At 42.0% G+C, this 576,716-nt stretch overlaps 17 protein-coding genes, 1 long non-coding RNA gene and 5 pseudogenes across 43 annotated transcripts; 12 read left to right on the top strand and 11 right to left on the bottom strand.

Moving 5' to 3' along the window:
* Positions 1 to 56,472: 56,472 nt before the first annotated feature.
* LOC124990671 (major prion protein-like) lies at positions 56,473 to 57,145 on the bottom strand (annotated as a pseudogene).
* A 1,162-nt stretch (positions 57,146 to 58,307) lies between these two features.
* On the top strand, positions 58,308 to 60,315 carry LOC124991484 (transcription factor E2F5-like). Its single transcript, XM_047562173.1, has 2 exons — positions 58,308 to 58,346; positions 58,738 to 60,315. The coding sequence occupies exons 1-2, from the start codon at positions 58,308 to 58,310 to the stop codon at positions 59,866 to 59,868; spliced, it is 1,170 nt and encodes a 389-aa protein (XP_047418129.1). The 3' UTR covers positions 59,869 to 60,315.
* Positions 60,316 to 91,132: 30,817 nt separating this feature from the next.
* Positions 91,133 to 92,675, top strand: Cldn5 (claudin 5). Its single transcript, XM_047561414.1, has one exon. The coding sequence runs from the start codon at positions 91,375 to 91,377 to the stop codon at positions 92,029 to 92,031; it is 657 nt and encodes a 218-aa protein (XP_047417370.1). The 5' UTR covers positions 91,133 to 91,374; the 3' UTR covers positions 92,032 to 92,675.
* A 2,546-nt stretch (positions 92,676 to 95,221) lies between these two features.
* On the bottom strand, positions 95,222 to 133,441 carry Cdc45 (cell division cycle 45). Of its 3 annotated transcripts, none has more exons than XM_047561291.1 (19): positions 133,142 to 133,441; positions 132,754 to 132,813; positions 131,333 to 131,425; positions 130,155 to 130,292; positions 128,740 to 128,883; positions 119,318 to 119,373; positions 115,156 to 115,204; positions 112,602 to 112,663; positions 111,220 to 111,270; positions 109,750 to 109,869; positions 108,630 to 108,761; positions 108,271 to 108,369; positions 106,921 to 107,082; positions 101,156 to 101,294; positions 100,997 to 101,080; positions 99,098 to 99,216; positions 98,855 to 98,931; positions 96,826 to 96,892; positions 95,222 to 95,353 (listed from the first exon to the last, which is right to left on the bottom strand). In XM_047561291.1, exons 1-18 carry the CDS (start codon positions 133,373 to 133,375, stop codon positions 96,828 to 96,830), a joined length of 1,884 nt encoding a protein of 627 aa, XP_047417247.1. In that variant the 5' UTR covers positions 133,376 to 133,441; the 3' UTR covers positions 95,222 to 95,353; positions 96,826 to 96,827. The 3 variants fall into 3 exon arrangements, 2 of the variants coding, with proteins under 2 accessions (XP_047417247.1, XP_047417248.1); XM_047561292.1 differs by lacking the exon at positions 133,142 to 133,441 and adding an exon at positions 132,960 to 133,075; XR_007109823.1 differs by lacking the exons at positions 98,855 to 98,931; positions 99,098 to 99,216 and having other exon boundaries at positions 95,317 to 95,353.
* On the bottom strand, positions 123,129 to 123,737 carry LOC124990525 (thioredoxin reductase-like selenoprotein T). Its single transcript, XM_047560598.1, has one exon. The coding sequence runs from the start codon at positions 123,735 to 123,737 to the stop codon at positions 123,129 to 123,131; it is 609 nt and encodes a 202-aa protein (XP_047416554.1).
* A 290-nt stretch (positions 133,442 to 133,731) lies between the features above and the next one.
* Ufd1 (ubiquitin recognition factor in ER associated degradation 1) lies at positions 133,732 to 155,055 on the top strand. 3 transcript variants are annotated; one of them, XM_047561293.1, is made up of 12 exons: positions 133,732 to 133,872; positions 137,188 to 137,320; positions 137,692 to 137,724; positions 141,252 to 141,373; positions 144,139 to 144,269; positions 146,778 to 146,850; positions 149,027 to 149,095; positions 149,710 to 149,775; positions 150,028 to 150,075; positions 150,839 to 150,927; positions 151,608 to 151,689; positions 154,224 to 155,055. In XM_047561293.1, exons 1-12 carry the CDS (start codon positions 133,870 to 133,872, stop codon positions 154,296 to 154,298), a joined length of 924 nt encoding a protein of 307 aa, XP_047417249.1. In that variant the 5' UTR covers positions 133,732 to 133,869; the 3' UTR covers positions 154,299 to 155,055. The 3 variants fall into 3 exon arrangements, with proteins under 3 accessions (XP_047417249.1, XP_047417251.1, XP_047417250.1); XM_047561295.1 differs by lacking the exon at positions 137,188 to 137,320 and having other exon boundaries at positions 133,772 to 133,872; XM_047561294.1 differs by lacking the exon at positions 133,732 to 133,872 and having other exon boundaries at positions 137,188 to 137,294.
* A 1,917-nt stretch (positions 155,056 to 156,972) lies between these two features.
* On the top strand, positions 156,973 to 161,417 carry C8H22orf39 (chromosome 8 C22orf39 homolog). 2 transcript variants are annotated; one of them, XM_047560341.1, is made up of 4 exons: positions 156,973 to 157,024; positions 157,176 to 157,343; positions 159,792 to 159,858; positions 160,268 to 161,417. In XM_047560341.1, the coding sequence occupies exons 1-3, from the start codon at positions 157,001 to 157,003 to the stop codon at positions 159,855 to 159,857; spliced, it is 258 nt and encodes an 85-aa protein (XP_047416297.1). In that variant the 5' UTR covers positions 156,973 to 157,000; the 3' UTR covers position 159,858; positions 160,268 to 161,417. The 2 variants fall into 2 exon arrangements, with proteins under 2 accessions (XP_047416297.1, XP_047416296.1); XM_047560340.1 differs by lacking the exon at positions 159,792 to 159,858.
* A 3,832-nt stretch (positions 161,418 to 165,249) lies between these two features.
* Positions 165,250 to 168,370, bottom strand: Mrpl40 (mitochondrial ribosomal protein L40). 2 transcript variants are annotated; one of them, XM_047560339.1, is made up of 4 exons: positions 168,132 to 168,370; positions 167,770 to 167,847; positions 166,526 to 166,684; positions 165,250 to 165,689 (listed from the first exon to the last, which is right to left on the bottom strand). In XM_047560339.1, exons 1-4 carry the CDS (start codon positions 168,182 to 168,184, stop codon positions 165,365 to 165,367), a joined length of 615 nt encoding a protein of 204 aa, XP_047416295.1. In that variant the 5' UTR covers positions 168,185 to 168,370; the 3' UTR covers positions 165,250 to 165,364. The 2 variants fall into 2 exon arrangements, with proteins under 2 accessions (XP_047416295.1, XP_047416294.1); XM_047560338.1 differs by lacking the exon at positions 168,132 to 168,370 and adding an exon at positions 168,059 to 168,127.
* Positions 168,371 to 169,172: 802 nt separating this feature from the next.
* On the top strand, positions 169,173 to 267,946 carry LOC124990361 (protein HIRA). 8 transcript variants are annotated; one of them, XM_047560333.1, is made up of 25 exons: positions 169,174 to 169,363; positions 191,672 to 191,734; positions 193,745 to 193,855; positions 195,048 to 195,138; positions 196,483 to 196,577; positions 204,009 to 204,104; positions 205,393 to 205,553; positions 210,992 to 211,159; positions 213,228 to 213,341; positions 216,375 to 216,445; positions 216,991 to 217,096; positions 219,085 to 219,300; positions 220,859 to 220,944; positions 226,038 to 226,235; positions 228,206 to 228,367; positions 244,160 to 244,364; positions 244,739 to 244,843; positions 246,394 to 246,542; positions 248,689 to 248,850; positions 249,377 to 249,435; positions 249,803 to 249,908; positions 251,530 to 251,652; positions 252,183 to 252,346; positions 254,503 to 254,591; positions 266,105 to 266,269. In XM_047560333.1, exons 1-25 carry the CDS (start codon positions 169,327 to 169,329, stop codon positions 266,252 to 266,254), a joined length of 3,087 nt encoding a protein of 1,028 aa, XP_047416289.1. In that variant the 5' UTR covers positions 169,174 to 169,326; the 3' UTR covers positions 266,255 to 266,269. The 8 variants fall into 8 exon arrangements, with proteins under 8 accessions (XP_047416292.1, XP_047416289.1, XP_047416286.1 ...); XM_047560334.1 differs by lacking the exon at positions 266,105 to 266,269 and adding an exon at positions 266,939 to 267,207 and having other exon boundaries at positions 169,177 to 169,363; XM_047560331.1 differs by lacking the exons at positions 254,503 to 254,591; positions 266,105 to 266,269 and adding exons at positions 191,997 to 192,046; positions 266,939 to 267,931 and having other exon boundaries at positions 169,266 to 169,363.
* Positions 267,947 to 270,265: 2,319 nt separating this feature from the next.
* On the bottom strand, positions 270,266 to 274,113 carry LOC124990303 (uncharacterized). The gene is made up of 2 exons (XR_007109736.1): positions 273,535 to 274,113; positions 270,266 to 270,665 (listed from the first exon to the last, which is right to left on the bottom strand). It is a non-coding gene; the product is annotated as an uncharacterized LOC124990303 (long non-coding RNA).
* Cltcl1 (clathrin heavy chain like 1) lies at positions 273,599 to 417,231 on the top strand. Of its 4 annotated transcripts, none has more exons than XM_047560150.1 (33): positions 273,599 to 273,870; positions 306,235 to 306,442; positions 323,307 to 323,575; positions 352,536 to 352,697; positions 355,083 to 355,196; positions 357,422 to 357,595; positions 358,307 to 358,504; positions 359,557 to 359,757; positions 359,857 to 360,009; positions 360,669 to 360,791; positions 362,301 to 362,438; positions 365,677 to 365,841; positions 366,365 to 366,545; positions 367,258 to 367,421; positions 368,745 to 368,870; positions 369,449 to 369,591; positions 369,957 to 370,191; positions 371,995 to 372,117; positions 374,611 to 374,756; positions 384,087 to 384,270; positions 385,252 to 385,444; positions 391,927 to 392,084; positions 396,183 to 396,347; positions 397,016 to 397,123; positions 398,965 to 399,132; positions 399,213 to 399,362; positions 403,253 to 403,384; positions 403,949 to 404,059; positions 404,307 to 404,477; positions 413,204 to 413,425; positions 415,856 to 415,935; positions 416,401 to 416,440; positions 416,672 to 416,773. In XM_047560150.1, exons 1-32 carry the CDS (start codon positions 273,829 to 273,831, stop codon positions 416,405 to 416,407), a joined length of 4,914 nt encoding a protein of 1,637 aa, XP_047416106.1. In that variant the 5' UTR covers positions 273,599 to 273,828; the 3' UTR covers positions 416,408 to 416,440; positions 416,672 to 416,773. The 4 variants fall into 4 exon arrangements, with proteins under 4 accessions (XP_047416106.1, XP_047416105.1, XP_047416104.1 ...); XM_047560149.1 differs by having other exon boundaries at positions 273,600 to 273,870; positions 415,856 to 415,931; positions 416,672 to 417,231; XM_047560151.1 differs by lacking the exon at positions 415,856 to 415,935 and adding an exon at positions 273,961 to 274,151 and having other exon boundaries at positions 273,601 to 273,870; positions 416,672 to 417,230.
* Positions 305,611 to 305,906, bottom strand: LOC124990302 (phorbol-12-myristate-13-acetate-induced protein 1-like). The gene has a single exon (XM_047560155.1). The coding sequence runs from the start codon at positions 305,819 to 305,821 to the stop codon at positions 305,657 to 305,659; it is 165 nt and encodes a 54-aa protein (XP_047416111.1). The 5' UTR covers positions 305,822 to 305,906; the 3' UTR covers positions 305,611 to 305,656.
* LOC124990301 (ribosomal biogenesis factor-like) lies at positions 335,861 to 336,175 on the top strand (annotated as a pseudogene).
* On the bottom strand, positions 348,444 to 349,009 carry LOC124990524 (60S ribosomal protein L11-like; annotated as a pseudogene).
* Positions 417,232 to 417,839: 608 nt separating the features above from the next.
* Slc25a1 (solute carrier family 25 member 1) lies at positions 417,840 to 421,269 on the top strand. 2 transcript variants are annotated; one of them, XM_047560153.1, is made up of 9 exons: positions 417,840 to 418,076; positions 418,419 to 418,526; positions 418,620 to 418,719; positions 418,802 to 418,940; positions 419,581 to 419,665; positions 419,810 to 419,914; positions 420,088 to 420,203; positions 420,285 to 420,358; positions 420,548 to 421,269. In XM_047560153.1, exons 1-9 carry the CDS (start codon positions 417,983 to 417,985, stop codon positions 420,660 to 420,662), a joined length of 936 nt encoding a protein of 311 aa, XP_047416109.1. In that variant the 5' UTR covers positions 417,840 to 417,982; the 3' UTR covers positions 420,663 to 421,269. The 2 variants fall into 2 exon arrangements, with proteins under 2 accessions (XP_047416109.1, XP_047416108.1); XM_047560152.1 differs by having other exon boundaries at positions 417,840 to 418,181.
* Positions 421,270 to 439,953: 18,684 nt separating this feature from the next.
* Positions 439,954 to 442,679, top strand: Gsc2 (goosecoid homeobox 2). Of its 4 annotated transcripts, none has more exons than XR_007109850.1 (4): positions 439,954 to 440,938; positions 441,045 to 441,298; positions 441,964 to 442,313; positions 442,420 to 442,679. XR_007109850.1 is itself a non-coding variant. In XM_047561572.1 (3 exons), the coding sequence occupies exons 1-3, from the start codon at positions 440,656 to 440,658 to the stop codon at positions 442,072 to 442,074; spliced, it is 648 nt and encodes a 215-aa protein (XP_047417528.1). In that variant the 5' UTR covers positions 439,954 to 440,655; the 3' UTR covers positions 442,075 to 442,679. The 4 variants fall into 4 exon arrangements, 1 of the variants encoding a protein (XP_047417528.1); XR_007109848.1 differs by having other exon boundaries at positions 442,415 to 442,679; XR_007109849.1 differs by having other exon boundaries at positions 442,395 to 442,679.
* Positions 442,680 to 445,237: 2,558 nt separating this feature from the next.
* Ess2 (ess-2 splicing factor homolog) lies at positions 445,238 to 456,626 on the top strand. The gene is made up of 10 exons (XM_047562638.1): positions 445,238 to 445,398; positions 446,433 to 446,601; positions 446,693 to 446,788; positions 449,074 to 449,243; positions 449,358 to 449,475; positions 449,829 to 449,962; positions 450,789 to 450,891; positions 451,519 to 451,628; positions 455,455 to 455,570; positions 456,094 to 456,626. Exons 1-10 carry the CDS (start codon positions 445,264 to 445,266, stop codon positions 456,371 to 456,373), a joined length of 1,431 nt encoding a protein of 476 aa, XP_047418594.1. The 5' UTR covers positions 445,238 to 445,263; the 3' UTR covers positions 456,374 to 456,626.
* Positions 456,627 to 458,389: 1,763 nt separating this feature from the next.
* On the bottom strand, positions 458,390 to 459,543 carry Tssk2 (testis specific serine kinase 2). The gene has a single exon (XM_047562639.1). The coding sequence runs from the start codon at positions 459,541 to 459,543 to the stop codon at positions 458,467 to 458,469; it is 1,077 nt and encodes a 358-aa protein (XP_047418595.1). The 3' UTR covers positions 458,390 to 458,466.
* Positions 459,544 to 464,367: 4,824 nt separating this feature from the next.
* Positions 464,368 to 465,806, bottom strand: Tssk1b (testis specific serine kinase 1B). 2 transcript variants are annotated; one of them, XM_047560868.1, is made up of 2 exons: positions 464,764 to 465,806; positions 464,368 to 464,607 (listed from the first exon to the last, which is right to left on the bottom strand). In XM_047560868.1, exons 1-2 carry the CDS (start codon positions 465,724 to 465,726, stop codon positions 464,470 to 464,472), a joined length of 1,101 nt encoding a protein of 366 aa, XP_047416824.1. In that variant the 5' UTR covers positions 465,727 to 465,806; the 3' UTR covers positions 464,368 to 464,469. The 2 variants fall into 2 exon arrangements, with proteins under 2 accessions (XP_047416824.1, XP_047416825.1); XM_047560869.1 differs by having other exon boundaries at positions 464,368 to 464,595.
* A 2,535-nt stretch (positions 465,807 to 468,341) lies between these two features.
* Positions 468,342 to 561,160, top strand: Dgcr2 (DiGeorge syndrome critical region gene 2). Of its 5 annotated transcripts, none has more exons than XM_047560864.1 (10): positions 468,344 to 468,688; positions 504,892 to 505,014; positions 526,779 to 526,904; positions 529,762 to 529,972; positions 532,285 to 532,361; positions 539,378 to 539,554; positions 549,333 to 549,536; positions 555,295 to 555,447; positions 556,450 to 556,686; positions 558,324 to 561,160. In XM_047560864.1, exons 1-10 carry the CDS (start codon positions 468,610 to 468,612, stop codon positions 558,578 to 558,580), a joined length of 1,644 nt encoding a protein of 547 aa, XP_047416820.1. In that variant the 5' UTR covers positions 468,344 to 468,609; the 3' UTR covers positions 558,581 to 561,160. The 5 variants fall into 5 exon arrangements, with proteins under 5 accessions (XP_047416823.1, XP_047416822.1, XP_047416821.1 ...); XM_047560863.1 differs by having other exon boundaries at positions 529,753 to 529,972; XM_047560867.1 differs by lacking the exon at positions 549,333 to 549,536 and having other exon boundaries at positions 468,342 to 468,688; positions 529,753 to 529,972.
* Positions 479,027 to 480,299, bottom strand: LOC124990651 (elongation factor 1-gamma-like; annotated as a pseudogene).
* A 1,042-nt stretch (positions 561,161 to 562,202) lies between the features above and the next one.
* On the top strand, positions 562,203 to 565,891 carry LOC124991482 (carbonic anhydrase 15-like; annotated as a pseudogene).
* A 1,184-nt stretch (positions 565,892 to 567,075) lies between these two features.
* LOC124991481 (protein FAM246C) lies at positions 567,076 to 568,612 on the bottom strand. Its single transcript, XM_047562172.1, has 2 exons — positions 568,529 to 568,612; positions 567,076 to 568,181 (listed from the first exon to the last, which is right to left on the bottom strand). Exons 1-2 carry the CDS (start codon positions 568,610 to 568,612, stop codon positions 567,339 to 567,341), a joined length of 927 nt encoding a protein of 308 aa, XP_047418128.1. The 3' UTR covers positions 567,076 to 567,338.
* Positions 568,613 to 576,716: the final 8,104 nt, after the last annotated feature.

Raw genomic sequence — 576,716 nt, 5'->3', positions numbered from 1 at the left:
GCTTGCGGGGTATAGACTCAGAATTGATGGTTTGCATCTGAACAGAGCAACTCAAAAGCAAATTGTTTATCATCTCTAGGATAATTGCTAGCTACCTCTGAGAGAGGCAGTCTCTCTCCAGCCAACTTAGCCTCCCAAGATGTTAAAACATCATTAAATATAAAAGATATGATTAATGCATGTTAGCCATCAGCTCCACAGCATTCTGTCTGTCTGAGCACCCCAGGCATTTCCAAACCCTCAGGATCTGCACTTGAAAATAACAACTTTGAAAATTTTTACTGATAAGCCCTTTTGCAGAGGCTCCCTGATGTTAGCAGAATGGACTCTTGTGTAGACAGTACAACCCCATCAATTTGGCCCAGGTAACTCTCTAACTCTCTGGGCCTCAGGAACCAAATTCTATATGCCTCATCTTTTTATTCCTTTCCTTTGACTTTAAAAAAATATTACCATCCCAACAGCACTGGCCTCTGCCATTTTTCACCCTCCTCATCAAATAGACTAGTTCTTTTCCAGTTCACTGGATGCCTCACAGCTTGCACAGCATCTCTTTCTGTATGTTTTCTATCTTTTGTTCTGTTTATGTTTTACTGCAGAAAGTCTTGCTGAATTGTAGGTTGCAGAAAATCTCCCTGTAGGAACAGGAGATTTGGAAATTTACCAAAGGCTATGGGCAGCCTCCTGGCTGAGCACTGGGGCTCCCCTGTGAGGTGGGATTGTCTGGCCAGGCTGACCACAGCAGCCTTTGTGAACATTTCCACCCTGAATGGGAGCTCTGTTGTCTTTACTATTCCTATGTAGGGCCTCCTGGAGAATAAAAAGTTCATCCTTCTAGCATGCTCAGATTGAAAAGTAATAACTGTGGAGGGAAAAGTTAAAGAAAAGGACAACCAGAAGTACTATGTCATTCCCCATGCTCTAGAGCAGGTGCCTAGAGAATCCACTAATTCACAGAGCAAGGGGCATGAGATTTCACCACACAATTGTGAGTCTGGATGATCCTGCTGGGGTGCTCCACCCTTGTAGAATTGATGCTGGCACTTTGCAGCTCCTGGCCAACGCCCATGGCTCCTGACTTGAGTCTCCTGGTCACAGCCTGAGGCTCCAGACTACTGCCCCACTGTCCCTGCTTGTGTGTTCTAGAAGAGCAAACATACAGTTTGCATTACAAAGTTACCCATTCATTAGGGGAATCCCATTGCTCCTTAGAACTTTCTCCTACATGCAGGATACCAAAACTGACTTCCCAGGGACCCTCCTCTGGTCCTTCCCCATGCATGAGTTCTGGGAGATCAAGATGCAGAGGTGAGAAAAATACAGCTTCTGTCCATTGATATGCTTAATGTGGCAGGGAACAAATGTTTCTTTGGAGGGACAGACATAGCTGTGAGAATTATGAACTTGGCCTAGCAAAGAGCAGGTGGTGAGGTTAACTGGCAGAAGGTAGCAAGCTAGGCTTTGGAGACCAAGTGGTTCCCACCAAACAGCATGCAGGAAAGGGAATGGCAAGGTGGGAGACAATGTGGCATTGTCATCTATTCTCAGAACTTCCTTTCTGTTCAGATTCTCTTCCTAGAGCAGCCTCACTTTGTGAGGGTGATCCCTGTCTCCTGTCAGATGTAGGTACAGTTGTATGACTCAGTCTTGTGGGAGGCCTAGGGAAGTCTACAATGGAGTTTCTGAAAAGTACTCATGGTTGTAAGAAGGGAGCCTTGGGAGGAGGTGGCCTCTTCTTCCTGGGACACTGTCACAAGTGGGCATGATGCCTGGAACTATAGCAGCCACTCTGTGACAATGAGGAAAGCCATGCATGGATAGCAGAGCAGAGGTAAGAAAACATCCAGTCCTTGATACTGTCATGAATCCAAGGGACCTCCTACCCTGGACTAATGATACTAATGAAAGTATCCTTTCTATTTAAGGAGTGGAGTCAATGTTCTCCTTTGTTTTCAAAGCAACCTAGCCCATGCAGAAACAGAAATTCCATGAAACTAGATCACAGGTTGTACAGAGCTGTGGCTAAAGATGAAGAATGAAGGCAGCTGGGGTCAAACCCAGAAAGACCTTGTATCATGTTCTTTGGGAATCTGGGACCCAGAAATGTTGCTCTGTCCAGGCCTGATTGCAAGAAGGAAACTAGATAGAAGTGGTCTGTCTGATGAATTGGCAGTGAAGTGAGGCCTCTGTATGTCAGTGACCAGGTCCTTAGCACCCTGGAGCTGCTGGGTCAGAGGTCACTGGGCATGGTCAAGAGATAAGGGGTCAAGGAGGTCTGGGACTCCTTGGGAAGAGCCTGGTTTTGCATGGGCAGAGGAGTGGGCGAAGGCAAAGCCAAGTCCTGAGTTGAGTCCCTCTCTGGAGCCAGGAGACTTAAGTCATTTAGGTGAAAGAGAAATTACAGAGGCAGGAGATGAGGGAGTAAGGGTGAGAGTTCATGAAGACCTGCAGGTGGAGGGGCTGGACCTGGACAGCAGCAGAGGGGATACAAAAGTAGTTGGAAGGATCAAGTGAAGGAGAAGAAGGAAGTTTGGGCCTTTTTTTCACAGGTATTTCCTGGGAAGGTGGGGGGCGGTTTCTTCCAAGTTCCAACTCCTGTTCAGATTGGGGGTCAGGAGCCATTTTCTGTGAAGGGCCTGATACTACATATTTTAGACTTTGCAGGAGAGGCCAAATTGAGGATGAATATAAATAGTTGCATTCCAAGAGAGATAACCAATTTCCACAAATTTTTTGACAAAATTCACATACAATAATAATACAACTTTTAAGATCTACTAGTGAAAAGAATGGATCTATTAAATTTTTTGTTTGTTTTGGCTGTACTGGGGATTGAACCCAGGGCCTTAAGTATGCTCAGTAAATGCTCTATCACTGAGTTACATCTCCGGTCTTTTTAAATTTTTATTTTGAGACAGGGTCTTGCTAAGTTGCCCAGGCTGACCTTGAATTTTCGATCCACTGCCTTAGCCTCCAGAGAAGCTGGGATTACAGGTGTGTGCTACCATGCCCAGTCAGAACTATTTTTAGTTAAATTTTTTATATTGTTGCCAAATATTCTTGGCATAAAATTTACCACTTTAACCATTTTTAAGTGCACAGTTCAGTGGCATTAAGTACTCACGTTGTTGGGCAATCATCACCACCATCCATCTCTAGGACTTTGTTATTATAAAAAACTGAAACTGTCCCCATTAAACATTAGCTTCCCATTCTCCCTTCCCCCATTCTTCTTTGTACCTCATATAAGTGGAATCATACCATGCTTATCTTTTGGGGTCTGGCTCATTTCACTAAGAATAATGTTCATAAATTTCATCCATGGCGTAATATGTGTTCAGATTTCCTTCCTTTATAAGGTTGTGCCTATTGTACAATAAATCACATTTACATTATCTAATCGTCTATAGATAGACATTTGGACTGCTTCTACCTCTTCACTGTTGTGAATAATGTTGCTATAAACAGGATATATAAATGTTTTTTGAATCTTTGGGGTCTATGTCAAGAGATGGAATTGCTGGATCATATGGTATTTATTTTTTAATATAACTTATTTTATTTGTTTATTTTTTTACGTGTGCTGAGGATCAAACCCAGTGCCTCACATGCGCTAGGCAAGTGTTCTACCACTGAGCCACAGCCCTAGTCCTTCATATGTATTTCTATGTTTAATTCTTTGAGGAACTGCCACACTATTTTTCACAGTGACTGAACTATTATAACATTCCCACCAGCAATATACAGGGGCTCTGATTTCTCCACATCCTCACCAATAGTTGCTATTTTAAAAAATTTCTTTCTTTTTTTTGGCAGGGGCAAAGGGAGGCATTTCATTTAATTACAATTCAAAGCTAGTGTTCCCATAAAATAAAGCTACTTCCCCCGCCCTTTATGCTGCATCCCCCTCCCATCTTGCAACCTAGATTGTCAGTCTGTGAACATCCTAGCTAGTTATTGGTCCACTAGTCAGCCTGCAGTCTCCTTCTCAGTCATTGGTCCATTGTTAGCCTGCAAAATTCCACTACTCAGGAGAAGTTCCTGCGCCATTCTCTCTCTCTCTCTTTCTTTCTTTCCCAGCCCTTAGTGGATTCTCTGGTCGTCCACCTAATAAAATCTCTGGTTGAGTTCCCGTGTCCAGAGTGGCTTTCTGGGTGCTGTCGCTGGACCGCAACTCAGACCAGGCACCCCAGAGTGCTTGCTCACCTGGATTCAAGGGTCTGAGCTGCCTTGGGATCCGAACTGAGCCGCATTTTTCTTACAGTTCCTTATCATCAAATTTTAAATTTTCTTGTTATTGTTGATATATTGTTGAGATTTTTTAAAAATATATTTTTAGTTGTAGATGAACATAATACCTTTATTTTATTTATTTATTTTTATGTTGTGCTGAGGATCAAACCCAGTGCCTCACAAGTGCTAAGTAAAGTGCTCTACCACTGAGAGACAGCCCCAGCACTATAGTGAGGTTTTGTTTCTCTTTTCTTCCTGATTTAAAATTTTTCTTCCTGGGCTTAGGATGTAGCTCAGTGGTAGAGCATTTCCCTAGCATATGCATGTCCCTGGGTTCTATTCCCAGCACACTACTACTACTACTAATAATAATAATTTCTTTTTACTTTGTATTTGTTTTAAGTCTTTAAAAAAATTTTTTTTAGTTGTCAATGGATCTTTATTTATTTATTTATTTATATGCAGTGTTGAGAATTGAACCCAGTGCCTCACACATGCTAGACAAGCATATATATGAGTGTGTGTGTGTGTGTGTGTGTGTGTATATATATATATATATATATATATATATATATATATTTTTTTTTTTTTTTAGTTATCAATGGATCTTTTATTTTATTTATTTTTATGTGGTGCTGAGTAGCGAACCCAGAGCCTCACACATGCCAGGCAAGCACTCTACCACTGAGCCACAACTCCAGCCCTGCCCCAGCCCTCTTTTAAGTCCTTATCTATTTATTTATTCCTGTTTCTCTTCTAGTTTAAGACCCATTTGTAAAATAATTTTTTAAACTTAATAGAATTCTAAGTTCTTTCAACTCATTTTGGATTTTAAAAGTTTTAAATTAACAAAAAATGTTTATGTATGTTGTTATTACATATTTTTTATCAACTTTTAAATTTCTTTGTGTTTGTTTGGACATAATTAAATCATAATTTCCACCAGTTTTTTGTTTGTTTTTGGGTTTTTGTGTTGCTGGTAATCAAATGTCTTGTGCACGCTCTCTACTCTTTCCATTAGTTCTGTAGAAGAGTTTTTCTGGTGCACTTTATGTCATCTGTTTTATTCCCTTTATTCTTATAATAAGCCTATAATGTTGCTCAAGATTCCACTTTGAAATTTGTGTCCTTAAACTTTTAGGTGCAAGCTCGCCCTCTGTGTGTTTAGCCTTGCTAGAGGCCTCCTGCTCTCTTCTGTTCTCCCAACCATCTGGAATGTCTCTCTTTCCCTATAGTTCTTTCCCTGCTCATTTGGGGTTACCTGCCCCTCCCCAACCCTATGCAGATGCCCCTCCTTCCCAATGATGTCAAGACCATACAGGGTTGCCCTGCCCTCTACTCTCTAGGGTCACCAAGGACACTGCTTTACCTCATTGGATTGTCAATATCATCACTCCTCTGGTCCCTGGATGCTTTTTTGGTTTATATAAAGAATTCAGGAGAAATAAAAACCCCAAACCAAAAAACAATACCACCCTCACCTCCATCTGCCTTGTTGGAAACTCCTCTTTCTTTCAAAAGGCTGAGTAACTTCCCTCTACATATGTTCCTCCTCTGGGAAGTCCTGTGGCAAAATGCCTTGGGATTTAGGGTCATCCAGGTTCTCAGGCCTGCCTCAGAGTCTCTCTGGTCCCAGTCCTAGTTTTGTTGACTAAGAATGACAATATGAACAGCCTCCCCCAGTGCCACTACCTGAGGCTAGACCCAGAAAGCACTGACCAGGTCTTTGGAAGGCTGTAGAGGCTGCTAAATGGTACCCATTGTTATCATTATCTGGTAACCATTTATTTGCAAATGCTCTCCTTAAGGACAGCCCTTGTGTGTATTAGTCTGCTTGGGCTACCCTGACAAAGTCCCACAGACTGGGTTGCTAACGCAACAGAAACCCTTGCATTTCTGGAAGGAGACAGGAAGTTTAAGATCAAGGTGTCAGCAGGGTTGGTTCCTTCTGAAGCCTCTCTCTTTGGTTTGTAAATGGCTGTCTTCTCCCTGTAACCTCTCATGGTCTTCCGTGTGTGTGTGTGTGTGTGTGTGTGTGTGTGTGTGTGTCTGAGTTTGCCTTTTCTATTAGGACACCAGTGATATGGAATTAGGGTCCACCTTAAGGACATCATCTGAATTCAATTGCCCCCTTAGAGATCCTATTTCCAGGGTTGGGGGTGTAGATCAGTGGTAGAGCACTTGTCTAGCATGTGTGAGGCCCTTGGTGGGCCCACTACTCCCCTTCCCCCAAATCCCTATTCCAAATACAGTCACATTCTGCTGCACCAAGGTTTAGAACTTCAACACGTGAACTTTGGAAGAGACACAATTCAGCCCATAACAATGTGTGATTCACTTCATATGTGCATAGCACCCAACACAGGACACATACAAACTAATGTATAATATCCAAATAGTGTGTAGTTTGCTGTGCAAAGCATGGCTCAGCTAGCCCATCCTTTACTGGTGGCCATCTGTGATGGAGCACACCCATACCCTGCTGCTCATGTATCTCTCCACTAGAGAGCAGTGAGAGCCCATTAACAGAGAGCTCAGGTAGTTCACTGGGTGCAGTAGCATCTTCAACCAGAGTCAAGAGCACAACATGATGTGGAGGCTCTGAATTTCCCCCACCTTATTCCATACGGTGCTAATGTGACTTAAGGTCTCTGCAGACTCAGCAAAGTGCCCCTCGTTAGTCCTCAGTGAAGGAGAGAACTGCCTGTCCCCAGTGCCTCTTTTGTGATGGTTGCTATGTACACACGCTCTGCAGGAACAGTCACTGTGCCCTAAGCCTGGACAGGATCATAGGTTCAAGAGACTGGAATGGATTCTAGATTCAGAGAAGTCAGTGAATTCAAGTGGTGATTTTGCTGACTAGCAGTCCCAGTACTAAAACAGGGAAAAGGGGCTGCTTTGTTTCCTTCTCTTCACCCTCCTGCCCCAATTCTCTGATACCTCCAGCTACCCTCCTTCCTGTCTCTAAATAAGGGCCCCCAGATACCACACTCTCTTCCCATGACTGCAAAGTCCAATGCCTGGAGCATAAAGATGTATCATGTGAGAGTAAGGCAAAAGCAAGAAGTAGGAGAGCACCCCTGTGTGTCCTAATGCTTCTCCTGTTAGTGTTCCACGCTTCTTCACTCACTCTCCCCAGAGAGGAAAGCAGCCCTTAACACCCCAGAGGGTCTCTGGTGGCGCAGCAAATGTGGTCATCACTCAGTAGTAACTTTGGGCTTAGATGGAGGAATATCTTGGTTTTGTAAAAGGGGTCAGTTTTTACTATTGGGGGGGCACATTCCTTCTGTAAAAAAAAAAGAGGGGCTGGGGAGATAGCTCAGTAGGTAGAGTGCTTGCCTTGTAAGCACAAGGCCCTGGGTTCAATCCCCAGCACCCAAAAACAAACAAACAAAAAAAAAAAAAAAAAAGAGAGAAATCTATTGCACAGTGGGGATATCAATAGTAATGATATATTACAGACCTCAAAATAGCTAAGACTGTCAAATGTCTCACCACAAAGAATGGTAGGTATTCGAGGTGATGAAAATATTGATTGACTTGACCTAATCATCCCATGTAGTATACATACACCAAATGTACCCCACAAATGTATACAAGTGTGGCTTGTTGATTACAAATAACTTAAAAAAGAAAAGATTATCTGGCTGATTTTATCTACTTTCACAGAATCTGTAATTTAAGAACTTCCATAGCACCCCTGATCTACCCAGTCTCTGTGCTTTGTTGTTGTGGTGGTGGTGGTGGTGGTGGTGGTACTGGGGATTGAACCCAGGAATGCTTTACCACTCAACTACATCCTCAGCCCTTCGTATAACATTTTCAGACAGAATCTTGCTAAGTTGCAAGGCTGGCCTTGAACTTGTGACCTGCTGTCCCAACACTGTTACCTCAGATTACAGGTATACACCACCATGCCTAACTCAGTCTCTGCTTTTCTGGCTGCATGGAACTATTGGCTACTGACAAAGAGCTGGCCCAAAGGAGCACACAGCAGCAGTGCATCTAGTCAGTGCCCAGGAGCAAGGACACATGTTAGGAAATTAAGACAAATGAAGTGGAAATTTTGTAGCTAAAATGACTCTAGACTATAGTAGGTCTCCTTTTAAGTATAAAAAAATACAAGATACTTTTAAGTGTAAAAAAATATAAGATACTTTTCAAACTTCTTAAAGCACCCTTCCCTGCACCCACATTCATGTCAGCATTATTCACAACAGCCAAAAAGAGAAGCCACCCAATGCCCTCAACAAATGAGTGAATAAACAAAATGCAGCATAGACACCTCATGGAATATTATTCAGACTAAGAAGGAAAAAAGTTCTGACACTGGCTACAACAATGATGAATCTTGAAGTAAAGATTAAGTAAAGTTAAGTAAAAAGAACTAGGATCAAAAATTGTAGAATCTCATTTAAAAGAATAGTTAAAATCATAGAGACAGGCTAGGTGTGGTGGCACACACGTGCAAACCCAGAGACTTGTGACACTCAGGCAGGAGGATTGCAAATTCAAAGCCAGCCTCAGCATTTAGCAAGGCCCTAAGCAACTTAGTGAGAACCTGTCTCAAAGAACAATAAAAAGGACTGAGAATGTGGCTCAATGGTAAAGGGCCTCTGGATTCAATCCCCAATATCAAGAGAAAAAAAAATCATAGAAACAAAGTGGAATGGTGGTTGCCAGGGGCTGAGGGGAGGAGGGAATGAGAACTTATTTTTTTCATGGATATGGAGTTTAGGTTTGTGATGATGATAAAGTTTTTGAAACAACAATAATGGTTACATAACAAGGTAAATTTACTTAACACTACTGAATAGTACACTTAAAATGGTTAAAGTTGCTGGGTGTGGTGGTGCATGCCTGTAATCCCAGTGACTTGGGAGGCTGAGGCAAGAAGATCACAGTTCCAGGCAGGGTTTGGCAATTTAGAGAGACCCTGAATCAAAACACAATTTTAAAAGGACCAGGGATGTAGCTTAGTAGTAAAGCACCCCTGGGTTTAATACTCAAATTTTAAAAAATGGCTAAAATTATTATAAATTTTACATTATGTATATTTTACTGCAATAAAAAATAACCACAAAAATGTACCCCTCATATAGGAAGCACTCCACTGGGAGGGGACCATCCATACTAGGGGCTGGCATAGTTCTCCCAGCTTAGAGAGAGTTTCTGCTAGCTTGGGGGAAGGCAGATGGCCAGAAGTAGAGGTCTGATACTTACAGTCATTATCACATCTGAGCATGAGAGAGAAAAACTGGTTGCTTTAAAGTGTTCTTAACTCTAGCCAGACTCTTTTCTCTCACCTAGAAGGGGTGAAGCAAGCCTGTACCTCATCCAGGGGTACCCTTTCATGCTGCCATGTTGCTCACATGTTTTTGTTCAGCAGGTCAGCTACTGCCACCTTCCTAGCTTCCACTCCTCATCCTCCCCCAAATCTCTGCAGCTAAACTTGGCTCTGACCTTGACCTAATGAGAAAACCCAGTGCATAGTTCAATTTTTATTGCTATAACTAAACACCTGAAACTGAGCATAATATCAAAAATAGAGGTTAATTTTGGCCTATGCTTCTGGAAGCTGGAAGTCCAGAAACATGATGTCAGCATCTGTGTGGCTTCTGGTGAGGGCCTATTCATGGTGGAAAGCCAAAGGGCAAGCAGATGTGTTTGGAAGAGACAAAGGGTAATGAATTAGTTAGCTTTATATTTATTTTCTTTTTTATCTCTCTCTCTCTCTCTCTCTCTCTCTCTCTCTCTCTTTTTTTTTTTTTTTTTTGGTACCAGGGATTGAACTCAGGGGCACTCAACCACATCCCCACCCCTATTTTATATTTTATTTAGAGACAGGGTCTCACTGAATTGCTTAGCACCTCACTTGCTGAAGCTGGCTTTGAACTTTCCATTCTCCTGCCTCAGCCTGGGATTACAGACATGTACCATTGTGCCCAGCTAGTCAGCTTTATATTTCTATGACCCAAATATCTGACAAGAACAATTTAAAGAAGGAAAAATTTATTTTTGGCTCATGGTTTCAGAGGTTTCAGTTCATGTTCGGCTAGCTCCATTGCCTTGGGCCTGAGATGAGGCAGAATATCCTGGTGGAAGGGCATGTCAGAAGAAAGCTATTTAGCTCATGGCAACTGAGAAGGGGAGAGAAGAGAAAGAGGAGCCAAGGACAAGACATGGTCCCCAAGGGTATACAACCAGTGACCTACTTCCTCCAACTGTGCCCCACACCTTCCAGTTTTCACCACCTTTCAGTACTTCATTCAGCCATCAATGAATTAATCCACAGATGATGACAGATTCCTCATGACCCAATCACTTCCCAAAAGCTCCATCTCTGAGCATTGTTGTATTGGGGATCAAACTTTCAACACTAGAGATTTTGGAAGATATTCCAGATCCAAACCATAACAGGTAGACTCACTTTATAACAATTCACTCCCATAATAAGTAAATCCAGTCTAGGGAGAGCAAGAACTCACTCAAGAAAGGCATTAATCATGGGCTGAGGCTATAGCTCAGTGGCAGAGCACTTGCCTAGCATGTGTGAGGCATTGGGTTCAATCCTCAGCACCACATAAAAATAAACAAATAAAATAAAGGCATTCTGTCCATATTATAACTACAAAATAAATTTCTAAAAAAGAAAGGTATTAATCAATTCTGAGGGTTCTTATCCCATGACCTGAACACCTCCCACCAGGCCCCAGGTTTCAATACTGCCACAATAGCAAATAAAATTTCAACATAAGTTTCAGAGAGGACAAACCATAGTCAAACCATACTACCCATCATGCCATTTGACAGTCTACTCCACTGCTGAGTTGAGGTAAAGTCTTGGAAAAGGAAGGTGGGCTTTGAAGATAAAGAACTTATGTCAATTGTAGAGCCCACTGTTTGCAAATGCTATTCTCTGATGGTTGCATAAAACTCTGGGCTGTATGTGCAACTCTGTTGCAGGACTTCCTAGCCAGGCCCACGATTCCCCAAGGCACAATGGGTAATGGTCAGGGCAACTATGAGTTTGGAAGGGGTAAAAAAATGCATCTTTATTTTCACTAACCTCTAGCTGAGGTTTAGCATTTCCTTTGTCTATAAATGTAGGTGAGAAATGACAAAAGTTTCATGGGGTCCATAGATCTCACCAGGTTATTTAAGGGCTGGTGGTTTACTAAAAAAGCTAAGGACTACTATTCCTTAGAGCATTTTCAGGGAGTCAAGAATTCAATCCATGGGACAAGAATTGTCTTCTAAAACACCTAGGTCAGCAAAATTCACTCATATTGGTAGATCAGCAAACTCCCAGAAAGGTAGGATGAAGTCAGGTAGTAGGGTGCTCCAGGGGGAGGAACCCTCTTCCTGTGAATGAATCTCCTGCTCAGGCCATGGGCCTTGGAGAGGAGGAAGCCCTGATGGTAGCAATGGGAATGGGTGTGATCTCTCATCTGTGTTCAATTGATAGCAAAGGTGACTTTGTTCTAGGTCAGACACAGGAGCAGGGGTCACCTGGCAGCAGTGGGAAACTCCTTCTGATGGCCTGGCCCAGCCAGGGGAAGGAAAGCCAGGGGCAAAGGGACAGGTGAAGAGAAAAGAGACATAGCTTCTTCTGTGGTCCGTACTTACATGTCTGGACACTCACAGCAAGACCCCAGCATGTTCCACTCTGGCAGGGCCTTGAAGGCTACAAATCCCTACACAGAGACTGTATTTTCAGAAGGGAAAGGAAAGTAGATGCTAGACTTCAGATGCCACAGGACCCTGGTTCTCTGCTCCACAGTGTGTGAGGACAGAGACCTGGTGAGGACACAAGTGACCCAGCCCAACCTAGCCCATGTGTCTGATGTCTAGACCCTCAGGTGTCAGTCCAGGATTCAGAAGAGGTGTGTACCAGGAGCCAACAGGGCCCTGTACATGCTGACTAGAGGCCTGTGTCAACCTACCTACACTATGAAGTCCTGAGGAGCTGGGAGCCTGCTAGCAGAGTTCTGATGGGCCACGCTTTTAACCTGGATTCCAGGCCTGGCTCTGGGGTGGGCCTGGGATGCCCCCTGAGCACCTGCAGTTGCTTCCATGCACTGCTGTCTCACTTGGCCTCTGCCATCTCTACCAGTGAAGACCTGAGGTGCTGTTTGGTGTTCCTAAGCCTAGGAAGGCAGCATTGACTATAAGACTATGAAGAGTAAAACTGCCAATAAGGAAGAGCTACTATATTTGAAAAGGTATCTTTAAATAAAAACACACATACAAGTTTATATATGAGTTACTAAGTGGAAATCTTGTGACCAGAGGCTTGAAAAAGGCTGTACTTCTCCTGGGAGCAATGGTTCAGTATTTTCTGGTTAAAATTTTCAGATGAGACAGTCCCAAGTAATGCTCTTGAGATAATAAGAACCAGGGCATCAGAGGAGAAGCAAAACCCTACCCCCGCAGGATACTGTCTCTGTTCCTCTTTTCTCTCCTCTGCTGCCCAAGAGCAAGTTCTAAGTTGGATTACTGGAGCAGTGTGGTCTGTCTTGCACACTCCCAGTACTCAACTCTCCAGCCTCTGGAAACCTACCAAGAGCCCAAAGACAGTTGTAGTAAGTCTGTGTGTTAGCACACCAGCTGGGAGACATTTTTCTCCTCTGAGAGTTAAAAGACAATCTCATTTTAACAAAAGCAGAGCACCTGGCTTCTTTTAGGAGATTTCTGACAACCACAACTACTAAAACCAAGGATGTGAAGTTTCCATGTGAAGAGGAATTTAATTGCCACACACAGAGTTCCATAATTGTGTGAGAACTGACCCCCGGTGGGGTTGCAGGGAGCTTTCTCAGGAGGTCCAGGGAGGGGCGGACACTCACACCAGACTGGGGGTGTCCAGCAGGCACAGAAGAGGTCAAAGGCAAGCTATAGAGTTTTGGGCTACTCATCATTGAAAGGACCTGGGTACGTCCCAATTACCCTCCTTTGGCTTGTGGAAGGTTACAGAGGGATTCAAATGCTGAACCCCCAAAAGATACTCCACCATGCTTCAGAATTAAAATCTCCCTGGGCCTTAGTGATAGAAGTAAGGCCACTTTTTCTATTCCTACAGGTCAACTTGAAGGTGAAGGGTTGAGGGGTTGGGAAGAAGTTGATCCTGCCTCCTTCTGATACCTAAAGGTTCCATCTTGGAGCTGCTGGGGGAGGGTTGGCTCTTCTAGGAAAGGGAACTCACCCCACCTGGGTCCAGCTCTTCATCTTCTTTTCTCGCCTAAACGTTCCTCCTGTCTGAAATTTTCCTGGCTTGAGATCCCCACATATTTAACTGCCAACATGCACATAAAAGCATTTCAAGTCCCTGTAAGAGGTTCTGGTTCTCTAGTCCTTGGTTTAACACCCAAGCTCACTATGTAATGTTTCTGCCTCTGGTCTCCATGTTTCTGTTATCAAATCAAGCTGTATAATAAATGTCTCCCTTGAGGTCATTCACAGGTGGAGAAGCCAGATTACTCACACTGCATCAGGTCCTCACTGAACCACAGAATAGAGGCACCTGGGGGTGCAAAGAAAGACTCGATCCACCCAGGATGCCCAGATACCCATAGCACAGATGGAAAACACCAGAATAGACAGTCCAGCCAAGCAACCAGGATGCCACTGTTCTGCCAACACTCCACAGTCAGGGCTACTCGATGTAGTTGGTGACATGAAAAAGTAGTAACAAATGCCCTATGGGAACCAGAGGCAGAGACAGGAGGTGGGGTGGGCCAGCACCAGTCCTCTGGGTAAAGCCGGAACAAGCACATGAAACAAGAATGGCATTGAACTTGACAGAGATCATGGTGATTAAAAAGGTAACTGGAACAATAAGGGGAAAGTCAGAACCAGGGGTGCAAGAATAATCTATCAGGGCTCTTAACCCAGAGCTTTCCTGAGGGGGAAAAAAATGCAAGAAAAACAAACTTTATTTCATATTTGCAACAATGAAACAATCTTGCTTCACTTGCTCTCAATTTTATTGGCCTCCAGAGGTTCTGTGCTTCTAAAGATTAGCCTTCCCTTGGGAAATGAGGAAGGGGGTGGGGGTGGGTGGGGAAGAAAAAAGCAAATATTTGTTCCCCTCTCATGAAGTCATTCTTTTAAGCAGGTTTCCTCTGGAGTTTTTGCATGGTACAGTTTGTGAAACTGCTGTCCAGGTCTTCTCAACTCAAGCTGGGGAAAAGGCTTAGAAATAATCTTTGAATTCCAGAGAGACAAAACAGGAATGGCCTCAAGCCGGGCTTCCTTCTGAAGCAAGGCGAACAGCTATCTCTGCCTGGCCTGAAATCTCGGGAAAAATCACCCACACAGCACAGGCTGCCACTCAGGGGGGCCACATCTTATGGGAGCAGATCCGCCAGCTGTGCTGGCAGGACAAATCCTGATTTTTTAATCCCTGATTAGTCATTGTGTTCGAGAGATGTTTTGAGCTAAAATAATATACAAGAATTTCCCTAGAGAAAATATACACGCTCAGTTTTTGGAACCACTTAACACAACCCTTCACCAAGAAAAGATACATTTGGAACAACATAACACATTTCTTAACTTGGAAGAATGGCTGGTACAAATTGATGTCATCACAATAGAGATGAATGTGTGCATTTTATTAGCCTCCCAGGCCACACACAGGTGAATGGTATGAGCCATTGTTTTTCAACTGTTTAATATTATTTTTACATAAATCAAGGTGACACCCGACAAAGACTGAGTCTGTAAATCAACCCTCCTTTTCCTATTTGGAACGTGAAGTTGGCTTGTTGCCAAGGGTGTGGAAACAGAGGGCTACAAGTGGCATTTCAATAAGGAATGTACCCATTTATGACCGGATACAGGACTCATGGCTCGTGACCATTTGCCAATATAACTAAGTAAGTCTTTGGAGGGTTTCACATTAACAACGACAGTGACATACTGCTAATGCAGTTAAATGACTCATGCTCTCATATTGGGAGACAGAAGTGTACAATGGGTGGGTATATTAGTTTCCTGGGGCTACCATAACAAAGTACCACAGACTGTGTTGCTTAAACAACAGTTCTCACAGTTCTGGAGGTTGGAAGTCTGAGCTAAGGTGTGGGCAGGGTTGGCTTCTCTTGAGGCCTCTCTCTTTAGCTTAAAGATCGCCATCTTCTTCCTTCTGTATCTTCATGTGGTCTTCCCTCTGTATGTGCCTGTGTCCTGATCTCTTCTTATAAGAATATCAGTCATGTCACCCTAGTGATCACCCACCCACATGACCTCATTTTAAATGAATTACCTGTTTAAAGACTCTCGAAATACAGACAAATTCTGCAATAATGGAAGGTTAGGGATTTGACATATGAATTTTTTTAAGTGAGGGGAGCAACTCTGTCCGTAACAGGAGAAGCACAGGAAGTTGTTGACATCTGTTTGCTGTTGCAAAAGAAAATGGAAAGGAAGAATACACCTTGCCCAATCACATGAAGCTCTTCCCACCACAACTCAGCCAGCATGGTATCTCAACAAGATCAACACAAGCAGGGTCCATGTTCATCGCCTGACACTTGGACAGAGAGAAAACAGGAAATATGAGGATTGGAGTCCACCTCCAAGACCACCTACAAAGTCCCATGAGGCTGGTGTGTTCAAATGAGCTAGATGAGAGGGGCTATGCATAGATTTACATTGGTGGTATTTCCCATAGAGAAGAGTAGGAGGCCTAAAGTGGGAAGCAAGCAATGGGTTAGGAAACCAACATGTTGAGTTTTATTTCCAATTCTCTGCAGCTCAGCAACAGTTTACATTGGGGTGCAGGTCCTCTATCTCCAATGCAAGAACACTAGGTGTCCTGGAGGGGATTAACTTCAGTGATATCTTTGGGGGAAGTCCAGCACACTACCTGCCTGAAAATAAGATAGAAAGGGCTGTGGTAGAAGACCTCTGGGTTCAATCCCCAGTACTGGGAACGGGGGTAAAAGACATGAATAGGCATTTCTCCAAAGATGTACACAAACATATGGCCAAGAAGCACATGAAAAGATGTTCAACATCATTAAACATCAGAGAAATGCAAATTAAAACCAAGAGAGGGCTGGAGATGTGGTTCTGTAATACAGAACTTGTCTAGCATGTGTAAGTCCTGGATTCCATTCCCACCACTGGAGGGAAAAAAAAAAAAAAAACCCTAGGAGTTGTCAATTCACATCCATTTAGGATGGCTGCTACTTTTTAAAAAACAGAAAATTACAAGTGTTGGAAAGGACATAGAAAAATTGAAACCTTTATGTATGGGAAGTCATCCTTAGCTAGCAGAATCAGATGGTTCCCTGTCTAGTTTCCCTAAAAGAATGGCTCCCCTAACTCCACCCTATCCTGTCCATCACAGAAGAAGCTCCTCCTGGTCTTAGCCCCCTTTACCTGTGTGTCTATAAATAAAAGAGAGTTGGGCTACTCCAGGTTGTTGTTGTTACAGGTCAGAGGCCGTATGACCAGACCTGTCACCCCTTCTCATTTAAAAAAAGAGTATTGGCTCTTGTGTGTTTGATTAGATAAGTTTTTGGGTAATTGATTGAAAAACAGCCAACATCCTCCTCCAGCAGTTAACCCTTTACTCATCCACAAGGGACATGGCAGAGAGGCCCCCCATGCTTATGCACTGTTGGTGGGAATGTAAGATGATGCAGATGCTCTTACATTCTTCCCCAAATTAAACAGACTTATCACATGATCCAGCAATTCCACTTCTGGGTATATACCTCAAAGGACTGTAAACAGGGTCTCAAAAGATATTTGCACACCCACATTCATAGGAGCATTATTCATAAGAGCCACGAGATGGAAGCAACCCAAGTGTCCATTGATGTATGAATGAATGAGCAAAATGTGATATATATATATAATGGAGTATGATTCAGTCTTAAAATAGAAGGAAATGCAGACACAAGATATATGGATCAATTTAAAGATGTTATATAAGCGAAATTAGCCAGTTACAAAAAGACAAATATTGTAAGATTTCACTTACATGAGGTACCTAAAACCTTTATATTCATAGAAACAGAAAGCAGAATGGTGGTTGCCAGGGGCTGGGGGAAGGGGACAGAGAGGAAATGTCTAATGAGCATGGAGTTTCAGTTCTGCAAGGTGAAAAAGTTCTGGAGATCTATTTCATAATGATGCAAATATACTTACTGTCTCAGAATTATATACTTAAAATGGATTAAGATGGTAAATTTTATGATATGTGGGAGTTTTTTCCACACAAAAAAATCAAACTATGGGGATCATAATCTATCCATTTCCAGTCCTAGTAAATTGTCCATTTCAGTGAAATGTTCAGGTGTATTAACATAAAATTACATGTAGCTAATAATAATGTTCTCTTCTTATTTTAAAATTTCTGATATATCATACCAGCTATCTTTTGACTTAGTGGCAATCCTAGACCATGAGAAATGTCAGAAAGCTAAATGTCAGAAACAGAGAGGCAAGGGCTGGGAACATACCTTAGTGGTAGAGCACTTGCATAGCATGTGTTAGGACCTGGGTTCAATCCCCAGTATCAAAAAAACAAAAAATCCAGTGAAGTAGAGGTTCTCACATGGCGAATCACAAGTAAGCAATTGTTAGAGTAAAAGGGCTCTAAAGGATTGTCAGACTCCAAAGCAATATTTAAAAATCAATAGCATTCATATTAATTAGCACAAATGATTAGAAAATGTAATTTTAAAAAGTATTCTTTACCATGGCAACATTTTACTTAAGGATACATCTGAAAGTAGTACATAAGGCCCTTATCAAAAATAAAATTCTATTGAAAACCTAAAGAACTTAACAGCATTAAAAAATAACAAAACTCAATATTATAATCATGTCAGTCTTGTTGACTCTGAATTCAAAGCAACTGTCATCAAACTTAAAAAAAGAGCTGGGGGTGTGATTCATGCTTGCCTAGCAGGCAAAAGACTCCGAGTTCCAACCCCAGAACTGCAAAAAGGGCAAAATCCTCCAAAAGATTTTCTATGGAATTTCACAGGCAGAAATGGAATTTAAGGTGCAGAACATGTGAGGAACAAGTTGCTGAGAAAAATATTTTGAAGGACAAGGTAGAAGTGGCTTGCCCGCCCCCAAGGATAAAATTTGATCATAAAGCAAAAATACCCAGAGGTCATGATGGCCCAATACAGATAAGGAGTTGAGAATGAAGAAGGGATTCTGGACCAAAACAAAGGAAACTCAGACAGATAACCATGTGGCATTGCAGTCTGTATGGGTGAGAAGGGACTTTCCATTAGTGTCCATGTGGGAAAGAAAATGAACTGAATCTCTGCTTCATACTTTACCCCAAAAGACCTAAAGATAAACCATTACAACCTTTAGAAGAAATTACAGAGGATATCTTTATGACTTTGAGTATGGAATATAACTCTTAAAACACCAAAAGCATGAAGCAGATAGATTTATTTCCAACCAAATAAATGTAAAATTCTTTCTACAAAGGCAGTGGGAATTCAGGCCACAGTTTAGAAGAACATCTTTGCTGAGGATAGAGCTAACAAAGCATTAGAATGCAGAATACTCAAACAATTCTTGCAAAGTCACAAGAAAAGACCAGCAATTCATCGAAAAGGGGGAATATAAGAACTAGCAATTTGCAACCTGGAAACAGAATAAATAATAGAGACCTGAAAAGACAGTTCCCACACCTGCTGGTGTGATCAGTCTCTGTGAAAAGAAATGTGGCAGTGTCCAGCCAAGCTGAGAATATTCACACTGTGGGACTTGGCAAACCCATGTTTGAATACATGTCTCTGGAATCCCTTGAAGAGTACTGAGTAACTGTGCTATGATAGCAGAAAACTCTCCCTTACTCTCCTTCGACAGGTTGGATACCAAGGCTCAGTCCATTTCCCTTAAATTCTACCTGTCCTGGGAGCTGTATATCTGGTAGCCCTACAAGTACATGCAAATGAACTAGAATGGCATATGTCAACAGTGAACATGGTGAGCATGCACAATGTGGGTAAGGAATGGGAGTTGCAGAAAGAGAATAGATAGACACCTATATATGTAAATAAGTAAAGAGATGATACAAACATATATACATACATACATACATACATACATAATACATGGATGAATGGATAGATGGTGTTTTAGTCAGCTTTGTGCAGCTGTGACCAAAACACATGACAAGAACAACTTAGAGGAAAGAAGGTTTATTTTGGCTGATGATTAAGAGGTTTAATCCATGGTTGACCAAATCCATTGCTCTAAGGCAGCACATCATGGCATAAGGGCATGGTGGAGGAACACTTCCCATTCATGGAAACCAGGAAGCAGAAGAGAGAGAGAAAAGGGGTCACAGGGAAGATGAACCTTCACAGGGCACATTCCCAGGGACCACCCTCTTCCAGCCATGCCCCACCTGCGTACAGTCAACACCTATTCAATCCATACAAACTAGGATGGACTAATTCAGTTAAAGCTCTCATGATCCAATCATTTTGCCTCCAAATATCCCTGCATTAACCCAGGAGCTTTTGGGGTATACCTCATCATAGATTGATAGGTAGGCATCTATCACCTACATATGTACACACATGGATAGCCAGGTAAATAGGTAGGTAGATAGACAGATAGGTACCCACATACAAATGTGGGCAGGTGGGTAGATGGATGAATGGATGATACATACATAAATGAATAAATAACTTAGAACAGAAGCTCGACAAGGGGACAGAAAGAACCACTGTGTAGCCAGGAGGAGTGACCCTGATGTCTCAACACAGCATCCTAGGGCAGGATATCCCCAGGGCTTTACCTGGGCTCAGACCCACAGTTCTGGGAGCAGACTCTTCCTCTTGCCACCTTTCCCAGGCCTGCCTCTAGCCCACTTCTCTCCAAATTGGTATGTGTAAGTTAGAACTCCCAAGATCACGTAAATGAATCATCTTCACTCTCCTGACACCTCAGGGGAAGAGTGGGGTGTTGGGAGATGAACCTTACAATCTGGTTAACTAGAATCCTTCATTTCTGTCCTGGACCACTGGTTTCTGAAGTTTGAAACATGTGGTTGTTAATCTTTTCACAGTGCTTGCTACTCATGAATTTGTGGAATTTATTTTCCCCCTAGTTTCCCATTTGGTTAGACACTAGGAAAGGAAATCTATGTGTCCCTTCATTATTTTAACCTGGAAGTCTTCTTTTTTCCTCTTTAACATACATGTAATTCCCAACCTTCTACATTTTTCTATCAAACAAATCCTACCTTCATCCCCAATTTGTGGTCTGCACTTGGACTTTTGTGAATGAGCTCACCTCAAGCAGCCATCTCAAAGACACATTGTAGGGGCACACTCTCTGCCACCTTTGCAAGATGGCAAGATGTCTGGCAAGAATTTGTAAACTGAGTCTCATGGGTCAGAGGAGAAATCTCTGGGCATGTGGCTCTGGGGCTGAAGGTGTCCCTGCATGCAACAGCACCCTGGCTCACTCAACCAGAGAATGTTTGCTTATTTTTCCTACAACGCCATTGCCAGGAAAGATTACATTTAAAGTAAGAGTGTTACTACTAAAAATCAAAACAAATGGAAAAGCACTGTTTTATTGAATTGCTCCCTCTTGTTTCGTGAAAATGAGTAGAAAACCACAAAATGAAAGTGAATAGGAAAGTGCTGACACTACCAATAAACGTAGTCTCAAAATCTTTCACACTCACCAACTTAAATTGTCCAGACGGCTCAAAGCGATACAAAATACAAACCAAGATGTGTTAAGAATGAGTGGAGATGCTCTGCCAAGAGTAGGTGGGGAGGGTGCTACAGGTGAGAGGACGAAGGAAGCAGCTTTTCAGAGGCCAAGTTCCTTGGGACCTCCTGCCATGGGTTGAGCATCCCACAGATCTAGTGCCCACTAAGACTGTGTGGTTTCCATCTCACTTCACCAATCTTCAGGGTAAGCAGCCCTACCATTTTGCTTTATAATAGTGCTAGGGGAGTCTGTGGCTTCACTCAGAAACACACAGGTAACAGGTAAATCGGTTACTGAACACCATCTACCTGGGCAGCAGTCATGGAGCCCCTGCCCCTGCCCCCACCCCCATGGAAGCCACAGGGCTGTGATAGTTGCCATGGTACAAGGGCAGAGGGGTGGGACGTAGCTGTAGACAGGAAATGACACAAGAGAAAAAAAAATGCCAGCTTCTGGTGGCTGATGTTTTAAAGAGAGTATTGCTATTTATTTACCTTTCTTTTCCTTTTATTTTAGTGAATGAGCTCACCTCAAGCAGCCATCTCAGTCACATTGTAGGGGTTCACGCTCTGCTATCTTTGCAGGATGTCTGTCAAAACCTGAGGCAAGAATTTGTAAACTGGGTCTCATGGGGATTGCACACTTAAAATTGGTTAAGACCTTTCATGTTACATTTATTTTTACCAGGAACAAAAAAATAAAAAAATAAAAAAAGGATGCCTAAGATCAAAACAGAGCTTGGATAGATAATTTGTTTTCTGCATTCCAACCCATTTTCACTTGCTTCAGCTGTCTTTGGTTTACTGGCCCTTGTTCTGAAAATTAAATCTCTGAGGATTGCCTGAAGTGATCCCTAGCCATCCTCTGGAGACACAAGGCAATCACAGAGCCAGGCTGGAAGGGATGAAGGGATGCTGTGTGGGATGGGGTGGAGAGGGCAGAAGCGACTGTGTGAACTCTGAGCCCATGAGAAAGCAGGGGGCAAAGTTCAGCAGCAAGACCCACTGACACTTCATAAATCAGGCACCATACAGTGACTAAGCCCTTTGAGTGTGTCAGACTTAAATCTGATCCAAAATTTGGGAGAAAAGGAGTTATGTAACTCAGCCAGATCACCATAACCAGTGTTAGGAAAGCTGATTTTAGGGGAGATAATTAATTAGAAATTTTAGTCACTTCCTGCCCAAGATACTGAAGCCTCTTGAATTTGAGCCACTAAGGCCTAAAGAGATGACTTGTTCTGTGCTATGTAACTGTCCCCAGACATGGGCCATATCACTGCCCTAGCAACTGGACATGGCACTGTCCACAGGAACTCTCTCCTGGACCACCAGGGAGCAGTCTGGGGAAGGCTGGCTCAGCCCTCCTCTTGAAATCTCCCTTTGTTGCCTGTGGCCTGCACAGAACTAACTACTGCTCAACTTTTTACACAAGTCACTGCAGAAACAGGTTACATCCTCTGCCCTGAGACTGCATCGGCTAAATCCTACTCAACATTTGGGTGTGCCTTCCTCAAAGGGACCCCACCACCATTACCCCAAGCCTGAACATGGCCCCTTCCTTGCATTTTGGCAAATATTTATGCATTGTGTTATCATTTGCTTAATTAAGTCTTTCTCCTTTCTCCGGCCTATCCTGTGCCACATCCCAATCACTATATACAAACAATTATTTGCTGAAGATTACGTGAAAAAGCAAAGTTCTGATGGGGGAGCACACCCTTCCAATGCTACTCAGTAAATCCATGTGATGGTGAGATTGAGCTCACCCTGGGGTACTGGTCTGGATGTAGGGGCCAGCACCTGTTCAGGAACCGACTGCTCATAAAGACCGCTTGGGTGTTCAAGTGGAACATGTCTCGTTTCTGATTAGATATGACAGGATTCTATCTGCAGAAGGATTCTGAAGCTAAACCACCCTTTAGCAGCTGAGTGGGGGAGGGGGAGAGCTGAGAACAAGCCAGTAAGGGGCATGACTCAGAATAGAAACACAAACTTCTAAATGGGGGAAAGGCATTGTAAACATCACTGATGCATAGTCATAGTCATCTCAGAGCCCAGCCTTCTCTTCAGGAACCTTCCCCCAACACTGCTGGGCAGCGGGCTGCATGCCCGGTCTCCGGGAAGCACCTGGCCTGATATCACTCTACTGTCATCGAGCAGAGGACACAGTGCATCCTGTGCTCAGCCCTCCAAAAGCAACACAGCAGGGCTATGGGAGAGGGTAGGGGCTAGATACAGCCCTGTGCTGAGAGAAACTGTGCACATCTGTAAATGTAGATCCTCTGCTTGCCTTGACCCCTTGTGGAATTCAGCTATGTGGGCAGAAGGACTCAGATCTACTGAGCCCCTTCCCCATCCTCACCATGGGGACCCATCAACACCAAGGGCAAGGATGGGCACAGTTGTTCCATGGTGACAGCAATCTGGAGATGGTGTTGGGAGGGACTGATGGGAAAGAGTGAGAGAAAACTTTCCAGAGTGCTAGTATGAGTTCCATGAGGGTGTTCATCTGTCAAAACACCTCTCATGGGAAACAGGGGCTTTGCATTTTTACCTTACTTAAGGCAAAAAAGAACAAAACCTCTCACCATTAGCATAACTACTATCAACAAAAGAGAAAATGACAAGTGTTGAGAATGTGGAGGAATTGAAACACTTGAGCATCTGTGTTTCTCTTGTCATTTTGAGAAGTAATTCTCCAGAGGAGATCTGGAACTGCCACAAAAGGAAAGTTCTCCCACTTTGACTAGCACTGAAGCTTTGAGCCCACCGTAGGAAATGCTACCACCTACCTGAATTTCTTTCATCACAGGAAAGCAGGAGGATCTGTGCCTAGGCTTAGCAAACCTCTTCTGGAAAGGGTCAGACGGTAAATATTTTTAGATCTGCAGGCCACTCAGCCTCTGTCACAACAACTCAAGTTTGTCATAGAGACAGCAGCCCTACACAGTAAGGAAATGCCCAGTGTGACTATTCCAATAAACCTTTAATTATGAGCACTAAAACTGGAGCTCCATATCCTCTTTACATGCCATTAAATCTTCCTTTTTCTGCTATTTTTCCATTTAACAATACAACAACCATTTTGAGCTCCCGAATCATTAGGTCAAGTGGTGGTGGGTTAGGCTTCTGCTCCATGCCAACAATGAGTCAGGCCTACCCCTCTGCATGACTCTAACTAACCCTCTCCCCAAGGATCATCTTAGGGCAAAATATGAACCACAATGACATCAGCTACAAAGGAAGCAGAGTACATAAACAGAGAGGCAGCAAGGGCAAGGGGTCACAGCCCACATCATAGCCTGGACTCATGCCTGGCGATGACGCTGTCACTCAGAAGAACTATTCAAGCCTTGGACCTTCCACTCCCTGAAGTTGATTGCTTGATTTAAATTCTTGAAACACATGAGATTCAATTCACTAGAAAATTGGACTGAGGACTCAGTGAGAGAGCACTTGCCTAGTATGTGCAAGGCCCTAGGATCAATCCCAATACTAAAAACAAGACAAAGAATGCAGTTCTAATTCACTAGGAAATTAACCTAGAAGGGTTAACAAGGCAGCCACTCTCCTCCAGAATAAGAAGCTACACTCAGGCATACACTCTGGGTCTTGATGATACAGGGCAATGTGCAGACTGAATCCTAGTACAAATGACACAGGTGATAAAGGCCGAAAGACATGATGGCAGGAATCTAGAGGGCCTCAATTGGGGCAGCCTAGATTCCAAGTTCCAGAGCCTCAGGTTAATGCTTCAGATCCACTCTGGCCCCTCAGGGTACATTTTCCTTGTAAAGGGCTAGCTTTTGGGAAGCCAGGTTCCTCCCTGGACTGGGAGTTCCCAGCTCAAAGTTTCATCCCCCACTTCTCTTTCTACCTATGTATACTTGTGACAGATGCACTGGGCCTCCAGAACTACAGATAGCCAAATGTGGGAGAATCTTCTGTCTGACACAGGCTTTTGGCTCAAGAAACACAACATTATAAAGTTGGTATCTTCATTCCTGGGGTATTTTTTTTTTTTTTTGTCAATAAAATGAGACTGAAATTACTTATGCATCTCATGGGTCCTTGCGGGAATTGCGACAGCACAGAATGAAGCCTGAGCCCAGTGCTTAGCCTCAGAGAGCCTTTTCCTCACCTCCACCCAGGTTGAGGGTCTAGGTTAAATTAAATCAGCTCCTGAATGCACCCATAATTATAAAATAAAAGGTAAAAACTGCATGTAGTGGGCTTCAGGGACAGTGCCTGACACACGGTCACTTAATTGATATTAATTAGCCTTGACAACTGTGCAGATGACTGATATCCAACAAATCTACTTTCTTCAGATCGGGAACAGATGTCCTCAGACAGGGCTCCATCCAAGGCTGGGTGATGGGTGATCAGAGCATCTCTGTCTGGCCCACAACAGGAGAAGCAAGGGGTAGGTAAGCCCTGCAGGACAAGGCCACCTGGGTTCACCTCTAGATCCTGTACTTGCCTACAGAGATGACAACTTGGGAAGCTAGGGTTGAACTGAACCAGCAGCCTCAGACAGGCTCCTAAGAAAATCCAAATTTCATTTGGGGAAGATGAAAAGTTCTGAAGATGGATGGTGGCGATGGTTGCCCAGCAATGTGAGTGTGCTTAGTGCCACTGAACTGTAGACTTTAAAATGGTTAGGGACGGGGGATGTACTTCAGTGGTGGAACACTTGTCTATCATGTGAGAGGCCCTGGGTTCCATCACTAGCACGGTAAAAAAAAGTTAAAGTGGAAAATGTTATGTTACCATAATAGTTTTTTTAAAAGAAGGGAAAATCACCTTAGGGAAAAAAAAATAAAAGTCCAGGAGCACTTCCAAGGTCATACTTAGTTTTGCCTCCTAAACCAGGAAACATGTAGCTTTGCATTTGATTTATTCTGTTCCCATCTTATCAGCACTTCCAAAGAAATGAAAACAGGGAATTGGAACTCTCATAGTAATTGGGTAAAAATGGGCAAAAGATTAGAGAGCTCTAGCTCCCACCACCTCCTCCTGACACACTTCCTGTCAGCAAAGGCATGAGTGGCCCATGCCTGGAGATGGCAAGATCTCCACCCCAACTTGTCCTGAGACAGGACACAGCTAGCCTTCGACTGGGTCAATGATATGATCGGATGACACATGGAGCTTGCAGTCTTTACCCACAGTTATCACAGTCTCCCTCCCTCTCATGTCAGGTCAGATGGCAGACCCTTGAGTCCCCCAAAGCTGTGTTCCTGAGAGGTGGGTGCCACACTTGCTGGTTGAGCCTGGACATCCAGGCATTGTTAGTGAGAAACCCCAGTTCATGGAGCTGCCCTGTTGGACTCCTCTGTCCATGTCAAGTCCAGGGGCATATGTCCTATGCCTCAGGCCCTAATGGCCCTGCCCCAATTGGGCCTCCCTATGTGCACCTCAGATCCTGACTAGGTTCCAGTCCTTTTTTTATCCCCGTCCCCTGGCTCTTACACACATCCTTTCCAGCTGAACTGGCTCCTACCTGTCCATCAAGTCCCTGATCCTTAGCAGGTCAGAACCACACAGTGGCCATGTGTACACAAACTCTCTGTCTTTGAATGCCAGTATCTGACACACTGTGCCAACCAGCAGCAGAAAGCATGCATGGGTAAAGTGGACCTCATGGCCCAAGGGAAGAGAGGGGAGCAGTAGAGGTGGGGTGGGGAGTGGAAGTGAGAACTGTTTCCAAAACAAATTAACTAGGGGTTAGGGTTATAGCTCAGTGGTAAAGTGCATGAAACCCTAAGTTCAATCTTTAGCACTACAATAAATAAATTAAATCAAATTAAATTAATTTACAAAGAACTTCTTCAGGAATCCAGATAGCTTGAACCATTTAGCCCTCTGAACACCCAATTCTAAAGCCCCAATGCCACTCACAGCCCCAGGGATGCCTATCAGTTACAAACTGTTAATCTAGGTGGAATTAAACCCAACTCATTTGCAAGAAAACTGAGCACTAAACAAGAATTTTAGTTTTACTTTAGTTTTTTTTTTTTTCCCTTCTTCCTACTACCCTTTATAACAACTTGCCTGTTTAAGCCAAGGAACAAAGATAGACACCTCCTTCAACCACCACTGGGCATTTGTAATAAACATTCAGAGAACAAGTTCAGCAGTGATAGAGAAAACAGGAAAAACAAACGCTGAGGCTTTACATAAATATATATTCTATGGGCATCTAAATTTAATCTATTAGCTAGCACAAGGCAAATCAAAAGCCCTCTGCCACTACTCACAGAGAAAATGATATCTAAATGTTGTTCTGCTTGCTTCTATACAATGCAAAGCTTTGAACTGTTTATAATATAATACAACAGAAGCACAATCACTCAAGAACATAGTTATTCTGCTCTTTGAAGCCACTTGCCATCAAGTATTACACAGGCAGGAAGTAGAAATATGTGCTTTGATTTGTTTAAACTAAATTAAACATAACTAGCAACCATATTTCCTCTTATTCAGGGGACATTACAAAAGGTACAGAAGACCAAAAATATCAGGTGACTTGGAAATGATGAGACTAGCTCTTTAGACACAAAATAGAAAACAAATACTGGCCTTTTTCATGCTGTTTGGAGGTTTACATGCATTAATCTTGGAAAGTTTAGCACTGTTCAAAATAATTTGGAAATAACACTGTATTGCTTTTATGTTGAAGAGGAAGTCATTCAAATAAATGGGTCTCAAGGCTTTACAATCAAGCACTTTTTTTCTTTCAAATTTAAATTTGCATTAAGTTTTGTTGAGCATTCCCCTCTCTACTAAACTTGGCCATTTCAAAATCTGCACATGGAGGAAATAACTGGAACTTTGTTCTAAAGGCAGTGCCCAAAGAGTGTGGCAGGCAGCAACATAGTGCTGGGATTCCCAGCACTATGTATGTAAAGAGCATGTATGTAAAGAGCAGCTTTACAGGGGACATTGGGTGGCATTTGTTTGTGAGCAACAGAGAGTCAGCAAGAAATCATGGGAAGAAGGGCACAGTGGCATACAACTGTAATCCCAGCAACTGAGGGGGCTGAGACAGGAGGATCCCAAGTTTGTGCCAGCCTCAGCGTCTTAGCAAAACCCTGTCTCAACATAAAAAAAAAATAAAAGGTGAGCTTAGAATATAGTTGAGTGGTAAAGCATCCATGAGTTCAATTCCCAGGACCAATAAACAAACAAATAAAATGCAATGATAGCTTCTACTTCAGAGTTTCAGGGATGAAGTGATTTAATGTTTGTGAAGCATTTAGGACAGCATCTGGCCCCTAGAAAGCATCCCATACAGTGGTTTTTTTGTTTGTTTGTTTTTTGCTACCAGGGATTGAACCCAGAGGCGTTTAACCATTGAATCACATCTCCCATCTTTTTATTTATTTATTTATTTATTTATTTATTTTTGAGACAGGGTCTTCTAAGTTGCTTAAGGCCTTGCTAAGTTCCTCTGGCTGGCGTTGAACTTGTGATCCTCCTGTCTCAGTCTCCCCCAAAACTGGGATTACATGCACTACCATACACAGTGCAGTGGTGTTTCTTTAAAAGGTGTTCTGATGTGTGTTTTGCCATGTTATGATTCTTATGAATCTAATTAAATTGGTAATTTTAATAATAATCAATGTGACTACGTTTTGAACTTTCTCTTGTAACAAGCTGTAACTGAGCCAGGTAACTGGTTGCTTGTCATCTTGACACCTGACTGGCTAATAGCTACAGTAACAGAGTGCAGATATGCAAATTAGATATTGGTGACTGGGTCCTTTTGCTCCAAACTTACATCTGGGAGCTGAGATAATACAGCTTCTGAGCCTATGAATACCACTGACAGACTGTCACTGGGACACATCTCACTGTGATTCCACTCTTTGCATTCATTCTGATAAGGTTTTGGCCACCAGATGCCCTACCCAAAAGGTTTTTTACTTACTTGTTGGCAGTTCAATGGCACTTCAGACCTGGGTGAATGCCACCTTGAAGAACTGGTGTCTCAGGTCATTTGGACAATTTCTTTCATGAAAAGGAAATGGTAGGACCTTTAGATGGTAATGCCTAAGGAGTCCTTTAGTTCATTGGGGGAATGTCTTTGCAAGGAATTGCAGGGTCCCGATTTCTTCTTCTTTCTCTCTTTTGCTTCTCAGTCATGAAATGAGTGGTTTTGCTTCACCAGCATTTGCCCTCCACAAGCCCAAAAATAATGGGGCCAATCCATCTGAAACCTCTAAAACTTTGAACCAAATATATATTTTCTCTTTATAAGTTGATTATCTCAGGTATTGGTTATAATAACCAAAAGCTAACACAAGATCTCTCCATTTATTTAGGAATTCTTTGATTTCTTTCATCAACATTTTGCAGTTTTCAATATATGGTTCTTGCCCATACTTTGTAGGATCTATGCCTAAATAGGTATTTTGGTGTGGGCTACTGCAAATGGAATTGCTTCTAATTTCAATTTCCAATGGTTCTTTGCTAGTAGGGCTAAATTTACTTGTGAGTCTTCATAGCTTTGGGGTACAAAGAGTCCACTGGATTTTCTACATAGAAAATCATGTCCTCTGCAAATAAAGGTAGTTTTATTTTTTCCTCTCCAATCTGTATAACTTTAAGTTTCTTTTTCTTGCCTTTTGCATTTTCTAGAATCTCCAGTGCAATGGTGAATAAAGGTGGTGAGGTCAGACATCCTCGCCTTGTTCCAGATTTTACAGGAAAAGCAGTCAGTCTTTCACGATTAAGCATGGTACTAGCTCTAGGGACTTGTATCAGGTTACAGAAATGAAAGCAATGTTTTTGAACAAAGCTGAGCAGAAAGATCCCAAATCATTCCTACAAAATGAGAAAAACAATTAAAAATATGTGTCAACAGGAGAAAAAAAAATTAAAGAAAGTCTGAGAAATAAAAGCAATTATGCAAAGCTGGTGAGAAAATGAGTGACATTTTGTCTAGTTTTTCCATAGTTGTCTGTGATAAATCTTTAAAGATTAAAAAAAAAGTTTTAGAGAAACTACCTTATGCCAGCAATTGGTACTATTTAAACTAAACAAAGAATAATAATCTGAAAGGACCAGGAAGTGACCCACTGGTTCCCAGAGGGCAAAAGCAAAACCCTTCTTGGCAGACTTCCTATGGACCTGCTGGACAGGAGTACACCAGATCCTCAGAGGGAGCTGGAAAGGACAGCAAACACAAATAAAGAGCTGTAGAATTATTCCCACAACACAACACACATATTTTATGATTTTAATTTTACTTATTTATTTACTATTTTGATGCCAACAATTTAATCCAGGGCCTTGTGCATGCTAAGCATACCCTCTACCACTGATCCATGCATATTTTAAAATCAAAACCCACACTGCTATGGACTTGGAAGTTTGCAATGTAAGGGTTCTCTACCTTGTAGGAACAGAAGAACAGTGCATAAAATTTCTTGAACAAGTCTGTGGGAATAGCAGTGACCCTGAGGATGATGGCATTGTGCAATGTATCCTGTTCGCTTTGGGCCAAGCTTCATTCAATGGGGTCCCTGTCCCCCATACCAGGGATTGAACCCCAGGGTGCTTTACCACCAAACCACATCCCCAGCCCTTTTTATTTATTTAATTTTATTTTGAGACAGGGTCTCGCTAAGTTGCTGAGGCTGGCTTTGAACTTGCAATCCTCCTGCCTTATCCTCCCCAGTTGCTGGAATTTCTGGTGTGTGCCATAGCCCCTGGTTCTATGGGATCTTGAGGGAATACAGATGACCAAACTGCTACAAACAGTGAGGACAACCAGGTAAGTGAACCAGGGTTCAGTCATAGTCAAGGACACCTATGCCTTTTCAGGCTTACTCTTGTCTGAGTACACCAGGACCTTTGCATCCACCCTACTGCCTGTCAACTCTTTGAAAGCAGGTGTGACAAAGAAAGGCCTGGAGTGAAGAGACAAGTCCTGTGTTCCAACAGTGTCGTCATAGGAAGTGTGAGCTGGAGGAGTCCCCCAGCCTCTATGAGCCTCACCTTCCTGTTCCCTCAGATAAAGAGATTGTACAACATTATGTGATGTCTAAAGACAGATGCTCCTCTAATCTACATGCTTCTCCCACAGGGCTCTCCCTTCCCATCTGTCTGTAGCTGAGCATGTACATCTGTTCTTATCTCCTCTGGCTCCTGTGACTCTGATTCAGCTTCTGGCCACTATCTCCCTGTGCTGCCCTTAGACTGCAGTCCTGAAGTTGCCTAAGGAGAACCAGATAAGGGGTATGAATTTCAAAGTTTATAGATTGAAGACATACTTATTTTCAGTGATGGTGATGATCACAATGACAGTACCAGCTAACATTTATTATTATAACATTCATGCTTTCCAGGCTCTGTTCTTAAGTCATTTACATGTATTTACTCATTTGAACCTCAAAACCACCCTAATAATGATAATACTATCATTATCTCCATTTTGGACGTGAAGAATCTGAAGCACAAAGAGTTTAAATTGCCCAAAACGGAACAGTTAGCCATTGAAATTCATTTTAACACACACACACACACACACACACACACGCACGCACGCACACACACACACATGCGCACACACCCCTAGTTTAAACCAAAACACGCCATTGTGATTCACTATATCAGATTTTGGAAACTTTTTGCATTGCTTATTGGGATGTAAAATGGTACAGCTTTGTGGCAAACAGTTTAATGGTTTCTCAAAAATTTAAACATAGAATTATAATGCAACCCAGAAATTTCACTACTAAATGAATGTCCCAAATTACTGAAAGAAGACACTTGAACAGATACTTGTACATTAAAGTACATAACAGCATTATTCACAATAGCTAAGGAGAAGCCAAAGCAACTCAAGTGTCCATGAATGGATAATCAGAATGTAATACATACAATGGAATATTAGATCTTAAACCTTGAAACATGCTAAATGAATAAGCTAGACACAAAAGGACAAATATTGTATGAGTCTACCTATATGAGGTACCTAGGTACAAGAGATAATGTTTAACAGGTAAAGAGTTTCTATATGGGATGATGTAAAATCTTTGGAAATATATATAGATAGATATAGATATGAAAATTGGGTTTCTGCAGTAATGCAGGTTAGAAATGATTTGCTTAAAATAGTGACTTCATAGATACATTTGAGAGCTATTAGCTATTAAAATTGACAGAATGTGGTTATTGAATTTGAGAGGAAAGAACTAAAAATAATTCCCAAGTGTCTGGCTTGGTCAATGGATAGATGACTGCTCTACTTATTAACTTAATTATTTAGGTGCTTACAAAGATTGTTCCATGATTCTCGTTCATCACTTTTCCAGGAGTTATTAGCAGGTAGTGAGGAAGCAGGTAATGGATTATAAAATTTTTTTGAGGAATACTATTTGGCAATCAAAAGGAGTGAACGTCTGATGCATGGGAAACATGGGTAAAGCTCAGAGAAATGGTACCAGACAAAAAGATAATATGTAGTAAATGATTCCATTTACATGAAACTCTAAAAGATAATCCTAATCCCTATAGCAACAGAAATTTGATCATTGTTTGCCTGGGGCTGTGAATGAGGGGATTTTTGGAGACTAGGTTACAAGGAAACTTGAAGGGAATATTCTGTTTTGATGGCAGTAGTGGTTATGTTGACATTCACTTAAAAAATAAATTTTATTGTATGTAGGTTATATTCTGATAAATTTTATTTTTTAAATAAATTTGATTTTAAAAAGTCAAAAGATCAGAACTTTTGATACAGTCCTCTTCCTTTGAAGTAGATTATCCTATAGAAGTTCATGGTACAGACTTGGACTAATAACAAATCTTGGCAATCACATGGATTTTTTTCCTTTATGAACCAATCACTTGAAATAATGGGCACCAGATTTTGCCATATACAGGGCTGTGGCTGTAGCTCAGTGGTAGAGCACTTGCCTAGCATCTATGGGGCACAGGGTTCGATCCTCAGCACCACATAAAGATAAATAAATAAAATAAAAGTATTGTGTTCATCTACAACTAAAAAAAATTTTTTTAAATGCCGTGTATGCAGTTCTAAATCTGTAAACTTTTCTTCATAATCCATTTGCTAAAATAAGTTCCATTATTTTGTTCTTGAAGTTATCAGAATTTTATTTCTTGGTGAATTATTTTAGATCATACTGAATATACTGAATTGACTATTTAGCATATAAGAACCTAATGGGGGCAAATATAGCCTCTTGTTTGTGAAGCACACGGCCTTTATTTATGTAAACATCTGTAATGGTCTTTAATTGAATTGGATTTTTGCTGTTTGGGGTAGGTATAGCATATTGGAAAGTAAGAACTGGAGCAATAAGGGGATGGTCAGAGTCACACAGCCCCTTGGTGGGAAGACAAGGACAAACACTGCTCCAGCCCCCAGGGACTGCTGAGGTATTGCTTGTAGGAACGTTCACCTTAATGACTCAGAGCAGGACTGGGAATATAGTTCAGTGGTGGGGTGCTAGATTTGATTCTCAGCACTGAAAAAAAAAAAAAAGCTTAAAAAACAAGGGGCACTCTTTTCAAAGACTTGAAATGTGGGATTATATTACAGGGCACTTTGATTTACTTAATATGTCAAGTTAATTTGTTGGCTAATTGGTTAATCCCAGGTTGAATATTTTTCTGTTGGGTTTTGTTGTTGTTGTTGTTGTTTGTTTTTGGTAATGGGGATTAAACCCAGGGTATTTTACCACTGGGCTACATCCTTGGCACTTTTTTTTTTTTTTTTTGAGACAGGGTTTTGCTAAATTGCTGAGGTTGGCCTTGAATTTGTAATCCTTCCTGCCTCAGTCTCCCAAATCACTGGGATTACAGCCATGTACTTGGCAAATTGTTATTATTATTATTTTTTAGTGTGAATTACACATCTTGAAGTTGTTGTTAGGAAACAGATGCCCATGATGAAAAATTCAAAAACTACAAGAGCATATACAGTGAAAGTAAAAATCTTTACAAAAATACTGTATGCGTTTATTTATAAGTACACGTATAAATAGATTCCTTTAAAATGGTAACAATCTATGCATACTACTCCTCATGTTTAATAGCCCCCATTCCTTTTTCTCTTATAAACAATGGTTATTTTTAAAAAATACAGAATAAATATATAATACATCAGTTTTTAAGCTCAGTTAGATAAAGAATTTTAAAAGTCAACCTTATTGTTTACATACAATAGAGCACATTCACTTTCTGTGTACAGGTATCTGTATAAGTAATCATATCACAACCAAGACAAGAACCACCCCTATGTGGTTCATGTGAGTCTTCTGGTCACACCAAGCCTCAAGGAATCATGGGTCTGCACGCTGTTTCCAAACTAATCAGTCTAAATTAGTTTTGTCCTTTCTAGAATTTTCTATAAATGGAAGCAACATATAATATAAGCTCTCTTTTTTTCTTGTTTCTTTCATTCAACATAATATCTGTGAGATTTGCTATTTATTGTATAATCAGTTTTCTCCTTTTCAAGCTAAGTAGTAGGTTTTGTGTGTGTGTGTGTGTGTGTGTGTGTGTGAGAGAGAGAGAGAGAGAGAGAGAGAGAGAGAGAGAATATGATAAATGATATTGAGTTTTTTCTTTTTACAAATTTCTGATGTTGGGGATGGAGTTCAGGACCTCACCTGTGCTAGGCAAGTGCTCTACTACTGAGCTACACACACCCCCTCCTCCAGCCTGATGTTGATTTTTTTCTGCTAAACCAGTCTTACATTAGTGGGATAATTCCACTTGTCCCTGGTTTACTATCCTGTTTTGTATGTTGCTGAATTCAATTGACTAATATTTTGAAAGAATTTTTATTTCTATCTTCATGAGAGATTCTCACCTGTAGGTTTCTTTTCTTACTATACCTTTGTTTGGTTTTGGTATTAAGGTAATGCTGATCATATAGAAATAACTGTGAAATACTGCCTCTTCTTCTATTTTCTGAAAGACTTTGTGCAAGATTAGCATTATTTCTTTAATAGATGTAGAGGTCATCATTAAAGCCACTTGAGCTTGGAGGGTTGCCTTGTGGGAAGAGTTGCCTTGTTCTTAATACAAATTTGATTTCTTTAGCACACACAAGGCTACTCAGAATTTCTCTTACTTTTTTGAGTCCATTATGGTAATTTTAGTATTTCAGATAATTTGTTTCCTTTTTTTTTTCTTCTTTAGTACCAGGGGATTGAACCCAGGGGCGCTTAACTATTAAGCCACATCCCCAGCCCTTTTTACTTATTTATTTGTTTATTTTATTTTAACTCACTAAGTTGCTTAGGACCTTGCTAAATTGCTGAGGCTGGCTTTGAATTTGCAATCCTCCTGACTCAGCCTCCCAAGTTTCTGGGATTACAGGCATATGCCTGGCTCTAATTTTCTTTTTCATGCTTTCTGTAGTGATCTTTCCTGCATCATAAGTGATTGGTGTCTTCTTTCTTTTTCTTAATCAGTCTAAATAGAGGGTTACTGATTGTACTGATCTTTTTAAAGAACTTGTTTTGTTGATTTTTATTGATTGTTTCCTACTTTATTGATTTCAGTTTTTTATTATTTTCTTCTCTTTTGCGTTTAATTTGCCTTTTTCTTTTTGTTTTTGAGACAGTCTCACTATGTTGTCCAGGTTGTCCTGAATGTCAGAGCTCAAGTATGCATCCTGCCTCAGCCTTCCAAATGCAGGGGCACTTTATCACTGAGCCACATCCCAACCCTTTTTTATATTTTATTTATAGACAGGGTCTCACTGAGTTGTTTTAGGGCCTCGCTAAATTGCTGAGGCTGGCTTTGAACTCACTATCCTCTTGCCTCAGCCTCCCAAGCGGCTAGGATTACACCATGCCCAGCCTTATTTTCAGCTTCTTAATGTTGGTTTAGATCATGGGCTTTTAAGACCTTCCCTCTTTCTCATTACAAACAGTTTAAAATACATCCATTTCCCTCTAAACACTGCTTAGCTACATCCCACGAGTTTCATTAATTTTTTCATCATTATTCAGTTGAAAATATCTTTTAATTCACTTAATGGCTGCTTCTTTAGTTTATGGGTTATAGGAAAATGTTCTGTTTAATTTCCAAATATTGTGGAATTTTTCTAGATATCTTTCTGTTATTGATTTATAATTTAATTTTTCTTATGATCATAGACTATACTCTGTATGTCAATAAAGTTGTTTGATAATGTTGTTCAGGAATTCTGTATACTTAAACTGATTTTCGGCCTCCTTTTTCTATCATTTACTTAGAAGTGTTCAAATCTCTATTACTGTGTATTTGACTATCAATTTAGCTCTGTCAGTTTTTGCTTTATGTATTTTGAAGTTCTATTTTGGGTACATACATATATGGATAACCATAGCTTCTTGATGAATTGATCCTCTTAATCCATGTGAACTATCTCTAATGATAGTTTTTGCTCAGAAGTCTAGAGAGATGTTTCTTCAGCATTCTCATTATTCATAGCCGTCTGATCTAGTTTATTCCACTCCATTACTTTTTTAGTATTTTTTTATTGTGGTAAAATATACATAATATAAAATGATTATTTAAAGCATTTTAAGTGTACAATTCAGTGGAATTAAGTACATTCATGTTGTTGTCAAATCCTCACCACCATCCATCTCCAGAACTTTCTCATTTTCCCAAACTCAAACTGTACTCATTAAACAATAATTTCCCAGTCCTCTTCCCCGCACCCCCAGTAACCACTATTTTAATTTCTGTCTATGAGGTTGACTATTCTAGAAACCTCATATAAATGGAATCATATATAAATATATAAATATATTTGTTCTTGTGTTTCTGGTTTATTTCACTTAGCATAATGTCATCATGTTGTATCAAGTCAGAATTTACTTCTTTTTAAAGGTTGAATATTTTTATTATTATTCAAGGTTGAATATTTCACACATATACACACACACATATATCACATTTTGCTAATCTCTTCATATACTCATTGACATTTTACACCTTTTGATTATTATAAATAATGCTGCACACAGCATGTGTGAGTGCCCACTTTGAATTCTTTGGGATATATACCTAGGAGTGGAATTGCCAGGTCATAGATAATTGCTTTACTTTTTTAAGGACCACCAAATTATTTTCTGCAATGGCTATACCATTTTACATTCTCACGAACAAAGAATGAAGGTTCCAATTTCTCTACATACTAACTAACAATTGTTCTTTGTTTGACAGGAGCCATTGCAATGGGTGTGAAGTGATCTCATTGTGGTTTTGATTTGTGTTTCCCTAATGACTAAGGATATTGAGCATCTTTTCATATGCTGCTTGGTCTTTTGCACATCTTTGGAGAAATGTCTACTTAAGTCCTTTGTCTATTTTTGAATTGGGTTGTTGGATTTATTTATTTATTTTTATTATTTTATTTTTTAATTCATTATTGGGATACAACTTTTCATTTCTCTGGTTGTACATGATATAGAATCACACCATTTGTGTAATCTTACATGTACATAGGGTAATGATGTTTGTCACATTCCATCATCTTTCCTTCCCCCTGTCCCCTCCCCACTCCTCATTTCCCTCTACACAATCCAACCTTTTTCCATTCTTCCCTTACCCCAACCCCCATTATGTATCATCATCCACTTATAAGAGAAAACATTTGGCCTTTGGTTTTTTGGGATTGGCTTATTTCACTTAGCATGATATTCTCCAACTCCATCCATTTACTTGCAAATGCCATAATTTTATTCTTTATTGTTGAATAAGGATCTGATTTTTAAAAACATGTTTTGCCTTGTTTTGTTTTGTAGACTGAGACCTGTTTTATTTTGAGCTTCAGAAGCAGAAAGAAAAAATTAACAAGTTGTATTCAAAGCCACATTATTTTTTCCAGTCTGTACAATAAACTTAAACAAGAACATCTGACATTACATTTGAGTGATTAAATATATAAAGATATGAGATTTATATTTCTCTCAATACATTTCATGGAAAACCCTGTATTTTTTTTAAACAATTAACAATGCCACAGAAAACCTGTATATAACCTCAACATGAAAATCTCCCAGGTTCTTTCTATCTGTTGGAACATTAGCATTCCTCAAATTATCAATATCTTAGCTATACTTCCTTATAAATATGTGACATCAAATTTTATAGTAAATGCATGAGTATCAGATTGAGGACCCTCTTTTCCACTTGGATTCCAACAGTGACAGGAAATGGAAAAAGGGAAAACACCTCAGAGTTTGCTAGCTAGTGACCATGCCCTGGCCAGCACAGGAAGGAAATGACTGCAGGGACACCTGTGTATTGGCTATAGCCAAGCTTGTCTCATTCAGATGTCACGTAACTGTGACCTCACGCTGAGCACCATCCCACCCTGGTCCTGGTGAACGTGAGCCCCAGCACTTCATTTCCTTCTTAGCCCTTCCTTCCAGAAGCCCCCTTTTGATACAAATTGAAATACTTACAGATGGCATGATATGATGTCTAAGGTTTGCTTATAATTAATCCAGGGGGAGTGGGTAGAGGCTGGATGAAATGAGATGGTATTGAATGAATTCGGACATTGGGGCTGGGGCTGGGTCATAGTGGGAAGGGGGTGTCATTATATTATTCTATTTTGTGTACACTTGTATTTTTCCATAATAAAGTTGTTTTTAGAAACAAGAACACCCCTCCCTTCCCTCCCTTTTTTTCTCCTTGGTATTTTCTGAACATCGAATCTTTTTTTTCTTTTTTTGTGGTGCTAGGGATTGAACCCAAAACCTTGCACATGTTAGGCAATTGCTCTACATACATATCAAATCTTACTATTGTTTCTAAAGACAAGAGTGGTCATCTTAGAAGAAAGAGTTCAACTCCACAGTAGTTGAACTAGTTAGAAAAGGTCTTATAAATGAACTCAGTGTGATTTGTTTATTGAAATCTTATCTATTGGGAAACTACCCTGTGCCAGAATGCCAGGCCCTCTTTTATCACTGAGGAGTAGCAGAAAGCAGGTATCCTATGTGTGGAGGTTGGTAGTAAAGTATAGGCAGAAAACAGAGTCCAGTGAGGCAGAGGGCAGTGAAGCAGGGCTGGGGACCCAGGCTGGGTGTGCAGGAGAACTTCTAGGCCCTGTGCAGACTGTTTTCTGTGTTTGGGAAATGTGGACCTTGCCTTTACAGGGCTCACTCACCACCTCACAACCATGGTTTGCTATTTTACAGGGACATAAAGAAGGACTTGACCCAGCAGGAAGGCAGGAAGAACCCCACCAGACACCTTCTCCACAGTCAACAGGTGCAAAAAGGCCAACCCAGGAAAGGTGGCAGCAAGGCTGCCTCACCTCAGGGTGCAGGTTGGGAGGAGAGTCCCCTACCCAGGGTTCACTCTCTTCTCAAAGTCCCAGGAGGCAAAAGTATTCCCAGGGTCTTCTTTCTCCTAAACGCCAGTGTGTTAGAATTCTCAGGTGCATGGAGGAATCACACAGTCAGTCCTCTTGGCAACAGGTACCTGAGGTCCAATGGGACATGGGGGTAGACTTTCCATACTCATTCCAGGGTTGCTCACTCCTCCTTCCAGCAGATGCTCACTGGGTGCCTGATCTTTTACTGGGCACCATGTGAATGGCATCTGAGCAGACACAGAGGAAATGAATGGGTCCAGGGCCCATTCCAGAGGGCTAGTCAGTACAAAGGCCCCAAGGCAGGACCTGGTATGCTGAGAACCAAGTGGCCAGTGGGAATGGGACAGTATCTGTAGAGAGACCAGGAACTGGGTAGTATAGGGAACTGCTGCCTGGGGCCTTGGACTATTATTCTGAGTGAATGGAAGTAATCCTTGGGCTCATTTTTTATCTTGAAAACTACAGGTAGTGCAAGTTCCTGAATAAAAGCTGTGTGATTTTGCTCCTATTTCCTATGGGGATTCCCTAGCATAGTACCTGACATGGTAAGTACTAGATACTCAGAGTTCTTCCCCTTTCCCATCCTCTTCTTCTTCTTATTATTATTTTGTTAATTTTTTTTCAGTGGATTAAACCCAGGGCCTCACAATGCTAGGCAAGTGCTCTACCAATAAGCCATATCCCCAGCTTATATTACTTCTTGAGGTGGCTTATCAAAAGTAACATAATTGGGTACTTCCAGGCTCATTAAACTAATTTCTTCAAGGTGTCAAGGAGAAAGTACCTGGAAGCCAGGCACGAATGGCTTCCAGGTACTTGATATCAGCCTAGACAATTTAGTGGGACCCTGTCTCAAAATAAAATTTTTAAAAACTGGGATTGGATGTACCTCAGAGGTAGAGTTCTCCTGGGTTCAATTCTGAGTCTGCAAAAAGAAACAGAAGAAGGAGGAGAAGGAGGAGGAGGAAGAAGGGGAGGAGGAGGAGGGGGAGGAGGAGGAGAGTACCTACATTAAAACAATTCATCTTAAAATGGGAATGAATGGAAATGGATGTCAAAACCCTCCAGAGAGCAGGGCATGGTAGCCCACACCTATAATCCTAGGCTCAGGAGACTGAGGTAGATGAACCCTGAGTTCAAAGCCAGCCTCAGCAACTTAGCAAGGCCCTAAGCAACTCAGCAAATATTTAAATAAAATATTTAAAAAGGGTTGGGGATGTTGCTCAGTGGTTAAGCACCCCTGGATTCAATCCCTGGTGCAAATAAACAAACAAAACTCTCCAGAGAAACTTAAGTTGCTTCTTCACCCAAAGTCTAATTTGGTGACATTTTCATGGATTTCTTGGATATAGCATCTAAGGACATAGAGACAAGAGAGTTCAAATTCTAGGACTCAAATTATAGGGTCCGGAGCTTCTACAGAGCTACTGCCCTGATCACTGACGATTTCCGCCAGTTTCCATCTGATTCCAACTACAGCTGCTCTGTTCTACAGTATTCATTAAAACTATGAGGAGGGCTGTAACTCACTATGGCTCAACTTGCTTGATACCCAGCCCAAGATCCTTGCCCCCTCCACCAAGCCCTGGGAAATCTTAGCTCACAGGCCCCACCCAAGCAGGAGAAGAGCTGCCCCACCTAAACCCTGACTAAGCCAATCTGAGACGCAGACATCACTAGATATTTAGCAACTTGGCCAATTCTCACCACTTTGAAAACAAATGGGCACACATTGTCTAATTCCATTGATGTGAAATGTCCAGGAAAGGTAAATCTATAGAGACAGAAAGTAGTTGGTGGTTGTCTAGTGGCTTGGGGGTGAGGTGGGATTTTGGAGAATTGCACAGGAATGACTGTGTAATGGGTACACGGTTTCTTTGGGGGGTGATGCAAATGTCCTAAAGTTGACTGTGAGGAGAGTTACCCAACTTTGTGAAGATATTAAAAACCACTGAATTGCATATTTTAGATAGGTGAAGTGTATGGTATGTGTATTTTATCTCAGTAAAGCCACTACAAAGGGAGCAGGGGGAGAGAAGAGGGAAGGGAAAGGAGAAAAAAGCATAAAACTGCTATGAAACAAAATAAGTAGAGAAAGAAGGAGATAGAAGAGGTTGACAGTCTCCAGAGCCAGGGACACAATGGTTGGGGTGCACACCCTGGGAACTAGTATCAACTATTAAATAAATATATAGAGATATCTTCAAGCAGAAAAAAAATTAAGGAATAATACAGAAAAGTTAAAATTTCTTTGTGGGACATGCATACAGACCAGGACAGTCTGTGATACATCTGAAGAACACAGGAAAAGGTTGGGTTTTTTTTTGGCGGGGGATGTGGGGGAGAAAAGCTACAGTAAGTTTTTTGGGAAAAAAAAAAAAGCCATTGGTACCCATGGTGTCCTTTCAAGTAGTAGCAGGTGCTAGATATAACAACTTGTAATTGTAAAGCCATAGCAGACTGTTTGGTTAGATTGGGCTTACAACACTGTCAGACAAGAGTACTTGTCTAAGCTGCTAACTGTCCTTGTGTGATTCATGTAGCATAGTGTGGTTTTGGAAAATACCTTGTGATAGTTGCCATTATCAGGTAAATCATATGTGAGTAGCTTCCTTTCATGGTCTTCTCTAATTCCATTTTACCAAGGTTTGACACAAGTAACTCCATCTTTAATCTGAAAGTTTTCACACAAAGACAGGTGGTTGGAGGGCCAAAGCAAGGGGCAACTGGGCACAGGGATAGGTAAGACTCATGATACCAATGTAGAAGTATCCTGCTCCAAGGGGAGCCCTTCCTGGCCTGACACTGATTGTTACATCATCTAGAGTTATTGCAGAATCAGAAACAGTGGCTGGACCCTGCCAAGGTCATCTCCCACTCCAGGAACCCTGCAAGGACAAGTGACACAAGGCACTGGGGGCCGGGGGAAGTGTGACATGGAACAAGGGGAATTTCCCAGTCTGCTTTCTAAAGTTGGGGACATTCTTAGACTTGAGAACAATTTAAATAGTTTAAACAATCAATCAATTCAAAGAATAGATGTTAATGATCAATATCCATCATATCATAGAAAGAATTATGATAATTCAATAGGGAAAAGAACAAAAAGAGAACAATAGGCAAAAGATGCAATTTTCTCTTGAAGTTTGCCTATAGCTAATAAACATTTTTAAAGATGTTCAAACTCACGTGTCATCAAAGGAATGTAAATTAAAGCATCAACTGGACAATCTTTTTCGCCCCCACAAAACAGGAAAAAAATTAAGAATAAAATCCACTACTGGTAAAAGTGTGGGGAAACAGGCATTCTCAGGCAATTGGGCAACATCTGTTAAAACTCTAAAATGTGTATTCCCTTTGACCCAGTAATACCACGTAGAGGAACACAGCCTACAAAAATACTCATTAATGTGCACAAAGGGCTCAGTGGTAGAGTACTTGCCTCACACGTGTGAGGTACTGAGTTCAATCCTCACCACCACAAAAAATTAGTAAATAAAATAAAGATATTGTGTCTATCTTTAACTAAAACAAATAAATAAATTCACACAAAGCAACACACATACTCAAGGATATTCACTGTAGAACTATTTTAATAGACAATCTTAGACAACCTAGATGACCTTCAACTGAGGAATGATTAAATAAGTAATGATGCAACTATGTAATAAAATACTACATAGGTCTAGGAGAAGATGCTGAAGGAAGATGCTAACAAGGACATTCTGGAGAATGAGATTTTAGGAGAAGATTTATAACTTTGTATGATGTTTATAATCAGAAAAAAATCTTCAAAGGAAACAAGTTGCTGAGGTGATGGTATGACTCCATTTATGTAAAATATAGAACTAGTTATATGCATATGAACATACATATAACCAAATAGGAAATGAATCTGAAAGGGTCTCTATCTGAATTTGCTATGGTTTAAAATTTTTATGATGAGCAAGCTTAACTATAACCTGTTTAATTAATTTATTTCTTTATTGCCATGTTGGGGATCAAACCAGGGTCCTATACATGCTAGGAAAGCATTCTATTGTTAAACTATACCCCCAGTCCTAACCTACTTAATTTTCAAAGGAAAAAAAAAATCCAAGCTGGGGCTTAAAAGTGTACTGTACTCTCCTGCCACCTCATGCCTCTCTCTAAGCAAGCTTCTCCATGCACTTGTCATCTGTTGGGGAGACCCCTAGGTTCATTTCCCTAGGCCAGATGCCTTATCTGAGTTCCAAGGATACAAAACCAATGGCCTTTGCAATATTTCCTTCTAGTCACATGTAGAACTTCATCTCCACACCTGATTCTCTATTCTAGGGTCTCCTCTCTGCAGATGACCCCACCAGCATCCATGCTGACCCCTGTCTCTCCCTGATCCCCGACCCAGACCATCACCATATCTTCCATTTCTCTTAAACACATCTTGGTTCCCACCTCTGCCATCACTCCAGGGAGCCACAGTCTGAGGAGCTGTTGTCTTTCACAGACATCAACCCCTGTGTCAGCCATTCATCATCCACCCAGCAAGCAAATGGTAACTTGAGAATGGGAAAATGATTTACAGTTACTCCCTGCTTAGACACTTCAATAGCTGTCCATTGCATCCAGGAACAAAGCCAATGCCTTAAAGAGGCCTGGAAACACCCCTGCTAACCTCCCTTCTCTCTGGGCTCTATCATCCCGATCCTTCTCAAGTCTCTAGGGTCACTATGCAGGTGAGTTTCCCCTCTCCATGATGCCCAGTTAATTACCAATCATCCTTCAGGAGCCATCTCAGTTCTCAGTTCTGAGGTAAAACCTGCTCTGACTCCCCATTGTTGACTTCTACTGCCCAAGGTTTTCATCATTATACTCTGTCCGAAACTCAACACTTGTGTGATGTTAAATTAATGTTTATTCCCATCCCCAATTCTAAGTGCCATGAAAGTAAAGAATTGTCACTATACCCAAACACCTAGCTTCATGTCTTCAGCAAAACAGGAATGCAGTATTTGATGAGTCAGGCATGAAAATCTGCAGACAAATTCTTGATACTGCTATGGTTTGAACGCACCCCAAATTCACGTTTTTTTTTTTTTTTTATTGTAAACAAATGGGATACATGTTGTTTCTCTGCCTGTACATGGTGTAAAGGCATACCATTTGTGTAATCGTAAGTTTACATAGGGTAATATTGTTTGATTCATTCTGCCATTTTTTTCCCTTCTCCCCCACCCCTCCCACCCCTCCCCTCCCTCTATACAGTCCTTCCTTCCTCCATTCCTGCCCCCCTCCCTAAACCCAACTCCAACCCCAACACTAACCCCTCCCACCCCCCATTATGTGTCATCATCCACTTATTAGCGATATCATTCTTCCTTTGGTTTTTTGAGATTGGCTTATCTCACTTAGCATGATATTCTCCAGTTTCATCCATTTGCCTGCAAATGCCATAATTTTATCATTCTTTATGGCTGAATAATATTCCATTGTATATATATACCACAGTTTCTTTATCCATTCATCAACTGAAGGACATCTAGGTTGGTTCCACAATCTGGCTATTGTGAACTGAGCAGCTATGAACATTGATGTGGTTGTATCTCTGTAATATGCTGATTTTAAGTCCTTTGGGTATAGGCCAAGGAGTGGGATAGCTGGGTCAAATGGTGGTTCCATTCCAAGTTTTCTAAGGAGTCTCCATACTGCTTTCCAGAGTGGCTGCACTAATTTGCAGCCCCACCAGCAATGTATGAGTGTACCTTTCTCCCCACATCCTCGCCTACACCTGTTGTTGCTTGTATTCTTGATAATCGCCATTCTAATTGGGGTGAGATGGAATCTTAGGGTGGTTTTGATTTGCATTTCTCTTATTACTAGAGATGTTGAACATTTTTCCATATGTTTGTTGATTGCTTGCAGATCTTCTTCTGTGAAGTGTCTATTCATTTCCTCAGCCCATTTGTCGATTGGATTATTTGCATTCTTGGTGTAGAGTTTTTTGAGTTCTTTATAGATTCTGGAGATTAGTGCTCTATCTGAAGTATGATTGGCAAAGATTTTCTCCCACTCTGTAGGCTCTTTCTTCGCATTGCTGATAGTTTCCTTTGCTGAGAGAAAACTTTTTAGTTTGAATCTATCCCAGTTATTAATTCTTGCTTTTATTTCTTGTGCTATGGGAGTCCTGTTAAGGAAGTCTGGTCCTAAGCCGACATGTTGAAGCTCTGGACCTACTTTTTCTTCTATAAGATGCAAGGTCTCTGGTCTGATTCCGAGATCCTTAATCCATTTTGAGTTTAGTTTCGTGCATGGTGAGAGATATGGGTTTAGTTTCATTCTGTTGCATATGGATTTCCAATTCTCCCAGCACCATTTGTTGAAGAGGCTATCTTTTCTCCATTGCATATTTTTGGCCCTTTTGTCTAGTATGAGAAAATTGTATTTATTTGGGTTTGTGTCTGTGTCCTCTATTCTGTACCATTGATCCACCTTTCTATTTTGGTACCAATACCATGCCGTTTTTGTTACTATTGCTTTGTAGTAGAGTTGAAGATCTGGTATTGCGATACCCCCTGCTTCACTCTTTCTGCCAAGGATTGCTTTAGCTATTCTGGGTTTTTTATTCTTCCAGATGAATTTCATAATTTCTTGCTCTATTTCTGTAAGGTACATCATTGGGATTTTAATTGGAATTGCATTGAATCTGTATAGCACTTTTGGTAGTATGGCCATTTTGACAATATTAATTCTTCCTATCCAAGAACTTGGGAGATCTTTCCATCTTCTAAGGTTTTCTTTAATTTCTTTCTTTAGTGTTCTGTAGTTCTCATTGTAGAGGTCTTTCACCTCTTTTGTGAGACTGATTCCCAAGTATTTTATTTTTTTCGAAGCTATTGTGAATGGGGTAGTTTTCCTAATTTCTCTTTCTGAAGATTCATCGCTTATGTATAAAATGCCTTAGATTTATGTGCATTGATCTTATATCCCACTACTTTACTGAATTCACTTATGAGATCTAAAAGTTTTCTGGTGGACCAAATTCACATTTTTAAACTTAATCATTGATAAGATCAAGGTAAAGTTTCTGTGAATGGGAATAGTGACCTTATTACAAGGATAGCGGGAAATAGCTGGGCCCATTTAGCCTTCTAGCTATCTACCCGGTGAAAACTCATCATTCATCTCTTCTGCTGTGTGAGGATGCAGCAAGATGGTCCTCAACAAACACCAAATGCAGGTGCCTCGATCTTAGACTTCTTAGATTCCAGAACTATAAGAAGTAAATTTCTGTTGTTTGTAAATTATTGTTTCCATTTGCATTTAGTATTAGGAATTGAACCCTGTGGCACCCTAACACAACTATATCCCCAGTCCTTTTCAATTTTTTATATTTGAGACGAGTATTTCTCTCTAAGTTACTCAGGTTGGACTTAAACTACTGATTCTCCTGTCTCAACCTCCCAAGTAGCTGGGATTATGGGTGTGTGCCACTTGTGCCCAGGTATTTTGGATCTTAAGTACCCCCCAAAGGTCCATGTGGTAAAGGCTTGCTCCTCAGAGTGGCATTACTGGGAGACAATAAAACCTGAAGGAGTGAAATCTAATGGGTCTTTAGGACATCCAGGACATGCCCTTGAAGGTACTTTGGAACTCCAGTTCCTTGCACTCTCTCTTTTGCTTGCCAGCCATGAAGTGCATAGTTTGGCTCACCATGAAGTGCTTCCTTGCCACAGGCCTAAAAGTAACAGGGGCAAATGATCATGGACTAAAATCCCTAAAATGAAGAGCCAAAGTAAATCTTTTCTCTTTATACATTGATTATCTCAGGTATTTGTTTTACCTAACACAATTACCTAACCTCAGACATTTTGTTATAGCAACACAAATATACTAAGACAAATACTTTATGCACTTATAAAAACTTTTTATTTTGGAAATGTTCTGATACACACAAAAGTAGAGGGAAGAACTGGGCACAGGTGGCAAATGCTTTTAATCCCAGCTACTCAGGAGACTGAGGCAGGAGGATCACAAGTTCAAGGCCAGCCTAAGACTCTTAATGAGAATTTGTCACATCAAAGGAGGGGAGCTGGGGAGATAGCTTAGTGGTAGAGCATCCCTGGGTTTAATTCCCAGTACCACTAAATAACTAAATAAGTTAGTAGACAGAAGAGATTAGTGAACCCCCAGCTTCCCATCATCCAGCTTACATAACTATTAACACTCTGTTGTTTTATCTATCAACTCCTCATTCATTTTTTTTCTTTTTTCTTGTTTTACTCATAAAATCTTCAATAGGCAAGTAGACACACTTCTACCATATAAATGAAATTATAGGAGGAAATCTGTTTGTATATCAGAAGCCAAAGTCGTCCCTGAGACACACAATTAGAAATCATTATGCTGTACATTATAAGCATCATCTGGAGCTGTTTACTTTCCCACATACTCGGTTTCTCAAGCAGTGATGTTGGACCCCAATGGAATGGCAATGTGGAGGAACTGCCTCATACCTCAGGTGGTTAAGTTATTTGGCTACGAGCCCAATCTCTTCCAACACACTGTCACACCCTTCCCGATCTGCACAAACACAAAGAGATGCCTCCCATAGAGTCACCTACTTGGCTGAACTGTGCACCTGGTAACCTCCTTGGAAGCTTCCTTCACGGGTATTTTTCTCTTCTACACAAAGTGTGCCTACGACATAAACCAAGAATGACAAAAACAGGAAAGTCCAATCCTGCAGAGACTGAGGAGTGAAGGCCTGCTTGGTCACGGGTTCCAAATTCATGACTCTAATCTGAAAGAAAACAAAGTGTGACACTTGTTCTGCATCCACTCTGAAATTAAGAAATACAGTATTGAAAGTGCAATTACAAATAAGAATTTCTAGCATTTACAGATCACAAAATGAAAAGGGACAAATATGTTTATCCTGAGCATCACAAATCATTTCACAGCTGTCATTTTTGGCGGTCACTGCCCTGGATGGCTCATGGTATGTTACCGTTAACTCAGACAAAACTCGGACGGGCAAAGGCACATTATTGTCTCAAGAAAAAAGTGGTTTAAGGATTAGGATTTTTTAAATAGACAATATATAAAAGCACGGAAAGGTTTGTGAAAGAAAAAAAAGCTCAGAAATAGGATCAAGGATATACACTAGTGGTAGAGCACTTTCCTAGCACGTGCAAAGCTGTGGGATCAATACCGTGTGTGTGTGTGTGTGTGTGTGTGTGTTTCACCCTCACCCCCCACCCTCCCCACACTCGAAAAAACCTTCAGTAATAAATCCAGAGATTTATTACAGCTAAATTCTTATCCACTTAAACATCCAGATAACATGACTATTTCCAACTGTCTCATTTGGCCAGATTTACTGATGAGAAACCTGTACAAAATACTAGAAAGAAAACCAGTGTTGACAGTGTTGATTGGGCCTTCTCCTGCCTCCATGGGCTACCATTTTGCTGCCAACACTAAACCAGATACCTCTGACCTTCCCTCTCTCTCATCTCTCTCCTCCAAAGGGTGCCTCAGACTCCTCCAAATTGGTCACATGTGCTCCATGTGCACCAGCATTAGACCTAAGGTTTGTAGAGACCAGTCTCTAGTGTCAGGTGCTCGGTAAGGGAGATGAGGAAGGAAGGTGGACCTCAGTCCTTCTCAGTTAAGCCAGTGTCTGAAAAATTCAAAGCTGTTCAGCATACTATGTCCTGTTTTTCAGGAAGAAACTGAATTTAAAAAGTTATCTTTTTATATGTCAGATCAGTCTTCATGAACAGTGAGGTTTTGCTCTGGAACAGTCCTCGGAACTGTGCCCTACTGCCCACCTTGGGATGCCATCTCAACCAGCTACCATGTTGTCTTTACAAAGCAGAGGCCAATGCTAATTACTCTTTTAGCATTGTGCAAAGCAAGGTGACAAAATCTGTGTGATTCCTCAAATCCCTCAGTTAAATGGAAGAGAAAAGCTGCTTCTTGAACAAGAAAGGCAGAGAGACGGGGCACAATAGCACACATCTGTAATCCCAGTGACAGGAAGCTGAGGCAGGAGGATCATAAGTTTGAGGACAGCCTCAGCAACTTAGTGAGGCCCCCAGCAATTTAGCAAGGCCCTGAATTAAAAATAAAAGTAAAAAAGGACTGTGGATTTAGCTCTGTGGTAGAGTCCTTGAGTTCAATTCCAGTACCCTCACCCTGAAAGAAAGAAAGAAAGAAAGAAAGAAAGAAAGAAAGAAAGAAAGAAAGAAAGAAAGAGGCAGAGAGAGAGAGAGAGAGAGAGAGAGAGAGAGAGAGAGAGAGAGAGAGAAGAGAGGAAGGGAAGGAGGAAGGGAGGGAGGGAAAGAAAGAGAGAAAGAAAGGTAAGAGAAGCTGTAGGAAGACAAGTCTTAAAAGTTAACACCTTAGGCTGTTGAACTACAGATGTTCCTAGTAAAATCTCAGATGAATAAAACTAATGGCAGGTTGCCTAGTAGTCAAGAGTTAAGCTTCTGGGACTGATCTACCAAGTTCAAAACCTGTTTCTGCTTCTCACTAACTGAATGATAACTGAAAGACCTTGGACCAGTTACTCCACCACACTCCACCTTACCCCAGTCTTACTCCAATATTACCCTGTCTTACTCCACCTTACCCAACCTTACTCCACTTGACTCCATCACACTCCAAACTTACTCCAGGTGACTGGTGGTAAAAAATGGTGAAGATGATCACACCTAGTTCATGGAAAATTGTGACAATTATGTAAAAAAAAAATGCATGTGAAGCACTGTGCTTATGAAGTATTAAATAAATATTATTATTTTTTAATTTTTTTTTTGGTACCAGGGGATTGAACTCAGGGTTACTTTACCACCAAGCCACATCCTCAGACCTTTTTAAATTTTTTATTTTGAGACAGAATCTCACTAAGTTAATGAGGGCCTTCTAAATTGCTGAGGTTGGCTTTGAACCTATGAGTCTCTTGCCTCAGTCTCCTGAGCCACTGGGATTACAGGTTTGCACCACCACACCTGGATAAATATTAAATTTTTATTAGCCTTTGAAGATTTTAAATTTGGTCAAAAATTGTGAATAAAGACTCCAAGTTTATTTAAAAATTAACTTAGGGTAAACCGCTATTGTGTCTTCATATAAAAAAATTAATTTGCTATTTACATTGATCTGACTTTAGCTATGAAATACTTCTGAGACACAATTCAGGGAGGGGAAAAATGTTCTTTATGTAACTGTGTAGCCTCTAAAAAGGTAGCTGATTCCACTAGACCTTATTATTATTGTTGTTGTTATCATTATTATTATTACTGAGATGGGATCTCACTATGTTGCCCAGGCTGGTCTTCAACTTGTGGGCTTAAGTGACCCTTTGCCTCAGCCCTCTAAGCAGCAGAAACTACAGGCATATACCATCACATGCTGCAAACAGGTCCAATCCTTTACACATACAAAACAATTAATCTACTCTGAAAAGTGGAGATATAAAATTAAAATATAATAAAAGTCGTTGCTCCACTCTCATGCACCCAGCAAATACATAACTCCTCTGACAACACTCACTTTTTATTGAGAGCATTACCCAAAAGAGCAGGTGGGAGGTGAATAGACTGGTTCCAGGTCTGGTTATCACATGAGACCTCAGGACCTTGGATTCATGCTGTTGAACTCACACAAGCATCAGTTTCTACCCACAGAGGCACACAGGTGAGCACCAGAAATTGTGAATCCAGCACAAAGTAATAGCCCAAATCATCATTTAAAGATGACTTGTCACTGGCGAGGTGGTACACCCCTATAATCCCAGCATCTTGGGAGACTGAGACAGGAGAATTGCAAGTTTAAAGCCATCCTGAACAATTTAGCAAGACCCTAAGCAACTTAGTGAGACCCTGTCTCAAATTAAAAAAATAAAAGGAAAAGGGGCTGGGGATGTGGCTCAGAGGTTAAGTGCCCTTGGGTTCAATTCTCAATACAAAAAAAAAATATTTTCAAGATGTTCAGACAGGCCCAGGCACAGAGCTGAAGGCATAGTTCAGTGTTACAGCACTTGCCTAGCACACCTATGGGCAAAGACACGGGTTTGACAGCACGGAAGAAACTACAACAAAACACAAAAACAAAACAAAAAAACACAGACACATGCAGCCTCTCCATCCTTCTCTGCATCCAGGGGATTCATGCTCACTCCCTGATCACCTCCCTTTTCTGGGAGCCTTGCCCTCAATGACAGTCAAGTCTTCACCTCTAGTTGGAACCTCTATTTTAGCTCACCTCATATTTCCTGTGTATTTCATGCTGGGGTCTTACTGAGTTACTGGCAGGTGCTCAGTAACTATCTGTGAATCACCCCCAACTTTATTAAATAGGCCTACCATCCCTATTTTGTACACACAAGATCACCAAGGCTAAGTGAACAGCCCCATGACTGCTTGGCTAGCAAATTGCTATATCATTAGGTATGTTTGCTGGGATGTCCCCAGGCCTTATGCACCTGGTATGCAGGACTGAACTCACTTCTTCTCTCTTCACTTCCCTACATCACAGCCCTTATACCAGTATTCTTCGTGAACATCCTACACTGGCTCCTACTTCTACAACCACTGCCCAGTTCAGCCCTCACTCTTGTCTTCAAGACACTTAAGTGTCTTAACGACTGTCTTAATGACATTTAAATGGACACATAGCAGCTCTGGGTCTCCCCAGTCAACTTCCTACAACTACCTCTCCCTGCAAGTTTCTCCCCTTTACAACTGTTCTCCATGATACACCAGGGTAAGCTGTCCAAAACCCAAATCTAAACAAGCCCTCTCCACTATCATGCTAAGTGAAATAAGCAAATCCCAAAAAATTAAAGGTTGAATGTTCTCTGATATGTGGATGCTAACACATGATAAGGGAGGAGGGAAGAACAGAAGTTCAGTGAATTAGACAAAGGGAAATGAAGGGAAAGGAGGGTGGATGGGAACAGGAAAGACAGTAGAATGAACTGGACATAACTTTCTTATGTTCATATATGAATACATGACCAATGTAACTCCATATCATATGCAACCACAGGAATGGGATCTAATTAGAGTACGTTATACTCCAGGTATGTATAATATGCCAAAATACACTCTACTGTTATGTATATCTAAAAAGAACAATAAATAAATAAATAAACCCTCCTTTGCCTAAGGCCCTACAATAGCTCCCCATCTTCTAGAGAAAAAAACCCAAGTTCCCATTTTTATACTCTAGCATTTGCTTCTAGTTCTCTGAACACACCACAAACTCCCTGGTCTTCCCGCTCTGTGCCTAGGAGTTCTCATTTCCCTGAAGTTCAGGCTTCTCTCCTCCAGGAAGCTCTCCCTACTCTATTAAGACCCATAATCTGTCTTACGTAAAGACACCTATAATTCTTCATCACAAAGATATAACTATGTATGTGTCCACCTACCCCATTCAACTAGGAACCCCTTGAGGACAGAGACTAATTGGGTCTTTAAAAAAAAAAAAAAATCTTCACACACTGAGTGGCGTGTGTAAGGACTGCACTTAGTAAACACTTAAATGTCTCCATAATTGTCAATGACATTCATAAGGACACAAAGCAGCACTGGGTCTCCCTAACCAACACATGGTGACCAGGCAGTTAGTTTTCCAAACCCAGAAGTCATCTCAGACTCCACTTTAATAGGGAGCCAAAGAAGCCTGTCAATTACTATCTCTGAAATCGCTCTGAAATCCTGCTTCTTTCTCCATCCCCATTACACCCCCAGGCTCAGGCCCTCATTATTCCCAGGACTGAGATTAACTTCCTTCCTCCAACATTCCCTTGGTACGATTACAATTCCTGTCTGGTTCCTGCCAGAGTGATTTTACTAAAACACACATCCACACCTAAACACCCCTTACAGATGAGCTTTTCTTGGTCTGTAGGTGAACAGGGCTTTCCAGGCCCTTCACAATTCTTTCCCATCTCCCCTTTCAAGCCCACACCCCCAATACTGGTCAGCATGAATTTCCAGAACTCACCTGGCACATCCTTGTCCTGTGCAGGCTTCCAGGCATCCTCTTTGCCAGGAGCATCCCACCCCCATCTCAATCTACAAGATCCAGTTCAGAGGTCGTCTCCTTTATGAAACCTGTGCTAAATGCCCCCTCGTCCCACACAGAACTCATCCCTCACCTCCTCTTGTTCCCTACTGCATTTTCAATGCTACTCATTACACCTTTCCCACAACCCTCCTGGCACCAGGCTGCAGCACCCAACGCAAGCGCGTGCAACAAGTCACTCAAGTGGTCATCCGTTTCCTTCAATTTAAAAATTTGCAGTGTTCAACGCGTTGTGCACCCTCCTCATTTTAACAATGGGAATAAAGAGCTCCAGGAATATGACGTGCCTGGCCAGAAGCCACACTAAACCTAGACCTTCCGATTATAAATTTTATTTATCCACAGCACTGAGCACGGGTCAGCAGTAAGGCATCACAGGAGTGGGAGGAAGATTTAGGAGGACATGCCAGCTGTTTCCACACTGCAGACTTGAGTTGGTCCATCTACGGAGTATTTAATCCCCTTTTACACTCAATGGATTGAACTATTCTCTTTCTGCGGCTAAAACTTGCAGGAGAGCTAAGGTTCAGTACCACACGTCAATGAGACACCTGCTCCCTAATCAGCTCCTCACCTGAAGTCATCCACGCCCCTTACTCAGTCATCCACTCAGCGCTCTGTGAGCATGCTTCACCCGCAGTTCCGCGACCAGGCCCGCGCCACAGACGCCATGCGCAAGCGCAGCGTTGGCTTTCGCACGTGCAGGGATTCTTTGGTCTTGCTGCTGTGGCCTCCGTCTAGGACTCTACAGAGGTCCCCGGAACTAGTCCGGGCTTGGGGGACTAGCGGCAGGCACGGCCTGGGGTTACCAGCCTCTCCTCCGCCCGCAGCGGGCTGTGCTCCGCTGGGTAACGAGCGAGGCCGTGCCTCCCAGTGCGTGGAAACTGAGCCCCCTGGTAAGGGGGTGTCCGGCAAGCGTTGAGCGTTGCCGGGTGCAGAAGAGGACCTGGGCTGAGGGCTTGAGGGCGGGGTGGTCAGGAAGACTGGGCTTTGCTCCTCCTACCACAGTCTGAAACTGTGGAGTTGGGGTCGTTCAGGGACAGAGATGGCGATCCAAGATTTATATTTTCTCCTTGTTCCAGACCATTGATTACGTTATTCCTGTTTAGTTTCAACTGAATATCCAGCAAAACGATGACCGGTGTGTGTAGCCTTTCTCTCCCTCTCCCGTGCAGAAGGCAACAGTGTGATTGTAGCTGTCTGGCTTACTAGCTCTGTGAACTTGGGCAGTGTTAACTTTTTTGTGTTCAGTTTCCTCGGCTGGAAAAGTTTAGTGATCCTACTTCACAGGGTGGGCTGTTAGGACAGGTAGGTGAGTTGATATGAGTAAAGGAGACTGGTGCATGGCAGCACCTATGTGGGTGGTTTTGGTGTTAATATTACTGTTATTGAGATGTGTGTAATGGAGTGTTTAATGGGTCTTTTCCTGTTTCCCTGGAACTATGAGTCAGGGCACAAAGGTGAGGACCCAGAGGCATTTAGTATCCCTCCCTGTAAAAAAGAATCCCTAAAATAGAAGCACCCCAGAACTTATTGTAGAGCTTTAGAGCCTGCCCTACCATCCTATCCTATCCTCAGGCTTACATAATTGAACAAATGGAGACAGACAGGGCAAGAGGAGATCCGGGAGTGTCCTTCAACTGTCTTGGTACAGAATTAGGGAGGGTGCTTTGCTGTTATCAAAACCAAAAGAGTGTAACTCCAAAAGGGTTATCATAATGATCTTAGATGCCCCCCAAAAGACTGGTTTATTCTTCGGTTGAACATCTGCTGTACATTCTTTTTTTTATATGCAATATATATTTTATATATACTGTTTTAAACATATAAAACCCACACAGTACAAGGCAATTACATTGCATAATAGTAATATTTATCTGCTAGGTGAAAATATTGAACAATTTAGGGAACAACTTTACCTTATCTAAATAACATTTACAGAATTTCCTTTTCCACTTAGAGTGGATATGTGTCATTTGCAACCTAAGATATTTTTTAGATTGTCTCCCTGTTCTTTGATTCAAAAGCCAATTACGGAAACTGAACACTTAACCTAATCCTGGTGTTTGACAATTACAGAACAGAAATGAAGAAACACAATCTTTTCTTTTCTTTGTACACTAACTGCTTTCTTCACTAAATAATCTCCCAGGAGGATTGTGCTTTTGCAAACTGCAGCCTTCCTTGGAGTTCTGTCTCCCGGCATCATCCAAACAGGGTTAACATCACTCTAGTTTTCAGTAAACAGAGATTCACCTTCAGTGTTTAAGAAGTAACCTAACTTTTCTTGCTGCCTTAATTATTTACAATTTATTTACTAAAGAAAGGAATGCCACATGTGGATGCTCTAAACATCCCAAATGGGAGCTTGTCTCAAAAGGCACTATTCCCAAATGCTGGTTTTTTTCAGTCCCAGAAGTCTTTTGCCTGTGTTAATTATGTCCATCCCCTGTAAATATGTCCAGAGTCACACTATTATGTACTCTGATTCAGCAAGAATCAGAGCTTTCTGCAGACTCCAAAGGGTTGAGCCTGAGACCTAAGAGTTGAGGATTTCTAGTGTTTTTTCCTTTTGAATGAGTATCATGTGGCCCCCTTCCAAATTTGGCAGAAATAATACAAGGTTTTCTTAAAAGGGATGGGAAAAAATTTTCAAACTGCCATGAAATTATTGCTTAGCTGGGGCATTCATGCCCTGAACTCTGGCTGCTAAACAAAGCCAAAGGTATTCAGGCAGAAGTATTTGAGGACCATTTTGAGATCTGTTTTAGTCTATCTGTTGCACCAGACCAAAAATAAGCCTAGGTTAACCAGTGCTTATTTGCTGTTATATTCTTACTAACTCAGCTTAGCCTTGGTCCATGAAGGACTCAAAGGGTTCTTGAATAAATAGCATTCAATTCTACTCTATATTTTCTAGTGCCCATCAGTGCCAAGGTTATTAGCCCATTGGGGATAAAGGAAGAAGCAAGAATGAGACACCTCCACTAAAAGGGCTGCAGGTGGATACCCCCTCTCCCACCCTGGACCAAGCTAAAGAAGATGGTGGAAAAAGGAAGACCTTCCTCATCCCACAATCAGGAAAATGAAAAAGGAGATGAGGAGGATCACAGGTGGGGAGAAGACCAGGCTGGATCCTCTCTGGTAGTAAGCCTCCTGCTGGTACTAGGTGATGCAGATCTGCTCCACCACACACTCCATTATCTTAATGTCGGTCTCAGTGAAATTCTCCCCTTTGGCAGTCATAGTGACATATGCCACCTGACCATGCACAAAATTGTTCTGGTTGCTGTACTGACCCACGGGCTTGTAGTACACTTGGTTGGGGTAACGGTACATGTTTACATGGTAGTAGTGATCCTCATAGTCGCTGCCAAAATGTATAAGGGGCCTGCTCATGGCACTCCCCAGCATGTAGTCACCAAGGTCCGCCACTACTGCCCTGGCTGTAACAGCACCTGCCACCTGTTTCATGTTGTTTTTTTGGCTTATTGGACTTGTTCCATTGATTGTGGGTGCCACCTCCTTGACCGCAACTCCCACCACTGCCACCATGGGGCTGCCCCCAGCCACTACCACCCTGGGGTGGGTAGTAGTTGCCTCCAGGGCTGCCTTGCTCAGGGTAACAACTTCCCCCAGTGTTTCAACCTCCTCCAGGCTTCAACTACTTTTTGCAGAGGCCAATGTCACTCAGTGTGGTCACAAAGAAAACCAGTAGCCATCAGCCAGGGTTCACCATGATGACTGATCTAAACTGGACTGGTACCTCTGTGAAGACAGAATGCTTCAGCCTGTCTAAAATTGTTCAGTTTGAAATATATTTAGGAAGCAAAGAGAGGAGCTTGCAGCACCGTAGCTCTCAGTGACTGGAGCAGGGTGACTGTGATACACAGCTGCTGGGACATTATTAACTTGCCAGCTTGCCCCAGACCTGTCTGTGAAAGAGCTTAGAAAACTTGAAAGAACTCTGCATAGGATAGGTGGGGGGAGCTGTGGCAGGCATGTGCTCTCTAATGCCAGAACCCTATCTACTAGGCCAGTGACTCAGGAAGAAGAGGCACTAGAGACTACCACTGAGTGAAAGACATTAAGTTAGAGCCCAATTTCCCATATCAGAATACTGCCCTAATGCCACCCTGAAAACCTTTGGGAGAACTTACATAAACTTCCCATGAAAGAAAGCCACCATTGAAACTTGCCCCACAGAGGTCAAAAGCAGCTAGCTGGAAAACTTGTGCTACTTGGTTTCAAAACTTAGCATAAAAACTACAGTAATCTAGAAAAAGGTCAATGGAAGAGATTCTAGAAGTAGACCCACACATGTATGTTCAGTTGATTTTCAATGAAGCTGCCAAGTAAAGAAACGGGTTTGGAAAAACTCATGGGCATTCCTGTGCAAGAAAATAAAGCTCTACCCTATTGCAAACCATATCAAAAATCAATTTGAAATAGATCATAGACATCACAGCTAAAACTATAAAATCTCTAGGAGAAAAATCTTTGTGGCCACCTATTTGGTTTCTACACTTAGAACTCCCATAAAGTGGGAACCGTGATGCTTTGGTTTGTATATTATGGGTCCCCCCAAAATTCCTATGCTTAAAAACAATCACTAATGTGATAGCATTAAGAGGTGGGGCCTTTAAGGGGTGATTATGTCATAAGAGTGGAGCCCTCATGAATGGATTAATGTCCTTATAGACTGGAGGAGGCAGGGGATGGATCTTAGTGATGAAACATTTTCTTAGCACACATAAGGCCCTAGGTTTAATTGCCAGCACCACATAAAATTAGAGGGAAGGACTTGAGAGAACAAGTTAGATCCTTTCTGTCCTTCTGTCCCTTCCACCATTTGAGGATCTAACAGTTGTCCCCTTCAGACAAAGTAATAAGGCACCATTATGGAAGCAAAGATTGGGCCCTCACCAGATAATGACCAAGTAAATGTTGAGTAAAGAGTGGTAATACTGTGTTATTTAGGAAATCATGACAAGAAAAAAAATTTGTACATTCTATACAGATGTAATTTTGTTTCAGTTGGTGGAAGTCATGGATGTATAACTGACAAAGAGCAATTGTAATGTGTTACATATATATAATACTGAATTTTTCAGATGTATAAAATGCTATCACAGTTAATAAAATACAAAAACAATATTACAAAACTCCGTGTACTTTTGTCATTGTGTCTTTTCTTTAATCAGCAGATATCAAAAATACTGCTACCTGTGGGGTCCCCCAAGTTTTGTCTGTTAAGAAGGATTTGTTGTAGTTTGAGGGAGCATTCTTACAAGAGTAATTGAAAAGTCCACATAGTTTTGGGGGGACAAGAATGAAAATGCGAGCGGCGCCGCGGAGCCCACCCGGCAGGTGGCCGTGGGCGGGGCGCCGAGCGTGGTGCGCGCGGGCCCGACCACCCCGGCGCCGGGACGCGATGGCGGCGGCCAGCAGACGCCGCAGGGCCAGGGCCAGGGCCAGGGCCAGCGTTCGCAGGCTCAGCCTCAGCCTCCCCAAGCGCAGCCTCCGCAGCCACCGCCGCAGCTCCGGAGCGTAGGGGGCGGCAGCAGCAGGCACGAAAAAAGCCTGGGGCTGCTCACCACCAAGTTCGTGTCGCTACTGCAGGAGGCCAAGGACGGCGTCCTGGATCTCAAAGCGGCTGCAGATACTTTAGCTGTGAGGCAAAAAAGAAGAATTTATGATATCACCAATGTCTTAGAAGGAATTGATCTGATTGAAAAAAAGTCAAAAAACAGTATCCAATGGAAAGGTGTAGGTGCCGGCTGTAATACTAAAGAAGTTATAGATAGATTAAGATTTCTTAAAGCTGAAATTGAAGATTTAGAACTGAAGGAAAGAGAACTTGATCAGCAGAAGTTGTGGCTACAACAGAGCATCAAAAATGTGATGGACGACTCCATTAATAATAGATTTTCCTATGTGACTCATGAAGACATCTGTAACTGTTTTAATGGTGATACCCTTTTGGCCATTCAGGCACTTTCTGGTACACAGTTGGAGGTACCTATTCCAGAAATGGGTCAGAATGAACAAAAGAAATACCAGATCAATTTAAAGAGTCATTCAGGACCTATCCACGTGCTGCTTATAAATAAAGAGTCCAGTTCGTCTAAGCCTGTGGTTTTTCCCGTTCCCCCACCTGATGACCTCACACAGCCTTCCTCTCAGTCCTCAACTCCAGTGGCTCCACAGAAATCCAACATAGCAGCTCAGAACCAGCTTGAGCAACATGTCTCCGAAAGAAGCCAGAATCTTCAGCAGATACCAGCTACAGAAATATCTTCAGCAGGATCCCTTAGTGGAGATATCATTGATGAGTTAATGTCTTCTGATGTGTTTCCTCTCTTACGACTTTCTCCTACACCAGCAGATGACTACAACTTTAATTTAGATGATAATGAAGGAGTTTGTGACCTGTTTGATGTCCAGATACTAAATTATTAGATTCTATGGAAACTTGGGACTATTATCTACCTCTAACTGTGTAACATTTTAGACTTCTTAATAACCTAAGTATTTAAAATAATGAATGTAACACCTTTTAGTTCACTGATTCTGAAGTGTTCTTCTCTAATACTTTCTTTTTTACTTCACAAAACTTCAACCATAAGAACAAAGGGCTCTGATTGCTATAGGGGAAAAAATGATTTAATATCTACCAGCCTCCCCTACAGCAAGTAGTTACATTTTTGGATTTCAGCTTTGCTTCCAATTCTGAATCCTGTTTTTTCCTCTTATGACAGGAAGATTAAAGTAGACTTCAGGACATCAAAACAAAAATGGTGGCCAAGGGCTAATCACTGTTTGTCTAGTATTTTTACTGCCATGAAACTGTTTCTGTATATCCTTCAACCCAAACAGACATTCACTGCCACTTATAAAGTGAAGGATGTAAATAAGGATATGTAACTGTTTCAGTGAACAGATTTTGTGAAGTGCCTTCTGTTTTAGCACTTTAAGTTTATCACATTTTGTTGACTTTTGACATTCCATTTTCCTAGAGTATAGGAAAGATCTGTTTATGTAGTTTGTTTTAAAAATGTGCCAATGCCTGTACGTTAACAAGATTTCTAAAAATAAAGTTGTATAAAACAAAACAAAACAAAATAAACAAAAAAAAAAGAATAAGAATGGGAGCCAGGCATGGTGGTGCATACCTGTAATCCTAGTGACTTGGGAGGCTGAGGTGTGAGGATTACAAGTTCAAAGCCAGCCTCAGCAACTTACTGAGACTCTGTCTCAAAAAGTAAAAACAAGGCTGGGGATGTGACTCAGTGGTAAAGCACCCCTGGGTTCAATCCTTAGTACTCCCCCCCAGAAAAGAAATGAGTCTTGCTGAGAGCTGGAAATTGTCAAGCAGAACAGAAGAATCAGGTTAGTGCCATGTTATGGACTCTAAAAATGAAGAACTCTTCAAGAAATAAAGAATTGGTCATAATTGCTAAGTTACAGAACCAACTAGGTGCCCTTCAAAAGATGAATGCATAAAAAATGTGGTATCTATACACAATGAAATATTTCTTAGCCATAAAAAGGATTTTATGACATGGATGGATCTGAAAACTATCATGCTAAGTGAAATAAGCCAATCCCAAAAAACCAAAGGTTGAATTTTCTTTTGATAGATGAATGCTAACACACAGGAGGGGAAGAATAGAAGTTCACTGGATTAGACAAAGGGGACTGAAAGGAAGAGAGCAGGATAGGAATAGGAAAGACAGTGGAATGAATCTGACACACTTTTTCTATGTACATGTATGAATATGATCTCCACATCATATACAACCAAAAGACTGGGATCCTAATTAGAATAAGATATACTTCAGGTTTGCCTAAGTATGTCAAAATAAACTCTACTGTCATGTATACCTAAGAAGAACTAATAAATTTTTTTTAAAAATTTTAAAAAAGAATTGGGGAGGCTGGCTCCAATTCTCTCTACCTTTTTTTTTTTTTTTTTGGTACTGGGTGTTGAATACAGGGGCACTTTACTACTGAGCTATACCCCAGTTGCTTTTTAGTTTGAGACTATGTCTCACTAAGTTGTTGAAGTTGGCCTTGAACTTGTGATACTCTTGCCTCAGCCTTCTGAGTTGCTAGGATTACATGCTTGGGCCACCACACCCAGCCTGCCTCCAATTCTAAGCACAGCCCAACTTGCTGTCTTCCTTGTGAACAGAACAAGTTGACCAGCCTCTCATCAGACACACCCTGAGCAACCAGAAAATCAAGAACAGTTCATGCTGCAAGTTCTGAGTTGTTTGTTCTATTATTCTGTGAATGAACTGGATAAGTTCTATAACTGCAGACTTCCAGGTGACAATGGAGGGGTGAACACATTTTATTCCATGTCAAATTCCCACTAATGACTTAAAGCCATAGGGGACAGTAGGGATGGAAGAAGCAGCAAATCACCTGCCCCTCTGTCTTCTAGTTGGAGACAAGAGCTTGATGTTCAAGGGGAACTAAGAGGCATAGCCTCTGAATCAATTGGAGGCAGAGGCAGAGGTAAAGGCAGGGTACTGCCAGCCTTCAAACTCAGGTGTGTATATAAAATGGTTTGTGGACTATTCATCCTAAACATGTTCCGGAGGCACTCTTCAAAAGACTCATATTTGGACCTGAGGTTGTAGCTCAGTGACAGAGTACAAGCCTAGCATGCACGGGGTACACAGTTTGATCCCCAGCACCACACACATACAAAAAAGAAGACATGTTTAAAAAACAAAAATGAACACTTATAAATATATGTATTTACTCCCTTTTTCTTTACTAATTCCCCAGAACTTGGTTCACCAAAACAGATTTTCTGAAATTTAAGAGTTTAAGGTAAGATTCTCCAAATTATGATACACTCAAGATAAAAAAAAAACAAAAACTAGAACCACATGACATTGTCTACTTTGTCGCTGTTGGAATGGTGCTCTTATTGTTTTGTGATCATATTGACATTAGAGGTTTCACACCATATCCTGCCTCCACATTTTGATCATGTGCACCTTCAGGAACACCCTGCACTTTCCCGTTGTTATGAAATATCAGTTTTTTGGCCAGAACTGGGCTTCCTTTTTGAGTGGGCAGTAACCAGTTTACTGCTGACAGCTTTTTCGGCATTACTTACTTTTATCATCCTTTTTTGTATTCTTTGGGCTTAACTTCCCAGAGACCTACCGAGAGAAGTAGAACTTCAAAGCTGACCCCTTCAAGATTCTGTCCTCTGGTTATTAAGTTAAACAGTAATCACAGCACTACTGTGAAGGGGTTTGGCAGATGGCATGAAGGTTATGCTCAGCTGACCTTAAATTGGAGAAATCACCCTGATTCATCTGGGCAAACACAATGGGATCATATTACTCTTATATTAGTTAACTTTATAGTACTATAACAAAATACCAGATGCAACTAACTCTATAAACAGAAAAGATTTACTTAATTCACAGTTTGGAATGTTCAAAGTCCAAGATCAAGAAACCCCATTGGTTTGACCTCTGATGAGAGTGGTAGATGGCACCTCATCATGGTGGGAGTATGTGTAGGAACGAACAATCACATCTGGAATTGGAAGAGAAAGAGAGACAGACAGACAGACAAACAGACACCAGAGCCCCATAATGTCCTTTGCCAGCACACCCCCAATACCTAGGAATCTCCCACTAGGATTCAGCTCCTAAAGGTTCCACCACCTTCCGATGACCAAACCTTTAACACATGGGCCTTTGAGGGACATTTAACATCCAAAACATAACAAGTCCTTTAAAGTAGCTGAAGATAGAGATGCAAGGGGAAGCAGCCAGGAGGTCAGAAATATTCCAAGTGTGAAGACTTGTTCAGTCATTGTGGACTTTGAAGAGGGTCACATGTCAGGGAATACATGTAACTTCTGAAAACAGAAAGACCTTTCTGGAAACAGAAAGGTGCCTTGTCAGTAGTCATCAAGGAAACAAGAACCTCAGTCCTACAACTGCATGGAACTGAATTCTGACAACAACCTGAATGAGTTTGAAATTGGCTTCAGCCCCAGGACTTCTAGAAAAAAAGAGAACCCTGCCAACTCACTGATTTCAGCCTTGTGAAACCTTGAACTGAGAACCAGCTCAGCCACACAGTGACTGGAATTCTGACCTACAAAACATTAAAAACATGTATTATCTTAAACTACTAAGTTTATAGTGATTGGTTATGGCACAAATGAAAACTAATATACAAACTTTTGAGAAGGAGATGAGGAGATGTGCATTTTTTGCCAGTTCCTTTTGAGTGTCCTTTCTGGGAATGGCTTGCCTTTTTGGAACTTTGGTTATTGGGATACTAAGGAGATAACAGATCACACTGACATGTGATGACTGTCTTGTCACCATTCATTTTATTGTGGTTGCTCATGACACATTAGTAGTGTCTTTCTATTACTTTCACTCATATCACTTTGCAATTAAAATAACAGTCTATTTTACGTACTGGAGGTATGTGGGTACTAATTTTCATGCAAATATTTACCAGGGAGAGGGAGGCTGCATTCCTTGTCGCTCCGTAACTTGAGTTTCAAGCATAGGATATCTGTTTCTTGGTGAGGCAGTTTTTGCTGCTTATCTATCCCTTGCTGTTTACCCCATTTGTCTACTGAGATCACCTGTAGTCAGTCAGCATAGCAACACCTTTTTGAGTGCAGATTGCTCACTGTCAGGCACCTATCATCCGCCATTTGCCTGCCTCTTGCCTGTCCATCGCCTGCCTTTCACCTATCCATCATCTATCACCCAAAATTCACCTCCTGATAATCCGACAGCAGTCAGCAAACTGACCAAAGACCGCCAGTGGAGCGCCAGATGCCTGCTGTTGCCTGGAAGTTCACTGTCACAGTACCCTGCAGGTTTGGTTACACATGGCTGCCGCCATTTTGAGACGACAGCCAGGCCCCATAGGACCTGTGGCCAGACTGACTGAGCCCCATCTCCAGGATCCCTCAGCCCAACCCATTACTCCCTGCCTCTGGGGTCCTTGCACAGACTGACTGCTCCCTACCACCAGGACCCCCAGATGGACTGATTGCACCCCGCCTCCAGGATACCGCAACCAGACCGACCGCCTCCACCTCCAGGACACCTGCCTGACCAACCGCATCCCACCTCCAGGAGCTCCAGCCAACCACGCCCACACCCCCGAGCTCCAACTCCCCATTTGCCAACACATTTTGAAGCCAGAGCGGCCATCTTGGATAATCCTGGAAGCCACAACTCTGATCTTTAGGTGGGGCAAATCCCATCCTGAGATGCCTGCTGGAGACTTGAAGCTCATGTCAGGTACCTCTCATGCATCAGGCTACTGAAGACTGGGAGGTTTGAATACTATATGACTGTTATACTGTAGATTTTCTTTTTTCTCCTTATTAAAAATTTTTAAGCTTTTATTTCTTTACTTTTCTTGCTCTCTTTTCCTTTTGTTTACCTGTTCCCTCAGAGTCTCTTTCTCCCTTTTTGCATGCTAACAACCAGCTTCTTTTGATTACACTCTCATTCTTTCTATTATCTAGAACTTCTATATATTCTTTTCTTATCTCATTAACAGCTACATCCTACACCCCTCCCCATCCTCTTTGTCCGCCATTAGAAACTGCAGACCTTATTGCAAATCTGTTTGTTATACTGAAGATAATAACTGAACTCATTCTGTTTATTTTGACAATATTGTTAATGTCCTCATAGGGGCTATTTGGTCTAGGATTGCATACTGTCTGAACTGGGCACTGCTAATGTTGATCTCCCCTTAAAGTAAAGGTTTTGGAAACCTATAGGGTCACTATAAGCCTATAGGGGGGGAAACTGCAATACCCCAGATCTGCACTGCTAGAGGGGAAGATACATGAACAACATGAAAAAACAAGGGAAGAAAATGATCCAAACAAATATAGATTCTATATTATCATCCAGTGACAGTATGGTAGAAGAAATGTCAAAAAAGAACTTCAGATTATACATGATTAAGATGATTCATGAAGCAAAGAATGAGATAAGAGAGAAAATGCAGGCAATGAATAATAATACCAATAAGCAGTTGAAAGAGCAACTGCAGGAAGCAAAAGATCATTTCAACAAAGATATAGAGATTCTAAAAAAAACAAACAAACAAACAGAAATCCTTGAAATAAAGGAAATGATAAACCCAATAAAAAAACTCAATGGAAGGCATCACCAAAAGTAGATCACTTTGAAGACAGAACCTCAGACAATGAAGACAAAATATTTAATCTTGAAATTAAAGTTGCCCAAACAGAGAAGATGGTAAGAAATCATGAATGGAACCTCCAAGAACTATGGGACATCATGAAAACACCAAATTTAAGAATTATCAGGATTGAGGAAGGCACAGAGATACAAACCAAAGGAATGAACAACCTATTCAATGAAATAAAAGCAGAAAATTTCCCAAATCTGAAGAATGAAATGGAAAATCAAATACAAGAGGCTTACAGAACACCAAATGCACAAAATCACAACAGATCCACACCAAGGTACATTCTAATGAAAATACCTAATATACAAAATAAAGATAGGATTTTGAAGGCTGCAAGAGAAAAGCATCAGATTACTTATAGGGAGAAATCAATACAGATATTAGCAGATTTCTCGGCCCAGACTCTAAAAGCTAGAAGGGCCTGGAAAAACATATTTCAAGCTCTGAAAGAAAGTGGTTGCCAACCACAAATCCTATACCCAGCAAAACTAACCTTCAGATTTGAAGATGAAATAAAATCCTTCCATGATAAACAAAAGTTAAACGAATTTACAAATAGAAAGCCTGCACTACAGAATATTCTCAACAAAATATTCCATGAGGAGGAAATGAAAAACAACAATGTAGATCAGCAAAAGAAGGAACTACCTTAGAGAAAAATCCACTCAAAGGAGAAACCAAGCCAACTTAAAAACCAAAATTAAGCCCAAATGACTGGGAATACAAATCATATCTCAATAATAACCCTGAATGTTAATGGCCTAAACTCATCAATCAAAAGACATAGACTGGAAGAATGGATTAAAAAGAAAGACCCAACAATATGCTTCATCTCATAGAAAAAGACATCCACAGACTAAAGGTGAAAGGATGGGGAAAAACCTACCACACACATGAACTCAGTAAAAAAAGTGGGGGTTTCCATCCTTATTTCAGATAAAGTGGACTTCAAGCCAAAGTTAGTTGGAAGGGATAAAGAAGGACATTTCATACTGCTTAAGGGAACCATAAATCAGGAAGACATAACGATTGTAAATATTTATGCCCCAAACATGGTGTATCCCTGTACATCAAACAAATCCTTCTCAATTTCAGGAATCAAAGAGACCACAACACAATAATTCTGGGTGACTTTAACACATCACTGTCACCATTGGATAGATCTTCCAAACAAAAACTAAATAAAGAAACCATAGAACTCAATAACACAATCAATAACCTAGACTTAACAGACATATAGAATATTCCATCCATCAACAAGCAAATTCACTTTCTTCTCAGCAGCACATGGAACCTTCTCGAAAATAGACCATATGTTATGCCACAAAGCAGCCCTTAGGAAATGCAAAATAATAGAGATACTGCCTTGTGTTCTATCAGATCATAATGGACTGAAATTAGAAATCAATGACAATATAAGAAACAGAAATTACTCCAACACCTGGAGACTAAATAATATGCTATTGAATGAAAAATGGATAACAGAAAACATCAGGAAGGAGATAAAAAAATTCTTAGAGGTCAATGAGAATGATGATACAACGTATCAAACTCTCTGGGACACTATGAAAGCGGTACTAAGAGGAAAATTCATTGCATGGAGCGCATTCAAGAAAAGAATAAAAAGTCAACAACTAAATGACCTAACATTACAGCTCAAGGCCTAGAAAAAGAAGAACAGAATAACAGCAAAAGTAGTAGAAGACAGGAAATAATTAAAATCAGAGCTGAAATCAATGAAATTGAAACAAAAGAAACAATTCAAAAAATTGACAAAATAAAAAGTTGGTCCTTTGAAAAAGTAAACAAAATAGATAAACCCTTAGCCACACTCACAAAGAGAAGGAGAGAGAAAACTCGAATTACTAAAATTTGTGATGACAAAGCAAATATCTCGACAGACACCACTGAGATACATAACATATCGAGAAGCTACTTTGAAAATCTATATTCCAACAAAATAGAAAATACCAAAGACATCAACAAATTTCTAGAGACATATGCTCCTCCCAAACTGAACCAGGAGGACATACACAATTTAAACAGGTCCATATCAAGCAATGAAGCCATCAAAAACCTACCATCCAAGAAAAGCCCAGGACTGGATGGATTCTCAGCTGAGTTCTATAAGACCTTCAAAGAAGAACTCATTCCAATACTTCTCAAAGTATTCCAGGAAATAGTTTCATTCTATGAAGCTAATATCACCCTCATACCCAAACAAGGCAAAGACACATCAAGGAAAGAAAATTTTAGACCAATATCCTTGATGAATATAGATGCAAAGATCCTTAACAAAATACTGGCAAACTGTATCCAAAAATATATGAAGAAAATTGTGCACCACAATCAAGTGGGGTTCATTCCTGGAATGCAAGTATGGTTTAACATCCATAAATCAATAAACATAATCCATCATGTCAATAGACTTAAGGACAAGAATCATATGGTTATTTCAATTGACGCAGAAAAAGCATTCAACAAAATACAACACCTCCTCATGCTCAAAACACTAGAAAAAATAGGGATAGTAGGAACATATCTGAACATCGTAAAGGCTATTTATGCTAAGCCTACGACCAACATCATTCTTAATGGAGAAAAACTGAAAGCATTCCCTTTAAAAATGGGAACAAGACAGGGATGTCCTCTTTCACCACTTCTATTCAACATTGTCCTTGAAATACTAGCCAGAGACAGACTAAAGAAATTAAAGGGATACGAATAGGAAAACAGGAACATAAGCTGTCACTATTTGCTGATGACATGATTCTCTATTTAGAGGAGCCAAAAAACTCCTCCAGACTTCATCAATGAATTTAGCAAAACAGCAGGTTATAAAATCAACACACATAAATCTAAAGCATTTTTATACATAAGCAATGAAACATCTGAAAGGGAAATGAGGAAAACAACTCCATTTACAATAGCGTCAAAAAAATAAATACTTAGGAATCAATCTAACCAAAGAGGTAAAAGATCTCTACAATGAAAACTACAAAACATTGAAGAAAGAAATTGAGGAAGACCTTAGAAGATGGAAAGATGCCCCATGTTCTTGAATAGGCAGAATTAATATTATCAAAATGGTCATACTTCCAAAGGCGCTATACAGATTTAATGCAATTCCAATTAAAATACCTATGACATTTCTCATAGAAACAGAAAAAGCAATCATGAAATTCATCTGGAAGAACAAAAGACCCAGAATAGCCAAAGCAATCCTGGCAGGAAGAGTGATGCAGAAGGTATCACTATACCAGAACTTAAACTCTACTATAGGGCAATAGTAACAAAAACAGCTTGGTACTGGCATCAAAATAGACAAAAGACCAATGGTACAGGATAGAAGACACAGAGACAAACCCACGTAATAAGTACAGTTATCTCATACTAGACAAAGGTGCCAAAAACTTACAATGGAGAAAACATAGCCTCTTCAACAAATGGTGCTGGCAAAACTGGAAATCCATATGCAGCAAAATGAAACTAAACCCCTATCTATCACCCTGTACAAAACTCAACTCGAAATGGATCAAGGATCTAGGAATTAGACCTGAGACCCTTCACCAAATAGAAGAAAGAGTAGGCCCGAATCTCCATCACATTGGCTTAGTACCAGACTTTCTTAACAAGCCCCCCATAGTGCAAGAAATAAAAGCAAGAATCAATAACTGGGATAGATTCAAACTAAAAAGTTTTTTCTCAGCACAGGAATCAATAATGTGAAAAGAGAGCCTACAGAGTGGGAGAAAATCTTTTCCACACATACTTCAGACAGAGCACTCATCTCCAAATGTTATAAAGAACTTAAAAAACTTTACACCCAAAATACAAAGAACCCAATCAATAAATGGGCTAAGGAAATGGGCAGACACTTCACAGAAGAAGATATACAGGCGATCAACAAATACATGAAAAAGTGCTAATCATCCCTGGTAATTAGAGAAATGTAAATTAAACCACCCTGAGATTTCATCTAACTCCAATTAGAATGGCTATTATCAAGAACACAAGCAATAATAAGTGTTGGCATGGATGTGGGGGAAAAGGCACACTCATACATTGCTGGTGGATTTGCAAATTGGTACAACCACTCTGGAAAGCAGTATGGTGATTCCTCAGAAAGCTTTGGAATGGACCCACCATTTGACCCAGCTATCCTACTCCTTGGCCTATACCCAAAGGACTTAAAATCAGCATACTACAGTGATACAGCCACATCAATGTTCATAGCAGCTCGATTCACAATACCTAGTTTGTGGAACCAACCTAGATGCCCTTCAATTGACGAGTGGATAAAGAAACTGAGGTATATATACACAATGAAATATTACTCAGCCATAAAGAAGAATAAAATTATGGCATTTACTGGTAAGTGGATGAAGTTGGAAAAATATCATGCTAAGTGAAGTAGGCCAAGCCCAAAAAACCAAAGGCTGAATGTTTTCTCTGATAAGTGCATTACAATACATAATGATGCGGAGTGGCGGGGGGAAGAGAAGAATGAAGGAAATTTGGATGATGTAGAGGAAAAAGGGGTGGGAGGGGGTAGGGATGGAAAAACAGTAGAATGAAACAGACAGTATTACCCTATATATATATATAACATGAATGGTGTGAATATACATTGTGTACAACCATAGAAATGAAAAGTTGTACCCTGTTTGTGTAAAATGAATCAAAATGTGTCTGTAAAAATTAAAAATATTTTAATAAAAAAATATTTACCAGGAATAAGTAAGTGTCAGGCACTTTGCTGTACTCTGAAGCTATAGAGATGACCAGTCAAATTCTCATGGGCTAATGTAGGGACAGAACCACTAGTGGCCAAGAACCCTACCTCAAGCCACAGCTGATCAGATCTGAGGTCTGCCACTTCTATTCCTGTGCTGTGTCTCCTCCTCTCTGCAATAGTTGTACTGATAGCTGAGACTGAGGGTTAGAGTCATACATGTGTATCCCTCAGAGCAGTGCCTGGCACTAAGCAGGTGCCATGTGAATATATTTACTGCTGCAGTCACTGTTATGTCAGAGACTGGTCAGTTCAGATGGGTTTTGCCACTATGCCCATATCACCTGGGACATAAAATTCAGCCCATTTGGTGGATAAATAAGCTGAACATGGGAGAGGGCAAATCACATCTGGCCCAGAACAAGAAAGAACCAAAGCTAATTCTCACCCCTTCATCTGAATAGAGCTAACACCAACAAAGACTTGGGTTCTTTTTAAAGAACACAGTGTTTGCCTTGTGTGGGGTCAGATCTGGGTCTGTGAAAATTGTTAGAATCAAAATAAAGTCAAATTTATCAAACCCTAACAAAAAATAACTAAATAAGCAAGCTGGGGCTTTATGAAGGAGGGGATCTCATGCATTCATGCATGATAACAAGAACTATCACAAAAGACTTCCAGAACCACAACTTTACACAAAGACCCTGCAACCTTCCACAGAAATTCTTCTGTAAGGTCATCCATCTAGCAACTGCCTGTCCAACTTTGGGTTGATGTCATCTTGTTATTGATCCTTATAGTCACCAATTATTATTTCAAACTGTCTTATGAAATCTTTCTCTTATTGCTTTGAACAGTGTCCCTTTCCCCATTCCCTTCAAATATGCCCATGGTTTCCATGGCATGTGTGTTCACATTGCAACACTCCCTGCTTATTCCCACACAAATATTGTGATCCTTTAGGGAATCTCTCCCTGTACTTAAAAGTTTGCAACCTCAAACTTGCCCCTCAGGCAGGTCCATCTAAGTGCTCTTTCATCTGACAAGCCTTCTCCTCCATGGTATCTCACCCTGAATTCTCACAGCCCGGTGAGAAAACCTCCATACAGTAACGCCCCAACTCGGTCACTCAGTTCATTAGAGCCTTGTCACTCTGGACAGGGGTGTCAGGATGTTCAGGCTCTGCTCAGGCCACACACAGCCTTACTCCCTGCCCACCCCTGCCCTGGCAGAGACAGTGGGTATTGTTGAGGGGAGGAGATGTTCAACTTTTCTGTTTTGAGGCACTTCCCAAGTCAGCTCAGGATGTTTTGGAAGGGAGAAACACCTTCACAATGGAAAGGACACTGAGTCTCTGGCACTGGCTTTAGCCTGGAGGGCTTTGGACTGGATGGCCTAGATAAATCTCACCCAGAAACCGAGTAGGGGGTCAGGGAGCCACATTCCTCTGCTGTTCAGGGGCTACTCTCGCACTCCCCTCCTTCCCTCAAAAGCAGCATGCATGTTCCCACTTGAATGTTCCACTTGCATATTCCAGTCTCTGTGTCCCCAGCACATCCTGTCAGAGGGCCTCTATGCCCAGACCTCTGAAACAGTTGACTGTGAATCCATGGTGTGAGTTTAAACCAAGTGCCATGGCCAACTTCCAAAAAAATTTGTTTTATATATCATACCTGTTTTTGAGACCCAAAGACTGCTGGTTCTGGGAAGGACTGGGTCACTGTGTGACCGTGGGAATGTCCCTCACCTCTCTAAGAGTCCAGGCTCTATGCCTCTAGGTTGCTACTGTAAGGCGACAGTAACAATTCCTTATATCACAGTGTCCTCTTGATTTCATTCACCCTGAGTCGTCAGTGCCTGCCTCTGGAAGGAGCAGGCAATGCTAAAAGAAGGAGTCCAGTTCAATATTGTCCTTTCTGGGTGCCAGGGTGCAACACTGTCTGCTGTGGTGGCCGTTAGATGATTGGTAGGCAGAGTTGGGTGGACTGAGGTATGAGAAAGGAAGGCAGGGTTGTTGGGCTATAACCCTTTCTACTGATGTCCCTATCGTTTTTATTTGTATTTGTTTTATTATAAAGATAACAGTTGCATTTGAGGAAGAATGTTCAAACCATAAAGAAAAAAGTGAAAGTTACTCAGTCTCACTCTAGCTCTACTCCTGAAGATGATCTTTCTTAACTATCTTTGTTTTAAATTCTACTATGGTTAACTCCATAACTCTCAAGTGTATACTCCATGTCTTGATTTCTCCAACAGTAGATAGTTTCTCTTGGCTATATTCTATGAAAAATGTGAAATGAACACATTTATACAACATACCCTCCTCTCAACCTCCCAATTTATTGTTTTTATTTCTTCTAGTCCAGTGTTTTCAAAGAGGATCCTATGAACACCCTCCTAAAATACAGATTCTCTAGCCCTGGACAAAATTTTTGGAATTTCTAGTGGAACCTATGAATAAGCATTTATAATTGTCACCCCTAGTTAATTCTTTTGTATGCTAAAGTTTGAGGACGATCATCTGTAATGTCTTCCTTTATAACTAAATAAATATTTCATTAGTAGGAATGCTTTTATCTGCTCTATCAGAAACCCACTAAGGAGTGACATCTGTAAAAACGGAAGAGTAAGGAAATCCAAATTCTACCTCTTCATAAAAGTGATAAAAAAATTGGCAAAAACTCTTAATATCAACTTTTGCAGAACTTTGAAAATTAACCAAAGATTTGTAGCAAACTGGGAAGACATGCAAGAAAATGCCTGATTGTCAGTAATCCATGATTGTTCATGGATTAAATTTTTTAAATTTCCAAAATTAAAAAAAAATGATGAAAATTTTCCAAATTTGATGAAATTTGAGTTAGTAATAATAAATTTAAAAATCTATCAAAGAAAAGCCCAGGACCAGTTAGGTTGATGATTTCTTATAAATGTTTAAAGAAGGTTTAATATTAAGATTTTTCAAATAATTTCCAAAAATATAAGAAAAGAGAACACTTCCTGACTTGTTCTATGAAGCCAGTGTTAGCCTATACCAAAGACAAAGACAGCATGAGAAAAATACAGACCAATACCCTGTATAAATGTAGATGAAGGGCTCCAGTGTAGCTCAGTGGTACAGTGCTTGATTAGAATGCATGAGGCCCCTGTACCACAAAAATAAGAAACAAATATAGAGACAAAAAAAAAAAAATCCTCAACAAAGAGTTAGCAATCTGAATCTAGCAGCATGGTTTTTTTTTTTTTTTTTTTTTTTTTGGGTGCTGGGGATCGAACCCAGGGCCTTGTGCTTACAAGGCAAGCACTCTACCAACTGAGCTATCTCCCCAGCCCCTAGCAGCATGTTTAAGTGATTATACACTATGACCAAACAAGTTCAGTGAAGTTGCAGGATATAAGATTAACACACAAAATCATTTGCATTTATTTCTATCCACTAGAATGAACAATCTGAAAATAAAATTTACAAAATAATGTAATTTACAATATCATCAAAAAATACTTTTTAAATACATAGAATAAATGTAATCAAAGAAGTGTAAGACTTTTACTTTGGATACTACAAAATGTTGAAAAAATAGACATCTGCATTCATGAAATGGAAGATTTAATATTAAGATCTTCAGATGCAATGTAATCCTTAGCCAAACTCCAATCACCTTTTTATAAAAAAGGGAAACAGATAAGCCTATCCTAAAATTCACATGAAATTGCAAGGGACACAGAAAAACCAAAACAGTTATGAAAAATAACCATGTTAGAAGACTCACTTCCTAATATTACAAATTACTACAAAATTCCAGAAACCAAGACTGTGTGACTCTGGTATGACTATAGACAAAGAGACAAATGGAATAGAATTGAAAGTTCAGAAATAAATCCATACTTTTTTTATCAATTGATTTTAACAAGGCTGTGAGAAACATTCAATAAGGAAAAAATAGTCTTTTTGACAAATGGTTCTGAGACAACTAGATATCCACATATTAAAAAAAAAAGAATGAACCTGGACCCCTACTTCAAACTTTTAGTAGACTAAACATGTCAATATAAGATCCCAAACAGCACAACTCATAGAAGAAAACAGGTGAAAATCTGTATGATTTTAAACTTAGATGCATGATCCTAAATTAAGCACTAGTTTCTTAGATTTGAAACCAGAAGCACAGGATAAGTTACACCTCATCAAAATTAAAAACCTTTATGCATCGTAGGACATTATCAACTAGTATTAATTATATTTCAGTTGCCCGGAGGGGCTTATCTACTTCTACTCCCAGGGAACTCCCTCACCTGACTTACAAAGTGGCTTTCAGGGCTAACATGGCTGCTGTAACCCTCCATCCCCTGAGTCAGGGGTGTGTAGCGCCTCAAGTGCACACTCAGAATTGGTGGTTAACTCAGTCCCTCCATCTGAACCAATCTGCTCCTTTTCTTACAAAAACTCTTCAAACTCCTTCTACTAGTGATCTTCTCTATTATTTTTCATATTGCTGTGGGTTTATTCATTTTCAATATCTTCACTTTTATATTAAACAGGACTTGGGAAGAGAGCAGTCTACCACTAACTCCTGCCTATTTGTTCTAGAGCTTTGGAGAGTTAGAGCTTAGAATGTGACAGAGGATACTCCCTTCCCACATGGAACTAGAAGGCTCTATGTTTTGCTAAGTCAGAGGTCAATTTTCAATTGCTATCTCGAGATGCCTGAGGCTGGGTAATTTGTGAAGAAAAGAAGGTTATTTAGTTCATAGTTTTGAAGACTAAAAATCCAAGATCAGATAACCTCATTAATTCAGCCTTTAGTGAGGACTCATTTGACTACAAATGCATCATGGCAGGAGCACATATGAGAGAGACAGATCACAAAGTGATACAGGAAACCAGAGAGCGATTCAGGGCTCAATCTTGCTCTTTTTAAGGTGACTTTCACTCTCATGAGAGCTACTTAAAGGTCCCATAATAAACACCTTAATTCCTTCCAAAGCAGTACCCCTAATGACTAATCGACTCTTAGCAGGCTCCACCTCTTAAAGGTCCCACCACCTCTTAAAATCACCACACTGGATACTAAGCTACCAACACATGACAAATGGTTCTGAGACAACTAGATATCCACATATTAAAAAAAAAAAGAATGAACCTGGACCCCTACTTCAAACCAGGTCTTAAGAGACCCACTTGAACCATATTCAAACCACAGCACATGGCCACCCCACTAAAGACTACATTTCATCTTTCCTGTGCAGCTAGATGTGCCATTGCTAATGGCAGTTTCTGGGAAACTTCAACTTTGTGGAAACCTGGGGTCTCAACTTCAGCTCTGTGAGCTCTCTCCCAGGCCACAACTCAGCCTTGTCCCAGCTGCACCATTGTTCTGCTATTGTCCCACTCCCATCCACCAGTTCTTGATACTGCTCTTGCCCTGTATCTCCCCTTTCCTGGATGTCTGTTTCCACCTTCGTCTTGGTAAACTCTTACTCATTTCTCCGAATCCAATGTAAGGGGCGGTTCCTCTCCATAACCTCCCATCTTCTCAGGTGGAAGGCTACATCCCCTCTGCCCAACCTTGCTCCATTCCTTGTCACTTCTGTCTGTAGGATCTGTGCCCCCTGCTATTCCTGCTTTGGTGTGTCTAAGGGTGGAATTGAACAAGTTAATACAAACTCTTCAGCAGTCTCCTCCACAATGTGTACATTTGGTGTACATATGCTGTAGGGTCAGGCCCAGCTAAGGCCAGTCACAAGCCAGGTCATCCCCAGCTTGTGCCTCTTTGATAAAAGTGTGAAGAGCTGGAGATATCTGCAGGAGGTAAACAGGGGAGCCAAGAGACAAATACATGCATGTCAGTACACACATTCTAGGTCCTACCAGTCTCCACAGGAGTGCAAGCAGGCACAAAGATATACTGCATCCTTCCAGGACAACTTGGCTTCTCAAGAGCAGACCCTAGGAAGGATTGTAAGCCTGAGAGATCATCCTTATGTGCTTGGCATGGTATGGCCTACCCCTGGATGTCCAGCTCTAGCTTGCTCCTTGTTTGGGCAAACACTAACCCAGGCAAAGCCTGAGTGCCAAGTCCTGAAGCCTGGACAAAAGCAGAGGAAAGCCAGATAGGATCTTAGGACAGGCTCCTGGGAACAGTGTGGGTGCCCGCCCTGTGTTTACACCAGTTTCCTGCTCCTGGGCTCTCTGTCTGGCAAGCTGGGTGTGGCCACAGTCTGAGCAGGGCAGAGAGGTGTGGGGGGGCATCCTCTCTCAGCCCTCCTGGTTGATTCTGCACAGCAGGCACTGCCCGCACAGAACACTGGGCAGAAACAGCATGTGAACTCGCAGCAGGTGATGGGGTAAAAATACCTTAAATCTCTGTCTGGTATTAAGTGGGATATATATATATATATATATATATATATATAGTAGTGGCCACAATACCTTTATTTTATTTTTTATGTGGTGCTGAGGATTGAACCCGGGGCTTCACATGTGCTAGGCAAACGCTCTACAACCGAGCCACAACCCCAGCCTGAGGGTAAAGATATTAACTTCAGATGCTGTTAACTTTAGAGAATGACCACTGAAATAGGCTAATTGCCAATAAAGTAGAAGGGAAAACAGAGAATAAGAAACACACACACACGTTAATTCAAAAGAAAAAGAAAAACAAAAGGAGGAGTGGGTGGGGGGAATTGGACATAAGATATCACAAATAAATCCAAATGTATCTGTAATCACAAAAATGTAAACAGGCAAGTGCTCCAGATAAAGAAAAAGATTATCACATCATACGAGGAAAGTAAATTCAGCTTTACATAGTGTTTTAGTCCATTTTGTGTTGCTAGAACAGATCACCTGATAATGGATAATTTATAAAGACAAGAGGTTTATGGGAAGTTCAAGTGCATGGCACAGTGCTGATCTGCTTGGCTTCTCGTGAGGACCTTGTGTGACTTCAACTCATGGCAGAAAGAGGAAGGGCAAGTGGGCATGCGAAGAAGAAACAAAACAAAAAGGTTAACCTTGCTTAATAACAACCTATCTAAAGGTAACTAATCTGGTTCTGTGAAAGTGAGAACTTAACTTCTTGAGATGGCATTAATCTATTGATGATAGCACTGCTCTCATGGCCCAAACCAACTAGGACCTACCTCCTAACACTTTCATTGAAAAATTAAGACTTGGGGCTGGGGTTGTGGCTCAGTGGTAGAGCACTTGCCTAGCACATGTGAGGCTTTGGGTTCAATCCTCAGTACCACATAAAAATAAAATAAATAAAATGAAGGTATTTTAAAAAAGAAGAATTAAGACTCAACCTGAGTTTTGGTGGGAACAAACCGTATTGAAGCCAGAACATGCAATGGCAAGAGATCCTCCTAAAACACTTGTAAAAATTTTTTGAAGGTCAAAGAAGATAAAGATACATATCATGAAGCCAAGCACAGTGGCACAGGCCTGGACGTAAGATATCACAAATAAATCCAAATGTATCTGTAATCACAGGCGACTTGGAAAGTTGAGGCAGGATGATTGCAATTTCAAGGCCAGCCTCAGCAACTTAGCAAGACCCTAAACAAAATAAAACATTAAAAAAGCAAGACCCTGTCTCAAAATAAAACATTAAAAAAGGGCTGTGGATGTAAGCTCAGTGGTAAAGTGTCTCTGGGTTAAATCCCCAGTAATAGCAACAACAAAAAGCAAGCAAACAAACAACAACAACTAGATATGTGTGTATACACACACACACATACACACACACACACACATACATCATGAAAATACTAACCAAGAAAAACACATGTGTCAATATCAAATAATATAAAATGTAGAGCGGCTAAGCCAAACATTGATTCTTAGGAATTCAAATGTAAAGTCAAGTTTCTGGAAGTGTTAACCAGAAAAGTTGAGAAGGCACAGATTTTTTTTTTTTTTTAAGACCCTGGGGAAAGAACGAAAGATTTTAAAACAAACTTTTGAGACAGGTTCTCACTATGTTGTCCTGGCTGGCCTTGAACTCCTAGTCTCAAGCTATCCCCCTGCCTTAGCCTCCAGAATAGAGGGGACCACAGGAACCTGTCACCACACTGGACTAGAAAAGATTTAACCATAGACACATGAGTCACAGAAACGTGAAAAACTATCATGTTAATTTTATGCCAACAAATTTGAAAATGGATGAACTAGATTTCTTAGAAAAATACAGTTTTCCATTTTGGAATGAATCCAAAAGAAAGTTGTGATCAGTGACTTAAAATTCTTAAAATTCTTACCCCCCCCCCCCCCCCCCCCGGCTGGGCGCAGTGGCACACACCTGTAATCCCAGCGGCTTAGGAGGCTAAGGCAGAAGGATTGCAAGTTCGAAATCAGCCTCAGCAATTTAGCAAGGCTAAGCAACTCAGTGAGACCCTGTCCCTAAATAAAATACAAAAAGACTGGGAAAGAAAAAAAAAAATCCCTAGTACCAAAAAAATAGATAAATAAATAAATCTTCATCGTCCCCCATAAAAATATTCAAATTGCTTTGCAGGTAAATTTTGCCTTTAAAGTAGCAGTTAATTCCAATTTGTACAAATTATTTCAAATAATAGAAAAGTAGGACACACCTCATTTCATTTTTGCAAGACTGATATAAACTTAATGTGAAAACTGAACAAGAAAAGGATAAAAAATAAAACCACCAGTAAACCTCACTCTCAAAAATAGATGTAGACCCAGCCCAGCGCCCATGCGCATCTCCAGTGTTGCCCAGGCCCAGCTCTTGTGGTCTCTAGTGCCCACACCTTGCATGGTCTTGCGCCCACACTGTGGCTGACCATTTACCATCAGGTGGGGTCGCCTTTGCCCGCTATCATGGGCAGCTCCCTTCTTGGGATACCACATTACCAAGTACTTCTCAGGCATCAGATTACTGAAGACTAAGAAGTTTGAATAGTATAGTGTAGTTTTATTGTAGAATTTTTTATTAGTAGTATTATTACATTTATTCCTATTATACCTACTGTTATTCCTACTTTTCTTTTTTTCTTTATTATTTTTCTCACTCTCAATTTCCCTCTTATCTGTTTCCTTGGAGACTCCATCTCCCTTTTCTCATGCTAACAACCAATTTCTTTTAATTCTGCTTTCACTATTCCTATGACATAGTACCTCTATAGACTCACTTCTTATCTCATTAACATTACACATACACCCCTCCCATTCTCTTTGTCTACCATTAGAAATTGTGGCCATTATTGCAAACGTATTGCGTATGCTGTAGATAATAATCAAACTCATCATCTGTTTATTAAGGCAATACTGTTAATATCTTAATAGGGATTATTTGGGTTAAGGATGCATATTGTTTGTATTGTGTGCTGCTAATATTGATCTCCCTCTTTAAGGTGAGATATGGGAAACCTGCAGGGACAGTATGAGTCTATAGGGGGAAAGAGTAATACCTTGGATTTGCACTGCTAGAGGGGAAGTTACATGAACAACATGAACAAAAAGGGAAGAAAGTGTCCCAAACAAACCTAGATGCTATATCAATAGGATCCAATGACAGCATGGTAGAAGAATGTCAGAAAGGGAGTTGAAAATGTACATAATTAAAATGATACAAGAAGCAAAGTATAAGATAAGAGAGCAAATGCAGGCAATGAATGATTACACCAGTAAACAGTTAAAAGAGCAACTTCAGGAAGAAAAAATCATTTCAATAAAGAGATAGAGATTCTGAAAAAAAAAAAACAAAATAGAAATTCTTGAAAGGAAGGAAACAATAAACCAAATTAAACACTCAATAGGGCTGGGGAGATAGCTCAGTTGGTAAAGTGCTTGCCTTGTAAGCACAAGGCCCTGGGTTCGATCCCTAAAAACTCAATAGTACCACCAACAGACTAGATCACTTAGAAGACAGAACCTCAGAAAATGAGGACAAAATATTTAATCTTGAAAACAAAGTTGACCAAACAGAAAAGATGGTAAGATATCATGAACAGAATCTCCAAGATCTATGGGATATCATGAAAAGACCAAATATAAAAATTATCAGGATTGAGGAAGGCACAGAGATACAAACCAAAGGAATGAATAACCTATTCAATAAAATAATATCAGAATATTTCAGAAGACATTGGGGGGAGATAAAAAATTTCTTAGAGGTAAATAAGAAAACAATACAGCATATGAAAATCTATGGGATGCTATGAAAGCAGTACTAAGAGGAAAATTCATTGCATGGAGCATATCAACAAAAGAATCAATAAAAGAAGAAAAAGTCAATAAATAAATGCCCTAACATTACAGCTCAAAGCCCTAGGAAAAGAAGAACAGATCAACATCAAAAGTAGTAGAAGACAGGAAATAATTAAAATCTGAGCTGAAATCAATGAAATTGAAACAAAAGAAACAATTTTAAAAATTGACAAAATAAAAAGTTGGTTCTTTGAAAAAATAAACAAAATTGATAAACCCTTAGCCACACTAATGAAGAGGAGAGAGAAAACTCAAATTACTAAAATTCATGATGAAAAAGGAAACATCATGACAGACTCCACTGAAATACATAACATAATTAGAAGCAATTTTAAAAAATCTGTACTCCAACAAAATAGAAAATCTCAAAGACATCAACAAATTTTTAGAGACATTTGATCCTCCCAAACTGAATCAGGAAGGACATACACAATTTAAATAGATCAATTTCAAGCAATGAAATAGAAGAAGTCATCAAAAGCCTACCAACCAAGAAAAGTTTAGGACCAGATGAATTCTCAGTCAAGTTCTACAAGACCTTAAAGAAGAAGAACTCATTCCAATACTCCTCAAAGTATTCCATGAAATAGAAAAGGAGGGAACCCTTCCAAACTCATTCTATGAAGCTAATATCACCCTGATACCAAAACCAGACAAAGACACATTGAGGAAAGAAAATGTCGGACCAATATCCCTAATAAACATAGATGCAAAAATTCTTAACAAAATTTTAGTAATACCCATACAAAAACATATTTAAAAGATAATGCACCATGATCAAGTGGGTTTCATCCCAGGAATGCACAGTTGTTTCAACATCTGGAAATCAATAAATGTAATTCATCACATCAACAGACTTAAAATCATATCATTATTTCAATAGATGCAGAAAAAACATTTGATAAACAGCAGTCCTTCATGCTCAAAACACTAGAAAACATAGGGATAGTAGGAACATACCTCAAAATTGTAAAGGCTATCTATACTAAGCACATGGCCAACATCATTCTAAATGGAGAAAAATTGAAAGCATTCCCCCTAAAAACTGGAACAAGGCAGGGATGCCCTCTTTTGCCACTTCTATTCAACATTGTCCTTGAAACTCTAGCCAGAGCAATTAGACAGACCAAAGAAATTAAAGGAATATGAATAGGAAAAGAAGAACTCAAACTATCCCTATTTGCTGATGACATGATTATATATTTAGAGAAGCCAAAAATTCCACCAGAAAACTTCTAGAACTCACAAATAAATTCAGCAAAGTAACAGGATATAAAATCAACACTCATAAATCAAATGCATTTTTATTCATAAGTGATGAATCCTCTGAAACAGAAATTAGAAAAACTACCCCATTCACAAAAGCCTCAAAAAAATACTTGGGAATCAATCTAACAAAAGAGGTGAAAAACCTCTACAATGAGAACTACAGAACACTAAAGAAAGAAATTAAAGAAAACCTTGGAAGATGAAAGATAGGCAGAATTAATATTGTCAAAATGACTGTACTACCAAAAATGCTATACAAATTCAAAGCAATTTCAATTAAAATCCCAATAATGTACCTCATAGAAATAGCAAAAGCAATCATGAAATTCATTTGGAAGAATAAGAGACCCAGAATAGCTAAAGCAATCCTTAGCAGGAAGAGTGAAGCAGGTGGTATCACAATACCGGACCTTCAACTATACTACAGAGCAACAGTAACAAAAATGGCATGGTATTGGCACCAAAATAGACAGATAGACCAATGGTACAGAATAGAGGACACAGAGACAAACCCACATAAATAAGTTTTCTCATACTAGACAAAGGTGCCAAAAACATACAATGGAGAAAATTTAGCCTCTTTAACAAATAGTGCTGGGAAAACTGGAAATCCAGCAAAATGAAACTAAACCCCTTTCTCTCACCCTACACAAAACTCAACTCAAAATGTATCAAGGACTTAGGAACTAGACCAGAGACTCTGCACCTAATAGAAGAAAAAGTAGGTCCAAATCTTCATCATGTCGGCTTAGGACCAGACTTCCTTAACATGACGCCCAAAGCACAAGAAATAAAAGCAGGAATCAACAATTGGGATAGATTCAAACTAAAATGCTTTTTCTCAGCAAAGGAAACAATCAACAATGTAAAGAGAGAGACTACAGAGTGGGAGAAAATCTTTGCCACACACATTTCAGATAGAATCTATAAAGAACTCAAAAAACTTTACACCAAGAATACAAATAACCCAATCAATAAATGGGCTAAGGAAATGAACAGACACTTCACAGAAGAGGATCTACAAGAAATCAACAGATACATGAAAAAATGTTCAACATCTCTAGTAATAAGAGAAATGCAAATCAAAACTATCCTAAGATTTCATCTAACTTCAATTAGAATGTCTATTATTAAGAATACAAGCAACAATAGGTGTTGGCGAGGATGTGGGGGAAAAGGTACTCTCATATTTTGCTGGTGGGGTTGCAAATTGGTGCAGCTACTCTGGAAAGCAGTATGGAGATGCTTTAGAAAACTTGGAATGGAACCACCATTTGACCCAGCCATCCTACTCCTTGGCCTATACCCAAAGGACTTAAAATCAGCATACTACAGTGATGCAGCCACATCAATGTTTATAGTGGTCAATTCACAATAGCTAGATTATGGAACCAACCTAGATACCCTTCAACTGACCAATGGATAAAGAAACTGTGGTACATATACACAATGGAATATTTCCTAGCCATAAAGAAAAGTAAAATTATGACATTTGCAGGTAAATGGGTGGAGTTGGAGAATATCATGTTAAGTGAAATAAGTCAATCCCAAAAAACCAAAGGTTGAATGATTTCTCTGATAAGTGGTTGATAATACATTATGGGGGCTGAGGGAGGTAAGGGAAGAATGGAAGAAGGCTGAACTGTGTAGACAGAAATGATTGGTGGGGAGGGGGTAGGGGAAGGAAAGAAAATAGAATGAGAAAAACATCATTACCCTATGTACATGTATGAATATGCAAATGGTATGACTCTACTTTGTGTACAATCAGAGAAATGATAGTTGTACTCCCTTTGTGTACAATGAATAAAAATTTTAAAAATTTGAAAAATTTTCAATTAATATTTCTTCAAGTATTATTTCTGTTATCCCTTTTTCCACTTTTGGGGACTCAAATTATATTAATGTCTTTGAAGTTGTCTCACAACTCACTAATACTATGCTCTTTTTTCCTTTTTTTTTCAGTTTTCCTCTGCATGTTCTAGTTTAAATAGTTCCTATTTTTATGTTTTCAAGTTCAATAATGATGTATTTTGCAAACTCTAATCTGTTATTAATCCCATTAATTTTTGTCAAAATTGGAAGCCCTCCTTGACATGAGAATAGGCAGAAGAAAACTAAAAGAAGGGCGCTGGGGAGATAGCTCAGTTGGTAGAGTGCTTGCCTTGCAAGCATAAGGCCCTGGGTTTGATCCCCAGCACTGCAAAAAAAAAAAAAAAAAAAAAAAAGAAAACTAAAAGAAAATATATCTTAATTTTTATCTTATTGATCTGGAGGGACATTTTGGTGGCTAAAAATAAATCTAAAAACCATACAGGGCAGGCCTTTATAGATTGGAATATTCAAACATTTACATTTCTTACAACATCCTGAAAAGTTCATAAATAGAGGAAAAGGGCATGATGGCACATGTCTGTAATCCCAGGGGCTTGGGAGGCTGAGGCAGGCAGATTGTAAGTTCAAAACCAGCTCCAATAATTTAGTGAGACCCTGTCTCAAAAATTTAAAAAAAAATTTAAAAGGGCTAGGGATGAGGCTCAATGGTTGAGTGACTCTGGTTTCAATCACCATTACCCCGACAAAAATCTTTAATAGATTAAGTGACAAAGAGCAAATGATATCTGCCATACATATTATAATATGTTACTGTTTCTAATATGCAAAGTAAGGAAAGCACACACTCAGTATGTAGACACACAGACAATTCATCTGAGAGGCAACAAAAATGATCAATCTAAATTAGAAAAAAAGCAACCTCATTTCTATTAAAAATACATAAATTAAAATAAGGTACCATTTTCTACACATCCAATTTAAAATTGTGGGTATGTAATACCGGTGACAGGCAGTGAAAAGGTGAGGTCAAATAAGGTGTCTCAGTGATACTACTTCCTGGGTGTGATACAGAATTCTACTAGGAATTTGTGAAAATCATCCAAAATACCAAGGCTTATGAATGATACTCATTATTTTTTAATGTTATTTATAATAGAAAAATTATCACTTATACAACTATGCTTTGAGGGATGGTTGCTCTTTTAGTCAGTTTTACATCACGGTAACCCAAATACCCAACAAGAACAACGTAGAGAAAGAAAAGTGGGGGAATCAGGGCTTCAGAGGTCTCAGTCCATAGGTGGGTTACTCCATTGCTCTGGGCCCAAGGTGAGATGACCAAATCGTGGGAGAAGGGCCCAGGAGGGAAGCTGCTCAGTTCATGGTGGGGTCAGAAAGCAGAGTGGGGGGAAGGAGCCACAGGAAAGATGCACCTTTCCAGGACATACCTCCAGTGATCTATCTCCCATTGTTATGACCCACATGCCTATGGTTACCTCCCAGTCAGTCTATTCAAACTAGAATAGACTGATTAGGTTATAGCTCTAATTATCTAATCATTTAACCTATGATTAATCCAGCATTAACAGAAGATTCGGGGGACACCTCATATTGAAACCATGACAGCTGTGTAATTACCATTAGATCCATTGGTACCCATAGATTCAATCAACCACATATCATAAAGATTAGGAAAAAAAATGCAGTCAGAACATGTATAGATTTTTTTGTCATTATTCCCTAATCAATACAGCATAACAACTCTTTACATAGCATTTATAATATATTAAGTATAAGTAATCTAGAGATTATTTAGAGTGTACAGAAGGATATACATAGGTTATATGAAACATTACACTATTTATATAAAATATTCAAGCATTTGTGGATTTTGGTGTCTGAGGAGTGGGAAAGGTATTCTGGAAACATCAACCAAAGATACTGAGGAGCAAGTACATCACATTCCTAACATCAGTTCAGGGTCCATCTTCAGCCAGGAAGAACTTTCCACTAAGTCTCCCTCACAACCCTTTGATGTTCAGCCTTTTATCATCTCCACTTTACAGAACTTCAGAACAAATTGCCCATGTTCATACCCCATGTGAGTGGCAGAGACTGATTCCATCCTGATCTGCTGTAAGCAAACATAATCATGAGGGTGTTTTTAACGAAGTAGGGAAGTGTTTGCAATATGATACCAAATGACAAAGGAGAATCCACATTGGCTCCATGATTTTAAGTGGGAAAGCATATGAAATTGTTGCAAAATACATCATGAAGAGAAGGAAGTGATGAGAGGTCACAGAGGGGCTGAAAGTGTAAAGAGTGAAGGGACTGGAAGGCAATTTCCAGGCCCTGGGGCACCACTTCCACTTTACCATGGCCTCGGGTGGGAGATCCTGGAGGGAGGCCCTAGACCAACCAGAGACCAACATCTGGGATGATCCTTGAAAGGGCAAGAGATCTACCAGACCTGAGAGCTCTGTCAGCTGGAACACTCTATCCCCCACTTACTTACCAGCTAAGGACATTAAAGTGCAGTAAACTCTGATTTTGAAAAACAGTTAGTGGTACTAGCCCTGAGAGAAGGGCCTGAGCTCAGATGAGCTATGAAATCAAAGAAGCTAGCCAGGCAGGCACAGTCGTGCATGTCTGTAATCCCAGATGGCTCGGGAGGCTGAGGCAGTAGGATTTCAAGTTCAGATCCAGCCTCACCAACTTAGCAAGGCCCTAAGCAACTCAGTGAGACCCTGTCTCTAAATAAAATACAAAAAGGGGCTGGTCATGTGGCTCAGTGGTTATGCACTCCTGGATTCAATCCCTGGTATCCCCCCAAAAAATGAAATCAAGGGAGTTGGGAGTGGGGTGGGTTCTTACCATCTAGAGGGCTCTCAGAAATGGCAGGAGAGGTCTGGGGATTGGCATCAGTCTCTCTTGCAACCTCATAGATTCCACTGCAGACAATGTCACTATCAATGGAGAAACTAAGGCACAGAAAGGCCAGGTCATTAGACCAGAAAGTGAACTGCTTTTAAGAGTGAATCTGACTCCAAGCCTGCTGCGGGCCACGGAGAATAACAATGTCAACAACAGAGGCTGGGCACCTACTCAGGGTGCTCCTCATAGCTTCACAGGTGACTGCAGCCTCCCACACAGAACACTTTGGGCACCCAGCCCAATGGTCAGTGACACAGGAGGTCCTGAGCTTCTGTCCTCAGGCTTGCTGCAGTCCTTGCCAAGAAAGGGTTTCAGGCAGCACTGTGTTTAGAGATTCTGTAAACATCTGCTGAACTGGAGGGAAATATCCTTAACTGTTTCAAAGCTAAAAGATAGAAGGAATACTGTTTTTCACTTCCCACGAAATGAAATCTGTTAACTAGGAGTCTTCCAAACTCAATCCTCAGGAACCTGAAGCCTAAACTTAGATTGTCTTCGGAAGGTCAAAGATCCCCCTGGGGCAGGGTCAGCCAGCAGCTGCTCAAGATAAACTTTGCTTTTCTGCAGACTCAGGTCTTTCTCTCTCACAATTAATGAGATCCTGTGGCACTTCCCCTGGGAGAGCAGAACAATAGCTGTGAATGAGCAGGTGGCCTTGGCTAGGCTTGCCTTATAAGCCCCTCACCAGAGATCAGGATTCATATCCCTGCACAGCACTGGACACCCTCTGACCTTGGCCTGCAGGGACCTGGCCCACCTCAGCACTCTGGCCACTCCTGCCTTCTTCTGCTCCCCACACCCTTAACTGATGCAGAACCCCATCCCACCTCTACAATTTTTAGAGGAGGGGTTCTGGGGATTGAACTCAGGGCCTTATGCATGCTAGGTGAGCTACATCCCCAGTCCCAAATGCACCCATGCATCTCTAAGATCTTGCACCTGAAAGAACCCAGAAACCACTCTGGAAACGGGAACTCACATAAGAGAGTTTATTTAAGCAAACAGGCAGAGTGTCTCCCTGCAGGGTAAGAGAGAAAATGAGAGGAAAAGAGAGAGAGCACACACGCAAGAGAGAGAGAGTGAAAGCCAGGAGGAGAGAGCATGAAAGCCAGGAGGAGAGAGAGAGAGAGAGAATGGCAGGGGAGCTATTCTTAAGTAGTGGAATTTCTCGGGCTAACAAGGACCAATAACGGAGAAGAATACTTGCAGGCTGACTGATGAACTAATAGGATGTTCAGAGACTGACAAGCTAGGTTGTAAGTTGGGAGGCAGAGAAATGGCTGCAGTGTAAAGGGCGGGGGGAGCAGCTTTATATTATATTATAGCAACAACAGTTCCTTCAGTTCTACTGGGAACTTCTTTCTGGGACCTGCTGAAATGTCACCTCTTCTGAGAGGCTTTTACTGATCTCTTTCCTACCCAGTTATTGGTTGATGGTTTATTGTCAGTTCCTTCAGCTTCTTGTGCTGTGTGCTCTGACAGAGAAAGTGCCTGGCACATAGTAGTTGGTCAGCTACTCAATGAGTGGAACGAAGGATGGATATGTCCTAGTGATCTGAACTGGGCCACTTGGATCTACCTCCTTGATCTGAAGATAGATTTAAAGAGGCAGTATCAACCCTGGATTCCATCTCTGGGCCTCTCTGCAGTGGCTCTGGTTTCATTGCAGGCCAGGGTCATGACCAACACATAGAGCCTGAGATTCCACACCAGAGAGACATGAGCTCACTAGGGCCATCTGGGGTGCCAGAATGGGGATGGTCCCAAAATAGTGGAGAGAGGAGGACAGTAGACAACCCAAGGGAGAATCTTGGGCTGGTTGCAGCCTCAAGCTAGCTGAAGGAGCAGCAGGCAGTCTCCTACCTGGAACAGAAGCATGAAGATGATCACCCTGTTGAGGATTAAGTGGAGGAAAACACATTGCAGACAGAAGAGATCATGGGTGACAGGCAGACTCGTTTGAGGCTTAGAGGAAGGCGAGTTTGGTTGGAGAATGGAGTGTATGCTCAGGACCATACTGAATCTGGCAGCTAGGCTGCCAGTCCCAAATCATGCAGGGGTATAGTTTCCTGCGTATGACCCAAGAGAGAGGCCCGACAGGGTAGAACAGCCGGGCAAGGGTGGAGCCTGTGTGATCTGAAAAGGTTGCAATAGTTGTCCCAAGAAGATGGTAGCATTGGACTGGGGAGATAGCTCAGCTGGTAGAGTGCTTGCCTTGCAAGCACAAGGCCCTGAGTTCGATCCCCAGTACCACAAAAAAAAAAAAAAAAAAAAAAAAAAAAAAGAAGATGGTAGCATGGAAGGTGGTGAGAGGGCTAGGGAGGTCCCTGAACTAGACCAAGAAAAAGCAGGACTAAGAGTATGGACCCCTGTAGTGGACAGGAAAGGGCACATCTAGGAAGGTCTACCAAAAAAGGGAGTAGTTCACAGGTCTACAGTAGGAAGAAAGCACCAGGTTACACAGTGGTTGGGAGGAGGCATCCCACTCTGCAAGGAAAGGCTGGATGGAGACAAGTGAGGATGACAGACATTGTGGTTTAGACATTAGGTATTCTCCCAAAAGCTCATGTGTGAGACAATATAAAAAAGCTTAGGGCTGAAATGACTGGGTTATGAGAATCTTAACCTAATCAATATGTTAATCCACTGATTGGGATTAAATGAATGGTAACTACAGGCAGGTAAGGGCTAAAGGAGGTTTGTCTCTGGGGACATGCCTCTGAGGTATATATTTTGTACTTGTTGAGCAGAGCTCTTCTCTTCCAGTTGCTTTCCTCCACCATACCCTTCCGCCATGATATTCTGCCTCACCTCAGCCCTGAGGAATGGAGTTAGCCATCTACCTGCTGAGATTATGAAACTCTAAGCCCTAAAATAAACTCTTTCTCTCTAAAATTATTCTTCTCAGGTCTTTTGGTCATAGTAGTGAAAAAGCTGAATAAAACAACAGATTTACCCCCATCCCAGGGCCCAGCAAACTTGCCTTCAGTACCTACCCATGTGGGATGAACCAGGCACTGGCCTTATCTCATTTACTCCACTCAGAGTCATCTTAGGAGGAGAAGGAACCTGGGCCGTAGTGGGAGAGATTGATCAAAGCCCTCATGTCTGTGATTGGCATCAGCAACACCATCCCTTCTCTGTGAAGGGCCTGAGCACTTTGGAGAAAAAAATGCATTCTGCAACCTCAGTCCAGGGCTGGCAGTCCAGACTTTGTTGAAAACAAAGGAGCCTTCGGGGAATGGGGAGGGACTGCTGGAAAGGGGCTGGTGCCCCCATGGGGTTGTGGGCTGTGGGGTCTGGTGCCCCCACCTGAGCCTCAGGGGGTTCAGTATGTCCACCCCAGTAGACCTTTCAAGAAATGGCTGGGCCATTGTGCAGAAGAATGCCCGGAAATCCCGCACCTCCCTCCTCCAGCGAGGATGGGGGCTCTTCCTCCTGGCCAGGAAACTCCAAGTTGGCTTCCGGAAGGTGGCCTGGGGGCTGGGGTGGCAGGGCATCACCGCACTAGTGGGAAGGCAGGACACAGGCCTTTTGTGTCCCTTTGTTTCTCCTGTCCAAGCAACAGAGTAGAATGCCCAGCATGGGACCACTGCTGCCCCTGGGAGCACAGCCTATATGCTGGGTAACTGAGGAACACTGGAGACTTCCTGAAGTGGTGTTGCCTGAGCTGGGCCTCAAAGGATGGGGGATGGGCATCATCACGGTAAAAGAAAGAGCCAGGCAAAAGTTGAGAGCTATGGGAAGTTCCCCTCCCTCATAGGGGCAGATTCGGGATTGCCCAGGAAAGTCCCCTAGCTGCCCACTTTGGGATAGGGCCTAGGTTCCTGGGAGGCAGTGAATCGTGTAAGTGGTGGTGTTGGGCAGGGCTTTGAGGTTGGGATCCTGGGAACGACCACTATAGGTCTGCCTAGCATCTCTGCTCATTATGGGCAAGGGACAATGATAGAACTCAGAAGCTCTGGGGAATGAGTGCAGAGAAGGGGCCTGGTTTGGACTCTAGGGCAGACTCCTTGGAGGCAGGCCTAGGTGTCTCACCTGAGAGAAAGACCTGTGATACAGTCCTCCCTCCGCCACACCAGGCCGTGGTGTTGGGATGGGAGGCTCCTGTAGACGTTAGTTAGGGATGAAGGTAGTTAGTCCCGGTGGGAGGGACCATCGGAGTTCGGGATGTAGGGATGGAGGGACCTTACAGGTTGGGGGTCATATAGATCTTAAAGTGGCAGGTCCGGGACACGCAAGAGGTGGTCCGCTCCAGACCATCCCAGAACGCGCCCAGCGGCGACTAGGACAACTACAGGGTTGGGACTCTGAGGCCCCGGGTGGGCGGGAAGCGGGCGGGAAGCGCCCCTGAGGCCCTCCGCTACCCCTACTGGTAATTGTTCACCTAACTCCAGCTGCCGGGGGCGGAAGGGGGATGGCAGGGATTGGTTGCAGGCTGATGGCCAGAGCATGGATTGGCTGCTGTGGTCCGGGGGCTGAGTCCAGGAAGCAGAGTCCGCCCCCCGAGACTTCAAAAGGTGAGCCCCCAAGAGGCTCCTGCATACTTGAGGTGGTGCCACAGACCCGCAGGATAAGTGGACCGCTGGCGGTGAGGCGGCTGAGCGGGCGGAAATTCACCGGGACCGGCGCAGGGCGCCGAGTCGCATCGCCAAAGCTGTGTGGCGCGCTCTGGGAGGCCCTGGGGCCATCGGCGCGCATCTCGCCTCCAGCCATGGGTTCGGCAGCGTTGGAAATCCTGGGTCTGGTGCTGTGCCTAGTGGGCTGGGTGGGCCTGATCCTGGCATGCGGACTGCCCATGTGGCAGGTGACCGCCTTCCTGGACCACAATATCGTGACGGCGCAGACCACATGGAAGGGGCTGTGGATGTCATGCGTGGTGCAGAGCACGGGGCACATGCAGTGCAAGGTATATGAGTCTGTGCTGGCGCTTAGCGCAGAGGTGCAGGCAGCGAGGGCGCTCACCGTCGGAGCGGTGCTACTGGCGCTTGTAGCGCTCTTCGTAAGCCTGGCGGGCGCACAGTGCACTACCTGTGTGGCCCCGGGCCCAGCTAAAGCGCGCGTGGCCCTCACGGGCGGCGTGCTTTATGCGCTGTGCGGGTTGCTGGCACTCGTACCGCTCTGCTGGTTCGCCAACATCGTAGTCCGCGAGTTCTACGACCCGGCGGTGCCAGTATCGCAGAAGTACGAGCTGGGCGCAGCGCTGTACATCGGCTGGGCAGCCTCCGCTTTGCTCATGTGTGGGGGCGGCCTGGTGTGCTGCGGCGCCTGGGTCTGCGCCGGCCGCCCGGACCTCAGCTTTCCAGTTAAGTATTCTGCGCCGCGACGGCCGACGACCAGCGGCGACTACGACAAAAAGAACTACGTCTGAGGGTGCGGAGTACAGCGGTGTCCCTCCTGGCAGCCAGCGAGCGAACGGAAGGATCAAATGGAAGCGCACTGCAGGGACTGCAGGCATCGTAAAGTTGAGCCGTGCACAGATCATGGAACATCGGGCTCTGCGTACTGACCAGACCTGCCAGTGCCCGCAGCCCGTTCTGTGACCATTACCAGCCCTCGCCCTGCCCTAAACATACGACGTGTGCTTGTGAGGACTTGATAGGTTTCTTCTCCGTGTGCTGTGGTGACTAGACGTGGGTGGGACTCTCGGATTCCGTCGGCCCAGTGGGCATGACTGCAGAAGCCAATTCCTTCCCGACCCTGTGGGTGGGGTAGGGTCTTGCATGCTGTATTAGTTCTCTGCCGCTCTGAATTCGGAAGAGCAGACGGAGAGTCCACTGTCCCAAATCTGGGTTGCTGAACTGATGTGTAAAAACGGCCATTTTCTGGGGCTTGAGCTCAAGGGACCAAGGGACTTGGCTTGGATCTCCCTGCCTCACACCAGCCACACCCCTCCTTTCCCCCGCCTGTGGCGAGGCTGTGGGCACCAGAAACTGAGCTAGGGCGCTGCCTTCTTTGCAGCTGGGGTGGGGGTGGGGAGGTTAAGAATTTGCTTAGTAAATGGTTTTAACACTACTGCCTGTGTACTGTCTGTCCTCTTGTTTAGTCACCCCCTGTGCCCAGCACCTCCATTTACCCACCCATTCCGGGCCCCCTCCCTGAAGGCTCCTGTGAGGATCTCTCAGGGCTGTTCCCTAGGGCCCATGACTTTTTCCCTAGTCCTCCTTGCCACCCTACCACCCTCCCACAAGTGGGAGACACAGCCATAGATCACCATAACCTAGGACGGTGGGAAGAGCCCCACGTTGAGTCACAGGGCCAGGCTGGAAGGGATGGAGGCAGACCCTATCAGAGGATCAGGTTGGAATCACCAAGGACTGGGGAAGTGGGAACTTGAGATGTGCAAAGTCCTGAGGGTGGGAAGCCTGGTTGGTTCTCCCAAAAAAGACATGGTCCCCTTATGCACCAAAGTGAGGGTTTCCATCTGCCCTTCCAGGGCTTCCTTAGCTCTGAGTAACATCAAGGAGCCAGACATCTATCTGTACAAAGCCAACCAGGCCCTTTCCAACAGCAGGGTGGAAAGGGGTGAATCCAGGATGTGTGCTGGTTCTAGCAAGACTTGCTGCAGGGACAACAGCGTTGCCATGGGGAGTAGAGGCCCGTTGCCCAGACTGCCTCGGCTCTGCTCCAGCCCGGCTCCAGCCCCTTGTTTTAGTTCCTCTGCCAGTCACAGCATAGCTCTGTATAAGCTCTCTGCCCACCCTGCTGCCTGGCAGCCCGCCTAATCTGATAGACTGTGTGGCCTCTCCTACCTTATGTGCTGGTAGGGGCTGTCCCAGGAGGGCAGGGCAGAATTATCTATTCTAGTCAGAGAGCTCATTGTTTCTAGCCCTGTTCTAGGCACTTTGAATTTGTGCACTTTCACTTTCTGCCAAAAGACCAGGAGTTGAAAAGAGCAATGGGGGAGGGGACAGCAAGGTACTTAAAGCCCAGCCAGTAGGAAGGCTTGGCATCTGCCCCCAACCTAGCCTCCAGGGCTCTGCCCAGAAATGCCTGGGTCATGTCCAGTGATGGGGAGCCTCCCAAACCTGGCCAAGTTCCCCATCACAGGGAATAAAGAGTCCTAAGGATGTGGGCTCAGGGTGCTCAGGATAAATTCCAATGAGTCACGGGGAGCCAGCAGGTGGAAATTCTGGGGAGGTTTAACTTTCTGATGGCCTAAGTCCTTATCATTGGGAAAAGCTACAGTGTAAGCTACAGGGAGGGCTCCACTGTACAGAGGTCCTCAGCAGGGCCTGAACCTGGGCCAGGGCAGTAGTGACCAAGAATAGCCCCTGAGCTTGGGAGCATATGATTCTGGACCCCTGACTCTGGGGGTGGGGCCAAAGCAAAGGTTCTGACATGATTACACCCAGCAGCTGGGGCCTGGTAGTGTGGGGTCCAAGGTGTTTGAGCCAGAGCTGAGCCCTGAGGCTACCCTTGGGGGTTTATCTCACACAAGCCCTTTTCAAGAGTGCAGAATATGGAAGGGCAGCTGTACAACTTCCAAGCTTTTCCAAATGGCTACGGTGAGCAGCTTGAGGCCCTTGGGAGACAGGCCACCACCTGCCTGATCCAAGCCAGGAGAGGCCTGGCAAACTCCAACTGATGGTCAATGGTGCTACTAGAAGTCAGGAGAAAGGAGCTAACCTCCAATCCAGTTGACCCCACTGTGCCCACTGCCCTTTTCAAGGGCAGCTCCACCCATTTGTATCCTCATTGCCAAGCCACTCTGCAGGCTTTTCCCCACTGACTTACAACCTGCTTAAGGACTGTCCAATGCTGAATACCCCAGCAGCCCAAATGCCTCACAGGTGGATATCTCCTGCCAGCCTGCCTGTTTCCCCAGCACCCATGTCCTCTGGTAGTGGCCATAGATTTGTGTTAATAGCTCTCTTCACTGGGAAGGGCAGGAACCACTGTCTTTTCTGTGTTCAAGGGTCATCTGGGAGGGGTGGAAGAACTCCCCTAACTACAGAAGTCCTTGCTGCCCTGAAGGTTGTGGAGGTTGCTGAATTCCCAGTTTAGAACTTCTGTATCCAGGATGTGGCTGATGCCCACAGCTGGGCCTGGGGGATATAGTGTCTCTACCTATGACATGCCCAGTCAGTCAGGTCCTTCCTGGCCTGAAGCCTTCCCCTTGCTATTTTCCTTTCTGCAGAATGGTATGCACACTGCTTGTCCACAGAGATTGGGACACCTGGACAGGTACTGAATGATGAGACAAGGGCCAATGTAGTGTGTGTGTTGGGGGGCAGTCAAGAGGGCAGACTTAAAATGTTGACAAGGCTAGCCAGAAAGAAGTGGTTGACAGGTAGAGCCAGGTCCCATCTGATCTTGCTGCGTAGTGGTGGTACAGGTACCATGAGGCAATCCCAGAGCCTGGTGCTGTAGGGCCCAGCCTCCTAGTACCCCTGAGAGATTTGGCAGGCAGGGTCCTTAGTATGTAGAGGAAAAGGAGGCACATCCCTGTGCTTTCTGGCATAAAGGATGCTGGTAACAAAGGACCAAGCCTCCCCTGGACCCAAGGAAGGTAGGTTCAGAGCACACCCAAGTGCTGGTGCTAAGACCAGAGCAGAACAGAACATCAAATAAGCATTTTATTCCATTAAAAACCACTATTCCTATATCTCAAACTATATCCATAACTTACAATCTAAATAAAAGCCCATTAATATAAATAAGGAAGAGGTCACTTCTGAAGAAATCAAATTCTGGAAAAGAAAAGGAAAAAAACAGTTTCAAACAAGTCTGTCTCCCCAAATGTAACAAACAAACTGCTCAAGCCTTCCCTCTGGCTTGTTGGGTTGCTGCTTCTGAGCAGCCTCAACCCCAGGGGTGAGGGACAGGTGTCCACAGGATAAAGGGTCACCCCAGATCCACCAAGGTACCCATTGTTCTCTGCTGGGATCTGAGCTGTCCACAGGAGAGCCCCCAGTGCCCTTGGGGATCCCAGTACTTTCTTACCTGGAAGACCCCACTCAGCTAGCTGCTTGTCCTTCTGGGGTGGCCCCATGGCACCTTACCTGGGCTTCTCTCCTTATCTTGCCTGGCCTGTCCCCCATCCTGCCTCACCCCTTCATCCCTCAGGATGTAGCTCTTCCCCACCTCCCATTAGCCCATCTCCCATTAGGCACCTCACCCCTGCCTGGCCAGCAAGATGCACACAGTAGGGTTGACATCAGATTGCCCGAGAGCTCCCACATGTAACCTTACATCTCTGCCCCCACCTACAAAGCCAGGTACTCATGTTCCCACTCTGTTTAAAGGTATCAGCCCCATTTTTACAAACATACTCAGGCTCAAGGTCACTGCTGATAACACAGACCTCACGGAGGACCTAGAATCTATTCCCCACACATGGTCCTGTACACTTAAGCCCCTCAGAGAGATGGACTCTGGGGTCCCTGAGATCCCCTATGTCATTCTGGCCTCTGTGCCCTTTGGTTTTTCAGCTCACCATGGATAGGGGGAGTAAGAGAGGACTCCTGGTCCCAGGAGACCCTCTACGTCAGAGACTTGACAGGGTCACCTGCCACAGCAATGGCCTTCAGTCTAGTGCTCAGAGAGAGGGCTGGGCAAGAGCGTCCACTGTGGAAGCCATGGGATGACTGATGGTAACATAGATACAGGAAAGGCTGCCTATCCCCATTTCTCAAAAGGTTCTTCAAGAAAGAGGTGGTATGTGAGACGGCAGGGAGAACATGGCTGGGGAGGTATCTTGGGTCAATTTACAACTTTGCTTTTTCAAGGGTCAAGCATATCAAACCCCCGATAGCTGGCTCTGTGGACTCTAGCCCGGGGCCTGACATAAAGGCTGTGGGGGCAGGAGGCTCCAGGTGGCCTCTGAGGGCAGTGCCAGAGAGTTCATGTGTCCCATGTGTCCCATGTGCAATGCCCAGCCCCATGGTGTGGTCAGCAGAGGGTGAATGCCAGGTCTTTCTGAAGGGATTGACAGGGTTTAATGAAATTAGGTTCCTCAAAAATGCCCCATTGTAGCCCTGCTGGCAGCCTAAGGACAGGCATTCTTGGGAAAAATATGTTGGCCCCAAATCTTCTCAAGAACCCATCTGAAACTGAAGTAAAAGACTCCATTGAGGAAGCACAAAGCTGGGACTCAGAGTAGGGCTGTGATGAGGCAGGAAGCCAAGCCACCCTGAGGACCCCAACCCTCCCGCTAGCTCACCCTCAGGACAGCAGAGAGACAAGGGCATCCAGGAACTTGCTCCGATCCTCAGCCTTCAGCTCAATTACTGAAGTAATGAAAGAAAAACAGCTTGTGAGAAGAGAGGAGTGAGAAAAACAAGGCAAGAAACACAAACTCCCTCTTCCTGACATTCAGACCTGAGCAGCCTTCTACTATATTCCAAACTGTATAGGCTCTTTATTATGGCCTGGAATATTCTGGACTATTTGATTCCATTTCTCTATCTCGCTGCATTTAATTCCTTAGATATGCTGCTGCACTAGGGAAAGGCCAGAGCCATGGTCTGTGGGGAAGATCCTCTGGGCAGCTAGGGAATAGCAATGACAGCCAATAGAGAAGACTCAGAAGATGTGTCAACTCAGAGCAATACAGACCTGAAAAGGGATGGGCATTTCTACCCCACCTAGCCCAGGTGTCTGCCCCCATCGTAGGTTGTGGGAGACCTAAGGTAGGGCAGGAGTCCACTTCAGCCCTACTTTGCCCATGCCTCAGTTTTAGTGTCCTCTCCTGTAAGAAGGGGATACAATGCAAATTGCCTGAATTTTGAAGGGTTATCAGGCTCAGCCAAATACATGGGCCCTGATCAAACAGCAACACTGAGCTCTGAGGGCTGGTCTGGTCTTGGGGGCAGTTCATGATGCAGGCCACTGTCCCAGGAATCCCATGCCCAGCCCACACAGGCAGGTACTGGCCACTTCATTCCCCATTCCCCTCTCCAGCTGTCCAATCCTCAGGGGAAACCAGGCAGCTTTCGGTCCCAAATCTTCACTATATAATGGAGGTGCGATATTTTGCAGGCCATCTGGAGACAACCTTTCCCACAACACATGCATAACAGGGAAGCAGAAGCTGCTACACAGAGTGGACTAAAACTACATGGTACTATAGACATGACTGCCATGGCATAAGGAAGTAGGTTGAGACAGTTGAGGCAACTTGAATATAGACTAAGTCTCTTGGGACGGTGACTTGTAAGGACTCAGGGGGTGGTGGTGTAAGAAAAGGTCCTTTCTAAGAGATGTAGAAGTACTAAGGGGTATTTTGGGCTAAACTGTTTCCTCCAAATTCCTATGTTGATACCTAAAACTCAGCATCTCAGAATATCACTGTATTTGAAGACAGGGCCTTCAAAGAGGTGGCAGGCCATTTCAGCCCCATTCTGCCCAGTGCCTCAGCTTCAGTGTCCTCTCCTGTAGGAGGGGGGCATGATGCAAAATCCCTGTATCTTGAAGGGTCATCAGGCTCAGCCAAGCATGTAGACCCTCATCAGACAGAGCAAAACCAGGGTCTGGAATAAGGTCAAATGAGGCCATTGGGGTGGGTCCTAATCCAAAATGACTGGTATTGTTCTAGGAAGAGTGAATCAGGACACAAACATCAAGGGAATACCATGTGAGGTCACAAGGAAAAAACAGCCATCTATGCAAAGAGAGAGGCTACAGAAGGAACCAGCCCTGACAACACCTTGATTGCAGACCTCTAGGACTATGAGAGAACATGGTATAAGCTACCCATTGTACAATGCTTTGCTATAACTAGTGGGGGTATAGTGCTGATGAGTCTGTTTTACTTTAAATCTGTCAACAACAACAACAAATGACAAATATGGCCAAATGTGAGACAGGTTCCACACTGCTGTCTGAGGAAGCTACTGCCAGGTGGGGCCCTTCCATTCTCTGGTTCATTCAGCACATATGAATGTTCAGTGTCATGCAGAGGATTGTGCTGCAGCCTCAGACAAGTCCCTTTACATCAACACAAACTCACCCTTAGGCCCTGCTATTCCTTGCCCACATTGGATGACCCTGACTTGGTGGGAAAGTGATCTTCAGGGTAGGATTGTTAAGGTTAGAACTAGGCCTCCAGCTCCCTAGAGATACTAGGAGCTGCTTTGCCTGGGGCTAGTTTCAGGAGGATATGAGGGCTGCTGGCCAGGCACCTCTGGCAATGTCAGCGTACCTCTTTTCAGGGCCAGATGGAAGTGTGGCTAAATGGCAGGGATGCTAACCTGAGAGGTCAAAGTGGTTGTGCAGTGTCCGGGAGCTGGTACTTTCTGCTGCTTTCTCAAAGGCCCGTCCAAAAAAGCTGTGGAAAACAAAAGGCCACTTGCAATGGACCCTTCCCATCTATGCCCATTGTGACAAATGCAGGAGGGTAAATATCACTTGATTTAGTGAGGCTGATGGGCCAACATGACAATACCTCCAAGGTTCCCCACCCTCACCATCCCAAGACAATGGAGGCCACTCACTTCTTCCGGTCAGAACCGTCGGTCTCTGGGGGGATGCCTACCACAGTCACTGTGCCCTGCTCTGTGCTCAGAGGGGCAGCCATCACCAGAGGCAACAGCTTGCAGCGTCGGTTCTTTGTCTGTAGAGACAAGGGCATCCTCAGTCATGTTTTGTCCCTAGTTCATCTTTTGACATAGTCATTCCAGTCAGGGTTTCAGAACCAGCTCCAGCCTTACAGTCCTGCCCTGAAGAGCACTTTTCCACCAAATCAGGGTCATCTTCCACAACATGGGCAAGGAATAATGGGCCCAAGGGTGCCACCAGTATCACAAGGTAAAGCATACCATTCAGGGTTCAGGAGTTCCAACAGTGTCAAGCTACTCCCCAGAAACCTACAGGGACTCTCCTGTCATCAGAGGACATGCTAGAGTTCCCATCTGATGATTGGCTCCAGACTCCTGTTAACCACCATCCCAGTCCCACTGTGTCCTGTCTGTTCCTTACAGAGGCTTTGCTTGCTGTATGCCCTATCACTTCCTTTGGGTCCTGCTGCAGCTGTTGCCTTCTCTAGGAGTGCCCCTTCCTCTAATATTTCCACCTCATCCTGCTCCTTCCTCTCTGTGGCATGTGCCATAGGTGTGAGTGGGGACAGTTGGCTACTCTATGAAAACAGGGCCTGATGGTTGTTCAGTCAATGTCTGAAAACTGAATGAATCCTGTGAAGCAGATATTTGTTCACCAATTTACAGATGAGGAAACAGTCTCAGAGATCAGATAATCCATTTCATATCACACAACTGACAAATGAAGAAGGCTGAGATCTGAATCAAGCCTAGAAAATTTCAAAGTTCATGTTTCACCCTGAGGTCATCTTTTGACATACAGTCATCTCAGTCAAGGGAGTGGTTCCAGAGCCCTCTATGGATACCAAAACCCAAAGATCTCAAGTCCCTTATATAAAATGGTGCAGTATTTGCATAAGTCTATGCATGTCTTCTTGTGTACTTTAAATATCTCTACAAACTGCTTATAATATTGAAAATAATGCATATCCTTTTGCTTGCATAGATTCAGCATAGTACTCAGTGTAGAATAAATTTAAATTCTGCTCTTTGAAACTTTCTGAAATTTTTTTCTGAAAAAAAAAAAATGTATATATATACATACATACAACACACATTTTGTTTGTTTTTCTGCAGTGTTGGGGTTCAAATCCAGGGCTTCACCCAAGCTTAGGCAAGTGCTCTACCACTGAACTACCTTTCAGCCGGCCTTTTCAAAATATTTTTGATCCAAGGTTGGTTGAATCCAAGGAGGCAGAACCCATGAATACTAATGGCTTACTAAACATTCATGTAATTATTCTATAGGTTAGTTAAGTGGCATGAATGAATTTCAACTTCCTGTTACACATTTTGTTTAGACTATCCACCAGAGTAAACCCTCATCCTGAAGCAGAGTAAGACCTTGATTACTGACACTTGTGGGGACCATCCGTTTTACAGTCATACCTGGGAGGAGCCTGATGTTAGCTGTTTAAGGAACCCTGCCTAAATACCAGCCAAGTTAGTCACGTGTTGCAAACTGAAGCAAAGTTAGGCCATACAGAAGACAAACTTTCATTGGGAAGCAAGTCTGTGTTCCAACCAACTCCATGATTTCCTGACCTGCCACACTGCTCTGTGTGGGCTTCTTTACTCATCCACATGGACTATGAGTAATGAAATCAGAGCTGTGGAAACTGGAAGGTTTCTAGAGGTCAGCTGAGGAAAATATAGCTCAGAAAAAGGGACACACCCAGTTCCCACAGCTGCTGAACAGCCACAGGTAACCTCAGGCCATCATCTAACACCTAGTCCAGAGTGCTTACCAGGCATCTGCTTGCCTGTACTCATGGCCCCAACTGCCTAGATTCTTACCGAACACACAAAGGACTTGAGCAGATGTCTGCTGAGCAGGCTCAGAGATGCTGGCTTGGAGAATAACATGACATCTGGAGTGCCCTAGGAGAGAGAAACAGTCATAGGAGGCCATCAGTAGGCATGGCCCAGCACCTATGCATCGGAGGGAAGACTAACCTCCATGAGGGAGCAGTAGAGGAAAGGCCCCTGAGAGATGACAAGGTTGGTGCAGAGGCAGCTGGCAATGGTCTGTTGGGTGGCTTGTAGCTGCTTCTTGGCGAGTTCCAAGCCAAGGTACAACTTATCCAGGTTACTCCTGAAATAGGACAAACACTGCTTGGGCATTGCCTACTGGTAAAATACCAAGTCACAAATAGATTGCTTGGTTCCTGGCTCAAAAAGGGCATTATGGATCAAAGACTACCCTCTTTCCCTCCTGAGTTCCCCTTCACATAAAAGGAAGGAAAAAAAAATGTCTAAACCCACAGTAATGGAAGTGAGAAAGGGTGCTGCCATCAGAAGATAGAAGACTAAAGATCATACAACGGAGGTCCCAGAAAGGTACCTGGAGGACTCTGACAGAGGGGAGGCTTGGGCAAGGGCTAGAGGGGAAGACAGGGGACCCTTCTGCTCAACAGATGGATTTTTAACTCTTTTTCCCCCAAAGGGTAAGTTCCCTTCTGAACAAGAAATGAACCCTCTGTTTAGGGCCCTTAAGCAAAGTTGTGCTTAACAGAACCCAAAGTGTCATACTTCCAATACACAAAGATAAAGTGATGCCTTCTAGCCAGCAGGCTGGAGACCAGATACCCAGGGATCAGCCAAGATTCCATAATACCCATCCTGAATATGAAGGACATCAGAGCATTTAAGAAATCCAAGTCTGGTGCATGAAAGATAGGTCCAATGCCCTGTCTACAAATTCAGTACAAACTACCCTCATGAACCTCCCTACCACTTGCGTTTAATTATTGCTCCCTTTAGCTTTTTAAAATAGATGCAAATTCAGCTATTCTGAGCACTGGCCCCAGGGCTGAAATGAAGAATCTAAGCCTGGTGCTTGAAAGAATGACAATTTTCAATGTCATTCCCAACGTGGCCTAAAAAGATGATCCTGGAGGAAATACATAATTTGGAAAATGAAAAAAACTTAAGAAGTAGAGAGCTGAGCATGCATAAGGCCCCAGGTGTGATCCTCAAAACTTCATTCCTTCCCAACACATACACATGAAGAAACTTAAAATGAAATTTCGGATCTTCAGAGATTTGGGTAACTACTACATTCCTAAACCAAGAACAGGATGCTATGGAGAAGGAACAATTAGAAATATTGGTGGGAGTTAAAATAATTGTGAAAAATAAAATATTCACTCAAAGGCTACAGCATAAAATCAAGAAAAGCTTCTTCAAATTTGTAATAAACACAATAGAAAATGTAAGCAAAAATGTAAGAAAGAACATCAATCCAGGAAGGCAAGAAAAAACAATAAAAAAAATCAGTGTGTGTGTGTGTGTGTGTGTGTGTGTTGTGGGGTGGGGGGGGGGTGGATAGTAGAGAAAGAGTACCAAAAGAGAACTTCCTCAAATTGAGAAAGGAAACTAAAAAAACTACCCATTGGACATGGGGGGCACAAAAGAAAGTAAAATTGACATGTTCTCTGACTGGCAGAGCTTAACTAAATCTACATATGTATATTTTCTGGCTTTTGTTCCTATAAATTGTAACTACTTCTGTTAAGACCAGCAGAGAAACAACCTAGTTGCTTTTCCCCAGTTTGATCAAACTGTATTAAATTCATTTTTCCTTTTTACATTGTTTGTTTATTTTTTATTGTGGAAAAGGCAGTTGAATCTGACCAGTCCAGATCCAGGCAGGTCCCCTAGCTTGGCAACTGGTAATAGTACAAAAGCAATCTTGGAGTTGAAAGACTTGGGTCTGAGGTAGAGCAGATAGGATAGTTGTGCTCCACCATTAAAGAAATGAAGCTTATTAGGCTACCACTGCATGCTTCTCAGGTTCACCATTTACAAAATTCCCTTTAAAAGAGACCTCAAAAGCACATGTCACTCTTTAGCACCCATACTCCCTAGTCCTGTGAGAATACATGCTGCTCTAGTGATTGCTTTTCTAAATAAATCTTCTTGATCTCCTCTGAATAAAATTTTCCTGTACGTCTTCTGATGCATCCTAAGTCAAGAATCTGCCAGGGTTGACTTAAGGTCAACTTTTCCCTTCTAGGGACCTCCTTGCATGGATTAAAGGGGCTCATCTAAGAACTCAGTACAATGCATGAAACAAGTTCTGCTCTACACAAAGCACTACAAAATTCTAGAATACTGAACATAACAAAACAGATCTTGAAAGCTTCTAGAGGTGGGATTTGGGTGGGGGCATTTACAAAGAAATAAGAATCAAAATGGCTCAGACTTCTCATTAACAACATTGGTTGCTAGAAGACAGGGCACAATAGCATAGTCAACCAAAAATCACCTTCGACCTTGAATTCTATATAAGTCAAACAAAAACTCAGAAGAGGGTAGAAAAAAGATATTGTCAGCTATAGAAGGCAGTTTATTACGTGTCACCTCTTCTTTTAAAATTACCTGAAAATTGTGTTCTAGTCAAGTGGGGGAGTAAATGAAACAAAGACAAGGATCCTAAGAAACACAGGATTTACCTGAGCACAGCCAAGGGACATTTGTGGTGACAAAGGCTAGGATGGGAAGACAGACCTCCAGGCTCTCTAGAAATAAAGAGACCTCAGAGAATATCTATTGGAAGAAGAGTTGGAGAAAAAAAATGAATACGAAAAAGGAAGCTAGAGCTGGGGATTCAGCCTAGTGGTTAAGTGTTTGCCTAGCATGTGCAAAGTCCTGGGTTCAACCCCTAGTACTGGGGAGTGATGGAGTGGGGGAAGAAAGAAAAGAAAAGAAAAAAGAGAAAGGAGATAAGTAGGCTAGATGAGCATGGTGGTATATGCCTACAATCCCAGCTACTTGGGAGGCTGAGGCAAGAAGACGAACAGTTCCAGGCCAATTTAGGAAGACCCTATCTCAAAATGAAAACTAAAAGATCTGGGAATATAGCTCAGTGGTTCAGTGCTTGCCTAGCATGCTTAAGCCCCTGGTTCAAGAAGTAAAATTATCTCAATTTCAGATGATATGATCTTAGATATAGGAATACTTAAGGAATCTATTAAAAACTATTAGAACTTGGGCCGGGGTGTAGCTCAATGGTAGAGCACTTGCCTAGCATTCATAAAGCCCTCGGGTTGATCTCTAGCACTGCAAAACAACAACAAACGTATAAGGACTAATGAATGAGTTCTGCAAGGTTGCAGGATACAAGATCAATATACAAAAATCAGTTGTATTTCTACATAATAACAATGAGTATACTAAAAATGAAGAAAACAAGTTCAAATATTTAGGAATAAATTTAATTTTAAAGGTGTAAAGTTTATACTCTGCTAACCTGGCAATAATCACAAAATTGATCTACAGATTCAATATAGGAATTAACTTCTTTGCAAGAATTGGCAAGGTGATCCAAATATTTATATGGAAAATTCAAGTTACTAGTCTAGCCGATACAATCTTAAAAAAGGGAAAATTGGAACACTTTCATTTTCCAGTTTCAAACTCTGCTACAAAGCTATAGTAATCAAAACAATGTGATATTTGTTTAGGATAGACACAGATGATGGAAGAAAAACTGAGAATCTAGAAATAAATCCTCACATTTATGGCCAACTGATTGATTTTGCAACTCAAATGTTAAAACAATTCAAAGGGAGAACAAATAATTTTTTCAACAAACAGTGCCGGAACAAGCAGATGCCCACACGCAAAGGAATTAAGTTAGATCTCTTCCTTACACTAAACACAAAACATAACCTCAAATGAAGCAGACACCTAATATAAGAGCTAAAACTGCAAAATTCTTAGCAAACATAGTGTGAAATCTTTGTAACTTGGATTAGGCAGCAGTTTCTTAGTTATGCCACGAGAAGCAAAGAAACAAAGAAAAAATAGATAACCTAGACTTCAACAAAATTTAAAACCTATGTTTCAAAGGACACTATTAAAGTGAAAAGTTAACCTTCAGGATAAGGCAAAATATTTGTAAATTATATACCTGATAAAGGACTTGTATTTAGTATAAATAAAACAAATTTTATAATTCAGTAATAAAAAAACAAATACCTAATTTAAAAACGGGTAAAGTACTTGAACAAACAAATCTCTAAACATGATGACAAACATGAAAAGGTGTTCAACATTATTAGCCACGAGGAAAATACAAATCAAACTCATAATAAGATACCACTTCAAGGGCTTGGGTTGTGGCTCAGTGGTAGAGCGCTTGCCTAGCATGTGTGAGACACTGGGTTCGATTCTCAGTACCATATATAAATAAATAAATGTCCATTGACAACTAAAAAAAAAAAAAAAAGAATACTGGAAAAAGTAAAAAAAAAAAAAAAAAAAAAGATACCACTTCACGCTAACTAGAAAGGCTATAATCTAAAACACAGACAATAATAAGCATTGGGGAGCATATGGAGAAACCAAAACCCTCATATACTGTTGTTGGGAATGTAAAAGGGTAGAGTGATCTACTATGGAAATTCCTCAAAAGTTTAAACCTAGAATAACCATGTGATCTAGCAATTCCATCCTCAGACATATAAACAAGAGAAATGAAAACATGACTACACAAACACTTGTGGAAACAACTCACATTCATCAACCAACAAACTGGTCAATAATATCCATTCAATGAAATATTATCTACAATTAAAGGCACAAATTACCAATATAAGCTATGATATGGATGAACCCTGCAAATATTATGGTAACCGAAAGAAGTCAGATGCAAAGGACTATGCATTGTATAATTCCATTTATATAAAATGACCAGAATAGCAAATCTATAGAAGTGGTTGCCTATGTCTGGGAGTGATGGGGGATTTGGGAGGTGAGAGCTAAGTCCCGCAAAGTTTCTTTTGGGGACAATGAAAATGCTCTAAAATTAAACAGTAGTTGTGGTTGCACTTTATACTAAAAGCCTTTATACTCAAAGTATAAAAGTAGCCTTTATACTAAAAGCCATCACATCATACACTTTATTATTTTTGGATACATCACACACTTTAAATGGGTGAATTGTTTTGCATGTGAATTGTATCTCAATAAAATTATGTTTAAAAAAAGCATGTTAGTGAGAAGACCCAGGAAATCCCAGAAAGCAGGCCCCCCAATTTTTTTACCATTGCACAAAATCAACAAAAGTAGTAGCTTTGTGAAGTTAGAAAACCTGTCTGAACCATGCCTCTTCCTAAAAGGTTAAGGGAATGAAATCTGCAAATAGAGAATTACCAAGATGGAATCCCCTTAAAGTCAATACTAGAAGAAAAATAAAAAGAATAAGGGGCAGAATAACATCTCTCTTGACAGTGAAAGTACACTAGAAAGACATGCTTTAAAAAAGAAAAAAAAAGATCAAAACTGGAATGTTCTATTTCACAGCATGCTAAAAGACATGGAAAAAAAATACAGGTCATTTCAGAAGTGAGGATTAGAAATAAAAGAATAATAATTGAGAAATGAAGACTTTTTCAAGAAGAAACACAAAAATGAATAAACATAACAATGCCTTAAGAGATAAAGAAGGTAAATAAAATTTTAAAATCAAAAAGAAAAAAAGAGATGGAAAGGACTTATAAAGTGACAAAAAACTGTAGGCAGTGTGATTGTGGCACCCCACTCCAGTGATTGTGATTCCAACTCACACTTGTAGTTTCTGCAGGACAAAGTCAATCTTTTGCCCATGGGGTCCCTTACAGGGTGACGGTACAGGCATCCCTGTGCAGTTTGAGCCTGAGGACTGACTGGAGGCATCCCATAAGGAGACAAGAGCCCCTGGTCATATCCACTACCTGGAGAGACTGTCCAGAGCCTGGATGAAGTGGTCCGTCCCTGAGCTGTCCTTTTCAGGGCTCTCCATCAGAGACATGGTGGCAAAGACCACATCACTGGCCAGGAACTTATGCTTGAAACCAAAATGGATGCTGAAAGTCTGCACACGCATGTCCTTCATCCTGTCATGGGAGGAAGCAATCAAGTGGCTGTCAAGGTCTCACAGCCAGGCCAGCAGATGACCTGATGTCTCTCAAAGGTCCTATTAATGTCCTTATTATGACCACTCTGCTTAGAGAATGAGGTGGGTCAGAACACCCAGACATGCCAGCCTTGCAGCACAGAGTAGGTGGAGTGTCTCATCCACAGTTTCTTGGCTACCTAAGGCAAAGCAATAAGTAGCAGTTGGGTCAAGGGTATGGACAGAGCCCTTTCCAATGCCCCAGCATGGGTGCTGGCAGTTGGCTGGGGATGGAGGACTCAGAAAAAGAGGTCTCAACGCTACCCTGGTTTGGAAAGCCCACCTGAAAATGGCTCTGGTGGCCTGTTTCCTATTTCCAGTGAAGAAGGAACTGGGTCACTCTTACAGATCTGTATCACAGCCCCAGAATTTAAGGATCCTAAACCTCATGGGCACTTTAAGAAGATATATTTTTAATCAAAAGAGAATTCAACACTTCAAAAATGGCCAGATTCAGATCATACTCATTTGTACATTCTTGGGGTTCTTTGTTTTTGCATTATTTCAGAAGTATGGTTAAAGCAAAAGCCCTAAGTTTATTTTATTTTTGGTAGTAAAGAATTCTGTTGCTGGGTATGGTGGTGCACACTTGTAATCCCAGTAACTCAGGAGGCTGAGGCAGGAGGATCTTGAGTTCAAACCCAGTCTCAGCATCTTAATGAGGCCCCAAGTAACTCAGCAAGGCCCTGTCTCTAATAAAATATAAAAAAGGCTGGGGAATGTGGCTTGGTGGTTAAGCACCCCTCTGTTCAATCCCTGGTACTAAAAAAAAAAAAAAAAAAAAATCTGTTTATTGTAGGAAATACTTTCAATATTTTCATGGAATTTGACAGAACTCAGCAATACTTATTTGAAATGGGTTCAAATCTGTGAAATTAAGTCAGTTAGGATGAAGTCTTTATTATTAAAAAAAAGGAAAGAAAAAGAAATCACACAACCAAAGATGTATCTCATATAACAAAGTACATTAAAAAAATGGGAAACCAAGTCACAGAATGAAAAAGATAACTAAGCAAGAGATTTAAGAAATGCTGATTCTATCCATCTGGCTTGTTGCTAACGGTCCTCTCTGTCCTTCCATAGAAGCTGTAACTTTAAACAAATTTAATCCAGGAAAAAATGTGTTTACCCAAATTTATTTGCAGACTCTTCAATCATTTCCCGCAAATTCTCCTTCAAGGAAATGTCCATAGACTGAAACTTCTGCTTCACCTGTTTCAGGGGAAGCCTGGAATGAACAAGCCCAAGGCACATGAATAAGACTGCCAAAACCAACATGAGAGAAAGAAGACTTCAATAGGGTTACTATGCAGGTCAATGAGGGATGTCCTAGCACATGCTGAACATTCTGGGATCTAGAGGGGAAGAACTAATGGTGGAATAGGCAGCAGTTACATTTTACAACCAAGTGAGTAAAAACAAAGCAGAGGGCTTTCTCCCTGGGGAGGCAGGTAAGATGGAGGGCAGCATACCAAGGTAGTCACTTACCCCATGTCTGCAAGGAACTCCTGGAGTCGTTTCTGCCCATGCACAGACCAAAGCTTGAATCTGGCTGCAGTGTAGCTGGTGTTGCACAGGCTGTCATGGAGAGACCAGTGCTGGTAAAGCACCAGGCGGAGGCTGGGTCTGAAGTCAAGGAACACAGATGGTACCTACGGCTGCTACCCACCTGAAGATACACAATGACTCACAATCTTATAAGTGCATGGTCCTCACAATTCTTAGCAGTTGACCTGCTGTGATCATAAGGCCCTCCCTTGCTGAAGCCTACATGCACAACCAGGTATGGGGCTGCCTGGATAAGGGTGACCTGTAGCTCTTTGACTTGTATAAGGAGTGTGTGAGACATACTATTATCCCACTTTGACAGATGGAGAAACTAAGGTGTAGGAATTCTGAAAGCCCCATACTGTGGTCATGGAGAACAGCTGTGGCCACACAAGGTATGGAAGAGTCTGCCATCCTGTTATGCCCTTGCCTGTTCCACCTACCATCCACCCTTTCTAAGAGCACTCCATTAGGTCACCAAGAACACTCCATCAGGACACCAACCTTCAACCCTGTTCTTAAATTCATCCTTTACCACTTGTGGCCCCCCTGAGCATGGCTGTGAGTGTGAATGGTCCCCATCACAGGCCTCTCCTCCACAGGACTCATACTGGCCCTGCCTGCTTTCCATGGTCATGCTGGCATCCTGCCATTACTTCTGTGGATTCTGTGGAGTATCCTGTCCTTACTGCTATTCCCTTCCTCCCAACTCTAGGGTCCCAAGGGCTGCTGTCCTCCCTACTTCAACTCCCAATGGCTTCCCACACAACCCACACAGCCCTGTGGCTACCAAATACACTGTAAGTATGCCATTCACAAAGGGAAGTTGGGGCTGGGGAGATAGCTCAGCTGGTAGAGTGCTTGCCTTGCAAGCACAAGGCCCTGAGTTCGATCCCCAGTACCGCCAAAAAAAAAAACAAAAAAAACAAAAAAAAACCAAAAGAAACAAAGGGAAGTGGGCAGGGGCCCCACCCAGTGACGAAGCAAACAGCACCTGCTAAGCAAAACACTGAAGGTAGGGGTGCTACTTGAAGCCTGAAGGCCTGGGTTACAAGGATACTCGTACTCAAAGGAGATCCGTGTACAATCCACAGAGAGGGTGTTCTCCTCATCTTCATTCCTGTGGTTGTGCCGGGACACATGGCGCTGCAGGATGCCAACATCTGTCACGTACTTCATTCTAGAAAGACAGCATCACAGGCTGGACCAAATTTTTACTGCCCATCCTGCAGGCTGTCCCTGTATAATACTGAAGAAGTCAGGCCATCTACTATATAGAAACCAAGTAGCCAGGGGAGAACAGAATGGGATGGGCAGCGTGGAGTAGCTGGGCAGTATGTGACATGGCCTAAGGATGGGTACTGCAGAGATATGGTCAGCCTGCTAGCCCACATAATCAAGTAGACAGATTCCATAAGTGACAGGAGATGCAGACAAACGTAGGAAGTATTACCAGTGCACTAGGGGTGGGCAGCTCCCACCTCCGGACCCAAAGAGCCACCAAACAGGATGGTGACAGCAGGACCTTACCTCAGGGCCATAGGACAGGGAGAGTACCTGCCACTGCATGTGCCACTGTTTCTAGAGCCTACCTTATACATGTGCACACTCCATGCTACTTTTATAGGAAGGGGTCGGTGGTGCAGTGAGATGGTAGGTTATGGTGATGCAGCAGTCCAAGCAGTGGCTCCAGGTCTAAGGCTTGGGTCCCTGAAACTCCTGGTCTAACCAGCAGGACTGGGATAGGGGCAGGACAGGGGAAGCAGGACATAGCAGGCATAGGGTTTCTTCAAACTACATGAGGAGTCTGGTGATCAAGTGATGGCTATGCCAGATAGCTCAGGGACATCTGTTTGGGTCCCCTGGGCGAAGATTAGCACCTCAGGGTTGAGGTCCCAGTCAATTCTCTTAAAATGTCCCACATGATGGCCAGAGGAGGCTGAGCTGTCCCATGAAAGAGAAGGGATGGGAAATGATACCTGGTACTGCTTAAGGCTCCACCCCTGCCCTGGTGTCCATATCCTGGGGTAGTCTTTTAGGTCTTAGTCAGAGTCTAATGGATGAAGTATCTCTGCCAAATCCACTAAGGAGCACAAGGAGACTCTGATATCAGTCCTTCTTAAAATTCTCTGGAGCCTTCTCTTGCTTTTGTGATCAAACTCATACTTCCTGGAACCCTCATGTCCCCCCTCCACCTTTATTTACTCCTTTGCCTTCTTCTTGTCTCCCCCTTAACACCCCATGGTCTCCCATGGCCACCCCTTGACACCTGCCTCTAAGTCCCAGCACCAGAACAGGAAAGACTAAATTCCCTCCTTCAACCACTGGCTCCATCTAGTGGACTTCTCAGGGTGACGAAGAGGCCAAAGCAGGCCATGAACTTTTTGTGACAGGGCACAGCCCAAGGAGGGTCTGCTCCCTCCTCTTCTCCATAGGAACCTATAGTGATGCTCCACCCTCCTGCAAATTCAGGCTGTCACATGGTCACAGGACAGGGCTGACCCTGGAAAGTAAGGGAGCACATCCTTACTGGGTGATCTTGTCTTGTACCCACTGGTCCGTCAGTCCAACGATGGCCCACCTGGAAGCAAAGAAGGCAATGGAACTGGCTATAGCCTACCTGGGCTTTGCAAGGCCTGTGGTAAGGAGCCAGGTGACAGGATGGACAGTTCAGGTTCAATACACTTATGAGGATCCTGTCAGCATGGCTTCCTGATTCACTGTGCCCTTCCTGCTCAGGAACTTTTAGGTAATAATCTTTGAACTTATTTTCTACTGTGATGACATGAAATTTGCACGTTCCATCTAAAGGACCAGGGGCTATCTCAGGTCAGGTTTTCCTCTGGACAAGGTCAGGCTCTCAGAATCAGAGCAATGCTTGGGCAGGCATAAACTGACACAGGCCAGATAAGAACCATTAGGGCATCTGCCAGTATAATTAAGTTTTCTGTGTAAGGGAATCCTAGTCACAGGTCAGACATGAAGGTACTAGGCCTCTGCCAGTAAAAGTATCCTATGAAAGACATACTGTAAACACCCATGTCCAGTTCCCCTTCATTTCCTGTTAGGTTCAGGCTGCTAGTGGCTCTGGTACAGAAATGCCAAAATAATATGGTAGTCAGGTGCAATGTCACTGCTACAGGGCTGATAACTGACCTTACTGAAGGACCCTTTAGGTGAGAGCCTATCTCTAGTACCTGGGCATGTGTTTTATTACTTCGGGACTGAGCAATCAGGCTGAGGACAGTTAGCAGGCACGTGAACAAGCACTGGCGCACAGTACAGGGATAAGAGTTGACTGGCAGAGGCCAACAGGCCTCACATTGCCTCACATTCAGGCAATGGCAGAGAACTCCTGGGTCTACTGGTGATTCTACACTGCCCCGTTGGCTGTCCAAAGGTCCTGATTCCACAAAGACCAATATAATTATCACAGTGGGTAGTCAGAGCTAGGAAGGGCCTTGGTAGACTGTCATATTGCAGAGCAGAAAACAAGGACCCCAAGCAGAAGGCTAATGTGATGGAGTCAGCCAGACCCACACTCTTCTCACTCAGAGAAAACTGTAGAATTTATTTCTAGATCAACCCAAGTTGACAGTGACTGGTTTAGGCAGGTCTGCAACTTGCAGAGAGAAATCAGAACCATTTTGCTGTGTAATATTTTACCATGTGCCAAGGCTGCAAGGATACTTAGTGAGGGCTGCCTCATTCAAATATCACACTCTATTGGCTGCCTGAATTTACCAAAGCAAGGCTAAGCAAGGAGGTAGGAAGGGTGGAGCACTTGAGTTCAGTTCATGCCCTGAGTTTGTGTGAAGCCCCCAGAGCTTCATGGTTAGGAAGACCAAAGTCATGCACAATCCCAGATGGGCTGTTTTAGACATTCCTGGTGGGGGGAGAGGGCCTACATACCACAGCATGTCATTCAGGTCTTTGGACATCATCCATGCTAGGTCAAACATCACCATAGCTGACTGCAAGAAAGCAGAAAAGCCTGAAGTTAAAGGCAGCTGCACTCATGAGAGGGGCAACATAACTAGGCCAGACCTGAGCCAGCAGGGGCCTAGTCAAGTCCTTGCAGACCAGGGTGTTGGGGTGGATTTTAGCTTAATGTGATGAACAAGCCCATATTAAAGGGGAGAAAGACTGAGAGTATTTGACAGACCTGTACATTCTCCTCTGCTATCTAAAGTCATTACTATACGTATACTTTATTGTTGGCAAGGGAAGAATGGGAAGAAAGTGCCACCCAGGGGGCAGGCCAGGTGCAGCATTGGACAGGATCCCTATACATCTCACAGGGTTCCTTGGTGATATCTGAGGCAAGCACTAGCACTGGATGTCAGAACATACTGTCTGTCTGGCTTTGCATCTGCCCTGCTAATTGGCTGGCAGCCTCAAATACATCCCCAGGAAGGCCAAGTGAGGCAGGGCACTTGTTCTAGTTACCTGGATATTAAAGAGGGAGGTGTCTGGACCCCGGTCAAGGTCTTTCCAACAGGGCAGTCCACAGATGGAAGCATTTAGCAGACCCAGCAGAGAATCTGAGTTTGGTAGGAGACTGTGGGGGAACACAGTCTGATCAAAAGTCCTCTTAGCTGTAAGATACTGGGCTCCCTCCAGGGAAAGGATTTCAAAGAGAACTGCCCACATATATGGAGGGATATGGGCATTTTCTCTGAGTGTGCATCAACATCCTCTCTATCCACAGTTTAAAATTTTTCATTTGCTGCGACAGAGCAGAGAGGGTCAAAAGATGATCCTTCAAAGGACAATGGAACCTTGACAATAAAAGGAACACGAGACATATGGTATTCAGAGTTCAAGATCTGAGAGTCCATTTCTAACACCATCTACAGGATGTTTTATTGAAAACTTTTTTTTTCCCCTTGGTACCAGGGATTGAATCCAGGGGCACTTAACCACTGAATCACATCCCCAGGCCTTTTATTATTTTTTTTATTTTGAGACAGGATTCTACTAAGTTGCTGAGGCTGGCTTTGAACTTGCAATCCTCTTGCCTCAGCCTCCTGAGTCACTGGGATTATAGGTGTGCACCACCATGTCCAACTAAAAACTTATTTTCTAGGGCTACTTATGGCCTTGAGTTCTGCTAAAAAATAACAAAGTCAACACAGTAGGTTTTCTATATCAAATTCTGTTCTATAAAACACTCGCATTAGCTGGGTGTGGTGGCGCACACCTATAATCCCAGAAGCTCTGGAAGTTGAGGCAGGAGGATTGTGAGTTCAAAGCCAGCCTCAGCAAAAGTGAGGCACTAAGCAACTCAGTGAGATCCTGTCTCTAAATAAAATACAAAATAGGACTGGGGATGTAACTTAGTGGTTGAATGCTCCAAGTTCAATCCCCAGCAACTCCCCAAAATCAAACAAACAAAAAACCTCATTGATATACTATTGTAAGTCTAAGGTTTTATCTTCTGGCACAGAGATTAATATAGACTTGTTCTATATTTTTGATGAACAAATATAATAGCTGCTGTTCTCTGAGCACCTACAGGATGCAAGGAACCACCTTAACAAATTGTCTCTGAAATGAGGACTATAGATGTTCCTCAACTTGGAAATATCCCAACAAACCTATCAGAAGTTGAAAATACTATAAGCTGAAAATACCTAACCTGTCTCCATAGTACACTATAGAATTTTGGTTGTATCATCTCATGATACCCTGACTGACTAATGGGTGCTCTGGCTTGCTGTTACTGCCCAGAATTGCCAAAGAGTATCACTAGCCCAGGAGAACATCAAAATACAAAATTTATTGTATGTGGAATACTTATTCTATTTTATGGAATGGAGTGTTACCTGGTTTTTTTTTTTGGGGGGGGGGTACTGGGGATTGAACTCAAGGGTACTCAACCACTAAGTCACATCCCTAGCCCCTTCTTTGTATTTTATTTAGACACAGGGTCTCATTGAGTTGCTTAAGGCTCACTGTTGCTGAGGCTCGCTTTGAACTCGTGATCCTTCTGCCTCAGCCTCCCGAGTTACTGGGATTACAAGTATGTGCCACTGTGTCCAGCTGCCTGATTGTGGAATAAAAAGTAAACCAATTATCTTTAGGAAAATATCAGTTACTTGGGAGGCCAAGGCAGGAGGGTTGCTTGAGTTCGAGGCCAGCCTAGGCAACATAGTGAAACTGACCTCATCTCTAAAAATATTAGAAGCACAATTTCTATTGAATATGCATGGTTTTCACATCACCAAAAAGTTAAAAAAAAATCATAAATTGAACTATTATAACTTGGGAATCATCTGTATTCTCTTCACTTCATCAAGGAGGACTTCAAAAGATACACCACTTGCCCAAGGGAAGTGGAAATGTGCAGCTCAGAGTCAAACCAGGCTTTCTTGGTTCTAAAATCTCTGCTCCTTCCTACTGTTTTACAACAATGACCCCTAGAATCAGAACTTTCTGGTGAGTTATATCTATTCTGACTTACCGATGTCCCATGATATTCATATTGCTCGTAGTCAAAGAGAATGTCTCTTCTGTAATGACATAAAAGGTGGGTCTTTAACAGAAAGCAGCATGACAGGAATCTAAATATTTGGAAAAATGCTGACACTTCATAGTCTTCAAAGAAATGTAAATCAAATTGTGGTACTGTTTGTTTTCACTTATTGATCCTTAACAGAATGTATTCATACAACACTCAGAAGACAGTGAAATAGACATAAATTCCTTGTGGCAATGTACAATGCAAAGTGATATGGTTCCAGGATCCCACTTCTGAGAAATTATCCTAAAATAACAATTCAAAGGAACAATTAAGACTCAACATATTATGTGCAGTTATTCTTTGAAGACTTGCAGCCTTGTGATGGCAGAATATTGGAGATAAAGAGTGAAAACCTATGATTTTAAAATTTTTTGTTTTTGTAGTGCTAGGGATTCAATTCAAGGGGGTTGGATTTGATCAATGCATACCATATGCATGTATGGAAAAATCACACTGAATCCCATTAATATGTACAATTAATACAAAAAGATTTTTTAAAAAAGAAGGGAAATGGTCTATTAAGTACTATGTAGGGGGATCCAAGATGGCGGACTAAAGGGAGGCTGCGTTCCTTGTCGCTCCGTAACTCCAGTTTCAAGCAGAGGGTATCTGTTTCTTGGTGAGGCAGTTTTTGCTGCTTATCGATTCCCTGGTGTTTACCCCATTTGTCTGCTGTGATGACCTGCAGTCTGCCAGCATATTGACGCCTTTTTTGAGTGCAGATTGCTCACTGTCAGGTGCCTATCATCCGCCATTTGCCTGCCTCTAGCCTGTCCATCGCCTGCCTTACACCTATCCATCACCCAACACACGAGGTTCACCTCCCGATCGTCCGACAACAGTCAGCAAACTGATCACCAGCCGCCAGTGGAGCACCAGCTGCCTGCTGTTGCCTGGAAGTTCTCTGTCACAGTACCTGCAGGTTTGATTACACGTGGCTGCCGCCATTTTGAGACAATAGCCAGGCCCCGTAGGACCCCTGGCTGGACTGAATGAGCCCTGTCTCTAGGATCCCTCAGCCCCACCGATCACTCCCTGCCTCTGGGGCCCTCACATCGACTGACTGCTCCCTGCCACCAAGAACCCCAGACCAACTGACTGTGCCCTATCACCAGGACCCTGACTGACTGATTGCACCCAGCCTCCAGGATCCCACAACCACACCAAACACACCGGACCTCCAGGACCCCTGCCTGACCAACTGCATCCCACCTCCAGGACCTCCAGCTGACCACATCCACACCCTGAGCTGCAGCTCCCCATTTGCCAACACATTTCGAAGCCAGAGCGGCCATCTTGGATAATCCTGGAAGCCATAGCTCCGATCTTTAGGTGGGGCAAAACCCATCCTGAGACATCTGCTGGAGGCTTGAAGCTCATTGTCAGGTACCTCTCATGCATCAGGCTACTGAACTCTGGGAGGTTTCATTACTATGTGACTGTTACACTGTAGATTTTCTTTTTTCTCATTGAAAAAATTTAAGTTTTTATTTCTTTACTTTTCTTGCTCTCTTTTCCTTTTGTTTACCTGTTCCCTCAGAGTCTTTTTCTCCCCTTTTCTGCATGCTAACATCCAATTTCTTTTGATTACACTCTTACACTTTCTATTATCTAGAACTTCTGTATATTATTTTCTTATCCCATTACTAGCCACATTCTACATCTCTCTGCATCCTTTTTGTCCTCCATTAGAAACTGCAGACCTTATTGCAAATCTGTTTGTTTTATTGAAGATAATATTTTAACTCATTCTGTTTATTATGACAATTTTGTTGTTGTCCTCATAGGGGCTATTTGTTCTAGGATTGCACAGTATCTGAATTGGGCACTGCTAATATTGATCTCCCCTTAAAGAAAGGGTTTTGGAAACCTATAGGGCCACTATAAGCCTATAGGGGGAAATCTGCAATACCCCAGATCTGCACTGCTAGAGGGGAAGATACATGAACAACATGAAAAAACAAGGGAAGAAAATGATCCAAACAAATCTAGGTTCTATATTAATAGAATTCAATGACAGTATGTTAGAAGAAATGTCAGAAAAGGACTTCAGATTATACATGATTAAGATGATTCGCGAAACAAAGGATGAGATAAGAGAGCAAATGCAGGCAATGAATGATTAATACCAATAAGCTGAAAGAGCAACTGCAGGATGCAAAAGATCATTTCAACAAAGAAATAGAGATTCTCAAAAAAAACCAAACAGAAATCCTTAAAATGAAGGAAACAATAAACCAAATAAAAAACTTAATGGAAAGCATCACCAAAAGACTAGACCACTTGGAAGACAGAACCTCAGATGATGAAGACAAAATATTTAATCTTGAAAATAAAGTTGCCCAAACAGAGAAGATGGTAAGAAATCATGAACAGAATCTACAAGAACTATGGGACATCATGAAAAGACCAAATTTAAGAATTATTGGGATTGAGGAAGGCACAGAGATACAAACCAAAGGAATCTTTAGTAATAAGAGAAATGCAAATCAAAACTACACTAAGATTCCATCTCACTCCAATTAGAATGGCAATTATCAAGAATACAAGCAACAATAGGTGTTGGAGAGGATGTGGGGAAAAAGGTACACTCATACATTGCTGGTGGGGCTGCAAATTAGTGCAGCCACTCTGGAAAGCAGTGTGGAGACTCCTTAGAAAACTTGGAATGGACCCACCATTTGACCCAGCTATCCCACTCCTCGGTCTATACCCAAAGGACTTAAAATCAGCATACTACAGAGATACAGCCACTTCAATGTTCATAGCTGCTCAATTCACAATAGCCAGACTGTGGAACCAACCTAGATGTCCTTCGATTGGTGAATGGATAAAGAAACTGTGGTATATATATATATACAATGGAATATTACTCAGCTATAAAGAATAATAAAATTATGGAATTTGCAGGCAAGTGGATGAAATTGGAGAATATCATGCTAAGTGAGATAAGCCAATCTCAAAAATCCAAAAGGCGAATGATCTCACTGATAAGCGGCTGATGGCACATAATGGGGGGTGGGAGGGGGGCAAGAATGGAGGAAGGAGGGACTGTATAGAGGGAAAAGAGGGGTGGAAGGGGTGGGGGGGGAAGGAAAAAATAACAGAATGAATCAAACATCATTACCCTATGTAAATGTATGATTACGCAAATGGTATGCCTTTACTTCATGTACAAACAGAAACAACATGTATCCCATTTGTTTACAATAAAAAAAAGTACTATGTAGTTTATAAGGGTGTATAATCAAAATGGTTACATTAATTAGAAAAATGCAAAATTAGATGCATATTTTGATTGTATAAATATGTATAAATATGGATAACTCAGGAAGAGAAATCAAACTCAGAATTTCTTTGAATTAGATGATGAGATTACAGATTATTTTTAAATTGTCTATCCTTATATTTCCAGAAATGATTTCACTTTGTCTTTTTATAGGAGCAGGCAACCTTCCTTCCCATGGCCAGAGAACAAGAGCACAAGCTCCTTACCGCAACTGGAACACCAGGGAACAATAGGTAGATGGCTCAGTGAGACCTTAATAGAGAGATCTAGCAAGAATTTCCCCAGTGCCCATCTCAATGGCACTGCTACATGTTCACCTCAAGCTAGAATAATCTTTATAATACTTTCATTTTAAAACACTTTGGTTTTTCATTTTCAATTACAATAGGAAGAGGTATTATGGATAACTCAGTTCTCAGTTTTCATTTATACTTTATTTCCATGGATAGTTTTATGCAATTGGCATCTACTTCATTTATAAAGATTTTGTAAATAAAAATACCTACAACCTAATAGAAAAGAGCCAAGGGCCTTCACCCCTAACAGATTGCATGAAATTGGGAAAACTTTGGGTCTATCACTCCTGGAACCAGATAGTAATAAGGGAGATGACCCAAATTCACATTTGATGCAAGTAGCCACATGCTCACTTCTGAAACAGTTGGCCCTGAGATTCAAAACTAAAGGAATTGTCCTTAGATGGAAAAAAACGTATGCAGCACCCAGGAAAAACAAAAGGTATCTGTGGCACCACAGAGCTCAGGGAGAGTGGGATCCTCGTACTGGGGGAGCTACTAGATGCATAAGACTCACCTGCGTGCCTCCCACTCTCTCTTCTGCCTCCTCTTCATGGTTTGCTCCACTATCTCCTGAGACAGTGACAAAGAGAACAAAAGCTTGATCAGCAATGCCAGTAATTTATCTCCAGTCTAAGATTACAATTTAGCAGAAGTCACTAGGTTCAGATCTCTGAGGAACAACAAGGGTCATCTCCATGCTCTGAGCATGGCCTATTTCTAGAGAAGGGAGAAGCTGAGGCAGGGAACAATTTTGACCCCTTCTGGCCCCCAAGTGCTAACAGATATAGTGGACAGAAGAGCAGAGGCATTCCTAGTATATGTCCTACACTACATTCTGCATCTGTTTGCCTCAGTAATCCATAGCCCACAGCATCATGGGATATACAAGCCCACACCGCCTTGTATTTAGGTCCCCATTAGGATTTACAAGAGCTACTGTTTCTTAGTCTCCTGGTGTTAGCAACAATTCTAATTTTACAGTCTTACTTAATCCCCACCACAGAGGTAATGTGGTGGTTTTAAAAAATCTATGGTTCCTGCTAGTTGTGATGAAGCATATCTGTAATCCCAGAGACTTGGGAGGCTAAGGCAGGAGAAACACAAGTTCAAGATCAGTCTGGGCAACTCAGCAAAACCCTGTCTTAAAAATAAGAAAGGACTAGAGGTGTAGCTCAGTGGTACAATGCCTCTGGGTTAAATACCCAGTACTGAGAAGGAAGGAAGGAAGGAAGAAAAGAAAAAAAAATCCATGGTCCCAATACTTTTGCTTCAGGGAAGTTGGAGTTGAAATATTTTCTCCCATGTCTGCTAGGTATGCCTAAAGACCCTGGATATTATAGATGAAAACAAGCTAAGCAAGACTCTGAAAGGTAGAGGCAAGGTAGAGCAGTTAGGAAACAGGTCTGGTGGTTTGTGCCTTGGGTTTTCTTATTGGTTCATATATCTCAGACTTTGAACTAAATAAACTGGCAACTTGGAAACACCAATAGGTTCAAATAAAAAAGTGCCCAACAAAAGCTGCTCTCTCTAGCCAAAAGACAAAGAAGGTACAGCACTGCAAGACAAAAAGTTTTAAGCAATAACTACTCCACTCCAGTCAATACTACCCAAAACACCCCCACCTACCCCAACAAAGGCTGACACCCACCCCTGTGAAGCTGTAACAATGCAGAAGAGCCAAGGAGGAAGCTGAGACTGCCACTCCCACTCCAGTGGTGAAGGAACCAGAACTTCCACCCTCATTTGCCAGTAGTGAGGCTCCCTTCTCCCTTCCTGCTGGGTGGTATAGAAAGGCAAAGTAGGGGGCTTGGACCTTCACAGCCCAATGGTAAGAAGAAGCCATTCCCCTTATGTGTTACAGATCAAGGGTGAAACATGAACTAACTCTATTTGGCATTGCCCATCCCTCAGGCATGCCAGAGCAGGGTCAGAGACAGTCAAATAAAGCAGAAGATTTAAATAAGGCCCAGGGAAGGAGATTGAGGAACTTCTGTCATGTGCAAGTATGAATACGACATAATGAATCCCACTATTATATTTAATTATAATGCACCAGTAAAAAGTAAATTAGGAAAAAAAAAAAAAAGACCCAGAGACTCGCAACATAATAAATGTCTAGGTTTCACTCAAGAATCACTTGTTATATCAAGAACTAGGATGAGCTCAAACTGAACAAAAAAAGATAACCTAAAGGGGTTAACACAAAGGTGACAGAGATGCTAGAATCTCTGACAAAGATTTTAAAGCAATCATCATAAAAATGCCTTGACAAGTGACTGCAAACATGATTAAAACAAAGGAAAAACAGGAAGTCTCAGCAAAGAAACAGAAGATATAAAGAGATGAATGGCAAGTTTACAACCAAAAAATATCATAACTGTATTTAAATTAACTCAGTGACCGAGGCTCAGAGAATGGCAGAATGTAGGAGTCAGGAAGAATTAGTGAAGTGGAAGACAGAAAAACAGAAATTATCCTGTCTGAACAAGAGAACCAAAAAAAAAAAAAAAAAAAAGAAAAGAAAAGAAATCTACAGAACAACAGGGACCTGTGAGGCTGTAACAAAAGATCTAAAATGTCCTTAATGTCCTGGAGGGACAAAAGAAAGAGAGTGGATTGAATAGATATTTAGAAAAGTAACAGCTAAAAATTTGGCAAGACATAAAACTAGCATGGCATGGTGGCACAACTGAGTAATCCCAGCTACTCAAGAGGTTGAGGCAGGGAATTCCAAGTTTGAGGCCAGTCTTGACAACCTAGTGAGACCCTGTCTCAAAATAAAAAAATTAAAAGGACTGGGGAATGAAGTTCAGTAGTATAGTACCACTGAGTTCAATCACTAGTACCACCAAAAAAAAAAAAAAAAAAAAAAAAAAGACATGAATCTATAGATTAAAGCACCTGAGTAAAACCCAATAGGATAACGCAGGAAATCCACATCATGACATGCAATTAAATTTATGAACACGAATGCAAAAAATAATAAATAAATAAAATCCAAACAAAAATGATATTTTGCCTATAAAGGAAAAATAATTTTACTGAAGGAAGATATCTCATCAGAAACCATAGAGATCAGAGGAAGCGGCACAATATTTTTAAGTGACAAATGAACATAGCCTTGAATCCTATGTCCAGTAAAAATATCTTTCAGAGGACTGGGATGTAGCTTACTGGTCCAGTACAGTGCATATATAGTACATGTGAAGCCCTGGCTTTGATCATTAGCACTGTAAAAAACCAAACCAAAACAAACAAAAAAACTTCTCAGGAATAAAGGGAAAACTTGAGAAAGTCTTAGAATATACAAATATTAATCAGAGTGAAGCAGAAGAAGTGGCAATAGTAATATCAGAAAAAATAAAGGGACACTAAATACAAAAAAAAGTCAATCAACTAAAATCATATAGCAATCCTCAATGTGGAGGTGCCAAATAACAGAGCTATAAAATATGTGAAATAAAAACTGAACAAAATGAATAGAAAAGGGCTGGGGAGATAGCTCAGTCGGTAGAGTGCTTGCCTTGCAAGCACAAGGCCTGGGTTCGATCCCCAGCACTGCAAAAAAAAAAAAAAAAGAAAAATAGACAAATCTATGATTATAGTTGAATTTTTTTTTCAGCTTCGTTTTTTATTAAGTATAAAGGCCCAGTTAATCAACTCATTAGATTGGTCGAGGCAAGACACTTGAACTACACAACAGAATTTAGAAAGCAGTTGGTTTTGTAGGAGTTTTCTGGTAATCACACACGCACACACACACATACACACAAAGTGGTAGAGTACTCTGGATATTAGATTCCCCCCAAAATCTTGTTCACAATCTGCAGTATTTTGAAAACTATACAAATTGTACATGACCAAATTAGAGATGATTGATAAACTCATAAATCTTTGGAAACTTTAGTTGTATTCCCTAAAAGATTGACTCTGAACTATTTAAAAAACAAAAGACTCATATAAAAACACAAGATTTAACAGACACCTTTGAAAAAATATCACATTGTAACTCAATTTCCTACTTCTTAAATATGACTAAGAAAAAAGTTACAAGTAGTAATGTTTACATTTTTTAAAAAAGAAACTATTAACTGGGTGAATATGGGTTGGGGAAAACTATACAGTATTATTACACTCCACAAATGTGCAGAATGCCAGAATGTGCCAGCACTGAAAAACTATGTTGCATTGAGGTTTTCCAAGAGATACAACAAGCTTGCCAAAAAAGCATCTGGTCTGTACTAATAGCTTACTGTCTTCAGTACAGGCCTTCGTAGTGTCAGTCACAGCTGCTCTTACAAAGATCCCTTAATGTAAAAGAGTTTTCAGTGCTTATAGGTGGGGCTATGCCACCTATGATGTGGAATTGAATCCATATGCACATTGGGCTTCATTTCATTGTCAAGAATTTGAACAAACTGTTGCATGGATGGAAGATGACCAGATTCTAGCTTAGGCCATACAGGTACATCATTTGAAGTTATCTCAAATGCCCCTGTTGACATACACTGGTTCTTGATCATGTTGCTCAAGAAGAAAACCATCATGCATGTATAGACCTTATTCTCTTGGCCCCACTGCCAGATGCTAGGAGCTTGCAAGCCAAAGAAAGCCAAAGGATCCTTGCCAACAATTATTAAGCTTATTAATACTAGTTTGAAGACTGACAGGAAAGATGCTATGTGTCTATAAATTGGTTGAGGGAGGTAATTCTCTCTTTCGATTCGAATGTCTGGGTACCGCTGACTAATAATCCGCATGTACTCCTCAAACACCTGCCTATAACCGCAGGAAACAGATCTGGAACTTGAGTACTTGAGCAGTGGCCCCATGGCATACTGCATCTTTAACCTTTTGTTGGGCATGCCGTTCAGGTTGGCTGCGGCCTCACCCCAGGCCACCACCAACACCGCCACTAGAAGCAGAAGTCTCATCTTAAACAAGACAGCTGCTCTGACCACCTTCAGACTGAGACTGCTATTTGGAATCTTTGACACACCTCTCTCAAGAACTGAAAAAACACAGAGGTACAGGGCACGTACACCTGAAATCACAGTGACTGGGAAGGCTTAGGCAGGAGATGGCAAGTTCAAAGTCAGCCTCAGCAACTTAGTGAAGCCCTAAGCAATTTATTGAGACTTTGTCTCCAAACAAAAAATAAAAAGGGCTGGGGATAAGCTCAGTGGTTAAGCATCCCTGGGTTCAATCCCTGGCACCAAAAAAATAAAATAAAATTGAAAGAATAACTAGACAGAAAAGCAGCAAGCAAACAGAAGAACTCAACAACACCATGAATTAACAGTAACTGACATTTCTAGAACACTCTACGCAACAACAGCAGAAAACACATTTTCTGCTGTCTCACATGGTCAGAGATTTCTCTGGTGCATGGTGATCTTATTCACTCTTCTGTGGCTATAGGATGCTGAGGGACTCCCAAGTTGGTCAGGAGAGTCATGCAGTAGTTGCCTGGTTGAATGATGGAATATTCCTTATTTGTTGTTGTTGATCATAACTGTAGATTTTTAAAATCTTTTTGATTCATTGTACACAAATGGGATGCAACTTTTCATTTCTCTGTGAAGAAATGTGTACTTGTTGATGTATACAATGTAGAGTGACTTCCCATGATTCCAGTTTCCAGTCTCTTAGTCCTGAGCCTCAGATACTACACAGCACAGAATGCCCAAATTCCTAACCTACAGAATCTATGAGTATAAGAAAATGGTTGTAATAAGCTGCTAAATTATGGGGTATTTTGTCTAACACAGTAAGGAACTAAAACACTTAAATTTGATTATTTTATTCATTTTATAGAGGCACAGAGAGGTGCAGTCATTTTACTGAAGGTCACACAGCAAGTAATGGCAGACCCAAAATTTGACCCCAGATGACTGAGTCAGGATATAATGGCATGTATAGATTAAGTGCAATTATGCTTACTTAAAAAAGAATGACATCTCTGAATTTACCTTTAAAAGACAAAATTTAATTGACCCATGTCTCCTATGCTCTCTTTATTGCAAAACTCTTTGAAAAGATTTATAACCTACTGTCTCCAAACCCCTTTGAGTGTGGATCCCATTAATAAAATATTTCCAATAATACACTTCTAATACATAAATACAGTTATAAATCAAGTACAGATCTTAATTACATAGTAGTCTTCTCAAAATTGTTTAATCTTGGGCTGGGGATATAGCTCAGTTGGTAGAGTGCTTGCTTTGCATGCACAAGGCCTTGGGTTCAGTCCCCAACACCACAAAAAAACAAGTTTAATTTTATTAAAATCAAGCCTCTTAGGGCTGGGGTTGTGGATAAGTGGTAGAGTGCTTGCCTAGCATGTGTGAGGCACTGGGTTCGATTCTCAGCACTACATAAAAATAAATAAAATAAAGGTCTATTGACAACTAAAAAAAAAAAAAAAAAAAAAAATCAAGCCTCTAACTTACGAATTCTTGAAAATGTAGAGCGAGTGAAGCAAGGTAAATTACTCCATGAAGGAACAAGTGACAAAAAATTGAAAAAATGCCAAGCATGTGCACAGTCCTAGGTTCAATCTCTTGTACCACAGAAGCCTAATACACAAAATTTATTAGAGTAGAGAGTTCCAAGGCTCTTAGTTGCAGAACATGGATGTTTCTAGGACACTGATATTTGGGTTCAATGAAAAGTGGCTCATCAATAGTTAAGGGAATGCTGCTGGGAGCTGTGGTGCACGCCTCATAGTTCCAGCTACTTGGGAGGCTGAAGCGGGATTGCTTGAGCCCAGGAGATCGAGAGTAGCCTGGGCAACATGGCAAGATTTTTAACAAGACAGATTTCATGTCTGTTTCGAAAAAACAAAAACCAAAAACCAAAGCAAAACAACAACAAAAAAAGCCAGGTATAGTAGCATACATCTTGACTTGGGAAGTTGAGGAGGATTGCAAGTTCAAGGCCAGTCTGGGCAACTTAGCAAGTCCCCCAAGCCACTTAGCAAAAGCCTGTTTTAAAATAAAAGAATAAAAAGGAATGGGTACAGTACTGGAGCATCCCAGGTTCAATTCCCAGTACCAAAAGAAAGAAAAACAAACAAACAAACAACAGAAAGAAAGAAAGAAGAAGAGTAAAGGAATGATATAAAAAAGAAGCATTTAGAGAACAAAAAAAGAAGTCTTGGAAACCAGAAGATAAAGACCAAAATATCTGCCAGAAAATAGAACAAATAGATAAAGAACTGGGCAAGAGGAACCAAGATCTAAGAGTGGGTCCAAGAGATTTCCTTTGAGACTACTCGAAGCTCTAGTGAAAACGAAGTCAAAGGGGAGAAAGTTGGGAGAGAAGGACTTAGACTCTAGAACAGAGACCTGCACCTAATTGAAGAAAAAGTAGGCCCAAATCTTCACTATGTTGGCTTAGGAATGTAGATCTCCAAAGCATAAGAAGTAAAATCAAGAATCAATAAATGGGATGGAACCAAACTAAAAACTTCTTTACAGCAAAGGAAAAAATCAATAATGTGAAGAGAGCGCCTACAGAGTGGGAGAAAATCTTTATCACATGCACTTCAGACAGCACTAATCTCCAGAGTTTATAAAGAACTCAGAAAACACCAAAAATACAAATAATCCAATCAATAAATGGGCTAAGGAAATGAGCAGACAATTCACAGAAGATATACAGTTCATCGACAAATAAATGAAAAAATGTTCAACATTTCTAGCAATTAGAGAAACACAAATTAAAACCACACTTAAATTCCATCTCACTCCAGTCAGAATAGCAATCATCAAGAATACAAACAACAATAAATGTTGGCAAGCATGTAGGAAAAAACGTACACTCATACACTGCTGGTAGGACTGCAAATTGGTTCAAACACTCTATCTAGAGAGCAGTACGGAGATTCCTCAGAAAACTTGGAATGACCCACCATTTGACCCAGTTACTCCACTCCTTGGCCTATACCCAAAGGACTTAAAGTCAACATACTACAGTGACACAGTCACATCAATGTTTATAGCAGCTCAATTCACAGTATCTAGATTGTGGAGCCAACCTAGATGCCCCTCAATTGACGAATGGATAAAGAAACTGTGGTATATATGATGGAATACTATTTAGCCATAAAGAAGAATAAAATCATGGCACCTGCAGGTAAATGGATGGAGTTGGAGAATATCTTGCTAAGTGAAATAAGCCAATCCCAAAGACCCACAAGCTGTATGTTTTCTCTGATAGGTGGATACTGATACATAATGGCAGGGGAGGGGATGGGTAATGGAGGAATGGAGGAATGTTGGATTGCGTAGAGAAATGAGGGGAGGGAAGGGGGCAGAGGGAAGGAAAGATGGTAGAGTAAGACAAACATCATTACCCTATGTACATGTGTGATTACACAAATGGTGTGACTCCACATCACGTACAACCAGAGAAATGAAAAGTTGTACTCTTTTGTGTACAATGAATTAGAGTGCATTCTGGTGTCATGTATAACCTAATAGAACAAACAATTAAAAAAAAAAAGAATACAAGCAATAATAAATATTGGTGAGGATTTGGGGGAAAAGGTACACTCACACATTGCTGGTGGGACTGCAGATTTGTGCATCCACTATGGAAAGCAGTATGGAGATTCCTCAGAAAACATGGAATGGAACCATCGTTTGACCCAGCTATCCCACTCCTCGGTATACACCAAAGGACTTAAAATCAGCATACTGCAGTGACGCAGACACTTCAATGTTTATAAAAGTTCAACTCACAATAGCTGAACTATGGAACTAACCGAAGTGTCCTTCAACAGATGAATGGATAAAGAAAATGTGGTATATATACACAATGGAATATTACTCAGACTTAAAGAAGAATGAAATGATGGCATTTGCTGGTACATGGATGGAACTGGAGAATATCATGCTAGGCCAATTCTAAAAAAACCAAAGGCTAAATGTTTTCTCTGATATGCAGATGCTAATTCACGATAAGGTGGAGCAGCGCTGGGGAAGGGTAGAGGTACTCTGGATTAGACAGAGGGGTGTGAAAGGAGGGGAGGGGGTATGGGGGTAAGAAGAACAGTAGAATGAATTAGACATTATTACCGTATGTGAATATATGATTACACAACCAGTGTAACTCTATATCATGTACAACCAGAAGAATGAGAAGTTATACTTCATTTACACAGGATGTGACAAAACGCATTCTACTGTTATGTATAACTAACTAGAACAAGTGAAAAAAAAAACAAAACAAAAAAACATGCCTTGGAAATGTCAGGCTGAGGATGAAAGACCATATGACATTCCAGAGGCAAATTTTATGCTGGGTACCAAGGATCAGGGACTAACAGACCTCCACGTTAGAGGGACAGCAACTTCCCACCTGCTACTCTGCTTTTAGCAGAAGCCATAGTGTTGGGCACGCCCTTTTGTTGGTCAAGCCTAGACTGCTAAGCAGCTCACATTCAAGTCACACATGGCAAAAACCACTCATATCTTCACACACAAGATGTCTTTCCCAGAGTCACTGCCTGGGAGTAAGCCTGGTCAAGGGACAGACACACAACTCTTTAGTGACTGCATGGAGTGATTCTGTAAGGGTAGTGGAGAAGGGAGGGTATGTTTCTGTTATTCACTGTTTCTCTCTATCATTAAAACAAAAAGTTTGCTAAGTAATGGTAGAGCTGAGTTGTTCTATGTTTTATTTCATCTGACAGGATTCTACTGTATAGATAAAGAAGGCACAGCCCAGAGAAGTCCAGTAACCTGCCTGAGGCCACAGAGCCAAGGGATAGCAGAGCCCATGATCAGTACTACACTGCTAACTCTTCCATTTCTCATTGTCCTGCTGCTCCCAGTTGTGCTTCTGGGCCATGCAGGCAGGCTCTGGAAATGACCTCTGAACTCTGGGAATGCAAGTTCCTCCAGAATGCCATGAGAGGGCCAAACATACCTCTTCTAACCGTGTGCGTTTCTCAGAAGGCTCTGACCCATCACTGTCATTTTCTGAATGTTCTTCATCCTCTTCTTCATCCCTAAAGATGTCATCATAGGCAGGAACTTCAAGGTCATCATCTTGTTTAATGAGTAATTTGATCTAAGTATAAAACAAAAAACAAGCAAGTCCCTCCTCTCTCCTCAACAGAAAACCATTCATCATGTTTTTTTCTGTGTAGAAACTTAATATTTCCTAATTAGCTGACTCATAAATTTCCTGTATATATAAAGACTCATTTGTGTGAAAAGAGTTCCAGACTTCTCAGGTATTTTTCTTTGTTTTCATTACTACTTAGTGAGGCATTGGAGTTGCAATGCAGAAATTATGAAAATCTGAAAACAACTTTTTAAAAACCACCTACTACTTGAGTCAGGAAAAACAGCTCCTCTTATGCCACAAATCAATAAAACAAATGTCCCACAACTTGGCCTCTGATGGAAGATGAGCAGATGCTGTTATGGTTTGGCTATGGTATGCCCCCAAAGGTGCATATGTTGAACGCTTGTTCCCCAGTGTGGCAGTCCTGAAGGGGTAGAACCATTCAAAGGTAGAGACTAGAGGAAGGTGATTAGGTTGTGGGGTTTCCACCCTCACAAATGGATTAATGTTGTTTCTCAGGAGCGTTCAGATCTCCTAGGAGTAGATTAGTTTCAATGAGTGTGGATTGTTACAAAGCTTTCTCACCTATTTTGCTACATGACTGATTTCTCCCTCTCCCTCTATCCTTCCCTCCCTCCCCTCCACTCACATTACCACTATTGTGAAGCAAATCACCATGAGGCCCTCACCAGAACCAAGCAAATGTGGTGCTATGCTCTTGAATTTCCAAAACTGTAAGTTAAATAACCTCTTTAAAGGTACTCAGCCTCAGGTATTTTCTTATAGCTACACAAAATGGACTAGCCCTAAGTGAATACAACTGTTGTCTCTAAAAGCAATTCCAGATTGATTTATCTTGGAGAGATTCCTCCTATGAGAATTTTGGGGTCTGACACCTTGTAGGTGAAGAAGATCAAATCAAAGGATGTATAGGTGGCTGCCTTGAGACAGATTGTATGCTTAATGCTCAGAAGTTCAAAGGGTAAGAACAGTAGAAGCTGTACTTTTAGGCTACAAAGTTCTGGTCCTTACATTTCCCAAGACAAATAAATTCCAAAAATTCATTCAGCACATACCCAAGAACTAGGTGCCATGCTTCTTATCAAAGATGGACATGACTAGGTTTTTATACTCTGTTTAGTCCCGATTCCATAGGGGAGTTGGACATACACTTGCCAAGAAGATCAGGTACAACACTGTATATGGCATAAAAAGGTACAGACAGGTTGAAGAAAGAGTTTACCAGAAGGGAGGCCCAAAGGCCTGAGTACCTGGGTGTCATTGTACACATTCACAACGTTGACTGGCCTGTGGGTATCACACACAAAGAATACAGTATCTTCATCAGGTTGAAGGATATCCAATAGGTCTACATTAGCTCCACAGTTTATGAGAATAAAATAACGAAACTGAAAAAAGAAGAGAGGCATTGTACAATTTACTGTGCTAGGACTCTTAAGTCCTTTTGCTGAGACACATTAAGTTCTTGACATGTGGCAAGGTCCAGAGGGAATGGCAAAGGGATTAAAAAAAGACCAATGCTGTCTTATGTTAAGTGCATGATATGTTAACATGCATGATAGGTTATTTCTTTTCTAAGATGATACTGTGAGGTAAGCTCTGGGGCTAGTCCCACTTTCTTAGGAACACACTGAGGCTCAGCAAACCCAAGTCTCAGGCACTTGGTTCATGAAGTTAATAAGCATCTGGGTATGGTGGCACATCCCTGTATTCCCAGTTCTGTGGGAGGCTAAGCCAGGAGAACCACAAGTTAGAGGCCAGTCTGGGCAACTGAATCAAACCCTAACTCAAAATAAAATTTAAAAAGGGCTGGGGATGAAGCTTAGTGGTAGAGTGCTTGTCTAGTATGTAGAAGGCCCTAAATTCAATCCCTAGAACTGCAAAAAAAAAAAAAAAAAAAAAAAGAAGAAGCTAATGAGGAGCAGACTAAGACGTAAAATGTGTAATGTAGTTTCTCTAGATCTTGTTGTATTATAATGCACCACCTCTCCATGTTAAGAGAGTTGCATGGGTTTAAGTTTTTGGCAAATCTCAGGTAGCACATAATTCACAGGGCATCTAAATATTAAGTTGCTCTTTGTAACGACAGCAAAACCTTTCCTGGTAAATACCACTGGCACAGGTTTTTCCCTGATAAGTGGATGATGATACATAATGGGGGTGGGGGAGTAAGAGAAAAATGGAGGAACTTTAGATTATGTAGAGCGAAACAAGATGGTGGAATGAGGCAGACATCATTACCTTAATTACAAGAATGATTACATGAATGGTATGAATTTGCATTGAGTACAACCATAGAAATGAAAAGTTGTACCCCATTTGGGTACAATGAATCAAAATGCAGCCCGTACAAATAAAAAAACAAATAAATAAAAAAATTTCAACAGAGTAAGAAAGGCTTATTTATTCTAAAATATAACTTTCATACCTGTTCCTTATGTTCAAGAAATGCAGTTTCAAGTTCTTGCCACCCGGAGACTGGAACCAGTGTGTACTGCACATGGTCACAATGAAACAGGGCCTGAGAGAATTTTCAAAGACTATCTTATTTAGGATGTCCAGAATTTACCTTGAAATTCACCAGAGAAAAACTAGCTGGGTTGAAAGACAAAAAATATGGGATAAGCTAATGTTAGTAAAATACTAAGGGAAGAAGCCAGGTGGTAGGGATATAATTGATCAATGTACAGATCTGTCAATTTTGCTGAATTTGTGAAAATTACCAGAGTAACACTAGGAGAAAATCTGATCTTACTTCTAGGTGTTCTGAAAAATTCCTGACCCAGGCTCAATGTAAAAAGTACACCATATATTGTGACCACTCTGGAAAGCAGTATGGAGATCCCTCAGAAAACTTGAAATGGAACCACTATGTGACCCAGTTATCCGTCTCCTAGGCATTTACCCAAAGGACTTAAAAATCAGCATAATATAGTGACATGGTCACATCAATGTTTATAGCAGCTCAATTCACAATTGCTAAGCTATGAAACCAGCTAAGGTGCTCTTCAACAGATGAATGAATAAATAAAATGTGGTACACACACTCAGTCATAAAGAATGAAATTATGGCATTTGCTGGTAAATGGGTGGAACTGAAGACTATCATGCTAAGTGAAATAAGCCAATTCCAAAAAAACCAAAGACCAAATGTTCTGATATGCAGATGCTAACACAATAAGGGGTGCCGGGAGGGAAGAACAGAAGTTCATTGGATTAGAAAGGGGAATGAAGGGAAAGGAGAGGAGATGGGAGTAGAAAAGAGAACAAATTGGACATAACTTTCCTATGTTCATATATAAATACACAACCAGTGTAACTCCACATCATCTACAACCACAAGAATGGGATCTTAATTAGAATAAGTTATACTCTATGTATCTATAATATGTCAAAATGCACTCTACTGTCATATATATCCAAAAAGAACAAATAAAAAATAAAGCCAGAAAAAAAGTGGACCATATTAAAAATAAAATTAGTGATCTTTCCTATTAGATGTGGGGCTTCTGTAATTCCAATATTTATCATGATACTCTCTGTTGTCACCGATTCATCTCTCTCAAACCCCACATTTGACAGGCCATTACAGGTCCAAAAGTCTCCCAAATGAAACCATTTTTTCCCCCGCCTGGGTTATTGTACTAATTAGTATCTTTACACTCCTTCTCTGACCTCCAAGGCTGTCCACACAAGGAGGTGACCTCTGAGTCTCCCTCCTCTCACCTGCTCCTCACCTCCCACCCTGCTCCTTCCCATCCTAGGCCCGCGTTACCCCTCATCTGCTGCTGCCCACCCAGTTCCCTCACCTCTAGCCTCGCCCGCCCTCCTTTGGTCCGCAGAGCTCACCTGAAGGATCTTGCAGGCGCATAGAGCGTCCACGTCCGAGGCCACGAAGAGAAGGACCCTCTGTTTAGAGAAGAGCAGGTGGACTGAGTACCGTGACCCGAACCCTGGCTGCTCCCCGCCCTCGGGGCCCGGCCCACCCACGGCCTCAAGCCCTCATTCCTTCTTCCCACACAAGGCCTTAGCGAGGGTCCTGGACTGGGAGTCACCTGGCTCTGGACCAGCTCGTAGAACTCCTTGCGGAAATCGGACACGAACATAGCCACAGCAGCCCAACACCCCCGGCTGGGGCCGAGACACCAAGAGCCCCGGAGGCGGTCAAGACTCCCGCCAAATCACAACCCTTCGGATTGGCCCAGGACACCAACCAATAGCTTGTTTGTTCCCTCACCTTTCCTCTTTTATGATTGGGCCACACAGGGGATCCGTAATCGCCCTCTGCCATTCGCAGTTGGAAAAGCCTTGCCCACCCCGCGAAGAAGCATCTTTTCTGAGGCAGGACATAAACACGATTGCCTGCTTCCAATTTACCCAGAAACCCCCACGCTCGGCGGACATCATTACTTTGGGAAGAGAAGCCTACTGCCTCACGCTGGGAACCCCAAGAAAATACACTTCCATCCATAAATTAAGTTACATATCAATTGAGAGCGTCAGTTAAGTTTTCAGTGGACTGTGTAGTTTGAAGGTGGAGGTGTAGCTTACTTCCGCCCGAGTCCACCATGGCTGAAGCAAAGGCCAGAAGGGTCTGGGTGCATTCTGGGTAGGGTAGTCAGTAAGCAGAATGGGCCCTACCAAATTCGTTCGTAGGGGGATATTATCAAAACATAATTTAAAATAACTCTAAAATAGCCTTTCTATGAAGCAATAAGTTATTAAATGGTATTTTCTTATGTATGCTGTATAATTTTTATGTCTCGTAGCCTTCGCTCGGCTTTTCCTTGTTGCAACCGACTCCTGGGCTCGACACCCACCCCCGGTACTCTGGTCCGGCACTTCCGGTGAGCCTCTGGGGTGTCTGGGTTTCAGTAAGGCGGCGGCTTCTGGAAAGAAGAGTTTTCCGACTGTTCCTGTACTAACGTTTCCTGAGAAAAGCTGCGTCTACGAAGGGTTTACATCATGGTAAGCACGGCTGGGTAGGTTTCGGGGAGCTGGACTGAAGATAGGGCTCAAGTCAGGGCCCAGCAGGGCTGGACCGGACGGAGGCGGAGATGCCGAGTCACCCGGGCCTGAGGCCGGCGGGTCTACCAGTCCCGTACACTTCTGGAACGTGTTGGACTCTTAACTACGAAAGCCCCTGTTCATCTGCGCTTGCGGGGGGCATGGTTTGCGTTCCCTCTCAGCTGGACTTGAGGTCCTTGAAGGTAAAAAGTAACATTCTATATTTGTGTCCCACTCGTGGGTCTCGCAAGCGCTCTTCATGCAACAGGTTTCCTTTAAATCAAAGGTAATGGGAAAGTTGGTGGTGGAAGCAGAAGTAGGTGCTCCCCTGGGAGAATTCGTAGGGGGCATCCCCCTAGGCGGGAACATCCAGCTTTTTGTCTTTGTTCAGTGAATTGTAAGCATCTGCTATCATGCCTTTGTATGTACTCAATCGTGTTGTGTTCGGTGGTAATAACGGTAGTAGCTAACTGGGCGGGGAGGCGCTTTTTCTGTTTCACGGTTTTTCTTTTAATGCCTACTTTCTTTCATCACATTTTATCTCCTTTATACAATCCCCTTGGAGGCAAAAATGGTATCATTTTAACCTGGGGAAAACTAAGGTTTACAGAGATAGTTTACTCGAGGTCATAAGTGAGGACTGGAGATTTGAAACCAAGTCCATATGGCTGCAAAACTGACTCATAACCATTGTATATAGCGTTGCCTAGCAGTTGCTTATTTTCTTAAAAGCAAGGGATGATTATTAGATATCCTGTGATTCACTGTGAAATCAAATTTTTGTTTACAAGTTCCTCCATGTAACAAACATTGAATACCTGATATGTGCCAGGCAATGTGCTGCCATCAAAGGTGTTATAAAGAAAAGTAAACCATGGAGTCAGAAGCAGCAGGAGGAGCAGAAGCTCAGGTTTATAGGTGAATAAATTGTAGGCAGGTCGTTAAAGTCATCACATCCTTTGCATGGTTTCTCCTTTTAGGTTGCAAAGGGAAGAAATGACTTGGATGTGGTAGCTGAAGTGAGAGATGCCTTAAAGCATCTTAAAGAGCTCCTCACTCCTCTGACTCTAATCATCCAGAAAAGGCTTCATATCTTATGCTTCTAGCCAAGATTGACACTACAGTACTAGAGTTCCAGAGAGTGAAGAACAATCTAAGATTTTAAGCAGGAGCCAGCTATCTCTGCATTTCAGAAGATAGTGATTCCTTTTGTTAATTTTGGAATTATTACTAAACTGCTTTATCACTAGGTACCTTTCCTTTTACATGATGTGCATTTAGAATCAAGTCAAGAAGCATTTGTTATAATGAGTTTTTTTACTGTGGTAAAAAACCTAAATTTTTCCATTGTAACTTGTAATTTTATTTGTTTGTTTGTTTATTTTTTGAGACAGGATCTTGCTAAGTTGCCAAGGCTGAACTGGAACTCGTAATCCTCTTGCCTCAGTCTCCCAAGTAGCTGGGATTACAGGAGTGCACCACTGTACCCTACCCAAAACAGTTTTTATCCTGTGAAAGTGAAATTTTCTCCTGTTAATGATAATGCTCCATTCACACTCCTTATAGCCCCTGGCAATCACAATTCCATTTTTTATCTCTATGATTTTGATTATGTAAGTACCTCATATAAGTGGAATCCTATGGTGTTTTTTGTAACTTACTTTACTTGAGGATATATTGCCCTCAAAGTTCATCTGTGTTGTAGCATGTGACAGTATTTTTTTTTTTAAGGCTGAATAATGTCCATTATATGTATATACCACATTTTTTTAATTCATCTATCAGTGGGCATCTAGGTTGCTTCCACCTTTTGGCTAAGATCTTATTTTCATTTCTTTTGGATATCTACCCTATTAGATTTTATGTTCTCTTCTTAAATGCATGTTAATTGGAAAACTTTGAGAAGATCCCAAATTGATGTTGCTAAACTTTGTCTTTGGATCTTACCTTTCTGTTGTCACCATGTCTTCACTTTGCTTGTTAATATAAGGAAGCACTATGATGTAGCACTACATGTGTACCTACTCTGCTAATGAGAGCACACTGGAAGGGTACTGTTGCTTACCTGGCAGAGCAAGGGAGGCTTCCTGGAGGAAGGAATGGATGGTAATTGGAATCCAGGGGAAGGAGTACAAATAGCTGGCACCTGCTCTTCTTGCTGCCTGGAATGCCTTTTCCTGTTTCCTGCCTTGCTCCTTCTCATGGCATGTTGGACTTTGTGTAGGGAGGTCCTTCCTGACTACGTGTTTAAAACACCATGCCTAGGAACTTTCTGTCCCCTTACCTGCTTTTTGTATTCAAACTATCTGACACATGTGTTTTCTTTTGCATATATCTTTTCTCTTTAGCATCGGGTCCACCAAGGCAGAGGTGATATCTGTTTTGTTAGTAACCATCACTATAGTGATAGTCCCCTAGTGCCTAGATCAGAGCCTGACACATAGCCTTACTTAATAAGAGATGTTTTTCAATTAGTAAATGACTTTTAAATTAATGATAATAGGGAAAAAGTTCCAGGTGGAAGAAATTGCCAGGCAGGAACATGACAGGTTAAGAGACTGTAGATCTGTCAGTAACAGGTTTCTGTGAGATGTACAGGAGGTCCAGCCTTGATCCTAGTGGTGGTCTTGGCGTGTGGGGAGCACCTCTGAAAGATGTTAAAGGCAGGCTTGGCATTGCCTGTTATTTTAGTAAGATTACACTGTCTAAAGATGGTGGAGGCTAGATCTAAGGAATGAGACTAGCTGAAGCAGAAAGGATTTGAGGTTCATTTTGCTGCTTAGGAAATCAGAACATTCTGGTTAACCAAGTATATGTGTTGTTCATTTCCTCAGCCATGTTTATCAACATTAATCATCCTGATGTGCTGGGCACAGTAGTGCAGGCCTACAATCCCAGCTACAGGGGATACTGAGACAGGAAGATCACAAGTTCAAGTCCAGCCGGGGCAATTTAGTGAGGCCCTGTTTCAAAATAAAATTCTAAAAAGAAATGGGGATGTAGGTTGTTGTTAGAGTATGTGTCTACCATTAGCAGGGCCTTGGGTTCAATTCCCAGTACAAACACACACAAAACACATGACTTTTGATGTAACATTCCCTTAAGCTGGGGTAAGGTATGTGTGCCTGTAGTTGCTGCTACTCAGAAGCCTGAAGCAAAGGATCTCTTAAGCCCAGGAGTTTGAGACCAGCCTGAGCAAAACAGTGAGACCCCTGTCTCAGGAAAGAAATGAACCTTTGTTCTGTTCTAATACCAGCATCTCTTTCTTTCTTTTAGTTCTCTTTCAACATGTTCGACCACCCGATTCCTCGGGTCTTCCAGAACCGCTTCTCCACACAGTACCGCTGCTTCTCTGTGTCCATGCTAGCAGGGCCTAATGACAGGTCAGATGTGGAGAAAGGAGGGAAGAGTATGTGCTTGTTTTTATTTTGAATAGTAACCTTTCCTGCCCTATGTCTGTGAAGTTTATAACCTTCCCCAACCCTTAACTTTGCATGTGGGCACCAGAATCTAAAGTTGAAGTGTGACTTGTCCCAGATTTGCTAAGTGGGTATAGGTGGTAGGAGTGGGGTGCTAATTATGATTAGATTTATGTCTGGGAGCCTTTCGTCCCCCCTGAATAAATTACATTAACTAAGATTTTTTATGAAAGATCATTGTGAAATTTTGGCTTCCCTAAAATACTGTTTAAAACTTTTTTTTAGATATAATAAGAACTGTATCTTGCCTTTGGTCTATTTATTTCTATTTTCTCAATGTTTTAAAATATTTTTTCCACAGTAATTATGCCGCCCTCAGCCCTCGATCAACTCAGTAAGTATTTTCTAAGTGACTTGAAAACTTAAGCAGTATAAATTATGGATCACAGAAATCAGCGTAGGTTTTTTTTTTTTGTAATTAAAAAATTTTTTTTTAGTTGTTGATGGACCTTTATTTTATTCATTTATTTATATGCAGTGCTGAGAATCCAACCCAATGCTTCACATATGCTAGGCAAATGCTCTACCACTGAACCACACCCCTAGCCCCAGCATAGACTTTTTTTTTTTTTTTAGTATTTTTTTTGTTGTAGGCAGACACAACTTTATTTATTTATTTTTATGTGGTAGTGAGGATTGAACCCAGTGCCTCAACATGCCAAGCAAGTGCTCTACCACCGAACCACAGCCCCAGCCCCAGCATAGGCTCTTTAGTGCATCCAGACTCACTAATCATCCCTGGGGAGCACATGCTGAACTTGGGAAACCAGGGCCACAAGGGTCTGGGACACAGCTGTGTGTGGTGGTGGCAACTGTGCAGTGTATACTCAGCTTCCCCGCTGCCCTGGGCGCTTTTGGTTCTTCCTCTGTGAAGGGGGTTTCCTTTCCTGATCCTATCATCTTGTCTCAGGAATCTGTCAGGATTCAATGAAGGATGAAGGACTGGGGTGTGGCTTGGTGGTAGAGCACTTGCCTAGCATGCTCAGGGACCTTGATCTTCAACACTGCAATAAATAAGTAAATAAAGGAAGGGTAAAGTTCTGTGCACAGAGCCAAGGGAGCTCATGCCATTGGCTCAATTCAGTAAGTTTCCTCTTAGAGAAGTAATTGTTACTTCATAAGAGGATGATGCATAGCAGGTTCCTTATCTCTTCTCCAAATATCTTTCGTGATGTTTCTAATTCCAATGCATCCTTGCATCCTGAGCATGTCAGAGATTAAACTATTTATTGTCTTCTCCTCCTCTCACTTGTCTTCTGCCTCTTAGTAGAAGCAGATGAGACCCGTAAGTTGTGAGAGAGGCTACATCTTCCTTTTCCCCCCAACCCTTTATCTCAAGAGAGCAGCCCAGAGACCACATGCCCTTGACACAATATCCTGATGATGGAGAGCCCCAATCACAGACACAGGTGATGAATTTCAAGACTCAATGTTTCCACTTTGAATTTCTCTTGTGGGAGGCAGGAGACTGGAGGCTAGTCATGGGAACTCAGTGATAGATTGTAGAGAATAGGTGCTGAGTCTGGTATCACTGTGCTCAATCTTTGCACCTGCCCAGCCTGACCTAGACTAGTGACTTGGCTTCTGGCCCTCAGTGTTCTCTTACATAATCAGGGACATCTATAGCACCTGTATGCTTTGTGTATGCACAACCCAATCCATTTCATTCTAGCCACTAGAGATAGTGACCCTTGAGCCAGCTCTAGCTGTGGCCATTACTGTAGAGGCCTCTGCTCATCCTGCAGGTGGATAGAGCCATTGGTTCATAGTCACAGTAACGTTTGCACACTTGTCATTACAGAGAGGGAGTAAGCCCCCAGAGAGACTTTAGTTTCCAGGCAAGCTGATCCAAAAGCCAGATAACTGGTGTGACCCTTAGCACAAGTGTCCAGAAGAATCAGGGTCTGGTCAGTGGGGTTTAGATCAGATCAGTATTGTTTCGACCTCCTAAGTGGTGGAAGAAATCCTTTTTTGCCTAATTAAGATCATGTAGGGAGTCCTGATTTACAAAATACAGGATCACTATTCTGGAAGAGGTGGGGGCGCGTTATAAAGTGTTGGGAGCCTCAAGGCACTTCTCTAAATCATAGATTGCAGTTTGGGAATCAGCGAACTGGGGAACATTGGCATCTTTTCCAGCTATAACAATCTCAGATCCTTGGCTGGAGCTTTATCCAGGTCACCCAGGACCAACTGTAGGTCAGCTTCCAACAGCTAGGAGGTGCCCTGAGGACAGAGGGCCTGACCTCTGGGCCCTTGGACCTTGTGCTGCCAGTATCAATTACCCATGTGATAGCAGGGGCACCCATTCCCACTGCACCTCCATAGTGAGGTGTTTCTTTCTAAGCTTCTCTGAACTTCCTGCCCAAGCTCTTCAACTTGTTTTATTGGAATTTTAGACAGAGACCAGAAGGAATCTGTTTTACCTCCTGATGCTAAATGGACTGCTATTGATATGTTTGCCTAGCCTGACAAGCTTAAGTCTACCTCAATGGCTGAGTTCCCAAATTTAAGCCAGTAGCCTGGGTTTGAATCCCAGCATTGCCACTCTTGAGCTGTGTAATCTGGGGTATGTTACTTTATTTGTGTGCCTTAGTTTCCCCAGTAATAAAAAAGATATAATGATAGTACTTTCCTGAAAATCCTGGGAAGATTGAACAAGAACCTGGGACAGAGCAAACATCATCAATATCTTCTCAGACCCCTTCTCCCAGGGCCCTGGTTTTCTAGGTTTTTCTACCTCACCTGGCCAGCCCTACCTTGCTTTGCTGAGTCAGCATGGAAGCAGTATTGTTTGCCAGCTCCTGGCCTCCATGCAACTCTTAACCTTATGGACTACTGGAATGAGTAGATATACTGTGTTGTGACCTTGTCAAGCCCATTGGGCCCAAACACTAGGTTCTGCCATGTGGTATCTCATCCCAATTTGCCTTTCTGTTCCTGATCACTCCCATACTTGTCCCAGCCCATCTTGCCTAATTGGAGTCCATCTCTGAGCTACTTGGCATCTTCCCCTCCATACTTCTTTTCAAGCTGCTCTTTCTATTTGGATTCTATCCCTGACCTTCCTGCCCAGTGACTGGCCTGTCCCCCTTACCCTGTGCCCTCCCTCCTTCCCTACTCTTCTCATAGCATCGGAAACCTCTGGTTATGCATATTTGTGTTCTTTTTCACCTTTCTAACTAGTAACCTTTGAAGGTAGGGATTTTTTTCTGACATGATTGGTACATTATTGACAAACACTTTTTTTTTTTTTTTTTTTTTTTTTGCGGTACTGGGGATTGAACTCAGGGTCTTGTGCTTGAGAGGCAAGCACTCTACCGACTGAGCTATCACCCCAGCCCAAGAAACACTTTTTAAAATTGTGATTTCAAGCCCAGTGCTATGGCACACACCTGTAATCCCAGCAGCTCAGGAGGCTGAGACAGGAGTATCGCAAGTTCAAACCCAGCCTCAGCAATGGTGAGGTGCTACGCAACTTAGTGAGACCCTGTCTCTAAATAATATACAGAATAGGGCTGGGGATGTGGCTCAGTGGTTGGTTGCCCCTGAGTTAATCCCGGTTGCCCTGTCCCCACCAAAAAAAATTGTGATTTCAGAAAATCACAGTTCTGTGCTGATGCTGCATGACTAAGTCAGCAGACGTTTCTGAGCTTCTCTGGGCCATGCACTGTACATCCTTGCCTCAAGCAGTGGGAGGTTTGTTGGGGTGGGGGCACCAAGTTTGGGGAACAAAGCCACAGTAGTCAACAGAAAGGTTCCTTCCAAGGGGAGGGTGAACAGGGCATCTTTGCTTTCAGAGAACCCATGCTTTGTATTACCTAACTGATCCGTGCCTGTTAACCTCTTTCTTCTTCTTAGGCCGACTTAACATTACCTATCCCATGCTATTCAAACTGACCAATAAGAATTCGGATCGCATGACACACTGCGGGGTTCTGGAATTCGTGGCTGATGAGGGCATCTGCTATCTCCCACACTGGGTGAGTGGGGCCACCAAGGGGTCTGGAGAGTGTGCCTCTTGGCCTGTCACAGCATGGTAGGTACAACCTACCATAGGTAGGGACAACCTCCAGTATGTGTGTGTACACTTGAGAATCCTGCCCCCCTAGCAGCATGGTCCAGCAAGAGGAGTGGATCCAAAACAATGCCCTATGCCATGTCCTTAAAACACTGTGCATGACTGTGGACCCACGTGTCAAGTTACTTGACTTTGGTCAGATGACTTGAAGGACATCATTGCAGGCTTGGGTGCAAACATCTGGGTGCATAAGAGTCTTCCAGAACTTGCCCAGGGGCTGGACACCTTAGAGAAACAAGCAAAACTGCACTAGTGTTTTAGGGAGGAGCCTGATGTTGAATGTGTTACACACCAGTGGCCTCAGGAACCACACGGCTCTTTTTTCCCTCTCCTCTTCTCTCTGTCCTACTCCTACCCTATCCCTAGTTCTGACATGCTTGTTTTAGGAAGCCCATAGAAGAAAGCATGTTTCCTTTTCTTTGTGCTTTAATTTTGCTAGGTGCACTAACAGTGCCCAGGATGAGCAGTGGGAGTGGTTACAGACACACAACAGTGCTTCAGCTGCCTCACCTTGAGACCATATTGCTAAGAAGACAATGTTCTCAGGCATAGCCCACCTCTTGCTGGTTCCCTTCATGGTGACTGCCACACTTTGAATGGCCTGGCTATCCCTGCCGCCACCCCTCCCCCTCCTCCTCCTTTATTTGAATTTTTCTCTTTCTGAGATTGAGTATAAGTTCTGAAGGTCCCTTCCCACTTGTTGGAGACAACCTTGTTTATGCCACTGTGAGCATGGTTGTCTTTCATTTGGGTCCCAGGGTCCTTCATAGGCTAACAGGTCTGCCTCTTCCTAACCTGGCCTTCCAGATCCTGGCGTGAAAAAGTTGCCTGGTACCTCCCAACTGCTGTCTAAGGCAGCACAGAGTGTGTGAGCAAGTGCTTTTCCTTGACTGATTGTTAGACTCCATCCCACCTGGAGCTCCCAAGCTGCTTCTGAGAGCCAGGCTAGAACAAGTGCTGGCTTGTCTCCTGGCATCTGGGACCTCAACTGCTGACCTTTATTCCTGCATGGGACCACTTGCAAGTACTAAGATATGCACCAGACCAGGTGCCTGTGTACTGTGTGTGCATCACCACAGTGCCAAACTGGTGGACCAGGTGCAGAGCAAGATTTCAGCTCTGCCTCCCTCCCTCATTACCTTTAGGTCTCTTCCAAACTCAGCTCAATTCTCACCTCAATCTCTGATCTAACCCTCACTCCCATCTCTCCTTCTCAGGCTTCTGTGACTGTGTCCTGCCTTTTGACTGAGGAAACTCCTCTCATTCCCACCACAGTCCAGGCTTCCCTTAGGTCTGTGATTACAACCTTGCCCTTTGCTCTCCTAGGCCTCATACCACTATTGTCCTCCTCCTCCTCACTGACAGATCACTTAGAATATTCTACCTAAGTGCCTGGGGTTTGACCTGCAGCAGGCTAACTCACCCTTGGAATACTTCCACTTCCCAGAGTCACAGTACCCTTAGTTCCCAAAGCCAGCTGCCTTACCATCCTGCTTGTGGCTACCTCTGGCATTAGGAGGAGTGACAACCCCTCCATTGCTGTCATTGCTGATGAGTGTGTTGGGGCCTCCATAGGCTTGTCTTAGGACCCATTCACTCTTGAACTTTGCTCATGGGTGGGCCTTTGCCTTCCTTAAGGTACAGCTGCTGCCCCCGTTATGCCCAGTTCTCCAGACGAGCTCCCTTTCTCTTACCTGCACCATGACCCTCTGTCCTCACTTCCTTGGGCTGTTGGAATCACCTAACTGCTGCTGTTGGTGAAACATTCTCAAAGGAACATGATGTCCAGTGTGGAGTGGGACTGGCAAGTGGGGTGCTGATAGAGAAAATGAGCTAGGTCATATCTTGCTTATTATTGAATTGTCAGGGCAGGCTGTGCAGAAATTGGTTTTGTGGTTCTTTCTATCCATATATTTTTCTGACATTCTCTTCAAGAAGGTTTAAAATAAGAAAAGCAAAAGCCTAGTCTGGGATATGTAGGGTTCCTTTTTGCTGGCCTAGCCTTCTTTCATCTGACCCAAGTCTTAGAGGCACACTGTAGTGGCTTTCCTCCCTAATTGTGCAAGGTTCTCACAGGCTTTGCCATGTTTTTTCATCTTCCACCTCAGACATCATCTGCCTCAGTGGGTTTTTAATAGAGGAATGTGGGGGGTGGCTCTTAGTTTTCTATAACCCTCTATAGCAGATATCTCTGGAGCCTTGTCACTACTTCATGGCCTCAGCCATTTTCAGGCCTTTCCACAGCAGCTCAGTTTTACATTCTGCTATCAATATCCTACCTTAAGTATAGCCTTGTTTACCCAGGAACCTTGTAACCTGTTTGTGGGACAGTTTAGGAGTCAGGAACTGAGCATCCCAGGAAAATACTGTACCCTAGAAAGCGTGGAGCTGGTGGCTGATCCAGGTACCCCACCAGAGATGCAGCATACTATCAGCTGCAGCAGCCTTAGTCCCCTTTCTTGGCCTTCTTTCTTCCACATGGTTCCCTCACTTGATTTTTCATCTTTTCTGACATTGTATCCCCATTAAATTACTATTTTCAAGTCTTTTGTCTCAGGCTCCTCTTTTGGGGCCCCAAGAAGACTTTGGCTCATCCATTGTACAGATAGATTATAACTGTGGTATTGCTTAATTTCCAGCAGTTTCATGCAGCCTTTTTCCTTTTAGATGATGCAGAATTTGCTGTTGGAAGAAGGGGGCTTGGTGCAGGTGGAGAGTGTCAACCTTCAAGTGGCTACATACTCCAAATTCCAGCCTCAGAGCCCAGACTTCCTGGATATCACCAACCCCAAAGCAGTGTATCCTTTTGAAATAAGAAATGTTCTTCTAGATGATGGAGGGGTATTCAGAAGTCACTAAATAGCAGGTGCTTTGTTAAACCTGTGCCTACTTTCAGAACCACAGTTTATTTGTGGTTGAAGTTGTGACTTAAGAATAATAGCATTCATAGGTAGGGATGTAGCTTGGTAATACAGTGTGGTGTGTGCACCAGGCCTTGGGTTTGTCAGTACCACAAACAAACAAACAAACAAAAAAAAAAAAAGAAGAAAAAGAAGAGCATTCAGCCAGCATATTCACCTGATTCCCGGTCCTAACTGAATGCACTAAATGTTCTGTAGGCCTCCTTTGATCATTTTTCAAACACTCCTAGACCAAAGTGTAACTCTTCTTTCAGTTGGACTTTGCCACCCGGCACAAATCTAGGATGTGCAATATGTACAGTGGAGGGGGTGAATCATCTGCCTTCACCCTCTAGCCTCTTTGTGGACCCTTAGTAACCCAGCTCAACCAAGAACTGGCTAGTCATCCCCATTGTGTGCACAGACTTAGGGCTCAATTATTTCATCAATGGGTAATGTTGACTGAGTACATTTCCTATTTCAGAAAGCAGAAAGCAAATGTTTAGGTTCCAGTGATTTTTTTTTTTTTTTTTTTTTTTTTTTTTTTTTTTTCTTTTTGCAGTACTGGGGAAGGAAGTGACCATTGTGGGTAAGAGGTGTATTGTCTATGGTCTGTGATCAAGATCTTTTGCTTGGACTGGGGATGTAGCCCAATGGTGGAGCACTTGCCTAGCACGCACAAGGTCCTGGGTTCAATCCCCAGTACCACAAAACAACAACAATGAAAAACCTCTAGCTTGATGGTCCCATTGACTTGTTAAGATCAAAATACTAAGGAGTGTCCATTTAATTTTCTTTTCCCTTTTTTATGATACTAGAGATTGAACCTAGGTCCTCATGCATGCTAAGAAAATCTTTACTGCTGAGCTGCATCCCCAGCTCTATTTTTTAAAATGCATGCTTTTTAAAAAACTTAAGATCTGGGCATGGTGGTGCATGTCTGTAATCCCACCTACTTTAAAGAACTGGGGCCATAGGTCTGTGGTGGAGCACTCTGGGTTTAATCCATAGTACCATTAAAAAAAAAAAATGAACAACATGGAGCCTGGTATGGTGGCACATCCCTGTAATCCCAGTGGCTTGGACACTGAGGTAGGAGGATGGCAAGTTCAAACCCAGCCTCAGCAACTTAGCGAGGCCCTAAGCAACTCAGACCCTGTCTCTAATGAAATATTAAAAAAAGCTGGGGATGTGGCTCAGTGGTTAAGCGCCCCTGGGTTCAGTCCCTGGTGCAAAAAAAAAAACGTGACCAACACAGAAAGGTAAAAAGTAAAAAAATTTTTAAACTGTGTCTTCCTCCCCATCAATGCCCACTATCAGGAGTAAGCTGTATATGAGCCATATTAAGTCCTTTGCTGATCATGTCTGGACACAGTAGCCTCATTGATTGGGTCCTGGATGAGGGGATGTGTTGGGTATTCTGTCCACTGCAGGAAGTGGTGGAAGCTTTCTCTTCTGCAGCCAGGAAGACATCCTATGGGAAGATCGTAAATTGTTCCTCAGAACTCTGACCTAGATGGGTTTGGCTGTCAGTGACCAAGAGGGGGTCCTGCATCTGTGGTCATAGCCCCTTTTAATCTTTGTGTTTTTATGCATGTTGTAATGCAAATTTATTGTGGGATTGTTTTCAGAGGTTGATTCTGTTGGCTTGGATAATTTTGTTAGCTGAAAGTCAGTTGGGCATTCCCATGGTTTGACAAGATGAAGGCAATCAGCATAGAACATGTAAGGTGGGGAACTTGCACTGTGGTGTGTGCCAGGGCAAGCAGAAGTAATGCAGAGAGCCTTCCCTGCTCTCAGAAACCAAGGAGTCTGCGTTCTAGCATAGCTCAGGCTTGGCGCCTCCAACCGTTTTGGTTGAAGTCAAAGCATGCCCTTACTGGGAGTAATTTTTTTGCAGTACTGGGGATTGAATTTAGGGGCACTCTGCCACTAGGGTATGACCCCAGCCCTTTTTATTATTTACTTTTTGAGACAGGATCTCTCTGAGCTGCTGAGGTTGACCTGAAACTTGCAATTCTCCTGCCTCAGCCTTCCAAGTTTCTGGGATTACAAGCATGTACCACCACATGGTACTTTTTTTTTTTTGAGACAGGGTCTCACTCAATTGCCTAGGCTATTCTTGAACTAAACTTGTGATCCTTCTACCTCAGCTTCCATGCCTGACTAAGCAGTGTTTTGGGATTTCTTTTGTTGTTGTTTTTTATTTTTGTGGTGCTAGAGATTGAACCCAAGGACTAATGCATGCTAGATAAGCACCTTACTGAGCTACGTCTAGCCCAAAACTGTGTGATTTTGGTTCCAGCATGCTACACGACATGTACCTAATGGTAACTCCTCATAGATACTTAATTTAGATTGAAGGTATACATTTTGCCATGTTGCCTTGACAGTGTGTGTATGCAGATTAGAAAATGCATTGAGAAACTTTGCCTGTCTGACCACTGGGGATGTGATTGCCATCAACTACAATGAGAAGGTAGGTGAGCTTGGTTTGACATAGATTGGAAAAAGAATTACCTGCACTGTCTAATCTGGTGTTTGGGGCTTCTTTTTAAGCGAGATATTCCTGGATCTTATCACCTCATTACTCCTTACTATTTTCTTTTTAAAATTTTAGAGCTCTAATTCGCACAACTTCCTTTTAAGGATTGATTGCATTTGTAGGTAAATAAGCTTAATGTTACTATACTTAATCATATCTCTGTGTACCATGTTGGTGAGGCTGTCAGTTCTCCCTCTATTAAAAAGGTCTTCATTGTATCTGTAACCTAAGCCTTTAAGGCCTTTTATATAACTGTGGGGACCCAGAAACAGACCACCTGGATCCTTGTCTTTGTGATATCCTCCCTTGGAAGCAGACAAGCCCTGGAGGAGCTGGCCCTGCAGTGAGGTGAGTGCTGTTGGGCATCTTGGAAGCAAACCCTGGCTCTTGCTGGGGACAGTGCCTCTTGGAGCACCTCTTCTCATGGAAACCCACATTTTTTTTTTTTTTTTTAACTCCAGTTTTCCCTTAGCAACTCCTCTGGGCTTAGCCCTTCCTGATATAAGTCTCTCAAGTCCCAAATGCATTCATATGCATTGATCTGTGCTTCTTGGATGCCTGATTGCAGGTAATTTAGCTAAAAAGTGAAATGACAGGTGAGTTCCCTTGATTCAGTAGGGCATCTGCTTTCCCAGATCCATGGAAACACATTTGCAGGAGGATATAATAGCTGGAAGTCCTGCCATTAGGCTTTTCTGCCATAGGCATGGCGTACAATACTGTCAGTGTCTCTTGTCCACTGTGACAGTTGACAGTGACAGTTGACCACCATGGGGTTTCTGCCAGGGCTGACCTCTGGTGTCCAGGAATGACCCCAGCCTGGTTTGGCCTGGCTTCCTCTGCAGCAGTGCTCAGCTACTTTACAACATTGTCTGGTCCCTTTGCACTAGGGTCCCCACACCATGTCACAGGAGCCTTGTGTGTCAGCCAGTTCCTCCCTCGCAGGATTTAGAAGCAACTTAGTTGGTGTCAATGTAAAGATCTAGCTTCTCATTTGGAAGTTTCCTTATATTTGAGGGATTTTATACTGATAATCTTTACTTTCCTACTTTGTGGATTTAAAATCATACTTTTCTATTTTTTCTTTTTGTATAAACTAAGAAATATTTTTGTCTTTAGCTTCATGGAGAATATTTTAAGTATTGTCTTCCTTAATTGAATATTTTAAGGCTTTTTGATTAATCATAGGCAACTTTCATGTTGTTATTCTTGATATCAAGATAATAATGTTAACTCTTAAATTGATGATAAAAGATGCTGTTGATGATTTTGCATAGTGAGTGGGAGTGGCTTATTGGGATATACACTGAAGCACAGGTTTAAATACATACTTTAAAAAATTTCTCTTCTTCCCTTTCTGTATTTTGTTGTTATTTTTGCATTGCTGGGGATTTGAATACAGGTCCTTGTACATGCTAGGCAGATGCTGTACCACTGAGCTGTACCTCTAACTTGTTTTTTACATGTGAGCAAATGTAATTCATCTAAGTGATCTATTGATGGGCATTTTGTGTACACACTAGTTATTATTAGCAGTGTCAGAGTGCTCTTTCTTAGAATTTTCTTCTTGGACACTTAGCTAATTATTCACTTAGAATAAATTCCTAGAAATGAACTTCTGTGTCAAAAGGAGTGTCTTGGTTGGGTGCGGTGGCCTGTAATCCCAGCAACTTGGGAGACCAAGGCAGGAGAATCACAGTAATGTAGTGAGGCCCTTAGCAACTTAGCAAGATCCTATCTCAAAAATAAATAAATAAATAAATAGAAGTCACTGGGGATATAGCTCAATGTTAAAAATGCTCCTGGGCTTAATCCCCAGTACTCCCTGAAGAAATGAAGGGGGAAGAAAAACAGGAGTGTCTTTTGCAATATGATGCATAACTACCTGTCTAATTGGAACCACATGGGGAACAAGCATCTGTTGGACAGTGGACATAAAGGCAGCCTACCCCTTAACTAAATTGTTGAAGGAGGAGGTACAGTTGGGTGATGATGTAATGGGAATGATGAGCCTGTCCACAGGAGCCTGGTAGCCACAGAAACAGGGACATTGCCAGCCTCCAGTGCTGCCTCACAACTGTCCCAATTGATTTCTGTGTTCTTTCCACAGATCTATGAACTGCGGGTGATGGAGACCAAACCTGACAAGGCTGTGTCCATCATTGAGTGTGACATGAATGTGAGTGACTTATTTTGGTTTCATTGAACTCAGATCAGGGCCTCTGGGGGATGTCACTCAATCCCTAAGAATGTTTGGGTGAAGAGGAGGAAGATTCTGTCAGAACATCATAAGGAGGCCATTCACTTAGTGATCTATTCCAGGAAGTAGGGGTGGCAGAGTTTGCTTATGGTGCTGAGGTGGCTGAATCTATGGTCAGCTCCAGATCTGCCAAGGAATAAATACTCTTAAAAGCTAAGGAAGTTTTCTCATCATCCTGAATAGGAATAAACCATTGAGGTATACAGCATCCTCTTTGCTAAGCCAAAAAAAGTGATGGTGGATAGATAGGCCTTCTTGGTGATAAAATTTTAAAGAACTAATTACACATACACACACACACACACAAGTACACATAGAATCAGAAAGCTACTGTATAAGAGCACCTGGCAGTGATGCAATGCTATAATTTATGATGTGTCCCAATTGGGAAAACTGAGTGTAGTGTATAAGGCATATCTTTCAGTAACATTTCTTAGAACTGTGTGTGAATCTGTAGTTGTCTTAGTTAAAATAGATAAGGAAGCTGAGTGTGACCATGTCTCAACATTTTACCTTTCATCTTGAAAATATAGGTGGACTTTGATGCTCCCCTGGGCTATAAGGAACCTGAAAGACAAGTCCAGCATGAGGAGTCAACAGTAAGTGATTTCTCCAGGGTCCTTTCCCAACTTCTCATGCACTTGATCTTTTTAGTACCAGTGCTTCTTTATGTGTGACCTCTGCTGGAGCTGGTATTGTCTTATCTCCTACTTCTCTTCCAGCCTTCTTCTTTGGGGGATAGTGTATCCAAGCTGTTGCAGGGTAGGAGCAGCATTAGTAACTGGAGGCTCAGGGTAAAGCTGGGTATTCCTGCTGAGAAATTTACCTCCTGTTTTCTGTCTCCGCATCAGGAAGGCGAAGCTGACCACAGTGGCTATGCGGGAGAGTTGGGTTTCCGTGTGAGTACCAGGCCACATGTTTTACTCTTTGTGCTTCCTTGAACCAGAACATTTACTGCAGGCTATTCTCTTTGATAATCTGTGGACATCAGCAGGGTTTGTGCTCTGTGTACACAAATCACACACTTGCTCAGTTCCTAAATCTTTTTACATATATACTTATTCCTGGAATCTACGCAACCCCAATTTTTTTTTTTTTTTTTCATTCGAATAGATTATCCTACCAAAAAAACCCACTAGTACATTGGACATACACATATCCTTCCTTTAAATTCACCAGTGTTTATTACTTTTACTTTTGCTTTATTTCTAAAAGTATGTCCTGGTTTTGTTGTTGTTGTTGTTTTGCCTATACTATTTGAAAGTAAGATGCAAACATGACCCTTAGCATGGCCTCTGGCCAGGCTCACTGAGAAATAGGTGGGGGTGGTCATGTGCAGGCACTGGGATGCCAGAAAACAGTGGAGGAAACATGATTGGGCATTCAGGAAGCTAAACTTGGGAAGCAAGTCACAATAGGTGCCTTAGCCCACCCACAGGGGCTTGAGCTAGCCAAGCCTTTCAACCCATCACTGGCTGCTGGCTGATCTTGGGTCAGGCAGCTCTTCTGGATCTCAGCAACACCCTGAAGGGCTGGGTGGAGAGACAACAATCCAGCAGCTGGGGAGCAAGGACTTTAGTTCTAATGAGGTCTGGGCATCACCCTAAGGCACATGTGTGTTCATGCTTGAAGTTCAGCATACACTTCTGCTTGCCTGTCTAGGCCTTTTCTGGCTCTGGGAATAGACTAGATGGAAAGAAGAAAGGGGTAGAGCCTAGTCCCTCCCCAATCAAGCCTGGAGACATTAAAAGGTAAGTCTTTTGTAACTCTACCTCTGCTGGATTTTTTTTTTTTTTTTTTTTTTTTTGCGATGCTGGGTATTGAACCCAGGACCTTGTGTTTTCAAGGCAAGCGCTCTCCCAACTGAGCTATATCCCCAGCCTGGCTGCTGGATATTTTGTCATTGTCCAAGGAGGGGCTGTGCCAGACCCCTGCCTGCTCTCCTGGTGTTAGGAGACCATGATATTAATGGGTTGAGATACTCTCACAATAGACCCTTCTTTGGCACCTGTCATGGTGGGGATAGGAATGACATGTGTCATCTGTCTACTGTGTATGTAAACTGGAGAATGCTAGTAACACCATCTTTAACCCATTCTCTTAAAGAATAAAGTGAGAGAGTGTAGCCCTTGTTGGGGGATCTGTGTGGCTTGGATGACTCTTCACCACAGGCCAGGCCCAAACCCCTGCCCCATACCCAGTATTTATGCTAAACCAGGAAACCATTTTGTCTTCTGGATCCCTGCTAGGAAAATGCTGGGGACTACCTAAGGGCTGACCAGAGGCCCAGATAGGGTATAGCAGTATATCTTCAAAAGAGTTACCAAGGGATTACTTTTTTTTTTTTGCTTGCCTTCTTCTCGATGTCTAAAGTGAATTTTAGTTCTTTCCTCCTGGAATAAACATTCCTCTTTTTGTCTCTTCTTCACAGAGGAATTCCCAATTATGAATTTAAACTTGGTAAAATAACTTTCATCAGAAATTCACGTCCATTGGTTAAAAAGGTTGAAGAGGTGAGTTTATTTCATTGGTAACCAGAAGTATTTTTACTAGTGATGACTGAGTTTCTTAAACCATTGTGAATTAGGGGCCCATTCCTGGGATCATTATTTCCTTAATGGCTTAATTTTTTTGTAGGGTCCAAATAGGCTGAGACCGGCAATCCAGGAGTCAGGAGCTGACTCAAGGCTCTGCCACTAAAGAACAGGGTTCCCTAAATGGGCCTTATATTCTGCTTGCTTCTCAGGGAGATCTAGAGCTTCCATTCTTTGGCCCTCTTCTAGCTGAGTGGGATGGTTGAAGGATAGGGGAAGGAAAGAACTGAGCATCCTGCAGATGTAAACACTTTTGAGTCCATGTGGCTAGGCCTCACAGGCACTTTGCACCAAACAGCACTCAGTGTGTTAGGTTGTTGAAAAAGGTGTCCTGTGTATAGGCATACTTGCTCCTAAGAACAGCTGAGAGACTGAGTTTGACTGAAATTGCAGGGGCAATAAGAGTAGGCATTCAACTTCCTAAGTTCAGGCCCTCAACAGCACTCTTGTCACCTCTAGCCTTCAGAACTGTGAGAAATGTGTGTGTTGTTTGAGCCACCAAGTCTGTGGTATTTTATATGGCAGTTCTAGCAGACTATGTTTCCATGAAACATGAAAGTAGAAAAAAACTTATTTCTGGACACATAGGATCTCAAAAAAAAAAAAAAAAAAGACTGCTTATGCACCCTCTTTCAGGAAGCTACTGAAGAATGTATCTCACTAAAATGAAGGAATGAGATAAAAATAAGAAAGCTAGGTTCTCCAGGAACCAGGGAGTCCTTACCACATTGGACAGTACCTGGACAATAGCCAGTCCAGGTAGGACAGGCTGAAGGGCAAAGAGACATACCTCTCTCGAGCAGAAAAAAAAATCAGTGGATACCTGCTATAATCAAATGGAAGAGAAAAGCCAGATGGTTATTCATACCAAGACAGATGAAAGACTATTCAGGAAAGGAAGACTATGTGGCTCAACTCTGGCTCACCTATATATGACTGTCATCACAAATATTATATAACCCCATCATGAGTACAACATGTTGTAGTAATTGGGGTGCTAGGTATGAGGATATGTGTTGGAAATCTGTAGTCCTCTTCCACAGAGGAAAGTCATGATGTCTTGATGTGCCTCAGACTAACTAGCAACAAAAGCATGTGGAAAAATACCTGCTATTTTCCAAGGGTTTAGAAAAAATAATTCCTCTTTGTGCTGATGGTAGAACAGCTCAGTAGAATGTTTGAGGGCTGGTTGGTTGGTCTGTATATTAAAAACCTTAATATACACCCAGATAGTCATGGAGGCACACTCCTTTAATCACAGTGACTCAGGGGACTTGAGGCAGAAAGATCACATTGAGGCCAGCTTGGGCAACTTAGGGAGACACGTTTTTAAAAGGGCTGGGGATGAGGCTCAAGGGTAAAAAGGTTGCCTGGTATACTTGAAACCCTGGGTTCCATGCCTTGTACTACAAAGAAAAGGTATATAAATCCTATACTCAGGAATTCTGGGAAAAATCAGGTGTTTGTAACATTAAGTTGCTTACCTCTACAATTTATGATACTACAATCCTGGAAATAACAGAAATATCCAGTGGTAGAAAACTGGCCCTCCTACTTGATGGAGTTGTCTGTAGCTTTTGGGATGTGCTAGATAAGAAATTCATCAACTTGAAACTTCAGAATTGAGAAAACAGTTTATATAGACATGTACAGAAAAATAACAGGAAATGTTATTTTTGAGTAATGAAGTTATGGGTGATTATTCTATAAAAGAATATACAAATGATCTTTCATGTATTATAGTTCCCCTTAGGATTTTTCAGCTTTATGATGATGTGAGAGCAGTGCACATGAGTAGAAACTGTACGTGAATTTTGAATTTTGATCTTTTGCTGGGCGAGTGATAGGCAGTATGATCCTCTGATGCTAGACAATAGGTCTGAGTCACAACTCCCTGTCAGCTACATGATTATGAAGGGAAACAACCAATATTCCACCATGTGATGTGTGAGTAAGCTAGAATGTTTGGTTGGTTAGGTGTTTTTTTGTTTATGCTTTTGTTTTGTAGTATTGGGGATTGAATCCAGAGGCTACATCCCCAGCCCTTTTTATTTTTTGAGACAGGGTGTCACTAAGTTGCTGAAGCTGGACTCTTAACTTGGAATCCTGCCTCAGCCTTCTGAGTCTCTGAGATTATAGGCATGTTCCTCTGTGCCCAATTAGTTAGGTGCATTAAATACATTTTTTAACTTAATGGTAAGTTAAAATAAGTTGGTCAAGATATAATCCCTCCATTAAGTTGAGGAACTTTTGTATAGTCAACCTGAAAATCTTTTGTAAATTCAACTTACAGTTGTGATTCTGTGGTTATTTCAGTGTAACAAAGTACAATTTGCATTTATATTTTAGAAATTTCTTATTACAAATAACGTGGAAGGAAATGGTTTATCAGTATTCAGCATTCATTGTAAACCTCCACGGAGTTTCTGAAATAGTCTTATCTTCACACCTAGGATGAAGCTGGAGGCAGATTTGTTGCTTTCTCTGGAGAAGGACAGTCCTTGCGTAAAAAGGGAAGAAAACCATAAGTTGGGACTCTTGGCTGATTGGAAAATAAAAGAATCAATTGCAACATATTGGCTTTTAGTTACTGACTCTGACAAGGATGAGACTCAGAGAATGCTGTTACTTAAGGTTTGTTTAGCATTACCTAAGAAATATCAAGTTTGATGTGGATGTGGAGCAGCAGGACTTTTTGTGGTTGTGTGCTTAATTTTGGGAAAGAGTAAGAGCTATCTCTGAGGTCCCATAGTCAGCCACCTCCTTGCTACTTCATGCTTGCAGCTCAGGGGCTCTCCCACTCTGCCTCAGCAGAGCAGAGATCCCTCATTTCTTACAAAACCAATGGAGGGAATTTAATTGCTCTAACTTAAGGTGTTCTTTCTCTTTCTTCATTTTTCCTTTTCCCAGGTCAGTTGCATAGGCATTGTATCTGACCTAAAAAACATGGTTTAAATAGATATGTGCCCTGTAAATAGTGACTATCCCACTCCTGACACTGCAATTTAAGTATTTGAGAAAGGGTGTTTTTATTTTTGTTTTACATATTGATTTTTTTCAAAAAAGTACCATATCTCAGAAGGAAACCTATCTGTGTGAGTTCATACTTTGATTTCTTGTGGAAATAACTGGTTCCTTAGGTTACCTGTCCTATAATAAAACAACTCCATGAGGAAGCCAAATATGAATGTTAGAATAAATAAAGGCTGAAGATATGTTCCTTTCTCTTCCTTCCCTATCCCCGAATTTTGCAATTTTAATTTATTAAAGTATCCAAGGTTCTGATGGCTAATCGTTTTGTTTGCTTTATTTGTGCTAGAGTTGAACCCAGGGCTTCATGAATATTGAGCACATACTTTACCACTGAGCTGCACCCTCCAGTGCCCCATTTTTTAACATTTTAATTTGGCCTCAAATTGTCATTTTCTATAATGTGAGATCTTTTGACCTGCTATCTATCCAATTATTTTAAATTTGGTTCTTGAAAATAATTCTAAATCAAGAATTTCCAATAAAAACAGGCAATGATTGAAATGTCTCTAGATGTTTGATGAAGTACTAACATGGATTGATGATTGGGCCACTAACAAGAAAAGTGCTCCTCTGGGACTCCTTCTGGAAAAAGTAGGGCAAACAAGACTTCCTGACACCTGGAGTGGAGATGATCAGGCCCATGTGAGACCACCCATGTATGAGAATTTACCCTCTTACAGGTAGAAGGGTCCCACTCTGAACAGGGCTTCTCTTCAACACTTGGGAGAGGATGCCCGTTCCAGGTAGGCAGCACCAGAGTCCACCCACATGTCCTTCAGAGTATGAGTGAGTACCATATTCTGGGCTTGACCGTGTGGCACAAATTGTCATCACTGACAATGGTTGGTGACCTACCACATCCTCCACTTAGGAGGTCTTAGTTTCACAAGCAGAGGTAAAAGCTCTCCTTAGCAAATAGGCAGCCTCAATTTGCAGGATCTTGTTAGCTAAGAAATTGTCATTTTGTGCATAATGAATATTATTGTAGGCCATGCCCCTCGTTTTTTGTTTTTCTTAACCAATACTTGCTTTATGCAGTGAAACCCCTACTGCTTTACTGGAGGCACACTTCCCTGCCTGCACCAGGGGTGTAGCCCATTGTTGGGCCTTCTGATGGCTGTTGAGGCCTTTTTGTTTGTTTAATGTGATGCTAGGGACTGAACCCTGGACCTTGAGCATGCCAAGCAAGTACTCTACCACCAGCTACATCTCTAGACCAGTTGACTCCTGATGACAGTGTAGTCACCTGGAACATTGGGCCTGGTTCTTACTGCTACAGTCTGGCCTGCAACCTCCCCAGGCAGTGTCTTCTCCAAACTTGGAGCTAGCCATCTCAACCCTTGAAACCCCTGGAAAAACTGTAGCTTTCTCTCACACTTCCAGAACCACTGTAATTTCTGGGATGAGCTCAGCAACTACAAATGATTGGATTTCATTCAGAGAACCATTACATAGGTATTACAAGGCATTTCTGCCAGCCCACTAGCTGCACTTTTACCATCATTGCCTCTCTATGCTGGGAATGCCCATCTTTCGGCCTCCCCTTGCAGGCTGGGTTCCTTGGGGAGGTCATCTTGCACCCAAGGACCCCCAGCACATATCTCAGGCCCAACCAATCCTGGTTATTTTGTGAGCTCACCTTCACTGTGATCACTGTAGCCCTGTAAAACTTGCAAGTTGATGCTTATAGTATGTGTTTTTAAAAATGAACTAGATCTTGGAGATTTAAAAAAATAACAGTCTGGACTGGGGCTATAACTCAGTTGGTAGAGTGCTTGCCTCGCATGCACAAGGCCCTGGGTTCAATCCCCAGCACCAAAAAAAAAAAAAAAAAAAAGGCTGATGTAAATACTGTTTTGAACCATGGGATTTCGGAGACAGCTAAGCATTTGGCTGTGCAGCCCAGGATGCCAGCCAGACACTAGGCTGACTACAGCCGTTGGCCTTGATCACTGCCCAGTCACTTGAAACACACGTCCTGTCCTGCCTTTCCGCGTGTGTCGCCGCCTCTGGCTGTTACTGGCTACTCAACTCCTGTCCGCGTTTACTGGCGCTTCTCAGGAAGCAGGTGGTAAGAGCTAAGTTGCACTATCTCGGAATTCATTGGTGGTTCTATATGTCAGTTATATATGCTCTATTTTCCTCAGTTTTCATTGGGTGGTGGGCTGATGTGGTGGGGCTTGGCTGTAGACTCAACATGGCCGACGGCAGCAAGTGGCTGGTAAATGTGGGCCCTAAGGGTCTTCGGGGGTCTGGTCTGACTAGGAGAGCAGATTAACAGGGCGCTTTATGAGGGTGAGGACGGGATGGGGTCAGAGGCGTGGGTGGGACCCGGCCGCCGAGCTTGGCTCAAACGCCATCTCTCGCCTCAGCCTCCGCGACCCTGTGAGGCTTATCGCGCTGAGTGGAAGCTCTGTCGCAGCGCCCAGCACTTCCTGCACCACTACTACGTCCACGGAGAGCTCCCGACCTGCGAGCAGTGGCTGCGCGACCTGACCAGTTGTCGCGACTGGGAGGAACACCATAGCGCTGAGGCCCAGGTGCGCCGGGAGGGAGGTCCGGGTGGAGTGTGGTGTGGAGCCCCCAGGCCCTGGGCACTTTTCAGGCGACTACTGGGGTCCCTCCCCTCCTCACTTCTTTTTAGAAATATCCCAAATTAGTGATTTTTCAGACGGCGTTAAGAACAAAGGGGAGACAGAATAGAGAAATGTAGTTTGGAGGAGAGACGACTTTCCAGTCAACTGCAGACCTGCAGAGGATGTGATACTGCTGTTCCTGATTGACCAGGAGCCAGCCTTCACAACCTTCACCTTTCCTCGGGGACTCTAAGGAAAAGAAAGTAGGCCCAGGTGCCCTGAGCAGAGGGAGGGTGGGTTGTAGAGGACAGGAAATAGGGTTCAGAAGGACCTGAAAGACTTGAGAGTCTAGCATCCAGCCTAAAAGAAAAGCATAATATTATTTTTAAAAGATCAGTCTGGCTGCCAAGGTGTGGAGAGTATATCTTAGAGGGCCAGAGAGATAGTAAGAAGAGGTTCTAGGTGGCTGCTAGCAGACATTTATGTTGAACACTCTTTAGAATTCAGGAGTGATGAGAATGGAGCCACACTCTAGAATACAGTGAGTGGTGCCTTGGAGCTGTTATGGGAGGGGAGATGGAGAAATAAAACATTAGGATGCAGTGCTCATGGGAAGTTCCAGGGAACAGAGGAGGAGAGCCAACACCACCAGCCAGGAGCTTCAGTATTGTTATATGTGCATACTCTGAAACAAACTGATATGGAAACCAGGCGGCTGTAATAAAATGATGACAAGTCCATAATAAGTGAAAGTCAAAAACATGGGAGAAAGCTCGCAGTTTGTATGTTATCAACATAAGTTCTTACATGTCAATATGATAACACATGATTTCAGAACAGAAAAATGAACAAAAGGTACAAAGAAGCAATTCATTAAAAAAGAAAACCAAACCAGGCACCATGATGCACACCTGTAATCTCAACAATTCAGGAGACTAAGACAGGAAGATTGCAAGTTTGAGGCCAGCTTTAGCAATTTAGCTAGGCCCTCAGCAACTTAGTGAGATCCTGTCTCAAGAAATAAAAAGGACTTGGGGTATAGCTCAAGTGGTAAAGCACCGCTGGCTTCAATCCCTAGTACAGAAAGAAAGAGAGAGAGAAACCGAGCCAGGCATGTAGTACAGGCCTATAATCCCAGACATTTAGGAGGCTGAGGCAGTAAGATCACAAGTTAAAGGCCAGCCTCCACAACTCAGTAAGACCCTGTCTCAAAAAAATAAAAAGGGCTGGAGAGGTAGCTCAGTGATAAGAGTGCCTCTGGGCTTAAGTGTTTAATCCCCATTATCACCACCAAAAAAAGGAAAGAAAGAAGACAAGCAAATGGCCAGATTGAAGTAAAAATGACAAATTTGTTAGCCCAGTCAGAAGTATTTATAGGGGTTTGTAGTCTGGAACACTCATGCAGTGTTGTTGGGAGTGTCTAGTTTTCTGATTGTCTAATTATCAAATGCACCTTTAAAGGTTCTATGAACCTTTATTGTTACTTCTGGAAGCTTGTCCTAGGGAAGTAATTAGATAATAGTGCTCCATTAAAACTTTAGAATGTTCACTATATCAGTGTTTGTGATAATACAGAAACTAAAAGTATCACTAATAGACATTTGACCAGATAACTTTTTCCACATGGGGAAGAATTGCACAGCCATTAAAAAAATAGATAGCAATCTACCTGGGCATGCCAACAGTATTTTGTTTAGTGAACAAAGAGAGAAGTAGACTAGACAGTAGATTATTCTATCTTAAGAGAAACACATAATAGTTCTAAAACCTGAGATTAAGAAGGTGTTGGGGGAGGCTGTTAACTGCCACAATAGGGATAGAGATCTGGGGGTCTTTCATATTTTACCATGCTATTCTGATTTTTACCCCCCTACAGTACTGGGAATTGACCGCAGGGCCTCAGGCAATGCTGAATAAGCAGTCTACCACTGAGCTACATTCCCAGTCCTTCTGATTGCTTTTGAAACAATAATAAAAATATTTTATTTGAGGGGTTGGGGAGATAGTCTAGTGGTAAAGCATACTTGCCTAGCACTGGGTTCGATCCATACTGCAAAAAATATTTTGAGACAAAAAAGCTTGAATAAAGACATATAAGTAGACAAATTAAATTATATGTATAAAGAGGCCTGCATAGCACAAGAGCCCACAGTCAAGTTTGTAATATGCTGCCCTTTGTCTTGGAGTCAGTGGCTGAGAGAAGCTGGTGGGTTGAGGAATTCCTGTTATAAACAACCTCATTCAGTGGTCTGCCTCTTTCTTCCCAATAGCTTCTCTTTTAGATAGTTGTTCCCACCTAGAGCCTCTACCCTCAGACTTGACAAGTGAACTTGCCCCAGACTTACCAGGCCAGCCAAAGCTATCAGACCCTGAGGCCCAGAAAAAAGCATCTTAAAATTCCTCAATTGCCAGGCATGGTGGAGCATGTCCATAATCCCATTCATCTGGGAGGCCAAGGCAGGAGGATCACAAGTTTAAGGTAAGCCTCAGCAACTTAGCAAGAACTTGTCTCAAAAAACAAAAAGGGGTAGAGATGTACCTCAATTGTAGAGTCCTTGCCTACAATGTGCCAAGCCCTGGGTTCAATCCCTAGTACTGCAAAAAAAAAAAAAAAAAAAAAAAAGTTAAGCAAGCTATAAAAGTCCTCAAAGTAGAATGATCTACACAGTTTTTCACAGTAGCTTATGAGAAAGAATGATCTAGATATGTGTGCTAATATATCAGTCATTAAGGTTTCTTGGGTAGAGACCATTGTGTTATTCTTCATTTGTCCATTGATGTTTAGGAGGGTGCTAGAGGAGGAGGGTGGTACCAGGGCCATGTCACAGTTTTTGAGCCCTTGGAGTCCAGTCATGAGACAGAAAGTGACCAGAATCTCATTTGCACAGCGATCCCTCTGTGAGAGTGAACGGGCACGTGTCCAGGCTGCACAGAAGAACACCCTGGTATGGGCCCTGAGGCAGAGCCCCCCTGCTGACTGGCACCTTCCTCTGCTACAGGAGAAAGATGAGTGACAAGCACCCCTCTCCTTGGCCTGTGCAGCTTCCTCCAATCTGTTTCAAGTGGAGCTGTCACACAGCCTTAAGAACTGTGACCAGCCCATGCCATCTAGTGGGATCCTCTTGAGTTGCCACTCAACCTGGTATCTAGAACAGGACATCTCTAGCCCTACCTACCTGCCTCTTGCCTGCATTAGGATATCCCACCACTACAATGCACTGAAAAGCCAATTATACTCCCTCCATAGATTATAAGAAGCCAAGCCAGGCTGACTCATGCCTGCCCCAGGAATAAATCTCTGAGGTGTAGGATTTTCAGGCTAACTCCATTGGGAACTCTGACAAGTGTGGAAATTCTGACAAGTGTGGACACATGGGTGAGTCAAAATGAGGTAGCTAAACATTTGTGCTTCTGTGAACAACTCTCCTTGTCCTTAGGAAGTAGGCTACTACATCCTGGGTTTATGACTATGTATTGCCAGCCTCTGACATCCAAGCATGCTCAGTTTCACTGCAGATGCAGGTGGGGTGTGACAAGGATTCGCTGGCTTCTCTGCACTAGGAAACTTCATGGAAAGCTCCTAAGGAGGCCCTCGGAGATTTTTAAGAAGTGCACACACCTACAGAACACAACCTTGCAAGGGTTCGTGGAATCTTGGTGTCAAAAACCCAAGTCCAAAGGGCTGGGATTTTTATTTTAAGGCTGATAAGTTGCTTTCAAATAATTTCTATTGTAGTTTAGGAAAAAGACAAACATTAAACATCAATAAAGGAGTCTTGTGTTGGGGATGTCAAATATATGCATATGAACCACCAAGAGCACTAATTCTTTTAGAAGTCGATTACTAATAAGGTGGTTTAGCATCTTGTGGCTGCATAACAGGCTCCAGATACAATGCTGAGGACCAGTTTGGGTATGTCCCTGGCACCCTCTTGTCCTTTCCTGGCTATGGGCAGTGGGTTAAATATCTTTTACTTTGTTCTCTGAAACAAAGTAAGTGATCATTTCAGAAAGGCATACATTAAAGAATAAAATTTCCTACTGTGTTTTCTCTTGTGCTCATACGAATGGTGAGAGGTATGTGCTCACAGGATCTCAAGAGCAGAGGAGTGAAGAAAAGTCAGTTGAACAGGCTTGATGTGTCTTAGCCAAGCAGGGAGAGTCCAGTCTGAATGTGACTATATTTTTAAAATATTTTAGTTGTAGATGAACAGTATACCTTTATTTTATTTATTTATATTTTTATTTGGTGCTGAGGATCAACCCAGTGCCTCACATGTGCTAGGCAACTGCTCTACCAAACCCAGCCCCAATGTAACTATATTAATGACATACATTTCCAGCTAATGAAGAGAGAGAAGGCAGTAGCTAGAGATCTATAAGGGTTTTTCTCAAACACAGGGAAGGGGCATCTGAATTTTGGATTCTGCATCTTCCTTGGAGGGGTGTGGGGCTGGACATGCAAGTAAATCTTAAGGGAACCTTTCCCCACGTGCACCAGTCCATGAAGGACTCCTCCCACTACAAGCATGCTCCCTGTCACCTGCTTGTTCAGAGCTGCGTGCACTGTGGAGCTATGTACACAAAGGACATATTCTGGTTTTTGTTCTTTTCTATTTGGATATTCAGGTCCTCCTCCTACACTGCCACTGTTGCATTGTGTCTTTCTTCCTGTACTGAACAAGTTCCACATGAACAGATAATCTGCACAGAATGTTCCTGTGTTCATCTTGTGTGTGTATGTGTGTGTGTGTTTTGTTTGTTGGTGTTTGTATGTGTATGATATCTAACCCAGGGCCTCAGGTCCAACCAAGATTGTAGTCTTGAAACTGCTAAGTTGCCTTCAAATAATTTTTATTGCAGTTGAGGAGAAAGATTAAACATTAAACATCAATAAATAGGAGTCTTGGGTTGGGGGTGTAGCTTAATGCTAGAGCACTTGCCCAGCATTTGCAAAGCCCTATTTTCAATCTCTAACAGTGCAGTAAGAGTCTAAAATGAGCCAGGCACAGTAGCACCCACTTGGAATCCCAGCAGCTGGGGAGGCTGAGGCAGGATTGTGAGTTCAAAGCCAGTGATCAAGGGCCTGGGTGGAATTCTCAGGTTGGTGAGTAGCCACAGACTTGACCTGACTTGCTTTCTCCAGAGACCTCTGGCTGTTACTGCACGGACAAGGGACTGGAGTGAACTTGCCCAACATGGATAGATCAGTTGTCTATTGTAGGTCAGGCAAAAAGTCAACAACAGCTTAGACCTCAGAGGTAGCAATGAAGGTCAAGGAAACTGGTTACATTCAGTATTTGACTTAGGTATAGCCAAAGAACTTAGAATTCTATAATGCTATATTTTTATCCAGGGCTGGTAAAAGTTACCAAAGTGAACCGCATACTAGCATACAGTCCAGAGATATGAACCCTTGCATTTATGGTAAAACACTTTTTGGCAAAATACCAAGGTGATTCAATAAAGAACTGGCAAAACTTATATCCATATTGAATGAAACTGGATCTTGACTGAATACCATATTAAAAATTAACTCAGGTGGTAGATACCAGTAATTCCAGGGACTGGGGGAATACAAGTTTGAGACCACCCCCTGGCAATTTAGTGAGAACCTGTCTCAAATTAAAATGGGCTGGAACCACACTTATAATCCCAGCAATTTAAGAGGCCAAGGCAAGAGGATCACAAGTTCAAAGCCAGCCTCCGCAACTTAGCAAGACCCTGTTTCAAAAAACAGAAAAGGAGAGGATGGGGATATGGCTCAGTGGTTAAGCATCCCTCAGTTCAAACCCTGGCACCCCAAAATAAAAAGGGCTGGAGGGAGCTGTAGCTCACTGCTTGCCTACTATGTGCAAGGCCCCAGTTTCAATCCTTAGGATCCCAGCCCCCAGCCCCCAAAAAAGACTATCACAGAGTAATAAAGCAACCCACAGAATGGGAGAAAATAGTTACAAACCATACATTTGATAAGGAATTAACATATAAAGCCCAATGTGAAAAATAATTAAAAAATGAACAAAGGACTAAAGAAAATGTACAAATGGCTAATAAGCACCTGAAAAGATGTTCAACACCATTAGTCATTAGGGAAATACAAATGAGAACAACCAGATATCACCTCACACCCATTGGGATGGCTACTATAAAAAACACAGACATAAGTGTTAGTGACAGTGTGGAGAAATTGGAACTCGGGTGTACTATTGGAGGAAATGTATAATGGCTCAGCCTCAAAAGAAAGCAATATGGTGGTTCCACAATATTAATCCAGAATTACCATAGGGTCCAGTGGTTCCACTTCTGGGTATATACCCAAAAGAGAATTGAAAGCCAGGTCTCAAAGAGATATTTGTAAGCCCTTATAATAACAGCTTTTTTTTTTTTTTTTTTTTTGCAGTGCTGGGGATTGAACCCAGGGCCTTGTGCTTGCAAGGCAAGCACTCTACCAACTGAGCTATCTCCCCAGCCCAGCAGCATTATTCTTGATAGCTAAAATATGGAAGCTGTCAACACAGTGTTGCACTCCTGTAATCCTAGCAATGCAAAAGGCTGAGGCAGGAAGACTGTAAGTTTGAGGCCAGCCTCAGCAACTTAAGGAGACCATCTCAAAAAATAAAAAAGACTTGGGGGTATAGCTCAGTGGTAAAGCAACCCTGGGATCAATCTCCAGTTCGATGAATAAATTTTAAAAAATAAAATGTAAAAGCAACCCAAGGGTTGATCAACAGAAGAATGGATGATCAAAAGGTGGTATATACATAAAATGGAATATTAATTCAGCCTTAAAAAAATAAATTTGGACACATGCTACAACAGATGAACCTTGAGGACGTTCTGCTTAATGAAATAAGTCAGTCACAAAAGACAAACACTTATCCTTCTACTTATATGATCATGGGACTTCTAGGCTCCAGAACTGGGAGAAAATAAGCATCTGCTGTTTAAGCCACCCAGTGTGTGCTATTTTATTATGGTAGTCCAAGCTAACTAACCCATTCACCATTTCAAATCAGTAACAGTGACTAACAACACTGAGCCCTTGGCTTCAGCTAGCCTCACATATTCATATAGGGCACAGCAGCTTTAGCTAATGTGTCATGGCCTCCCAACTCCTGGAAGACAGAGCAGCTTTAACTAAGGTGTCCCTGGTTTGCTCTACCTTCTAAAGCCTCCCTCCCCAGCTTAAAACCCCAAAGATGGCCAGGCACAGTTGTATACACTTGAAATCCTTGGAACTTGGGAGGCTGAGGCAGGAGGATAGCAAATTCAAGGCCCCAAGACTGTCTCCAAATTAAAAAAAGGCTAGAAATATGATTCAGTGGTAGAATGCCCTGGATGTAATCTCTAGTACACCCCCCCACACACACACACAGATTAAAAAATCCAAAGGTGGCTCTTTTGTCTTTCTGTCTGTCCTACTGTGTTATAACTTTCCAGTTGGCAAAATCCTATATATCCTTTACCCCAACTCCTCTGGGTTACTTTGTGCTTCTGCAAGTGGTATTTTAATTTTTTTTTTTTTTAGATGTTGATAGACCTTTATTTTATTCATGTATTTATATATGGTGCTAAGAATCAAACTCAGTGTCCCACACATGCTAGGCAAATGAGTCACCACTGAGCCAGAAACCTAGCCCCGCAAGTCGTATTTTGACTACAAAACTGTGATTTTTTTTTTTCTCTCTAGTACTGGGATTAAAGGCACAAGCTACCATACCCAGTTGGAATCTTTCTTTCTACTCCTATTTTTTTTTCCCCTCACTGGAGGGCAGAGGATGTCTCTGTCATCTTATTTCCAGTACCAGGCATAGCAGTATCTTTTACCCCCATCCATTAGGTGAATTAATTTTGACTGTTAAGACAGAGGCTTGTTATCAAACTTTTATTTATTAACAGCATGTCCAATCTTGTGGAAAGGAGATACCAGCCCTCATTACTCTGACTCTTAGGGGCAGCATGTTCTAAGGACAGCGCCTTGAGCTCTACCTTTTGAATTCTACCTGTGTATACACCTTGGTGATGTCATTGTACCTGCCTTCAGGGGGCTGGTAGTTAAAGATTGGTGGTGTATAATTTGGCCCTTCCCTCTCAAAGGGGAACAGGCTGGCGTTTCGCTTGATTGCCTCGGTGTACAACTCCAGGGACTCAAGTTTCAATTCCTGTAGAGCTTCTTGCTGGGCCTGTAGCATAGCTCTGATGGCATTCCTCTCCATCTGGTGCTCTTGCTGCTTGTATAGGGACCACTTCTTCAGAAGCAGAGCTCTCCGCTCACTTTCCTCAAAGGGAAGCTCCATCTGAGTACGCTGTCTGTGAATGCACAAGTTCAAAAGTGTGAGGCTGTGAAGTACTGACCCACTGGCAAGGGAGTCTTTGTGATTGCACATGACCCAATTTTCCCCCTGGCCAGGCACAGACAGGAATTAGGAAAGAAGAGTAGAAATTTGGGACAAAGGAAGAAATGAAATGTTGAACATGGCAGCAGCTGCAATGGATACTAGAAGCCAAAGTTATTTGCAGACTCTGAAAAAGCTGGTACTACTTTCTTAGCCCCAGGCAAACTCCCTTTGGTAAGTGGTGTTAGTGGAGAAAAGTGAAATGAAAGTCAAAATTCCAGGGAAATAAGAATCTTAATTCAGCTCTGTAACACCTGGCAATGTTCTGCTCTGTAAATTGTTCACACTTTTCAAGGAAACAGCAAAAGTTACTAACCCTGCACAGAATACATTTACAATACATACAAACCACTGAGCATTTGCATAAAAGGCTAAGGGTTTTCTACTCTGGGGACAGGGCAAGGGCTGCGGCAAGGGCTGTAAACCCAAGGCCTGTGTCACAAATCACAGCCAATATTCTTCAAGTCAAAAAAACAAAACAAAACACAACAAAACAATAACAGAACTTTGCTTTGCATCAGTGCCAAACCAAATTTGCTTGAGCATCTTCACTGGACTTATCAACAATTGTTTAGTTTTCTTTCCCACCAATCAGAAAGGCACCAATCAGAAAGCATTCTCCAACTCCCAAAAGGCACAATCAAGGAAATAAGACTCAAATGTACTGACACATTCTGATCACAGGCATGAACTTCAAACTGAAGTTAATGGTACTCCTTTGCTCAGAGAACTCCAGAGGAGAACCCCTACCTTGATTTATCCAAGAACCTCAAAGGGGTAATGAAATCTTCAATGGGAATCAGCTCTTGGCTAGCCTTTTCCAGTTTTCGGATCCTCTTTTTCAAGCGGTCCTTTGCTGCTTGATCTTTTTTGGGATCTACCTTCTTCTTCTTTCGTAGAGGTTCTGCTCTATTGGATAAAAAGCAAACATTAAATGTTTTCCTCCTCAATCTCATGAGAGAGATGTTAAGTGAAGTGCCCCATACTTGTACTGAGCTCTCCTTTGGGGAAAAGAGTTGTGCATGTTTCTCATCCTATGAACTCAGTGGCACAGATTAGCAGTTCCATCCCAGTGTCCTTGTGAGAATGAAGTGGGTGCCATCAATTCCAGGAATGGATATGAAATCATGGTGGGGTGTCAGGAATAAAATAAAGGGAAGAGTTTATCTTTAATCTTGGGATTCCAGTGTGCCTTAGGACTATACTGAAAAGTGAAAATACCAAACTGATAGAAGCTCATTCACATTTTAAATAGATTTGTGGTTTATAAAAATACTTTTAGGACTCAAAAAAGACAACATAGTGAATGTGACATGTCTATATTTACTTTTCAGTATTTCTTAACACTTTCCCCATCTCAAAGCTTTGGCAAAAGTCTGGTTATTAGGAACACATCTCCCCGTCATAATTTACTATTAAAAATAGACAAATCCTAGCCAGGTGATGTGGGGCAGGCCTGTAATCACAGTTGACACCAGAGGCTGAGGCAGAAGGCTCTAATGCAGAAGGATCACAAGCTTGAGTCTACCCTGGTCAACTTAGCAAGACCCTCTCTCAAAATAGAAAATAAAAGAGGCTGGGGTTGTAGCTCAGTATAAAGCACCCCTGGACTGAATCACCAGTACCAAAGCGGGGAAAACTGAATAAAGGGCCTGGAGTTCAAGGTGGAAATACCTTTAGTCTTCGAATCTCCTGGTACCTAGGGAGTCAGAATGAGTACTGAAAGGAAGGCCCATGGAGAAACAAGCGGTGCCCTTGAAGCTAATTGACATTTATTCAAAATACTTTTACACTTAATTTTTAAAAAATTATCAATAGCAAAATATGGCACAGAGTTTATTGACAGAAAAGCAGCTGCCCAAATTTAACTATGGGAAGCTTTAACTGTGAATTTTGCAAGCCAAACATGGGAGCAGTCTTTCTTTATTCTGGTCACTTGCACATCTGTTTTTGCCCACATCCCCGAAGAGGTCCCGGTCCCGGTTGAATTTTACCTCATGGGAATGAGTTCCCAGAAAGACAACAATGAAGCTCTCTGGTGGGTGTCTCTGATCTGGGTCAGCCAAGAAAGCCTGAAGGAGACAAGGAATGTATAAATATCTAATTCTTCTCCACTTCATAGGAAATGAAAAAGCACACATGCACAAAACTAGTGCCCGTTAAACCTGGTACTTTTTAAAAAGTACTGGATATTACAGCAAGGTCAATGTAGAGATTTTCACAATAGACATCATCAGCAGGCTCATCCCTTAGATATCCGTGGACAGGAAGGTAGGGAGGTACCTGAGAAGTCCCTGCCGCCGAGACCAGGCAAATGCCCTGGGCGCCCGGCGACCAGGCCAGAGTCCACACTCACCGGCTTAGAGTACGCAAAGCCTGCACCCTAGATCGCAGCACCACAGCCGCCATGACCTGTTTTGCTTCCGGCTGGCTGGTAGCTTCCGAACGCGCGCCCCTTGGCTGTTGGGTCCGCAGTGCCAAGGACAGAGGTTGGCTCACTACGCGGAACTTCACCTTTCTGGCCTTCGGGGACTGGGCCCAAGCCTGGCCCCGCCCCCCGACGCAGCCCCGCCCATGGCGCCTATACCGCACGCCGCACGCTGCGGGCGCCTTTCACTTCGCCGAGCGTTGGGTCCTTCCTTCCGCTTTTTTCAACCTGCTGTGAGCCGACCCCTACAGAGGGTATAATTCCGGCTACCTACTGCTTAAGCCATTTGGTCTGCATTCCAGCGAAGGTCTGGTCCCGCAGGGCAGCCGGAGTGGCTGAGGGGACCTCCCTTTGCTCTACCCGGTCCAAGTGTCCGCGTCTATGAAAACGATCCCGATCTTCCAATAAACGCGCCTTCTTGGGCCTCTCCCGCCACCCTCCCCGGACTGGGTCGTTTCTCGCATTCGTTCGAATTCACGGCTGTGGCCGTCAGGTGGCTGCATTCCAGCGCCGGCACGGGGACTGGCTAGATGCCTAATAGCGCCCGGACGAATAGTGTTGATGAATGACGAAAACCAGTTAATAAGTCGGACTCGGAACCAGCCGGGGAAAGGTGGTGACAAGCTATCCAGGACACCCCGGCCCATCCAGGCTCTCTGGATCGCCAGGCCGTCCGGGTTACAACTCCAGGCTCCGCTCGTTCGCCGCTGCTTGGGCCGCCCCGCCCCTTGTCAGCGACCGCACCCACGCTCGACCCAAAGCGGATCCGCCTTACGTTGCCCCTGCCTACCAAAGAGCCCGACCGGCCCCGTCCGCGTGGGGAGCGGTTTCCCGCCGGGGCGATTTGGCAGGTGCGCGCCGTGACTTCCGGCGTTGCCCGGGAGCCGCCGGAGGAGGAGCGGCGCAGGGGATGCGGCTGTGGTGGCGGCGGCGAGGGCCGAGCGCGGGGGGCGGCTGTGGCGGCGGCGGGGGGCGCGGGCCGGCTATGGCGCGGCGGCGCTGAGGGTGTGGGGCGGGCGGCAGCCAGAGGGTGGGCGGCGCGGGAGGAAACGACGGCGGTGGCTCCATGGCCCGAGCGCGCTGAGGGACGCGGCTCTCGCCTCAGCCCGGCGGCAGCCGAACAATGAAGCTCTTGAAGCCAACCTGGGTCAACCACAATGGTGAGTGCTCCCAGGGGTCTCAGGAGGCAGTCTGGAGTGGGTTTGGGGTCCAGAGTCGGGTTGGGGCCTCGCGCAGGCCCTGCCTTCCTCGTCCCAGTCACCCGGTGCCGGGTTCCGTAGCAGCGGAGCAGGCGGGAGCAGACTTTGTCCGCCCTGGGAGGCTGGCGAACCCGGGCACGTGCTCCGGACTGGCTGCAGCAAAGTGATCCTTCGTCCCAAGCACTGACAGACTATTGCGCCGCTCACCCGTCACCGTGGAGGGGCTGCGGCCTGGCTTTCCCCGGGAGTGGGCCTGGGTGCCGGCCAGGTTCTGCCACTCGTTTGCATTGGCTAGTATGTGTTTAGATGGTCCTGAGTGTGAAAGCTGGGCGGTATCCCCCTTGTGGCCTTTCAGTGGTGGGATGAACAACTAGAATCTTCAGGAGGAGCTGTTATTGCCCTTGCTGAGCCCTGGAGTTGGTCTGACAGTGCCCCTAATCGGGGTGCTATGGTCCTGGAATAGGAAGACTTAGGACCAAGACCCATGGAGGATTATGAAGGAGCTACCTTTATTGCTTAACTGGGATGTCAGGGTGAATAGGATTGGGGCCAGTAGGATACAGGTGTGTTCTAGGTGAGGGACTTAGATTTGTAGTGGTAGCTCCAAAGCAAACGGTGGGAAACCGACTCATCCACCCTTGCTGAGACCTGACTGGCACAGAGAGTCTAGTGGTAACCAGCAGTGTTGACCTAGTTCTCATAGGAATTGATCTTTGCTCCCCGGAGAGAGGAAGAGAGAGGATCCGCTCCCCATTCCCCTTGACAGTACTGGCATTCCAGGAAGGCAAAGGGTAACCCCCCCCCCCAGAGGCAAAAGGTCACCCTGCTGCCCTCTTGTTCCTTCCTCACTTCTACTTGGCAGTGCAACTAGAGGGAGCTACAGTTTTAAAGCAAGAGTGGATGCTTTTGCCTTTTCTTACACATGTAGCTTTAGCATTTTGAATTTGATCCCAGAATGCTCTGTCTCTCAACAAAACTGAATTCAACATGTCTTAACCGGTTTTCTTTCAATCAGAAATGCCCTCTCCTTCCATTTGTGATGCCTTCCCCATTTTTCCGGGATCAGGTGAGGTCACCTTTTCCTTTTGAAACCATTTCTGCCCAGGTTATTCTACTGTATATTCTGTGCACTTACCCCTGTGTTTTGCCTGTATGGAAGTTATGCTTGTACTTTCCACGACTCTAGGGCAAGGACTGCCTTACTTCTTTCTGTATTCCCTGCTAAACTCAGGAATGATTTATATATAATGGGTTTATGGTAAATGTTCACTAAAACAGGTAAGAAAGCTGAGATCTCCATAATTTATGAAGATGCTATAAGGCTTATGGCATGAGCCTTAGTTTCCTTTCTCTTGTTGATCTCCAAGATCCTGATGTATAGGGTACAGATCTTTCTCTGAAAAACTGGTCTGTTATTGTAGTTCTAAATTATAGTGTTTGGGATCAGGAAAGGAGACATTTTATTATGAATTAATTTGCTCTGTAAGTGAAGGTGCAAAGGAGTTTTTATTTTAAAATGCTTTGCCTAAAATACATTTGTTTTATAGCCCACCTTCTCCAGTCTCTTCTTCATTCTGCCATATAACTTATTCCTTTTTGTTAAGCTCCTTTGTAGGACAGAAATGTTACACTGTGTAAACATAATTATGTCAGTATGCTTAAACAGTTGTCTAGGTACAAATGAGTGAGAGTCTGCAATCAGGTCAGCAGTCAAATGTACGAGCCTAGCACAGCAGAGAGAGTGATGCGCCCTGAGTCTGGGATCCTAGAATGAAGTGTGATGGTGTCTGCTCTATTCACTTCACAGTATGATTGTGACATTCAGATGGAAACAGAGACACAAAAGCTTTTCCCAGACCATAAAATGCCTTAGAAATCTAAGAGATAATAATAAAAGATACCAAGACTAACTGGATGGGATTTAACTTTTTTTTTTTTTGTACCAGGAGTTGAACCCATGGGTGCTTAATCACCGAGCCATATCCCCAACCCTTTTTATTTTTTATTTTGAGATGGTCTTGATAGATTGCTGAGGCCAGCTTCAAACTTTTGATCCTTAGACTCCTGAATCTCTGGGTTTACATAGGTGTCCCACCACACTCAGCAGGATTTAATATCTTTTACACATATTTTTTGTCAAATTTCCTTTCTTCTAAAATCTCCTAAAATGAACCTTGGCCTCATGGCAATACTCAGGGGGACTGCTAGAGGTAAAGTGACCACTATCTTGGAGGAAATTGTTGGTCTGAATCACTAGTGAGCAAGCCTATAAAGATAATAGTAGTGGGAACTGCTGTTCTCATTTAGAACCTAAGTGGTAGTTGGTAACCAGGAAAAAGGTAGTGACCAGTAAAATCATGCTTCCTTTGGATGAAAAAACAAAAGCCATGTCTCTTTGGAGTGTATATCATTGCACTTTCTGGCTATCTCACTCTGCTACTTGTTTCCTATCTCTTGTAGCATGAACATACTTTGTTGTCTTAGAGTCCAACCGAGAAGGAAAAGAGAGCCCAGCATTTTCCCCTGGAATGGCAAGGGATCCATTCAGACAAGGTAGAGAAGGCAGCTAGAATAGGTGAAGCTAGAGGAGGAAGAAGTGTTTGTTGGCATACTTTGGTCTTCATTTTCCAGACTGATAGTAAAGAAATCTCTTAAGGTAGTGTTTCTCAACCTCAGCACTATTGACATTTTGGGACATATGACTGGTGTGGGGTGCTGAGCTACATCCCTGACCTCTACACACTAGATTCCTGGAGTACCCTCCACCACTACCCTGTAGTGATAATTTGATGAACCTTCTCTAGCATTTGGGATTGAGCACTACTGGCTTCTAATTGGTAGAGGATTGGTCTACTGCTAAGCATCCTACAGCATACAGGATGGCCCCAGCACAGGGGCTTATGTGCCTTAAATGTCAGTAGTGCCATGAGTAATAAACTTTACTTGGGATAGAAAAGTCTTTGTTGTTATTTGCCTTTTCTTTTGTTTGTCTTATTGTTCCAACTAGTTTGTAAACTTCTTGAAGACAAGAAGTTGTGACAACCAAAATTATCTCCAGACATTGCCAGTGTCCACTGGTAGCCAAAATCACCCCCAGCTAAGACATTCTGGTCTAAAATTATGTTACTAAATCTTGATGTTATCTTATTACAGAGAAATTTGCCTTGGGTATGGAATCAGACTGGGTTCCAGATGCCATCATTTACTAACTGAATACCTGGGGTGGTGAATCTACTTTTAGACTTTGGTAAAAATTTTATAAAGGTAAAGACTCATCTCTTCCATTTTACCCTGTACCCAAATATAAAAGACCCTTAAGATATAAAAACTAATGGTATCTATCATTTATGTAGAAGTTATATTGCAGGTACTATTCCTATATTGTTCTTCCATATAGTATTAGGACTGACCAAAATAAGCTTCATGTATAAGTTAGGTTACAGTCATATATTGGTCAGAAAGTGAAAACATCAGGACTTTTGGAATTAAAGTTTGTAGGAAAATGCAGTTTGTATATTTAGAAAATTCCTTTGAGATTCATGGCTTTTCCCATCCCTAGAACTTTGCTCTTGAACATTTTTTTTGGAAGTCTCATTCTTGGGCAGTTTGCACTTTTGCTTAGCTCTCTGGTGAAGCCCATTCTAATCAGGAAGGCCTGGGCTGCAAGAACTTTTTTTCACTTTTGGCCTCTGATCCATTCTTTCATAGCAGTATTGTGAGAAATATTTGGCAAATTTTCAACAATAGGGTGATTTGCCAGTTAATCACATTGTTTTATGGTGTTTTATTTTTCTCCCGTCCTGTAATTCCAGCCACCACCCCACCCTACCATCAACCACACATACACATTTGGTCTCATTCTGAAAAGGATTTTAATATGTCTTACTGAGACAAATCAGCTTATTGGTAAAATGCAGCTGAATGGAAGGATAATGGAGTCAGGAGTGGGTGTGGCGAGGGACTGGCATTGCTGCTGGCCAGCACTGTAGTCCTGTGTCTGAGAATGAACTGGGAGGGAATCCTAATGCTGATATATGATTGCAGTGGTTGTGAGATAAATTTGGCAATTGCTGTAGATCAGTGGTTCTCAAACAGGACAATGTCTGGAGAAATTTTTGGTTTTACAAGTGTTGGGGGCAGAGTGCCACTGGCATCTAGTTGGTAGAGTACAGTCCTGCTGCTAAGCATCCTATAGCATACAGTATAACCTGAAGCACAGAGGATTATCCAGCCCAAAAAGTCAGTAGTGCTGAGAATGAGAAACTTTGCTCTGGATAAGGAAGTTTTTGTTGTTAATTGCCTTTTTTTTTTTGTATTTATTTGTCTTACTGTTCCAACTAGATTATAGACCACTTGAAGATAATGAAGAAAAGAATTTTGCCTTTTGTTTTAGAATCAGATAATCCTGTTCTGGAATCCCTTATGCTTTGCTGCTTATTAAATATATGACATAGAAGAGTTTTTTTCCATCTCTGTAACCTGATTTGTTCATGTAGCCAATACCATTTGCCTCACCTGCACCTTTTGAAGGTGAGTTCTCTCCACAGTGTTTCTTTGCTGATTTATATCTAAAAATGATAAGAATTGATTTAGGAAAATAACCAGAAATACCTGAAGAGAATTCAGAAGAAAACCAGGTGGGATTTTTCTCTGGATATAACGCATGTAAATTTTACACTAATTCGTGCTCCAAACTTTGAACCTTTCTAGTGAGAAGTTCTGTGGGGATCTAGAAGTAACAAGGTTCTCCCTATATATGGAAAGCTATGTAGAAGGTAGGAGAGATGAATATCTAGACTGTATTCTAGAATGCAGGGCAACCAGAAACAAAAGCTACAGAAAAAAAGTTGTGATTGCCCTGACTTGACTCTAGTCTGGTTTGTGGAGGTGTCCTTGAGCCTGAACCTTGACATGATTAGGATTGTGATGGTGGAGAAGGCACTGCAACTCTTGAGTAGTCAAGACCAAAGACCTGGATGATAAAAACATTTAGCATATACAGCATGTTAACAGTTAAGACTGAACAGGAAAAGAGGGATAATGGAATTGGGAGCCAGAGCTATAAGCACCTGGCTAGAAGTCTGGGCTTGTGGAAGGGGAGCACTGAAGTTTCTGAGGAGGCTGGGTGAGATATTTATCCTAGGAAGGCCCTGGAGGAGTTAGGAGGCAGTTGCCCAGGTCTTGATGAGAGATACTGAGAGAGGCAGGGAAGTCAGAGGTGGTAAAGACAAGAAAGAGTAGGGAGGGCCTGAAGACAGGGTGGAGGTAGAATTAATAATAGTTGACCATTAAAGGCAAATTACTATAGATTCAGGTCACTCTGAGTTCATTTTTTTAAAAATATTTTTTCAGTTATTGATGGACCTTTATTTAATTAATTAATTTATATGCAGTGTTGAGAATTGAACCCAGGCCTTGCACATGCTAGGCAAGTGCTCTACTACTGAGCTACAACTCCAGCCCTCTTGAGTTCATTTCTTGAATGTGCTGAAGAAAGTATGAATGAGGACTAGGCAGTGGGGTTTTCTTAAATTTATTTTAATTTAAAAGAAATGATCATAAAGATATTTTCATTTTATAAGCAAAACGATAGTTACATAGCTGGGAGGGATCTCTGAGCAGCTCCCCGGCTTTGACCACCAAGACCAGCTAGGGAATCTGGTGCCATTGTGCTGAGTCTTGTGGATGACCAGGGAGAGGACACTCTGTGTCTGCCTTTGTTTTTCCCTTTTCCCAGAGGTCCCTAGCCTGACCCATTCATCTAAGGTGTTTGCCTGTAGATTATGGTAGTTGCTAGCTAGCAAATGAAACAGGTGTGGAATGAGACCTGGGGATTAAAAAATTGACAGAAGTGCATTTTATCATCTTGGCAAGATTAGCATCAACACCTAGAGAAGTGAGTGGGGCTTTTGGCAATGTCCATGTTGTTAAACAGTAGAAAGGTGTACTGCAGATAATGTAGGTTGCCTTCCCTCTTCCTTGCTAGTAGAACCCCAGTTTTTTCTTGTCTGATCTCTTGCAGACCAAGCTGTAAGGAGTGTGTTCCTAGCCTAAAACTAGTATGCAGGTGAGGAATGGCCATGACTGGTAGGGCATATCTGCTGGGGCTCCTAACGAGTCAAATAAGAGATGCTTGAAAGGCCAGTCTCTTCTGCTGGACTTCACTAGGTCTGCAGCCAGCTTGTGACTCTGAGAACAGGCTCACACTGAGGATAACAGAAGAGGAAGAGGGAAAGACTTGGTTCAAAGCTGCTAAATTAATGCAATTTGAAGTTGACCCATCATGGGACGTGTTATATGAATTAGTGGAATACTCATTAAATTGTCTTTGATTTGGAGCAGAAAGAAAACATCTGCAGCAGTACAATTTGCTGATGGAAACTGAGGCTGTGTGGGATGAGATGGTTTCCCCCAAATTACACTAGATATGAAAGAAATGAGTTGGGAGTCACACCTAGACTCTAGCCTGAACCCAGGCTTCCTCTTTCTAATTTGCCAAGCAGTGGTCTCATGACCAGGCCCCCATTGGGGAATTGAACCTAGGGGCACTTTACCACTGAGCTATGGCTCCAGCCCTTTTTATTTTTTATATTTGAGACAAGGTCTCACTAAATTGCTTAGGACCTTGCTAATTGCTGGTGCTGACCTTATACTTACCATTGTGCTGCCTCTGCTTCCTGAGTTGCTGGATTACAGGCATGAGCCACCACATGCAGCTAGCAACTTCTGTTTTAGAAAACTTGAGGGCCCCTTTCCTCCTCAGAACGACAGCTTTCAGAAACCATGTGGTAGAAGTTAGTAACAAAAGCCTTCTCATGCCTGGAGATTGTTGTTCTATGACTACTTCTATAGTCATTCAGAGGGCGCCAGGCATGGTGACTCAGGAGGCTGAGGCAGGAGGATCACAAGCTTGAGGCCTACCTCAGCAATTTAGCAAGTCCCTGACAACTTTGTGAGATCTTGTCTCAAAATAAAAAATTAAAAGGACTGAGGATGTAGCTCTGTGGTAAAGCACCCCTGGTTTCACTCCTAGTACCAAAAATCAATCAATTAATGTGTCCTAGGGCTTTTAACTTGGTGGATTTCTCTTGAAGTACTTGATGAACCTTCTCTGACATTTGGTTTTTGAGTATTCTGTGGTCATGAAGTGTCAACAGAATATTTTCAGGGAGGAAAAGGAGAGAGAGGCCTGTGCCTGAGCTTTGAACCATATCTTCCTGTTAGCCTTATTGGAGTGACTTAATTATGTGTCCTCTCTTGTACCAATATCCAGTGCCTATTGGTTTACATGAGAGAGGGATAGATACTTGAATAAAGAGACCTCCCCACTGGAAGTTATCTCCCAGAAGGCAGAGACTTTGTCTTTGCATACACTCTATTCATAGAACCCCCCTTGTTTCCTGGCTCACACCACAGTAGTCACTCGGTAAATATTGATGAATGTGGAGTACAGGAAGAAGGTGATGGAAGGTGGCTGGTGGATGGGTGGCCAACTGTGTCTTCTATCCTTGGCTAGTAGAGTTGATATGCTTCAGAAAACTTCTTGTTCATTCTAGTTGGCTCATCTAATAGGGATGACTTTATGGTAGAATCTGCTGGTAATTCCAGTGATAAGGGGATGCACTCTGCCCAAGCTTCAACCTGAGGAACTCATTTATATGACTGTGTTGTTTGAAGCTTTTTATTTTAGGGAAGAGACTAGATGAAACAGAACAGATGGCAAATGCTTTATAACATCCCTGGCAAAGAGAAACTTGGAGATGTAGCTCAGTGGCAAAACTTGTTCCTAAAAGCAATACCTGCCTTGATGCATTAACAAACATAGGACTGGCCAAGTCTCAGGGAGACTTCCCCAGCAAAAACCATGGTGCTGAGGGACAGACAGGAGGGGCAACTAGCCTTCTTTGAGGACCAAGGATAGATCTTGCTGGAGTGAATTCCAGACCTTCTGCATCTTGCAACGAAGGGTACAACACAAAGAGGACACCGAATACATTCACCTGTTCAACAAATAACAAGTGCCAACTCTATGCCAGGGGCTGGTCTAAGAGCTAGAAATAGCTGTAAACCAAGCAGCAAGCAGGCTGTGTTTAGTAGCAGCATGTGATAACATTCTCACCAGTGAGAGTGGGTGGGCATTTATCTGCTGGGGGCATTGGTGTATGCAGGAAAGATGAGATTTAGAAGGGGATCCTATTGGGGAGATACAGCAGACATCCCAAACAAGAGCCATTAGAAAGTTGTAGGCAGGTGAGTATAGGGAGAAACAACAAACAAAGATTAGGAATGCTGAGGTAGTGCTAGGGTAGGAGAATTTTAAATAGGAAATTAAAAATTTGGGAGGAAATTTTTTTGGAAAGCCTGAGTAAAGTTACGTTTGAGCAAAGACCTCGTCTCAGTAATCAACTCTGAATTGGAGATTTTTGTGTGTGTGTGTGTGGTGCTGGGGATTGAACCCAGGGCCTTGTGCTTGTGAGACGAGCACTTTACCAACTGAGCTATCTCCCCAGCCCTGAATTGGAGATTTTTGCATGCAGAAGGATTATCAGGGAGTAGTCTTGGGAACCATACCTGTGTGAAAATGAGGAAAGAAGATGGACTGAAAAGGAAAACTGGTCTATGATGCAGGCACAGCAAAAGCCACAGCTAATCCTGTGGGGAGCTCTGGAGCTTGGTGAGCCCTTCAGAGTTGTCCTGACTTGGAGTGAGGTTCCCAGGCCTTCATATACCTACATCTACAATCACTGTTTGTGGGCTGTCTTGGTTAGTGGACCTGACTTTGGTGGAAGTAGTTCTTTTGAGGGCAGGTCCTATCCAGAGAAGCACTGCTGGGAGCCTTCTTGGGCTGCCAGCTGTATAATGGGTGGGGTACTTTAATTCCTTGGATGGAGGGGACTGGGGCATGATCTCATGGCATCTACAATAGACCTGATGGAGGTAAAGAAGGTGCCATTTTAAGGAAGGGTATTCTAGGCTCAGAGAATATCCAGAACTTGCCTGGAAGGTTTGAGGACTAACAAGGTTAGGTGAGAAAGGGTTCGAGAGTAATTAGCAGTCTGACTAGGAATGCCTGATGGATTGCCGGAGGCCTTGATTCTCACTGCATTAGGATATCTCTTTTTTTTTTTTTTTTTTTTTTTTTTTGGTGGTGCTGGGGATTTGAACCCAGGGCCTTGTGCTTGTGAGGCAAGCACTCTACCAACTGAGCTATATCCCCAGCCCCTCTCACTGCATTAGGAACAGAGGACTACTGTGATCTGACTTGGGGTTTGAATGTCTCTCTGCTGCAGTAAAACTAGACTGGTGTGGGAGGCAAGGGAGAAAGCTGGAAGACCATTTATGAGACTCTCACAGTGATCCAGGCACAGAATGATCATGGTGATGACCATGGTGGTGATGGTCATGATAGTGCAAATGGTTAAATTTTGTGTGTTGGGTATACTAATATTTATATATATACTATATGTGCGTGCGTGTATACTTATATATTTATATTCATATATATGTATGTGTATCTTCATATATATATATATATATATATATATATATATATATATATATAACTGCAGTGCTCCAGAATCCAAAACTTTTTGAGTGCCAATATTATGTCACAAGTGGAAAATTCCACACTGCGAAACTTTGTTTCATGCACAAAAAGACTTAAAATATTGTATAGCTACCTTCTGATTCTGTTTTTAGCATGTGTGTGAAACCTAAATTAATTTCATATTTTGATTTGGATCCCATCCCCAAGTTATCTCATTATATATATGTAACAATCAAAATGTAAAATACTTCTTTTCCCAAACATTTCAGATAAGGGATACTCAACCAGTATTATAAATTATTTTATATATAATGTATTTGTACATTACATGCTATAGCTTATATCATATAAGACAATTGCATAATTGATATATCAATGTAATATGATATATATTGTTTACATACATAAATAAATTATTTTTAGGTATGATTTATGTAATGAAATGCCCAGGCCTTCAGTGTACAATTTGATGAATTTTGACAAATTAGTATACTTTATAAACTATTCTTTGATCAAGATAACAAAATCACAGAAATTCTGAGTTATAGATATATTGGGAAGATAAAGTCAGCAGGGCGAAGCAGGGAAACTAAAGTGTGGAGTAAAAGAAAACAGAAGGATGCCTTGCTTTTATGAGAAGAAAGTTGCTGTCTGCTGAGCTTGGTAAAACTGTGGCAGGAGCAGATAAGAGAGTAGACAGGGTGGGCAAATTGAAACCACTGTACAGAGTCTTCCCAAGCAGCCTTATGACAAGTATGGCCACTCTTACCTTTCTCCTTTTTGGAGACACTACAACTCCATTCTAATGCTGTTAAGGAACCAGACAAATATCTGAATCTTGCCAGTGACAACTGCCAGGTATATTTCTAGAATATTATCTCTGGTATGTTATGTGTGTATCTGGATAATGAAACTTTTTATGATTTGGTGCTTTTAACTTATAAAATTTAAAATGATTTTCCTCATTATAAAAGTAATACATGTTCAATTTAGGAAAAATTAGAAAATGCAAAGAGGAAAACATTGTTAAAATCATCTTTATGTGGTCTGTGCTGGGGATGTAGCTCAGTGGTAGAGTGTTTGCCTAGGATGTACAAGACCCTAGGTTTGATCACCAGCATCACAGAATGCAACGAAACCCCTATTTTTATGTGATCTTTCAGACCATTTTGGGGGAGGAAAAAAAGAAAACAATTGGATGACTTAGTGCTTTTTAAAAACACACTTTTTTTTTTTTTTTTTTTTTTTTTTAGTGAACACGTCCCATTATAAGAAGTCTGAATTTTTTAAGACATTAGCCAAATTCATTACCAAAACAGAGCCTGTTTTCAGTGTTTAACCTCCTTTACAGACCATGCATTGTATCCATAATTGGAATAACTAAAATGTTTCTTTCCAGATTTTTCACTTAAGTAAAGTTTTGGTTTTGTTATTTTCTTAATTGTGGTTGTTGTTAAACTGACATCCCCCTCCTTTGGAAATATAGCTATTAATTTTCTAATGGAAGTAGATAGAAGATAGTAGACTTATTTAAGTTCATTTTGCAGATAGTTTTTAAGAAATATGAAGGAACAGAACTGTTTCCAGAACTTTATTATGTGTTGGCAAATGTTGCAGGAGAAGTGATTAAATTCTCAAAATGATATACCTGTACTTTATTCTACTTTAGTTGGGGGTGGGAAGAGTTGTATGGTTACTACAATTTCCTTCCTGCACTATGTGTTTTCAGTCCTTGAGCCATCTGATACCTATGAAATGTCACTGTTTGGAGCTTAGTAAAGAAAATTGGGAGAAATATTTGTGGTTGTCACAAAGTGACAGAGATAACAGAAGCAGATGGCTCTGTGAGCCCGCCAAGGGTTTGCTTCCCACCTGCAGGCAGTTGGTGAAATCTGAGTTCCCACCACAGGGTATCCGGAGCCTGCCTTCCAAAGATTAGGTTGCCTGTGACACTGAAGGGGGGTTCAAATTTGGCATTTCCACTGCAGGCTTTCTTGAGACATTCAGCAACAATTGTTGATTTCTTAGTATGTACTGCAATATGGGTCTAGGGCCCTATAGATGAATCAGTGAATAAAACAGACAAAAATTGCTGAGCTCAAATCACTAAGCTCCTGGGGTTTACATTCTGATGGACTGGGTAGACAGGTATAAAATAAAGGAAATTACATGATAGATAAGAAATAGCTTTAAAAAATAGGTTAGTACCAGGTTGTTTGGTTGTTCCAGGTTAGGAAATAATACTTATATGTAGGGTCTTTATAGTGGGCCTCAAAACCCTACTTTAAAGTATGAGACATACTTAAAAGTGTAAGTATAAGAGGGTGACATTGACAAAGACTTGAAGGAGGTGTAGTAGGAAGTCATTGTGTATGTCTGGAAGAGCCTTCTGGACCATAGAAATAGCCATTACAAGGCCAAGGTAAGGGCAGACTTTGTGCAGTCCAGTACCAGTATGGAAGCAGTGATGCAGGGTTAGGCAGGAGACAGAAAAACCATGGGAGGGTATTGTGTAACTATTGTTCAGGGCCTGTTGTCTTTGGTCCCTAGGGATGTCCTTAACTGTGGTAGACAGACAGTGGGTCGAGAAGTTTTGGATGGAGAAATTGGAAGTTCCAGTTTGGAGATAGTCAGGGTGAAGTGTCTTGTAAGTAATCAGATATATGAGTTATGTGCACATAGGTCACATTAGTATGGTATGCTTAGATGAGTTTTTCCAGAGATCACTGGTTAACAAGAAAAGAATGTTTTATTATGACCTAACGTTGGTGTTGGGATAGTTACATTTATTGCTTTTATATATTAATCATATACTTTTATATTGTTTTTACAAATAGGCCTTAGAGGTGTGCATTTCTTTTATTTCCTTTTGGACCAGGCATCAAACCCAAGGGCACTTAACCACTGAGCCACATCCCCAGATCTTTATTTCTTTTATTTTGAGACAGGGTTTCACTACATCGCTTACATCCTCACCAAAGTGCTTAGGCTGACTTTGAACTTGTGATCCTCCTGCCTTAGCATCCAGAGATGCTGGGATTACAGGCATGTGCCACTATGCCCTACTGAGCATCTTTTCATATATTCTGTGGTCATTTGTATATCTTCTTTGGACAAATATCTTTTCAAGTCTTTTGTCAATTTTAAGTTGGGTTTTAAATTGTTTTGTTGAGTTTTAGAATTTCTGTTTTCTGGTTATCAGTTCCTTATCAGGTCATTTGTAATATTTTCTGCCATTCTGTGGGCTGCCTTTTTCACTCCACTGATAGTATTCTTTGATGCATAGTGTTTTTTTTTTTTTTTTTTTTTTTTTGATGAAGCCCTATTTTTTTTAAAATTGTGTATGCCTTTGGTGTATCATACCTAAAAAATTATTGCTAAATCCAATGTTATGAAACTTCTTTGTTTTCTTCTGAGAGTTTTATGGTTTTAAGTTTTAAAAGTATTTGATACAAGTGGAGTTAATTTTTGTATATGGTGTTAGGTAAGGGTTCAACTTCACTCTTGCATGTGTAGCTTTCCAAACATTTGTTGAAGAAACTGTCCTTTCTCCATTGAATGGTCTGGCACCCTTGTAACAATGGACCCAGCTGGCAGTATAGCTCGATAGTAAAATGAGTACTTAGCATGGTTTCAGTCTCCAGTACTAGTAACAAAAACAATTTTTAAAAAAATCAATTGACCATATAAAGGGATTGTTTCTAGGCCCCCTATTCTGTTCCATTGGTCTGTATATCTATCAGTATGTCTAATCTCACACTGTTTTGGTTAGTGTAGATTTATAACTTTTGCAATCAGAAAATGTGAGACCTCTCCCTCCCTCCACGCCCCCCACCAATGTTCTTTTGGCTATCCATATCCAGGGTTCTTTAAGAAAGGAATTTTAGGATGAATTTTTTTTAATTGCTAGGACTTGATTTGGTTTGCATTAAATCTATATTACTTTTGACATTTTAAAGATAGTAAGCCCTCTAATACATGAACAAGGCATGCTTTTCCACTAAATTTCCTTCAGCAGTGTTTTGCAATTTTCAGTGTCTTTCATCTCCTTGGTTAAATTTATTCCTTTTATTCTTTTTGATTCTTTTGTAAGTGGAATTGTTTTCTTAATTTTCTTTTCAGACTTTTCATTGTTAGTGTATAAAAATGCAACTGATTTTTATTAATTTTGTGTCCTTCAGCTCTGCTGAATTCAATCCTTCCTTTCTTTTTCTTTCTTTCTCTCTCTCTTTCTTTCTTTCTTTCCTTTCTTTCCTTTCTTTCATGTGGTGCTGGGGATTGAACCCAGTGCCTCATGCATGCCAGGCAAGTGCTATACCACTGAGCCACAAACCCAGCCCTGAATTTATTTCTTGATGTTAATAGTTTTTTGTTTTATTTCAGTGCTGGGAGTGGAACCCAGAACCTTGTACATACTAAGCATATGCTCTACCACCAAGCTATTCCCCCAGTTCCATTAACAGGTTTTTGTTTGTTTGTTTTGTAGAATCTTTAGGGTTTCCTACATACAAGCTTATATCATCTACATCCACCTTGTATTTTAATATTGTTTCATAGCTTCCTTCTCCCCCTCCCCCAATACTGAGAATTGAACCTAGGAGCACTCTACCTTTGAACTGCATCCCAGCTCCTTTTATTTTTTATTTTGAGACAGAGTTTTGCCAAGTTGCTGAGGCTGACCTCAAATTAGTGATTTTTCTGCCTTAGTTTCCTGGAATTACAGGGATGTAGCTCAAACCCAGCTCATAACTCCTTTTTTAAAATAAATGCTTCAAACATTTTTCCACTTTTTTTAAAAACTGGGAATTGACCCCAGGGCACTTAACCCCTAAACCACATCCCCAGTCCTTTTATTATTTTGAGGCAGGGTCTCAGCTAAGTTGTTTAGGACCTCACTAAATTGATGAGGCTGGCCTCAAACTTGTGATCCTCCTGCCTCTGCCTCCTGAGTCGCTGAGATTTCAGGCATGCTCCACCATGCCTGGCTATATTTACCTACTTTTATCTCTATATTTACTAATATTTATTATAACTAAGTTCTATTGGCAGTTTCCCAGGAGCAAGGTGCAGTAGGTAAAACCTTAAATATCCCTAAGCTCTAGTCTAGCAGAAACTTTCACATTGCATATTCTAGTCAGTCTACACAGCTATCAGAATATAAAAACGTAAAGGAATGGGCATAGTGGTCTATGTGCCTACAGTTATGACTACTGTGTTGCTGGGTGGCTGAGGCAGATCACTTGAGCCCATGGGTTTGAGGCTACGCTGGGCAATATAGCCAAATCCCATATCAAAAAAAAAAAAAACAAGCCCAGAAACTTTTAGAGACCAAACCAAGATCTTTGAGACCCTCACAGGAATGTGAGGAGCTGAAGCTCCAAACCTCAGTTCTTGTATCCCAAGAAAATAAAATTTAAAGTCAAACATGAAAAACCAAGCAAAAGAATTTTGTTGTTAAGTGAAAGTAAAGTAAAACCCAACGAAAGAACATGTTATGGGGGTGGTGAAGGGGGAAGTGGGGACCTCGTGGCAGGGAGAGGTCATCTCCTAGTAGAAAACAAGAGAGGAAATATAGCAACGTTAATTTCAAATGTACTATGTTTGGTATTTGCCAAGAGAACTAGAGTCTGTCTTCTGCAGTCTTCATCAGTCAAATGTTTAACTCCTTCACATTGGGTGTGGGAATTTTTGACCCTAGTTGGTTCTTTCTGGAATCATCATGGTGACCATCTCATTCAAGGGGGCTTCATCTGCAAGTCAATTCTGTGTTCATACAGGTTCTGGGCAAACTACACCTGCACTATCAATGAAATTTCCATTCTGAATACATTGAGAAACCTATGGCCATAAATCCTAATTTTACAGTGACCTCTGTAGCCTCTATCAGGAGTTAGCCCTGTGGATCTTTTCTTTTCTTTATTTCATACAGGGATTGAACCCAATGGTCCTTGAACACTGAGCCATGTCCCCAGCCCTTGTTTTTTTTTGTTTTTTTTTTCTTTCCTTCCTTCCTTCCTTCCTTCCCTCCCTCCCTCCCTCCTTCCCTCCTTCCTTCCTTCCTCCTTTTGTGTGTTTTTATTTTCAGGGTTAGTACATCTATTGTTTTTCTATGAGCTACTTGATTGTTCATTAAAAGCAATTCATTAAGGGGCTCAGACCTTCCTCTAAAATTATCTTTGAAGCAGGAGAATGCCACCATTAGATTCACATTGAATCCATAATCACTATGTGAGCTCAAGAATCTAGGGGAAGTTGAGAATAAGATTTGGAAATAGGTTGGGTTTTATATCATCTTCTTCAGGAAGCACATTAGAAATCTTAATCTGCATATCACAAGCCCCTTGACTGCTAAGAGCACACACAGGCTGAGCCAGGCATTAAAACTCCCTGTGTTGAATCCTCAACCCTTCCTACAACCAGCTATGCAGCCTTGAGTAAATTATTTAATTTTCCCAAACATGAGTTTTCTAATTACAAAAGCAGTGAAGATGTATTCACCCTTACGATCTGTCACACCTTGCGAGACAGATTTAAGATGCTAGCTCACATTGCTTCTAAGATGTATCTGTTCCATGTTTTAACATTTCTTATACTAGGATGCATCTTGGTGAAAGGTATGATTGGTTTAACTGGCAGTTTGTTTCCTTTCTTTAGTGTCACACAGCAGATTAGATGAAATACAGTAATGTACATATAAAAACCATTAGTGTGGTGCTGGGTCCCTACTTCCTTTCTTTCAATCCCAAGAAAGACAATGCACATCCTTTCAATAGGAAGGGTCCCTTTCTAAAGGACTTTCTGAATGGAGTCTAAAAATAAAGAATCTTTCAGCTTGGCTAGTTAAAAGAACTTTTCCTGTGGCACAGCATGATAATGATAAAAATAAGTTGCCAACTACCTCCAGCTTCTGACTTTTCTTTATATACCGACATAGACAAGAGATAAATTAATAAACACAGCTAGACCTTGCCCATCTCTCTTGAACTCTGCTCTGCAGCAACATACCTGGCCTTTGATTGACTCTCTGCTATGTGCCCTGTTCCTGAAATTCCTTCCCATGTTCTTCTCACTGGTTCTCCTCAACCTTTAGGACTCAATTTGGTTATCATTTCTGTAGGAAGTCCTAGGCTATTAGGTGGCTTTCTTCTGTGTAGCTTTCTGTCACTGGACATATTGCCAATGAGGTTTGTGTGATTACCTGTTAGTCCTGGGAGCTTCCTGAGGGCAAGGACTATGCTATGTATAGCTTTACTTTCCCAGCATCAGGCACATTTAGACATCCGTAAATGTGGACTGGGCAAGAAAGCATCAAGTTTATACTGTGAATGGATGTGCTCTGAAGGACATAGACTATACTTGGCACCTGTGCAACTGAGCCCTAGGCATGGCCTTGCTAAGCCTTTGTGCACTCTTGAGTAGTCAGGATGACCTGTGACTTGTAGGTGTTTCTGATATGCTTTGTAAGGAGGCTGATATAATACATCTCACAGACTTCTGGGAAAGAAGCACTCCAAGAACCAAGGGAATGTTTCTCCCTGATGTCCTTTAAGACTCATGCTCCCATCACATAAAACTTTTTTGGTTAAGTCAACTGAAGCAGAAAAGCAAATGTAATACTTTTTTTGTGTATTATCTCATTGTATGATGAACTACCCTAAAACTTACTGTCTTATTATTTGCTTGTGATTCTGCAACTTGGCAGGGCTCAATGGTTTCAACTCATCTCAACTGTGTGGAATCTACTAGGAAGTCTCAGGCACCTTGGGGCCAGAATGCCTCACTTGACTGTGTCCAGAGCCTTGATTCTCACTGTTGCTGAGCTCTTCTGTCCTCTCCATGTAGCCAGCTTTGACCTCCTCAAAGCACGGCGGTCTCGGAGTAGTTGGCTTCCTCACATGGCAACTGGATTTCTCTAGAGAGCAAAAGTGGAACTGCTAGAACTTTTTAAAGCTTAAACCTGAAATTGGAACTGTGCTGCCATCTGTCATACCCTCTTAGTTAAAGCAGGTCACAGGGCCAGTCCCAATTCAAGGCAAGGGAAGTACACAGGGGTGGAAATTTTAGGGAGATATGGCTCATTGGGTCCTGCTGAAGTAGCCAAGCAGTAGTTTCCCATGTAGCAGCTGAAGTGTACAGCTCAGTAGGTCCAAAAGCCTACACCAGGTCATCAGGACCCAGTGTGATTACTAGCACACTCACATGTTCCCTCTACTCCCCCTCCCTCCTTTGCTATACACCTGTGGGCTTTTCATGTATTCCCTCCAGGCAGCATTATTTCTACCCTCATAGCAACTCCAGACTATGTCACTTAGCTGGGCAACATATCATAGTATTTAAAGTCTCAGGCTGTGGAGCCTGTGCTTAGACTGTACTAGGCAGTTCTGTGGTGTTGGGCAACTTTCCAAATCTCTCTGTGCCTGTTTTCTCCTCCTCATGTGTAAAAGGAAAATGTCAGAAATATCTACTCCAATACCTCAAAAAATTAGGAATTGAACCACCATATAACTCAGCTACCCGACTCCTTATTATTTATCCTAAAGAACAGAATCAGCCTACTATAATGGTAGAGCCACATCATTGTTTATACAGTACAGCTCACAGTAACTGAAGATATGGAACCAACCCAGGTACCCATCAATAGATGAATAGTAAGAAAATGTAATATAGTCAGGTGTGGTGGCACAGGCTTGTAATCCCAGTGGCTCAGGAGGCTGAGGCAGGAGGATCACAAGTTCAAAGCCAGCCTCAACAAAAACGAGTTGCTAAGCAACTCAGTGAAACCGTCTCTAAATAGAACACAAAACAGGGCTGGGATGTGGCTCAGTGGTTGAGTGCCCCTGAGTTCAATCTGTGGTACCACCCCCAAAATGTAGTATGTATACACAGTGGAGTTTTACTCAACCATAAAGAAGAATGAAATTATGGCATTTGCTGTTAAAGATGGAGCTGGAACATGTGCTAAGTGAAATAAACCAGACTCAAATTCAAGGATCAAATGTTCTTGCTTAAATATGGAAACTAGAGCAAAGTAAGCCAGGGAAAAAGGGAGTCAGATATCATAGAGGGATGATCAGCAGAATAGAAGGAGATTAAGGGGAAGAAATGCTAAATAAATTTGACAAGTATGCTATGTGCATGTATATATTATATCAGTGAATTCTATCTCCACATATATGTATAAAGCACTGTTTCAGTCACTTTTTTTTTTTTTTTTTTTTTTTTGCTACTGTGACCAAAACCTGACAACAGTTTTAAAGGAAGAAAAGTTTATCTGGCTCACAGTTTCATAGATTTCAGTCTATAGGTGACCAACTCCATAGCTCTGGGCTCAAGGTGAGGCAGGGTAGAACATCATGGCAGAAGAGTGTGGAGGAGGAAAACAGCTCAGGACATGATGATCAGGAAGCAGAGAGAGCTCCACTCACCAGGGACAAAATATAAACCCCAAAGGCATGTCCCCGGTGACCCACCTCCTCTAGCTACTCCCTGCCTACCTACAGTTACCACCCACTTAATTCATATCAGTGGATTAATGAACTAATTAGACCATACCTCATAATCTAATTATTTCACCTCTGAAAATTCTTTTATTGGCTCACATATGAGCTTTTGGGGAACACCACATATCCAAACCTTAACAATTACCAATTAAAAATACATAAATGAGTGTAGGATAGACCAGTACAGTAGAAGAAGGAAAATGGGGAGACAGGGGAAGGGCGCTAGAGAGTGAAATGGAGTAAATTAAATTCTATGCATGTACAATTATGTCTGAATGAACCAACTATTATGTACAACTATGATGTACCAAAAAAAGAAGAGAGAAAAAAAGGAGATATTTACTCCAGAAGGTCGTTTGAGATTTAGAGAATACCTGAGCTCTGCCTCCCATAGAATTTGTTGGGCAGATGCTCAGGAGCATGTCCTGGGCTGGGGAGAGTTGATTCTGGCTTTGGAAATGTAATACTTCACAGGACATGCCCTAGCATGACACTGGTTTTCCTAGAAGATACCCCTAGGCCTGGCCTACCACAGCTTCACCAGGAGACCTCCAGTAGAGGTGATTACACTGATGGGGGCCAGTCTCCTATCTCCTGCCTCTTGCTGTCCTGACCACACTTGGTGAAATGTTCTCTTCTGAATTTTATAGGATTCTGGTGATGCTAATTTGTCATTGCCCCCTGGTGTCTAGTAGGACTCACAGCTTGGGTCTTAGTGTTGGGTGGTTGGTCTCACAATTGTTTACAGCCATCAAAGCAGTAAAATCTACATGGTTCAGAGCTGAGCCCACATCCCCAAATGTCCTTTCTTATTTCTCAAGTCTTTCCCTAGGTGGATAAGAAAGTATCCTCCCAGCACCTCAGTGTGGAAAGTGTGGTGCCCAGGAAGGTATGGGCATGCCAGCATGGGCCTGGTTACACAGACAAGAAAGTACAAGGTGGAGCCCTTTTTATCTTTATTATCTATACTCCCAGAACCTACCTTCTTTTACCCCATGGTATAGAGCTTTCTGGATTCTTCTTGAGGGTTAAGATGAGACTAATTAGGATCTGTCATATCTGGGCTGTAAAGACTGATTTACAGGCTCTCTTGCCTCCCACCTGAGTACTTCAACTGTCAGATCTGTTCCTTGAAAGCTAGGTAGAAAATGAGCTGTGTGGAGGCTTGTCTCATGAACCCTTGGGATTAACATTTGGAGCAGACTAGCACTGAGTGTCCTGTGTGTTTGGGACAGCTCTGAGCAAGCTGCATGTACTTCAGGACGGTGGTGAGCAGCTGCTTTGACTGAACTTGATCAGTCTCCATAGAGACCTCACTAGTAGGTGTGGACCTGGAAGTCACTGAGGGACTCAGGGGCCAGTTTTGGGGCCTACCAACATGGTAGCAGGGTCCTGTTGTGGTAGCTTTTATTGTTTTATCATTCAATACATACTAGAGATGATAGAACATGTATGATGATTTTCAAACTTTCCAAGGGTTCCCTGCGACAAACTAAGGTGTTTGTATTTGGCCTTGCACAGCTATTTCCCCTACTACCACACAATGACTAGTAAAAAGAAATTTGTATTTCCTCTTGTCTAGTAGAAGCTCATGTTTGATTTGATTGCAAGGAAGATGAGGTGAGTTGGGTGCCGCCTGGGACCCACACTAGGCATTGCCTTTGGTACCAGCATTGGATTTTTAACATTTGTGTGGGAACCTTGGCAGCCTTTACAACTTTTGGACAGCCTCCACCTGCTCCCACTCTGCTCTCACTTGCTGTAGATTCTGGAGCTGCTAACTCTCATGCCAGTGTCCACTGGGATGAGAGTGCCTCCTCTTAGGTGACAGAAACAACATCCTCAATTAAATGATGCTTAGTGTTATGGTTTAGATATGAAGTGTTCCCCAAAAGCTCCTGTGTTCATTCAGGAATATTCAGGGGTGAAATTATTATATTATGAGAGCTGTGACCTAATCAGTTCATCCTAGTTTGAATTAGCTTACTACGTGGGGTGTGGCTGAAGGAGGTAGTATGCCCTGAAGCATTCATCTTCTCTGTGGCCTCTTCCCTCTCACTCTCTACTACTTCCTGGCTGCAGCAGTTTTCCTCTGCTGTACCCTTTCACTGTGGTGTTCTGCCTCACCTGTGACCCAGAGCAATGCAGTCAGCCAACCATAGACTGAACCTTTGAAACCATGAGCCCCCAATTTTTCCTCCTTTAAGTTGGTCTTGTCAGGTATTTTGGTCAGGACGACAAAAAGCTAACTAATACCCTTTCTCTGTATCAGCGATTGCTTATGCTCAGTTCATTGTCATGTATCTAATCTGTCACTGAATAAATATTACTGAACTGCTGCTCACCAGGTACTGTGTTAAAGACTGAGGAACAGTGTTGAACTCAGTAGCAACTGATGTGCCTCTTGGAGCTCTTGGCCTGGAAGCAGATCAGGGAATTGGACAAAGACACCAACACCCTGAATACCTTCCATAGACGGCTCATTTGTTACAGCACTTTCACCAATCTGGACTACTCTCCAGCCATGGGCTCCTCAAAAGTGCAGGGCTTGCAAGAACTAGCCACAGCCCTTTCCCCTCAGGAACTGAGCCTCTAATTTAACCTTGAACATACAGTTTTGGGGCTTCCACCAGAAGTGTTGCTGAGGAGCAGACTTTGTATGGACTTTGGTACCATGCAAACATACAGGAGGACTTTCTGAAAGTAGAAGCCTGATGAGAGAAGTGAGGCCTCTGCACTGTAGCCAGCTACTGGTCCTGCTCAGCTTCAGACAGCCAATTAGAAAGGATGGAGAGTGTCCTTTCTAAGTGACTAGCCAAATGCACACCCATAGCCAAATGTAGATAGGGAGATGCCTACAGGTATAACTGTGTGCTCCTTTCATTAAGTATCTGTGATTCAGAGTTTTTAGTCACAGTGCATGGCTTTTACAAACATATGTCCCCAAAAGATGGCAGACAAATGCTTAGACATTCTTAATGTTGGACTTTCAGCTATCTAATGTTGCTCAGAGAGTCTTCCAGCAGCTTAGACTTTAACTGAAACTGATAGCTTACTCCATGTTTACTTATGTAATTTATCTGTAGCCTGTTATTTTGTCTGAGGTGCAGGAATTAAAGATAGCACTTGAATAGTCAGTATTTTAAAATTCAGTGTGTGTTGCTGTTCTCCAGTGAATAAAAAACCAAGCTAGATATGTGTGCCTTTCTTCTTTGTTTTTAGGCAAACCGATTTTTTCAGTTGATATTCACCCTGATGGGACCAAGTTCGCAACTGGAGGACAAGGTACGTTTATGGAGTGAGCCTGGGAGAGTATCACAGCTCTGTTGCCTTGCTCTGCTTCTCCTGGTTATCTTGGTTAGCTGTAAAAGAGTTAACTTGTTGTTTTTTTCAATATAGATGTGACTCAGTTTAAAATATACATTTTTTTTCCAGTACTGAATTCTACCACTGAGCTACCTCCCCAGCCCTTTTTATTTTTTATTTTGAGATAGGATCTCACTAAGTTGCCAAATATGGCCTCGAATTTGTGTTTTTCCTGTCTTAGCTTCCTGAGTGGCTAGAGTTCCAAGCATGCACCACCACATTGGCTAAAAGGTACAATTTAAATTTGTTTTCTGAACAGGTTAAATCTTAAATAAAAATCCTTTTTTGGTGATACTATGATTTCTATAAATATTTTGGCAGCAGTCTTATTCTAATTCCTATTTATTGAATTAAATTTAGAATTAATTTGCATCCCCACACCAGGCTTACTGAGGATAGAATGGCAGGTGGTACCCTGGGCATTAGCCCAGTTCCCAGAGGCAAGAACTCTTGTCAGTGGTTGGTTGGTTTGTTTGTTTGTTTGTTTGTTTTGCTAAAAAGGAGAAGAGATAGTTAAATTGCTAAATTAGTTATGTAATAATTAGGCCCATCTTCTGGTCAAAGGAGTTCAATTGGGTTGGAGAGAGAAAACATAATGGGCAAGCAAGCATGCCTATGACATTTGAAGATAAGATACATAATATTGTCAGTGTGCTTCATTCAGTGTCTGTTGCAGTGTTGCAGTAACATTGTTCTGTTTGAAAAATCATAGCCATTTTTTATCCCAGGACACGAAGATGTATATATAGTGGTAGGAAGTGACAGGACCTAGTACTTTCATCTCCAGCAGCTTTGCCACAGAACAGGGCCTCCCTATCCAGCCAGGCCTCCCTGGGCAGCACTCTAGAGTACCTTTGTGAGTGTTTCCTCAGGTGAGGTGCTACAGAGTGGGTTGGCAGCAGAACCTTCTTCTGGGAGGCAGGGAGCAGAAAGGAATTACAGAGAGGTTGTGGGCCAGAATGCCTTTCTCTGCTTCCTGGGTACTGTAAGAAGAGCCTGCAGCCTTATATAAGAGTGCTAGACTTAGCTGGCGGGAAATGGATGGTTTCTTATCCACAGGGGAGGCGTACCTTTCACCTTACTTGGAATGGCAAGGTCTTACTATTATTACTTATTATTTACTTACTGACCAAGAGGAAATTTCAGGCACTTTATTGTCACTTTGGCATGTCCAGGGCATGTCCATATACAGTATTGGTTTTTGCCCCTCTGTAATAGAAGGTTTAATGAGGACCTGTGCTTTTGTTAATTATTAGTGATGGAAATCTTAGAAATCATTAGTGAAACACACAGGTATATTTTTTCAGCAGAGCAGTACATTAACTTATGACCATAGGAATCCTAAATTCCTTCTTCTGGTTCATCCCCATCTGTAGGTGGCTGCAAAGTATTTAGGATACATTTTAAATTTCGATTTCAGAGTGTCTGGTCATCTCTGAAAGAGCATGGATTCCAGGCAGCACCTTGACGAAGGGAGGGAAACCCTGGTTAGGATTGTGTTTTTCTCCTTGCTTTCTAGGATACATATGCACAGACCTAAAAGGGTCCTGGCACATCATCAGCTTTCTGTCCTCTCCAGTTTATAGAAGAAGAGTTGAGTCCTGAACAGGGATGAGAACCTTCTAGGAGCCCCTCCTGAATTAAGAGGCCAGACCAGAGCTCAGTATCATTGATTTCTTTTCTGGAGTTCTTTCATAAAGTCAGGTTGGCCTCAGCTACTACTAAACCCACCCTTTCTTGGGTTCCCATGAGTACTTGTTTTTCTTCACCTTTTCTGCTACTTGAATTAGTAATTCAAATTCAGTCTCCTTAGACCTAGTCAATTATGATTTATGGAAACTAAGTGAGGACTTCCCATAGTTAATATTATATATCAATATCAAATTTCTACTCCTTGCACATTGAACAATTTTTGCTTCTTCATTCCAGGGCAGGATTCTGGGAAGGTTGTGATCTGGAATATGTCTCCAGTCCTCCAGGAGGATGACGAGAAGGATGAAAATATTCCCAAGATGCTTTGCCAGATGGACAATCACTTAGGTATTACAGAGTGGCCCTTTGCAGGCTTTGCGTGTTGGCAGAGTGCCCAAGGTTAGCACATGTGTTTGTAATTAGAAAGATAAGGCCCCGTGCGGCGGTAACTCCCCTCGGCCTGCTCTCTGAAGGCACAGATGTTGGCTGCACACCTGGGTGAGTTATTCGGCAGAAGACTCGGCCCGCCCACAGAACCATCTTTGGACAGTCTGCAGGTACCTCTGGTGATTTCCTGCTCATGAGTCGTTACTGCCTGATTCCATGGGGCTTTGGGGCCAGCAACCTGGATACAGTAGGGTCCTGGGGAAGGGTGTATAAGAGACAACTGACCAAAATGTCTGAGGTTGGTGCTGTGTCACTCCAAGGCTCTCTGCCAGGACTCTTGAGGCTGTTGGATAGTGTTTTGGTTTCCTTTCCTGCTGTAGTGCCATAGTGTCTCACCCCCTGAGATGCTCCATTAACAGTTAATAGCCTTTGGATGTCAGCCATTTGCTCTGTGTGTACTTGTCCTCTCAACATGTCACTTAGTGTCCTGGGACCTGGAGCACAAGTTACTCACAGGCTGTGTATTGGCTACAACTTTATTAGTGCTTATTACATTTTTATATCTCCAAAAGGCTGAGCTGTGTGTGTTCCTGAAGGCCCTGACCCAGCAGAGGCCTGGGGAATTTCTGCTGGTCTTAATTTAAAAATTCAGAATCAATAAATCTGCATTGCTGACAAATTTATAAAATCCAAATTTAAAAGGGCTGACTCTTGACAAGTAGGATTAACTCAGAGTTTTATACTCTTCCAAACTGCTCCCCTAAAATTTCTATAAAAGGCATTTTGACATTTTTAGTACGGGCTTTCATTTGAGAATAATTTCTGTTCAAAAATAACATCTCACCAATAGAAAGCCCTTTTGAAATAATGAGATTTATCACTTTTCATAGAAATAAGCTTCCTGTTATGTATTTCATTGATAACAATTTTCAGATTATGCATATTTCCCCCTCCAGAGTGTTCTCCTAATTTGTTATAGCACAAGTAGGTTAGTGCTCTGACTGAATTGTTTCTCTGGGGTTCTCACACAGTAGATTCCTTAAATAGATTAGATAGATTAGATTTTATAAACCCTCACATCTTGCCAAACTCTGCATAGAGCAAATGGGCATGACTATTGGATTTTCATCACCCTATTTTTTTTTCTTCCCAGCATGTGTGAACTGTGTGCGGTGGTCAAACAGTGGGATGTATTTAGCTTCTGGGGGAGATGACAAACTGATTATGGTGTGGAAGCGGGCTACGTAAGCATCATTTTCCTTTCTTCACATTTAATTTTTAGAAGCTTCTTTGCTGGTCTTTATTAAGTCACCTTTCCCACCCTGGCTGAAGTCTCCAGAGCTCTAAATAAGTAGGAGGAAGCACACATAGATTGGGAGCAGACAGGGCACAAACAGGGAGTCTGGAGGCCGCTTGCCTGCCTGCTGACTTGGTCAGCCACCCCTTTGCAGGACTGTAGGGCTTCCATCTGAATAAGGAAGGGCAAATCCCTTCTGCTGCTGACTTGATGATTTCATTTGTTTTGTTTTTAAATGAAATTTCACTTGGAACCCTGACATACAAAATAGCTAAAAGTCAAGTGCTCTGACGGGATCAAAGTGGGGGTTCCATAGCCCATGCTCTTTGCCACTTGCTTTATTCTCTTGTCAGTCTCACCTGGGGATGAAGCCCCAGCCCTGCACCTAAAATGAGCTGATAGGCAAATTATAATTTTATTTACCCCCAGGCAAAGAGTCTGTCAGGATGGATCCTACGACTGTGTCCCATAATAAGCTCCTCCGGTGACTCTTGGTCAGTCAGGCTATAGCACCAGACCTTATACCATTGTTCAGCCAGAGTGGCCCCAGGGCTGTGACTTTGAGAGCAGAGGCATGCCACCTCCATGGACCCATGAACCCACTGAGCTGTATCACAAACTCTAGGTTGGTACAGAGCTTTAGAGGATCAAAGAGTGTTCGCAGAGTCTCATGCTGCCTTCATTAGCCTCATTAGGCTCTTCTGAAAAGAGTTAGTACCTGGCACTCATGGTTTCTCCATCTTTGGTGTTAGGACAGGGCTATTTGATTCATTAGTAGGGTCCTTAACAATCTATTTATTTTGCTACTTTAAATAGCCACCATAAGTTACATTTAGTACACAATTTGGAAAAGTAAAAAGGAGTAGAGGAAAAAAAAAAAAAAAAAAGTGCCTCATAATCCCATCATTTAAAGGCCATGTTTGATATTTTGGTATTTTTTTATGTTGTCCTTCTACTGAGTTCCACATGTAGATGATGTTTGTGTTGTATGTATTTTTTTTACTTTGCATTAGTGGTATCATACTGTATATGATGTCTTGTGGCCTGCTTCTTTCACTTAATATATTTTGAACATTTTCCTTTGCAAGATTTCCAATGACTGTTAATATTTCATCAAGTGCATGGATCACAAGTTACCTAATTAGCTCCTTTTGTTCAGTAACCTGGTGCTTCCAATCTTTATCTATTTTTACTTTGTTGTGTCTGCCTTGATAAGCCACGCTACAGGGAACATCTGTACAGAGCCCAAAGGACTCCATGAGTGCTTGTCTCTGACTCCTCTTTTATACAGGTACATTGGGCCCAGTACTGTATTCGGCTCCAGTGGTAAGCTTGCCAATGTGGAGCAGTGGCGGTGTGTCTCCATCCTCCGAAGTCACTCAGGTGGTAAGTAGGGCTGCCTACTGGGGTGGGTGGATCCCTGAATGATGTCTCAGATCCTCAGCAGCATTTCCATGAACCCACTGTGAATGTTTGATCCTTAAAAGCAGCCCGATATCTGGGCTGTCCCTTCCTGTCTCCACCAGTCACCTCTTAAGGTCTGTGCAGTCACCAACTCTATTGCCAACCTCCAGCTGCCTTCAGTCCCCTACTTCTCTCCTCTTGAGGTACATTTTTATCTTTGATATAAAACTCCACATTCTGTTGTTTATCCTGCTGAAATGAATCAATACCTTCTTCACTGAATCATTAAATCTGTAAGTATACTTCATTTATTTCCCAGAAACTAGTCCATAGGTGCCCAAGGAAAATTTCTCAACTTAAGTATGTTTGCAAAATGCATGGAAAGAGACACATTTTATAGATTTAGACTAAAGGGGAGGAAGGTCTATCTGTAACAGTCTAAAAACCCTTGCACTTTTGAACCAGGCACCAGGGTACCAGAAAAATACAATTTAGACTTCTCTTAGGAGGCTTGTAGTCTAGCCCAGGAATGAACTGAAGCCCAAGCAGGAGGGCAGCAATTGTGGAAAAATGCTTAGTTCAGATGGTGAGTTGGAAACATTTTACCGTGGCTGAATCTTTATAGGCAAAGCAGAGAGTAGCAAGGAGTTAGACTGGCCAAGTGTACAGGGCTCATGTGCTCTGTTAGTGAGGGTGTCCCTCATCATGAAAGAGGTTGTTCTGACAGCTCTGTGGGAAAGAAGAATATTTCATTGGTTCATATGAAAACTGTGAGGCCCATGATCTTTGGATAGAGAGGAGAAGGAAGAGATAGATTTGGAATCTACTTAGGACAGACCCAATGAGGGATAATATAGATTTCTCTTTGGGTACCTGCATAACCAAGCATGTCCATTACTGAGACCATCAGAATAATAGGCTTATGGTTTATTACCAGTGTAGTGTGTGATGGGCCACGTTTGAGCAGGTAGAAAGGAAATGTCATTAAACTATTAGTCTGGAGCTCTACAGGAAGAACAGGCAGAAGTAAGAGATTTGGGAAGCATTGGCTATATATAATTCATTAGCCATATATCATATGTTCAGTAAATACTCCATAAACAGTGTAAAGGTGAACATACCTGTCTCTTCCTAACCACAGAGTAAGTCCGCTTTGTAAAAGCTGAAGCGGTAGGCTTGCGTTATTGTTTAATAATAACAAAAATGTACGATTTGCCCTTATTTATTTCATAGCAACTTAACGGCAATTTAGTTGGGTTTCTGTGGAATTTGTCACATATGTCTAAGAGGGTGTTCAAGCATTAGGTGGAATCTCAAGTGAGGAATGTTATGGGTCTCCTAACCTGAGATTCATATCAAACCTTAACCTTGGCATCTCTTATTGCCCCAAAATCCTGTGGGTCTCCTTTAATAATAGATAAGGAGGGTTGGTTATTTTGAGCTGGGATACCTGCCACTCCTTATTCACTGGTCCTGCTAGCAGGTGTGAGCAGAACCATTCAAAAAGAAAAAAATCAGAAAAATTAAGAGAGAAGCGAGTAAGAGTGAATCCTGGTCTTTGAAAAGCATAGTGTGAGAAATATTTCATTGACATATTAAATTAGGAAGTAGGGAGAAAAAAACAGAGAAAATTTGAAGTAAAGGTCTAGAAAAATATTTAACCCAGATGGGAAAACATCATGGTACAGTACAGTGTAATTTTGTATGTTTGAACTAATAAATTAAAAGAAAATAAGTTTTCAAAATTGATAACTGTAGGGTAAGAAAAACTAAACAGAGTAAGAATGCAGTAGTTGAACTTTGCCTTCAAAAATGATTTCTAGACCTAAATTATTTGTTGATACATTGTTTCACACTCTTAAGAAAATTTATACAGAGCATAGAAAAGTTTATTCTTGAAAGATTTCCAAAACCTAATAAAAAATAACAATGAAACAGAAGCACAGGTTAACTTGAGTAAAGGGAGAAAAATCAGTAATACTACTATTAAATGTTATAATATTTGAAAATAGAAACTCATTATGATTAATTAGAATTCATAATGGAAGAATTTTGTGTATAAGGAAATTTTTACTGTAACTTAAGTAGGAGGTTAATTTAGAAAGGCCAAATAATTATCGAGGGGGTTAATTTTTTTAAAATAATGTTAGATAATTCAACTGCCACAACTGAATTATCAGTCCCTAATAAATATGTTTTTTTTAAATGCCCACAGAAAGCTATTTCCTTAACATAAATGAATTCTGTCTATTTATCTATTTATTTTTCTTTACTGGGATCAAACACAGGACCTTGCTCATGCTGGGCAAGTGCTCCATTACTGAGCTACATTCCTAGCCCTGTTGATTTTATTTTGAGACAATGTCTTGCAAAGTTACTGTCCTCAAACTCAGCCTCCTGAGTAGCTGGAATTACAGGCATGCACCACCACATCTGACTTCTGTGTCTTTTAAAAATCATTGGCAAATATTACAGTTCACTGGTTATCCTGATTCTCTTTTATGTCAAGAAAAGACAAGAATAGGTACTATCACTTGTTTTACTTGTCTGGAACTTCTGCAGTACAATTAAGCAGAAATCAAGAAAGTAGACATACTGGAAAATAAGATAAAAATGAGCCAGGCATAGTGATGCATGCCTGTAATCCTCGCAAATTAGGAGGCTAAGACGGGAGGATCTCAAGTTCAAGGCCAGCCTCAGCACTTTAGCAAAGACACCCTAAGCAACTCAGTGAGCCCCTGTCTCATAAAAAAATAAAAAGAGCCTCATATAAGAACAAATTTAATTTTTTATCTTTTACTGCTAATACCCAATTAGATAAAAAGAAAACTCCTACATAATAGGATCAAAAATTGTAAATGCCGAGGAATAATTGTACCAAGAAATGGGTGAGGGGCTGGGGTTGTAACTCAAAGGTAAAGTGCTTGCCTATTGTGTTTGATCCTCAGCACTGCATAAAAATAAAGGCATTACGTCCTTCTACAACTAAAAAAAATAAAAATAAAAATAAGAAAGAAAGGAATGTGTGAGATCTTTGAGACTTAAACCACAAAAAGGTGCTTTTTTTTTTTTTTTTCCCTTAGTCTGTTTGTTTTGTTTTTTACGAGATTGGGTCTCAGTATTTTGCCTGGTCTGGCCCCAATCTCCTGGGGTCAAGCAGTCATGCTGTCTCAGCCTCCCACATAACTGGAACTATAGGTGTACACCACCACAAACCTTGTTTACATATAAAATGACCTCTTCATAAATAGACTAAATAAAATACAATTTTTTCAAATTATTATTTACTCATCCATTCAATGAATATTTTTTGTGTGTATGATATGTTCTGGACCCTTCCCTCAAGAGTTTTCATTCTTATAAAAGGGACAGACAGTATTCTAGTCATGTAGGAAATTTGAAGATGAGCACTAGGGAGATAGTCATGGAAAGAACTACTGATGAGTACTAGAGAGCTCAATAAGAAGTGGGTGCTACTGGGCACAGTGGTGCATCCTTATAATCCCAGCAGCTTGGGAGGCGAGACAGGAGGATTGCAAGTTCAAAGCCAGCCTCAGCAACAGTGAGGCACTAAGCAACTTAGACCCTATTTCTAAATAAAATGCAAAAAAAAAAAAAAAAAGAAAAGAAAAGAAAAAAGGGCTTGGGATGTGACTTAGTGGTTGAGTGCCCTAGAGTTCAGTCCCTGGTATAAAAAAAAAGAAAAGACGTGAGTGTCATTATAAGCATTATTCTCAAAGTAGACCTCACTGAGAGGGTGACATCTGAGGGGAAGCCAGAAGAAGGTGAAGGGACAACCTGGCAGAGGGAACAGGAACTTGCTTTATTTGTCTGTGCTTGATTTGTTTGGGAAGCCACTGGGAATTAGGAGACCATTTTGAGGGCTCCTCTGAATGAGACGTTAAGGCTTAGGAGGGTTTGGGTTAGAGAAGTTGAGACCTGTGGCAGTTATATGGAGTCTCTATCATGATGAGCTAAGTATAACACATGGAGATAAGTAAGGAAGCTGTTGCCATAATGTAGGTCTACATCTCAGACTTGGGTCATTACAGGAAAGTGGTGAGAAGTGGTCAGAGGTAGATTTCCTGATGGATCAGACACAGTGTTAGGGAAGAATAAAGACAGTCTCCTCCACTGACTTGAACATGGAAAAGAATACGGTTCTCCATAACCCGAGATGGAACATTCTTTTGTTAGGGGTAATGCTTTTGGATTTGGGTTCTAGACACATTAAATTTGTCAGTGTAAGTGGCTCTGTAGGCATTTGGAAATAGGAGATATTGAAGACAGGAGAGGGTTCTGGGTGGAAAAAGTCCAAAGATGGAGCCAGGGTTTTGTAGAGATGAAACCAGCAAGGGAGTCTTAAGAAAGAGGTCAGTTAAGGTAATGATGAGAGTGTTTGAAGGAGAAAGGAAAGAATAATGTGTTCAGTGAAGTGAGAACCAAGGATTGATCACTGAACCTGACAGCATAGAGGCTACAGGTAGCCTTGGGCAAATGTGATTGACTAACAATCATGTTGTTGGGTCAAAACTTGTTGGAGAGTGTTCAAGAAAGACTGGGGAAATATAGGTCTGCATTGTACCAGGCTGGGTTTTGTCTTGCACCTATGAAGACATAGAAGGAAAAGAGGAATGATAGTAGGATCTCAGAAGAGCAGAAAGGTAAGTATGTATGCAGGAGTGGCAGATAGTGAAAGGATGTAGCCTCACTGGGTCTTAGCATGGTGGTATTAAAGTGCTTATGGAGTTTAGAGTGAGCTGGAGTTGATTGTTGGAGTGTGGGAGAGTTGGAATTGAGACCATGGGAAATTTCAGTGATCTGTCATCTGAGTATGCAGAGAAATGAATATAGACGCCAAGGTGGTTTTTTGTTTTTTGTTTTTTGTTTTTAATTTTTTTGTAGTTGTAGATGGACAGAATGCCTTTATTTTATTTGTTTATTTTTTTGTGTGTGGTGCTGAGGATCAAACCCAGTGCCTCACACATGCTAGGCAAGTACTCTGCCACTGAGCTATAGCTCCAGCCCCAAGATAAGGTTATTGAAGGAAAGCAAGAATTAGTTTAAGGAGCCCAAAACCTTGGGTTAGCCTTAGAAGAATCATCATCTTGGAATCCCCAACAATTACAATGAGAATAATGACCATAATTTTAAATCAAATGAAGGAAGGATCCTGGATTTTTGTCAGTGCACAAGAAGGAAAGGGGTTGGTGTATATCATTTGAAGACAGAAGCCCCAAACCTGGAGTTCAGAGAGAAAAATTTGCCATGTATGTGGATTTACTGTGGAATTAGTGTCTCCAAAGAGCCACTGGGTGAATAGTAGTGTTTCAGATGAAAAATTTCAAAGTTTCAGCAATAGAAACTAACAACTTCAAAGGAGGCTACAGTGTATCTAAGGAGTTATAGTATTGCCACCCAGGCATCATTTATCAAAAAGTGAATAAATTTTCCTTCATGTAATATACTAACCAGTAAGCAGTGGGCAATTGAGGAGAAATTCATTTAGATCCTTGCTAAATTTCACACACAGCAAAAATAAATCTGAGATTTTAAAGAGATAAACACTATAAATAATTAAACCAGGTGAAAGTAGAATTGAATATTTATCAAAACTCTAGCAAAGAGAAGGTTTTCCATAGAAGAAATCACAAAGGAGAATAACAGACTTTACTATATAAAACTTTGACATTATGGGAAGGTGAATAGGTGAATTTTGCAACTAATGTATGTTTTGCATGTACTCGTGTCCTTTCTGGGTTCCCATCTGACTACATCTTCTCTACTCTAAGGCTTGTATACTACAGTGAAATACTGGTGTTTTATGTGCCTACATTTGCAGGCTCTTAAAGTTCGAGAGAAAGTTGTTCATTTTTGTAAACACTGCATTCACATTTGTTACACCCAGTGCACCAGTGTTATACCCATTAGTCATAAGATATGAGAAAATTAGTTCAAAAAGGCTTCTTTTAGATAATAGATATATATGAAGCCTCACTTTCATTTGTAATCAAATTAAAATTAAAGCTTAAAAGACCCTTAACAAATTAGAAGGAAAATATCATAATCCTATTGTTAACAGGGAGTTTTGAAGCAGACATTGTACACAGAAGTGTAAGGCACAGAGGTCTTTGAAAAGCATTCTGCAGTAAGTATGAGAATCCATACCTATGAAGATTTCAGATATCTTTCCTAGGATTCTCACTTTAGAATATCAATCTCAAGAGAAATAATCTAGAATGTGGAGAGTGGCATATCTACATGGTAGCATGAAAAACTGGAACCAGATAGTGTTCAGTGATAACTTAGGTCTGTTTATAGTAATGAATGCTCTCAACTATATAGAATGTAGAGCAAAGCCGAAGAAATTATAAAGTTCTCATAGATGATTAGAATGGGAAATGCAGCATACCAGCGCATACATAGTGTGAGCCACAAAACACAACAGAATGTAGAAACATTGCATTAAACTGCCATTGAAGATTTTTATAAAGTCTGATGGAAATTTTGAATATTTAGCTTATACCTCTTTTTGAAAAAATTCTTGGGAACTAGATAACTATTGACTTCATAAGGCACCAAAGTTAGAAAAGGAAATAAGGTCCCAACTCTTCACACTTGGATGGCAAGATGCGTGTGGTTGTCATTACCATCATGACTGGTGACCTTTATTAATGCCATGATATGTGCCTAGTGCTGTACTATGGCATTTTCTCATGTTTAATCTTCAGAATAATCCTATGAGAGTAGATTTGTTTTTTTTTAATTCACATGTTACAGGTGAAAAAACTGAGTCACAGAGACATGAGCATTAATGTGCTGATTGATTCTTTCTGGGAACTCCATAGGAAAGGGATGCTCCTGGCACCAGAAGTGAGATCCAAGTCATGAGAATAGCACCTAAAGATGACTTCATTCAGGGAGTCAGCAGCTCCAATCTCACTGTGTGCCAGGCAATCTGCTAAGTGCTTTCCCTACCATGTCTTGTTTTGAACTCAGAATGCTCTCTGAGGAAGGTCCAGTTATAACTAAAGAAGCAAATTAGTTGCAGAAGAAACTCAAGACCTCAGACCCAGGAAGTGTCAGCTTGTGGTTCTAATATGATTATGATGCCACATGGCACCCAAGCTCTCAGCTATGCCTTGTTGCTTGTCTATAAAAGGAGTGGGGCACTGGGGTCAATTAGGTGATTTACATTTTATAACCAATTAAATATCCTTAGTGGAGAATTTTTTTAGGTCGAATTTTTTAAAAAATTTCTAGTTCTGATGGTCCCAGGTCATTTGTCCTCAGACATGAAAATTCCAGTAACAATCAGCCCAGCCTGCAAACAAGGCTGCTGCTGAGTGCCTACCCTCACCCAAGTGCATTACAGGTAAGAAATCTCACCACAATCCCCCTGTCTTCTTCCAGATGTGATGGATGTAGCATGGTCTCCCCACGATGCCTGGCTAGCTTCATGCAGCGTGGATAACACTGTCGTCATCTGGAATGCCGTGAAATTCCCAGGTCTGGGATCTTCCCTGCTGGTTGATGGAAGAAATGGGCTACTACCAAAAGTCCTGCCTGTGTTGACTAGAGTTGGGTCAGGGAGTGGGTCTCTAATCTTGGTGGCAGCAAGTATATCACAGTGGCCCAGGATTTGTGTCTTGTCAGTAACCCAGATCTTTTTTTCTTTAGCAATTACATTTGTCTAATATTTAAAGAAGAAATTTATGCTAGAGAAAAAGAGTAGCTGAGTACTGACATTCGTGTGTCACAGATTGTGACTGGTGTTGAGGACCCTCAACTCCCACACAGCTTTGTGCCCTACGTTCCCTCTACGCTATGGCCTCAGCTCAGTTGTTCTCTCCTCTGAAGGCTTTGAGTGGATGCTGGCTGACACAAACCCTGTTTTGCAAAAAATGAACATTTCTTTCTTTTTTTTTTTTTTTTTTTTTGTGGTGCTGGGGATTGAACCCAGGGCTTCATGCTTGCAAGACAGGTACTCTACCAACTGAGCTATATCCCCAGCCCGAACTTTTCTTATTCATGGTGTTTAAAGTCATAAGAGATGGCATTACCTAGCCAGTGTTAAAGTTTACAACTAATAAAATACTTACGTTCCCACTTGGTATCTGTTGTCCTCATGGGCCAAAATGCATCATCCATGGATTTGGATCCAAGTCATTTTAATTTCCTTTAAAATCTACCATCAGCATATGTGGGACATTCAGTCTGACCACAGAGGGGGCTCTAGAAACTGATACAGCTTTTGGATTACAGATCTGTAGGAGGTACTCTTATACATTTCTTTGTCTTACTAAATGACTTACAAAAGTGTCACTCAGCCCAAGGCTCAAAAATTTTTAGGCCTCTGTCTTTCAGGGCTGCCTGCCAGGGCTGGTTACATCAGAAGTGCTCAAGTCATAGCCCATGTTGGCATAGACTTTTGTCCATTAATGGCAGCCATGGGCAAACTGCTCGCTTCAGACAAGATGTGGGGACAGAATTGGCAGCTGTGACCAAGGCCTAGGCTCTCTTATTACTTACCCTTTGGGGACATGTGTGACCCCACTCAAGTATTAGCTGACTGAAGGGAATCCATGGTACCTGCCTCTTTGATGCAGTAATTTCTTCAGTTGCTTTGGTGGAGATCAAACTAGGGGGCTCTTCTGCTTGGGCCCAGGTGAGCTTCTTAAGTTCCTGCTATTAGATTTCTATTCTATGACCCATTGTGGTGCATGTATTTTATATAGAGTTATTGTTTCCTTTAGTTAATGCCTTTCCAAATTTCTTCTATTTTTTTTCTTTACAGAAATTCTTGCTACGCTTAGAGGGCATTCTGGCTTGGTGAAAGGGTTAACTTGGGACCCTGTTGGTAAATATATTGCCTCTCAAGCTGATGACCGTAGTCTGAAGGTATGGAGGACGCTGGACTGGCAGTTAGAGACCAGCATCACCAAGCCTTTTGATGAGGTAACTAAGGAGGCCCAGGGTTTGGCCCCACCCCCTGCCTGGCCATACAGAGAGGAACTTGGCCATGGTCCACACCATGTAGGTGAATGCACAGAGTTTGGGGCCTCAGCAGGCCAGTCAGCTTTCTATAGGGTAGGCTCTAAGAGTTGCATGATAAAATTCTTTCCTTTATGAGAAGTCATTAAATGTCCAGCTTTGAAATGAAGATAATTTATAAATTTTAAAACTGAAGAGAACCTTAGAGCTATCCCTGCAGCACTGTATCACCTGACTCATGCCAGTGTGGAAAGTTTACATTGAGCCACCCTACTGAGTGACTTGTTGATATGAGGGGATCATGGAAGTGACTCTTCTGTATGTTTTCTGGCTGTGTTTGTGACTTGCTCACTGACATCTGCTCTGTAGGCCAGTCAACTTTTTTTCTGTACAGATTTAGCAGTTTAGTTTGCATAAAAAATAGAGATCATACTGCAGTGGCTTCTATAGTATTTTACTCTCTCTTCCTTTGAGTTCTGATTTCATATGGAATCAGCTCAAAATCACCATTATACTTTAGACATTTATAAAAGTATCTTCTGTATTTAAAGCAGTACTAGATATGGGGAAATAAAAGTGAATTGAGATGGAATCTCTCCCATGGACACTTACAGCCCTTCTGCATAGCACCCGTTTTTTGTTTTGTTTTGTTTTATTAGTTATACATGACAGTAGAATGTATTTTGACATATCGTACATACATGGAGTATAACTTCCCATTTTTGAGGTTGTATGTGATGTGGAGTTACGCTGGTGGCATATTCATATATGAACATAGAAAGGTTATCCGATTCATTCTACTATCTTTCCCGTTCCCCTCCCCTCTCCCTTCCCGCCACTCCTCCCTGTTCAATCCAGTGAACCACCCCCCACCCTTGTGATTCAGCATCTGCATATTAGAGAGAACATTTGGCCTTTGGATTTTGGGACTGACTTATTTCACTTAGCATGATAGTCTCCAGTTACATCCATTTACCAGCAAATGCCATAATTTCATTCTTCTTTATGGCTGAGTAATATTCCATTGTGTATGGCTACCACATTTTCTTTATCCATTCATCTATTGTAGGACACCTAGGTTGGTTCCATAGTTTAGCTCTTTTGTGAATTGAGCTGCTGTAAACATTGATGTGACCATGCTGATTTTAAGTCCTTTGGGTATATGCCAAGGAGTGTGATAACTGGGTCAAATATTTGTTCCATTCCAGGTTTTCTGAGGAATCTCCATACCATAGTGGATATCTCCACTATCCATAGTGGTTGCATCAATTTGCAATCCTACTAGCAATGTATGAGTGTACTTTTCCCCCACATCCCCACCAACATTTATTGTTACTTGTATTCTTGATAATTCCTTTCTGACTAGAGTGAGATGGAATCTCAGTGTAATTTTAATTTGCATTTCTCTAATTGCTAGTGATGTTGAACATTTGCACAGCATCTGTTAACCCCAGCACATTATCTACATAGTATCCTCTAGAGATAGAAAGTGCAATGCTGATACCTGTGAGCACATGTCTTCACATGAAGACAGAAATTTCTGTGAGTTAAGAGTATGGTCATGTCATTATCCAGAGTGTGCCATAATGGTCCAAGTGGGTTGATTGCATCAGGGAAGGATTCTCAGAGCAAGGGACACAGGAGTGAAGATTTGCAGGAAGAATAAGCATTTGCCCACTGGTCAGGGCTGGCTACAGAAAGAAAGTAGAAATCAGGAATTCAGTTTTCCCCAAACCAAAACCTACTAGACTTCGTCCTACACTTCTTTCCTACAGCTTCTTAGTACAAGTGATGTGTACAGCTTCTTAGTACAGGTGATATGGCCCTCATACCTTCAGTACTTCAGGGCTCCTACTGCCACACAGAGTTCCTATGAACTGAACTCCTGGGACAGTTGCAGGAGAGTCTTCTATTTTTTTTTTTTTTTTGAACCCAGGGGTGCTTAATCGCTGAGTCACACCCCCCCCCCTTTTTGTCGCTTTAGAGGAGGAAAAGTTTATTTTGGGGCTCATGGTTTCAGAGGTCTCAGTCCATAGACAACAGGCTCTTTTCTTGGGGCCTTGAGCTAAAGCAGAATATCCTGGAGGAAGAATGTGGCAGAGAGAAGCAGCTCACATGATGATCAGAAAGCAGAGAGCCCCAGTCCTTTTAATATTTTATTTTGAGACAGGGTCTCACTAAGTTGCCTTTGATCCCCTGCCTCAGCCTGCCGAGCCTCTGGGATTATAGGCATATGCCTTAGGACAGGCATACACCACTGAACCCAGCTGCAGGATAGTCTTTTGGGTACTAGTGGGAGCTGGTAGCACTCTTTAGCCTCTACTGGGGCTCATTCCACACAGGGTTGTGAGGCAGGTGATTTCATTGCACTTAGGCCCAGCTTTGTCTTTTTCTTCTCTGGGGCCTTGAGATCAAGATCTTAGTCCCCTAAATCTTTAGGGTAGCCCATGCTGATCTTGAACTTGGCTTTGGACTCATTCACTTTGCAGAATGAATAACATGAAGGGGGTGTGCTGTCTTAATCATCATGCCAGTTCAGGGGAGCAGTGCCTTTCTGCTGTGCCTTTTATAGTTCACGAGGACTTTATAAATCTGTTGTTTGCAGCTATCCTCACCAATCCTTGGGTGAGGAATCAGGCTCAAGGGAGCAGGTGGTACTTCACCGTCATCTATTCTACTGTAGACTCCTCCTGGGCTTCCAGGTATCAGCAGGGTACTTTCTCTGTGGCAGCATTTCTTTTCTTTCTTTTTTTTCCCCATATTTTTTATTGTTGCATTATAGTTGTACATTTTGATGAAATTTGTTGTTATGTATTCATACATGCACACAATATAGCAATATAATTGGCAAGTACCACCCCCCAGCACTTCCCTTCTCCTACCACTTGGTCCCTTTCCACTACTGATCTCCCTTTGATTTTTAGATCCACCCCCACCTCATTTTCCTCTTTCCTCTTAAGGTTCTACATTTGAAAGGAAACCTTCTGAGTTTGACTTATTTCGCTTAACATGATGGTCTCTAGTTCCATCCTTTTCCTGAAAATGACATAATTTCATTTTCTTTATGGCTGAATAAAACTCTATTGTGTATATGTACCATATTTTCTTTATCCATTCATCTGTTGAGGGACACCTAGGCTGGTTCCATAGTTCCATATTGTAAATTGTGCTACTGTAAACATGGGTATGCATAGTATGATGACTTCAATTCTTTAGGATAAATACCAAAGTATGGTATTTGGTAGTTTCATGCCTGATCTTTTGAGGAAGCTCCATGCTGATTTCCATAGCAGTTGTACTAATTTACAGTCCCACCAATGGTGTAAAAGTGTTCCTTTTTCTCCATATCCTCTCCAGCATTTATTATTATTTGTATTCTTTTTTTTTTTTTCTTAATACTTTTTTGGATGTTGGCAGACCTTTATTTTATTCATTTATTTATATGTGGTGCTGAGAATTGAACCCAGTGCCTCACACATGCTAGGCAAGCGCTCTTCCACTGAGCCACAATCCCAGCCCTATTGTTTGTATTCTTGATGACTGCCATTCTGACTAGTTGAGATAAAATCTCAGTGTAGTTTTTATTTGCATTTCCCTAAATTCTAATTATGTTAAACATTTTTTCATATATTTGTTGGCCATTTGTATTTCTTTTTTTGAAAAGTGTCTGTTTAATTCGTTGTCCATTTATTAATTGGGTTATTTGGTATTTTGGTGTAAAGCTTTTCGAGTTCTTTATATATTCTAGATATTAATCCTGTGTCAGAGAGTTGCAGCAAAGATTTTCTCTCATTCTGTAGGCTCTTTCTTCATGTTCCTAATTGTTTTCTTTGCTGTGCAGAAGCTTTTAAATTTGCTGCTATCCCATTTATTCACTCTTGGCATTAATTCCTGAGCTTTAGGGGTCCTATTAAGAAAGTTGGGCTGGGGAGATAGCTCAGTCGGTACAGTGCTTGCCTTGCAAGCACAAGGCCCTGGGTTTGATTCCCAGCACCGCAAAAAAAAAAGAAAAAAAAAAAAAAAAAGAAAGTTGTTGCCTGTACCTGTATGTTAGAGTATTGACCCGATGCTTTCTTCTAGGAGTTACATAGTTTCTGGTCTTTGATCTATTTTGAATTGATTTTTGTGCAGGATGAGAGATAGGGTCTAGTTTCATTCTGGTACCTATGGATAACCAGTTGTCCCAGCACCTTTTGTTTAAAAGACTGTCTTTCCTCCAGTGTGTTTTTGGCACCTTTATCAAGGATCAGATATGACTTTTTTCTAGTTCTGTGAAGACTATTGGTATTTTGATGGGGATTGCATTGAATCTGTACATTGCTTTTGGTAGTGTAGCCTTTTTAACAAAATTAATTCTGCCTGTCTATGAACATGGGAGGTCTTTTTCCATCTTCTATTTCTCTCTTCAATATTCTGTTGTTTTCATTGTAGAGGTTTTTCACCTTCTTGGTTAGATTTATTTCTAGCTATTGTTTTGGGGTTTGTTTGTTTACTTGTTGTTTTTTACTTGTTTGAAAACAGTCCTCAGTGGGATTGTTTTCCTGATTTCTTTCTCAGCAGATTCATTGTTGGTGCATATGAAAACTATTGGTTTTTGTATGTTGATTTTGTAGCCTATTACTTTGCCAGATTTGTTTATTAACTCTAGCAGTCTTTTGGTGGAATTTTTGAATCTTCTAGATATAAGATTCATATCATCTGCAAGCAGTGATAATTTGACTTCTTCTCTTCCTATTTTTAGCCCTTTTATTTTCTTCTCTTGCCTAATTGCTCTGGCTAGAATTTCAAGCACTATCTTAATTTGGAGTGGTGAGAGTGGGTATTCTTCTCTTGTTCCAGATTTTAAAGGAAACGCTTTCAGTTTTTCCCCATTTACTATAAGATTGGCTTTGGGTTTTTCATATATTACCTTTGTGATGTTGAGATAGGTTCCTTCTATTCCCTAGTTTCTTCAGTGTTTTTATCATAAACAGGTACAGAATTTTATTGAAGCCCTCTCTTTGGCAGCATTTCTTGAGGATGCTCCGTAGACCCCGAGTGCTGGGGTTAATAGGTGCTGTGCAGAAGCAGTGGGTCATTGTGGAATTGTGCATTTCAAAGGACTGGCCTTCCTCAGGGCATGTACTGTTGTTCTGTGTTCAGTCTGGTGGGAGTATAGAAGGTATCACAGTTCCCACACTCATTTATGCAAGATACCACATAGTTCCCACACCCATTTGACACAGAGTCTTTTTTGTCGTGTCATCTGGAAAGACTGGTTGGCAGCTCTCAGTGTAGTCAGAAGCTTGGGGTGCATGCTCTATCATCTATTAGTACATCACAGTTTGACTTTATCTTTGAGGCCAGAGTTGTGGTCACGAAGTTGACTTTGAGCTCCTTTTAAGCAAAGATGTTTCTTTCAGTGTGGAGGGACGACCCATGTACTGCGGCTCAGCTGGTCACCTGATGGGCATTACCTTGTGTCTGCCCATGCAATGAACAATTCTGGCCCCACTGCCCAGATCATCGAGCGGGAGGGCTGGAAGACCAACATGGATTTTGTGGGACACCGGAAAGCTGTAACTGTTGTGGTGAGTGTGCCTGGCCTTATGAAGTCCTGGCAGCTGTCAGTACCACCTTGAGTGTCCTACTACAGTGGCTTACATGAGGGGTAGTAAGTTCTCCAGGGAGGCTCCTCAAGACTGGGCTACACAGGGTACTCTGAGGTGATGGGGCTCTGAGTCAGCACATGTTGGTGTTTACTTCATTTCAAATTCTTAACAATTAAATATTTTAAAACTACTTTTACAAAATATAATACATATGTAGTTTGTTTGTTTTTGCAAATTTTAAAATATCAGGTATCACCAGATCAGTCTTTGGTTAGGAAGATTGTAACTCCACACCAATCTTTTGTATATTCATGTCTGCTCTAGGTGCTCAGCACAGTGCCTCTTTGCATAACTCCAGTGAACATAGAGTGATTCTGGGTGCCCCCAGAACAGTACTCTTATCTCCATGTCCTGTAACCGTAGTCATAGCTGCCAGCTTACACTGGTGGTCACTGGTTTGCTCATCTGGTATTGATGTGGAGGGTGAAGATCTCCAGAGAGCTACTGCTAATCTTTCAGACTTGAGAGACCATGAGTCTCTCTGGATCACTTTAATTGAAGAGTACCTAAGGCAAGCTGTTAAGTAGCTGAAAATAACCTGTGGGAATTTGCAACCAAAACAAAATAAATAGATTGATGGGTTTGGGTTGATGACAGTGAAAGATCATTTGGGACCCTGATCAAAATGGGCTCATCATTGCTTTTTTAAATTGAAAAATAGATATCATATGTTGTACTTTAAAATATAAATTTTATAAGAGTAAAATATTGCTTCCTCAATTTTTTATCTTGTAGTCAATATTGGATTTTGTTTGAACTAGGGCCTTGTTCCTAAAATGTTTGAAAATCATGCTTCATAGTTAATACAGTGCTTCTACATGATTCTCTCATGTGATTCTCATAGTCACTTTACGAGTGACTGTGAGAAAATGATACATCCCTCATAGGAAGCTCACAAAGCTTCACAAAGCCCTATAGCCTACTCAGCGGTAGTGGGGGTTCCATTTTCTCCTGTTTCTGTGCAACCCTGGCCATTCCTGCCTGCCTCCTAGAGTGAAAACCCCTCTAGATTACCTGCCTTGCCCAAAGGAGCCACCCTTCTTCTACCCTTAGATTTCCTCACTTGAAATTCCAGAAGCTCCAACCCACTTCTCAGTCCAAAAAAGTCTTAAGGAACTTGGCATTTGCTTCCTTCCTTTCCAGGCAACCAGATTACAAAGCTCCCTGGGCTGAACAGTTACTCAAGGAAGTAGGGAAGTAGGCATTGTCCCTAACCCTGGGAGATTTTTTTGGGGGGTGGGGGTACCTGGGATTGAACTCAGGGGCATTTGACCACTGAGCCACATCCCTAGCCCTATTTGGTATTTTTTATTTAGAGACAGAGTCTCTAAATAAAGTTGCTTAGTGCCTTGTTTTTTTGCTGAGACTGTCTTTGAACTTGAGATCCTCCTGTCTCAGCCTTCCAAGTTGCTGGGATTACAGGCATGCACCACTGTGCCCGGCTCCTGGGAGATCTTTTGAGCCTCTTTGGCTGAACATATTTCTGCTAGATAAGTGTGACTGTGAACAACAAACATAGTGAGTTACATGGATCAGTTCTTGCCTGCAAGTCCCTTTGACCTCCTGTAGGAGACGAGGAATGAGCTAGTCCTGGTCCCTGAAGCCCCCTTGCAGTCCTAGCTTCTCCCCCAGTTCCTAGGAGACTATCAGACCAGAAGGAGTTGAGAGGACCAGTTCCAGTAGCTCCCATCCATTTGACTTGGCTTTTAGGAGCATTTAGGAGTACTAACTTCAAGCCCTTATTCCCAACATTTACCCATTTAGTTACTCTGCATGTTTTCTGACCTCTTGGAGCCTCCAGTGCACCATCAACAAAACACCTCCTAGGTAGTTATAAAGATGAAATAATGCATGCCCAATACTGGGCCTAGAGGCTCTGTGAGGGACTCCCATCAGTGACCTGGGATTTTGGTGTGTTTCTCATGCTAAGGCATGAGGTATGTACTTGATGCCCGATTACTATTAAATATGTGTTACTTGGTTTTAGAAATTCAACCCAAAAATCTTCAAAAAGAAGCAGAAGAATGGGAGTTCTGCAAAGCCCAGCTGCCCTTACTGCTGCTGTGCTGTTGGCAGCAAGGATCGCTCTCTCTCTGTCTGGGTGAGCCACCACACTGAGTTTTTGCTGTAGGGTGGGAGATGTGGACTGGGAAGGTGGCAAACTTGGAAGCCTTGAAGGGAGGAGAGACCCACTGCTGTTGATGGTGCTCAGTGTGTACTTTACTATGTACCTGGGATCAGTCCCTCCTGGAAACCTGCGGTTTTCCTGCTACATAGAAGGAAGCACTGAATACTAGGCTTGGCACAGCCAGAAAAGGCCAGTGTAATCTCAAGCCAGAGCAGATCTTGTGTCTAGACTCAGGCAGCACCCACAGTAGTCAGTACTATCGTTGGCATAATATGTTTGCTTGCTTAAGTTAGAAAATTCTTGGTATTGACATATAGTGTATATAAAGTATATTAAGTTTAGTGAATTGTATGTATATTTACACCAGTGTCACTACCACCTTGGTGGGGGTGGAGGTAGGGTGGGGTCTTGACCACTTAGGAAGCCACTCTTCCTCCAACCCCACCAAGACAATCACTCTTAACAGCCTCTCTCATTTTGATGAATTTTACCGGCTCTTGAACTTCATATGAATGCAGTTGTGAAGTGTGTACTTTTTGGTGTCTTATGTGTCTTTCCCTTGGCATAATATTTTTGAGATTTATGTGTGTTGTATATGTCTGACAATAGTTTATTTCTGTTATTGCTTGTGTAGTGTTTCACTGTATGAACACATCACAATTTGTTAATTTTACCTTTTGATGGATATTAAGATTGTCCCAGTTATGAGATATTATGGCCAAGAGCTGAAAAGAATATTCTCGAATAAGTCTTTTTGAGTACATACTTAGGAGGAGAATGACTAAAATTTAACAAAAAGAGCAGGGCTGCAGTTGTAGCTTAGTAAAATCCAGTGTTCAATCCCCAAAACAAAAGCAAAAGAGAGAGTAGTACCAAGTATTGGCAAGGATATGGTTAGCTGGAAGTAATACATTACTTACTACTAGAGAGCAAAGTGTTTGGCAGTTTCTGCTAAAGCTAAGCATATGACCCCTTACTACACAGCAACCCCGAAGAGGAGGTGCTATGCACCCTTCCCTAACTCACTGCCCTCCACCAAGCAGGTTCTTAGCAGATGAGAGTTGAGTGATGATGAGTTGAGACATGAGAATTGAAGTATAAAACTGATAGTTTCCAAACTAGAGCCCTGAAGGGCTGTTAAGTTTCTTAGCTCAAAGACTTGTTTTGTGACATCAGACATTTCCACTTGCTGTGCTAAAGATATGGCCTTGTCACTGAGCCCTGAGGTCCCTCCTTGTACCTTCTTGGGTTTAAAGTCTGATAAAGCCAAATGCACATACAATGATTTTTTTTAAATCTTTTTTAAACTTCTTCATAAGTTATGGGTTTGAAGGTTATCCTCTGGCTGCATTTATTATAGAAAAATCTATTGCTGTATATATATTGTGATTTTATTCATTCTATTTTTTTTTTTTTTTTTTTTTTTTTTTTTTGATACTGGGGATTGAACCCAGGGGTGCTTTACTACTGAACTATATATCCCCAGTGCTTTTTATTTTCTATTTTGAGACATGGTCTCTCTAAATTGCTGAGACTGGCTTAAATTTGAGATCTTCCTACCACCCAAGTCACTGGGATGACAGACCTGTGCCACCATACCTGACTTTTTTTTCCCCTCAAAGACCTTGTCTTCTATATTCATTTAACACCCACCTTGGAACATAAAACCTAGTACCATAGTGAGCAGTTCAGGATGTGTTCTTCCTGGACTTATCCCATCCCATGAACCGTTCCTGTTGTTGGCTCATGTTTCTTAGAATGCCAAGATCAGGTGGTCACACAGGCTCCAGGTTTCTGTAGGTACATTTATGGAAATAGAGGCAAGGCTATTGTTTTTGTGGAAGTAGAATTAGAGTGGGGGCAAGATTCTTAATGTAGATTCTAGGTAGCTCAGATTCTAGCTCCTTCCCCATTACTAAGCTGAGCACAGCTCCTCCTTCACCACATACCAATCTTAGACTGTAAGTAGAAAGCTCAGCATCACAGCCTTCTGGAGGCTACAGTGGCCCTGCAGGACAGAACCCACCCAACCCACAGTACTGTGGCTTAGCTCCTGATAGGTAGGGTGGCTAGACACTTGTATATAAGAGATGAAGTTCACTATAGTTATAGAAACAGTAATGTACGAGTGACTAGATGGTGAACGTGAACATGCTGATTATTATGTAGTAATCCAAACAACATTTTTACAGGATATTCAGTGACATACTCACTGTGTGTTAAGGGAAAAAGCAGACACACTGTGTGCCTTATTTTGAAGAGTTAAATAAATATTTGCAAAAGATAGACCAGAACAAAATAGTTCATCCAAGTAATCTCAATGACTCAGGAAACTGAGGCAGGAGGATTGAAAATTCAAGACCAGCCTCAGCAACTTAGTAAGGCCCTAAGCAATTTATCGAGACCCTGTCTCAAAATAAAAATTAAGAACGACTGAGGATGTGGCTCAATGATAAAGCGCTCCTGGGTTCCATCCTTAATACCAAAAAAAGTTTTCTTTGGGTCTAGATTAAAGGCGATTTGTACAGTTCTGTGTGTTTATCAATTATCTGTACACACTACAGAGTAAGCCTGTATGTATACCTTTAGACAATTGATGACACCATGCATTGGGGTGTACCAGAGCTTTGTTGGCCCAGAGAAAATGAGCTGGGCTCTTTTGGAGGCTTCCTCATCCCCTGCTTGGTAGAACCTCTCTGAGGTCCTCCCTGGGGTGGCCCCCGACCAGATAGCCTTTCAGATTCCCTTCTACTCCGTCTTCTCTGTTGCCTAGTATATAAAGCCATGTGCCTTGCCAGACCACAGCAGTCCTTGACATGGACCCACTCTAGTGTGCATATTTCTGGCAGACTTTGGTTTCCCACAGTTACTGTCTGGATGGAGCTGAATAATACTGTGTATGTCAGCAAAAATTCTGACCAAGGCTTCTGGGCTGGTAGTATTAACTGAGTTAAATACACAAAAAGGGATTCTCAATTCTATTAACCTTTGCTCCTTATTTTGTAGCTCACATGTCTGAAACGACCTCTGGTTGTCATCCATGAACTGTTTGACAAATCCATCATGGATATTTCCTGGTAAGGTGGATTCTTATTAAGGTATATATGCTATGAAAGAATCTGAGGTCTCCTGGATATGATTAAGGCCAGGCAACCAACGCATCCTCCCAAGGCAGCACAGATCTCAAGGTGCTATTCAAATATGATTCAGGAACTATTAGTTCTATGCCTGCTCTTGTGAGAATGTCCTCCCCTAAGTAGGATGTGCTAAAGGAAAATGCTTTCTTAGAAAAACTAGTATCCACATAGTTTTATAGTAGACATACTTCCTTAAGGTATTATTTAAATGACTTTAAAAATAAGAAATAAAGTTGAAATTTTTTACAAAGTTTATGGTAAGAGATACTTTGTGCATGTGCCTAAAACTAAAGGGTGTCAGGGATCCTCTGGGATACGATTGTTGCTTCATTTTCCCTGCCTCCAACCACAAGCCTCAGAAGGGAATCATGGGTTTCCAGCATCTACCTAGAGAACTGTCCAACCATCCTCACAGGCTGGCCACTGTGGCATTTGTATCTGCCTCAGGCATTTGTCCCCAGGCTGCTGACAGCTCTCTCTTTCAGGACTCTGAATGGGCTGGGCATCCTGGTGTGTTCTATGGATGGCTCTGTGGCATTCCTCGACTTCTCTCAGGATGAACTTGGAGACCCCCTCAGTGAGGAGGAGAAGGTAGGTCCTTGTACTGTCACATGTTCTATGGCCCCAGAAATAGCTACAGTAGCTCTGGGAGACTCATTCAATTGGACCCTCTTCTGAGTGGGATTTATAGTAGAGATACATTATTTCTTTAAGCATTATGGGGTCTTTGCCTTTTATAAATTATAATTCTTATCTTCTTAGTAATAAGTCTCTATTCATGTCAGAAATAAGTCCTGGAATTAAAAATAAAACTTTTGGGCCTCTCTTATACCATTAACAGGCCACCCAGTGGGAGATATTTACCCTGGGAGAGAACTGGAGTCACTCCCAAGGGGCCTGGGACCTGCTTGTGTCACTTTTCCTGTCTCATTGTCTTATACTGACAAAGCAACAATTATAATAGTAATATTGGTCATTTCTTAGCATTTACTGAATGCAAGACTCTGGGCCATGTACTTGGCATGTATTATTTCATTTGGACTATACAAACCCTTGAAGGAAACAGTCTTAGAAAATAGCATGGCCCTTTGCCAAGACCACATGTGACCCTTAAGTACAAGAACTAAAACATGAACTAGGCTTGCTGCCTTTGGGCCAGGTCTCTTCCTTTGTGCTCTGCCTAGAACATGGGGCCTGTGTGCCCTTCTGCAAGGGCTTTGGAGAAAGACTGCTTTACCCACCATAGACTTACAAATCTTTGGTTTCTATGAGAAGGTGTTTACCAACATTTACTAGAGTGTATTTATTTGTCTGTAAGTAGCTTCTGAATACCCAGAGCAAGTCAGCAGCTCTCTCTGTAGGGATCCTATTGCTGGGGGAAGTGCTCTCTTAACTGGCCGTGTGACCCCCTGCTAAGAATAAACTCTTTAGGGGAAGAAGTGTGCCTTGTGCAATGTACCTAGAGCAGACCTGGCAGTCATTTTTCAATGAAGCAAAGAGTGTCTCAATGGCCTGGGGTCTTCATTCCACCTTGTCTCTGTCATCAGGTACCCTGGGATCACTGCGCACTCCCTTGGAGAGTCACTGTGGAAGCCTATGATAACCCCATCTAACTTCCCATTTCCTTGATCATCAGCAGTGACCTTGCATTGAAGGAACACTAGGAAAATCTTGACCAAACTCTGAATTCTGGCTTGAGATTCCAGGGGTTGTTCAGAAGCCAAGATGGCAAAGGAAGAGGGTTCCTGTTTATACCCAAGCCTTGTAGAAGCAAGTTCAAAAGCCCCTTTCCTGGAAAGCTGTCTCCTCCTACTCAGCATTCTCTGGTGTGAAACAGATGCCCATTGACCACAGTCCCTGTTCTTGGGCAAGATAACTCTTCAATTGCACATCCTTGTGTTCATCTGTTCCTCATCATACTTTAATGAGTGGCAGTCACTATGGTATACTGGGGACACTCTCCCTGTTCTCGTGCTGTTCTTTTTTAGCTTGTTATGGCATGAAACTAATGGGGCCTAAGAGGATGGGAGGGGATCCTGCTCAGAAGGATCAGGACATTTTAGGGGAGAGAACATGGGAGAGCAAAAAAGTGTCTCTCTCTAGGTCTGATGTGCCAAGTCTTCCTTGCTCTTAGAGACACTGTTAGTCCTGTGGAACCATCCCACCATGGTGACTGCCATCTGGTAAGAGCAGTGAAAGCAGACTCATGCTTCCAGTATCTGGTACCCTTAGAATGTTTAGGGTGCTTGAAGTGACTTAAGAACCTTGAGTTAGCAATTTGGTTATCTGTACCAATTGAGGTGGTATTTATTGCTGTTTGTTCTGCACCAGGCCATGTAGTAGGTATTTTCTTGTCAGTAATTCACCATCATCCCCATCTATAAACATCTAGTGAGGATATGAGACTTCCATCAGAACTATCTAATTAGGGACAGAATTGGGTGGGAAGTGATGGAGAGCTGACCTCCCAGCCTTTTTGCTTTCAGAGCCAGGAGAACCCATGCCTCAGTGCACTGGTGATGGGCAACATTGGCCATAGTGATAGACCAGTATACAGAATCTTTCCCTGCTTTCCATAGAGCCGTATTCACCAGTCCACCTATGGCAAGAGCCTGGCCATCATGACCGAGGCCCAGCTCTCCACAGCTGTCATCGAGAACCCGGAGATGCTCAAGTACCAACGGAGGCAGCAACAGCAGCAGTTAGACCAGAAGAGTGCCACAGCCAGAGAGATGGGCTCAGCATCTTCAGTTACGGGTGTTGTCAACGGGGAGAGTCTGGAAGATATCAGGAAGGTGAGGGCTTGACACTCGGACATTAAGGACGGGGCATATACCCAGGGAACAGGTGAAAGAGAACAGGCAGGTAGAGCATGTTCAGGGCACAAAGATGTGACCATAGTCATGAAGAAGTTATTGAACTTGGTGCAGGATCTGTAGCTAACCTGCATGGGACCAGTTGGTCCTAGTACCTGAAGCTGCACAAGGCATTAATGGGGCCTGAAGCACCTTTATCAAAAGTTGCCTTGTGCCAGGGAGCCCTACAGGAGTTCATCTCTTGCCAGACTTTCACCTGCTCACATTCTAGGAATTTCTAGATACAAAGAACAATATGTTTCAGTCTCTGCCCCTAGGAAACTTCTGTGGTTTCCCCTTCTTAATTTGGAAATACCCACATTGCGCTGATGGGAGCAGGGGATTAGAAATGGGGCAAGAGCAGGGTAGGAAATGTTGAGTTTACCCTAGGATTTAAACCATCTCCAGAAGCTTTTGTGGGTTGAAAGACCTCCCCTAGGTAATTGAGACAGAATATATAGCCAAGAACCCTTCACAGAAGAAAGGGATCTGTGATAAAAGGCAGTTTGAAAATGACCAGCTTAATGATGAGAGTGTGGCTCATAAGTTCAGTCTCAGTCCTTTAATTCCCTCATTGAACCCCACAACTGCTAGATGGGGTTGTCCAGCCTGGCATGTGCTTACAGACCTGGGAATTCAGCCATATCTGTGGTACTGATGATAGATAGGTACTTGGAACTGTTTTAACTGGGAGCTTTTTGTCTGCTTCTTTACTGTGCCTAAAGTCAAGTATATACCTTGATAAAAATGCTTGTGCTTTGATTAACTAACTGGGTTGGTTTTTGTACTCAAAAAAGAAAAAAAAAAAAAAAAAAAAAGCCAGGTGCAGTGGCACACGCTTATAATTATAATCCCAGCAGCTCAGGAGACTGAGGCAGGAGGATCATGAGTTCAAAGCCAGCCTTAGCAAAAGTGAGGTGCTAAGCAACTCAGTAAGACCTTGTCTCTAAATAAAATATAAAATAGGGCTGAGGATATAGCCCAATGACCAAGTGCCCCTCCAGTACCCCCACAAATAAAAGAACTCATAAAAAGGGAAGTTAGAATGCATTTCCTTAGAAGTCTTATTTTTTTTTACCCCACTGTGGCAAGGTGTAATTGACATACAAAAAGCTGTATGTATTTAATGTTTACAACTTTTAAAAAAAGACAGGCATGGAAGGACAAATACTGCATACCTCTTACATGAGGAACCTAAAATAGTCAAACTCACAGAAGCAGAGAAGAGAATGGTGGGTGCCAGGGCCTGTGGGAAGGGGAAATGGGGAGGTATTAGTCAAAGGGTACAAAGTCTAAGTTATTTGGTCCCAGAGATCTACTATACAGTGCAGTGCCTACCATTAACAATACTGTATTACACACTTATTTTTCTAAGAGGATAGATCTTATGCTAAGTGTTTTCATCCCAAAGAGGAAAAAATTAAGCAACTTTATTTTTTGATACTTGGAGATAGTTGACAGAAACCTGTCAATTCATTATATAACTCTACTTTGCCAGAATCTTTTGAAGAAACAAGTTGAGACTCGGACAGCAGATGGTCGAAGAAGAATCACGCCTCTCTGCATAGCACAGCTGGACACTGGGTACTCATTCATTCACCAAACTTTCTGTGACCTTTTCTGGGGAGACCTTCCTCTCTCGTTTCACCAATTAGCACTCTCATAGTTAGGGCCTTCACAACAGACTCTTGGATCAACTTGACTCCTAGAATATGGAAGCAAAAGAGTCAAGCCCAGCCTTCCACCAGCCTCAAAGTCCTTCAAAGTTCCTCACCAAGCTCTGTGCACACTTGACTCTTATGGAAGGGTGGAAGGCTTAGATGGCCTATAGACTAGGATGCTTTCTCAGATCTAGCATATCTACTCTATTTCTCTGTTGGTAAGGTACTGGAAGACATAGGAAAAGAAGTCAGACTGATTTTTTTTTTCCTTTCTCTTTTTCTTTTAACCTTTTCTGATTATGAAATGTGTGTGTGTGTGTGTGTGTAATTGTGAAAATTTTAGAAAACAGTAAAAGCCTACAGAAGAATATAAACTTCATTCATGATCAAGTCTCTTAAATATAATCCCTGTTAACATTTTGATATCTGTATTTCCAGTCTTTTTCCTCCCTCGTTACTGTATCTTGACTTTTCTTCCACTTTAACATCCACTTTTTAGTCCTCGGAAGCATTCACTTGTTGATTATTCCAAATTGCTGTCCTATGAATACAGTGATTTACTGAACTAGCTCCTTAACTGTGGACTTACAGTTTGTATCTAGTTTTTTGTCATGTGGATGACTCTGAGCATACTTGTGACTGTTTCCACAGAATAATACCTGAAAGTGGAACTGTTGGGCAGAGGTTAGGTCTCTGGACACATTCCATATAGTGGCAGAGAGAAAGGATGTGGATTCCTTTACCTTTTGCAGTTGTCTCAATGCCTCCAGAAACAATACCTGTTGATATAAAGGGTGATAAGGCCCTATGTGAAAGAAATAGAACCCTATTATCACAGAGTCTCACTCTAGGTTTTATACAGACACAATAAACAGACTGCACAGAAGTCCTTCATGGAGACCACATGCAATAGTGTTTGCACTTTGCAGTTGTCCATCCATTAGCTATCCCAAATCTTCCTTGAAAACTAAAGAGACCTTCAATCATATGATGTGCTGACCCAACCTCTCATGTTAGGTGTGTGGACACTGAGTTTCCCAGAGGGCAGAGACATGACCAGAACCAGGTCTTCTGACTCTTTCCAGACCAATGATTTTCCTTTAACTAAACTTGTTTCCTATTGTAAACCTATAAGGGATAAGGCCACCCGCTTAGCTTTTATAAGGATAAAGTGAGACCAGTGTGTGAATGAACTTTGCATACTGCTAAGCCTGTGGCAGTGAAGGAGGTGGTAATGATGATGATAGTATTGTTCTGTAGATTCTTCTAGGCTTAAATGGTGAGAGCTTCCTATCTGGCCTTAAGCTGACTTTCTGCCATTGGGCATATATTCCTGGTGCCAAAACTTGATTTCTTTTGTTTTAAAGGCTTTCTCACTCTCTTGATTCCCATATTCAAACAAGTAGCAACCAAATAGGTAATTATTTGCTTAATCAAGAAATAAAGAAAAGGACTGGGGAGATAGCTCAGCTGGTAAAGTGCTTGCCTTACAAGTACAAGGCCCTGAGTTCGATCCCCAGTACCGCAAAAAAAAAAAAAAAAAGAAATAAAGAACACAAATATCCAAAGTAGTTACAAATAGGAAATAATAACAGATAAGAATAAATCAAAAGGATAATAAATTTCTTTGCTGAACTCTGTGCAAATAAATTTGAAAGTAGATGAATTTTGAAGAAAATAAGATTACTAAAACTGGCAAATTGTTGTAGAAGAAGTAGAAGATACTATCAAAAAGTTAACCTAAACCCGCCAAAAGTCATCAAAGTAAGAAAACTTCACAAGGAAATTATAAGAAAATTTTAAGGATAGATAACTGAAACTGGGGTTGTAGCTCAGTGGTAAAGCACTTGCTTAGCATTCTTGAGGTCCTGGGTTTGATTTCCATCCAGCACCACAAACTCTCTCTCTTTTTTTTTTTTTTTTTTTTTTTAAAGAATATAATAATTTCATCAAAATGTAACAAAGATAGCCATGCACTATGGCACATGCCTGTAGTTCCAGCTATTCAAGAGGCTGAGGCAGGAGGATCGGTAGAGTTATAAGACCAGCCTGGGTAACATGAGACCCTGTCTCCAAAAAAATTAAAACTAATATAGAACATAATAAATTTTAATCTATTTTATTTCTGAATGTCAGTGCAAAATCCTAAATGAAAAAGTAACATGACCAGGTAAGGTTTTTAGGGACACAGGAGGTTGAAATTTGGGGAAACTATTAATTTAGTCTATATGTGTTGACATAAGAAATAAATGGTAAAAGAAAAAAAAAAAGAAAGAAATGGTTTGATTAGTTCTGTCAGTGCTTAAGAGGCATTTTGATAAAATTGAGCATTGTTCTGACTTAAAAATCAATTACATAGGAATAGATGAATGCTTCCTTAACTGGAAACCAAGTTCAAACCAAGTTCAAAAACTAAACATTTTACTCTTGGATAATTTAACATTGTTCTATAGGTCCTAGCCTCTAGAAGTAGTTTGGCAAGAATAAATTGGACAGGAGAATATAAAATGTAGCATTATTTAAGGAGGACATGATCTATAAGAGAATCAACCAGCAAAACTACCATAGACAACAAAAGATGACAATAAGGTAGTTAACGGGAGATCAGGTATCACCAAATACCTTTAGAAGATGTAAAGGAAACATTATTTTAAAAAAAATCTAGAATGTAATCAGAAATATAAATGTCCATCTCTTCTCACCTTATTGTATGGGCTGACTTAGATTCTTGGGCTCAAGCAATCCCCCTGCCTCACCTTCCCTGTTAGCTGGGACTATAAGCACACACTACTGCATTGGGCTAAGAAACGTAAATCTTTATGAAAAAAAATTTTACAACTCTTTTGAGAGATCTAAAAGAAATCTCAAAAGAAACAAAACTGGAAATACGTACCATTGATCAGCTTATATGACTCATTATCATAAAGATTACAGTTCCCCTTTAACCTATAAATTTTACTTGAGCCAATACAAGGTGATTCTAAAGTGTGTGAAAATAGATGAATACTTCTGGGAAAACTTTAAAAGATTAATCAGGAGATTAACCACACCAGAAATTAAATTAAAACACTTTTTCACTTTTTTTTTTTTTTTTAACCAGGGGTGCTTTACCACTGAACTACATCCCCACATCTCCAGTCTTTTTTATTTTTTATTTGGAACAGGGACTTAACTAAATTGATGAGACTAGCCTTGGCTTACAGTCCTGCCTTGGCTTCCTGAGTCCCCAGGATTATAGTCATGCGCCACCATCTCAGCTAGAAATTAAAACTCATATAAACTATGATAATTTAAGCAGTGAATCAATGACACATGAGTAGACAGAGCAAGGAAATGTAATATAATTTCCAAAGACCCAAATTTTTCCCCAAAAGGGATTTTTGAATGTATCATATCATATCAGGGATGGAAACATTAGCTAATTCAATAAATGAGAATCAGAATTACCCGTCATTCTAGAAAACAAATTGGATCCCAACCTTATAACTTAGAAACATATTGACCAGTACAGGGGTTAATATTTTGTTGTTGCTGTTTAAAGTAATTTTCTTTAAAATTTTAGACAATTCTACGGGAAGAAGATATTTTTATAATCTCAGAAGTAAAAAAGTTTTCTGCAAGTAACACAAAATTTAGACCACACAGAAATAATCTTTCTGACAAAGAAAGATGTACCATAGCTGGGCGAAGTGGCACACACCTATGATCCCCAGCTATTCAGGAGGCTGAGGCAAGAGGATTGCAAGTTCAAGACCATCCTAGGCAACTTAAGAAGACCCCTTCCAAAATAAAAAATGAAAAGGGATGGGAATGTAGTTCAGTGGTAGAGTGCAAACAGTGGAGTTCAATCCCTAGTACTGGGAGGTGGTGGGGAGGATGATAAAAAGTCAAAACACAACTTCCTGAGAACATATTTCCTACTTATATAAAGAATAGTGTTTTTTTTTTAATTTAAAACTATTTCTTAAAAATCAGTGATAAGGACCAGTAGTCAAATAGAGCAATAGATAAAATGTAAACAGAGTTTACCAGAAAAGGAAATCAATTGTGAAAAAAATTTACGTCAAAATAACTGCAAACCACAACTGTAAGATACCATTTTTTATCCATCAGATTGACAACTCATGAAATTCGATAAAATCTAATTGAGATTATAGGGAAATAGGCACTCTTAAAAATTGCTTGTAACATAAAACTCTAAAGAGGGAGACTTAGAAATGTTTATCATAAATCATGAACATACTTTCCATTTGCTGCACCAATTCCACTTGTAGGAATTTATCTCATATGATTTGTGAATCAACAGGTATAATGGCAGTTGCTATAATTCTAGATGTCTTGAGCAAGTACTATTTGTTCTAGGTATGTGCTACTTCAACTTCTTCAGTCCTGACAACACCACCGCCCCCCCCCCCCCCACCACCACCACCACCACAGGGAGAGATCTGGCACTTTCTATTTTACAGACAGAAACCTGAGGCACCATATAAGTGATTAGAGCACACAAGGTCATGAGCTTGTGAATCAAAGAGTTGCCAGCCCTAGCAGGTCTAGCCCAGGACCTCCAGTCTTAACAATGTAGTATCTTGCCTCCTGTGGCAACATTATCTGTCACAGAAAGAGCTGTTTATCAGTAGAGGCTTGGTTGGGTAAATTATGATACATCCACCCAGTAGGAAGGCTTTCTTAGTATGCTGCATTTCCTTCATTCTGACACACCTGATTACACAGTGTAACTCCTGAGATCAGGGTGCATCATACAGTCATAAATGGCAGCTGACAATTATAAAAGTAGCATCGTTGTCTCAGTTGTACATATAGTACTAGGGCATCTTAGATTCAATTGCATATAATGTATTAGGTACTTTTCATTTTATTTTGACTTTTCTGTAACTTTCCAAATTACCTACCATGAAAATATATTGCCTCTGGACCCAAAAATGTTATTTAGAAGGTATGAAGTATTTGGTATAGCATCTGATTTTTGTGCTGACTTTTGTTCTTGCTTGACAACAGGGACTTCTCCACGGCATTTTTTAACAGCATCCCACTCTCGGGCTCCCTGGCAGGCACCATGCTCTCCTCTCATAGCAGTCAGCAGCTACTGCCACTGGACTCCAGTACCCCCAACTCCTTCAGCGCCTCGAAGCCTTGCACAGAGCCTGTGGCAGCTGCCGGTGCCAGGCCTGCAGGCGAGTCTGTCAGTAAGGACAGGTTAGTGGGTGCCAAGGCCACTGTCCCTGGGGAAAGTTTAGGTTTGGACATGATTATAGGGGTGAGAATTTCATTCTCTTCTCATGTGGCCTCTTCAATTAAACAAAAGAAAGAAATGCTTGATTTCAAATGAGGGCTGTTCAGAAGGGTGGATTGTTCAGGCAAGTCTCTGAGGCACAGGACTGTAGGGGCCTTCACAAAGATGGTTTCATGGCCAATCAAGGTGCAGGCTATGGAGGCTGGGCACCTGCCAGTGAGATGCTACCTGCCACAGGGTCAGCCCTTTTGGCAGATCTACACTGGAGGTGGCCTTGCATTTCTAGGGCTTTGGCCTCCACTTCACTGTGCTGTGAGCTTTGCTCATCATTTTTCCCAAGCATGTACTCAGGTGCTAACACAAATCCCCTGACACTGTCGGAATCATATTTACTCAGAGAGCCTGTGTCCTCACTGACCATTCCAAACCAAACCGGAAGTCAGAAAGGACCAAGTGAGCATAAATAAGAGCTAGAAGTGAGCATTTGCCCCACACTGCAGGTATCTGGTGGGTTCTTGTCCTAGGGAGTTATGTGGGCTGATGGGGAAGAAGAAACGACAGGATTGTAGGGTAGCTCCTAGGATCCCTGTGCAAAAATGCCTAGCTATCTGAGGGGGGGTTGATGGGTATATCTTAGGGAGGCTTCTCAGAAGTTGCCCTTCCCAGACCCCATATAAGCCAGCGTCAGGGAGAGGTTGGGGAGTGTGGACCATGGAAGAGCAGAACTCTGAGGTTCTGAGGAGGGGCAGCAAAGAGAGGAGAGAGACTGGGTTCCTGTGCTGAACCAGATAGTCTGGGTTTTTCTGAGTGGAGAAACAGAAGGGTTTGGACTTGCATTTTAGGAAGACCGTTCCAGTAGCAGTGATGCCCAAATTCAGTCCTCGTAGCACTCTTGACTGGTAACTGTGGAAGTGATTCTTTGTTGGTTGGTGATGGGGTCTTATGTTATCGGAGCCTTCTGCTTGTACATTGGGACCATGGAGACACATCAAGCATTAAGGTCATTCCTCTTAGGGAACTCTGAGAATAGATCAGAAGAGCAAACAATGCACCAAGGACAGTCAGGAAATAAAGCATCGAGGGAAGAAGGGTATCTGGAAAGGACAGTGACAGAGCTAAGAAACATTTCGGAGGTTGACCTTATAGGAGGAAAGTGCTATCAAGGATTACTGCCAGGCATCTGGTGTGGGGTCCAGGCAGATAGGGATGGAGGTATTTGCCTGCATGGAATCAGTTGGAGACTCAGGGGCTTTGGGCCCAAAAGTGTGGGATAGGCTTGGGCAGGGAGGAGGCTGGGAAAGCTCATGCCTGGGCCTCTCCTTTCTCTGTGAAATAGAAGGCAAGGGCTATGGGGTGAAAACTTGGAGGAGAGTGCTAAGAATATGTCATTGTTGGACTGGGGTTGTGACTCAGTGGTAGAGCATGTGTGAGGCCCTGGGTTCTATTCTCAGCACCACATATAAATAAATAATAAATAACCATTGAAAACTAAAAAAATATTGGGAAAAAAAAAGGAATAAATCATTGTCATAGTGAGAAATAGGAGGGCCATTCAGGATGGAAGGGGCTAGGCCAAGGATGAAGGCCAAGAACAGACCATGGCATCAGAACCCTGAGTGAGGACTTTTCTCATCTAATCCATTATAGAAATAGCAAAGGTTAGTGATTGGAGTGGTTTGGGGTGTATATGCTGTGTCCAGGTTGTAGAGACCGGGCTCTATGCTACTCCATACAACTCGCAGAACAAAACAGAGGGACAAATGTGAATGTGTAGTTCATGATTTTAACTTGAAATTTTTAAAGAAATAAAGTTTTGCTTTATAGAAGTTTGATATTTGTGCCCCTTTCCATACACTCTAAGTAATGTAAATCCTAGACTCCAAATCCTTTCAGGATTGCACTTGATGAATCTCCCATCTTCTTCACCCCTCAGTATGAATGCTACCTCTACTACTGCTGCATTGTCACCTTCCGTGTTAACAACCCCGTCCAAGATTGAACCCATGAAAGCATTTGACTCCCGATTCACAGAGCGATCCAAAGCCACGCCAGGTGCTCCTTCCTTGACAAGTGTGACTCCAACAGCTGTTGAAAGGTAGGTGTTGGATACATGGAAACTGAAGAGCCCAGGGAGGGGCCAATATGTTGCAGCTCTTCTTCCATGCAACCTACTTCCTGCAGGGATCACAACTGCAGAGGCAGAGGTGTAAACCACCTGCTCCCAGGAGAAAAGAAGAGATGCTTAAAGTGGGGAGGTGGCTAGAAGGAACTATGGGGGAGGATACTGGGCAAAAGAACAGCAAGGGCAAAGGCACAAGTGCCACTCAGTGCAGTCTGTGAGAGTAATATTGTCCTTTGAATGGAGCCCAGTTTACCCAGAAGAGGAGAAAGAGATTGATAAGAGAGATGGAAGGCTTTGATATTGTTACACAGTATAAGTCATGACCTTCTGGCTCAGAAACTGACTAGAGGTGGAGAGCCAAGATAAAAATGACAAAATGAGATCTTTTTAAGGTTCATTAGGCTTCTGAGCTCATATTGATTGAGTGCTACTTATCCATTCTCTTCCCCTCCCTAGTACACAGCAGCCAAGACATGTGGGCTAAAGTTCTTTATTTCTTGTAGTTGCAGGAAAGCATCCTCCCAGGGCAACTAAAGCAAGTGTGTGCAACCTGTGCCATTAGCACTGAACTTCTCTGCCTCCTGGGAGGGCCTTCCCTCCAAGCCACCACAGCAGGGGGCATCCCAGTGATTCTGGGGTTGGAGAGCTAGATATGGGCTGGGCTACCTTCCTCATAATGACAAGGGGCACAAGACTTATCCTTTCAGGGTTGTATCCCACCACAAGGCAGCTAGGGCTTGGCAGCCCTGGGCAGACACAACTCAGCCTGTGTCACACCAATACTCAAGTGCAGAAACATTGGTCAGAGACTCTTAACAACAGCTACAAAGCAAGTGGGCGCTCATTAAGAGGGGCACTTAGCATCATCTTGTCTTGGAACTAAAGCCACAGTGTGCTATCCCTAGGGTTTTATTGATGATCTCAAAACCACTTGTCTGGGCAGGATTTGTTTTCCCTGTAGGCCATCATGGGAAGACCCTTCCTTCAAGTTTTATGAATTTGTTGTGGAACCTTCTGTTTTATTCTGTAATATGATATGCTTGCTCTAGTATAAAAAATTTAATGTGATTATTTTATCTACTAATTTTTCTGTCTAGCATTTGGGAGAATTGAAAACCTTCCTGCTAGTACACATTTTATAAGTGTTGGATTAAATCTAGGAACAAATTTTCCTTTTTTTTTTTTCTTTCCTGTTTTTGATGGTGCTGGGGACTGAATCCAGGAGCACTCTACCACTGATCTACGTTTCTAGCCCTGTTTATTTTTTATTCTGAAACAGGGTCTTTTTAAGTTGCCTGGCCTCAAACTTGTGATCCTCCTACTTCAACCTCTCAAGTAGCTGATATCAGAGGCGTGCACCACTGCATTTGGCTCCTAGGAGCCAAAATCTAAAAGTGAACAAAAAAACAGCAGTGGGCAGTACCACAGTGCTCACTGTAGGTTTGGGAGCTGCCAACCTCATGATTAAGGGCCTTACTTTTTTTATTTTTATACTGGGAATTGAACCCAGGGGTGCTATACGACTGAACTAGATCCCTATTCTTTTTATATTTTATTTTGAGACAGGGTCTCACTAAGTTCCTTAGGGCCTTGTTAAATTGTTGAGGCTGACCTGAAACTTGCAATCCTCCTGCCTCGGCCTCCCAAGTCACTGGGATTATAGGCGGGTACCATTGCTCCCAGCTCCAGGGCCTTGAATTTTAGTGGCCACAATTGGTCAATACAGAAAGTTGTACTTGAGCCATTTAGGTGTTGGAATTAAATCATCAGCATAAAGTCAAGCCTTTTGAAAAAGGACATCTCCAGTGAGAAGTGGGCACTAGAGAAAACCTGACTGGCAGCCAGACACATAACAAAGAAGCTGGAATGCCTCAACTGTCCTCAAGGTTAGGAAAACAGTCTTGAGTGTGTTACCACAAGTCTGTCCTCTTGTGGATTCAAGGTCAAGTTAACATTACCCATATTATCCAGAATCACCAATCATGAAATGAAGTGCCAAATAAAAAATGAACCCAAAAAGAATTCTGATCTAGTTCACATCCATAGGTACTTGATACAAATCTACCCAGCAGACATATTTCTGTTCCCTGCAGCATTCCCACCAATAAAGGACCACCTAAATGAATTTAAGATTCAAAGTAACAAAAGTTATGAAGAACACATTATGCACAAATGTCAGGGACAGGTTTAGACTTCATTTAACCTCTGATTAAAGAATTGTCAGACGGAGACTATAAATACACTTAAAATCATGAAAGACTTGAAAGATTAGTAATCTATTCTGCATATAAAAAACTAATTTAGAAGAATCTTAGAACTAAGTGTGAGAACTGAAACTATAAAACTTTCAAATTTAAAAACTTTTGAGCTTCATAGGGCATGATCAGAGTGAAAAGACGACCCATAGAACAAGGATAAGATATTTGAAATAACATCTATTTAAGGTACAGGATCCAAAGTATAATAAAGAATTCTCACAATAAAACAATAAAAAAGACTAATAAAGCAGTTTTAAAATGGGCAAAGGATTGGGGCTGGGACTGTAGCTCAGTGATGGAGCACATGCATAGCATGTGTAAGATTCTGGGTTCAATCCTCAGCACCACATAAAAATAAATAAAATAAAGGGTAATCAACAACTACAACTAAAAAATATTTTTTTAAAAAATGGGCAAAGAATTTAAGTAGAAATTTCTCCTAAGAAGATATAGAAATGGCCATAGGTATGTACCGTCAGGTGTTAAATACCTATAATCCCAGCAATTCAGGAGGCTGAGGCAGGAGGATCAAAAGTTCAAGCCCAGCCTCAACAATTTAGGAAGACCCTGACAAAATAAAAAGGATTAGGGATGTATCTCAGCAGTAGAGCACCCATGGGTTCAATCCCTAGTACTGCCAATAAAAAAAAGAGCCCATAACCACAGAAAAATATACTCAACATCATAAGCCATCAGGGTGAAATGGAAATCAAAAGTACAGTGATTAGGTGGGCATGGTGGCACACACCTGTAATCTAAACTGCTGAGGGGCTGAGATCACAAGCTCAAGATCAGCCTGGACAACTTAACAAGACCCTGTCTCTAAATAAAATAAAGGGCTGGGGGTGGTAGAACACCTTCCTAATATGTGCAGGGCCCTAAGTTCAATCCCCAGAACCACACACACACACACACACACACACACACACAAACATACGATAAAATATCATTTCACACCCATTATGGTAGCTGAAGTCATAAGATCAGATTGTCAGATAATAAGTGTTGGGGAGGATAGGAAAAATTTGGAACTCTCATATACTGCTGGTGGAAATATGAAATTGTTAAGCTGATTTGGAACAGTCTAGCAGTCCCTCAAATGGTTAAACAGTTATCATGACCCAACACTTCTACACATAGGTATATACCCAAGGGAATTGAAAATGTGCTAATGCAATAATGCGTACAGAAAAGTTCATATCATTATTAATCATAATCAAAAGAGTAGTGCTGGGATTGTGGCTCAGTGGTGAGTGCTTGCTTGGCATGCGTAAGGCATTGGGTTCAATTCTTGGCACCACAAATAAATAAATTAGGGCCCATTGACAAAATAATAATAATCAAAAAGTAGAAGCAACCCAAATATGCATTAACTGACGATTAATATAATGTGGTATATCCATACAATAGAATATTATTCATCAGTCCAAAAGAATGGAGTACTTACTTGTGCCACAATAGGCACAGACCTTAAAGTCACTGAGCTAAGTGAAGCCAATAACAAAGGACCACTTATTGTATGATTCTTTTTATGTGAAACATCCAGTATAAACAAATCTATAAAGACAGAAAGTAGATTAGTGATTGCTAGGAGAGGTGGGGGAGTGATTGATGATGGGCATAGAGTTTCTTTTTGGAATTATGAAAGAACCCTGAAATGAGATGGTGGCGATGGTTGCACGCTTATGAATATTGTAAAAACTACTGAATTTGGTATTTTAAAATGAATTTTATTATATATGAAATATGTCTCAATAAAGGATAAAAAGAATAACACGCCATCAAAAAAGGCCAGGCAGATTTGGAAATGAACCAAGAATATTTATTGGTATGAAAAGAAAAATAATCATTACAACTAAGAAGTCCGTGGATATTTCAAAAGAACAGATTGTAGTCAACTGAACAGAGCATTCAGTCTGAAGAACTGGTCAGAGTGCTGCAGAAGGGAGAAGGTAGAGCCAAATTATGGGGGTGTGGGGGATGTACACCTTACAGGAGTGTCCCCTAGGGGACATGCTGGCAGAGCTGTTGTTTAGAGGAGTTAACAAGATATTGAAACCAATTTTGGAAATACAGTGAATTCTGACCAGAATAAAATTATTTACCTACCTGAGAGAACAGCCAAGTGCTATAAATAGAAAATTTTTTGTTCTTTGAGAACAAAAATCCTGTTTGTCTTGTCCAGTTCCCTGGGCCCTGGCCCAGGTGCTCCCATTTCCTAGCTCTTTCTCTTGGGTTGTATACATCCTGACCAAGAAGCAGAGGAGATATCCTTTAATTGGGCTGCTGGGTGTTTTTTTGTTTTGTTTTGTTTTGTTTTGTTGTTTTTTGTTTTTTTGTTTTTTGGTGATGATACTGGGGATTGAACCCCAGAGTCACTTTACCACTGAGCTACATCTCCACCCTTTTACTTTTTTCTTTTTATTTTTTCTTTTTATTTTTATTTTGGGACAGGGTCTTAATAACTTGCCCAGGCTGACCGGGAAATTACTATCCTCCTACCTCAGCTTTCTAAGTTGCTAGGATTACAGGCATACATCTCCATGCCCACGCTGGGGGCAATTTCTTGTCTGGAATTTCTTGAGTCCTGATACCACTAGGTTGATCCCTCATAGGCTCTGTCCCCAAGGTCTCAACACATTTCAGCTATACATACAGCTCTTGCCAGACTGTAAAATAAGGAATCATCAAGTTTGTCTTTCTCTGGTTCTCACTTCATGGTGGCAGTGAGTAAGCACTCACTTGGGGCTGAGCTTCATGCTTCCAAGACAGAATGTGCTTGGTGCTTAATTCTAAGAAAAAGTTGGAGGCCTGGGGATATACTTCAGTGGTAGAGTGCTTACTTAACATGACTGAGACCCTGCGTTTGATCCCCATTTTAAGTTTGGTTGACTCTTAATAAAAGCTAGGATGAATCCCTAAACATACCCATCAGTGAAAGTTTCCCTTTGGGGCCTTGTGTCTCTCAGTGGTTAGAAGTAGAACACAATTTTCTTTATATGTTTTTGGATACGGTTTGCCAATATTTTGTTAAGGATCTTTGCATCTATATTCATCAAGGATATTGGTCTAAAATTTTCTTTCCTTGATGTGTCTTTGCCTGGTTGGGGTATGAGGGTGATATTAGCTTCATAGAATGAGTTTGGTAGGGTACCCTCCTTTTCTATTTCCTGGAATACTTTGAGAAGTATCAGAATGAGTTCTTCTTTGAAGGTCTTGTAGAACTCCACTGAGAATCCATCTGGTCCTGGACTTTTCTTGAATGGTAGGCTTTTGATGGCTTCTTCTATTTCATTGCTTGATATTGATCTGTTTAAATTGTGTATGTCCTCCTGGTTCAGTTTGGGAGGAGCATATGTCTCTAGAAATTTGTCAATGTCTTTGGTAGTTCCTATTTTGTTGGAATACAGATTTTCAAAGTAGTTTCTCATTATGTTATGTATCTCAGTGGTGTCTGTCGTGATATTTGCTTTTTCATCACAAATTTTGTAATTTGAGTTTTCTCTTTCCTTCTTTTGGTTAGTGTGGCTAAGGGTTTGTCTATTTTGTTTACTTTTCAAAGAACCAAATTATTGTTTTGTCAATTTTTTGAATTGTTTCTTTTGTTTCAATTTCATTGATTTCAGCTCTGATTTTAATTATTTCCTGTCTTCTACTACTTTTGTTGTTATTCTGTTCTTCTTCTTCTAGGACTTTGAGCTGTAATGTTAGATCATTTAGTTGTTGACTTTTTATTCTTTTCTTGAATGCGCTCCATGCAATGAATTTTCCTCTTAGTACCCCTTTCATAGTGTCCCAGAGATTTTGATATGTTGTATCGTCATTCTCATTGACCTCTAAGAATTTTTTTATCTCCTCCCTGATGTTTTCTCTTATCCATATTTCATTCAATAGCATATTATTTAGTCTCCAGGTGTTGGAGTAATTTCTGTTTTTTATTTTGTCATTGATTTCTAATTTCAGTCCATTATGATCTGATAGAACACAAGGCAGTATCTCTATTATTTTGCATTTCCTAAGGGCTGCTTTATGGCATAACATATGGTCTATTTTCAAGAAGAAAGTGAATCGCTCATTGATGGATGGAATATTTTATATATGTCTATTAAGTCTACGTTATTGATTGTGTTATTGAGTTCTATGGTTTCTTTGTTTGGTTTTTGTTTGGAAGATCTACCTAGTGGTGACAGCTGTGCGTTAAAGTCACCCAGAATTATTGTGTTGTGGTCTTTTTGATTCCTGAAATTGAGAAGGATTTGTTTGATGTACAGGGATGCACCATTGTTTGGGACATAAATATTTACAATCTTTATGTCTTCCTGATTTATGGTTCCCTTAAGCAGTATGAAATGTCCTTCTTTATCCCTTCTGACTAACTTTGACTTGAAGTCCACTTTATCTGATATAAGGATGGAAACCCCCACTTTTTTACTGAGTCCATGTGCGTGGTAGGGTTTTTCCCATCCTTTCACCTTTAGTCTGTGGATGTCTTTTTCTATGAGATGAGTCTCTTGCAGGCAGCATATTGTTGGGTCTTTCTTTTTAATCCATTCTGCCAGTCTATGTCTTTTGATTGATGAGTTTAGACCATTAATGTTCAGGGTTATTATTGAGATATGATTTGTATTCCCAGTCATTTGGCTTATTTTTGGTTTTTAAGTTGGCTTGGTTTCTCCTTTGAGTGGATTTTCTCTAAGGTAGTTCCTCCATTTGCAGACCTCCATTGTTGTTTTTCATTTCCTCCTCATGGAATATTTTGTTGAGAACATTCTGTAGTGCAGACTTTCTATTTGTAAATTCTTTTAACTTTTGTTTATCATGGAAGGATTTTATTTCATCCTCAAATCTGAAGGTTAGTTTTGCTGGGTATAGGATTCTTGGTTGGCAACCATGTTCTTTCAGAGCTTGAAATATGTTGTTCCAGGCCCTTCTAGCTTTTACAGTCTGGGTTGAGAAGTCTGCTGCTATCCATATTGGTTTCCCCCTATATATAATCTGATGCTTTTCTCTTGCAGCCTTCAAAATCCTATCTTTATTTTGAATGTTATACATTTTCATTATAATGTGCCTTGGTGTGAATCTGTTGTGATTTTGTGCATTTGGTGTTCTGTAAGCCTCTTGTATTTGATTTTCCATTTCTTTCTTCAGGTTTGGGAAATTTTCTGCTTTCTTTTCATTGAGTAGGTTGTTCATTCCTTTGGTTTGTATCTCTGTGCCTTCCTCAATCCCAATAATTCTTAAATTCTTAAATCCCAATAATTCTTAAATCATCTTTTCATGATGTCCCATAGTTCTTATAGATTCTGTTCATGATTTCTTACCATCTTCTCTGTTTGGGCAACTTTATTTTCAAGATTAAATATTTTGTCTTCATTGTCTGAGGTTCTGTCTTCCAAGTGGTCTAGTCTTTGGGTGATGCTTTCCATTGAGTTTTTTATTTGGTTTATTGTTTCCTTCATTTTAAGGATTTCCCTTTGGTTTTTTTTTTTTTTTTGAGAATCTCTATCTCTTTGTTGAAATGATCTTTTGCTTCTTGCAGGTGCTCTTTCAGCTTATTGGTATGATCATTCATTGCCTGCATTTGCTCTCTTATTTCATCCTTTGTTTCGCAAATTATCTTAATCATGTATAATCTGAAGTCCTTTTCTGACATTTCTTCTAACATACTGTCATTGGATTCTATTAATATAGAATCTAGATTTGTCTGGATCATTTTCTTCCCTTGTTTTTTCATGTTGTTCATGTATCTTCCCCTCTAGCAGTGCAGATCTGGGGTATTGCAGATTTCCCCCTATAGGCTCATAGTGGCCCTATAGGTTTCCGAAACCTTTTCTTTAAGGGGAGATCAATATTAGCAGTGCCCTATTCAGACAGTATGCAGTCCTAGACCAAATAACCCCTATGAGGACATTAACAATTTTGTCATAATAAAAAGAATGTTTTCAAATATTATCTTCAGTATAACAAACAGATTTGCAATAAGGTCTGCAGTTTCTAATGGAGGACAAAAAGGATGCAGAGGGATGTAGAATGTAGTTGTTAATGGGATAAGAAAAGAAAGAAAATCTAGATAATAGAAAGGGTGAAAGTGTAATCAAAAGAAATTGGATGTTAGCATGCATAAGGGAGAAAGAGACTCTGAGGGAACAGGTAAACAAAAGGAAAAGAGAACAAGAAAAGTAAAGAAATAAAAACAAAATTTTTCAATAAGGAGAAAAAATCTACAGTATAACAGTCATACAGTAATGAAACCTTCCAGAGTTCAGTAGCCTGATGCATGAGAGGTACCTGACAATGAGCTTCAAGTCTCCAGCAGGCATCTCAGGATGGGATTTTCCCCACCTAAAGATTGGAGCTATGGCTTCCAGGATTATCCAAGATGGCTGTTCTGGCTTCTAAATGTGTTGGCAAATGAGGAACTGCAGCTTAGGGTGTGGATGTGGTCAGCTGGAGGTCCTGGAGGTGGGGTGCATTTGGTCAGGCAGGGGTCCTGGTGGTTGGGCGTGTTTGGTATGATTGCAGGATCCTGGAGGCCGGGTGCAATCAGTTGGTCGGGGTTCCTGGTGATAGGGCGCAGTCAGTTGGTGTGGGGGTCCTGGCGGCAGGGAGCAGTCAGTCGATGTGAGGGCCCCAGAGGCAGGGAGTAGTCGGTCGGGCTGAGGGATCCTGGAGAGGGGGGCTCAGTCAGTCTGGCCACGGGTCCTATGGGGCCTGGCTGTCGTCTCAAAATGGTGGCAGCCATGTGTAATCAAACCTGCAGGTACTGTAACAATGAACTTCCAGGTAACAGGCAACTAGTACTCCACTGGCGGTTGGTGATCAGTTTGCTGGCTGTTGTTGGACGATTGGGAGGTGAACCTCATGCGGTGGGTGATGGATAGGTGTAAAGATGGACAGGCAAAAGGCAGGCAAATGGCGGATGATAGGCACCTGGCAGTGAGTAATTTGCCATTGTTGCTCTTTTGTTGTACCTCTTTGTGCCTAAGCAATGAGGCCCCAGCAAACCTAAGTGGCACTCTTAGCCAAGAGCCTGAGATAAGATTGGGAGCCAAATACTAGTCTCCCAGGTGCAGTGGCATTTTTGGGTGAACCTGTGGATCCTCTACTCCAACCTGCCTTATAACCCTGTCAGGGAGGGACAGAGGGCCCTAGGGTAGGACAAGTTGACCTAAGCAGACAGAAACCTAGAATGAGACCCATTCACAAGTAGGGCAGCCCTGGCCACCTATGTTCTTGCCCAGCAGATGTGTGCATCTAGGGAACAATGACTGTAGATTCACAGCCTGATCCTCCCAGGTATAGGCCCACTCACAGACTGAGGTGATGTAGTTCCCAATAGGCCACTGGCCTCAGGAGGCCTGAAAAGGGTGTGGGACACTCTCAAGGGTTCTCATAGAGGTCCCAACCATGGAGAGGGAAGCAGCATAAGCTGGGGCAGGGCCAAAAATGACCTTCTGAGGCTAGCGCTGAAATGACAGGAAATGATCTGGTCATTTAGAAACTTACCTGGTAGTTTGGCCTTGATTTGACATTATTGTGGTATCTTACAAATGTGTTGTTATACAGCACTAATAGGAGTTTCCAGAACATTAAGTTACACCCATAGGTCATTTAGTTGTCCATGTTGTTAAGTGTACACAATGTAACAATATAATTTGGCCAATATCACTCCCCAAAACTTCCCCCATTCCTACCCATCTTCAACTACTTGGTCCTTTTCCTCTATATTCCCTTTGATTTTCATGAGATTTGCCACCATCTTTCTTTTCCTTTTCCTCACTAGCTTCCCCATGTGAGAGAAAACATACAACCCTTGACTTTTGGAGTTTGACTTATTTTGCTTTACATAATTGTCTCTAGTTCCATCCTTTTTCCTGAAAATAACATAATTTTATTTTCTTTATGGCTGAGTAAAACTTTATTGTGTATATACCTTTTTTTTTTTTTTTTTTTTTTTTTTAATCCATTCATCCATTGAGGGACACTAGGCTAGTTCCCTAGTTTGCCTATTGTGAATTGTGTTGCTGTAAACATGGATATGCATAGTATGATGACTTCATTTCTTTAGGATAAATACTGAGGTGTGGTATATAACTGAGTCATATTGTAGTTCCATGCTTGGTCTTTTGAGGAACCTCCGTGCTGATTTCCATAGTGGTTGTACTAATATACAGTCCCACCAACAGTGTAAAAAGTGTTTCTTTTTCTCCACATCCTCTCCAGCATTTATTATTGTTTGTATCCTTGACAACTGCCATTCTGACTGGTGTGAGATGAAATCTCAGTGTAGTTTTTATTTGTATTTCCCTAAATGCTAATGATGTTGAACATTATTTCATATATGTGTTGACCATTTGTATGAAAAGTGTCTGTTTAATTCATTATCCTTTATTAGGATTATTTGGGCTTTTGGTGTAAAGTTTTTTGAGTTATTTGTATATTCTAGATAATGATCTTCTGCCACAGTAGCTAGCAAAAAGATTTTCTCCCATTCTGTAAGTTCTCTCTTCACATTCCTAATTGTTTCCTTTGCTGTGCAGACACTTTTTAATTTGCTGCCATCCCATTTGTTAATGCTTGGCATTATTTCCTGAGCTTTAGGGGTCCTGTGTCTGTTTTTCATGAGAGATGTCAATCTATAAGAGTTTTTTTTTTTTTTCCTTCTTTTTGTATTTTATTTATCTGGGATTAGAATATTAGGATAATGACAGCCTCATAGTAATTGGGGATTATTTCCTCTGCTTCTATCTTCTATAACAGATTATAGAGAATTGATATAATTTGTTCCTTCAATGATTGAGGGAAATCACCAGTAAAACTATCTAGACCTGATGCTTTCTTGAAAGGTTATTAATTGTTGACTCGGTTTCATTAATAAATAAAGACATTCAAATGATCTGTATCTTCCTTGTGTGTTGGTAGATTATTTCTTTCAAGGAATTGGTATACTTCATCTAAGTATTCAAATATGTGGGAATAAAAGTGTTCAAAAGAAGAGGAATTTTATTCTCTTAGGATGTTTGTGTCCATGGGATCAGTAGTGAGAGCCTTTTCTTCATTTCTGATATAAGTAATTTGTGTCTTCTCCTTTTTTCTTGATTAAACTGGCTATAAGCTTAACAATTTTACTGATATTTTCAAAAAACAAGCTTTTTCATTCATTGATTTCCCCCCTTTGTTGTTTTTGTTATCAATTTCATTGATTTCTGCCCTAATTTTTATTTTAATTTCTTCTGCTTACTTTAAGCTTATTGTTTAGCTTTTCTTTTTTACAAATGGTAAAGTTTAAATTATTGACTTCAGATTTTCTTTTCTTTTCTTTTTTTTATGTAAACAAATGGGATACATGTTGTTTCCCTGTTTGTACATGGCCTAAAGGCATACCATTTGTTTCTTTTCTAATATATACATTCAGTACCATAAATTTCCCTTAAGCATTGCTTTTAGTCTGTGCCACAAATTTTAGCAAGTTGTTTTCATTTTCATTTATTCAAAATATTTTTCCCTCCCTTGAGACTTTTTTTCTTTGCCCATACATTATTTAGAATTATACTGTTTGATCTCTAAATATTTGGGAATTTTCCAGTTATCTTTTTAGTTATTGATCTCTGGTTTAATTTCATTGTAGTCTGAGAATAGAGTATGCCTCATGGCCTAGAATATGATATAGTTTGATGACTGTTCCATGGGAGCTTGAGAAGAATGTATATTCTGCTATTGTTGAAAAAAATGTTTTTTAAAATTGTCAATTAAGTCTAAATGATTACTGGACACCGTGGCACACGACAGCTGCTCGGGAAGCTGAGTCAGGAGAGTTACAAGTTCAAGGGCAGAGTGGGCAACTGTGTCAAAATGACAAAAAGGGTGATAGAGTGCCCCTGGATTCAACCTCCTACATTGATTTTTTTTTTTTTTTTTTGACTGATAGATCTGTTTTCCTTAGAGGGGTGTTGAAAACTCCAACTATGATTCATATATTTCTCCTTGCAGACTTATTAGTTTTGGCACATATATTTTGACATTCTGTTGTTAGGCATATGTGTATTAAGGATTGTTATGTCTCCGTGGAGAATTGACCTCTTTATCATTGTGTAATGCTTCTCTTTATCCTGCTAACTTTCTTGTTCTGACACCTACTTGGTCTGAAATTAATATAACTTTTTTAGATTAATGTTAAATTAGCATATCTTTCTCTATTCCTTTACTTGTTTTTGTTTTTTAACTAGACTGTTTTTTAGAGCAGTTCTAGTTTTGGAACAAAATTGAGCAGAAATTAGAGTTCCCATATGCCCCCTTTTCGCATAAATGCAAAACCTCCCTCCCTTAACATCTAATGTGGGACACTTTATTATCACTGAGTCCACAGATTACATTAGGGTTCACTTTTGGTGGTGTACATTTTATGGGTTTTGACAAATGTATAATGACATATATCCACCCTTATGGTACCTTACAGAAAAGTTTTACTGCCCTCAGAATTCCGTCCTTCAACTATTTATCCCTCCTACCCCTTAACCTCTAGCAACTGCAGATTCTTTTTACTATCTCCATAGTAAAATGTCATATAGTTGGAATTCCTTTATTTTTTTTTTTACTTTTTTTTTTTTTTTTTCTGGTGCTTTAGATTGCACCCAGGTCCTTGTGCATGTCAAGCATGTGCTTTCCCACTGAGCTATATGCCCTGTCCCTCCTCACTTTTAATCTGTGGTTAAAAATATATCTTAGAAAATCAGGTATAGTGGAATATGCCTTTAATCCCAGCTACTCAAGAGACTGAACAAGAGGAGTACAAATTTAAGGCCAAATTGGGACAATATAGCAAAGTAAAAAAATGTGTGTGTGCATGTGTGTGTTTTATGTATATACATATATATCTTAGAAAAAATTTTAATATATACCCATCTTTTTAAAACATTTTTTCATAATTTTTTTCTAATTGGTTTATTTATAGCATGCATATTTGAAGTGTTTATTGATATAGCTGGATTAGTATCTACCATGTGTGTAACTGTTGCTATTCATCAGATTTGTCCTTTATTTTTTATCTTCCCCCCATTTTCTGGTTCTAATTGAGTATTTTATATAATACCACTTTCTCTCCTCTCAGCATTATTAATTATACTTCTTTTTAAAACTTTCTGGCAGTTACCATGGTATTTACAATGAATATTTACAACCAATCTATGCCCACTTTCATGGATAGTACAGGCATCTTAAATATTCCAAAAATCTTCTTTCTGTGGCTTATGAGTTTATTACTTACTTCACTTATGTATAAATCGTAATCATCCCCAGCACATTCTTGCTATTATTAGTTTGAACAAAAAGTTGTCTCTTAGATAAGTTGAGAATAGAAAAGTAAAATTTTATCTTCATTTATTCCTTCTCTTAACAGTTTTTCTTTCTTCTAACAGATAAGTTTCTGAGCTACATCATTTTCCTTCACTTTGAAGAACTAACTTTTTTTGCATGGCAGGTCTGCTAACAAATTCCCTTAGGTGTTTGTTTTTGTCTGAGAAAGTCTGTATCTTCTTCACTTCTGAAGCTTGATTTCACTGTATACAGATTTCTAGCCTGGTGTGTTTGTCTGTCTGTCTTAGAGAGGATCTTGCTTTGTTTTACAGATTCTAGCCCCAGCTTCTGAGCTTAAGTGATCCTTCTAACTTAGCCTCTGAAGTAGCTGGGACTACAGATGTTCATCACTGCATGTGGCTTAGTGGGTTTTCTTGAATGGGAAGTACAATGTAATTTTATTCTTTGGTCTTATAGGGTGGTTCTTTTCCTCTTGTCTTCTAAATTATCTGTCTGTGGTTTTCTACAGTTTGAGTGTGTCATGCCTAAGTATAGATATTTGAAATTTACCTTGTATGTGTTCTCTGAGTTTTCCATATCAGTGCTTTGGTATCTTTCATTGATTTGGAGAAGCTGTTTGCTGTTCTTGTTCTTCATATTCTTAGCTTTTTTTATTATCATTATTATTATTATTAAATTCTCTCTGATACTTCCCATCTCTTCAACTTTTTCCATTGGAGCCCTTAGCATATTTATCAGTTATTTAAAATCTTGGTATGATAATTCCAAAATTTCTGCAAATCTAACTCTGCAGTACACTATGTATATTTCTATGTCTTGTGTTTCAGCACTCTGTATGTTTTTGTTTCTTATTTTGTTGTTTACTTTTGCTTCTTGGGTTTTTTTGGTTGTGGTTTTGGTTTCTTGGTTGTTTTTTTGCCTTTTATCATACCTCGTAATTTTTACGTGGAAAGCTAGGCAAATTGTATTGGATAATTGGAAATGAGGTATACAGGCATTTATGAGGTTTTGTTTATCTGGCTAGGAGTAGGCTGTTGTCTATTTCTTGTAACTGTAGGTGTCAGAGGCTTAAGTTTCTTCCAGTGACCTTGTTTTGTCTGTTGTCTTTAGGTTTCCCTAGAAACTCCTTAAATAGAGTCTATGAACCGGGCATATGCAAGTAATTCCAGCCACTTAAGGAATTGAGGCAGGAAGATCACCAGTTCCCAGCCTGGCAAGACCCCATCTCAAGATAAAAAGTAAAAAGGGCTGGAGATTAGTGGTAGAGCATCACTGGGTTCAAACCCCTGTACCACATTTAAAAAAAAAAAAAAAAAAAAAACAGTTGGAGAGGGTTGGTGTGAGTTCAACTTTCTCAGTTGTAATTTATTGTTATTATTGGGAAGCCTTGCTGATGTGATGGCGAGGCATTGGGGAGGAGAAACCCCTTTTATGTTGTGTTGGCCCAGAATCTCTGGGCTTTAGTATGAATCTCTGGGTCTTACTATATTCTTTCAAAAGAATTCCTTAGCCTATAGAGCTGGAAGAGGGCAGAAACTAGAGGGGGCTGGAGTTTTTTAATTGCCTGCCCTTCCTCCAGGTGAGATAGGCTCTGGTAAAGTAGTTTCACTCGAGGGCAAGATTTGGTTATAGAGAACTGAATGGTCTAGTCATGTTTCAAAATGACAACCCACCATCCCCAAACCCAAAAAGAACACAGAATTTTCTCCATCCTGAATCTTCACACTGAGAACCTGGAAGGGTACCTGAAAGTAAAAATAATGAATGCATGGGTACCCTCCTAACCAGGAGTTTCAACTCTCAATCTTGTCCAGCCTCCAGCAACAGTACTGTTATCTTGAAAGTATGTCTGCAAGCAGCCGCTCTGGTTTCTAGTTCAGGTCTGCTGTGTTTTCTGTCTTTATCCATCTCTACAGTTTTCTATCCATCTTCAGAGTTTTCTGGGTGGCAGTTTCTTTCTCCTTTGACCTCCATTTTCTGATGGATCTAAGAAGAGTAATTACTTTTCAGTTTTTCAACTTTCTTCTTATTGTGAGGATGGGAGTTTCAGTTTCCAAGCTATTTGCATGTTGAAGTGGAAACTAGATGTCCTTTCTACTTTTTTTTAATCAATATTTTGGGAAGAATACGGATTTTTAAACAAATTATAAAATTAATAGTTGTATGGAGAAAGTCATGGTGTCTGTTTGTGCAGGTTGAAAGAACAGAATCTTGTGAAAGATCTAAGGCCCCGGGACCTCCTGGAGAGCAGCAGTGACAGTGATGAAAAGGTTCCCTTGGCCAAGCCTTCCTCATTATCCAAGCGAAAACTTGAGCTTGAGGTAGAGACAGTGGAAAAGAAGAAGAAAGGGCGTCCCCGGAAGGACTCCCGTCTCCTGCCTATGTCTCTGTCTGTCCAGGTGAGGCCTGAGGTTCATCTTGCCTGCTCCCACTTACCTCCCTGGACCCTGCACTGGGAGTCCTTACTTGCCGTGATGCACCTCATCAATATGGGATGCCTTGGGAACCATTTGGTTTAGATATAGACACCGTGGAATATAATGTGGGGGCCACACTACCTCAGACCCCCCTTTCAGTCCTGCCAGAACCCTTTAGCAAGTTCCCTGGTGTCAGCTCCATTATCTGTGAGGTGAGGATACTAATAACATCCCCTTGTGCTTTCTCCCTCACAGTAGGTGGAACTGCCCAGGCTCACTTTTGGGTGACTTACTTTTACCTAATGCTTCCCCTGTATTGTTGGGGTGGGGCTCAAGGATGATTCTGGCTCTTCTAGTCTCCAGCTGCCCTGACTGCAGAGAAGGAGGCCATGTGTCTGACTGCACCAGCACTTGCGCTGAAGCTGCCAATTCCAGGCCCCCAGAGAGCATTCACCCTCCAGGTGAGTGCTGGGACCCTTCACTAACTCCCTTACAGGCATGCACATATATTTCCTCTTTCCAGTCTAAACTCTTATCTTTTCAGTGCCTTGGGGATTGATTTGCAGTGACTATCCATTCCCTTCTGGAGGAAGTCATAGTTGATCAGGGTACTTACCAAATCTTGGCCAGATTTCTAGTAGCTTCTTCTCTCCCTGCCCTTATGCCTCTTTTTCTCTGTGGTTTGCCCTTGAAGTCCCAACTGCTCAGTTGCCCTTACTATCACTTCTTCTGGATGACCAGCCCCTTCAAGACTTTTGGGTGTCCCCAAAAGTCCTCTGGGTGGACTCTCTTGCATCTCCATCCTTAGACCTGGCAGCCTCAGTCTTGGTGCCTATGAACTGTGTGGTCATTGGTCGGTCTCCTGACAGTTCCATTGACCTGTCTGCTTCTCAATGCTTGGAACAAGGTTATCATCAGAGCTGATAGACCTCTCAGAGAAGCTTGTAACCATGAGCTTATTCACACACATATCTAGAACAGATAATCCCTTATACCCTGCAACACTGTCCAGGCTTCTCTCTCTCCTTGGCAGCTTTGCATATGTGACCTCTGTACACACCCTCAAGTCCTCAGGCAACATTCTTGGATCTTATCTATGGGTTCTTTACCACTGACTGCATACTACTCCAGGCCCAGGCTAGACTTCATAGGGCAATGAAAGGCAGGCATCAGCCCTTCCCAGCCATAGGTCCTTGTGGGCCATAATACAGAGGAATGAAATAGGTGGAACCAAAGGATAGGAGTAGGACCCATGGAGTTCTTGTTGCTGATGTGAATAGAAGCGGGTTGCTTCTCCAGCAGTTAGCAACTCAAAACTTCCCTCCCAAAGTAACCCTTCCTTGAGTATCTTCACTTTTGAGTGCCACTTGAGGCTATTCTTGCTTTCTGTGTGTCTATAAAGGGGATAGGGCTCCTGGTGAGCCCTCCATCTGCTCCAGCTACACCTGCTAGTGTGACCACACAGAACAGTTGGTTAGCTCTCCAGACATACAAAGCTAAACCCATTTGGTACCAGGGACTGAAGTAAGCACTTCCCATGCATGCTATGCTGGGGACTTTCCCAGCAGCAGAGTCTCAGAATGAACAGAGACTCACTGCCAGAGAGAACCTTGAGGTTTTCTAGACTTTTCTCCCAGTACCACCATGGCTTTCTTCTTACTAAATACTTCAGTCTCCAAAGATCCTTCAAGTAGGAGGCTAGAAAGCCAAGTCTCACTTCCACCTCTGTCTCTGGCTGGCTACAATCCTTACTCACAGCATGTTCTCGAGAAGTCACTCCCCTGTGAGATAACATAGTAGCCCTCCTGCCCTGTCCTGTTTCCCACACAGCCCCCCACAAAATGTTGCCCTCTTTTGTTGGCCAGTCTACTAGTCTGTCACTCTGTGTCTTCCCCCTACTTCACATCCCAGGGCTGCAAAACCCCTGAGCATCTCACCTGTCTTGTGAACAGATAATCTGAGTGGGCCTGCTGTCACCTGAAAAGATGTGTGTTTGCTTTCCTCCATCCAGGTGAGCTCTGACCCCTCCATGTACATTGAGGTGGAGAATGAAGTAACAGCTGTGGGGGGGGTGAAACTGAGCCGACTGAAGTGCAACCGGGAAGGAAAGGAATGGGAGACAGTGCTCACTAGCCGGATCCTCACTGCTGCTGGCAGCTGGTAAGGGCAGGCAGGAGCCTGGCTTGTCATGTGGAGTAGACATCATGAACTGTGTTAGGTGGCACTTCTACTATCCTAGAGTTTAGCCTGTCTGAGGGAGGACTGCTTCCACAAAGGCTCACATTGGGCCTTAGTCAAGGCCAATCATGGGCATTTCTCATCTCAGTCCCTACAACATCACTGAAGTCATTGTAATTATTCGCATGTTATAGATGGGGAACCCGAGTCTTTGGGAGTCACCCAGGCCAGGCTTTGAATCTGGCGGTCTCATTTTCTTGTCTGGCTAGATTCTCAAAGTCTCAAGTTCCAAGCTGAAGTTTGCCTGGCTTTTGCTGACCTGGATGGGTTCCTTCACTGGACCCAGATTTTCATACAAGTTAGTCAGGACAGGATTTCATGACTACCTTCTAAGTCCCCAGCCCTGCCCTACCCAGATTCTGCACTTTGGGGAAGGATCTTAATTCAGTCACCCAGTGTCTTCCCATGGGCTTCTGGCATTGAGTATGAGTTCTGTCTTTTCCTGTGCTCCATCTGGAAATAGAAATGATGTTTTCTTCAGGTGCCTGCCAGAAATAGGGCCCCAGTTAGGAAGCTACTCTTACCAGGACTTTCTAAGGATGATCATTCAGATACAGTCACTTCAATTAGACCTTTAGTTCTCTATTGTAGGGTTGCATGTAGATGCTTTCACACAGGTCTGCAAACATTGGCCTTAGCTCTTAGGTCAGAATTCTCATAGGCCTTGGGTGATTTCATATTGTTAAACCTAGAAGAGCCACATCATTGTGTTTCTCCCTGAAATTCTCTTTCAAATTAAGCACATAGAGCTCCTAATCCCAAGTACCTGTTTGTTGGGTGCTATCAAGAGCTCCCACTCTCTATCCCCAATCCCAAGGCAGATGCTCTGCCTCAGTTGGAGGCCAAGGATATCAGCACAGCCACCCCCCATAGTGACACAGCAGCTATGAGTGGGGCCTGCCAGGTGACTGGGGGGCCTCTCCTCCTGTATAATCCTGCCCACTCAGGCTCAGCCTGTAGACCTGCTCCCTACTGCTACAGCCCAGAATGACAGTTTCCTTTACAAGGCTCAGGGAAGGCCCTGACCATCAGAGATGAACAGATAAAATTCAGTCACAGCAACACAGAGACCTTCCTGCTACCAGGTCCTACTCAAAGTTTTCTCAGATTCATAATTTCAAGGTAGACATTTTGTAACAAAAGATCCTCAACTTGCTTCTCCCTTTTCAGAGACCAGTAACATGTCTCTTTAAGAAGAAGTTGGTAGAGGTCTTTTCTTAGCCAACCTTCTTGCTCTGGGCCTACTGAAAAAAAGGGGTACCTCTCCCATGTAGACCACAGGCCCTGACTGAGCCAGGACTAAATTCCTGGAGGGAAACTTTGGATGGTCTGCTATGGCTAGGACCTTGCTGGCTACACACCTGCTCCTGCTTCTTGGGGTCTAAGTTCTAGCCTCTTGGCACCTATGACTGAGCCTCAGAGATCCCTTGCTGAGAAGGCAGAAGCCTGCTTGTGCTGGTCTTACCTAAAGAGCCTGGTAGTCACTCAAGGGAGGCGTTGAACAGTGTCCAGAAATATGTTCTCCAAAGTATTCCTTACTGAGAGTGACACGCCTCTCCAAGCTCAACCATAACAGCCCTCTGAGTGCACAACTAGCATCCTTTGTGGAGGCTTGTACCAGTTCCCCACACTCTCCCAGCCTGCCTCAGAAGAGACCTTGTCTGAACTTCTTTGGCTTGTGCTAGCCAGGAGACTGTCACATGGACCTTCTGTGGCCTCATCTGGTGAGTGAGGCATGGTTCCTGGTGACCATCATGTGCAGCACTGGCACTCCAAAGCCCTTGCACTCCTTATCAGCTCAGAAAAGTACATATAGCCATGTGGGCAGGAGTAGGACAGAGATCTCTTAATGAATTCTCAGGTAGGCTCTGTCTGCCTTGCTGTCACCACCCCATCCTAGTCCTTGCACATCCTTTTCTGGCCTCCCCCTCTGGCTACATCTACTTAGCAGAAAGCTATGTCAGAAATAGGCAGAGGGATGGCTCTGCATTCAACCGTGTTGTTGCCTCTGCTGCAGCACCTGTGGCACCTGGTCCCTATGACATCTGCCCCCTCTCTACCTTCACAGTGATGTGGTGTGTGTCGCCTGTGAAAAGAGGACGCTGTCGGTGTTTTCCACTTGTGGTCGCCGCCTACTCCCTCCCATCCTCCTGCCGTCCCCGATCTCTACTTTGCACTGCACAGGTTCCTATGTCATGGCGCTCACTGCTGCAGCTACACTGTCTGTCTGGTGAGAGGCAGGCACAGGGTGGGGTGGTTTCCAGGCAGGACAAGACAGGACTATGCAGGGCCCACCTCACTGCAGGGGTAGGGAACACAGCAGAGAAGGCAGACATCAGGCCCAGGAGGATGCTCTGAGAAGTCAGCAGCACTGCTTGTGTTGGCTGCCCCTGTGGCTTAAGGATTAAGGAGGCTATACAAGGGGAAATGAGCTATCCTGCTCCGCTGACGTTTTTATAGGAGCAGACCACATGACAAACTACACTGCCTAATGGCATGTGCCAGGATCCTTAGGTGGATTCATCAGCAGTGGGATCCAAGTGGTAAAGGTGGCCCACTCCTGATATGGCTTTAGTAGCTGGCTTTTCCTAGAGTGGGTATGGGCATTGGGGGCAACCTAGTGGCTCTGCTGCCTGGGACCACTGGATGGAGGGCTGTGGGTGTGTGTGCAGGGACCAGGGTACCTGAGTGACTGAGACACACTTCAGTGTGTTTATCTCAGGTGGAAAGTAAGTTGTTCCCTGTCTCCCTCTTAGGGATGTTCACAGGCAGGTGGTTGTGGTGAAAGAAGAGTCTCTACACTCCATCTTGGCAGGTAACTCCTGCGGACCCCTCCTCCCTTGGGGACTGAGTCCTAGTCTGATGCACATGGGCCACTTCAACCTAGATAGAAAACCAGGTTCAGGATCCAGCCCAGGGCTCCCAGTGAGTCAGGGGATACACACAGCAGGGAGACAGGCTTTCTGGGCAGAATAAATGGGCACCTAAGAGGTGATAAAGATTCCATTGAATGTTAGTGAAATGGCTCGCACAGAGCACCACAAGCAGCCTTCCCCTTTTTTCCAAGTCAGCATTAAAGGACTTATTACTGGGATAATGGGAGCCATGGTTCAGATTTCTCCTTTGATGCAAACATTTGCTGATCAGAACACACCAGAACTCATGCCTGTGGTGTCCCCCAGGAAGTGATATGACGGTGTCACAGATCTTGCTGACACAGCATGGAATCCCAGTGATGAACCTATCTGATGGGAAAGCATACTGCTTTAATCCGTCACTCTCTACGTGGTAAGAATCTCCACCCCAACCCTGTCCTTGCTTCCCAGAATTATCTGTCTGTACTGGACAGCTGAGCAAAGGCTCCTGGTCCTGGCGATCAGGCCTGCCTGGTCCTGCTTCTCTTAAGAGTCAGGCCCTATACTCTGAATGTCAACCAGTACATTCTACCATCCCTATGGACTGCTGCTGGCCTGTGGCCTCTCTGCCTTCAGAGCCTGTGCACAGCATCATGGCCTTCTGCATTATTTTCTGGGACTGGTTTTTTATTTGGGTTTTGTTTTTTGTTGTGTGTGTGTGTGTGTGTGTTGTGTGTGTGTGTGTGTGTGTAATTTGTTTGTTCCTTTGCAATATTGGATTTTCAACCCAGGTTCTCATTCATTCTAGGTTAACCCTGTCACTGAGCTACCTCCACGTCCCTTAAGCCAGTTTTATTGGAATAGGCATTTGAAAATGTTTATGGTTCTTGACAGATATTTTTGAGACTGACCTCTTTAACCATCAACAGCATAGGAGAGTTGGCTTCATATTAGCCTTGTCAGTGTTAGTCAATTTTGTGAACTTAGCAGGAGCAAAGTAACCCCTCAGACTTACTTAGTGAATTAGTAATGGTACACAAACTTACCCAGGTGAGGTGATTTGTTTTTCCTCTGTTCAGTGTGAAATTTGGAACCCCTTTTTATATTTATAAATTTATAAATTATATTTCTTTGTCAGAGATCTTAACCCAGACATATAAAATATGTAACGTGTATGTAGTCACTCCAAGAAATTCTTTGTGTTTGCCTATTCCTTTGGTCCTTCAAACCCAGAGTTTGCTACCTTCTAGCCCATTTTCTGTTAAAATGTGCCAAATACTTTATTATTCACTTAAAAAAAAAAAAAAACTTCGCCACCTATTCTCTAAAATTGGAAAATGTTGTATAGTATGTATGATTGCCATAATAATGGAACTAGCTGATTATTTAAAAAAAAAAAAAAAGACATGTTGACTTTTTATAGGCGTCTTTGTATTTTGAACGCATTTACAAAGGCAACTAGCTGTTTTTAAAATGTGTGGAAAGCTGAGTGTAGTAATGCATGTTATTTTGGAGGCTGAGGCAGGAGAATCCCAATTTCAGGTATAATGCAGGCAACATAGCAAGACCCCATGTCAAAAAATCTGTCTGGAGAATGTTTTTTTTAACAGATGTGAAGGTTCCTGAGGAGGTAGAAGAACTGCCTGCCTGGGGATGTTGGAGAGGCATGAAATGCTAGAGACTGGCTTTTCCTGGAGTTTTAGGAGATCTAGACCCCATAGGACCCTGGGCAGGCCACAGCATTGTGTAAGCCAGGCATCCAATACTCACCTAACACACAGTGACACATTAGTTATCAGGAACTTGAGACTGTGGAGCTGAAATATTCATAGTGAGAACCCATCAGTAACCTTTCCTTGAGAACCATCATTTATCAGGCCCTTAACTAGGAAACTTGCCAGTAAATGGGCACTCGTGCTGAAGTGCAGTAACTGGCAGCCTCTGTTGGTGTGCTGCCAGTGTGGTAGATGGGGCTTGCTTATTTGTGGCTTTTTTGACACCCTCCTCTGTCCTCCTGATTTTTCTAAACTTTGATCCTGTCTTTGCTTCTTCAGGAACCTGGTTTCTGACAAGCAAGACTCACTGGCCCAGTGTGCAGACTTTAGGAGCAGCCTGCCATCCCAAGATGCCATGCTGTGCTCAGGACCGTTAGCCATAATCCAGGGCCGCACCTCCAAGTATGTGAGCTGAGAACTTTGGACACTGTCAGTAATACTGCCCTGGGAGAAAACCAGGCCTGGTCTCTGTTTGTCCCTATGCCCCAGCTGCTGCTCAGCACAGAAAGGGGATCTCTAAGGGTTGTGGATCCACATCAAGTAATATCTCATGGGTGCCTGGAATATAGGCCCTGTCCAGGGTCCAGATTATAGTCTAAGGGTGCTAAGTATCATAAATAACTATGTGGGGCAGGACTTTGGGTGGATGTGTGGGGAATGGGCCACTGGTCTATCATACCTAGACAACAGGTGCAGTATAGAATATTCCTGGAATGCCAAGAAGCCCAGAGCTGGGATATGAGGATGGGCAGGTCAGCAGAAGTCTCTGGCACCTGCCAATAAACTGGTTGATGGATGGGAGGGCCTTATACAACCCAGATAGTCGCCACCTCCGTGAGCTCTGTCCTTGTACCCTAGAGCACATGGGAGCAGTCTCCTATTCCTGAACATTGCCCTCTGCCTCATCTCGCCTGCTTTGTTGGTCTCTGCAGCTCTGGAAGACAAGCTGCCCGGCTTTTCTCCGTGCCTCATGTGGTACAGCAGGAGACCACGCTGGCCTACCTAGAGAACCAGGTTGCAGCGGCACTCACCCTACAGTCCAGCCATGAGTACCGCCATTGGCTCCTTCTGTATGCACGGTACCTTGTGAATGAAGGTGAGGTCCTGGTGACCCAAGTGGCATTCTTCTTTTGCTCCTGTTTTCTAAGGCCTAACTTAGTCCCTGGGAATCAGAGAAGAGGTGTAATGGAGAGCTCTCTGAACTCCTGTGCATTCCTCACAGGTCCCCATGGTTGTTCCCAAAGATTCTGGCCTCCCTGACAGCAAGAGGGGCCCCTGAGCTCCTACCTCCCAGCCTGAGCTGTGATCAGGGAAGCTCAATGGCATCTAGTCCAGTCATAAGCTCCAGTCTCTGAATAATTCAGTCTCTGAATAGGCTTGAGGATGTTCCTTCAGAGGAGCAGGAAGGTTGGCATTGGGGAAGGAGAATGGAAACATGCATGGAAAGACCTGCCTTAAAGAAAGCAGACCAGATGTTCTGGCTCCTGTCTGCCACCAAGTCTGTCACCCCAGGCAAAGGCATCTCTGTCAGCATTTCTTTTCCTTCTCTGAGTCCTTCCTGCCCTGGAAGGCCTGTCTGCTGTCCTTCAATTCCCAGGGACCCTCTAGTCCAGGTCCTCCAGCCTATCCTGCCAAGGCTCTCAGAGCACCTTTGCCCTCTTGGCAAGATGTACTGAAAGAGATGGCTTTACTCTCCTCAAAGTAACTTCTAACAGCCTTTCATCTCTCACTGAGCAAGCATCTGGTCCTGATTTACCAATTTTTCTTCCCCTTCAGCTTAGCCTCCAAGGGCTATGGCATAGGACTAGCCCTTCCAAAGCTCTCCCTGCATCCTTACATAGCCTCAGCCCCTTCCAGAACTTCCTCCATAGCTTTTCCTTGGCCCTTTTGCTTTGTTTTTGCCATCACTTTCTCATTTTGATTATGATTTAAAGAAAAATATTAAGTACAAAAAAGACAGAAAAATGTACAAAACACCTGCAAATGTACTCTCAGAATTTAGATATTGTTTTCTTCCTACTTTGTAAATATGAGTGTGTGTGTTTATGTACACTTGTAATGACAACAAACATTACTGATCCCTAACTCCCTCCCCAGCAACTCCAATGATAAGTTTAATGTTTGCTCTTCCTACCCAGTCCATGTGGCTGGCAGGTATATGCCAGCTTTCATAAATACTCACCTTCTTAGGTCCTGATAGCTGGGGTACTCAAGTTATATCTTTTTTTGGTTTTGTTTTGTTTTAGTTGTAGTTGGACATAATACCTTTATTTTATTTTATTTTATTTTTATTTTAATGTGGTGCTGAGGATTGAACCCAGGGACTCATGCATGCTTTGCAAGCACTCTACTACTGAGCCACAACCCCAACCCCTCAGGTTACATCTTGAACCTCATGCCCCATCTTCCCCAAAAACCCCTCGTCTCCTTCTCTGGTTTACCTTATTTAGCAGGACTCACTCTGATGTTCTACATAATGGCTTCTTCCTCTAGGCTCTGCTACCTATTTGTGGGGTCACTTCTACTGATCATATTTATTTCTCCATCTTTTACACATCTGTTCTGTTTTTCCCTAGATGACATACCAGGACCACTTCCTCCATTTCTGTCCCTTGTTTTCTCAACTAGAAGAGCAGAAATCAAGTGTTAGAGTGAGACCCCATTTACTTTCCAGATTCCTCAGATTATAACTTCATTCCTCCTGTTCTCTACCCTTTGATTCCATCTGTTCCCTAGGCATGCCCCCAAGTGCTGCCTAAATTCTCAGACTCTGCTTCCGTAGCCTTTCTGACAGTTGCACCTATTGCAGCATTGCTCCTGACTCTCAGTCACTACTCTGCAGTTGGGCCCTCAAGTCTACTTCCTCCTGATTTCCTCTCAGGGCAGCTGTTGACTTGTCTTCTCTCAAACAGATCCCACCACCCTCACCTTTCCTGCCACAGTTTCCCATATTTTCCCACCACTGTGGGGAGTACACCATAAAACTGGCCATGTCTGGTTTCTCCTATGGGCCCAGCACGCAGAGAAAGTTCTGTATACATAGGGGTACAAGTGAATGAGTGAAAATCTGTGATTGTGGGCCTCAATGCATTTGTCCTTAGTAGACAATAAAATTAAATGTTCATTCTGCTATTGTGATATACACAACAACTTAGCATATTTTCAATTTTTTATTTCTTTTTATAATGTGTTCCCATTTCTGTTTTTTGTTTGTTTGTTTTTGTTTTTGTTGTTCTGTTTTTCTATAATTAGGGTTTGAATACCGACTTCGAGAAATATGCAAGGACTTACTGGGTCCGGTTCACTGCTCCACTGGAAGCCAGTGGGAGTCAACAGTAGTGGTAGGTGCTTCTTTCATTCTTGCCTGAAGAATTCTCTCTTGAAATGTGAAAGTAGAGATTTTAAAAATAAGATAAAGTGCTTTAAGGTCCTCCTTGTGACATTTCTCCAGCACCCTACCCTGGGTCCCTGGCATCAGTGAGAGGCTAACATGCTGGTCCTCCACAACTAGGTAGAAGCTGGCTCTGGGCATCAGGAGCCTGGGGAGCTCTGTTCCACATTCATGCTGAGGAAAGCTGCATGTAAGATGCTCTGGGTTTGGTACTGAAAAGGAAAGATACTTACCTCCCTTCCCTTGTGAGTCTCACAGTCTGGCGAACGAGGTACTTTGACACTGTTTATTAGTGTTAATAGGCAGTAATTAGATGGGATTAGCAGGAATGATTAGCAGGAAAGAGCTTGGAAGAGGACATTTCAGATGAAACCCAAGCATGAGAGGGAACCAGCTGCAGAGACCTGGGAGAACATTTCCTGATAGAGATAATAGTGAAGGCAAAGAGGGCTTGGTACATTTTAGGCCACATTTTGGGAGGCAAGAGAAGAGGATATTGTGAGGTGAGACAGGAGATAAATGCAGGAGATGGATGACAGAGACTTCTTGAGGAACTGTAATATTCTAGCACTGCCAGACTTGGCATAGAAAACCAGTCAGGGTGTGTCTTTTGCACCAGTACCAGAAATACATGGTGACTTGGATCAGTGTAGTGGCCCTGGAGTGAGCAAGGACACAGATTCAGTATGTATTTTGCAGTCAGAATCACCAAAATTTGGTAAGTGAATGAATGTGGAATGAAAAAGGGAATAATGAACATGTTGCCTCCAAATTTTTTGGCTGGCAAAGACGGATGCTAGTGTTACTGAGTGAGTCAGGAAAGGAGCAGATTGGCAAGGGATGGGAGAAAGTGTGGAACCAAGAGGTAACTCATTGCTTCATTCAGTCATTCAGCAATTACTGATGGAGTATCTGCTCTGGCCAGGCATGTTCTAGGCATAGGGCAACCTCAGTAAACAAGGCAGACTGAGTCCCCACCTTTGTGGATCTAAAACTTGTGGAGAGAAACAGACTTGAAATATATAGTATTTTGGGCGATGTTAGGTGCTATTGAAAAAAAGTAAAGAAGGCAGGGAGATATGTAGTATTGATAGGAAGTTATTTCATATTTGACCAAAAAGACCTTCACTAAGTGGAGAACAGAAAAGGGGAAGAATGAAACCATGCCTATATTTGGGGGAAAGAACATCCAGTGCAGAGGAAAAAGCAAGTAAGTGCAAAGGGCCCAGGTTGGGAGAACTTAGAATGTAAAAGGAACAGCCAAGTCGGGTGTAGTGGTGTGTTGCTATAATTCCAGTGACTCAGAAGGCTGAAACAAGAAGAATCCAAGTTCAAGGCCAGCCTCAACAACTAAGTGAGGCCCTAATAACTTAGTGAGACCCTGTCTCAACAAAAAAACAAAAAGGACTGGGGATGTATCTCAGTGGTAAAGTGTCTCTGGGTTCATTCCCCAGTAATAAAACAAGTAAAGAAAGGGAAGTTTAGCTGAGTGGCAATAAAAGGGTGAAAGAAGCTGAGATGAGAAAGTTTGGAAGGTCATTTCTCACAGACCTTAAAGGTTTTGGTGTGTGCAGTAGCCTCCCCTATTTTTTATTCCATTTTTTAGTTTTGTTTACAGTACTTTCAGTTGGGTAATGCTGGATTCAAAATAAATTCCTTTTAGATCATTGAATGTATTCTTCCGTAGACTTCCAGCATCCTGTGTTTTTGCTTAAAAGTGTGACGTAAATCTGATTTCCATTTTATAAGTACTTTTGGAGTCCTAGGCTGGTGTTTTGAAGATTCCCAAAGCTCCAAGTCTTTGTCTTTTTATTCATTCTGTGGAAAGACTTGGGATGACCTTTAGTTCTCTTCTTTGATTATGTCTTCTCTTTCATTTTCCATCATCTGAGAGAGATAATGTCCTTTCTTTTAAAAATATGCCTTCTCATTCTTAAAATTTCCAATTTGCTGCTGATTTATTACTTTAGTCTTTTACTTGAGCATAGTAAATTTTGCTATTTTGAAGTTTTATGTCTGATAGTTTTAGTATTGGGAGCACTAGTGGATATTTCTGTTACCTGTAAATGTTTCTACTGTTTCTCATTCCTATTTTATTTTCCTTTATGTTCCTTGTCATCTTTTATTGCTGGATGTGGTCTTCTAAAAACTATTTGTTAGAAATAGTTTGAGGCCTAAGGTGATGTTTTCTTCCACAAAAGACTTTTATTTGCCATTGCCACAGAGTGGTTGGTCTGGTCTAAGATCAGAGTTTTCTAAGCTACCTGTAACTCAAAACTAGGCAGGAGTTGGCACAGAAGCTAATTTGCTTCCAATTTGCCCTAGGGAACATGACTTTGGGGTAACAGCGCACAGGATAGGTGGATAATCAGGGATACCTTTTGTTGGACCCCAGTCCTGACTTTGGCCTCCTGAATAAAGCCTGTTAGAATTTATTTGCCAACTATAAGCAATTTTGTCCAGGAGAACCTTTGACCTTTGCCCCCCAGAGTCACCCATCAATGTGGTTCCACGTGCTTTCTACCATTCATAAACTTCCTAAAATCACTGACTGCTTGTGGTCCCCTGTGACCATGGCAGATGCTTTCAGCTATGTGTAAAACCCATCTAACCGTGACTGAAATAGATTTTTTTTCTCCTCTCCAAAACAAATTATTATTCTGAACTTTTCTTCATAGTCACAAAGTAGCTCACATGTCTAAATTCAAGGAAGGAGAATAGGAGGATTGAGTACCAGTACCATCCACTTTTCCCATCAGGAAAACAAAAAAAATCTCCCATGAACTAGACCATGCCTCGTGGGCAATCAATCATTAAATCACTTGGGCTCTCCTATTATAAGGCAGGCTGGGAAAGTAAGCAGCTTTTCTGCCTCTATAAAAAAGATTATGTAACTTATTCTAATAGGATCCTATTCTTGTGGTTGTATATGATGTGAAGTTACCCTGGTCATGTGTATTCAAATACAAGTCTAGGAAAGTTATGTCCCATTAATTCTGCTGTCCCTCCTATTCCCCTTCCCCCTCCCTTCCCTTCATTCCCCTTTATCTAATCCAATGGACTTCTGTTCTTCCCTTCCCCATCCTCCCTTGTTTTAGCATCCACATATCAGAGAAAACATTCTGCCTTTGTTTTTTTGGAATTGGCTTATTTCACTTAGCATGATATTCTCCAGTTCCATCCATTTACCAGCAAATGCAATAATTTCATTCTTTATAGCTGAGTAATATTTCAGTGTGTATATATACCACATTTTCTTTATCCATTCATCTGTTGAAGGACATCTAGGTTGGTTCCATAGCTTAGCTATTGTGAATTGAGCTGCTATAAACATTAATGTGGCCAAGTCACTATAGTATGCAGATTTTAAGTCCTTTAGGTATTGACCCAGGAGTGGGATAACTGGATCAAATGGTGACTCCATTCAAAGTTTTCTAAGGACTCTACATACTACTTTCCAGAGTGGTTACCACCATCAAGGTATGAGAGTACTTTTCTCCCCACATCCTTGCCAACATTTATTGTTACTTGTATTCTGACTGAATGAATATAGTCATTCAGTATGTATCACTGAATGATAATTGCCATTCTGACTGAAGTGAGATGGAATCTTACTGTAATTTTAATTTGCATTTCTCTAATTGCTAGAGATGTTGAACCTTTTTTTCATATATTTTTGACCATTCTTATTTCTTCTGTGAAGTGCTTGTTCAGTTCCTTTGCCCATTTATTGATTGGATTTTTTTTAGTGTTATGTTTTTTGTGTTCTTTGTATAACCTGGAGATTAATGCTCTCCATGTATGTATAATATGCCAAAATACATTCTGCTGTCATGCATGTCTAAAAAGAACAAATTAAAAAATATACTACTACTTGCATAATATTGTATATAATTTATTCAAAATATATATTTTAATATCAAGTACCATTAATTTTTTTAGTTTATGAATGCACACTTTTTTGAAAGATCAGTAGATTTTGTAGCATATCCATATTTTCTTCATTTAGTGTTCATACAGAATTTCTTATGTGATTCTAATTTAGAGAAATGATTTTCACATCAAGCAAATGTCTAGTCCCATAAAGCCACTTTAAAATCACTTTTTTAAATTCCTTATAACATGAATTTATATGCTGCCAAAAAATTATGTAGAAGAGGTCTACATGACCTCTTGTAATGACTGTGAACATAACCAACTCCCAATATCTGCCACATCCTTCCTGACCTCAACATTATTCTGAATTTATTCCTTTTTTAAAAAATGTTTTTGGAAAAAAAAAAAATGTTTTTGGGCTGAGGAGATAGCTCAGTTGGTAGAGTGCTTAAGGCCCTGGGTTCAATCCCCAGCACCGCAAAAAAAAAAAAAAAAAAAAATGTTTTTATGTGGTTGTTTTATCATCTAGATTTTGGGGGTAGACACCACCACCGACCGCTCTCTTGAGTTTCTTTGTAAACACTTTTTTTTTTTTGGTACTAGGGATTTAACATAGAGGCCCTTTACCAGTGAGCCACATCTCCATCTGTTTATTTTGAGACAGGGTCTAACTAAGTTGCTTAGGATCTTATTTAGTTGCTGAGGCTGACCTTGAACTTGGGGTCCTCCTGTCTTAGCCTCCCCAATCACTGGGATTATGAGCATGCACTAATGCACCCAGCTCTTTGTGAACACTTTTAGGGTGAGAATTGGTCCTCCAAGTGGAATTGAGATAACTGAGAAAATGGAGCTTTGGATGGAAAATGAACTTCTAACCAGCAGTGCTGACTCAGCAGCTCTGAGGGTTTCTTAGGAGAATATCATTTCATGTTTAAGAGTTCCTTATATTTCTTTTTCTTTGAACTAGCTATTGAAGTACTTTATTATCCTTCTTTTTTCTTACTGATTTGTAGGAATTCTTATATAAATTGTTATAATTCTATGTACTCTTTGTGATTGGATCTGCCATTGTCCCTCAAATCCTCCAAAAATCCAGGCTTCTTTCATATTCTGGTTCAGTGTGCACCAGAGGAACACAGGAAACAGGAAGTTGGAGCACTTAGATGCTTGGGCTTTGTGATAATCATTTTTGCAATCTAGGAATAAATCTTAACTTGGATCATGGTATATAGTTCTTCTGATATAATATTGAATTCTATTTGCTAATTTTTTGTTAAGAATTTTTTCATCAGTGTTCACAAGGGACATTGGTGCATAGTTTTTTTGGTAGTGTCAGAGTTATCCTGGCCTCATAAAATGAATTAGGAAGTATTCTGACCTCCCAAAGTTTCCAGAAGATTATGTGGAAAATGAATGTTAGTTCATTAAATGTTTTATAGAATACACTAGAGGAGCCATCTGGTCCTAAGCTTTTCTTAGTGGGGAGGTTTTGATTACTGATTCAGTTTACTTGCTAATTAGAAGTCATTTCAGATTTATTTCTTCATGATTCAGTCTTGGTACGTAGTGTGTACCAGTTCACACTAGCTTATCCAGTTGCTGGCATACAATTATTAATATTATTCTCTTGGGGCTGAGGATTTAGCTCAGTGCTGGAGCACTTGCCTAGCAAGCATGAGGCCCTGGGTTTGATCCCCAGCACCATACATACAAAATACTGGAGTTCTCACACATGTACCTTTTGTTTCTGTTTTTGTTTTTTTATACTGGGGATTGAACCTAATGGACCACTCAGCTAAGCATGTGCATCCCCGACCCAGTCTATTTTATTTTTGAGTCGTTGGTTATAATGTCCTCTCTTTCCTTTCTGATTTTCATTATTTGAGCATTTGCTCTCTCCCTTCACCCTACCCCACCTCACGCCACTCACCGTTCATCTAGCTGAAGTTTGTCATTTTTTGATCTTTTCAGAGAACCAACTCCTGGTTTTATTATCTCATTATTTTGTGTCTCTCCTCTAATCTTTATTGTTTTCTTCTTTTACTAACTTTTCCGGGGGATGGTATAAGTGGTGCTAAGAATTGAACTCAGACACACATTACCACTGAGCCACATTGCCAGCTCCTTTTTATTTTTTATTTTGAAACAGTCTTACCAAGTTACCCAGGACCTCAAACTTAAGATTCTCCTGCCTCCGCCTCTGAATTGCTGGGATTATAGATGTGCATTTTTGTTGCCCAGCTCTAACTTTGAGTTTAGTTTGTTATCTTTCTGTTTCCTTCATGTGTAAAGTTAGGTTGTTGATATCTTTCTTTTATAATGTAAGCATTTACAGTTATGAACTTCCCTTAGCACTACCACATCCCATAGGTTTTGATATATTGTGTTCTCATTTTCATTTGTCCCAATACATTTTTGTTTTCCCTTATGATTTCTTCTTTGTATTATTAATTATTTCCCATGGTGTTTTGTTTTGTTTTGTTTTCAGTCCTGGGGATTGAACCCAGGACCTCACACATGCTAGGCAAGTGCTGTACCACTAACTATATCTCCAACCCTAAAAGTGGTGTTTTATTAATTTCCACAAATTTGGAGATTTTTGAGAATTAGTCCTGTCGATTTCTAGTTTTCATTCCATTGTGATCAGAAAAGGTAGTTGGTGTAATTTCAATCTTTAAAAGTATTAAGACTTATTTTGTGATCTCACATACAATGTATCCTGGCAAATGTTCCTTGTGCATTTGAGAAACACAAGTATTCTGTTGTTTGGTGGAGCATTCTGTAATGCTTTAATCATTAGGTCCAATTGACTTTTTGTTGTTCAGGTCTTCTGTTTCTTTATTGATCATGTCTGGTTGTTTTCCCCATTACTATCTTTCGAGAGTAAGATATTGAAGTGCTATTATTGCAGTGCTTTCTCTCCAGTTCTGACAGTTTGCTTCATATATTTTGGAGTTCTAATGTTTGGTGCATTTAAATTTATAATTATTACATCCTCAATGAGTTGACATTTATATAATGTCCTTTGTCTTTTGTGATGTTTTCAGCATAATAGTTTTACAAGTCGGTTTTGTCTGGTATTAGTACAGGTTGACATTCCTAAACCACAAATTCAAAATGTGAAATATTTCTGAATTAGAAACTTTTTGAGTGCCACCATGTCACCAGAAGTAGAAAATTCCACACCTGACCTTATGTGACAGTTCACAGTCAAAACACAGACACACTAAAAATATTTATATAAAATTATCTTCAGCCAATATGTGTAAGGTAAAACATAAATAAATTTTGTGTTCAGTTTGGGTTGAAACCCCAAGATTCTTCTTGTATATATATATATTCCAAAATTTGAAATATTTCCAGTCCCACACATTTTGGATAAGGGATTCTCAATGTGTCCAGCTATTTCTGTTCTTTTTTGGTTGCCATTTGCATAGAGTGTTTTTTCCCCCTATCCTTTTGATTTTTTGATTGAAAGATTAATCTATTTACACAAAGTAATTACTGATAGGTAAAGACTTAGAATGGTCATTTTTAAATTTTTCTGTATTTTTATGGGTTTTTTGTTTGTTTCATTTTTTTTTAAACATGGATCTCACTGTGTTGCTAAGGCTGGCCTCAAATTCCTGAGCTCAAGTGATCTTCCTGTCTCAGCCTTCAGAGTATGTGGGACTACAGGTGTGCACCACCACGCCTGGCTATATCTTTTTTTGTCCCTCATTTCCTCCTTTACTGTCTTCCTTTGTATTTAATTGATTTTTTTTTTTTTTTTTTTTTTTTTTAGTGACATGTTTTGATTCCCTTCTCATGTCCTTTTGTGTATATTCTATAGATTTTTTTTTTCTTTGAGGTTACCATGGAGAGTACATGAAATATTCTAAAGTTATAACAGTCTATTTTATACTGATAACAACTTAATTTCAGTTGCATGCAAGATCTGTCTACTCCTTTATAGCTCCATCTTGCCCATTTTGGGTTATTGACATCATAAAATAAATCCTTATATATTTATAACAGATTTATAATTATTTATAATTATTTCTTTGTTTCTGTCTTTTTAAATCCTATAGGCAATACCAATCAAAAGTACAATAGTCTTCTTCTTTTGTTTTGTTTGTGGTATTGGGGATCAAACCCATGACCTCACACATGCTAGGCAAGTGCTTCACCACTGAACTGTATCTCCAGCCAATAATACAGGTTTTTACATTTGTCCATTTTTAACCTTTACTGGAGAAATTTATGTGTTACTAACATCCTTCTGTTTCAACTTAAAGGATTCTGTTTAGCACTTCTTATAGTGCTAGTCTAGTGGTAATGAACTCCTTCAGGTTTCAGTTATCTGGAAATGTCTTAATTTCTCCATCCTTTGAAGGGAAGTTTTGCTTGATAGTATTCTTGGTTGACAGGGTTTTTAAAATTTTAGTAATTTAGATATGCCATCCCTTTGACTACACTGATAATCTTATTGAATATCCTTTTTATATAAGTCATTTTTCTTTCTCTCTGTCTTCATCTTCCCAAAGTTTGATTATAATGTGAGTTTGATTATAGTGTGGGTTCCTTTGAGGTTTTCCTACTAAGGTTCATTAAGACTCTTATATTTTTAAATCTATGTCTTTCTTCAGATTTGAAAGGTTCTTGGCCATTATTTCTTCATATAAACTTTATGCTACTTTCTGTATTATCCATCTGAAATTCCTATAATATGTACATCATTCTACTTCTACTCTAGAATTTCTGTTTGGTTCTTTTTTATATTTTTGTTTCTCTGAATTGGTAGTCTCATTTGTTCATGTATGGTTTTTCTGATTTTGTTTAGTCATACATGTTCTCCTTGAGAATATTTTGGATTTTTATTTGGTATTGGGGATCGAACCCAGGGACACTTTACCACTGGGCCACATCCACTGTCCTTTTTATTTTTTATTTTGAGACAGACTCTTGCCAAGTTGCCAAAGTCTAGCTGAGTTGCTGAGTCTGGCCTCACACTTGTGCTCCTCTTTCCTCAGCCTCCCAAGTCCCTTGGGATTACAGGTGTGCACCACCACATCAGGCACTTATCTATTTATCTGTCTTTCAGTTGATTTATTTATTTACTTATTTATTGTTGACATGAGGGTCTCATTATATTGCCCAGGCTGGTCTGGAACTCCTGAACTCAAATAATCCTCTCAGCCTTCAGTGTTAGCATTACAGGTGTGCACCATTATGCCCAGCTCATAACCTATTTAATCTTATAAATGTCTACTTTAGTTGAATCACAGGAGTATTGGAGTATTTAGTGTTTTTATTACTATTATTTTGTAATATAAGTAATTTTTAATTTCGGTAAATTAAAATGAATTTTCTCATTGACCCACGAGTTTTACTCACTTGTATTTTAGTCAGAGAATATGAGCAGTAGGCAAATTTCCTATCTAAAGAATAGATGGTTAAGGGAGTAGGGTTGTGACTCAGTGGTAGAGTATCTGCTTTGCATGTACAAGGCCCAGGGTTTGATCCCCACCACTGCAAAAAAAAAAAAAGAAAAGAAAAGAGAGAGAGAGAGAGCAAAAAAAAAAAAAAAAGAGAGAGAGAGCGAGAGAGAGAGAGCAAAGAACAGATGATAAGCCAGGAGCAATGCTGCAGGCCTGTAATCCTAGCAACTTGGGAGTCTGAGGCAGGAGGATTGAAAGTTTGAGACCAGCCTCAGCAACTTAGTGAGATTCTGTGCCAAATGAAAAATAAAAAGGACTGTGGGATATAGCTTGGTGGTAAAGAGCCTCTGGTTTCAATCCCCAGTATGAAAAAAAATAGCAGGCTTTGCAAACACATAAAATCTGTCCTAAATACTGAACACTAATACATGTTGTAGCATGATATATGAACAAATGTGTCACTACATTTGGATAAAATTGTTTACCAAAATAGACAGTAGACTGAATTTGACCCATACTGAGCCATCATCTTCATGATTATCTGTTAAGATTTGTGTTTAGAGAAAATTTTTACATTCCCATTTGTGTGTAAAAATTGCATGTGTTCCATGAGGCTGAGGGTATAGCTTAGTGATAGAAAGGCACTGGGTTGGATCCCTAGCACAAAAAGAGAAAGAAAGAGTGAAGGAGGGGGATAATGAGGAAGAAAGGAGGGAGGGAAGGTGGGGATGTGTCCTCTAAAGTTCTTTGCTGGCTACGGTGGTGCATACCTGTAATCCCAGCAACTTAGGAGGCTGAAGCAGGAGGCTCCCAAGTTCAAAGCCAACCTCAGTAACTTAGCAAGAACCTATTTCAAGATAAAAAGGGCTGGGGATGTGACTCAGTTGTTAAGCACCCTGGGTTTAATCCCTGGTACCAATAAATAAATAAAGTCCTTAAAGTTGTGGGTGTGTCATTCTATAGGTCTCTTAGGTCGTATCTACTAAATGTTAGGTTAGTATTACCTTAACCTGCACAGTTTTACCCTTCTAACCAATCACTAATTGAGAGTATACTAAAATCTCCCCTGGAGGTTGGTTTTGTCCCTTTTTTGACTCTATTCCTAAAGGGTTTTTTGTTTGTTTGTTTGTTTGTTTGTTTGTTTGTTTGTTTCTGTCTTACAGTCCAATTTGGTAACTATAAAAAATGAGTGTTTTCTTTAGTTTTCATGACGTATTTTTTTTCTATTTTTAACTTTCAACTTCCTGCATCTGTTTATGCATGTGTGCGTTTTCCACCCCCTGCAGTGCTGGGGATTGAACCCAAGGCCTTATGCATGCCAGGCATGCCCCACAACTGACCTATATTTTTTGTTTGTTTTTTTTTAAGATCAATATAAATTTTATGAAAAGAGTTGATTACATTCTTTTCTATACCTCTTTTAGCAATCTTCTGGATTTAACCTCTTCCTACTTGGAAGTTTTCCTCTAAACCTTTTTGTGGGCAGATCCTACTCATGGCAATCTTTTTTTTTTTTTTTAAAAGTTATCAATGGATCTTTTAATTTATTTATTTATATGTGGTGCTGAGTATTGAACCCCGGGCCTCACACACGCCAGGCAAACCCTTTACAGTGCACTGAGCCACAACTCCAGCCCCTCATGGCAATCTTTTGAGGTCTATACTTGTTTTTGCTTTTGTCTATGTGTGATGCTGGAAATCAAACCTAGGGCCTCATACATAATAAGCATGCATTTTACCACTAATCTACATCCCAGCTCCAAGAATATTTTTATTATAGCCTCATATATCAGTAATAGTTTGGCTCAATTTAAATCTAGCTTAGATGATTTTTTTCTCATTTGTTTATAGTTCATAATATTACTTTATTATGAATCTTGGTGTCTCTTCTTTGTAGGTTATATGCTCTTTCCCTTTAGGAAATTTCAGAATTTTTCTGTCTTTGATGTCCTCAAATTATGTACATTTCATCTAATGTGTCAAGATGTTAGTTTTTCTATATCTTACTTAGCACTCTACAGAGCCTTTCAATCTAAGCCATTCCATTTTCCTTAATTATATGAAGTCTACTCATTTTTCCAGGTATTTCCTTTCTTTCCTATGAAACCCTATTATGTGGTTGTTGGACCTCTCTGCTGCCCTGTTTATCTTTACTTTTCCCATACAGTTTTTCCTCCCTGTTGGAGCCTGGGCTTCTGCATCTGACCTGACTTGTTCTTCAGCATCACCTACTCTCCTGCTTATCCTATCAACAACTGTGTTGCTAAACTTAATAAATACACTTGTTTTTTTCCCATCATTTCTAGTCTTATTATAGGTTTGTCTATCACACTTATTTTAAAATCTTGAACCTTCTCTTCCAGTGATAATGTTATCTGACTGGCTATTTTCCCTTTGAAGTAGCTGTCCTTCTCAAGGTCTACTCTTTGACCTGAGCAACAGAGAGCCCACCTAGCAGCACATATTGCATACTGGTACCAGTATGCCTTGGCTAGGGGAAGCATTGACAAGAGCAAGAGCAGAGATTCTCAGTAATAATAACGAAACCAGATACTGCCCCCCCCACCCCCGCCAGGGCCTCTGCTCCTCAGGCTTGAGCTCCAGTGCCCAGGAAGCATTAGCATGAGAAGCAGACTCTCCTGAATACCCACCCTCCTCAGCCTCAGCCCTCATGTGCCATCTCCACCCTGTCCTAGAAGGTCAAGTGCCTATGGCCACTGCCCCATCAATTAAAATGTCAACAGAGCCTGTCCCAGCCTTATCCTCCTTTATCCCTGTACTGTGGTATTTCCCTTCACTGGTCACTCTGCCTCACACATGTGCCTACCCCAGTCCAGCCTTTCAACTCTCCCAGGGTTCATTGTATGCAGAGGAATCATTATTTTCCCTTTATGGTTTCTTCAGTGGGCAGACAAGGGTCTCTACCAGGCCAGGAAAATGTCCCATGATATCTGGGTCTCCTTCCTGACACTTTCACTCAGCTATCACTCTGTGTCTACAGGGTCTGCGGAAGAGGGAGTTGCTAAAAGAGCTATTGCCAGTCATTGGGCAAAACCTCCGCTTCCAGCGCCTCTTCACCGAGTGTCAGGAACAGCTCGACATCCTGAGGGACAAGTAGCCTGCCCCAACCTTCCCCAGAAGCAACAAGGGCAGGGCTACACTCTCACTGCTAATGATGCCCAGGGCTGCCTCTCACCTGGCCAGTACGCAGTAGAAGGAAACACTGGCAGGCAGTGTGCTGTCCTGCACCAGTACCAGCCCAGCTCCCTAGGTGGACGTGCCCTGTGTCCTGGGCCTATTCTTGCTTCAGAAGAGGGCAGCTCATTCCTCTCTCCAGGGTCCCCATGCAGAGCTGGGGCTGGGGTTCTGCCCTTCTGCCCTGGGGCCAGCAAGATGTTCCTGGGCCTGCCATCTCTAACAAGGCCCCACGGTGGACACTAGCCCCTGCTGCTGCAGGCACTGTGCTGCTTCAGCTATGACGAATGAGCCATTTGTGAGAGCAAGAATCTGCAAACATTAAGTGTTATGCAGTCAGCAGACTGACCTGAGACCTATGTAAAAGGAAAGCTGTTCCAACACATGGACTATTTTTGTACTAGAATTTGCTAACTTGTAATATGGAATTTTTCTTTTGGCCAATAATCAGGATTTCCCTATAAGTTACTTGGACATTGGTCACTTGTAGGAAATTTAAACTCTTAATTATGACAGCTACACTGAAAAATAATTGTACTGAAATTAACTTGTCTATCTTCATTTGGTTTAATTTTTAAATGTTTGTAAAAAGAGATGTTTTTTGGGGGATGGGGGCAAAGGGGAGGTGATTTCTTTTGTAAGTGTAAAATAAATGAACACACATTGGATACCAAACTATCGTGGTTTCCCCTTCCTTTTCCTTCTAATGTCCACTTTCCTTTCCCCAATGTGACTCTCTCTCCTAAGAAATGAGCAATGAGAAAACATCTGAGCCTGAAAGGATCCTTTGATTTCATCTGATCCCCACCCCCCATGCAGAAATTCATGTCTCAGTATGGAAGCCCCTTTTCTGGTGGTGTATCACCTAAAACTGGCCTGTGGCTAGAAAGTGCGCCACCTTGCACATGTCATCTTCCAAATGAGGCATCCTGATTCTTGGTACTATCCTAGCTGGGCCCCAGGTCCTAATCATGCTAGGTACCAAGAGCTGAAGCTGACTGCTTAGCCAATTTCATGAAACAATAAGTACAGAGCTGAATGAACTTCAGGAAAGCTGGAATTGCCTTAGAAAGTGGACAAGATGCTGATCCACAGGAGAGGAGTTAGAATTACGGAATCTTCAAACACAGGTAAGGCTGAGCATCCTTCTCCCCGACTCCTGAGTTTTGGATCTCATCATCAATATCTTGCCAGCTGTGTGTGATTCTGAGTCTGGGTAAGGAACCCTGGACTTGGAATCAAAAGGCCTGAATGACTCTGACCTTTGACATCTCTTTGCTGACTGCTTCCCTGCCGGGGGGCCATACCATTCCTTCTCTCACTCTGATATTAAATGGCTGGATGAAATCCAAGGACTTCTGCATGCTGGAAAAAGCCAGAACAGAATGTGGAGCTATCAAAAGGCAGGCTGCAAGTAGGAGCTTTTCTTTGAAGAAAATACTGCTATCAAGCAGCTTCCTTGACAACTATAGCAAGACAACATTTGAGAATTTTGTGTAGCCACAGGATGGTACACAGCCTTAGGATCAACAGGCCTGAGATCTAAACCAGCAAACACTTGGGCCTCATTTTTACAGCTATCAAACCAAGATGAGGGTTAGAAAGCCTGTATAATTATAAAGACAAATGGATCATGTAGACAAAGTTCTAGCACTTAGAAAATGTTCCCTTGAAGTAAACATTGACAATTGTGTTTTTACCACAACTCTTTGGAAAGGATGGAGAAAAACTGGTCAGGGATTTCCATCACCAATCAAGATGAACTAACAGATCAGACTTACCCTGCTGCCTGAAACAACCAATAAACAAATCAACATACATGAAATAATGACTTCAAGACATTGGATATCAAAAAAAGACAGATAGGGACCAGAGTGTAACTCAGGTAGTGCCCTTGCCTAGCACATATGAAGTCCTGAGTTTGATTCCCAGCACCACCAAAGAGAGAAAGAAAAATGAGAAACAAGGCAAACCCCACAATTGCCCCAGCTTATTACCTGGAGAGAGGGTTTCCAGGACACAACAAAGCAAAGTACAGCCCAGCAAACTGCTTGAGTTGAGGAAATGGAATTGAGAATACAAAGAGACCAAGGTAGCTAGAGTTCACAGGACAGAATACCAGAGAAGAGAGAGCTCCAAAGAGAGGCCCCCTTGAGTATTCAGCTGAGTACTGAACAGTGCAGGCACCTGAGGAAACTACCATGTGAAATAACTGCTGAGGCCAAGCAAAGAACAATTGGAAAAGAATAGTGAAAATTGTCTGTTCCTAGTAACCAGACTAGAAAAGCTCATAACTCACAGACTTGGAATAGAATACTCAGGAAGTCTTGTCTCAGTATTGGAGAATAAATGCACCTAAAAGAATCCAAGTATTCCATTACAACGCAGTTTAAAAAGATTTATAAGAACATGAAAATGTGCAACAACTAACAAAATGAAAACATGTCCATCATCCAAAGATAACAAGGCAAACAAAGAAGTCAGAAGATGATCCAAAAAGAGTAATTTCAATCCACACTGACCCAGAATTTACACCAGTGTTAGAACTGGCAGAAAAAGACATTTAAAGAGTTATTACAACACTACTCCTATGTTCAAAAAGTTAAGTAGAGATGTGGAAAAGCAAAGCAAAGTCACAAATTGAACTTCTAGACATGAACTAATACATTAACATGAAAAAATGCATGGAATAGTGTTAACACTTTAGATACTGCAGAAGAAAAGATTAGTGAACTTAAAGGCACAGAAATGTTCTGAAACAAAAATTACACAAGAAGAAAGAAAAACATCAAAAAACTTTGGGACAACTTCAAGTAACCCAATATACAGAGAATTGGAGTCATCAAAGGAGAAAGGGGTGACAAAAATTTTTTTTTCCTTCAGCATTTTCATCACCTCTAGAAGGAACCCATACAACTTTATCTGTCAAGCCCCATTCCCATCATCCCAATGCAACTAGCAATCAATTTCCTTCTCCATAGATCTGCCCATTCAGGATATTTCACATAAACAGAATCAGAATATATATATATGGTCTTCTGTGACTGGTTTCTTGCTGTTTTTCTCTTTTGTGTGGGTGTTTATGTATGTGTGTACTGGGGGATTGAACCCAGGAGTACTTTACCACTTGAGCTACATCACCAGTCCTTTTTATTTTTTATTTTGAGACATGGGCTTATTACTAAGTTGCTGGAGCTGGTCTCAAACTTGCCATCCTCCTGCCTTAGTCTCCCAAGTCACTGAGATTACAGGAGTGTACCACTACATTCAGTTGAGCATAATGTTTTCAGAGTTCATTCATGTAGCATGTGTCCTACTCCTTTTTATGGCCAAATAATATTTCATTGTAAGGAATACATTTTGCTTATCTAGTCACTTGCTGATAGACATCAGGATTGTTTCTCCCTTTGGACAATTATCCATGATGGTACTGTATAAATATTTCAGTGGACATAATTTCATTTTCTTGATTTCATATCCAGGAATGGTATTGCTGAGTGTGTCAGTCAGCTTTTTGTTGCCATGACGAATACCTGTGAAAAACAATTTAAAGGAGAAAAGATTTATTTTGGCTCATGGTTTCAGAAGTTTCAGACTGTGGTTGGCTGTCTCTATTGCTTTGGACCTGAGGTGAGGCAGAACATCATGGTGGAAGGGCACAGCAGAGCAAAGCTATCCACCTCATGACAACTTGGAAGTATAAAGGAAGCAAGGAAGTGGCCAGGGATAAGATAGCGCCTTCCAGAGCACACCAACAGTGACCTACTTCTTCCAACTAGGACCCACATCTGGTAGTTTCTACCATCTCCCATCTGCCATCAGTTTATGAATCTATAAATGTTTTAATCCACTGATGAGGTCTTAATGATCCTCTCACTTCCCAAAAGCTCCACTTCTAAACTGTGATGCACTGGGGACCAAGTCTTCAACACATGAGCCTTTGGGGAATATACCAGATCCAAACACTGTTGTAAGGCAGAATTATCATTCTGTCTTATAATGTGGCTCTAGTATTTTACAGTCATACCAGTGTGTATATCAATTGTTCCACATCTTTGCCAGTACTTATTATCATAATTGTTTTATTAAAGTCATCCCGGTGAGAATAAAGTGGTATCTTATTGTGGTTTTGATTTGCATTTCTGTAGTGACCAAATACATTGAATATATTTTCATGTGTTCATTGGCCAGTTGTATGTCTTATTTGCAGAAACATCTATTCAGATCCTTGGCCAACTTTTAAATTTAGTTGTCTTTTTATCATTGAATTCATAAGAATTTTTAAATACATCCTAGATAAAAGTTACTTATCAGATTTATGATTTGAAAATACTTTCTCCCATATTGTAGGCTGTCTTTCACATTCTTGATAGTATTCTATATAAAGCATAGATTTTTATTTTGATGAGGTTCAATTTATCTATTTTCTCTCTTATTCCTTATTCTTTCGGTCTTATATCTGAGAAACCATTGCCATATCCAAAATCATACAAACTTACCCCCATCTTTCTCTTTTTCTTCTCTGTCATTCCTTTCCCTTTCTTTCCCCTCCCCCCCCCAATCCTTCTCTTTTTCTTTTTTTTATGGTACTGGAATTGAACCTAGAGCCTCCTGTGTACTAGGTGAGCACTCTGACACTCAAATTACATCCCTAGCCTTCTTTATTTTTTAATTTTGAGATAGGGTCTAGTTGCCCATGCTGGCTTCAAGCATGTGATCCTGCTGCCTTAGCCTCCTGAGTCACTGGGATTACAGGCACCTGCCACTGTACCCAGCTATATATAATATCTATATAACAATTAATATGTTAATTTGTCTTGTTTATGAGTAAGGGTAGACATCTTTTCATGTTTAACAATTATGTTTCTTCTTAATTGTTCATATATTTTGCCCAATTTTTTATTTGGTTAGTTTTACTAAATTGTAGGAGATCACCATTTCTCTTGTAAAGATAATAAATCAGGACAAAGGATTTATATTTTGTTTTGGGGGATTGTTTCATTTCACTTTGTTTTTCAGGATTACCTGGCCAGTTACCCACCAGTGATGAGAATATTTTTTAAAATTTTTTTTTTGTTGTTGATGGACCTCTTTTATTGACTTATTTATATGTGGTGCTGAGAATTGAACCCAGGGCCTCACACATGCCAGGCAAGTGCTCCACCACTGAGCCACAACCCCAGCCCCAGTGGTGAGAATATTAACATCCTTTTCAGGTTGGAACATTTCATTCCTTGCCAACTACAGACACTTGGTGAGGTCCTGACTTATTAACTATCTTATCATTCTGCTTTACCACAATATTCTTAAAATTCTTTTAAGATATAAATTTTCAGTTTTGACCCTCCCCCGCCCCCCAAAAAAAAGAGTCCTGGCGAAGACGACTTAGGAAATGATACTGATTAATACTAAAAGATTTATGTAATATTTGGGGAAATGGGTACTTGGGGTCACAGGCTCTATTGCCAAAATAGATTTGGGAAATGTACTGCTACCCACAGCAAAAGTTAGCTCTCTTTTTAGGGGATGAGAACACAGGTTGAAAGGGCAACCTGCAGAGATCTTGACTAATATCAAAAAAGAGATTTTTAATTTCAAAGTGAAGGGTCCATTCTATCTTTAACAGATTTTAGGCTACTAGATCGTCAAAACTATTGCGGAAATAATTGTATTATTGACGGTGGACATTCATCTCTTAGTTTCCAGTGAACATGTGAAGTGGTACTGGGTTATTGATTACACCGCAGGAGTGCCTATGCTGAATGCCAAAGGCTTCTCTTCCTGACAAACATCTTTTAAGCAGCTTAGTCATCTGCATGCAATGTACATCTTCAAATGCTGCCCAGCCTTGAGAAAATAACTGACCGCTGGGCAAACCAGGTGTGGGGTCGGGTTTCCGACCTACTCCCTGCTACTTCTGTTGTGTGACCTCATGCAACCCGGTTGGTCCTCGCCCAACCTGGCCTTTGGTTGATCTCAGCATGGATATTCTGACACAGTGTCCTCTAGAAATCTGTCAGAGCCAGGAAAATGTTTCCTAAGGAGCGGTGGCTGAGCCTTGAAAAGGAACACATCTGTAACACACACGTATTTGCAAGACCCCTCTTGCCGTGTTTTAGTCACACCTGTGCCTGAATAGAAAGTGACTGTGAACTCAATAGCTTAGAGTTTGGGGTAGAATTAAACATCTCTGACCCCTCTATACACGAGGAAATCTCACTCTAGGCAAAGGCCGTGCAATAACTTCGTTTCTCTCTCCTGAATCCCTTCACTAAGAAGTTGCTGAGGGCTTCCCACACTCACTCCCCAGCCACCACACACCTATTCTGGAAACAGGGTAGTTTCGAACCAGGTACACCTTCTGCATTATTCCCTGGGGACTCTCCACCTGCCCGCACACACCTGTCTGGACACCGGTCCGGGATAGCTCTGAACCCAATCCACATTCCCGCGTACGCCTGTCGGTGATATCCTAGGCCAGCTAAGACGCGCTGGGCTTCCAGGGTACTGAAAGTAGGCTGCTCGCAGGACTACTTTTCCCAGACCCTCAGAGCGGGCGGAGGAATCCCGCGCAGGGCTCTCGCGCGGAGGGGCGCGGTAGTAAGCAACTCGTACAGTGCGCCTGCGCAGCTGTGGTCAGTGCCGCTGGTCTGTCTGCTCCAGGGAATCGTCTGCCGCCTCATCCCGGCGCCTATTATGGCTCAGATTCTCCCTATCCGCTTCCAGGAGCACTTCCAGGTGAGGCCGGACTCGGGCGCCGAACGCCTGGCGGACACCGGGGGGCGGGTCGCACGCCCAATTCTGTCAGCTGCTTCCCCTCGCCGACAGGCCCCCGGCACGGCCCCGCGCCCTCAACTGAGCTGAGCCGCTGACCGACAGCTGACCCGACCTGCGATCTCAGACCTCGAACCTCGGGTGGACATCTCCGGATCCCGGTCGCGGTGACCACACGTGCGGACCGGCCTTGGGCATTGTCGCCGAAGCCGGTTCCCCCACAGGGCAGCTAGACAGGGTCCTAGGTATTTGGGCCGCTGAGAGCTCTTAGGGTGGGAACTGGACATCTGCCGAGATGCCCCACTTTGGTCCTTGCGGAAAGCTTTCATGTGTACCATTCCAAACTTTATAACTGTAAAGTCCTGTTTCCCGTCGTCTATTTCTCCCCTTGTCTTGCTACTCTTGTACTAGAGTTACATTGTGGGTGTCCTTGTCCCCAGGGTGGCTTCCAGGGGGGAAATACTCAAAACCTGTCAACCAAGAGAAAAATTAGGCACGGAATGCTTTTTTGAATATAGCAACATTCCCAAAGTTTGGCATTTTAATGAGATCACAGTTTGTTCTCCTAATATATTTATGCTTGAGGAAAATAAGAACTGGGCACCAGTGTGTGAACAGAGCGGAGGGCAGTGCAGAGCACTTCACTCCCATGTCTCATGAGTCACCCCTGTGAAAGGGAAAGAGTTCTCACAGTTTGTAAGGGAGAAATTTCAACTAGAGGCTCTCATCTTGATTGGGTTGAAGTCAAATCATTAGAATCTCTTGTGTGTTATTTACTCTTTTGTAGATAAGAAAGACTCGAAGATGTTAAATAACTCACTTCATTTAGTAAGAAAGATTCAGACTCAAGTTTTGTTAACTACAAAGCTGTACATTGATAAATGTAGTTGATTCATCACACAAGTTGTATTTTCATAATACATAGTACTGTTGGCCCTACATCAAAATGGAAAAAGTCTTGGGAGTTTTATAATGACCAGTCCAATCCCCTTATTCTCCACATTGGAAACTTGATACCTAGAGTGTCTGCTGGGTTACTTGGTTAGTGATACACTGAGATTGTGTGGAGATGCAAGTGTCCTGAACATCCATCTCCTCTGTGGACTCCATTCTAACACTAAACTGACCCAGTGCCAGTAATGTGAGGTAGTAAAATTATTATTGCTGCTAATAATGATACAGGGTAATATAGTTGCAATTTACCAAACCATAACCTTTGCAACTCATACACCATGTTTTTTATATCTTGTTTAATCCTCTTACTAACTAAAGCTGTTAGTGATATCCTGTTTAAACCATAGATTACTGAGAGTAATTAACTCAGGTAAGATTAAACAGCTAGTAAGTGAAAAGAGCTTGGATTCTAAATGAGGTCTGTGACTCCAAAGCCTGTGCTTGACCACTATCTAAATATATTCTTTTCAAAACCCTTGGAAGAAACAAAGCATTTTAAATGTCCATCAGAGTTTATCATGTCTTGAAGGGGGATATGTTTCATTATCTGGAAAATGTTTGTGGCTTATGGCCTGCAGACCATATGAATGAAACTGCAGTTTGTGGTTACTAACTTTAAGTGGGTGTTTGAGGCTGTTCAGCATTCTGTTTCTCTGTTATCAGCACACTGCCTTCATCACAGACATTTAAAAATGCCCTGTCCCTTAAATTCCTGATCCTGCTGTTGTACCTTGCTGCTAGCAGATGACTTGGAGAAAGCAGAAGCCAAAAACTGGGATGTGCTCACTTCCATGCCTGCAAACTAACACCCCTTCCTGCCTTCTTGTTACCTCAGAAGGGGTGTCCTGGGTTTTATTTATGTTCTGGATCCTGTATCCTCCCCTTTAATAGGGACCTTTCTCAGTAACAGCTTCCCTTTCCAGGATTTTTGTCCATTCTCTTTCAGGGACTTCTTCCTTTTTGTGTTTAACAATGCTCATAAAAAGCAAACCTCTTCTCTCCCTTTTTCCCCTTGAAGCTACTCCCTCACAGCCAGACATTGTGAAAGAATCACCTTTCTCTCCATTATTTCTTCATGTACCTAAATAACATACAACCTGGTTTTTGTACCCTATCCCCACCCTGGTTCCCCAAATCTGTTCTTGCCAAGGCCATAAGGGACCCAAAAGTTGTTTTTGTAAAGGACCAGATCGTATATGTGTTAGATTTTCAGGGCCACATCATGTCTCTGTTGAGTGTTCTTCCCCTTTCTTTATTTAAAAATGTGAAAACCATTTTTAATTTGAGCCGTAAAAGACAGGCCAGCCTCTCTCGTAAAAAAACAAACTCAAACCCTCAGCATTGCACACATTTTCCACAACTTTCCAGCCGCACTTGACTGCCCCTTCAGAGTTTCTCTCTTTGGGATTTGAACTCAGGGATGCTTTACCACTGAACTACATTCTCAGCCCTTTATATTTTTTTTTATTTTGAGACAGGGTCTCACTAAGTTGCTTAGTGTCTAGCTAAGTTGCTGAGTCTGATCTCAATCTTGTGATCCTCCTGCCTCAGTCACTGGGACTACAGGATTGCACCACCATACCCAACTCCATGTGTTTTTAATGAGTCTCAGACTGTATGAAAGTTGATAGCAGGCTATCATTAAGACTTAATGATAAGACTAAGTAAGGCCAGACTGAAGATATCATCTCTGGACCCAGATACTTACTGGCTCTGTGAATTTGAACAAGGGTGTCATGCTGGCATCAGTTTGACTCTGGTAAGGACCTCATGGTAGATGGCATCAGAGTGGTAGGAAAGTGTGAGAGGGGGAGATCACATGGCAAGACAGGAACCAAGAATGAGGGACCAGGTTTGCTCTTTTAATAACTTCACAGGAACTAACTCAGGGTCCCATTAGAACTATCTTAATCTCTTCCTAAAGCAGGGCTTCCAATGACCCCCCCCACACACACACACACTAGTTTTCAACCCTTGAAATTCCACCATGCTGAGACTAAGTCTCAACATACGAATCTTTGGGGGACACACTCAAACCATATCCAACCCATGTCAAAGATATAGTTCTTATCTCATAGAGAAGGTTTTAATAAGTATAAAGTTTTGTATAGATTCTGACCCATACTTAAGCACTATGTCCTTGTGCTCTTGCAGCCATTATGATAGGTACTTACTGGAAAAGGGTCAACAAGTTCTTCCAACAAATCATGTTTCTTGCCAAGTATCTTCTCCAGTTTCCAGCCATGAACCTAAGATGTTATACATTCTTTCCATACCCTTGGCTCTTCCTCCTGTTTATTTTTGGCATCATTCTGCCACTGTCATCATGACTGCATCCACCCTAGACTGTACCATTCTTTTCCACCTTAGTGGTAGTATTAGGTTTGTCCACTCTCCAGTCTTGCCCTCCTTGGTCCTTTCCCTAGCACACAGCCACAGTAATCTCAGAATCTGCCTAAAGTTCTTCAGGGAGGGTTGTCTGTTTGCCTGTGGGATGAAAATACCAGACTCATAAATGCCCTTTCAAGCCCTGCCCAGTCCAGGTCCAGCACCTGCTTACCTCTCTTGCTGTTCCCTTTGTGTCCTTTCCAGAACACATTCTTCCCCCTCACCCTCTCATTACCCAGCTCATTTCTACTGAACCTTCTGGAAGTGTCTGCTTAAAAGTCACTCTTCAGACTCTGTCTCTGTCTTGTCAGAGTTGAGGGTCCTTCCTCTATGCCCAGCACCTTTGGGGCTCCCCTTACAATAGCTCTAATCCCATGGTATTATAGTTGTTTATTTCCCCTACTAAATTGTGAGGTCAGAGAGGTGCTATTTGAACTTTCTTCTTATATTTAAATATCTGATTTGGAATGATGTTACAGTCAAATATCTGATGTGGAAACTTTTTGCTGTTTGTGATATTTGAGCATGGAAAAGAGCTGAAGGGCTGAGAACTTTGTGCACCTTGATTCAGGAGACGAATGACTGAATCAGTGGCATAGAAGTTCTATGATGAGCCCTAAATAGTTTTCTCCCAGCTGTATCAAAAAGCAGCTGCAACTGGACATGGTAGCACATACCTGTAATCCCAGGTACTCTGGAGGTTGATGCAGGAGGAATGCAAGTTCAAGACCAGCTTGGGCAATTTAAAATAAAAATAAAAATAAAATAAAAAAAAAAATAAAAAGAGCTGGAAATGTAGCTCAGTGGTAGAGCATTTGCATGTTGAGGCCCTGAGTTCAGTCCCTAGTACTAAGTGGCAGGGGGTGGGGGGCAGCTTCTCAAACTTGTAACCTGTGAGGTATGACAGCTCAATGTACAGAAAACAAAAATGTGTTCCATCAAAGTGTTGAGCTAGGGGTATAATTCAGTGGTAGAGCACTTGCCTAGCATATGCAAGGCCCTGTGTTTGGTTCCCAGCACAGTAAAAAACAAAACAAAATAAAAAACCCCAACTTTAATTATGAAGTATATCCCTATGTACTTCAGTGATATTTTAAACAGGTGTAGTGTTGTGAGCTCTGTGAATTGTGGGAAAATGATGACCACAGGTCTTAATCTATGCTTCTCATCCCAGACTGAGTGTGAGAATGCTCAAGAACTTTAAAAACACCTATGGTTATTCAGTCAGAATCTCTTAGAGATAGGCTGGAGCTGTACCCAAAACCCAGTTGTGTTTGGTTTACATTGACTTTAGGTAGTTATTTCTGCCACCTGCATACTGGGAATTGTACCCAGAATCACTCTTACCACTCAGCTACATCCCTAGTTTTCTGCTCCTGCTTCTTGTTTTTTAAATTTTCTATTTTGAGACAGGATCTTGCTAACCTGCCCAGCTAGCCTCGAACCTGTGATCTTCCTGCCTCAGCCTCCTGAGTAGTTAGGATTGATTACAGGTGGACAACACTGCACCCAGATTCATTTCTTAAAATAGCTTTTATATACTAAAACTATAGTTCGTTCATTGTGTCCTAAAGTTTTTGCACACCCATGTAAAACTTTCTTTAAGGTATTGTTTAAGCTGGTAAGTTTTGTCCAGAAATGGACTGATGCTCCTGATATTGGAAATATATACTAGCCAGTTGTTTACTCTCTGACTTTATTATTTACAAAAAAGAAGAATAGGTACCTGCATCAGCTGGGGTGTCTGGAGGGTGGGCCTTGTGAAGGTGCCCACTACCATGACATTGTGAGTGACCAAATAGTAAATGAATCGGAATTTTTTGAGAAAACGAATTATCACCATAGAATATATTCAAATGTTTTGATCCCTAAACTGCACAAGATTCCCAGGACATTTTGAGTTTTTAGGTTGAATGAATTATTAAGTCTTAGAAAAATCTTAGTCAAAATTCTTCTTTAGCGAGGTGGTAAGTGAGACCCTGACTCTAAATTTAAAAAAATACAAAATAGGACTGGGGATGTGATTCAATGGTTGAGTGCCCCTTAGTTCAATCTGCAGAAACACCCCCCCCCCAAAAAAAAAAGTTGTTTTCACTTCTCAGGTATTTCAGCATTATGCAGTGGGGAAAAGTCTGTCTGGAATAAGCTTTAATGTAATACACATACATGGGAATAAGAGCCACAAATAGAAATTGTAAATGGAAAATAAAAACTTTTTGTTTAACCTCTTGCTTCCTCTCCCCAGAGAAGGTCACTATTAAGGAAGCCACGTGTCTTTCCAAAAATGATTTTAAAAAATCCTACTGTAAATATTCTTCTGCCCTTTGCTTTTGTAAACTTGATGCAGCGTGAAGATCTTGCCTAAAGATTACATACAGATAATAGTATATTTTTGACAGAATTGTTTACTAATATACTCCCCAGGCAGTAGCTGTTATCCCTGTCACCTCATCCTCTTAAGTATTTCTTTGCCTGCCCCTGCTCTTCCTGATTGTTTCTTCTGTGTATTTCACTGAATCTGCAGCTTTCAGTGTCCCACTCTTTCTTCTGTTTCTCCTGCTTAAGGCCTCCTGGTGCCTCCTTACCAGAGAGATTACCATTGCTTTTGGCTGACTGAAGAAGGATATCACAGAGCTGGGATAGCAAAGTTCAGTGACAAAATTAGAATCCAAACAGATCTTGACAGGCTACAATCCAGCTGGTTGACATTTAACAAGTATAAATATAGAGTCTTATGCATTAGTTTTAAAACATAGAAAACTTGTAGAGATGTAACTTGAGAAAGGCACTCTTAAAACATTATATAAATGTCATTAATTAACTGTCCCTGAACTAACGTATTTGTAGAATGTAAGTTCTGGCAAATACCTGAACTTATCATCATTCTTCATGGGCCCTCATTTACTAAGCTTCCTTTTTAAGCTAGGAATAGTTGGTAAGTTTGGAATTTAAAAAATATATTAAACTGCTTATGAATTGAATCTGACTTCTAGAAAAGAAACTTCTGTACTAATTACCTAACATCCATGTGCTAGGCAGGACAAAGCAGTGAATGGCTGGTAAGGTGTATTAGACACCTGTTTGTCTCTGTGACAAAATACCTAAGAAAAACAACTCTCAGAGGGACAAAGATTTATTCTGGCTCATGGTTTCTAATGTTTCAGTTCATTGCTGACTGGCTCCATTGTTTCCAGACTTGTGGTGGGGCAGTATATCATGGCAGAAGAGCATGGCAAAGCAAAACTCAACTCATGGTAGCTAGGAAGCAGACAGGTAGATAGACTGACCACCCTAGGACACCACCTCTGGTTTAATTGAAGGTTTTGAGAACTGTTAGTGACTTGTTGAACTAGGAGTGGTGGTGGTGCATGCCTGTAATCCCAGCTACTCAGGAAGCTGAGGCAGGACTGAAAGTTTGAGGCCAGCCTCAGTAGGTTAGTGAAACCCCATCTCCAAATCAAAAATGAAAATGACTGAGGTTTTTTCCAGTTTGTTTTATTGTGATAAAATACATTAAAAATTTACTAAATGATTTTTTTTTGTTGTTTATTTTTTGCAGTGCAGCAGTTCAAACTCAGGGCTTTGCACATGCTTGGCAAGCACTATATCAATGAGCTAACCCCTCCTCTCCACCCATCTTAACCATTTTTAAGTGTACAATTAAGTGATATAAATACATTTAAATTGTGTAATCATCACTACCATCCATCTCCAGCATTTTTTTCATCTTGCAACACTGAAACACTGACTCCTCATCCCTCCTCCTCTCAAGTCCCTGGTAACCACCATTCTACGTTCTTTCTGTCTTTGTGAATTTGACTACTCTGGGTACCCCATATTAATGGAATCATACATACAACATTGATCTTTGTTGTGACTGACTTTTTCCATTCAACATAATGACCTCAGAGTTTATTTTACTCAGCTTTATTGCCTCTATAACCAAAGACCTTACAAGAGTAACATAGAGGAGGAAAAGTTTATTCTGGCTCACAGTTTCAGAAATTCAGTGTATGATCTGCCAACTCCATTGCTCTGGGCCTGAGGCAAGGCAGAAAATCATGACTGAAAGGTGTGGCAGAGGGAAGCAGCTCAGGACATGGCAACCAAGAAGCAAAAAGAGCCGTGCTCACCAGGGACAAAATACAAACCTGAAAGTCACATCCCCAGTGACCTGCTTCCTCCAGCTACACCCTATCTGGCTATAGTTACTGCCCACTTAATCCACCCATGTGACTGATTATGTCATATCTCATAATCTAATCATTTCATTTCTGAAAATTCTTGTGTTGTCTCACACATGAGAATTTGGGGGACACCTCATAACTAAACTATAGCAGAGTTCATCTGTGAAATAACATGTCAGAATTTCCCTCCTTTTAAGGTTAAATAATAATCTTATATATCTCTACTACATTAACCCATCAATGTACATTAAAACTCTTATTTTTTAAAACATACTCTAACAACATTGTTGCACCTTAAAAAAAAAAAACAGCCATTCCTCAGTGTTATTCAGTATCTTGTCAGTGTTAAATTTCTCTTTTGTCTCAAATTATATATATATATATATATATATATGGTTTATTTGAATTATCATCCAAGGAAGACCCACACTACATTTGGTTGACATTTGGTTTTAGGGCTGGGATTACAGGTGTGTGCCACCATGCCTGGCTTATTTTTTATTTTGAGACGGATTCACTAAACTGCCTGGGCTATTCTTGAACTTGCGATTCTCCTTTCTCATCCTCCCGATTATCCAGGATTATAGATATGTACCACTATGCCTGGCTATCTTGATCTTACTTTTTGACATTTAACAAAAATGTATTTTGTTGAATTTGTGTACATTTATCTTTTTTATTTTATAGTCCTTTCAAACCTATTGAGATTGGCCTCTTATGTTGACAGTATCAAAACAGACCCTTCAGCAGATAATGAAATCATTCCTGTGTATGACTTTGACTACAGCAGTTGTTCAAAATATTGACTAGCAGATAGTTATGGTCAGAACACTGGGACCTAGCATCAGATAGACAATGATACATATGGTCAGTGCCCATGGGGTGTGGTTCAACTGAACATCTCCTTGTATGCAAGCTCACTCCATGCCTCTCCATCTCATTCCAGGAGTCTTTTGTTTCATGTGTTGTTTGGGCTTTTATGTGCTACGGTTTTTCCTTTGTTTTTTTTTTTTTTTGTTTGTTTGTTTCTTTGTTGTTTGTTTGTTTGTTTTTGTCTTGTTTTGTTTTGTTTTTGTCAGTGTGTGGTATTGAGGATTGGACCCAGGGCCTAGTGCATGCTAGAGAAGTACCCTATCACTAAGCTATATCTCCTAGCCAATGCTGAATGTTTTGATGGATTCAAAATGATGAGACCTGACTTTGCGACTTTGAATTTGAGAAGAAACAGAAGGTAGGGTATTGGTGAATAACTAAAACAAAGCAAAGCTCTCTATGCCATAAAAGTGCTATAGATAAAAGGCTTGGAATGGGGATTTAATGTCCATAAAGTTACTTTAAGCCACCTCAGCAAACCTAAGCTAGATGGGTTATTGAAATGAAGATTTATAGTACTACTTTTGCTTGGCTTCAAGACAGTGAGGTTGAGTCGGTTGCAATTGTGCATGTCTATAATCCCAGTGGCTCAGGAGGCTGAGATAGAAAGATTAAGAGTTCAAAGCCAGCCTCAGCAATTTAGCAAGGCCCTAAGCAACTCATTGAGACCCTGTCTCTAAGTAAAATATGAAAAGAAGGCTGGGGGTGTGACTCAGTGGTTAAGCACTCCGGGGTTCAATCCCTGGTGTCTGGGTGCCAGACTAGCTCAGGCGCAGGTAAGAGCCGCAGAGTCAGGACCCAGACCCCGGGAGTTGGGTAGAAGCAGGCTTGTGGTGAGCAGCCTGCAAACTCGTTTATTGCAAGAAAAACCATACATTTTATAGACTTTTAGCCCAGTCACAATGTGCCACGGGGGATCAGACCACCAGGCTCCTATACAGGTTCCCTTGGTAACACTAGGTGAACTTGGGGTAGTTGTTTACATTCCTAGGTAGTCATAGTGGAATGTTCCTCTCTGCAAGTTTACACACTTGAGACTTAAGCTGCTGCGATCCAAGAACTAGGATTTCTCCCAATACCCTGGTACCAAAAAAAGAAACAAACAAACAAACAAAGTGAGGTTGATTTGGTGTGACTTCTTAAGTGAGCTCATTTCAACTGCAAGTATTCATGATTTTCTTTTCAAAGAGTTCACAAATCTTATGGATTTCGGGGGAGAATATTCTCCAGTATATCTTCTAGAATCCCACTGTCCTTTATTTTGAATGTTGTAACATATAGAATATTGACATCATTCCATTTTTCAGAACTTGTTAATCAGTTGCAGACAGTAAATAACACTAATTTATATCCTCCGGGAATTTATGATCTTAGACATGTGTTTTTTGTTTATTTATTTTATTTATTTATTTTATTTATTTTATTTTATTTATTTTATTTATTTATTTATTATTTATTTTATTTATTTATTTATTTTTATTTTTTATTTTTTTTATTTTTTTTTATTTATTTATTTTTTTTTTTTTGCGGTGCTGGGGATTGAACCCAGGGCCTTGCCAGTGCAAGGCAAGCACTCTACCAACTGAGTATATCCCCAGCTGTTTATTTATTTTTTTCATGGATTTTGTTGTAGTTTGTTTTGGTTTTTGTTTTGTACTGGGAATTGAAATCAGGGGCACCTTACTACTGAGCCACATCCCCAGCCCTTTTTATTTTTTGAGATAGGGTCTCACTAAATTGCTCAGACTGTCCTTGAACTTGCAATCTCTTGCCTCATCTTCCCTAGTCACTGGGATCACAGGCATCCAGCTTAGAAGTTGTAGAAACCATCAGGGAACCATCTGTGCTAGAAGAGGATGATGGAATGTAAACTCAACTTTTACATGAGAAAGTTTAACTAGGAGGTTTTCTTGTAATAATTGTGGAGTTTTCTGGGTTAGTAAGCATTGGTAGTTGTTGCCTTGTGGGACTCCTGTTATTTCTCATTCTTCATTTAATTAAATATGCAAATTTTACTTAAATTATGTTCATCTTCAAAGGAACTGATCCACTTAAGTTCTTCATGGTCTCTCTTGGTGGTTTCATCCAACCTCATGGTTCCAGCTAACTGTACATGAGATATATAGGCATCACCTTTACATAAATGATTCCCATATTTTTCTTTGAAGGACTGAGATTTTCCTTTAGACTTGAACAAAACACTTAACAATATAATAATACCTTAAAAAAGGTAACAAGTGCTGAGAAAGGCAAACCTGCCAGAAGTTTTTTAAAACGTGTAGGACCTCAACAAATAATAGTGTCGTACTGGTGTGTAGGTAGATTTTAAGAACTGACCAGACAGGTTACAAAATCAGCATATAATAATTATGCCAGCAATAAATCTGCTGAGAAAGAAATCAGGAAAACAATTCCATTCACAATAACCTCAAAAAATAAAATAAAATATCTAGGAATAAATCTCACCAAGGAGATAAAAGAGCTCTACAATGAAAATTATATTACATTGAAGAAAGAAATTGAAGAAGACACAAGAAGATGGAATGATCTCCCGTGTTCATGGATAGGCAGAATTAATTTTGTTAAAATTGCCACACTACCATTTTACCAAATATATAGTTTCAATGCAATCCCCATCAAATACCAGTGACGTTCTTCACAGAACTAGAAAAAACTCGAATGTGAGTATTCATGATTTTCTTTTCAAAGAGTTCACAAATCTGATGGATTTCTGGGAGAAGATTCTCCAATGTATTTTTCATTCATTTGGAAGAATAAATGACACAGAATAGCCAAAGCAATTCTAAGCCAAAAAGCAATGCTGGAGGCATCACAACACTGACTTCAAATTATACTACAGAGTTATAGTAACAAAAACTGCATGTACTGGCATAAAATCATGCATACAGACCAATGGTACTGAACAGAAGACACAAGAGACAAACCCACACATCCACAGATATCCAATCCTTGATAAAGGTGCCAAAAACATACACTGGAGAAAAGACAGCCTTTTTAACATGGTGCTGCGACATGATTATCCACATGTAGAAGAATGAAAGTAAACCCTTATCTCTCATCCTACACAAAAATCAATTCAAAGTGGCTCAAAGACCTTGTAATTACACCAGAAACTATGTAACTCCTGGAAGAATGTATAGGGTTAATACTCTAACATACAGGCTCAGGTAACAGCTTTCTTAATAGGACCCCTAAAGCTCAGGAAATAATGCCAAGAGATAACAAATGGGATGGTGTCAAATTAAAAAACTTCTGTACAGCAAAGGAAGCAATTAGAAATGTGAAGAGAGAACCTACAGAATGGGAGAAAATTTTGCTAGCTACTCCTCTGACAGAGGATTAATATCTAGAATATACAAAGAACTCAAAAACCTACACCAAAAAAAAACACAAATAACCCAATTAACAAATGGACAATGAATTAGATAGACACTTCAAAAAAAAAAAGAAACACAAATAGCCAACAAATATTTGAAAAAATGTTCAACATCATTAGCATTTAGGGAAATGCAAATAAAAACTACATCGAGATTTCATCTCGCACCAGTCAGAATGGCAAACATCAAGAATACAAACAGTAATAAATGCTGGAGAGGATGTGGAGAAAAAGGAACACTTTTACACTGTTATGAGACTAAATTAGTACAACCACTATGGAAATCAGTATGGAATTTCCTCAAAAGGCAAGGCATGGAACCACCATGTGACCCAGCTATGCTACACCTTGGTATTTATCCTAAAGAACTAAAGTCATCATACTGTAGTGGTGCATGCACACCCATGTTTGTCAGCACAATTCATAATAGCCAAACTATGGAACCAGCCTAGTGCCCATCAATAGATGAATGAATAAAAATATATAGTATATTTACACAATGAAGTTTTATTCAGCCATAAAGAAAATGAAATTATGTCATTTTCAAGAAAAAGGATGGAACTAGAGATCATCATGTTAAGTGAAAGCCAAACTCAGAAAGTCAAGGGTTGTATGTTTTCTCTCACATGGGGAAACTAGTGAGGAAGAGGAAAAGAAAGATGGCGGCAACTCATGAAAATCAAGGAGAAATCAATAAGGGAAAGGAATCAACTGGTGGTAGGTGGAAAATGAGCAGGGAAGTCTGGGGAAGTTATATGGGTCAAATTATATTGTTATATTGTGTATTGTGTACATGTATGAATAGGTAATAACAAATCCCATTAGTATGTACAATTATAATGCACCAATTAAAATGTGGCAAAAATTTGATAGAAAAGTAAAAACAGACACACATTGCAGGACATAAATACATTTTGGAATTTAGTGTGAGATAAGGTTAATATTTTGAATTAGTGGTTAAAAGATTATTAACAAATGGTACCAAGAAAGTTGGATAATCATTCAGAAAAAGAAGCTGGAACCTATAAGTTCACAGTGAATCAGAAACTCAAACATAAGAAAGTAAGAAAATGAGGGAAAGATCTTTCTAAGAATGACACTAAACCCACTATATGTGCATTTACACACATACAGAATTGATGACTTAGACTACACAAAAATCTTCCTATAAGCAAACTCAAAAGGTTTGCTGCTTGCTTCAGAGAGCTAACTTTTTTAATATGTAAAAAGCTCCTTAAAATAATAAAAGACTAATAAACAGAAAAAAAATGAAGGATATGTAGAGATAATTTGTAGGAAAAGGTATCAAATGACTTATTAATTTCCCATTTAACTTTTGTTATAATTATTCGTGTATATCAATTGTACAAAATATTGAATTTGTGATATTTTCATACATGAATATAACATACTTTGATGGTATCTACTCTCCTTTTGTTCTCTCTTACCCTGCCTACCCTCCCTCTACAGTAGTCTTCCCTTTGTTTCCCGACTAGTCCCCATTTTGTGTTGTCTTTTTTTTTCCTTCTAGTTCCACATGTGAGAAAAAACATGTGATACTTGCCTTTCTGAGTCTGGTTTATTTCACTTAACATGGTGATCTCCAGTTCTATTCATTTTCCTGAGAATGGCATAATTTTGTTATTCTTTATATTTGAATAATACTCCATTATGTATATATGTTCATTTTCTTTATCTGTTCATTGATGGGCATCTAGGCTCATTCTGTAATCTGACTATTGTAAATAGTGCCACGATAAACATGGGTATGCAGCTATCTCTATTTTATACTGACTTTGATTCCTTCAGATATATACCCAGGAATGATATAGCTGGATCATATGGTAGTTCTATTTTTGTTTTTTTGAGGAACCTTTATACTGATTTCTACAGTGACTTTACTATTTTACATTCCCACCAACAATTTATAAGGGTTGCTTTTTCCCCATATCCTTGCCAACATTATTTTTTTCTTGAAGTAGTCATTCTGACTGAGGTGAGCTAGAATCTCTGTGTAGTTTTGATTTGTATTTGTCTGATGGCCAAAGATGTTGAGCATTTTCTCATATAATTGACCATTTGTACTTCTTTTGGGAAATAAAAAAAAAGAGAGAGAGAGAGAGAGACGATTTATTGATTGGATGACTTGTTCTTTTTGAGTTCTTTATGTATTCTGGGTATTAATCTTCACTCAGAAGAATAGCTGTCAAAGTTTTTCTCCCATTCTGTAGGCTCTCTTAATTTTGTTAATTATTTCCTTTGATGTGCAGAAGCTTTATAATTTGATGTAATCCCATTTGTCAATTCTTGCTATTATTTTCTCAGCTACTGAGGTTCTGTTGGAGGTTCTATTGGGGGAACTATTCAGGAAATTGTTGCCTATACCAATATCTTGAAGTGTTTCCCCCATGTTTTCCTCTCATAGTTTCAAAGTTTCAGATCTTACGTTAAGGTCTTTGATCCATTTTGAGTTGACTTTTGGACAGAATAAGAAATAAGTTTCAGTCTTCTACATGTTGACATCTGGTTTTCCCAGTACCATTTATTGAAGAGGTCCCCCCCACTCAGTGTATGCTTTTGACTCCTTTGTTGAGAATCAGATGACTTCGGATGCATGGGTTTATTCCTGGGTCCTCTATTCTATTCCAGTGGTCTTTTTGTCTGTTTTTTGTGCAAGTACCTTTCCATTTTTGTTACAGTGGCTCTAAAATGTTAGATCACAGCAACAAAAAACTGACTAATGCAGTCAGTCTTTTTAACAATACTAATTTTCCCAATCCATGAATATGGGATGTCTTTCCATCTTCAAGTCTTTTTCAATGTTTTCAATGTCTTTTTCAATGTTTTGTAAATTTCACTGTAGAGGTCTTTGACCTTCTTGGTTAGGTTTGTTTTTAGGGTTTTTTATTAAGGCTATTATGAATGAGATTATTGTTCATATTTCTTTCTCAGCAAGTTCATTATTGGTATATAGAAAGGTACCAATTTTTGTATGTTGATTTTGTATCCCGCTGCTTTACTGAATTTGTTTATCAGTTCTAAGAAACATAGTGGGATCTTTACAGTTTTCTAGATTCAGAACCATATGTGGCCAATGGGATAATTTCATTTCCTACTTTCCTATTTGTATCATACCTTTTATTTCTTCCTCTTGCCTGATTGCTCTGGCTAAAATTTCCAGTATTACATTGAATAAAGAGTGGTGAAAGTAGGTACCCTTATCTTTTTTCTGATTTTAGAGGAAATGCTTTCAGTTTTTCCTCATTCAGTATGATATTAGTTATGGGTTTGTCATATAGCTTTTATTATGTTGAAGTACGATCCTTGTATACTTAGCTTATGTTTTGGTGTTTTATCATAATGCGATGTTGAATTTCATCAAAGACTTTTTTCTTCATCTATTGAGATTGTTCATGTACTTTTTTTATGGATTCTGCATATGTAGTGAATTACATTTATTTACTTATGTATGTTGCATCCCTGGCATGACACCAACTTTATTATGGTGTGTAATCTTTGTAACATGTTGTTAAATTTGATTTGCAAGTATTGAGGCTTTTGTATCTATATTTATCACTTCTGTGGTTTTCTTTTAGTGTGTCCTTATCATTTTTGGGTAGCAGGGTAATATTGGCTTCATAGAAGAGTTTTTATCTTATGGAATAGTTTGAAGAGCATTGGTATTAGTTCTTCCTGAAAAGACTGGGAAAATTCAGCAGTGAATCTGTCTGGTCCTGGTGATTTTTCTGTTGGGACACTTCTTAATTGCTGCTTCAATCTCAATGCTTATTATTGATATACTTAGGTTTATTATATTCTCGATTCAATTTTGTTAACTCATATATATCTAGCAATTTGTCCATTTATTCTAAATTTTTCAATTTGTTGGCATGTAACTTTTCAAAATATTGCTAATGAGTCTCTAGATTTCAGTTGTATCTGTTGTAATATTCCTTTTTCATCTCTAATTTTCTTTACCTGGGTCTTCTTATTTTGGTTAATTTGATTAAGGTTTTGTCAGCTTTTATCCTTAAAAATCTCTCTGTTTCATTGATCTTTTATAGGCTTCTTTTAGTCTATATTTCATTTATTTCTGCTCTATGTTTCTTATTTCTTCTACTGATTTTTGGTTTTTGTTTTGTTCTTTTGAAGCCTTGAGATACATCATTAAGTTATTTATTTAAAATATTTATCTGAGATCTTTGTTTTCCTAATGCAGGCATTTATAGCTATAAACTTTCCTCTTGTTAACTGCTTTTACTGTGTCCCATGGGTTATGGTAGGTTGTGTTTTGATTTGGTCCTAGGACTTCTAAAATTCCACGCCCTGCCCCAATTTCTTCAGTGAGCCACTGCTCATTCAAGAGTGTTCAATCTCCATGCATTTGCATATTTTCTGCAGGTTCTTTTGCTGTTGATTTCTGTTTTCATTCCATTATGGCCCGATAAGACCAAGAAATTACTTCATTTTTCATATTTGTTAAGATTTGCTTTATGCATATCTTTTTTGGATCAAGTTCTATGTGATGTTGAAAGGAATGTGTATTTTCTAGTTTTTGGATGAGAGATAGTGTAATTTAAGTCTGATATTTTTGTTGATTTTTGGGGGGAATCTGGAAGATCTATCTATTGTAAGAGTTGGATATTATGCTATTTAGCCATTTAGATATTATGCATAATAGTCACATGCTATTTTTATACTGAGGTCTATCTTTTCCTCTATATCCTATAGTGGTTTTTTACAAAATTGGGTGCTCTGATGTTTGGTGTATTGATGTTTACAATCATTAAAAAAATTTTTCAGGTTTTTAAAATAGTTTTTATTTTTTAAAATTTTTTTGTAGTTGTAGATGGAAAACATGCCTTTGTTTTATTTATTTATTTTTATGCAGTGCTGAGGATTGAACCCAGTGCCTCACACATGCTAGACAAGCTCTCTGCCACTGAGCTATAGCCCCAGCCCCACTAGATTTTATTTTTTAAAGTGAATATGTACATTACAGGAAATAGAAAAACACATGGAAAGAACAAAGTCATCCAATGACAAGCACTTAGTTGAACTTGTCTTTCCAGGTCCTGCATACACAATATCCCATTTTGTGTGATTGAGATCATAGAGCGTATTGTGCTTTTCCACACATCATGATTATTCACAAATCAAAATCTCAAAGCTACATGAGTATTTTTTTCCCAAAGTAAGTGACTTTTTTTTAAATTTATTTTTATTGTAAACAAATGGAATACATGTTGTTTCTGTTTGTACATGGAGTAACAGCATACCATTTGCACAATCATACATTTACATAGGGTAATGACGTTTGATTCATTCTGTTATTTTTTCCTTCCCCCACACCCTTCCCACCCCTCTTTTCCCTCTATAGAGTCCCTCCTTCCTCCAGTCTTACCCCCCCTCCCATCCCCCATTATGTGTCATCATCTGCTTACAGCAAGATCATTTGTCCTTAGGTTTTTTGAGATTAACTTATCTCACTTAGCATGATATTCTCCAATTTCATCCATTTGCCTGCAAATGCCATAATTTTACTATTCTTTATACCTGAGTAATATTCCATTGTATATATACAACACAGTTTCTTTATCCATTCATCAATCCATATTATCTTCTGTGAAGTATCTTCCCAGTTCCTTAGCCCATTTATTGATTGATTGGGTTCTTTGTATTTTTGGTGTAAAGTTTTTTAAGTTCTTTATAAATTTTGGAGATTAGTGCTATGTCTGAAATGTGTATGGAAAAGATTTTCTCCCACTCTGTAGACTCTCTTTCACATTGATTTTTTCCTTTGCTGAGAAAAAGCTTTTTAGTTTGAGTCCATCCCATTTATTGATTCCTCCTTTTATTTCTTGTGCTTTGGGAATCTTGTTAAGGAAATCTGGTCCTAAGCCAACATGATGAAGATTAGGGCCCAGTTTTTCTTTTATTTGGTGAAGAGTCTCAGGCCTAATTCCTAGATCCTTGATCCATTTTGAGTTGAGTTTTCTACAGGGTAAGAGATAGGGGTTTAATTTCATTTTACTGTGTATGGATTTCCAGTTCTGCCAGCACCATTTGTTGAAGAGGCTACCTTTTCTCCACTGTATGTTTTTGGCACCTTTGTCTAATATGAGATAACTGTACTTATTATGTGGGTTTTCCTCTGTGTCTTCTATCCTGTACCATTGGTCTTCCTGTCTATTTTAGTGCCAATACCTTGCCATTTTTGTGAATATTGCTCTGTAGTAGAGTTTAAGGTCTGGTATTGTGATACTTCCTCCATCACTCCTCCTGCCCAGGGTTGCTTTGGCTATTCCAGGTCTTTTATTCTTCCAGATGCATTTCATGATTGCTTTCTTTATTTCTATGAGGAATGTCATTGGGATTTTAATTGGAATTGTGTTAAATCTGTATAGCACCTTTGGAAGTATGGCCATTTCAACAATATTAATTCTGCCTATCCAAGAACATGGGAGATCTTTCCATCTTCTAAGGTTTTCTTTAATTACTTTTTTTAGTGATCTGTAGTCTTCACAGTAGAGGTCTTTCACCCCTTTTGTTAGACTGATTCCCAAGTATTTTATTTTTTCGAGGCTATTATGAATGGAGTAGTTTTCCTAATTTCTCTTTCAGAGGATTCATCACTTATGAATAAAAATGCATTAGATTTTTGCATGTTGATTTTATATCCTGCTATTTTGCTGAATTCATTTATTAGTTCTAGAAGTCTTCTGGTGGTGTTTTTTTTTTATATACTGATAGCTTGAGTTCTTTTCCTTTTCATATCCCTTTAATTTCTCTGGTTTATCTGATTGCTCTGGCTAATATTTCAAGGATGATGTTGAATAGAAGTGGTGAAGGAGGGTACCTTTGTCTTGTTCCAGTTTTTAGAGGGAATGCTTTCAGTTTCTCTCCTTTTGGAATGATGCTGGCCGTGGGATTAGCATAGGTAGCCTTTACAATGTTGAGAAATGTCCCTACTATCCCTGTGTTTTCTAGTGTTTTGAATATGAAGAGGTGTTGTATTTTATCAAACACATTCTCTGCATCTATTGAAATAATCATATGATTTTTAACCTTAAATCTATTGATGTGATGCATTACATTTATTGATTTCTGGATGTTGAACCAACCTTGAATCCCCAGATGAACCCCACTTGATCATAGTGCACTATCTGTTTAATGTGTTTTGGTATGCAATTTGCCCAAATTTTTAAAAGAATTTTTGCATCTATGTTCATCAGAGATATTGGTCTAAACTTTTCTTTCCTTGATGCATCTTTGTCTGGTTTTGGTGTCAAAGTAATACCAGCTTCATAGAATGAGTTTGAAAGGGTTCCCTCCTCTTCTATTTCATGGAATACTTTCATATAAGTTCTTCTTTGTAGGTCTTGAAGAACTCAGCTGAGAATTCATCTCATCACAGGCTTTTCTTGGTTGGTAGGCTTTTGATGACTTCTTCTATTTCACTGCTTGAAATTGATATGTTTAAATTGTGTATGTCCTCCTGATTCAATTTGGGTGGATCATAGATCTCTAGATATTTGCCGATGTCTTCGAGATTTTCTATTGCATTGGAGTATAGATTTTCAAAGTAGTTTCTAATTACGTATTTCAATGGTGTCTGTTGTAATAGTTTCTTTTTCATCACAAATTTTAGTAATTTGAGTTTTCTCTCTCCTTCTCTTCATTGGTGTGGCTAAGGGTTTATCTATTTTGCTTACTTTTTCAAAAACCAGCTTTTTGTTTTGTCAATTTTTTGAATTGTTTCTTTTGTTTCAATTTCATTGATTTCAGCTCTGACTTTAATTATTTCCTGTCTTCTCCTACTTTTGGTGTTCTGTTCTTCTCTTCCTAGGACTTTGAGATGTAATGTTAGGTCATTTATTTGTTGACACTTTATTCTTTTATTGAAAGTGCTCCATGCAATGAATTTTTTTAAATTTATTTTTATTGTAAACAAATGGGATACATCTTGCTTCTCTGTTTGTATATGAAGTAGAGGCATACCATTTGTGTAATCATACATTTACATAGGGTAATAGTTTTTGACTCATTGTTTTTTTCCCTTCCTCCCCACCCCTATTTTCCCTCTATACAATACCTCCTTCCTCCATTCTTGCCCCCGCTCCCACCCCCCATTATTTGTCATCATCTGCTTACTGCAAGATCATTTGTCCTTTGCTTTTTTTTTTTTTTTTTTTATTGCGGTGCTGGAGATTGAACCCAGGGCCTTGTGCTTGTGAGGCAAGCACTCTACCAACTGAGCTATATTCCCAGCCCTTGTCCTTTGGTTTTTTGAGATTAACTTATCTCACTTAGCATGATATTCTCCAATTTCATCCATTTGCCTGCAAATGATCTAATTTTACTATTCTTTATACCTGAGTAATATTCCAGTATATATATACCACAGTTTCTTTATCCATTCATCAATTGAAGTACATCTAGGTTGGTTCCACAATCTGGCTATTGTGAAGTGAGCAGCTATGAACATTGATGTGGCTGTATCTCTGTAGTTTGTTGATTTTAAGTCCTTTGGGTATAGGCCAAGGAGTGGGATAGCTGGGTCAAATGGTGGTTCCATTTCAAGTTTTCTAAGGAATCTCCACACTGCTTTCCAGAATGACTGCACTAATTTTCAGCTCCACCAGCAATGTATGAGTGTACCTTTTTCCCCACATCCTCTTCAACACCTATTGTTGCTTGTATTCTTGATAATCAACATTCTAATTGGGGTGAGATGGAATCTTAGGGTAGTTTTGATTTGCATTTCTCTTATTACTAGAGATGTGGAACATTTTTTCATATATCTGTTGATTGCTTGTACATCTTCTTCTGTGAAGTATCTGTTCATTTCCTTAGCCCATTTGTTGATTGGGTTATTTGTATTCTTGGTGTAAAGTTTTTTGAGTTCTTTATATATTCTGGAAATTAGTGCTCTATCTGAAGTATGAGTGACAAAGATTTTCTCCCACTCTGTAGGCTCTCTCTTCACATTGCTGATAGTTTCCTTTGCTTAGAGAAAGCTTTTTAGTTTGAATCTATCCCAGTTATTGATTCTTGCTTTTATTTCTTGTGCTATGGGAATCCTATTAGGAAGTCTGATCCTAAACCTACAGGTTGAAGATTTGGACCTACTTTTTCTTCTATAAGATGAAGGATCTCTGGTCTGTTTTCAAGGTTCCTGATCCACGTTGAGTTGAGTTTTGTGCAGGATGAGAGATAGAGGTTTAGTTTCATTCTGTTGCATATGGATTTCCAGTTTTCCCAGTACCATTTGTTGAAGAGGTTATCTTTTCTCCATTGCATATTTTTGGCACCTTTGTCTAGCATGAGAAAATTGTATTTATTTGGGTTTGTGTCTGTGTCCTCTATTCTGTACCATTGATCTACCTGTCTATTTTGGTATCAATACCATGCCATTTTTGTTACTATTGCTTTGTAGTATAGTTGAAGTTCTGGTGTTGCGATACCCTGGCTTCACTCTTCCTGCTAAGTATTGCTTTAGCTATTCTGGGTTTCTTATTCTTCCAGATGAAATTCATGATTGCTTGCTGTATTTCTGTGAAGTACGTCATTGGGATTTTAATTGGAATTGCATTGAATCTGTATAGCACTTTTGGTAATATGGCCATTTTGATGATATTAATTCTGCCTATCCAAGTACATAGGAGATCTTTCCATCTTCTAAGGTTTTCTTTAATTTCTTTCTTTAGTGTTCTGTAGTTCTCACTGTAGAGGTCTTTCACCTCTTTTGTTAGATTGATTCCCAAGTATTTTATTTTTTTTCGAAACTATTGTGAATGGGGTAGTTTTCCTAACTTCTCTTTCTGAGGATTCATCACTTATGAAAAAAATGCATTAGATCTGTGAGCATTGATTTTATATCCTGCTACTTTACGGAATTCACTTATGAGTTCTAAAAGTTTTCTGGTGGAATTTCCCGGTTCCTCTAAATGTATAATCATGTCATCATCAAATAGGGATAGTTTGAATTCTTCTTTTCCTATTTGTATCCCTTTAATTTCTTTGGTCTAATTGCTCTGGCTAGAGTTTCAAGGACAATGTTGAATAGAAGTGGTGAAAGAGGGCATCCCTGCCTTGTTCCAGTTTTTAGGGGGAATGCTTTCAGTTTTTCACCGTTTAGAATGATATCGGCCATGGACTTAGCATAGATAGCCTTTACAGTTTAAGGAATGTTCCTACTATTCCTATTTTTTCTAGTGTTTTGAGCATGAAGGGATGCTGTATTTTAACAAATGCTTTTCTGCATCTATCAAAATAATCATGTGACTCTTGACTTTAAGTCTGTTGATATGGTGAATTACATTTATTGATTTCCAGATGTTGAACCAACCTTGCATCCCTGGGTTAAAACCCACTTGATCGTGGTGCACTATCTTTTTAATATATTTTTGTATGTGATTTGCTAAAATTTTGTTGAGAATTTTTGCATCAATGTTCATTAAGGATATTGGTCTGAAATTTTCTTTCCTCTATGTGTCTCTGTCTGGTTTAGGTATCAGGGTGATATTGGCTTCATAGAATGAGTTTGGAAGGGTTTCCTCCTCTTCTATTTCATGAAATATTTTGAGAAGTTTTGGAATGAGCTCTTCTTTAAAGGTTTTGTAGAACTCGGCTGAGAACCCATCTGGTCCCGGACTTTTCTTTGTTAGTAGGCTTTTGATGATTTCTTCTATTTCATTACTTGAAATTGATCTATTTAAATTGTGTATGTCCTCCTGGTTCAGTTTAGGTAATTCATATGTCTCTAGAAACCTGTTGATGTCTTCGAGATTTTCTTTCTTTTTGGAGTATAGAGTTTCAAAATAGCTTCTAATTATGTTTTGTATTTCAATAGTGTCTGTCGTGATATTTCCTTGTTCATTTGAATTTTAGTAATTTGAGTTTTCCCTCTCCTTCTCTTTATTAGTGTGGCTAAGGGATATTAATTTTGTTTATTTTTTTCGAAGAACCAACTATTTATTTTGTCAATTTTTTGTATTGTTTCTTTTGTTTCAGTTTCATTGATTTCAGCTTTGGTTTTAACTATTTCCTGTCTTCTACTACTTTTGGTGTTGCTCTGTTCTTCTTTTTCTATGGCTTTGAGCTGTAGTGTTAGGTCATTTATTTGTTGATTTTTTTCTTCTTTTATTGGAGCACTCCATGAAATAAATTTTCCTCTAAGTACTGTTTTCATAGTGTCCCAGAGATTTTGATATGATGTATCTTTGTTCTTATTTACCTAAGAATTTTTTTATCCCCCCCCTGATGTCTTCTGTTATCCATTCATCATTCAATAGCATATTGTTTAATCTCCAGGTGTTGGAGTAGTTTGTTTTTTATTCTGTCATTTATTTCTAATTTCAATCCATTATGATTTGATAAAATACAAGGTAGTATCTCTGTATTCTTGTATTTGCTAACATTAGCTTTGTGGCATAAAATATGGTCTGTTTTAGAGAAGGATCCATGTGCTGCTGAGAAGAAAGTATATTCACTCTTTGTTGGATGGTTTATTCTATATATGTCCGTTAGGTCTAAATTATTGATTGTGTTATTGAGATCTATGTTTTTTTGTTGTTGTTGTTAACTTTTTGTTTGGAATATCTGTCCAGTAGTGAGAGACATGTGTTAAAGTCACCTAGTATTATTGTGTTGTGGTCTATTTGATTCCTGGAATTGAGAAGGATTTGTTTGACATACATGGATGAGCCACTGTTTGGGACATAGATATTTATGATTGTTTTGTCTTGCTGATTTATGCTTCCCTTAAGCAATATGAAATATCCTTCTTTATCCCTTCTAACTTTGGCTTGAAGTCCACATTATCTGAAATGAGGATGGATACTCTGGCTTTTTTGCTGAGTACTTGTGCATGGTATGTTTTTTCCCATCCTTTCACCTTTAGTCTATGGATATCTCTTTCTATGAGATGAATCTCTTGTAGGCAGCATATTGTTGGATTTTTCTTTTTAATCCAATCTGACAGTCTATGTCTTTTGATTGATGAATTCAGGCCATTAACATTCAGGGTTATTATTGAGATATGATTTGTATTCCCGGTCATTTGGCTCATTTTTGTTTTTTGACATGACTTGGTTTCTCCTTTTTTTTTGGCTATTCTTTTAGGATAGTTCCTCCCTTTGCTTATTTACATGATTGTTTTTCATCTCTTCCTCATGGAATATTTTGCTGAGAATGTCTGTAGTGCTGGCTTTCTTTTTGTAAATTCTTTTAACTTTTGTTTATCATGGAAGGATTTTATTTCATTGTCAAATCTGAAGGTAAGTTTTGCTGGGTATAAGATTCTTGGTTGGCATCCATTTTCTTTCAGAGCTTGAAAAATGTTTTTCCAGGCCCTTCTAGCTTTTAGGCTCTGGTTGAAAAACTGATATCTGTATTGGTTTTCCCCTGAATGTAATTTGTTTTTTTTTTATTCTCGCAACCTTTAAAATTCTGTCTTTATTTTGTATGTTAGGTATTTTCATTATAATGTGCCTTGGTGTGGGTTTGTTGTAATTTTGTATATTTGGAGTTCTATCAGCCTCTTGTACTTGATTTTCCATTTCATTCTTCAGATTTTCTGATATTATTTCATTGAATAGATTGTTCATTCCTTTGGTTTGTTTCTCTGTACCTTCCTCAATCCCAATAATTCTTAAATTTGGCCTTTTCATGATATCCCATAATTCTTATAGATTCTATTTATGATTTCTTACCATCTTCTCTGTTTTGTCAACTTTGTTTTCAAGATTAAATATTTTGTCTTTAATGTCTGAGGTTCTGTCTTCCAGGTATTCTATCCTATTGGTTATGCTTTCTATGGAGTTTTTAATTTGGTTTATTGTTTCCTTCATTTCAAGGATTTCTGTTTGTTTGTTTGTTTTTCAGTATCTGTTAACTCTTTATTAAAATGATCTTTTGCTTCCCACAGTTGCTCTTTTAACTATTGATTGGTGCGATTATTCAAAGCCTGCATTTTCTCTTTCATCTCATTGTTTGCTTCTCTGATCATTTTAATTATGTACATTCTGAACTCCCTTTCTGACATTGCTTCTGCCATGGATTTTATTGATGTAGCATCCAGGTTTGTTTGGGACATTTTCTTCCCTTGTTTTCTCATATTGCTGAGGTATCTACCCCTCTAGTAGTGAAACTCTTAAGATGTTGCAGATTTCCTCTATTGACTTATAGTGTCCCTGTAGATTTCCAATAACTCATCTCCTAGCCTTCAGTAGTCCGAAGTCTTGGAGGAACTTGATAATGCAGTGCTCTACAAGGAAGCTGCCCCTCTAGGGGTGGTGGCCTTCAGGTGGGGTATAGTCCCTGCTAGTGGGCAGAGGCACCTCCACTTGTTGACTGATGATCAGTTAAAGGGGTCTAGACTGCAGGCTGGAGCATGGCAGGTCTGGGCCTATGTCTCTGGTTCTACCACCCTGGTGGGAAAGCCTCACCAGATGGGGAAGACTCACCCGGTGGGGAAGTCTCGCTGGGCAGCTCTCCTCCGAGAAGTTCCCTTCAGTTAAAACTACCTCCTGGGCTGGGCAGCCCTCCTCTGCCATGTTCCCAGTGGTCTGAACCTACTACCTGGGCTAGGGAGCTTCACCCGTGCCAAAGCGTCTCCCTAGGCGGCCCTCCTCGGAGAAGCTGCCCGCGATCCAGTCCTGTCACCCGGGCCTGGGACCCTTGCCCTGCACTGAAGCCTCTCGCTGGGCGGCCCTCTTCTACATTGCTCTCGGTTGTCCAAGTTCACCACTCTAGCAGGGGAGTCTCGCTGGGCAACTCCATGAAGTTCCCTGCGTTCTGGTACTACCGCCCTGTTTGGGGAACCTTGCCCAGTGGGAGAGACTCACCCGGCAGCTCTGAGTTGGTCCCAAGTCTCTTAATACCTCCTCTCTTCTTGAATCCTGAGTCCTGGAGCGACATGAAATGCAGTAACCCTCTAGTCCGCCATCTTGAAACCCCATGTACTGGCTTCTAAAGTGTTAGTAAATGGGAGTTGCAGTGCGGGCACCCACTGGGTGTGGGCACTGAGTTTGCACAGGGCATGGGCAGGCCAGGGGTCCTGAAGGTGGGGTACAGTCAGTTGGGCTGGGGGTCTTTCAGGTCCTGGCTGTTGTCCCAAAATGGCGACAGCCACCTGCAACCAAACCTGTGGGTATTGTGACAATGGACTTCCAGGCAACAGCAGGCAACAGGCGATCCACTGAGAGTCTGTGGGTGGTCTGCAGGCTAATGGGTGGACAATCAGCAGGTGGACTTCAAGCAGTGGGTGATGGGTAGGTGAAAGGCAGGCGATGGGCAGGCAAGAGGCAGGCAAATGGGCAAATGGCGGATTATAGGCAGCAGTCAGTGAACGATCTGTACTCAAAAAGTAGGTGATATGCTGGCAGATGGCTGGTGATCAAAGTGGACGAATTGGGTAAACAGCAGGGGATCAATGAGCAGCAAAGATTGCCTCACAGAGAAACAGATTTTCCTGTGTTGAATCCCAAGTTGTGGAGTGGCAAGGAACGCAGCCTCCCTCTAGTCCCCCATCTTGGATCTCCCCCTGTAACTCTCTTGGTCCACCCTCTTTATTTCATAACAGTGATCTCAACTTAAAATAATAATCTGTTCATTTTCTGTACTAGAAGGTGAGCTAGAGCAAAATCTTGTCTGCCATAATATCCACTGTATTCCTAAAACCTGGCTGAATTCATTTTGTGATGCTAAAACAAACTACCACAGAATGGGTAGTTTATTTATATTTATTTACTTATTTATTCATTTATTTATTTACTGGGGATTGAACCCAGGGGTACTTAACCACTGATCCACATCCACAGCCATTTTTTATATTTTATTTAAAGGCCGGCTCTCGCTGAGTTGCTTAGGGCCTTGCCAAGTTTTTGAGACTGGCTTTGAATTCATGATCCTCCTACCTCAGCCTCCTGAACTGCTGGGATTATAGGCATGCACCTGCATCTATCAGACTGGGTAAATTATGAAAAACAGAAATTTATTTCCTGACAGTTCTTGAGGATGAAAAGTTCAAGATCCAGTTGCTGTTATCTGGTGAGGTCCTCTTGCTCTTTCATCCCAGGGCCAAAGTTAGAAGAACACAGGCAGATGGAGGAGAGCTGTGAGAGAGAAATGAATGAAAAGCAAGGGGAGTGAGGATTCCTGTATATCCTACACTGCAATAACAGTATTAATCCATTCATTATGACACAGCCCTCATGGCCTAATCATCTCTTAGAGATCCCTTTTAAATAGATAGATAGATGTAAGCAAAGTATTTCCTTGAGTTCTGTGAGCCACTTGAACAAAGTTATTGAACCAAAGGATAAGTGATGTAACCCTGATTTATGAGAAGTACACAAGTACAGGTCACATCCTGGGGCTTATGATTGACATCTAAAGTGGTAGCAATTTTGTGGTATCAAACCCTCAACATAGGATTTGAGGCTATTTGGGAGCAAAATCATCACTTAAACTTTTTTATATAAAAATGAAATATGAATTTCAAACAACTCAGTATTGTGGGTCAAAGCACAGACTTTTTTTTTTTTTTGTGGTGCTGGGAATCAAACCCGTGGCCTTGTGCTTACAAGGTAAGCACTTTACCAACTGAGCTATCTCACCAGCCCGCACAGACTTTTTTCTATCTGGCTTCACCATTAATCATCTTTGTGACTTTGGAAAGATTTCTTTTTCTCCCCCCTTTATTCTCTTTCTTCCTTCCTTCATTCTTTCCTTTTTTTTCCCCAAGGATCAAACCAAAGGCTTGTGCATGCTAGGCAGGCACTTTGCTACTGAGCCATATCCCCAACTCCTGGAATGATTTCTTTTATATATATATATATATATATATATATATATATATATATATATAATATATATATATTTTTTTAGTTGTCAATGGATCTTTTATTTTATTTATTTATATGTGGTACTGAGTATTGAATGCAGGGCCTCACACATGCCAGGCAAGTGCTCTACAACTGAGCCACGACTCTAGCCCCTGGAAAGCCTTGATTAGTGGGAAGATCAGATGAGGTGACCTTTTGTTCTGCAGCCTGCTCGACTCAGAATATCCAGTATGTGCTAGTCTATGCTACAAAGACAACAAAAAATTGGATACCGTCCCTGCTTTTGAGGTGTTCATGTCTATAACAAAGAAAAAAGTGATAGAATGAAAGATTATACCAACAGTATGAACAGTCCCATTTGTGCTACTTCCAAAAGGTGGTGGATATTTTTAAACAAGGGGTTCATTATCTTTGTTGTAGCATAAACTTATACAAGGTTACACAAGGGAACAGATGTTAAAGAGTCAAAACAATAGCAGTAGGGTGAGATTGAACTGAACAATATTTTAAAATAAAAGGAGTTCTGAAGATGTCGCTCAGGATGCCATGGGTTCAATCCCTAGCTGCAGAAGAAAACACAAACCAAAGCCCATCACAATGGCATGTGCTTATAGTCTCAGTTACTGGGGAGGCTGACTCAGGAGAATCACTTGAGCCTAGAAATTTCAGACCAGCTTTGGCAACACAGCAAGATTCCCATTTCAAATAATAAAAAAAAAGTGAAAATAAAGGTACCTTGTTAAGACAGGGGAATTTATAGAAATAGGTGTGGTTCTTAATAGATTCTTTATGTATACTTTTAAAAAATATTTTTAGTTGTAGATGAACACCGTACCTTTATTTTATTTATTTTTATGTGGTGCTGAGGATCAAATCCAGTGCCTCACATGTGCGAGGCAAGCCCTCCACCACTAAGCCCCATGTATACTTTTAAATATGTGTTTTTCCAGGGAATTTCATTGTTGCAAATCCCATTAACAGGTCTTTATTTAATCCAGGTACTGTCATATGATGGCCTTTGGAGAAAGGTGCCTAGTTTTGGTTTTCACAAGTAAAAGGAATCTGTGTACCTTGGAAGATGTATTAAACTTGGTAAATTTTTAATGAACTTCAAATTTGCCAAGTAGTATTCAAACTAACTAGAAATTCATTTAAATCAGATTTAGACAGACTTAATGGTGTCTAGGGAGGTGTTTTAGACAAACTCCTAACTAATTTTTCTTCTTACTTGCTTTTTGGAGAAACCAGTGTTTGTATCTTCTCCTTTCCTTTTTCTTTCCCTGAAGCTCCCAAAAGCTCTCCTTAGTGATGGAACTCTCTGGTGGTGTTTTTGTGGCCTTCCTCCAGCTCCTCTCTTTCTGTGTCTCTCATGGCAACCTTCATACTCCCTGGTGTTATCTTTATTCTTACACACACCTCATCATCCCTGCAGATCTTAAGCCCCTTGAGAGTTAACTCAAGGGCTTTCGTTGACTTTTGGACTGTTTGTATTACAGTTGTAGAAAGTAAAACCTATGTTTGCCTTGAATATTTACCTAACATTAATTTTTTTTCTACACTGTTATATAAGTTTTCCTCTTCCTTCTGTTAGACTTTGCTAACCTTAGGCTAGAGATAATCTCTTTCAGACAGGAAAAGCTTACTTTATTTTTTTTAATGGTGATAAATTTTAATTGTTCGTTGCCACAATATCAGTTTTCATATGTACATATAAATAGTTACAGACCATAAATACCCATATGGCAAAATATTTGCCTCTAGGCAAAAAACCCCCAAATTTTTACAATAAACACTACTTAATACTGAAGACAAACAGATGCTGAGGAAATTTTGCATCTAAGGTGACTACATCCTACATTGCAATTCTTACTCTAAGAACTCAAGTAGTTAAGAAACAAAAATGCAATCCATGTTTTCAAACCAAACGAAAAATAATTATAAATAGGTAAAGTAAATAAAATTCCTGACAAATCCAATCATATTATTCCCTTTTTTTTGGTATTTTTTTAGTTTTATTTAACTTATAAACTGTATATATTCATGGGGTACTATGTGTTTTAATATGTACATTGCAGAATGATCAAATCATAATATTTATCCTTTCCATGTGGTTAAGAACACATAACTCCTTTAGTTATTTTGAAATGTACATTAACTATAGTCATCTTGTTACACAACAGATCACCAGAACTCACTTCCAACTTTGCACTTTTCTCCACCCCACCCACCCCGACTTCTCCAACCAGATTCACGTATCTGGTAATCACTACCCTACTCGTCAGAATTTGACTTTGGTAAATAACCATATAAATGAGATCAAGTGGCACTTGGTCTCTGTGCACGTCCTCTAGACTCACCCCATTCAGTTTGTTAAGGCCCAGTAGTATTCATACACTACTCCACTCCAGCCATCCCTTGGACACAGGCTGTTTCCATGTCTTGCCTGTTTGTGAATAATATTGCAACATAGGAGGGCAGATAACCCCTCAGCATACTGACTTCAGTTTCTTTGGATATATACCCAGTAGTGGGGTTGCTGGATCATATAGCAGTGCTGTTTCTTAAGAAATCTCCATACTGTCTTCCAAAATGGCTGTACTAACTTACATGATCACAAGGGATAGATCAAGATTTCTTTTCTCCATAGTCATCAGCACTTGTTATCTTTCACCTTTTTGAAAATAACCAATCCAGCAGGTATAAGGTAATAGCTCATTGTGGTTTTCATTTGCATTTCTCAGAATCTTTTATCTGTTGAGCATTTGTATGTCTTCCTTTGAGAAATGTGTACTCAAATCCTTTGTCCATTTTTAACAGATTTGTTTTGCTATTGATTATTGAGTTTCATATCTACAGTCAATAGAAAAATACTGATGGAACTCTTCAAAGAACCTACATGTTACTCTAATGCAAATTATACAGATACCTATATGTAAATATATACATGTATCTCTTCATATATGTATATATGAAATTTTTATTTTGGATGAGAAATGTTCCTCTTCTTTTTTGAAGACTATCCCAATTATGAAAATGTTCTAATTTATTTTAAAAGATCACTTTTTGTAGGATGCACACTGACTACTGTGAGAAAGGCCATCCCACAATTTTTTAGAAACTTTCTAAGAATATTTGTTTTACTAAGTTTTAATTATATCAATTAAAAAGTCAATCTCAGAAACTCACAAGGCTGAGACTGGAGGATTGCCAAGTTTGAAGTCAGTCTCAGCAAGACCCATTTCAAGAATAAAATGAACAGAAAAATTTAAAAAAAGGAAAAAAATGAATAAAATGAATACAGGGCTGGGAATATAGCTCAGTGATAGAGAGCCCCGAGATTAAATTCCAGTACTGGGGGGTAAAAAAAAAAAGTTTGATTCCTTTTTTATTATCCTTGGTCATATGAAATCACCAAGCTCTTTATCATTTAATATTCAGTCTGCTAGAGTTTTACTGGCACTATGTAACCCAATTTTTTCAGTTACTTTCTAGTTTTACATACTTTGCAGTTAATGCTCACAGGAACACAGTTAAAGGTCATCTGAACAGAAACAATACAATCTGAATGAAAAAAAGCTAAATTATGTTACATTTTATAGTGACCTATGAAGTCAATGTTCACTGTGAACTTCGCTTTTTTAAAAAATAATTTTAAAATAGCATCTAGTGTTATCAAAATGAAATTTTTCTCTTACCACGATTATATGTATAAACCAAATTGAAAATGCAAAAACACAGAGCTACTTCTTCCCCATTGCCTAGTGTAATCATTTGTCAACTCCTATTACCCAGGTTGGGCAGCAACCTTCTGCAAAATACTAGAATAATCTCTAAGCAAAAAAGAAATGCATTAACAATGACTTCCCTATTTTTAAGGCTCCTCCATTCACGTTTTAAAATAAAACATGGTTCTGCAATGGTCTCACATCCCAAAGAATGATTTCTGGGAAACTTCCTACAGAAATTCATCTTTTGACTTGTTCTGTCTTCCCATTCCAAAGACATCCAAAAGGAAGTGAAATGTTTTTTCACAAAAATTGGACCTACTTGGGATACTTCCTTTTTAAAGGACACCCTTCATGCAAAAGCTTCTGAAGCAGTCAGGTCACTAAATTGAAGAGTTTGGAAATCAAATTCAGAAGTTTCTGACGGAAATTCACTTTGTCTCCAAATCTCCTGAGTTGAGTGCCACACTCAACTTCCACCTCTGTCAACGCTGACGCTGGGGTCGGCTGCTCGCTTTTCCACCCCTTCCTTCCAGGCATCTCTGCAAGCACAACTATGATCTCTGCTCCAGACCCCAGAGAATTCAGTTTATCTTCAGTTTTCCTGAGCTGAGTGACACACTCAACTTCCAGTTCTGTTAACGTAAACCAGCGTCTTCCTGCAAGCCAATCTGTATCAATTCATTGCCTACCGGCGCCCGCGTTAGGCTCAGTGGCGCGCGCTTACGCGCCTTCTTTCCAGGCATCTCCCCCGGCACCGCCGCGATCTCTGCTGCAAACCTGGGGCACTCTGTCCCCCGACCCAAGTACTCAGGCTTCTGTAGGACGCGGGCCGCACGACGGGGCGACGGGTGAGACAGAGTGGCCGGGCGTGCGAGCCCCTGAGGACACTCAGCGTCCGCGGGGATCCTCAGAGCCAGCTTACTTTAATCAAATGCTTCTTTTCTGTTTAGCTCCAAAACCTAGGAATAAATCCAGCCAATATTGGATTTAGCACACTGACTATGGAATCTGACAAGTTCATATGTGTCCGAGAGAAAGTCGGGGAGCAGGCACATGTGGTGATTATTGACATGAATGACCCAATGGCACCCATCAGACGTCCTATCACAGCAGAGAGTGCCATCATGAATCCAGCTTCTAAGGTGATCGCTCTGAAAGGTAAGCCAAACAGATTTTTAGAAAAGAATTTTATTTCACTGTACCTACTTTCTTACCTTAAGTATTAGACAAGTGTCAGTAAACTCACAGTAAAGTGTCATCAGTAGTATTCAACCTGATTCCAAAAATTTTAGCAGAAACTATATTTAGTGTGCCCTTCTAAGAGGTCTGTGAGAACCAGAGCTGCTTTGTAATGTCACCTACTGTGCCAGACACGCTGAGAGGGAATGAATGAGTAGGACCCTGTCTTCATGGGTCTGGAAATCCACAGCAGTACCATGTGTGCTCATCAGGAGGACTCTCTGGTACCCTCATGCCAGGGCCTGCTACAGGGATGGCTACTCTAGGCATCTTGAGAAACCAAAGACCTCCCTCTCTCATAAGACATGCCAGGGAAAGGAGAGCTGATCATTAATAGAATTTCACTTCCTTGAACTCAGGGAACATTGGGTATTTGAAACTTCCTGGTTAATTTGAAAAATATAGAATCTTTTCACACTGCCTTGATTTGGAAATAAAGGGATTTTGTGCAGAGTGGACTTGTTAATGTTTTATGTAAACTCATTTATCACTTATCTTGAAAAATAAAAACTATTTCTGTATCAAAAATTTGTGAATGAACTGGGGCTATAGCTCAGTGGCAGAGCACTTGCCTAGCACATGTGAGGCTCTGGGTTCGATCCCTTGCACCATATAAAAATAAACAAATAAAGGCATTAAAAATGTTGTGAATGCCAAATATCAGCTTTGCCTCAGTTTCTATTTTATTGTAGAAATAGGGTCTACTTTATCATTTCAGTAGGTGTAAGAACATCTGGAAGTTAGGACCTCTATTTAAAAAGAAATAACTGGGGCTGGGGTTGTGACTCAGTGGTAGAGCACCTGCCTAGCATGTGTGAGGCACTGGGTTCGATTCTCAGCACCACACAAATAAATAAATAAAGGTATTGTGTCCACCTAAAACTAAAAATTTTTGAAAAGAAAGAAAGAACTGAAGTTTTTGTATTCAAAAAGATCTTTATTATATTACCAAGTCTACCTTTTTCCTTGAAGTCTTGTCAAAGTTGTTTTCTGTTTTGTTTTGTTTTTTGTTTTTGGAGGGTGTCTGGTGTCTGGTGCTGGGTATTGAATCCAGGGTTGCTCAACCACAGAGGCAAATCCCTAGGTCTTTTTATTTTTGATTTTGAGATAGGGTCTTGCTAAGTTGCTCAGGGTCTCACTAAATTGCTGAGACTGCCTTTGAACTTGTGATCCTCCTGCCTCAGCCTCCCAAGTTGCTGGGATTACAGGTATGCGCCACCATGCCTGGCTTTGTCAAAATATTTTTTTGAAGATGTAGTATAAGCAGTGTAAATTTTTAATTTTAATTGAAAAAGATATTTAATCTATGGACTCAATCTTATTTATCTTACTTTGTCACTTAAGCCTTGGCTATTTTTATGGCATTCTCACCTTGTAATGTTGGAATTTTTTTCTGTATTTTATATAATTTTAATACTTTTGAGAGATCTTTATCTAGCATGTTGTTTGGTATTCACAGCAGGCATCAGAAGTGACCTGCCTTTTCCTGGTTCTCCAACACAGTTCTCTTTAATAATGTGCAATGTGTGTGTTTGTATGTTTGTGTTTGTATGTGTGTGTGAAAGTTACTAGAGAGAATATAGTACTTAGATGATGCCATCCCCCTCCAGCCAAGACCACGAGCAACATACTTGCAGTTGAACAGTTGGGTTCATACTGGTTGTAGAGTGAGAGAACACTGTACAAAACTAGGGTATATCTCAGTAAGAGGGTGTTAGCAAGAACCTTTTATAGAATTTTGGCTTTAGCTGAATGATTTATAGGATGGTCTAAGGAAGCAGGGATTTGCTGTAGATTAGAGACTGTCGGAAAGTGGAGGTAATTTTTTGTGATCAGGCATCTCAAGAAATCTTTTATCTATGAGAAAGGGAAGACCAGAGTGAGGATAAAGCTTGTAATTGGTAGATACCCATCAACAGATGAATGGATAAAGAAATTGTGGTGTATGGACACAATAGAATATTACTCTGCCAAAAAGAAGAATAACAACTTCAGTTGCTGTAGTTATATTTGCTGTAGATGGATGGATCTGGAGACTATCTGCTAAGTGAAATAAGCCAGTACCCAAAACCAGAGATCAAATGTTCTGTTATGTGAATGTTAACCCACAACATGGAGGGGAGAGGAAGAATAGAAGTTTAGTGGATTAGACAAAGGGGAAAAAAGGGGAGGATGTGGGGATAGGAATAGGAAAAACAGTGGAATGAATCTGGCATAACTTTCCTGTGTACATATATGAATACACCACAGTACATCATATACATCTATAAGACTTGGATCCTAATTAGAATAAGATGTATTTATGCTTATATTAATATATGAAAAATAGGTTCTACTATTAAATATACGACTACAAAAAACATTTTTTTAAAAGCTGTAATTGGTAAAGAAGCAGCATGTCACTTGTTCTAGCTGTAAGAAGAGGGGTGTTGTTAGTTTGAAGATTGCACATAACCTTGTTTTTGCCTGTTTAGACAAAATTCTAAAGGAGCCTTGCTTTGGTATCTCCCTGTAATCTAGTCTTAGAGGATCCTTGTCTAAAGTTGGCATTCTGTGAGATGGTTTCTGTCCAGCAGGAGAGCAGCATGGCCTTTCTGTGGGCACCCACACACACACACTTCATATTAATTTCTTTACCTATAACAGTGTTGAGTGCTGTTTTGTACAGGAAAGTGTGAAGTTCTAGAACCAAAGAGATACAATTTGAAGACTTTCTGCTATTTTTACTTAAATCCTATGGCTGTTGGTTGATTTCAGATTCTTGTAGTACAAATTGTTGGCACATGGAAGATGTATAGTGTATTTTTAAAAATCTAGACCAAAATAAGCCAAACTATATTTTAAAAAGAAGGTATCTGCGGGACATGGTAGCACACCCCTGTAATCCTAGTGACTCAGGAGACTGAGGCAGGAGGATTTCAGGTTGGAGACCAGCCTCCTCAACTTAACAAGACCCTGTCTCAAAATGAAAACTAAAAAGTGCTGGGGATGTAGCTCAGTGGCAGAGTGCTCCTGTATTCAATCCCCAATACCAAAAACAATGAAAAATAAAAAAGAAGAAAGTATTTGTGTGGTAATTGAATTACAGAGATCATTGACTTACAAATGAGCTCTGCCAGCACTTCTGTCATTTCATTTCAAACCATAACTGGTTTCCACAGGCTCTGATAAAGCAGGGAAGTGAAGGGCTCTCATCTTGAATCTTCTGAACCCCCTCACTTGGCCTGGTCAGGTCTTGTAATTAGAAAATGACTTTTTAAGAGCTGGAACTCTTTTTGTTTTTTAAAGAAATTGGTGTTTATTTTCCATAAACTTAATTCTATTTTTGCTTAAGTGTCTACAGAAGAACAACTCAAGGCCACTAAGTGGTTGTTCCTGCCTATTGAGTGGACTTAGCAGTAGGAGCTGCAGAACAGTCTTCAGTGACTGGCTAGGCTCTCCAGCTTTCAGTAAGGAACTGCTACATAGGCATAGAGGGCACCTGCACACCTTCAGACAACTTCAGGTAGAGTAGCAGTGAACTCAAGAGCTGGAGCAGTCCCTTTGCCCTGAAATTTCTCCTTGGTTACAGCTTTTTCAGCAGCAGCCTGCTCTTTTTAAATCTCTTTAGGATCTCTGTAGAAATAAAGATCAGGCATGACCTCCCATGTGTCACAGGAAATTGTGGACTAGAATCCTTCATTTTTTCCATTTCCTTCTCTTCTTTGTTACATGCGATATAGGCATATGTGTCACTTAGATGCAGTGTTAAAATTTCACTTCCAAAAGTCCTTCTCAGAAGTCAGCCTTTCTATGAATTTTAACACAAAATGTACAAAATGTGTTAGTTTACTAACTCTGCTTTTGTCATACATTGGAAAACTCTATTGTCTAGAGACTAAATATTATAAATTTAGGACTCCTTTGTCCAGTATACACACAATATATACAGCACAGCAAAGTTAAATGAAATACACATAACAAACATACAGGGCAATAGGTAAGCTGTAATTTTTAAGCATACTCTTAGCAAAACATCTTTTGCAGTTTCTTTCCTCCCACCTCCCTAAACCCAAAGCCATTAACCCATTTCTTTTTTTTTTTTTTTTTTTTGTAAACAAATGGGATACATGTTGTTTCTCTGTTTGTACATGGAGTCAAGGCATACCATTTGTGTAATCATAAATTTACATAGCATTAACCCATTTCTTAACCATGTATTTGTCTTAGTGAATTAAAACATTTCTTTCTATATTCTGAATACAAATTATTGGTTGGCTCTGTGATATATGCATTTTCTTTCTGTATGTAACTTGCTTTTTCATATTCCTAATGATATCTTAGTCTGTGCTTCCATAATACCATAGCCTAAATAATTTATAAAGAACAGAAATGTATTGCTCACAATTCTAGAGGCTAAGAAATCAAGATCAAGGTGCCAGCAGGTTTTGTGTCTTCTAATAACCCAGTTTCTGCTTCTAAGATAGTGCCCTGTTGCTATAGCTTCTGGAGGTGAAGAATGCTGTATCTTCACATGGCAGGAGGATTAGAAGGGCAAAATGGGACCAGATTTCCTCCAGCAAGCCCTTTTATAACAGTGTTAATTAAAGGTGGATACAAGTGGATCCTTAATGTCCTAAATACTTCCCAATCGGCCCCACCTCTCAACCCTGTTGCATTGGGTTTTCAACATGAATCTTAGAGGGAACAAGCACATTCAAACCACAGTCTTATCTTTTTAAAGGCTAAAGTTTCTAGTTTTCTAGTTTTGTTATCTAGCTGTTTGTTTGTTTGTTTGTTTGTTTTTATGTTTGTTTTTATGTTGGAAGTACTGGAGATTGAACCCAGGAATACTATATGACTGAACTACATCCCCAGCCTTGTTTTTAATTTTTTAAATTTTGAGACAGTCTCCTTAAATTGCTAAAGCTGTCCTGGAACTGGCAATCCTGTCTTATCCCACCTGAGTTACTGGGATTTTAGGCATATTCCACAGCATCTGGCTAAAAGTTTTTAATTTTGATGAAGCTCAGTTTATCCATTTATTTTCTTCAATGGATCATGCTTTTGGAGTCATTTATGAGCATTTAGCCTAACCCAAAGTCATGACAGTTTTCTGTATTCCCTTTTAATGATTTTGTAGTTTTAGTTTTTGCTTTTAGGTCTATGGGATTTTTAAAAAATATTTTTTAAGTTGTCAATGGATCTTTATTTTGTTTATTTATGTGTGGTGCTGAGTATCAAACCCAGTGCCTCACACATGCTAGGCCAGAGCTCTACCACTGAGCCACAACCCCAGCCCCAAAATTAATTTCTTTCAGGAGTGTTTTGTATGTCAGTGTATAAATACTACACTTTCATAAAATTTGTTCCAAAGTCTTTTGTTCTTATTTGATATTATCTTGTACAGAATTGTTTCTTAATTTAATTTTGGGGTTTTAGTATATATAAATACTATTAATTTTTGTATATTTGTATATTTGTAATTTTTTGGTATAATTGTAATTTTTGTGTATTTGTTAAACTCATTAGTTATTTTAGATTTTAGTGGATTCTGTATTTCTTAGCATTTTCTGTATACTGTATCATGTTATCTGCAAATAGTTTTGTACCTTCCTTTCTGATCTGCATTATGTTTGTTTTGTTTATTTTGTTTGTCTGAACATTGCATTGACTACAATATCCAGGACAGTTTTACAGGTAGTTAGAATGGATATCCTTGACTTGTTTCTTTTGGTCATGGTATATAATCATTTTTGTATGTTGTTGTATTTGGTTCACTAAAATAAAAGAATTTTTCGGATATTTTTATGATAATCAGTATGTGATTTTTGGGTGGGAGTGGGAAGGTGAAAGATGTTTCTTTGTTTAATTTGATATTTGGGTGCATTTTGATCTCGGAGACTGAGGTGGAAAGTGGTCCATCTTCTTTTCTGAAAGGGTCTATGAAAGACTTTTTATTTTTGTTTTCTTTCAGTATTTGACAAAATTTAGCAATGAAAGCAATCTGGGCTCTAGCTTTTCTTCATGGGAATACTTTTAATTACTAATTAAACTTCTCTACTTGGTATAAATCTGTCTAAATTTTCTGGTTTTTGTGTCTTTTTAAGAATTTATTCAAGTCATTGAAGTCTTCTAAAGTGTTTGCATGCAGTTGTTCATAATATTCTCTCATAATCCTATTAATTTCTTCAGGGTTGTCATTGATGTGCTCTATTTCATTTGTGATTTGAGTAATTCGTGTCTTCTCTCTTATTTCTGATCAGCAACTAAGGACTGTCAGTTTTCTTGATTGTTCCAAAAAGCACCCTGGTTCCAACAAGCAGTGTACAAGCAGCTCGAGGAAAATCTACACAGCTGCCTACCACCATCGTGTGCCTTTTTTGTTAAAAATTTAGGTTAAGTGTTATTTTTTGTACAGTACTGGGGAATGAACCCAGGAATGCTCTATCATTGATCTACATGCCAGCTCTTGTTTTTATTTTTTATTTTTATTTTATTTATTTATTTATTTCTGGGCTTTCTATTCCATTGGTCCCTATGTCTGTCTTTATACCATTACCACACTGTTTGCTTACTCTAACTTTGTAATAAGTTTTAAGTCAGTATGTGTGAGATCTCGCATCTTTCATCTTTTTCAAGATTGTTTTGGCTATTCCAAGTCCTCTGAGATTCCATGTGATTTTTTTTTCTTGTCACCTTTAGTCAGATCAATTGCATATAGCTATTTCTGGACTACTCTTTTTCATTGATCTGTAAGTTTATGCTTATGATCATAACACAATTACTGTAGCATTATAGCATTTAAGTCACTAAGTCTTCCAGCATTGCTCTTTTCTAAAATATTTATGACTATTCTCTATCCTCTACATTTCCATATATATTGTAGAATCAGCTTTTTATACTTAAATTTTAAAAGGATGCTGAGATTTTAGTTGGGATTACACTTAACCTACAGATAAATTTGGGGAGAAATTACAGTAAATGTTCTGATTCATGTACCTACTTTTATTTAAGCTTTTCATTTCTCTTAGGCACATTTTATGCTTTATTGTGTAGAAGTTTTGCATATCTTTTTAATTTACTCCTAAAGGTTATACTCTTGGTGGCATTATACTTTTTTGTTTGGAAGATCTATCTAGTGGTGAGAGCAATGCGTTAAAGTCACCCAGAATTATTGTGTTGTGGTCTATGTAATTCCTGAAATTGAGAAGAATTTGTTTGACGTACAGGGATGCACCATTGTTTGGGGCATAAATATTTACTATCATTATGTCTTCCTGATTTATGGTTCCCTTAAGCAGTATGAAATGTCCTTCTTTATCCCTTCTGACTAACTTTGGCTTGAAGTCCACTTTATCTGATATAAGAATGGAAACCCCCGCTTTTTTACTGAGTCCATGTGCATGGTAGGTTTTTTCCCATCCTTTCACCTTTAGTCTGTGGATGTCTTTTTCTATGAGATGAGTCTCTTGCAGGCAACATATTGTTGGGTCTTTCTTTTTAATCCATTCTGCCAGTCTATGTCTTTTGATTGATAAGTTTAGGCCATTAACGTTCAGGGTTATTATTGAGATATGATTTGTATTCCCAGTCATTTGGCTTATTTTTGGTTTTTAAGTTGACTTGGTTTCTCCTTTGGTTTTTCTCTAAGGTAATTCCTCCCTTTGCTGACCTCCATTGTTGTTTTTCATTTCCTCTTCATGGAATATTTTGTTGAGAACATTCCGTAGTGCAGGCTTTCTATTTATAAATTCTTTTAACTTTTGTTTATCATGGAAGAATTTTATTTCATCTTCAAATCTGAAGGTTAGTTTTGCTGGGTATAGGATTCTTGGTTGGCAACCATGTTTTTTCAGAGCTTGAAATATGTTGTTCCAGGCCCTTCTAGCTTTTACAGTCTGGGTTGAGAAGTTGGCTGCTATCCGTATTGGTCTCCCCCTATATGTAATCTGATGCTTTTCTCTCACAGCCTTCAAAATCCTATCTTTATTTTGCATGTTAGGCATTTTCATTATAATGTGCCTTGGTGTGGATCTGTTGTGATTTTGTGCATTTGGTGTTCTGTAAGCCTCTTGTATTTGATTTTCCATTTCTTTCTTCAGGCTTGGGAAATTTTCTGATATTATTTCATTGAATAGGTTGTTCATTCCTTTGGTTTGTATCTCTGTGCCTTCCTCAATCCCAATAATTCTTAAATTTGGTCTTTTCATGATGTCCCATAGTTCTTGTAGATTCTGTTCATGATTTCTTACCATCTTCTCTGTTTGGGCAACTTTATTTTCAAGATTAAATATTTGGTCTTCATTGTCTGAGGTTCTGTCTTCCAAGTGGTCTAGTCTTTGGGTGATGATTTCCATTGAGTTTTTTATTTGGTTTATTGTTTCCTTCATTTCAAGGATTTCCGTTTGGGTTTTTCTGAGAATCTCTATCTCTTTGTTGAAATTATCTTTTGCTTCTTGCAGGTGCTCTTTCAGCTTATTGGTATTATCATTCATTGCCTGCATTTGTTCTCTTACTCATCCTTTGCTTCACGAATCATATTAATCATGTATAATCTGAAGTCCTTTTCTGACATTTCTTCTAACATACTGTCATTGGATTCTATGCATTATAATTCTTTTTAATTTTATTTTCAGATTGTTGCTAGAATTTCTAAATTCAGTATTCTTATTGATCTTGTATCATGCAGTTTTGCTATATTCACCTATTCTAAGAATTTTTTTTATTGTAAACAAATGGGATACATGTTGTTTCTCTGTTTATACATGGAGTCAAGGCATACCATTTGTGTAATCATAAATTTACATAGGATAATGTTGTTTGATTCATTCTGTTATTTTTTCCCTTCTCCCCACCCCTCCCACCTCTCTTTTCCCTCTAAACAGTCCTTCCTTCCTCCATTCTTGCCCCCTCCCTAACCCTAACTCTAACCCTAACACTAACCCCTCCCATCCTCCATTATGTGTCATCATCCACTTATTAGCGATATCATTTGTCCTTTGATTTTTTGAGATTGGCTTATCTCACTTAGCATGATATTCTCCAACTTCATCCATTTGCCTGCAAATACCATAATTTTATCATTCTTTATGGCTGAGTAATATTCCATTGTATATATATACCACAGTTTTTTTATCCATTCATCAATTGAAGGACATCTAGGTTGGTTCCACAATTTGGCTATTGTGAATTGAGCAGCTATGAACATTGATGTGGCTGTATCTCTGTAGTATGCTGATTTTAAGTCCTTCGGGTATAGGCCAAGGAGTGGGATAGCTGGGTCAAATGGTAGGTCCATTCCAAGTTTTCTAAGGAATCTCCACACTGCTTTCCAGAGTGACTGCACTAATTTTCAGCTCCACCAGCAATGTATGAGTGTACCTTTCTCCCCACATCCTCGCCAACACCTGTTGTTGCTTGTATTCTTGCTAATCACCATTCTAATTGGGGTGAGATGGAATCTTAGGGTAGTTTTGATTTGCATTTCTCTTCTTGCTAGAGATGTTGAACATTTTTCCATATGTTTGTTGATTGCTTGTAGATCATCTTCTGTGAAGTGTCTATTCATTTCCTTAGCCCATTTGTCGGTTGGATTATTTGCATTCTTGATGTAGAGTTTTTTGAGTTCTTTATAGATTCTGGAGATTAGTGCTCTATCTGAAGTATGATTGGCAAAGATTTTCTCCCGCTCTGTAGGCTCTTTCTTCGCATTGCTGATAGCTGTTTAGTTTGAATCTATCCCAGTTATTGATTCTTGCTTTTATTTCTTGTGCTATGGGAGTCCTGTTGAGGAAGTCTGGTCCTAAGCCGACATGTTGAAGATCTGGACCTACTTTTTCTTCTATAATCTGCAGGGTCTCTGGACTGATTCCGAGGTCCTTAATCCATTTTAAGTTTAGTTTCGTGCATGGTGAGAGATATGGGTTTAGTTTCATTCTGTTGCATATGGATTTCCAGTTTTCCCAGCACCATTTGTTGAAGAGGCTCTCTTTTCTCCATTGCATATTTTTGGCACCTTTGTCTAATATGAGAAAATTGTATTTATTTGGGTTTGTGTCCGTGTCCTCTATTTTGTACCATTGATCTACCTATCTGTTTTGGTACCAATACCATGCCGTTTTTGTTACTGTTGCTTTGTAGTAGAGTAGAAGATCTGGTATTGCGATACCCCCTGCTTCACCTTCTGCTAAGGATTGCTTTAGCTATTCTGGGTTTTTTATTCTTCCAGATGAATTTCATAATTTCTTGCTCTATTTCTGTAAGGTACATCATTGGGATTTTAATTGGAATTGCATTGAATCTGTATAGCACTTTTGGTAGTATGGCCATTTTGACAAAATTAATTCTTCCTATCCAAGAACATGGGAGATCTTTCCATCTTCTAAGGTTTTCTTTAATTTCTTTCTTTAGTGTTCTGTAGTTCTCATTGTAGAGGTCTTTCACCTCTTTTGTTAGATTGATTCCCAAGTATTTTATTTTTTTCAAGGCTATTGTGAATGGGGTAGTTTTCCTAATTATTCTTTCCAAAGATTCATCACTTATGTATAAAAATGCCTTAGATTTATGTGCATTGATCTTATATCCCACTACTTTACTGAATTCACTTATGAGTTCTAAAAGTTTTCTGGTGGAATTTCCTGGTTCCTCTAAGTATATAATCATATCATCAGCAAATAGGGATAGTTTGAGTTCTTCTTTTCCTATTCGTATCCCTTTAATTTCTTTGGTCTGTCTAATTGCTCTGGCTAGAGTTTCAAGGACGATATTGAAAAGAAGTGGTGAAAGAGGGCATCCCTGCCTTGTTCCAGTTTTTAGGGGGAATGCTTTCAGTTTTTCACCATTTAGAATGATATTAGCCATGGGCTTAGCACAGATGGCCTTTACAATGTTAAGGAATGTTCCCACTACCCCTATTTTTTCTAGTGTTTTGAGCATGAAGGGGTGCTGTATTTTATCAAATGCTTTTTTTGCATCTATTGAAATAATCATGTGATTCTTGACTTTAAGTCTATTGATATGGTGAATTACATTTATTGGTTTCCTGATGTTGAACCAACCTTGCATTCCTGGGATGAAACCCACTTGATCATGGTGCACTATCTTTTTAATATGTTTTTGTATGCGATTTGCTAAAATTCTGTTGAGAATTTTTGCATCAATGTTCATTAAGGATATTGGTCTGAAATTTTCTTTCCTCTATGTGTCTCTGTCTGGTTTAGGTATCAGGGTGATATTGGCTTCATAGAATGAGTTTGGGAGGGTTCCCTCCTCTTCTATTTTATGGAATATTTTGAGAAGTATTGGAATGAGCTCTTCTTTAAAGGTTTTGTAGAACTCGGCTGAGAACCCATCTGGTCCCGGACTTTTCTTTGTTGGTAGGCTTTTGATGACTTCTATTTCATTACTTGAAATTGGTCTATTTAAATTGTGTATGTCCTCCTCGTTCAGTTTTGGCAATTCATATGTCTCTAGAAACCTGTGGATGTCTTCGAAATTTTCTATTTTGTTGGAGTATAGATTTTCAAAATAACTTCTAATTATGTTTTATATTTCAATCATGTCTGTTGTGATATTTCCTTGTTCATTCCGAATTTTAGTGATTTGGGTTTTCTCTCGTCTTCTCTTTGTTAGTGTGGCTAAAGGTTTATCAATTTTGTTTATTTTTTCGAAGAACCAACTATTTATTTTGTCAATTTTTTGTATTGTTTCTTTTGTTTCAATTTCGTTGATTTCAGCTCTGAGTTTAACTATTTCCTGTCTTCTACTACTTTTGGTGTTGGTCTGTTCTTTTTCCAGGTCTTTGAGCTGTAGTGTTAGGTCGTTTATCTGTTGAGTTTTACTTCTTTTATTGAGTGTGCTCCATGAAATAAATTTTCCTCTAAGTACTGCTTTCATAGTGTCCCAGAGATTTTGATATGATGTTTCTTTGTTCTCATTTACCTCTAAGAATTTTTTATTTTCCTTCGTAATATCTTCTGTTATCCATTCATCATATAATAGCATATTGTTTAATCTCCAGGTGTTGGAGTAGTTTCTGTTTTTTACTCTTTCATTTATTTCTAACTTCAATCCATTATGATCTGATAGAATACAAGGTAGTGTCTCTATCTTCTTGTATTTGCTGACATTAGCTTTGTGGCATAATATATGGTCTATTTTAGAGAAGGATGCATGTGCTGCTGAAAAGAAAGTGTATTCGCTCTTGGTTGGATGGTATATTCTATAAATGTCTGTTAAGTCTAAATTATTGATTGTGTTATTGAGATCTATGGTTTCTTTGTTCAACTTTTGTTTGGAAGATCTGTCCATTGGTGAGAGAGGCATGTTAAAATCACCTAGTATTATTGTGTTATAGTCTATTTGGTTTCTGAAATTGAGAAGGATTTGTTTGACATACATGGATGAGCCACTGTTTGGGGCATAGATGTTTATGATTGTTATGTCTTGCTGATTTATGCTTCCCTTAAGCAGTATGAAATGTCCTTCTTTATCCCTTCTGACTAACTTTGGCTTGAAGTCCACATTATCTGAAATGAGGATGGATACTCCAACTTTTTTGCTGAGTCCATGTGCATGGTATGTTTTTCCCCATCCTTTCACCTTTAGTCCATGGGTATCTTTTTCTATGAGGTGAGGTCTTGCAGGCAACATATTGTTGGATCTTTCTTTTTAATCCAATCTGCCAGTCTATGTCTTTTGATTGATGAATTCAGGCCATTAACATTCAGGGTTATTATTGAGATTGATTTGTATTCCCGGTCATTTGGTTCATTTTTTTAAATTTTATTTATTTATTTATTTATTTATTTTGACACGATTTGGTTCCTCCTTTATTTGACAATTCCTTTAGGATAATTCCTCCCTTTTCTGATTTGCTTCTTTGTTTTTCATCTCTTCCTCATGGAATATTTTGCTGAGAATGTTCTGTAATGCTGGCTTTCTTTTTGTAAATTCTTTTAGCTTTTGTTTATCATGGAATGATTTTATTTCATCATCAAATTTGAAGGTAAGTTTTGCTGGGTATAAGATTCTTGGTTGGCATCCATTTTCTTTCAGAGCTTGAAAAATGTTGTTCCAGGTCCTTCCAGCTTTTAGGGTCTGAATTGAAAAATCTGCTGATATCCATATTGGTTTCCCCCTGAATGTAATTTGGTTCTTATCTCACAGCCTTTAAAATTCTGTCTTTATTTTGTATGTTAGGTATTTTCATTATAATGTGCCTTGGTGTGGGTCTGTTGTAATTTTGTGTATTTGGAATCCTGTAAGCCTCTTGAACTTGACTTTCCATTTCATTCTTCAGATTTGGGAAATTTTCTGATATTATTTCATTGAATAGATTTTTCATTCCTTTGGTTTGTTTCTCTAAGCCTTCCTCAATCCCAGTAATTCTCAAATTTGGTCTTTTCATGATATCCCATATTTCTTGGAGATTCTTTTCATGATTTCTTACCATCTTCTCTGTTTGGTCAACTTTGTTTTCAAGGTTAAATATTTTTTCTTCAATATCTGAGATTCTGTCTTCCAGGTGTTCTGTCCTATTGGTTATGCTTTTTATGGAGTTCTTAATTTGGTTTATTGTTTCCTTCATTTCAAGGATTTCTGTTTGTTTGTTTTTCAATATCTCTAACTCTTTATTGAAATGATCTTTTGCTTCCTGTATTTGCTCTTTTAACTGTCGATTGGTGCTATCATTCAATGCCTGCATTTGCTCTTTCATCTCATCGTTTGCTTCTCTGATCATTTTAATTATGTACATTCTGAATTCCCTTTCTGTCATTTTTTCTGCCATGCTGTCATTGGATTTTATTGATGTAACATCTAGATTTGTTTGGGGCATTTTCTTCCCTTGTTTTCTCATATTGTTCAGGTATCAGTGGACTGCTGAGATAGTGCAGATTTCCTCTACTGACTTACAATGTCCCTGAAGATTTCTAGTATATCCCCTCTTATCCTTCAGTAGCCTGAAATCTTGGAGGAAGTTGATAATGTGGTGCTCCACAAGGAAGCTGCCTCTCTAGGGGTGGTGGCCTTCAGGTGGGGTATATTCCCTGCTAGTGGGCAGAGGTGCCTCCACTTGTTGACCAATGGTCATCCAAAGGGGAACTAGGCTGCAAGCTGAGGCAAGGCCTGTTTGGGCCTGTGTCTCTGGTTTTACCGTCCTTGTGGGAAAACCTCACCCAGCAGGGAAGACTCACCCAGTGGGGAGGTCTCACTGGTCAGTTCCCCTCCTAGAGGTTCCCCTCAATCTACAACTACCGCCTGGGCTGGGCTGCCTTCCTCTGCAACGTTCCCAGGGGCCCAGACCTACCTCCTGGGCCTGGGAGCCTCACCCTTCGCAGACGAGTCTCCTTAGGCTGCCTCTCCTCAGAGAATCTGCCCGCAGTTCTGGAACCTTCGCTCTGCCCCTAAGCGTGTCTCTGTGCGGCTCTTCCACCAAGAAGCCGCCTAGGTCCTGGGACCCTGCTCTGCACCTAATTGCCTGGCTATGCGGCCCCTCCTCTGAGCAGCCACCTGGAGCCCTGAACAGTCGCTCCGAGTCCCAGCAACCCCCCGCACACCACCTCCTCCAGACAGCTGCCCGGTGTTCTGGTGCAGTCACTAGGAGTCCAAGCAACTCACTGCGTGCCTCCCCCTCCCGCCAACCGCCCACAGCCCTGGGCAGTCACTCCGAGTCCAAGCGATCTGCCCCATTCCTCCTCCACCCCCAGGCAGCCCCCCGGGTGTTCAGTAGCGGTCGCTCTGAGTCCAAGCGACCCGCCGCACGCCTCTTCCAGGCAGCCGCCTGGAGCTCTGGTGCAGCTGCTCCAAGACCAAGCGACTCACCGCGCTCCTCCTCCAGGCAGCCCCCCAGTGTTCAGGAGCGGTTGCTCTGAGTCCAAACAACTCACCACTCGCCTCCTCCTCTGAGCAGCCACCTGGAGCCATGATGCAGTCACTCCAAGTTCAAGCGACCTACCATGCTCCTCCTCCTCCTCCAGGCAGCCTCCCCAGTGTTCAGGAGCAGTCGCTCCAAGTCCAAACAGCCCGCCACACAGCTCCCCCTCTGGCAACCACCTATAGCTCCAGTGCAGTCACTCCAAGTCCAAGCTACCCACCGTGCTCCTCCTCCAGGCAGCCCCTGCCGGTGTTCAGGAGTGGTCGCTCTGAGTCCAAACAGCCCACCACACAGCTCCCCCTCTGAGCAGCCACCCGGAGCCCCAGCGGTCGCTCCGAGTCCAAGCACCGTGCTGAGCGGCCCCCTCCACGATGCTCCCAGTCGTCCGAGTCCACTGCTCCAGCGGGGGGAGGGGTGTCCCGCTGGGCAACTCCACCCCACAAAGTTCCCTGCGTTCCAGGACCACCTCCCCATCCAGGACGCCTTCCCAACGGGAGAGACCCACCCAGCAGCCCTGAGCTGGTCCCAAGTCTCCCAACATCTCCCCCCGCAATCCCGAGTCCCGGAGCAACACAAATGCAGCCACCCTCCAGTCCGCCATCCCGAAACCCCCCTAAGAATTGTTTTATAGATATTTAATTCCTTGGTGTTTTCTTTGTAAATCCTTATTTGTAAATAATTATACTGTCTGAAAAAAAGGGAGATTTACTATTACTTTTTTAAACATCTATTTACCTTTTATTTTTCTTGCCTGGCTATTATATCCAATATGATGTCAAAATAATTGGTCACTGACTATTATATCCAGTATGATGTCAAAATAATTGGTCAGAGAAATAATCCTTGCCTTGTTCCTGATCTTAGGGAGGAACAATATTTCAATATTTTATGTTAGTGCTAAGGGTTTTTCTCCCTCCCTGGTTCTGGGGATTGAATCCATGGGTGCTCTACACTGAGCTATGTCCCCAGTCCTTTTAATTTTTGAGACAGGGTTTCACCAAGTTACTGAGGTTGTCCTCCGACTCACAATCCTCCTGCGTTAGCCTCCTGAATCACTGGGATTACAGGCATGTACCACCACACCCAGAGAGCTCTAAGTTTTAAATAGATTCCAACATCAGAAATCAGCTCCTTGCCAATGTTGGAAACAATATATCTCTTGCCAGAAGTTGGATACTAAATTCTTTTGTCAAGAGTTGTGCTGTCCTATCCTATCCTCCCACATGAAACTGTTTAAAGTTAAATAAAAGTAAAACCTCAGTTCCTGAAATGTGTCTTACTAGGTACATTTCAAATGACAACACTAGTCTAAAATTTAAAACAAAGTAACCCTATTATATGGAGAAATTGATTTAACAGGAACGTGTGATTGTGTTCAAATCAAAAAAGAATGTCTTGTGCTTGGGGTGTGGCTTGGTGGTAGAGTACTTATTTAGCATGTGTCACACTCAGGATTCAATCCCCAGCACTGCTTAAAATAATAAATAAGCAAAAGAAAAAAAAGAAAAGAAAGGATGTCTTATATTCTTGCTAACTTATATAGAAAAATTTTGGTTTTGGCGGGTTTTTGGTGTTGGGGATTGAACCTAGGACCTTTCACATATTAAGCACATGTATCACTAGCTACACCCCCAGCCCCAGAAAAGAGTTTTAAAACTAGAAGAAATCAATCTAAAACTGCTTCTTGTTTCAGTAGAACTAATTTTTTGTTGTTATTCTTCTGAAGAAGAATCTAATGTATACGAAGTTCTTTTTAATATTTAAACATCAAAATATGGTCAGGCAACCTTTTTTCCTTGTTAATCAGATTAGTTTTAAATATTCAACTTAGAGTAATATTGAAAGGATTTGGAATTAAAAGAATAAGAATTTGCCTTTTCGATTTTTAATTTATCTTTCTCTAATCTCTATCACATCAAATACTAGCTGGGAAGACTCTTCAGATCTTTAATATTGAGATGAAGAGTAAAATGAAGTCTCATACTATGACAGAAGAGGTGATATTTTGGAAATGGATCTCTGCGAACACTATTGCCTTGGTGACTGAGACCATGGTCTATCACTGGAACATGGAAGGTGACTCCCAGCCCATGAAGATGTTTGATAGGCATGCTATTCTGGCTGGGTGCCAGATGATCCACTACCGAACTGATGAATTCCAGAAGTGGCTGCTCCTTATAGGCATCTCAGCTCAGGTAAGCTTCAGGGGCTGTACTGTTATAACTTACAGGTCTAATATTAGAGGGGAATGGTTAGATTGAGATTGTTGCAAATATAAGGCAGAAGTAGACTTGAGACTGAAAGAAATAAAGATTACAAAGAAATCTGAACTTTTAATCAAATAATTCTAACTGGATTATTTAATCAAATAATTCTAAATGGATAATTCCCATTATCTACTATAGTCTATCAAGTTACTTATGTTTATTCTATAAACTATTTCTAGCATAGTTTTGAGAAGTGAATTTTTGAAGTTTTATAGAGTAAATAGATTTACAAGGGAGTATATGGATTTATAAAAAGTATTCTTTAAGCTCTATTTTAAGGATTTAATGAAATATTACTCAGGTCCTTCTTTTTTTTTTCTAATTTTGTTCATTTTGTCGAAGAACCAACTATTTATTTTGTCAATTTTTTGTATTGTTTCTTTTGTTTCAATTTCATTGATTTCAGCTCTGAGTTTAACTATTTCCTGTCTTCTACTACTTTTGGTATTGTTCTGTTCTTCTTTTTCTAGGGCTTTGAGCTATAGTGTTAGGTCGTTTATCTGTTGAGTTTTACTTCTTTTATTGAGTGTGCTCCATGAAATAAATTTTCCTCTAAGTACTGCTTTCATAGTGTCCCAGAGATTTTGATATGATGTTTCTTTGTTCTCATTTACCTCTAAGAATTTTTTAATTTCCTTCCTAATATCTTCTGTTATCCATTCATCATATAATAGCATATTGTTTAATCTCCAGGTGTTGGAGTAGTTTCTGTTTTTTACTCTTTCATTTATTTCTAACTTCAATCCATTATGATCTGATAGAATACAAGGTAGTGTCTCTGTCTTCTTGTATTTGCTAACATTAGCTTTGTGGCATAATATATGGTCTATTTTAGAGAAGGATCCATGTGCTGCTGAGAAGAAAGTGTATTCGCTCTTGGTTGGATGGTATATTCTATAAATGTCTGTTAAGTCTAAATTATTGATTGTGTTATTGAGATCTGTGGTTTCTTTGTTCAACTTTTGTTTGGAAGATCTGTCCATTGGTGAGAGAGGCATGTTAAAATCACCTAGTATTATTGTGTTATGGTCTATTTGGTTTCTGAAATTGAGAAGGATTTGTTTGACATACATGGATGAGCCACTGTTTGGGGCATAGATGTTTATGATTGTTATGTCTTGCTGATTTATGCTTCCCTTAAGCAGTATGAAATGTCCTTCTTTATCCCTTCTGACTAACTTTGGCTTCTCAGGTCCTTTTATAATGAAAATGATATCTTTCCATCCTCCATTTTTTCATTCCTAGTAGCTAATAAAGTCATCAGATAATTCAGGCCTGTAGTATATTTGAAAATGTGGATATAGATCTTCTTTGTGTTTGTGTGTGTGTGTGTGTCTATGTGTGTGTGTGTGTGTCTGTGAGTGAGATGCTGGAACTTGAACCCAGGACCTTACATATACTAGGCAATAGTGCTACCACTAATTGGACATAGATTTTTAATAGCCAATCCTGGCCATTCACTGGTCTGTAAATGTAAAGTATGTATGCAGAATTCTAGTACTTAAGAGAATTGTCAAATGTCAGAAGAGAGAAAAGTGGGAGCCATGAGAATACCTTAAGTCAGGGAGGGCCCACAGCAGTTAGGGCATCTGCATTTTGCCAGCTATAAAAGTATACTTTCAAAAGAAACAATATGTGCATAGGTTTGGAAATGGAAGAGAATGGTTCTTCCTGGGAGTCATCCACTGTGGTTGGTATCTGTAGGGTGCATAAGAGGCAGAGAGAGGGTCAATGTTGGAGAGATAGGTGGGGACCAGACTAAGGTGTGTGCTCTTATCTTATAGGAATTCTGTAGCATATTTAAGGGAAAGTGATGTGATTAATTTTTCTTTTTAACAGTGTTGTGAGATAGAAGCCAGTGATGCTGAGGATGGAAAACTATGAAGACTGAAGGCTGAGAGACTAGTTGGTGGGCAGATATAAACCTTGTAGTCTTTTCTAGAGTAAGAGACATACATGAGAAAGGTGAAAAACAAAGAGGGAGGGAGTATTGCTGTCCACCTTAGGGCAAATCTCTTGCACTCAGCAACCCCCCAGAGAAATAAGAATCTGTGGTTTGGATGGAGACAGCGATATTAGAGGGGGAGACTTTGGTGTTGAAATGACTAGGACTTGGTGATGGATTGGATGTTTTTCAGAGATAATAGAATTGAATGATGGCCTGGCATTAGTCTTTGAGAAGGAACAAAAAAGGGAAAGTTGTAGTATTTCTTCAATAAAATGGAAAATTCTTTAATGTATTGACAAATTTGTCTTCCCACTTGACCTGGAAGTTCTTTGATATAATTTAAAGGATTTGTTAGAGTTCCTGGACCTTTCAGTGACTGGGTCCAAAGCTTCCATTTAGTCTCATTTATTATTGTCAGAGCTAATGGTAAAGTTGGAATGACAATATTTTTGTAGAAACCCCTCACCAAATCTGGAATAGTGGACATTCCCATTACACTTACACATGAAATAACATTATTGTGATATTACCTATCACAGAGCTTGTTTGGGTCTGATTGCCAAGGTTTTCCATGAAAGGAATAATTTTATACCCAGAACATTTTCTATGTGATATCCTCTAACAGCTGCAATGATATCCCTGATGACATTACAAACCCCTGTTAGGTGCTATTTGTAGAACTGTTTGTTCGTTTGTTCGTTTGTTTGTTTGTTTGTTTTAATGTGGTAACTCTACATTTGGCTTCCTATGGAAGTGGTTTGGACATTGCTAACCATTATGTTGGGTAGCAACAGTTTAGTTGTGGCTGTTAGTAAAGAAAATGGAGAACGTTTTTGATGGGATGGCTGAGGGAAGATTGCATAGCATAGAGCGTATTTTAGAGCTGAAGGATGCTGAAGTAAGTTGTGAGGAAGTCACAAACATGGGTAAAATCTATGTGACAGATGCTTTTAGGGTAAAATTTCAAGGTAATATGGGCACAGAAAGGATGGATTGATTCATTCTACCTTTGTGAGGCCAGGGAAGAACCTGGGAGAGTCCTCACTGATACCCCGTCTTGCTATTCACAAATCATTGTGAGGACTGGGTATATAGCTCAGTGGTAGAGCATTTGCCTAGCATACATGTAGTCCTGGGTTCAATTCATAGCACTGCCAAAAAATCATTGGGAAAGCTATGATTGTTTAAGGCTTTATTTTGCTTTTTCTCTCAACTGAAAGAGAACTGTTATTCAGTTTGACTTTATTACTCTTCTCCTTCTTGCTCAGAATGCATTTTACTTTGGAACTCTCTGTTCTGTGAACCTGGATCTTGGTACATAATCTGGTCTGAATGTGTTTGTTTCCCCATAAAGAGTGATTCTGAGGGGTAAGACAGGAATGGAACTTTGAGCTGACAGTCATAAAACTAGATGGTATTTTGATGTTATAGGTGTAACCTTAAGTAAATTACCTGAAAATTCACTCAACACTTACACTTTCCTCATAACCCTTTTGCTCTAGTTTTACTAGCAGAGTTAACTTTGATTTTTTAAAAAACTTATTTTATTTATTTTTTTTTATGTGTTGTTGAGGATCAAACCCAGGACCTCACACATATTAGGCAACCCTGACTCCAGCCCCTTAACTTTGATTTTAATTCTCCTAAGCCAGAGGTCAGCAAATTTATCCTATAAAGGCCCAGATACTAAGTGTGTTTGGCTTTGTGAACTGTACAGTCTCTGTCACAACTACTCAACTCTGAAGTTTTGATATAGGACGGCATAGACAGTATGTAAATGAATGGGCATAGCTGTATCTGGTAAAACTTTTCTTTTTTTAACCAAAACAGGTGAAAGTAGAGGTAGAAAACCTGAATAAACCTATAACAATTTGAGACACTGAATTAGTAATTTTTTTAAAAAATTAAAATTATCCACAAAGCAGAGCTTTGTCTATATGTCTACACTGGTGGATTTCATCAACTATTCAAAAAATAATATTAAACCTTCACAAACTTTTCCAAAGGGAACATTTCCCAGTTCATTTTATGAGGCCAGTAATCAAAGATCATCACAAGAAAACCAGAGACTAATGTCCCCTGTGAATGTAGATTTAAAAACCTCAATAGTATACTAATAAGCTGAATCTAGTAACATAAAAAGGCTTGTACACCATGACCAAATTGGATTTATCTCAGGAATACAAAATTAGTTTAGTATCAAAAAATCAATATAACGTTTATAGAATAAAGCACAAAAGCCAATTGTCATCTCAGTAGACATGGGAAAAGCATTTGACAAAACCTCAAACTTTCAGATAAAAATATTCAACAAACTAGGAATAGAAGGGAATTTCTGCCTGATAAAAGGCATCTGCAAAAAAACACAACCATTACCTCCATAGTGAAACATCTTAATAATGAAAGACTAAAAACTTTTCCCCTAAGATCAGAAACAAGAAGAGTATCTGTTTTTTGCCACTTTTGTTCAACATTGGGCCAGAGGATATAGTCAGGGAGGTAACATAAGAAAAAGAAAGATAAGGCATCTAGATTTGAAAGGAAGAATTAAAATTATTTGTAGATGACATGAGCTTCTATATTGAAAATCTTTATGAATCCAATTAAAAACTATTAGAACTAATAAACAAGTTCAGCGTGATTGCAGATTTCAAGGGCAATATACAAAAAGTCAATTCTATTTCTACACAATTATAATGGACAGTGTGAAAATAAAATCAAGCCTGATCATGGTGTTCTATGCCTGTGATCTTAACTTCTTAGGAAGCTAAGTGGAGAGGATAATTTATGCCCAAGAGTTCAAGACCAGCCTGGACAACAGAGCAAGATACCTTCAGAAAAGAAAAAAAAAGAATTAAATTATTATTTACTTTTGCACCAAAAGGAATAAAACACTTAGGAATAAGTTTAATCAAAGAAGTGTAAAACTTGCACTCTGAAAACTATAAAACATTTTTTTAAATAATTAAGATCTAAATAAAAGTAAAAGCATCCTGTGTTCATGGATTGAAAAGCAATATTTTTTTATTTTTACAGACTGCATTTTGATTCATTGTTCACAATGGGGTACAATTTCTCATTTCTATGGTTGTACACAGTGTAGATTCACACCATTTGTGTAATCATTCATGTACGTAATGATGTCTGTCTCAGTACACTGTCTTTCCTTCCCCCACTCCCTCCTGCCCAAAAAGCATTATTTTTAGGACAGCTGTACTTCCTCATTGATCTACAAATTCAATATAATATATATCAGAATATTCACAATGTCTTTGTAGAAATTGAAAAGCTAATCCTAAAAATCACATGAAATTACAGGGAACCCGGAATAGCCCAAAATATCTTGGGAAAAAAAACTAAAACAACAAAGTTATAATACCTATCCTCAGTTTTAAAACTTGCTGTAACTCTTGAGAAATGAAGACAGTGTGGTGCCAATTTAGTTGAAGTAGGGTTCAGTTCAGCTTTAGAATTGAGAGTCCAGAAATTTATAACCTTACAGTAATGGTTATTTGGTATGGAGAGTTGAAGTCAGGGATGTCCAACCTCTGAGCCACATCCCCTGCCCTTTTTAAAATTTTATTTTGAGATAGGGTCTCATTGAGTTTCCCAGACTGGCCTTAAACTCATCATCTTCCTGCCTCACTCTTTTGAGTCACAGGGATTTCAGGCATTCACCACCATGGCCAAGCCATTTATTTATTTTTTTCATATGTTTTTTAGTTGTCAATGAATCTTTCATTTTATTTATTTATATATGGTGCTGAGTATCGAACCCAGGGCCTCACACATAGAGGCAAGCCACGGAGCCACAACTCCAGCCCTGCAAGCCACTTATTTTTGAGATAGGGTCTCACTATATTATCCAGGCTGATCTCAAACTTATGGACCCAAGCGAACTCCTGAATCAGCCTCCCAAGTACTGGGGACAACAAGCAATGCCATCATGCCTGGCTTGTTGGTTTATTTTTGACATTGATGCCCAGAAAATTCAATGAAGGAAAAAATACTCTTCAACAAATGGTTGGAGACACTGGATTTTCATGCAAAAACATGAATTTGGATCCCAATCTCTCATTCACACTCAAAAATTAAACAGATTGAAACTAAATGTAAGAGCTGGGAGTGTGGGAGTAAATGTAAGAGACAAAACTCTAAAAATATGACAGGAAACCGTAGGAATGTACCTTAGTGACCTTGAACTAATCAGAGCCTTCTTAGATACAGCATGAAAAGCACAAGTGACAAAAGAAAAACTGGAAAGTTGGACTACATCAGAATATAAAATCTTATGTGCTAAAAATAAACAATACCAACAAGGAAGTGAAAAAGACAATTCACCTTTTGCATAAGATATCTCAAGATAATGTATTTATGTAAAGAACTCTTAAAATTCAAGAACAAAGATGGCTCAGTGGTAGAGTGTTTGGCACATGTGAGGCACTGGATTTTATCCTCAGCACAACTTAAAAATAAATAAATAAAATAAAGATATAAAAAAGAATAAAGACAGGTAATCAAATTTTAAAATGGTCAAACGATCTGACAGATATTTCTTGAAGAAGATATACAGATAACCAGAAAGCACATGAAAAGATGTACAGCTTTATTAGACATTGTGGAAATACTAATCAAACCCACCAACTGCTATCCCTTAGAATGTCTATAATACAAAAGATAGACAATAATAAATATTGCCAAGCATGTGGAAATGTACAATGAGAATGTAAAATGCCATAGCTACAGTTTGGCAACTCATCAGAATGTGAAATAAAGTTATTGAATGACCTAGAATTTTTATTTCTAATGTTACGCCTAAGGGAAGTGAAAACGCATATCTACACAAAAAATTGTACAAAGAACATCAGTGGAATTGGTGAAGTAAGGACCTCTAAAAATTTGCTTCTCCATAAAACCAATGACAATGTAGGCAAATATTGTCAAAGTAAATTTTCTCATAACTCTCGAAGCTTTCCGCAGACTTCTAAAAATCCAAAGAACTTTTAATTACCTTAAATGGTGAGGAGAGGGAGGAGCATCAATAGAAACTGTTCTAAGGAAGCCCAGATATTGGAGTTGCTTTATAAAGACTTATTTTTATTTGTTTTTTTTTAGGTATATGTGACATTAAGAGTGTGTTTTGACATATTATACATACATGGAATATAATTTCCCATTCTTGTGGTTGTACATGATAGGGAGTTACACTGGTTATATATTCATAAAGAACATAGGAAAAGTATGTCCAATTTATTCTGTCTTTCCTATTGCTACCCCCGCCACCCTTCATTCCCTTCTTTCTAATCCAATGAACTTCTATTCCTCACTCCACATTTATTTTGTGTTAGCATTACATATCAGAGAGAACATTTAGCCTTTGGGTTTTTGTAATTGGCTTACTTCACTTAGCATGATATCCTACTGTTCCATCCATTTATTGACAAATGCCATAATTTCATTCATCTTTATGGCTGAATGATACTCACTGTATATATATACCACATTCTCTTTATCCATTCATCTGTTGAAGGACATCTAGGTTGGTTCCAAAGCTTAGCTATTATGAATTGAGCTTCTGTAATCATTGATGTGACCAAATCACTATAGTATGCTGATTTTAAGTCCTTTGGGTATAGACCCAGGAGCGGGATAACTGGGTCAAATGGTGGTTCTAGTCCACGTTTTCTGAGGAATCTCCATATTCCTTTTCAGAGTTGTTGCACTAATTTGCAGTCCCACCAGCAATGTATGAGTCTGCCTTTTTCCCCACATCTTTGCCAACATTTTATTGTTACTTGTATTCTTGATAATTGCTATTCTGACTGGAGTAAGATGAAATCTCAGTGTAGTTTTAATTTGCATTTCTGTAATTGCTAGAGATGTTGAACATGTTTTCATATATTTGTTGACTATTCGTATTTCTGTGAAGTTCCTGTTCAGTTCCCTTGCCCATCTATTGATTGAGTTATTTGGATTTTTGGTGTTAAGTTTTTTGAGTCTTTTATATATCCTGGAGGTTAGTGCTCTATATCTGAGGTGCAGGTGACAAAGATTTTCTCCATTTTGTAGGCTCTCTATTCATGTTCTTGATTGTTTCCTTTGCTGTGAAAAAGCTTTTTAGTTTGCTACTTTCCCATTTATTGATTCTTGATTTTATTTCTTGTACTTTAGGAATCTTGCTGAGGAATCTAGTTCCTAAATCAACATGATAGAAAATTGGGCTACATTTTCTTCTAGTAAGCACAGGGTCTCTGATCTAATGCCTGAGTCCTTGATCCACTTTCAGTTGAGTTTTGTGCCAGGTGAGAAATAGGGGTTTAGTTTCATTATTCTACATATGAATTTCCAGTTTTCCCAGCACCATTTGTTGAAGAGGCTTTCTTTTCTCCAATGTTTTTGGCACTTTTGTCTAGTATGAGATAACTATTTATGTGGGTTTGTTTTGCTGAAAAGTTAAAGAATTGTTTCCGTTGGAGTTCAAAAGATTCTCAGCCTTCCCTTCTCAGCAGTGGTAGGTGGGGTCATCTGGAGTATGATGCTTTGCTTCACCTCAGGCTGGGGTTGCTGGAGTAAGAGAGGTAATCCCATAGGCAGAACTCCTGGAGGCGGAATTTAGGTTTAGGTATGTTCCAGGTTCTTTGCTGAATGCCAGTTGGTCTGGAGAGCCCAGCAATTGCTAGTCCATTTTGGAAGACTGCACCCTAGGAATCTCCCCTGGGTTCCACTTGTGTGGTAGAGCCACCAATTTTTAGTTCACTATGTCATCTGTGGACCCCACATTTCCTAGTGTTGGGTTCAGTCTCCAAACTCAATCTTTTCCTGCCCCTGCCCTGGCCAGGTGCATCTATCCCAGACTGTCCATCAAGCAGCTGGATTGAAGAGGAAGGCAGAGAGCCTGGTAGGTTTCCAAGAACAGTTTAATTTTCTCCTAGTCACTTAGGCACATTCTATGTCGTGCAGTGTGGGTTTGCTAGGCCTGTGTTTCAAGCCAAACTCAGGTTTGCCAGGAATTGGCTACCCCAGCTGCTGGCCCCCACACTGCCTCTGCAGAATGGTTCCTTCCTTTGTCCTCCATACCCAGCAGAGAGAGATGCTTCATTCCCGCACAAGAATATTGTGCATCAAGCCTTTTAGTTTAGTGGGGCACTGTCTTTGATCTCTAAACTCTCCCTACCCAAACATGCCTCAGGCCTCCTGAAGATGTGGGTTCCTTTCATTCCTTTATCCCTCTACTTTGCCTGCAGAGGGACCACTCTGGCTTGTGCCACCAGCCATAGAAATGACTGTAGTGGTAGGGATTTCTTCCTTATTTTATTATATCTAACCTCCTGAGTTCCTGGTCTGTTTTGAATGTCCAACTCCCCCTGCCTTTTTTTTTTTTTCTGGTTCACCCACCTTGCTGAGAAACTGCCTATCTGCCTTCTTGGTTTCATGCAGTGGAGCAGCCAGAAGAGCAAACTTCTCTATTCCGCCATCTTGAAAACCCTCTTATAAAGACTTTGAATCAGCATTTTAAGTATGTTCAAAGAACTAATGTAAAACATATCTAAAGAACTAAAGGAAGGAAGGAGAACAATATCTTATCAAATATTAAAGAAATGTGAAATATAAATAAAAATAACAATCTCAGACATGTATGAGGTACCATCATGTTTGTGAACATACACATAATGGTATTTCAGAAGAAGATAAAGAATATTTTAAAAAATGACTCAAAACTCCCCAACTTTGATTTATAAACATTAATCTATATAACCAAGAATGTTGGAAAGATCTATGTGGAGGCATATCATAATCACAGACAAAGGAAATCTTGAAAAGAGCAAGAAAAAGCAATTAATCATATACAGGAGAATCCCACTAAGATTAAGTACTTATTTCTCATCAGAAACTACAAAGACTAGAGGCAGTGGGGTGATATATTCAAAGTGCTTAAAAAAATGACAACCAGGAATTATTTAAACTAATGAACAATAGAACTAGCCTTAAAAGCTTGAAGAGCTAATTAAGACATTCCTAGATAAACAAAGAATTCATCTCTAGCATACCTACCCTACAAGAAATATGAAAGATAATCCTTCAGGTGAAAATGAAAGTATACAAGACAATAACTCAAACTCACATGAACACAAAGATTACTGGCATGAGTAACTATATACAGGTAACATTAAAAGACATAGTACAACCATTAAGAAAGTGAAATGGGGGCTGGGGATGTAGCTCAGTTGGTAGAGTGCTTGCCTTGCAAGTACAAAGCCCTGGGTTCAGTCCCAGCACCACCAAAAAAAAAAAGAAAAAGAAAGAAAGAAAGAAAGTGAAATGACAATCACAAAGAAGAAAATGTTAAATAACTTGTGTCCAGAAGATATAAAGAATGCTTATAATTCAATAATAAAAAGAACCCAATTTGAAAAAAAAAAAAGACGTAATACAAAAGACATAGTATGAACATGTTTCTTATTTGTAACTTACTTTACATCTAATTTAAAAGATAACTATATGGAGAAATAATTATGTCTGTGTTGATTTGTATAAAAGTAATAATGCAGAGGAGTAGGGAGGGAATGGAGCTATAAAGGAGTTTTTGTATACCATTGAAATTAAATTGGTATAAATCCAGATTAGATTAATAAATGATCAGGTTAATTTTAATACCCAGGTAACCACTAAAAATAACCTAGAAAGTACTAAAAGAAATAACAATGGAATTGAAATGACACACTAGAAATTATTTGTTTAACAAAAAAGGAAATAGTAATAAAGATAGAAGGAAACAGGACTGAGATTGTGGCTCAGTGTTGGAGCACGTGCCTAGCATGTGTGAGGCACCTGAGTTCAATCCTCAGCACCATATACACAACTAAATAAACATAAAGTTATTAAAAAATCTGCTTTAATAAAAGGAAGAAGGAAACAAAAATGGTATAAGATATATAAGAAACAGATTATAAAACTGCAGAAATAAATCTTACCTTATCATTAATTACCTGAGTTGGATTAAATATTCAAATTAGAAAGATCCAACTATGTGCTATCTACAATAGATACATTTTAGATTTAAAGACACAAATACAATTGCTTTTATATTGATTGTATTGGTTATGTTTATGTCAAAACTGAACAAATTGCATACTTCAAATATGTGCATATATTGTACTTCAATTTTACCTCAATAAAACTATGGGGGGAAAAAAGACACAAATAGATTGAAAGTAGAAGAATGGGAAATATATACCATACAAACTGTACCCAAAAAATAAATGGATTGGCTCTACTAATACCAGACAAATGTACACAAATGTTCATGTCAGTAGTACCTTTAAAGTAAAAATATAGGAACAATCCAAATATCCATCAACTGATAAGTGAATAAATAAAAGGTTTATCTTTACAATGAGATATTAATTTGGCAATAAAATAAAAACTGAAATACTATCACATGAGTTATACTTGAGAATATTGTGACTGATGTCACCAAAGACCACATATTGTGTGATTCCTTTTACATGAAATGTTCAGAAGAACAAATTTGTAGAGAATATTTTTTTTCTTCTCATCTTTAGCATTTTTAAGGCCAGTTATTTTACATGGATTAGTTTTTGGTGAACTAGGATGTTTGATTAGTATATTTTATTTTGCTTTGTATTCTTTTTATTTTTAATTTTTTCCACCATTTGAAAATGTAAACCCTTTTGCAAACTTGTTGTGATTATAGGCAATAACTGATTATGTCATTTCTGTATATTGTGATAATTAACAGTGTCAACATAATAGTAGGAACTATTTGGTTTAATGCTGTGTACTGTTTGCATTGGTGGTGGTTATTATTTGTATCTCCCTAAACAGTGAGGTACTGGAAACATTCAGGGACACTATAATCCACAGGGTAGAAACTTTACTGCCTCAGATCCATACTGTTAGATGGGTAGACACACAAATAACATGAAAAAGCAGGGGAACAAATTGCCCCAAGCAAACCAAGATATTCCAATAACAGAATCCCTTGACATCACAGTGGAAGAAATGTCAGAGGAGTTTAGAATATACATAGTTAAACTGATCTGCAAAGTAAAGGATTATGTAAGAGAGCAAATATAAGTAGCAAAAGATCTCTTCTATAAAGAGAGTTTCTGAAAAAATCAACAGAAATCCTTGAAATGAAGGAAACAGTAAACCAAATAAAAAATTCAGTATAAAGGCCTACAGTTGGCATCACCTGGAACTTGAGCAGCTGCATGCCGGTATCGAGGACCTGGTGAGAGACGATGGCCAAGAATAAATAAAGAGGGCAGAAGTCCAGGAATGTATTCCACATAGCCAGCAAAAAAAACTTTAAGGCTAAAAACAAAGCAAAACCAGTTACTACTAATCTTAAGAAGATAAACATTGTGAATGATGAAAAGGTTAACTGAGTGAATAAAGCTTTTGTGAACATACAAAAGGAACTTGCACACTTCTCAAAAGGCCTTTCTCTGGAACCTCTGCAGAAAGATCTGAGTTCTCAGCATCATGAAAATGAACCAGTTAATGTTGATGAAGCTACAAGATTGATGGCTCAGTTGTAATACAATGGAGATACATCAAATTCCTCCCAAAAGATCAGTAAATTAAATGTTTTATACAAAAAAAAAATTCAATATAAAGCATCACCAACAGACTAGACCACTTGGAAGATAGAACCTTAGGCAATGAAGATAAAATATGTAATCCTGAAAATAGAGTTGACCATGAAGAGAAAAAGTTAAGAAACTATGAACAGAACTTCCAAGAATTATGGAATAATATGAAAAGACCAATTTTAAGATTTATCAAGATATATGAAGGTATGAAGATACAAAACAAAGGAATGCACAATCTTTTCATTGAAATAATATCAGAAAATTTCCCAAATATAAAGAACAAAATGTAAAATCAAATTCAAGAGGCTTATAAGACCCCAAATATGCAAAATTACAACAGACCCACATCAAGGTACATTATAATGAAACTGTCTGGCATACAGAATAAGGATAGAATTTTTATTTTTTTTTTATTTTTTTTTTATTTTTTTTTATTTTTTTTTTCTTTTTATTGTAAACAAATGGGATACATGTTGTTTCTCTATTTGTACATGGCGTAAAGGCATACCATTTGTGTAATCATAAATTTACATAGGGTAATGTTGTTTGATTCATTCTGCCATTTTTCCCTTCCCCCCCTCCCCTCCCACCCTTCCCCTCCATCTATACAGTCCTTCCTTCCTCCATTCCTGCCCCCCTCCCTAAACCCAACTCCAACCCCAACACTAACCCTTCCCACCCCCATTATGTGTCATCATCCACTTATTAGCGATATCATTCTTCCTTTGGTTTTTTGAGATTGGCTTATCTCACTTAGCATGATATTCTCCAGTTTCATCCATTTGCCTGCAAATGCCATAATTTTATCATTCTTTATGGCTGAGTAATATTCCATTGTATATATATACCACATTTTCTTTATCCATTCATCAATTGAAGGACATCTAGGTTGGTTCCACAATCTGGCTATTGTGAACTGAGCAGCTATGAACATTGATGTGGCTGTATCTCTGTAATATGCTGATTTTAAGTCCTTTGGGTATAGGCCAAGGAGTGGGATAGCTGGGTCAAATGGTGTTTCCATTCCAAGTTTTCTAAGGAATCTCCACACTGCTTTCCAGAGTGGCTGCACTAATTTGCAGCCCCACCAGCAATGTAAGAGTGTACCTTTCTCCCCACATCCTCGCCAACACCTGTTGTTGTTTGTATTCTTGATAATCGCCATTCTAATTGGGGTGAGATGGAATCTTAGGGTGGTTTTGATTTGCATTTCTCTTATTACTAGAGATGTTGAACATTTTTCCATATGTTTGTTGATTGCTTGTACATCTTCTTCTGTGAAGTGTCTATTCATTTCCTTAGCCCATTTGTCAATTGGATTATTTACATTCTTGGTGTAGAGTTTTTTGAGTTCTTTATAGATTCTGGAGATTAGCGCTCTATCTGAAGTATGATTGGCAAAGATTTTCTCCCACTCTGTAGGCTCTTTCTTTGCATTGCTGATAGTTTCCTTTGCTGAGAGAAAGCTTTTTAGTTTGAATCTATCCCAGTTATTAATTCTTGCTTTTATTTCTTGTGCTATGGGAGTCCTGTTGAGGAAGTCTGGTCCTAAGCCGACATGTTGAAGCTCTGGACCTACTTTTTCTTCTATAAGATGCAAGGTCTCTGGTCTGATTCCGAGATCCTTAATCCATTTTGAGTTTAGTTTTGTGCATGGTGAGAGATATGGGTTTAGTTTCATTCTGTTGCATATGGATTTCCAATTCTCCCAGCACCATTTGTTGAAGAGGCTATCTTTTCTCCATTGCATATTTTTGGCCCCTTTGTCTAGTATGAGAAAATTGTATTTATTTGGGTTTGTGTCCGTGTCCTCTATTCTGTACCATTGATCCACCTTTCTATTTTGGTACCAATACCATGCCGTTTTTGTTACTATTGCTTTGTAGTAGAGTTGAAGATCTGGTATTGCGATACCCCCTGCTTCACTCTTTCTGCCAAGGATTGCTTTAGCTATTCTGGGTTTTTTATTCTTCCAGATGAATTTCATAATTGCTTGCTCTATTTCTGTAAGGTACATCATTGGGATTTTAATTGGAATTGCATTGAATCTGTATAGCACTTTTGGTAGTATGGCCATTTTGACAATATTAATTCTTCCTATCCAAGAACATGGGAGATCTTTCCATCTTCTAAGGTTTTCTTGAATTTCTTTCTTTAGTGTTCTGTAGTTCTCATTGTAGAGGTCTTTCACCTCTTTTGTGAGATTGATTCCCAAATACTTTATTTTTTTCGAAGCTATTGTGAATGGGGTAGTTTTCCTAATTTCTCTTTCTGAAGATTCATCGCTTATATATAAAAATGCCTTCGATTTATGTGCATTGATCTTATATCCCGCTACTTTACTGAATTCACTTATGAGATCTAAAAGTTTTCTGGTGGAATTTCCTGGTTCCTCTAAGTATACAATCATATCATCAGCAAATAGGGATAGTTTGAGTTCTTCTTTTCCTATTCGTATCCCTTTAATTTCTTTGGTCTGTCTAATTGCTCTGGCTAGAGTTTCAAGGACGATATTGAATAGAAGTGGTGAAAGAGGGCATCCCTGCCTTGTTCCAGTTTTTAGAGGGAATGCTTTCAGTTTTTCACCATTAAGAATGATATTAGCCATGGGTTTAGCGTAGATGGCCTTTACAATGTTAAGGAATGTTCCCACTATCCCTATTTTTTCTAGTGTTTTGAGCATGAAGGGGTGCTGTATTTTATCAAATGCTTTTTCTGCATCTATCGAAATAATCATGTGATTCTTGACTTTAAGTCTATTGATATGGTGAATGACATTTATTGATTTCCTGATGTTGAACCAACCTTGCATCCCTGGGATGAAACCCACTTGATCATGGTGCACTATCTTTTTAATATGTTTTTGTATGCGATTTGCTAAAATTTTGTTGAGAATTTTTGCGTCGATGTTCATTAAGGATATTGGTCTGAAATTTTCTTTCCTCGATGTGTCTCTGTCTGGTTTAGGAATCAGGGTAATATTGGCTTCATAGAATGAGTTTGGGAGAGTTCCCTCCTCTTCTATTTTCTGGAATACTTTGAGAAGTATTGGAATGAGTTCTTCTTTAAAAGTTTTGTAGAACTCGGCTGAGAACCCATCTGGTCCTGGACTTTTCTTTGTTGGAAGGCTTTTGATGACTTCTTCTATTTCATTACTTGAAATTGGTCTATTTAAATTGTGTATGTCCTCCTCGTTCAGTTTAGGCAATTCATATGTCTCTAGAAACCTGTTGATGTCTTCGAAATTTTCTATTTTGTTGGAGTATAGATTTTCAAAGTAGCTTCTAATTATGTTTTGTATTTCGGTCGTGTCTGTTGTGATATTTCCTTGTTCATTCCGAATTTTAGTGATTTGGGTTTTCTCTCGTCTTCTCTTTGTTAGTGTGGCTAAAGGTTTATCAATTTTGTTTATTTTTTCGAAGAACCAACTATTTATTTTGTCAATTTTTTGTATTGTTTCTTTCGTTTCAATTTCGTTGATTTCAGCTCTCAGTTTAACTATTTCCTGTCTTCTACTACTTTTGATGTTGGTCTGTTCTTCTTTTTCTAGGGCTTTCAGCTGTAGTGTTAGGTCATTTATTTTTTGAGTTTTACTTCTTTTATTAAATGCGCTCCATGAAATAAATCTTCCTCTAAGTACCGCTTTCATAGTGTCCCAGAGATTTTGATATGTTGTTTCTTTGTTCTCGTTTACCTCTAAGAATTTTTTAATTTCCTTCCTAATATCTTCTGTTATCCATTCATCATATAGTAGCATATTGTTTAATCTCCAGGTGTTGGAGTAGTTTCTGTTTTTTACTCTTTCTTTAATTTGTAACTTCAATCCATTATGATCTGATAGAATACAAGGTAGTGTCTCTATCTTCTTGTATTTGCTGACATTAGCTTTGTGGCATAATATATGGTCTATTTTAGAGAAGGATCCATGTGCTGCTGAGAAGAAAGTGTATTCGCTCTTGGTTGGATGGTATATTCTATAAATGTCTGTTAAGTCTAAGTTATTGATTGTGTTATTGAGATCTATGGTTTCTTTGTTCAATTTTTGTTTGGAAGATCTGTCCAGTGGTGAAAGAGGCGTGTTAAAATCACCTAGTATTATTGTGTTATGGTCTATTTGGTTTCTAAAATTGAGAAGGATTTGTTTAACATATATGGATGAGCCACTGTTTGGGGCATAGATGTTTATGATTGTTATATCTTGCTGATTTATGCTTCCCTTAAGCAGTATGAAATGTCCTTCTTTATCCCTTCTAACTAACATTGGCTTGAAGTCCACTTTATCTGAAATGAGGATGGATACTCCAGCTTTTTTGCTGAGCCCATGTGCATGGTATGTTTTTCCCCATCCTTTCACCTTTAGTCTATGGGTATCTCTTTCTATGAGGTGAGTCTCTTGCAGGCAACATATTGTTGGATCTTTCTTTTTAATCCAATCTGCCAGTCTGTCTTTTGATTGATGAATTCAGGCCATTAACATTCAGGGTTATTATTGAGATATGATTTGTATTCCCAGTCATTTGGTTCATATTTAAAATTTTTGACACATCTTGGTTCCTCCTTTATTTGACAGTTCCTTTAGGATAATTCCTCCCTTTGCTGATTTGCTTCTTTGTTTTTTATCTCTTCCTCATGGAATATTTTGCTGAGAATGTTCTGTAATGCTGGCTTTCTTTTTGTAAATTCTTTTAGCTTTTGTTTATCATGGAATGATTTTATTTCATCGTCAAATTTGAAGGTAAGTTTTGCTGGGTATAAGATTCTTGGTTGGCATCCATTTTCTTTCAGAGCTTGAAAAATGTTGTTCCAGGTCCTTCCAGCTTTTAGGGTCTGGATTGAAAAATCTGCTGATATCCGTATTGGCTTCCCTCTGAATGTAATTTGGTTCTTTTCTCTCACAGCCTTTAAAATTCTGTCTTTATTTTGTATGTTAGGTATTTTCATTATAATGTGCCTTGGTGTGGGTCTGTTGTAATTTTGTGTATTTGGAGTCCTATAAGCCTCTTGGACTTGATTTTCCATTTCATTCTTCAGATTTGGGAAATTTTCTGATATTATTTCTTCAAATAGATTGTTCATTCCTTTGGTTTGTTTCTCTAAGCCTTCCTCAATCCCAATAATTCTCAAATTTGGCCTTTTCATGATATCCCATAGTTCTTGGAGATTCTGTTCATGATTTCTCACCATCTTCTCTGTTTGTTCAACTTTGTTTTCGAGGTTAAATATTTTGTCTTCAATATCTGAAGTTCTGTCTTCCAGCTGTTCTATCCTATTGGTTGTGCTTTCTATGGAGTTCTTAATTTGGTTTATTGTTTCCTTCATTTCAAGGATTTCTGTTTGGTTTTTTTTCAATATCTCTAACTCTTTATTGAAATGATCTTTTGCTTCCTGAATTTGCTCTGTTAACTGTCGATTGGTGCGATCGTTCAATGCCTGCATTTGCTCTTTCATCTCATCGTTTGCTTCCCTAATCATTTTAATTATGTACATTCTGAACTCCCTTTCTGTCATTTCTTCTGCCATGCTGTCGTTGGATTTTATTGATGTAACATCTAGATTTGTTTGGGGCATTTTCTTCCCTTGTTTTCTCATATTGTTCAGGGATCAGTGGGTCATTAAGATATTGCAGATTTCCTCTATCAACTTATAATGTCCCTGAAGATTGTTAGTATATCCCCTCTTATCCTTCAGTAGCCTGAAGTGTTGGAGGAGGTTGATAATGCAGAGCTCCACGAAGAAGCTGCCTCTCTAGGGTGGTGACCCTCAGGTGGCGTATATTCCCTGCTAGTGGGCAGAGGTGTCTCCACTTGTTGACCAATGGTCATCCAACAGGGAGTAGGCTGCGGGCTGAGGCAAGGCCTGTTTGTGCCTATGTCTCTGACTTTACTGTCCCTGTGGGAAAACCTCCCCTGGCCGGGAAGAGTCACTCGGTGGGGACGTCTCGCTAGTCAGTTGCCCTCCTAGAGGTTCCCCTCAATCTACAACTACCCCCTGGGCTGGGCTGTCTTCTTCTGCAACGATCCCAGGGGCCCGGACCTACGTCCTGGGCCTGGGAGCCTCACCCTTCGCAGGCGAGTCTCCTTAGGCTGCCTCTCCCAGAGAATCTGCCCGCCGCCCTGGAAACTTCGCTCCGCCCCTAGGCGTGTCTCTGTGCGGCTCTTCCAGCAAGAAGCCACCTAGCTCCTGGGACCCTGCTCTGCACCAATCGCCTGGCTATGCAGCCCCTCCCCTGAGCCACCACCTGGAGCCCCGTACAATAGCTCCGAGACACAGAGACCCGCCACACACCTCCTCCTCCGGACAGCCGCCCGGTTTCCGATGCAGTCACTAGGAATCCAAACAACTCACTTTGGGTCTCCTCCTCCCACCAACCACCCGTAGCCCTAGGCAGTCACTCCAAGTCCAAGTGACCCGCCCTGTTCCTCCTCCTCCTCCTTGGGGTAGCCGCCCGGGTGTTCAGGAGCGGTGGCTCCGAGACCAGGTGACTCACCACGCTCCTTCTCCAGGCAGGCCACCGGTGTTCCGGAGCGGTTGCTTTTAGTCCAATCAACTCACCACTCGCCTCCTCCTCTGGCAACCGCCTGTGGTTCTGATGCAGTCACTCACAGACTAAGCGTCCCACCGCTCTCCTCCTCCAGGCAGGCCACCAGTGTTCTGGAGCAGCTGTTCCGAGTTCAAACAGCTCCTCACGCAGCTCCTCCTTCGGCAACCGCCCGCAGCTCTGATGCAGTCACTCCCAGGTCAAACAACAAGCCACGCTCCTCCTCCTCCTCCGGGCAGCCTCCCGGCACTCAGGAGCGCTAGCTCTGAGTTCAAACAGTTCACCACGCAACTCCTCCTCTGGCAACCGCCTGTGGTTCTGATGCAGTCATTCCCAGACCAAGCGTCCCGCCGTGCTCCTCCTCTTCCTCCGGGCAGTCCCCCGGCGCTCAGGAGCGCCCACTCTGAGTTCAAACAGCTCACCACGCAGCTCCTCCTCTGGCAACTGCCCGTGGCTCTGATGCAGTCACTCCTAGACCCAAGCGACCCACCGGGCCTCTCCTCCTCCTCCGGGCAACCCCCCGGTGTTCGGAAGCGGTCACTCTGGGTCCAAACAGCTCACCACGCAGCTCCTCCCCAGGCAGCCGCCCGGAGCCCCAGCGGCTGCTCGAGTCCAAGCGCTATGCTGAGCCGCCTCCTCTACGATGATCCCAGTTGTCCGTGTTTACCGCTCCAGTGGGGGGAGGGGCGTCTCGCCGAGCAACTCCACTTCACAAATTCCCTGTGTTCCGGGGCTACCGCCCCATCCGGGACGCCTCCCCAACAGGAGAGACTCACCCGGCAGCTTTGAGTTGGTCCCAAGTCTCTCACTATCTCCTCTTTTGAATCTTGCGTCCTGGAGCAGCGTGAAATGCAGCCGCCCTCTAGTCCGCCATCTTGGCCCGCGCCTCCTCTGAAACTTCTTACATGGTCTCACATGTGAGTTTTAGGGGGACACCTCACATCTAAGCCATAACTACAATCTATCTTATACAGACTTTAACTGCTGGATTTTTCATAATTGCAAATTACTCTAGATGTTTCCCTTACTTTACACTTTTCTAGGTCAAGATCTGTGCTATGGTTTGGGTGTGGTTGGACAGGATAGAATTTTTAAAGACTGCCAGAGAAAAATATCAGATTACATATAGGGGGAAAACAGTCCAGATCTCAGCTGATTTCTCATTGCAGACCCTCAAAGCTAAAAGGTCCTGGAATAACATATACCAAGCTTTGAAAGAAAATCGATGCCAACCAAGAATCCTATATCCAGCAAAATTAAACTTCAGATTTGAAGATGAAATAAAAACCTTCCATGATAAACAAAAATTAAAAGAATTTGCAAACAGAAAACCTGCATTTCAGAATATTCTCAACAAAATATTCCATGAAGATGAAATGAAAAAAAAAAAAGTGAAAACCAGTGAAGAGAGGAACTAACCTAAAGGAATAGTCGATCAATGGAGAAACTAATTCAAATTCAAAACTAGAAATAAATCAAAATGACTGGGAACACAAAGCATATCTCAATAATAACCTTGAACATTAATGGCCTAAATTCATCAATCAAAAGACATAGACTGGTAGGTTGGATTAAAAAACAAGACCCAAAAATATTTTGTCTTCAAAAGACTCACCTCATAGGCAAAGACATCCACAAACTGAAAGTGAAAGGATGGGAAAAAAATATCTCACATGGATCATGTAAACAAGCAGGGATTTCTTTCCTCATTTCAGACAAAGTGAACTTCAAGCCAAAGTTAATCAGAAGGGACAAACAAGGACATTTCATACTGCTTAAGAGAATTATACATCAACAAGACAACAATCAAGTATTTATGCCCCCAAACAATGGAGCATCTACATACATCAAACAAACCCTTCTCAACCTCAGGAATCAGATAGACTGCAACACAATAATGCTAGGTGACTTTAACACACCTCTCTCACAAACAAAAACTTCCAAACAAAAACTAAACAAAGAAACTATAGAACTAAATAATAAAATCAATAATTTAGACTTAATATATATATATATATATATATCTATGGAATATTTCATCCATCAATGAGCAAATACACAGTCTTTTCAGCAGCACATGGATCTTTCTCTAAAATAGACCATACCTTATGCCATAAAGCAACTCTCAGCAAATACAAAAAAATAGAGATAATACCCTGCATCCTATAGATCATGATGGAATGAAATTAGGAATCAATGATAGAATTAAAAAATAGAAGCTACTTTTACCTGAAGACTAAATACGCTATTGAATGTTGAACGGATAACAGAAGAAATCAGGGATGATATTTAAAAAAAGGCTTAGAGATTAATGAGAATAGCAATACAACATATCAAAATCTCTGGGACACCATGAAGGCAGTGCTAAAAGGAAAGTTTATTGCATTGAGTTTATTCATTAAAATAATAGAAAGTCAGTGAATAAAATGCCTAACATTACATCTCAAATCTCTAGAAAAAGAAGAGCAAATCAACACCAAAAGCAGTAGAAGACAGAAAATAATTAAAATCAGAGCTGAAATCAATGAAGTTGAAACAAAAGAAACAATTCAAAAAATTGACAAAACAAAAAATTGTTTCTTTGAAAAACGAAATAAAATTTATAAACCCGTAGCCATGCTAACAAAGAGAAAGAGAGAGAAAAATTCCTGAAATTTGTGAAGAAAAAGGAAATATCATGATGGACACTACAGAAATATAAAAGATAATTAGAAACTATTTTGAAAATTTATATTCCAATAAAATAGAAAATCTTGAAGACATCAACAAATTTCTAGAGACATATGACCTACCCAAATTGAATCAGGAAGACATACACAATTTAAATAGATCAATTTCAAGCAATGAAATAGAAGACACCATCAAAAGTCTACCAACAAAGAAAAGTCCAGGACTCGACAGATTCTCAACTGAGTCTTATAAGACCTTCAAAGAAGAATTAACACCAATACTTCTCAAATTATACCATGAAATAGAAAAGGAGGGAACCTTTCCAAACTCATTCTGTGAAGCTAGTATCACTCTGATACGAAAACCAAAGACACATGTGAGAAAGAAAACTTCAGACCAATATCCCTGATGAACAAATTCTCAACAAAATTCTGACAAATCACATACAAAAAAATATTAAAAAGATAGTGCACCACCATCAAGTGGGGTTCATCCCAGAGATGCAAGGTTGGTTCAACATATGGAAATTAATAAACGTAATTAATCACATCAGTAGATTTAAAGACAATAATCATATGATCATCTCAAATAATGCAGAAAAAGTGTTTGACAAAATATAGCACTCCTTGGGCTGGGGTTGTGGCTCAGTGGTAGAGCACTTGTCTAGCATATGGGAGGCACTAGGTTTGGCTCTCAGCACCACATATAAATAAGTGATTAAAATAAAGGTCTATCAACATCTAAAAAAAATAGAGTACCTCTTCATGTTCAAAACACTAGGAGCATACCTCAACATTGAAAAGTTATCTGTGCTAAACCCAAAGCCAACATCATTCTAAATGGAGAAAAATTAAAAGCATTCTAAGAACTGGAGTAAGACAACGATGCCATCTTTCACCACTTTTATTCAACATTGTCCTTGAAAATCTAGCCAGAGCAATTAGAAGAAAGAAATTAAAGGAATATGAATAGAAAAATAACTCAGTTTTTCAGAATTTGCTGGTGACATGATTATATTCAGAAGATCCAACAAATTCCACCAGAAACATTCTAGAACTAATAAATGAATTCAGCAAAGTAGCAGGATGTAAAATTAACGCCCGTAAATCAAATGCATTCCTATACATCAGTGATGAATTCACTGAAAGAGAAATTAGGGAAACTATGCCATTTTTTCCCATTCTGTAGGCTCTCTCTTTACCACACGATATATAAAGAACTCAAAAGCTTAATACCAAAAAAAAAAAAATAACCCAATCAATAAATGGGCAAAGGAACTTCACATTTGACAGAAGAAGAAATACAGTCAACAAATATATGAAAAAATGTTCAATATCTCTAGCAATTAGAGAAATGCAAATCAAAACCACACTGAGATTCCTTCTCACTCTACTCTCAATGGCAATCATCAAGAATACAAGCAACAATAAATGTTGGTGAGGATGTGAGAGAAAATTTACACTCATATTGCTGGTGGGACTGCAAATTGGTGCAAGCACTATGGAAAGCAGTATGGGGAGACTCCTCAGAAAACTTGGAATGGAACCACCATTTGACTCAGTCATCCACTCTTCGGTTTATACCCAAAGACTTAAAATCAGCATACTATAGTAACACACCTACATCAATGTTTATAGCAGCTCAATTCACAATGACTAAACTATGGAACCAACCTAGGTGCCCTTCAACAGATGAATGGATAAAGAAACTGAGGTATATACATAATGGAATATTACTCATCCTTAAAGAAGAATGAAATTATGGCACTTGCCAGTAAATGAATGGAACTGGAGAAGATCATGCTAAGCAAAATAAGCCAATCCCAAAGAACCAAAGGCCAAATGTTTTCTCTGATATGTGGATGCTAACTGACAATGTGGGAAGAACAGAGGTATTTTGGACTACACAGGGAAGTTAATGGAGGGGAGGGGGCATGGGATAAGAATGATAGAAGGAATCAGACATTATTACCCTATATGCATGTATGATTACATAACCTGTGTTAACTCTACATTGTGTACACCCAGACAAATGAGAAGTTATACTCCATTTAAGATGTATCAAAATGTATTGTACTGCCATGTATAACTAATTAGAACAAATGCAAAATATTTTTAAATGGGAAAAAATATATTCAAAAGAGTGATACTCATGATAGCCAAATGGTGGAAACACCCAAATGTTCACTGATGGATATATGGGTTTAAAAAAACATGGCTTATACATATAGTCGATACAATGGAATATTTTTCAGCCCTAAAAAAGAAGTGAAGTACAAATACATGCTACCACAAGGAGTAACCTCAAAACCTCACTAAGTGAGAGAAATGAAACAAAAGATTATAAATTTTATGATTTCATTTATATGAAATATTTTAGAATAAATAATTTTATAGAGACACAAAGCATATTGGTGGTTACCAGGAATGATGTACGGAGGATTGGGAGCTAATCGTTTAATAGGTACAGAGATTTCGTTTGGGTGATGAAAATGTTGTAAAACAATATAGAGGTATTGCAGAAATTGAGTGGCAAGGGGGTGGATATGCAACCTGCCCCTGCTGTACCCGTTCATGCCATCGGAGGTCCTTAGAGGCTTTTCATTGAGAACATGATGGGCCTTTGTCTCCTCAGCCCTGAAAGTTTACAGGACAACCAACTCTTCCCTCCTATCTTAGCTCTCCCACTCTGTCCAAGTGGAACTCCAAGAAAGTACCAGCATGGGAAGCATGCTGTACATATGAACCCCGACTCCTACCCCTGATTCCTTGGGAGGCACCCTATCCTGTGTGACCACTCAAGTATTTGCTGGTTTCTCTTCTGGCTCTGCCAGAAGCCCAATCCTTAGCCGTCAGAAAAAATAATAGCTGAACACTGTAACTCTTAATCTAAGTTCCCTGCTTCCAGGTTCTTCCATGCATTCCAAGTCTAACTTTATTTCATCCAGCTTTTTCATTGCAGTGGGAACATTGGCCTGTGATGATCTACTAGTTAATCCAATTTTTTTTCACTGAAAATGTTTTATTGGCCTTTTGGATAGAAACGGGAATTTATTTGCCAGGAAAAGATGATCCCATCATACTTCTGCTGGAAGCAGTGCATGGCCTCCTCTTAGTGATTCTGTGTTTGGCCCCAGTGCAGCCTGTCCTGTGCTTCTTGTCTGTGTTACTGAAACCTAGCCTACCCAGCACCACATAGAAGTCCAGACTGTAGATACCAATGCTTGGATCATATTTGATGCCCAGATGGATGTGTTCCTGGATCCCAAAACCAAAGTTGACAGTATCCGAAAAGTTATTTTTCCTTAATTCATACTCCCACACCTTTAGACCTTTCTCCAGGATTTCTTCTACCTTGGCCTCACAAACTGTGCAGTAAACAGCAATCTTTTCATTTCTCCTGATGCCAAAGGATCTGACAGTGATCTAGCTTTAGAAAACACAGGAGTCTGGTCTGAGAGCTGCTCCAACACCTTGGCGGCCCCAGGTCAGTCTGTCTCCACTTTCCCCCTCACAGATGTTGAGGCAGAGCTTGTGGATGTGAAGTTCCCAGATGGGGTTCTCCTTTTTACCTTTATCCTCTGCCATGATGGAGAATAGGAAGAGAGAATGGAGCTTCTGGCCCAACCAATTTTAAAAATAAAGGAAGACTGCCCCCATATAGAGTATCCACATATTTGCTTATTTTTAAAACTTTCATATATTTATTTTCATTAACTTTTTTTTGACAGTGATAAATATTTTTAAAAATTCTTTTCATACATGTATATAGGGCAATAATGTTCGTCTCATAATCTACCATCCTTACCCTCCCCACCCATCCCACCTCTCCCCTCCCCTTATTCTTCCCTACCCACCCCCCTCTATGGATCAGCATCCACTTATCAGAGAAAACATTCAGCCTTTGGTTTTTTAGGATTGGCTTATTTTACATATGATACTCTCCAGCTCCATCCATTTACCTGTAAATGCCATAATTTCATTCTCCTTTAAGGCTGACTATCCATTGTGTATATGTACCACATTTTCTTTATCCATTCATCTGTGGAAGGGCATCTAGGTTGATTCCATAGTTTAGCTATTGTGATTTGAGCTGCTTTAAACATTGATGTGAATGCTGTACTGTAGTATGCTGATTTTAAGTCCTTTGGGTATAAACCAAGGAGTCGGGTAGTATCCCCCACCCTTTTTATTTTTTATTTTGAGATAGAGTCTTGCTAAATTTCTGAGGCTGGCCTTAAACTTGCGATCCCCCTTCCTCAGTCTCCTGATTTGCTGGGATTATAGCCTCCCAATTGCTGTCTGACCACTGCACCCAGCAGAAAAGATTTTTTCTTAAATATTTTTTAGTTGTCAATGGATCTTTTATTTTATTTATTTATTTTTATGCAGTGCTGAGGATCAAACCCAAGGCCTCACACATGCCAGGCAAGCATTCTATCACTGAGCCACAGCTCCAGCAAAATTTGAGGTCTTGTTTTCCCATTTTGAAGAAATGTGAATAGGTGGGGAATAGACTGAGAATCTGAATTTTACTTACAGACTACTTCCTGGGGGCCTCATTGGCAGAGATCAAAGTTTGAATGTTAAGTTATAGGAGTTTGAACTTTGATGCTTTTGAGTACCATTACCATTTACCCTGAATTTTAGCATTTAACATTACGTATAAAATGTACTGAAATTCTTTGCTAGAAAATCTAAGTTCTAAGTTTTATAAAATATTATTAGCTTTACTGACTTTTATTAAATGTAATTTTTGTTATTTATAAATTTCAGATGAAAACAATTTTTAAAATTTGTCCATAATCTCATTGTCCCAGTTTAACAACTGTTAACATTTTGGAGCCTTTGCTTTCAAGACATACTTCCTATGAAAAAATACACACACACACACACACACACACACACACACACACTACCAAATATACACATATATTTAACAAATTAAGATCATCCACTTTGCTCTTTATAGTATTTTCTCCCCTATTGTTTATAGTCATTTTTCCACATCAAATTCAGTTATGTCATGAATTTTAGTTTTATTGGGTTTTTTTAGTTATATATAACAATAGGATTAATTTTGATATAATAGCATGGAATATAATGTTCTTTGTTTTTTGTGGGTTTTTTATTTTTTTTATTTTTATTATTATTGTATACAAATGGGATACATGTTGTTTCTCTATTTGTACATGGAGTCAAGGCATACCATTTGTGTAATCATACATTTACATAGGGCAATGATGTTGATTCATTATTTTTTTCCCCTTCCCCCCCACCCCTCCCACCCCTCTTTTCCCTCTATACAGTCCTCCTTTCCTTCATTCTTACCACACTCCTTATCCCTAACCCTAAACCTAACCCTAAACCTAATGCTAACCCCTCCCACCCCCCATTATATGTCCTCATCTACTTATCAGCAAGATCATTCGTCCTTTAGTTTTTTGAGATTGGCTTATCTCACTTAGCATGATATTCTCCAATTTCATCCATTTGCCTGCAGATGCCATAATTTTATCATTCTTCATTGCGGAGTAATATTCCATTGTATATATATGCCACAGTTTCTTTATCCATTCATCAACTGAAGAGCATCTAGGTTGGTTCCACAATCTGGCTATGGTGAATTGAGCAGCAGTGAACATTGATGTGGCTGTATCTCTCTAGTATACTGATTTTAAGTCCTTTGGGTATAGGCCAAGGAGTGGGATAGCTGGGTCAAATGGTGTTTCCATTCCAAGCTTTCTGAGGAATCTCCATACTGCTTTCCAGAGTGGCTGCACTAATTTGCAACCCCCACCAGCAATGTATGAGTGTTCCTTTTTCACCACATCCTCGCCAACACCTATTGTTGCTTGTGTTCTTGATAATCGCCATTCTAATTGGGGTGAGATGAAATCTTAGGGTAGTTTTAATTTGCATTTCCCTTATTACTAGGGATGTTGAACATTTTTTCATATATCTGTTGATTGCTTGTACATCTTCTTCTGTGAAGTGTCTGTTCATTTCCTTAGCCCATTTGTTGATTGGATTATTTGTATTCTTGGTGTAGAGTTTTTTGAGTTCTTTATAGATTCTGGAAATTAGCGCTCTATCTGAAGTATGAGTGGCAAAGATATTCTCCCACTCTGTAGGCTCTCTCTTCACATTGCTGATAGTTTCCTTTGCTGAGAGAAAGCTTTTTAGTTTGAATCTATCCCAGTTGTTGATTCTTGCTTTTATTTCTTGTGCTATGGGAGTCCTGTTAAGGAAGTCTGATCCTAAGCCTACAAGTTGAAGATTTGGACCTACTTTTTCTTCTATAAGATGCAGGGTCTCTGGTCTGATTCCGAGGTCCTTGATCCATTTTGAGTTGAGTTTTGTGTAGGGTGAGAGATAGGGGTTTAATTTCATTCTGTTGCATATGGTTTTCCAGTTTTCCCAGCACCATTTGTTGAAGAGGCTATCTTTTCTCCATTGCATATTTTTGGACCCTTTGTCTAGTATGAGACAAATACTAGGATGAGACAAATACTTTTTTGTGGTGCTGGGGATTGAATCCAGGGTCTTGTGCATGAGAGGCAAGCACTCTGTCAACTGAGCTATATCCCCAGCCCAGAATATAATGTTCTAATTCAGTCCCTAGTACTTCCTCTTTCTCTCTCTTCCCTCCCCCTTTGTCCTTCCCTCTGCTCTACTGATCTTTCTGCTACTTATAGTTTTTTTTTAATTAATGTATTGTGCAAATACATGATAGTGAGATCTACTGTGGTATATTCATATATGTACATAGGAAAGTTAGGTCAAATTCATTCCACTATCTTTCTCTATCCCATCCCTCCTCCCTTCCTTTATTCCCCTTTGTCTACTCCACTGATCTTTCTTCTACTCTTTTTTTTAATCCCCTGCCCTTATTTTGGATTAGCTTCCACATATCAGAGAAAACATTAAACTTTGACTTTTGGGGAATGACTTATTGCACTTAGCATATCATGCATTTTAAATAGCTAATAGAGTTATAATTTATTTAAGGAAATATTACAATGTATGAGATTTTCATTCTAGAAACATTTGTTTTCAGAATTGCTTGTTTGTCTGTTTTCTCTCCCTTTCATCACAAAATATCTCTACTTAGCAAAACCGTGTGGTTGGAGCAATGCAGCTCTATTCTGTGGAGAAGAAGGTTTCACAACCCATAGAAGGCCATGCTGCTGCTTTTGCAGAGTTCAAGATAGAGGGGAATGCCAAGCCTACCACCCTCTTCTGCTTTGCTGTACGCAGTTCCACAGGAGGAAAGGTAAGATCCTGTCTACTTTGTCTTCTTCCTAGAAAAGTGTCCAGAGTCAGGGTCATGAGTCTGTATGAGTATAACTGAGAGTGGGACATGGCCTGCAGGTGCCTAAGTAAGTGAGGACTCATGACAGGATTTAAAACCACTCACGCAACATACATATCAGTGATTTGGCAACAACTGTGGCATAAAGTTAGGAACCTTAAGTTAGCTTAGCCCTTTTCCCATGAAAATCCTCTTAGATTGTACTGAGATGGACCTTGAAGGGAAGTGAGGCACAGTTTCTACTCTCATGCTTCAGCCTCTTGGAAGAGATAGCTGAGCAATCACTGCAGTGCCATGTTTGCCATAAGGTGTGCCTTCCACACCACCCAAGTTATGGTTCTACCCTGGTGGTTGTGGTAGGGATGGGAATGAGGTCCCAGGGAAGCAGTAGAGAGGCAAGGTCATACCCAGGAGCCAGTTGACTTTTATACAGCAAAGAGTATATCCAGACTCTGTTTGGCAGGGCTGCCAAAGAAAGTGGTGTGGAGGTGTCCTATACCTCATGATATTAGAGAGACCTGAGGTTCTGCTAGGATTTCATGAGACAATGAGGCACTGCTTCAGTTGAGAACTAGTAGAAAAGTAGGAGTCAGGTAAAATGTCAACCTTGTTGCTAAAAGAGCTAATTAAGGGCACCAACTTTAGCTATGCGGCACAAAGAGCTTGCTACCCTATTACCTCAGAATGAGGCTTACCACCTCTTCACAGATGGAACTGGGGAGGGACCGGCCTTCATTTCATAGCAGAACCTACCCTGCTCAGCTCCCTGTAAAGAGAACTCTTGGAAGCCAGGAGTGCTCAGTAATCTCCTACACTCAGATTTCAGATGGGCACTCTCCTGGAGGAGCACACGAGATTGAAGAGGAGCTAGGAGTAACCTTCTGGGGCAGGCCCTTCCATACCTAGGGACCTGAGTCACACACAGCTCCCTCCGTCTCCCACCACACACAGTAATTCTCCCAAGACTTATGGCTGTTTCTTCCCCCCTGCTACAGTGAAGAGTGTGGTATCCTTCTCAACCTGTGTTCCTTGCCCTGTGTTCCTTCTAACTGAGTTCAACTGTCTTTACAGGAATAGCTCTGCAGTCTCATGTATGGATTGGAGTTTGCCTGGACACCAGTTCTTTACTGCTAACCTTCTCACAGGCAAATACCTCTTGTTCAAAGTCACACCCTTCTACCACTGCTTCCCAAGAACCTTCATTTTTTTTTCTCATACCTCTACTTTAGTTGGCAGTGTCACTGTCCTTCTTAACTCCTCAGCAAGAAACCACAGCTCTCCATCTTTGTTACCACCTGACCTTTAGCAAGTCTGTCTAAGCTTTTAGTGACTTATCACCTTAATTTTGGCTCAGGAAATGGTTCTTTATTAGGTCCTCAGACCTGCTTCACCATTTTTACTAATAGGTCTTGCAACAGGGTTTCTCTGAACTACCTTTTATCTTAAATTTCCTGTGTGCAAGTCTCCCATCTGATCTATAGTAGCCTTTGCATGCCAGCACATCAGCCATCTCCTCCAGCCCATCTTTCAGTGTGCCTCCTCTCCTCTCAAGTCTCTTTGGTATTTTCTACCTTTCTCTTTGCCTGGCCAAATTCAGACTGCCCCCACTTCTGTGAAACACACCTTCTAACCCCTATTGTATCTTGTCTCTGATCCACTCTACTTGCATTTTTTTTTTCTGGATTTGTTTTAGCTTTGGCACTTTTTTTTCAAAAGAAATTTATGGTGAAGGCACCTCTATAAATCAGGAATGTAGAACTTGTTCTAATAGAAATAGATAAGGAGACATGAATATTTAAAATCGTTTTTTGGGTTTTTTTTCCAGAAATAAGAAGTAGGAAGGAGCCCCTTCATCCACAGACATTCCTCCAAGTTCTACAATAATTCTTACATTTCCCCAGAATAACCTTGAAAAATTCAGGCCTATGCCACAGTGGGTTTGATTGTCTCATGAGTTTGACATTCAGTGATGAGATCTCATTGACTAGTTCATGTTAGCCTGTGTCTGAGTGATTGGAGAGGAGAACTGAAATAGGCAACAGATACAAGTTGGAATTTTTGCTTCATGAGTGTGAGCGCCAAAGTCCAGGGAAGAGAGAAGTGATTCAACTGACCAGAAACTAAATACTCTCAAGTTTTCTGGCAGTAGTTCTTTCTATTGTTCTTGGTGAAGATTCAGTTAGAAATAATCACAAGTACCTCAATAAAGAAATTTCTTCTTTGTTTGAATGTAAGTTTTAGCTTTAGTCATACAGAGCTTATACCTCTGCTTACCACTGTGCCTTGTTTAGTACCTGTCTACCACCAAGAGCATTTACTTGGATTGACCTAAGATCTCTCTTCTAGTTGCACATAATTGAAGTTGGACAGCCTGCAGCAGGAAACCAGCCTTTTGTAAAGAAAGCTGTAGATGTGTTTTTCCCTCCAGAGGCACAGACTGATTTTCCAGTGGCTATGCAGGTATGAACGAGCTGCTCTTTAAATATGTCATGTTCTAAATCATCCATTCTGGCACTTTCTGAGGTATAGCAAACTGTCATCTGCAGTTTGCTTCACTCTCTCCCTCACCCCAGATCTTGGATTCTTTCAAACCCATTTAGAAACCTGCAACTTTGTGCATGATTTTAGGAACAGTCCTACTCATAGAAGTTCTTCATCAGGGTGGATCAGGGCAGCATGAGACTCTTCGAGCTCATGTACCAAAATTTTATTGTAAAAAATTGGATGGTTATTGCAGTACAAGAATATGTAAAGAAGAAAATGGTCCTCTGTAGATAAACCAATGGAATATAAAATACATCAAAGATCATGTTACTTATTATATAAATAATTTAGATATAAACCTTTTCTGGACAAAACTGGGATCACAGTATATATGTAAGATTATATGGTTTATTTTCCCTTTTACTGTTTTGCTCAGTACATTGTAGACATTTCCATAAGGTATTGTATTCTTTGTGAATATTGTGGGAAGTGAAAAAACTTATTTTAAAGAATATACCACAATTGGACATATCTTAGCTATTTCCTTTATTTCTGTTCCCAAATATCTGCCTATATTTACAATAATTCCTATGAGATAGATTTTTAGCAATAGTGTCCTGATGAAAGATTGTAATTTTTCCCCCAAAGTGAAATTGGCTTTTTTCTGTCTTGTGAAAAAAGATATGTCATATATCAGTTTCCAACAATACAGATGTAACAGCAGGATTAAATACCAAATGAAATCCTACCATGGCTGATAATTGTAACCACCACTTAAAGAAAGTAACTTCATATGCATACATTCATGCAGATACATTCAAATAGACTCCTACAAAAGTGGTTTCACACTACTCTTGCTGCTTTATGACTCTCTCTCACTATATTGCAGATAGTTCTATGTCAGTAAAATCACATTTATTTTATTGTTTGCATAATCCATTCTATGGATATGCTGTGGTTCTCTTAAATAGTCCCACTGATGTGTATTTAGATTTACTGTAATCACCTCAAGGAATAATTGCAGTTCATACATCTTTGTTCATTAGTCAAAAGGTCTGAGGACAGATTCCTAAACATAAAAGTATGTGACAGAGGCATATGCATGTCACCAACTCTCATGACCATGCAGATTGTTCTTCTGCCAGTGCTGCCCTTTACAGCTGGACAGTGCTCAGTGGTTTTCTTATCATTCCCTTGGTTTCTGTTCAGGCAGAATGGGTCTCTTGTGTGCATTTTTTTAATTGAATTTTCCTGATCTTTGCATTTTTTCTGTCAGTCTTTATTAATATCTCTTTGTAGTTCTGAAATACTAAGTGTCTGATGTGTTTTAAGTATTTTTCCCAGTCATAAAAAAAGGTGGTTTGTGGCATATTCCATCTTGCATAAGCTTTGCATTTTTGTGTGGCTTTACTATCATGTTTTGAAAATAATTCTGTATTCCAAGACGATCAAAATAGTCACCCATATTTTTTTCTGTTATTCTCTTAATTGTATTTTTTTAATTTAAAGTCTTTGGCCCATCTGGGGTTTACTTTGAGCTAAAGAATAAGATAATGATCCAAGTTCTTTACTCTCTCCTCCATCCCCAAATAGCTAACCAGTTATATCAATATCATGTATCGATTAAAGTAACTATAGTCCACTGCTAGGCCATGTACCATTTGTGGTAAATATCTCACATATAACAGATTCTCTTTCAGGGTTCTCAATCAAGTTCCCTTTTTCTATGACTCTTCCTATGCCACACCATACTTTTAAATAACTTTAAACTTTTTAAACCTTCAAGCTTTCCTTGTGTTAAATATTTCTGTAAGAGTTGATGGCACTTGGCAAAGGTTTGTAAGTGGTAATGGAAGGCAGACTGGAAAGTGAAGTCAATATTTGGAGTATCTAAAACTTTCCCCTTTTATGAACTTAAAGCTTAATGGGGTTTCGTAAGAAACTAGGGAAAGAATGTCTCTACCTGAAAGATATATGGAATAGACTGATTTTCTTGGACCTTTATTTGAGAGTGATTGGGCAAAGTTATTTGCTCTCACACCTAGGAGAAGGACTTGAAATCTATCTCAGGAATAGGTTACTCCTATCAGTGCTCTCGGCCTTGGAGACTCTGGGATCCCATTTATCATTTGTGAACTCTTTTTTTCTGACTTGACTTCTTCTTACTTTTTCCAACCCATCATTCTCTGTCTTTTTTACAGATTGGAGCTAAACATGGTGTCATATATTTGATCACAAAGTATGGCTACCTACATATGTATGATTTAGAATCTGGTGTGTGCATCTACATGAACCGTATTAGTGCTGACACAATCTTTGTAACTGCTCCACATGAACCAACCTCTGGGATTATTGGTGTCAACAAAAAGGGACAGGTATATAACTCCAAGGTTTCATTTCCCACCTTTTCCCTTCTGTAAGGACTAGAGCTTTGTCTTCCTTCTTCAGGAAAGTGATCAGGTGTAGTTAACTCCTGTTATTAAATTTATACTCATGTCTGCCTTCTTCACATCCTCACTTCCTATCTTCAACAGCACCATTTCTAACAGGATTGATTCAGAGAGCAGCTCCTTCCTGCATGAAGCATCTACCAGTGGAGCAGCAGTTCTAATATGTACCACATACCTTTTCATGCTATGCACCCATTGATTAGAAGAGGTTGAAAAAGCAGATACTATGCTTTTGAAGTTATCTTTCTCAACCAAAGTTAAAAAGAGAAGAAAAGCAATTTTCTGTGCTTTAAAAAGAAAAATTGAGAGGAATAATCATCAGTTATAACCAAGAAAGTCATTTTGGCATCGTCCTGAACACATCATTATGATCAGTGCCCATATGACTTTACATTTTCAGTCTTTTAAACAGCTGCATAAAATCCCATGCTATCACTATGCTGGGTGGTTCTACTTTATTACCATTAGGAACCTGACTCCTTTACATCTTTTTACTCTTAGGGCCAACATCACAAGTATGCTCAACATGAGTCTGGGAATTTGGCAAACATTGCAGTGTCATGAGGGAATGTGGCAGACCATGTGTATAGTTCATTCTCCCAGGTGGATCTTATCTCACTTGGTGGGTTCTTACAGGTGCTGTCAATTTGTGTTGAGGAAGAGAACATTGTGAATTATGCAACCAATGTGCTTCAGAATCCAGACCTGGGTCTGCGTTTGGCTGTTCGTAGTAACCTGACTGGGGCAGACGAGTTGTTTGTGAGAAAATTCAGTACCTTCTTTGCACAGGGGAACTATGCTGAAGCCGCCAAAGTAGCAGCATCTGCACCAAAGGTAGTGAAACTCGAACACTGTATGCCATTCTGAAGTTTTAGGACCCAACCTTGAGAGCAAAATAAAACATGAAAGCATTTTGCTACTGCTATTGGAGTATAGTAGTGCTATGTTAGTGTGCTTTTTAAATTTTTTACCAGTGGCATATCAGTAATGGTGGCATATCAGTAATGGAAACAGACAAAATTCTGCTCCACCATTTTATTCTTTATTGTTTTTCTGTTATTGTCTGTGTTCATTACATATTTCTTACCCAGCATCTTAGCTCAAGTACAGGTTTGTCTTTTGGTAACTTGAATTTTCCACTGTTATTACCTATTCATTAAATATAAAACTATAAAAATCAAATAGCCCTTCCTATTTTATTTAGTGACAGTCCTATTTGGGGCTTTCTTCACTCTTCTAGAGAATTGTTATTGGTTTATTTCTTTAGGATAAATTGTCCTGGGACTTGACTTACTACTGAGTAAATAAAGACTTTCAAGTTGCTTCTCCTCTAAAGAATTTTTCCTATCTTTTAAATGATGAACTTGAACAAACCACTTCATTTTTTAAAAAATATTTTTAAAATATTTAAAAATATTTTTGATAGACCTTTATTTAATGTTTATTTATATATGTCTCACACATGCTAGGCAAGTACTCTACCACTGAGCCACACCACCAGCTCCCAATTTCATTTTTTAATAGCTTTATTTTGGTTATTTATTTTTATGTGGTGCCAAGGATCAAACCCAGTTCCTCACATGTGCCAGGCAAGTAAATGCTCCACCACTGAACCATAAGCCCAGCCCCTGAACAAACCATTTCTAATGGGACTGTGAGTATTTTGAATATGTGTGTAGAACTTCAACTTCAAGTTAGAGGCCTAATTGCAGCCTGGTAGGATACAAGTAAGATCCATACTGTGATCTTCCTTGGACCTGGACCCGCGGTACTTATTGATGGAGGTAGAAGAATTTTTGTCTCTGTCATGTCATTGTAGAATTCTGTTGAGTGAAGGGACGCCCTGTGATTACAGCGCAACAGGTTATATTTTCATTTGTTATCAGGGAATTCTGCGTACCAGTGATACAATCCAGAAGTTCCAAAGTATACCCGCCCAGCCTGGCCAAGCCTCTCCTTTGCTCCAGTACTTTGGAATCCTGCTTGACCAGGGTCAACTCAATAAACTTGAATCTTTGGAGCTTTGCCGGCCAGTTCTTCAACAAGGGCGCAAGCAACTCTTAGAGAAGTGGCTGAAAGAAGATAAGGTAGAAACACTTGTGAAATCATAACCCCCAAACAGTTTGAAAATTAGGTTGCAGGTGCCCTACTCCTCCTGATGTTGTCTTGTCCTTTGGCATGTACAGCTAGAGTGTTCAGAGGAACTGGGAGATTTGGTCAAAACTGGTGACCCTATATTGGCTCTGAGTGTGTACCTTCGAGCAAATGTACCAAGCAAAGTGGTTCAGTGTTTTGCAGAAACAGGCCAATTCCAGAAAATTGTACTCTATGCCAAAAAGGTAAGGCGTGTTTTACCATTACCTTTGTACAGATAACTCATTTGCAGGTGGGCGGTTACCAATTGTGTCATTTATAAAATACCTTCTATGTGGGGTGAGTACTGTGGTGCACATCAGTTATCAGTACTGCTGTTAGCATATGGCATTCATTAATACTAATAATGTTTTATTATTTACTTTTTTATTTTCCTGTCTTATTTTTGCAGTCCTTCTATCTCATTTCCAGTCAGAAGCTTTCTTATAATCTTATTATCTTTCTCTTACTTCTTCTCCTTCCTTCCTCCCCCAGTACCCTCTGTGTGTCAAGTCAGTGTTTTGGGGGTTTCATATCCTATACCTATGTGCTTGCTAGTGCTGTGCCTGCACACCAACCTGGGTAACTTCTCTGTGGTCCATGCTCTTTGTTTAGTAAATTGCATCTCATATACCTGGGATCAGTTCACTTAATTGTTCATTTTATTTGGCAAAGGAATCATACATACGCATGCTAATGTTGATAGTCATTTCTTTATAAACATAAATTCCAAACAAAGGATAAACTTCTTTTTTAATTTATTTTTTAATAAATAAATAACTTCTAATTTATTTTTTAATAAATAATAAACTTCTTTTTAAATTTTTTTACTTATTTTTCCTGATTGGTGTTCCCTCACTTACAGGTTGGTTATGTCCCAGACTGGATCTCTTTGCTGAGGAGTGTGATGAGGATCAGTCCAGAACAGGGTCTGCAGTTTTCCCAAATGCTAGTGCAGGATGAGGAGCCATTGGCCAACATCAACCAGGTGAACACAGATTGTTTGGGATATTTTATGACTTTTGTAGCCATCAGGAAGATTCCCTTTCATTTGGTTTTCTGTTCTCACAATTCAGTGTCTTTTTTGATTTACTATTATTATTTCAGTTTTTTAAAAAAACTAATACACTAGGAGAGCTTGTCTTCTCGTCTATTTTTTGAATACTTGTCATTCAAGTATTGAGGATATTCATTGATTTATGTGTCAAACTGTGAGTATTTTGTTTCTTTTTGTGGGGATTTGTAGTAGGATGTGAAGATGTTATTTAAGGAAGGTAGCCCTCCATTCCTCATACCATTCCATTACTACCTCATTATTTTCTTTCTGATAAATGACCCAAACCCCACCTGAGTACAATGGAAAGTGCTGAGAAGTCACCCTGGTTTGCATCTTCTGGTTGTCTGATTGCCCTGGATTTTAGTGTAACTTACTTAGTATTTAGGTGTAACCACATTCCAAGTCACCTTCAGTAAACTATATTCAAGAAGTTCTGGGTGATATATAGGTGTGTAATAAAGCTTAAAGCACAACAGTAAAACCAACAACCTGTCTAGAAATGATAGGTGCAATTATAATTGGGTTTATGCATCTGAAAATTTACAGATATTTTGGAGATCATAATAAGGTGTATGAGCCAATTTACTTAGTTCTCAATGGGAAAGGAGTGTCTAGCTGAAATCTTGTTTATATTTCATATTTTTAAGTTTTTTTTTTAAATATAAATTTTCACCAGGCATGGCAGCACATGCCTATAATCCCAAATAACTTGGGAAACTGAGGCGGGAAGATTGCCAAGCAACTTAGTGAGACCCTGTCTCAAAATAAAAAAAACAAAAAGGGCTAGGGATGTCACACAGTGGTATACTGCCTCTGGCTTCATCCCTAGTACCAAAAAAAACCCCATATATATATATATGTACACAAATATGTATTTTTCCTCACACACACACACACACACAGATGCACGCAAATATACATATATACATATACATATATATTCCTCTTATACTTTAAGTATGAAAAATGTTGCACAGTTGCTAAGTTTATTACCTGTATTTCACCTCTTGTTTTATTAATTGTTTAACATCTGTTTAATTGTAATAAAAAGTGTCTTAAGTAAATGTGCATTTTCCCAGTTGTGCCTGAATAACATAATGATGTTGTATGGCAGCTAGACCCCAGGTATTTGCTACCTTTACAATTTGATTAACATTATTTGTATCACTTTAGATTCTGGGGGCTCCCACATACTATAAAGACAACTCCCTTTGATCCACTCCATTAAAGTGGCCTGTTAGTATAACATAGGTGATGTAATTTCACAAAATTACCCCTGAGCTAATAAAGGCTATGAATTACTTGAATTTCAGAAATATAATAAAATGCAAAGGAGACTAATTGTTGAATTTCTGAATGAGATTCTTTCTCAAAAACTGTTTCAATAGGAAAATGAAACAGTGCCTTCTTTAAGTGAAAACATGGCTTGGATCTTTGCAGATTGTGGACGTTTTCGTGGAAAACAGTTTAATTCAGCAGTGTACTTCCTTCTTGTTGGATGTCTTAAAGCATAATCACCCAGCTGAGGGACACCTCCAGACTCAGCTGTTGGAAATGAATCTGATCCATGCACCCCAGGCAAGTGACATCTCTAGGCTAATAACAAGGGGCAGAGTACCTGCTGTGCCTGTGTATGGGATGTGCAGAACTGAGCACAGGAGCTTTGAACAGGGTTATACTTGCTCCAGGTGTTTATCTTTGTGCTTCTCAGTGGACAAAAAACTTATCCTATGAGGTTTTTCCAGAAGTCAGGGTACAGGACATACAAGGAAACAGTTACAATTGAGAATATAATTTCTTCCTTTCTTCTCTTTTTCATTGTGGTAAAATATGCATAACACAGGTTATCATTTTAACAGTTTTTAAATGTGCAATTCAGTGACATTAAGAAAATTCACAAAGCTGGATGTGATGGCACATGCCTATAATCGCAGTTACTCAGGAGGCTGAGACAGGAGGATCAAAAGTTCAAGACTAGCCTGGGCAACTTGGTGAGACCCTGTCTCAAAATAAAATTAAAAGGACTAGGTATGTAGTTCATTTCTGAGTTCAATCCAAAGTACAGTAAAAAGAAAGAAAGGGAGGAAGGGGGATGGACATTAACAAAATTGTATAACCATCTTCACTCTATATTTTCAGAATTTTTTATCACCCCAGAAAGGAACTGCATCTAGCAGCCACCAAGCTGCTTTCTGTCTCTGTGAAATTGCCTATTCTAGATGGTTCATACAAATGAAATCATAAAATATTTGTCCTTTTGTATATTTTTTTTCATTTTCATATTTTATCCATTTTATAGCATGTATTTTAAATTCCATTGTTAAGGCTGCCTAATATATTCCATTGTATGTGTATACTACAGTTTATTTATCCTTTCTTCTGTTGATGGATGCTGGGTTGTTTCCACCTTCTGGCTGTTATGAATAATGCTGTCTTTCAATCTTTTTGGATAATTACCCAAATGTGAACTTGCTAGATCATATTATAATTCTGCATTTAACTTCTTGAGGAACATTGAGCTGTATTCCAAGAGTCTTCACCATTTTGTATTCCTATCAGCAACACAAAAGTATTCCAATTTCTCTGTCCTTTTCAGCATGTTTTCCTTTTATTCACTTTTTAAAATAATAACCATCTTAATGGGTATAGTGGTTTCTCACTGTGATTGGGGCATCATTTCTTGACCTGAAAAGTCAGGGGGAGGGATATGATCAAATCACATGTATTTGCTATTCTGGGTTAAATTTGGAGATAGATACACAGTATAGAAAAGGGACATAGGGGATTTTATATCAACCTGTTTTGACCAAGGTTGTATGAGAAGTTCACTTTGTTTTTTGCTTATTTGTCTTCAAATTGTTTTTCTTTAACAATCACATATTATTTTGAAATTTGGAGACAACATCCTTTATTCTATTACCTCAATTTATTCAAATCCACAAGTCAGCTGCTAAGTGCATTATATCCCACCTCTAGGAAATAAAATTGGCTATTTACTATTTGGTATATTTGAACTCTCATGACTTGATGATTATGCATGATGGATTTTAGTAAATGAGGTATGAAACAGAAACCAAGTAACAGTCAGAAACTCAGCATACAGACCCCAAAGAGTGCCCACACCACTAACAACTAGGCATGGTACTGACAGGCCTGGGGCACAGTGCCTGAAACAGTGGGACAGTCTTCTTTGGACGATGAGTACTAGGTGATACTTTCTGTCTTTGCTCATCTGTGTTCTCTAAGTTCATCTAAGTTCTCTAAAACACAATTTCTCTGATAAAGATATCAAAAAAAAAAAGGGGATAGTTAGGACAGATCAGAAGAAAGAAAAGGATAGGGAGAAGCAGGTATCAGGTGTTCTAAAATTCTCCTCTCAGGACTTGGTTTGATCCTTTATTCTGTAGAAATACAGAGTGTGTGTAACCCTGGAGCAGTGTGATATTGACTGTGCACGTGTCCAGTCCTCTATTGGGTGTGTTGCACATCATAGAAGGGATGGAAAAGAGTGTGCTGAGCTGCAGGTGAAGGCACCCAGGAGTACAACTTGTCAGAACTAGCTACTGGTTAGAGATAGAGGATAAGATCACTTAGCAAGGCAACAGAGTTGTTGTGTTGACCTATCCATTCTTTGCCCAGAGAGTACTTACAGTGTTAAACCTCACCAAAATTCTTTCCAGGAGCTAGATATGTTGGCATGTATTTGTAATTCCAGCTACTCAGGAGGCCAAGGCAGGAAAGTTGCTTAAGCCCAGAAGTTCAGGGCCAGCCTGGGCAGCATAACAGGACTTAAACTCTTTCTTTTTAAGTTTTTTTAATTTGTCTTAATTTGTTATACATGACAGTAGAATGCATTTGTACATTTTGATAGATCATATGTAAAAGGACTTCACCTCTTAAACTTATTCCCAACCACATCTGTATCCCTATCTACATCATCTTCTCCATCCCCCTCTCTCCAATTCTAACCTCTAACCACTTGCCCCTATCCTAACATCAAACCTAAACTATGAAACTTAAACCAATACACTATAATCCTGTATCAGATACACTAACCACTAACAACTAGTCCCAACAACAACCCTAACTCCTAAACCATAACCCTACCAACCTCATCTTCACCTTCAACCACTCCCCAACCATAACCAATTATCCCTAATGCCACCCCCAACCTAAATCTTGAAATAAAAGACCTTATCTCTTAGAAAGTAATTAATTTTTTCCAGGAGTGTTTATTGTTTTAAGTTTCTTTCCTAATTCTGCTTTAATTTAATAGAGAAGTCCAGTAAACACAAATAGGATTTGTTACTTTCAGGTGTGATTCTGACTCATCTGAGAATTGAGCTCATTAAAGGAGGGCTTGATAAACTTGAGCCCTCACACTGATCTTGCTATAGAAAACCCTACAAAAATGTAATTACTGAACCCAACTATGTATAACTATAATGCTCTAATAAAAAAATGTAATTGCCAAAAAACTGCAACAGGGTCCTGGACTAATCCCAATAATAGTTCTTTATGGAGCCTCAGTATTTCTTACATGCCTGACTTCAGCCTTGTGGGCCATGCCTAGCTCTGCAACATGGAAGAACAGATCCTTGTGCAAAGGGCCTCAGATGATTTGAAGGACAAGCCAGAGCTCTGCTAGGGAACCACTAACACTGTAGTTGCCATGGAAGTGTGGATATGAGCAGGGGCCCATGAGCACTAATTTCTGAGCTACACATTACCCTGGGGGATGGGTATGATTAATCAGCTGCTGTTTTAAATTTACTGGCACTAATCAGGTTTTCTTACTGAGCTCAATATTTCACAGGTCGCAGATGCCATCCTTGGAAATCAGATGTTTACACATTATGATCGGGCCCACATTGCCCAGCTTTGTGAGAAGGCAGGCCTCCTGCAGCGGGCACTAGAGCACTTCAGTGACCTCTATGACATCAAGAGGACTGTAGTCCACACCCACCTCCTCAATCCTGAGGTACAGTGCACCACTGGGCCACTCCCCTTGTAAATGGTGTCTTTATAGTTGTTCATATCATACGCTCCCAAATGTCTGCCTGTTGGGGTTTGTAGGACCAGGCCTGAACCTGCCATGTTTACTGCCAAGAGCATGCATAAACTTCACCTGCCCCGGCAACATGTCTGCGCTCAGTGTCATCTTTCTTTCTGATATTCACCTTGAGTTAGTCTAATACCAGGAAAAATGATAACCTTTTAACATTGACAACCTACCAAGACTGTCTGAGTCATTAGTAAACTCTAAAGGAGCTACTGTGTTTCAATTTATAGAATAGTTTTAGTATCAACTGTAGGGTATACTAGGATGAACAGTTTAGGTCAGGGTTTTATCCTAAATTTATTCCTTACTCCCACTTTTTACCATGATAGTAAGGTGCTTTTTGGTCTTATTAAGTAGAAATTCTTTACGCTTTTGACATTTAGGGTGGGGATGGAGATGATCCAGTTATTTAACAATATTTACAACTCTTCCTTATTCTCAGTGGCTCATCAATTTCTTTGGCTCCTTATCGGTGGAGGATTCTGTGGAGTGTCTACGTGCCATGTTGTCTGCTAACATCAGACAGAACCTTCAGCTGTGTGTGCAAGTTGCTTCTAAGTACCATGAACAGCTGGGCACACAGTCCTTGGTGGAGCTTTTTGAATCCTTCAAGAGTTATGAAGGTAAATCATGCAACCCTGGGCAGACCCTGCCTTATGACTATATCTGTCTTCTTAGGTGTGGCCGTTCACTCATGCAACTTAAAACGTCTTCCTGTAAAGCAGGATGCAGTCTTACTGCCTTACATTTTCAGTCAACTTTTCTCTCATGGGTATTACTCAGCTTATATAACCTTTTTGGTATTTCCAGAGAAAGAAAGCAAGTTGGTTGCTTTGGGATGGGGTTACTTATAATTCCCCTAAAATCCTTAAGTCTTTGTGGGACCTTGTGTCTCCATGTAGGACAGCCTGGTGCAGAATTCTTCTGATATTCTGTAATAATGGTTCTGGGTACCAGTGAAAGGGCCTGGTATCTGGTCTGAGCAGCCCTGAGGTGTCTGTTTTGTCCTCTTCCAAGTGAAAGCCCACAGTAGTCCATCACTTTGTGGTATTACCTTGTTGATTGTTGATGAGGTCTACCCAGTTGCCATCCTTTGCCCTTTTGTGATCATTGCACCAAAAGAATGCCAGGAAGAGTGGCTTTCTTGGGAACAGGCAGGGGATCTGACTAGCTGTTTTGGGGTTATTGGCAAAGCAGACACACTTTACATGGATGAAGAAGTCTGAACGGATCTGAAGAATAGAGCAGGTCATTGTGGGTGGGGCCGTCAAGTGAGCCCAAACAGAAGATAGATGAATGTTAGGAGAGTAAACATCAAACAGTCTCTGTTTATAGGCCTCTTCTACTTCCTGGGCTCAATTGTGAACTTTAGCCAAGACCCAGATGTGCATTTGAAGTACATTCAGGCTGCGTGCAAGACAGGGCAGATCAAGGAGGTGGAGAGAATATGCCGTGAGAGCAGCTGCTATAACCCAGAACGGGTGAAGAATTTCCTAAAGGTATGCCTTTCCCCACAAGCTGCTTTCATGGGTGACAGACCATGACCAGATGTCCTAAGAAGTAGTAAGCTGGGTTTGTCTTGCCTTTATTCCCTTAGTTCTCAGTGATAGATCTCTACTTTATGATGGTCTAACATTCTTAAAGGACTCCACTCATCATTAAGAGGATCCTTTGTAGGGGAAAGAAACTGGAGACTGTCCAGCATGTGGATGGCAGGAGTTAAATCGTTGCTGCATTTTATTTCAGCAGCATCCCAACTGTGTCCCTATTGGTTATATGTGATGAAGCTGCAATAACAAATAGACCACTTAGTGTTAGAGGCATAAAGAACTAGAAGTCAACTGAGCATGGTGACACACACCTATAGTCAGCAACTCAGAAACTGAGGCAGGAGAATCACAAGTTTGAGACCAGCCTCAGCAACTTAGCAAGATCCTGTCAAAAAATAAAAAAGGCTGGGAATGTTGCTCTGAGGTTAAGCACTCTGTGTTCAATCCATGGTTAAAAAAAAAATAAGAAGAAGGAAAAGGAGAAAAACAAACATGAAGCCTGTTTCTCATGCAACAGTCTTGGGTGGCAGGAAGTTGAGTAAGATGGCTTTCCATGCCACCACCCTTTAAGGAATAAGTACATAGCTGTTTTGCCATCTTCAATACTTAGCCTTGAATGTTGCCTTCCCAGTCAATTGGTGGAAGGGAAGAGTACAGCAAAATTGCATGGTGGCTTTTCCCTTGAAGGAAATGAGGTCATGTGGTCTCATCTGAAACTCTAGGGAACCTGGAAAAGTAATCTAGGCATGGGTCCAAACAAAGACTAATGATTATAGTGGCCTACTGACTGTCCTGACAAACTGTTGTTTGGGAACTGAGTGTGAGTGTGTAGACAGCTCCCCCACTACCTCATCCCAACAGACTGGCATTTCTTTGGGCAATGACCGCTAGAAGGGCAATCTTTTTTGCAAATGAACTATTCTTGAGGACAGCCTGGCCTGTGTTGGATTTCCACATAATGAACTGCTTGTCTCAACCCAAAAGATGTTTGAATTTGCATAAATTTAGAAACTATTGGTCAAATTTAGCAGAGATCTCTTTTGTCTTTAACCAAATACTATTATCTTTCCCCCACTTGTTTCCCAAAGCAAACACTAATTCCCCCCAATGTAAATGCCTTAAATGTCAACCTATCTAGAGCAAAGTCTCCTTGTGCATTCCCCACAGGGTCACTGTTGCACAGGCAGGGCTGTCTTGCATGAGAGCATAATCCTAGGGCTAATTTGTGGAATCTCTCACTGCCTGACCTGTTCTCTGCTCTCTAACCCTCAGGAGGCCAAGCTCACAGACCAGCTTCCCCTCATCATTGTGTGTGACCGCTTTGACTTTGTCCATGACCTCGTCCTGTATTTATACCGCAACAACCTGCAGAAGTACATTGAGATCTATGTTCAGAAGGTACCATTGAGAGGGGCACTGCAGGCTCCCAGGATGACAACTAGATACCTTTGGGCCTCAGATAGTGGTAATAGTCTACACCTCAGAGGTTGCCTCTTGACTCCTGAACATTTTAGGAATTTCACTTTGAAGGGTGGTATATTAGTCTGCTCAAGCTGCCAGAATAGAGTACCACAGACTGGGTAACTTAAACAACAGAAATTTATTTCTAACAGTTTCTGGAGGCTGAAAGTCTAAGAACAAGGTGTTGACAGAGTTGGTTTCTAGTAAGGGCTCTTTTGGGACCTGCAGATAACCAGCCACCTCAGCACTGCATTCTATATGACTTTCCTTTGTACACATGCATTTCTTATAAGAACACCAGTCCTGTTGGATTAAGGTCCCATCTTCAACATTAATTACCTCTTTAAAGGCCCTGTCTCCAAAAACAGTCTTACCAGGGGTTTAGAGCTTTGACATATGAACTTTGATAGGACACAGTTCAGTGCTAAACAGGGTTTTGTCCACACTGTACAAGTCTTGGGGGGCTTATAGCAGTTCTGTTGTCTGCAACACTGAACCCACCTTGACTCTTCTAGGTCAACCCTAGCCGTCTCCCAGCTGTGGTTGGAGGGCTGCTTGATGTGGATTGTTCTGAAGAAGTAATTAAAAATTTAATCATGGTGGTGAGAGGACAGTTCTCTACTGATGAGCTGGTGGCTGAAGTAGAAAAAAGAAACAGGTAAGGTTTCTTTACTTGTTATCTTCTCTTGCTCCTGGATTCTGGTATTTGTTGGTAAGTCTCTCCTTCTCCAAAGTGCCTTACTGGTTGATCTCTAGTCTTTAAGACTGTCTCTGTGTCTCTTTCATGTACACGTTACATCTAGGAGTGAGTTAGTTGCTATTCGTACTGAAGACATTGGGGTAAAACTTTATAATCATAATCAATTTGGAAGCTAGGTCTGTCTTGATCCCTGGAGCAACCTGAAATAAATGGAGTGAGGGATTGTTTGTTTGCTTCAAGAATCAACCCTCAAAGCCCAGAGGTTACCCTAGAGCTTTCTGATCACAGCTTTGAGATTTTCACAGTATCTACTTTTTTCAAAGGCTCAAGTTGCTGCTTCCCTGGCTGGAATCTCGGATTCATGAAGGCTGTGAGGAGCCTGCCACTCACAATGCACTGGCTAAAATCTACATTGACAGCAACAACAGCCCGGAGCGCTTTTTGAGAGAGAATGCCTACTATGACAGCAGTGTGGTGGGCCAATATTGTGAGAAACGGGACCCACATCTGGCCTGCATTGCCTATGAGCGAGGACAATGTGACCTTGAGCTCATCCAGGTGAGCAGATATATTTGACTTCCTGTGTCTCTCTGGCCTCACAGGACAGATTATCTAATATGTGCCTAATGGGGACTATTTGGGACTTTGAGTACCCAGAGATGATGAGTCTGAAATTCATTTCCATACATTTAGTTTTTTTTGTAATTCTGATACGTTTTTGTGTTCTCCTTATGTCCTATTTGTATGTGTTGTGTCTGTAGGCTTCACTGGCACTGAATCTGACCCATCACCCCTCTGCTTACAGTCTTCAGTATTACCTGGTGACTCGAGGACAAAATTGAACTTAACCTGACCTGTGGATCACCTCTTTCCCCCTACTGACCTAGCCAACTTCCCCTCTTGCAACCCCACCTGGCATGGCCTGCAGTCCTCCAGTGCCTCCTGTCCTGAGGGCCCTTGTACTTGCCCCCTTCTTAGGGTAACTTTTCAGATGCCCTCCCTCCTCTCTTCCTAACCCACCTAACCCTTGTTGCCCCCTCCTTGAAACATTCACCCAGGTCTCCTGCTGATGTCTGCCCAGGCTGGGATCTACATGTATGTAATTATGTGTTTAGGTTGAACTATATAAACTACTACTGCTTGACCTACAAATCCAGAAATCTCATGTGGTTGAATCTAATGTTTGTTTAGCTGTAAGCTCCTCCTAGGCATTTGGTCTATTTGTCCCCAGCAGCTCAGGTCTTATAGTATGTATACCTAACAACCAGGGGCAGTGTGTGTTAGAGTACACATGAGGAGAATTGAAGATGGAGAGCAATTACCAACTTCTCCTTCTGCCCTAGTTTTTAGACAGAATTGACAAGAATGAGTGAACATAGCCTCTCACCTGAAAGTCTTGGGGAACTGGTTTTATAAAACTGGGACTTTTATTAGTTTGATATCAGTTAAGGTCTTTTTTGGCTTAATTTATCTCCTTTTTATTAAATTTATCTGCTTTTTATTAAAGCACCTCTTGGAGATCTTAGCACTCATCTGTGCTATGAGGTGCTAACCCTTTTATTAAGGCCGAGTGTAGCTAGGAAAGAAATGCTCATTCAGGCCTGCTGTGTTCAAGAGAGGGCTGCAGTATGATTTCAGGGCAGGGCCTCTGTGTGGTAAGCACCTTGCCAACTTGCTTTGGCCTCCTGCCATGCCCACACAGGCAGCCCATGTTGCCTTCAATACATATACATCTCCCACCCTGTACCTAGCATCTGATACTCAATGGATATGTTTCTCCCCAGGACTTAGCAAATGCTTCACATGGTGGAATGTCCCAGTGGATAGATCATGATTTGAAAATTAATTTCAATATTCAGAGAAGGGTCTCAAGATTAGTCAATGAAAGCACAGTTTAAAGTTTCTGACCTCAAAACATTGTAGTTAGTATACTGTTTTATACCAGTTCTAGGCTATTCAGATTAAACTGTAGAGATAATTTGGAGCTACCTACATGTGAATATTTAAATTAAAATTAAAAATTGAGTTCCTCAGCTGAACACTACATTTTTTCTGTAGCTAATGGTGGTAAATCACACAACACAAGATATAGAGTATGCCCATAATCACAGAAGATTTTATAGGCCATAGACATGACACTTCCCTGTGAGTCATTGCAAACTTAGAAGTGATTAGAGGTACTTCATCTCTTTAAGGACTGTAGTATTAATCCTGTGGTATTGTGCTCATTTCTTGTCAAAGCCTTGCCTGGGCCCCAACTGTCCACATAAGTATCATGGAGAAGGAACTCGCTGGGATATACCCTCCTAAGTAGCATCTGTTTGGTTACTTATGTTAAACACATATGTGTACTCATTTCAGGTTTGCAATGAGAATTCTCTGTTCAAAAGTGAGGCTCGCTACCTGGTACGCAGGAAGGATCCAAAGCTATGGGCCCGTGTCCTTGAAGAGACCAACCCTTCTAGGAGACACCTAATTGACCAGGTGAGGCACAGAAAGTGGGTATATGCATGCCTGAATTTTGCCCACTATTCATCTTGTGGGTCAAGTGACTGGTTTGTTGTTATGTTTAAACATTATAACTTTTACAAACCCTCTGCCTTGCACAAGTCAACTGTTCCAGAAATGGCTTGATTCCCAAGGATGAACTGACTTCAAATTGTTTCTTGGCTAAGGTTACAGAGTTGGCTCTTGTATCTGAAGCACAGCTGTGCAGCCGTTATAAAAGAATACTTGACGTGCCTGCATGCTAGATCCTGAGCTGTTTTTCCAGCTCAGCCCCTTGTTGACATAAGTTGAGTGACTCTCAACATCTGGTTACCCACTGTGCCTTTTTGGCTATACAGTACCTCCTTAGAGCTGGAATATGGTTCTAGGGCCAGGGTCTTTATTAGGTGTGGCCCAGTGGTGGGGGCAGGGGGAATCGGCCGCCACCTCTGGGTAAGCTTCGCACATCTGTCACAACCTTGCAGACACTTGTAGACAGTGTCTCCATTGTCCTTAGGACTGTCACCAAGGATGCTGAGTATAATGTTGAGGGGTAGCCAAGACCAATGTGGTAAAACCCTTATCCAACTGTGTTCAACCATGAGCATATATTCAATAAAGCTCCCACCTTTCCTCACATACCTAACAACATGCTGGGCAGGTACTTTAAACTCAAGTGCCAGATTTTACCTTTATCTGTACTAACTTTCACTTTCTTATTTTCTGTCCATAGTTGCTTCAAGCCTATGCCACTTTAAAGTAAACTTTTTATTTTGAAATGCTTTTAGATTTATAGAAATCCTTATTATTTTGAATCTTTATTATAGCAATTTCAGACTTATCCATCTTGGAATTCATTTAAATCTCCTAAAAACATCAAACAACACAGGGCCATACAGAGTTCATTTAGATTCTATAAAGATCTATCTCCAAGTTCACAATATCAGATGTTTCTTCAGGTGTAGTCAGCCACCGGATATACCATGTAGATAACCTTATGTTGGACCTTGGGAAAGGCAGCTTTAACACTGTACCAAACTACAGCCAGCAGGCCTCATTTATCCCTTTTTCTGTGTGGAGCTGCTGGGTCAGTCATTATGTCTGCTCTGATTATCTGTAGCTACCTCCTGGTGGGACACTCAACTGTAGTGCTCCTCTGATTGGGAGCACATGACAGAGGCAGACTGCTTTCAGTGTCTGGAGAAGAATGTTATGCAAAGTTACTTAGAGGAAGCAGTGAGTTTCCTGAGGTAGCCTTAGATTGGGCATCCTGTGTTGATTCAAGAAGGTAGAAACATATTTTTGCCCTTAAAACAACCTGTGTGTATGTATTTAAACTTCTCTAAGATTTTCAAGAACTGACAGGTGTCACTGTTGAGATGCCAGAAAGTGTATCTCTTCCTTTGGATAATCACTTTTTGATTACCTAGTTGCTGTAATGGCTCCTTCTCCCTTAACTCCTTGCCATACTTGTTGTGACTGTAAACTGCTCAGAGAAGAAACTTCCACATTTCATGGTGCCATTGAGTACAAAGGTCACCCAAGGAGTAGACTGGGTTACCTTGAGGGGCTTCTTTTATGCCTCCTTTGTGGCCAGAGCCATGCCAGCTCTGAGACCTCCCCAGCTGTTTGTTCTTTGTCATTAACACACTGTTTGTAGCTGCCTTTGAGGAACACCAGAAACTTAGTAAAGACCCCTGGTACAAGTGCAAAGAGAATAGTGCTGATCTTCTAATTTGCTATTTTTGAGAATAGCCACTCTTTGGAAAAGTGTCTTTTTGCCCTATTTGTTAATTTTTTGGTATATGAGTCACTGGAAGATGGATGAGGAGTGCCATGGCCAGTCTTCTGTTAGATTTTTTTCAGTGTGGTTCTCAAGGGCTTCTGGTGTCAAGGCTCTACAGCTCCAATTGCACCTGATGCATCCACTGGAAGTGGACTGCACCAAAGCAGTGACAGTGCCCTCTGTTAGCAAAAAGCTGCTGGAGGCCCCTGCAATATCTTCATTAGAGAAATAGGAGCCAAGTTTGCTATGAATGGTGGCCTTATGTAAGAAAGATAACAGCAAATGTGCATTTCAAATACCTACTTAGTACATTAAGTTATTTGCTTTGGAATACACTTAGTGTGATCACTGGAACAGAGATGAGAGTCTTATTGCCCTTCTGTAAGAGAAAAACTAATTGTCAAAGTTGGACAAACTGAATTCCCTGACGTTGACTATTTTAGGTTCACCTTCCCTTTCTGCCTTGAGAAAACTGCCTATTTTCTCTGTGTCCACTCCAGATAATCTTGGAGGAATTCTCCCCTTCTTTTTACTTCAAAGATAGTCTTGAGGGCTGGGTAGATAGCTTAGCTGGTAGAGTGCTTGCCTCACAAGCACAAGGCCGTGAGTTCAATCCCCAGTACCGCAAAAAAAAAAAAAAAAAAAAAAAAAGATAATCTTGAATTGACTTCAATCAGGTTCTTTCAAATATTTCTTAAAACCAGGTAGTACAAACAGCATTGTCAGAAACACAGGATCCTGAAGAGGTCTCAGTCACTGTCAAAGCCTTTATGACAGCTGACCTACCTAATGAATTGATTGAACTTCTGGAGAAGATTGTTCTGGATAATTCTGTCTTCAGTGAGCACAGGTAAGGGTGTGCCGGGGAGGCCATGGCCATGGCTAAATTTAGATATCTGCTCAATATTCACATTCTGTGATAACCTTTTTTTGCTTCACCCATCCATCAACTACTTTCCACTCAGCCTTCTTACTACCTCCTGTGTCTTCAGTCCACCCTTCCCTTCTCTTATTTAAATACTACTGTCTCTTAAAAACCCAATCTAAATTCTAATTTTTCTGGTCCCCACTGTTCTGTAATCACAATGCTCAGAGAAAGAAAGCTAACATTTGGTGAGAACCTTCCACATTCCAAGTATGTGTTAAACTCTTAAAATCATGTTGAACAAAGAAAACTCAGGAAGAAGTAACAAGAGAACCAGATTTAGGCACATATCCAGAAATACTTGCTGGTAATATAATGGAGAAGCCAAATAAATAGAAGCTGTGGGAGGGACAAGCATACTGGGCAGAAGCAACTGTCAGCTAGTGTGTTGCCACTTTAAAATCTATCATCAGAGTCTGTCAGGTTGTAGTGTATTCACATTATCAATCCTGGTATAAAGATATAATTGTAAGATCATGTAGGCCAGAAAGACTATTAAGGGCTATAGTATTACAGAAAGGAGTGTATGTGAATTTTGTGTTTTTAAACTTGGAAAAATGCCATGGTAAATATAGAATGTGTAATTAATGCATATTTAGTAGAATCATAAGCCCAGATTAATAATAGGATACCAGAAAGATGTCCAGAGTTAAGGTATTCTACCTTGCATCTGACCTACCTCCTTTGATGGGAGGTGTTGACTCATGGGCTCTTCCAGATGCTTATAGGTGACTTTGACTCTCTGCTACCTCCCTGAACACTGCTACTTCCCACAGATGCAGAGGGACTTTCAAGTTTTTGCTCTCCTTTCTGTGACTATTTCACTAGACATCAATGAAACAGCCTGGCTTGGCAGTAGCACAGATCATGTACCTGGAGACCTAGGCAGATCCTATCATTGGAAAAATTCCAAACTGTGGATGAATTAAAGACAAAACAAATCAGTAACAGTGTTTAGCAAGTAAATAATGAAGTCTGCAATTATAAAATAATAATGATAACAAAAAGAACCCAAAAAAGAACACAGGTAGAGTTTTGCCAAACCCTGTTGAGTCTTGGCTATGGTTCTCACAACTGGGGACAAGAGACAAAGGCTAAGGGCCTACAAAAGATGTGACATCTAATTGCTGGGCACAGTGGCACACTCCTATAATCCCAGTGACTTGGGAGGCTAAGACAGGAAGATCACAAGTTCAAGGCCAGCCTTAGCAATGTAGCAAGACCCTGTCTCAAAATAAAAAGGGCTGCAGATGTGGCTCAGTGGTAAAGTGCCCTTGAGTTAAATCCCCAGTACAAAAAAAAAAAAAGATGTGACATCTAATAAATGGGAAGGGAAAAAAAAAACCTCCTGAAGGCAAAGAAAAACTAAGAATTATTTAGCCCTCTGCTGAGAAAGACCAGCCAAATCAGAATAGAAAAGAGGCCAGTCACAGTGGTACATGCCTGTAATCCCAGTGGCTCAGAGGCTGAGGCAGGAGAATCGCAAGTTCAAGGCCAGCCTCAGCAAGTTAGCAAGGCCCTTAGCAACTCAGTGTCTCTAAATAAAATATTTGTAAATTTATGATTACACAAATGGTATGCCTTTACTCCATGTACAAACAGAGAAACAACACGTATCCCATTTGTTTACAATAAAAAAATAAATAAATAAATAAATAAAAATTTTAAAAAAGGCTGGGGATATAGCTCAGTGATTAAGCACTCCTGGGTGCTTACAACAACAACAAAAAAAAACCTCTTCTGAATCACAGTGCTAGACTATAAGAACAAAACTAACCCCAATAAGCTGGTCCTCTCGTGGGTTTTAACAAAAAATTCATGTTCACTGACATAGCATTAGAAATCTTCAAGTCAGGAATTTAAAGTAATTGCCTTCAATAAGCTTCCTCAGATCTCTGCCAGAGACAAACACAAAGATTTCTGACAGAGAACATTCCAAGAAATAATGAATTCATAATAAAAACATTGACAGAGAAACAAAGCACCTTTAATTTAAAAAAAAAAAAAAACCTACAATAACAGTAGAATGAGACCTGCAAAACTTTTTAGATACTGGGATTATCAGACATAGAATGTAAAATTACATGTAATTTTTTTCCCTCAGTAGAACTTGGAGGCACTTTACCACTGAGTTACATCCCCAAACATTTTTATTTTACTTTGAGATAGTATCTCCTATTCTTTACCAAGACTGGCCTCAAACTTGCCATTCTCCTGCTGCAGACTCCCAGTAGCTGGAATTACAGGTGTGCAATACCACATTCAGTTATCTGTAATTTTTTTTGTTTTGTTTTATTTTTTGTTTTGTTTTATTTTTATGGTGCTGGGAATTGAACCCAGGGCCTTATGCATGTGAGGCAAGCACTCTACAAACTGAGCTACATCCCTAGTTCCTGTAATGTTTTTAAATACCAAAAAAAGATCAAGCAGATTTTTCAAAGTACCAACTGAGACACACACATATATTTATTTTTGAAGTACACCTTAAGTGTGTTTAGCACCATTACAGAATAAATGAAATGGGAGATAGATTTGAAGAAAATTCAAGAATATAGCCAAAAAAGTATGAAAAGAAAATGTGAAAAAGTTAAGCTATGTAGAGGTGGAAAGGAAATCTAATCAGAACATCAGAAAAGCAGAGAATGAAATATGCTATTTGCAGGGGAAAATTATGGTCATTTTATAAAATTGACAAGATTATAACTTTCAGATTTAGGAAGCCCAATAGATTAGATCCCATGGAGGAATATTTGGGTGGTGGGGGTTAGCAGGGAGCACGGGGGATTCAATCAAGAGGCATTTTACCATTGAGCTGCATCTTAGCTCTTTCTATTGTATTTTGAAACAGGGTCCTGCTAAGTTTTCCAGGCTGGCCTTGAACTTGCTATCCTCCTGCCTCAGCCTCCCCAGTAGCTGGGATTACAGGTGTGTACCACCGCATTCAGCTAGAAATAAATTGTATGCCTAACTTTTACAAGGCCCTGGGTTTCATTCCTAGCACCACACACATAATAAGTAACTATCAACTTAGAACTGTATACTTTTATAAATTAAGAGAAAGGTGAAATAGAGGTCTTTTCATATATATTTAATGAAAAACTTTGTGCATAGCAGACCTACATTAAGGGAAATACTAACAAGTATTTTTAGGCAGAAGGAAACAATCCCATGTGGGGATAAGAAGGCATAAAGAGCAAAATAGTAGTGACTGTATAAAGAAAAAATATCATGTGGTAGAAAAAAGGAACAAAATTTGATAATAGCTTGAATATAAGTTGGGAGGTAGTATTTTAGAGTCCTTTTAAAGATAAATATAATGGTTAACTTTAGTCTTTGATGAGTATTCATGTTAAAATTGTAAGCAGAACCATGAAAAGACCAGACTACCTAACTTCTGAACTAGTTGAGAAAGCTAGTTGAGGAATAAAAGAAATGGAATGAGAAAATTATCAATCCAGCCAAGTGCAGTTGATGCACGCATCTAATCCAAGAAACTTGGAAAACTGAGACCGGAGGATTGCAATTTCAACTCCAGCCTCAGCAACTTAGCAAAACCCTGTCTCAAATAAAAAAGAACTGGTTATATATCTCAGAGGTAAGTCATCCCTGAGATTCAATAACCAGTACTGAAAAAAATAAAATTACCAACCCAAAAGAAGGCTAAGAAAGGAGATAAAGAGAAAAAAATGTAGGAACACATTGTAAAGGTAAAATGAGATGGTAATCCCCAGCACCACCACCAAAAAAAAAAAAAAAAGGTAGAATAAATCTACATGTGGCAGTAATTACATTAAACATAAATGGATCATGTATTCCAGATAAAAAGACTAAGATGCCCTGAATTAGATAAAAAAAAAAAAACATGAATGTATTCTTTGTACAACACAAGGTTTATAAAAAGTTGAAAATAAAAGAATGAAAAAACAATAAGTAAATACCAAACCTAAAACACTGGTACAGTTATAGTAATATCCCACAAAATAGACATTAAAGTAAAAAGCATTATTGATATAAAGAGGACCAAGTACATAATGATGAAAGTTTCTATCATCAAGAAGATAATTCTGAACATATGCACTTAATAATACAACCTCAAAATATAAGGAAACAGAAATTGATAACTACAAGGAGGCATAGGCAAATTCATCATATTGGTAGATATTAATATACTTCTCCAAGTAGTTGATAGAACAATTTAAAAAAAATTTTTTTTGGTGCTGGGGATTGAACCCAGGCCCTTGTGCTTGCAAGGCAAGCACTCTACTGACTGAGCTATCTTCCCAGCCCTTAATTTTTTTAAATAAGTATATTAAAAGGTACATATGAAGCTGGGCATGGTGGTGAGCACCTGTAGACCCTGCTACTTGAGAAGCCAAGATGGGAGAATAATGAGTTTGAGATTGGCCAAGGCAACTTAGCAAGATCCTGTGTCCAAAAGAAAAATAGCATATATATAAAAAACACAATAGTAAATGTTCTTTTTAAAATAAATATAGGGCCTGGGGATATAGCTCAGTTGGTAGAGTGCCTTGCATGCAGAAGACCCTGGGTTCAATCCCCAGCACCACAAAAAATAAATAAGTAAATAAATAAATAAAGTAAATATAACTGTTGACAGTTAATTGCATTTTAAGCTTGTTTAAATGAATTTACACATAATTGAATTATAATTCAATAAGTAGACAGCTTATTAAAGAAAAAATAACCAGAAGACAAATAAGAACAAAGTGAACTTCTACAGTCCTGTCCACTCAGCCATGGTTAACAGCTTGATGTAATTCATGATCCAAAGACCCTGACTAAAGACATCAGTTTTACCCATATCCATCAAATCTGATGCAATATCAGTAACAATCCCTATTTATTTACTTAGGGAACTTGATAGAGATAAAAGTCAATAATAGTCAAGATACTACTAAAACAAATAATAAATTACCCAAGAGGTCAAACTGGGTGTTAGGGTGGTAAAGTACTAATCCTAATCTATAATTACTATAAAACAAAAGCAAAGCACGCTGATTTTGGCAAAGAAATGGAGAAATAGACCATTGTAATAAAATAAAGAGCCTTACAGGAGAATCACAAGTACAAGGTCAACCTCAGCAACTTGCAAGACCGTGTCTCAAAATTAAAAAGAGCTGGGGATGTAACTAAATGGTAAATCTCCTCTAGATTCAAATCGCACTACCAAAAAATAGCTAGGCATGGTTGCACACTCCCTTAATCTCAGTGATGCACGAGGCTAAGGAGAATGGTGAGTTTGAGGCCAACCTTGGCAATTTAGGGAGATTTCCAGTCTCTAAATAAAAAGGGCTGGAAATGCAGCTCAGAGGTAGATTGGGTTCAATCTCCAATTCCCCCCACAAAAAAGAAGAGCCATAGATAACTATATGTTATATAAAATGTATATTTATAATAGAACTGGAAATATAAGTGGAAACAAACTTTTCAGTAAATAGTTGGAAAATATTTAAATTGGGTATCTCTTTCATATTATAAAAAAATTTAAAGGTAAAAGGCAAAACCATAATGTTGGGGCTGGGGTTGTGGCTCAGTGGTAGAGCACTTGCCTAGCATGTGTGAGGCCCTGGGTTCAATTCTCAACACCGCATATAAATGAATAAATGAATAAAATAAAGGTCCATCAACATCTAAAAAATTTATTTAATAAAATCATAATGTTCTTACTTTTCATAGTTAAAGGATATTTATGATCTAATAAGTTATTTAGCCAGTCACACACAAAAAATGATAAATCTTTAGTGAAAAACCAGTAAGACTATCAAGAACTTTAATCATAAAGAAAATGGAAAAAAAGAGAAAATACAAGTGGAAGGAAAACATTTGCAACATAACTCAACCAACAAAAAACTAGTATGGGGACTATTCAATGAGAGAAAAACATAAACAACTCAATTAAAAAAAAAAACAGAGTGTTCAACAGACCCCTTAACAAGAGGAAAGACAGCTTGTGAATCTAAGGCAAGAATTGAACCTCAACAGCAAAGGAGTTCTAGGGTGAGGCCACACTGCATCATCCTTTGTTCCTGCCAGAGCAGTGGGAGTCTGTCTCTCCTGATCAACACTGATGAGGATGCCAAGTAACTGGGCCTCTTACATGCCCCTGCTGGGAATCTCATTACACTCAGAAGATAGTTTGGTACCAGAATTTGCATCTACCCAGCAATTTCCTCCCTTGGTTATAAAGCCCTAAAGGAACTCAGTTCACATGTATTAGAGGACATGTGCAAGACTACTTAAAGCAACATGGTTTCCAGTAGCAAAAATCTGAGAGCAATTTGGAAAACCATTGATAGATAGATTATGGTATAGTCATAAATTAGAATACCAAGGAGCAGTAGAAATGAATACTATACAGCTGCATGGATGAATCTTAAGAATAAACTTTAGCTTTATTTTTCTTTCTTTCTTTTTTAATCACTATACAGTAAAATTGACCCAAGGTTGGGATTATGTATAGTACTAGGAATTTTAACGCTTGTATAGATTCAGATGACTACCACAATCAGGATACAGAGTAGTTTGACCACCTTCAGCTTTGTGCTAGCCACCCCATATAGTTATACCTCTCTTCAGCCCATAGCTTCTAACCCCTGGCAACCACCCACCACTCTGGTTTTGCCTTTTCCAGAATGTCATATAACTAGAATCACACAGTATGTACTCTTTTGAGACTGGCTTTTTTCACTCAGCATAATGCCTTTCAGATTCATCCAAGATGTCGTGTGCATCAGTAGTTCATTTTTTAAAATTACTGAATGGTATTCTGTTATATGAATGTACCATAGTTTGTTTATCTATTCACCCACTGAAAGACATTTGAGTTGTTTTCAGTTTGGGGTGAATCTGAATACAGGTGCTATAAACATTTGTGTCCAGATTTTTCTTTGAACATACCCTGTAATCACTGGGTCATATGATTTGTGTGTGTTTAACTGTTTAAGAAACTGCCAAACTATTGTTTTCCAGAATGGCTGTATCATTTTGCATTCCCACCAGCAATATGTGAGAGTTCCAGTTGCTCCGCATCTTCACCAGCGCTTGGTATTATCAGTATTTTTTTTATTTTAGCCATTTTAATAAGTATATAGTAGGATATCATTATGGTTTTAATTTGCATTTCCCTAATGGCTAAAGATGTTGAAGAATTTTTTACATGCTTATTTTCCATCTACATATCCTTCTTGATAAAATGTCGCTTCAAATATTTTCCCTGTTTTTAGCTGGTTTGATTTTTTTTTTTATTGTTGAGTTTGAGAGTTTCAAGTCCTTTGTTAAACATGTGATTTACATGTATTTTTGTCACTCTCTCTCTCTTTCTCTCTCTCTCTCTCTCTCTTTTCTTTTTGTGGTGCTGGGGATTAAACCTAGAGTCTGGTGCTTACTAGGCAAGTGTTCTACCACTGAGCTGTCTCAACAGCCGGTTTTAATTTTTATAAAATCCAATTCATAAACTTTTTTATGGATTGTGCTTTGGTCTTAAATTTAAGAATTCTGTGCCTAATCCCAGGTCAGAAAGATTTTTTTTCCTGTGCTTCCTTCTAAAAGTTGGTATTTTTCATTTTACATTTAGTTCTATGGTCTAATATCCATTAAGGTGTAAAGTTTAGGGTGAGGTTCATCTTTTTTACATATGAATATCCAGTCATTACAGCATTATTTATTGAATATTGTCCTTTCTCTTTTGAAGTGCTTTTGCATCTTTTGTCAAAAATAAGTTGGCCCAGGGCTAGATTTGTGGCTCAGTGGTAGAGCGTTTGCCTGGTGTGTGTGAGGCACTGGGTTCGATTCTCAGCACCACATATTAATAATTGAATAAAGTGGATGTCCATCAACATCTAAAAAAATGTTTAAAAAAAATAAGTTGGCCCAGTAGTATGATTCCTTCAGGTTCATTCTTTTTCAAATTTCTTTGCTTTCTTCTAATTTTAGAATTAGCTTGTCTGTTCACAAGAAAATCTGCTGAGACTTTGATTGGAATTGCATGAAATCTGTGGACCAATTTAGGGGAAATTGACATCTTTTACTGTAGTGAGTCTATGAAAGCAGTATGTCTCTCCATTTATTAAATGTCCATTGATTTCTTTCTTCAGCAAGTTGTAGTTTTAACATATAGATCATGTTTTATTATGACATGTTTTATTAAATATTTCTAAGTATGTCACAGTTTGTTGTTGAAATAGTTTATTGTGGGTTATTTAAAAATATTTTTAGTTGTAGATGGACATGATATCTTTATTTTTATGTGGTGCTGAGGATCAAACCCAGGGTCTCACACATGCCAGGCAAACACACTACCACTGAGCCACAACTCCAGCCCCATTTTGTGGGGTTTTTAAACTTAAAATTGTATATCAGTAAACATTGCTCATATATAGAAATACAGCTGATTTTTGTATGTTGACTTTATATTCTACAACCTTGCCAAACATTAATTTTGGGGATTTTTTATAGATTCTAATGAGATTTTTTTAAATCAATCACGCTACCTGCAAATTGGGACAGTTGTATTCTTCCTGATCTAGATGCTTTTTATTTCATTTTACTTAAATGCCTTGAATAGAACCTCCTGTACAATGTTGAATAAAAGTGATAAAAGTGGACATCCTTGTCTTGTTCCTGATCATAGATGAAAGCATCCAATCTCTCACTATTACTGATAATGTTAGCTATGTGCTTTTGTTGATGTCCTTCATTAGATTAAAGAAGTTCCCTTCTATTTTCATTAATAATTTTTATCACTAACATTACTGGATTTTGTCAGATGCTTTTTCTGAATCATTTGATAATGATCTTGTGTTTTTTTGTTTTTTTGGTTTTTTTTAGATTCTTGATATGTGCTGTATTACATTGATTTTTTTCACATTTTTGTGACAAAATGGCCTGTATTGTTTAGGAGTATAGAATATGTGGTAAAACTATAAAGAATCACAAAAAGCAATAGAGGCATAGTTAGGAAGATTGGTAACTCTGAAGTGGGGGACAGACATGGGGCTCCTGTGAAGCCGGGCTCCTGTGAAGCCAGAACCACCCTCACAGTTGATTGTCTTAGTGGTGTTTTCCCAAGACAGTGCCATAATATTTCTCTTTAGACTCCATATGCTTCACAAATATTCTGTTGTATTTACTTATCAATCATGTGTGTTTACTAGTTACTTTTTTTTAAAAGTTGGGGGTCTTGGACTATGTGTAGCCTTCATTCCTGGACATCATGCTAAGCAGATCTTTCCTCAGGAATCTCCAGAATCTGCTGATCCTGACTGCCATCAAGGCAGATCGCACTCGGGTTATGGAGTACATCAGCCGTCTGGACAACTATGACGCGCCAGACATCGCAAGCATTGCCATCAGTAGTGCACTGTATGAGGAGGCCTTCACCATCTTCTACAAGTTTGGTGTAAATGCCTCAGCAATCCAGGTGGGCTGCTGTGGGCAAGTTGTGTTGAGCCCTAGCATGCTGTGCTGCACTGCATATGTCATCTCAAGGGCTTCGTCATCACGGAGGGTATCAGACATTCAAGTCATTCAGTGCATCTCTTGTATGCTTATACTCCTTACTGCTCCTCCCAGCCTGTCAGCTCTTTCCCTTCACCCTCTCTGCTATTATTCCTTCTGCTTCACGGCACTCTCCTGGACTTAGGTACCTAAGGTACTGAGGTTATTGCTGGTGACTCAGGTGTTTGATTTTTGGAGGTGCTTATACCTCAGCTCTTTACCACCACGGTGCTTCATCTCCCTATGTCCCCATCTTACAGGAACCAGTCAGTATCTGAGCTTAAGCTCCCAGAGCAATCCTTCCAACCCTTTCTGCCTGTACTTCCACCTCCCCAAAATACCCATCTTCCCTTTGAGATTTTATTTTAGATTTTTGATAGTGCTACACATCTAGCCTGGAGCCTCACACATGCAAAAGGCAAGTGCTCTATCACTGAGCTACATCCTCAGTTCCTTTTATGGTTTTATCTCCAAATCAATTATAAACCATAGGACATATCACTGTAACTACTCTTCTACCAATATTCTTTACTTTCTTGCCTCTTCCTTTACCATTTTTCTATACCTGCCCATGAATCTTATGATCTGGAAGCTGGGGCTAGCCTCAAACATGCAATCCTCCTGCCTCAGCCTCCCAAGTTACTGGGATTACAGGCATGCACCACACACTCTGCCCATCTCAATTTCTTTATAACTTCTGTTAGAATGTCTCTTCTCTGTCTAGGACCACCCCCTAATCCAACAGCTCTTATCTTTTCATCATTCCACTCATCCAGTGCCCAGTTGCATTGGAATCAGTTGAAATAGTCATACAACTCTAGACAACAAGCAACCAAACAAATTTTTCTGCACCTTGCAGCTGAGTAGGTGTTGTGGCAAAGGCAAGTCCTCTTATAACCCCTAGGTCCTGATTGAGAACATTGGAAACCTAGACCGAGCATATGAGTTTGCAGAAAAATGCAATGAGCCTGCTGTGTGGAGTCAGCTGGCCCAAGCACAGCTTCAGAAGGACCTTGTGAAGGAAGCCATTGACTCCTACATCAGGGCGGATGACCCTGCCTCTTATCTGGAAGTTGTTCAGGCAGCCAACAAGAGCAGTAAGTAAATTCCCTCTCCAGGGACTCTTTTATCACTGGTATGAAACCTAACTGAGGCAAGAAGTTGAAGAGATTCCCAGGAATATCTATATATTATGCATCCAGATATATCAAGGGGCATAGCTAAGTGAAAGTTTTCCAAGAGTCTGAGATAAATAATATTCTGTTAATGACACTAGCTTTTCAGTTGATTGTCGCCTTCTTTTTATAAGGTTAGGCAGCTTAAGCACAATAGATGATCACTGTTGTAGTAATCTTCAGTTCATTGCCTTATATTCACTTTCCTGGTTATCTTCTAGTGTATCTAGTTTATTGTGGCACTGATGTCTCCAGGGACCAAAATAAATCTCCTTACCCCTGGTGACATTTTTGCTTGGAGACAAAGTTCCCCTTCCCAGGGGTAGCACGCATGTGGCACTGCCCCTTCCCCTTTTCCTTCCTGGAGTAGAACTCTGATTATGGGTATAGCTAAGACCTTAGACATGACCTGAAACCTGAGCTCTCCATGAGACATGATGCAGATATGTCTGACCAGAGACAGAATGGGAGGAACTAAGCCCCTGTTTAAAATGATTAGCTCTGGGGCCCTGTTAGGGCAGCCTCTCTATCATGTGGATCCCCCAAGCAGCAGTGCAAAGTGGGCCAGTGGTGGAGAGCAGCACAATGTCCTGGGCAGCTGGCTGAAGAGTGAGTACTTGAAATGCTATCCAGAACCCAGCTGAGACAAGTACACTTTGTGCTACCACGAGCTGTGCGCCCTGGTTCTGAGACGCCTGGGTCCCAGTCTGCACCTCAAAAGACTCAACCTGGTGGGCAGTGTAGTACTCTGTGCCTGAGTGCTGGCTCACTGAAACCTTGGTGCTGGAGGAGTCCGAGCAGCCTTTAGGAGAGTGTGGTGAGACACAGCGCAGCCAGCACTACCAGTTCAAGATGGAGAAGAAAACCTGAATAAACCAGAGTGAAAGAGACCAACAAATTACCCGCCCAGAGTTGAACCTCAACAGCAAACATTTGCTAGAGGAAGTAGGAATTGGGTCAGAAGTCCCCAAAGATCATCCAGTAAATTAAAACAAGCACATGTTTTCTCTTTACGGCTGGGGAGAAAGACAGCCACCAGAAGCCAGAAGACTCATGTCTGTGTGTGGGTGTGTGCCCCAGTGCATGAGATTTAGGAATCATCTTTATGAGCCAAGAACAAGAGGAAGGTGGAGAAAAGCCTGCTCAGAGGCAGTACACTCCAGATGGAAAACAGGAAGGTGAAGGGAGTACATACCCTGCTACTCAGCAAGAGTGTAGATGGGCACCTACCCTGAAAAGTTCACCAAGGGACAAAATTGTCCATGAACTTGGACAAGGGCAAAGACCACAGATCACACAGGGCCTCTCAGAGAACAGCCAGAGGTTGTTGTGTTGATGAATTTTATCACCTACCTCAGCTACAGTAGGGCAGAAGGTTGAGCCATAGACACTTAGTTACTTGTGAAGACAAGCACCCAGACCCCTGTTATTCTTTTTTAAAAATATTTTTGAGGACAATGTTGAATAGAAGTGGTGAAAGAGGGCATCCATGCCTTGTTCCAGTTTTTAGGGGGAATGCTTTCAGTTTTTCACCATTTAGAATGATATTGGCCATGGGCTTAGCATAGATGGCCTTTACAATGTTAAGGAATGTTCCCACTATCCCTATTTTTTCCAGTGTTTTGATCATGAAGGGATGCTGCATTTTATCAAATGCTTTTTCTGCATCTATCGAAATAATCATGTGACCCTTGACTCCAAGTCTGTTGATATGGTGAATTACATTTATTGATTTCCGAATGTTGAACCAACCTTGCATCCTTGGGATAAAACCCACTTGATTGTGGTGCACTATCTTTTTAATATATTTTTGTATGCAATTTGCTAAGATTTTGTTGAGAATTTTTGCATCAATGTTCATTAAGGATACTGGTCTGAAATTTTCTTTCCTCTATGTGTCTCTGTCTGGTTTAGGTATCAGGGTGATATTGGCTTCATAGAATGAGTTTGGGAGGGTACCCTCCTCTTCTCTTTCATGAAATACTTTGAGAAGTATTGGAATGAGCTCTTCCTTAAAGGTTTTGTAGAACTCGACTGAGAACCCATCTGGTCCTGGACATTTCTTTGTTGGTAGGCTTTTGATGACATCTTCTATTTCATTACTGGAACTTGATCTGTTTAAATTGTGTATGTCCTCCTGGTTCAGTTTAGGTAATTCATATGTCTCTAGAAACCTGTTGTCCTTGAAACTCTAGCCAGAGCAATTAGACAGACCAAGGAAATTAAAGGGATATGAATAGGAAAAGAAGAACTCAAACTATCCCTATTTGCTGATGACATGATTATATACTTAGAGGAACCAGGAAATTCCACCAGAAAACTTTTAGAACTCATAAGTGAATTCAGTAAAGTAGCAGGTTATAAGATCAATGCTCATAAATCCAATGCATTTTTATACATAAGTGATGAATCTTCAGAAAGAGAAGTTAGGAAAACTACCCCATTCACAATAGCTTCGAAAAAAATAAAATACTTGGAAATCAATCTAACATAAAGGTGAAAGACCTCTACAATGAAAACTACGGAACACTAAAGAAAGAAATTAAAGAAAACCTTAGAAGATGGAAAGATCTCCTATGTTCTTGGATAGGAAGAATTAATATTGTCAAAATGGCCATACTACCAAAAGTGCTATACAGATTCAATGCAATTCCAATTAAAATCCCAATGGTGTACCTTACAGAAATAGAGCAAACAATCATGAAATTCAGCTGGAAGAATAAGAAACCCAGAATAGCTGAAGCAATCCTTAGCAGGAAGAGTGAAGCAGGGGTATCGCAATACCAGAACTTCAACTATACTACAAAGCAATAGTAACAAAAACGTCATGGTATTGGCACCAAAACAGACAGGTAAATCAATGGTACAGAATAGAGGACACGGACACAAACCCAAATAAATACAATTTTCTCATACTAGACAAAGGTGCCAAAAATATGCAATGGAGAAAAGATAGCCTGTTCAACAAATGGTGCTGGGAAAACTAGAAATCCATATGCAACAGAATGAAACTAAACCCCTATCTCTCACTGCGCATAAATCAACTCAAAATGGACCAAGGACCTTGGAATCAGACCAGAGACTTGCAACTTATAGAAGAAAAAGTAGGTCCAAATCTTGATCATGTCAGCTTAGGATCAGACTTCCTTAACATGACTCCCAAGGCACAAGAAATAAAAACAGGAATCAATAATTAGGATAGATTCAAAGTAAAAAGCTTTCTCTCAGCAAAGGAAACTATCAGCAATGTGAAGAGAGCCTACAGAGTGGGAGAAAATCTTTGCCACTCATACTTCAGATAGAGCACTAATTTCCAGAATATATAAAGAACTCAAAAAACTTTACACCAAGAATACAAATAACCCAATCAACAAATGGGCTAAGGAAATGAACAGATACTTCACAGAAGAAGATGTACAAGCAATCAACAGATATATGAAAAAATGTTCAACATCTTTAGTAATAAGAGAAATGCAAATCAAAACTATCCTAAGATTCCATCTCACCCCAATTAGAATGGTGATTATCAAGAATACAAGCAACAACAGGTGTTGGCGAGGAAGTGGGGAAAAAGGTACACTCATACATTGCTGGGGAGCTGCAAATTAGTGCAGCCACTCTGAAAGCAGTATGGAGATTCCTTAGAAAACTTGGAATGGAATCACCATTTGACCCAGCTGTTCCACTCCTTGGCCTATACGCAAAGGACTTAAAATCAGCATATTACAGAGATACAGCCACATCAATGTTCATAGCTGCTCAATTCACCATAGCCAGATTGTGGAACCAACCTAGATGCCCTTCAATTGATGAGTGGATAAAGAAACTGTGATATATATATATATATATATATATATATATATATATATACACACACACACACACACACACACATACATACATACAATGGACTATTACTCAGCCATAAAAATAATAAAATTATGGCATTTGCAGGCAATGGATGAAATTGGAGAATATCATGCTAAGTGAGATAAGCCAATCTCAAAAAACCAAAAGACAAATGATCTCACTGATAAGATGATGACACATAATGGGGGGTATGAGCGGGGCAAGAATGGAGGAAGGAAGGACTGTATAGAGGGAAAAGAGGGGTGGGAGGGGTGGGGGGAAGAAAAAAAAATAACAGAATGAATCAAAAACTATTAACCTAATAAATGTATGATTACACAAATGGTATGCCTCTACTTCATGTACAGAGAAACAAGATGTATCCCATTTGTGTACAATAAAAATAAATTTTAAAATATATATATTTTTAATAACTTTAGTTATTTTTTTATGTGGTGCTGAGGTTTGAACCCAGTGCTTCACATGTGCTAAGCAAGTACTCTACCACTGAGCCACAACCCCAGCCTGTTATTCTTGTAAGAGTTGTTTCAGAGTGACTTCATTTTTGAGGTACTAGATAATTTTAAATGGCTAGTGGTTTCCCTCCAGCTCTAGGTAGTGCAAATAGAAGGGGTTACCAGTTATAGGGGCCTCCCACCTAGCCTCTGAGGTCCACTAGTGTTTACTGAGGTGCAAGTAGTTTCCTTTATGAAAGAACCAAGTAAGCAGCAGTCAACCACGACCTTGGGTTCACCTGTAATGGAACTAGGATGGTAAGTGACTACTGAAAAAGTAAAGACTGTGTGTATTTCAGTTCACATCACCTTCCCATAGATTATGGTTGTCTGAACTGGGCAAGTCCACCTCTTCTCTATGAATGTTCATCTAGGCTCTTAATAATTTAATAGTTAAAATACATTCCAGTAAACAAAGTGCCAGTGCACTGTGTATTTAGGGTAGAAATGAAGTTTCTTTTGAGTCAGTGTCACATCTTTTTAATTACAAGATTTCTTTTTAGAACACGTAAGGTATAACCAGCCACCTATTACAGGCTGGCCCTATTATAGGCACCCACTGTGGACTCTAGGTTCTTCTGTAATAGCTGGCAGAACATGTAGAACTCATAATCTGAAATCACATGTAATGAACAAGACAGGCCCATGGGGTAGGGGCAGTGAAAGAGATCATTAGAGACATTGCCTACCCCACAGTATCTGCTCTTTCTTCTACAGAACTTAAAGTCTTGATGATGTGCAATATCTTGATGATGTGCATTAGGTTGAATAATTCAGTGCTTGATTCCTAGCCAGTCTTACCTGCACCTTACTGAGAGTGTGGTGGGGCGTGAGCAGGCACAACTATATCTCAACAGTGCTGCTTCCTTTTAGTGTTTTTGCCTTTACAGTGGAAAGTGGTCTTCACAGAAGGACTTGTCTTAGGTGTTCTAGAGGGATGATCAAGGTGCTTGACCTCCAGCTTAGCACTGTAGGCATGAGTGAAAAGCTGGTGTTGGACATGAGACTGAGCATGTCTTGATTTTCACTCTGGGTCTTTGAAGTACAGTGGTTCTTAGAATACAAACTAACTATTCCAGATAAAATTGTCACAGTGTCATCTTTTAGCTGTGTCAAGCTGTGAAAATACATGCTGAAGAATCCCAGATATTTAGGGAAAAGACAAACATTTGCATAGTCTTGAAGTGAATTCTTCCATGTGGAGGGTGCAACTTGTCACTGAGGTGTGTATTTACTGAGGAATTTCACACACTGTCCAACACCCTCACCAGAAATTCTGATGAAATTTGGTTTTGCCCATTATATGTTTTCAAACACTGAGGGAACCTTGGGGATTAGAGGAACATGGCCATGGCAACAGTGTAGCTGGTGTTCAGACTTCTGTAAAGCCATGGCTCAGCCAGTTTCACCCACCCAACCCAGTGATAATCTCAGAAAAATAACTGGGACTGCAGCACGTGGCACCCCACTCCCTCCAGCCTGTAAGTAGCCAGAACCCTAGAAAACACACTTGTATTTGTGCACCTACCACTGAAAACTCCAGGCAGAAGTGAACCTGAAAGGCAGATTGACCAATTTCCCCACTTCTTTTTAAGTAGAAGACAGACAAACAAGATTTTTTAAAGAATTTTTTATGTGAACAACGAATTGCTGAGTGTGAGTAGTTGTGGACCCACTTATGTCCAAGGCTTTCATGATTGAGATCAGTCTTCTCTTTTTAAAAGGGTGGCAGTTACCATTTGAGCCTATGAATTTTTAAAAGTTGTAACAATTTGATGTTCTACTTTTTTCTTATTACTGGGAACTGATGTGGTTGTAATAATGTTTCTAATTCTTGGAACATATTGCAAGACATTGAGATAGTTTCGAACTACTTTTCTTGTTGAAGAAATCTAAAACTGTTTGAGAGCCCAGTATTTAAAATAAATGCTACATAAAGTTGTTTTTAAATTTTGGCTTTAAGTTCTTAATTAAAACAATTTGCCATAATTTTTCAAAACATAAAATATGAATTAACCTGGTTTTGTTTTCTGTTCTTAGACAACTGGGAGGAGCTAGTGAAATTTCTGCAGATGGCTAGGAAAAACAGCCAGGAGTCTTATATAGAGACTGAACTTATTTTTGCATTGGCTAAAACCAGCCGTCTATCTGAACTAGAAGATTGCATTAATGCACCCAACAATGCCAACATTCAGCAGGTAGGCTGTGCCTTCTGGGGACCATGAACTTCTGCAGCCAGTTAAGTCAGGAATGCTCATTAGAGTTATATAGATTCTTTTCTGGGGGTGGGGGATACTGGGAATTTAACCCAGGGTCAATTTATCACTGGGCTACATCCTCAGCCCTTTTTATTTTTTATTTTGAGGCAGGCTCTCACTAAATTGCTTAGGGCCTCACTAAGTTGCTGAGGCTGGCCTTTAACTTTCAGTTTTCCTATCTCAGCCTCCTGACTCACTAGAATTACAGGTGTGGGACACTGCCCCCGCCCACCGTGATGTAGATTTTTGATGCTATAAAATAAGCCACAGTAGGGGCTGGGGTTGTAGCCCAGTCGTAGAGCCACTTGCCTAGCATGTGTGAGGCACTGGGTTTCATTCTTAGTACCACATATAAATAAATAAAAATAAAGATTCATTGATAACTAAAAAAATATTTTTTAAAAAAGCCATACAGTAACTTGTTACTGTCATTGGTATAGAAATTAAGATCCAGGGAATTTGACTTGCACTTAGCTATACACATCATCATGACCTTCAGAAGAGATTTTAGGACTTACTTTCAGGTGTACTGTGTACTCAAGAAAATAAGATGATCTGGCTAACTCAATTAATAATCTGGATATTGAAAATAACAATATCATATGTCAACAATAATCAGATAGTATAATGGGGAAAAAGCATTCCTTTTTAAATGGAAATAAAACCAAAATGTTTAAATAAACCCTAACTCAATTTTAAAAAGAACATTAAATAAAAGAAAGATGTAATAATTACATATTTTAAAATATTAACTCTGGAATAAAATATTAACTCTGGAAAGTAAAATATTAACTCTGAAAAGTGATGAAGAGATATGAAGGGATAATGAGTATGTATTCTAAACCAGGTGTGGTGGCACACACCTATAATCCCAGCCACTCAGGAGGTTGAGTCAGAAGGATCACAAATTCAAGGACAGCCTGGGCAATGAGGCAAGACCCTGACTCAAGGTAGAGTGCCCATGGGTTCAATAAATACCTAAAAGAAAGAAAGAAAATATATTCTAACTGTACAGTAATTACAGATGTCCTTTTCTTGAAAAATTATACATAGTTCATTGAAATAACACAAAAGTGAACTTTTAATTTTGTATTTCAGAGTAAGTTTTAACTAGTTGTTAAAAATTAGGTTAATTTTTTAAAATATTTTTAGTTGTAGATGGACATGATTTTTTTTTAATGTGGTGCTGAGAATTGAACCATTGCCTCATACATGCTAGGCAAGCACTCTACCACTGAGCCACAACCCCAGCCCAGGTTAATGTTTTGAAAGGGATTAGAAGTTCATCATATAATTCTATGTCCAAAATAATAATCCATATGAAATAATTAAAGGTAAAAGTGTTTTTCCTTAATAAAAATTTTATAAGTATTTGTTTGAATCTTTGCATGAAAAGGGAGTTTTTAATCATATATGCAGTAGAAAAAAGCACAAAGGAAAATATTTATTCAACATACTGTTATTGAGCTTCTGCTCTGTGCCAGAGTACAGGGCTGTAGATGGAACAGTGAACATAGCAAGCAAATTTCTGCTCCCATTAAGACATTATGGTATATTAAATGATAAGTGTAAAGGGGAAAAGTGAGGCAGGGCAGCTGTGGGTATATAGATGGGTATTTCAGTGTTAGGACCCCTTGGTAGGGGCTGAGTCTTCATCCCTTTGTAGGTGGAACAGGGTCCTGGAGCACAAAGGAGGAGGGTAAGTTCAGGGAACTCTCATGAAGTGTTTGGGTTATGTGCAGTAGCAGTATGAAGATGGTCAGGGTGACTGGCGCCTTGGAACAGAAACAGAAGAAACAGTAGGGAGGTATTTCTTGGCCTCTGCAAGCTGGGACTCTGGCTTTCCTCTGGGTGATATTGGCAGATTTCAAGCAAAGGAGGCACATGATATGCCCTAGGTGAGAACAGAGCAGGGGCTGGTGTTGGAATGCAAGCAGGAGTTAACAGTGACAGCACCCAGAATATGGTCAGAGTGGCAAAGCGTAGTTCACCTCTGGATGTGTCTCAGAGGAAGAGTTGACAGGAACTGCTAACAACTTGGTGTGAGAAGAGAAAAGTAAGGGTGAATCTGTGTTTTGGCAGCATAAAGGCCTGTGCTTTCTGAGGCAAGCAGTATAAAGACTGCCTTAGGGAAGTCAGGGCTCCCATTTGAATAATCTGACCTCAACTAGATGCCACAAAGGTCTGTGTAACTGACTGGAAGAGTTAGATATGTGAGAAGTCCTGACCAAAGATGTACATGTGGCAGCCTGCAGTACACAAACAACAAAGTCACTGCCTATATAGGAGAGCATGGCAATGAGGGTATGTTGTAAGGTACAGTGGACCACAGGCAGAGGTTAGGACACCCCAAAGCCTAGCAGCAAGGAAAAGTAGAATGAGAAGTGGCCAGAGGAGGGGGTCCATTGTCTGGGGGACCAATGGCCTTGTCATGAGTCAGGGACAAGAGACTGAGGGGAGTAGACATACAGACAGCTCTCCTGAGAAATGTTGTTCTGAAGAGAAGGTTAGAAAAAATGGCAGCCATCAGGTAAGGTAAGGCCAGAATGAGTAGGAGTTTTTGTGTTTTATTTGAAGTTAGGGAAAATAACAGTGGTTCCTTAAACTCGCAGGAGTGATTTTGTAAAGAGATTGATACTGATGCGGGGTTGCTGAGACCCTGGGACCCTGAAGAGGAGCAGAAGAGGTTGGAGGTCAAGCACATCAGTGGAATTGGTCATGGTGGTATGTGTGGTGGATAGGCACAGACCTGGTACTGCAGCAGGGTTCTTCTCATGATTTCTGTTTTGTCAGAAAATAGGAAGCCAGGTACCACTTTGAGGAACTATGGAGGTTTGGAAGAGAAGATATAAAGTGATTGACCAAGAGAAAAAAATATGGAAGGAAAGAGAGTTATAGTATTATGAATTTGTCTGAGTTTCATGGTCATGAATTTAAAGAGATCTACAGGCTGGACACCATGGCACATGTCTGTAATCAGAATTGTGAGTTCAAGGCCAGCCTCAGCAACTTAGTCCCTATCTAAAAAATAAAAAGGTCTGGGTTCAATTTCTAGTACCACATGAATGAATGAATAAATGAATGAATGAATAAATAAATAAATAAATAAATAAATAAATAAATAAAATGGAGCAAGGGAGACCCATGAGCACTTTGGGCTTCAGCTGTCTGTGTAGCTCAGTGGTCCCAAGTGTAGAATGGGGGAAAAGTTGGCTCTACAGAGAATTGAGAACAACCAAGACTGTTGAAGGTGAATGCTAAGAACCATAAAATTGACTACAAGCTGCCAGCTGGATAGTAAGCATAAGATGGCACAGAGAGTGCAGAAGGGACAGTGGGAAGTTGGTATAGTCACTGGATTAATGGAGCTGAGGTACTTGGAACGATGTGCTGGGCAGCAGTCAATGCTGGGCAGAGAGTGGGTACCTGTGACAGGAGTTTACAGGGTGACAGTACTCAGACAAGGTTTAAGGAATGATCATGGCAGTGACTGGATGCTCTCATGAGGAAGACAAAGTCCTCAGAGCAGGGGAAGACAAAGAACGTGTCAGGGAACAAGGAGGGTATACAAATGGCAGCAGGAATGAGGACTGATGGGTGATTCTGACATAAGATTCCCAGTCAGCAGTTTTTAGTGGGAAGAAAGGGAAACAGCCTGGAGTATCAAGGAGTATACCTCGGCCCAGGCCATTGGGGTACAGATGTGTGTGGTGACATCCAGGGCCTGAGAGGTGCTGGAACACATGATCATGTAGGAACCCACAGGCAGAGAGAAGAAAGGAGAGGGTGTCTGGGGAGTAGGAGGCTTTCTTCACCTTTTTTGAGCTCTGGGTAATCAGAAAGATGCTTACCCCATGAGTAAACAGAAAAATACCTCTGCCATGTAGGAACTTAAAACCAATGCTGGGGTTCAGAGGATGTAGCTTAACATGCTCAAAGCCATGGGTTCAATTTCTAGTATGGGGCAGGGTAGAGTAAGGGAACTGGGGAAACCTTCCCATATAAGAACATCTTAGTAGAGTTCCTAATTATCTGCAGGTTGGAGACCGCTGTTATGAGGAGGGGATGTATGAAGCTGCCAAACTGCTGTATAGCAATGTTTCTAATTTTGCCTGCCTGGCTTCCACTTTGGTCCACTTGGGTGAGTATCAGGCAGCAGTGGACAGCAGCCGCAAGGCCAACAACACCCAGATGTGGAAAGAGGTAAGCTGTAGAAAGCCTCCAAAAAAATGTTGGTCTAACAGTCATTCTCTCCTTGTCCTTCCTGTTATACTCCACACTCTTCTACCAAATGGGATGAGTTTGGGTACCGGTCTCCTGTTCAGAAAGGAATTTCAGTCCTCTGGGAGAGCTCAGAGAAACTCATAAGCTAGCATGTATGGTGGGAAGCAAAAGGCCCTGAGGAACTCCATGTCATTATGCTTGTTATCATGAAGTATATATATACAGTACAGTGCATAGAGCAAAAAGTACAGTTTTAAAATTAATTATTATAGCAAGCTATTCCTCTATAAATAGCACTTAGATGATAATTATTCTTGAGCTGTGCTAAACCCTTTTCAAACTGCATACCTGAAATTCTAGCATGACTTTCCTGTCACCTTAATAAATCTCTGCATCTCAGGTCCTGGAAAGTAACACCATGAGCTCTTCTTTCTGCATAGTCCCGAACACCCCTTGGCCTGAAGATTGTTGATATCATTTTTTTTTTCTCCCAGTCTCATGCAGGTCACCTTACAGTAATCTTGTTCAGAATCTTCCATTTGCTCAAAAAGTCCCTTCGCTTGTATTTCTGCGTTTCAAGCTGCATGTAACTGTTGTGGTGCCAGGTCTTGTCTTGGAAATGCTCACACTGACTCCCCTTCCCCTAGGTATGCTTTGCCTGTGTAGATGGGCAGGAGTTCCACCTTGCACAGCTATGTGGCCTTCACATTGTCATTCATGCAGATGAGCTGGAGGAGTTAATACACTATTACCAGGTAAGGCAGCATAGTTGAGGAAACTCTAACCAGAGTATCCCTGAAAAGGATGCAGATGATGTGTTATATCTGACACTCTTAGTATATTACTGTCTTATATCACATCTACAGAAGCTTGCACCTATGTATATATGCAAATATACACATAAGCATTTGTCTAGACATCCATTTTATGAGTTCACAGTGACTTATTAGCTCTCCTAGGCCTCACGCTGGCTGGCACCCCACTAAAATCTCTCATGTCCTCTCTCTTCTCTTGTGTTGTGGGGCCTTTAGAAGCCCAGACAGTGGCTTGCACAATGGGATGCCTCATAGAAAACTTACTCAGAGTATTGGGCAGGTGATGGCACAGCTGCTGTGTGCAACCCACAGGGGTTGTGACTATCAGATGCCCCAGGGACAGGTACATTCAAGAAGGGGACCTCAGGGTAGGGGACCTTGGCAGGCAGGACAGCGTTCACATTGCAGATAAGCTCTGTTGTCAAGTGGTTAGTAGGCACCATCCTCATGTTGAGTTGGGTCCACTGGTGGGGTTCCTAGAGATATCTTGTCACACCATGTATGGTTATAGTGGAGGCAGACTTTGTTTCAGCAATTACAGTTCCCCTGGGACTTGAGTGAAAAGTAGCCTGGAGGGGCCTTTGGCCTGCTCACTGAGTGAAAAGTAACCTGGAGGGGCCTTTGGCCAGCTCAAGGAGAGCCAACATAGTGGGAAAGCTGAGCCAGGAGGTCACTGGTGATCTTGAACCCTAGGAACAAGATCAAGCCTGACTGGAGGTGCTAGAAAGAGCCAGGAAAGACAAAGGAACAAGTCTTTTGAAGAGATTTTGTTGCTTACCAAAGTAGAAAGAGGAGAATGGTATTTGACAGGAAAATAGTTTCAAGACAGGAGTGTTTTAGGACAGGACAATCAGCAGGATGTTTGCTGAAGGCCAGTTGTGAAAAGGAGAGTTAATGCAGAAGAGAAAAGAGAAAGTTGCTGGAGTAGTGGCCTTCATGGTCAAATGGGGCCTACAGCCGTTGGTGGAAGCTGGATGAAATATAGACAGGCTGCCTGTAGAGTATGAGTACATATGCTGCTATCAAGGGTATCACAAAGGGTATCCTAGGATGGAGGAGAGGTATGAGTTGCCTCCACGTATGAACCCTTTCCAGGTCTGTGGTTATGTACATACTGGGAGACAACATGTGTTGTCTGAGTTACTGGGTGTTTCTCTAGAGCTCCAGATGCTCCAGACTGATATATGGTCTAGTCTGGGGAAGATGGCAGAGGGGGTTAGGGATGAATGCAAAGGGATAGCCATCACAGTTGAAGCCATAGTCACATGATTGAGAGAACAATGGGTTGCTCTTCTGAGTGAAGTTGACTTGTTGGAGTCAGGAGTACATAAACTGGGCGTGGTGACACACACCTGTAATCCCAGATACTTGGGAGGCTGAGGCGGGAGGAACACAAATTTGAGACCAGGCTGGGCAACTTAGTGAGACCATGTCTCAAAAAAAAAGGTGCACTGTGGAGAGAGATTAAAATGAATCATTCTCAGACCCTGTTATCCCCATTTCCTATTTTTTTCATAATTCTTTTCATAAAATGGCAACTCTAATCTGTACCTAAACTCGAAAATTATAGTGAGGTGGGCTGCATCTCAAAGACTGGTAATTGTCACATGACCCAGATAGTTGCTGAATAAAATGATGTAGTTTGTACTGGTACCTCCATGAGTTCACACAGTCATCACACTTGGCATGTGCTCTCCTGTCCTTTGGTATGAACTCTGGATGGAGGGTGGCTGCAGGCATGTGTGATACCTCTGCTCCACATGTGGCTGTTGGTCTGCCAGGATCGAGGATACTTCGAGGAGCTCATCTCCCTGCTAGAAGCAGCCCTGGGCCTGGAGAGGGCACACATGGGCATGTTCACTGAACTGGCCATTCTCTATTCTAAGTTCAAGCCACAGAAGATGCCAGAGCACCTGGAGCTCTTCTGGTCTCGCATTAACATCCCAAAGGTACCTGCGTCCTCCTCAAAGTTCTGCTCACCACATCTTTGAGTAGTACAAACTGATCCCTGCCATGCCCTCCCCATCAGGTGCTGAAAGCCGCAGAGCAGGCACACCTCTGGGCAGAGCTGGTGTTCCTCTATGACAAGTATGAGGAATATGACAATGCTGTCCTCACCATGATGAATCACCCCACTGAGTCCTGGAAAGAAGGTCAGTTCAAGGACTTCATTTCCAAGGTAAGTGGGTTACAGAGCTCTGGCAACTGCTCGCTTCTGCCAGGCCCTGTTCTGGGTAGGGAGAGGGTGTGTGGATACCAGAGTGTGCACCCCCAGTCAACCCCACCTGTGTGTTACATGTGCATTGCACCACCATCTGGGTGAATGGTGGTAATTCCATCTACATAAAAGGAGCTGATGCTCAGAAAGGACAGGTTACAGGGTAGGGTCACCCAGCTGGGCTGTGGACAAGGTCAAGTCAGTGTGCACACCTTAATCTACTCTCTTTTTTCTGCTCTATCAGCTCAGGGCTGTGCTCCACACCTTGTCTGCCTTCATTTTCTATTTTTTTAATATGTCTTTTCACTACATGACATTTTTTTCTTCATTTATCTCCCCACAAACCTGCCAGCCATAGAGGAGGAACACAGGTACCTGTTGAGGCACAGGAAATGTCCTCAGTGGAGGGACCATCCCAGGGCTGCCCCAGGAGTTGCTGTCCCTCCTGCAACCTCATAGGCTGAACAAGGACTCAGAACTTCTCTACCAGCCACCACAACTGTCAGGGGTGTCATGTTTGCTATTTTTACACATTTCTGGTTTCTGAGTGAATCTAACCTCAGAACCTCTCCTCTGCTCAGCTCTGCCTACAAGTTGGGAGAAGGTGATGAAGGGAATTAAATTGCCCATCATCAGTCATGTGTGTGTGTATGTACATGCAGTATTGTAGTGGGGATAGAACCCAAGGCCTCACACACATATTTTACTACTGAACCCACAACCACCACCACCCCGCTTTTTTTCTTTTCTTTTTTAACTTGAGTCAGGGTCTTGCTAAATTGTCCAGGATGGCCTTGAAATTTCAATTTTCCTGTCTCAGCTTCCCGAGTAGCTGGGATTACAGGCATGTATTACCATATCCAGCAAATCCCCAGGCCTTTTGTGTTGAGCATCTCCATTTTGTCCCAGTGTTTTGGAGTAAATAATTGGCTCACCACCCTCTCCCCTCTACTACCTGCCAGCAAAAGGAAGCATCCTAACTTTGTCTCAGTCTTGCCATTCTTGGGTCAAGGAGGAGCCAGCCTCTCACGGCTCTTGCCTTTCTCATGCACCTTCTTTTCTATAGGCAGCTACCTGTGGTGGGCATATGTAGCAAGATGGATACCAAGTGAGGTCTCTGTGCCCCCTGGGAACTGTTCAAAGGAAGAGTCAACCATAAAGTCAAGCACCAAACTACATATGTTAAGTTCTTGGTGGAGGATATTCACGTTGCCTTACATGGTAGTGTGTGAAGTTGGCGATCTCTGGTGGGGTGTCTCACCCTGAGCAGGTTCTACAGGTTTCTAGTAGAGTGCAAGCAGGTCATCCATTCCTATGGCCCATCCCAGGTAGATATGTCAACATACTGGAAAATCTATACCTAATCAATTCTGTGTACTTATATAAAGTTTAACTTCTTAGATACCAGGGTGCATTTTAAAAATGATGTGAAGTGGCAAGTGCTTTCTGTGTCTTAGTGTACATAACAGAGTGGGATGGATGAGGCCTGTTATACAGGAAAGCAATGTCTCTCATATGCCATCTGCAGGGCTGACAGTCAAGGCTTTTCTTTATGTGATGAAAAGCTTCTGCCATACTCTGGTGTGTAAGAGGCATGTCACACCAGCTCATATGTGAAGGACAGGAGGAATAGAGACATCCCCAGTTAGAGGAGAGGGAAACTTAACCTGTATGGGGACCCAATAGAAGGGCAACATTTAGTCTTCATTTTGGGCACATGAAAGGGGGTGCTGTGGAGTCCATGTGGCACCTGGCTGGGCAGTGGCAGGCCAAGTAGGGACTTTGTTGACATAGACAAGGTTGACATTCTGGCTCTATCATTCACTATCTTAACTGTGAACAGAAATGTCATTGCTGTGGACCTGAATTATCCTATTGATGGAATGGACATAGTGATTCCTCCCCATCAAGTGGTGAGTATACAGGAGGTGCTGCATACATTAGGTGCTCTTGCAAGTAGTGAATACTGTCATTAGGACTCCAGAGCACCCCAACCAATCACCCTGGAATTCATGACAAAATCTCTAAGACTTAGTTTCTTCTCTACAAAACAGAAATAGTGCCCAGTCCGACTGGGAATCTGAGGTACAGTAGCAATGTTGTCCCTGATTCCCTCAGCACAGGATGCTGAGGTCCTTACTGACTGCTCTTGTGGGCATGGATGCTGAGGTGGTTCTCCACATCCTATGTGTGACCAACTACTTTACCCATGCTGTCTCCTATGTAACTCCACAGATGCCAGTGTCCCAAGACAGGATAGTGTATATTTGAGATGGCCCTTAAAACCTTGTGTATCCTGGAATGATAGAGGCTTCCAGGTCACAGCAGCTTAATTGCCCAGCAGAGACACCATACATCATAGGCCTCGACACCACAGCGATAGGTGGGAGTGTGACAAGTGTCACCCAGAGGGACACTAGGCACTCTGATATGCCATGTGGACTTGTTTAAAAAACTGAGAATGCCCATGGGGAAATCGAGGGCTGGTAAGGCCCAGTTCTGATGACCACCACTATCAACTCTGTCAACCCGCATGACCTGCTATGGTGGCCTTGGTAAGATGGGCATGTCCTTGTATACCATCCTCATGTCCTGGAGTTATCCTGAGGAATTGTGTTGTGGCAGGCAAGGCCAGTGAGTTTTAGACAAGGTGACTCATCATAGAAAGTGAACTTGAACTCTGCCTGTACTCTTCTACCTTATGTGACATCACCAGCACCCTTTCCGCTTATTAGATTACTAGGTGAGACCCCTCTGATCTGGACTCTGTGCTGCTGAGTAAAAGGACCAACCTGGAAGTATGACAAGTTCCAGAGCTGCTGGGGGCCAGCCAGTACACAGGGAAGGCTTTGAAACAGTGCTTGGTCCCTGCTCTGCTCTGCATCCATGAGGCTGGTATTAGGAACCTTGCAGCCTGGTGACAGAAAATGCTCTAATATAAGAGACAAAGGCCAGAGGAGGAAAAGGAAGAAAAGCTAAAGTTTTCAATATACAGTAAAGGGGCTTCCCCTCTAGGCCCACATAGCTGTTGAGTCACTTAAATCCTGCATTTCTGGAGGCTTCCATAGTGTTTACCCTGCCCCCAGTGCAGCTGTAGCTCTGGTCATGCCCCATGTGCATCCTCAGACCCTTCTCACTCACTCACACACAGATATGCTAATCTTGCTGGCCTGGCTTATACTCTTGTGGAAAGCAAGAACTGCCTTGCTCCCTAAATAGTAGAGCTGTGTGCAGGCTGTGGACATCAATGCTGTAGTCCTCATGTCACTGAGTGATGTCAGCCAGCAAGAGAGTGGCAGGTGACCAATGGGGAAGAGTCAAGAGACACAGAAGCCTGTCCTTACCTTGAAGCCAAGGAGGACAAGTCTTCCTGGTGGCTCAGGGTCTTCCCAAGGCTCACCCAAGGTCTAAATGACACAACATTTAGCTCAAAAGTACTGGAGATGTAATAAGACATGCTACTGACTTACTTATAGCTCAGGAAGAGCTGAGGGCATCTGATTGAATAAAAATATTTCATTGCTTGTTTTTTTATGTTTAAGTTTATTTCAGCATATTACACCTCTTTCATGCATTTAGCAGCTATTGGTTGAACATCATCCCTATGTCAGATAATTGCATAGGTGCTTGAGTAAGGCAGGAAACAGGAATAAATAGTGTCAAATGGGAAGTACTGAAGAGAAAAGTACTGCAGAGATGAGAGTGGATCTGAGGCAGTTCAGTCCTAGGGGTGTCATGACAGAACTCAATAGTCAAGTGGCATTTGAAAAACAGAAGGTGGCTCAGTGCAACAGATTTCAAGATATCTGGAGGCAGGGCAAGGAGTAACCTTGGACTGTCCCCCTCCCCAGGTCACCAACCTTGAGCTCTATTACAGAGCCCTGCAATTCTATTTGGACTATAAGCCTCTGCTCATTAATGACTTGCTGCTGGTGTTGTCACCCCGGCTGGACCACACCCGGACTGTCAGTTTCTTTTCCAAGGTGAGTTAGCTAAATCCCTTTGTCCAGAGAAGAGTTTATTTGGCTGAGGATATAGCTTAGTGGTAGAACACCTGTCTAGCATGTGTGAGACCCTGGGTTCAATCCCCAGCATTGACATAATAACAACAGTAACAACAATAATTTTTCTAGTAATTTGAGAGAAATAGAATGGGGAAGATGCCACTTATACAAATTGTGAGAAATAATGTTCAGCGCTAGCTGAATAACAATGTTGAGCTAGCTCTGCCAAGCATAAAAGGTAGCACCTTTGTAAACAAGTTTTGAAATTGATCCTCAGCCAGTTTCAAAATTCAGTTTATCAAACTGCTTTGATTCAAACACGGCACCTGTGTCCATAGATAAAACAATATTGATTAAGTAGCCCAAATGGTCCTCTTTGTATATGTATGGGCCTATTGATCCTAGTGGTCCACAGAGTGCTCTCTGTCTCTGTAGTGTGGCCCACACCCACCTGCACTTCATCACTGTGTCCCAGGCAACCCCTTCCAGTGTCCCTTTGATGAGCATGGCTAAGTGTTTTAACCATTTTCCCCAATTTATCAGGCAGGCCAGTTGCCCCTAGTGAAGCCTTACTTGCGTTCAGTCCAGAGCCACAACAACAAAAGTGTGAACGAAGCACTCAACCACCTGCTGACTGAAGAAGAGGATTATCAGGTTGGTGTGGAGGAAACAGCCCAGAAGCCAGTGGGCTTCTCCCTGCACCTGCCAGTCTGTTCTTGCAGCAGGCAGCACTGCACAGGAGGGTATGGGGACCCCACCGGGCACCAGTATACACATGGGCAGGGACCTTTCTCAGGCCATGGTGGCAGCAACCACCACCAAGTAATTCCTGGTACCTGCTCACTGTGCAGGTGGCCTGTGTGACAGTGTCTCCTTCCTCATGGAAAAGCTGTCTTCCTAGGGCTTGAGGGCATCTATCGATGCCTACGACAACTTTGACAACATCAGCCTGGCTCAACAGCTAGAGAAGCACCAGCTGATCGAATTCCGGCGCATTGCAGCCTATCTTTACAAGGGCAACAATCGGTGGGCCCAGAGTGTGGAGCTCTGCAAGAAGGACCATCTCTACAAGGTTGGTCACCACACACTCCTTTTCCCTCCCTCATGGCCACTTCACTGATCTCTGATGCTTTGTGGAATGGGGAGTTAGAGGGTTCACACTTGAGATCTCTCCCAGAGACCTGGCCCTGAACTTCACTAGGAGATCCTTGTTGGGAGTGAAAGGACTCATTTTTAGAGCATGGGGTGAGAATTAAGAAGAAACTAGAACCTTTTAGAAATTATTTGGATAAAAGGTTTTTGCAGAGTCTTATGGAGTCGATTCATCTCCAGCAGCCTAAACACGGTGTGGCAGGATTCACTTCTTATCAAGATTTGGCGAATAGGGGGTTGGGGCTATAGCTCAGTGACAGAGCACTTGCCTAGCATGTGTGAGGCATTGAGTTCAATCCTTAGCACCACATAGGGGCTATAGCTCAGTGACAGAGCACTTGCCTAGCATGTGTGAGGCATTGAGTTCAATCCTTAGCACCACATAAAAAATAAATAAATAAAGGGATGCTGTTCATCTACAACTACTAAAGAAATTTTTTAAAAAGATTTGGGGAATTAAACCTAAACTAAAATTAAATTAAAAACATATGTTTCTGTCAGTGAGAGGTGGCTCGGCACCTCTCTCAGACCCAAATCCAGGTATCTGCTAATCAGGCTGGGCTACCTGGAGGGATTGCCAATACCCTGAAGGCACTGCCATCCTCTGGTTGGCCTGAACATATCTCCAATAGGGCAAAGTGGAGTTGCACAAGCAGGCTTTTATGGTGATGTGTTATGCCACTGAACTGATTCTCAAGGGCTATGTGCCAGGAAACCCTGGGAGCAACCCATCAGGTGGTACACTTGACTGAGGGTCTTACTCTTCAGGGTTGTCCTTGGATGTTCCTAAGCATCTTCCCAGTATACTCAGACAGTACCCACCACATGCCCAGGGACTTGCTTTTGTGGCACCTGAGCTGTGACTCAAGACTCCATCAAGGCTTATGATCCTTTATGTCAGGATCATTTTGAGCTTCATCCCAAGTTGTCATCTCCAGTGTTCTGGATTTTTACATGATATCTATCCTTGGGCTAGGGATATAGCTCAGTGATAGAGTGCTTATTTGGGGGTTATTTTTTGGGGGGAGGGGGCTTGAACCCAGCGATGCTTAACCACCCAACCACATCCCTAGTCCTTTTATTTTTTATTTTGAGACGGGGTCTCACTAAGTTGCCTAGGACCTTGCTAAGTTGCTGAGGCTAGCTTTGAACTTTTGATTCCCCTGCCTCAGCCTCCCAAGCTGCTGGGATTATAGGTGTGCACTACCATGCCCAGCAAAATAGAACTTCTTATGCTCTTTTATAGAATATACCATGTTCTATTTCATGTCTTTAATTTTTTAAAAACCCACCTACTGGGGCTGGGGTTGTGACTCAGTGGCAATAACTTGCCTAACATGAATGAAGCACTGGGTTTGATTCTCAGCACCACATATAAGTAAATAGGTAGAATAAAGGTCCATCAACAAATAAAAAATATATTTAAAAAACCCAACTACTTTGACTCACTACGGTGATTTTACAATTGACCAATGGATCATGGTTTATAATCTGAGAAAATATTTTTCTTCCTGACTATCAGAATGATCCTTCTAAAATATAATCATTTTCTTTCAAATGCCTTCCACTACTCTAAGGATAACTTAATTTCAAACTTTACCTTGACTTCTAAGGCCCTCCATTACCCAGTTCTTTTATTCATGGAGCTTTCTCTTTTTCACCTCCCACTGGTTCATGTTCATTTTACAATCTGACCTTACTTTCTTTTTTATAAATAATTTATTTATTTTGATTCATTGTAAACAAATGGGGTACAACTTATTTCTCTGGTTGTATATGAAGTAGAGTCATACCATTTGTGTAATCATACTGTACACAGGGTAATGATGTTTGTCTCAATCTGTTATTTTTCCTTCCCCCACCCCTCCCACCCTCTTTCCTCTATATAATCCATCCTTCCTCCATTCTTGCCTCCCTCCCACCCCCCATTATGTATCATCATCCGCTTATCAGAGAGATCATTCATCCTTTGTTTTTTGGGGATTGGCTTATCTCACTTAGCATGATATTCTCCAACTTCATCCATTTGCCTCCAAATGCCATAATTTTATTCTTTATGGCTGAGTAATATTCCATGAGTATATAGACCACAGTTTCTTTATCCATTCATCAATTGAAGGGCATCTAGGTTGGTTCCACAATCTAGCTATTGTGAATTGAGCACCTATAAACATTGATGTGGATGCATCACTGTATGTTGATTTTAAGTCCTTTGCGTATAGGCCAAGGAGTGGAATAGCTGGGTCAAATGGTGGTTCCATTCCAAGTTTTCTAAGGAATCTCCACACTGCTTTCCAGAGTGGTTGCACTAATTTGCAACCCTACCAGCAATGTATGAGTATACCTTTTTCCCCACATCCTCACCAATACCTGTTGTTGCTTGTATTCTTGATAATTGCCATTCTAATTGGAGTGAGATGAAATCTTAGGATAGTTTTGATTTGCATTTCTCTTATTACTAAAGATGTTGAACATTTTTTCATATATCTGTTGTTTGCTGCTAGTAGAACATTTCCTTAGCCCATTCATTGATTGGGTTATTTGTATTCTTGGTGTAAAGTTTTTTGAGTTCTTTATATATTCTGGAAATTAGTGCTCTATCTGAAGTATGAGTGGCAAAGATTTTCTCCCACTCTGTAGGCTCTCTTCACATTGCTGATAGTTTCCTTTGCTGAGAGAAAGCTTTTTACTTTGAATCTATCCTAATTATTGATTCCTGTTTTTATTTCTTGTGCCTTGGGAGTCATGTTAAGGAAGTCTGATCCTAAGCTGACATGATCAAGATTTGGACCTACTTTTTCTTCTATAAGTTGCAAGTCTCTGGTCTGATTCCAAGGTCCTTGGTCCATTTTGAGTTGATTTATGCGCAGTGAGAGATAGGGGTTTAGTTTCATTCTGTTGCATATGGATTTCTAGTTTTCCCAGCACCATTTGTTGAACAGGCTATCTTTTCTCCATTGCATATTTTTGGCACCTTTGTCTAGTATGAGAAAATTGTATTTATTTGGGTTTGTGTCCGTGTCCTCTATTCTGTACCATTGATCTACCTGTCTGTTTTGGTGCCAATACCATGCCGTTTTTGTTACTATTGCTTTGTAGTATAGTTGGAGTTCTGGTATTGTAATACCCTGCTTCACTCTTCCTGCTAAGGATTGCTTCAGCTATTCTGGGTTTCTTATTCTTCCAGCTGAATTTCATGATTGTTTGCTCTATTTCTGTAAGGTACACCATTGGGATTTTAATTGGAATTGCATTGAATCTGTATAGCACTTTTGGTAGTATGGCCATTTTGACAATATTAATTCTTCCTATCCAAGAACATGGGAGATCTTTCCATCTTCTAAGGTTTTCTTTAATTTCTTTCTTTAGTGTTCTGTAGTTTTCACTGTAGAGGTCTTTCACCTTTATGTTAGATTGATTCCCAAGTATTTTATTTTTTTCAAAGCTATTGTGAATGGAGTTTTCCTAAATTCGCTTTCAGAGGATTCATCACTGATGTATAAAAATGCATTAGATTTATGAGCATTGGTTTTTATATCCTGCTACTTTTCTGAATTCATTAATGAGTTCTAGAAGTTTTCTGGTGGAATAGTTCAGCTACTCTAAATATAGAATCATGTCATCAGCAAATAGGGATAGTTTGAGTTCTTCTTTTCCTATTCATATCCCTTTAATTTCTTTGGTCTGTCTAATTGCTCTGGCTAGAGTTTCAACGACAGTGTTGAATAGAAGTGGTGAAAGAGGGCACCCCTGCCTTGTTCCAATTTTTAGGGGGAATGCTTTCAGTTTTTCTCCATTTAGAATGATATTGACCATAGGCTTAGCATAGATAGCCTTTACAATGTTGAAGAATGTTCCCACTACCCCTGTTTTTTCTAGTGTTTTGAGCATGAAGGGATGCTGTATTTTATCAAATGCTTTTTCTGCATCTGTTGAAATAATCATGTGATTCTTAACTTTAAGTCTCTTGATATGATGAATTACATTTATTGATATCTGGATGTTGAACCAACCTTGCATCCTTGGGATAAAACCCACTTGATTGTGGTGCACTATCTTTTTAATATGTTTTTGTATACGATTTGCTAAAATTTTGTTAAGAATTTTTGCATCTATGTTCATTATGGATATTGGTCTGAAATTTTCTTTCCTCTATGTGTCTCTGACTGGTTTTGGTATCAGGGTGATAGAAGCTTCATAGAATGAATTTGGAAGGGTTCCCTCCTCTTCTATTTCATGGAATACTTGGAGGAGTATTGGAATGAGCTCTTCTTTGAAGGTCTTGTAGAACTCGGCTGAGAATCTATCTGGTCTCGGACTTTTCTTTGTTGGTAGGCTTTTGATGACTTCTTCTATTTCATTACTTGAAATTTATCTATTTAAATTGTGTATGTCCTCCTGATTCAGTTTGGGTGGATCATATGTCTCTAGAAACCTCTTGATGTCTTCAAGATTTTTTATTTTGTTGGAGTATAGATTTTCAAAATAGCTTCTAATTATGTTTTGTATTTCAATAGTGTCTTGTGATATTTCCTTTTTCGTCTCGAATTTTAGTAATTTGAGTTTTCTCTCTCCTTCTCTTTGTTGGTGTGGCTAAACCACAACACAATAATACTAGGTGACTTTAACACACCTCTCTGACCACTGGACAGATCTTCTAAACAAAAATTGAACAAAGAAACCATAGATCTCAATAACACAATCGATAATTTAGACTTAACATATATAGAATATTTCATCCATCAATGAGTGAATACACTTTCTTCTGAGTAGCACATGGATCCTTCTATAAAATAGACCATATGTTATGCCACAAAGCTACTCTTAGCAAATACAAAAAGATATACTACCTTGTATTCTATCAGATCATAATGGAATGAAATTAGAAATCAATGACAAAAAACAGAAACTACTCCAACACCTGGAGATTAAATAATACACCATTGAACACATCAGGGGGAAAATTTTTTAAAAATTCTTATAGGTTAAGGAGAACAAAGATACAACATATCAAAATCTCTGGGACACTATGAAAGCAGTACTAAGAGGAAAATTCATTTCATGGAGAGCATTCAGTAAAAGAAGAGAAAGTCAACAAATAAACAACCTAACACTACAGTTCAAAGTCCTTGAGAAAGAACAGATCAACACCAAAAGTAGTAGAAGACAAGAAATAGCTAAAATCAGAGCTGAAATCAATGAAATTGAAACAAAAGAAACAATTGAAAAAATTGACAAAATAAAAAGTTGGTTCTTTGAAAAAATTACTTTCTTTTTTTAAACTTTGTTATTTTTAGATATTCAGGACAGTAGAGTATATCCTGACATGAATACATGGAGTATAATTTATTCTAATTAGAATCCCATTCTTGTAATTGTACATGATGTGGAGTTTCACTGTGGTGTATTCATATATGAACATATGAAAATTATGTCTGATTTATTCTACTCTTTCCTATTCCCATCCCCTCTCCCAACCCTTCATTGTCCTTTGTCTAATTCATTGAACTTCTATTCTTTTCTCTCCTGCTTATTGTGTGTTAACATCTGCATATCAGAACATTTAGCCTTTGGTTTTTTGGAATTGACTTATTTCACTTAGTATGATAGTTTCCACATCCATCCATTTACAAGCAAAAGTCATAAGGTCATTCTTTTTATGGCTAAATAATATTCTGTTGTGTATATATACCACATTTTCTTTATCCATTCATCTGTTGAAGAGCATCTAGGTTAGTTCCATAGCTTAACTATTGTGAATTGAGCTGCTATTGTTGTGGCTGTGTCACTGTAGTATGCTGATCTTAAGTCCTTTGGGTATATACTGAGGAGTGGAATAACTGGGTCAAATGGTGATTCCATTCCAGGTTTTCTGAGGAATCTCCATACTGCTTTCCAGAGTGGTTGCATCAATTTACAACCCCACCAGCAATGTATGTGTGTACCTTTTTCCCCACATCCTCACCAACATTTATTCTTGCTTGAATTCTTGATTGTTGCCATTATGTCTGGAGTGAAATGAAATATCAGCATAGTTTTAATTTGAATTTCTCTAATTGCTAGAAATGTTGAACATTTTTTCATATATTTGTTGACCATTTGTATTTCTTCTGTGAAGGAGAATTTGTATGCATGAGACCCTACCTGGGTTGATCCCCAGCACCACAAAAAATAAACAAAAAAAAAGCACTTGCCGTGACATCTAGCCCTTAGTGACAGTGTTCAAGGTCCTTTCTGAGAGCTGACAGATCCACTGGAGAGGAAACCAAGAGGAAATACTGCTGAAACTCTGCAACCAAACAAAAGGTTCCCAGGAGCTAGCTACAGGGAAGCAACAACAGAACTCATATACATCCTGGCCAGCCAGTCATAGCCATTCTAATTCTATCCCTGTGGTACCTGCCCCCAGGTACATAAATGTGCAGCTTCCTTGCCTCCCAGACAGTGATGAGTGAGCAGTGGTGTAAATACTGCCAGAAGCCCTTCTTCTCTAGCAAGTGACCCCTCAGAGCCACATGAACCAAGAAGACAATCCAAAGGACAAAGCCATAGGTAGAAAGTGGCTGAGCATGCTTCTTCCAGACTGCAATTCTGTTCTCTGAGGAACATTTGTTTTTGTTTTATTTTTTTCCACATTTTTTGTTGTTACATTACCCAAGAGGCATTTGTTTGTCACAGCTGGGGGACATGGTGCTTTAATAGGCAGTAGAGACCAAGGATTGTGTTCAACAGCCCTCAGTACACAAGTGCCCCCTCTGCAAGTGTCAACACTGCTGTACTAGAGGAGCCTTCTCTTGAGCAGAACCAAAGTCTCCTGTGAGTCCTCCTGGAAGAAAGTATCCATGTCATGGTGTGCCCAGTCAGGGAGCAACTGGAAAAAGTATTTCTAAATGGCAGAGTTAGATAATGATATGGTCAGTTAGATATGATATGGTCATCAGTGGCACCCTTAAAGATTGGAGTGCAGTAAGCTTGGCCACTGTAAAGTGTGCAGTGTGAGACAGGCCAGATGAGAGGCAGGTAAGGGTTGAGTGCAGGAGGAAATGGTCCCTCCATACACTTGTGAATGAGGAACTGGAGCCTGCAGCAATGAAGTTGTAGACATGGGTCAGGGCAAGGTCGGTCAAGCACCAGCAGGAATTTGGAAGGAGAAATAGCAGCAAAGATAAGGATCAAGAGCTACTCTGAGAGTATTGCTGACTGGGGGTGGTAATGAGAAGGGGAGGGTATAGTCTCAGACTTGAATTGGTTTTGGGCAACAGGAGCAGGGCACTGCCTGAGAGCTTTGTTAGAGCATGTTGGACCTTTAAGTCCTCTAGGAAGCCACCTAGAGGAACTCAGTCTGGAGTTCAGGGGGTCTGGAAATGTCCAAGGCCTATGGAGCAGGGAGGACAGAAAGGTGCCCATTTTAGGTATAGGTTGAAGACAGGTCACCTGAGAGTGACCCAGTCAGAAGGAAACATACAGGGAGACTGAGGGCTATGAACAAGTTGGCATGAGAGCCTGAAGGCTTTCTGGAGCTTTTCCTTTGATTCTTGGCCAACTGTGGCCAGAAAAAAAAGTCCTGGTGCTCTTTTAGTAAAGTGTGGGGGCTGAAGAAGTACTGAAATGAATAGCAAGCAGGTGAAAATTAGAAGGAAGGGAAAGGGTACCACCCAGAATTAACTGGCCTACAGGATGTATTCAGTAGTCTTCCAGTGTAATTCAGGCTTATATTGGAGCTTCAGAGACCTCAGTGATGTCCAATGAGAGCAACTCTGCTCCCCATGCTCTCTACAGATTGTCACCAAATTGCACAGTCCACAAATTAGATTTAGTGACCATGGGCAAGTGAGTTCATTTCTGGGTTTGTCACCCCATCTCTGAAAGGGGTGGTAGTGACACCTGTCACAAGGACTAGACTGGAGTCAGGAAAGCTCATACAGCTGGAAGCAACTAGAGCACTTGTTTCCTGCTAACTTGTCATGATGTGTGTGGCATTTTGTAAATAATGTTTTAAACAGACATTTGCAAATACAGACGTGGCAGTTAGGGGTTTTGAGGGACTTGAGGAAAAAGCAGATCATTTGTAGGTGTGTGTATCTGTGGGGGGGGGGTACTGGGGATTGAACCAAGGGACACTCAGGCAGAACTACATCCCCAACCCTTTTTATTTTGAGAAAAGATCTCACTAAATTGTGCAAGTTGGCCTCAGACTTGTTTCAGCATCTCAATTACAGATATATAGGACTGTGTTCAACCAGATTACTATTTCTCAAACACTAGCTGTTCCACATTAGTTGGAGCTCCAGAGGGAAGCACAGCTGTAGGTCTAATCAACTACATCCCCCTGCAAACCCTTGAAGCCCTGAATACTCCCTCTACACCCATGTCTTTGGCTCTGAGGTGGAATCCCTGTGTCCCAGGGTACCCCACTTATGTGTGCCACCTCCAGGCAATTCAGTGGGGATTGAGAAAACCACACTTGGTCCCCTTTAGTATCTCTGGAGGTAGCACCTTCATCTTATCAAAGGGCAGCAGGCACAGGGAACAGAAAGAAGAGCCTTGTAGAGAAGCACCTGCCAACCCAGCTGATTGAAGGTTCAGTGCCTCTCCCTGTGCAGCACAACCAGAACTGTGCTTTTTTTTTTTTTTTCTTCGTTGCAGGATGCCATGCAGTATGCCTCAGAGTCACGTGATCCTGAGCTGGCTGAGAAGTTGCTGCAGTGGTTCCTGGAGGAAGGAAAACAGGAGTGTTTTGCGGCCTCTCTCTTCACCTGCTATGACCTGCTTCATCCAGATGTGGTGCTTGAGCTGGCCTGGAGACACAACCTTATGGACTTTGCTATGCCCTACTTCATTCAGGTGATGAGAGAGTACCTTAACAAAGTAAGTAATGACCATGCTGTGACTCCCTGGCCCTTGCGTGGCATAACCCATCCCTGGTAGTAACCTGGCTCTGGGCCTGTAGGGCCCTGGTGGTGGGCCAATTTCAGGCCAGTCTAGATTGCCCAACCTAGCCCTGGCCTGCCTTCAAGAATGGTCTGTTCCCTCTAAATGCAAGTAGTTTTTTTGCCCAATACTACCTTGCTCTAGAAAATCACTGTGGGAAGCACTGGGTAGAACTAAGAACTTTCTATTCCCAGCAGCTGTTCTGCAGACCTTGCCTGGGAAGCTACAGCAGCAAACACTGCTATGGGACAGGAAGGTGTACTCACCTTGGGCTTCATCAGTGAGGCACCAGCTGGTGGCACTGGCTCCCTCATGGGGCCTTCAGCACACAGCCCATTAGGATGCAGACAGGCTAGGCTGTCTTCCCTCAGAGAGATCTAGTGGAGTCTGGGGGTGCAGCTATTGGTGACCTCACTGATGGTGGCCCCCTTTTGCTGAGCACTTGGTAGGAATATTAATGCCTTCCAACAGCTGTGTAGGGATGACTTTACCTACCTCCTTCAGATCAGTGTCTGATTTTAAAATTCTTTGTGGGTACCAAGGTCCTAGGAGTGCCTGTTTGGGACACAATTTTAGCCATTGTCCAGAGACCTGTCATCTCTCCCAGTTTGTTGTTTCTAAGACTGTGGAAAATCTCTCAGTACCACCTTTTTGCCCTTGTACCCATGCACCAAAACTGCTTCAAGCCAGGTGGATACCCCAAAGTCACTCCTGTTATGACTTCTTGCCATAATACAAGGGAATAGGGGCACCCTGGGTTAGGTTAGCTGGGAAAGATATAGGAAGGAGGATCTATGCTGCTAGCTTTGACCTGCAAGTGTTTACAAGGCTACTGGCTGCCTCCAGAGCCTCCAGGGGGCTGCCCAACCCTTGGTGAGGGCCACTCCAAAGGTCATTTAGGGCCATCATTTCACTGCAGAGAATGTAACCTAGTCCCATTTGTATAGCCTGTCTTTGTGAGACTCCCTGATGATCTTTGAGGGCTGAGGGATGGCAGCCCTGACCATGTGGCTTAGCAGCCAGGGGACACTGGTTGGGTTTACAAGGGTTCCTGGTTACAAGGAATGTGGGGACTATCCCCCAAGGATTTTTAGGAGCATGTTTCCTGTCTGTTTTGGATGATGTTTGCCCTGGCTGCCACATAGGTAACCCAGTGTTGGTCCTTGGTTTACAGACATCATCACTATTCCTAGTAGATAGTGGATACTGAGATGCCTGTTGCTTGCCCCACCTGTTTCTGCCAGACAAGGTGTCTGCTGGAGTAAAGAGAGGAGTGTCCCACAAAGGGTCTCCTCAACAGAGGGGTCGGGGTGTGGGCATAGGCTTGTTCTTGGTTTGAGCTGCAGTCCCACAGAGGCAACACAGCAGGGCCATAATGGTGAGGGACCCAGAAAAGAAGGCCATACCCCTCTTGACTGGAGAGCTTGGTTGGGACCTGCCAGCTCATCTAGGAATCTTGGAGTCTATCCCTCTGCAACCTCCCAAATGCTATCCAGGTAGAGGGAGGTACAATCCCAGCTCGGACTTCTGCCAACTGCCAGCAAAGAGGACAGACTATGGGACCATAATGCCTGCTGTGATCCTTCCTCATCCAGGTCCTGGCTTTCTGCAGGCAGGAGTTGTCAGGACATCTGGCCTGATCTTCCCCGACCCAAGTTCATATGGGAAAAGTTATTAGTTCTTCATTTTTACTCCATACCTGTTTGGGGGATCCTAGATGCACAATTGCTGTTGCCCCCATTAGAACAGTGCTCATACCTCTGACAACCCCAACTGTACCACTTCATTCTGTTCCCAGCCTATGAGTACTACATAGGGCAGCATATGATGGTACTCACAGAACAGTGAGGAGGCAGCTTGTTCTCAGTGGCTCACAGGTGGAGTGTCCCAGGTTTCAGGTGACTGGTCTCATGAAGACCACATGCTCTCTCTGTTGGTTAGGAGGGACAGGAAGTCTCAGCACACTGCTCCAGCCCGCAGGTCCATAAGCAGTGGTGTCCCTATGTCCAGAGGAAGACTCATCCCTTATGAGCTAGGCCACACTAAGCCTATGACCACTAGCCACTGCTACGTGTACCTGCGGGGACCACAGGTCAACCAGTAAGCAGCTAGGCTGGAACAGAGGCTGGGGCTTCACCAGAGCTGTGCCAGGTGCTCCATTTCAGCCCCAATCCCCAGGCTCCACCTCACTGTGGCCTCCCTGCATTGGAGATGCAGAGTAGGATATGGAGCGAGCCACTTTGGCTGTTGTTCTGCATGTCCTCAGCTCCAACTTTCCTGGAAGCCCCTGTGCAGGTCTTCTGTCCCATGTTCACCTAGAAGTGGGACTGTGTTGTGTGGGTGCTCACATGCTCCTGCCTCTTGCAGGTGGACAAACTGGATGCCTTGGAGAGTCTGTGCAAGCAGGAGGAGCATGTGGGGGAGCCTGCCCCACTTGTGTTCCGTAGGTAGCACACTGGGGTGGGGATTCACACTGCCCTGCCCTGGTTGGGCTTCATGTAGAGATAAGGAAGGATGGGCGGTGGTGGGAAGGACTTTAGTGGTTTCTAGGTATGAAGGGCAGTGTGTCCAGGAACTTTGGCATAGCCAGCATCCTCTCTGATTCTGAAGGCACCTACCTTCTGATCAGGGTGCTACCCTGCTGTACAGTGCTGCTGTGTCCTGCCTTGTTTGGCCCTGAGTAGTATGGCTGTTGCTGGTTTGTACTAGGAGGGGCTTTGCACCTGAGAACCTGCCTGAGATGGCCTGGCTGTCTTAGCAGACTGCAGAAGCTGTTGGGTCCTGAGTGCACTGCAGAGCTAACAGGCCTTCTTAGTTGGTGTGAGCACACAGCATACCAGCTGGGCTCCAGTGTGTCCTCCCAAAGCAGGGGTATACACTGGCCATTAACTCCAATCTTTTCTTTTTTTTAGATTTTGATGGGCATGAATGAGAGCCAGCCAATTGAGCTAAGTAAGTGTCCCATTTGAGGACCAGCTTGCCCTCTAACCTGACCAGCCCCACAACAGCACTCCCACCTCTTTGACCCCAGGCTTCTGCTCTCCACATGCCCCAGGCTCTGGGTGGTCAACCTGTTTCTTGGGCCCTAGCAACCCTGTTTCTTGGGCCTCTGGCAGCCAGGAGAGAATCCCCTGACCCCGGGCATCAGGAGCTCTGCTCACTGCGGGCTTCTCTCTTCTGCAGGCCAGCAGCTGATGCTGACAGCAAGCTCTGCTGGCTTCCCCTATGGATATGCAGCTGCTCCTGCCTTCATCCAGCCTTCTGTGTTCAGCTTCAGTGTGTAGTGGGTGTTCAGTCTCCACACCCCCACCACCCAGTAGTTAATCTCTCCAAGAAACATTGCACTCTGGACACACAGAGAACCCTGGTTGGGAAGCAGGACACACGGCTGTTATTTATTTTTACTGAAGCCCAATGATGGCAGCTATTGAGCCATCTTGGAACCTGGGGAGGTCTCAGGAGACCTTGACTGCCCAAGAAGACAAGCACCAGCAGCCCGTCCGGAGGTGGACTACTGCCTCCAGACCCTCTGTCTGGAGCCAGGCATTGCTAGGGAGGTTCTTGTCTACAAGGATTCCCTGAAGCTTGGGAGAGGGGCATTCTCTTCACCCCACACTGGCTAGAGCTTCCCCCTCCAGGCCACTTGCAGACACAATAGGATTTGTATGGAGATGCCAGACCTCCTGACTCTGAGCCTCCTGCTGATCATGAATATTAAAAGTTGGTTTATCAAGGTGAAGCTTCTCTGGTTGGTGCTCTTGTGGGTAGGGGGACAGGGGCCAATTTGATAGGTCATACAGCTTGGTAAGGATTTGCTGGAACTTCTTGGGGAATGGGGGGCCTGTTCTGCCCAGAGAAACTATCTAGAAGTATGCAGCGGAGTTGTATTTGGGTATTTAACTGATCATGTTTGCTGCACGGAACTCTTAAATCTGGAGAAGAACGGGATAGCAACTGCCCCGTGAGGTGTCTGAAAGCCAAGCCCGCAAACGGCAAGAATGGGGCTGGATACACATGTCTTAGGGTAGTATCTGCCCCTCTCTCCTCTGGGACCTCCGGGGAACCTTGTAGCTTCGTGCAGAAGTTGAATTCGAGGCCCACTCCTTCCCCGCGCGCTTCACTGCTCCAGGCAGAGAAACTGCACCTTCACCCACTGCTCCCGGGTCAGGGCGCAGCACCGCTTCCACGAGGCCCCGCCCCTCTCCTGCCGCTCACGGCTGTCCGGAGACTCGGCAACCGCCATTGGCTGTGGTTTGGTCCCCGCCCCGACGCCTGCCTCGGCGCGCCCCGCCCCGGCCTCAGTTTCCCGGCCGGCACGGGGCGGGGCGGGGGCGGGGCCCGGCTCAGGCCACGCGGGGCGGAGCCCGGGAGCTGACGCGGCCGCCCCGCCCCCGGGACCATAACCGGTTGCCGCTGCTGACTCCGCGGACCTAGTGCCCCGCGTTGGAGGCTCGGACCCGTGGCCGACACCGGGCGCCCCGCCTCCCGCCCGCCATGGCCGCGCCCCGTGCCCCCCGCGCCTTGGCGGCAGCCGCGCCCGCACCAGGAAAGGCCAAGCTGACGCACCCCGGGAAGGCGATCCTGGCAGGTGGGCCGCTCCGGGACGCGGACCCCCGTCCTGCCCGCTCCGCTTCCGGGTGGGCCCGGGACACGGAGGCCCCGCCTCACTTCCGGGTCGGGCGAGGGTATTACGGTAACGGTGGACGTGTCCCAGGTCCCCTCTTGGCGTCTTAGGCTCGCTCCGCGTGTCATCTCTGCACGCCTCGTCGGGACAGCGGGGTGGGGGGCGTGTGCGCCAGGTTCGGCCTCCGGGCGGTACAGGCTGGCGGCAGCTCCGGGCGAAGTCCAGGGCGGGGGAGGGGCCCGAACAGCGGCGGGCGACCGGGGCCACCGGGGAGACGTCTTAGGACCCGGCTGCCCGCTCCCGTAGGCGGCCTGGCCGGCGGCATCGAAATCTGTATAACGTTCCCAACTGAATACGTGAAGACGCAGCTACAACTAGACGAGCGCTCGCACCCGCCGCGGTACCGGGGCATCGGTGAGGAGGGGGCGGCCGCAGGACTATGGGAGGCAACGAGCTGCTCGGGGCGGGTGCCGAGGGTCGCAGGGTCCTGACCGCCCCCTCGTGCAGGGGACTGCGTGCGGCAGACGGTCCGCAGCCATGGCGTTCTGGGCCTGTACCGCGGCCTCAGCTCTCTGCTCTACGGCTCCATCCCCAAGGCGGCCGTCAGGTGAGGTCAGGCTGGGTTGGGCGACTGGGAGAGGCCCCCACATCAGCAGCAGCGAAGACACCTCTCACCCTCCTTTCCCCAGGTTTGGAATGTTCGAGTTCCTCAGCAATCACATGCGGGACGCCCAGGGACGGCTAGACAGCACGCGGGGGCTGTTGTGTGGCCTGGGCGCAGGTGTGGCCGAGGCTGTGGTGGTCGTGTGCCCCATGGAGACCATCAAGGTGGGGAAAGTCCTGGCATGGAAATGAGGCTGTGTGTGTGTGTGTGTGTGTGTGTGTGCGCGCGCGCGCGCGCGCGCGCTCGCCGCACAGGCGGCAAGGGGCTGTTTTTGGAGTATCCCAGACCATGGTGGCCATGTGCCCCATGGAGACTGTCTAGGTGGGAAAGGTTCATAGGGATGGCAGAGTTTGGTTAAGCCTGTGCCTGGGGGAAGATCAAGGTGGGAAGATCTCAAGGAAGCTGGGCAGAACAGGGAGGGAGAACATGCAGGGACTGCTTGGGGAGGCTTGGCAGGAAGGGTCTCCTGTGGAGGTTGTCCATCATGGAGACAAAACCATTACTAACATCTTTCTAAAAAGTACTTTTATAAACAGAACACATACACATTTGCTGCCAAAACTTTGGGAAGTAGCAGAAATAACTGCAGAGACTCTCTTTTGTCCTGGGGCCTCTGTACTAGTGTCCAGGACAGCCTAGGGTGGCTCTGCTTGCATGTGAAGAGGTACACCCCCACCCCCACCCCCACTCCCAGCCCTGGCCTGACCTCGGTGGTCTCTGGGCCTGATATTGAAAGGGCTAGTTGTGCTTGTTAGGTGGTAGAACCAAATCTAGCTCCTTTGCATGTGCCTCTCTCTTTCTCAGGTGAAGTTCATCCATGACCAGACCTCCCCCAACCCCAAGTACAGAGGATTCTTCCACGGGGTTAGGGAGATTGTACGGGAACAAGGTGAGCCACTTGGGAGGGTCAGAAACCTCCACTAGGCTAAAAGAGCCCTGTATTTCTACTTTATACCTTGGCACTACACATGGCATCCTAATCCCTAGCTCAGGCCCGGGAGGCCTAGGGTAACTCTAAACTGCCTGCCCCCAGGAGTGAAGGGGACCTACCAGGGCCTCACTGCCACTGTGCTGAAACAGGGCTCAAACCAAGCTATCCGCTTCTTTGTGATGACCTCCCTGCGCAACTGGTACACAGGTGAGTCTTGTGTCCCAGGCCCCACCTCCAAATAATGCAAGCTAATGCCTCCCTTTGGGCTGCCCTTGTGAGGAGCTGGGGCACTTTCATATCCCCTGCTTCAGGCCCCTATCCACCTTCAAAGCCTCTTTACCCTCCCAGCACCCACTAATCACAACCCCCCATACATCCAGGGGACAACCCCAACAAGCCCATGAACCCACTGATCACCGGGGTCTTTGGAGCTATTGCCGGTGCAGCCAGTGTCTTCGGAAACACGCCTCTGGATGTTATCAAGACCCGGATGCAGGTGGGGGGTGCTGGGAAGTGTGGGAGGGGAACTCCAATCAGGGGTAGCTGCTGAGCACTCTGGCATGCTGGTATCCTGTAGGGCCTGGAGGCACACAAATACCGAAACACGTGGGACTGTGGCTTGCAGATCCTCAGGAAGGAGGGGCTCAAAGCGTAAGTAGAAGAGGGGCAGGGCTGTTGTCCCCACCCAGATCCTCTCTGGTTTTCTACCCTCCTGTCCCAGGCTGTCCCCCTTTAGGCCTCTATTCAACATCCAGCAGGGATCTGGGGGCTGCTCTCTGAAGGGACTCTGTCCTTCTGCTCCTCCCTCCTTGACTTACTCATATCCCCTCCTTCACCCAGTTTCTACAAGGGCACTGTCCCCCGCCTGGGCCGGGTCTGCCTGGATGTGGCCATCGTGTTTATCATCTACGATGAGGTGGTAAAGCTGCTCAACAAAGTGTGGAAGACAGACTAACCCAAGGTGGGGGGGTGCTGCCCTAGGTACCTCCAGACCAGCCCCCGCCAACCATGTCTCACATGATTCCAGTGCAGTCGTGCCAAAAGGCCCGTTTCCCTCTTCCCTTGAGCTGCTTGGCCTGGTTCATTCATTGTGGCAATCATGTATTCCATAGTGCCATGTCTCCCTGGTCTATATGTGACACTACCATTGTGTTCGTGTCCAGCTTGGCCACAGTTGTGTGTCCCTCTGGCCTGTGAATCTGTGCCCACTCGTCCATGTGCTTGCTTGTGAGCTCTGTGCCTGTGTTTCATGTTTTGTGTCATGTGACCCTGCACCTGATTCCCAGGGTGCTCTTGTGGCTTGGGTCCACAGTCCTATAGGCCATGGCCCTGTCCCAGTCCGATGCCTTCCACCCTGGGCGGCAGGGGCACCCTGCCCAGGCCTACCACAGCTGCCTCCGGGCCTCGGCCTGGCCTCACTGCATTCCAGGGGCTGTGCGCCCCCTGCTTCTCCCGCCATTGGCCTTAACTGGCCCTCGGGCCCTCCCTCCACCCGGGACAGGGTGGCAGCCGCCACTCTCAGGACCACCCTGCCAAGGCAGAATAAACCGGATCCTGTCGCAGTCTCCTGTCCCTGCGTCCATCCCTCTCTGGTCCCATGTTTGGGTTGGAAGCAGTAATGGTCAAGCCCCCCTGGAGGGCCAGCCCACCCCTACCTTAAGACCTTAAGACACAACAACAAGCAGGGTAGAGAGAAGACCAGCATCTTCTCTGGGCAGGATAGCTGCAGCCAATCTCAGCTCCTTGAGAGACCCAGCTTGGGACCAAGAAGGATTTGGGGTGCATCCAGACCTTCTCCATGGCCTATGGGCAAGGGCCTGTGATCAGCTGCAAGGTGTGCCACAGGCCCTAGGGTGGTTGATAAACAGGTCCTTGGAGACAGTGCTCCTAGGATGTTTTCAAGCCATCTTTGCTCTTCACCCCAAGAAAAGGTCCTGTTGTTGGGCTCTTCCGTCCCTCAGTCTGTGGTGCAGTCCCTGCTTACCTCCCTCAAGCAATCTCTATGAAATGGGCTTCATGCATGAAGGGACTTTTGATTCTGAACCATGGGGTAGAGGCATCTACTCTACTCCTCTGAGACTCAGAGCAGGGGCCCTTTCTTATTCCTTCCCCTACACTGGGGGGCAATTGCCTGGGAGCAAGAAGTGGGGTTGGGGACTGTCTGGCCAAGGACTTCTGGGCACTTCACCTCACACCCTTGAACTTCAAAGGAAGGTGGCTCTCTAGCTATCGTCCTCCTGTATCTGCCATATATGGAAGCCAAGGTAGGACTCAAGCTCTTAGCCTAGAGTCCCATGGTCATAGCTTCTCCTTCCATAGCCATGAGCCACATAGAAGACTTGCATGGGAACTCAGGCTCAACTGGTGCTCCCAGCTATACAAAGGGCAGAAGGTACCTTCCTGTCCTGAGTGCGAATGTATGGCATAAAAATATACAAGTGATTGCCAGCAGGAGCTTCCCTGTACACAGGTCCCACTCCTGGGACCTTTGCAGGAAGAATGCCTGGTTCCTGTGGCCTCATACAAGCAGCCCTGGTTACCTGGAGTCCATGCCATGCAAGTGGCAGGGAAAGAGACAAGGTGCAGAGGGTCCAAAGCAGATCTGAGGGCCAAGTGTAGGCTTAAGATACAGAGTGAGCACAAGCCCTTGGAGAGAACCTTAGGCAGGTCACTACTCAGCCTGAGTGGAGTTTAAGCTGGCCATGTGCTTTCAGTGGCTACAGGAGACTTCTTGACCTGCTGGGGACATAGGAGAAAGGGCATAAGCAAAAATCCACCACCACCACACACACACACGCACACTAGAGCATGCAAGCACCAGGGCTGGGGTCCCACACAAAGAATCTCCCTGTCCCTGAAGCCCACACCTTCCACTCAACCTCAAAGGTTTGGCTGTAGGGGTGGAGGCAGCACTGGTCTGGCATTGGGCCCCCAGGGGACTGAACCCAGGCTGCATCTGGGAAGTAGGGATAGTGAGTGGGACAGAGACTCAGACCCTGGCTCCCTCCACCCCTTCGCTGTGTGACCTTGGAAAAGTCACCTAATCTCAATTCCCTGATGTGAGAAGTGATGCAGCAAAAGAGCCCAACTCATTGAGTTGAGGCTGCAATGATGTAATCCCTGTGGGATGCTTGGCTCAACGGTTAGCCTGGAGTAAGTCTTCACACAGGGTAGCGTGCTTCTTGAAGTTGCAGAAAGTTGTTGGCAGTCTCCCCAGTAGCTGTCCAGAGTGGACCCAACGCCCCACATACTGGCCTTTAGAGATACCAGCCACTCAATACACACCTGCAGGGGTCTTGTCCCCATCCCCTCACAGAAAGGACTGGAGAGCAGGGTGTAGGATGGCATGGGTCTATATCCTCCCTGAGACTGTCCCAAGGAGCAGCCTGGCTCCCATTCCTCTCTTCCAGGAGGGAAAGGGACCCTGCACTCCCCAGGATCCTTTGCTTGTACCTCACAGCACAGTGTGGACATCAGGTAGCCAAGCCATAACTGTTTACAGGACTTGGGCTGAGTCCCTCAGCCAAAGAAGGAGATAGCTGTCCTGGTGGAACCCACACTAGGCTGCAACATAAATCACCTGAAGGAGGCAGCCTTTAAAAAGCGTTGGTGGCACATCTGGGCTGAGGAAAATGAACAGACCAAAAGTGGCTGTAGAGCCAGGCAGGGAGCCAATTGCATTTAACTAGGACCTCAAGGCTGCAGAAAAGGAGGTGGATGGCAGTAAACTAATGCATACTGAAGCACTGGGCTGGAACCATCATTTGCCCTTGCAGCAGTGGGAACAAGGAACAAAGATATGGGCAGGTGTTTGAGCTAATGTGGAAGCAGAACAGGCTCCATTTCTATTCTGGGGCTCTACCTCCCCTCACCAACAGGGATGCAAGGTCAGTGTTGAGAGAACCCCAGGAGATGGCTGGGTGTGTGCACCATAGGTGCATCTGGAGACTCCAGGTCACCATGCTTCACCCACAAGGACCAGCTAGAAGCTGTAGTCAACCTCAGGCAGTCTCTACCTCCTGGCACAGGCTACCACCTATGGTCCTCATCGACTGTACCCAGGAGGAACAATGGCTTCAGAGGCAAGGGTCAGAGAACAGAAAGGGAGGTGGTGATCACACCTGGGGAGGGTTTGGCCAAACTAGCCCTGTCTTCACTGCCTGGGGCTGCAGACAGGTGTCCTGCCACCTCGAAGCTGAGGTTCTCAGGCTGCCCTTCATCTAGTCTCACCCCACAATCCTTGAAACTCTTCTGCACAAGTACACCCTGGACTTTTCCATGTCCCTCTGCAGGTGATGAATGACAGAGCTTAGTACCCCCAAAAAAACCAGTTGCTCCTGAAAAACAGTCTCTTTCCAGTTTTTTTTTTGTTTGTTTGTTTGTTTGTTTGTTTTTGTTTTTGTTTTAAGTTCTGGTAACCAAACCCAGGAATTCCCCCACAAACTCAACCACTGAGCTGTAGGACTGTCTCCTTTTAGGCAATTCCTTTTAGAAGTCTGGCTTGGGTGTTGTATCCTTCCAGTGCTCATAACTAACACAGTCTTAGTTGAGGATGTGAGTAGTACTTTCCTCACTGGCTTTTTGTATTTTCAATTTCCCTGGATAGGGGTCTTAGGAACTCCTGCCCTTCTCAGGATCTGGGATTAGGAACTGGGCACATCTGGGACAAGGGATGGCAATGCAGGCACAGGATGACTGACCTGAAGCACGATGGAGAATCACAGGAAGCATTGGGGAGCTTAGATAAACTTGGCCCTGGAGCTACCCTCCTCCTAAGCCTGCCTGGCAAATATCCCCAAGAGCAGCTTCCTCTCTGCTTAGGTTGTGTGGAGCCCCAACTCCTGACCCCTTCCAACATGGCCCTTATTACACTTACACTGTCAGGTTGCCCACACCCACCTACCACCTGTTTTTATTTATCCTACACTGGTCAGGCCTAACCTGGGAAACCCCGCTTGGCCACGGGTGTCATCTCCAGAAGTGATGTCAGGCATACACCATCTCACCCCTTCTGCTCCCCACTCTGCCAGAATGTACACCGTGGCAGTGGCTGACTAGCCCGCAGAGCAGTGCTGCTTCCTGACGCTCACCGGGCGCTGGTATGTTAGGAGCTAACCAGTCTGGGGCCGCCCAGATTCTCTACCCAGGCTGCAAGACAGCCTGGCCGCCCACCAGGGCCCCCTGCCCCTCTTTTCTCTCTCTCTCTTTCTCTCGCTCTCTCCCCCTCTTTTCTTTGTCTCTTTCTCTCCCCCACCTCTCTCTCTCACACACACGATGAAGATAAATATGTCCGTGATCTAGTCTTATCCTGTGGAACAGACCAAAGCCCAGGGGAGGGTCTGTGGGAAATCTCGCTTCTAGTGAAGGGCGAGTAACATGGCCGCGGACCAGCGGGGCCTCCCTTAGCACCGGGCCATAGAAGTCCGTAGACCGGGAACCATGATCGCAGAAGGCACCAGGAGATGACTGCCCGGGACCCATTTTCTGAAGGAGGAATAGGGTTTTCTTAATCTTGGGTGCTTGCAAAGAAGGTAGGGTACAGCGGCAGAGGCAGATCGCATCCCGAGAGGACCGGGACAAGTCGGCGGAAGTCAGGACCGGACACGCTGATGGCGTCACGAGGACGCGCCCGGCCGCCTAGGGTCCCGTCTGTATTCTCCCGGTCGTCCCGGGTGCTGGAACTTATCTGTTCCTACCCTACAGCCCGGGGTCTCAGCCTGCTCTGTCCAAGGCTGGGCTGCGTGGAGGCCCCTTGTGGTTCGTAGATATTTCCTTGCGAGTTCCCCGACTTCGCCCGCAGTCCCCCAACACTCGGCCGGTTTAGTCAATGCCGTTCACTTTCCTGGATTCTATGATGGCGCCTCCCAGTAGGCCCGGCTGTTCTCTTTGGAGGTTGCCGAGAGCCGTCTTGATACACCAGTTTGGGGGGACACTCCCCGCCTACCGCCCCACCCGCCACTTCCACTGCCTGAAGATGCCCCCGTTTCCTAGGGCTGGACTTATTCCGGGGCGTCCTGCTCTTTACACACCCCCAGATCGCTACGATTTCCTTTCGCTGAACCACTTTTTCCCCACCCCGGCGATGTAGGTTGAACTCAGGGCCTTGCGCATAGTAGGCAAGTGTGCCATATCCCCACCCTCCTGGAACGCTCGTACCCTCCACCTTTGCCCTATAGTTCTCACTGCTTTTCAGGTCCTGTCTGACCTATGCACCGATATGGAGCCTGTTGCTTTGTCCCGAACTGCCCCCTCACCTGGTTATTTTCTTGGGCTCTCAGATCGAAGCTCCCAGACTGCGAAGCCTGGAGCCTGGGGGGCTCCTCTCTACCCCTTCCACAGGTCCTGGGCCGGAGAGTCACTAGTCACTACTAAATGAAGGAAGGACTTACACCGTGTCTTTTCCTCCCTCTATTTCTTTTTGGTTCAGTGCTGCTGGTGTCAGCCACAGAAAAGGATAAGGCACCAGTTTGGGCACCGAGAGGACCCCACTAGCCTCTCCAGTGCAGCCTCTCCACAGACTGCCTACCTGGCCAATCCATTCCAGCTCTCTGCTACCACCTATGGACTTACATAAGACACGGTGGCTTTGACCACCTCACCATGGAAGAGGCCAGGTGTATAGATACCTTTCTGAGTCCCCGAATTTGGGTGTCTGTCTGTAACAGCAGGAGGGAGCATGAGGGTTGTCGCTGCCTATAGGCAGCAGTGAGTGCAAACCACACCGTTGGACACTGGTTCATCCTGGGTGGGCCCTTCCTCTTCTGAACTAACTCCAGTTGCTCAGACAAGAAAACCCAGGCAGAAACAAAGGGCCTCTCTGAGACCTATGGAATCACAAGCCGGCACAACTGCAGCCTGGCCCACCTAGAGGGAGGGAACTGAAGAGCTGGAGGAGTCAGCTGGTGGTATCACATAAGTCCTGTCAGTGAGTAGGTCAACAAATGCCCCAGAGAGCATCGTACCAAGAAAGGGATCTCAAGGAATGAGGGTACTGCAAGTGGCAGCTTGTCTCTGTTGCATCCACCCAGTCTGCAACCTATTTCCTGGCCACCCACAATGGGCAGGGGTATGTACTCGCCTGAGGAACCCAAGCCACAACTGACAATCAGAACTCAGATGTGGAATCAGAGGGGTGGGGAATGTCCTTCTGTTAGTCTGGGACAGGAAAGGCAGGGACAGTGTTCTCTGATGAGCCAGGAAGGCTGGTAGTGGCAGTGTGCCAAGGGCCAGGCTCCACACTCACAAGCTGCACAGTTACACACATCAAGCCCGATCTACCAAGATGCACATCCTTCCCTCTTGGCCCCAGGACCCGCCTTGACCAGGTGACAGCTGGGGAAACTGAGACCTGCCAGTTAGTGAGACCGAGGTCTCTCCAACCCAGCCGTTTTCCGCCGGGCGCGTTCACTGCTGACAATTGAGCGGCCAAAGCAGATTAACCCGGGTGTTAATCCCCCCTAATGGTTTCAGAATCCCCGGCGCGAGGAGCTAAGCCGGTCTTTCTCTGCGGCTGCGACCAGCCCTCCCGGCGGCTTCAGCCCCGGGGCCGCATGGCCGCCCCGATGCTATCTCCGCCGGGCCTGGCCGCGGACCCGCGCTAATCCGCGGCGCTCGCTTTCTTCCCCCGCCCGCCCGAGATCTGGTCGATTGGCATTTGATTACGGCCTCTATCGAGGGCCCCTTTGTGCGATCGGTCCTAAATCCCCTAATTCCGTGATAAAGGAGGCATTAGCGGGCGTTTGCTGCAGAAAAAGGCACCAGCATGAAAGAAAGCAATCAGGGGAATCCTGATGGCCTAGCCCGCGCGGCCGCGAGTGGAGACAGGAAAGGGGTAGGGGGTGACCGGGCTCAGGAAAGGGAGGTAGCAGAACCGGTCCCACACCCCGGCTTCCCACTTCATCCCCAATCCGCCTTCCCCAGCTCTGAGCGGTTCCTCAGACCCTCTCCCCACCATCTCTGCCCTGTCTGCCTACCTTTTGGCTGCTTAATACCCCCTGGTTCAGATGTAGAGGGTCCACCCCCCAGCTTCAGCTTTGCACTTGAGGGACCCTGGTTACACCTGCCCAGTCCTCTCAGCCTCTGACAGTCCAAAGCCAGATGTCTATCAGTGCCCACCCAAAGACCCATTCCTCTGTGACCCCTGAATCTTCCCCCATTCCTCCCACCGCCACCTGGAGGGCTGCATCCCCTCATCTGCCCCTCTCTTTTGGCAAAGACCTCTTGGACCAGTCTTGGAAACAGCCATGGCTGTTCTTCAATCTGTCAAAAGAAATGATGGCCTCCAGGAGCAGCTAGGATTGTCTCTGAAGAGTGTGCAGCAGAGGGGAGGGGAGAGCAGGTGGGGTGAACCTGGAAAACTCCTCTATAGAGGCCCCTGGAGTCCCAGGATTTTGCTTCACAGACTCAAATTGGGTGAGAGCTCAGTCATTGGAGGAACTGACTGGGACTTGGGCAACTGAAAAGTGAGGAGGGAATGACTGATGGGGGCTGATAGAGGGAAGATGGCAGTGTTTAATAGGACCATTTATCCTGGGTGTTTGAAGAAAGGGAACATTAGAATTGGATATGCATTTTCAGAGATCAGTGTACCAGCCTCTCTGGGGAGGCTTACCTTGGGGGTGGGGGCAGTCAAGAGAGAAAAATGGCTGGAAGTAGGCTAGAAAGCCAATGCAGGAATCATATCAGAGACACCTTCAAATGGCACTAAGACAACAGCAGCACAGAGGAAAAATGGGGGCCAGGAAAAGTTGAAGGGAAAGCAGAGAGATTGGAGAAGAATCAGGTATGACCTCACAGATGTGAGGCTTAAGCAGTTCTTAGGATAGTTAAGTTTCTTCTAAGATATGGAGGTGGATCAGTGGGCCCTGGATGGACAGGTTTGTACTTAACCAAGGTGAACCTGAGTCTAGGTGTGCATTTGCCCAAGTGAGTAGATGGAAAGGTGGGCCATTTATAGAAAGAAAGAAATGGATGAGTGTGTACATGTTCTGCCCAGATTTACTTCAGTGGGCCTCCAGCCTCTGAGAGTTAGCAGCTGACAGCTCACAGCTGACCCCATCTGGAAGCATTATGGGGTGTGGTGGGGTGGGGTGAATGGGAGCCACCAACACAGCATCCCTACAAACCTGAGACAGAATTCTGGCCATGATGGCATGATCCTCAAAAGGCTGATCTCAAGTTGGTTCACATTAATGAAGCTCTCTGTGTCTGCCCCAGCGCTCCTGTGTGGAATTATATGGAAACCGGCCTCCCACTGAGACTGCCTTCTGCTTAGCATTCTCCATCCTACCACCCGGTCCTCTTCTGCTTTTGGACTGACCAACTCTCTCAGCTTTCCTGGGATGAAGACATTTTCCTGAAAGGCAAGATTTTTAGTACTAAAACCAGGAGAGTGCCAGGCAAACCAGCTTGCTTAGTCCCCTTATATTTCTGTTATGTCCCCCAAAGAAGTATGTTGAAGTATTTTTCCTTGGGATCTGTGAATGTAAATTTATTTGGAAATAGGGTCTTTGCAGATGTAATTAAGATGCAAATTGAGATGAAGTCCTACTGAAATAGGGTGAGTCCTTAATCCAATATGACTGATATCCTTATAAGAAGAGAGAGACAAAAAGGAGAATGTGATTACAGACACACAGGGAGAACACTGTAGAATGACAGAGGCAGAGATTGGAGTGATATATCCACAAGCCAAGAACTGCCAGAAAAATCAGAAGCTAAGATAAAGGAATGGAACAAATGTACTCTTAGAGGAGTAGAGGCCGGGTGTCAGCATGTAACTGACCAGGGCCAGGTGGGAATCATTATTTTATTTAGTGGAAGAAAGAATGTCAGCCAAGGAGGTCCTGCCTACAGGATCTGGGGTGATGGTTTAAAGAATCTAGTATTCCTAGCAACTTAGATAAGCCTAAAAAAACAATTAGAAAGGGTGAGCAGAGTTCTGCTTCTGGTAGTAGTGGAGTCACTTATCTTATGGTAATCTTATGGATAACAATAATGAACTCTGAACAAGATAGTTTAAAAAATAACTGCTTTAGTTTGAATGTGATTTGTCACCTAAGGTTTCATGTATTGGAAATTTAGTCCCCAGTTCGGCAGTATAGGAGTATCCTGGAACCTTTAAGATGTAGAGCCTATTGAGAGTACTATCAGATATTGGACCCAAGCCCTAGGAAGACACTGTGGAACTCTAGCCTCTCTGGTTCCCTATTTTGAGACATGATCTCTTTATTCCACATGTGCTCTTGTTGGCATGATGCTTTCTACCATGAGGTCCTCACCAGAGCCACACCAAGGCTGATGTCATGCCCTTGAACTATACGCTTAAAGAGCCTCTTTTATTTATAAAGTAGCCCATCTCAGTTTTTTAATTTTATTATAGTATTGAAAACAGACTAATATAACAATTATCTGAAAACACTGGACAGTGAGAATGCAGAAATCGAAAAGGAATCTACATATGGGAGAAGGAGATGGTGAGTTTCCATTTTTTTTTTTTTTTACAGATTTTTACCTAAGAGAAGTAACCAGAAAGAGATAGCTAGAAATTAGAAAGAAACTGAATATTACAGGTTCAAAGAGGTAGTTGACTTAGATGGACCTTAGGACAACAATGGCATCTAAAAAGTGAAGGGTAAATCTCAGAAAGAGATTCAGAAAGGGCAGTTCCCACATTCTGCATATAAACTTTACCAGAATCTTTAGGAACCCCTTGAACTCTGCATATACAAAGCAAATTCCAAGTAACCCATGTGAGGCTAAAATATCTGAATAGAGATTGCAGTTTCCTTGTACTACACAGGTGCCAAATTTAGATGTTGAGTTCAGTAGAGTTAAGAGCCTGCTAAAACAAAACATTTCAACATTCTTCAGAGCAACATAACAGAAACAATTAGTGTCTATAACAGATTATCTGCAATATCCAGAATTCAAAATTACTAGGCATACAAAGAAACAGGAAACCTGATCCATGTGTAAGAAGAAAGACAATCAATAAAGACCAGCCCCACTTGTGATGACCCACTTGTGTGTGTGTGCACGTGTGCATGTGTGTTTGTGTGTGTGGTGTTGATATTGAACCCAGTGCCTCATGTGGGCTAGGCAATTGTTCTACTACTGAGCTACATCCTGGAATTTTTTTGCAACTTTACTAAGGCATAATGAATACTATAAACTGCATACTTTTAAAATACAAAGTTTGAAGCTGGGTGTGGTGGCACATGCCTATAATACTAGTAGCTCCAAAGACTGAGGCAGGAGGATCACAAATTCAAAGCCAACCTCAAAAACTGAGCAACTTAGACTCTGTCTCAAAATAAAAAATAAAAAGGGCTGGGGATGTGGCTATAGTGGTTTAGCATCCTGGGTTTAATTCCTGGTACCAAAAATTAAATAAAGTACACACTTTGATGAGTTTTTTTTTTTTTTTGGGGGGGGGAGGTGGTACTGGGGCTTGAACCCAGGGCCTTATGCTTGCAAGGCAAGCACTCTACCGACTGAGCTATCTCCCCACCCCCACTTTGATGAGTTTTGTCATATATATATAGCCATTAAATCATCACTACAATGAAAATAATTTTTGTAGTGCCAGGACTGAGTCCTCACACATGCTAGGCAAACACTATCACTGAGCAACATCCCCAGCCCTATTTTTCAATTTTGAAACAGGTTCTTACTAACTTGCTGAGGCCATCCTCAAACTTATGATGTTGATTCTCCTGCCTCATTCCTTACAGGAATGCACCATAACTGGGTGAAAAATTACATATATATATATATAATTATATACACATATACATATGCATGCACACACACGTATACAAATACACACACAAGGCCCTGGAATCAATCCCCAGTACTGTGAGTTAGATAGAATAAACAGTTTTATTAATAACCTAGAATTAACCTATGGTTAATATGGCCAAATATTGAACATTTTCTCCCAAAAATCAAGAGTAAGGTGAGGAGCCAGGTTTGGTGGCACATGCCTGTAATCCCAGTGGCTCCAGAGGCTGAGGCAGGGAGATCATGAGTTCAAAGCCAGCCTCAGCAAAAGTGAGGTGCTAAGCAACTCAATGAAACCCTGTCTCTAAATAAAATACAAACTAGGCCTGGTTAAGTGCCCCTGAGTTCAATCCCCAAGTACCACCCCCACCCCCACTAAAAAAAAAAGAGTAAGGCAAGGATGTCTGTACTACTTCTATTTAATGTTATCCTAGAAATCCAAGTCAGTGCAATAAAGAAAAAATATAAAAGTTCTTGCTATAGTTAAATTAGTGTCCAACAAAGGTCCTTGTGTTAAAAGCTTGGTCTCCAGCCTGTGGTGATACTGGGAAGAGTTGAAACCATAAAGTATAATTTTTTGTTTGTTTGTTTTTGTAGTACTAGAGATTGAATCCAGGGGCACTCTACCATTGAACAGCATCCCTGGCCCTTTTAATTTTTTTTATTTTAAGACAGGGTTTCTCTAAATTGCACAACCTGGCCTCCAACTTTCAATCCTCCTGCTTTAGTCTCCCAAGTACCTAGGATTACAGGCATGCACCACTGTGTCCAACTTGAAAATAATTTTTGATTAAAAATTATTCAGAGTACTTTTCATTATCTTTACCCTTTTCTTTTTTTTCTTTTTATTTCTTTTTTGTGTGTGAGAGAGATGGTCTTGCTAAATTGCACAACCTGGCCTCCAACTTTCAATCCTCCTACCTCAGTCTCCCAAGTAGCTGGGATTATATGCGAGTATCACCTTGCCCTACCCTCATTCTTTTAATGTCAGCAAGATCTGTAGTTGTATTCCTCATTCATTCCTGACATTAGTAATTTGTTAGTTTTTATATTTAGCCTAATTTATAAATTTTGCTAATCTTTTCAAAGAACTATGTATTTGACTTTATTAATTTTCGCTATTGTCTGTTTTATGTTTTATAGACAAATATTCTGTTATTTCCTCCTTTCTAAAAAAAATCCACCTTATTTACTTGCATATTAGCATGGAACCTATATCATTAATTTTATAACCACTTTTTACAGTCTCTTTTTTGGTAGTACTAGGGATTAAACCCAGCGATACTTTACCACTGAGCTTCACTTCTGGTAACCCCTTTTGTTGCTGTTGTTGTTGTTGTTGTTGTTGTTGGGACAATGTCTTGTTAAGTTCCTGAGGCTCGTCTCAAATTTGCAATCTTCTTGCCTCAGCCTCCCAAATGGCTGATGTTACAGGTGTGTACTACTAGGTCCTGCTCACCTTAATATTTTGCAGTCCACTTATAGTTAATATTGTATCATTTCATGTAAAATGTAAGATCACTGAGATCTATTTACTGCTCCATATCCCTTGTCTTTTGAGGGTGGCCATATTGTTAACACAAAGATGAAATATCATAACTTTGTTTTATATATTTTTATGCATACCCACATATTCAGCATCTCTTGATCCTCTCCTTTGTGGAGAACTGAGTTTCTATCTATTATCATTTCCCTTCAGCCCGAAGACCTTATTTTAGTATTTCCTGAAACACAGGACTATTTAATAACAGGTTATCTTCGTGCATGCCAGGTAAACATTCTACCAGTGAGCCATATCCTTTACCCTGGAAGGATATTTTTTGTAAGTTTTAGAATCTTGGGTATGTGAGTCTCCCTTCTCTTCTAGTACATTAAAGATGCTGTTCCACTGTCGATTGTCCTAAATCATTTCTGATGAAAAGTCAGATAACATTTGTATCCTTTCCCTGTATGAATGTACCCTTTTTCTTGGTTGTTGTAAATATTTGCTCTTTATCTTCAGTCTTTGGATGTGTGTGTGCAGAGGGTTCTTTTTCTTTTCCTTCTTTCCTTACTTCTTTTCTTCTTTTTCCCTTTTTTAAAATTTTGAGACAGTGTCTCCCTAAGTTGTCCAGGTTGCCCTTGAACTTTCAATCCTCCTGCCTCAACCTCCTGAGTAACTAAGATTACAGGCATGCATCACTGTGTCCAGCTTTGGTATAACACTTTTTTGGGGGGAGGTTATCCTGTTCAAAGTGAACTGACACTGATGAATCTATAAATTTATTGTTTCATTAAATTTGAAAGTATTTAGACCATTATTTCTTCAAATATTTTTTCTTCCCTGTGATAGGCAGAACAAGAAGCCTTTCAAAGATGTCTTTATCTCTGGGCACCATGGCACATGTCTATGATTCCAGCATCTCGGGAGGCTGAGGCAGAAGGATTACAAGTTTAAAGCCAACCTCAACAACTTAGCAAGGCCCTAAGAACTTAGCAAGACCCTGTCTCAAAATAAAAGATAAAAAGAGCTGGGGATGTGGCTCAGTGGTTAAGAATCCCTGGGTTCAATCCCTGGTACAGAAAAAGAAAGAAAGAAAATATGTCTTTATATCATAATTCCTTAGTCCTGTAAATGTTACCTTACATGGCAAAAGAAAGTGTGCAAACGTGATTAAGAACTTTGAGATAGAACTTATTCCTGAATTATCCCAGTGGGTCCAATGTAATTATAATGACCCTTAAAAGTAGAAGAGGGGACAGGAAGGGTCAGAATGAGACAATTGTGAGAAGGACTCATCCCCAATATTGCTGAATTTGATGATGGATGGAGGACACAGGTCAAGGAAGGTGGGTAGCCACTAAAAGATGAAAAGGGCAGAGAACCAGATTATTTCACAGAGCCTTCAGAAAGAAAAGTAGTCCTGTTGACACCTTAATTCACCTAAGTCAGACTTCTAACCTACAGAACTATGTAAGTCTATTGTTTTATGACAATTTGTTACAGAGCAATAAAAAACCCCATATGAATATGGGGTTGGGATGTAGATCAGTGGTAGTATGCTTGCCTAGTATAAGCAAAGCCCTAGGTTCCATTCCTCACGCTGCAAAACACAAAAAGAAAAAACAAAAAAAAATCTTAATATTTGTCCCTATAATCCCTCTCCATTTCTTTGGGATTCCAGTAACACACACAGTAGATCTTATGAACTATCTCAGAGTTCCACAGGTCACTGAAACTCTTTTCATTTATTCAGTACACACACACACACACACACACACACACACACACACAGTACTAGGAATTGAACCCAGGCCTTGCACATGCTAGGTAAGTGCTCTACATTGAGTTATATTCCTAGTCCTTTTATTTTATTTTGAAACAGGGTCTTACTAAATTGCCTAGGATGTCTTTAAATTTGCCATCCTACCATCTCAGCCTCCCAAGCCACTCCTCAGCCTCCCAAGTCACTGGCATTATAGGCATACACCACTGTGCCTGCTGGACTTTCCAATAAGAGGTTGCATGTCTTTATGTCCTTCCCTTGGATCTGGAATGCCAGTGCCTGTGGGAGGATCATATTCTTGGGTTTCTCATGAACTCCACACCTTTGGAGTCCCAGAGCCTGATCATCTGTTCAGTTTGCAAGGAGCAGCCCGTGATAGTTTCCTTCTTAGTTCTTAACAAAAGGATTTATAACCACATTCTTGGCTTTGTCTTTAGCCTATAGTTTCATGCAGCATTCTGGACTTGATCTTTGCCCTGAAACTCATTTTGAAAAATATTTCTTCTTTCTTCTTTCCTGTGCTGGGGATTGAACCAAGGACACATGCCACTAAGCTAGATACCCGGTCTGGTTTATTTTAATTATAAATTAACATACAATAATATGTGATCCTTTTTTGATGTACAATTCTGTACATCTTAACACATGTATATATTAATGAAACCCTGGCCACCATTAGGACACAGAACAATTCTCTCATCCAAAAAAGTCCCCTAACCTTCTCCCACCCTAACCACTGATTTGTGATCCATTACTATAATATTGCCTTTTTCAAAGTTTCATATAAATTAAATCACGTAGAATGTGTAATCTTTGATGACTGTTTTTTTTTAATCAGTGTGATGCCTTTGAGATTCATCCATATTGTGTGTATTCCTGCCACTTTCAGCTCCCCAAGAATCCCTTCCTATATATTCCTGAGTAGTAACCATTGGAGTGTATTACCACAGTATGCTTATTCACTTGCTAAGAGATAGACATTGGGTGATTTCCAACCATTGGTCATGATGAGTAGAGCTGCTCTAAACATTCATAAGACAACATTTCATGTGAGCAGAAGTTTTCATTTCTCTAGGGTAAATACCCATGAATGAACCTGCTGGTTCCTATGGTAATACACTGTTCAACTATATAAGCTGGATTCTTCATATTTAACAGTTCATTCTTTTTTTTAAATAATTAAAAGTTTTTCAGTTATAGATGAACACAATAATTTTATTAATTAATTTATTTTTTACATAGTTTTGAGGATCAAACCCAGTACCTCACACATGCTAGGCAAGTGCTGTGCCACAGAACTATAACTGCAGCCCCTAACGGTAAATTCTTTAGCTCAGTCTCTCTCTCTCTCTCTCTCTCTCTCTCTCTCTCTCTCTCTCTCTCTCTCTCTCTCTCTCTCTTTCTCTCTCTCTCTCTCTCTCTCTCTATGTTACCCAGGCTGATCTTGAACTCTTGAGCTCAAGTGATTCTTCTACCTCAGTTTCCAGAGTAACTGGGACTAGGTTGCCTCCACAACTGGCTCCTCTTCTTTATTATAGGTAGATGAAAGAAGCCAGGCAGCCCCTTTCACCTTCTATCTGGGTATCTACTTACCTAGGTCATCTTACTCATTTCTATTTTCTATTCTACTGCAGATGACAGTGTTGCTAAACCTCCTTACCAGGACACATCAGGTTTCTTCTTTCCTCTATCGTCAAATAATGTTTTTCTCACTTTCCTCTAGGGTCCACTGTTATCCTTGGCAGAATCTTTCCATCTTCTACTGCCTTGTCCAAGTCAATTCCACATGTTTCAGTTTTATATTGTCTGTGCCCTGTGTTTTATTTAGCTTTTGTATATACCTGACAAGAACAACTTAGTGGAGGAAAAGTTTATTTGGGGCTTACAGTTTCAGAGGTCTCAGTTCCTAGATCGTTAACTCCATTGCTCTGGGCCCAAGATGAAACAACACATCATGAGGAAAGAGCTCAGCAGAGGAAAGCTGCTCAGCTCATGATGGTGTCAGGAAGCAGGCAGCGGGAGAAGCAAAGGGGCTGCAAGAAAGATGTACCCTCCCATGACACACACTCCTAGTGACCCACATTCTCCAGCCATGCCCCACCTGCCTGCAGTTACCACCAAGTCGATCCATTCAAACTAGGTCAGAATGATTAGGTTAAAGCTCTCACAATCCAGTAATTTCATTTCTGAATATTCTTACATTAACAGGAACTTTGGGGGACACCTCATATCTAAACTATAACACCCTGCTTCTAGTACCAATACTTCGTTCTGGTTCTCTATAGCTACCTAATAGACAACCTCCAAATGAGTGCAGTAAAAACATTCATGAGCATTTATTACTATTTCCTCTAATAGGAACTTGACTGAACTCAGGTGATTCTCACTTCTGGCATGTCATGTAGCAGTAATCTGATGGTGGCTGGAACCCAATTCATCTCCAGGACTTTCTCATTCACTTGTAGGTGATAAATGCTGGTTACAGGTTGGTACTTCACTGAAGCTGCTGGCTAAAACACATGCATGTTGTCTTTTTGTTTTTCCTTACAACATAGTGGCTGGGTGTGAAAAGCAAGCATTCCAATATCAGACAGAAAGAAGGGAAGGGAAGGGAAGGGAAGGAAAGGAAGGGAAAGTAAGAGGAGGGAAGGGGAGGGGAGGGGAGGGGAGGGGAGGGAGGGAGGGGAGAGGAGAAAGAGAACAGGAATTCTGGCTTCAAAAATCATACAATGCCATTTCTGCTGCATTCTATTTGACTAGAAGTAGTTCAACCCATTTTTCCTCTTTAGTTTTGTTTTGCTTTTTGGTACCGAGGACTGAACCCAGGGGTGCTGTATCATTGACCTATTTAGCCCTTTTTATTTTTATTTTGAGGTAGGGTCTCACTGAGTTGCCAAGGCTGGCCTGAACTTTGTGATCCTCCTGCTTCAACTTACTGAACCACTGGGATTGCAGGTGTGCAACCCCAACCCGTTTTGTTGTTGTTGTTGTTGTTGGTTTGTTTGTTTTTTTTTTTTTTTTTTTTTTTTTTTTTTTAATGGAGTCTCACTGTGTTGCCCAGGCTGGTCTTGAACTCCTGGGCTCAAATGATCCTCCTGCTTCAACCTTCTGTGAGTAACTAGACATATGCTGCTGTGTCCAGCTAAGTCCAGCCCATTTTTAAGGTGAAATAAAGATTCTACCTTTTCTTGAAGGGAAGAGTCTTAGGGAACCTGTTGATATGTTTTGTTGTTGTTGCTGTTTGTTACCAGGGATTGAATCCAGGGGCACTTAACCACCGAGCAACATCTCTAGCCCTTCTTTAATTTTTTTTTTTTTTTTGAGATAGGGTCTCACTAAGTTGCTTAGGGCCTCACTAAGTTGTTGAGGCTGACTTTGAACTTTTGATCCTCCTGCCTCAACCTCTGAGCCACTTGGATTACAGGTGTGTACCACCACACCCGGCTGTTGATGTGTTTTAAAAGGACCACAGTGAGTTATTTACCAACGGGTACACGTAGAAGTGGAGAAAGAGCTAGATAGCCCATTTATTAAGGTGGGGAATATCAGGCAAAGATGAGATTTTCAGAAAATCTTGAGCTCATTCCTGGCATGGTGACTGGGAAATGTCTGTTGGTGATGGAAATGCAGATATGGAGCAGGCTTTGAGAAAGACTAGCTTGGAACAGAGTAATAAGCCAGGCTTGAAGGGATTCACAAGTTGTTGTTAGTCAGTGTCATGGAGGTGGTGCCTGTAACTCCAAGGCTGGAAGAGGTCATCAAGGGTAAGAATGGAAATGGATGACGGAACAGTCAGTGCTAGGAACAAAAGGATACAGCAGATGTTGCAGTGGTCTTCCTGACTACTGACCCTACTTTTCCCATTCTAGAGAAACACTTAACTTTGGTGGGTAGTTAACTCCTGCACACCTCAATGTAATGGTGAGTTATTCCTGGGCACTTCAGTTGGTTTAGGTGCAGGTATGCAATGTAGTTGTGTGAGGGATCTTTTGCAGGGAGAGATTTCTATAATCATTCAAATGGACATAAGGGAAAAGGTGGGAGGTTATAGCAGTGGTAGCCATTTTGCAACCATGAGGCAGGCAGGGGGAACAAGTCACTCACAGAGGTGGCAGGTTCATCACTGAGCCTCCCAGATTAACAAACTCTGGATACCCTATAATGGGACTCTTGTGAGAGAATTGAGCCAGCAAGTTCCATAACTTGAAGTCCAAAGCATCCTCAGTGGTCCCAACATGATGACAAAGAAGCCTTAAAAAGGGCTGACAATTGGGGTGGGGTTGTGGCTCAGTGGTAGAGCGCTCACCTAGCATATGTGAGGTGCTGAATTGATCCTCAGCACCACATAAAAAATAAAATAAAATAAAGATCCATCAACAACTAAAAAAATACTTTAAAAAAAGGATTGATAAGGTAGGAAGAGAAAGTTATGGATGTGTGCTGCCCTGAAATGGCAGTTAACATTTATGGGTCCCCTCCATTCCATGGGCCGCATGATCCCAATGGGACCTAGTAATTGATTGAATGCTAAGAATAACTAATGATAGTTGTTGTTGCTGATATTATTACTATTTGAATTACTGAGGCTTGAACCTAGAGCACTCTACCACTGACCTAGCCTTTTTTAAAAATTTAAGATAGGGTCTAAATTGCTAAGACTGTTTTTCAATTTGCCATCCTGCCTCAGCCTCCCTAGTTGCTTGGGTTACAGGTGTGTACCACCCAGCATGACTGATAGTCACTATTATTAAGTCAGTTTATAGATTAGGAAACCCAAACACAGAGGGGTGAAGGAACCTATGGAAGATCATACAGCCAGCAGTTGACAACTGGATTCAAGTCAGGCAGTTTGTTGCTCTGTCCTGTGAGCTACACAATATATTTCCTTTGGAGGCGAAAAGGAGAGTGTCTTAGGTTGGTGTGCCTGGTTCAGCTGTCCCATGTTTGCACTCAAGTAGAGTGAAAGTATCCGGCCAAGTGCAGGTTATCAGTACTGATGAGCCAGATGAACAGTGCACGGTGTGGACAGAACAGGAATGGCAAGGGCATAAGAGTGAGGAGGTGGAGAGTCCACCTAAAACAGATTTAAGCTGTGAGAGGTCACTGATCTACTGGGGAATGAGGGGCAGGGGTGTTGGATGTCTTGCACAGGGTGGAGGAGGGGGCTTCTGGGACAGGTGGGAAAGCGGAAGGAGAGACTTCACATAGGTTAGGAAGATTTCCCTGACCCAAGAAAGAAGGCAAAAGAGTTGGGGGTCACAGGACAGAAGATGGGAATTTTCTCCGTGAAGCTGAGAAGTGGATGAGAAGTTTGGAGTCCATGTGAGGTGGGTTCGCGAGATTGCCCATGGGGGCCCATCCTAAATTAGATGCTAGGAATTTGGAGACCAGGAGCTTGAGCGGCTTGGCTAGGTTTAGGTTTCTCCAGTCGTGCTCACTTGCCATAAAAATGCCTTGAAGGGGACCAGGAGTCAGTCCAGTCATGGAGAAGTGCAGCCATTGATAGGGCGGTGGCAGGAGGGGGCACTGCGGAGGATGCCAGCTCCGGGCGTCCTAGGGTCGACTACCTCACCGCATGGTGAGACCTTCAGGCCCCGTAGGCGGGCATCGGGGAGGCGGCCCTCCAATCCTTCCGCTTAGGGTCGCCTTACCCGCTTGTGCTGACTGCCCTGGGTGGACTGGAGGACGCTGCTGGAGCACAATGCTCCCTCCTCACCGCAGCCAGCCCCCGCACGCCAAGGCGAAGCAGGCTTTCCCGCCACCGCTGCAATCTAGGATTAGTGTGCTCTCTGCCAGCGCGGCGGGATTAGCACGCGTGGATTTGGCGCCCGGCTTGGGGATTACTGCGCGCTCCGCCCCGACGTATATATTCTGGTCCGAGGGCTGGCGGGGCCGGGCATGGCCGGGCATGGCATGGCGGTAGCTGGGGGCGCGGCGAGTCGCAGGGGCCCTGGGCGGCCCTGCCCCTTCTCAATCGAGCACATCCTATCCAGCCTGCCTGAGCGGAGTCCCTCAGCCCGGACTGCCCGTCCACCCCAGCACAGCGGCCACCAGAGCCCCGCGGAGCCCGGGGAACCCGGGGCGCCTGAGATTGTGTCCTGTGCCTGCTGTTGCTGCTGTGGGCTCCGCTCTGGGTCCCGCGCGGCACCCCGCAGGACCCCGGAGGCAGCCGCCGGGCTGGGTGAGTGAGCGCGGGATGTGAGAGTGGAATGGGGGACTCCTGGGCGCGAGGTAGTGGGTGGGGTGTTTTCTCCTGCCCTGCGTTTCACAGCGCCCTCGCCCTGCAGGCGCGCGGCTGCCGTGGCCACTGAGGCTGGGGCCAGCGGCGCCCTTGCCCTTGGCCGCGCCGGCTGGAGGCTCCGCAACTCTCCCTGGCCCTGGCGGCCCAGTCCCACAGCGACGCACTAGGCGCCACCGCACCATCTTCAGTGAGGAGCAGCTGCAGGCACTCGAGGCGCTCTTTGTGCAGAACCAGTACCCCGACGTGGGCACGCGCGAGCGCCTGGCTGGCCGCATCCACTTGCGCGAGGAGCGCGTGGAGGTGGGTGCCGGGCAAAACCGCTCTGGTAAGCCGACTGCTCGCGGGCTGCTGCTGGATGGCCAAAGGGTCCTAGGCAAGAGAGTTCGCGCTTCCGGCTTGCGTTCTTCTTTTTCGAAGACCGCGTCAACCCGAGCACCGCCTGGCATGGTGCGACCCAGCGCAGAAGAAGGAGCCTCCAGGACAGCGAACGGAGCACAGGGCCAGTCTCGGGGCGGGTAGCGGGGAATGGGACGAAGGGCGGGGGAGGCACGCATGTTCGGGAAGGTGTAGCTGGAACTGGAGGGGAGGCAAGACTGGTTTTCTTTGCCATTATTTAAAACTTTTCTCCTTTTTCTCTGATGATAAAGAGGCATTCGTTCATGTTCCAGAATTTGGGAAGTTCAGAAATGTGCAAGTTGCAGAAGGGGCGTCCTGGTCGCCGCTGGGCAGAGACTGGGGTGGGGTGGGAAAGGGGTTCCCATCCTGCGTCATGAGCCATTCGTCCCTATCTACAGCAAATAAAGAGAGGTGGTATACTACCGCTAAGGTGCTGGCTCTGCAGCCCTAGTCCACCCACATCCTTGTGGTTAAATCCTTAACCACGCCCAACGCACCAATCTGTCCCGTGAGGGCGGGGGGTGCGGGTCCCTAGAGTCCCAGCAGTTCCTTCTCCTTTTCCTCCTCAGGTCTGGTTCAAGAACCGCAGAGCCAAGTGGCGACACCAAAAGCGCGCATCAGCATCAGCATCAACGAGGCTCCTGCCTACGACCAAGAAACCTCCCAAAGAGAGATGCTGATGGTTCTGGGAGCTACTCTTGGTCTTGACCATGATCTTTGGGGTCCGCAAAGAGAGAGGACAGACCTACTTGAACGGGAGCTAGGAGAAGACAGCAGCCTCTTTCCATCAGTCTTCACAGCTTTATACAGCCTGGAGCTAGTGCTGGGTTACCAGTGTATGTGTGTCTAGTGTTAACTGACCCCTAGAAGGAGTGGACACCAAGCACCTGAGTGTCCTGTCTTCCTCAGTGGCAATAAGGTAGGAACCAGGAAGATTCCCTTGGGGTGGAGTGGGGCAAAGAGCAAGTCAGCTTGCTCAACCCCCACTCACCACACCAAGAGGCACTAATTTCACCCCAGAATAGGAACTACCACTTATCAACACCTGCATCTACAATCCTTCCCAGTGGAGTCTCCCTCCCTACCCCTGGGCAGGCTGGACTCCTTCCTCTCCTCATGTGGACATGGGCCCCACTGACCTGATCTTCCACCCTCCTGGGACTGGATTGGTGGTGTCTGCACAGTCCTGGGCTTGCTGTCACCTTGCATGTACTATGCTGGGCCTTGGTGTCTGGACCTGCGGAATAAGAAGGTTGGATGAGGTAATTTCCAGAAGCTCTCTCACCTGCTCCTTAATCCTTGAGCCTTATGGTGATACCAAGAAATAAACAAGAACTACAGATACCACAGAACAGTCTAGAGTCTCAAATCTGTCCTGGCTCCATTGCCACATTCAGGAGGGATCTGTCTCTACTTCCTTCTTCCTAGGGAGTGTGCAACTGGGGTGTCTTTGGGATCTCAGCCCAGTGGGTCCTCAACCTCTGTTCTAGGTGCCCACAACAGAGCAGACTGGCTCATGGAAAGTGGCTAGACTCTCTAGGGGCCTGCTCTGTCCTCTAGGTGTTGCTAATTTTCTTCATGAACAAGGGTCCTTGGCTTCCTTCGTCTGGGGATTTCCATGCAGTGGAGTCTACCTTCCTTATGGTGGTCAACCTCTGCCATCTCGGGCAGGGCAAGACAAGGTGGGATCAGGTGACACCGCACACATGACCTTGGGAAATGTTTGCCCTCTCCTCTACCATTCTGGCCCCAGGATGAAGGATAGTGTGGAAACAAGTCTTCCATTTTCCCAAGTGGACTCATGCAGTGTGCCAGAGGCACCTAACACCTCATGTGGCTTGAGCACTTTGTTCTGTCTCCTTATGGGTCCTGGAGATTGTGGGGAGTCGCATCTGCAAGAGACACTGTCCGTCCATAAAAGCCAGACAACAGAAGCTAGGGCTGAAGCTCCTGGGGGCTTTCTAAGGATGACTGGTTCAGATAACACCAAGCAGGTACCATGTTGCCCAGCTTGAGTTTCCCCTGCACTACTGGGTACCTCCAGGACAGGCATTTTCACCACACACTAGGCTGTCATAAAACTCTTCTGCCTGAATCCTGGTCTTGCCCTTGAAGATTGCAAAGTGAACAAAACTGTGTCCTGGTCAGCTCGCCTGCAGGCTGGGGCACCACCATCTTACTGGGTGATGTAAATGGCCTTCTTGGCTTAATGACCATTTGTCATTGTGTAGGGAAATCACAATCAGAGCTTGCCTGAACCCCACCTTACATATGCTGCTGCTTTCTTGAGCTGTCTCCCTCCTATCTAGTTGCTCCTTAGCAAGTTGAACCCCTTCAAGTTGGCCCCTAACATAAGCATCCTGAGATTTAATCCTAAGTGTTCCCCCTTTCTTATATTGATTTCCTTTTCCACCCTAAGGTTCCAATTCTCATCTCTGCCACATTCACATCACCAACCCAGGCCTCTTCCCTGAGCTAGACATTTATATCAAATTGTCCCCCTAACTACTCCACCAGGAAACCCAGACTCCTCAAGGTCACATTTTCTACAGTGAGCAAACCAGCTACATGAGACAGAGAGGTAGTAATTGCCCTACTGTTCTTGTCCCTCACCCACCATACCCAGTCCAACAAGTCAGTTTTACCTCCACATAAATATATAGATACACCCCAGAATCTACCTTCTCTTCAGTTACAACTTCACCAACCTGATGTAAATTGCTGTTACTTCTCACCTCCAGCAGTCTCCAACTTTGTCCATCTATGCCTACTTTGGCTTCTCTTTAATTCAGAATAAAAACAAAACTCATCAGAACTCATGAAGCTCTGTTCAGGCTGACTCTGCCACTCCAGTGTCAACTTACACCTCACTGCACTCTGTGTGTATCCAAAGGTCTGTTCTGGAACTTGCCTTGCTCCCTCCCACCCACCACTGGGCCTTTGTACATGCTCTTCCTGTTTCTGCAATAACTTTTTGCCTGGAGAAATTGTCCCTGACTTGCCTCACTAGGTCAAGATTCCCAAAATAAAAACTTTTCTTGTATTGCCACAGCTGCAATTTTAGACTTGTTTGTGGAATGACCTAACTAGTTTCTCTCTTCCCCATTGGACTGACAGCTCTACAAGAAGGAACTTCACCATGGAGTCCTCAGTGAATCCCTATGAATGAAGGGATATCACTTATTGTAAAAGCAAAATTCAACTAAATTATTCTGGGGGCAGAACTTGTTCATTTGACATCATTCACAACTTCCCTTTGGGAAGGAATTCCTGAAAAATGCTTACGTAATTTTCTGTTCCATTTCAGTGAGAATTGGCTCTCTTATGGGAAGACCACTCTGGCATTTAGGGACATACTCATCTCTAACCAGACATTTCTTTATTGAACAACTGTCTTGTTCTTTGTCTTCATTAATCTTTTGTTAGATAACTATCAAGAAAGAATTGTCCTTAGGGTTTTTTTTTTGCATAAAGTTTGGAACTTGTATATAATCAAATTTTCTGATGAATGTGTTTTTGTTAGCACTATTGAAACACACACAGTGATTATTGGTGAGAAATCCAAAGCCTTTTGATTTTCTCCAAGCTGAAAATTTCTCTCATTAGCGTGAACAAGTCAAACAGCCCCCCCAACCACAGCGCCCCCTCGTGTTCACAGATCAGTCAAGCATGACCGACGTGGGGCGGGAGAAAGACTACAACTCCTATGAGTCAGTGCTAGTCATGACGTCACTACGGAGCGCTGACGGACGCTAGAAAAGCGCTGCTTCCCCATTGGCTGACTGTTGGAGGCGCCTGGCAAAAATGGTGCCCCCGCCGCCTTATACCCTATGACGCGCCTCCGCCGCGCGAGTGGTGCTGGGATAGTGATGGAGACACCTGGCCTATCTCCCCGGACCTTGTTGCTCCCGGCCGCGTCTGGGCCCCAGAGGAAGCGATCAGCTGGGGAGACCCAGGCTGTGAGGAGCAAGCAGCGGGTCCTGGACGAGGAAGAGTATATAGAGGTACTACCTCAGTGCAAATGCCTGCGACTTCCGGGTCCCTTTCGTTTTGCGCTTCCCTTGGGTTCTTTCGCTCCGGTTTTGGCTCTCCTGTCCGCTAGTGGAAGTGGAATAGCCAAGTAACTGGTCCGGAGGGAGATGTTCCTAAATGAGGAGGCACTAGCAGTGTTTTCAGGGGAAAGTAGGGGCGGCTCTATTATACGTGGTGAGGGTCACGGAGATCAGGTTTTCTATTAAAGTGTAAAAGTTTGACAGTCTTGAAGGATGGTTGCAAAGAGGATTTGATTTAGGTTGCAGTTGTGGCAACAACATGAGTGAGTGGGCCTCAGCCCCTTGATGGAGATTGTTCTACTTAAAACAACGAAGGAGACGGGACAAGTGTAGGGTTTAGTTTTAGACTGGTTAAATTTGGGACTCTTCTGGGATATACTGACTGGCAGCATTAATGGGCAGCTGGGTACACAGATTTGCTGCTTCCAGAGCTAGGTCTAGCTGGAGGTGCAGATATGGGGATTTTAGTCAGTGGTGGTGACTGGCTGAAGTCAGTTGAGAAAGGTTTAGATTGGAAATAGAAACTCACGGATGGAGTGAAGGTGGTCTGGTTGTTGTGAAGGTGTAGTCAGTAAAGGAATGAGGAGGGCTGGGGTTGTAGTTCAGTGGTAGAGCGTTTGCCTAGCATGTGTGAGGCACTGGGTTCCATCCTCAGCACCACATAAGAATAAATAAATGAAGGTCTGGTGTTCATCTACAACTAAAAAAAAAAAAAAAAAAGAAAGAAAGAAAGAAAGGAAGAAAAAAAGAGAGGGAGAGAGAAGGGTTTCATGGGCATTGAGAGAATGTTTAGTTATGTTGGATATTGCAGCAAGGCCACATGGGATGTTCAACCTCATTATAAAGTGCCCCCAAGCTCCCTTAAGGAAACTGCAATCACTGGAGCAGGGAGAAGCTGAAGGAGGTGCAGCAAGGGCTTTAGCTTGTACTGTGAGGTGGTGCACCCAGATGGCAGCTCTGGCTTTTGTTCTTATTTCTTCTGAAAGGGCCTTCAGACAGTCATCCAAAGGGATTTCTTTCCTGATGTGGAGAAGCTGCAGGCACAGAAAGAGTACCTGGAGGCTGAGGAAAATGGAGATTTGGAACGGATGCGCCAGATTGCAATCAAGTTTGGCTCTGCCCTGGGCAAGATGTCCCGAGAGCCTCCACCACCTTGTAAGGGGACCCTGTGGGTGGCTGAGAGGGTGAAATATACTGAGCTTTGGTATGGGCTTGCTCTAACCCCTATGTCTCTCTCTTCCCCCAGATGTGACTCCAGCCACATTTGAGACTCCTGAGGTGCACACAGGCACTGGAATGGTGGGCAACAAGCCCAGGTCTCGGGGCCGAGGTTTGGAGGAAGGTAAATGAACACTTCCTCTTTTGGTCACAGTCGTAATTTCCTGGAATCTTATCCTGTAAGACCCTGAGAGAGTGGTCCAGGGACTGCAGGTCACCTCTTGTCCCTGAGGGGTCTCCACTCCTGAATACCTCTTGTCCCTGAGGGGTCTCTGCTCCTGAATAGGGGTCAAAGAGCACTGGTCTAGGAGGCAGATGATTTGTTTCAACTCCCAAATGTGGAACGGCCCTTTAAGCCTCTCTGTGGTCCACCTCTGTGGATTGAGAATTTCACCATCTCTCTCACTGGCCTGCTCACTGTGGGCCAGTCCCTTGCCTTGCAGACTTCATGGGCGTTGGAAGGCTCTTCATCATTGTGTCATGATAGGGGCTAGTTGGCTGGTCCAGATACTTAGAAGATAGATCAGGGCCTTTGCCTTTGTTTCTTTCACATTGGTCATTTCCCCCAGATAACTTGCACTGCTTACTCCTTCACTTGCTTCAGGTCTCTATTCAGATGTTATTTCTTCAGGGAAAACTTTCCTGATCTCTCAGTGTAAACACCCCTGGTGTTGTGCGCCTTCCAACTTGGCTTTGTGTTCTGTCAATGAACCTTTATTTTGTTTATTTATATATGTTGCTGGGAATAGAACCAGATGCCTTGCACATGCTACGCAAGTGCTCTGCCACTGAGCTACAACCCTGGCCAGGTCATAACATTTTAAAACACCTGTTTATTGTCTCTCATCCTAAGTAACATCACTTCCATGAGAGCAGGACTTTGTCTTGCTTCCATTTGTATGCTCTGCATGCAGAACAGCATGTGATATGTTGTGGGTCTTCAATAGATATATGTAGAACAGATGAATGAGTTGTTTTCAACATATTTACTAGGATGTGAGACATTGTTATATGGGATACATCCTGACTTTATGAAGGAATTTTTTTTAGTAAAGAGCATTCTGAAATCCTTTTGAATATAAGCGTATCGTGTACTGTAGGACTTCTTAGTCACTATCTTTTCATTGGTGGTAGAATATTAGTGCACATATAGGTGGGCAGCATACTTTGTTCTACCAGGCTTTAATCTACAGTATACTGTATTGGCACAGATATCCAGTGTGTTCACAAAAACATGTTTGCTGCTTCATAGCCCAGCTCCCTCTGCCATTAACATAGCCCTTGTTTCTGAAGCTTGATTCTTTGTTGAAGGGTGGCATGAGTCACAAGGATGAAGATTATTTTCTTTTTATGCAAATATACCTTATATGTCAGTAAATGTAGGAGACCTTTTCATTACCTAAGTGGTATAGGGACTTTTGTTATTCTTGTTTACAGATGAGGAAACTGAGGCTCCAAAAGGCAGTAACTTGTGTAGGTCTCAGAGATGGTCATTGGGGGAATGGAGCTTACGTGACATTATCTTTTTGACCCCAGGTCTTAAAACTGTAGTCACTGTGCTTTGAGCATAGTCTAGCCTGTACCTGGTAGTAAAGGTTGTTACTGCTGTAGAAGAAAAGGCTGTCCTACAAGCTGAATGTGATGGGATATTCTTAATAGTCCCAGTTGTTCAGAGGCTGAGGTAAGAGGATTGTGAATTTGACCCTAACCTGGGTAACAGTGAGATTTTTGTCTAAAACAAAACAAAACAAAACCAAAAAACTGCCTTCCAGCACCAGGGTGCCACCTCAGTGGGTATGCCACTTTTCATTGTGACAAGGGTGGCAGTAATATGGTTGAGGTTGTGGCCCAGTACCTGTGAGCTCCATTTGGAACACTAGGTCACATGGGATTCCTGCCATAGGGGCTAGTTGGCTGGTCCAGATTCTTAGATAATGACAAGATAACTACTCACCTGTAGGGTAAATACCAAGAGGCAAGGAATGATTAGGATAAGGAAATTCCAGGGAGTGAAGGGAAGTCCTGAGGGCTTTGGAGATAGATCCTGTGGGATTAGCATGGTTTTAGCAGAGGAAAAGTCAGCCAACAGCGAAATTTTTGTGATTATGAATTTTGTTTTAATGCCTGAGTCTGTACCTCCTCCACCCAATCTGTCAGATTGTATTGCACACTTTTGGCATCCATCAGATGAGCAGAGCTGTCCAGGCATCTGCAGGGCTCTGTCTGAGGGCTTCCTGAACAGTTGGGGTGGGTTGATACTACCCCCACGGGGAGTCTTCCAACAGAGGTAAGGATTCTAACTCTGCTTATAAGGTGTCATGATTTTCAGGTTTGGGTATGTTGGTCTCCCACGGCTGTAAAGTGATGTTTATGCTGTGTGTGTTCACCCCACCTGCCACCCTTGAGCAGGAGAGGCTGGAGAAGAGGAGGAGAAGGAGCCACTGCCCAGCCTGGATGTCTTCCTGAGCCGCTATACAAGTGAGGACAATGCCTCCTTCCAGGAGATCATGGAGGTGGCCAAGGAGAAGAGTCGGGCACGCCATGCTTGGCTTTACCAGGCTGAGGAGGAGTATGAGAAGGTAGACCTGGAGTTTGGGGACATGAGGGCCCTCTGTCAGAGCAGGGAGTCCCAAGGCCATGGGCACTATGACTGGGGGTCCCTCTGACCCTTTTTTTTCCCCATGTGATTACAGAGGCAGAAAGATAATCTTGAACTCCCATCAGCAGAGCACCAAGCCATTGAGAACAGCCAGACTGGTGTGGAGACCTGGAAGTACAAAGCCAAGAACTCCCTTATGTACTACCCAGAGGGTGAGTGGTGGGGCCAGGTGGATAGGTGATAGGTGGAGTCATGTGCTTTTGGCTCTGCTTTTAGATCAGCCTTTAAGGTTTGTGTACATACTCCCTCACATTATAGGCCTTTGAAGGGGCCCTGGTCTGTCTTGGTGTGGGTAACTTATATAAGTCAGTGGGGCACTGAAATCCACCCCAACTTCATTCAGGCTCTGCAGTCATGGAGTGTGAGCTACATCCAATGCTTCTGTTTCATTGGGAGTAAATTGGCTGAGAGAAAAAGGGTGCTCTCACCCCTCAGGGCTTATGGTGCTGAGGTGGGGCCTTCCCATCTCCCTGATACCTGCCATCATCTCTACTTCATCTACCAGGTGTCCCTGATGATGAGCAGCTGTTTAAGAAGCCCCGGCAGGTGGTGCATAAGAACACACGTTTTCTCCGGGACCCCTTTAGCCAGGCTCTGAGCAGGTCCCAGCTCCAGCAGGCTGCAGCCCTCAATGCCCAGGTGAGCTAGTGAGAGCAGTAGATCATATGTGGCTAGCTGGTGCGGGCAGGCATGGCTTCTCTCATCTAGGCTGCCCCTTTTAAGTTACAACTATCTGTAGACTTGGTGGAGCTCAATAGGTAGAAATATTGGGGTCTTATGTGGCAGGACCCTGTGTCTTTTCTCAACCCACGTGAGCTTCCACTGGATACTGTCTTGATCTGACACATTCTGTGGGCCTAGATCTATGCCACATCCCTTGATGGTGGCGGGCCAGAAAAGAGGCTGTTAGGAACCAGACAAGTCTGTCCACACCCATGCTCAGGTATCAGACAGGGTTGTGGGTAGACAGGGATGGGCGGGCCAGAGGAGTCAGCAAGGGAACCTGACCCCAGACAGTGGGCTGTGGTGGGATATGGCTTGGAGTGATAGAGAACAGAGAGATTCCGAGCCTGGGAATAAGATGAGTGGGTGCTCTTTGATGGACTGTGGTGGTCATGGGGTCAGAGGGTCGGAGGCAAGAGATGGGAGACTTAGAAGTGCCTCAGGGGAGAGACAGCCTAGGCCCTGTTGGCAGCATTGCACCAAGAGGCAGAGGGTTATCAGTTTTGCCCTAGATGGGAGGAAGGGGAACATCTTCCTTGCTTGGATGCCTACTCTGACAGACCCTCAATATCTTTTGGCAGGGTGGGTGAGTTCTTTCCTCTTTCCCCAAGGGGGGCTGCCCACCCCAAGGCCCCAGCTTTGCCCTGAGGAAAGCAAATATTTCTAGCACGTTCCTGTCCATCTGCCCATCAGCCAGCTGGGGAGAGAGCCTCCATGACACTGTTTTTTCTGCTCATTCCAGCACAAACAGGGCAAGGTGGGCCCCGACGGCAAGGAGCTCATCCCCCAGGAATCCCCACGAGTGGGCGGGTTTGGATTTGTTGCTACTCCTTCTCCTGCCCCTGGTGAGAAATGGGCCAGGTGCCAAGGCTGGTCAGGGCTGTGGGTGGGCTGGACTCTCAGGCAGACCCAACCTTAGATATCCCGGGGTATAGTTTGCTGTTCTAGTCTTCTCAGTAATGTCAGCAGGTGGGGTACTGCTTATATATTAAAATCCAGAGAGCACTGTAGGATGGAGAGTCTCTGGGCATCCTGCCCCACATCTTTTTCACCCTGGAGGCAGGTGAAACTTGGGCCAGTCCTTTGGTGCATAGGGGGGTCTAAACTCTCAGGTACTGGTTGCTGTAATATAGATCAGGGTGTATGGAAGCACCATAGGTTTGCACTGCATTTTAGGAGGTTTGGGAACCCTGGAAATCCTGAATGTTACTTCCCTCAGAGTGCCCTGTTCTAGGATGGTGGTCCAGCTGACCCAGCTTCTAGTCTGTTCTGCCTTGGGCCCACAGTGACCTTGGCATTTCCTTCTCAGAGGCTGGAGATAATATGGTTCCAGAGTCCCTGGAAAGCATGGTCTAGCCTTGTTGTTATGTAGGATGCAAATGGAGTAAATTGGCTATGGTAGATGGGGAGGGCCTGGGTGGCACCCCGACCTGGTCCCCTGGCCTGAGTAGCTTTGGGTTCTCCATCTGCAGGTGTGAATGAATCCCCATTGATGACCTGGGGAGAGGTCGAGAACACACCCCTGAGAGTTGAAGGGTCAGAGACCCCCTACGTGGACAGGACACCAGGGCCAGCCTTCAAGGTGGGTTGTGGGAAAGGGAAGCATGGGTGGGACTTGGTGTAGACATCCAAGGAATCTGAGTCCTTGCTGCTCATGACCAAGCACAGAGGATTGGACTCCCAGCTGGTCAAGGCAGGCCCAACTGATGGGAATGAGCACTGGTGCTTCTGAATGCCAGGGTGCTGAAGATGGGATGGGTGGGTCTGTCATGGGCTTTTGGGGAGCAGGGACCAAGACACCAAGGTCTCTAGGGCCCAAAGGCCAGGGGCTGTTCACAGATAAGGTGGGATGAATTCAGAGTCAAAACAGGAGCTCCAACTGCCCTGCAAGTCCAAGGGCCAAGGAACCATGGTGGATGTCCTCAGAAGGGCTATGTGCTGGCAGAGCAAGACTTCCGTTTACAGAATACAATTAGGAACATTTTAGATGTTACAGTTCTAGTCTAGCATTGTAGAAGTGGATAAAGTGAAGTATGTGAGACCTAGGGCAGGCCAGGGAGGCTCCCAGTGGGCCTGGTTAGATGCAGCAAGGTAGGGTAGTATCACATGACTCCTGAGTGCCTATCAGGGTGATAAGCTGGGGTCAATGACCTGTAGAAATTGGTGGGCATGGATGAGTGGTCAAGGAGATGTGACTATTAAAGCCATGGGGAAGGCAAGATGTCTGCAAAGAATTTGTTAGGGAATTTGAATGATTAGCGTAGTTTAGAAAGGGAAAGGAGATGTCCCTGAAAATTGGGAGCCTGCACACATTACTGTCAGAGTGCTAGCCCCTACCTGTTGTAACTCTGGGATGTTGAGAGGTCACAGAAGGCAAAGGTTTATGTTGTTGCAGACGCTGAGGATGTGAATTACATCATCATCAAAAAATCAGGCATAGAGTCTAGAGTCTGGAATTAATACATAGGTCTGGTTTGGTAGCTGGGTTGGAGGTCATCTCAAGCCAGTCCCTTCCAAAATTGGCAGTGATCAGTTTGAAATGCAATGGAGATTTGGGGTTGTGGGGGGAGATAGAGGGCGAGAGATAGATCACTTATGTAGCAATAGAAACTTAAAACAACTAGGAGTAATGTTGAGGAGAACATCTGCTGCATGACTGGCCCAAAGGCACCATGCTTTCCCAGACCCAGGTCAAGAGGATCCCCCCACCCCCAGCGTGGCACTGCTCATCTTTCCCCAGAATAGTCCTTAGACATACTGCAGGTCGACAAACAAAGATGGGCAGTTTTGGTGCCTTGGTTTCAGAATTTATCTGGGATGCAAGAATAACCAAGACAAGGAATGGGCATAAGGCTCAGTTGGTGGAGTGCTTGCCTCAATTCCCCAGCACCACACACACACACACACACACACACACACACAAAATAACCAAGACAACCCTGGAAGAGGAATAACCAAGAGGAATCTATGCTGTCAAACATTAAAGCATACCCTAAGGCTCTTGACATGTTAAAAGTGTGCCCCTGCCCAGCAACTCAGGAGTCTGAGGCAGGAGGATCACAAGTTCGTGGCCAGCCTCAGGTATTTAGCAAGGCCCTAAGTAAATTAGAGAGACCCTGTCTCAAAATAAAAAGTACTAAGGATAGCTGTGCGTGATTGCACATGCCTATAATCCCAGTGACTCAGGAGGTTGAAGTAGGAGGAACTCAAGTTGGAAACCAGCCTCAGCAACTTAGCAAGACCCTGTCTCAAAATAAAAAACAGTAAAAGGGCTGAGGATGTAGCTCAGTTGTAGAGCATCCCTGGATTCAATCTCCAGGTGAAGTGTGGGGGTAGGGAGCATGTCCTGGGACCAAGAGCAGGTAGCCAATAGCAAAGGAAGGAAGCACTGAAACCATCCGCAGTTTAAGTACGAACTGAAGGTGTTATAAAGATGGCAATTCAAATTGTGCTGAATAGCAAAGTATTTGGAAATAAAGTGAACTGGGTCCTTAACACATATAGCAAAATAACTTCCAGAAAGGCAAAAGGTTAAATGTAAAAACGATAACCATTAAACAACTAGAATAAAAATAGTGGTGAATATTTAGTTTTATCTTAAGGTAAGAATTTTTCTAAACGTAAAAGTAAAGGAGGCTGGGATATAGCTCAGTTGTAGAATGCATGCCTCGAATGCACAAGACCCTGCTTTCAATCCCCAGCACCACAAAACAAACAAACAAAGAACAACAACAAAAAAAAAAACAGTTAAGGAAAAAAATTCACTAAGTAATAGCTACCTGTTATCCATGGTTTTACTTTCCAAGATTTCCTGTGGTTCAACTTCAGTTTGAAAGCATTAAATGGGAAATTGGAGAAATAAACTTTCATAAGTTTTGTTTTGTTTTGGTGCTGGGGATTGAATCCAGGCCTTTTTACCAATGAGCTACATCCCATGCCCTTTTTATTTTTTATTTTGAGACAGGGCTTCACAAAGTTGCTGAGGCTGGCCTCAAATTGTGATCATCTTCCTCAGCCTCCTGAGTCACTGGAATTATAGGTATATGCTACTTCACCCAGCAACAGTTCATAAGTTTTAAGTCATTTTATGTAGTATACTATTTTATTTTGTTATTTGTTATTCTCTTACTATGCCTAATTTGTGTGTGTGTGTGTGTTGCTAGGGATTCAACCCAAGGTCTCAAGCATGCTAAGCATGTGCTGTACCACTGATCTGTCCCCCAACCCCTAATTTGTTTGTTTGTTTTGGTACTGGAGATGGAATCTAGGGACACTTTACCATTGAGCTATATCTGCAGCCCCCCCCCCTTTTTTTTTTGTAGTTGTAGATGGACAGAATGCCTTTATTTTATTTGTTTATTTTTATTGGTGCTAAGAATCGAACCTAGTGCCTCACACATGGACACATGGTAGGCAAGTGCTCTGCCACTGAGCTATAGCCCCAGCCCCTCCCCAGCCCTTTTTAATTTTTCATTTTGAGACAGAGTCACACTAAGTTGCTTAGGCCTTGCTAAATTGCTGAGGCTGACCATGAACTTGGGATTCTCCTACTTCAGCCTCCCTGAAGGGATTACAAGCCTGTTTCACCATGCCAGCCCCAAACCCTAATTTGTAAATTAATCTTTATCATAAGTGTATATCTGAAAAAGCAGTGTATAATTCAGTTTTCAGGAGTCTTTTTGTTTTAAATATTTTTTAGTTGTCAGTGGACCTTTATTTTATTTATTTTTATGTGGTACTGAGGATTGAACCCAGTGCTTCACATGTGTTAGGCAAGCACTCTACCACTGACCCACAACCCCAGCCCTCAGGAGTCTTTTGGTGGTCTTGGAACATATTACCCGAGGATAAGAGGGGATACTGTATATGGAAATGATGAACCTTAGTATAGCAGAAAATGTCAAAAGACAGCAAAAGCAAATAATTAAATAAATTTGTATGGTGTAGCTTAATTAATTGATAGATAAAGCTCTATAAGTAACAACAACAGACAATGAAAAAGAAGATAAACAGAAAAAGGGGCCACATTCACATATGGAGAGTTCTTGAAAGAAATACAGAAGTTTGATAAAGACAAAAAGATGGTCACACTAATATTCAGAGGGAAAAAAATGAAAACAGGACACTTTTTTCCCTAAAGGCTCGTCAGAAGTTCATACCTCGGCAGTCCTGACCTTGACAACCTGTTGAGTATAGGCAAGGAGGAGGACCCTGGGAATACACAGGTCTGGCAGGCTGTGTAAGGGCTTTTGACAGGCTATGGGGCAGGGTAGCAATGTTGAGTTGCTGGGGTTATGGCAGCCAGGGAGAAAAGATTGGCATCCACAGCAGCTGTTCTTCCAGGTGAGGGACTGCCTGGCTTGGTGAAAAGTCTCACATAGGCCACCCACACACCTGCTGCCTTGTAGATCTTGGAGCCTGGCCGTAGGGAGCGGCTGGGCCTGAAGATGGCCAATGAGGCGGCTGCCAAGAATCGGGCTAAGAAGCAGGAAGCCTTGCGGAGAGTGACAGAGAACCTAGCCAGGTGAGGGGCAGCTAGGTCCTTGGGTAGGAGTAGTGGGTGGGTATGAACTGGTGTCTGCCTTGTCCCTGCTCTGACCACACCCAGCCATGTGGATGTATGGTCCAGGGGTTCTGCAGTGGGCACTGTAGCTGCTTCTCTGCTATGGTTGCATGTGGGCCAGGCTACAGGACCCCTCTCCTGTATTCCACATCCTCCTCGGCCTGTCCCTAAGAGTCACCTTTAGGCAATTTGTCCTACTTTGAATTCCTGTCAGTCCTGTGGTGACAGTGTCATATTCCTCTTGGACAGAGGTGGGAACTCCAACTTTCAGAGGACTGCAGTCTACCCAGCCTCACAGCCAAAGGCAGCACCATCAGTAGAACTCAAGTTCAGTCTGATTGCTATGTACTAGGCCATCCAGTGTTGTCTTTCTTGAATGATCATGCCTCTGACAAGGCTCTTCCTGAGGGACTGAGGGAGGCTCTACTGATGACAGCACCCAGCCCACCTAACCCTGCTTTTCTTTTCCATCCCTCCATCCCAGCCTCACTCCCAAAGGCCTGAGCCCAGCTATGTCCCCAGCCCTGCAACGCCTTGTGAGCAGGACAGCCAGCAAGTATACAGACCGAGCCCTGCGGGCCAGCTACACACCATCCCCAGCACGCTCAACCCACCTCAAGACTCCAGCTGGTGGGCCACAGACCCCCACGAGCACGCCAGCCCCGGGTTCTGCCACACGCACACCCCTCACACAGGACCCAGCCTCCATCACAGACAACTTACTACAGCTCCCTGCCCGGCGCAAAGCCTCAGACTTCTTTTAGAGTCAGGCCTGGGCTGGGCCCATGGACGTTGAGTGGAACCTGCAGGACAGCTCTCCACCCAGCAGAGAATTCCACCTGGAGGCTCAGGCCCAGGCCAGAGGCATTTGATCATCACAGGAATCACAGACGAAAGATGCTGTGCCTCAGCCAGGCCAGCATGGGACACATGCCCTCTTCCCCCGGAACCTTACTGAAAGTTTTCTATTTAACCATCATCTGAACTGTCATTAAAGAACACCTGGCACATTCCGGCCAGGCTGCCCTTCTGTCCTGCTTCTTGAGTGAGCCCTGGGACCTCCTTGGGCCAACTGTGCTGTCTTAAGACTTCAGGAATAGAGGCAAGGGTGCCCCAGAGGAGGAAGCTATGGCTAGGGTGACCCCTCTGTTGTTTTCTGTGACTCCTATAACTGCCTTCTGAGCTGAGCTCATGTAGGTTTTTCTAAGGAAGTGATGGAGCCTTATAAATGTATCCCTTATGGTCACCTGGGACTCTGGGTCCATGTCTTTAGCCTCCCAGCCTGGCCTAGCCTGCTTGGTTTTCTGGTTATACAGTGATGTAGGTCTGTGTATGGCAATTTCCTGGTGGCCTCAGCCATCACCCTCTCCTAGCACTTGGCTTCCAGCTTTGATAGAGCAGTACCATCTCTACCTTCCTGCCTTCTATTCTCCCCCACTGCTCTTGGCACTGCCCACCAGGCTACTGAGGCACTGGCCTCACCCCAACTGGAGCTGCTATGTAAAAAAGAATGGGGTCAGCTTCTAGGCAGACCCACAGGTGTCATTTGCACCATGGGCTGAAACATGGGCAGTATTTGCCCATGGATTGAAATATGGGTGCCCAGCCCTCAGGTGACTGATGGTCAGTTGGGCTCATGCACCTACTATCCATGGAGTTGAGGGGGTCATGTCATGGTTTAGCTTCAAACTGGTGTCTTCAGGCCTCAAGAGAGTCATAGGCTGCACCCTCTCAATAACCCAGAGTTTCCTCTGTTCAGGGAGCTTGGGGAACATCTAATACAGCTCAGACAGAGTCCTGCTTTATGACCTGTGCAAGCCATTTTTTTTTTTTTCAGTCTTTCTGTGTTGGTCCTCTTGCCCCTCCTCCCCCCAACTGCTGATGTTTCCTGGAGGCCAGTCCAGAGACTGACATTTGCCACTTGATGCCTGCCTAGGACTTCTAACCTGTGCTCCCCCACCGTGAGTTTCTGCAAGCTTCTGGGGTGGCTATCCTGGGACCTCCAGAAGTTGAAGCTGGAATACATAGGGGTTAAGAAGGTGGGGCATTGTGTACTTTTGCCTAATAAGGAAGGTTGGACTTTAACCCCCGGGAGCCTTTAGGAAGTGAGAGGCAGAGGTTTAAGGTGCAAGAGGTACCGATGTCCCTAAAGCACTTAGCCAGCATATGGGGAGCATGCTCTGAGGAGAGGTAGTAATCAAATGGGGAAACATGGATGCCTGGGCAGTGCCATAACCAACGACTGCCTCATGGGTCTTGCAGGCCCAAGTGGTGGGGTGGTGCCAACAAACTGTCTCACTGGACTGCACCTGGATGATGATAAGGGTGGCCCTTGAGCAGCTGAATCAATCTCAAATGACCAAGGGATTAGAGGAGGACATTGAGCAAAGGGTCATGTGAAGGATTGTAACAGCATGGGCTGCACTGCATGAAGTGAGGGAGAGGCATGGACCTTGGGGACTGGGGCAGGTCAGAGGCAGACAACTGTGGGCCTGGTAGGTAGACCATGGCAGAGGTCCTCTTCTTGCTATAGGCCTCACCATGAGTCTGCCTGTACCTGAGCACCGGCCTCTGGTCCCCTATGCTGGAGACCCCTGCGCCGGCTGAGTCCTAGAGAAAAAGACTCCTCACTGGGCACTCTTAATGCTTGTATACACTTTGTGGTTTATTTGGTGGTCAGTAATTAATGTCTTTGCTACTAAGTGGAAGAAAGCTAATAGAACGTAATCAAAATAGTGGTTTAATTGACGGATTTTACTTGTTCCTTGCACCTGTGCCTTCTTCAGCTCCTACCTGCCTACTTAGTTTATGTGAGCGCAAACTACACGCTATGCGCCCCCCGGGGCCCTCTCCACCACTAGGTGCTTGCCTTCCCAACCTCAGCTCCGGTGATGTGATGGTCTTTAGCTCTGGAGGTCTCGGCCAGCCTTTCCTCCATCCTGTCCTCATTCTCAGGCACCACCAGCAGTCGATGTTGGGTTTTGGCCCCCAGCTTGTGGTCAGGACGGTGCTCTGGCCTCAAGCCTGGCCGGGTATCCAATTTACACTCGGCCCGGTACTTGCCCTCTCCCTCCCTCTTGAAGGAGGCAGAAGACATGGCTTTGGGCTTGGGGGGCTGCAGCCATGAGTGGCTGAGAATCTCATCGATGTGCAACCTTCTGTTGACATCCGGCTGCAGGATACGGTAGATGAGGTCCTTGCACTCGCCAGTCAGATTCTTGGAGCGGGGGAAGTCCACACGGTGCTCCTTCTGGATGCGCAGCATCTTTTTGATGTCAGAATCATCGTAGGGCATGGAGCCACAAACCATGATGTAGAGGATTACACCCAGGCTCCAGATGTCATACACCTTGGGCTGGTAGGGGATGCCCTGCAGCACCTCTGGGGCTGCATATGCAGCTGACCCACAGAAGGTCTTGCTGAGGACGATGCGCCCGCTCCCATCCCGCAGGCAGCGCTTGGAGAAGCCGAAATCAGACAGCTTGATGTTAAAGTCCTTGTCAAGGAGAAGGTTCTCGCACTTGAGGTCTCTGTGGACAACATCTAAGTCATGGCAGTACTTGACAGCTGAGGAGAGCTGGCGGAACATTTTACGTGCTACATCCTCATGCAGGGCCCCCCGGCACTTGATGAATTCAAGGAGGTCACCCTGGACCCCAAGCTCCATGACAATGTAGATGCGCCCATCAGAGGTCTCGAAGATCTCATAGGTCTTGATGATGGAGCGGTGGTTGACAGTTGCCAGGATGTCCATCTCCCGAGGAAGGAATCTCTCCACAAAGTCAGTGGGTGTTTTCTTGCGGTCGATGATCTTGACTGCCACGTTAAATTTGAGGCGCTCAGAGTAGGCAGATTTGACTTTTGCATAGGAGCCCTTGCCCAGATTGATTCCCACGATGTAACCCTTCTTCCTTAGGACCGCGGCATCGTCCATGGTGCCAGGAGCGGCCGGTGCCGCTGCCCTCTACATCCCCTCCCCACACGGGCCAGCAGGCATTGTCCTCATTTGCACTGTGGGGAGTTGTCTGGCTGGGCTGGGCCTGGACTTGGAGGGGTGGAACGCTCAGCATTGTCGCCAGGTGACTTCAGCGAATGAAGTCATAAAGCCAGGCTGCCGGGAGTGGGACTGGACTGAGGGGAATGGGGCCCCTGGAATCCTGGAAGCCAGGCCAACCTGGAAAGAGCACCCTCTTCCTCCCCGCCCACTGGAACAAAGCCAGGACCCAGAATTGTGGTAACCCTCCCTGCTCCTCTTTCTTGCTATGGCTTCCCTGTCAAAAGTCAAGCCCAAAGGGAGGTGCCCAGGTCCAGCCAGAGTACCAACCCATGCCTGTTTCTCTTAACTTCTTTCACTAGGACTAATTTTCCTGCAACTTCTCTGGGGTGTAAAGAAAACCCGTAGAGCTTCTCAGAATCCCTGGTATCTTAAGCCAGTGGTTCCAAACCTGGTGAACCAAAGCCGCTCTGTGTTTGGGATTAGGAGCTGGCAGGCTCCTTGGGCTAGACAGCTAGGCAGATGAGTTGCTGTTGCTTCAGTGCAGGGATGTATATGGGGATGGGAGTGCAGGCAGTGCCCAGGGATGCATTGCTTGCCTGGCTAGGTGACCAAGGGTCCAGGGCAGGCAGATGCATGTTCCAAGGGGCAGGGCAGGCTTGGAGATGGTTCAGGCCTCAGCCAGGTAGAGGTGGTGGGGCATCCAGGCTTCTGAGAATGGCTGACTAATACAAGTCAGGAAGGGAAAGGAGGAGAAAGACAGGGCTTTTTCTCTTAAGTGATAGGCAGTGATTGAATAATCCAAGTCTCATTTTAAGGTGGTCACTGGCAGAAAGAAAAGAATTGGCTTTGGGGTGAGTGTGGAGGCTTACTGCCTTGGACCAGGTTTGAGGAGGCTAGGTCAGTGTAGGCTTCTCAGGGATAAAAAGGAAAAAAGAAACAAAAAAGATCAGCCTAGATGTAGTCAGTGAGTGGGTGGGTTCTATGGCAGGGTCCTGGGGATTGGCAACATTCAGAACATCATCCATGAAGGGCAACATTCTGGGTGTGGAGGGGGTCCAGAATCTTTCCCTTTGGATGTTTGGACATTGATGTGGAGTGGGCAGGGGTCACCTGCTGGAACCCTAGCATTACACATCATTTTCATCCCAGACTGCCTTTTGTATCTGGTGTGTGGCTTTCTGCTTTGGAAAATGACATCCTTTATGTATCTCTTTAGCTACTTTGGAAGTCTTGATGTTTGCTTGCTGTCCATCAGAGGTATCCTATGCCCACAGAGAACTTCCAGTACAGGTGAGCTAGGGGTGTTAATGTTCAGAGGGAGAGTAGAAATTCCTGTTTTTCTTTTCTTTTCTTTTCTTTTCTCTTTTCTTTTCTTTTCTCTTTTCTTCTTTTCTTTTCTCTTTCTTTCTTTCTTTCATTGTAGGTAAACATAATAACTTTATTTATTCATTTAGTTTTATGTGGTGCTGAGGATCAAACCCAGTTCTAGGCAAGCACTCTACCACTGAGCCACAGCCCAACCCAGAAGGCCTGTTTCTGTGTGGGGTGGTAGGGTTTCAAAGTTTTCAAAGAGGAAGTGATAATAGGAGCCCAGGTACAGAGAATCCACAGAGCTTTACCAGGTGAACAAGAGGGACAGGATATGCTAGGCAGAAATGACATTTTAGAGCAAAGGCACAGCTATGTGGACACATCTAGAGCTTATAGAGTGTATCCTGTGTCTGGCAGCCCAAGGCAGGCTGCCAGCCTGGGAGACAGGATGGGTAGGGTGGGCAGATGCATCCATGGTGACCACCTTCCAGCAGCACGGGACTCCTGAGTCAAGCTCTGACTCTGTAGAGTACTTGTGGCTAGTAGCTTTAGCTTCATGCATTCCTTTCTCCAAGGGGCTCTTTTTGGCTGAAGCGATCATAACTTCACTCCTTTGTGTCCTAGAAAGGGCTGGCTCTAAGATTTGTAGGCCAGGGGCTGTGGTTGTAGCTCAGTGGTAGAGTACTTGCCTAGCACATATGAAGCACTGGGTTTGATCCTCAGCACCACATATAAATAAATAAAATAGATTTGCAGGCCAGGACCCAGGAGCATACTTCCCCACATTTTTAGCACCTGCAGATGCTCTATCTGGAGCATCTCTGTGTATCCACATTCTTGGTTAACTGCACCAATTCATTCTCTATGTTTTGTGGATGTTGCTCTTTCAACCCTGTCCTTGCCCAAGATAGTGTGGTCTCTTTGTTTCTTGGGGGACATGTTGTAGGAGGCAAGTGTCAGCTTGGCACAGGCAGAACTGCTGGGACATGGAGTGGGTGCTTTCATCCTGGGTGTACACAGATGGCCAGGATACCTGGTATGTTTGGAGTGGGTTAGATCTGACTGGGGACCTCCAGGGTTACTCCCAGTGTTGTTTCCTATGGGTTGGGGGGCCTGCACATTTTGGGAAATCTGTAGTCCTCTGAACTTATATAAATTAGGTCCCCACTGACCCATTGTTCCCACAAGCTTGTGGGAGTCTGTTCTAGGTGCTGAGGGACACCAATGAACTAGAGACAGTCTTGTCTTCCTGGAGTCCAGAGGGCAGGGAAGCTAAATGCCATACCAACCAGTGTAAGTGCATGATGGTGGCTGTGCCCTGACATGGACTCATGAAGCTGTGAGGATAGAGAACTGGAGATTAAATTTAGGAAGGCTGAGGTCTGGGTAACCAGCCAGGTGGAAAAGAATGAGGATGGGTAATGCCTGTGGCCTGAGGGTCACCTCATGGTGAGAATATAAACAGAACATGGGAACCACCTTGAAGTCCTGGTCCTAAAAAGCCTCTGAGGATGAAGGTGACCAATCCAGGGTTGAACATCCAGAGAAATTGTCCAACAGGATGAGGTTATCTGTGGAGGCTGTTGTTATCTGGGCCTGCTGCTCTGATACTGTGCTTTCAGGCACGTTGCTGATCTTCTCTGAGCTGTTTTCACACCTGTAAAGCACATAGCAGGTACTCCTCCTACAGCGCCTCTGCCCAGGCTGCCTTCTGGCTGGGTTGGGCTGCAGTGAGTCACTCCCAGGACCTCTTACTGTACTTTGCCCTGAGGACTATGGAAGGCCTGCAGGGATGAGCCACTCTCCACCTCCCCACCCAGATAACACCATGTACCCTTGGATCCCACTCCAACACAAGCTTATTCAGGGAAAAGATGTGGGGGGCCCTCCAGTATTATTCTGGACCTGTTTTATGCCCAGACCCTGAGTACTCAGAGGCCTTCCTGACACAGTTCACAGGAACACGATGTGGAACATTGGTAGGAATACCAAAAAGGTTTTGTGGAGCCCAAGGCACCTTGGCTAAGCCTGGGGAGATGGGCAGAGTCTACAGGGGCAATTCCACAAGTAATTATGGCACTGGTGTGTGATGGGGGTATGGGAGTCAGGGACATCTCTAGGAGACCAGCAGAGGAAGGATGGGTCAAAGGGCCCAGGCTGAGAGGACCTCAGAAGTTAGGCACTTGGATCCATCTTGTGGGTGGTAGGGGCCAGACTGGGTGTAGGAGGTGGGCCTCTGGTTACTGTGGGAGGTGATGGGAGGGGAGGGGCCAATGGGGTGAGGGAGAAACCAGGCAGTAAAGTGGATTAAATGTAGGAAGGGATGTAGGGGTCTCACTGGATCTCACCTTCTCCCAGGGGCTTGGGAGTTGGGGTCTTTCCAAGTTGGGGACACAGATGGAGGGATGATTCTGAATGCTCTTGTTTTTGTGTATGTGTATTAAACCCTGGCCTTCCCCCATATGGTTGTCCGAAGTGAGATGAAGAGGGGCTACTGTGGCCAAGTGAACAAGGTGCAGGTAGAGGGCATGCAGCACATGGCCACCAGTAGTGCCAAGTGCAAGCCATACCTCCCATGGGATACTGGTGGCTGCCTTCCCTTCCACAGGGTCCAGGCATTCTTTGTGAGGATGCTCGTTATACTTGCCAGTGTTCGCTTCTTATCTCTGGCAGGAATGTAACTCCTGGCATCAGACTGGAATTGGAAGGGAAGGGAATGTGGTCTAGGCCACACAGGACTATGGAACATGCTGGGCCATCCAGCTGAGTCTCTCACTTCTCCTGGGCTGAAAAATGACCATGATGGGGATATAACTCAGGGCATTGTTGAGATTTGGGTGCCAGCTGGAACACGGGGGGATCATGTCCCATGGTGGACGGAACAGAAAAAAACAGTTATCCTGCCCTCAGCAATCTCTCCCTCAACCCCAATTGACTGGCAAGTTTTTGGCTGGATGCCAAGGGGTGATGGTGGCATATCAACCTAGAACTCAGTTTCAAATGCAGAAAGCCAGCTATCCCAGTATGAGAGGCCCTGGCCTCCTACCCCTCCTCTGCAGGCAGCTGTGTTGCCTTTCTCAGCCTGTCTTCTACCCTCCCCCACCTCCATGGGCACCACCCATGGGCCTTCCTCTGGAAGCAATATCTTACTCATTCAACTCTCTGCTCTAACCCCTACCCCTCCAGGTCTCCCCAACTCCTGGTAAAGCTGCCTTAGCTAAGCTCTACGGTCACAGTCCGGGCTGGGCATACTGGGATGTATTTTCCCAGGATGAGGATTCACAATCTGAGTGGGAAGCCAGGGGGCACCCAGGACTGCAGCCAGTGGGGCAAAGACATTCACCTTGGGGTCTGCACTAATATAGTGATTTATTGCTTCTTTAGCCATGTTAGTTACCAAGTTCAAAGGGTGGGAGAAGAAACTGACGAAAATAGCAGCTCATCCGGGACTGTATTCCTTCTCTGCTCATCCCTTGACTCCTTCTAGGCTCAGGCTTCAAGCCATGAGCTGTGCCTCATTCCCTGCCAGCCCCCTGGGCTGCAAGAGGCTCACTAGGTGTGTGTCTCTGGAGGCTGTTGAGGGGGCCCTTCCTCTGACTCCCTGATCATCTGCTCACTGCTGAAGCCCAGGGTCTCTGACTGCCTGGCCACTTGCACTGTATCCTCCTCAGGTTTTGTCTCAGACCGTGTCTCATGTCGTGTCTCAGACCGTGTCTCGTGTCGTGTCTCAGACCGTGTCTCATGTCGTGTCTCAGACCGTGTCTCGTGTCGTGCCTCAGGCCGTGTCTCGTGTCGTGCCTCAGGCCGTGTCTCGTGTCGTGCCTCAGGCCGTGTCTCGTGTCGTGCCTCAGGTCGTGCCTCTTCCCGAGGCTCCAGTTTGGTGGCAGACTTCTTGTCAGAGCCAGGTTCAGGGGTCCATTGGGGGTCAATGCTCCGGGAGCTCTCCCCCTCCTTGTTAATGGCTGCAGAGGACAGACCCCGTGCCTTGGGCTGTACCCAGCAGTGGCTGAGGATCTCATCTATGTGCAGCCGCCGGTTGACATCCGGCTGTAGCATGCGGTAGATGAGGTCCTTACACTCTCCTGTCAGGTGCTTGGAGCGTGGGAAGTTGACACGGTGCTCCTTCTGGATGCGCAGCATTTTCTTGATATTGGAGTCATCATAGGGCATGGAACCACAGACCATGATGTAGAGGATCACGCCTAAGCTCCAGATGTCATAAACTTTAGGCTGGTAGGGGATGCCCTGCAGCACCTCAGGGGCCGCATACGCTGCTGACCCACAGAAGGTCTTGCTTAATACCAGTCGGCCACTTTCGTCCCGCAGGCAGCGCTTGGAGAAGCCGAAGTCAGACAGCTTGATGTTGAAGTCCTTGTCAAGGAGAAGGTTCTCACACTTGAGGTCTCTGTGGACGACATCCAGGTCATGGCAGTACTTGATGGCCGAGGAGAGCTGGTGGAACTTCTTACGAGCATCATCCTCTTGCAGGGCTCCTCGGGTTTTTATGAATTCAAGGAGATCGCCCTGGACCCCGAGCTCCATAACAATGTAGACCTTGCCGTCTGATGTCTCAAAGATCTCGTAGGTCTTGACGATGGAGCGGTGGTTTAGCATGGCCAGAATCTCAATTTCCCTGGGAAGGAATTTCTCCAGGAAGTCTGTGGGGGCTTTCTTACGGTCGATGATCTTGACCGCCACGTTGAACTTTAGGCGCTCAGAGTAAGCGGATTTGACTTTCGCGTATGAGCCCTCTCCCAAATTTATCCCCATGATGTAGCCTCGTCGCTTGAGGACGGCAGCGTCATCCATGGTGCCGGGAGCGCCCAGTGCCTCTGAGGCTGCCCTCTACATCCCTGCGGGACATGGGCCAGCAGCGTCCTCATTTACACTGTGGACAGAGAGTCCTCTGGGCTGGCCGGGCCTGCTGTCCCTGCCTCCTAAGAGGCCAAGACTCTAAGATGGAACATTCAGCACTGTCTCCCAGGTGACTTCAGTGGGTGAAGTCACAAAGGAGGAGTGCCCTAGGGAAATGAGGCTCTGGCTTGGACTTAGAACCCTAGAAGTGTCTGCCAGTGGGCTGGAGCAGACTGAAGGCCAGCAGAGTGCCCTCATGCTTGGCTGGGACTTTAGGTAAGAGAGGGCTGTGGGGAACACAAAGGTTTGTCCATGTTTCCAAACCCAGAAACTCTACTGCTTGTAGAGTGATGGGGCTGATGACTGCAAACCAGGTCACCCTAGGGAATCCAGGGCAGGTCCTATCAGTCACAGGAAACAGCAGACAACGCTGAATAATGTGAGGAGGGTTTAATTAAGGGATGATTTACAAAGTGGAAGCAAGTATAGGGAACTCCAAGGGTAATATAGGTGCCCTAAGGTAGTTACAGACTTCTGGCCCACATGGTAGAGGGAGGCAATGGGAAAGGAGTATGGAGAGGACCACCCTGAAAGAGGCAATAACCTTTGGTGGAGGGAAAAAGCCAGGCTGCAATGATACCACAGGCTTGTGTCAGGGAGTGCCCCTGACCTCTTTTTTCCTCCCTTTAGCTCTTGACACTATCCATACAGGCAGCCTGCAGGGGCACAGAGCAAGGCCAAAGAAGGGTGAAGATGGGTCATGAGGTGCAAAGATTTAGTTGCTGCAGTTTGGGAAGCCAGGACTCTGCCCTCTCACTGCAATATTTGGCTGGACTTTTCACGTCCCTGTACTTCTCTTTCCTCATCAAAACCTTTGCTGGCCTGCTTCTCTTACAGTGGCTCTTCTTGGGAGACAACTGGCTCGAATTCTGCTCTTGACTGTAAGTTTCCTCCTAGGGCCCTTGCCCAGCTCATGGCCCTGGCTGGGCTCCCAGGACAGATCTGGGGCTGGGGGAGGGGCAGAAGGCTGGGCTTAGATCCCATGCTGAGTACTGGCAGCTGCTCCTGGGAATGCTCTGAGAGTAGCACAAGCAGCAAGGGCAGTACTGGACAGGGACCTTTGTTTCTGCCAGCAGTGGGACCCCTCTGCTGTGACAAACCCTTAGTCCAGCACCTGATCTGGGCTGTGTGTCCTGGGAGAGTAGGATCCCTTGAAGGTCTGGCCCAATCTTGGGTTTGACCTTGACTTATCTACCCAGAGAGGTTACCCTCCATCAAGACCTCAAATGTCACCGGATGGAAGAGGGGATTGAGGTGGGTCAGGGTATGCTGGAACCCCACTAGCTTTGGTCCTTCCCCCTTTTCTGTGCTCCTCATTTGCACCTTCCCTAGCCCTGACCACCCCCACTGCCAGGTCTTGTTTGTGGCTGGTGGACAGCTTGCTCATCCCTCCTGCTGAGGATGCCCCATCTGCTGTCTCTCCTCCCTGTTCACAGTGACAGGTGCAAGGTCAGCACTTGGAGCTTTGTTCCCAGAGAGTTTAGCATCATCTCATCTCTACCCAGTGCTTTCCTCTATGCCTTCCCCTCCTCTCCCAGTGTGTAGGCAGGTCCTTCCTCCAGAGGCGGCCAGTTTTGCTCCAGTGTTTAGGATCTGGGCTTCCCTGTTACTCTTTGTATGACTTCCTTAGCCCATTTACTCTCTGTTAGACTTTCAGGTTTTGTTGGATTTTGTCTTTGGTACTACTGAATCCAGGGGCGCTTTTACCATTGAGCTACATCCCCAGTCCCTTTTTTTTTTTTTAAGATGTCGATGGACCTTTATTCTATTCATTTATTTATATGTGGTGCTGAGAATCAAACCCAGTGCCTCACACATGCCAGGCAAGCACTCTACCACCGAGCCACAACCCCAGCCCCTCCCAGTCCTTTTTTTGAGAAAGGGTCTTGCTAAGTTGCTGAGTCTGGCCTCGAACTTGTGATCCTCCTGCCTCACCTTCCCCAGTCGCTGAAACTTTCAACTTTGTGTGCTGGTGAAGCCACTCCTGCCTTTTCCTTTCAGGACTGACCCTCCTCCCCCTTACTCAGAGTCTCCAGTCCTTCGGTTTTCTTCCTCCATCCTCCACAGCCGTCCAGTCTTAAAAACGCCACTTTAGGGTACGCTGTTGGGTATCGGAGAAGACCTGGGCCCGCAGGTGCGAAGACCCTTTGGGGTCCTGCTTTGAGCCCCACCTAGGTTCGCCTTGCCCCAGGCCCCGCCCCGCTCAATGTCCATCATTGTGGTTCCGCTCCTCCCCCTCCCCCATGGCTCTAGCCCGACACAGGGGGGACCCTTGACTCTGGCGGCCCACCCCTCTGCTTAGCCAGTGGAATGCTTCAGACCTGCCCCCTCTCCTTAGGGGCCCCCTCAGTCTCCCCTCCCTGCAGTCTCGACCTTAGACCTCGCCCCTTTTCAGGCCCGCAGCTCAGACTCCGCCCCCCGCCTAGCCCTTGGTTTGAGCGTAGAGCGCGCGGGCCCCGCCCCCCTTGGCGCTCATTGGTTGGCGCTGGCGTCGCGAGTAGGAGGCGGTGCGGTGCGGACTCGAACAGGACGGCCGCCATCTTGCGCGGAGCTTGAGTCGGTGCCCGAGATTGTGGCCTAGAGTGAGCGCGAGTCTGCAGCCGTGCCTCGCCGCCGCTCAATCCCGCCACGGCCCAATTCCGCCGAGGCCCTACCGGAGTCCTCGCCTGCCGCATCTCTGCGCCTAGCCCAGGTCCATCCTTTCGAACCTCACCCCGGCCCGGTTCGGCCTCCCTGCGGCGTCACGCGGCCGCCCCGGGGACGATGAACGGAGGATAAATGGTGCCCAAAGCAGACAGCGGTGCTTTCCTGCTGCTCTTCCTACTCGTGCTCACAGTCACAGAGCCGCTGCGACCAGGTGCGCGGCGCGGTGGGGGGGGGCGGGGCGGGGGGCGGGGCCGTAGCCGTGGCCTGGATTCCAGCTGGGGTAGATCCGCGACCACCTTCCACCCTCAGCTACCTCTGGCTTGTGCACGTCTGAGAAAGAGGTGGGTGAGGTCCGACTCAAGGGCTGCTGGGCGCAAGCTGGAGCTTACCTGGATTCCAGGCGCCTCGTACGTCTTGCCGCTCTGTCCTCGAGGATGTCGCCTGTGGGTCCTCCTCCACAGAGCACTACGTGCTGAGAGCCACCGGCCAGGAGCTGCGCCTTGGGCGCGCCCTGCGGCCGGCCCCAACATAGTGATCGAGCTGGAGGGCTGGGGGCCGGGAGCAGTTCGTGGAGGCACCTGGTTTCACAGGCGTTCGCCCTACTGTGGCCTCGTACAATCTTTCAGCCCAGGACAGCGGTGACTAGGTGGCATATTGTCATCCTGTGAGGCGTTGCACCGGAGAAATTCTCAGCAATTCTCCCAACCCAGAGGAGGTACTAGGAGCTCTACAAGCACCCTGTGCAGGGGGCAGAGACCTCGTCGTGGTACCAGGCACTTAGCAGTGCTCCATCTGTGTGATGCGATTAAATGCTTTTGGAAGTCCCCTTGGAGCTTGTGTGTATTTATATGCCTGTGGTGGGAAATCAGAACCACCGCAACTGAGGGCCCTTTTCTGCCTATGTGGGGTATTCCTTAACTGCTCCAAGAAAATCAAATACCGTTAAGAGAGGCTCATTTATCCTTCAGGTACAGGAGACCCTGTGCTGCCAGCCCCATTGTATTTTCAGGGGGCTACAAAAATGCTTTAGTTAGCAGAAAAAAATTTTGAGGTGGAAGAAAATGTTATGTAGATTAATACAGTCACCTTTACTTCAATGAAAAGTACAATTCTTAATTTTTTGGTACTGGGGATTGAACCTAGGACATCTCACATATTAGGCAAGCACTGTACCACTGAGCTACATCCCCTACCCCTTTTTATTTTGAGACAAGTACTTAGTTGCCAAGTCTGTCTCTCAGACTTGTTATCCTCCTGCCTTAGCCCTCTCAATAGCTGGAATTACAGACCTGCACCACTAGGCTGATTCCTGCGTGATTCTTACGTTTTTTTATGGATAAAGGATCCTATGAAGGGTGAAGTGCCCAGGGCCATCTTTTGAGAGTGACATCAAGGAGGAAGTGGGAGCACAGAGGTGTGCACTTCTCTGCATTGACCTATCCAGGTACCATCCTAGAAATGCTGTATTTCTGGGCTGTGTGTCTTTGTCATCTGCATGGAATGTCTGCTTCTTCCCCAGTGTCAACCTGGTGGCCAGTGCCCCAGGCCCTTGCTCAATCTGAACAGACTCGATGTTTTCCTGGACTCCCTGAGTACAGTGGTTGCTCACTGCTTTTGGCTAACCTCTGTACAGCAGGATGACTGGTTGTGGAATGACCTTGGTAGGAATAGGAGCCAGGAAAAAGATCACCTATAGAGAAAGGGTATAGAGTTGATGAGTTGTGGGTCCTTGTCATTAAATTCTTTATAAATGTATGCACCTTTAGAGAGTTGAAACTTAATCCTGTCATCCCTTGGTTCCAGTTTTATATATGAAGTCACTGGGCTTAGAGATGAAGTCACACATAATGCCCATCATCTTTGGCATACCTCAGGTTTCAGGTCCAGCATCTTCTGCCTGGATCACAGAGGTGACCACTGTCTTTAACTCCTTTTCCCCTGTTCACATATCCTGCCAGCTAGCCAGGAGCAGTGCAGAAAGTCAATGTCTACCCATCACTGGGGATGTTCAAATGAAGAGAACATACCCTTCCTTTTAGAAGTGCCTGATGTGGAAGCAGAGTCTGGATGTAAATCAGTACATTGCTATTGGTTGAGTACCCTTGAGTGTAGGAACCCTGAGACAGGTGGCAGAGGGGTATGTCCTTTTGCATCTATGAAGTAGTGAGTACCCTGAGTGTGGCAGCCTAGAGACAGGTTGGCAGTGTCGGTTTTTTTGTACTTGTGAAGTAGGGGAGGACTGTGGGGAGCTCACTCTGGGGTCCAAGTGGGACATGGAGTGGGGAGGCTCCAGTAGAGGGAGCAAAGTTATCCTTTTAATTCCATGTCTCTCCATATCAGAACTTTACAGCAGCCCCTGGTAGTGTCTTGAGTTGCCCTGCAAAACCTGAGGGATCCATCTGGCCGCTGATTTTTTTTGGGCAACCAGGACATTCTCACTCTAGGCCAAATATTTTCTTTGTGTGCTCAATGTACCTCTTCACACATTCACTCAGTGTCCTTCCTGAGAATGCCAGGCAGGAGTTTGCCCTGCCTATTTGGTGTTTGTGAGAGGAAGGGGTTTCTCTGGTCTTGGTCTGCTTTCTTTTTTGCCTGACTTTGAATCATACTTGGGTGTGAGGAGGGCACCAGCTAGAATCTGTGTCTTGGGAGGGAGGCAGGTAGAGATGGTATCCTCTGACTTCTGCTCAGTGTTGTCCCTGAGGATAGGGTCAAGCCACTTGGGGCTCTCTCAGAGCCTTTCACAGAGTGGTGAGGAGACAGCATGTGCTTACAGGATTTTTCACCAAAGTTTCTTTTTCTTTTTCTTTGTCTGTCTGTCTTTTTTCTTTTTTTCTTTTTTTTTTTTTTTTTTGTGTGTGTGTGTAGGGGGTAGTACTGGGGATTGAACTCAGGGACACTTAACTACTGGGCCACATGCCCAGTCCTTTTTTGTATTTTTAGAGACAGGGTCTCACTGAGGTGCTTAGGCCCTCACTAAGTTGCTGAGGCTGACTTTGAACTCACTGCCTCCCGAGCCACTAGGTTTATAGCATGCACCACTGTGCCCAGCTTTTTTTTTTTTTTTTTTTTTTCTTAAAGGTTGTGCAAAACTACCATAGTTACAAAAATTTACAAAAGTGAATTCAGTCAGTGCTTATGCATACTTCATTCACATCTTCAAAAATGAAAGGTGTTCAACACTACAGAGTTAAATGAGATTACTAGACTCAACTGCAGGTATTAAGTGCTAAAGTCACACAAGTTACATTGGAATATGGGCGAACGTTGCTCAAGTAAAATTCTATTGTTAAAAATTCTATTGTTAAAGCTGAAGTAGGGTTAAGGCCATTTGAGTTTAAGAACAGTTTTACAAATCTTTCGGAGCTCCATCTATTTGTGTTTGAATTATGTGACCTTTCTTCCAACTTGTATTAAATTTCTGTTTTATAAAATCCAAAAGGAAAGAAGAAATCAATACAACAGAGGTTATATTAAATAAAAGTAACATTCAAAACTATAATTAAGATGAAGTAAGGAAAGCCAAAACATTAAAATTGTAAAACTTATTGGAATAAATTTTATACTAGTTAGATAATATGTACAAATATTTTCAAGTAGATTATTTGCTCTAAGATGTTCTTTTCATAAATGCACTGTTAAATTAATCAAAACCTCTACACATTATTCCTTAAAATAGCAGCACACACTATTGCTACCTGCAAAGCTGTCTCAACTGACTTAGCAAATGAAAGTAAATAAAATATGGATAAGTAATGTGCATATTAAGGAGAAATAATGGAAATTAGAAAATGTATGCAGTTCAGTTCTTTTTTGGGGGATGGGGGGAGGTACTGGGGATTGAACTCAGGGGCACTTGACCACTGAACCAAATCCCCAGTTCTGTTTTGCATTTTATTTAGAGCAGGGTCTCACTGAGTTGCTTAGTACCTTGCTTTTGCTGAGGCTGGCTTTGAACTCGTGATCCTCCTACCTCAGCCTCCTGAGCTGCTGGGATTACAGGAGTGAACCACTGCACCCAGCTGCAGTTCAGTTCTTTTAATCAGCCAGCCAGCTTGCTAGCTCCTGTGGAGTATGAATGTGGTCATTGGTGACCTCTGTCCCCTCTGGGGTTGCAGTAGGATGGAAAGTTGCTTGTTCAACTTTGCTTTAGCCATGTTGTAATCCCCAGAATCAAAATATTTTTCCCCTTGTTGCAATTGTTTGTAATCCCTTAAGAAATTGGGACCTTCAGCCTTTTATAGCAGGTTGAGGTGGATACCTTTTAATTTTGTTTTTTCAGCTTTCTCTGGATTTCACTTTATCATCCATTTTTTTCTGCTGCTTTGCTGAATCTGCCTTGGAAACTTCCACAGACTTAGAGCACTATGTATGTAACCTGACTTCTCCCCCAAAGTTTCTTTTTAAATATACATTTAATCTTGGTTGATTGAAGATGTGTTACATGTCAGGCACTGTCCTAAATATTAACTTATGTATTGATTAACTCTTAGATGGTCCCTTATAGACTGTTATTATCCCCATTTTACAGACGGAGAAACTAAACAGTGCTTATAAAACTAAGTGACTGAAATGAGATTTTAATCCTAGCAGTCTACTTATCTCCTCATTATGTACCCTTGGCTGGGTCCCTGTTTGCTCCAGCTGTGAATGTTCTGCTCTAGTCTCAAGAGAACCTCACATGTTTTGAACAGTTTTCTTAACCTGAACTGTGGAGCTCTCTACTGCCTCTGTCCCTCATAAGTCCTGGGGATTCTCTATGTACTGAACCTTTTTCCATCTGAATGTTATGGTCTGAGGGACGGAATCCCTCCATCTCCCCTACCCATGCCCCCCACACTTTCTGTAATTGACCATAGTGACCACTGGTGTGTGTTATGTTCAGGAGAAAGAAGGATCAGGGACCTTTGCTGAAATAACTATGATAGCAAGATGGGTGTTCTTGATATTGACAACTGATACTGTCGCATTGGTCCTTTTCCCACTTGTGCAGGAAACACAACATCAATTGCTCATCTTAAAACTTGTTCTGTCTTTACTTGGGAAACGAAATCAGAGATGTGGGTTCAGCCACATTCTCCAGGGTGATTCTACTATACCTAGCTGAGAAAACTTGCCTTCTAAGCAAGGCCACAGTACAAGAACCCTGGTCTATCCTTGCCTGCCCACTTCCGGTCTTACATAAAAAGGCTTATGCCAGAACAGACCTCGTGATGAGGTAGCACAACTAGCAGCTGTCTTCGTTATATTGCTTGCAAAGCTAGTTGGGAAAGGCAAGTGACTTGCTTAAGGTCCCGTAGCTGGTGAACAGAATAGCTGGGATTTAAGCTCAGACTTTTAGTTCAGGGTTTTTTTTTTTTTTTTTTTTTAACCGCTGATATCCAGAGTTTACTTTCATGTGAAGTTGCATGGATTGGTGAATTTTAAAAGGGAATATTTTCCCTAAAAGTGGAAGGAGCCAAAGCTCAGAAGTAGCTAGAAAGTTGAGAAGCTTTGCTTGAATGCCTTTTGAGTTTTGAGTGCTTTCCTCTATAGCCCAGTATCCTGTGACACTTTGTAGAATTTGTTCTGCTGGTACATTTGACTTTGGGGTTAACAGTTTTATTCTTTTTGGTTGAAAAGTGGTATAACACACTTTTTAGCTTCACTGGCTAGTGAATTGTATTTTTAAAAAAGGGAAACCTTGGCCTGGGGATATAACTCAGTTGGTAGAGTACTTGCCTCACAAGTACAAGGCCCTGGGTTCAATCCTCAACACCACAAAAAAAGGGGGTGGTACTGTTTATTTGGAAATAACTTCAAATTTAAGGAGAAGTTGCAAGAATAAAATAAGTGCAAAACAAAAACCTAAACCCCACTGCATATCCTTTGTTCAGACTTAACCTATAAGCATTTTACTTTATTTGCCTTATCCCTAACCCCGTGCATGTGCCTGAGTGTGGGCCCTTGTGTGTGTACATAGATATGCACTGAAACACATAGTGTTTGTCCTGAATGGCAGTGAGAGTAAGTTGAATATATCTTGGCCCTTTACCCCTGAACATGTCAGCTATTACAGGGACAGGAGGTGGCTCCTATTTAGCCATATTCCATTGCCCTCACTAACACCTGCTCTGTGCTAAGCACTGCATCATGGTCATTTCTCAAGGCCATAAGAAGTCCCGCGGTTAAAACTTAAGGTGACCCTAATGGAAGTGAATAGGTGTGCATGTTAAGAGTTATTTATTTATTTATTTATTTATTTATTTTTGTTGTAGATGGACACAATATTTATTTATTTATATAAGGGATTGAACTCAGGGATGCTTAATCACTGAGCCACATCCCCAACCCTTTTAATTTTTTATTTTGAGACAGGGTCTCATTAAGTTTCTTAGGATGTCTCTAAGTTGCTGAGGCCAGCTTTGAACTTGCAATCCTCCTGCCTCAGCCTCCCAAACTGCTGGGGTTATAGGTGTGTGCCACCATGCCCAGCTATTTATTTATTTATTTTTATGTAGTGCTGAGGATCAAAATCAGTGCCTCATACCACACTAGGCAGGTGCTCTACCACTGAGCTATAACTGCAACCCATGTTAGGATTATTATTTCAGTAGGTAGAGTTCTGGTCTTAGGAGTGAATATGTGCTGTTGTTGAATATCTGTGCTGTTGTTAGACTGTGCCTTTCCTACCCTTCCCTGTTCCACTTCCCAGGACCTTGTCATTTCCTCTCCTGGATACTTCCTGAACTGCTGAATGAGTATGTCCTCAGCAGTGGTGGGAGGAGATCTAACTGTGTATATGTCCTCTTAGCAGTCGTGGCAGATGATCTGGCTACATGTGTGTCCTCTTGTGATGGCAGTGACCTAGTAATCACCTTCCCCTGCTGTACCAGAACCATTGACCGTCAGAGAATTCCTTTGCCTTCCTGGTGTTTGGCTCCAGGAAAACTTTAGTTGTTTTTTGACTGTCAGTGAAATATGTCAGTGGTAACATTTGGAACCCAGTAGAGAGCCTATGACAGATTGAAAGTCTTCCTTGGTGTGTTGATAGATCATTTCTTCATCATACATGTCTGGACTGAGGATTTGGTGACCATTAGTTTCCATAGCAGTCTGCAGAGCAGGTCAGAGTCTGGTTTGGTGTCCAGAGTTTGCTGAGCAGAGTGATGGGGTATGGTTATTATTTTGTTTCTGGCTTGATGTATTTCAGTTTTCCTGGGAGGTTTAATGAAAGCCAGTACATCTTGTCCTGCCATTTCAAGCTGGATTGGATGTCCTATCAGTGTGGACATAGTGGGCCTTGGCAGTGCAAATCCAGGCTGAAGGTGAATGGCTCATGGACCTGTGTTTGGAGTGTAGTGAACTGTAGCATAGATCCTAAAGCCACACTGCCTGGGGCTGAGTCTGCTCTGCTTTTCCCTCTGTGACTTCTCTGTGCCTTACCTGGAACATGAATATCATAATAGGGCTTCATTGAGATGTTGTGAGGGTTAAAATGGATAAGTATAAAGTTCCAAAAAGTGATAGAAAGCAAATGCTTCATATGGGCAAATTGTTAGTGTTTTTCACATATGGACCTCTGGGAGTCTGGGTAACACCATGAATCTGTGTGCACGATCATGTACGTGAATACAGACATGACTCCCAAGTTAGGGCTCCCTTTAGGAGATAGCAAAGTACAGTGGTTTTACATTTGTATCTGCCACCCGATGAGTGCTTCAGAGTCTTAGTGGTATTAGAGTAGTACGTGTGACTTGCTGAGAGCTTCCAAAACAGCCGCTGTACTTTGTACAGGGCCAGCTCTGTATACAGCTGTTATATAATAACACATTTTGCTCTTTGTCACATTCTCGCTGTATCCCTTGGACCTGATCAAGCAGAGTGGGCACTCAGAAATCATTATTGAACAAATATACAAATGGCTATTTATATTTTGACATAAGAGTAATAGCTCCTTTAGTTAGTCGGCCTTGCATCTGCCCTGACGGGGGTTTGAGGAGGACAAGGGCCTTGAGGCTGTCCTGCAGGAATGCCTTTGGAAGATGGTGGGAAATGGGATGGGAGTGGGGGCTGGTGGGGACAGAGCCAGCTGGTCTGGGCCTCATGCTGGGGGAGGTTGTTCCTCAGATGTTAACTGGGTTGAGAGGTACCAGAGTTGAGGGCTTCTGGCCAACATTAATCCTCCCTGAAGTTTACCAACCATTTAACCTGGGGTGGCGGGGGGTCCCCAGGCTTGCCCAGCAACTGGAGTTGGTAACAGGCCTACTCTGATGTGAGGCCTCATTTGGCCTTTCCCCAGGCAGTGCATGCTACAGACTGGTTGAGAGCTGGCTGGATGCGAGGACTGTACCTGCCTACTCTTGGCCTTCTCTCCCTCCTCCGCCATCCTTTTTCTCTGTGTTGATTCAGTTCTTAGTGTGTGCTTCTGCCCCTACCTCCTTTTGGCCCTTCTCTGTAGGCTGACTTCTGCTATCTTTGGCAGATAGCCATTAGTTTGGTCAGCTTGTTGTCCATTTCCCTTAGCTGTGGACTGCTTCCTGTTGGACAGGACAGGGCTGAGGGCAGGTTCTTGACAGGTATGCTGACTCACTGAGTTAATAGCTGTGGAGGGGATTGCTTGGGGCATGCTGGGACTGGGCAGTGGACAGAGCTACAACAGAGTCCCAGTCCCCCAAGGGTCAGTGCAGGTGGTCAGCAGATCTGAGTCCTACACTTCCATTGAAATTGGTCTATTGATGCAAACAGCTTGTTTGTACTACTGACTGCCATTGGGTTTGTTGGCCATCCTGGTAGTGGGATAAGACATTGCCCCCCCCCCCCATTCATGTGTTGGGGTCTAATACAGATTGGTATGGTACACCATGGGCACAGAGTAAGCCCAAGGTTATAGATAATCTCATCTGGACAGTCTGGGAAAAAATGATGATTTTCTTCTACACTTACAAACATTTACGCATAAACTTTTTACATAAATGAAATTATACTTTTAACAGCGTATTTTGGAAATTTCTGTAGATCAGTACATATACATTTACCTCATTCTTTTTAAAGATTCTTTTATTTTGGAAACATTTTAAACCTATAGAAAAATTGCAAGCATAATAGAATGAATGCTTACATTCATCCTCCTGCATATAAGTTTCAAATTACTAGTTGTTAACCCTTGACTCACCACACATTTGCATGTGTACTTTGTATATATGTGTATACACACTTTCTTTTTTGCAGTACTACTTGAAACTGAATTGTAGACTTGTTGACGATTCATCTTGGGTTCCTCAGTTTACATAAGTTCATTCTCCTATAACTACACTATTGTTACCAAATTTAGGCAGTTTATAGGGATATAATACTATTTATATCCTCATTTGTCAGTTGTTCCGTTTAGTATCTCTTCTGTTTCCACCTTGGGATCATATGCTGTATTTAATTGTCACATGCATCTTCTAAATTCTAGAGCAGCTCTCTGACTTTCTTTGTCTTTCATGGCATGAACTTGAAAAAGAGTACAGTCATCATACAGAATTTTCCTCATTTTGGGCTTACCAGATATTTTTCCCTGTGATAATATTCAGTCCGTGCAGTTTTGGCAGAAACAATGCCTCAGGACGTTGAGCCACCCTTAGTGCATCCCCTCAGGAGGCACCTGCTGTCAGGCTGTTCCAGGAATGTTAATTTCGACTATTTGGTTAGGTGATATAGATAGCTTTACCTAGTGGTTTTAAGCATTCACTGTTGATTCTTGTCTAAATTAGTTATCATTGTGATGGTTGCTAAATCATGAGTTTCTTATCATTCTTCCTATTTTTATTGGTGTTCCATAAAATAGAGCTTTCCCTTCCTTTTCATCTTTTAGAATTAATATGGACTCATGGATCCTTTTTTTCCCTCATATCATAACCTCTTCCTGTGATTATTCCTTTTGAGGCTTATAATTGATTTGGCAAGCATTAGCCCCTTCAGACTAGCTTCTATATTCTTTTGACACATTCCCATCCATTTGAGCATTCCTTATTACTGGGCTTATTTTGTACTCTTTTCTTATACCTTTTTTGTTGTTATTTTATTTTTTGGTACTGGGAATTGAATCCAGGGATACTTTACCTGAGTCACATCCCCAGTCCTTTTTTAGTAATAGACAGGGCTTTACTAAATTGCTGAGGGTCTTGTTAAGTTGCTAAGGTTGGCCTTGAACTTGTGATCCTCCTACCTCAACCTACCCCAGTCACCAGGATTTCAGGCATATACCACTGACCAGCTATTTTTCCAGAGTCTTGGTTCCTTTTTGTGGAAGATATTATTTAGTGTCTTGGGTTCTGTGAGAATGTTCCTTCCAGTCTATAATCAGGAGGGATGCCTAACTGTGAGCATATGTAAACATGCATGTGTGGTCTCTATACCTGTGTGTATTAAGTTCATACTGTTTCTTTTATTCCAATGCAGTTTTACAGGGTATTACTTGCTTTTTATGTTCCATGTACATATTTTTTTCAACGTTCAGTTTCCTTTAATGTCCCCCTTCTCCCTGAAGGGCAGGTGCAGGCAGCTAGGTGATGGCAAGACATGTTCACTTGAAGATCTTTCCCTGACTGAAGGCTTTGCCCACGTGCTGGAAGTTCACTCTTGATCCAGTGAACCAGCATCTGGGTCTCAGGATCCAGTTTCCGCCATGTATATGACTTGGGGTTCACCTGCAAGTCTGGACTCACCAGAAGGGCAAACTCCTGGCATTGGAAGACCCAAACTCCAGAAATGGAGCTGCTATTGTTGGTTCCAAAGAGGATGACACTGGCAAAATGGTTCTTCCTCAACTTGTCCAGTCACTGATGATGTTGCAACTCATGAAGGACTGGCTGAGCTCTTCAGGAAAGTGGTACTCAGCACACCACAAGGACCAGCCATCCTTATCAAAGTGCTCCCCAAAATAGGCAGTGCCACAGAGAGTGTATCCTCATTAGAGTATTTGCGTTTAAATTCATACAACACAAAGGTACTCTTAGGCAGGTGAGCAAAGGGGTCCTTGACCTTGGACTCAGCAGCCAGTGCCTGCTCATATTCATTCATCTTCCCCCTCTGGGACTGGGGTAGCTGCCTTTTTCTCCTCTTTCCGCTCAGTCTGGTGCTTCTCCTTCTCTTCCCATCAACCCTTCTCTTTCCGCAGTGTGTCCTTTTTAAAAAGACTGGCTTTCTGTGACTCTTATCATCCAACTCAGCCATCTTCTCACACAGTGACAGCCCAGAACTGGGACTGGTTAATGCAGGTGAGGAACCAGCAGTTGGTATTGGGAAACGCCTGGTGGAAAGAAGACTCCCAAGATCTGTTTATAGAGCCACAACAGGGTGCAGACAACTGTTATGTCAGCCAGTGTCACTCATTCACCCACCAGAAAAGACCTTGTCTTCAAGTGAGCATCCAGCAGCCCCAAAATTTGCCTCTAATCTTCCTTTACATTCACAGTGGCCTGTTTGTTGTGGTGGATGATGCTCAGCATAGGGAACACCCAGGTACTGACTGGAGGCACTGTGTACTATCAGCAAAGCTCACCCACTGCACCTCACCCACTGCTGTCTGCCTCTGGAATACTTTCCCACAGCTCCTCATTGCTCACATAATAGGCGATAGCATTGCTCTCAACACAGAATCCATTGTCACCCTCAAATACTGGAACCTTGGCAGCAGGAAATTTGTGGAGAAATTCAGGTGTGTGATAGGTGGGGCCAAAGTGGAAATGGGGTAGTACGGAGAGCACTCGGACCTGAACTCCACTGTACTGAGTGTTGGTGAGGTCCTTGAAGGCCCTCCAGTTTTTGGGATATGTGTACAGGGTTCCAGCTGCCATGGTGATTGCAGAGAGTAAGCCCCTGTTTCATATTTTTATCTCCTTTTTCCAAAGTAAGAACCTTGGCTATCAACAGCAATAAATTTACTCATTTGCACATACAGTGCACATTTAGTAGTTTCCAAAGTACCCCTAGAGTGTTAAGATTTTTTTCAACTCTTTTTGTTGGCATATACTCAAGAGTATTGGGTTCAGGAGGTACTTGAATTAATTATCTCTGTGTTTGTTACAGAGTTAAATTCAAAACTGTGTTGATTTGAAACTACTCTTAATTAATAGCATTGAGAATGATATTGTAATCTCACTGTTATAACAGGCTTAATTTCATCACACTGATAGGTAAGGAAACATCTCATTTTCAAATAGGTTTTGTTTTCCTGCATAAATTTAAAAATCTCAGACTGAGGATATAGGTCAGTTGGTAGAGTGCTTGCCTTGCAAGCATGAGGCCCTGGGTTCAATCCCCAGCAATGCAAAAAAAAAAAAAAATTAAAAATCACTTTTAGAGTAGATTTTATACTTTAAATATGCCATCTTTCACTAGCGTACATTGTTATTTGCTTGGTTTGTTTACTTTTATAATATTTTTGTGGTGCTGGTGAGTGAACCTAGAGCCTCATGGATACTATGCAAGTGTTCTACCATTGAATAACACCTAACCCTGCTTAAAATATATTTTGCATTATTTCCTTTCTATAGTATGAATGTATATTATGTATATTATATTGAGTAAATGATCATTTAACATCAGTAAAAAGAGAGGCTCAGGACTGCTATTTTGAGTATGTGCTTCATCTGCACCATGATTACAAAACCAAGAAAGCACTGTATTGTCAGTAAGTTAAGAGCCCCCCCACTTGCTTGATGAGAAGGGCCACCTTTCAAGGGGTCAAGAACCTTTAGTGATTCCACCAGCATCTTTGGTGGAAACTGATGCTTTTACAACTCTTTGGACCCGGGTAACCAGTTCAACTTAGTGTCCTCCCCTTATGATCTCATCACCCTGTCATTGTGATCAAAGGCATAAATGCTTGTATTCATTTCCAGAAGCTTGAGAGGCTTATTGTTAATAACCTACCTCTTTTCTTTTTTATAGACCTTGTGGATTTTAAGCCATGCAGATATATTATCTCTTAAGAAACATTCATAAAAGTAAAATATCAGAAAAAGATTTTTAAAATATTTTTTTAGATGTTGATACACCTGTATTTTATTCATTTATTTATATGTGGAGCTAGGCAAGCACTCTACCACTAAGTCCCAGCCCCAGAAGCAGATATTTTAAAAGGAAAATTTCATATAAATAAATGTTAAACATATTACAAAAATAGAAGGTAATCCTAAAGGTGATTAGAGCATACAAAAATGATGTCATAAAATTCTAGCTAAATGCTGTTTCATGTTTCTACTTTTTAATTGCAGAGTTGTGATGCCATTTTTATAAGAAGTGGGTACTCATATTAATCTTATTTTACAGATGAAGAGACAGAACTTGGACGTGTAGGTGACTTGCCTAAGATCACACAGCTTCTAAGAGCTTATAAGGTGAAGCTGGAATTTGAACCCTCAGCAACCTAAAATTTATGCTCAGATATTATGCAGTTTCAATAGTTAACTTCATTATTCTCGACTTTTTCCCTCTGTTTCTTTTGTCTTTTCAATTTCAACCTCTCCATCCTGCTTTTCTTTTTTTTTTTTTTCAATTGTGAACAAATGGGATACATGTTTCTCTGTACATGAAGTAAAGGCATACCATCTACGTAATCATACATTTACATAGGGTAATGGTGTTTGATTCATTCTGTTATTTTCTCCTCCCCCCCACACCCACCCCTCTTTTCCATCTATACAGTCCCTCCTTCCTCCATTCTTGCCCTCCTCCCACCCCCCATTATGTGTCATCATCTGCTTATCAGTGAGATCATTCATCCTTTTGTGTTTTGAGATTGGCTTATCTCACTTAGCATGATATTCTCCAGTTTCATCCATTTGCCTGCAAATGCCATAATTTTATTATTCTTTATAGCTGAGTAATATTCCATTATATATATATACACCACAATTTCTTTATCCATTCATCAATGGAAGGACATCTAGGTTGGTTCCACAGTCTGGCTATTGTGAATTGAGCAGCTATGAACATTGTTGTGGCTATATCTCTGTAGGATGCTGATTTTAAGTCCTTTGGGTATAGGCCAAGGAGCGGGATAGCTGGGTCAAATGGTGGTTCCATTCTAAGCTTTCTGAGGAATCTCCACACTGCTTTCCAGAGTGGCTGCACTAATTTGCAGCCCCACCAGCAATGTGTACCTTTTTTCCCACATCCTTCCAACACCTATTGTTGCTTGTATTCTTGGTATTCGCCATTCTAATTGGGATGAAATAGAATCTTAGGGTAGTTTTGATTTGCATTTCTCTTATTACTAGAGAAGTTGAACATTTTTTTTCATATGTCTGTTGATTGCTTGTAGATCTTCTGTGAAGTGTCTGTTCATTTGTTGATTTAATTATTTGTATTCTTGGTATAGAGTTTTTTGAGTTCTTTATATATTCTGGAAATTAGCGCTCTATCTGAAGTATGAGTGGCAAAGATTTTCTCCCACTCTGTAGGCTCTCTCTTCACATTGCTGATAGTTTCCTTTGCTAAGAGAAAGCTTTTTAGTTTAAATCTATCCCAGTTATTGCTTCTTGCTTTTATTTCTTGTGCTGTGGGAGTCCTGTTGAGGAAGTTTGATCCTAAGCTGACATGTTGAAGATTTGGACCTGCTTTTTCTTGATAGCCTTACTCCTATTCACTGTTAAAGGGGTGGCCATTCCTGCCAGGTTTCTGATGATAGGAACAGAAACTCTTGTGATTGGTGTAGAGGAGCGACTTAGGGAGAAGCGTCACTCGGAGATTCTGTCTTCCCTAGGGGCTACTTGGAAATGGTTTTGGTGATCATAACGACTGGGGAGCTACTGCCATTTAGGGAGCAATGTCAGAGATGTGAATGTATTTCTAAACAGTGACAGGAATGTGGTACATCCCTGCCTCTATGGTCCCAAGTTGGTGGTTGAGCACTGGCACCTTCTGGTCCCCCTGAGTTTTGTCCAACCATCCTCTAAGGAGGCTGTACATCTCATTAAGTCCTCTGTCTTCTGTCTCAACAAAGAAAATGCGTCTGAACTGCAGTGTTTGGACCCAGCCTTCTAAGAAGGAGTCAGAACATGGAACATCCTGGCTGGAGCACTCACTGGCCTCAGGAACAGAGATTTGGGTAAAAGAACCCAGACGGATCCTGATGCCCAGGGCCTGGCTTCTGGCTGTGAAATAATGAGTAGGTGGATAGCCCTTCTGTGAAGTGAACTGGCTGAACTAAATGGGTGTTTTGATAAGAAGAGCAGCCTCAGGCATTCTGCTAATGAAGCTTCCATTTCTTTCATGTCTATGAACCACACACATCTCTGTATTGTGAACTCTGGGTCCTTTTGGGTAATAGTCCCTTGGCCAGCTAATCTCTGAACTCTTTGCAGCTTGAAGTTCAGATGCTTGTGGTATTGGAACTGCAACCTGGTGACGTGAGAGCAGAGGATGCTCAGGTCTACAGGTAGCAGCAGATTTAACTGGGTGTCACTGTGGAGATCCACCAGCCGGCCAACCTGTTCAAACCCTCTGACCCTGCTTTCTGCCTCCTATACATCTTTTACCCTCATAGGACCTTCTGAGAGCATTTACCTCTTCAAGGGATCTCCCGGAATCATTTCTAGTATGGGATACATGAAACTTCAGCAACCATGTGCTGATTGAGTGATTTTCTGCTTTGAGGAACAGGACTGCCAGTCAGGAGGGCAGGACAAGGATGATTACTTCCATGCTTTACAGATGAGGAAATGGAACCCAGCAAGGCCAGGTAGTTGTCATATCTTCTAGGGGCTGAGGTGTGTTTGTTTTATAATGGGTTCCTAGAGCCCCCTTCTGAGCTGATCACCCTGTACTTCCAGAAGGGTACAGGAGCCAGGAGGTTACAGGTTGGCTGCTGGTGCCCCGGAGAAGTGGCAGTGACTAAGAAGGAGCCAGAGGGATTTCAGGGAAGAACCTCGGGGGTGGGGCCGCTGAGCCTGGGGCCCAAGAAAATGGGGGAGGGGCTTGGGATGACTGGAAGTGGCCATTGGTCCTCATGAAAGGGCAAATGGTATATAACACTCTTTAGAGAAGGTGATGGGTTTGTAATGTCACAGGTGATTCTAGAATGGTTTCCTGTGTACCTTTTCAAGTGTCTGGTCATGCTTTTCCCTACCTTTTTTTTGGTATCAGAGATTGAACCCAGGGTCCTTAACCACTGAGCCACATTCCCAGCCCTTTTTTATATTTTATATTTTATTCACTGAGTTGCTAAGGGCCTTGCTAAGTTGCTGAGGCTGTCTCTGAACTTGCAATCCTCCTGCCTTAACCTCCCAAGCCACTGGGATTATAGATGTGCACCACTGCGCCCAGTGCTTTTCCTTACTGGTTCTGCCTACTACTGATCAGTGTTCCATTACCAGCTGCATCCCTTACTGGAGCTGTAGGGCAACTTACATCTGGTTCTACAGTTCCTCTGGCCCCACTGAATAGGGTGCTCCTTCCTGGCCATGTACCCACTCTTTCCTGCTGGGCAGCACTTGTTCAGTATTCTGCACCCTTGACCATATGTTTGCCCCAGGATCTCTGGTGGTTCAGATGCTGCCAGTGTCTGAGGTCTCTTTTAAGCCTTTTCTTGTCTCTCTTACTTCAGGACAGAGATTGACCCCTTTGTTCAGAAAACTTCTTATTGACAGTGGTCTCTGTTCCCTCTTCAAGGTGTGCACAGAAGATACTGTCTGCCTAGGCTCCATGGTGCTGGGTGGAACTGTGTTCACAGAAGCCAGTCTCCTAGAGTCATGTGACCTCTTGCACAGGTGAACCAGCCAGCTCTGCTTTCAGATTCTCTCTCTGACTTGGAGTATGGTGCTGGACAAATATCTCCTTCCCATCTTTTGTAGAGGGCCATTTTAGAGTCTTTGGGAAAATCTACTGTGAAGCAGCTGCTGCTATCTCTGTGTTCAAGGTGGAATAACTGAGTGATGGAGGCTGTGCTGCCCTGCTGGAAACAGGCCTGCTAGGGACACTGGAACCTCTTGGTCCTGGGGCACTTTTGCAGGGCGTTGATGGCTACTGATCCAGGCGTGGAGGGCTGCATTTAAGGCATCTCAGTCCACTCTGGTGGAGCCACATTTGAATGGGCTACGGGCAGTGGGAGGAGGTAAGCTAGTACTTTCTCCTGCATTTCCTTGTTAGATATTTTTTTATTTCTTTTGTGATATGGATATGTAGGGGGGGGTCTCTCAGCCATGTCCCGCGTGAATGAGAAAAGGGTTAACTGCTAGAGGATGATGTTGACTGTAAATCAGTTACCATAAACTTATCAATAAACACACAAGAGCCAATACTCTTTTTAAATTAGAGGGGATACAATGGATCTGGCCATACCAACTCTGGCCTCTAACAACATGGAGTAGCCCAACTCTCTTTTATTTGTAGGCACACAGGTAAGGGGGCCCAGAACATGGGGGATGGGAGGCGACTTCTGTGATGAATAGGATGGGGTGGAGTTAGAACTCTGTGTCATGAGGCTTGACCTAGTCTGATTCTGCTAAATAAGGATGACTTCCCACATGTGTGCTTTTGCCTAGTATTCTGTGAAAATTTTTATTTTAGTTTTAGATGGACACAGTACCTTTATGTATTTTAAAATATTTTTATTTGTAGATGTACACAGTACTTTCATTTATTTTGTTTTTATGTGTTGCTGAAGATTGAACCCAGTGCCTCACAGGTGCTAGGCAAGCACTGTACCACTGAACCACAACCCCAACCCAGTTTATATCATTTAAAGCAAGGCCAAGGCTCCTAACGAAGAACTGACTCTGGAGAAAGAATCTATATTGCAGACTCCTCACTTTCTACAGGGCACAGATCCTTCAGTTGCCAGACACTGTGTAGCATAAAGCAGTACCTCTCCAAGTATGCCCAGGATCCTGGGGGCATCCTTACCCTTTCAGGAAATCCATGAGGAAAATCATTATCTTCATAATACCAAGGTATCATTTTCCTTTCTCTTCCTTTCTCACAGTATACAGTGGCATTTCCAGAGACCATATGACATGTGATGACATCATTGTTCTGATAGTTAATTGGGGTACATGTTTGGGATTTTCACTTTTTTAGAAGTATTTTTTTTTTTTTTTTTTTTTAATTGTGGTTGGAACACACAAAACAAAATTTACTATTTTAGTTTCTTTTTTTCCCCCAGTGCTGAGGACTGGACCCAGGACCTTGTACACCTGTTAGGCATGTATGTGCCCTACCCCCAACCTCATTTTAACCATTTATTAGCATACAATTCAGTGACATTAAGTACATTCAGAATGTTATGCAACCTTTACAATAGCCCATTTCTAGAACTTTTTGAATAGAAATTATGTCCTCATTCAAGTAACTTCCGCCTTTCTCCTCCCCCGCCCCAGCCTGTGGCAACCACTAACCTATTTCCTTTCTTTCTTACCCCTCCTCTTTTTCTCTTTTCTTTTCCTCTTACTCCCTCCCTCCCATTCGTCTTCCTTTCTTTTCTTTCCTTTCCTCTTTTTTCTTCTTTTAACTCAGTGGTGCTGAACTGCACCCCAAGCCCTACTTAATTTGTTATGAGACTGAGTTTTGCTAGTAAGTTTTCTGAGACTAGCCTGGAATTTACAGTCCTCCTGCCTCAGCCTCCAGAGTAACTGGGATTTCAGGCATGCACCAGAATGCCTGACCTCCATTCTCTTAACAAGATGTCTTTTGTGCTAAATTTTGATGAAGTCCAGTTTGTCAACTTATGTAGGTCATGCTTTTGGTATACTGTGGGGGTCCTCTCTGCCACGTCCCACGTGGGTGATAAAAGGGTTAACTGTGGGAGGATGATGTTGGCAGTTTTTCACTCAATTACCCGAAAAACTTATCTACTCAAACACATAAGAGCCAACACTCGTTTTAAATGAAAGGGGGCATGGCAGGTCTAGCCATACCAGCTCTGGCCTCTTAAAACAACTCACCCAACTCTCTTTTATTTATAATACAAAGGTAAAGGAGGCAAGGACCAGGAGGAACTTCTGTGATGGACAGGATAGGGTGGAGTTAGGGGAGCCATTCTCTTAGGGGGAATATTCCAGAAGGAGACAGGGAACCACTCCTACACAGCACCACATGCTTCCCAGTAATTCTTAGAAGCCAGGCATCTGTGTCCCATGGCTCATCCTAGTCTGATTCTGCTAAATAAGGATGGCTTCCCACAGAATACATATAAGAAATCTTTGCCAAGGTCAAAGATTTTCTTCCTGTTTTCTTCTATAAGTTTGATCCTTTGAGGCTTTACATTTAGGTCTGTGATCTGTTTTGAATTAAGTTTTGCATGTGGTCCAAAGTACTTTTAAAAAAATGAGCAGACAGTTGTTCCAGTTTTATTTGTTGATAATACTGTTCTTTCTCTAGTGAATTGCCTTTGCACTTGTGTCATAAGTCAGCTCTCATACGTGTGGGTCTGTTTCTGTGATCTGTATTGTGACTTATACCAAAATGTTTTGATAACTGTTCCCTTATAGTAAGTCTTCAAAGTTGTTTTGAGTGTTCTAGTCCTTTGTACTTCCATATGAATTTTAGTCAGTTTATTAGACTCTACAAAGGGGCATGCTGGAATATTATTGAGGTTGCACTGACTCTGTAGATCAGTTTGGATAGAATGAATAATAATTTTGAATCTACTAATACTTGAACCCTGTATATCTCTGTGTAAGGTTAGGTCTTTTAAAAGTTTCAGGAATGTTTTAAAGTTTTGAGTATATAGGACTTATATATCTTCTGTTAGGTTTATCTCTAAGTCTTATTTTTTTGATGCTATTGTTTATAGTAAATTTTTTTTTAATTGTTGATGGACTTTTATTTTATTTATTTATTTGTATATGGTGCTGAGAATTGAATCCAGTGCTTTACATATGACAGACACTGAGCCACAACCTCAGCCTCATGTTTATGGTAATTTAAAAAATATTTAAATTTCTGGTGAGTTTGTGTAAAATTGGTATTAGTTATTTCTTAAACGTTGGGTAGACTCTTCCAGTTAAGTCACTTAGATCTGGAGTTTTGTGTAAAGGTTTTTTTTTTGGGGGGGGGTGGGTACCAGGGATTGACTTCCAGGGCATTGGACCACTGAGCCACATCCCCAGCCCTATTTTGTATTTTATTTAGAGACACAGGGTCTTATTGAGTTGTTTAGCACCTTGCTTTTGCTGAGGCTGCCTTTGAACTCAGGATCCTCCTGACTCAACCTCCGTAGCTGCTGGAATGCATAAAGGTTTTTAACTAAAAATTCGGTTTCCTTTTAGCTATAGGACTATTCAGGTTACTGATTTCTTTTTTCTTTCTTTTCTTCTTTTTTGGTATTAGGAATTAAACCCAGGGGTGCTTAACCGCTGAGCCACATCCCCAACCCTTTTTATATTGTATTTTAGAGACAGGGTCTCACTGAGTTGTTTAGACCCTCTAGGTTGCTGAGACTGGTTCTGAATTCGACATCCTCCTGTCTCAGCCTTCAGAGTTGCTGGGATTATAGGCATGCACCACCATGTCTGTTTTGATGTCAGAAAAAAAAAACAGTTCTTGTTCTTATTTTTTCTTTGTTTTTGTGGTTTTTATTTTATCAGTTTCCACTCTTTATTAAATTATTCCTATTGCTGGTTTCAGTTACTCCTTTCTAATTCGTTTTCTTTTCTCCTCCTCCCCTACCCCACCCCCTGCCACTCTTCCCCCACCCCCCAACACCCAAGGGTTCTGAACCACTGAGCCACATCCCCTGCCCTTTTTTAAAATTTTGAGACATGGTCTTGCTAAGTTGAGAGGCTAACTTGCAATCCTCTTACCTCAGCCTCCCAAGTCACTTGGATTACAGATGTTTGTGACTGCCATAGCTCTTTTCTCATTTCTTTCTTTCTTTCTTTTTTTTTAATATTCTTTAGTTGTTGATGGACCTTTATTTTATTTATTTTACGGTACTGAGAATCAAACCCAATGTCTCTCACATGCTAGGCAAGTGCCCTACCACTGAACTACAGTCCCAATCCCTCTTTTCTCATTTCTTAAAGTGTAAACTGAAGTTATTGATTTAAGACTTCTTTTTCAGGATAGGAATTTTCTGCTATAAATTAGCCCTGAGAGTAATTTGGTTGCATTCCACAACTTTTCATTAATTTAACAATCTTTCTAATTTTTCTTTCTCTTCTTTGACCCATAGGCTACTTAAATGTATCAGTTTCCATTTAGTGGAGATTTTCCAAATGATTTTTTTTTTTTTTTTTTTTTTTTTTTTTTTGCGGTGTTGGGAATTGAACCCAGGGCCTTGTGCATGCAAGGCAAGCACTCTACCAACTGAGCTATCTCCCCAGCCCTCCAAATGATTTCTGCTATTGATTTTTAATTTAATTTGTTGTGGTCATAGTTGGTATAATTTGAATAATTTTAAATTTATTGAGACCTGTTTTATGACCCATAGTGTTATTATGGAAAATATTATGTGTACTTTTGAAAAGAATATATATTCTTCTGTTACTGGGTGGAATTTTCTATAAATGTCAGTTGGGTCCATTTGGTTTATATTGTTGTTCAGGTTGCCTTTATCTGTATTCTTACTGATTTTTTTATCTTCTAGCACAAGGGACATTGAAAGTTCATTGTAATTGTGGACTTGTCTATAGGAATTTTCTTCATGCATTTTGGAAGTTTGTTAATAAGTACATAAACATTTATTATTATTTGATGGATCAAATCCTTTATTGTTACTAAATGACTTTTTTTATTCTTAGTAGTACTGTGAGGTCTGTCTTGTGTGATAGTAATGTAACCACTCTAGTTGTCTTTATCATGTACTGTGATTGGAACATATCTCCCCAAATTCGTGTGTTGGAAACTTAATTCCTTATGCAACAGTGTTGAGAGGTGGTCCCTTTGAGAGGACACTATCTCATGAGGTTATGAGGGCATGAATGAATTAAGACAGTAATTGCAGAAGTGGGTTAGTTATTTAAAAAGGGAATTTGGCCTCCTTTTACTCTTTCTTACATGCTTTCTCACCGTATAATATCTTTTGTCATGTTACGATGCAGCCAGAAGGCCATTACCTAAGGCAGACCGTCTGATCTTGGACTTCCCAGCCTCCAGAATAACCATGTAAATGTCTATTGATACTGATAGTTTACCTAGTCTGTTGTATTCTTTTAAACCACAGAAAATGGACTAAGATAACATGGTTTATCTTTTTTCCAGTTTTTATTTTTATCTCTATATTGTTATATAAAATGCATTTCTTTTAGTTAATACAGATGCTTCTTGCCTTGTGATGGGATCATGTCCCCAGTAAGCCTATGTAATTTGAAAATAGTAAGTTAAAAATGCATTTAATACACCTAACATGCTGAACAGCATAACTCAGCAACATAGTACACTGGTAGAGTATTGGTTATTTGTACCTTTTTTTCTTTTTTGGTGGTGGTGGTACTCGGGATTGAACTCAGCATTCTACCACGGAGCTGTACCCTCAGCCTCTTTTATTTTTTATTTTGTGACAGGGCTTCAGTAAGTTGTGGAGGCTGGCCTCAAGCTTGTGATCCTCCTGCGGTAGCCTCCCAAGTCTCTGGTATTATTCTTACTATCTTGATTATGTGACCACACATGACTAACTCAGGAAAAGATCAAACTTCAACATAAGGTTTCTGTTGAATGTATATCACTTTTGCACCTTTGTAAAGTTGAAAAATTATAAATAGTGATCATTGTAAGTCAGGAACTATCTTTGTATAGTTGAGCTTGCCTTTTTACCTGTGTGACAAAATCTGTTGTTTGGGGTATTTAGATTACTCTGTATGTTTATTTAACAAAAACCTACCAGGTTGTCTTTTTTGGGGGGAGTGGGTATTTGGGATCTCATTATATTGCCCAGGATGGTCGTAAACTCCTGGGCTCAAGGGATATTGATTAGCTAGGGCTATAGGTGTGTGCCACCACTCCCAACTGTCATTCATTTTTGTGACAGTTTCATTTTTTCTTTTTTTGGTCTTGGATCATTTTTTATGACATTTTGTCTTTGTTGATTTATTTGCTATATTTCTTTTTAAAAATTTTTTAAAATTTTGATTCCTTGTACACAAATGGGGCACAATTACTGTTTTTCTGGTAGTACATGAAGTAGAGTCACATCATTTGCATAATCATACTTGTACATAGGGTAATGATGTTTGTTTCATTCTATTATTTTTCCTTCCCCCCAGCCCCTTCCCACCCCTCATTTTCCTCTATACAATCCATCCTTCTTCCATTCTTGCCTCCCTCCCATTCCTGGTTTTGTATCATCACCCACTTACCAGAGAAATCATTCAGCCTTCGATTTTTTGGGATTGGTTTATCTCACTTAGCATGATATTCTCCACCTGCATCCATTTACCTGCATATGCCATAATTTTATTCTTCTTTAGGGGTGAATAATATTCCATTATTTGCTATAATTCTTAATTGCATTATTTCAGCAATATACACCTTTACCTTACTGTGGTCTATCTTCAAGTGATAGACTGCTTTACCTACAGAATAACCCTTCAAGCAGTGTACTTCTGTTTCTCTTTCCAACTTTTGGGCTATTCTTAGAATTCTACTTTTTTTTTTTTTATCTAATATTTTTATTCAGATTTTGTTTCTAGAATGTATACCAGACAAAATAACTTAAGCATTTCCTTAAAATTGATAGCTTATTACATATCTACAAATTAGGAATATTATGCCATCCGTATAACAAAAATACACTACTGTTTATTGCAATATGCTTGGAAAGTAAGACTTTTTGGTAGAGGTTCTTGTATTACTTTACTGAGAATATAATATATTAATGTTTGTTGCTTCTAGGGAATGATATTTAAGGTAATTTTCAATTAGTTTTTATATTCCTTTTTAAAATATGTCATTAAGAAACCTATAGTACTTTCAATAAAATAAAAATTTATTCAAAATGTTTCTAGACTAAAAATTGTGTATTCTCATCAAGTGAAAAAATGTATGAATATCATAAATGTTTAGTTTAAAATAATCCAAAAAGTACTGCACCTTTTTCAAAGCATCCTTTAGAATATAAATTCTAAACAATGCCAGACCTTAGCATGAAGAAGTTTTCCATATTCACATAATTGATCAAAGCATTTTCTCAATCTCTTATATGGATTCTAGTCAGCAAAGAACCTAATGTGTAATCTTCCAGATATGGACTCTCCTGTGACAACCAGTGAGTCAAGTTGAGACTCAGTGCCTTGATCAAACTGGTACAGACAGCTTTTCATTAGCAGAGACTTAGCAAGTGATTGGGCTCCCATATCTCGCACTACAGTGATCACAATCATGTATTTAGTATTCTATTGTAATGAACATTGGATCATTACTGACTGCAAATAAGTGGAAAAAAAAACATTAATGTCAATCCAACTGACATTCTCTCACCTGGCTTATGCTGAAACTAATGCAAAAGTAACTTATAAAACTAGTCTCAATTGGTAACTGGCAGAATCTACAGTTGTATCACTCCTTGCTTCTTCTGGACTCCGTTTCCATTCTCCTTTGGACAATTGCTTTGACATTATTAAACAAATAAAAACACTTAAAGATACAAGGAAATAAGATACTGGCATGATATTATACTTAAATAATTGAGCTTAAAATGCAATGGTGAAATATACATAATGTAGTGTGGATGTTAATATCTTTATGCAACTTCATTTCAAGATAATTACTTTGAAACAGGAAGTCCTGGAAATCAGGAATATAATACAAGGCACAAGAGTTTGGTCTTCATACAGTGGTCTTCATAAGGACTGTTTATAAACTAATAAGAGGTGGCGGTATCATACAAATTATGATTCAGTAGTCTGAACCAGAATTTCATGTGCTTATAAGTTCAGTAAAGTAAGACTATTGCAAAAAATGGTCACATAAGGTTTTGATCTTTACCTGGGCAAAAGATGAAGAATACATTATCACAATGACAATGAGAATGGTAAGAATATGTTGTGATTGCTTCTAACTAAAACTAATATGGTATAACAACAAACTGACTTTTCTTTAAAACATATCTACTTGAGAGAGTAGCTTCTTGAACAAATCAGTTTCTGACTTTCCAATTACTAATTTGAATTGTATCAACTGCTGCTTTTTCATAAGATAAATGTTAAGAAAAAATATTTTCGAAATAAGTAGTTATATATATTTTTTGCCATAAAATGTTCAGAAGAGGCTTCAGGAAATCTGGAAAGGTTTTGCTTCAAACCAAAAAGTTTTCTTTGAAAAAAACTTAGATCTTTAATAATTAAAATTCTACCTAATAATCAGTTGAGCAGCTAACATGTATTTAATGTGCCATAAACTGTACCTGACTCTTACAAACCAACTAAAATATATGTATACACACATACACAGAGACACATGAATGCACATACAAACATTATGTCATGTTATATGCGTTTTTTAAAATTTATTTTTATTGTAAACAAATGGGATACATGTTGTTTCTGTTTGTACATGAAGTAAAGGCATACCATTTGTGTAATCATACATTTACATACGGTAATGATGTTTGATTCATTCCATTATTTTTTCCTTCGCCCCACCCCTCCCACCCCTCTTTTCCCTCTGTACAGTCCCTCCTTCCTCCATTCTTGCCCTCCTCCCACCCCCCATTATGTGTCATCATCAGCTTATCAGTGAGATTGTTCGTCTTTTGGATTTTTGAGATTGGCTTATCTCACTTAGCATGATATTCTCCAATTTCATCCATTTGCCTGCAAATGCCATAATTTTATTATTCTTTATAGCTGAGTAATATTCCATTGTATATATATATATATACCACAGTTTCTTTATCCATTCATCAATTGAAGGACATCTAGGTTGGTTCCACATCTGGCTATTGTGAATTGAGCAGCAATGAACATTGATATGGCTATATCTCTGTAGTATGCTGATTTTAAGTCCTTTGCGTATAGGCTGAGGAGTGGAATAGCTAGGTCAAATGGTGGTTCCATTCCAAGTTTTCTAAGGAATCTCCACACTGCTTTCCAGAGTGGCTGCACTAATTTGCAGCCCCACCAGCAATGTATGAGCGTACCCTTTTCCCCACATCCTTCCAACACCTATTGTTGCTTGTATTCTTGATAATCGCCATTCTAATTGGGATGAGATGGAATCTTAGTGTAGTTTTGATTTGCATTTCTCTTATTACTAAAGATGGTGAACATTTTTTCATGTTTGTTGATTGCTTGTAGATCTTCTGTGAAGCGTCTGTTCATATCCTTAGCCCATTTGTTGATTGGATTATTTGCGTTCTTGGTATAGAGTTTTTTGAGTTCTTTATATATTCTGGAAATTAACGCTGTATCTGAAGTATGAGTGGAAAAGATATTCTCCCACTCTGTAGGCTCTCTCCTCGCATTGCTGATAGTTTCCTTTGCTGAGAGAAAGCTTTTTAGTTTGAATCTATCCCAGTTGTTGATTCTTGCTTTTATTTCTTGTGCTATGGGAGTCCTGTTGAGGAAGTCTGATCCTAAGCCAACAGTTTGTACCTACTTTTTCTTGAAGATTTGGACCTACTTTTTCTTCTATAAGATGCAGGGTCTCTGTTCTGATTTCAAGGTCTTTGATCCGTTGTGATTTGATTTTTGTGCAGGATAAGAGATAGGGGTTTAGTTTCATTCCGTTGCATGTGGATTTCTAATTTTCCCAGCACCATTTGTTGAAGAGGCTATCTTTTCTCCATTGCATATTTTGGCACCTTTGTCTAGTATGAGAAATTTGTATTTATTTGGGTTTGTGTCTCTGTCCGCTATTCTGTACCATTGGTCTACCTGTGTATTTTGGTACCAATACCATGCCGTTTTTGTTACTATTGCTCTGTAGTATCGTTGAAGTTCTGGTATTGCTATACCCCCTGTTTCATTCTTCCTGCTAAGGATTGCTTTAGCTATTCTGGGTTTCTTATTCTTCCAGATGAATTTCATGATTGCTTGCTCTATTTCCATAAGGTATGTCATTGGGATTCATTGAATTGCATTGAATCTGTATAGCACTTTTGGTAGTATGGCCATTTTGACAATATTAATTCTGCCTATCAAAGAACATGGGAGATCTTTCCATCTTCTAAGGTCTTCCTCAGTTTCTTACTTCAATGTTTTGTAGTTTTCATTGTAGAGATCTTTTACCTCTTTGGTTAGATTGATTCCCAAGTATTAATTTTTTTTGAGGCTATTGCAAATGGAGTTGTTTTCCTCATTTCCCTTTCAGAAATTTCGTCGCTTGCGTATAAAAATACTTTAGATTTATGTGTGTCGATTTTATAGCCTGCTATTTTGCTGAATTCATTAATGAGGTCTAGAAGTTTTCTGGAGGAGTTTTTTGGATCCTCTAAATATAGAAATCGTGTCATCCGTAAATAGTGACAGCTTAAGTTCCTCTTTTCCTATTCGTATCCCTTTAATTTCTTTGGTCTGCCTACTTGCTCTGGCTAGAGTTTCGAGGACAATGTTGAATAGAAGTGAAAGAGGACATCCCTGTCTTGTTTCCATTTTTAAAGGGAATGGTTTCAGTTTTTCTCCATTAAGAATGATGTTGGCCATGGGCTTAGCATAAATAGCCTTTACAATGTTCAGGTATGTTCCTACTATCCCTATTTTTTCTAGTGTTTTGAGCATGAAGGGGTGTTGTATTTTGTTGAATGCTTTTTCTGTGTCAATTGATATAACCATGTGATTCTTATCCTTAAGTCTATTGACATGATGGATTACGTTTATTGATTTACGGATGTTAAACCATCCTTGCATTCCAGGGATGAACCCCACTTGATCGTGGTGCACAATTTTCTTAATATGTTTTTGGATACGGTTTGCCAGTATTTTGTTAAGACTCTTTGCATCTATATTCGTCAAGGATATTGGTCTAAAATTTTCTTTCCTTGATGTGTCTTTGCCTGGTTTGGGTATGAGGGTGATATTAGCTTCTAGTAGGGTTCCCTCCTTTTCTATTTCCTAGAATACCTTGAGAAGTATTGAATGAGTTCTTCTTTGAAGATCTTGTAGAACTCAGCTAAGATCCATCTGGTCCTGGGCTTTTCTTGGATGGTATGCTTTTGATGGCTTCTTCTATTTCATTGCTTGATATTGATCTGTTTAAATTGTGTATGTCCTCCTGGTTCAATCTGGGAGGAGCATATGTCTGTAGAAATTTGCCGATGTCTTCGGTATTTTCTATTTTGTTGCAATATAGATTTTCAAAGTAGCTTCTCATTATGTTCTGTATCTCAGTGGTGTCTGTCGTGATATTTCCTTTTTCATCACAAATTTTATTAATTTGAGTTTTCTCTCTCCTTCTCTTTGTTAGTGTGGCTAAGGGTTTGTCTATTTTGTTGACTTTCTCAAAGAACCAACTTTTTGTTTTGTCAATTTTTTGAATCGTTTCTTTTGTTTCAATTTCATTGATTTCAGCTCTGATATTAATTATTTCCTGTCTTCTACTACTTTTGCTGTTATTCTGTTCTTCTTTTTCTAGGGCTTTGAGCTGTAATGTTGGGTAATTTAGTTGTTGACTTTTCATTCTTTTCTGGAATGCTCTCCATGCAATGAATTTTCCTCTTAGTACCGCTTTCATAGTGTCCCAGAGATTTTGATACATTGTGTCGTCGTTCTCATTGACCTCTAAGAATTTTTTTAATCTCCTCCCTGATGTTTTCTGTTATTCATGTTTCATTCAATAGCATATTATTTAGTCTCCAGGTGTTGGAGTAATTTCTGTTTTTTATTTTGTCATTGATTTCTATTCTCAGTCCATTATGATCTGGTAGAACACAGGCAGTATCTCTATTTTTTTGCATTTCCTAAGGACTGCTTTGTGGCATAACATGGTCTATTTTTGAGAAGGTTCTACGGACTGCTGAGAAGAAAGTGAATCCGCTCGTTGATGGACGGAATATTCTTTATATGTCTATTAAGTCTAGGTTATTGATTGTATTATTAGTTCTATGGTTTCTTTGGTTGGGTTTTGTTTGAAAGATCTATCTAGTGGTGACAATGGTGCATTAAAGTCACCCAGAATTATTGTGTTGTGGTCTATGTGATTTCTGAAATTGAGAAGGATTTGTTTGATGTCTTCCTGATTTATGGTTCCCTTAAGCAGTATGAAATGTCTTTCTTTATCCCTTCTGACTAACTTTGGCTTGACGTCGACTTTATCTGATATAAGGATAGAAACCCCCTTTTTTTTACTGAGTCCATGTGCGTGGTAGGTTTTTTCCCATCCTTTCACCTTTAGTCTGTGGATGTCTTTTTCTATGAGATGAGTCTCTTGCAGGCAGCATATTGTTGGGTCTTTCTTTTTAATCCAATCTGCCAGTCTATGTCTTTTGATTGATGAATTTAGGCCATTAACGTTCAGGGTTATTATTGAGATATGATTTGTATTCCCAGTCATTTGACTTATTTTTGGTTTTTAAGTTGGCTTGGTTTCTCCTTTGAGTGGATTTTTCTCTAAGGTAGTTCCTCCCTTTGCTGATCTACATTGTTGTTTTTCATTTCCTCCTCATGGAATATTTTGTTGAGAACATTCTGTAGCGCAGGCTTTCTATTTGTAAATTCTTTTAGCTTTTGTTTATCATGGAAGGATTTTATTTCATCTTCAAATCTGAAGGTTAGTTTTGCTGGGTGTAGGATTCTTGGTTGGCATCCATGTTCTTTCAGAGCTTGAAATATGTTGTTCCAGGCCCTTCTAGCTTTTAGAGTCTGGGTTGAGAAGTCTGCTGCTATCCGTATTGGTCTCCCCCTATATGTAATCTGAAGCTTTTCTCTCGCGACCTTCAAAATCCTATCTTTATTTTAAATGTTAGGCATTTTCATTACAATATTCCTTGGTGTGGATCTGTTGTGATTTTGTGCATTTGGTGTTCTGTAAGCCTCTTGTATTTGATTTTCCATTTCATTCTTCAGGTTTGGGAAATTTTCTGATATTATTTCATTGAATAGGTTGTTCATTCCTTTGGTTTGTATCTCTGTGCCTTCCTCAATCCCAATAATTCTTCAATTTGGTCTTTTATGATGTCCCATAGTTCTTGTAGATTCTGTTCATGATTTCTTACCATCTTCTCTGTTTGGGTAACTTTATTTTCAAGATTAAATATTTTGTCTTCATCATCTGAGGTTCTGTCTTCCAAGTGGTCTAGTCTTTTGGTGATGCTTTCCATTGAGTTTTTTATTTGGTTTATTGTTTCCTTCATTTCAAGGATTTCCATTTGGGTTTTTTTTTTTGAGAATCTCTATCTCTTTGTTGAAATGGTCTTTTGCTTCCTGCAGTTGCTTTTTCAACTGCTTATTGGTATGATCATTCATTGTCTGTATTTGCTCTCTTATCTCATCCTTTGCTTTGCAAATCATCTTAATCATGTATAAAGTCCTTTTCTGACATTTCTTCTACCATACTGTCGTTGGATTCTATTAATATAGAATCTAGATTTGTTTGGATCATTTTCTTCCCTTGTTTTTTCATGTCATTCATGTATCTCCCCCTCTAGCAGTGCAGATCTGGGGTATTGCAGATTCCCCCCTATTGGCTTATAGTGGCCCTATAGTTTTCCAAAACCTTTAAGGGGAGATCAGTATTAGCAGTGCCCAATTCAGATACTATGCAATCCTAGACCAAATAGCCCCTATGAGGATATTAACAATGTCATAATAAACAGAATGAGTTCAAATATTATCTTCAGTAAAACAAACAGATTTGCAGTAAGGTCTGCAGTTTGTAATGGAGGACAAAGAGGATGCAGAGGGATGTAGAATGTGGCTGTTAATGGGATAAGAAAAGAATATTCAGAAGTTCTAGATAATAGAAATGGTGAGAGTGTAATCAAAAGAAATTGGATATTAGCATGCAAAAAAGGGAGAAAGGGACTCTGAGGGAACAGGTAAACAAAAGGAAAAGAGAACAAGAAAAGTAAAGAAATAAAAACTTAAATTTTTTCAATAAGGAGAAAAAAGAAAATCTACAGTATTTCAGTCATATAGTAATGAAACCTCCCAGTGTTCAGTAGCCTGATGCATGAGAGGTACCTGACAATGAACTTCAAGCCTCCAGCAGGTGTCTCAGGATGGGATTTGCCCCATCTAAAGATGGGATCTACGACTTCCAGGATTATCCAAGATGGCTGCTCTGGCTTCTAAATGTGTTGGCAGATGGGGAGCTGCAGCTCAGGGTGTGGAGGTGGTCAGCTGGAGGTCCTGGAGGCGGGATGTGGTTGGTCAGGCAGGGGTCCTGGAGGTCGGGTGTGTTTGGTTTGGTTGTGGGATCCTGGAGGCTGGGTGCAATCAGTCGGTCTGGGGTCCCGGTGATAGGGCACAGTCAGTTGGTCTGGGGTTCCTGGCAACAGGGAGCAGTCAGTCAATGTGAGGGCCCCGGAGACAGGGAGTGATCAGTTGGGCTGAGGGATCCTTGAAACAGGGCTCAGTCAGTCTGGCCAGGGGTCCTGTGGGACCTGGCTGTCATCTCAAAATGGTGGCAGCCACGTGTAATCAAACCTGCAGGTACTGTGACAGAGAACTTCCAGGCAACAGCAGGCAGCTGGTGCTCCACTGGTTGTTGGCGATCAGTTTGCTGACTGTTGTCGGACGATGGGGAGGTGAACCTTGTGCTTTGGGTGATGGATAGGTGTAAGGCAGGCGATGGACAGGCGACAGGCAGGCAAATGGCAGATGATAGATGTCTGACAGTGAGCAATCTGCACTCAAAAAAGGCGTCGATATGCTGGCAGACTGCAGGTCATCACAGCAGACAAATGGGATAAACAGCAGGGCATTGATAAGCAGCAAAAAGTGCCTCACCGAGTAACAGATAACCTCTGCTTGAAACCGGAGTTACGGAGTGACAAGGAACGAAGCCTCCCTCTAGTCCGCCATCTTGGATCTCCCCAGAACTCTACTTTTTTAAAAAATATTTTTTTAGTTGTAGATGGACACAATATCTTTATTTATTTTTATGTGCTGAGGACTGAACCCAGTGCCTCACACATGGGAAGCATGTGCTCTACCACTAAGCCACAGCCCCAGATCCAGAATTCTTCTTTTATAAAAGTATTTTTGCCTTAAATAATTGTAGATTGATAGCTTTTTTCCTTTCTCTTTCAGAAATGTCTCTCCATTGTTGTCTTAGCTGGTGTTGATTCTAATGAGAACTCTGTTGTCATTTTTCTCTGCATAGTATGCCTTTTTTTCTCTGCCTACTTTTAAGATTTTATATTTCTAGTGCTCGGGCCTTAGTGAGCTAATTGGATTTGTGTGATTATTATATTTTCATCATTGGTAAAAATTTTTGTCATTGTTTCTTCAAATATTCTCTCTGTTCCCCTGTCCAATTCTATGTGTGTTAGGGGATTTAAAGTTCTCCTGTGTTATTGGTGCTCTGCTCATTTTTTTTTAGTTCATTTTTCTTTTCTTTGTGTAATTCTGAGTGTTTCTGTTGTTGTCTTCAAGTCACTAATGTTTTTTTTTTTTTATGAAATCAAATCTTTGAATCCTACAGAATATATATCCTCTTAGGTGTTGTCATTTTCATTTCTAAGTAATAGGTTTGCTTCTTTTTGTATCATCTATATCTCTGCTTGACACTTTAAAATTTTCCTTTAGCTTCTTGAGCATTTGCAAATTATAATAACTTTTAAAATGTCCTTGCCCTATTATATTATTTGTGCCATTTCTGTTCAGTTTTTATTGATTGACTTTCCTCCTTGTTGAGGTTGTAATCACCTGTTTCTTTGTGTGCCTGAAGATTTGTTCTGATTGTCACACTTTGTGAATTTTACCTTTTTGGTGCTGAATATTTCCACATTTTTATGAATATTCTTTAGCTTTGTTTTATTATGCAACTTGGAAACCGTTTGATCCTTTCAATTTTTGCTTTTAATTTTTGTTAGAGGACTACAGCAGCACTTAGAGTTAATTTTTCATCATTACTGAGGCAAGAATCTTCTGAGCATACTCCACACAGTGCCCCATAAGGCATGGGTATTTCCAGTCTAATGCTGTTGCCAGCTCTGTTGAACTTGAGTCATTGAGCTCACTTATTCTTTATGATGGCGGTTCTTTTCACAGCTTGGGACACTTTCCTCATACTGAGGTCCTTAGGGGGACCTGTGGAGTCTTGCCATGTACCGCTCTCTCTTGCCCAGTACTCTGCCCTGTAATCCTGACAACTTGCTTCCCCCAACTTGCAGCTGCATCTGCTCAACTCTCAGCATCCGCCAGTTCCTGACTTGGTAATCAGCTGTCCTTCATTACCTGAGGTCCAGTGTCTAGAGAACTTGTTGTTCCTTATTTTGTTGTGGTTTGTTTGATTTTTTGGCTCTGCTGTAATCCACTTCAGGGTGTTTCACGTGTCAGGGAAGAACTCTACCATTAAATAATATCCCCAGCCCATTTTATAAAGACTGTCTTTTAGTTTCTATTGACTTGATTTATTACAGTGTGTGGTGGGAGTAGAGGAGACTAAAACTGAAGATAACAGTTCCTTTGTCTATGGTCCTTCTTCCTCCCTTTTCCATTTGGGAAATTAGTCCATCTTGGACCAAAGGAAGCCTTTGGAGAAGCATGGAGTTGGAGCTCTTCCCTCCCACTGTCCCTCCTCACCCAGCATTTTTTTTTTTTTTTTTTAACACAGGGGTCATTTTGCCCTAGGTGTCTTCAGGGGAATAGGTTATTTATGTGTGTATGTGTGCGCATGAGTGCTGTAAGTTGTGCCCCCTACCTGCTTAGGTGGGTTAACCTTCATTGATAAATTAGAGTAATGTTTGCCCCTGATTACTTAGGGCAGTGATGAAACACTCAGCTGCATGTATAGTTCCTTTTTGCCCCTAACTTTAAATAGAATGATACCAGAAGAAGGAAGACAGTTGAAGAAGCAAATGTACCAGTATGCTGTGGTTGGTTTTCTTCTTCGTATGTCATCAGACTGATGTGCAGGGCTGATTCATCACACCCTGTTGTCTTGCATTGGTTCTGAGGTTACCCCTTTATCAGGAGGTCAGGAGTCAACAGACTGTTTCTTTTTTGGTACTGGGGATTGATCCAAGGTGCACTTTACCACTGAGTTATATCCCCAGCCCTTTTTTTATTTTTTATTTTGAGACAGGGTCTTGCTAAGTTTTATTTTGTGTTTCTACGTGTTTCTGATCTTCCCTCCTCCAGTGATTCCTCATCTGACATCTCACACATATTCTACGTGTTATGCCTTCCAACTCCCTGGTACTTCCCAAAGCCTTGCTATTTCCTGGAATGCTGTTCCTTTTATATCTACCTTCAGAGATCATCACTTTCCTTGGAAACTCCATTCAAATCCCATCTTCTTTAAGATGTATTCCAGGGCTGGGAATGTAGCTCAGTTGGTAGAGTGCTTGCCCCTCAAGCATGAGGCCCTGGGTTCAATCCCCAACACTGCAAAAAAAAAAAAAAAAAAAAAGAGATGTATTCCAGAACCCCATGGTTAGAGATAGTCTTTCCCTCCCTCCCTTCCTTCCTTTTTATTTTGAGGATTAGGGCCTCACTAATTTGCTGAGACTGACCTCAAACTTGTGGTTCTTCTGCCTTAGCCTTTCAGGTCGCTGGGATTACAGGCATGCTCCACTGCACCCAGCTATAGAATTGTTTCTTAAAGAGCTAGAGAATAAATGTTCTCAGCTGTGTAGGTCATACAGTTACTTAACTCTGGTGTTGTAGCTTGAAAATAGCCATAAACAATACATTTTTCCCAGTAAAATTGTATTTTAAAGCTTTACTTAAGAGCTGGGAGTGCTTGCCTCGTAAACACAAGGCCCTGAGTTCGATCCCCAGTACTGCAAAAAAAAAAAAAGAAAAAAAGAAAAAAAGGCTGGGAGTGTAATTCAGTGGTAGAACCCATAGTTATAATATGCAAGACCTTGGAGTTAATCCCAAACACCAAAAAATAACTAAATAAAAACTATTTAAAAATCAGGTGTATGGGAGGCTCAGTGGTTAGAGTACTTGCCTAGCACATGTGAGGCACTGTGTTTGATCCCCAGCACCACATAAAATTAAATAAAAAATAAAGGTATTGTGTCCCTCTACAACTAAAAATATTTTTTTAAAAATTGCAAGGAACACTTTAAAAAAATCAGGTGGGAGAGCTGGGAATGTAGCTCAGTGATAGGTTGCCTTACCTAGCATGCACAAAGTCCTGGGTACAATCCCTAACACTACAGACAGAGTTGGAGTTTGCAGACTCCTGCCTCAGTTTAAACCTCTGTTATACTTAACTTTTTCATCTCATCTATTATAATCACTCCCCAGAAACCATTCCCAGTTTTACCTTGCACATGTAATCTCATGTTACTGGTTCAGTAATGTCTAGCTCTTTGCAATATACCATTAAGGGTTAGATTTCTCATACCTTCAAAGCCTCTACAGTTTGACCTTTTTTGTGTGTTTCTGATCTTACCTCCTCCAGTGCTTCCCAATCTGGCATCTCATACATACTCTACTTGTTATGTCCAACCACTCCCTTATACTTCCTGATGCCCTCTTTTTTCCCTGGAATGCTGTTCCTGTTATGTCATAGGTACCTTCAGAAGCCGTCATTTTCCTTGGAAACCCTATTCAAATCCCATCTTCTTTAAGATGTATTCCAGAGCCCCATGGTTAGAAATAGTTTTCTCCTTCCTTCATGTTTTCAGTATGCTGATTGAATGCTTTCATTGGTGACTACCTTCCTTTGTTCTTTGTGTGTGTCTGCCCTCTTGACCCAGAATACCTTAGGAAGTGAATGGTGTGTCCTCTTATCTGTCTCCTATAGTTCAGTACAGAGTTGTATTAGCTTTACATCAATATAATGAAATACCTGAGACATCTTACGAAATACAGAGAGGTTTGTTTTGGCTCATTGTTTTGGAGGTTCGAGTCTAAGATTGGTTGGTCCCACTAAATTGGGCTTCTAGTGAGGTTGGCACGTGTCAGAATAGTGCTAATAACATCTTGGGCCAGAAAGTTGGGACTAGGGAAAATGGGGCTCTATAGCCTGTTTTTGAGAGCCAATCTCCAGTGACCTCAGGATCTCCCACTAGGCCCCATCTCTTGAGGGACCACATAACCTACCAATTCCACCACTCTTAGGACTAGGTCTTTAACACATGGACCTTTGTGGAATATTCAACATCCAAATTGTAGCAAGCATGAAATTCAGAGTATGTGTTTTAAGAGATAAATAAAATGTACTGGCTTGAGGGAAGAATTCCTCTGTCCACTGCTGCAGAGTTGTCATAATTGTTCTTGGCTCCTCCCTTGGGAACATGTATTCAGGCCCTCCTGAGAAGGTATATTGTGGGAAGCTGCCTGGTCTCTGGCTCACACTGTTAGAATTCATTGGTAGTAGGGCCTTGCTGTTCCAGGTCTTTGCTCCTACTGCTACTTCCTCAATGGCCTCTTGCCTTTGGTTTCACAGAGCTGCGGTGCAACCCTGGGCAGTTTGCCTGTCGCAGCGGGGCCATCCATTGCATCCCCCTTCCCTGGCAGTGTGACGGATTGGCAGCTTGTGAGGATGAGAGTGACGAAGCTGACTGTCCAGGTGAGTGCATCAAGCAGGTGGGGTATGCTCTACCCATTCACCTTTTTGTTGTAGCTCAGGTAAGTGTGGCTCCGTGAGGAACAGAGAGATATAGCCTTGTAATCTGTGCTATTTTCACATATTGGAAAGGTGGTATGAACTACTCCTTTCTTTCTTTCTGTGTCTTTTTTTTTTTTTTTTTTTTTTTTTTTTTTTTTTTTTTTTTAATAGCTATCCAACATAGATCTCAGAACTTGCAAGATAGCAGGGGTGGGACTTTGAGAAGGCAAGGTGAAGTGCTGCCAGCCCTGGGCTCACACAACTCTGAGAGTGAACCTCTCCTGAAGGTGCACACACTTGGCACGTCACCCTTGCCCTGACTTTGGATGTAGGTGCCTCTTGAGACTTGGCTAGAGTCATCATGAGTGTGTTATTGTAGATTGACTTTGGCACTATGTACTCTTCTTGTCCACACATTCTCTAGTGACCTTGCACTCATGGATTTCCTCCGATTGGTGTGTGTTCCTAAAGCGGTATCCTAAAAATGTTTGGAGAAGCCACAAAAAGTCCTAAATTGTTGGTTCTCTACCTGGTTTCAGTCCCAGTGAGGAAAATAAGGAACCTTGTGAGTAATAGTGTTCACTTCATCCATGGTTCTCAATTTGGGTTGGTGGGGAAGGGGTAATATCTTGTGCACAGATGTACCTGTGTGGATGTGTGATGTACACACATACAGACACACTAATTTAAGACCCTAGGTGGTTCCAATAAAGCCTCTAACAGGAAAAAAAAAAAAAAAAAAAAAGTCTTCCCTCAGCTCAAGAATCACAGGCTTGAACTCTTTGACCCAACATTTAAATTCTTTTACTATCTGTCATAATTTTTCTTTATCAACCTGATTTATTGCCATTTTCCCTTTAGTGACTTAGCTGAAGTATTTTTTATACTTACCCTAGTAATAAATTCCTAGCTGCATGCTTCCTTTATTTTCTTCTCTTTTCCCAGAACCTTGTTCTATTTCTTTTTGGGTAAACCCTGCTCTCCTTTAAGGCTTGGCTTAAACACTACCATGGTGAGAGGACATGTCTGTCCCTCTGGCTATGGGTCAATTTCCATCAGTACCTGATCTGTCCTCACCTTAAAATGTCTAGAACCACTGGTAATTCTCACCATTACTGGAATCCATGCTTGATCTGCCCTTCCAGACGGGGAGCTTCTGACTCCAGGAGACCTTTTCCTCAGTGGAGTCTGGCCTAGGACATGATCCACTAAAATTCCTAAAGGGATAACAGGGAGGGCATCCAATAGAAACTAACAAGTGAGGTTGGCATAGTTCTTTGAAGGGATTCCAAAATAAGAAGCAGAACTGGGTGTGGTCATGTACACTTATAGTACCAACTACTTGGGAGACTGAGGCAGGAGTTTGCATGAGCCCAGGAGTTTGGGGCCAGCCTCAGAGGGAGGGAGGGAGGAAAGTAGGAAGGAGGGAGGGAGAAAGATATGGTCTTGTTGGACTGTATTGAATATAATTTAGAGGGGATCCCTCCTGATTATCTCTTGAACCTTTCTTCCTTCATTGGATAGTACATATCTCTGGTAGAGGTGTTTGCCTTTCCAAAGGAGAGTTTGAATGGTGGTGGCCTGGTCAGGAGTCTCTGGGACCAGCCCTGTGTTGGGAGTCCATTCTAACACATAAATACTAGAAAGCAACTACAGATTGGGGAAAATAACTTTATAGAAACTCTAGGAAACAGCCAAAGGTCTATACCAACTAATCAAACACCTAATCAAGAAAAAGCCACATTCAAAGTAGCAATTTTGTGGATTTGTACTTAACTTCTCCCCACCTCCCTCCATATGGCATAGTTTGGTCTGAGGGAAAAAAAACAACCAAATTTTCAACCTTATGTTGGGGCTGCCTGAGGGATTGATTTCTGTTTGGCCTGACTTGGAGCTCAGATGAGGAAGTGACATGTCTGAGAGAGCTGTGGAAAGCAGCAGACAGTGCTTGTGAAAGCTGCAGTGGGAGCTACAGACCTGCAGATGCCTGGAACAACAAGGTCTTTATGGGTGAGGAATACAGTAGAGTGTCTAAGATCCTAGGGAGCATTGAAGGTAACATTGTGGGAAACAGAAGTAGCCTTGCATTTTGGGAATCAAGAAAAGTGCACACACAGGCTTAGGTAAGATGCATGCACAGAAGAAAAAAACTAAGATCTTGAAATCATCGCCTTGGGCTGGTCCCAAGGCTCAGAATAAGCCCTGTTAATAAATAAATTAGTGATGGTCTTTTCCATCATAAAGCTAAATCTATGGAGACTGGGGGAGGTGACTTAATTTTCAACACAGTAACAATGAAAAATGCCTTATTTTTAACAACAACAATAAAAATTGAAGGCATACAGAGAAAGAGGAAACCATGGCCATTTAAAGGAAGAAAATAAAGGGACAAAAACTAAACCTGAAGAAACAGTCATCAAACATAATACTTTGAAACCATATCTTAGTGTGAGGTGCTTATAATCCTAGCTATTCAAGAGACTGAAGTAGGAGGATCATGAGTTCAAGACCAACCTGGGCAACATTGTGAGACCCTACCTCAAAAAAATTTTAAATATGCTTGAAAAGCTAAAGAAGGATCTAGGGTTATAGCTCAATGATAGAACAGTTGCCCAGCATGTGTGAAACCCCAATTCAATCCTCTGCAGAGTAAGAGGAATTAAAAAAAAAAAACCTAAGGAAAATGTGGACAGAGAACCAAAGGAAAAATTAGAATATCAACAGATAAAAATTATCAAAGGAACTGAACAACTCTGGTACTTACCTGAAAAATATAATAACTGAATTGAAAATATTTAGTAGAGAGGTTCAGCAGGAGACTTTAACCCACAGAAAAAGGACTAGCAAAACTTGAAAAGAAGATATTTGAAATTATTAAGTCAATAGAACAATCAGGAAAAAGAATGAAGAAAGGTGAAAAGAGCCTAAGGAATTTTTTGGATCAAGCAGCAACCTCCAAATACACATTATTTTCTCAAGTGCATGTGGAACACTCCACAATAGACCATGTGTTAGGTCACACAATAAGTCTCAGGAAATTTAAAAGATTAAAAGAATGCATAGTGTCTTTTTCTGATTACATTGAACTGAAACTAGAAATGAACAGTAGAAGCGAAACTGGAAAGCACACTGATACATGGAAATCAAACAACATTTTTAATCATGGGATGAAGAAGAAATCACAAGAGAAGTTAGAAAATATCTTGAGACAAATGAAAATGAAAACAACATATTGAAACTTGTGTGATGTAGCAAAAGCAGTGTGAGGAGGGAAATAATATAGTTATAAGTGCTTACATTTTGAAAAGAAAGATATCAAACAACCTAACTTTATACCGTAAAGAATTAAAAAAAAGGAACATTCTAAACTCAAAGCTAGCAGAATGAAGAAAATAATAAAGATTAGAAGACAGATCAGTTAAATGTAAAACAAAAATAATATAAAAATAATGAAAATCAAGAGTTCTTTGAAAAGATTAACAAAGTGGATTAGCTAGATTGACTAAGGGAAAAAGAGAAGACTCAGTTAAAATCAGTAGTGAAAGTTGGATCATTACCACCAATTTTGTAGAAGTAAAAAGGAATAAAAGAAAATGCTATGAAGAATTATATGATAACAAAATAGGTAACCTAGGTAAAGTCATGTAATTCCTCGGAACACCACCAGTCAAGATTGAATCATGAAAAAACAAAATCTGAATGAGACTATAATTAGTAAGGCTGTTGAACCAGTAATAAAAAATCTGCCAGGGCTGGAGTTGTAGCTCAGTGGTAGAGTGCTTGCCTAGCATGTGTGAGGCACTGGGTTCAAGTCTCAGCACCACATATAAATAAATAAAATGTCCATTGACAACTAAAAAAATTAAATTAAAAAAAAAAAAAAAAAAGACTCGCAACAGAGAAAACCTTGGGAGCTGGAGTGTTGCTCACTGGTAGACCTTGCTGTGGTAAATCCTAGGTTTTGCCCTCAGTACCAAAAAGAAAAGTCCTAAACCAGAAGCTTATCTGGGGAATTCTTCCAAACTTTTGAAGAGTTAACAGTATTTCTTAGATTCTTCCAAAAACTCAAAAAGAAAGGAAATCATTCCAAAGCCAAACATAAATACTATAAAAATTACACACCAATGTCTGTATTAATATTGATGCAAAAACCCTCAACAGAATACTAGCAAACCAAATTTAGTGTCATATCAAAGGGATTATATGCCACAACCAAGTTGGATTTATCCATAGAATGCAAGGATGGTTCAACAAACTAAAGTCAATCAATGTAATACTATGTAATGTTGGGAGGGGGGAGAAACATGATAATTTCATTTGATGTCGGAAAAGCATTTGGCAAAATTTAGTTCCCTTTCATGATAAAAATAAGACACAGAAATAGAAATAAGCTACCTCAATGTAATAAAGGCCATATATGAAAACCTACAGTTAATGTCATAACCATTAATGTCAAGACAAATTGTTTCTGCTAAGATCTGGAGCAAGATAAGGGGGCCCCCTTTTATCATTTTTAGTTAACATGGTATTGGGAGTTCTAGCAATTACAGTTAAGCACAAAAATAATCCCAGCAGCTCAGGAGGCTGAAGCAGGAGGATTGCAAGTTGGAGGCCAGCCTCAGCAAGTTGATGAGGCTCTAAGCAACTTAGGGAGACCCTATCTCAAAATATCAAGGGCTGAGGATGTAGCTCAGTGGTGACGCGTCCCTGGGTTTAGTCCCCAGTACTGCCCGCTCCCAAACAAAGAAGTAAGAATCATTCCTGTTCACAGAGATGTATAATTTTCTGTATGGAAAACAGATTTTACACACACACACACACACATTAGGACTAATCAACAAATTAATCATAGTTGCAGAACACACAAAAATCCATTACATTTGTATACACTAATATACTGAGTAGGAAATTAAGGAAACAGTTCCGTTTACAGCAATACAAAAAAAGAATAAAATACATAGGAATAAGCTTAATCAAGGAAATGAAAGATAAATACACTGAAAATGACAAAATTTTGTTAAAAAAAATTAAAGAAGGGCTAGGGTTGTAGCTCAGTAGTAGAGCTCTTGCCTAGCATGTGTGAGGGACTGGGTTTAATCCTCAGCATCACATAAAAGTAAATAAATAAAATAAAGATATTGTGTTCATGTATAACTAAAAAAAATTTTTTTACAAAAAAAAAATTAAGACACAAATAAGTGTAAAGGCATCCCATGGCCTTGAACACAGACTTAAAAATATGCCAGTACTACCCAAAGCAATTTACAGATTCAGTGTATATCCCCTATTAGCATGCCAACAAGGTTTTTTTGTCAAAATATAAAAACCTATCCTAAAATAGTAGACCTCAAATAACCATCAAGAACAAAGCTGAAAACCTCACACTTCCTGACTTCAAAACCCCACAAAACACAGTAACCAAATAGTGTGGAACAAGCATAAAGAGATATACAAACTAATACAATGGAATATAGAATCCAGAAGTAAGATCTTATGTGTAATGGTCAAATGATTTTCCATAAGGATGCCATGACCATTCACTGGGGAAGAAGGGCAGTCTTTTCAGTAATTGATGGTAGGAACACTAGACATCTAAATGCAAAAGAATAAAGTTCGTCAGGCTAGGAATGAAGTTCATTGGTAGAGTGCTTCTCTAGTGTACATGAGACCCTGAATTTTATCCCCAGCACTGCAAAAATAAAGTTTTATCCTTAGCTAATGATTCACAAAAGTTAACTCGGATTCGATCAGAGACTTCAATGTAAGGCTTGAAACTAAAAAACTATTAGTGGAAGATGGAAGAAAAGGTTGGTAACATTATGTTTGGCAATGATTTCTTACACTTGACATTAAAAAGCACAGGCAACAAAGGGAAAATATAGAAATCAGACTATATCAGAATTTAAAACTTGCTCATTAAAGGAAACATTCAACAGAATGAAGAGTCAAACAAAGGGAAAATATTTGCAAATCGTGTATGTTAAGAGACTAATATTCAGAGTACAAAAAGAACGCCTACAGTACAACAACAGCAAAGAAAAAACTGATTAAAAATTGGGTAGAGCTCAGCACAGTGGCATATGCTGGTGCTCCCAGCTCCTGAGGCAAGAGGATAACTTTAGCACTGTAGTTCAAGACCAACCCAGACAACAGCAACATCGACCCTGGCTCCAAAAATAATTAAGCAAACTAATGAATGAATGAATAAATAAATAACAGTACTCTAAAGATGAACTACAAATGGCCAGTAGCACATGAAAAGATGCTCAACAGTACTAATTATTAGAAAAATATAAATCAAAACCATAGTGAGATGTCTCATATCAGTTGTACAGCTACTGCTAAACAAATAAAAAATTGGCAATGTTAACAAGAATCTAGAGAAATTGGAACCTTTGCTCAGTGTTGTTAGGAGAGTAAAGTGATACGGTCAGTATTACAGGACACTTTCCCAAAAAATTAAAAAATAGAATTATCATAGAATTGAAAACAGCCTCAAATAGATATCTGTACACCCATGTTCTTAGTGGCATTATTTGCAGTAGCCAAAAGATAGAAGCAATCCAAATGTCCATCTTTGGATAGTTGGATAAACAAAAAGTTGGTCTATCCACACAATGAAATATATGTACCCTCAAACAGGAAGGAAATTCTGACACATGCTACAACATGGATGAGCCTTGAGGACATTATGCTAAATGAAATAAGCCAGTCACAGTGACAAGTACTGTATGATTTTATATGGAGGTATATAGATATTCAAATTCATAGAGACAGTATAGTTGTGATTGCTGGAGGCTGCAAAAAGAGCAGAATGGGCATTAATTATTTAATGGGTAGAAAGTTTCAGTTTAGGAAAACAAAAAAGTTCTGGAGGCTCATGAAGTGTACTTAACAGTGAGAAGGTACTTAATGGCACTGACTTGTCTACCTTTAAAAGATTAAAATGGCAATTTATGTTATGTGTCTTTTTCTGCCTTCCAAATATGAATGGAATGCTGTGAAGAGGAACAGTAGAGCAAGAAAGAGCTCTTAAAATTAAAACATCCAGCAATTCCAATATTTGATTAATAAGACCTTTTTAATGCTGGGCATAGTGGTGCACACCTGTAATCCCAGTGGTTTGGGAGATTGAATCAGGAGAATCTTAAATTCAAAGTCCGCCTGAGGATCCTCAGTAGGTGGGTCACTGGACATAGCAGCAGTTTCTCCCAAAGTACTTCCACGGGGCAATTTCATGACAACAGCAAGGATTGGAATGGAATTACCAGGAGGATCACCCCCTGCATTGAACAACTCTGTTGCATGACATGCTTCTGTAGGCTGGCATTCAAAAACAGAGTGGCTCCCATGGAAGGAGGGCATAAATGTGCTAGATTGAGAAACAGAGTGGCTCCAGTGAAAATGAAGGGCTAACACAGACAAACCCAGTGAACAGCCTGAGCTCTGTGGATCTTGATGTTGTGGTGTGGGCATTGATCAGGCGTGGACTCAAACAGCTGCAGAAGTGAAGTGTACAATCTGACTTAGGTTTCTCCCCATAAGCTTCAGCCAGCCACCAGAAGTCTCCTCTGCCCCACCTTGAGCCATTGTAGATGGAGACTTGCTTCCTGTGAGCAGTGTAGATGAAGAGTCTACCCTTGAGCCACTCCTTGAGCCAGGACTAACTTTCAGTTAGTCCTTCCCAGTCTTTAGACTCCAAACTGAAGTGTCTGGAGAAGGATGGGTGGCAGCTGGGCTGCTGTAGCTGCTGCTCCTGCCAGCTGCTTCTCCTACCACTTCTTTCCAAGGATATCTGTCATCTCCATCAGGGGAAGGCTGTCGGTGGCAGGGAATTTCATTGATGGGGAGCTGGCGGCCAGCAGCATCACTACACATGATGCCTCCTTGGGACGTTGTCACCTCTGGCTCTCTGCCCTTGTCCATTGGCCCTGCCAGCCTCTCTTGGCACTGTGCCCCCACCTCCAACCCTGAAGCTCTGTGAGGCCTGGCTGGCAGCCGCTCCTGGCCGCCCCCCCCCCCCCCCGACTCTGTGGTGCCTAGTATGGCATCCTTGCAGCTCCGTGGCTTCTCAGCACAGTAATTTTGAGAAGACTTAACAAAATATCTCCATCTGTAATTGCAGGACATTAGAAATGCAGAGGGCATCAAATCCTCTAAAGAGGAAAAATACAAGTTGCAGTGAAAGGATCAAGGATCAGGATGACTATAGATGTCTGTTAGTTTTCTGTCACCGTGACAAAATACCTGAGATAATCAGCTTAAAAGGAGGAAAGATTTGGTTTCAGAGTTTCATTTCTGTGGCCAGTTGACCTTGTTATTTTGGTCCATTTTTTGCACATTGCATTATAGTGATAATTCATGAAAGAGGAAGCCTATTCACCTAATGGCCCTGGAAGCAAAGAGACAGAAAGGGGGTGGGGTCCCAGTATCCCCATCAGGGAATGCTTCAGTGACCTAACTTACTCCCAGTAGGCCCACCTCCTAAAAAATTCTGCCATCTGTGAGTAGTGCCTTGGGCTATTTTATTTTTATTTTTTATTTCTTCTTTTTAGTTTTACATGACAGTAAAATGTATTTTGACATATTGTAGACATGGAGTATAATTTCTCTTTTTTTTGGTTGTACATGATATGTACTTACACTGGTCACATAAGAACATAGGGAAGTAAAGTTCAGTTCATTTTGCTGTCTTTTCCTATTCCCCTCCTCATTCCCCTTTGTCAGATCTGATGGACTTCTATTCCCCCACCCCGTCCCTTACTGTGTATTAGCATCCACATATCAGAGAGAACGTTAGGCCTTTGGTTTCTTGGGATTGACTTATTTCACTTAGCATGGTATTCTCCAATTCCATCCATTTATCAGCAATTGCTATAATTCCATTCTTTACAGCTGAGTAATCTATTGTGTATATGTACCACATTTTCTTTATGCATTCATCTGTTGAAGGGCACCTAGGTTGGTTCCATAGCTTTGCTATTGTGAATTGAGCTGCTGTAAACATTGATGTGACTGTGTCACTATAGTATGCTGATTTTAAGTCCTTTGGGTATATACCAAGGAGTGGGATAACTGGTCAGATGGTGGTTCCATTCCAAGTTTTCTGAGGAATCTCTGGACTGCTCTCTAGAGTGGTTGAACCAATTTACAGTCCCACCAGCAGTGTATGAGTGTACGTGTTTTCCTACATCCTTGCCAACATTTATTGTTGTTTGTATTCTTGATGATTGCCTTTCTGACTGGAGGGAGATGGAATCTCAGTGTGATTTTAATGTGTGTTTCTCTAATTGCTAGAGATGTTGAACATTTTTTCATATATTCGTGAACTGATTGTATTTCTTCTGTGAAGTGCCTGTTCAGTTCCTTTGTCCATTTACTGATTGGGTTACTTGGTTTTTTGGTATTAAGTTTTTTGAGTTCTTTATATATCCTGGAGATTAATGCTCTATCTGAAATATAGGTGACAAAGATTTTTTCCCATTCTGTAGCTCTCTCTCCATATTCTTGATTGTTTCTTTTGCTGTGAAGAAACTTTTTAGTTTAATTCCAATCCATTTATTGATTCTTGATTTTATTTATTGCACTTTAGGAGTCTTGTTGAGGAAGTTGGTTCAGCCTACATTTTCTTCTAGTAGATGCAGCGTCTCTGGTGAGGTTCCTAGGCCCTTGATCCACTCTGAGTTTTGTGCACAGTGAGAGATAAGGAAGGGATCAGTTTCATTCTGCTATGTATGGATTTCCAGTTTTCCCAGCACCACTTGATATAGAGGCTGTCTTTCCTCCAGAGTATGTTTGTGGCACCTTTACCTAGATAAATGTATTTATGTGGGTTTGTCTCTGTGTCTTCTATTCTGTTCCATTGGTCTTCATGTCTGTATTGGTGCCAATACCCTGCTGTTTTCATTGCTCTAGTTCTGTAGTATAATGTAAGTTCTGGTATTGTGCCTCCTGTGTCACTTTTCTCGCTAAGGATTGCTTTGGCCATTCTGGGCCTCTTATTTTTCCATCATTTGGTATTTTTTGTGTCCCTAACTTCCATGCTTTTGGGCATTCTCCACTGATTTCCCCATAGACAAGCCCATCATTCCTTCACTGTCAAGAGTTCTTGTTTTTTATCAGTGCTACTCCTAGTTAGACCATGGAAGATGACCCATCTGTTCATTTGTCAGGTGCAATTTGATTTCATTTTGGTGTTGATCATTGTCATCATCATCATTTTGTGTTTTCAGTTATAGCTTTATTGAGATATACTTCCAAAACCATACAGTTTATAATGGTTTTTCAGTAGTTTTTGGTATACTGGTAGAGTTGTGTATCCATCATCATAATCAATTTTAGAATATTTTCATTACTCCAGAATGAAACCACGTACTCTAGTTAGCAGGCACTCACTATTACCTTCAATCTTTACAACCCTAGTCCACCACTAAACTACTTTATTTCTCCATGGATTTGCCTCATTTGCACATTTCATATAAATGGGATCATACAACATAGAGTCTCTTTTTTTTTATTTTTATTGTAAACAAATGGGATACGTGTTGTTTCTCTGTACATGGCGTAAAAGCATACCATTTGTGTAATCATAAATTTACATAGGGTAATGTTGTTTGATTCATTCTGTTATTTTTTCCCTTCCCCCCCACCCCTCCCACCCCTCTTTTCCCTCTATACAGTCCTTCCTTCCTCCATTCTTGCCCCCCTCTCTAACCCTAACTCTAACCCTAACACTAACCCCTCCCACCCCCCATTATGTGTCATCATCCACTTATTAGCGATATCATAGAGTCTCTTTTGACTGACTGACTTTTACTTACATAATACTGTAGTCTATGTGTGTGTGTGTGTGTGTGTGTGTGTGTGTGTGTGTGTGTTGGGGTGGTGGTGTTAGGGCTAGGCACTGAGCTACAACTCCAGTCCCCAGTCACTTTTTTTCAGTGTCCATCTGTGTCATTTTCTTTTTTTTTTTTTTTTTGGGTGCTGGGGATCGAACCCAGGGCCTTGTGCTTACAAGGCAAGCACTCTACCGACTGAGCTATCTCCCCAGCCCCTCATTTTCTTTTTAGTCTACTTTTCTTACACTTATATTACAAGTGTTAATTTTTAACAGCTTTATTGACATGTATTATATAATCATAAAGTCTTTGGTTTACAAAGTGTATAGTTCAGTGATCTTTATTAAATTTATGGAGTTCTTCAACCATAAGCATATTTTAAGACCTTTTTTTTTCTTAATCATTCCCCAAAGATCCCTGATGCTCATTTGCAGTTTCTCCCTGGTCTCTGCCCTAGTCCCGGGCAATTGCTGATCTATTTTCTGTCTGTTGTAGAACTGCTTTTTCTTGAGCTTTCATGTAAATTGGATCATGTTTATACAACCTTTTGTGACTGGCTTCTTTTATTTAGGTTGCTTTTGAGGTTTATCCGTGTAGCACAGATCAGTGGTTTGTTCCTTTCCATTGTGATTTAGTCCCTTGTATGGATATTCCATGTTTTAAAAATCTGTTCATTGTTTAATGAACATTTTATTTGGGTTTCTCTCATTTCTGGACAATTGTGAATAATGATGCTGTGACCATTAGTGTACAAGTTTTTGCATGGATAATATGCTTTCACTTCTCTAGGAATGAAATTTCTGGGTCATATGGTAAATTTATGTTCAACTTTCTAAGAAATCACCAAACTATTTTCTGTGTGACTGTAGATTTATATTTTAAAAAATAAATTGTACCTAACAACCAGGTTCTCCTCAGTTTTAGATCCATCAAGTATTCTGCCAATGTCATCTTGGATTTTTCTCCCCAGAGCCCCTGACCACCCTAGCCTGCTTAGCATTATGGGATCTGGTGGCCACCTTCCCAGCTGCCAATCCAGGGCCTCCTTTCACCATTAACACAGGAGACTTACTAGATTTCTCTTTTATCTCATTCTTGTCTCAGATCTCCTTTCTGGTTTTCCTGTCTTTAATATTTGATTTGTTCCCTCATTTTAGCAGAGTACTGCCTTTTATAATAACTTCCACAGAAAAAGAACTTTGGAGACAAAAGTTTTTGTTTCCTTGTTTGCATGTCTTGAATGGTCCTCATTTCACCTTGATACATAATAAATTTGGCTACATTTAAAATATAAGTTGGAAATAATTCCCTCCTATAATTTTGAAGGCCTTATCCAATTTTTAAACTTTCAGTGTCACTGGTGCCATAATAATTTCTGATTCTTACAAGATAACCTGTTTTCTTTCTTTTAAAAAAAAAAATTTTTTTTGTAGTTGTAAATGGACTGAATGCCTTTATTTTATTTGTTTTTTTTTTTTTTTTTTATGTGCTGAGGATCGAACCCAGTGCCTCACACATGCTAGGCAAGTGCTGTGCCGCTGAATTATAGCTCCAGCCCATCCTATTTTCTTTCTTCCTGGAAATTTTGAGTGTCTTTTGGTCCATTGTTCTGGCTATTGTGTGGGTCTTTTAAGAAACTCATGCCCTTTTGTATAGGGAATGGATCAGTAGATTTCTTTTCTTCCATATCTCTCTTCTCTTTTTAGAACTTTTGTTATGGAGAATTGGAACTCTCAGACTGATTTTTTATTTTTTCCCTATCTTGTTTTTCCTCTCTTTGTCTTTAGATCTGCTAAATCTTTTAAGACGTTTTCATTTTTGATAATGTCATGTTTTTATTTGTCCACTAACTTTTCGGGGGTGAGGGTAGTACTATCTGCATGTTTCTTCTTAGTAGCATCCTTTTTCTTGTTTCATGGGTATGGTGAAGTCTGAGGATGTTAATAGCATGTTTTTGGTTTTATGTAAATTTTCTGTCTCCCTGTGATTCTTCTGTGTTATTTTCTCCTGTGGTTTTGGTCTTTGCCTTTCGTTTGAAGGCATTTCTTAGAGGTTGTGTGGTCCCTGCCTATTCTGTGTGGCACATGGGCCTTCCCTGGAGGGTGAACCAGCTGAAATGTTTCATTAGGGATCGCCTCCTCTTCAGGACTTTTTTTTGGACTAGTCAAATTTTTCCATGGAGGAATGTCCCAATCTGCCTGGAGAATGGACTTCTGTGCGCTTTCTGGACAGAGTGGCTGAGGGTCTGCCCTTCTTTCCTTGAGTAAAGAACTCTGACTTTAAAGCTCAACCTGAATACCTCCCATTTTTACCTTCTTGCCGGTGAGTCGCCATGATGTGGGGAGGTACCTGGGTATGTCTAATTGCTTTGTACCCCACCTTTTATTAATATAAGCAATTTCAGACTATTGAAACTCATATGAATAGTATAATAAACATTCATATTATTTTTACTTGGATTCACCAGCCAGTAGTATTGTGTCCTAATTGTTCTTCGTGTTTTTTTTTTTAAATGAACTCTTTGAGCAAGAGTGTTACAGATACTATGGCATTTTTACCCTAAATATGTTCATCTAGGAGTGTAAGCGTAATACTAATACAGTTTGCACATGCAGGAAGTTTACTATGATATTATGTGTAGTTCATATTCACCTTTTTTCATTATCCCAAAAATGTCCTTTTCTTGCCCCCTTATGGTACAGGGGATTGAACTCAGGGATTCATGTGTGCTAGGCAAGCCCTCTACCACTGAGCTACTACATCCCCAATCCCAAAAATGTTATTTTAAAAGCTTTTTTTTTTCCTTTAAATCTAGAAATTATTAAAGTTTTACGTATTATATTTTATTGGCTCCTTGCTTTGTTCTTTAGAAGTACTATTCAATTTTTCTTTTTTTTTTTTTTTTTTCCTTTAAGGGGCAGAGGCCCTGACATTGACAGTTGTTTTGTCCTTCTCATGATTAACTTCAGGTGGGACTTTTGTTTTAAGCAAGAATGCTATGTAGTTCATAAATTATCATATCATGAGACATATGAGGCCAGTTTTTCCCATTATTGATGATATTGAGTATGATCAATTGATTAAGGAAATGTCTTCCAGATGTCACTATTGTGAATGTTTTTTCCCCTTTTGTAGTAGAAAGTAATTTGTAAATAAAAATGATTTGGTAATGTGTATAATGGTATTATAGGTGTTCTCCAACACCCAGTTGTTTTAGCTAATAGTGATATAAGCTGTAAGTGATATAGCTTATAGTTTATCTAAATCAGTTATAATAGTGGGTTAAAAAATGGCAATTTTTGTAAATTATCATACTGCATTTAATTAATAATCCTCTTTTATAAAGAGTTTTCCTGGGGCTAGGGATGTGACTCTGTGGTAAATACTTTCCTAGCATGTTCAAGGTGCTAGGTTCAATTCCCCAGCACTGTTTTAAAAAATAACAACAGCAAAACAAAACTTCCCTATTTCCTCCTTCTTATATCCTATCACTGCAAAACACTTCAGTCTCAACTTGTACTTTCCCTGCCCCAGCTCTGGAATCAACCATTTCTCTAAGGAGGCCTGCTTCCTTTAGAGGGGATGCTATTGTGAAATCAACATCTGGGTATTGACTGAGCTCATTGTTGCTGGGGTATGTGGTATTGTCAGTGGATAGACCTAGGCTTTTTTTTTAAAGCGTATATTCATATTTATTGAATATGAATTTCTGAATGCAAGAGTTCTTCCTTTCTTCTCATTTCTTATTTGTAGATCATGTTTCCCATAGTAAGTATTCTGGTCCCCACATATCCTAAATAGTTACTCCCTTGGCAAATTTGGAAATACACATAAAATAGTTTTGGAATTATGCTTAGCCCTCCATATAGTCTGGTTTCTCATCTGTGAATTCAACCAACCATGGATCAAAACTGTGATAAAAATCTGTGCTTGTACTGAATATATACAGACTATCTTGTCATTATTCCCTAAACTATACAACATAACATCTGTTTACATAATATTAACATTGTATCAGGTATAAATAATCTAGAGATTATTTCCAAATTTACACAAAAATATGCATATGTTAAATGTAAATACACTATTTTATATAAGAGACTTGAGGATTTATGGATTTGGGGATCCTGTGTGGGTGGAGGGAGTGCTAGAACAATTCCCAATAGTTACAGTATACTATTATAGTATACTATTCCTATACTGCTACAAATAATAAACTTACTAAGTTAACTTCAGATTTCTTTGTAGTTCTTTGTTGTTAGATGACTTCCTGCTAAAAGTGTGTAGTCAGATTTCTTTAGTCCAAAATCACTGGGATTTGTTCATTCTTTTCTTAATCTATTTATTTTGCAGTACTAGGGATTAAACCTAAAGACACTGTACCACTGAGCTATACCCTCTGCCCTATATATTTTTTGTTTTGAGACAGGGTTTCCCCTAAGTTGCCCAGGCTGGCCTTGAACTTGTGATCCTCCTGCCTCAGCCTCCCAAGTAGCTGAGATTGTAGGTGTGTGCCAGTGTATCTGGAATTCATTCATTCTTTTCTTTTTTAAAAATATTTTTAGTTGTAGATGGACACAATACCTTTATTTTGTTTATTTAGTTTTTAAAAAAATTTTTTAGTTGTCAATGAATCTTTTATTTTATTTATGTTTATGTGGTACTGGTATCGAACCCAGGGCCTCACACATGCCAGGCAAAGTGCTCTACCACTGAGCCACAACCTCAGCCCTCATTCATTCTTTTCTTATGTATGATTATGTTAGCATTTGAGTCTCTTTGTATTTGATCTAAGAACTTTTCATGCCTCTTCATCTTGTTAATTTAATTCTCATTTTTATTGATATATAATTCATTTACCATAAAATTATCCCTTTCAACTTTAAATTATACAATTACATGGTTTTTAGTATATTCCCAATATTATGTAACTGACTTAATTATATTTTTAGAATATATACAGTACAAAGATTCAGAAATTATAACTGTGTAAAAAGAATATTCTTGGAATTTCTTTTTTCTTTTCTGTCCTTTTACCCTCCTCCCAATCACATTATAAAGATAATTCATTTTATTAGTTTCTAGCTTATATTTCCATTCCCCCCCCCCCAAATAAGCATACATGTATATGCATTATTTTCTTTGCCCTTCCTTTCTCATATAAAAAAGCATGTTATAGGCTGAGTGTGTAGCTCAGTGGTAGAACACTTGCTTAGCCTGGGGGGAGGCCCTGGATTTGATCCCAGTATCTCCCCCCAAATTTTTATTACCATATATACTATTTGTACTGTGATTTTTTTCTTTTTTAATTTAACCAAATACCCTTGACATCACTCTGTATTAATTCTTAGAGATATTTCTCTTCCTCTTTTATAGCCACCAAAAACTTTACTTTAGGGACCTGCTGTATTTCAGCCAGTCTTATGTGTGGGCCTTTCTTTGTCCCTGTTATTGTGCTTTAAAAAAATCATGCCACTTGTAACTAAACAAAACAAAACAAAACAAAAAACCCACATGCCACATAGCAGAGTTTGGGGGCACACACCTATAATCCTTAGAGACTTGGGGAAGGCTGAGGCAGGGGGATCATAAGTTTGAGCCAACCTCAGCAACTTAATTGAAACCTGTTTCCAAATAGAAATTAAAGAACTGAGGATTAGATCAGTGGTAAAGTGCCCCTGGGCTCAGTCCCCAGTACCAAAAGCAAAACCCATCATAATAATAATAATGTCACAGTAAACAACCTTGTGCAAATGATTCCCCTTCTTGCTGAGTTATTGGACATTTATCTTCCTTATAGATGTAGGATTACTGGGTCAAAGGGCAAATGCATTTGTAATTTTGTTAAATATTGTCAGATTCCTTGTTTTTTCACTTTCTCAGAAGTTGGCCCAAGAGAACTTTCTGCCTCAAATAAGTTTAGGATGATTTGCTCCTAAAATGAGAATTTTGAGTCTGACAATTGCTAAACTGGTTGGGGACACTGAAACAACAGGCATAAACTGTGATTGTCCCCAGTCAGATTGTGATGTATGGTCACCCTCTCAATTAATTATACATGTCCTTCTGCTTGCCAGTTTTTAGAACTTTGTCTTCCTCTTTCCTATTCTGTTTGTCCTTTAGACCATCTCATTACTTTTATTTTAATAGGTTTTAGGAAAGATGCATTGATGCATTCTGATATCTTTAACCAGAAGTTTCAAAAGATGTTATTAATCTGGAATTTTTATACCTAAAGAGAACAGAATAAAGAAATTATCTGATGTGGACAGACTCAGAAAAGTTGACATATTCTTTATTAGGCAGACAGTGGAAAATGTGATCTTGTAAAAGAGAGGGCAAAGCAAGAAAGAAAATGGCCCTGGATCCAGGCAACAGAGATCCAGAGAACAACTGGGTCAGACAGGAATAAGATGGCGGGCTGCTAAAGGGAGGCTTCCAGGAAGCGGAGCCAAGCTCTTTGAGATGCTGAGATGATGTTTGAGTATTTACAAATTTTATTGCTGGCCTTCATCTATTATTGTAGTATCTGAAAAACTTAAAAGGTAGAAAAACAGGAAACTAGTTTAAAAAATGATGCAAAAATTAACTCCAGGAAAAAGAAAATTGTTAGAATAATAAATAACCTGAGTATATGCTCTTTGCCTCAGAAGTGAAGCACATTTACATTATTACATTATTATACTGACTTTCTGAAATTATTGGAAGGTGTGGTAAGAATGTATGTATGTGGATAACATTTAAAATGAGTAAAGCTAGAAATAGCAGTGTAAGCCTATTTGGAAATATGAATGTAAATACCAGAAGAAACAAGTAAAAAGGGTATTCCTGGGAAATGGAATTGGTCACAGGAGAGTGGAAGGGGAAGCAGGAATTTGTGTTTCATCTTTTGATGTATCATATTTATTTATTTAAGAGTTTTTAAGACCTCGGGTGAAGATTCTTCTCTAACCAGTCCATTTCTGTCATGTCTTTGCTGGCAGGTGAGCCCCAAAGCCACAAGCTGAAATTGTCATAAGACTTTCTCATGGCTTCAACTACTCTCATTGACCTGTAGTGGAAAGTTAAGACACTTCTTTTATGATTGTCCCTCTCCTTGGTGCCAGAGATATTCATGAACCCAAGAAGAAACAGCAGAGATGTAGATTTTGAACTTGGAATTTGAAGGAGTATATTTTTGGAGTTAATTTTTATTGGGTTATATATTCCTCACATGGGTATAAAATGGAAAAACCAACAGTGCTCCTATTGATACTTTTAAAGCACAGCGTCAAAATCCTGGTAGAACAGAGACAGATGGCAACCACTGGGGCACATCCTCCAGTAAGTCTCAATAAATGAGGTGGCCCTGGCCTTGGCTGCACAGGTGAATAATCAGGTTTAAAGAACTTGCATGACACAATGGCACTACCATTAGGAATTTTTTTCTGACTTCTTCTTTTTAGAATTTTCTTTTGGTAAACAAGTATTATGTGACTTAATGTCATTAAATTTTTTTTTTTTAATTTTTATTTTGTGTGTGTGGTGTGTGTATGTTATCTGGGATCAGACCCAGGGGCATTTTACCACTGAGCTATATCTCTAGCCCTTTTAAAAAACTCTATTTTGAGACAAGGTCTCTCTGAGTTGGCCATACTGGCCTTTAACTTGCTATCCTCCTGCCAAAACCTCCTGGGTCACTGAGATTATAGGCATGCATCACTGCACCTGGCATGACATTTGACTTTTGGCTATGACTGCAGACTAGCTTTGGTATGAAAGGATGCAAGTTCTGACAACTTGGAGTAAAGAAGCTCAAGTCATCTTGCCCTCTCCTTTATTTGAGGAAGTGACATGCTCACCTGGACCCTAATGCTCTATATGGCATGTTATAAATTTTTAGACTTTAGAGGTTAAAATCCCTCACATTTTGTCCTTTATTTGCAAATAATCCTTTCTGAATGCTCTTCAGAAGTGAGCATGCCATACACTGTCCTGACTCAATTTCTTTGTTGAACTTGCAGTATGGTAGCAACCTCAGCTCTCATTGTAAGGTTATCTGCTGGGGAAGGAGCCCACCAGGCATAATGCCTACTGCCAGTGGTGCTGGAGACAGAGGAGGGGTAACCACAGGGCCCAGAGATGGAGTAGGCTAGAAGCAGACAGCCAACCTGTGGGGGAGGCCCAGACCTTTTGGCTCTGGAGGAGGAGGATGCCCTGACCTTGGTGCCCTTATTCCCCACCCCTGCCCTGGAGTATTGCACCTGACCCTTTTGAACCTGTTTTCCCTGCCTGTGGGACATTCCTCTTTCCCTCCTATTTTCAGTATCAGTTCAACCAGGTGTTGCTTCAGGTCTCCCTCCATGGATTCCTGTTCCATCTTTGGCAGCAAGAGCTGCTCTGAAGTCTTGGTCGGGACATCTGAAGAAAGAAAAGCTATTCTAAGTACCAGAGAGCAGCCCCGTGGGCTGCTTCTGTTGGTGCTTTCCAAGATGTCAGGGCTGGCCTTGGAGTTCAGTTATGCACTTGAACTTAACACCATCCCAATCATAGGGGCCCTGTCCAGTTGCCAGATGAAAGACTAGGAGGGTAAAACTTCTCACTAAAGGGAACGGGCTTGTCCACTCTTTGTTTACTGGTGTAGTCCCTGTGCCTAGGACAGTGCCTGGAACAGAGAAAGAAAGAGAAGAAAGAAAGTGCTTTGGGATGTCCATCTGGAGGTAGCATTCTGAGGCTAGACACATGTGGTTCAGTTCCGCAGTGAAGGCCTGGTGTCTATCTGCATACCCACAAAGCCGCCTCTCAGGAGGAAGAGGGCAATTTTATCAGAAGCTGTCCTAAGAAATCTGTAAGACTGCTAATCCTGTACTCTGCCCATTCCCCAATTCTCCCAAGGACACTTAGGAATCCCTCATATAACTATCACCAATATCATTATCTTCCCTTTCCCATTCTTGCTGGTAAGGGCCTGTGTCAGTGCTGGGGGTTTCCTTGGGGCACATAATGGACAATAATGCGTGAGTGAGTGAGGAGATGAATGTTAGTATTTGGATATGAAAAGAAATGATGAAAAAGAAAAGTGTTCACAATTGCTTCCTTTGCCCCAGAGAAGCCTGTTCAGCACCAGGGGACTTCTTTATCACCATTTGCCTCAAATATTTCACCTGTCTGCCATCGTTAGGCTACAGATGGCTTCACTCAGACAGTCAACATCCACATACGTGATCTCACTCTCCATGTGACCAAGTGGCAATTCCTCTGTGTGATCTTGTCCTTCTCTTCCCCTCCCTCTGTCCTAGATTGATTTTGTCTTTCTGTGAGCAGTTTCCTAAGTTCTTGTCTTGGTTTGGGGAAGAGACCAAGATACAAAGTGGAATCACAGGTTTTGCTCGTTTGAGCAGACAAAAGGGAAATGTCAAATTTAGGTACAGTGAAATATACTTTAGCCACGCCTAATCTGGTCTTAGATGTACATACCTTTGCCCTTTGCCTAAGCTCTTCCTTCTGCCCAGAGCCTTTCTGTTCTCGTTTCTTTGGCTGCCTGTTTGAAGTTCAGCTATCCCTCAGAAGCCCAGGTGGCTCTTTCCTTCTCTAGCCACAACTTACATGTCCTGCCTTAGTGATCCTCCTCTTCCTGTGAGGGGCCTGTGTCCTCAGTACTGCCTCTATGTCAGAGATGCTCAGGGTCTGGGAGCCCCTGCCCAGCATTGCTGGATGCAGAGGGTGCTCAGTCCTAGCAAGCTAATGTGCTAGGTATTTGCAGAGAGCAGCCGTAGCATCAGGCTTGTCTCAGTGTCAGGTTACTGATTACATTGCAGTTTAGGACACCAGAAGTGCTGAAAATGCACAATGAATCCTTGAATATGCTTCCCTTTTGGGGGTTTTTGCTTTCTGCTGAACTTATATTGACAATATATGCTGACAGACTACAGGTGATCGCAGTAGACAAATGAGGTAAACAGCAGGGGATCGATAAGCAGCAAAAACTGCTTCACCAAGAAACATATCCTGTGCTTGAAACCTGAGTTATGGAGCGACAAGGAACGCAGCCTCCCTCTAGTCCGCCATCTTGGATGTCCCTCTGAACTTATATTGAAAAGTGGTAGCACATTGTGTGTTTTAGAGTGATTTCCAGTATAATAGCAACTGATATCCCAATAAAATAGCAACTACCTGCTGGCAGGTATCTTGTCTTTCTGTCTGTATGCAGCCATGCAGACCAAATTTGTTGCCCATCTTTCCTGAACTTGCCCTAGGTGCCTTTTACTTGCAAGGTACAGGCGGAGTAGAAGGTAGTCTGGCCCAGGAGGGACATTGCCTCTGACCGTTTCCTACTCTGTGGCTTTAGGTAAATCACTTCATCTCTCTATGTCTGCTCAAAAGAGACTTTATAGAAAGACCTGCAAATTATTAGGTCTTGCTGCGTAAAATTAGAATGCTTCCCTCTTCTTCAGCTTCCTGTTCACAACTTCTAGCCATACATCAAGGCTTGCTGCACACCATGCTTGTACCAGGTGCTAAGGAGCCAAATACAAACATCATGAGGCCTTGGCAGCCTTAAAGGACCCGCTCAAGGCTGGTTAGAGGTGGCTCAGCCAGTGATGAGCAATATGGAAGAGGGTCATATACAGTGGGTCCCCGCTTCACACTAACATGGGGAGGAACATGAGAGACCTCATATCACAATAATGATTAAAAAAAGAAGAGAGTGTTTAATTGATGTGAATTGGCAATGATTTCTAGAGTTCTAAAGAAAACTGAAATAAATGGACTCTGCTACCACACTTTTCCAGCCCTAAGGAGTCAGAACTGAGCTGATGTTCAGCTTGCTGCTGTACGGAGAACCATCATGGCTGCACCCTCACTGCTGCACGTGTGGGACTCATAGCACATTTCTTTTGCTTTCAGAAGTAACTGGGGAGACACATCCTTACCATGGGAAGGAGTCTGTGGATCCGCGGCCAGGACGGGCCAGAGGAGGTGACCCCACACACTTCCATGCGGTGAATGTGGCACAGCCTGTCCGCTTCAGCAGTAAGTTGCAGACCTGCCCTGACTTTGTCACCCACAGACATACAGCCTATCTCAGTAGTACAGCCTAAGACTCAGCTCCTGGCTCTCCCAGTTCCATTCTGCTGGGAGATATGAGGGTGTTGGGGAGGCTATTAAAGACAGTCAGGGGGCATGAATGAGGCTGCATGGTTACCTCCCCAAGGTTACCCAACTCTAGACTTGGCACACATGCTCTGTTAGTTAGGCTACATGTTTTCATAGCATGACTGCCTTCAGGGCTGGGTGGCATTAGCCCTGGGAAATCCCATATTTGTATCATTCCCTTTATAGGAAGAGAAACAGGCTCTGAGAAAGTAGGTACAACTGGTGACCTAGGAAGGCTTTACTTCGGGGTTTTTTTGTTTTTGTTTTTGTTTTTTTAATAATAGTTATTTTGGTGTCCCAGCTACTTGGGTGACTGAGACAAGAAGATCTCAAGTTGAGCTCGGGTGTTTGAGCCAGCCTAGGCAGCATAGTGAGGCTCCATCTCAAAAACTAAATAAAGGGGCTGGGGAGATAGCTCAGTCGGTAGAGTGCTTGCCTTGTAAGCACAAGGCCCTGGGTTTGATCCCCAGCACTGAAAAAAAAAAAAAAAAAAAAAAAAAAAAACTAAATAAATAAAATAATTATTTAATGAATTGCAAGTGACATGAAAATTTTAAGGTGACTTAACAAGGTTAAAGATTGTGGAGAAGAAAGGTATAGTTGAAATATGCCCCATTGTGAGCAGACATTTTCTGGTGATTGTGCACTTAGGTACGATGAGCAGCCCCAGTTGGGGTAGGAAGATTTGTCTGCTGCAGACCTGGTCTGCTCGTTTGTGTTAACATAGCCCATAGACTCAGTGCTTGGGAACACCTGAGAGGCAACTGATAGCCCCTTGTGCTGGCTGCCCAGAGTCCTAGGCTGGAACACTGAGGTACAGTGGCTCTGCCAAGCCCCACACTGTCAGTGATGAGGCAGTCCTGAAAAGTCACCCACACTGTAGGGCCCCCAGCACTCCTTGAACCCCCAGCCCCTCATGGAGTCAGTTCTTTGTCTGATCAGGATTGAACAAGCAGTAGGAAATGTGGGCCAGTCTTCCTCTGAGCCCTGACACTGTACCCATTTTTACCACATTAAGTGCAAACCCTTCCATTGAAAGGTGTTGCACATACTGGGTGAATGAGGAAACAAGCTCTGAGAGGCCAGCCTATCCAGGGTTACATATTTGGAAGGGGCATCTACAGGAATTAGCCTCATGGGTCCTGATGCTCAGCTCTATGCTCTGTTACCTATTTTTTTTAGCAGTAATAGTTCTCCCTAGGCAATAGTTCCACAAAGTTCAACACATAAAAAAGACAAGTCAATAAAAAGGAATTCTTTCTCTCTTGCCCTCAACCAACTGAATTCCCTTTGAACCCCTTCCCACATGGGAAGCCCAGCCTTGCTGCTAACTCTTAAGCTGCTTAGCCTCTCCATGCCTTGGGGTCCTCATCTCTAACATGGAAATGAGCAGAACCATCCCCCTGGAGTGTGGTCAGTCTGAAAACTTTGGCATGGGCACATAGGAAATTCACAGTAAATGCCATCCGATTGTTGCGCTTGGTAGTCATGTGCTATACACACTGCAAGGCCTGGTGGAGGGCAGGTGGTGTTATCCAGGTTGCTGTGCCTTGCATACAGTGCTATGGTCGTGCCTCAGGGGCCAGAGCCACCATATTGTTCCTCTCATCTCAGTGCCATTGTTAGTGAGTCACACACACACACACACACATACACCGTAAATACAAATAATGAGGTACAAAAAAAGTTTCACTGGTGCCACTGGATATAAACGGCTTTTTTTTTTTTTTTTTTTTTTTTAAGCTGTAGATGAACAGAACACCTTTATTTTATTTATTTATTTTTATGTGGTGCTGAGGATCCAACCCAGCGCCTAATGTGTGGTAGGTGAGCGCTGTACCACTGAGCCACAACCCCAGCCCCTATGTAAATGTATTTTAAAATCACTTTTTTAAAAAAAAAAACAACTGGCTTTGCTAAAAATTATTACTCTTCAGTGTACTAATAGGAGATATACCAAAATTATAAAACAAACCATTGATACTAGCTCTGGGAAACTGTAAAGTATTAAGCCTTCCCATGTCCAAGGGTTAGGTTGACAGGCTGGTGAAGTAGGATGCTGACCAGTCTCAGGGAGATAGAGCTCTGGCTGGTTCCTAGGCTTCATCAGCTGTAGCATAGCCCCAACCTCTTTTCTCATCTGTGGGTGGCAGAGGTTGGTCCTACAATGTCTTGGCCCCTACAACTCTGATCTGAGATGCTATTTTAGGGGAATGTTTCCCAGCACCCTACTGAAAATGCCCATGTTAACAGAAAAGGAGGACTGGGGACTCAACTCAGGAAGCTGCTTACTGGCAACAGAAGCTTGGACAGCTGGTCATCAGGGAAGCAAGGGCCAGGCAGGGAGGGATTCTCCCTGCTTGCTCTGAGCAGGACCTCACAGACTATGTAGGGAGTTTTGTTTTCTTGTTAATCAGAATTAGTGAAATCTGTTTTACAGAAATTAATTCAGCAGACCTTACTTACTACCAAGTAAATTAAAAGATCTTATAGAAATGGGAGAAATCACTGAATATACTTGCATTATAGGGTGAATTATATCTTCAGAAAATTAGAGCATTTTACAAGGTGTATGATCTTAGAAGCAGAAACTCGTCCTCTAGAATCTATTTCCCCTTTTCTCTAAGGTGATTTCTGATGTGTGCCTGTCCTCATGCAGCACATATAATTTTAAATTTGGAGTCAGGATCCTAATTTGGGGAACAACTCCCCTTCTGTCCTTCATGTTTCCTAGGGAAGTGCCCAACAGGGTGGCACCACTATGAAGGCACGGCCAGCTGCTACCGTGTCTACCTGAGTGGGGAGAACTACTGGGATGCTGCGCAGACTTGCCAGCGTGTGAACGGCTCACTTGCCACCTTCTCCACTGACCAGGAACTGCGCTTCATCCTGGCTCAGGAATGGGACCAGCCCGAGCGGAGCTTTGGTTGGAAGGACCAGCGCAAGTGAGTCCTGGGGAATTGGAGTCCTATGAGGGCTGAGCATATGGCCAACAGCCAGCTTATGGGGAAGGCAGATCCCTACCAACTGGAAGCAGATAGAGATTTAGGGGCTTACATATGTGCATCAACATGGGGTTGGAGGCTCATGGAGGAGATAGGGGAGGACTGGGATCCGTTGCCACCTTGTAGGACTGTGGGCTAACCTTTTCATTGGTCCCCCTCTGTGGGTACAATAGCATTTGTTGAGTGTAGCCATGGATTGCTTTTTTCTATCCTGAGGGACTGCTTGGTGTGGGGCTTTGTGGTCTGGTGTGAAGGTGCACAGGTGAGCAAAGAGTTTCTTTGAGGCAGTAAGCCATACTGGCTCTGCTCAGTGATTTCAGTGGGCTTACTCATACATGCTTGAGTGTGAAAGTAGACTCACTGGGCACATGTCAGGATTTGAACCCAGGCAGTTTGCTCAGAACCTAGCTCTTGGCCTCCATGCTCTGTGCATCGAAGAAAAAATGAAAATGAGCACTACACGTCTGCATACCCAGTATTTCAAGGTGAGAGGTTTGTTTAGGGAACAGGAGTACACTGAGGCTTGCAAGGTGCCACCTCTGGAAGATGCGTCATGCCGTACTGCTAAGGGTGAGGGGGAGAAAATGGCTATCCTTTTTTCGAACCGTGGGGTTCAAAAGATAGCCATTGCTCTCTTTTAGTCACCTGTTGCCTTCCTACAGTGGACAACTGCTACACCACTATGAGAGCATGATGATCTGAGTCAGGTGGACAGAGGGCCTTAATTTCAAGACTGAAGCTCAGGTTCAGCTCCATAGTTGGGTCCTGTGTGATGCTGGCAGATTGCAAGATCAAGTTGTTTCTCCTTTTGCAGCAGCAAAGTGAGAAAAATAACAGGTTGTTTTATCAAACCCATAAGGAAATACCTAGTGGAAAAACAAGAAGTCATAAGTCAACCGGTGGGGAAGGCCTGTATCCCATGGCTGCCAGTGTATGCACAGCACAGATTAAGGGCAGAGCAGTACCACTACACTGTATCAAGTAGACCCGCTGATGGATTTCACCAGCGCTAGGACAGGGGAAGCTGTGGTGCTGGGCTGTGTGCAGTGTGCTAGTCAGAGTTCTTGGGAACACATTACAGGACTGGGGAGGGCTGGCTGTGAGCGAAAGCCATGTACATGTCTTTTTAACCAACTTGGTAGTGTTCATTCACAGGTCTGTTTCTTTTGAAGAATAAAATCTGTCATAAACTGTTCCTGTTCTGTGGTTTTAACATAGTCATACAATTGTATTCCCTGGGCTTTATGTCTGCTAAGAATAAGGTTTTTCTGTCTTAAAATGAGAAAGCTTTATGGGGTCAGCTACTAAGAACAAGCTTGGTCTGGGTGTGGTGGCACATGCCTGTAATCTCAATTGCTCAGGAGGCTGAGGCAGAAGGATTACAAATTCTAGTCCTGGGCAACCAATGGAGACTGTCTCAAAATAAAAAGGGATGGGGATATAACTCAGTGGTAAAGCACTTGCTAGCATGGGCTAGACTCTGGGTTTGATCCCTAGTACCTTAAAAAAAAAAAAAAAACACCAAAAATAAGCAGGGTTGGCAGGAATTACCTAAGGTTAAATTTTTTTCCTGACCTGTGAATTTACTGTTTAGAATTTTAATATATTTTATTAAAACTAAGAGTTAAAACTTGAATCACTCATGTTAAAATTCAATTTTTTGGAGATCAACTTAACTATTAAAACACATACAAAGTTATCCTGAAATATTAGCAACTCAGGAGGCTGAGGCAGGAGGATCACAGATCAGAGAAGGCCTCAGCAACTATTTGAGGCCCTAAACAAGTTGGTGAGACCCTATCTCAAAAAAAAAAAAAAAAAAAAAAAATGGTGGACTGGAGCTCAGTGGTAGAGCACTTCCCTAGTATGAGTGAGGCACTGGGTTTGATCTTCCGCACCACATAAAAAATAAATATATTTTAAAATATATATATATATATATATATTGTGTATGTGTAATAAAAATAAATAATAAATGAAAAAGTCCTGGGGATTTGGCTCAGTAGTTGAGCACCCTGGGGTTCAGTCCCTGCTACCTGAATAAATAAATACACACACATACACTCAAAAACACACACACAGAGTTCTGGAGGTATAGTTCAGGGGGAGAGCACTTGCCTAGCATGCATAAGGTTCAAAATTTGATCCCCAACACCATAAAAATAAGTAAAAATAAGTTAATATATAAATACAGATATAGTCATCGATGGCCGCTTTCCTCCTTGTGCTCAGATCTGTTTCCATCCCCTCAGGCTATGGGTTGGCTATCAGTATGTCATCACTGGCCGGAACCGCTCCTTAGAAGGTCGCTGGGAGGTAGCATTCAAAGGTAAGTCTTTCTGGTTATTTGTGTTTGAAATTGGTAGGAATCATCCTGACTCAGAATATTGCTGGGCCTCCTGTCCTTCCTTCCATACTTTCCTCAAGTGGTGACTGGTCTACAGGAGTGCCTGGTAAAAGTAAATGGAGAGGAGGGGGGCCCAGATTGTAGGGAGGGTATTTGGGGTCTAGTGTGCAGCCCTTTGATCAGGACCCATGAGGCTTCTCTGAAATCCATTGTTTTTTCTCACTGTGACCAGATTTCTAGACTTCCTGTCTTCCCTTTGAAGTTAAGGGCCTTGACTGGGGAGAGTAGGTGGAAGGTTGATCAGTGGGTACCAAGTTCCAGTGAATAGGAGTAAGAAGTTCTGATATGCTGTTGCACAGTAACATAGCAATAATGGATTATACATTTTGAAAAAACTACAAGAAAGGACTTTGAATGTTTTTACCACAAAGAAATGATAAATGTTTGAGGAGGTAGATATGTTTAACTTCACTTAATATGTATTGAAACATCACATGGTATTGCATTAGTAAGCATAATTTTCATGTTTTATTTATCAGCTGAAATTAATTAATAAAAAAGAGAGCTAGAGATGTAGCTCAGTGGTAGAGTGCTTTCCTAGCATGCACAAAGCCCTGGGTTCAATCCCCAGCACCACAAAATATGAAAATAAAAAATAAAGTTAAGTACTTTAGAGCATATAAATGAGTATACAAAGTGGGCCACTGACACATACAATCCATAGAGGAAAAGACAAGCTTTCTAAGACAGAGAAAGTTCAGAATTAGAATCTAAAACTTGAAGAAAACTATCAGATTGTGTGTGTGTGTGTGTGTGTGTGTGTGTGTGTGTGTGTGTGTGTGTATGTGTTGTTGTTGTTATTTCAAAAGTTTTATACCTGTTGCTTGGAAATACTGAGGAACAGGAAAGAAATAGCTGCTGTATATAGCTAAACACCTATCCCTGATTCATCCCTCCCCTCATGCCTTATTGCCTAGTATTGACGGTCCTTCCCCAGCACCCTTGTTGTACCCTGTCTACTTGCACCTAAACCATACTCTTCCACCCTGTCCGTCATCAGGCCTCACCTGTTGGGCTGTTCCTTAGGTCTCTGGCTTGAGCTCAGGTCTGGGTTCTTTTTCCTTCGACACATCCCAGTCCTGCTATTGATGTCTTCAGTGTCTCTTTAGAAAGACAAGTGAGGAATTGTGGGCCCTGGGACAGGGTTAAGAAGGGTCAGTCCACCAAGCAGCTGGCTTCCCTTAAGAGAAGCAGGACTCCATATAGGTAGGGTATACCTGGCACCTGGGGCTGGGCAAGGAACAAAGGTGGAGTCTGCAAGGCCCAGCAGAGAGGACAAAACCCACTAGCCCCTGCTCCTACTGAGTGCATTTTTCCATTCTTGTGTCCTCTGATTCCTTACTGAAATCACCCCTTGCATTTGCATTCCCAGGCTGTGTGTGTGTGTTGCTTAGGTTTCCCACAGGAATAGTTGGCAAATAGATGGATTTTGGGTTTCTAGGCTCCAAAGTAACAGTGTGCTTTGTAGAGGATCAATCTGCTAGTAGTTTTTCACCTGCTCTTGTCACAGCTGTTGTGAAGGTGCATTTTTGAAACTGAAGTCCAGACCAGCCTTCAGGACAATGTCAATACTCATGAGCATGGTTGTCTTCTGAGTAATGATACTTAAAGAGAGAAGGCATCTGTGTGGCATGGCAGCATGTCTGAGTTGGGGGACTGGGACCTTCATCCCTGTCATTCTGGCAAGGGCCCCAGGTAGACTGTAATGACCATGCTCATCTCATGGGTCTGTTGGGGCCTGAGGAGAGTGAACCTAAAATGTAGAAAAAGATTTAATGTATGCTTCAACACTGGCAGCTATGGTTGGCATAAAGCCCCCTGTTTGTGCAGCTGATTGGGAATTGACCCACAGCAAGGATGGGGCTCTTGTGCAGCGCATGTGAGCATCCAGCAGCTCTGCGTGGACATAACATGCTATTGACTATAGATTTGGGGATTCCATTAGTAGATTAAGTAGTGGTCACCAAATACGTAGTTAAAAGAAGATTCTTCTGCTCCAAGACGACTGGCCTGGGTGCTTGTCATGGTTCATTATTATGAGTTGCTCTGGAGTCAGAGGAATTAAACATAAAACCAAAAGCAGCTCTTGATGGCATCCTGAAACAGGAGGGACCTTACAAAAACTTCCTGGTGACAGAGAAATTTGTAAACTTAATAGTGGATATTGACTCGCTATTCGTTTTCTTAGGTATATAGTAGTACTGTGGATGTTTGATTTTATATGTGCACCTATATGCAGTAGCCAGCTGCCACAATGTCTGTAGAGGTGGGGTCTCCACAGTGTGGGGGAATGAACAGCAGGATGCTGCTCAGCATTGAAGTTACTCAGGAAGATGCAGTCCTTCTGCCTAAGAATATTTTTTAAATTCCCACATGAAAAGCTCTTAAGATTTCTGATGAGAAACTGGCAAACAGTAAGAACATGGCCATACCAGCCCTCTCCTGCTTCCAGAGTAGCTCTTTCGTCAGCTGTTCTTTGCCAGTTGGGCTATGATATAAAACAGAGGGAATCTGTTTTGTCCTAGAAGTTGGCCCAAAGAAAAGGATTCAACAAAACAGTAAGAGGGCTGGGGTTGTAACTCAGTGGTAGAGTGCTTGCTCATCATGTGTGAGGCCCTGAGTTTAATACTCAACACCATGTAAAAATAAATAAAATAAAGGTATAAAATGAGAAGTGGATTTAAATCTTTGTCATTAATAATGACTGGTTCCCTAAGAATGTACTACATCTAAGACTCTTAGCTAATGATAGTAGGAAGGACCCACAGTAAGATGTTTTAAAATGTCTATTTTTTTCTACATTTTATACAAACTTTTTCCTTTTGTGTGTGTGGAGAGGGTTGAGCTTTTTTGTTTATGGTACTAGGAATTGACCCCAGAAGCACTTTACCATTGAGCTTCACCCCCAGCCCTTTTTATTTATTTTTAATATGTTTTTTGTAGCTATAAATTAACAGAATGCCTTTATTTTATTTGTTTATTTTTATGTGGTGCTAAGGATCAAACTCAGTGCCTCACACATGCTAGGCAAGTGCTCTACCACTGAGCTACAGCCCCAGCCCCCTTTTTATTTTTTTATTTTGAAACAGGGTCTTGCTTAGTTGTTGGACTTGAACTTGCAATTCTCCTGCCTCAGCCTCCCAAGTAGCTGGAATCACAGGTGTGTACCACTTGTATCCACCTGTGTGTTTTGTAACCTATTCTATATTGGCGCATGGTATGTGCGTATTACACATATACATATTTATGAAACATCTGTGTTCACATCTATCCTCTCCCACCCCCCCATACACACACTTTAGGTTTGAAGCTTATTCCTGTTGGACTCCTGAGGGCCTTGGGGGTTTCACTACCTTACCATGCTCTGTGTCATGCCTACATAAGCCCATGTGTTCCCATAGCCTAAGGACCTTGGGAAGGTTCTAAGACCTGCAGGTTTGGCAGCACTGGGCCTTGGAGTACCCTGGAGACTGAGAGTTTTTGCCACCAGCAGACACAGGCCCATCATTTTTACAATGTGTACAGAAAGTATGAAAAAAATGCAGATCGTTGTTGTCTAGAGAGAACCATCTACGTATTCTCATGTCATTCACAGGCCCTCTCATCATTATTTGTTGCTTCAGTTTCTGGTTATTCATGCTCGATTTCTATATTATTTTATCTTATTTATTTATTTATTTGGGTACTGGGGATTGAACCCAGGGACACTTTACCACTGAGCTATATCCCCAACCCTTTTTATTTTTAATTTTGAGTCAGTTGTGTAAGGCCTTTCTAAATTTGAACTTGTGATCCTCCTGCCTCAGCCTCCTGAGTCACTGGGATTACAGGCGATGCACCATCACACCTGGCTTGATATTTATTTTAAAGTGCAGAAGTGGAAATACATTTTATAATGTATTCATGTAGTGAAGATTTGTTCAGTTTCTCAGGTCCTCACTTCCAAGATGACCAAAGAAGGAAGATTTGTGCCAAAACGGGACACAGCCATATGCAGCCTATTCATTGCATGAACTGCACCTGGTTCTTGCCCAAGGACAAGGCCATTAAGTAGTAGTTCATCATTCAAAACATTGTAGAGGCCACAGCTGCCAGGGATGTTTCCGAAGCGAGTACATGCTTCCCAAGCTCTATGTGAAATTACATTAGCCTTGTAAGTTGTGCTATTCATAGCAAGGTGGTCAGAAATTAATCTTTTGAAGAAGCCCAGAGGGATCATACCCCACACTGGTTTAAGACCTCCTGGTGCTACCCTATGACCTCCACCAAAGCCTATTTAAGGAGCTGGATCCTTTAGGAGTGAAGAAAATGGTTTAGGTTTGAAGCTTATTCTTTTCAGACTCCTGAGCGGTTTGGGGGGAAAAATAAAATGGGAATTATAATTTAAAAACAAAAAACTACAGTGTTTGTTCAAATCAGACATGATTGTGCACACCTGTAATCCCAGCATGCCTGGGCAACTAATGGAGACCCTGTCTCAATGTAAAATACGAAGGACTCAGATGTAGTGGGGCACCCCTGGGTTCAAGCTCCAGTACCACCAAAAAATAAATAAGTATCCACTCATTTACTCAGTACCTTTGCCTTCATGTCCCCCCCCCCATCCCCCTTTATGTCTGAGCATACACACATACTGCTGGAGCTTACTCATATCACAGATTGACTGACATTTGGAAGTGCATATAACCTAGAATGACGTCTTTTCAGATGTGATTGGTGTTCATCTTCTCTGTCTTGGTGCTGTACCCAGTTAAGGACATGACTGTAGTAGGATCCAAATAGTGAGGTCAACAAACAGAGCTTTGGTGGGCACTGGCAGCAAATTGGCAGTGCCCACCATCCCAACCTTAGTTGCACAAATCATGTGACTTAGAGCAAGTACCTCTTCCCTTTGCCATTCTCCGTTTGGGATGGACAGAGTTACTCACATGATCATTCCATAGATAGCACCTTTAATTGCGGTCTTTAGCAGTTTCCATGGGCAGACATGCTATACGTGTGTGATGCTGTCCTTGACATGGATGTGTCACTCTATCTTTCACCTACAGGTGACTTGGTGGGACCTAGGCCCAGAGTCTTCAGGAACCCTGACTGAGTTACCTTCTAGCTTGACTCTACCCTGAGGGGTTACTTATGACCTTGGTTTGAGGGTTGCCATTGTGTATCATAGTTGTGCCCAGGAGTTCTGGACTGACACCCAGCCTCAATTTGAAGACTTGTTTTTTGGTTTTTGGTTTTTTTGTTTTGTTTTGTGTTTTGGGTTTTGTGGGGGTTTTTTTGTTTGTTTTGGTTTTTTTGGGGTACTTGGAATTGAACCCATAGGTGCTTAACCTCTGAGTCACATCCCCAGCCTTTTTTTTTTTAATATTTTTTCTTTTGAGATGGGGTCTAGCTAAGTTCCTGAGATTGATCTTGAACTTGTGATCCTCCTTCCTCAGCCTCCCAATCTTCTGGGATTATAAGCATGCGCCACCATCCAGAAGACTTGTTTTTTAAGGGTAGGGAGGAACCTGTTTGTTTTTCAGACTATGGAACAAGAACCAAATAGTGAAGAAAGCAGTATTTTAAAGGGAAGGGCTGCCCAGGTGAAAGCACCCCTTCAGGAAGCAGGGAGCCTAGAGGAAAGCCAAGTGTCAGTGCACAGCATACTGGTGATGGCTTCTGTTCTCAGTAGTGGGGATGAGCCCTCCAGGTGGTGTGGAAAAACATCTCCAAGAAACCAGTCTAGTCCTTTCTCCTCCCTTGAATCTGTCTCATAAAAATGAGACAGCCAGGACTGGAGCTTGGATGTCCCTGAAAGTGGGGAGCAACTTTAGTGGTGGCTGTGCCAGCCAGCCAGGGACAGTTCTTGTGGGTCTCAGTGCTTCCAGAAAGCCAGTCTCCCTTTCCTTGCCAGGGAGCCATGGGTCCATGTGCTACAGCATAAAGCTGCCACCAGCTACATTAGCTCCTTGCAAACCAAGCTCCATGTTTAGTGCTGGGAGGAAACAGTTCAGAAAGGTTTGGGTGGAAATATCTATTCTGTGAAAGGGGTAAATTGCATTGCCATCTTAGTGAACAAGAGCTTTGAGTGTTCCATTGTGATTCTGCTTTTTGGAAAAGGTTGCTTTTGTATTTCCAGTGATCTATGTCAGGTTAGGCAAGAGAAATCTTGGTGGCCCAATCTTGGAGGACTACACAAGGTAGAGAGCCAGAGAGGTTGGAAGTTAACAGCTCCTCTCCCAAAACACCTGAATCCCAGCCCTCAAGCAGTGAGGGTAGTGTGGTTTCTGATCACCTTTTCCCTAGTTTGGAAAGCAGGAGCTGAGTGAATTTGCGGAGTTCCTTCTGAGCTTGGAGAGGAACCCAAGGAGCCAGTACCTTCCAAGTGTTCACCTCAACCCGCTAATGGGGATGATATTAGTGCTGGTGAGTGTTAAGAGTTGACAAACCTGCCCAAACTGCCACTGTGCCTGTGAGGGGCAGTACAGATGCTTTTGAAATGCTCCATTTATTACCGGGTATTCTATAATAGGGGAGAACTTCCTCCTACCTGTTTTATTTCCCTAGCCATGTCCCCAGTTATTTGTTCATTTTGTCAGTATGAACTCCTGCATTTTGATTCAGTGAGTTAAAATCCATTGCTTCATCATTCATGCTCTGGTTCTAACTTTAAAAACCCCTGAAATCTCCATCCAGCACCTTTTCTCTGTGTAATACTTAACACTACCAGGGTTTGCTTGCTCTTTTGTTTGTTGCGACTCTGCTAAGCCCAGTGTCTGGAACTGATGTCTAAGAGGCTGGGGAAGTCACACAAAGACCTAGCACTAGCTCTTAGTGGTCCACAGTTTCTTTGATTGATGGTTCTGTTTGACTCCATGGATCCTTTGAGAAAACTGCATGTTCATCTGCTGACCTTAGTCGTCATGCCCAGCCTCACCTTTTATCTCCTCACACAGGCTCCTCAGAGGTGTTCCTGCCTCCAGATCCTATTTTCGCCTCGGCCATGTCTGAGAATGACAATGTGTTCTGCGCCCAGCTCCAGTGCTTCCACTTCCCCACACTGCGGCACCATGACCTCCACAGCTGGCACGCTGAGAGCTGCTATGAGAAGTCTTCTTTTCTGTGTAAAAGAAGTAAGTCCTTTGGAACCTACCTTCTAACAAAACCATCAGGGCCCTGGTCAGCTTCTAGTGAGCTCTAACTTTGCAGTGCTCAGAGATAGAAGCCACTGAGCTGCCTTTTTGTGACCTGGGCAGCTGTGGGAATCTCTGAGCTCCTAGTTCTCTAACCTTAGATAGGCACCATAATTCTTGCCATACTTGCTTCAGTATTGTTAAGAGATTAAATTGTTGGGAATGGTAACCCAGGGATTTGCCAGTTCCCTCGCACTTCTGGAGCATTCAATCCCTGTCTCCTCCCCCAGCTCTCTGTGGTTTCTTCTTTCTGTTTCTCTCTCTGCTTATTTGCACAACCCCCACTCCTCACCAGTCTGTAATGTCACAGATCTTTCCCTGACCCTCTACCAGCACACTTGCTGAAATTCCACATCAAGGTCCCTTCACACCTGTAGTTGGTATGGATGTATCAACCAATCTAAAACAGGATTCCCTGCCTCTCCCTGATCCTGTGCAATGGGGTTGAGGGGTTGTAATCAGCCTTGACAGCCTCTAACATAGGAGTCCAGTTCAGCTAATGATCTCAGCTCTGTTCATGTGAACTATCCCGGCCTTCCTGTTGATAAATAATTGATGAGAGTTTTACTTTCATCTGATCCTGTTTCTGGACTCCATTCTTACCCTTGGCTCTTTGTCAATCCTATGTCATTGCCATGCTGTCATCTTTACAGTAACTTTGTGATAAATCTTGATGGCCGACATTGCAACATCCTCTTCTTTGTTCTTGGTATTATGTTGCCTCTTCCATTCTTGACCTTCTTCTATTCTATATGGATTTTAGAGTGAGGTTTTTGTCATTTTGTTTTGTTTTGGGGAGTACTAGAGATTGAACCCAGGAATGCTGTACCACTGATATACATCTCCAGCCTCTTCTTTATTTTATTTTGATACAAGGTCTCAGTCAAGGTCTCAGTAAGTTGCCCAAATTTGGCCTCAAATTTGTGATCCTCCTGCCTCGGCCTTCTAATTTGCTGGGATTGTGCCACTCTACGTGGCTTATAAAGTCTTGTAGTGTATAGATTGTCTTAGACTTTCTTTTTTCCAGTACTGAGGATTGCACCCAGGAGTGCTTTACCACTGAACTGTATCTTACAACCATTTTAATTTTATTTTGAGGCAGGTTCATGCTGAGTTGCCCAGGCTGGCATTGAACTTCTTATCATCCTGCTTCAGCCTTCAGAGACATGTGCCATGGCATCCAGCTTGATTCTTTCTTATAGTTTTTGTCTCTGCTAAATTTCCCATCTGTTCTTAGTATTGTCTACCTTTTCCATTAGAACCTTTAATATATTAATCATAGTAGTTTTAAATTCCCCATCAATGTTTCCTTTATCTGTGTGATATCCTAGTCTGGTTTTAATTATTTCCTGTCTTCTACTACTTTTGGTGTTGTTCTGTTCTTCTTTTTCTGGGACTTTGAGATGTAATGTTAGGTCATTTAGTTGTTGACTTTTTTTTCGTTTCTTGAATGCACTCCATGCAATGAATTTTCCTCTTAGTATGCTTTCATAGTGTCCCACAGATTTTGATGTTGTATTGTCGTTCTCATTTACCTCTAAGAATTTTTTATCTCCTCCCTGATGTTTTCTATTACCCATGCTTCATTTAATAGCATATTATTTAGTCTCCAGGTGTTGGAGTAATTTTTTTTTTTTTTGGTCATTTATTTCTAATTTCATTCCCTTATGATCTGATAGAACACAGGGTCGTATCTCTATTTTTTTTTGCATTTACTAAGGGCTGCTTTGTGGCATATTTTCGAGAAGGTTCCATGTGCTGCTGAGAAGAAAGTATATTTGCTCGTTGATGGATGGAATATTCTATATATGTTTGTCAAGTCTAAGTTATTGATTGTGTTATTGAGTTCTGTGGTTTCTTTGTTTAGTTTTTGTTTGGAAGATCTATCCAGTGGTGACAGTGGTGTGTTAAAGTCACCCAGAATTATTGCGTTGTGGTCTGTTTGATTCCTGGAATTGAGATGGATTTGTTTGATGTACATGAATGCACAGTTGTTTGGGGCATAAATATTTACAATTATTATGTCTTCCTGATTTATGGTTCCCTTAAGCAGTATGAAATGTCCTTCTTTTTTTTTTTTTTTTTATGTTTTTAGTTGTAGATGGACACAATACCTTTATTTTATTTTTTCATTTTTTATATGGTGCTGAGAATTGAACCCAGTGCCTCACTCATGCTAAGCAATCACTCTACCACTGAGCCAAATCCCCAGCCCTGAAATGTCCTTCTTTAGCCCTTCTGACTAACTTTGACTTGAATTCCACTTTATCTGAAATAAGAATGGAAACCCCTGCTTTTTTACTGAATCCATGTGCATGGTAGGTTTTTTTCTATCCTTTCACCTTTAGTCTATGGATGTCCTTATCTATGAGATGAGTCTCTTGAAGGTAGCAGATTATTGGGTCTTTCTTTTTAATTCAATCTGCCAGTCTGTGTCTTTTGATTGATGAGTTTAGGCGTTAACGTTCAGGGTTATTATTGAGATATGATTTGATTTCCAGTCATTTGGGCTTATTTTTAGTTTTTAACTTGACTTGGTTTCTCCTTTGTTTGGTTTTCCTTTAAGTAGTTCCTCCCTTTGCTGACCTACATTGTTGTTTTTCATTTCCTCCTCATGGAATATTTTGCTGAGACTGTTCTGTAGCGCAGGCTTTCTATTTATAAATTCTTTTAACTTTTGTTTATCATGGAAGGATTTTATTTCATCTTCAAATCTGAAGGTTAGTTTTGCTGGGTATAGGATTCTTGGTTGGTAACCATGTTCTTTCAAAGCTTGAAATATGTTGTTTCAGGTCCTTCTAGCTTTTAGGATCTAAGCTGAGAAATCTGCTGATATCTGTATTGGTTTCCCCCTGTATGTAATCTGATGCTTTTCTCTCGCAGCTTTCAAAATCCTATCTTTGTATGTTAGGCATTTTCATTATAATGTGTCTTGGTGTGGATCTGTTGTGATTTTGTGCATTTGGTGTTCCATAAACCTCTTGTATTTGATTTTCCATTTCATTCTTCAGGTTTGGGAAATTTTCTGATATTATTTCATTGAATAGGTTGTTCATTCCTTTGGTTTGTATCTCTGTGCCTTCCTCAGTCCTGATAATTCTTCAATTTGGTCTTTTCATGATGTCCCATAGTTCTTGGACTTTCCATTCATGATTTCTTACCATCTTCTCTGTTTGGGCAACTTTAATTTCAAGATCAAATATTTTGTCTTCATTGTCTGAGGTTCTGTCTTCCAGGTGATCTTGTGTGTTGGTGATGCTTTCTGTTGAGTGTTTAATTTGGTTTATTGTTTCCTTCATTTCAAGGATTTCCGTTTGGTTTTTTTTTGAAAGTCTCTATGTCTTTGTTGAAATGATCTTTTCCTTCCTGCAGTTGCTCTTTCAACTGCTTATTGGAGTGACCATTCATTGCCTACATTTGCTCTCTTATCCTTTGCTTCATGAATCATTTTAATTATGTATATTCTGAACTCCCTTTTTAACATTTCTTCTACCATGCTGTCACTGGATTCTATTAATATAGAATCTAGTTTTGTTTGGATCATTTTCTTCCTGTGTTTTTTCATGTTGTTTACATATCTTCCCCTCTAGCAGTGCAGATCTGGGGTATTGCAGTTTCCCCCCTAGTTTCCAAAACCTTTTCTTTAAGGGGAGATCAACATTAGCAGTGCCCAGTACAGACAATATGCAGCCCTAAACCAAATAGCCCCTATGAAGACATTAACAATATTGTCATAATAAACAGAGTGAGTTCAACTATTATCTACAATATAACAAATAGTTTTGCAATAAGGTCTGTAGTTTCTAATGGAGGACAAAGAGGATGGGGAGGGATGTAGGATGTAGCTGTTCATGGGATAAGAAAAGAGAATATAGAAGTTCTAGATCATAGAAAGAGTGAAACTATAATCAAAAGAAGTTGGTTAGCATGAGAAAAGGGAGAAAGAGACTCTGAGGAAGCAGGTAAACAAAAGGAAAATAGAGCGAGAAAAGTAAAGAAATAAAAACTTAAAAATTTTCAAAAAGGAGAAAAAAAAAATCTACATTATAACAGTCATATAGTATTCAAACCTCCCAGTCTTTAGTAGCCCGATATATGAGAAGTCCCTGACAATGAGCTTCCAGTCTCCAGCAGGCATCTAAGGATGGGATTTGCCCCACCTAAAGATGGGAGCTTCCGGGCTGGGGATATAGCTCAGTTGGTAGAGTGCTTGCCTCGCAAGCACAAGGCTCTGGGTTCAATCCCCAGTACCACAAAAAAAAAAAAAAAAAAAAAAAAGTTGGGAGCTTCTGCTTCCAGGATTTTCCAAGATGGCCATTCTGGCTTCCAAATGTGTTGGCAAATGGGGAGCTGCAGCTCGGGGTGTGGGCATGATGGGCTGGTAGTTCTGGAGGTAGGGTGTGCTCGGTCTGGTTGAGTGATCTTTGAAACGGGGCTCAGTCAGTCTGGCCAGGGGTCCTACAGGTCCTGGCTGTTGTTTCAAAATGGAGGCAGCCACGTGTTACCAAACCTGCAGGTACTATGACAGTGGACTTTCAGGCAACAACAGCAACTGGCAATCCATGGCCGTCTGGTCGTTCTGCTGGCTACCGGTGGACGATCAGCGGGTGAACCTCAGGCGGTGGGTGATGGGTAGGTAAAAGGCAGGTGATGGGCAGGCAAGAGGCAGGCAAATGGCAGATGATAGGCACCAGTCAGTGAGCAATCTGCATTCAAAAAGTAGTTGATATGTTGGCAGACCACAGGTGATCACAGTGAACAAATGGGGTAAACAGCAGGGGATTGATAAGCAGCAAAAACTGCCTCACCGAGAAACAGATATCCTCTGCTTGAAACCTGAGTTATGGAGTGACAAGGAACATGGCCTCCCTCTAGTCCTCCATCTTGGATCTCCTTAGTCTGGTTTTGTTGTTTTGTCTGAAGCGTGGTACTTTTTTCCTAGAATTGTCATTAAAAGCTAGACATTTGTGCAGGACATTAGAGACTGAGATCAGTAGTTTTGGTGCTAACCTTTCCTTTCATGAGGCCTTTAGTGTGGGGGAGGTCTTTAGTACAGTGAGAAAGTATTAGAAAGTGTTAATCTTGAGGTCAGGGGGCTGGACTGTGCATGAGTTTGTTAGAACTGTGGTTATCCTCAGTGCACCCCAGCCTTCATATTTGCCTCTTTGTATTTGTCTTTTTTCTCTGGGCTGCCCCTCAAAGAACCTACTTATTGGAATTCTCCCAGCAGTAGATAATTAAGACTGATTCAAGACTTCTTAGTGTGCCTTGTAGCAGGGTTTGGAAGACAGAGGGACTGATATTCTGATTATGCCTTTAGCAGACCCAGTGCTCCGGGTCTCCAGGGTATGGCTTTCACCAGTGCTTCTCCCGCTCCTCCAGCTGGAGTTGGATCCAGCACTGGGGCTTTCATCAGTGCTCTAAAGACTCCATGTGTGCTCTGATTGGAGGTGGACTGACAAAGAGGTAGGGCAGTTTAGGGGGTTTGTTTGGGGAACATGTTTGACTTTTTCTTCTGGGATATTCTGAGTTGGAAGTACAGAATAGGGAAGTTGTGATCACTAACCAGATCCTGATTGCCACAGGCTGATTACCGCAAAGATGGTGGGTGAGTTATTTGGTCATGTATGGCCTGGCCATTGTCAGGTATTATATTTTGAGGCTGAAATGTTCAATAAATGAAACATACAGTATCTAACCTTTTGGGGTTGGCTTCCCTATCACCACCACTACTCATAATTTCCTGCAGAGTTATCCAAATTATTATTTATGTCCATGGTTTGTTTATTTTTATTGCTGAGTAGCATTTATTTACCTTTTGAAGGACTTGTGGGCTGATCCCAAGGTTGTTTTTTTTTTTTTAATCTTTATATGTGTGTGTGTGTGTGTGTGTGTGTTTGTGTATACACATTTATACACATATATATTTTTTAGTTGTCTATAGACCTTTTTTTTTTTTAATATGGGGTGCTGAGAATAGAACTCGGTGCCTCACACATGCTAGGCAAGTAATCTACCACTGAGCCACAACCCCAGCCCCAGATCCGCAGTTTTTTATTCATTTGTTTGTTTGGACACTGGGTATTGAACCCAGGGGCGCTTAACCACTGAGCCACATCCCCAGCCCTTTTTGTATTTTACTTAGAGACAAGGACTCCCTAAGTTGCTGAGGCTGGCTCTGAACTCACAATCCTCCTGTCTCAGCCTCTCAAGCTGCTGGGATTACAGGCATTCCCCACTATGCCTGGATGATCCCCAGTTTTTGACCATTGGAAGAAAAGCTGCTCTGAACATATGCATACGGGTAATATTCAGGTATAACCTCAGGATTACAATTGCTGGGTTGAATTTTTTGGCGCTGGGAATTGAACCTAGGGGCACTTAACTGCTAAACCATATCTCCAGTCCTTTTTATTTAAGATATGGTCAGCTGAGGCTGACATTGAACTTTTGATCCTCCTGCCTCGGCCTCCTGAGTTTCTGGGATTGCAGGGCACATACCACCATGCCTGGCTTATGTTTAGTTTTTTAAGAAACCAGCACTCTTTTCCAAAGTGACTGTACCAAGAATGTATATGTCTATGTATTCCACCAGGAATGTATGAATAGCTCAGTTTTTCCACATTCTCACCAGTAATTGTTATTTTTACTGTATTTTTCATTTTGCTTATTCTGGTAGGTATGTTGTACTATCTCCTTGTGGATTTAATTTGCATTTTTCTCAGGCTAATGAGAGATTTGCACCCTTTCATGTGCTTACATGCTATAGACATTTTTTTTTTTTTTTGGTGAATTTTTTTTAAACTGTTGAGTTTTGAGATTTTGTCAGATATGTGACTTGCAAACATTTTCTGTTTAGTTTGTCATTGTCTTCTTCATATAGGCTTTCATGAAACAAAAGTATTATTGTTGTTTTTCAAATCTGGGAATTGAACACAGGACTTGAATACACTAGGCAAGTGCTGGAACAAAAGTTTTCCATCTTGATAGAATCCATTTTATCAGTTTTTCCTTTTATGAATTTTTTTTTAGTTTTAAGTCTAATTGCTCTCTGCCTAGCCTATGTTCTGAAGAGTTTCTCCTATGTTTTTTTCTAAAATAGATTTGTAATTTTATGTTTTCCACATGTCTATGATCCATTTTGAGTTTATTAGGGCATAAAATTTGGGCCAAGGTTCCTTAATTCAGTATAGCTTTGCTCTCAGTATACCACCTTTGTGTGGATATTGACAAATATTCTGCCCATATTTCTGTGTATTGTAGACCCAACACTACATTATATATGTATTATTTCACACAACCGTTTTATTTATTTATTATTTCTATTTTAAAACAGTGCCAAAGATTGAACTCAGGCAAGTATTCTACCACTAAGTTATATCCCCAGCTCCCAACATTGCTTTTTAAATCAAAGGGAAAAAGAAACATGTACATTTTATACTGTAATTTATAATTATATAATTACCTTTACTGGTGCTCTTATTGTAGATTCAAATTCCTGCCTGGCAATCACTTACTTTTAGCTTGAAGAAGTTTAGAACTTCTTTGGTATTTATCACTGAGCTATATCCCCAGTCCTTTTTATTTTATTTTTTTATTTTGAGATGGTCTCACTGAGTTGCTGAGACTGATCTTCAACTTAGGGTTCTCCTGCCTTAGCATCCTCCGTAGCTGGGATTACAGGCATGTGCCACTCTGACCAACATCTTTGGGCAGGTCTGGAAGAAACAAACTGTTTTAGTCAGGGAAAGGCTTTACCTTGCCTTCATTGTTTGAAAAATACCCTTGCAATATATGGATTCTTCACTGACAGATTTAACCTTTGAACACTTTGAATATGTTATCCCACTACTTCTGGCCTTAGTTGTTTCTGCTAAGAAGTTGTTGATCTTATTTGGGTCCCCTTATAAGTAACAAGTCATTTTCTGTTTACTCCTTTTAAGATTTTCACCTTGTCTTCAACTTCTGCATTTTTACTATAATCGTTCTACTTGTGACTCTTTTACATTTATCCTACTTAAAGTTTATTACATTTCCTGGATGTGTAGGATTTTGTTTTTTCCCTGTTGCTTTTTCTCCTCTTCCTTTGGTACTCCCATTTCACATATATTGGTGTACTTAGTGTTATTCCATGCTTTTCTCAAGATTGTTTATTTTTCTTCATTCTTTTTTTAAAATTTTTGTTGTTGTTGATGAACCTTTATTTATTTATTTATATGTGGTGCTGAGAATTGAACCCAGTGCCTAGGTTGAATTGAACACATGCTAGGCAAGCACTCCATCACTGAGTACAACCCCAGCCCCTATTCTTTTTTTGTTTTTAATTTCTTTTTTAGTTGTATGTGGACATAATACCTTTATTTTTTAAATTTATTTTTATGTCATGCTGAGCATCAAACTCAGTGCCTTACATGTGCTAGGCAAGCGCTCTACCCCTGAGCTACAACCCCAGCCCTCTTCATTCTTTTTCTCTGTTTTAGCACAGATTTATTTTATGTGAATTTCTTTCCCTGGGAATTCCTGATTAAATGGTCAAATAGATTTGATCCTAATCCTAACTGAGGACCATGGTTATGAAACTTCTGAAAAGTTGTTTTCTAAACATCCACATTCCATTTAGAGATTGAAACCAGTTTCCTTCTCCACATCCCTTTACCTTTCACCAAGTGTGCCCTGTTGAGGACTCACTTCATCCCTTATCTCCTCCCCAGGCATCTGTTGTATCTGCTGACCAGCTTAAAGGACTGATTATAACTGTTTCCCCTACTTTAGTCCCAGCTCAGCTCTATGATGTTTACCACGTGTTTCAGCTTGAGGGAATTATCTTAAGAACCACAAACTTCTTTGGAGACTTATTTGAGACACATTCTGATTTTAAAATGGTTAATGTCCATAGCAGTTACGTCTTAGAATTGAAGAACTCTAATAAACTATTTAGTCAACTTAAAAGCAAGTGCTACTTTGGATTGTGCAGAGGGGAGTGAGGGGAGGGGTGGGGCAGTGGGGATGGGAAGGAGAGGGTAGAATGAGACAGAAATTATTACCCTATACATGTATGATTACACTGGTGTGACTTAGCACTGTGTACAGCCAGAGGAATGAGAAGTTATGCTCCATTTGTGTACAGTGTGTCAAAACGCATTCTACTGTCATATATAACTAATTAGAACAAATTAAAAAAAAAAAAACAAAAGAAAAACCTTTCTGATTTTAAAAAAAGCCAATGCTAGCTGGGCATGTTGGCACACACCTGTAATCCCAGCCACTTGGGAGGCTGAGGCAAGAGGATCATAAGTTCAAAGCCAGCCTCAACAGCTTTGTGAGGCCCTAAGCAACTTAGCTGTCTCAAAAATTTCAAAAGGGCTGGAGATTTAAGCACTTCTGGGTTCAATCCCTAGTACATGATTTTTTTTTTTTTTTTTAAGCAAATGCTTCTGCAGGGACCTTCACCCTGCAATCTGGCATTCTTCTCTCTTCTAGCCCTCTGTGCTCTTTGGGCTCTGTTTACCCTGGCCAGGTGTGCTTTGTTGTAACAGTGTGTTGTATAGTATGCTCTGGGATGATTGCTCCCATCACTGTGAAGCAGATCCATGGCATTCCTGCACGGGGAGGACACGTACACAATCTGGCTAGCTCCTTAGTTGTCCCCCAGGTGGATTGGCTCAGCATTTCCATTGCTGCTAATGCATACATCTGTGCACATATGTGCCTGTTGCAGGTCAAACTTGTGTCGACATCAAGGACAACGTGGTTGATGAAGGATTCTACTTCACCCCCAAGGGGGATGACCCATGCTTGAGCTGTACCTGCCACGGAGGGGAGCCTGAGATGTGTGTGGCTGCTCTTTGTGAGCGGCCTCAGGGCTGTCAGCAGTATCGCAAAGACCCCAAGGAATGCTGCAAGTTCATGTGTCTGGACCCAGGTGAGACTCTTGATGGTGGATCCTGAGTCAGTTTCTCCATTCTGGGCCAGAAGATAGATGGCCTTTTGCTTCCTCGGTGATGGGGCTTTGTGAGAGCTCATTGCACATAGTACAGCAGTGATGGCAGTATTTGCTCACAGCGCTGTCTCAGAGACTCTGACAGCGAGTATGTGCCACACAACCTGTCCCCCATAACTGCTGACCCTTCATGTTGCCTCGTTCCCATTCTCAGGTAATAGGTATCATTCACAAATGAACCTAAATTTGAAGGTGACTGGTTGTTCACAAATCAACTGAAACTGGCAGCTTTAAACCTATCTTTCTCTTTCTTCTTAAAACTGAGAGCTATACTGAAGAACCACATTCAGGTTCTTCTTCTTTCTATTATGGCAGGATGTGGAAAGGACTGACAGCTGTCTTTGCTTTTTTTTTTTTTTTTTTTTTTTTTTTTTTTTTTTTGGTGGTGCTGGGGATCAAACCCAGGACCTTGTGCATGCAAGACAAGCACTCTACCGACTGAGCTATCCTCCCCAGCCCCCTATCTTTGCTTTTATTTCATTATTTTTTTTACTAATAGACTCTTTAAGAAAAAGATGAAATATCATCCTCAGTTTTAAAATAAAACTCCTCTCCAAGTGGTGCTTTAAGGTGAACACTCCACATGAATTCAGCTTCAGGTTGACCCAGCTCCTTCTGCTTGCAACAAAAGAGCAGCAGGTGGAGTCCTGCTTCCTAGGCTTACTAATCACCCATCAGACACTCTGCATGGCATGCTTCATTACCACACACAGTGCTGCTGGCAGCTCTTCATGAATTCAGGTCTTAAGTATAAATCCAGAGTATGACTTACTTTCTTTGTTGGGTGCCACAGTGTGAGAATGAAGTGGCAAGGGCTCATGAAAGCTCCTGGGCTCATGGACCCTTCAAAATAGCAGTTTGAGTAGGTGTGGTTCTCCATCCCCAGGGAGGAGAGGCTAGAGCCAAAGTATGAGGGCATAACAGTGAGAGCTGTCTGCAAGTGGAGTATTGTCAGTTTTCCTCACACCAGGAGAGCTGCTGGGTAGGGCAGAGCCATTCTTCAGAGGCTGTGTCAGAGGCAGGGCAGAAGCAGGTAGTCTGGCCTGTTTACCATCAGACACATGCAGTTGGCTACTCTTAGGTGCACAAGCTGTGCTTACAGCCAAGCATACTGGGGGACAGGGAGCTTGAGACCAGTGAGTGTGGCACTCAGGCCTTCCCCATCCTTCAGGGAACACAGTTTCCTGTTTGTGTAGGATGCATCCCTACAGGGTCATGTGAAGCCACAATTGAGTGCTTATCAAGTTTCCTGTGCCCCTACCCACATCACTCCAAACTTTCAACTCAGTTACCTTTTATAGGAATTGAATACTTGTCTTTCACAAACCATACCATTTGAGTTCTTGGTTCTGTTTCTCAGGAGTCTCCTAGTGCTGCCCTGCTACTCTGTCCAAGCTTTGTAACTCATCTGTGCCTATTGAAGCTGCCCAGGTCTGAGGACATCTCAGCAGAATAAGACCCTTAGTGCATCTGGGAGAGCCCAGAGATACTGCAGGCAATCTCTGCGTGACCAGAGCAGCTTAGCTAAAACTTGTTCTGATGTGGCCAGGCTTCAGTGAGCTCCTGATTTTCTTCCAAAGGCCTTCTCCTGGGAAGAGCTTATACTATACCAAGAACCAAGACCCTACCAAACATAAGTGGAGATGCGGGGAATAGGGTCTTAGCTTTCAGTGTCCCCTTCGATAAGATAAAAGTGTCTGTTCTCTGTTCAGCATTTACTCAAGGTGAAAGCTAGAAATGAAAAGACATTTATGCCAGAGGGAAGAAATGGAAGCATTGCTCTTTGCAGATGACTTGATTGCATAGAAAATTCCAGAGAATCTACAGGAAAGTTACCAGAACTAGTGTGTTTAGCAAGGTCTTCAGATATAAGGTCAATATACATAAATGCATTGTATTTATACATACTACCTATAATAATTGGAAATTGAAATTTCAAAAGAAAAGTAGCATTTACAATTACACCAAAACCCAGGAACTGCTTAACTCTATTTTTTAAAAATCTTCGCATATTCTTTTCCTTCCTTCCTTCCTTCCTACCTACCTACCTACCAGGAATTGAACCCAGGTGCGCTTACACACTGACCCATATCCCCAACCCTTTTTATTTTTTATTTGGACAGGTTCTTGCTAAGTTGCTTAGGGCCTTGCTAAGTTGTTGAGGCTGGCCTTGAACTTGTGATCCTCCTGCCTCAGCCTTCTGAGCCTCTGGGATTACAGGAGTGCATGCATCACCACGTCCAGCTCTTTGCATATTCTTAATGCTGCAAGCATAAACCACTGATGAAGGAAATCAAGGCATAAATAAAAGGAAAGATATGCCATGTTTATGGATCATAAGGTTCAATATCATTAGTAATTTAATTCTCCAGATTATCTATAAATACAGTGCAATACCAACCAAAATTACAGCAGACGTTTTTGTAGGCATTGACAAGCTGATTCTAAATCTTACATGGAAGAGCAATAGCAATAGGAATTAGAATAGCCAAAATAATTTTTGCAATGTTGGAGGATTTACAATACCTGATTTACAACTTACTATACAAGCCTCAATAATCAAAACAGTGTGGTATTGATGAAAAGATAGACATGTAGACTGATAGAACAAAATACCCTGGATATAGTCCCACACTTTATGGGTAAGTGATATTTGAATGCAAAAGCAGTTCATTGAAGAAATGAAAGTCTTTAACAAATGGTGCTGGAACAGTTGGATGTCCACATGCAAAAAATAAATTAACCTTGCACTGTACCTCCTACTATATATAAGATTAACTCAGAATTGTCATAAATCACACTATAAAACCTTAAACTACTCAGGGTGGCACATGCCTGTAATCTCAGTGGCTTGGGAGGCTGAGACAGGAGAATTGTGAGTTCAAAGCCAGCCTCAGCAGAAGCAAGGAGCTAGCAACTTAGAGAGACCCTGTCTCTAAATAAAATACAAAATAGGACTGGAGGTGTGGCTCAGTGGTTGAGTGCCACTGAGTTCAATCCCTGGCGCACTGCCCCCTCAAACAAAACAACAAAACTTAAACTACCAAATTGCTAGAAGAAAGCAGAAAAATATTTGTGACCATGGGATGGGAAAAATCTTAAATACAGCTTCAAAGCATGGTCCTTAAAAGAAGAAATTAATAAATTGGACTTTATCAAAATTGAAAAATTCGCTCTTTAAAAGACATTGATAGGAAAACAAAAAGCCACTTACTGAGGAAAAACATTTACAAGACAAATCAGACACAGTTCTTTAAAATATATAAAGGACTCTAAAAACTCAATAAGAAAATAGAATGACCATATTGAAAAATGGTTTTAAAAAGGATTTAAATTATACTTCATCAGAGAAGATATGGTGACAGGGAGACACCTGAAAAGATGCTCAGTATTGATTATTAGTGAAACAGATCTACATGGAGTACCATACTCAATAGAAAAATAATAAAATAATAAAAATTGACAACATCAAGTGCTGGCTCAGGCATACAGCAACTAGAATTCTCACATCTGCCCCTTCTGGCACTGATGCTTAAGTGCATCCCTTAAATCTCAAGGTCCCAAGAGCTGAGCTAAAGTGAGATGCCCAGCAGTGCAGCTGGTGGTGTAGTGAAACCTACATTGGAGTCCAAGCCCTCTGATCCTGCTGACTTTACCTACCATCTTTTGAATCTTTTACCATGTAACTAAGCTCAGTGAAACTGGGAGCTCACCACTGGAGCTCCTATCGCCCTGAATGGGGGCCATCTGGGGACTTAGAGTGGTTCAGACATCAGATTAAGGGCCAGCCTGGATGGACTAAAGGTACCCTGGAGTAGCATCTCCCCAAGATGATGTGTCCTTTTGGAGCCTAGGGGTAGCTGGGAAATAGAAGACAGTCCTGTCTGCACCGTCCAGAACTCCAAAAAGTTAATAACCATGTTGTGGGTTTCCTAGGACTCCTACACTGACCTCTGACTCTTGGGACAAGCTGTGTGTGTGACTGCAAGTGGTCCAGTTTTTTAGAAAATGCTTCTTTCTGGTCCAGTTGTGGAGGAGTGGTTGGGGACCTTGATCATATTCTTGGGTTTATTTTAGAACTGATTAGGAACTAGTGGTCATTGCATAGGGGCTGCAGTCCCTTGGGAACCTGAGCTGGCTACTAATTAACAGCCATGTCACCAGCTCCTTGAGCTGATGAGCTTCCTCCCACAGACAGGGATGAAATGTTCCTTGGAGGAGAGTCAGAGAGGCATCCAGAAAAGTAGCCAATTGGTAAAAGGATGTATCTTTTTCACATGTCTGCTTCACAAGTGTTGTCAGCAACAAATGCAGGTTTTGGAGATGCTTTCTGACCCCATAGGAAGAGGATAGGAACAAGCTTTGCCCATCTGTGTTGGTTTGGAACAAGATGGATGTGGGAGAGCATCTATTTGCATTGTGTCCATATTCAGTGAAGATAAGGGTGTGCCCAGAGCTGGTATGCCATGGATTGTGTCAAATCACAGCTGCAGTGGAGGCCCATTTGTGAACAATACCCAGTTGACTATGTTTTCTAAGTCTTTTCCCTAACAGTTGTTGGAAGCCCCTGTGTGGCAGCAGCAGGTGCTCCTGTCCTCCCCCCAATCATGGTAAATCTCAGTTCCAATCTTACCTGTGTTGTCACTTCTTTCTATCTGTCACCACCCCCTTCAGTCATTTTCTCTGGGTGGTATAAGCACCTCCTCACTGGATTCCCCAACCTTCATGTTCCTTCTGTACAGCCTTTACTTCCTATATCAGCTTCTCTCATCTATGCTATCACTCAAACTCCAAACTTCTCAGTGACTCCATTGAGAGAGACCCTACTCCTCTGGGATAGGACATCTGCCTGCCTTTACTCTTTTTCTCACTGGATAACATTTCCTTCCTTCAAAGAACTGCAGACCTTGGATAGAAAGCAGCCTGGTGAGGCCTTCCATTACCCTGACCCTACTCTCTTAAAGGTACTTTCTGTCTTTCACCTTTGTCCCTCAACCCTGCCTCATTGTTTTCAGGGCACTGGGCATAATTGAAAATGGTTCTCTAGGTCATGTCTTTGTCACACTTGGGTGAGCTCAGGGAGGCAGGGATTGCAACCTTATGACCAAGGAGGGCTCAGGCGGTAGCCTCTTGTGCAAGCTATGCACCTGGGGAATGGCACATGGCTTCTGCAGAAATATTGTGCCTCACCTGTTTTTGTGCACACAATGCAACTTGTGCTCTGTCTCCTAGAAAAGCTAGTCCTGAGCCAGAAGTCTTTACTTCTTTACTCAGTAACGGAGGGAAGTTTGTGAACAATAGCCACCAGGGTCTGCAGCTCTTAGAAGTGCTCAGTTACCCAGTGAGAATGAATCAGAGTTGAGGCTAGACAGCAACTGTGTCACAGAGCAGGGTGAGGATACCTCAAGAAGGGCTCCATGTGGAAACATTCCTCCTGAACCACTTTACCTTTTCTGCTTTTTTGTATTATCACAGTATTATCCTTTTTGAGCAGTTTCATTTTACCCTTTAATCCTAAGAGATTCTCAAGTGCATTAGCATCCTCCAGTGCTAGTGCCTCTTTTCTTTTTTTTTTTTTTTTTTTTTTTTCTCCTGGTGTTAGGACTGACCCCAGGGCTACACCCGCAGCCCTGGAAGGTCCTTTTCTCAGAGGAATGGGTTTCCCTCTTCCCCCTCACAGATGGCAACAGCTTGTTTGACTCAATGGCAAGTGGAATGCGCCTGGTCGTCAGTTGCATCTCCTCCTTCCTCATCCTCTCATTGCTGCTTTTCATGGTCCACCGGCTACGCCAGAGGCGCCGGGAGCGCATTGAGTCGCTGATTGGAGCAAACTGTGAGTGCCCTACAGGGGCCACAATGGTGGCACCTGAAACCCTAGCCCCACCCTTGATCACCAGGTCTTTCCTTTCCTGAATGTGTCCCTGCCAAGGTAGAGTCAGAGGTAGGTGAGATGCTAGCAGTTTCCTTGGTGAGAGGATTAGGGAGGAGGACCCTCTCCCTTGCAGAGGATGATGCAAAGGTATCCCTCTTCAGCTGTGTACCTACTCCAGGGCCAAGTACACCCCCGGGGAGACAGCAACCCTGGTGGGCACTTGAGCAGTTCACAGGCTGAAATCAGAGGCAGATCTTCTGCTCTTCTATCCTCACAGCAGGAAGGGCATTACTGTTCATTCAGGCAGTGATGTTACCTTTGCGGTGACCTGTGAATGTAGGCCACCTGCCAGAGAAGGTGCCTCAGACTCCAGTTGCTATTAGGTAACTTGATGTGTCTTGCCCTCATTAGCCAGAGTTTCTCAGCAGTGCAACAAGCCCAACCGGAAGGTCCCTCTTGCAGTATGGAGAAGGGTGGGGGCAGGTTGCAACTGGTAAAATGGACCTTACCTGCTATGTGAAGGGGCCCTGGTGCCTCCTAAGGCACCCAGGTCAGACTTGAAGTATTCATATTGCTAGGGCCTTGGTTTCTAATCCATGGGCAACCCTTCTCCCCCCCCAACCCTCCTTAATCCTCATTAAACTCGAAGCAGAAGTCAAAGACCTTCATGAGTTAGACATGCAGAAGCAAATTAGAGCTGGAGGGTGTGGTAGTAAAAGTAACAAGACAAAGTGGCATGTTTTGTGGGGGTAAGAAATGGTGGCACACTGGCAGAGGGAACGGGAAGCTAGAGATTCAGGTCAAGTCTCGGTTTCCTTATGTCATGCAGAATGTGGGCACCTGGTTATAAGAATGTGACACTTAGGAATGGCAGGCTCAATCTTGGGAGTGGGGCTCAGGAACCAGGCAGCCCTTCTCTAAGTGATACAACTCTGCTCCTGTTTCTCGCTTTCGACGGCCCAGTGCACCACTTCAACCTTGGCCGGAGGATCCCTGGCTTTGACTACGGCCCCGACGGGTTTGGCACAGGTCTCACCCCACTGCATCTTTCTGATGATGGGGAAGGTGGGACTTTCCACTTCCACGACCCTCCGCCTCCCTATACAGCTTATAAGTACCCAGACATCGACCAGCCTGATGATCCACCACCACCCTACGAGGCCTCCATCAATCCGGACAGTGTATTCTACGACCCTGCAGGTGCCTACCCACTTCAGGAAGAGGGAATATGGAGTTGTCAAACAATTGGGCACCAAAGGCCAAGACCACAGATGTTCCCCAGCTGTAGAGACCTGGTCTCCCCCACTTCTTTGTGGCCTTCTCTGATCTTCTCTTTGGCTTTCCCTTTAGGGCTTTTCCTAGGGTTGCCTTTGCAGAAGAGGCTTGGTCACTCTGACCTGGCCTCCTCCTGTATATCTGTGCAGAGACCTCTGGGGAAGCTTGGGACAGGAAATCCTCTTTTCTCCCTCCCATGACTACCTGTTACTTAGCTGAGCAGCTCTTGGGGTCCTCTCAGCTCAGCTCTTTAAGAGATGGGGAACCAGGCAATGTTGATCATGAGGACAGGACTGACCCTGGCTGTGGCACTGACCCAGACCCAGGAGTGAGTCATCTGGCTATACAAATACATGTGCACATGTAGTGAGCTGAAGGAATATGTCATGACAGTTCTTTATGTCATGATGGAATGTAGCTCTGGGAGAGGGGCCAATTGTTTGAGTCTGTTGCCCATCTGATCCTGAAAGCATCCTTCCTATTACTGTAGCCAAGAAGAAATATCAAGTGTCCCGACCCCCACCATTTGTCTGACCCATTGCTGTCCTTGGAGTGGTGCCCTACCCCTTTTCCTTATGTATTATATCCTCTAAAACACCTCCACTCCACAGTAGTATGCAGGCAATACCCACCCCAAGGCAGCTGGCTCCTTGCATGCCCATATGCCTTTGCAGAATGACTGTCCTGAGACGGGCGTTGCTGATGGTCTGAGGGTACAGGAAAGACTTGGATTTTACCCTGACCTTGGGACACAGATAGTTACAGATTGGGAGTATAACTGTTAGAACATTTACCTTACACGTGCAAGGCTCTGAGTTGATCCCCAACATCACAAAAAAGGGATGGGGCCAGGATACGGTGAACTTCCTGCAAGGGCTGCTGCTGGTGATGTCAAACACCTCATGAACCAGACTACAGGGCAGTGTAAGGGATGGCATGGAAAGTTGACCAGGGGAGAGGTATAGTATTGGGGTCGCCTACCACCGGTTCTCAAAAGAAGCCCATCAAATTAGATGGATAAAATGAAGGGAACAGACTGCCTTTCCAAAAGCTTCGCTTGGACAAAAACTTTCTGCATATACCATGTGGATTTCAAGGGTGCCTGCTCAATCAAGTCTCCATATTCTGGGTGCCATATTGCATCTGCAGCCCAGAATGTTCTTCCATTTGCCTGGGCCTGATAACTCCCTAGCATCCTTTGTTGCCACCCTCCCAGCACAGAGCCTGATTTGAGCCCTACTGAGGTAGTTTTCCTTTGGTTTGGTGACAGTTTGTTGGTGCATCTCATCCACAAACTGATGGCAGTACCAACCCATGTCAGTTTTGTCAGGCTGTGACCTACATCTCATATATACCAGATGCCAGCCATAGAGGCAGCTGGCCACAGAACATGTTACAGGGCCAATGTGGGGAGGATTCCTCCAGAACATGAGGTCCTCTGAGGTCACCCAAGACCTGTTCACCATCCATTAATGGTGGGAATATTCAGGCAGGAGTGTCCGTGTTCTGCTCAGCCTTGTGTCCCCCTTGCCAGGCTCTCACTTTCCTCTTTTTTCCTACAGACGATGATGCCTTTGAGCCTGTGGAGGCTGGCCCACTGACCCCAGGGGATGGTGACACTGAAGTTGCATTGCCTCGGCACTTGGAGCAGCCTCTGCCCCCTGCGGGGGCCTCCCTGACAGACCTGGAAGACACTGCTGACAGTAGCAGCGCCCTGCTTGTGCCTCCAGATCCTCCCCAGAGTGGGAGCACCCCAACTGCAGAGGTGCCACCAGTGGGTGGCCGCCACAGCCGCGGCTCCCTTAATACCATGGTGTAGGTGGCTAAGTTTGCAGTTCCAATGAGCTAGGAGCACCTGTTTGCTGTCGAGAAGACCCTGCCCCTGTGGGAGACTTGCAGGGGCCCTGCCACAGTCTGGACCCCATTCCACTGCCGCATACCCACTGGCAAGCGTGCGTGTACATAGAATGCGGCCTGCCTCCCTCTGAGAGGAGCAAGCATCTGCACTGAGTTTCCTTCAGGGCTTCACAGACACGGCATAGCTTTTGGTCACTGTCCCTTTTTAAATGGGAGGACAACAAAATGTTCAAACTGTGTGTTTCAGAGATAGGGAACAAAAGTATTGAGCTATGCTCAAACCAAACACATCTTGGATGGGCTTGCTCATTGTGATGGCACACAGAGAAGCCTGCTGGCCAGTCATCAAGCCCCAGTGCAGGTGGAGCATGGGGCTGCCATGCATGCCCAGTAGGCAGTAGGGGGTTTTTGTGGACTGTCATTGTTAGGCAGTGGGTGTGCTTCTAAAGAGAGCCTTTGAGGCTGTTACGTTGGCTGCTCTGGGGATAACCCTTCCCAGTTCAGCTGTGAACATCAAGATACCTAAAGCCCTAAGAAGGGGGCCTAGAAAGAAATTGAACTTACTGCCCTCTTTCCACCTGGGCACTGTGAAGCCCAACTCTGTGGCAGGAGGCCCAAGTCTACTCCTACCATCTCTAAGGCATTGCTATGCATGGCTCCCCCAGGAGGAGGCACTGGGTCTACACAGGGTTGGGAGCTAAGTGGGCTTCTGTCTGCCACACTCTGGAGCCCCAGGCCCTACATTCTGTTGAGTGACCTCTGGGCCTGGTACGCCTCCACCTCACCTTGTTTGTGCCATAAAGGGTTGTTTCTTTGGGGCAAGGGGTGGCTAAAGGAACATCCTGGGCTGTGTCCATCTCCTGCAATTCCACTTCTTGCACCATTGCCACCAGTGGAATCCAGTGCCTGGTGGCTGCATGCACACCTCCCCACCCCTCAGCAGCACTGGGTGCTGGGGGCCTTTTGTCCAAGGGACCCTGTTGCCTGTTCAGGGCAATGTTCTTGTCTCATGACATAGGCCTTTAGCATTTCTGAGGTTTGGAGATTAAGCGGGTTCTGTGCGATTTTTTAGCACATTCATATCTTTTCTACGTCGAATGTCTGGATCTTTTATTTTGTGTGTGTGTCCATGTGTGTCTGTATGTGGCCAAATGTTTGCAAGTGGTAGTTCACAGGAACTTGGCGTCAGTTGGGGTTCTACTCTCCCAAGTTGACCATTTCATCTTGGGTTTCTAGATGGAGCCATGTCTAAGCCTTTGCCTTTACTCGTGGATCATGGATCTGGGCACCTTGTGCCTCTGAGGAAAATTAAAGGGAAGAAGTGACTAAGGCATATGGTTCAGTGGTACTTTGTGGTAACCGGCCTTTATGCACAGCTCAGTTCTAGGCATATTCACTTACTGGTTGGAAACCTGTTTTCTTTCTGTGCAGAAGAATTTTAAATTGCCTAGACCTGACCTGTGTTCCAGAGCTGACTAGAGGTATAAATTTTGTCATTAAGCAAGCTATCCCTGGGCTTGACCCACAGAAGCCAGATCTAGAAGCTGCACTTCGCTTGTCAGAGGGCTTCCTTGGAATCACATCATAGCCACAAGGGCCCAGTGCCCATCACTGAGAACAAAGCAGGAAGCATGTTGTGTCTCCAGTATGTGCAGTGTGCTGGGCAATCAGACTCCACAGTAGCAGTCAAGAGTCTTGTTGCCAGGAGATTCAAGGGTCCTGAAGAACACCCCAGAAGAGCCCCCACACAGGCACCAGCAGTTCAGTGGGTCCCTGCCAAACTGCAGAACCATATATGTAAGCCAACTGGCATGAGGTGCGTGGAACTGGAAAGCTTCCTCTGGGGACCACAGGCACATAGAGGAGGCATCGAGGAAGAGGGTGGCCTGAAGTGGACTGGGAGCTGCAGTGTGGGCTTGCTTTGGGACTGGCCAGGTGTCTGTTCTGGGTACTCTCAGTGTTGCCCTTTCTCCTGGGAAGTATCAGGCCTCCTCCAGGATATTCAGACCTGCCACTGAGGTACAGAGCCCACTGATGTCCTGAGACTGATCAGAAGGCCTGTGTTGCAGTACTACTCAGACACTTGTCTACTGCAGCTCCAGGTGTGCTGGGGGCAGTTGTGAAGGGAGCACAGATCTACCCATATGTTTTAAAATTTCATCTGCCATCCTCTCTAAGGTCTGGTTGTACTCGTGGGCTGATTTATAAAAAATCCCAAGGTCAACCTTGCTGAGACTTGTGTTCTTATATGAGATGCTCTCTACCCACTCCATAATAGGGCCCCAGAGGGACTGACCAAGCTCCTGGAAGGGGCCCCCTCCTCTAGGACTGCCTTGCCACTGTTTATGAAATTGGGGCCCCCTGACCTGCCTTGTAGAGGTGGAATTTGATACTGTACATTGTCTCAATGCCTGTTTTTACATTTTCCTTTCACTAAGGGTTTTAGTTTGGGTGTATTTTTGGTCCAGTTGACACTAATCCTTTTCTTAAGATGCTGTGAGAACCATTTCATCCAAATGCCAAATAAACTTGTGTTCTGGAAGAGGTGTGGTTGGTTCATAGTGTGATGCAACCCCCAGAGCTGCCATGGCCAAGGTGAGAGTGACCAGGGCACCTGCTATTCAGCAGCCTCCCTTGACGGAGGACCTGAATTTGGAACCTCTAGGCAAGAGTGCAACAAGTGGGGTCAACCCTGTGCTTGGCTGCCTCCCTCTGGCCTTGGCTTTGGTTCTTGCCTACAGGAGAGTTGGTGACTTGCATAAGGTCCACATAAACATGAGAAACTGCTTCTAGGAATTGGGGCAAGGCCCAGTGAGGCTTGGACTAGGTGCCCTGCTGGGGATTAGCTGGCAAGAAGGCAACTCAGAGGGAGTGGAACCCTGGGACTTCATCCCTGCACAGAAGAGCTGGGGTGGAGCTTAACAGTTGGGGCTTTGGACCACTTGTGCAGTTGTATCATTTGTAGGAACCAGGGACAGGGTCTGGTACTAAAACCCTGCTCTCACTGTAGAACCCAAGTTCTACAACTGTCCTTTGAATAAATTCCCAATACCATGCAGAAACTTAGCGGGTCGTGGGTGAGAACCCTGGGTTCCTCCAAGCTCATCTTCCTAATCCAGACTCCTGAGGGGCCAAGGAGGTGTCAGTCAACAGGTGCCCCACGGTGGGGGGAGGGTCAGGAAGGAACTGGTAAGTCTCTTAATAGAGGGGAGAGCTCCATTTCTTCATTCCTCATTCCTGTACATATCTACTAGAGCTGGAGAAGTAGGGAGGCTACATGCCGGTGTCTTCTCAGCACCATGGCCAGCTTCCCAGCCCTGCTTCCTTAACATTGCAAGCGCCTGAACCCCTGACGATTGGAAAAAGGCTCGGTACAGAAGTGTCACTCCACCGGACCTCGGTATGCTCAACACGCTAGCCCAGTGGTCTCACACCCGCAGGTACTCGGGTTCTCGGTATGGAACTCCTTTCAGGCATCATCTCCTGCGCCGCCGCCCCCCCCCCCCCCCCCGCCCGAAACGAACCAATCATTTCCCAGTAGAGTGAACTCAGGCTATCCCAAGCCTCTGGAGCTGCTGCCAATCATGAGGGCAAGGGGCCGGGCCGAAGTTTCCCCGAAATACTCTGGTAGGATGGTCCTTGGAAAGGAGCGTAGCTAGGGAGGAAGCTGTGGCCTTGGGTGGGGTTGGAGGTCCCAGACCTGCTGTGAAGTGAGAAACATCCTGGGGGGCGGGGGACCTCCCATCCTTGCCTCCCAAGTCACTGGCGCTGGGATCCAAGGTGTCCTCATCCTTCGAACAACTTCCTGATGGCTTTGATTTGTCACTTCTAGTCCCCAGCATCCCATTACATCTACTGTAAATGGGAATAATAGGGCACACAACCTCCCTGCGCGATTATTATCAGCGATTATGCTGGCACGCTGCTGAAGCCCTGGGATCAAGGCTTGTGCCTACCTGGTGAGTTCGGAGCCCTCCCTCCTGGGTAGTCTTGTCTGGGCACCGCCCCCTCTGACACTCTCTGCGGTGGCCCTGTCCCCGCTAGCCTACAGTACTTGGCCACACCCCTAGCCTGTCCCACTAATGAATATGTAACGACCTCACCTGAAGCCTAGCTTCAAGGTTCTCCACTACTTAGTTTTCTGGAGCAGCTATGCGCTCCCCTTCCTCGTGGTGCAGCTAATGGTGCAGGTGGATTCTGAGGGTGAGCGCCAGGACTCTGCCCATCTAGTGTCCAATCTACCCAATCCCGCTTGTCTCCACTACCTCTTTGGTCCTGCCAGTAGTTTGGGGTGAGGGGGTTTGGGAGGAGGATATACTGGGTTTGGGATGATAGGAGAGCAGGCTTCCCGCGGGCCTTTCCTGACCTAAGCCCCATTCTCTCTTTTTTTGGGGGGTGCTGGGGATGGAACCCAGGGCCTTTGCTTACAAGGCAAGCACTCTACCGACTGAGCTATCTCCCCAGCCCCCCTAAGCCCCATTCTCCATTCCTGTGCCCAGCTGGGATGGGGACTTGGAGAGGTCTCTCAGCTTAATCCCCTGCTCACTGTCTGCAGGTACCTGGTGTTTCGACTCCCAGGACCCAAAGTGTGGTGAGGATAGTGTTGTTTGATCTGTGTGGGATTGGTCTGTGTCCTGGAGCCAAGAATGGTGCAAGAGTGATCAAGAGGCAGATTGCACACTGTGCTTCTGTGGTCTCTGCAGGTTCCTATGTTCTGTGTCCAAGTGACTGAACACCAGACAGCATGCATGTGACTGTCCCTCTGTGTATGTGTCTGGGTCTACTGTGATCACCAGGCCTGCTCATATCAGTCAGGGTTTGTGAGCCTGTTAGTGTGGCCACCCCAACTGTGTGCATGTAGTGGAGGTCCCCATTGTGGGTGTGCAACCATGTGGCGGATCCATTCACCCTGCATTCTGCCTGCAGACGTGGTGGCTAGGTCAGGTGCAGGATGGGGGGAAAGGATGTGCCTGAAGGGAGCAGGAAGGAGTTTCCTGAAGTTGAGCTATTCTCTGGGTTTGTGGGTTCTACCTTCCTCTGTGTATCCCAGGCTACCTCCTTAATATACCCTACAGACCCTAGACCTTGTTCCCTTAGGTCCCACCCACTGGAAGGAGCTAGCCCCTGCTTGTGGGGACCCAATCCAGTCCCCCATCAACATCGACCTTCGCCTGGTTCAGCAGGACTCCTCTCTTCAGCCCTTTGTCTTTCAAGGCTACAACTTGGCACCTCCAGGCCCTTGGTTTTTGAAGAATGATGGTCATACAGGTCAGCACCCTAGAGTCAGGGCTCCCACAAAGAGGTCAGGAAACCTACAGAGCAGAAGGGAACTCCCAGTAAATACTCAAGGATCAGATTCACACACACACAAGAGCTAAGCCACCATACAGAACCTCCCAAAGAGATTAGGAACCTCCACAAATATAAGTCATCGACCCCTACAAGTGGGCTAAAAAGCTCCATACAAGAATGGGAACCCTTGTATAAAAATAAGAATCTCCATAAATAAAGCAGAGGAAACTACATACACAGTGGCCAAGACAACCCCCATAGTTCACAGGACCCTCCCAAAAAATAGCAGCCAGCCACAGCCCCTGAGGACAGGGAGTCAGGACACATCCAGAAGTCACTTCCCACCTGCAGGATCTTCTACCTGGAGAGGAGTCACAACCACACGTAGCTGGGGTCAATGTGCCCACCTTAGGAGGATTGCCCTTTCCTCTGTTGAGCTTGTGAGGGATTCCCACTGCAGGTGGTGGTGTGTTATCAGGGAAGAGTGTCATGTGCTCCCTTACCCTCAGTGCTATTCCACATGGACACTGGTCCGCAGAACCACCTGGAGATTTGGGGGGCTGGGTTGCCATCACCTGCCTACCGAGCTCAGCAGCTGCACTTTCACTGGGGGACCCCAGGGCACACAGGCTCAGAGCACAGCCTGGATGGAAAGCACTACTCCATGGAGGTGGGCTCTGGCATGGGGTAGGATGGCATGAGTGCCCCACCGAAGTCAGAGGAGCATGGGAGGAGAGGGCAGCTGGGTACATCCTCTGGTCTCTACTTCCCCAGATGCACGTGGTCCACGTAAACACAAAATACCAGAGCATGAGGGAGGCACAACATCACCCTGATGGTCTCGCAGTGCTGGCAGTGCTGTTGGCAGTGAGGGAGGAACTATGAGACTCCATATACTTTACCAGAAAGTGGGATTTGAATGGGGTACGGAGGGGACAGGGTGGGTCTTCGGAGTGGTTCAGAGATCTATAAAGTTAGTAGGATTTTAAGGATTCTGTGAGAAGACAGGGCCAGTGGAAGGTTATGGATCTGCTGGTTCAGTGGGAGGTGATCCTCTCCCTAGCAGATCCCCCAGATACTCACTACTACTGGGAGCTTCCCAGTAGAGTCTCCTCACTATTTCCAGAATTCCCAACTTTGGATACCTTCCACTCAGGGTCCCTCATACTGGGATCCCCCTCCCCAGGAGCAGGACCAGGACAATGCCAACTTCTCTGCTATTGTGTTGGGCTTGAATGATGTGTCTTCACCTGGTAAGGAGCTGCTGGGTCCCATCTGGGCTGGGAATTGCTGGGGGTGGAGAGTTTAGGGCACAGGGAGGCAGATTCCAATCTAACCTCCCCTCTCCTGCCCAGGTGTCTCAGTGAATATGACATCCACCTTCCCATTGGCCTCACTACTACCAGGCCCCTTGGTGCTTTTGCATTACTATTGATACTCTGGGTTGCTGACCACACCTGGCTGAGAGCCTACCGTGCTCTGGACGGTCTTCGAGAACACTGTACCTATTGGACGCTCGCAGGTGGGACCACTGCCCCTACCCTGGGCAAGTCTGCCTACTTCCCAAGGCTTCAGCCCTCCCCTGCTCACCCCTGCCCCTACCCCATCTTTTTTTTATTTAATTTATTTTTCTTGTAAACAAATGGGATACATGTTGTTTCTGTTTGTACATGGAGTAACAGCGTACCATTTGCGTAATCATACGTTCACATAGCCCCTACCCCATCTTGACCCATCTTTTGCTCTGCACTCTCAGGTAGCCCAGTTCCAGACTGTGCCCCAGGCTGGGATGCTGGGCTTGCACCCTGAACCACTCACGGATAATTTCCGCCCTCTGCAGCCTCTTAGAGGGTGCATAATCTTGGCCTCCCCTGGAGCCTCCATTGGAGCAGCAGCTCCACCAGGTTCCCCCATCCTGGCTGGTGTGCATGGGGCTCTGCTGGGTCTGGGGCTCAGCCTGGTGCTTTGGCAGAATCCCTAGGATTCAAGGATGACATCCCTGCCACAATAAACAATGCACAGTGACCTTGGCCTAATGTGACGAGTTGGGGTACCTAGGATGAGCTGCCTCCCTTCATAGGTACTCCTGCCCTAACCCCACTGAGACCTCAGAGGACCTGTCTATAAAACTGGAAGATCACTGAATGACCTTCCCCTACCCCACCATAGCCAGTCTCAGGATCCTCTTGCAAAACCCCAAGACTGATCCGCAGATCCCTCTGAGAGAAAGACGTCTCCACTCCCAGTCTACACTTTCTATCTGAAGTTAGTGCATCTTAGAAATGCCACCTTTAGCCCAAGATTAAACATTTTATTTAAAATTCAAGCTGGGGACACTGTGCCCAGTTGTAGGATAATCCCAGCTGAGGTTTCCCAAGACCAGTAGGTAGGAAATTGCTGCTTCTAGGCTCTGCTGCAAGCTGGGCTGAATTGGTGGATCCTGGTGACATAGACACTAGTGAAGAGTTGTCTGGCCATGATGAAGCCTCATGCAGGTGATGCTGTCTAAAGTTAGGCAGTAGAGTCTTGATTGTAGGCTGACACTTTCTAGAGAGTCTATAGTGTCCAGGCAAATGAGGTTAGGTTAAGTGAGGGGTAGGTGTCCTTGGTGTCTCTGTCCAAAGCAAAACTGGGTCAAAGGGATACTGACTGGACGAGACTGCAGATAATATCATCCACTAAGAGTAGACCTGGTTGTTAGTGGAGTGAGGCTAGCCAGTCAGGATGCTGTCCAATTGACTTGTGGGAATGTGGAGGAAATAGATGATAGATAGATGGATAGATAGAGAAATGATAGATGATAGATAAATAGGGCATTTTCCTCAGTGACACTGTCCAGGTCACAATGTCTCAGTAGGTGTCCCTGGAGTTTGTTGCTTAGTGTGACACTATTCCAGTGCATGGAAACTCTGCCTCCTCCCTAGGACCTTTAAAGAAAAAGAGTATGCAGTCTCCTCCCATGAAGGTAGGGAAGTTAGGTTACAGAACCCAGGGCTCTCCTGCTGCCCTCTTGGAGGCTGACATACCCTGACCCAGATTCTTCCCCTGCCTTCCGCTGCCCCTTATTTTTCTTCTTACTGCTGGGGATGGAGCCCAGGGCTTGCGCATATTACACAAACACTCTACCACTGAACTACACCCCCAAGCCCCCTTCTCCTACTCTAAAGTCCAAAGGGGGTTCTACCTGCCCTTTCCAGTCCAGACTGTCCCCGCAACTTGGAGCCATTTGTACTCTGTACTCTGCAGACTCTGATCCTGGGCAGTTCCCACCCTCCGCCAGCCACCCTCGAAATCACCTCACTAGTTGGCGATTATTGGTTGCTTACGGACTCTTCTAGCTCAGGAGATCAGATCTCTACACTGACCCCCTTTGGTTAGCAGCGACAACTCCTGCACTTCGCCCTGGGCCGCCCTCAGTGCGGACGCCCTCAATCTCCGCCACCTTGAGGGGCTGCTGGCGACATGGGAGTTTTCTTGTGATTCTTTCGGGCAGGGATTCGGTTCGCGCCGTCTTCCGCAGGGCCATCTGGGAAGTCGTTGGTTGGCCTGGAAGCAGTGACCAAGGCGTTCACAGTGCCTAGCGCCCGCAGCAGGGCTGGGGCTCGGGATCCTGCCCGCAGGACAGCACGGTGCTCACGGCGGGCGGGTGGCGGTGACTGTGGCGGCGGCAGCAGCGCTCGGAGGGCGTCCAGCTCCGCGCGAAGCTCAGCGCGCAGCTCCTCCAGCCCCGCGCCCAGCTCGGCCCGCACTGCAGCCAGGCCCTCCTGCAGCCTCCGCTCGCTCACTTCAAGGACGCCGGCTGGGTAGGTGGCCCCGCCGCGTGGCTCCCCACACACCGAACACACCGAGCTGCCGCTGCGCGCTTCGATTCTCTCGCTGTTCTCCCCCACTCCGGCTCCAGTCCCCCCAGCTCCGGCTCCAGCGCGTTCCACCAGCCGGAGCAGTCGCGGTGCCTCGGCCCGGGTCGCAGCTTGGGCTCGGAGCTGACCCCGCAAACGAGCCAGGCGACCTGGGACGCGAACGACTTCGGAGACTGGCCCATTGGGCTGGGACCCTGGGTCTCGCCGGCGGCCAGCGCCTTGTCTCAGCGCCTCGCTGGCACCATGCATACTGCGCACCTGAGCCCAAGAGCGTCGGGGCTCTGCAGCCATCTGTACAGCCACCTCCACCACTACAGCCAGCACCAGACCTGCGAGTGCTGCGAGCACTAGCGTGCAGCCTAGCAACCGCAGGGCCCCAGCGACACGCGGTGGAGAGGACCCCTGAGACAGCTGTGGGAACACAGAACTCTAGGGATACGGCCTGGGGCCCAGGGAACCCGAACAGGGCTGGGCCCAGGGTGGCTGGGGTTCCAAGGAAGCCCTGGCAGGTGGGAGTTGATGCCAGTAGGCACGATTGTGCTGAACTTGCCCGCAGGGAACACGCTGACGTGGGTTTCCACATGAGGCTTGGACTGTCTTCTAGGTAGAGGTGAAAAGACGTGGAGCAACACTGCAGAAGCCCAGACATCCCCAGACCAGAGACAGAAATCTATTGGAAGTTACTGCCGTCATCACAGTTACGGGGAAAGTTGGGTTTGATCATGGATCCCATGCCTTCCTCACTGGTTCAGGCTTACCTCCTTCCATGACACAGTCCCGGTCACACTTATCTCTGAATTCTGTGCCCACACATAACCCTTGTTATGGGCCTCTGCAGTCATTCTTCTACCCCTCCTTTCAACTTTTTCATGTTCTTCCATGCTCCCAGACATGCCTCAGCGCTCTCAAAAGCTGCTGAAGTCCCTGCCAATCACACATTGTATTCCAGTCATATTCATTTTTTTTTTTTTACTTTTTTGTTTGTAGTTGTCGATAGACCTTTATTTTATGTGTGGTGCTGAGGACCAAACCCAGTGCCTCACATGCTAGGCAATTGCTCTTCCACTGAGCCACAACCCCAGTCCCTAGTCATATCCCTTTTAACCTCTTCAAAGTCAACCTTTTTTGCCCTTTTGGGCTGGTACACAGGCCCCTGCCCCCCATTTGCCTAGCAGTTCCCACTTATCCCTCTTGAGCCCGGAAGCAGGGAAACCTATCCCATGCCAGGTAACTCAACACCCCACCCCACACTGGGCAGCATACTTTACAACTGGTGTTTGTTTGTTTTTAAGCTATGTGTATTCTATGTTGCTCAGGCTAGTCTTTAACTCCTGGATTCAAGTGATCCTTGTGCCTTTAGCCTCCAGAGTAGATGAGACTACAGGTGCACACCATGGCACACAGCTCATAGCCAATTTTAAATGACTTTCTGTCTTCCCATAGTGGAGTACTGGAGCCCAGGGATGGATTATCTTCTCCTGGGCAGAGTCTGACCCAGGAACAGGTCCTCATGTTGCTAAACATGCTGAATGTTGGATGAAGAAGCAAAAGGATGAATGAATGAAGTTGTGATCCTCTCCCTATTTTACAATAAAGGACTGAGGGGAAGAACCAATCCAGCCTCTCCTACCTGTCCTGGACAGTCTGTCCAATTCTTCAGTCTGTTATCTGAGATCTCGTGGTTACCCTTGCTGTCTTCTTGCCCCTGCACCCCTTTCACCTATTCTTTCCTACCCTGGAGTCTTTGTAAGTGCCCCGCAGCCTGGGCATGTTGCAATGGGCTGTGGGCCCCTCTAGAGGGCGGTGTATCCCCACTTGGCATGTTCTCACTGCACCCCCAGGGGCTAGTTAGGACTCAGTGCTCTGGGCCCTGGAGCTTCCCCTAGGAAATTCTGAGGAGGGCACACTTGGTATGAATCCAAGATGGGCTGGGAGGGACCACAGTGAGGCAACCACTGGAACCTATTTCCCCAGAGTATACTCTCTGGCCTTTCAGCTTCTCTGCCTAAGTGTACATAGAGGGGGAAGGTGGAGGGGATGGTTGTTGACCCTGTGCTTGGGCAGGGTCACCTGGGTCCCCTTTAGCGAATGCATTCACTCATTCATTCACTGCAGCCTGTACCTCTCAAAGGTGCAGAGGAGAGGTAAGAATTTGGCACTCTGTCAATCCCTCAGACTCCTGCCATTTCTGCTGAGTCACAACCCTACCCCCACCCCAGCTTCTGGCTTTGCTGATCCCTAGAGCCTCATTAACCATACACCCACCCCAACCCTAGTAATTAAAATGTTACTGACAAAATAGCCCTGGATTCCTTCCCTAGGTCTGCTAGAGACAGGCTGTGTAACCCAGGGACTGACTGTCTTTTCTCTGAACCAAGTTTGTACCCATGAAATGAAGGAATGGAATTGTGATCCTTTCCCTATTTTATAATAAAGGACTGAGTGGAGAGCCCAGGCCAGCCTCTCCTACTTGTCCTAGACAGTCTGTTCAACTGTATCTTCTATCCCTAGGAGGGGTTGGCAGAGAGACCAGGAGGATGGGAGAGCATGCAGGAAAGGCCGCAGGTTTGCCAACTAGCAGATATATGTAAGAAGTTGGAGGGACTTGGGCAGAGAGAAGTGGCTAGTTTGGTTTTGTTGTCTATGACTGTGGAGGTTTATGAACAGAGTGAGATACAAGTCAAGCCTGTGCACTGAATCTAGGTTGTGATTGTTGAAGGTGCTGATGTGGAGCCTGATGCTTGTGGCAGATGATCCCAAAGCCATGGGTTGTGCAAGAAGGAGCAAGGATAGAGTGTGAGGGAGGTTCTATGTACCTCAACTGATCCTGAGGAGGGCTGAAGAGATGGTGAGGGGTGAAGAGACTAGTCCCTGAACTCATGTGCAATAAGAATCAAGAAGTAAGTGGTGAGGACCCTGGTCCAAGCTTCATTGATGATGGCGGTGCTGGGCTATATGCTCAAGTCTGGAGGTGAGAAAATGTGATCAAGAGAGCACACAATTCTTGTCCAGGCAGAGTGGAGGTGTAGCTCTTCACAAAGAATGGGGCAGGAAACAAAGGCAAAGCTGGACGGGCTCTAGGGTGAAGAGGGAGAAAGACCTACTTGTGTTTTTTCCTGGGCCAGCTTCACACCTGGGCATGCACTGGTAGCTCCCTGCATGTAAGGACTGACTGTGGGTCCACTGCTAGGCATTGTGGAGGTGATGAGGCCTGCTCTGGGGTTATCTCCAACTGGCCTAGGTTCCAGCTGTGTGCATTAAGGTAGGTCATCCCTAACAAGCTAAGTGGGTGATTAGGGACCTTGACATTCATTAACTCATTAACAATGCAGGGGCAATGGGGAGGAAAAAAAGCCCCAGGGCTTCTGGCATGGGTCTGGTTGGGGCAATCTCTCCGTGTAACTTAACTGTCATCACTATTGTGCTTGGTTCTGTTAAACTCTGGCAGCAACCAAAACAGAAGGATTTATTTCCCAGAGCCTGAGGGCAGCTGGGAGTCAGGCAGAGCCAAACCAACTTTTCTTGTTGGAGAGGGTTCTGGTGGTCTCCCAGGGGAGGGCAGCTGCAGGAACCAGGCTGGCCAGAGATGGGGAGATGATCACAAACCCCCAGATACTCATATCCCTACAGATACCATGAAGAAGAGTCTCTTCCTTGTCTTTTTTAGGCGTCTGGCTGACAAGTTGAGGCCAACATGGTTATAGGTAAAGTAGGAAGTCAAAAAAGTAGGGAGAGGTGGGCTGGGGTTGTAGCTCAGTGATGGAGTACTTGCCTTCCATGTGTGAGGCACTGGGTTCTATCCTCAGCACCACATACAAATAAATAAAGATATTGTGTCCAACTAAAACAAAAAAAATACTTTTTAAAAAAGTCAGGGGAGGTGAAGCTGGCCAAGCACTAGGTCCTGAACTGGCTCTGAGGGTCTGTATGGTGAGGCTGTAGGCCAGGTGAAGGCCTGAAGGGTAAACTGGAGGGGGACTTTGTAGTCTACAGGGTCTTGGAACTGCCTCCAGAAGGTGGTGGGGAAACCCAGTAGGGAATCCCACTGGGGAGCAAGGTTCAGTCAATGTATGATCTGTCCTGAGGGACCTGGCCACCATAAGGATTCTGGGTTCAGAGGCCTCACAAAGACCTCTGGTGGCCCCTGTTGCCTAGTCTCTGTTTCCCAAGAGAAGTCAAAGCCCAGGAGCCTATGCTGGCAGGGAGGTGGTGAGGGCAGCAGAGGTGAGAAACTGGGAGATCATACTTGGCCACAACAGCAGCCAAGTTGGTCAATTCTGGGAAACCATGCCTCCTAGACTTCTAGCTGCAGGTGGCCTATAGTTCAAAGAAGAGGTCAGAGAAAAGTGACTTGCCCCACATCATGACTTATTGCAGGATCGGACGGGCGGGGATTCCTACAGAGGTAAATTCAGGACGCACCTTGGTCCTGATCACCCACTGAGTCTTCCTACCATGCCCTGGCCTCTCAGTGGCACTGTCTACTTAGGTGCTCTATGGACTGCCCTGGGGCAAGTGGCTCAGCAAGGGGACAACTCATTACCCAGTAGTGTCCTTGCCTGACCTCCTAATGAACACATTACTCAGTAATGACTTTGTTTACCTGTCCCTGGCATCAGCAGCCTCACACACATCCCCTGGACTCTCTGGCCTGGGGCAGCTCTAACCAGTCTAGGCCGTGGACCTCAGCTCCCCAACAACCTGCCCCAGATGCGGATGGGGCAGTGGACCCACCAGCCTCTGTGTATACTGAACATCAGCTCCCAATAGGATAATTCCAGGTTCCTGACTGTCCCCTCCCAACAGCATGACCTGGGCAAGAAAAACCCTTACCCACTCTGCCTCACTCTCTCAGCATAGATCCTTTGTTTTTCCAAACTTTTTTTAAAAAATATTTTGTCTTAGTTATAGGTGGACACATATCTTTATTTTATTTTTATGTGGTGCAGAGGATCAAACCCAGGGCTTCTCGCATGCTAGGCAAGCATCCTACCACTGAATCACAACCCCAACCCTCTTGGGCAAACTTTATTTAGGCCCCTGAACCTTCTCTTAGGCCTGTCTGTTCACTTCCTTGTAAATTCCAGTTTTAGCAAGAACTCTGCTAAGTCAGTTCAGCAAGAACCCCCTTCTTTACCCCATAACTGCTCACCCTCAATATCTGATAAGGATCCTCAGCCTCTCCCATGCCTGAAATGATGTCTGATCATCCTGGCCTGCCTTTAACCAGAATCCCTCCCTACCCCATTTGCTCTTAGTAATTTCCACCCACTAACCTACACCCTGTTTCTTGTCTATAAATTACCACTTATTCACAGTGCATTCAGAATTGAGCCCAGTCTCTGTCCTCCACTGCAGAATCTCATTTCTGTGGTCCTTGTACCTATCCAGATGGTCCCAAATAAAGTCTTTCTTATCATTCTTTAATAAGTGTCACTGAATCATTTTTTTCTTTAATCATGAGAAGGAAAGAGGGTCTATATGTAGAACTGCTACTGAGCAGTGTGGAGGGCCACCTAAGAGGGACATGCTGGGCTCATACAAGGGCAACCTCAGGGGACTTTTCTTCCCCTGCTTGCTGGGCTAAGGTTTTCATGTCACGGCCATACTGAAGATGTGAAGGAAACCAGAAAGGAGAGTCAGTGTGCTGGGTCAGTCTGTCTGAGGCCCTTTCTTGCCCATGTTTCAGCAGATTTCCTCTCACAGCCATGCACATCCTGTTTCTGAGGCCAGCTCCCCCTGCTCAGCCTAAGGACACGGTTTATGCAGCCCTCCTGGAATGGTCTTCTCCAGGTTACCCCTGTGTCTTTCTGCCTGGCGTTCACTTTGTAATTCCTTCTGGCCCATGGGGCCCATTATCTCTATCCTCCTCTGCATTTGACTTCCACCAGGATAGGGACTTCCCTGTGTCCTCACCACCCAGAAAAGTGCCCAGCACACAACAGTACATCATAAATATTTGTCCACTATCAATGAGTGAAGATGTGTCCACAGGGTTTGGCATCTAATAGGCACTTGATAGATGTTGTCTTCTTTATCTGTGGGATTACATGGTGTTGCGCATTTGAGCCTCTGCTCACAACAGGCCCAGCTGCCTCTGCTGGCTGCATCTCCAAGGTTCCTACTTGTGCAAAGGCAGGGTCTCTGCCTGATCCTTTGTTCCTAGTCTACTATGGGAGGAGGAGGCTGCATTCACCTCCAACAGTCAGGGAAGGAGGAAGTGGGGGAGGTAACAGTGGGTCCTGGAGTACAGTGCTGATGTGGGGTGGGGAGAGTGCACATGGGGAGAAGGGCATGCAAGGAGAAAAGTGGTGGAAGCAGAGCTCTTGTCACTCTTACCCACCCCTTGGACCACGCCACCCTTGAGCCCTTTTGCCTGGGTAGGTGGGGCTGAGGCAGCACAAGTATAGACCTCTAATCAGGATTTGAAATAGGCCATGTCAGACATTTTAACATGCCCTTCTAACACTCTGTCAAAGTATTTCCATCTTCTTAAACTTAAAAGTGGTTATTCTCTTTATTGTGTGTTTACTGTAACGTGTGACAACATACGAAATATTACAACTACCTAAGTTAAAAGCATCATTACATAACCACCATCTGTGAACCAACTTCTTAACCAAGACAACCTAGTATGAATGGCTCATTCTCCTTCTCTCCAGAGGTACCTACAATTCAGATTTGTATGTTTCTCTTGCGTTGTGTGTGTGAGAGAGAGATATGGGGGTTGGACTCTGTGGAGGTCTATCACTGAGCTATGCCCTCAGTACTTTTATTATTATTTTGAGTTGCCCAGGCTGTCCTAGAACTTGGAATCATCCTGCCTCAGCATCCTGAGTAGCTGGGATTGTAGGCATGCAGCACCACACCTGGCTTGCTTCTCTTTGAAGGTTATAAAAATGGTATCATAGGGCTGGGTATGTAACTCAGTGGTAGAGCATTTGCCTAGCATGTGTGAGGGCCTGGGTTTGATCCTAGACACCACAACAAAATCATAACAATGGTATCATACTCTATGTAGACTTCTAGGACTTGAGTTTTATACTGCCCCCTCTTTTTTTGACACACTGGGGATCAAACCCAGGGCCTTATACATGTTAGGCAAGTGCTCTACCACTGAACTACCCCAGTCCTTGCTTCTAGAGTTCATTCATTTTGCTGTGTAGCTGTAGTCCACTCGTTTTTACCACCATGTAATATTCCAACTGATTTATTTCCTTATCAATAGACATTTGAATCATTCCATTTTGTTTTTGTTTTTGTTAGCTTCTATGAATATTTTTTAAGTCTGTGTCCTGGGGCCCATATGCAATAGTTTCTCAGAGGAATATATTGAGGAGGGGAACTGGTGTGTGTAGTTCACACAAGTGCCAATTTTTCACTGATTCCCAATGTCACCAGCAGCATGTAAGTATCTGTTGATACGGGTCCTCTCTAATACTTGATACTGACAGAATTCTTATTTTTTTTTTGTACTCAACACTGTTAATGGGGTGCAATTTAAGAACAGACCAATCCCACTAAAAAGTCCAAATTTGAGAGTTTTTATTAGCCGACCGGCTGACTGTCTCACACAATGCCCAAAATGGCTATTAGGAGAACAGCGTCTACCATAGGGTTACAGGGGTTTTTATATCATAAATTGGTACATCAATCATAAATGTCTGTTGCTATGATTCAATACTACAAACTAACATCTAAAATCATTAACAGAAGGGGGAAGTGAGTCAGAATGACCTTACTTAGGTACAAATTAAAGAATGGTTACTAACATCTAAACAATCACTGTTGACATCACCGTTAACATGGTACATTATTTAAGAAAAATAGGAATCAAAAAGAGAATATTTTTTCATTATATAAGAATTGTCATTTTGTCATTTTGTATTGCCAAACATGTCATGCTAAGCAACTGTTGATGGGTACAGAAGTGAGGGATGTTCCTATGGGAAAAGCATTTCCTACATAACATGGAGTCTCAGAGCAAAATGGAGTGCTATTGAATGAAACATGGATAACAGAAAACATCAAGGAGGAGATAAAAAAAATTCTTAGAGGTAAATGAGAACAACGAAACAACATATCACAATCTCTGGGACACTATGAAAGGGATACTAAGAGGAAAATTCATTGCATGGAGTGCATTCAAGAAAAAAATAAAAGGTCAACAACTAAATGACCTAACATTATATCTCAAAGCCCTAGAAAAAGAAGAACAGAATAACAGCAAAAGTAGTAGAAGACAGGAAATAATTAAAATCAGAGCTGAAATCAATGAAATTGAAACAAAAGAAACAACGCAAAAAATTGACAAAACAAAAAGTTGGTTCTTTGAAAAAGTAAACAAAATAGACAAACCCTTAGCCACACTAACAAAGAGAAGGAAGGAGAAAACTCAAATTACTAAAATTCATGATGAAAAAGGAAATGTCACAGCAGACACCACTGAGATACAAAACATGAGAAGCTACTTTGAAAATCTATATTCTAACAAAATAGAAAATACCGAAGACATCGGCAAATTTCTACAGACATATGCTCCTCCCAGACTGAACCAGGAGGACATACACAATTTAAATGGATCAATATCAAGCAATGAAATAGAAGAAGCCATCAAAAGCCTACCATCCAAGAAAAGCCCAGGACCAGACAGATTCTCAGCCGAGTTCTACAAGACCTTCAAAGAAGAACTCATTCCAATACATCTTAAAGTATTCCAGGAAATAGAAAAGGAGGGAACCCTACCAAACTCATTCTATGAAGCTAATATCACCCTCATACCCAAACCAGGCAAAGACACATCAAGGAAAGAAAATTTTAGACCAATATCCTTGATGAATATAGATGCAAAGAGCCTTAACAAAATACTGGCAAACCGTATCCAAAAACATATTCAGAAAATTGTGCACCACAATCAAGTGGGGTTCATCCCTGGAATGCAGGATG

Source organism: Sciurus carolinensis, chromosome 8 (assembly GCF_902686445.1).
Source record: "Sciurus carolinensis chromosome 8, mSciCar1.2, whole genome shotgun sequence".
Taxonomy (NCBI): Eukaryota; Metazoa; Chordata; class Mammalia; order Rodentia; family Sciuridae; genus Sciurus; species Sciurus carolinensis.
The sequence above is the reverse complement of the archived record's forward strand: the minus strand, read 5'-3'. Positions and strand labels throughout refer to the sequence as shown.

Excerpts from the sequence above, each read along its gene's own strand:
- LOC124991484 (XM_047562173.1), top strand. The coding sequence starts at position 58,308 with ATGGAAGCAAAGATTGGGCCCTCACCAGATAATGACCAA. Across the intron at positions 58,347-58,737 it reads CCTCACCAGATAATGACCAA|AATGAAAATGCGAGCGGCGC; the intron begins GTAAATGTTGAG and ends TGGGGGGACAAG.
- Cldn5 (XM_047561414.1), top strand. The coding sequence starts at position 91,375 with ATGGGTTCGGCAGCGTTGGAAATCCTGGGTCTGGTGCTGTGCCTAGTG.
- LOC124990525 (XM_047560598.1), bottom strand. The coding sequence starts at position 123,737 with ATGAGACTTCTGCTTCTAGTGGCGGTGTTGGTGGTGGCCTGGGGTGAG.
- Cdc45 (XM_047561291.1), bottom strand. The coding sequence starts at position 133,375 with ATGGATGGAAGTGTATTTTCTTGGGGTTCCCAGCGTGAGGCAGTAGGC. Across the intron at positions 132,814-133,141 it reads CCAATCATAAAAGAGGAAAG|AGGGTCCTTCTCTTCGTGGC; the intron begins GTGAGGGAACAA and ends TTCTCTAAACAG. Across the intron at positions 108,762-109,749 it reads CGGATCTCCTTTGAGTACGA|CCTCCGCCTGGTGCTTTACC; the intron begins GTATCCTTGTAA and ends CTTCAGACCCAG.
- Ufd1 (XM_047561293.1), top strand. Across the intron at positions 137,321-137,691 it reads TGTGGAGAAAGGAGGGAAGA|TAATTATGCCGCCCTCAGCC; the intron begins GTATGTGCTTGT and ends TTTTTTCCACAG. Across the intron at positions 137,725-141,251 it reads CTCAGCCCTCGATCAACTCA|GCCGACTTAACATTACCTAT; the intron begins GTAAGTATTTTC and ends TCTTCTTCTTAG.
- C8H22orf39 (XM_047560340.1), top strand. The coding sequence starts at position 157,001 with ATGGCCGACGGCAGCAAGTGGCTG. Across the intron at positions 157,025-157,175 it reads CCGACGGCAGCAAGTGGCTG|CCTCCGCGACCCTGTGAGGC; the intron begins GTAAATGTGGGC and ends CTCTCGCCTCAG. Across the intron at positions 157,344-160,267 it reads ACCATAGCGCTGAGGCCCAG|CGATCCCTCTGTGAGAGTGA; the intron begins GTGCGCCGGGAG and ends TCATTTGCACAG.
- Mrpl40 (XM_047560339.1), bottom strand. The coding sequence starts at position 168,184 with ATGGCGGCTGTGGTGCTGCGATCTAGGGTGCAGGCTTTGCGTACTCTA. Across the intron at positions 167,848-168,131 it reads GCTTTGCGTACTCTAAGCCG|GCTTTCTTGGCTGACCCAGA; the intron begins GTGAGTGTGGAC and ends TGTCTCCTTCAG. Across the intron at positions 166,685-167,769 it reads TGGGAACTCATTCCCATGAG|AGCAGAACCTCTACGAAAGA; the intron begins GTAAAATTCAAC and ends TTTATCCAATAG.
- LOC124990361 (XM_047560329.1), top strand. The coding sequence starts at position 169,327 with ATGAAGCTCTTGAAGCCAACCTGGGTCAACCACAATG. Across the intron at positions 244,844-246,393 it reads AGAGAGCATTCACCCTCCAG|GTGAGCTCTGACCCCTCCAT; the intron begins GTGAGTGCTGGG and ends TCCTCCATCCAG. Across the intron at positions 246,543-248,688 it reads CTCACTGCTGCTGGCAGCTG|TGATGTGGTGTGTGTCGCCT; the intron begins GTAAGGGCAGGC and ends CTACCTTCACAG.
- Cltcl1 (XM_047560148.1), top strand. The coding sequence starts at position 273,829 with ATGGCTCAGATTCTCCCTATCCGCTTCCAGGAGCACTTCCAG. Across the intron at positions 352,698-355,082 it reads GCAGTTCCACAGGAGGAAAG|TTGCACATAATTGAAGTTGG; the intron begins GTAAGATCCTGT and ends TCTCTCTTCTAG. Across the intron at positions 357,596-358,306 it reads GTGTCAACAAAAAGGGACAG|GTGCTGTCAATTTGTGTTGA; the intron begins GTATATAACTCC and ends GGGTTCTTACAG.
- LOC124990302 (XM_047560155.1), bottom strand. The coding sequence starts at position 305,821 with ATGCCTGGAAGGAAGGGGTGGAAAAGCGAGCAGCCGACCCCAGCGTCA.
- Slc25a1 (XM_047560152.1), top strand. The coding sequence starts at position 417,983 with ATGGCCGCGCCCCGTGCCCCCCGCGCCTTGGCGGCAGCCGCGCCCGCA. Across the intron at positions 418,527-418,619 it reads GCCGCGGTACCGGGGCATCG|GGGACTGCGTGCGGCAGACG; the intron begins GTGAGGAGGGGG and ends CCCCTCGTGCAG. Across the intron at positions 420,204-420,284 it reads TTATCAAGACCCGGATGCAG|GGCCTGGAGGCACACAAATA; the intron begins GTGGGGGGTGCT and ends GGTATCCTGTAG.
- Gsc2 (XM_047561572.1), top strand. The coding sequence starts at position 440,656 with ATGGCCGGGCATGGCATGGCGGTAGCTGGGGGCGCGGCGAGTCGCAGG. Across the intron at positions 440,939-441,044 it reads GGAGGCAGCCGCCGGGCTGG|GCGCGCGGCTGCCGTGGCCA; the intron begins GTGAGTGAGCGC and ends CTCGCCCTGCAG. Across the intron at positions 441,299-441,963 it reads TGCGCGAGGAGCGCGTGGAG|GTCTGGTTCAAGAACCGCAG; the intron begins GTGGGTGCCGGG and ends TTTCCTCCTCAG.
- Ess2 (XM_047562638.1), top strand. The coding sequence starts at position 445,264 with ATGGAGACACCTGGCCTATCTCCCCGGACCTTGTTGCTCCCGGCCGCG. Across the intron at positions 450,892-451,518 it reads TACTCCTTCTCCTGCCCCTG|GTGTGAATGAATCCCCATTG; the intron begins GTGAGAAATGGG and ends CTCCATCTGCAG. Across the intron at positions 455,571-456,093 it reads GTGACAGAGAACCTAGCCAG|CCTCACTCCCAAAGGCCTGA; the intron begins GTGAGGGGCAGC and ends CCTCCATCCCAG.
- Tssk2 (XM_047562639.1), bottom strand. The coding sequence starts at position 459,543 with ATGGACGATGCCGCGGTCCTAAGGAAGAAGGGTTACATCGTGGGAATC.
- Tssk1b (XM_047560868.1), bottom strand. The coding sequence starts at position 465,726 with ATGGATGACGCTGCCGTCCTCAAGCGACGAGGCTACATCATGGGGATA. Across the intron at positions 464,608-464,763 it reads GGGAAGAGGCACGACCTGAG|ACACGGTCTGAGACAAAACC; the intron begins GCACGACACGAG and ends ACACGACATGAG.
- Dgcr2 (XM_047560863.1), top strand. The coding sequence starts at position 468,610 with ATGGTGCCCAAAGCAGACAGCGGTGCTTTCCTGCTGCTCTTCCTACTC. Across the intron at positions 549,537-555,294 it reads GTTCATGTGTCTGGACCCAG|ATGGCAACAGCTTGTTTGAC; the intron begins GTGAGACTCTTG and ends TCCCCCTCACAG. Across the intron at positions 555,448-556,449 it reads GTCGCTGATTGGAGCAAACT|TGCACCACTTCAACCTTGGC; the intron begins GTGAGTGCCCTA and ends TCGACGGCCCAG.
- LOC124991481 (XM_047562172.1), bottom strand. The coding sequence starts at position 568,612 with ATGACTGCAGAGGCCCATAACAAGGGTTATGTGTGGGCACAGAATTCA. Across the intron at positions 568,182-568,528 it reads GGACTGTGTCATGGAAGGAG|CTGTCTCAGGGGTCCTCTCC; the intron begins GTAAGCCTGAAC and ends GTGTTCCCACAG.